Source organism: Castor canadensis, chromosome 7, assembly GCF_047511655.1.
Source record: "Castor canadensis chromosome 7, mCasCan1.hap1v2, whole genome shotgun sequence".
NCBI lineage: Eukaryota > Metazoa > Chordata > Mammalia > Rodentia > Castoridae > Castor > Castor canadensis.
The window spans coordinates 25,951,228-26,449,168 of record NC_133392.1 but is presented as its reverse complement, the minus strand read 5'-3'; the positions used below and the strand labels follow the sequence as shown (position 1 = coordinate 26,449,168).

The following is a 497,941-nucleotide window of genomic DNA, read 5'->3' as shown; positions in this document are numbered from 1 at the left end:
AGAGATCCTATCTCAAAAAACCCCAACACACACACAAAAAAAAGGCTGGTGGAGTGGCTCAAGGTGTAGGCCCTTGAGTTCAAGCCCTGGTATTGGGAAAAAAAAAAAAAAGTTGTGCTTAGGGCTGGGGGTATGACTCAGGTGGTAGAGCAAGTGCAAATGGAGGCCCTGAACTCAAACCCCAGTACTTTAAAAAAAAAAAAAAAGTGTACAGAATATGGACAAACTTCTTGACATTATTCTCTAAAAACTGTACTATGACAAATATTTACACAGCGTTTACATTGTAGCAGGTGTTCTAAGTAAACTAGAGATGATTAAAATATACATGAAAATTTGCATAGGTTCTATGGTTATATGGAAATTCTGCACCATTTTGAATAAGAAACCTGACCACCCCTGGATTTTGATGTACCAGAGGGGTCCTGGAACCAATTCTTGAATTCTGGATAGCTGGGATGACAGGTGTGCATCATCATATCCAGCTTATTGGTTGAGATGGGATCTCACTGGCTTTTTGACTCATGTGATCTGGAACTGTGATCCTCTTGATTTCCACCTCCCTCTCTGCCTCCTTAGTTGCTGGGATTTCAGGAGAGAATCACCATGCCTGGTCTCTACTTTATTAGTATGAAAAACATAAGATGCAGTCAGAGGAGAGCTGTCACAGCAAACAATTAACATGTCAGATAGTCAAAATGAAAGGATGCACAGAGATAAGGGCCTGTTGACTTCTAGACTGACAAATACAAATGTGCCTTGTATAAAGGACTTGGTGCTTCTCAGGTACTCACATCACCAACCTATTGGGACATGTTTTGTCTCCTGCTATGTTTTCTCCCTTTGCTAAACAAAACTTCAATAAACTCCTCACCTAACCAATTTTTCTGTGACAATGTCATGCAGTCAGTTGGCATCATGGCCACAAACACAGTCCCCTGCATCACCAGCTTGACATGCTGGGTTGAGGTTCATGTCCTCCTGGGACCTCCCTGGGCTTGAGCCAGTTCTGGTTCTGGTAACATTTGAATGGTGGCTCAGCGGGGACCTGAGAATGGTGGTTTTGGTGACATTATGATTCTATATGGATGAACTTTGAAGACATGTGAAATAAGCTAGCCACAAAAGGACAAATACTGTGGGATGCCACTTATAAGAGAGGTACTACAGCAATCAAATTAATAGAGAAGAGATGAGGGTGATGGTTGCAGGGGCTGAGAGACAGGCAAATAGAGAGTTACTGTGTAATAGGTACAGAATTTCAGTTTGGGAAGATGAAAAAAGTCTAGAGATGGATGGTGGTGACACTTGTACAACAGTATGAATGTATGTAATGTTACTGAACTATACACTTAAAAGTGGTTAAAATGAGCCAGGCACTGGTGGCTCATGCCTGTAATCCTAGTTATTCAGGAAGCAGAGATCAGGAGTATCACAGTTCAAAGCCAGTCCAGGCAAATAGTTCAGGAGACTCTGTCTTAAAAAGTCCAACACAAAACAGGGCTGGTGGATTGGTTCAAGTAGTAGAGTGCCTATCTAGCAAGTGTGAAGCCTGAGTTCAAACCCCATACCACCAGAGAGAAAGAGAGAGAGAGAGAGAGAGAGAGAGAAAAGCTCTCAACCAGGTGCTGGTAGCTCATGCCTGTAATCCTAGCCAATCCTAGCCACTCAGGAGGCAGAGATCAGGAGGATCACAGTTAGCAGCCTGGGCAAATAGTTCAAGAGACTCTATTTAAAAAAAAAAAAAAAAAAAAAAGAGCTGGTGGAGTGCTCAAGGTATAGGCCCTGAGTTCAAGCCCCAGTACCACATAAAAAGTGATTAAAATGGTAAATTTTATTATCTATAGATACATACATACATATATGTGTGTGTGCCAAAATAGAATAAAATGCTTGTCACTGTAAAGAATGAAAACAATACAGATGCATATGAAGTAAAATATGGAAGTCCTTTCCCATAATGCCCCATTCATGGACCTTAACACATTTAAAGATTCCTGGTGTCACATATATTCTTCAGTGAACATTCTGTCATGTCAGTACCCACCTGGTGACTATTTCCATATTTCTAGCCATGAAATTGGTGGATTAGAAGGTGTAAACATTTACATTTTTGTCACATATTGAAATGGACAAGCTATTTTATTTTAAGCCATAGAGTGAGACTAATCCTCCAAATGCTAGCCAGAGCAATTCCACCTTGAGGCAAGTCACCATCCAGCTGCTTTATGTGCCACACTGCAGCAGAACCAACCATTCTTTCAGAGTGGGACTGCGTTTGCCTAGAGCAGCACAATCCCAGTGATGGGCCAGGGCCTTCTCACAGTCTGGTTTTGTCTGTTTTATGGTGTTTGAGCCGATAGTTACTTTTGCTGTTTCGACGCAAGGTGGTGCTGTAAGTCCAGATTTCTGCTGTAGACTTAAATCACATAAAAATAGAAGTGGGGTAAGTGGGGTTGTGGCAAACTTGGTGACTTGGGCAACTTTAGGTGAGTGCAGCCCTCTGGAGTCGTCCACAGCTCTGTAAATATTCCTTGTTAAACTCACTTTACTCATTGAACTGGATTTGTATGAGCCATTGTGGGGGCTGTCAGCATCATCCCAGTATAGAGGCCCATGATTCTTTTAGCACTTCCTGGTAAAGTCACACAATACAATGGTATAATAATGAATGGTAAGGATGCAGAATATGCTTTTTTATTGCTAGGGGCAGTTTATCAAGAAGGTAATTAGCTAGCATGTATTGAGACAAAAATGTGTACATCTAGCTGGATGTGGTGGTGCATGCCTGTAATCCTAGCACTCAGGAGGCTGAGATAGTGGGATCTTGAGTTCAAGGTTGGCCTGGGCTACCTAGTGAGTTCAAGACCAACATAGGCTATGGAGCAAGACCTTTCTCAAAAAAATAACTTTTTTTTACTCCCATTCTCTTCCAAGGAAAAAATGAAAAAGAACTATTTACCATTATTTATAATAGCTAAAATCTGGACATGACTTAAGTAGCCATTGATAAGGGAATGTTTAAATAAGTCATGAAAAATGGATTATTTCCACCTTGGGCTATTATACAGTCATTAAAATGATGGTTACAAGTACTGTAATAATATCATTTATAATTTATAATTGTTGCATGTGTATGCAACAATGTGCCTTTGGAATTGTTTTTAAAAAACCTATAAAGATTAGCAACATGGTTGGAGATGTAGTTCAGAGGTAGAGGACTTGCCTAACATGCATAAAGTTCCATCCTCAGCATTGCCAAAAAAAAAAAGGAAATAGCAAAATTATATCGATAGTTATGCTAGAGTACTGGGATTAATATTGCTTTTATTTTTTCATCTTTTCTGTAATGTGGGTTTTTTTGCAATAAAATCATATTCATTTGAAGGTAGAAAAATAGATTAAAGCTATCATAGGAAAAACATCAAATGCAAATAAACTTTTTCAGGCAGATGTGTTAGCACATATCTGTAGTCCCAGCTAGTCTTTCTTTCTCTTTCTTTCTTTCTTTCTTTCTTTCTTTCTTTCTTTCTTTCTTTCTTTCTTTCTTTCTTTCTTTCTTTCTTTCTTTCTCTTTCTTTCTTTCTTTCTTTCTCTTTCTTTCTCTCTCTCTCTCTCTCTCTTCCTTCCTTTCTTCCTTCCTTCCTTTCTTCCTTTCTTCCTTCTTTCTTCTTCTTTTTTTTTCTTTTTGCAGTACTGGGTTTTAAACTCAGGGCTTGCACCTTGAACCACTCCACCAGCCCTTTATTGTGAAGGGTTTTTTTGAGATAGGGTCACTTGAATTATTTGTCCGGGCTGGCTTTGAACTACAATTCTCCTGATCTCTGCCTCCTGAGTAGCTAGGATTACAGAAGTGAGTCACTGACACCCGGCTCTAATACTAGTTTCATATGGAAAAAATACACAGGAATAGGCAAGAAAACACTAAAAAAGAAAGGTGTTGGGATGGAAAACCTCTACTAAACATAAACATATTGCAAAACCTTTCTAATGAGAACTCTGTACTACTGCATGATACATACACCAAACAGATCAGAAAATCCAGAATCAAGGAGCGCACATGTAGACATTCAATGTATGATAAAAGGGACATCTCGAATCACCAGGTCAAAGATAAACTCCTCATAAAGGTGCTTAGGAAAAATGATGAGTCATTTTGGGAAGAAAGAGTTAAAATTGCAGATCTGGTTGCTTATTTTCTATCTTCAAGGAAACCTAGAAGTATGATTGCCCCTTGTTCAACTCCTGGGAATTTGGCCCTTATTTTATGTCAGTGATGGATGATTTTGCTGTGTACACCTGGAGCACTGGACCATGCTGTGCCAGCTTGTCAGACTGCTTTGTACAAACATCAAGATTTATGACACACATGCACCTGGTCTCATTGTTGGAGACCTGAGTTTTGGTTGCTGCAGCTGTCTGTGTAGCAGGATATGTTTCCCATATGACCAGTCCCTCATAAAATTCTCAGATGCTAAAATGCAAACAGGATTGCCTGAGCAGACACACCCCACACATGTCCCTGTAGTTCACTGCTAGGGAGAAAGCAGGCCCTGTGTGGCCCTGGATAAGAAAGACGCAAAAGCCTGTGCTCAGGCTCTCTGGACTATGCCAATTTACTTCCTGCTGCTTTTGCTCTGTAGCCTTTGCTGTAATAAAGTTCTTCCTCCAGCCAAGTGCTGGTGACTCATGCCTGTAATCCTAGCTACTCAGGAGGCAGAGCTCAGAGGATCGTGGTTCAAAGCCAGCCCGGGCAAAATAGTTCACAAGACCCTATTGTGAACAAACCCATCACAAAAAAGGGATGGTGGAGTGGCTCAAGTTGTAGGCCCTGAGTTCAAGCCCCACTACCGCAAAAAACAAACAAACCAGAAATCATATATCGGTTCTAGAAGAAAACATGAGTGAACTCTTCAATCTGATTGAAAGGAAAGGAATCCTATGTATGATTCTCAGTCCAGATGCACTAAAATAAAGATTGATAAATTTGACTTCATAAAAAACACACATAGCAAAAGAATATGACAGTATGAAAAGATAAATGGAAAAACTGTGAGAAAAACTGCAATATCCATCTCAGATAAAGAGCCACTACTGTTAGGGTGGGAGGTGGTAAGTAGGATCAAAGTACATTATATATATGTATGAAAATAATACATTATATATGCATATGAAAATGTCAAGCCAGGCATCAGTGGCTCATGCCTGTAATCCTAGCTATTAGAGAGGCAGAGATTAGAAGCATTTCAGTTTGAAGCCAGCCCCAAGCAAATAGTTCTCAAGACCATATCTCAAAAATACCCAACACAAAACAGAGCCAGTGGAGTGGCTCGAGTGGTAGAGCACGTGCCTAGCAAGCACGAGGTCTTGAGTTCAAACCCCAGTACCACCAAAAAAAAAAAAAGAAAAAAGAAAATGTCATAATGAGGGTCAGGGATGGTGACACATACTTGTCATTCCAGCTACATGGGAGACAGAGCTCAGGAGAATCACAGTCTAAGATTGACCTGGGGCAAAAACATGAGACAGACCTTACCTGAAAAATAACTAAAGCAAGAAGGGCTGAGAATGGAGATGTAACTCAAGTGATAGACCACCTGCCTAGCAAGCACAAAGGTCTGAGTTTAAACCCCAGAACAACAAAAAAAGACATTAAAAATAACATTAAAATGTTATTAAAAAATTCTAATGCTGCATATAATTATTTATTGATACATAAGTATAATAGTATAATAGGCTGGTCTGGCTCAAACCTATAGAATCCCAGGTACTCAGGAAGCAGAGATGGGGAAGAATTGCAGGCTGGCCCAAGATCAGCAGTACTGAAATTTGAACTCAGGACCTCACACTTGCTAGGTGGGCTCTCTACCACTTCAGCCACTCTGTCAGTAGCATATAACTTATTGTATATCTATTATAATATAATAAATTTTCAGTTCCTTAACATATAAACCACTTTTGTTTTTTTTTTGCAGTACTGGAGATCAAACCTAGAGCCTCATGTCCTCTCTCTCTCTTTCTGCAGTGCTAGGGATGCAGGCAAGTGCTCTACCCATGAGCTGTGTCTCCCGCCCTCAGTTTAGATTTCTTCTTTCTCCTCATACTCGGTGCTTCATCCATAAAGAGTTTTATTCTGTTTCCTAGATATGCTCGGGTTTCTCTCAGCCCTGGCACTTTATTCCCTACCTTCCTAACACTTCCTTCCTAGCATGGTAAATACTGTTTTGCTTGGAGTGTGTGCTTAACAAATGTTGTAACTTAAATGGGAACTAAACATGATGGCAAATTCATGGTGGTGGCTGGCTCCCCCATGATACCCAAACCCATAGATGGCATAGAAATTGATAGATCTATAAAAAATGTAAAAACCAAGTGTGTGCCTGCATGTGTGAAATAGGAGCTCAAACTGGAAGAGGTGAGAAGTCCACACATAGGTGTTAGTCTGGGGAAATCTCCTCCTCACCTTACCTTGGGAAGAGGAATGTCCTGGGTAGAGATTGACTTTAGAAAAGTTTCCTGAAGGGTGTGTGTGCATGTGTGCATGTGCATGTGTGTGCATGTGAACTGGCAAACAGGGAATGGTGGAACCCAGATGGTAGCAGCAGAGGATTAGCCAAGGAGGATGGCATCTCCTGGGTAATATAAATTCATGGAGGAAAATAGTGAGATGAGCATGCAACTCCTATGAGAGCAAGAAACTGAATAAACACATCGGGTGGAAAAATGATCTAAATAAGGTAACACATACCCTCAAAGAGAAGAGTTCATATTGGTTACATCAGAGTCTTGCCAGCTTGGCAATATTGACATTTTGAGCTGGATAATTCTAGGTTGTGGCAGGAGTGTGTATGGGGAGTGTTGTCCTGTACAATGCAATGAGTTTAGCAACATCCCTGACCTCTATCTCCCAGTAGGATTTCCCACTCTGAGTTGTGACAACCAAAAATGTCTCTGGACATTGCCCGATGTCTACAAGGGGAGGGGGACAAAATCACTACTGGGTTACATGAAGCAGGAACAATAAATCATGAAGAACCAAGTCAAAATACCATGAGAAATATAATGGCTGAAGTAAATAGCTTAATAAATAGTTTATGTAGAAATATGGATCTAGGCCAAAAATGCAGTATTGAACTGAAAAATCAGGCAGAAGACTCCAAACAGGCATCAGAATGGTGTAAATAGATGAAAACATGAAAGTAAACTGACTTTTGGATACAACTATCAGTATCAATACTTACATAGTAAGAATATTGGAAGAGCTAGGTGTGGTGCCTCATGCCTGCAGTCCCAGCTACTTGTGAGGCAGAGATAGGAGGAGAACACTTCAAGTTCAGCCCAGGAAAAAGTTAGTAAGGTCTTATGTCAAAAAACAAGATGGGTATGGTGGTGCATATCTGTAATCCCAGCTACTCAGGGTGAAAGCAGGAGGGTGGAGGTTGGAGGTCAGGCAGGGCAAAAGCTCAAGACCCTATCCGAAAAACAAACTAAAGCAAAAATGGTTGGTGGAGGCAAGGCTCAAATTAGAGCTCTGTAAATATTTGATCTCAAGACTGAAACAAAACTAATTCAATTGGATATCTAAAATAAGAATATGAAACACGGAGGGTAGAAGAAAAAAGATAAATAAGAATTGGTTAGCAGTGTGAAGTCCTGAGTTCAAACCCCAGTATATACAAAAAGCAAACTTAAATAAGCAAACAAGAATACTAGAAGAAGGAGGAAAAAAGAGGGGAAGAAATATTTGTAGATAAATTAACTAAATTCCCAGACTTCAAATCTCAACCTGACTGGGTGCTGGTGGTTTATGCCTATAATCCTAGCTATTCTGGAGGCAGAGATCAGGAAGATCACATTTCAAAACCAGTGAGCAAATAGTTTTCAAGACCCTATCTTGAAAATACCCAACATGAAAAGTGGCTCAAGTAGTAGAGCACCTGCCTAGCAAGTGTGAGGCTCCTGAGTTCAAATCCTAGTACCACCAAAAAAAAAAAAAATCTCAGATTGAAAGGGTACATAAAGGGCCAATCAAGCTAGGCAGGAAATATCTAACTGAAGATATATTAGAGTGAAACAAAAGAAAATCAAAGAGAAAGGAAAACATTCAGAGAAGAAAAGGAGGTTTCCTACAAAGATCCAGACTGACACCAGATTCTCAGGAAAGAGGAGTATGGGAGTAGGGATCAGAAAGAAAGGGGAGAGAAACAAAAAGTTAGTCTTGTAGGCATTCAATAAATTTATTTCTATTTTTCTGAAACAGGAAAAAAAAGAATATTTATCTGTTATTTATAGTGGAGTAAAACAGCTTCCCAGTGAATAGTAAGTAAACACGCTTGGGCTTGTAACTCTTGGTATTGCCATCTAAGTGCTCAGTTAATTACCAAGTAAATGTTTGTTTTTGAGACAGGGTATTGATATGTGGCCCAGGCTAGCCTTGAACATGAGATTCTCCTGCCTCAATCTCTGGAGAGTTGGCATTAAATGTGTGTAACAGTACATCCAGTTTACCATTTATGTATTTATTTGCAGTAGTTGAATTTGAACTCAGGGCCTCATGCTGCCTAAGTAAGTGCTCTGCCACTTGAGCTACACTCCCAGTCCTGAAGTTAATTAAGGAATATTTAATCAGAAAAATAAGTTGAAAAATCCTGAGGAAAATGATGAATTCTCCATATCTGACAAGAGTATGTAATGATACAGGTTCTGTTACTTTTGGACAGTATTATGTAAATACTAATTCATTCTCTCTCTCTCTGTCTCTTGTACCAGGGACTCAATCCAAAGCCTCATGCTGCTAACCAATTCTTGCTCATCTTTTTTCCCCAACCTCCTTTCATATTCTTATTTCAGATATCCATTGGACTAGTTTTATATTTAGTTTTGATCTTGAGATCACCCTGAACATCATAATTGGACTCATTTGATCACATATTTTCAGAGCACTTTTTAAGGTGAAAATAATAACCACCAATGGCTATTTATTATGTGGCAGGTACCACAAACACATTATCTCACTTAATTCTCAGAACACTATGAAGTAGGTGTTTTTATTGGGTTGCTGGGTTATAGTGAATTGCCTAACTTGCTCCAGATGGTTCAGCCTGTAAGTCAAAGAAAGCCAGTAAGACTTCATAACCAACAACCTGGACTACTGTGCTACAGTTGTCCACACTCAGTTGTCACCTGTCTGTACCTAGCCACAGGCTTACAAGGTTAAAATAAGACAAAATATGAAACAGGTTTTATAACTAAAGCATTCAAAAGTATACAATAACAATGAAGTTTGTGATAATGGATACATAACCCACTTCATAGTCACAGAACTCTGATATTTAAAACCTTTTTATTGAAATATAACATATGCTGTTATTCACAAAGTTAGATTTTCACAGAACAATAATTAAAAAACCCCACTATCTCAATCACAATTTAAAACATTACCAGTATCTCAGAAGCCTCCCTCTGGCAAATGGTTTTGAGTTTGGCAAAATGCTTTTGACTTAAATATCTGGATTTGAACCTTGACACTTCTTGTGCATGTGATTTTTTTTTCCCAAAGGTGTTTAACCTCTTTGGGTTTTGGTTAAGCCATGTGTAAAGTCCCCAGGAATTAGAACCTTACAAGATTGCTGAATTAAAGGAGGTCATATAATGTAAAACGTCTACCTCAATGCCTGAATATAGCTGGCCTACAATAAACGGCGATTATCAGGCAAATGTAATAGGCGGTCACCAACTCCCCACTTCCTGCCTGCCTTTCACTCAGTTTTGAATGTAGCTCCCTCTCCCATTTCTTTTCTCCTTTCTTGCCCCGCCTACTGCCGCAAATGGTCTACCCGAGCTGTCGTGAAAACGCTCCTCCCCGCCCTCCATGTGGCGAAAACGCAATCACGCTTGACGGCACGAGGTGGCTCAGCCGCAAGATGGCGGCGCTGGCGGAGGAGCAGACGGAGGTGGCGGTCAAGCTAGAGCCTGAGGGACCGCCGACGCTGCTACCTCCCCAGGCGGGCGACGGCGCAGGCGAGGGTAGCGGCAGCACTCCCAACAACGGCCCCAACGGCGGCGGCGGGAATGTTGCGGCGTCGTCGTCGGCCAGTGGGGACGGCGGGACCCCCAAGCCCGCGGTGGCTGTCTCCGCCGCTGCCCCGGCGGGGGCGGCTCCGGTACCCGCCGCTGCTGCGGAGGCTGGCGCTCCCCATGACCGACAGACTCTGCTAGCCGTGCTGCAGTTCCTACGGCAGAGCAACCTCCGCGAGGCCGAAGAGGCGCTGCGCCGGGAGGCCCGGCTGTTGGAGGAGGCAGTGGCGGGCTCCGGAGCCCCGGGAGAGGTTGACGGTGCCGGCGCCGAAGCGGCTAGCGCGCTTCTCAGCCGGGTCACTGCCTCAGCTCCCGGCTCTGCGGCCCCCGAGCCTCCGGGCACCGGCACTTCGGGGGCCACGGTCATCTCGGGCTCAGCTTCAGGTCCTGCGGCTCCGGGGAAAGGTGAGCGGCGGGGTCCCGGGGAAGCAGGGCCGGCACGTAGGGGAGCAAGCCGGGAAGGCTGGGGCTGGCAGGCCTGCACCTCTGCGGGCTTGTTTTGAATTTCCTGGGCCCGCCTCTAGGGCCACATGCCCGCCCCTTTCCCTACTGCGCCGGCTGCGCAGTCAAACCCTCTTCTGAGCTGTCAGTTGCAGCGAGAGGCTGAGCAGAGCTGTAGAGTGGAGGGAGGTGCGGGGACTTAGCCTTTGGTCCCTTTCCTCTTATTTGGGCTTTTGAGCCTTGGGCGGTTGCGCACCAGCACTAACACTCTTTGTGCAGTTCGTACTATCGTGCTGTATCTTAATTTCCACATTGCCATAAAACACGGGTTAAGTACCACCAGTGTAAAGAGTTTTAGAGGATGCAGATTCCTGGGCACCACTTGTCACTGGAGGTGGAGTCTGGGCATCTGCAATAAGGGCTTCTAAGGAGTACTGATGGATGGCAGGATTTGAGAACCGTAAGCTTAGGAATAGGTGCGGGCCATACCTTTTTGTCTCTGCTGCTTTTGTTTGTGTGATGCCCGTTAAAAGTCATATTTCTTATTTTTGAGTTTTTTTCTGTATTAAATGAGTTATTATGAAGCCCAGATAGATGTAAAATGCCCAGTACTGAAAAGCTTATTCCTCATATCCATCCCTGACACTTGACAACCTCCACCCCACTCTCTCCTAGCAACTGTTGTCACGAAGTCCATGCAGTAAAACTCATACACAATATAAGGTCTTCAGGGAGGTCAGTTGAATTAACTTGTTTGGTGGCTCTAGCCAAATTATTTTTGGGAGGTGGGACTGGGGTTTGAACTCAGGCCTTCATACTTGCAAAGCAGGTGTTCTGCCTCTTGAACCACACCTCCTGTCCATTTTGCTCTGGTTATTTTGGAGATGGAGGTCTCTTGAACTGTTTGCCTGGGCTGACCTTGAATGGTGATCCTCCAGATCTCAGCCTCTCAGATAGCTAGGATTACAGGCATGAGCCACCAGTGCCTGGTAGGCTGTAGCCAAATTAATCTGTATTTATGAGAACAATCTTTGTAGTATTGCCAGAGGTGACGTTTGAGTATATAGCACTAATTCATAAAAAGAAATTTCTGAGCAAAATGTGATAGAGAAGAATCTCTTCTGAATATAGTATTTTGTGAATGAACTACAACATCAGTTGTTGGTTACTCTGTTATCATCACTCATCTCTTAAGAAATGTGACTTACTTTTACATTATAACTGAGAAACCAGAAAGGAGGAAAAGAGGTCACCAGAGTGACCAAAACATTAAACATTTTTGCAGTACAGAGCATAACTTCACTGTAATTGAAATTTACCAAAATTTCCAGCAACTAAACTTATGTTGGGGAGTACTGGGGTTTGAACTCAGGGCCTGCACTTGCTTTAACTACCATTTGAGTCACCCCTGCAATCCTTTTTTGCTTTATTTCTTAAATTAAAAAATTTTTTTTATTGGTACTGGAGTTTGAACTTAGGGCTTCATGCTTGCAAGGCAGGCATTCTACTGCTTGAATCACACCTCAGCCTTAGGTTATTTTTCATATAGGGTCTTGATAGGGTCTTGCGCCATGGTTGTTCTCAGACCACCAATGCTTCTTTTGTAACTAGAATTACAGATGTGCAACACCACACCCAGCTTGTTTATCACTAACTTTTTCCCAGGCTGGCCTCGAACTGTGATCCTTCCCATCTCTGCCTCTCGAGTAGCTGAGATTGCAAGTGTGAGCCACTGGACCCGGCCCAAACTCTGATTTAATTGACAGATATATATATCATTGTTTGGTATTACTATATTACCAAAAAATACTCATATTTTCTGCCTTGAAATAGTTGTTATGGAAATTGCTTTAAGCATATACAGTAGAGTTACAGTTAATTATCTTTTGGAGATATAAAAGAGGCCTGGCCCTTCCCACCCTTAAAATGCTGATATTTCATATGGGCTGGTAGATATGCACCTGAGAAGGTAATATAGGATAGGGTGTATTGCAGGAACGATACAAGTACTTGGATAGCAGGTTGGCTCAAGTGGTGAGCAGCTGCCTAGCAAAGTTTGTAGATATCTCAGAGAAAACTAGAAATGTTCCTCTAGGACACTGGTGGTGGTTGGTGCCTAGAGAGATTAATATAATTGATTTGCACATACCTTCTTTTCCTCTTTTTTGTCATGCTAGAGATTTGAACTCGGTTTCATGCATGCTTAGGCAAGTGACCTGCCACTGAGCCACATTCCCAGCCCTGTACATATTATCTTTTATACAGATTGTCTTTTAAATAAATAGTTTCAGGGAAAATATTGAATCTCTTTGTTACTCATTTGGAATTTTAAGATATGAATATGCTGAAGGGGTTTTGTCCTGGGTGATTGAAACAAGTACAAAATCTCAGTAAAAGATTATATTACTATGTTGGGGAAGAGAGGTTGAGAGGAAAGGGGTGAACTGAGAAACAGCTCACCTCTGGGCCTTAGCAAAGCAGCAGTAGTCACATGGTAAATATCAGATCATTTGCTTAAAAGTTGTCATTCATTTTTTAAACAGTTGGAAGTGTAGCTGTGGAAGATCAGCCAGATGTCAGTGCTGTCTTGTCGGCCTACAACCAACAAGGAGACCCCACAATGTATGAAGAATACTATAGTGGACTCAAACACTTCATTGAATGTTCTCTGGACTGCCATCGGGCAGAATTATCCCAACTCTTTTATCCTCTGTTTGTACATATGTACTTGGAACTAGTCTATAATCAACATGAAAATGAAGCAAAATCATTCTTTGAGAAGTATGTGAATTTTTACGTATATTTTATTTGCACACACACATACATACACCTGTAACCACACAAATATAAGATTGCAGCTTAGGAAGTACTTTGTGAAGGAGAGGTACCTGGAGCTATGTGAAACTAACTTGGGGGTTGGTTCTAGTTTAAGTCAGGGAAGGCTTCTAGAGTAAGTCATGCTTAAAGTGAGGTCTGAGGATTGAGTAGGATTTAACCAGATGAAGAGAAGAGGAAGAATCATGTGTGAAAGCTCTGGGAGGAGGGCTCTTGGTAGCTACAGATATTGAAAGACAGCCACAGTAGCTGGAGCAGAGACTGGGTTGGCATGTGGTACAACATGCAGCCAGAGAATTGGTTAGGGACTGGAACAGCAGGCAGGTTCCTGGACCATGTTCAGGGTTGTTGTCCTAAGAACAGTAGGAATTTGTATTGGGTAGGTTTATACTTGACCAAGAATCGATGAAAACTCAAGGGCATAAAAATTTATTTTTACTTTCTTCTAAGAGCTATAGGAAGTTATGTTAGGAATACACTGAGAGTGACTGAAAACCCAAACAACAGATGCTCAAATATAAGAAATGTTTGTTTTGCTCTCACGTAAAGGCAGGAAGTGTGAGATTGATGTGGTCATTCTTTGATTATCAGGTACACAGGTTCCCCTCAGTCTTGTTACTCTGCTGTTATTGTCATGCAGCTTCCTTTATGTAGTACTAGATGGGTCTACAGCTATAAGCTGTTGTTATATCAGTGTTCTAGTCTACTGGGAGGACACACATCATTCCTGGAAAGTGGATATACTTCCTTTTACAGCTTTTAGTTATACCTAGCTACAAAGGAGATAGGAGTGTGGTCTTCTTTACTTAGGTCTCTAAGTGCTCAGTTAGTATTCAGGTATTCTGTTATGGAGAGAGAAAGGAAAAATGGATATTTGGGAACTGTGACGCTCTCTTCTATAGAAGTCAGTAGAGGACTATGTCATTATTAAATATGCATTTTAAAAGGAGCTTTTCTCAAGGGGGCAAACAGATGATAGGGACAGAGTGACTGTTGGTTGACTAGTTTTGGAGGTTATTGAGTGGTTCTCAACAGGGGCAATATTCCTCCTTCCCCTAGGCCATTTGTAAATATGTGAGGGTGAGTTTTTGTTGTCATGATGACTGGTGGTTGGGGGATGGGAAGCAGGGATCCTGAATATTCTAGGATGTGCAGATAAGTCCTACTTAGCAAAGAATTGTCCAAAATGCCAGTAGCATTTGTCTTGAGAAACATCGGTCTAGGTTGCATCGGTGGGGAATTAAAAAACAGATTGACAATTGATGGATTGGATTTGGAGTTGAGGTATCATTGATAATGCCAGATTTCTGGTCCCCCAGCTGGATGGGGATGCCCTTCACTGACAGAAAACCCTGGAAGAGGACTTGATTTGTCAGGTGAGGGAATAATCTTTAGATCCAATTCTAATATGCTTTGCCTTATTAAAGAAGTATCACTTCAGCTGGGCACCGGTGACTTACACCTGTAATCCTATTTACTCAGGGGGCAGAGACCAGGAGGATCGTGGTTCAAAGCCAGTCTGGGCAAATAGTTCATGAGATCCTGTCTTGAAAAAAACCCATCACAAAAAAAGGGGTGGGGGAAGCTGGTAGAGTGGCTCAAAGTGTAGGTAGGCCCTGAGTTCAAGCTCCAGTATCACTTCCATTGAGGACCACTCAGTAGCCTCCCAAAACTAGTCAGCCAGTTGTCATTCTCTGTTCCTCTACCATTTGTGTTCCCCACTGCTATAAGAGCTTAGAGGAGAGTTAGGAACTGGAGCCATAAATTGGAGTTATGTACAATACTGATGGCATGGATGGGATTGTCTAGAGAGAAGTATGAAATAAGCCTTGGGGTGGGGGGAATTCCCCTGTTTAATGGCAAAGTATAAGATATGTAGAAAGGCAGTCTAGAGTAGAAGGAAAAAACCACGAGAGTGTTAAGTTGTAGAGTGTTTAAGTTGTAGAAGTCAGGGGAAAGCAGTACTTGAGAGGGAGGCAATGCTTAATAGTTTGATTGAGAGCTCTTTAATGCAAGCAGTGGAGTTTGAAGCTAGGACTTGTCAGATAACACAGATAGTGGTAACAGAGGAACAATAGAACTCTTAGGCCATTTTAGTCATTATAGTAGGCTGCCTAATAGGAGGAATAGAAAGCAAAGTGTTCTGTAGCAGTTTGTTTTTTTTTTTAAGAAAGGCCAATGATAAAACTATTCTGGAGGCTTATTTCTTATAGTACTGTCATCAAAAACCTCTTGCTCTTCTAGTCTAATAGTATAGCATCTCCCCACATAGGAACCTGAAATATAATAGAGGATTCTCTGTTTCCCTGTCAGGAACAGTTTTCAGCCTTTGTCAGGACCCCATGCCCAGATGAGGGTAAGGGACAGTGACATATAAATACCAACTTGCTGAGATTTCTAATTTCATTCAAGTCTTGGACAGAAACCCTTAGTTCATGAATTGATGAATCAAATGGGTAACAAATTAACAGTTTAGGAATCCATTGGCTTTGTGTCTTTCAGAGCTAGAGCCCTGAATCTTATGTTGAGTTACTGTTTTCTAAATATCTTGTACTGACTACTGTTCATAGTAAATGCCAAATATATATTTTTGAATTTACTTTCTTAGAAGAGTTAAGATTTGTAAAAACAAAAGCTTTTTGAAGTTTATTAGCTGTCAGCAAGGCTGATGGCTTTATTTGTCTTTGGTAATGGTAAATGGAAGTGCTCATTGTTTGGTATCAACCTTTGTTCTTTAGTCATAATGTTAAAGTAATTGATATTTAATAAATACATCTGATATTATGAACATAGGAAATCATTAAAATGGTGATGCTTATCAGAATCCATGTATTGATTATTGTTGAGAACTATGACAGGTACATTGAATTCATTATACCATTTTTTTACTTTATATGTTTGAAGTTTTCTATAATAAAAGGTTTTAATTTTTTTTTGAGGAGGATACTGGGGTTTTAAAGTGGGGTTTTGAAGAAAGCATAAAATTCAGTAAAGCAGAGTTTTGACATTTCAAATGTCTACTGAATTTGGTATTCAAAAGAAACTGTCTACCAGTGGTGGGTGTCTTATCTTTCATTCATTTTATGATACTTATTTCATATTATTCTTTTAAAATGTTTATGAGCTGTTTCATTAGATAATTAAATTGATCATTTTAGGATGAATTCAGAAATTGAATTATAATCATTTTGAAATGAATTATCTGTGATCCTACAGCTTAGATCAGGATTATTCAGACTACTACATTGAAAATATTCTGGGATGGTTTATAAATATATGGGGGAGAGGCGGATCCCTTAATGATTACATTGAAAAATGACTTTTTAAAATCACTGAAACAGGTTCCATGGAGATCAGGAATGTTATTACCAGGATGACCTACGAGTATTATCTAGTCTTACCAAAAAGGAACACATGAAAGGGAATGAAACCATGTTGGATTTTCGAACAAGTAAATTTGTTCTGCGTATTTCCCGTGACTCGTACCAACTCTTGAAGAGGCATCTTCAGGAGAAACAGAACAATCAGATTTGGAACATAGTTCAGGAGCACCTCTACATTGACATCTTTGATGGGATGCCGCGTAGTAAGCAACAGATAGATGCGATGGTGGGAAGTTTGGCAGGAGAGGCTAAACGAGAGGCAAACAAGTCAAAGGTATGGGAATAAACCTAAGAACTATATAATGTAGATTTTGAAAAATTGTAGCATTTCCATCTACATAATTTAAACATTTCTATTATAGCTAGCTTGGAAGTAATTTTACACTGTACTTTAAAGTTTCATGTTCAAAGGATGATATATATATGTGAGGATTTGGGAATGGTTGCATTTAACAGAACCCTGACTACAAGTGGCTGAGTGATTTTTCCTCACATGAGATGAATTCCACAGAAGGCTTACCAGGGCTGGCATAATGGCTCCACAATGGTGTCAGTGTCCCTGACTCCTAGTTTCTGGTCCATCATCTTTAGAATGTGACTTTCTTCCTTGTCACATTAGCTATTGCAGCTCCAGCATTGTACCTGCATTCCAGGAATTATGGAGAGGACAAAAGGCCTGTTGAGTCTCTCCCTTTTTATTAGGAAGAGAGTTTTTTTCTTAAAACCATACCCAGTATATTTCTGTGTATATCTATTGACCAGAATTGTTTTTTGGCCATTCTTAGCTGCAAGGGAACATGAGAATAGAAGTGATTTAATCGAGCATGTTGTTGCTCCAATAAAATCAGGGTTCTGTTAGGAAAGGGGGAAATTGCTGTTGGTTAGACAAGTACAGAACCCTGCTTCAGGGTATAAATGACTGTTGTAATTGCCATTTATCCTGTTGAGATGTGCTAAGAGTGTATTAAGTGAATGAAAATTAATTTTAAAGTGCTGGTTCTTTTGTAGGTATTTTTTGGTTTATTAAAAGAACCAGAAATTGAAGTACCTTTGGATGATGAAGATGAAGAAGGAGAAAGTGAAGAAGGAAAACCTAAAAAGAAGAAGCCTAAAAAAGACAGTATTGGATCTAAAAGCAAAAAACAAGATCCCAATGCTCCACCTCAAAACAGGTAGGGAAGAAACCTCAGGAATTTGTATGGAAGTGTAAGATATGTTACAGAGGATTCAAGTTTGTTAATATTTAGAGCAATTTCCAGTCTGTTTTTCTTTCACAGAATCCCTCTTCCTGAGTTGAAAGATTCAGATAAATTGGATAAGATAATGAATATGAAAGAAACCACCAAACGAGTACGCCTTGGGCCAGACTGCTTACCCTCCATTTGTTTCTATACATTCCTTAATGCTTACCAGGTTGGTAAAGTAGTTGGACGGTTTCTGCCTGGAGAGTCATGTACAGTGTTGATTTACTAACTTAGATGTATTAACTAAAGTAGAGTTTTGTTCAACTCTTGATATAATTTAAAGACAGGAAAAGAGAATTGATGCTGCCAGAATAGATGGAAGGCTATGTTTAAGTGACCCTTAGCAACTTGCAGGTATTAGAATCTTGCCTCTAGCTGACCCTTATTTCACTGATCACAATTTTGCCAGCCTTTGAGGAAGTTCTTCTCATTCATCTTGAACTTAAGTATTAATATAAACTTAATATTTTTAATTAAGTACTCTACATGTCTTTATAGACTCCTTATAGTAGGCTACTGAGAATATATTTAATAAAGTACAAGAAATGATTAACATTCACTTCGTATCAGGCGTTCCAAATATGGAGGGCAAAAAACCGGTTAAGTGATGCATGCTCAAGTATGAGCTTTCAGACAGTGGGTTTTATAGGAGAATATAATCTCAAATGATGTCTATGAGAAAAATAGTCATCACTGTGAATTCTCTGAGATGCAATTATAATTTTTCCTCTTACAACAGTATTGTTTAGTATAAAACTTTTTTTCCTGGTAGGGCCTCACTGCAGTGGATGTCACTGATGATTCTAGTCTGATTGCTGGAGGTTTTGCAGATTCAACTGTCAGAGTGTGGTCTGTGACACCCAAAAAGCTTCGTAGTGTCAAACAAGCATCAGGTAACTGAGAAGACCTGTTGATGTAAACTTGAAATTAGTCTATTTTTTTTTTTTGGTGGTGGTAGTGGGGTTTGAACTCGGTCTTGTGCTTGCTACGCAAGTGCTCCATCACTTGAACCACACCTCAGCCCAGTCTACTGATCTTGATTCTATGAAATATAGATAGGAAATTGTGATCTTTGAGATATTCACTTGATTTCACTTTAACTCTATATTGTCAACATTTCCAGCAGTGAAAGAACCCTGGAGTAGGAATCAGGAATCTGGGATGTTAGACTATGTTTAATTTCTCTTGCCCTATTTTCTCATCTATAGAATAGAGATTAGGCTAGAAAAACTCCTTAAAGGTAAAACTTTAAATTATTTGCTTGAAATTAGAAACAAAACAAAACCTTAAATAGTGGGAGAATTTTTTGTATTAGCCATAAAAATGGCTAAAAACGAGGAGGGTCAGGATTTCATTTTAAGGTTTTTGCTAGCTGTATTACCTAAACAAAACATTTAAAATTGTTTTATTATTTCTATAGCTTTCATTTTCTGAAACATTGTGGTATAGTGAACAAACGAGTTTCAATCCTGGTTCCAATACTGAGGTGCTGTGTGCACTCTAGCAAATTGTTAACTGTATCCAGTTAACAATTCCAGGTATCCTATACCTGGAATAGTATCACCTAATTTAGAGGCATTAGCACAATGGTTGATACATAGGAGGGACTGTTCGTGTTATTTCTTCTCCTGAACTGTGATGCAATTGCCTTAAAATGTTTTAATGAATGTACTTTAAAAATATTTCTGGACCATTTTAGATCTCAGCCTCATAGACAAAGAATCAGATGATGTTTTAGAAAGAATCATGGATGAGAAAACTGCAAGTGAGTTGAAGATTTTGTATGGTCACAGTGGGCCTGTCTATGGAGCCAGCTTCAGTCCAGATAGGTAAAATAAAAACAATAAAAATTAAATACTGATGTACTGTGTTGAGGTTATGTAAAAGTTAACTATTGGAAACACAAATGCCTGAAATTCTTGTTAGAAAAATCTCATGGTTGCATGTCATTGTTTTAGAATCTTGCCATTTGCTAATTTATCTTGGGGTATTGGTATAATAAAAGATACCAATTGATTCTTAGTTTATAGAATCAAGATGCATACTTCAGGACTCACTGGTGTCAAAAAGTAGCTTTACTTTTGTATAACCCTGATTGGGGTTGAATTGTTTGAGTTCTGTATTGTTCTTGTGGCACTACATCAAATTTCAGACAAATTCCTGATATTAATGGAATAATACTTATCAATTGAAGCTTTATTGTCCTACAGTCAAAAACTAAGAAAGCTGGGTGTGGTGGTGTGTGAACCTATAATCTCAACTACTCAGGAGACTGAGGCAGGAGGATCATGAGTTCAAAGCCACTCTGGATGACATAGAGAACCTTTGCAGAAACAAAACAAAACAAAACAAAACAAAAAACCTCCAAAACCTAAGAGGATACTGAAAAGGAATTTAAAATTGCTGCTTAGGTTTTTCTACCCTATAACCATGATTCCAGAGTATTATCCTGTATATTTAGGTATTGTGGGGAGGGAGGTTATTTTTATTCACAGTGTCATCTGCATCTTACTTGGCTAGATAATGGATTTCAACCCATCAGGGTTTTCATGTTTATGAGACTTTGAGTTTTAAATTTTAATTAAAAAAATGTTTATTAAAAAATTTACTATACCTATGGTAGTATCACCTAATTTATCACCTAATTAGTTGTACAAGGGGCTTCATTGTGACATTTCCATTTATGCTTATACTGTATCTTGGTAAGGTTCATCCAAGGATTTTTTTTTTTTATTAATTGATAGGGTTTAGTCAGATGATACATTTTTACTTGAGAAACTTGTGATTTCAGTGAAAACTGTTGGCTTTTTTTTGTGGTCCTGGAATTTAATTTGAACTCAGGTCCTCCACCAGTCCTTTTCTGTGATGGATTTTTTTGAGATAGAGTGTCTCAAACTATTTTGCCTGGGCTGGCTTCGACCTGCGATCCTTCTGATCTCTGCCTAAGTAGCTAGGATTATAGGCATGAGCCACCAGTGCCTGGTGGCTTTTGTATTTATTTCTGAAAAAGTTAAAGTATTATATTATTAGCATGTCTATAGTTCTTTCTCAAAAAGACATTTCATTTTTCTTTTTATTGGGGGGGGGTGCTAGGGGTTGAACCTACAGAGCCTCAAGTGCATGCTAAGCAGGCACTATTACTGAGCTACACCCCCACTTCCCTTTTTTCAAATTCTCATAAAATTCACACAGGATAGCAAAATAGGATCTCATTTTAGATGAGATCAGGTGTGTTCAGGGCAGTATGACCATACCTGTCTCCATTTTAGAGCAAAAAATTGTTGAGTTTAAGTGACATATCACATTTGTAAGACTGTCTCAATTGACCTTATTTAACCATACTTTTTGTTATTACGCCGATGTTGATTTTTTTTAAAGAACTGTAATTTTTCCCCTTAATAGACCTTTCTTTTTCACAATCATGTCATCCAGTAGTTCAGTGTAGGTATTGTTAGGGCTAACATTGGGTTTTAACATTAGTTTGTTCAGTACTTTCAGCTCTTGGTGAATTCCATGTATAAGTTAAAAGTGAGATGTATCATTAATTAACTACCTTAATATGTTCAAATATAAGGAGAAACTGGGCAAGTAACCAAAAGTTATTCTGGGAATCAAATATATCACATTCTCTTCTCTCAGGAATTATCTGCTTTCCTCTTCAGAGGATGGAACTGTTAGATTGTGGAGTCTTCAAACATTTACTTGCTTGGTGGGATATAAAGGACACAACTACCCAGTATGGGACACACAGTTTTCTCCATATGGATATTATTTTGTGTCAGGGGGCCATGACCGAGTAGCTCGGTAAGAACATTGTGATCTTATGATTGAGTCTGTTCAATGAACAAAATGGTTTCTTGTTGGGAATTATAAACTCCAACCAACCTCATTTTCACTTCAGTTATTTAGGATTAACTTTTTGAGAACACCAGCATATATACCTCTTATATGAAAATGTATTTGGGATATAACAAGAGTCCGTTTTCCTTTATATCCCCCTCCCATCAGGTGTTACTCTTGTCTTCCACTTCCACTTCCCTGCCATCTCCTTAAAAGTTCTGGATGAGGTAGCTCAGGTTAGAAACTTATTATGTGGTAGCCAAAATTAGGAGAAAATATTCATCTATAATTTAGCCTAGAAGCGGGGAGGAAGGGGGCAAAGAATTAAAAAATTAAAAATATTTGTAGCAGAGCAATTTTTTTTCTGAAGAATGTCTCATTGTACCTTCTTTTCCTCAGTTAGCTAGCAAGGAGGACCCATTTGGAACGTTCACCTGGATATTTCTATATTTTGGATAGAAAAATTTACATTTTGTAATTAACTACTCTAATTATCATTTCTCACTTTCCATACTTCAAAAAAGGCTTTGGGCTACAGACCACTATCAGCCTTTAAGGATATTTGCTGGCCATCTTGCTGATGTGAATTGTACCAGATTCCATCCAAATTCAAATTATGTTGCTACGGGCTCTGCAGACAGAACTGTGAGGCTTTGGGATGTTCTGAATGGTAACTGTGTAAGGATCTTCACTGGACACAAGGTATTTTATACGTTCATTATTGTAGCACATCTAGATGCTTTTCTAGATAAAAAAATTTTTTAGCATCTGCTTTGTATGAGCAAAGCCCTGAGTTCAAAACCCCAGTCCCACAGAAAAGTATTTTTTAGCCAGTCAATAATGCATACATTTTAAAGATAACATTCATGCCACTAAAATTCTAATTGTCTGATTTTTTTAGATATACTTAACTCTAATTTGATCCTTTCCATGGACTTCTTTTCTAGGGACCAATTCATTCCTTGACATTTTCTCCCAATGGGAGATTCCTGGCTACAGGAGCAACAGATGGCAGAGTACTTCTTTGGGATATTGGACACGGTTTGATGGTTGGAGAATTAAAAGGACACACTGATACAGTCTGTTCACTTAGGTTTAGTAGAGATGGAGAAATTTTGGCATCAGGTAAATGATTACTGGTTTTGGGATAAAGGTTGAAGTTTTTCATCAGAAAATATACAGTAAATACATAAGAGTAAAATGACAAAATGTCAAACTCTAACTGTGATGGATTTAGTTAATAGTTTCCTTTGAATTCCTCTTAGGTTCAATGGATAATACAGTCCGGTTATGGGATGCCATTAAAGCATTTGAAGACTTAGAGACTGATGACTTTACTACAGCCACTGGACATATAAATTTACCTGAGAATTCACAGGAATTATTATTGGGTACATATATGACCAAATCAACACCAGTAGTACACCTACATTTTACTCGAAGAAACTTGGTTCTAGCTGCAGGAGCTTACAGTCCACAATAAATCATCGGTATTAAAGACCTTTTGGAAGCTACTGTTTAAAAAAGGGAGACTAAAAGCAAATACCTCAGTGATGAATATTTAAGCTACAAAGAATGTTTTTGTCTATGGATCTTGAAGTATGCTGCTTGGAAAATCTGAACAGGACAGTTCCACGTTTTTATAGCAACCACATTTAACTAATTTCCGTTAGTTGAATAAGAGGTATTATTATGTTCATGGAGGGGACATTTATGGTGCTTTGGATTGTGTGGAAACTATGCATTTTCTGTTCAAATGCTATTTTAATTTATTATGTTTAGAAAAAAATCAGTTTGATTTAAAAAAATTCATCTTGCTTCAAGATTCAAATTAAGAGATACCATCTTGAATTTTAGCTGAAGAATTCTACAAGCATGTATATCTTCTGCAGTAAAAATGAAGTTACTGTATGGCACTCAAGCACTGTTAATGATCCACTAACATGTTTTTCCTGACCTGTGCTTAGTGGAATGTATGTAACTGGGTATGGGAAAAAATTCCTTCCTAAGATCCTGAGAAAGTACGACTATCCACGGACATCTCAATTTATACTCAATTTTGAGTGCACCCAAACCCTTTATAAAACAGGCAAAGAAGTTTAGTTTCCATATTGTACTTCAGCTAAAATGGCTAGATACAACCTAGTACACTTGAAGTCAGACAGACATTTCAGTTGCTTACCTCCAGTACTGAGCCTTGCTTTGGAAAACTAAAAGATTTAGACCAAGTCACTGCCAGTTTTTGCCTTTGTTGCATTTTGTACAGTTTTTATATTTTTGATATCTTGTAAATAAAGACAAACAGCTTTTCCAGGTTCATAATTTATTGTACAAATTGAGTATTAGATGATGAGTTGATATTAGCTTCTCCAAATATGGGGTACTTAACAGATGAGATCAGGCATTTCAGAATCCTATAAACAAAGCAGAAACAGTTTTGACACAAGTGTGTTCCAATCTACTTTTAAGACACTCAGTAATTACTATGACAGGACTATCCATGAACCCTAGAAGCTGAGTGCAAATTCCTAAGATTCTCAAAGGAGTCAACAAGGACAGAAACAAGGTATGTCTCAAAATTGTTGTATTTTAACCTAATGCTACATTTTTAACAAAGAAGTTGCTAAAAATTTAGAATGATCTAAAGGCAAAGTATTAGAAAAATTAGTATGTAAAGTAACATTTTAAATAGTAGAAAACACAGATATGCATCTGTTACTTAGTATCAAGACAATAGTTATCCAAGACACAATTTTCCATTTTTATGGGCGTACTACCACCTTTCCAAAGTTAGGAGTTATAGAAAATTGGGCAAAACACTACCTGTTTATCAGAAATAAGCCACAGACGACTGTATTTTGGAATATGCAGTCCCTTATGATTTGAGATTGGATAAACTGTTAAGAGCAAAGCAAACATAGCTATGAAGGAAAGCTATATTATATGAATGAAGATCTGAAGTTTCAGTTTTGATAGTATCTATGGTCAACATCACAGATGTTTATTCACTTACGTATGGGTAAAAGGGATCTAAGGAGGGCTGTAAGAAGGAAATTAACTATATGGGGATTTAGGGAAAAGACAATTATTATATGAAAACAGAACTATAAAGCAAGAATATACAACTGCATATGATAAAGATTGGTGTGAGTTGGGAGGTGTAGTTCTGCCTCAGAGCACTTGCCTAGCATGCGCAAGGACTGGGATTTGATCTCTAGTATGTCAAAAAAAAAAAAAGTCACCTAATTGTTAAATAAGGACACAAATAGAATGTTATGAAAAATACAAATGGGTTGCACAGTGGCTCACCCCTATAATCCTACAGCAAGATTGGGGCCCCAGGCTGGCTCAGGCAAAAATGCAATACTCTATCTGAAAAATATAAAAAGGGGGAGGTGTGGTAAAGCCACTGGTTAACTCCAGTACCCCCACAAAATAAAAAAACAGTAAAAGAAAAAAATGTACTTCAGTAAAAAGCAAGAGGTATAATTGTCTTTTACTCATCAAATTAGCAAAAATCAAAAACTGCTATGAGCCAGGCATCGGTGGCCTGGATCAAGGTGTAGGCTCTGAGTTCAAACCCCAGTACTGCAAAAAAAAAAAAATACTGTCCACATCCCATAACCCTGACAATTTTTGTTAACATTTTTTTATTTGTGGCACTGGGGTTTGAACTCAGGGCCTCATACTTGCTAGCAGCACTCTTAATGCTTGAGCCCCTCTGCCATCTCCACATTTTGATTAAGGTTTTTTGTGAATTTGGTTTCCAATGACTATATCTGACTATATCGTGTCTATAATTTTTGTTTTGTTTTGTTGTTGGGACTGGGATTTGAGCTTAGGGCTTTGCACTTGCAAAGCAGATGCTCTACCACTTGAGCCACACCTCTAGTTCATTTTGCTGTGGTTATTTTGGAGATGGGGTCTCTTGAACTATTTGCCCGACTGGCCTTGAACCACCATCCTCTATCTAGAGTGCAGCCTCGTAAGTAGCTAGGATTACAGGCGTGAGCCACTGGTGCTTGGCTTTTTTGTTGTTGTTGTTTTAAGACGGGGTCTTTCTATGTTAGACTGTTCTCAAACTCAAAATCCTCCTGCCTCTGCCTCCCAAACATTGAGATCACATATGTGTATCCACAGTGTTTTTTCTTATATGTTTTTCCAGTGGAAGAAAAAACCCTAAAATCAAAATGGCTACGTTACAAACTTTAAAATTTCAGCTCCTTACCATTTATGTTGCTTTCACAGCTGGAGTTTTTTTAGACCTTAATTTGAAGTATAAGATCATCAAAGCAATGCCTCCGTAAGTGGCCAGTACACACTGGAAAAAAAAAAAAAAAGAAATTGTAAGCAAGAGTTACTATCACATCTATATTATTTGAAAACATAACTGCTTAAAAGGTGTAGTTAATACTTACATTCATTCTACCTGTGAGAGTGTAAGAGTTGAAATACTTTTTAATACCAGTGAACTGGAATTGGGCATCACTTTCTGGGCCTGCCATGATCTCAACCTTTAAAAAAAAAAAAGCAGTAGTAGATTGGTTTGGATGCAACTTACAAGAGAATAAGGTTTTTTTTAGTTTAAAAACTCAAAGTCATTGCATAAAACTATTATAAATTCTTAACTATGTTTTACCCAACACAACAGTAGCAAAGATTGTGGAAAAAGCCTTGCTAACGAGGAATTTCTGAAAATAAGACTTTACCTTAGTTGCTATTTCATAGAGACTCCAGAAAAGGTCAAATCACTCAACACAGGAAGAGAACAGTAGTCACTAAGTCCACCCTCTGACTCAGTATAACTTGATGTTTTCATTCCTGACTCTATCCACATAATGGTACAACACTGAATCACTTTTAAGACTAGTTGAAAGTTGGAGCTTGTGATGTTTTTCAAACTTTCTCAGAGGTGACCACCAACTAAACAGTGTAACTTTTAGCCTCTTTTGTGTAATTTTTCTTATTAATCACTTAGGACTTTATGGGAGGGGGGGGGAGAAGGGATTATTTACTAAATGGAGTTGATAAAAGTCCTTAGTGGTTGTAGTGGGGGAAGCTGGGATCTTTAGTCCTTACTCCAAAATAGGTAAAAGAAAACATGGGCAAATATTTTAATCATTTTGGGAGAGGCAATATATGAAGAATGCCAGGAACAAAAAGGCAAAACATAAAAAAAGAACAATCAAACTCAAAGGAATGTAAGATGAAGCTGATATTTAACCACCAAACTGGCATAGATAAAATGATAAACAGTGTTAACTTGAAATTCAGCATTCTCTCTGTTGTTTGAAATGTAAACTGGTACAGCCTTCCTAAAGTATAATGTGGAGCATCTAGCAAATGAAATAATGAGTACACTGTTGTAGCTAGCTGGTTCATTTCTTCTCCAGGAATTTACCATTACAGAAATACCATAAGGTGGATATGTGGTTCATGATAGTCACTGAAATAGTGTTTATGAAAATAAAAAAACAGAAAAAAAAAGTTCGTGTACATAAGACTGATAAATGATGATTTCCATGACTGAACTGGAAAGAGGTCCCCAAATAATGTTAAATACTTTAAAAATCCTATTTCTGGATATCATGGAGTACATCGATGGTTTCCAAAGTCCCTAGACCAGCAGTATCACTGGAAACTAGTTAGAAATGCAAACTCTCAGACCCAACCCTGGGCCTACTGATGAAAAACTGTGGAGCCAGCAATCTTTTGTAATAAGGACTCTAGGTGTTTCTAAAGCACATGGAAGTTTGGAAATGGAAAACCAAATAGGAAAATAAAACTGTTGACATATAGCAAATTTCAAGGCAGGGGTCAAGCCTATGTACTTTACAAAGGCATGCATTTTTGTTTAATAAGAAATAGCAGATACATTCAACAAGCCACCAAAACAACAGCTGAAAATTCCTAAGTGTGCCCACCTATTTACCACAATGCCACAGAGTAGATTGGTAAGATTGGTAAGCAGTGGCAGTGACTCAGCTGGCTCTGGATGAAATGGAAGAGGGAGAGAACATCGAGAGTCATTGCTAAGGAAATTGGCACTCCTCTATTATTGAAAGGCTCTCATGTGCAAAGATTTGGCAATGAAAAATTGAGACCTTAATTTTAGAAAGTTTCTTGGAGCAATGAAGGAGACTCAAACTTCATTAGATCCCTTCATAGGCATTGGCCAATCTAGGAAATCTCCATTAAAAGAAACCTCTATGATGCAGCTTTTCTAGCAACAATTTCATTTTACTAAACCTATTAGTCATATTTTTTCATGATACTTTTTTTTAATGGCATGAAGTTCTTAGGAGAAACCCTACAGAAAAGGCCTTAATTTTGTCAATTCATTAACCTTAACTCTGTCAACTCATTACTGATAACCCCCACTACCTTGTGGCTAACAAAACTTTTTAGGAGGATGTGGTGTCCAACTGAAAAATATTAAGGTGCTTTAAATTTCACTTTACACAAGGAAGGTTGATGTTTGTAAGATTCCATAGAAGACTAATTTTAACTTCAGGAAAGGACATGGTATAGGAGTTGAAATTTAGTGTGAGTCTTAACGAAAGACTCTACAGAGCCTGAGATGGAAGGGGAGTGGTGATGTTGCTGTGAGAAAAACAATGGGAGTAAGCCACCCAAAATCTAGGCCTGCCCCCTTCAGCAAACTGTGGGCTATTTTAGTGCGAAGATAAGGAACTCTTGCGTTATCAGTGCCCTTTGTGGAACAGCTGAACTGAAATTTGCTTTCCTTAAGGTATATTAATGAAGGAGAAAAACAAGTACAACTCATACGTTGTGAACTTGTGATTGAATGTTGTTAATGGCAGACTGCTGCAAAGTCTACGCAGATAGGCCTTCCACTTTTTTTCTTTTTTTGAGACAAGGTGTCACAATATAGCCCAGGGGGGCCTCCACCGAGATCCTCCTGCCTCAGCCTCCTGAGTTCTAGGATTAAAGGTGTGCACCACCATGTCCGGCCTGCTTTTGTTTCTAATTAACCACTATTAAATATAAACAATCTCTCCATGCCTTTCTCGGCCTGTGAAATGGGCATTTCATGAAAGGCCCAAAATGACCAGCTGCCCTTGCTACGTTCTTCAATCTTCGGCTTTGCTATTCTCCTGTCTCACTGAACTCCTATTCGGAACGCTGAGATTAGTGGGAAGACGAGCGAAAGCCTCTCCCATTTAGGGGCGCTGACAGCTCTCTCCGTTCTGGCTCCCTCCCGGAAAGGCCCTCTTTCCGACTGATGGTGTGCAAACTGCAACCTAACCCGCTTTCGGCGCGGGCCTGAACACCGCGGCGGCCAACCACGCTCACTCGCCCTGCAGAGCCCGCCGCGCCAGCTCCCTGGTCACAGCTCAGTGCAAACGACCCCCTCCGGCCGTGCAGACGAAAAGAGGCCAGAGAAGGGGTCAGAAGCGCAAGTTCTCGTCTAACATTATGTCACTACGTGACCTTGAGGAACTCCATTCACGGCGGATCTGTTTTTTTCCATTGGAAAACGCAATCTAAGAATTTTGGGGAAACTTGCGAGCCTTTGGACGCATCTATGCGCCGCGCCCCCGTGGTTTCTCAGCTGCTGCCCGTGCCCTCGGACTCCGACCTTTATTTTTTCCTACATTCTTCGCCATTCCTCACCGTTCTTGCCCCACAAAGCGAAGACCTTGCGGTGCTTCCGGATCAGAAGCAGATTCCAGGTCCGCCCTCAAAGCCGAGGCGCGAGGCTCGAGCGCGGGAGTCCCTCGTCACCCACCTTTGCCAAAGTCACAAATTCCGCAGCGGGTGTCCTTCAGCGTCCACAGCTACCACCTAAGCCCGGCCGGAAGAATGCCGCCACCCCCACCCGTGTCCAACGAGCTATAGAGACACAGCCTTCTGCGCCGATTGGCTAGGACTCCAAGTCCCGCCCTTCCGTTTCCTGTCTCTACCCCGCCTCTCAGCCCAGCGGACTGGACGTACAGCGGAAGTAATGTGTTGGGCCCGCCCCCACTTCCGGAAGAACAGTATTGGGCTCTAGGTGTACTGGTCTCCGCGTGTGTGAGTGCTGCCGCCAGGACTTTGAGGTAGGGAGGTGCTGGCGCAGTGGAACTGGTGAGTGGGGAGGAAGCGAAAGGGATGAAACCTCATGGTGCTCAGGTCTGTCCCAGGACTAGGTCTCCCGGGCCCACGCCAAACATCCTTATGTCGGGATGAGTGGCTTGTTCACTCGAACTTTGCTCGGGAAGTAGCCAAATTCCCTTCTCTGCTCTTACATCGCCTTACTTTTTGGAATCTCAGTTTCCATACCCTTTGCACTTTGCTGTTTCTGTGAAGCATCCACCATCCATACCTGATTCCAAACCCTAAGCTTCCTCGCGGTTGTCACCTTTTCTATAGTCTCATGCTCTCTGGATTCTTATTCCCTAGTATCTCTCTGATCCAACTCCTATTTTTCGTTCTCACTTATATGCCTAGCTCTGGTTCTCATGGTTTTCTTCTGTACTGCATTTAAATCCTTCCCGATTTACTTGTGTTTAGCCCACTTTTCCTGTCCAATTTATAGTCTGAAGTGTATTTTTTCTTTCTTACTTTTTTTTTGGTGCTACTTGGACTTGAACTCAGGTCCTCAGGCATGGGAAGCAGGTATTCTACCACTTACGCCACGCCTCCAGCCTTTTGTTTTGTTTTAGTTACTTTTCAGAGAGGGTCTTGTGCTTTTTGCCCAATGTCTTACTTCCACCATCCTACCTGTGCCCCTCAAGTAGCTGGAATTACACGGGTGCATCACCACATCAGGCTTGTTTGATGAGATGGAGGGGATGTCTTGAGAACTTTTTGCCTAGGCTATCCTCCAAATGATATCCTCCTGATCTCTACCTCCCAAGTAGCTGAAATCACAATATTTTTTTTGTTTGTTTGTTTTATGGTACTGGGGCTTGAACTCAAGGCCTACACCTTGGGCCACGGCACCAGCCCTATTTTGTGATTTGTTTTTTCAAGATGGGGTCTCGCAAATTATTTGCTGGGTCTGGCTTTGAACCAAACTGCGATTCTCCTTATCGCTGCCCCTGAGTAGCTAGGATTACAGGTATGCGCAACTGGTGCCCGGGTTTTTTGTTTTTTTGTTTTTGCTATTCTGTCACTTCCCCTATGTAAGACATTGATTTGCAAAGTAAACATTTCTAATTCAATATCTTCCACAAAATGCTCGACCTGTCTTTTAAATTTTATCTCCAATTATTATGATTTATTCTACATGAGTTTTAGTTAAATAATTTCTCAAAGGCAACAGCAAGTCTTTGAACAATTGTTTGATAGGCAAATTACTGTTGTTTATTGAAACAACAGGCTCTTTTTCCATGCCTTTTCTCACGTTGCTTTTCTACCTATCCAACTCATATATTTTATACACATACACACATATACATATGTATAAATATTTGGCAGTACTGGGGCTTGAACTCAGGACCTCACACTTCCTAGGCTTGCTGGCAGTCTCTTTACCACCTGAGCCACTGCTCCAGCCCTTGAGTTTCGGTTTTTTGTTTGTTTTTTTGGTGGTACTGGGGTTTGAACGCTGGGCTTCATACTTGCTAAGCAGGCATTCTACCACTTGAGTCACTCCGCCAGTCCTCCAACTCCTTTCTTTTAACCTTTGGCTCAAAAGCATCTTTTTTTGATGCCGTCTCCTTTATTGAAGCCTATCACTTCCTATGTTTTGTTTATAGTTTATAATCAGATTTGTAAACTTTTAAGTAATTGTCTTCTCTTCTGAAAAAGTGTGCATTTGAAGGTAAGGGTTTATATATTCATTGTGTATTTCTGACAAAATGAGTTTGTGAAATAGTCAATGAAAATTTAATACGTTGAATACTTTTCTTATAGGAAGGTGTGTGGTTTTTATTTTGAAGCTGACATCCATGGAAAGCTATAAAATAGATGAACAGGGGGCCTGACATCTCAACTGCTGTAGTTCTAAGTCTTGTCCAGCTCATTTCTAGAAGGTTCTCTTGCCACATTGATCACAGCCTTTATAAAACTTGCCATCCATTCTACATCTCACCACTATGCTTTGCTTTGTTTTTAGAAGACCCAAACATGGCAGCCCTAGAAGAAAGCTTCCCCCGAGGAGGTACGAGGAAGATCCACAAATCAGAGAAACCTTTCCAGCAGTTAGTTGAACAAGACAACTTATTTAATGTAAGTGATAGGCTTCTTTATTGAGACAAGAGATTTTCTCTCTAGCATCCTTGTGAAACATGAGCCTTGTTTGAAGCTGTTATTTTCCAGATTTGTTTCTTATTGAAGTCCACTTCTGTCAATTGAACTTGTTAGAGAGGCTTACATTGCAAGGCTTTATCTTTTGAGATGTGACATTTATTATTTGAGTTTGAAGTACTGTTGTACCTTGTCCTTAGGGATTCTCTGGACAATCAAATTCTTATTTGATTAAGAAAATGGAGAAAAAGCATTTTATCATTGAATTTTTTTGATGTTTTTTATTAGTATATAGTACTTGTACAGGGGGTTTTGTTGTGACATTTTCGTATATGTGTACAGTACCCTGGTTGATCTCCTTGATCACTGAATTTTTAAATGGGGTCCTTGCCACATATAATGGTCAGAATTTGCCTTAGAATTTTTAGTCTTACCTAAAATAGGCCATGCTTCAAATGCTAGAGGGAAGGAAACTAACATTTGAGTGCATGGCCTTGTGTATATAATGTAATCTTTCCAAGAACACTAGAAGGTGGAAATTGCAATTCTGTGATGTGAGGAACTGAGGTTCAGAGAGGTTACATATTTGGTTGAAACCACATAGCTTGTTAGGTAGGAGTTTGGGAGTTTAATTGGAGTTTCTTGGCTCCAGCTTCCATTTTCCTGCATTGTTCCACATTGCTTCTCAAGCTAGGAGGGCAGCTGTGCTCACCACTATACCACCAGTGCCATACCTAGCTTCTCAAGGTAGGAAACCCCAGCCTCCATTCAGTTCAGGGAGGAAGAGCTCATGAGAGAAGAGACTTTGGGAATATGAAGAAGGCTTCTCAGACTTGGGCAAAGGGAGCATTGGTGGCTAAATGGGAGAGTGGGGATCACAGCAGGAATTGAGGGAATACTTGAATGGGGTGAGGTGGGAGAGTAAGAGTAATGAAGTAAGGTGACAGACAACTCAATGTGAGGGAAAGGCTGAGATTGCTGCCTCCCATTCTTTTGAATCTTTGTGGATCTTTCTTTTTCCCGCTTTAGATTTCCAATGAAGAAGAACCCACCAAAAGGAAGAAGCAGCAGAAAGAGCCAGCAAAAATTAAAAAGTTGAAAATTGAAAAGAAAGCAAGCAAGAAGTCTATAAAAGAGAAGTTCGAAATCCTTAGTATTGAGGTTTGGAAACATTTGGTTTTCTTCTGTGTCTGTAGAGATTTTTGTGAACCATGATGAGAATCAAGCATTCTTGCTAACCAGTGCTGGGGGTCTTTTTTTTTTTTTTTTTACAGGTGCTGTGGTCTGGCTTATATTTTCATGGGATTTGTGTTTTAAATAGATTTAGAGGTTAGAACTGACAATAACTTTATCAATCATTGTAATCCTACCCATTCATTTTATAGATCTCAAACTATTTCAGAACATGATGTGGTTTTTATGTTATAAAAGAAAGTTATAAAAAAGAGAAAAAAGTAAAGTGATTCTGAGGAGAAAAATTCCAGTTCAGCCTGCAGAAATATTTTGTCTTTCCTGTGTGATGCTTAAAATATGAGAAAAGGAGAAAAGTAGAGATTTCAGGCAAAAGCAGATTCTGCTCCTCATGAAAATTTCAAAGTGCTGACAGCAGCAGCCCATTTTCTCTTTTGTTTGTGGTCATGGGAGCTGCGTAGTGGCCGTACCTTTTAAAATTGATGTGTGGACTCAAGATTGCCATTGCATTCACTGACCTGCTTCCTTCACAGTGTTGTCTACCAGGTGTTTGAGACTGGGTTGCTTGGGATATGGTGAAAGGCCACCTGGTGCTGTCTAATCTAAACCTTTTCAGTGCTTGGTTAGATATCTAATAAGTGCATAGTAATACATACACATCTGTATTTCTTTTCATTTACAGAGTTCCTGTTGCTTTTAAATATTAGACTTGGGACTAGAAGCCAAACCCCTCTAAAGTCCCTTATTGTGTACATTTAACTTTTTCTCTTCTAGTCACTATGTGAGGGAATGCGGATTTTGGGTTGTGTGAAAGAGGTAAATGAACTGGAACTGGTGATCAGTCTACCTAATGGCCTTCAGGGGTTTGTGCAAGTGACTGAAATCTGTGATGCCTATACCAAAAAGTTGAATGAACAGGTGGCACAAGAAGAACCTCTGAAGGTAAGGAGAGTCTGGGTGAAACCTGCTAGAAATAGGGGGTACCAAACAGATGTAAAAGACCACTTCACTAAGTGTTAAGAAGGAAATGTACAGCTGCCATGAGATTTATAATAAAGGATTTGTTTGTTTGTTTTATAAATGATGAGTTTTTTTGTTTTTTTTTTTTTACTTAGGAAGACCTGTGGGGATGGTAAAGCTGAGATCCGAAGGGTGAGGGTTTCCTGGGTTCAGAAGGAAGGGAGTTCAGGTAGAAGAAGGACAAATAGGTAACAGAGAGAAGGCTGGTATGGCTAGAATAGAAAGTAAGGGAGAGTGGTGTAGGATGGCACCAGAGAGCTGAATAGAATCCAGATCCTACGTGGTTTTGCAGATCATATTAAGGATGGTTGGTTTTAATTTCTAACATGGAAGGGAAGTCCTTGAAATGTTCTCATTGGGGTGGGTGACATGAAGACAGCAAAGCAAACAGATTGAAAAGACATCAGTGCCTTCTTAGAGGCTGCTGTAGTAGTCCAGGCTCTGAGACTGATGGCTACTTGGGGCGAGGGTTTACTAAGGACCAAGGAGGTAAAGCTGTTGGCTAATAATAGACTTGATATGGCAGTGAGGCAGAGACAGGTGTCAGGTACAGTCCTAGGTTTCTGTTGTGCATGACTTGATGGGAAGGATGCTCACGGTTTGGCTTTCTGATAGATTGAGTTTGAGGTACACTTGAGACATCCAGTGGATAGGTGATTGCTGAGCTCAAGGAAGTTGGCTGGATGTGTAAATGTACGGGACTTCTTTTTATATGCAATAATAGCAGTTATAAAGGGGGGAAAAGTTGCTTATGAGGAAAAAATTGCTGAGAAACTAAAAGACTGAGTCAAGAGTGAATGCTGAAGGAGAATTGCTGTCAGAAAAGCCAGAGTGGCTAGAGGGATAGAAAAGAAAACCATCAAATAAACCATCAAATCTTGGAAGCCAGGGAGATGGTGTTTAAAGAAAGGAATAGTCAGTAGTATTGGGTTCTTTTTTTCTTTTTTGGTGGGACTGGAATTTGAATTCAGGGCTTCTCACTCATAAAGCAGGCACTTACTGCTTGAGCCACACTTTCAGTTCATTTTGCTCTGGTTATTTTGGAAATGAGATTTCCAGAACTCTGTGCCTGGGCTGGCCTCCAATAGTGCTATCCTCCAGATCTCAGCCTCCCAAGTAGCTAGAATTACAGGTGTGAGCCACCAGGACCTGGCTTAAGTGTTTTTTTGAAAGGGCACATAAGAGGGCTGGGGGTGTAGCTCAATGATAGAGTGTATACTTAACCTGCTCAAGGCCATCAGTTCAATCTCCAGCACCAATAAATAAGTAAACAAAAGCCATATAAGAGAAAGACTTCAAAGTAGACAGTTGGATTTAGTGATATGTTGCTTACTGGTGATTTTCTTGGGAGATAAAGTGGAAATGTGGAAAGCAGTTTGCAGTGAGCTGAAGAGTGAGTAGGAGATGAAGTGGAGATAGTGTGTATATTCAATTCTTTTGTTTGGTTGTTTTTTCTTAAAAATTTAAGAAATTTTAATTTTTAATTTTTTTTTTTTTTTGTGGTGCTGGGGCTTGAACTCAGGGCCTTCACTTTGAATCACACTGCCAACCCTTTTTGTGATGGGTATTTTCGAGATAGGGTCTCACAAACTATTTGCCCTGTCTGGCTTTGAACCGTGATCCTCCTGACCTCTGCCTCCTGAGTAGCTAGGATTACAGGCGTGAGCCACCAGCACCTGGCAAATTTTTAAATTTTTTTTATTGTGCTGGGTGGAGTTACATTGTGGCATTTACAGATGTTCTTACAGTATATCAAATATATCACACTTGAATTCACCCCCTCCACCATTCTCCTTTATCCCTCACTCCTCCCTGTATATTCAATTCTTGATGAATCATTGACATTTGCTCATTGTATAGAATTATTTGGAGACCTTATGCTAAAATTCAAGACTGTGATTTGGTGTAGACCCATCTTCCTTTGTGGATAAGCAAGTACACTTCATCCACCTTTTGGGTTCTTTGGGAATTGAGGATGAGAAACCATCGAGCCAAGGCTGGGCAGTGGATTCTTGGTTCAGAAGAAAGAGTGTGTATCAGGTCTTTTTCATTGGTGTTGTGCAGGACCTACTTCGCTTACCTGAACTTTTTTCACCTGGAATGCTGGTAAGATGTGTGGTGAGCAGCCTAGACATCAAAGAGAGGGGCAAAAAGAGTGTCAAGCTATCTCTGAATCCCAAAAATGTCAACAGAGTGCTGAGTGCTGAGGTCCTGAAGCCTGGCATGGTATGTATCTGGTGTCAGGAAAGAGGAATGCCTTCCCTCTGTTGTATCTCTTGGGGAGTGTGGTCTAGGCCACCTTTTACTTTCAGCTTGATGACTACACACACAGGTAGGTCTTTCCTGGAGGGAAGGTCTCCTGGTTGTTTAATGAACATCGAAGACTTGAACATAATTTTATTACCTTGGAGGGGAGAAAGGGAAAGCAAGTCTAAGTTTTGCTGGTGGCCCAGTCAAATTGCTCCAGGGAGCCTTAGTGGAGCATTTACTGATGGGGAGAAGGAGAGCCTCAGTGCTTTCTCATCAAGACTTCTTCATGAAGTAAGTCTTTTTCAGGGACTGGGCATTGTGTGGAATGCTAACAGCTGCTTTCGGAGCAAGAGACAGAGTAAACAGGGCAGTTAATCTGCCAGGTGTGTTAATGGATATCCCACTACTTTGTACACAGCCTCATGGATATTTAGGAACACTTAATCCTGGCTCAGATCCCCAAATTAACCAGGTACAAAAGAGGAAACTACACTCATATAAGTACTCTGGTAATTATGGGACAGGAGATGGAGTTTGCAATGTTTGACTAGAAGAAATACGATTTGAGAAAGGGCCAGAAAGTTCAGTAGAACTTAGTTGGGTTAAAAGGTAATATAAAGGGCTGGGGATGTAGCTCAGTGGTAGGGTGCTTACCTAGCATGCACAAGGCCCTGGGTTCAATCCCCAGCACAAGAAAAAAATAAAAAATAAAAAATAAATAAAAAAAAAAAAAAGGTAATATAAAGCAAATTGTAGGAATTGACAAGTATTGAGAGCCATGATGGATGCAATTTTAGGCACTTTATATTATGCAGTTTTCACAACAAACCTGGGAGGTAGGTAGATATTCTCCATCTTCTATTTTTGAGAAAATGGTCCCAAAGGTCTCAGTGACTTGCCAAAGACTAAGTAGATAGCATCAGTGCCACACTGCTTCCCATGAAGTGTACAGAAGATTGGCAAGATTCGCGCCCCCCCAGTAGTGCTTAGAAAAAACAATGACAGATAGAAAGGTAGTCTGGTTCTCTTGATAATTGTGCTGCTGGGAGTGACCTTGCAGGGCTGCACAGTTCCTTCCTCTTTGAATAAAATAGTATTTCCCTATCTTTTGAAAACTCTGCAGGCAAGAGACTTCTGTCATTTCATAATTCAACTGTGTAGAACATTCCTCTCTGTCTGGAACTGGAAAAGCCTGCAAGCACTGGGAGAATAAAGTTGACGTCTTTCTTCTGTCTCTGTTGGGATTATGGTTTAGTTAAAAATGAAGACTCTGATTATGGGATTGGGTATTAAGATTAATGGGGGGAACGTTCATGTTTGTTTGGTAGTGGATGTTTGTTGTGTGTCCTGTTACCTTTAACTTGGAATGTGCAAATGCTTTCTCTTCTCCCAGCTGCTGACAGGCACAGTGTCAAGCCTGGAAGACCATGGCTACCTAGTGGATATTGGTATTGGTGGGACCAGAGCTTTTCTGCCTCTGCAAAAAGCCCAGGAGTACATTCGACAGAAGAACAAAGGTGAGGGCTAGCAGAGAGGCCAGTACATGGGAGTGAGGTAGTGCATATGGGGGTTATCAGTGCCACTTTGGTGAGTACCATGACAGAAAGGTGACTGCGAAGGCACCTTAGCTTTGGGAAAATCACTGGTTAATACCAGCTGAAAGGGAAAGGTAGCTATCTGTGTAAAGGGCCAGGGAGTGCCAGGGTTGCTCTAAGATCTGATGGACTAGTTTCAGTTTTCCTTATGTAGAAGATTTTGCTGAATTTGAGTCCCCAGGGCCTCTGAACCAGCTCTCTCCAGGCTTGTTGAAATTTTTGTATTTTTGTGGGATAGTTGAATTCCAGATTGCTGGGGTAACTTCATTCTCTTCCCTTAGAGACTGGGAATGTAGACAATATTAGATGCTAACTTAGCAGGTGGGCCATAGATCTTTTCAGGTGCTGCTCAGGCCCACGTTAAAGGTGTTTCTCATAGAGGTATTTTTCCTTTTGGGTGCCGGGACTGTTACAGGTGCCAAACTGAATGTGGGTCAGTACCTGACTTGCATCATTGAAGAGGTAAAAAGCAATGGAGGAGTTGTTAGTCTGTCTATAGGACATTCAGAGATTTCTGCTGCCTTTGCAACTGAGGAGCAAAATTGGACCCTTAATAACTTGTTGCCAGGGCTGGTGGTCAGAGCCCAGGTACAGAAGGTAAGCTATTCATTGTTATTGATGCTTTCTAAAATGAAAGTAATTCTTTTGTTTTGTTTTGTTTTAGGTTTATGAGACAGCGTCTCACTATGTAGCATGCATATAACCTGTGTTGTTAGATAGGGAAGCCAGTAGTTTTATGTAGCCATTGAGCACTGAAAATGTTGCCAGTGCCATATTTTGAAATAAGGGAGGCTGAGGCAGGAGGGTCAAGAGCTCAAGGTCAACCTGAGCTACATAATAAGACCCTGCCTCAACAAACAAACAATAAAAAGTCAAATGGTATTTAAGGGCTTATAAATGAAGAACTATCTTTTTTGTATTATTTATTTATTTAATTTTTGGCAGCACTGGGGTTTGAACTCAGGGCCTCACACTTGCTAGGTGGGCGCTCTGTCACTTGAGCCACTGTGTCAGCTGTCATAAATGAAGCACTGTCTTACCCCTCCAAACTCCTACTTTTTAGCTTATATTTTAAAATTTCTTTCTATATTAATACTATTGTTTTTATTATTGTATTATTTTGGTGCTAGGGATTAAACCTGGAACTTTGCACAGGCTAGGCAAGTGTTCTATTTGCCTGAGCTACACACCTAGCCCTTTCTCCATATTTCCATGTGACAAGCTTCTATTGGTCTCTTGATTTGTCAGTTTTAGGTATCGAGGGATTTTCCCTTTGTTTTTTGGTTCTGGGGATTGGATCCAGGGCCTTATGCATGTTAATCTTGTGCTGTACCTTATGCTATATCCCAAGCCCCTGTTTAACTTTTTGAGGACTAGCCAATGTGGCTGCTCTATTTTGCATTCTCAACAAAAATTTCTTTTCATTCTCATCAAAGCTTGTTATTTTCATCTTTTTATTATAGCCTCCTGGTTGGTGTGAAGGTCTAGCTCCTTGTAACTTTGTATTTTCCTAATGATTAGTGATTATCTCTAATATTCATGATTGAGGCGCTTACTGGCCATTTATTGACTTTCTCTTGTTAAGTTTTCTTTTCTTCTTTTTTTTTTTTTTTGGGGTTTTCCAGCATAAGCCAGAAAACCTGCTGGACAAATTCTAAAAGAGCTGTGACACTTAAAGTTAGGTTTTCTTTGTTGTTGAGTTGTAAGAGTTCTTTGTAAACTCTGGAATACTGATCGTTATTTTAAAAATACATATAATTTTTTCTTGATTTTGTTATGCACATATATTTATATCCTACCTGCTGGGAGAGATTTTCAACTTTAACTTTTGATTCTCTGTTAAAACAGTTTTTGTTTTGGCTGCTATATTATAAGTGAGGTATTATGAAACTGATGGTTGTCTGTATGCTTAGATGAGACTTGTGCCTGGTTGATTTCATTGTCAGGAACAGGAGCTAGCAGATTTTCATTGGACCACCTCCAAATGTCACAGTTTAGGGTCTTCTTTGGCATATTAGATTTCTCTAGAAAATTTAATAATTTCCACCCAAGATGGTTTGAGTATGGCTGTCTGAGAGCAAGGCTGGCTAACAGGGCTGGGTGTCTTCGTATTTATGTTACTCAGGATTTTTCTATACTCACAGTTTTAACATTTGCACTGTTCCTATAGCTTGATTCTGATAGTTTTCCCAAGAAACAAGATTCCCATTTTCTGTGGAGGTGGATTCTATAGGTGAGGAGTGGAACAAGAATCTGATTTAGTTCCCTGATTTCAGTTACCTCCCTTACTGCTCTTTTAAGGCACTTTTCACCTTAGGTTTTGGGGTCTCTCTAGGGTGAAACAGTTTAATAATGCTGAGTCTCTCTTTTATAAGCATTTGGGTTTTACTGTCTCAGTTTGGACAAGCATCCAAGTTGGTAACCATTTTAGTAATAACCAAATTGTCAGTCTGACAGTTCGTCAAGGATGCTTGTATAAAGCTGTGTAAAGTTACTGTATCCCATTTAGAAATCCCTAATGGTGTTGGGGATTGGTGTCTACTCTTTGGTTGGAAGCCAGTACTTGGAGTCCTACCATTTAACCTTATAGGAAGAAAGGTTGATAAGGGTTAGCTGGGGTAGGAGAGATAGTACAGTTACCATGGATACTGTGGCATTGAATTTTACTATGACAGTGTCTCCTCATATACCAAGTTCCTACAGAGAAGTTTTTTTTTTGGCTGTATTGAGGTTTGAACTCAGGGTCTTGTGCTTGCCAGGCAGGCACTCTACCACAGCTCTTTCTGTTTTAGTTATTTTTCAAATAGGGTCTTGCATTTGTGCCCAGGTCGGCCTGGACTGTGATCCTCCTATTTATTCTTTTCATGTAGTTGGGATGATAGGCACGTGCTACCACACCCTCATTTTTATTGGTTGAGATGGGGTCTTGTGGACTTTTTGCCCAGGCTGGCCTCGAACTGCAATCTTCCTGATCTCCAAGTCTGAGTAGCTAGGATGATAGAAACAAACCACTGTGCCTGGGCAGAGGAATGTTTCTCATAACTTGTTCTGTTTATTTCTAGGTGACTCAGTTTGGCCTCACGCTAAACTTCCTCACGGTCTTCACTGGCCTGGTTGACTTCATGCACCTGGAGCCCAAGAAAGTTGGGACATATTTCTCAAACCAAGCAGTAAGAAATGTTGCACCTATCTTTTCTTTATTTCCAGCTAGGTCTCAATCAGCTAGAATGTCCCAACTAGCCTCAGGGCAGGTCCTACGACTGCATGTGTACAGGTGTGTAGAGAGATGAGGGAAAGATCAAAAATATCTTGGAAGGAGTATAAGAAACTACCAGAGATTAAAGAAATTAAATGTATTGCATTTATAATTTAAACATACTCTAAACATGTTATTATGTTTTAGAAACATAATGAGTACACATGGTTAAAATACTGGAAGACTGTGCAATCAGGTGTTAATGGTGATTAATCCTGGGTTGATGTAACTAGCTTACTGAAATACTCAGATTGTCTATAATGAACATGGATATTGGGAAGAAAGTCCCAATATATATCAGACTTTTTTAGTCCTCAAATGATTTCTTTTCACTTTTTAAACAGTAATGCATGCTACAGAGAAAAAAATTTAAGAGAAAATAGTTTTCTACCAGTTAGTGATAATACTGTTAGTGTTTTGGTGAACCTCTTTGTAATAATATTTTTCTTCTGTATTCAGATTTGTATGCAGAATTAAGGCATTTTGTGTGTTTTAACCTTGTGAGTGGATCAGGTTCTTGGGTGTTTGAGATGAGCCTTTGTTGTAAGCTAAGTGCCCATTAGCTTTTTGGTGTTGAGGGCCCTCCTGGAATGTTTTTCCTGGTTTTAAGTGTTGATTTAGTCAGATTTAGTGCCTCTGGGACATTTTATTTGACTTTTCCACAGGCTTCTTCATTACACAGCTGATTTTTATATTTACTGAAGATTTTAGTACTGATATATCTGGTTAGCACATGGAGAGTCTTGACCCTCATAAGGTCTGCTCTAAGGTGTATTCTGTGTGCCTCCTCCTGTTCATTCTGCCCTTTCTTTTGTCTAGGTGAGGGCCTGCATTCTCTGCATCCATCCTCGGACAAGAGCTGTGCGCCTGAGCCTGCGCCCCGTCTTCCTGCAGCCTGGGCGGCCGCTCGTCCGGATCTCTTGCCAGCACCTAGGAGCTGTGCTGGATGATGTTCCTGTCCAGGGGTTTTTCAGTAAGGCTGGGGCCACCTTCAGGCTGAAGGATGGGGCTCTGGCCTATGCCCGGGTAAGGAGACTCTTTTGTTTGGTCAGGGATTTCATCACTGGAAGGGCTTTGGGGACAAATGGGTCCTTTTGTGCTTTCTTCATCTCTTGAAATTAGTTTCTTATTTTTAGATATCCCCAAATGTGAAAGACTATAGGGATAAGAACAATGTCTGTTTGTTAATCTTAGAATGCCTTAGAACCAACTTGCTGTATTTGATTCCTGGACAGTGGTAGGAATAGGAATGAATTAGGATCTAGACCAGGGCTTGGCAAAGTTTTTCTTAAAGAGCCAGATAGTAAATATTTTAAGCTTATGGGCCTTGTGGTCTTTGTCCTAACTACTCAACTCTTATTGCAGCATGAAAGGAGCCACAGACAGCATATAACTGACCATGAACAGGCACAGCTGTGTTCCAGTAAAACTTTTGTTTATAAAGTTATGCACTGGCTCATGAGTACAGTTTACTGACCTGTGATCTAAACTGTTTTCTGACCTTATTGAGATTCTGTGATGGTAAAGAGTGAGAATTATTTTAACAAAGTACTATTTTTATGGTGGGTGACTGATATGTTGAATCATTTCAGTGTGTTTTGAAGTCAGATTGGTTCAAACGTTTCTGGTTTTTCTTGGTACTTTGCAGCTCAGTCATCTCTCTAATTCTAAGAAAGTTTTCAATGCTGAGGCCTTCAAGCCAGGGAATACTCACAGGTGTAGAATTATTGACTATAGTCAAATGGATGAACTGGCCTTGCTTTCTCTGAGGACGTAAGTGTCATTAACACGCTGTGGGGGTGCACTTCTGGCTGTGTACGCTTTCAGTTTCTTCTGGGCTTTCTGAATGAGGGTGTCCTTTCTTGTTAGCATAATTGTGATAGTCCTAAATTTTAGGTAATCTCTACCCTACTTTATTTAATTCTGTGTTCTCCTTTTGTCCTAGATCTGTTATTGAAGCTCAATATCTTAGATATCATGATATCAAAACTGGGGCCGTCGTAAAGGTAAGAACTGAAGTATATACTTAGATAATCCTCCACCATTAAGCATTCTTTAGTTCACAGGTTGACTGTCAGTTTATTATTTATCCTGTTAACACATGTCTGCATTAATTTCAATGTGAGGTCTTACTAGCACCACCCAACTCTGTAGAGGCAGCAGGTTGTAAGTCCTGGGATTTGAAATTTGGTGGTGGTTATTGGAGTGGATTGAAAGTTAGTTCTGTGATAGTTGAGCTCCCTGGGATATTAGTAGTCAGTTCTGGTTACCTCAGCTCTTGCTATATAGCTCTAACTGAGCAGCTTCCCTTCCTAGGTAGAGTTTGTTTGTTAGGAGCTACTCCTCTCTTTTAGGAATTGTACTTGCAGAGGGGACAAGTGTGTGCTTAACCAAAAATATATGAAGGTTTCCATAAATCAGCCTGAACAAATCCAAGAATGTTGTGGGGGTGGGGAGTAATACTTTCTCGTGTGAGGTCTGTAATAATAGGTGTAGTTGGTCCAGGAAGGTTGGTTTTGAAAGAGGTATGACAGCTCTGTAGTAAGAGGTGGAGGAAAGACCATTCTTGAAGTATCATGGTGTCTTTTCTTTGGATTTCCTAGGGCACAGTGTTGACTATAAAACCATTTGGGATACTGGTAAAGGTGGGTGAGCAAATGAGAGGCCTGGTACCTCCCATGCACCTTGCTGACATCCTGATAAAGAATCCAGAGAAGAAGTACCACATTGGGGATGAGGTCAAGTGCCGGGTGAGCTTCCTAAAGTGTCTGTGTTGGGGTTTTGGCTAGATGAAGAGGGCAGTTCTGCACTTTTTCGCAAAATGAGCATATAACATCGCAGAGTGTTCAGTCTGAACCTGGCATTGGAAAGAGAAAAGTAAGTCCCTGTCCTTGAGAATTGTTTAGTATAATTGGGAGTTAACGTACCCATACAGGAACAGAGTTAAAATATCCATATAGTGTGTGACCTTTTGCCTTGTGGTTTGGTTCAGGCAATCTGCTGTAGTCAAAGTTTAGAAAGGGGGTTGGGGCTGGAGCAGCAGAATCATGGATTTATCAAAGGAGCTACCATGCACCATGTATTTTATGCCACTTGTTACGCTAGTCACCTGATATGCATCATTCCGCTTAATTCTTAAGACCACCCTATCATGTAACTACATTGTTCTTGTTTTGTAGGTGGGGAAATTAAAGCCTAAGAAAGTCAGATATCTTGCCCAAAGTTACACAGCTAATAAATGGCAGAACCAGTTTTCAAATTTAGCTCTATGTGACAGTAATTCCTTTGGGATTTCTGACATAGGTAGGACTTGAACAAGAAAGAATGGGTAGGATTTGGAACATTGTGGAGTTGCTTCACAGGGTTGCAAAGGTTAAGTTTGATAATACACAGAGTGCCTTGTATAGGGCCTGGTGTATGCAGGTATTCAGTATGTTTAAGTTTCTGAGAGAGAGAGAGAGAGAGTGTGTGTGTGTGTGTGTGTGTGTGTGAACGAACCCCAGCACCTTTCACATGTTAAGCATGTGCTCTACCACTGAGTTATACCCCAGCTCTGGATTTTATTATGTTTATTTTATTTCAACAAAGGCAACAACTACCCAGTGGTACAAAAACAGGAATTTCTCTGCCCTCAAGAGGGCCTTCTGAGGAGTGAAAGATAATTGGATCACTCAGCCTTAGTTTATAGCTAATAACACTGCTCAGGTGATAAATTGGGTCTGCAGAGCCCAATAGGCAGGAGTTGGGGTGGTAAAGAAGTTACTTTAACACAAGACTGGGGGCTACTGTAAGATAATGATATTGACTATGGCCAGGAGAGGGTAGTTTACAGCAGTTTATGGGAAGAAATGCATTTGCAACAGATTTATATGCTTTCAGTAGTCATCCTGCAGGAAGCAGATACAGCTGAGATTATTAGAGGAAAAACAGATGACAGGTTCTTGAGGGAGTAACCCAGGGCTTTTGGGTTCAGAGGGTTGCAGAGACAAGCTCCGTGGCTCTCCTGATGATAGGTAACTTGTTGATAGCTGCTGTCTTTTTCCTAGGTTTTGCTTTGTGACCCTGAAGCCAAAAAGCTGATAATGACCCTGAAGAAAACCCTGGTCATGTCCAAACTACCTGCCATTACCTGCTATGATGATGCCAAGCCTGGTCTACAGACACATGGGTTCATCATCAGGGTCAAGGACTATGGCTGTATTGTAAAGTTCTACAATGACATCCAGGGACTGGTGCCCAAGCATGAACTCAGTGCCCAGTACATCTCTGATCCAGAGAAGGTCTTTTACATTGGTCAGGTAATCCTTGCCCTGGACAGGCCTCTCTACCCATGGTGATCCCAAGAATGTAGATTTGAAGGAGTAGTAAGCAAGGAAGCTGCCTCTTAAGAAAAGGAGGAAGAGAGCACAAATACACATTCTGCACAATAACATAATGGGTCTGAGTCAGCTAAGTGGAGGAGGGGGTGACAGAACAGAGAAGCCCTCACTGGCAAACAAATAGACCCAGGCTCACCTGGAAGAGGTCAGTCATTACCTAAACAAACCATTATTTGTCACATCAAAAAATTTTTCTGAGGCTAATTGTCACCACAAGTAACACTGTGAATTTGAGTCTGTCCTGGAAAAATAATCTTTTAAAACTTGGAGTTGTATACAGAAAAAAGTTACTCATGTCTTTCTTTTATTCAGAGGGCTGGTTTGTGGGGCTTCTTTATAGTCTCTGTACATGTCTTCTTTTCCCTGCCTTCTGATCTGATACAAGTTCTTGGTGGATCTTCCAAGGTCCCTGCAGAGCTGGTGGAGGGCACTACACTCCAGAGCCTGCAAGGCCTGCTACTGCAGGAGGTAGGCAAGCACTTGTGGTTTCTTACCAGGTGGTGAAGGTTGTAGTGCTGAACTGTGAACCATCCAAAGAGAGAATGCTCTTATCCTTCAAGCTGTTGAACGATCCAGAACCAAAGAACAAGAGTGTTGGAAACGGTCAGAAAAAAGGAAAAGTCGTTAATACTGGGCAGGTACCTGGACTTCTCCAGACAAGTTATTTGTCTTACCCTGACAAAGCAAGGGGAGGTACATATGAGGTACTGCAGCCCAGGGAGGAGAAAGAGAGGGAGCTTCACAGGATTCTGAGGCTGGGGGAGGTTCTTGAGAGAGGACTTCATACTTGTTCTTACCTGTGTGCCAGAGCAAATGTTATGAAAGAAAATTGTGTTACAGTGCAGTTTTCAGTAGAGTGCTGATGCCTTCTCTGGTCAGTTGGTCCAGGCTGCAGTTCACTCTTTCCTCTGGGATCCAGCAGAGGGATTGGCAAGAAATGATAGGAGCCCACAGATGAAGTTGTGGAGTGGGTTGTGGGGTGGTGGGGTGGGGTCTGCTGATCAGTGATCCCTTGAGCTAGGATTTGGTGCCTGTGAGCTCTGCCTTATTCAGACGGGGTTGCTTTCTGTTCAAGACAAGTGCTAAGTTTTTGTTGTTTGTTTGTTTATTTTGTAGTACTGGGGTGGGGAGTTGAACTCAGGACCTTGTGCTTGCTAGGCAGGTGCAAGCTTGAGCCATGCCACCAGCTCTTTTTGCTTTGGTTATTTTCAATATGGGGTCTTACTTTATGCTTGGGCCAGCCTGGACTGTGATCCTCCTGATCTCTTCCTCCTAAGTAACCAGGATTACAGGTGTGTACACTGTACCCAAGTGCTAGTTTCGTCTTTCTGTTCCCTGAGCAGTTGGTGGATGTGAAGGTTTTAGAGAAGACCAAAGATGGGCTGGAGGTGGCCGTCCTGCCTCACAACATCCCTGCTTTCCTCCCCACACCTCATCTGTCAGACCATGTTGCCAATGGCCCGCTGTTATATCACTGGCTCCAGGCAGGTGACACCCTTCACCGAGTCTTGTGTCTGAGCCAGAGTGAGAAGCATGTTGTATCCTTGACTGGTGTCTGAGGGCAGTGGAAGGTGGGAGGCTGTGGGCCTTTGGGTGGTGCTTAGAACATGGTTCTACATGGTGCTGCTTCTGTGGGTCTGCACATGTAGAAACTTAATGTAGTTGCAGAGGGGATAGAGTGGAAGAAGGAAATGGGACAGATGGACATTTAGACTGCTCTTTCTGGAACATTTCTTTGATGAAATGCCACTAGCTCCTTTGCAGGAAGCCAGCTTTGGTCTCCACAGTAGCAGGTGGCCAGGATCCCAAGAGCTTCTCAGAAATCCAGCCTGGAATGCTGCTCATTGGTTTTGTGAAGAGCATCAAGGACTACGGTGTGTTCGTCCAGTTCCCCTCAGGTCTTAGTGGACTGGCCCCCAAAGGTGTAAGTTCAGTCCCATGTACTAGGGCCTTTGAGGAGAAACACCAGGCTCATGGAACCTGTGAGAGTGGGAAAGAGTAGGAGTCTTTAATCCTTTGAAAGAGGTCAAGATACACTACTTAACATGTATGTGCCATGGAGGCTCCTGGTGGAGGGTGTGACCAAGATCCCAGGTCATATTTCTCCTGGTTGCTGGGTGGCCTCCTGGAGAAAGGGGCCCGTTCTCTTTTATGTAGGAGTATTAGGTGAGTGACAGTGGCCTTGAAGACTAGTCTGTGGTGTAAAGAGGACTCAACTTGTGTTTATACTTAGCCTAATACAGGTTTTGGAGCCTAGTGGGGTTTTCAAGGTATTCAGGCACTGGAATATCCTTGAGATTATTATTCTCTCCTCTGTGTCATTGAATTGTAAACTTTTCCAGATGGGAAAAGATCCTAGCCACCCCACAGTTGGAACCCTTTTGTGCTTGTGCATGCTGAATAAACTGAGACCTGGACAGTCAGTGTAAGACAGCACCAAGCAAATACCACAGAGCTAATTCCTGCCAGAGACTGTTCATAGATATTTCTTCCCTTCCATGGTCTGGCTTCCTGATGTTTTGTCAAGGAACGTCTTACTGTATCCCTTGTCAGGAAAATTTTTTAAATGAAAGCATGACGATAAACCTCAGAATATGTACAGAGTGGCCAAGGGTTGCCATTGGGTGTTAGAGACAGGGACTTTCTCAATTGGGTGTCCTCAAAGACTGAGTTGGGTGGCCATTGCCTCTCCTATGTTTTCATGGAAGAGGAGTAGAGCTGTGCTCAGAGAGGGCTGGGGTGGTGCCTGGGTCACTTTTCTGTCTACCTCCATATCCTATCTCTGGGCTCATTCAATAGGTTGTCTTAATAGAGACATCCTTACCTTTCCATTCCCCATTTCTGTGCACTCTTCTCTTCAGATCATGAGTGACAAGTTTGTGACCACCCCAAGTGACCACTTTGTTGAAGGGCAGACAGTGGTTGCAAAGGTGACCAATGTGGATGAGGAGAAGCAGAGGATGCTGCTGTCGCTGCGGCTGTCAGACTGCGCTTTGGGGGAGCCGGCCAGCACCAGCCTCCTCCTCCTAAGCCAGTGCCTGGAGGAGCTGCAAGGCGTGCGGAGCCTCATGAGCAGTCGAGGTGGGAGCCTCAACACCTGTTTGGTGGGAGCAGGAATAGAAGATGAGAGTTGGGGTGGAGTGCATAAGCTATACTTACACCTGGTGTTAAGATGACTTGTTGGTCTCCCCATAAATAAAAAAAGAGAGGGGGAGAGTTTTCATGGAGGGGCAGGGTGGAGTCTCACTATGCTACCCAGGCTACCCTTGAACTCTGGGCTCAAGCAGTCCTCCTGGTTTAGCAACACTTTTTTTTTTTTGTAGTACTGGGGTTTGAACACAGTACCTCATACTTGCTAGGCAGGTGCTCTACAACTTCAGCCACTCCATCAGCCCTATTTGGTGGAGATAGGGTCTCACATACTCTCTGGGCTGGCTTCGGTCCATGATGCTTCTGATCTCTGCCTCCTGAGTAGTTAGGATTACAGGTGTGAGACACTGGTGTTCCCATGGCAAACGTTTTTTTAATGGAAATACAGTGTATATAAAATACCCAAGTCATTAATAGACAGCTCAGTAAATGTTTATAAAATGAACGCCCCTGATTAGCACCCAGATTTAGATGAAGGTCATTATAAGCAGCCTAGAAATCCCCTGTCAGTCCAGAAGCAAAATTCCCCTTTGTTCTAAAGGCCTTGGGTTTGCATTTGTTGTGAACTTACTGACCTCTTCATTTTTCATCTCTTTATTTAGCAGGTAGTAGTGGGTGGTAAAATGGAACACAGACCTGCTAAATTTTGTGAGGGGTTATTACTTTTTCCTCTTAGACTTTGAACCGTTGTGCAGGATTATTGTGTGCCTGACCTGCATAGTGCAGTGTCTTCATCTGGTTGTAACAAGGTAGAGATATTTGGGTTTGATTTTGTTTTGTTTTTTTTGTTGTTGGTTTTTTTTGTTTGTTTGTTTGTTTTTGTTTTTTTTGAGGGAAGGTCCTACTATGTAGCTCAGGTTGGCTTTGAACTCATGAGCTCCCTGCATTGGCCTCCTAAGTGTTGTGAGAGCATTTGGGAGCAATGAAAATTTAAAACCAAAGGAAAGCCTGTGTTCCTGATCCTTGTTGACTAATTTCATAAATTATGGCCAGGAAGAATTAACATTTTTGTGAAAAACAATTTTTACCTTATCATTGGTTTCAGTGCTCCGCCACTCTCTGTGGTGCCAGCATATCTCAGAGGAAAGGAGTAGTGAAAGTGTTCTTCATTTTACTAATTCCTCCTGCCTTTGGGCCTGTGGCAGACTCTGTGCTGATCCAGACACTGGCTGAGATGACTCCAGGGATGGTTCTTGACCTAGTGGTGCAGGAAGTATTGGAGGATGGTTCCGTGGTGTTCAGTGGGGGCCCAGTGCCTGACCTGGTTTTGAGAGCCAGCAGATACCATCGGGCAGGTGAGTGGTTTTGTTTTGCTCATCATGGTTTATTGGGGAGACCCTGTGCCCATTGTTCCCTCTGGATACAGAGGGATATGCATTTCCCAATACATAGGGTGGATCAGTTGATTGTGTTGAAGCTTTTGGTATGCCTAGCATGTGTGAATGCAAATAAAGACAAATGACAGCATGCTAAAGGTTTAGGTATGAATCTTTTGTTATGATTGAATAAATCTAGGTTTTACACATCAGGTTGCATAAATTAAGGTCCACCTTAACTCTAGTTGTGGGAGGTAGATCACTGTGGTTTCCCTAAGTGTAAGAGGCTGGGAGAGGTGCTGTTCTTCACCTTTTTCCAAAGGATGCTCACATTGTGTATGGTTCTGCACTGCAGGACAGGTGGTGGAATCTGGGGAGAAGAAGAAGGTTGTAATCCTCAATGTTGATATGTTGAAGTTGGAAGTGCATGTTTCCCTTTCCTGGGACTTGGTGAATAGAAGAACTAAAAAGGTAAGCTTACTCAGGACATGTGGTTTCAGATTACCCCTTCTGTGTTACACTTTCAGTCTGGGGTTCTAGCCCAGGCGCCTGTAGGTAAGACTGTGCACCTGGATCTGTTCAGAACGTTTCCAGTTTTTCTCTTTGTCTGGTAGAGTTAGTAGGACTTTTTTTCACTCTGGTTCAGGTGATGGATTACATATGGTCATTCTACCCTTAGGTCCAAACAGGTAATAAAGATGAGTGTGTGTGCCTGTAGGTTAGGGAGGCTACAGGTAGGACCCCAACAGATGGGTGAACATATGCTTGGCCTACACAGGGCAGATACTGTTTATCTCCATCCAAATGTTATAAGTGGGAATATTTGGGTCTGATGTTTCCAAGATTTTTTTTTTTTTCCTTTTTGGTTTTTTGAGACAGGGTCTTACTATATAGCCAAGACGGGCCTTGAACTCAATGATCCTCTCACCTTGGCTCCCAAATGCTGTGATTATCTTCGTGCATCACCACATCTGTCTTAAATCTTTGATTTTCAGAAGGCAGAATTCGGCTATTTATTTCAATATTAAAAATGTTGGGCTGGCTTAATGCAGAGAAACTAAAGCAGATACCTTAAAGCAACTGAGGCCAATAGGAAAAGGGGAACAGGTACTAGAGAAAAGGTTAGATCAAAAAGAATTAACCTAGAAGGTAACACCCACGCACAGGAAATCAATGTGAGTCAACGCCCTGTATAGCTATCCTTATCTCAACCAGCAAAACCCCTTGTTCCTTCCTATTATTGCTTATACTCTCTCTACAACAAAATTAGAGATAAGGGCAAAATAGTTTCTGCTGGGTATTGAGGGGGGGGAGCGGGAGGGGGTGGAGTGGGTGGTAAGGGAGGGGGTGGGGGCAGGGGGGAGAAATGAACCAAGCCTTGTATGCACATATGAATAATAAAAGAAAAATGAAAAAAAAAATGTTGGGCTGGGAATGTGGCTCAGGTAGTAGTGTGCCTATCTACCTACCTAGCTCTCAGTTCCACCCCAGTACCCCCCCCACACACACACTTATGGCAATAGTGTAAATGTTGGAAACTAATTAAAACAACAAAAAAACTTCCGTTATTTAAACCAAACAAAACAGGTGTGTGTACTTAGTTCTGACATTCACACACTCTCCTACCATGCCTCTTGTACACTTGTGTGATAAGAGAATTGGTTTGAGCCAGGTGCTGGTGACTCACACCTGTTATCCTAGCTACTTAGAAAGCAGAGATCAGGAGGATCGAAGTTCATAGCCAGTCCAGGCAAATAGTTCTGCAAGACCTTATCTTGAAAAACCCTTCACAAAAATAGGGCTGGTGGAGTGACTCAGGTTGAAGGCCCTGAGTTCAAGCCCCAGTACCTCAAAAAATAAAAAGGTTTGAGGGAAATCTCAAAATTAGTAATTTTCTCTGGCAGAGAATATATATAGGTTGAGTATTGCTTATTCAAATTCTTGGGGCCAGAAATGTTTCAGATTTCAGAATTTTCAAATTTTGGAATATTTGTATAGATTTAACTGGTTGAGTATCCCTAATCTGAAAATCAAAAATCTGAAACTTTTTGACTTCACTGGTTGGGGCATCCCTAACCTGAAAATCCAGGATCTGAAACTTTTTGACTTCACTGTTTTGGGGCATCCCTAATCTGAAAATCCAGGATCTGAAACTTTTTGACTTCACTGGTTTGGGCATCCCTAATCTGAAAATCTTTTTAAAGCATCAACATGATTCCCAAAAGCTTGGATTTTGGCACATTTTAGGTTTAAAATTTTCAGATTAGGGATTTTTGACCTGTATTTGATCATCATCTTAAGCACCTGATTTTGTAGAGTATAATACAGAGAATTATCTAGATATAATCCTTAACCATGAGTTGCTTGCTCTGATTCTTGAGCCACGCCTCCAGCTACAATTTTAAAACTTTAGGAGAGACAAAGAATTCCTGTTTAACCTGAACTCTCCCTCAGTTTTCTAGCAGGGCACTTGAGCATTTTATCATCTAGGTGAAGCTTGGACATAGAAGCACATAAGCACTACTTGGGTTTTGAGGAAAGTTGGGCCAGGTGCCTTATACACAGCACTCAATAAAGACTGCTTACTGAAGATTGAAGGAGCAAATGCATTGGGAGGAGTGCTTCAGACTGAGGGTCAGGACTTAGTATCTTAAGGCCACTAGAGGTCGCCTGACTATGCATCAGAATCACCTAAATTGTAGAATTCAGATTTACCAGTTATAGGATGGGGCCTAGGAATCTGAATTCCAAACAAAATCCAGCAGGGGCCTGAGTTCAAACCCCAGTGCTGCAAAAAAAAAAAAAGCCAAGCATTGTGGTACACGACTGTAATACCAGCACCCAGAAGGCTAAAGCAGAAGATGGGAATTTGAATTCAGCCTGAGCTATACAGAGAGCCTCTGTCTCAAAAAACCAAAAAAAAATCCCAGCTAATTGGTTATAACTCAGTCCGCTGGACATAAGGCATCAGGGCTTTCTCTAGTTCTACTCTGTGCAAGTGACCATTTTGTAAAGCAGAGGTGGTTGTTTTCCTCTCTTTTCCAGCTGAAAAAAGGCAGCCAGCATCAGGCAATTGTGCAGCACCTGGAGGAGTCCTTTGCCGTGGCCTCCTTAGTAGAGACTGGCCACCTGGTAGCTTTCTCCCTGACCTCTCACCTCAACGACACCTTCCGTTTTGACTCTGAGAAGTTGCAGGTGGGACAGGGTGTCTGTCTAACCCTCAAGACCACAGAACCGGGAGTGACTGGTCTTCTTTTGGCTGTTGAGGGGCCAGCTGCTAAGAGGACCATGAGACAGACTCGGAAGGATTCTGAGACAGTTGAGGAGGAGGAGGAGGAGGAGGAACCAGCTCTGGCTGGGACTCAGAAGAAGCACACCCTAGCTATTGGGGACATTGTCACTGGGACTGTCAAGTCTATTAAGGCCACCCATGTGGTTGTGACTCTGGAAGATGGCATCATTGGCTGTATCCATGCCTCCCACATACTAGATGATGTTCCAGTGGGCACCTCTCCTACTACCAAGCTGAAAGTTGGGAAGACAGTCACTGCCCGAGTGATTGGTGGGCGAGATGTGAAGACACTGAAGTATGGAGGCTTTAGGGGATGGGTTCGTTTTGAGGGAGAGTGTTGTAATGGGGGCAGAGGGGATGGTGAGGGAATGTAGGCAGGTATTAAAAAGTTGCATGTAGTTGGATTTTCTCTTAGCTAACAAAAAAGGCATTCACCAAAGAATCCTTTAGCATGATATTTTAAAAAAGTAGTGTGTAGTGGTTAAAAGGATAGGTTTGGAATCAGATGTGGGTTTGAATTTTAAATTAACTGTGCTCTGTGCTGATAGTTACTTTTACTCAGTTTTATTTCCCTAATTTGTAAAGTGAGAATAATGGTAGTGCCTGCCTTGAAGGGCCAATGAGAAGACTGGAAAAAGAGAACATGTATGTTATGTGCCTCGTACGTTGCCTGGCTCATAGCTTTTACTTAGTACATACACTGTCAGTAATTATCATAATCCATCCCCCACTTTAATTATATTCATTTATGTTAAATCAAGTTACAGCATATGTTATGATAGTAGAATTCCTTGCTATAACAAAGGGGAAAAAATGTGGTCAATAGTTTGTATATTAATTTCAGGAACTAACTGGGATCTTTAATAAGTCATTTATCCTCTGTAGACTTCAGTGTCCTTGTTTCTAGAATGAAAGAGTTGTAGCATATAGTCTAAGGAAATTTTTTTCATAGTCTGATATAACAGTCTTAATAGGTCAGACAAGCCAGCTCCTTAGCTCCTTATCATTTCCTATGAGGGATGAGAATGGGACCCTCAGCATGACACATTACCCATCAGTAGTGGTTTGGGGTGGAATGGAGAGAAATCGTGATCTATAGATCACTGTATTACAGAGAATAAGAGAAGCAATTTGACATTCTTAATTTGACTTTCTTAATTCTCTAGGTTCCTACCAATTAGTCACCCCAGATTTATTCGAACCATCTTGGAGTTGAGTGTTCGGCCAAGGTGAGGAGGACCCTAGAAGCATGAGCTTATGGAAAGAACCATGGCTTTGGAATTGGGCTTTTGGAATTCTCATCTTGATTCTGCTGGTGTTGTGACTTCTTTTACCTCCCTCTGTCCAAGTTACTTTATTTTTCTAGTAGGAAACAAAAATGACTACAGACAAACCAAAGCCACTCCTACATGGAGTATAGTGAGTGCAAACTCCCCCTTGCCTGCCTCCCCCAAGAACCTTTCAAGAATAACGCTTTCTGCATATCCACCAGAACATGACCTACTATTTCAACTCAGTTTGTCATCACCAAGCAGTAGTCCACACTGAAAGAATATGTATTCTTGGCTTCATATTCTGTTTTTATTTTCTGCTGTATGGGGATTGAACCTGGGGCTTTGTGCTATACCACAGATCTGCATCCCCAGCCTTGGTTACTTTTTTTTTTTTTTTGGACCCTCCTAGGGCTAATTAGAGGAATTGTATGAAAATTAATGTAGAAGCTATGTACAGAGTTTAAAGTATCAGTTTAAAGGCTGATTGCAGTTCTATTTGTCAGCATCTGATTAAAAAGAAACATTTGTACTCTAAACTCAGTTTTCTAGAATTCAGTAATTCCCCATATAAACATGTAGCCAAGAGTAACCTATTCTTTCTGTTTCTATTACTTTACTGCTTGGTGACCAAAATCTGAGCTTTAAAGTCATGTTCTGGTGGATTCTGCAGAGAGATTCTAGGGAGACAGAAACTAATAGTTCCATGTAATGGGTGATCCTGTTTGTCAGGGATTCTTTTTTTCAGAATATCCAGTGGCCTGTCTGCTCCTGCTTCCTCTACAGAAGAACCCAACCTCTTGGAATTGTTAGGCCATTGATGAATGGAACTAGATGCACATTACTGTAAGAAAGGTTTTTCAGGTTCAGCCAGGAATCTATCCAGTTTGTAAGTCTTACAAACTGAGGGATGTTGCAGAAGGACCTGCAGAGTATCTTCCAAGGGTAACATCTGGTCAGCATCCTGAAGGAATCAGAGTAGAAGTATAGTATGTCTGAGAAGGCTTGTATCTGAGATAGGGAAATATTCCTGGGACATTGAACTTTAGATGCTGACCCATAATTTTAGAATTTCAAAATCAGCCCTTTAGTTTTATAATAATAAGACTTGGTGGTGAGATACTTTTCTGTCTGTTTACTCTGTGGTTTCTTTAGTCTGTAGATTTTGTTTGTATCCCCTCCAGTCTTTGTTGTGAAAAAGAAGACTTCATTATGTTTGCAGTTTTAGTCTGCAATATCATCACCTTAAGCTGTGATGTCATGTTTTAATTAGACCCATAATTAAGTTTGAGGTCAAGTAGTTTATTTGAACTAAAGGTAGATACCTTTTTTTTTTTTTTTTTTTTTGGTGGTGCTGAGGTTTAAACTTAGGGCTTTTGCAGTTGCAGTCTCTCTACTGCTTAAGTCATGCCACCAGCTCACCTTGTTCTGGTTATTTTGGAGATGAGGTCTCTCAAACTGTTTGTCCAGGCTGGCCTCAAACTGAGATGCTCCCAATCTCAGCCTCCCACGTAGCTGGGATTATAGGCATGAGCCACTGGTGCCCAGCTAAAGGTAGAGATCTTAAACTAATGAATGTTGTCAGGGATGAGTCATTGAGCTCTATAGAACACCTTCTACAGTCTACAGAGTGCTAGAACCTTTCAGCAACATGATTGTCATTAGTCCACCCCCTGTCCTGGAAGACTAGTATCAGCCAGAGTGGTACTTACTACCTAGCTGTAGCAGAGGGGACTAAGCCAGGAAATAAGTGGATTTATTGAGGAAGTGGGTGATACAGAGGTAAAATAACAGACAGATGGATAAACAAACCCCAGGACGTCGTCCACCTTCTTCATGTACTTATGTCTTACTGTTACTTTATTTCCATCTCAAGGACTCTGAGAAATAAAACAGTGGCATTTCTCTAGTAGTGTTATTTCTCTGATGCTTACATTTTAAAAGTAGATTTGGAAGTCAGGGTGAAAGACATTTAATTGATTTTTATATCAGTTTATGTAAATTGTATGTAGTACTTAGTATTTAGTAGCTTGCTTTTTTCATTCCATATTATGGTTTTGAGATCTACCCATTTTTGTGTTAACTTCAGTAATAGTAATCCATACTATGAATGTGCCAAACTGTACATGTTCCTCAAACTTTTGGATTACATTTGGAGTTGCTTCCAGTTTTTCTATAAAATGTAGAAAAATGATTATCGGCAATACCACAGTGAATAGCCTTGAACTTGTTCTGCATTCTCATTTGGAATTACTGGGTCATAGAATATATGCATTTGCAACCTTTACAGTATAGGAAGGTTCCCATTTTCTACATCCACCAGCACTTGGTGTTGTCTTTTTATATTGTTATCATCATTACTTGTATCATTTTATTAATGATTGTAGTTTTGTTTGGCTTCAGAAATTATTTCAATTATTTAAAATAACTTTAGAAATTATTTAAATTGGGCTAGCAGTTCTGTCATTTTGGGGGAAGTGATTTGTGGATTGCAGCTTTTTTTCTTGTTGCTTTTCTGAAAAGACAAAGAGTCAAGATGACAATGGCAGCATAACAGAGGGTTAGCACCCTGTTTTTTGTGTCAATCCTTGACTTCAACTCTTGTTCAATAGCATACAATGGGTTTAAAATCTGTCTTGCTTAATTCACACAGGAGATTGTTGTAAAGTTTAATGAGAGATTATTTGTGAAGGCAGTTCGGCAAACTTAAAAGCAATAGCTAAGGTATTATGAAAGAAATAAAAAAGTCTTATTTCCTAAGTTTGTAAAGATTGTCATAAGCTTCACAGCTAGTTTGTACATAGGTGAATGACAAGGAAAATATTGGCCTGGGTCAGTATTGTGAAGATTCCCCTTAATGAAGAGAGATCGGCTGTGGAGAGTGGGTAGAGTAGAGCAGCCCTATACAGATGATCCATCGCCACTTGAGGGAGATGGTTTTAAGTCAGAAGCCTTATCCAGAGATGGATAAGTGGTAGAGCGCCTGCCTAGCAAGCATGAGGCCCTGAGTTCAAACCCCAGTGCCATCAAAAAACAAAATAAAATAAAATAAAAAATACAGAGATTGAGTTATTTTTCCCATCACCTTTCTGCTTACAGGGAACTGGAAAAAAATGGCCACACTGCTCTTGACACTTACTCTATAAGCCCTGTGGAGAAGATTAAGCAGTACCGGACTGGTCAGACTGTGACTTGCTTCTTAAAGAGGGTGCGTAATTGTCAACCTGCAATTTAAAGTCCTTCTTTCAGAAGAAAAGAGGGTGAAGCTGGAGACAAAGGTCATTGGTACTAGATATTTGATTCTATGCTTGCTACCATGCTGGGCTGGTATGCAATGACACATGGCCTTAGCTCCTAAAAAACTTGCCTCATTGGGGAGATAAATTATGAATTTCAAAATAGTGAGCAATTCACAATTCAACCCTACTCCTGTTTTTTCCCCCAGTACAATGTCGTTAAGAAATGGCTTGAGGTGGAGATTGCACCGGACATCCGAGGGAGAATTCCCATGTTGCTCACTTCTCTTAGTTTCAAGGTCAGTGTACATGAGATCCCTGGAGAGGAGACCCAGTTCTCCTTAAGCTCAACTCTGACTGTTGTGTTCCCAGTTGGTATGAAGTAGCCCTGTGCTTATTTAGGCATTGATTTGGGAGGTACTAACTATAGAGACTTAATATTATGGTTTTGGATAAATGACAGACCTTTGTGGAAGCATCAGGAATTTTTTTTTTTTTTTAAATCCTCCTAGGTTCTAAAACATCCAGATAAGAAGTTTCAGATTGGCCAGGCCTTGAAGGCTACTGTGGTTGGCCCCGATTCCTCCAAGGCCTTCTTGTGTCTCTCACTCATAGGTATGGGGGTGAAGTGGTATCTGGTCTGGGAAGGGAAAGTTGGGAGGGGGAAGAAAGGGTGGTGAAAAGCCAGGTGTCACTGGCTTACGCCTGTAATTCTAGCTACTCAGGAGGCAGAGATCAGGAGGATCGCAATTTGAAGCCAGCCTGGGCAAATAGTTTGCAAGACCCTATCTCAAAAAAAATCACAAAAAAAAGGGCCGGTGGAGTAGGTCAAGGTGTAGGCCCTGAGTTCAAGTCTGCATTACTCACCCTCCCCACTCCCCCACCCCCAAAAAGGAAGGGGTCTTCAGTTCCTGCCCAAGTTGAAGTACACCTTCAGTGTTGGAATCCTGACATAGCTGGGTGCTGGTGTTCTAGGAACAGTTTTCCTCTTGGGGCTGCCACTCTCTTGAGTCACCTGTGCCTACAGTTGGTTTTCCCAAGTCCTTCAGAAAGGTTGTCCCTGGGGATATAGGGTGTGGTAAGTGGGGTCTTCATGGTATACTCGGCCTGGACATGCAAGTCTGGGTGGCCTCCACCTCCCCCAGCCCTTGGTGGGTCTATGTTCTAGCTGTCTGTCATTTCTTTCTCCCTGAGCCAGGTTCATTTTTTCCCACCAGGTCCTCATAAGCTTGAGAAAGGGGAGCTGGCCATGGGCCGAGTGGTGAAGGTGATTCCTTACAAGGGGCTGACTGTCGCCTTCCCCTTTGGGAAAATGGGGAGAGTCAGTATATTTCACCTGAGTGACTCCTACTCTGAGGCACCCCTAGAAGACTTTGTCCCCGAGAAGATTGTCAGGTAAGCCACGATTTCTTCCTCCTTTACCTATCTGTGGAATTGGTAGGTATCTTTTTTAATTGCAAAAGTAATACATGATTTTTTTTTTTTTACTGGGTATGAAATAGAAAATACACTTCTCTGTCACTCCGCTCTTTCTCCACTGTTTGTTACCCTTATTCACTTGGGGTTCTAATCTTTTCAGGCCTTAACACACATGGATATAATTTGACTTTATATAATAATAGAATTTCACTTACTGATTTTTGGTGCTTGGGATTGAATCAAGGGCCTTGCACATGCTAGACAAGCACTCTACCACTGAGCTACATCCCCAGCCCTTAGAATTTCATTATATTGTTTCACAGCTTGCTTTTTTTTCCCTCAAAGCAATTGATTATAAATAATCTCCTTTCCCATGCTAATATATCTAACTCTACCTTGCTCTTTTACCTTAATTTTTTATTTTATTTTTTTTTTGGTAGTGGTGGTGTTCCTGGGGTTTGAACTCATCAAGGTCCTGTGCTTGCTAGGCAAGTACTGTACTTGAGCCATGCCTCTGGTCCCTTTTGCATTAGTTATTTTTTCAGATAGGGCCTCACTTTTTGCTTTGGACCAGCCTTATACTGAGATCCTGCTACTTATGCCTCTTGCACAGCTGGAATTGTGGGGGTGGGCCACCATGTACAACTTATTGTTGAGATGGGATCTCACTAACTTTTTGCCCAGTCTGGCCATGAACCACAATCCTTCCCATCTCCGTCTCCCGAGTAGCCATATTTCTAACATTTAATATTTCATTATTTGTCTTTTAATCAAGATTTATTTAGCCAGTTCTCTGTGGACAGTAATGTTGAAATGAATATCTTTGTACATGTTTGGATAACAGTAAAAGTATATCTTCGAAATAAGTTCCTAGAAATAGAATTAATGGGTCAAATGATGTTATAAATTTTGCCAAATTGTCCCCCAAAACAACTGTGCTGATTTATATCCCCACTAGCAGCATACAGTATGTGCCTTTGTCATATCCCTACCTTCGCTGGATATTAATCTTTATCTTAGTCATTGTATAGGCAAAAATGATCTCTCACTTCAATTTACACTTCTTATGTTGGTGGCCATTTCTCTATTGGTTCTTTGTATTTTTTCTGTGCTTTGCTTATCCACATTACCTGCTCATTTTTATTTGAAAAATTCATAGTTTTAATTTAAAAAAATATCTCTAGGTGTTTCCTGTAAAGGTATAACTTTTTGAGATTGGGGTTGGGATTTTATTTATGAACTATTTCAGATGCCCCCAAATGCACCTCTCTCAGTGAAAGTTTAATCTCATTTTATGGCCTACATAAACTGGCCTTAAAGAGGCAGATTTCAGCTTGATACAATAAAATTGGCTGGTAGTAAAATATATGTTCAGAAGGTAAAGATTGGAAAATAGTCATTGCCCTCTTCCGTCTCAGGTGGCCCAGCCAGTGGCATCTGCCTAAATTGTGAACTACTTACCAGAGCCAAATAGCATAAAAATACCTAGAGCCTGAAGAAGAAAAAGAATGAGTCCTGCAGGCATCCAGGATCATCTGCTTTGTCTTTTGAGACTGAGGCTTACAAAAATTATGGTGTGGAGTTTAGCAGCGTATTTATTTTAAATATTTTTTATGACAGCTAAACCTGTGAGTAGCATTAAATTATAATTTGCATCATGTCAGATGTGAGTAATAAGTTATTTGCCTAGTGACATAGAGTGCCTACCTAACAAGCACAAGTCCCTTAGTTCAACCTCCCAGTACTATTGCCCCCCAAAAAAAGAAAGAAAATCCACTTGCCATTCCCTTTGTCCTTTCTAGCCTAAGGGCTCTGATGCCTGTTGGAAAGGCAAACATCTGTTGTGGGAAAAAGTTGCACTATATATTATTGCTGAGATCCTTTCCACCTCTAAGATCCTGTACTTTTAAATTATGATTTAGGGCATATGAGTTGCAATTTGAGGTGAAATAGTTTGGAAACCCAGTGAAAGAGTCAATCCTGCTTTCCCTCTTCAAAGCCTCCCCTGCTTAGGCCTGCTGATTCACCTTTCTAAATGTTGTTCTATGTCTTCAATAGGTCATTCTTGGTTGTGGTTTTCTGTGGTTAATCTGTCTCTCTATAGTGGTTAGATACTCTCAAGACCAAATGTGGAGCTGGTCTCCTCTTAAATACAGATGCCCCTCAGCTTGTGATAGGCTTTGTCTCAGTAAACCCATTGTATGCTGAAAATATCACAAGTTGAAAATGCATTGACTTCCCCAACATCCTAGTTCAGCAACGCAGTGGACTGTAGTGGTTCCTTTGTTTTCATGTCTCCTCTAAGATTGTTCTCCCAACATAACTCTTGGGTTAGAAGAGTACGTCTTTTTACTTGACAGACTAGTAAACTGTGATTCAAAGAAGTGACATGACTTGTCCAGAGTCCCTTACCAGGTTTTTTAACAGAATGAAGAAACAGAACCCAGGTCTCATGTCTCCTTGTTCTTGCCTGTTAGGCAATCTTGTGGAGCAGGAGCTCAGGCCCTTTGCTGTCTCCAGAGATGCTGACAATTGAGTGTTTCCTTCTCTTTTGCTCACATTCCAGGTGTTATGTCCTATCCAGTGAGGACCATGAATTGACTTTGTCACTGCGATCATCCAGGTGGGTGATGGTGGTTCTGGGATGAGAAGGGAGAAGGATTCATTCAGGACCAAGGAAAGGGTTCATATATCTGCCACAGAACCCTTAGCTTCCCACCTTTCTTGTCTGTTCATCCACTTTATATCCTGAACCTCTTATCTGAGAAAGCTGAGGATGTTCAGATTGCTGTTAAAACCTGTCTAATCAGGCCCTTGTCTCCCAGGGAGAAGTTCACATATCTAAATGTGGGTGTCTAAGGCTGTAAGATAGTGGTACTGGTGAGAGGAGAAGATTTAGCTCCCATAGTTCCATGGTAGAGAGTGGGGAGGGTGACACGAAAGGGATTAGCCTGTGGTCCACTCGCTCTCTTTGGTTAATAAGGCCAGGCTTTGGGTTTGGCCTGTCACTGGCTTGGTCGTCTTCTTCCTATTTCTGTGTAGCTGGCTCTTAGACACACAGCCCAGGCCTGGCAAGACTTCAAGAGAGGCCAGGCTCTGGAAGCTGCATCCTCCTGACAGGGCAGTGGCATATTCTTACATGCATAGTACAGTTATTTCAGGCATGTTGGAGGAGGTCAGGAATGAGGTTACAAGTATACGTATATAAGCGTTTTACTTTTTAAGGACAAACCCAGAGACAAAAAGCAAAATAGAAGATCCAGAGATTAACTCCATCCAGGACATTAAGGAAGGGCAGGTCCTTAGGGGCTACGTGAAGTCTGTCCAGTCAAACGGTGTGCTCTTGGGGTAAGTGATGTGGGGCCTTGGGTCCTGGACCTAGACCCAAGTACCTTCCTTGGGTTTGCTACCTCTCAGTCGACTTTGATGGAAATGTAAAGGAGAGCTTGAGTTCTTACCAGTTTTTAAAATTCCAACTTTTTAAATCCTTTCTTAAAACATTTTGAATTATTTCTTGTCTGGTGTTTTGGACAATGAATATGGCATACCCAGTTTCTATAACTTGAGCTATCCTGCCAGCCTTTTTTTTGTGTTGGGTATGTTTGAGATGAGGTCTCGTGAACTATTTGCCTGGGGTGGCTTTGAACTGCAATCCTCCTGGATAGCTAGGATTACAGGCGTGAGCCAGAAGCACCCAGCTCTGATTTAGGCATTATGATGCTATGACGTGGGGTAAAAAATATCCTTGGCTGAGATTGTAGCTCAGTGGTAGAACACTTTTCTAGCATGCCTGAGGCCCTGCGTTCCATCCCCAGCACTGCAAACAAACATGCAAGTCACGTTTCATTATGCTTGGTAATTTATTCCAGTTTACAAAGCCCACTTTATCCTGCTGAATGCCAGGAAATTATGTCTGCCATAAATCCTGTCACAACTTGGGTCCCTGTGAAAGGAGTCACTAGACATGGCTGAGACTCTTGTTGTATCTGTGACCACAAGACTCTTCTCTGTCTCCTTTCAGGCTTGGCCCATCAGTTGTGGGTTTGGCCCAGTACTCATATGTGTCCCAGTGTAGCTGGCCCAAGAATGACCTTGATAGCAAATACCTCCCTGAAGGGAAGCTGCTTACTGCCAAGGTCCTAAGGTAGGTGCCTTCTCTCACCTGCCTTCTCTCTGTCCCTCACCTGTGATATGAATCAGAAAACCCTTTTTCTAGGAGCCCTAGGAGGAGATTTTGAGATACATTTTGAATGTAATGGCCTGGGTAATGGTATATGCTATGTTCAGATGAGTCAAAAGCCTTGTTTGGAATCTTTGACCTCAGCTCCTGTACATATTTGCTGAGTGTTGCTGGATGGAGCAGGGGCATCACAACTGCCTCCTGAATTTTTCTCCTAAGCAGGTCAAGTACAAGTTCTTCCTGTGAATAGAGTGGGTCCTGAGGCATGTGGGACAGGGCCCAGACCAGGCCTGTGACAAGAGAGCAGGCTTGTGCTGCTTACAGTATCCTGAGTGCTTTTTTCTCTTCTCACTTTCTGCCCTCCTTTCCCCGCTACAGCCTGAACTACCAGAAGAATCTGATAGAGCTGTCGCTCCTCCCCAGTGATACTGGGAAGCCAGATGTGTTTTCTACCTCCCTGGATCTGCCACTTCTGAAGCAAGAGGAGAGAAGAGGAGAGGCCAAGGAGAGGGACCAAAAAGAAGAGAAGGAGAAGAAGAAGAGTCAGAAAAGGAAAAAAAAGAAGAAGAGCCTGAAGGGGCAGGTAGAAGTGAAGCTACACAGCCAGGAGAAGAAAGAGCCCCAGAGACCACAGGGGAAGCAGGGCAAGCGGGAACGCCAGGAGTCTGAGAGTGAGCAGGTCAGTCACTCAGGGAGGATCAAGCCTCATCTTGCCTCACCTCACTGAGAAAAGGAGGGTTTGAGAAGCTGGCCACAGCTGCTCAGCTTCTCTTGGAGTGAGAGCAGCATGGAAGATGGAAGGGGTGGTGCAGGGGAACAGAGGGATGGCATTGAGTTGGGTGCCAGAGAAGGCTTCTGGGCTTCTTCTTACCACCATTACAGGAAAGAGTGAACAAGAGGCCAAAGAAGGCTGGTGCGTTGGAGGAGGATGACAGTAGTGTGGAAGTTTATTATCGGGAGGGAGAAGAGGAGATAGAGGAGCCAAATGTGCTGCCCAAGGTAAGGGCTACCCAAGGAAAGGCTGCTGGGGAGGGAGACCCTTGGACTTCCCTGTTTTCGGGCCCTGTCCTCTTCTGCCTCATTTCCTGTAAAATATGAAGGTGGGAGTTGGGGATTAGTTTCTTCAGCTGGTCCTCAGCTTCGTGAGGATAGGACCTGGTAATACATAGAGTGGGCTGCATAAAATAAACCCTAGTACATGTTAATTGAGTTGAACTGAATGAAATTAGGGATAGACAGGTGCCTGCATTCTCCCTGACAAGTAGAAGCAATGGTTCCTGAGCTGAGAAGACAGGCTGCAAGGGGTGTACAGCCACTGGGGAGGGCTTCCCAGACTTTGGGTGCTTGTACCCCTACCACCCTCAGAATTTTGGTCCTATCTCTCTAGCTCCATGGTTGTTTTATATGTGTATGTATGTGCATGATTGATTTACAAAGAAATCTTCTATGTCACTGCTGTAGTTTCCTCAGAGGGCTGGGTCCTAGCCTGGCTTGGAGAAGAGGGAGGGATTCTTGTGTGCTGGGCTGGGAAGTAGGGAGCAGCCTGAGTCAAGTGCTTTCCTCAGCTTCTCTGTGACCCTACAGGGGAAGCAGGCTAAACCTGCAGAAGTGCCCCGGCTGCAGCTCTCTTCAGGTTTCCTTTGGGACGTGGGGCTCGACTCTCTGACCCCAGCCTTACCACCTCGAGGAGAGAGCTCGGACAGCGAGGAGGATGAGAAGCCACACCAACCCACGGTGCTGTGTTTTTCCAGGGCTTTGTCCTTGGAGACCTTTTGGTAGCAGACTCCTGTACCTTGTCCCAGCTTGGGTGTCTCTTCCTGGGTTGGGTTTGGACTGTAGACTGCCCTGCCAACTTGTGACTTCTACCATGGACCTCCGCTGAGGTTTAGGGAGCAGATGATTTGCTTACTTTTCTGTCTTCCATAGCAGAAAAAGAAAAGCAAGAAGGAAAGAGAGTTGGAGAAGCAGAAGGTGGAGAAAGAGCTGTGCCGCATCGAAGAGGCACTCATGGATCCCGGGCGACAGCCGGAGTCAGCAGATGACTTTGACCGGCTGGTCCTGAGCTCCCCCAACAGCTCCATCCTATGGCTGCAGTACATGGCTTTCCACCTGCAGGCCACGGAGATCGAAAAGGCCCGGGCTGTGGCTGAGAGGGCCTTAAAGACCATCTCCTTCAGGTCTAGGCTTTGGCTCCCTCATTCTCAGGAGGGGCCTTTAGATAGCACTGTATCACCTCAAGTTCTAACTGGCATAGTTGGCCACAATGGGTCATTTCCTCCTGGGTAGGCTGATGGCAGTTTGGGTGACTTCACCAGTGGCCCATGGGTTCCCAGACCATCTGTGAAATAGCTGCTCCTTTGTATTTTATGGTCTTCTTCACTGAAATAGCTACAGTGACATTTATTAGTCTCTATACTTCAATAAGTTTCCCAATTTAGACAAGTAGAATAGGGAAGATAGCTCAGCACTTATCTGGGTAAAATCCCTATGGCTGTCCATTTTCTAGGCCAAGTAAAATTTTCTGAATGAAGCTTAGTGAAGAGGAAGGACAATCCTTTGTTTCATTCCCTTAGTTTGGGGAGAGAGTCAAACCTAAGAGTCTATTTCCAGCCTGGTCTGGAGGCTTCCTTCTCAGGAATGGAGGCAGAAACTAGGGGAGCCTCAGATATGGCAGTCAGGGCTAGGGGACAGGGTCTCTGCCCACACTTGAAGGGTAGGACCTAAGAACATGGGTATTGTCTGGGAGAAAGTAGCTCATGGACAACCCGGATGGGAGTGGGGGGCTCGTTGAGTTGAAGGAGCTCATGTGTGCTCACTCTGCCTACAGAGAGGAGCAGGAGAAACTGAACGTGTGGGTGGCATTTCTGAACCTGGAAAACATGTATGGCTCTCAGGAGTCCCTGTCCAAGGTCTTTGAGCGGGCTGTGCAGTACAACGAGCCTCTCAAGGTCTTTCTCCATCTGGCTGACATCTATACCAAGTCTGGGAAGTTGAAGGTAGGAGGCTGGGTACAGTGGCCAGCTGCCCAGAGACCTCAGTCTCTTGAAAAGGCCCTTTTGGGAGTCCTGGGGCCAAGAGTCGGAAAAACCCCTGTGTTCTGTGTGCCATCCTACCCCAAGCTCACTACCTTACTTCTGGGCCCTGACTTCCTTATCCTCCAGTGAGAAGTCATTTCTTCCCACTTCTACTTTGGGCAAGTGAAGTGTAGGTAGTGAAAGCGATGGCTTCAGAAGTTGGAGGGACAGTGGTCTCTTCATTTTATCATGTCCCTTAGGCCACATGATAAAAGGTGACATAACAGCCTAGTATGCCTTTTCCTCTCTCCAGTTTCCCCTTGACATTCTCACATTCTGTCTTCTAGTCCAGGATCTCCTTATTAGGCAGTATTAGTAAGGAAACTGCCTCATGCTTTCCTCTTAATGAGCTTCTCCTCTCTCTCCTCTCCTTAGGCCTCTAAAATTAGGCCTAGACAGGACTTGGCTCCAGTGAGGCCAATCTAGTTTCTCATGAGCATCATAGATTGTGTACCACACTCTCCTCAATTTACCTTGTGTTTCCCACAGGAAGCTGGTGAGCTGTACAACCGGATGCTGAAGCGTTTCCATCAGGAGAAAGCTATCTGGGTCAAATATGGTGCCTTTGTTCTGCGGGGGAGTCAAGCTGGGGCCAGTCACCGTGTGTTACAGCGAGCCCTTGAGTGCCTACCTACCAAGGAGCGTAAGTGCTCCTTTCAATTCACTAGGCTCTCAGATATCTGAGAATAGAGACTGGTGTCTTCTCATCCAGGGTGGTCAAGCTTGAGTTAGGAAAGCCTTGTGGGGGGTACAGAGTTGTGTTTCTGTTGATTTTATGTTCATGAACACAATGGTGTCTGCTGCTTTTCAAATGCTAAACTCCAAAAGATAGAGGAAGGAAAAACACACACTTCTTCCAGACCTAGAGAGTAGGTGTCTGTAGAACCCATTGTGTATTTGGCCCTAAAACTACCCCACTGTCCTTTTGGGGATTTATCCCTCTTGTGATAACCTAGGTCTTGGCTCAGAGCAGAGAGTCAGACTCAGACTGTTCCTGTAGCACATGGTGCTGTGGTAAGGAGTCTGTCAGCTTACCAGGTCTCTGAGCTGTCCTCTCCCTGCAGATGTGGATGTGATTTCCAAGTTTGCCCAGCTGGAGTTCCAGCTGGGGGATGCAGAGCGAGGCAAAGCCATTTTTGAAAGCATACTGAGTACCTATCCAAAGCGCACAGATGTCTGGTCAGTCTACATTGACATGCTCATCAAGCATGGGAGCCAGAAGGAAGTCCGGTGAGAGGGGAAGACAGACCAGATCTCCTGGTGGGCAGCGGGGGTAGAGGGTTGTTGGCCACACTGATGATTTTTAGATGCACAGCAGCTCCTAGTTCTGTTACTCAAGCTAGAAAAATAGCTTTCACATTACTCTCCACATCCACTTTCATTCACTTTTCCAGCCCCAAAGGCCAGCTTCTGATCTGTATGTGAACTATTGGTGGGAGGTGGCCTGGTCCCTGCCCTGAGTGTCAGGACACTTGGGATGCCCTCACGATTCACATCTGTGCCTGACTCACCGGGTGGAACCTTCACAGGGCAGGATCACACTTTTGCCCCGCCACTATCCCCACAGGGCAGGGAGGGCTGGAGGTGAGTACGCTCCAGAAAGAACAAGCACCTCATCCATGCCCTTCTGTGGATTTTAACTTTGCTTCTGTCAAAGAACCATACCTCATTGTGTTTCCCCATCCCAGTAGCCTTGTCCTCAATCACTGTGAAACTTGAGGCAAGTCAGACATTTGACATTTTTTGAATGTCTGCTCATTTGGAAAATGAGGCGGTGTCTTTTTCCCCAGGGCATCACAGGAGGTCATATTGATAGTAAAATAAAGGGGGGTGCTAGATGATAGGGGATCTAAAATCAACTGACTGAGTACCATCCAGGAGTCATGGCTTGGACCATGAAGCAATCGCTGTCCTGTTCTTCCTTCTAGGGACATCTTTGAGCGGGTCATTCATCTGAGCTTGGCCCCCAAGAGAATGAAGTTCTTTTTTAAGCGCTACCTGGACTTTGAGAAGCAACACGGCACTGAGAAGGACGTGCAAGCAGTCAAGACGAAGGCCCTGGAATATGTGGAGGCCAAGAGCTCAGTGCTGGAGGACTAGTGGCCACTGGCTCCACCTGAAATGGCCAACTCAGCCCCCTTGAAGTTCCAGGGCTCCTGGAAAACTCGTGTGGGGACACTATTTATGCGCTGCTTTTTCTGCAGCACCTTTGGGGTAATCCTGTCAAGATGAAAAGGAATTTGAGGTTGTTTGGTTTTTTTTTCCTCCTTTTAAAAATTAAAAAAAATTATTATTATTTTTACAGTGTTGGAGATTGAACCCAGGGCCTTACATGCTGACCAAGTGTTCTGCCACTGAACTCTGTCCCCCAGCCCTTGAGATTTAATTCCTATTTCCTTTTTTTTTTTGGATGATACTGGGTTTGAACTCAGGACTTCATGATTGCTGGGCAGGCACTGTACCATCTGAGCCATGCCTCCAACCCTTTTTGCTATGATTATTTTAGAGATAGGTTCTCTCTCTTTGCCCAGGCTGAAATGGACTGTGATCTTCCTATTTAAGTTTCCTGCCATAGCTGGGATGACAGTAAGTGCCACTGTGCCTGACTTTTTTCCATTGAGATGGGGGGGGTCTCAAATGTTTTTTGTCAGGACTGGCTTGGAACTGCGAGCCTCCTGATCTCAGTCTTCTAAGAAGTTAGGATTACAGGTGTGAGCCACCGGCACCTGGTTCCTCTTTCCTTTTCTGAGGTTTCAGGCAGTAGGCTCTTGGGCTCTAGAAAAACCAAGTATTCCTCCTTCAGGGGCGTTCCCTGTGGATCCCACTTTGTTCCTGGCAGGCTGTCTGTTCAACCAGGGCATTGGAAGGGCTTGGAGAGCAGGCCCTCCCCCATGACTTGGAGTTTGGGCATTGCCTTGACTAGTACTTTCTGCCCTTTTGTAGAGTCTGCAAACCTGGAAGAGGAAGACAAAGGCAGAGCCCAGAAGGAAAAATTAGAAAACCTGACTACTAAGGAAAGCCACAAGTGTTGGCTTAAACTGCCTGATGATGTCTCATCCCAGGTCCACCACTGGGCAACCTCACCTCACTAAGCCTGATGTATCCCATTGTTCTGGGAGGTCAGCACAGACCCCACTAGGTGTGGAAGCCAGTTCTTTTTTAGCTAGATCCTGGGGGAATTAGGTTTTCTCTGGCGGAGCCTTAAATATCCTGAGAGTTTTTCCATGGGAAATGAGTTGTATGCCAGGAAGCAGGACAGGGACAAGACTGAGCATCAAAAATTTTAGAGGTGGTGGAGGTATCTGGGGTGGGGCTGTGGGGAGAAGCCACAACTGGCTAGGTTTTACAGGTTAGCACTGGGCTCCAAGGACTGGTTCTGTCCTGCCAAGGGCAGGATCTTCTGACTTTGAAACTTTCAGCCAAGCTTTCCTCTTAGAAAGGCCAGTCTCCCTCTGACCAGGTCATATCAGACAACTGGATCCAGTTGCCCAGAGATCTCAAGCCTTTGGCCTTCCCCTGTGCAAAACATCTGGTACTCCGCTGCTGCCATCACTGTGGCCCATTTTAATCCTGTTCCCTTACCTTCCACAGGACATAGGATTTGAGCTGGTCTGCATGACCACCATGCCCTTTCAATCAAATGGACACCTTGCTAGTCCTTTTTAGTAAGAAAAGTTTTATCAAAAGTTTAAATATATAAAATAAGCTAGAGGTATGCAATGCAGGGCAGTTATCCCAGTGGTGAATATCCCTATGCAATTAGACACAAATTAACTGCGCAATGTACTATACAAAGAGCCCACTGGTGAGTTTCACTGTCACTTAGCTCTGTTAGCCAAGATGTCTCAGTTTAGATTCCCACCGAAGATCATCCACGTCATAGTTAATTTAGGATTAGTCCTGGAAGTCTTTTCCCCAAAGTTGTAGCTGGTGGCCACAGGACAGAAGGGATTCTTCAGGTCTGGGAGTTCTGTCAGCTGACCATGTTGTACACCCCAGGCCACTTTATGTTCCCCTGGCTTGTGCCCAAGAACCTGTGGTTAAAAAAAGAAAGATCCTCTTTCGATGCTGATGTGAGCAGGCAGCTGGGTTCTGTTGGGAACAAAGTAGTGTCTTTTGAAAAGAAGGTAGCAAGCAACTCCTTAGGAGGCAATCAGAGCCATCTCCACATTGTCAGGAGCTGTTCCATTGCCTGCCAGACCTTGGGCCCACTTGTGCAGGCGACTGTAGAGTGGGAGGCCCTGGTTCTCACGGTACAAATAGACACCAGTGATGGCATTCCACTGTGGCCGCGGCTGTGTGCCTTCTACTGGGAACTTGGCCACCAGCTCCTCATCATCCTTGTTGAGTGCCACAAAGCCAAAGAAGCGGCGTACATTGTTGGCTGCAAGCACCCTTGAGTGCACCTCTGCTGTGCGCTGGAACAGCTGGTCCTCGTTGGTACGGTACTGTGCCCAGTAGGCTTCCTGGCGGTAGCTGAGTGGTGAGCAGTAATGCTTGAGGCACTTGGTCAGGAACACCAGGATGGCCACCACACCGATCAGCAGCCACCCAAAGAGCTGGCCAGAGAACAGGCAAGATTCAGGAGGGGCAGGGAGCTGCCTGGGCCCTGCTTATCCTGGGGAACGGCGAAAGAAGGAATACATTCTGCTTCTGTAAGGGAAGCAGGGCCAGCAGCCCTTCCTCTTCTCCTTTATACCCCAAGGTGGCACATGTGTTCTGTTATTAGACTGTGCCCCCTGCATTTTCTGTTACAATGTCTTAAACCCCAAGGGTGTTCCCCTCCCATCAAAACCCAGCTCATTTATTGATCCCCAGCATCACACACACAAAAATACCCAGGTCAAACCAGGCTCGGCTGAGATGCTACCTCCAGTCTTCAAAGGCCCCTCTAGGATTAACCTTGTCTCCTTAAATCCCTCATGGCTGGTTCCCTCATATCATCGCGGGCTGCCTTGTTTTGAGAGCGCCCGCGTGCTTGTCTAAAGCGCTTGGATGGAAGCCTGTTAGGGCAAGGACCATTGATGCCATCTCTGCCCATTTGCTTCTGTACAGAGAAATCTGAGAGTATTTGGTTACTATTTTTGTGTTTACCATTTTGCATTTCTGGGGCTGTCTCTAGCACTGATACTCTGTCTACTTAGATTTCTTCTTGTCCCCCTCACCCTCTGCTTCTCCAAGTTAACACCTCCAGCTCAGATTTGTTGTTTCTGCCCACTCTTGTCCCATCTCTCCTGACCAGCCTCCACCCCAGAATGTCTCGAAGGCTTCTGTGAGGCTTGGGTAGTAACTGCCTCTTCCCAAGCCACAAGGAACTCCCCTTATGTCAGTACTGACTCAGTACTGCCCTGGACTCTTCTTGGAACAGGAATGTGTTCATCTCTGGAACCAGTCATACTTCACTATCAAGGCCCACAGCAAATGTTTCTGAGGTGGCCTGCAGGGGCTCATTCTGTTGGGTTAAGGTAAAGAGTTTATATGTGGCTGGGATCAAGATTAAGTCTGAGGCAGGAGAAAGTTCCTTTAATGTTTATCACTTAGGGTGAGGGGTGGAGCTCAGTGGTAGAGCTTGTTCTTAGCAGGCATGAGGCCTCAGGTTCAATCCACAGAACAAAACCTCTTACTTGGAACTGGAATTGACCCTTGTGCCATCAAACACTAACCCATCTGTGAGCCAATGCTGATGCCAAACTTTTCACACTGCTCCACCCCTATACTTCCCACCAGCCACCACGAGGGAGGAAGGAGAGCTGCCTTTTGCCCAGTCCCTTACCTGGGACTCATACTTGAGCCTGCGGCTGACCTCCTCCCGGAAGCCTGACAGGTTGGCAGGGCCCTCCCCGCAAGGAAATCTGGCCAGGATCTCTGTGGCATGGTCTGGTGGGAAGCCTTCTTCCCCAGCTGTGAGCGAGGAGGGATCCACAAACTCACTGAGAGCACAGATGTAGGCCTCCCCGCGCAGCAGGGAGATGACAGACCAGGTGATGGGGGCCACAGCTGCACGACCCAGGATGGAGCTCAGGAGGAGGAAGTTGGGGGCAGCTGAGCAGTTCTTGGCTCTCCGATACTGGCATTCAGCGACTAGATTCCAAGTGTGGTTGTTGAGCATGACACCAATGAGAAAGAGTGCCAGGGCAGGCACTCCAATAGCTGTCAGCCCATATAGGTAGTTCCTGGCCGGCGAGCAGGGACAATGGAAGGCCACCACAGAGAACAGTTCCTGGCTGCCCACTGTACCCAGTGCCACCAGCCCATTGAAAATCATCACATCCTTGCTCTTAAAGAAGAGTGACAGGAAGCGGAAGTTCTCTGCGATCAGGGCTGCCATAGTGACAGGTGGGCTAGGTAAGGACCAAGTGCAGGAGAGGAGGCAGAAGGGAATGGGATTGATGATTCCTGCTGAGACTAGGAAGGAGTTCAGGCTGGAGGACACCCGAAGGTAGAGCACAGTTGTGCCATTTTATCACCTGTAGTAGCTTTGGTGTTTCCTGTAGAACACAGATGATTGATAAATGTTTGTCTCTAAACATGGGTGTTGAGGATGTGGCCAGGCTGGTGAGATGGGAAGGAGCCTAGGGCCCAGGGGAAAGGTGGTAGCCATTGTTCACAAAATTCCTGCTATGTGCCAGGTGCACTACATTCCTTGTGGCCCATCCCATGATCCCCCGTTGAGGATTATATCCCCCTTGTACACAGAGGAGATGGAAGCTTCCTAAGAGTGAGCGAGTGAGCCACTGGCCAGATCACATGTAAGTGGCATTGCTAAGATTCAAAATCAGGTCTTTTTGCCACCACTGTCTTCTCAGGCTGATTAAGGTATGGTCCTGTGTGTTGGGGGTATGGGATGTCCCCTCTCTGGAGTTCCAGGTGGTGCTAATGTGCTGAGAAGCCAGGGACTATTTTGAAGGTATGTCATGGGTATCAAGCTGGAGTAGCTGTCCTGGTGAATAAAGGACTGGGAGGAGGGGGTTGAGGGACTCTGGTTAGTGGTGAGTCTGACTGGACAAGACATCCCTCGGTTCACAAGACCTTTTAATTTGGAGACCTCAGTGTCCCAACACACTTCAGATTTTTTTTCCTCTGGGCCACTGTCCTCATGTATGGAAAGAGAATAGGTCATTCTGGATCCTGCTCTCAGGATTGTGGAGCCCAATATTTCTCTCACCCTGTCCAGTCTTTAGAGTGGGGATGATTCTTCTGGCTGCAAATATCAGAAAACTAATGCCCGAAGAGGAAAAAGTGCTCTGCTTGAGGCCATATATGGAGATGCCTAAGCAGGTTTTTTTTTTTTTTTTTTTGATGGGACTCGGTTTGAATTCAGGGTTTCATGCTTACAAAGTAGGCGCTCTACTGCTTGAACCAAGCCTCCAGTCCATTTTGCTCTGGTTATTTTGGAGATGGGATGTCTCTCAAACTATTTGACTAGGCTGGCCTCAAGCCAAGATTCTGATTTCAACACCCAGTTAGCTAGGAGGCTACCAGTGCCTGACTCTGGGGCACCTGGCTCTGAGCAGGACTTTTGATCACCATTTAAGGAGACTTAGGAAGTGGACAAAGGTGAGTCGGAACTAGGTTTCTCTTTCATTTTCTCTACCTCCTGCCGACCTTGCCCCTATGATGTCTTCTCTTTCTTTCCTCCTCCCAGCAGCCCTGCTCCAGAGCCCCAGCCTGGAAACTGCTCTGCCTGCCAGCCACCGACAGCCTTGGGGAAGGTAGGTTCACTGTGTCCACCGGCCCTTCCAGAAGCTGCTCTGTAGGTCTGGGCTACAGCAATGCTGGCAGCTTGCCAGGAAGTGGTCATGGCCTCAGGCTTCTGCAAAGTTCAGTCCCAACACTCTCCCCAGGCTCCACCCACACACCCTGAGAGTCAGTCAGGGTGTGGCTCCATGGCCTCCCAATCATAAGGATAAAACCCAAAACTCCAGAAGTGAAGCAAGGGTGTGGAGGAGGAGATGAGCAGAGAACAGAGATGGGGAGGTCCTGTGCTAGTTCTTCTATGCCTCATCTCTCCACCCCCTCTCCACCCACTCTCTGCTAAGGCTGCCAGATGGGCCCAGGCAGGGCCATGTGGCCCTGTGTGCTCCTGATTCTCCCCCACAGGGGCTCTGTTTTAACTACATGGGAAAGGGACAGTCATTTTGTTTGTTACTGGGGATAAGTCCACTAATGGCATATCCCCATCTACCCCCTTCTTGGTGTCTAGGCACCTAATTAGCTCCCTGTGGGAGCTTTGGGTTCATAAATTCACCCAAAGTGGGGTACAGGGTGGGTGATGAGAAAAGGACGGATCAGACCGTCTTCTGAGACTAGTGTGCCAGGCGCCAGCTACTCCCAGTGGGAGTGGGACCTCCTTCTGCATCGGGGAGGACAGGAGACAGGCAGCTGGGGAGGCGGCAGGACCCACCCTGCCCCGAGTGTAGGGGGGACCCTAGCTAGGAGCCTCTCCCTGGGACATTCCCTGCGTGCCGCTTGGGACTGGCCCTGCCCCAAGTGGCGGGTCATGGCTAAGGCCTCCTCCGCGAACAATCAATCCCTCTGGACCGCCTGGGACCCGCCCGGCCAGGCTCCTCTGACACCTGGCACGCCCAGGAAGGGGCCCCTCCTTACCTGGGGCTGGCTGCAGGCACCAGTGGCCTTGACCTCCTCAGGGTTGGGTTCTCGGTGGGGTGACTCTGGGCAGGCGTGGGCCCCAGGACATCGCAGGCAGCCGCCAGCCGCGCCTGAAGTGAAGCCCGCGCGGGTGCTGGCTCCCTCCCGCTCGCCAACCGGACGATTGAGATCAACAGGGCTCCGGGCAGACGTCTACAGACTAATTTACCTCCAGGTGTGTACAGACAAATTTCAAGCATCTACAGACAAATTTAACTCCAGAAAAGAAAGAAGGAAAGAGTGGGATGAACTTCTGCGCCGGCGAATGGGTAAACAGCCTTTGGCTCCGGGCAGAGAAGGCGGCGCGAGAGGGGAGGAAGTGGCAGAGCTTGTTTGCAGCTGCTGCGTCCTGTCCCGCCGATGGTGGGGCTCGTTCATGCTGGCCCTCCACCCTCAGCCCTGCCTCGACTACCCCGTGCTCTACTGCGGTCCAGTGGGGCCCTCCAGGGAGATGCTGCCTGGGGATGACCCTCATGCGTTCCAGGGTTACCCTCCCCATGCTTGACCCCCCCACACCAGGCAGAAGCTGCTGGAAGGAGCAAAGTAGGGGGAGGATGCCATCAGACCTCATAGGATACAAAAAGTCAGGCCCCGTGCCCACTCTGGCTCTTTTTTCTCTGAGCATCCTACACTGACTCAACAAACCATCCCCCAGCACTGTTCACCCACAGTTCAGCTAGCTCCCCTGTACCACTTCCTGTTTCTTCACAGCTGGTGATTGAATCCAGGAGTTTAGGAGTTTAGGGATCCTCTGGGGCCCTGCTGGCAGAGAAGCACTGCTGGGTGGAAATCACACAGAGGCAGGTTCCTGAAGGAAGCTGCCCAGCCTGTCCCCAGAAGTGGACTGTGAGCTCCAGCAGTAGGAGTGTGCATTCCGAGGCTGGAGAGTCACGGGTCAGAAATGCTGAAGAGGAGAGTCCTGAGGGTTTACCTAATGGCCTAGGATTGGGGGACATGGTCCCAGGCCCCTGTCAACTCTGCAAGGCTGTGGTTACTGGAGAGGGTTACTTTCCCTCTCGCTGAGCTGGGAAAGGGACTAGCGTTGGTTTGTTTGCTTGTGTGTGTGTTTTAGACCCCACCATGCACCAAACACATCCCAAACCTTTTCCTGAGAGCCAGCTCCCTTCTTCCTCACTGCAATCCTGAGACGCGGGTCTTTCCAGGACCACTTCACAGACAAGTGCAATGCAAGGTTAGTGATTTGCCTTAGCGTCCATGGCTCTGGTGTTTGAACCCAGGTCTACTGACCAAAGCTCTGCTCTTGCTTTCACATTTGTCCCTCTTGGTACCTCCCAGCTTCCTGTTCCCCCCTAGAAGCCCAGGCCTGCCACCGCTGAACTGTGTTCACCTGATGCTCCACGTCCTTCCTGGGCGGCCCCTCCTCCCAGTCCCTTTCTGCCCACAGGGATCTGCTCTCCTCTCATATAAAGAAGGGCGGGGACACTGGGTCTCAGAAAGGGAAGGTGACAGTAAAGGGAAGGTGGCTGAGGGAGGATGGAAATCATGACCAAGACCAAAGTGAGTCCTGAGATGGGCAGGGCTTAGGACTGAAAGCTATAAGGGGTGGGGCAAGAAGCCTATCTGGACTTTAGTGTCCTCCTCCTGGAAAAGATAGTAGCCTGAACATTTCTGTTCCTTATGTCTCCTGTCCCTTCCCCTGGGAAGGAGGAGGGAGGCTCTCATGTTCAGAAATGAAGAAACCCATAATCTCGCCTGTCCTATGTGCCTACCATGTAACGTGCTTTTATATGCAATGACCCGTGAGGTAGATGCTCTTATCCTCATTGTACAAATGAAGAAACTGAGGCACAGAAAAATAAAGCACCTGGGACCAGGGACCCACTTTGTAAGTGGCAGCATTTGACCCAGTGCTGTCCCACTCTTCAGTCTGAACTGTTTTGGCTCTAGGCTGCCCCCTTCCCACCTCATTCCCACCTCAGAGCAGCTTAGCAGGTAGTGTCCCTTTCCCAGGGCATGGGGTCTGTGAGAAAATGGGAGACGTCAGCTCCCATCTTGTGCATGGTCTGATTTCCTCCTGAGATCTGGCCATGAGGGGGTAGTGTGGTCCCCAAGGACCCCTTATGGGAGGCCTTTTTATGTTGGATGCAAAGCAGATATGGAGTTCACCTTGACAATTACCTAGTGACCTCCTTGACCACACACCTTGGCTTTTTCCACTTGGACCTAGCTCTCGGCATGATATCACATATGTGTGTCATCCCGGCCGAGGCCCCGAGTCATGTCCTTATGACACTTGGCCCACTCAGCCTCCCCCAGAAGACTCTGACCAAGATTATGAGAGGCCCGGAAGCCCTCCTGTTCCTGCAGCCTGGGTATAAGGGAGATCCTCAAAAGTCCTGGGTAAGAGGGGAGACTGGGGCAGGCCAGCCTGTGAGGCCTGTGAAAGGGGTCAGTGAGTCAGGAGTGACAGCGGCAGCTCTAGGAGAGGCCTGGGAGGGGAGGGGCGGTGCAAACCATCTGTTCCTGGCCTCCAGGGGCAGGGCTGGACACTTCTGAGCAATACTGCCTCCTGCCTCATGGCCACCCAGGACAATGTCCCAGCTGGAGGAGTACGGGTCCCTTCTCTCAGCTCCAAATTTCCTTTTTCACATGGTCGTGAGGCTCTGCCCCAGGACCAAATGCCCAGCACCTAAAGCCTTCATCCTCTGTCTGGTCTAAGGAGCTGAGAGTGGTGGGCTCAGATCCCTATTCTTGCCTCTTTAACAGGCCATCGCTCACACTTTGCTGAAATAGGTGGCCACCTCCTTGCGTGGAGGCCGGGGCCCACCCCCAGCCCAGCCATTGCCCATCAGTGGCTCCTCCTGGCCCAGCCTCAGTGGTGGTTTGCATTTGTGCCAGCTCGTGAGCAGCCTGTTCATGGTGCCTTGATCGGTGATGCCATGCAATTTTCCCCTCTCCTCCTCGGCACCATCAGAGGGGCTGTGGGCAGCCGAGGCAGTGTTGGCTGTGGCCAGCACCCCGTGGGCGTGCCCTAGCTCCAAGTCATGGTTCATGGCTTCGAAGAACTGCTGGATGCAGACCTTGGCGAAGGCCTTGGCGTGTTCCGTGCACGTCTCGTCAAAGAGCTTACGCTCGATGTCGATGTAGTGGGACCAGTACTTACTCTTGAGGAAGGCAGCCTGCGTGAAGCAGGGCCTCACGGAACGCACCACGAATGCCAGCAGCGTGGTCAGCAGCACAAAGGACCAGCCCAGTGCCTGCAGAGAGAGGAGCGTGTCAGCAGGCACTGGCCCCCTGCCTCTAAGCCTGTCCAAACCCCCAAAACACTCACTAGGGACTTCTCGGAGGGGGGGCAACTTTACCTCCTGGCCTCCATTTCCCCATCTATAAAATGGACTAGTGATAGATCTGTCTCATAGGGTTCTTGGGGAAACTAAATGAAGCGATAAGCATAACACAGTGCTTGGTACAGAGTGCTCACTGTTAGCCATTATGATGGCAGCGGGCCCTCAGGGGCCATGCCTCTTCCTTCAGGAAGCCTGCCTTCACTTCCTCAGGCCTAGGAGCCCTTCCTAAACCTCTGAGATTTGGGCCTCTCGTTTGGCTCTGGCACTGACACTGTCCCCAAATGAGCACCTCCTCTACTGGAGTCTGATCTGGGCCCTCAAGTGGTCCTAGACAAACTAGGCAGTGCTCAAGCTTTGCTGAAAAGCCCTGGTTACCTGTCAGTAACCCATCATAGGGCACGGGGCAGGATGCCCCCTGTTTCGTGTCAGGCCCCCAGCTGCACAGAGAAACATTTGGCAGGGACTAATGCAACACCTATCAGGGGCCTTGGTGGGGAGCTGCAGAGCGTGTGCTCGGCTTGGGGTACCCCTTGCTGCTTACCAAGCAAATGTGGACCCAGAGGGGCTGGATCTTCTGATGTTTCAAATGAAGCTGGAAATCTAATTTTTATTTGAAAGTTGCTGGTTTTAAGATAAAGTCAGTTCTTTTTAAACTTGACTTCGGAATCTATCTTTGCAGGCCAAATGAAACATGTCTATGGGTCAGGCTGCCTGTGCCTTCTGGGGGCCCTTTTGGCCCCAAAGTTCAAGTGGAGGGACACCTGCCCAAGGCCCTGAGGTGTCCCATCTGGAGTGATGAGACAAGGGTCCGCAGGAGAGGAGGTGCAAGCCTGGGAGGGAAGCAGAGCTGGGCTTGGATACTCACAGTGCAGGACTCACAAGGGGCATCTGGATGGTGATGGAGGCCTTGCAGGAGAGAGGAAAGGCCACAGCTTGAGAGGGGAGCTAAGGGGTCCACACTGTCCAGAGCACAGTGCGCATGTCTCTCCAGCCCTTGCAGGGCAGGCCCAGCTTCCTGTCCCTCTCCTCAATAGTGCTTGGTTCACTGCTGAAGTCATGATGCTTGGGTGGTCCTTTAAGTCACAACCATCACCATGTACTCTCTTTCCAAGTCATCCAGACCCTCAGCTCCTACTCCCGAGCAAGAAGGTACCAGCTGGAGGCATTTGCCAGGGAAATATAGCCAAATGGCCAAGCCACCCACCAGCCTTACCACTGCCTAGGCCTGGGAGAGGAAAAGGATGCAAATTCCCCAGCTTCTAAGCTCGGAGCTCAGGGTGGAGGAGGTGGGGTCATCTGAGCTCTTGGTTCCTCTCTGGGGCCCTCAGGACAAAGGACTGGCCCTCTGGACTGAAAGGTGGAGAGGGTGGGACAGGGCCTTCCCGGATGGACCCTGGTCTGTGAGGAGACCCGGCCCCTCACCTGGGAGATGCAGCGCAGGTAGCGCACAGCCACCTCTCTAGCCAGCAGCCAGTCCCCATCGTAGATCTCAGGGCAGGGCACCCGGGCCAGCAGACGAGAGAGCTCTGGAGGTGGCAGGCCAAGCACTAGGCTGCCATTGCCCAGCGTGGCCACAGGCACAGCTGTGCAGAAGGCACAGAGGAAGCACTTGCCATCCAGCAGGGTGACAGCAACCCAGACGGCGGGCGCGATGAGGGCGCGCTGGGCCATGGAGCAGAACATGTAACGGAGCACAGCCGGGTCCTTGGCGCGGCGGCCCTGGGGTCGCTTCCACTCCTCAGCCAGCATGGACACGTTGTTGTTCATGACCAGGCCGAGCAGGAAGAGGACCAGGGGAGGCGCCAGCAGGATGCCCGTGCTGTAGGCTGCGTTGTAGCCCGGCAGGCAGGGGCAGTTGAAGTCGAAAGCTGAGTACATCTGGGCACTGGCCAGCGCCATGATACCACAGAAACCGTTCATGAAGGACTCCTGGTTGGACTGCAGGAACTGGAATATCATCCGGAATTTGTCCATCGTGTCCCCCTGCCCCCCCTGCGGGGCCCTGTGGCCTCTTGTCACCTCACCACTGCCTCCCAGATGGCTCCTGCAGCCCACCCTGCCCACTGGGAACCCACCTCGTGACTTGGCTCACCTGGCTGGACCAGCAGAGCTCGGGCAGTGACTGGGGTCATTGGCGCTTTGAAGAATCTTCTAGTCAGATGGTGGCCGAGAGGACACAGCTTGACCAATCCTGTGGGTGCAGTGAGAGCTGTGCCACTCCCTTCCTCTTCCCCCCCACCAGCTGCCTCTGCATTAGGAAGCCACAAGGCCCGCCCAATAGGGACCAGCTCTCTGTAGGTGTGGGAGGGAGGGGGAGAGGACAGGCTTGGGCACAGGATGAAGAGAGATGGTGTCTCCGGCGGGGCTAGAGTTGGAGAGTTGCAGAGGCCTCTGGGCTCCTGGGCACCATGTCACCTCCTTGTGCTCCTCTATGGGTTTTTTTTTCCTTCACACTGCGTTAGGGCCCCACAGGGGCTCCTGTCAGTTCACACAATGGTGGTATGATGAGGTGGAGACACAGTGGCGGTCCCAGAGGCAGTGGCTGAGGTGGTGGAGATGTGGGACTTGGTTGGGCAGGGTTGCCTGGGCAGGAATGGTGGCCCATGAGTGTCATGCAAGTGTCTTAGTGTCCTGCCTGACGCCTGTGTGTTTGTGAGTTGTGGACAACAAACCCTTTCCTGGCTCCATTTCTTACTTCTGTTTCCCCAGATCAAAAAGTAAAGGGATGGAGAGATAGGACTTCATGCCTGGAGCTGGGGCCTCCAGAATGTCTGCAGGCCCATGCCAGGCCCCCTCATCCACTCATCAAAGGGGACCCATTTGAAGGGCCCCCTTTGAAGCCAGTAACTCACCCAGAAGAGCAGGTCAGATCTGGCTCCAACTGGATGATTCCTGTCTGGGGCATGGGAGTAGGGTGGAGCTGAGGCAGAACCCAGACAGGGCGTCTCCATGGGGTCCACAGCTCTGTGCATACCCATGTTTGTGTCCTTGTTGAGCTTGTTGGGGCTTGTGTCTGTGTATGTAGGTGTGCGTGTAACCACATCAGTGGTCTTTGTTTCTGCACTGACCCAGGCTTCTCCTGTGTGGAGCTCTGTGCCAGGCACTTCACACATTGTGTAACCACATACAATCCTGTGGTGTCGGTATTGGTGTCCCCATTTTACAGAGGTGGGGACTGAGGCTCATCGAGGTTGATACTAGCTAGAGGCCACGTGGGTAGAGGAGTAGGATTTGAACCAGGGCCAGCCCTCTTACAGGGTGGGAGTGAAGGACTGAGGAGGGTGGGGGAAGTGGTTTTTTGACTTCTTCCTGCTGAATCAAGTCCTCTAGTTCTACTGTTTCAGGTGGGAACGCTAGTGTGTCACAAATAGGACACAGGTGAGGAAGAATAGCCCTCCTCTCAGACATCAGGCTGACCCTGGGACAACTAGAATCCCTAGGCTTGTGGCTCCCTGGGGACCCTTGACAGGGGCTTGTCTGGGGGACACCCACAGATGAGGGAGCAAGATGAGGGAGACCAGGCAAAGGAGGCAACCATCCCTGGACATCTACCACCGTGTAGATAGGCATGACCTACAGGGGTCTGAGTGCTGCTAGGGCTTGCGCAGAGCCCCAGGTGTGGTAGGTAGGGGTAGGGTAGATCTGGATTGGCTCAGGAAACCAGGAGGGTTGATTTCAGGAGGCCACCTGGAATCTCTGTGTTATGTGCCTATATTGGACATGGTTCCCTGTTCAAAGCAATGTGCCTCTTAGTGACATTCAAGCTGGCTGAAAGGTGCCTACTCTACCAAGTATGCACACCCTGCAAATTCTAACTGCTATGTTATTTAAACATTATTGCTGTAGGGTTTCATTGGATTGTAAATTCATCATTGTCATGTCAAGAATTTTGGTTACAGTTGTCACTGAATGTAAAGGAAGTATTAGAGTCTAAGTATCATTTGAACTGTTGTAAATCTTTAAATAGTTATAAAAATTAGTTAAAATTTGTCTCCCAAGTTTTTTGGTGGGGTGGTATTTATCAACCATTTGAAGCAATCATCATTAAACAAAAATTGCATGTGGTCAGCCAGGCATGGCAGTACACGCCTGTAATCCTAGCAGTTGGAGACTGAGTTTGAGGCCAATCTAGGCTATATAGCAAGACTATAGTCATGCTCTGAAAAGTCATGAAAAAAAAAAAAGTCTGATATTAAAAAGTTGTGCTCAAGCCAAGTGTGGTAGTACACACCTGTAATCCTAGCACTTGGGAGGCTGAGGCAGGAGGATCCTGAGTTCAAGGCCAATCTTGCCACATAGCAAGGCCCAATCTCAAAAAAACAAAAGAAAAAGGTTAGGGGCATGGTTCAAGTGGTAGGAGTGCCTTTCTAGTAAGCATGAGGTCCTGAGTTCAAACCCCAGTCCTGCCAAAAAAAGAGAAAAATTATGCTCATTAAAGCAACCTCAAGTTTCTCCTTTTGAGACATTGAGGAGATTTCATTTGGATGTTTTATACAAATTCAGTATTTACTATCTTTCCTAATACCCTGCATTTCATTTTCTTATCATAATTCTGTAAGATGAAGAAAATGTAGTGGCCTGGCTTTGTCTTCTCTAGGTTCCGTACTGATGTCTCCCATCCCCTTAGCTCGCCTGGCGTCAAGCTGCTGTTATCACCATCTCCAGGCACTGGATTGAAGATGCAGGGGTGGGCAGGTTCCCCAGAGGGCGGGGGTCGGGGAGGAGACCTCATGGGTGCCAGCTGAGGTCAACATAGCCTCACTGTTAGTGGCACAGAAGGGACACAGGCTACTTGGGAAGCTATGGGCTGAATGTTTTTGTTCCCCTCAAATTCCTACATTGAAATCCTAACCCCCAATGTGATGGTACTTGGAAGTGGGTTCCTTAGGAGGTGTTCGGTCATGAAGGTGGAGCCCTCATAAAGGGAATTAGTACCTGTACAAAAGGGACCCCAGAACCTGAGTGGCATGTGTTTGTAATTCTGGCCCTCAGGAGGCAGATGCAGGAGGATTGTGAGTTCAAGGCTAGCTGGGGGGTACATAGCAAGACCCTGTCTCATAAAAAACAAAGATAAAAGATAAAAGGGCCTGTAGGGAGCTGTCATGTCCCCTCCCTAACCATATGAGGACACAGTGAGAGACAGACGCCCCCATGTTACTAGGAAGAGGGCCCCCCACCAGAACCCAACGCTGCTGGCACCCTTGTCCTGGATGTGCAGCCTGCAGAACTGGTGGTATTTTGTTATAGTAGGACATGGAGATGCCTTGGCTCCCCACACCTTCCCTTCATTTGTGCTGCCTCCTGGACCCTGTCTCCCCTCCCTGCCCAATGGATCCACTTCCAGGCCCTGCCATTCACTCGCTGTCTCACTGAGCAACCAAAGTTTTTCTCTTGAGTTCAAGTCTCAACTGTGTCACATCCTAGCCAGGTCCCTTGGGTAAGTAATGTAACCTCTGGGTGCCTCAGTCTTCTCATCTGTGAAGTGGGGAGAATCATAGACTCCCTCCCCTCTTTCAGAGTTTTGTGAGGATTGCATGAGCCAATGGAGGGGAAGAGGAAGAGCTTAGTGCAGTGCCAGGGGCACTACAAGTTCTCTGTAGATGATGGTTTTAATGTTGGAGTGGTAATAATGACTGTCTTCACACCTGAGCTCTGGCCTTGCATTTTGAGTCTGCCTGGGCCATGCAAAAGGGGCCCCTGGAGAGAACGTGTGTCAGACCATTAGTAAAATGTTGCATTTGCCTAGGAGAGCATGAGTGGTGCTCAAGTGGCACTGACCCATCCAGCAGCTGGTGGCACATCCCAAGCACCTGGCAGTGGAGGAGGCAGCAGCAAAGGATGGCGTGTGGCCACCAAGGCAGCTCAGGTTCAGTGAGGCCGGGTAATCAGAGGTACGAGGTGAGGATTTTTTTGGTGCTGGGGCTGGGATCCAGGCCATGTGAGCTTTGCCCTGACTCCACCCTAGCCCCAGGTGGGTAATTTTTACCTGAGGAGAGTGTAGCTATTCTTATCTGAGCTGTGGAGTCACGTTGGGTCGCAGCTGTGACAAAGGGCAGTGCTTGCCAGAGTTCACGTGACATGTGACTAACAGAGCCCAACCTGACATGTGACTGACTTCTGGTCTAACTCTCCCCCACCCCTTTCTGTTCTCTCTCCCCTGTGATACTGAGCCCGGAAGCTACATGTCCCTATGCCTCTGTGACTACCCAGCATGCCCTCTACCTCCTAAGGGCTGCTGGATGTCATTCTGGCTGGTGGGGCCGAGTTAGTGCCCAGTGGGAGATGAGAGGAAACACCCCACCTTCCTCCTGAGATGCGCTGACTCAGGCATGGTTCCCATGGTTCCCTGTGAGATTGGGCTCGGTATCTGTGGTCATGATGGGGCCTCTGTTCTTGGCTGTCTTTCTTCCTTCTCTTGGTCCATCTGCTCCTTCCAGGGTTTCCTGGGAGCAGCTGTCACGTAAGCTTCTTGTCCTCACTTCTTGTCCCAGGCCCTGCTTCTGGGGAATACCATGTGTCTCGATGGTGGCCCCACAAGCTGGGGAGGGGGCATCTCTCAGCTGGGCACCCACCCCCCAACCTCCTCCCCTTGTGTCGACCTCAGTCTTTGAATGAGACATAACTTTGTTAAGTCACTGACATTTTGGGCTTATTTTTAGTGCACTTTATTTATACGTTCTGAGCCTAGTCTGACTAATGCAGTGTCTTGGTGTATACTTTAAGCAGGACACCCTCCTTAGACTCTTTCTTTCTTTCTTTCTTTTTGTAGCAGTGGGGTTTGAACTCAGGGCCTTGTTCTTGCTGGACAGGTGCTCTACTGCTTTAGCCGTACCCCAGCCCCAAAGTCTATTTTACCTCCTAAATGCCTTGACTTTTCTCTTCCCTCCATCTCCTCCTCATCTAGGCCCCTCAGTTCTGCCTGCCTTCTGCAGTTCACAGTGGTCCACTCAAGCCACTCCCAGGCTGTAGCCAATATAGTATTTTAAAAGCAAACATTTGGTTAAATTGCTGCATACTTTGTTCTCTTCAATGGCTGAAGTCCATAATCCTTTATAGGGCCTACGGGGCCCTGTGAGAACTGGCAGTGGGGCACTGTCCCCTCAGAGTCTATCCTTCACCTTCCCAGCCTCATTTCAACTCCCCAAGCCGGACAAACCCTTTCCTACCCCAGAGCCTTTGCATATGCTTTGTATATTCCTGGAATATCCTTCACCTGAGAAACTGCTGTTCATCCTTGCAATCTCAGTATAACAGCCCCTTCTTTAGAGAGGCCTCAGTTTAGCTCAGTCCTGATGAGCGAGGCTTCCAAGACAGCTGCTCTCCTTGGAGAGAAGGGTCTTTAGGAGCCAGGTGGGAGCCTGCTACCTGTGTCCCTCACTCTCAGGTTGGGTGGCCTCCAGGGTTCCAGGCAGCTTATTCTTTTTTTTTTTTTCCCTAGGACTGGGTTTTGAACTTGGGGCCTTGGGCTTACCACTTGACCCATATCACCAGCTCGTTTTGCTGTATTTTTTGAATAGGGTCTGATTTTTATGCCTCGACCTGCCTGAACCACGGTTCTCCTATTTAGGCTTCCTGCATAGTTGAGATGACAGGCATGTGTCACCACGCCCAGCCCAGCTTTTATTAGTTGAGATAGTGTCACTAACTGTTTGCCTGTGCTGCATGATCCTCTCAATCTCCACCTCCTGAGTAGCAGGCAGGAGCCACTGTACCCAGGTCCTTTCGTTTGTTTTTCAGATAGGAGTTGGTGCTTTTTGCTCTGGGGCAGGCCTCAGACCGTGAGCCTCCTACCTCTTCCTGCTGTGTAGCTGGAATTGCTGGCATGCACCACTATGCCCAGCCCCAGGCATCTCACTCTTGCAAGGATGTGAGCAAGCGGTAGTATAGATGGACTAAGGCGAAGAGGTTTGGGAATCTGAAACCACATCACCTAGGGCCCAAAGAGGGTGGGTGATGTGTTTGAAGGCTGCCGAGGGAGGAGGATTCAGAGAATGTGTTGCTGTGTGCATGCATTACTGGGTTCAGGGTTCAGGGTTCAGGGAGCATCTCTTGGTGGACTCCTCAGCCCTCTGGCCAATGTCCTTTACTTCTGCCAGGCTGGACTAGCACCTTCTATTTGGTTGTGAGTTCACCTGTCATGTTCCTGTCTCTTCTTCCAGACTGGAAGCTTCAGTAAGATAGGACAGCATCTGTCTTGCTCCCTGGTCCCCTAGACCTTTTTTAAGAATCTGCTTAATGAGAAAATGCAACAGGCCTGGCCCTCTACTGGACTCCATGCCTTTGTTCTTGCTGTATCCTCCCTTGATTTTCTGTTGCACTGCCCCTCATTTGACTTTTCATATCACAACCTGCCCTACCCCCAAGACCAATTCAAATTTCACCTCCACTGTGAGGCCTCCCTCATCCCCAGCTTGGGGCCTTATTCTCCCTGCAAAAGCCCTGTGGCACGTGGCATATGGCAGCTCTGACCTCTATGGTACTGTACTGTTTGCTTTGGAGTAGCAGTCTTTTTCTACCCATCCCCAACCCTGTAATAGTTAGTGAGCTCCTTGAGGGCAGATCATCTGTGACTTGTCTTCCCTGTTCCCTGGCACAGTGCTTCCTATGCAGTAGGTGTTTTTTATGTACTGTATAAGGCTGGACATGATGCTACACATCTGTAATTCCAGCACTCAGGATGCTGGGGCAGGAGGATTTCGAGTTCAAGGCTATATAGTGAGACCCTGTCTCAAAAAACAAACAAAACAAAAGGCAAGAGTGTTGATTACAGTTGGTGGCTTTTTGCTAGTTTGAATGCTGTTTCCTTGGAGCCCAAAGCAGCGTCCCCAGCCTCCTTTCTCCAGTCTGGAAGCTCACCCAAGGTCTCTCTCCACCCTCTTCCTCAATCTCTGCTAACAATTTGCCTAAATTCTGCCTGGTCTCAGCACCATGGCAGACATTTGCATGGCCTGACCACAGCCAGGAGGTCGGGGAGGCTGAGCTGCAGGGACTTTCTAGTCTTACAAGATCCCTTGGCAAGAGCCCAGGAGAGCAGAGATGGCCTGATGGTGGGGACTGGGCTCCAGGGGTCATTCAGGGGCCTGAGGAAATAGAAAAGCCTGACCCCAGCTCTGCAAGTGTGCAACCTCTGTCTGTGCTGATGGAGGCTATGGTGTGTGTGTGTGTGTGTGTGTGTGTGTGTGTGTGTGTGGTGAGTGAGTGAGTGAGTCATCAGGAAGGTGCAGAGGCCCAGATGCTATGGTGTGTGTGTGTGTGTGTGTGTGTGTGTGTGTGTGTGTGTGTGTGTGTGTGGTGAGTGAGTGAGTCATCAGGAAGGCGCAGAGGCCCAGAGGTGCTCAAAGGCTAGATCTTCCCAACTTTTCCTGTTTGAGCTTCCAGACAGAGTGGTGGCTTTTTCAGCAGATCTAACACTGGTCTTTCACGGGGTTTTCCCCCACGCCCCTACCTAGCCCTGGGGAAACCCTCACCAGTGTATCAACTTCTCACTGAGAGTGGCAGGCAGACACCCTGAGAATGACTGGGGAAGGAGTGGGAATGGGATTATGGGGGAGGGAGGAGGCGTCAGGCTGCTGACAGTAGGGATAGTGGCCATGGACAGGCAAGGGAGGAGGCCCTGCCAGCTGGAGGACAGCTGAAGGCTAGGCTGAGAAAAGGGCTGCACTTGAAGGAGGATGGGCCAGATTCGGCCTTGGCTGGCTAGAAGTAGACCTGGTGGGAACTGGGAAGGTGGTGAGCTCCCTTGACCTTCAGACACAGGAAAAGCACATTCTGCTTGAGCCACTCAGCTAGCCATGGAAAAGCACATTCAACAGGAAAACATAAAGCATTCATCTGGAGTGGTCAGCAAGGGCTCTCAGAACAAGGAGAACTTGCTAGAACTTACTGTGAGAACCTTGGTAGACACTGCAGGAAACCCATAAGGGCATTGAGCAGAAAAGTATCTAGAGGGCAGGGCACCTTAGGTGGTAGCTCAGAGCAAACTTCAGAGCCAGACCTCCTGGGATCCAGTCCTGGCTCTTATGGGTGACCTTGGGCAACCTAGCTCCTTTATGTCTCAGTTTTCTCTTCTAAAAACTGGGGCTAAAAATCATACCTGCTTTATTAGGTATTATGAGGATTAAATGAACTAATGTCTGTAGAGAAGTTATAACAACACCTGGCACATTGAAGGCACCACAGAAGCACAGCTGGTAGGATTATTTTTATTATTTCAAATTGATATCTAAGACCCAGAACCCATGACAGATCTATTCAGACTCCTGCTCTTCAAAATTTGGTCTAGGGACCAGAAGCACCCTGGGTAATCCAGGGAGCTTGTTAGAAATGAGATTCCGAGTTGAGTACTGGTGGTTCACATCTGTAATCCTAGGTCCTCAGAGAGAGGCAGAGATCAGGAGGATCACAGTTCAAAGCCAGCCCCAGCAAATAGTTTCATGAGAACCTATCTCAAAAAAAAAAAAAAAAATTACAAGAAAGGGCTGGTGGAGTGGCTCAAAGTGTTTCAATCCTGAGTTCAAACACCAGTACAGGAAAAAAAAAAAAAAGAGATTCCAGCACTGGATGCACTGGATCAGTCTACACTTGCAGAGTGTCCCCATAAGAGGTCACACCTAGAAACTAGGCAGCTATGAGCTATTTGGAAGGAGGCCAACAAGGGCAGGCTGGGCCCTAGGCCATGGGCATTTCACATGGGAACACTGCTGTTACTCAAGCCTGGTAGGGTCTCTACACATCGGTGTGCTGGGACAGCCTGGTGCCAGGAGTCACCATGTGGGCACGGTGGCTGAGGCCAGTCCTCCCGAGCCCAGGAGATGCTGCAAGGTCAAGAGGAGGCTTGCTGGAGTACCAGGTGCTCAGGAGGTGATCCACCTGCTCTCGGCTGCACACTGCGCGCAAGTGGGCCTTCCTGCTTCCGTAGTCCTGGTCTTCTGGGGGCCCCAGGGGCTCCGGGGTCTCCAGGCTCCCCTCCAGCGGGTCCCGACGCAGCCCCCGAGCCCGCAGCTCGCCCTGCATGCTGGCGAAGAAGTGCAGCACGCAGCGGTGCGCGAAGTCCCGCGCATGCTCACAGCACGTCTCGTCGAAGAGCTTCTGCTCCAGGTCCACATAGTTGCTCCAGTATCTGCGCCGCAGGAAGACTGTCTGGTCGAAGCAGGGCCTCAGGCAGCGGGCCAGAAAGGCCACCACGATCAGCAGCAGGGTGATACTCCAGCCGCTGGCCTGGTGGGTAAGGATGCAGGAAGTGAGGGCTTGGGCAGGTGCTGGACAGTGTGGCAAAGGTGCTCCAAAGTTCCTCCCTTTACTTCTCCCTCCCTCCTTCATCAGATCCATCCATCTTCCCATTCAGACATCCATCCTCCCAACCATCCTCCTCCATTCATTCTTCCATGTTGCATTCATTCATCTATCTGTTCGCCCATCCATCCCATCATCCATCATCTCCTCTATCTATATGTCCATCAGCTTCCAATACAGCCATCCTCTTATCTATCACACATCCTCTTAGCCGTCCACCTTTGCTTCCATCCATTCATGCTTCCATTCCCTTCTCCTTCCTTCTATTGCCACCCACCTAGCCTTCCAGCAACCATCCTCCCATCTTTTTATCCAGTCCTCTGCCCATGCTCATGTATGTTACTCATCCATCCTGGCATCTATGCTTCCATCCATGGTATATTGTGTGGAGCCACTGTGCTAGGAATAGGAGACTAGTGTTCCAGGCCGACTCCTCTCCCTTCTCCCTTCTGAAGCTACAGTCTCTTCCAGACTCAGCTGAAGGCCTGGAGCGCCCATCTGACCTGGAGCAGAGAAGTCACTCTGCTAAACAGAGACAGGGGAATCCTTGTCATTTGTAGATATGACTCCCATCAATTACAAAGCTTTCTCATTTGGTCACATGAAAACAAGATGAGTATTTTATACAGGAGGAGCAGAAAACCAAACAACTTGCTAAACTTGACATGACTGATAACTTATGGCTGAGTCGGGATTCAAACCTGGTCTGATGGTAAACTCCATGCTCTTTCTACTAAACTTGGGGGTGCCTTGAGCACTGAAGTGTGCAGAGACAGATCTTGTGTAGGAGGAGAACAACCCTCTGCCCCCTTTTATTTTGCAAGGGAACCTGAGGCCCAGAGGGGCAGTGCCATGACCAAGGTCACAGTCTGAACTAGAATCAAATGCATCCTGAGAGCTGGTCCTCTCTCAAACTGTGGGCATGCATTTGCCATGAGCCTGTCTACCTTCCCCCACCAAAGGCCAGGGTTGTGTCTTTATGACCTGTAGTCCTTGTAGTATTCGTGTATGATGGGTTCCCATAATGCTCTGTGGTAGATATGGCCCAGCATGGGGCTCTGGGAAAGGTGGTGATGGAATTAGGAGTCCGAATGGGGTTGGGGCTGTGTTTGCTCCCCAGGATAATGGTTGGCGGGTAGAGAGTCGTGCATATGGGGAGTACCTGCATTGTATGGAGGAGGTTTAAAGGAGTAATGACACGTGTGTTCACATCCCTGCCCCAACTCTCTTACAAGCTATGTGACATTCATTGGCCTTGTGAACTAAAAACTCTCAGAGCCTCAGTCTCCTCATCTGAAAAACAGAACAGATAATGACTGCATCCAGTCATTGGATTGGAGCCATTGGTTGTTCTGAGCATTAAATGAGCTGATGCGTACACAATGCCTGACAAAATGCTCACAATGGTAATTAGCATTATTTGTGACCAGTGGGAAGATTGTGTGTGTGAGGTGGGGAGCAAGGCACAGCAGTACATCTGTAGCACTTTCCTGGGGCTGGGCCTGGCTGACTTCTGGGAGGGTAAGGGTATCTGGTGCCTGTCCTGGGGACCCCAACGCTCACATTCCAAGAACTCACTCTGTCCTGATCTTGCTCTGGTCCCCCATACCTCCTGCTCTTTGACTATGTCTCCAGCAGTGAGGAGAGTCCTCAGGAAATCATGTGGACTCCAGCCCAAACTCCAAACCGATGCAGGATATCTTTCTTTGGGCAGGACCCCAATTACCTGTGACAGGCACCGCAGGTAGCGAGACACGGCTTTTCGGGCAGGGCTATCCCTGACCAGCTCATCCTCCTTGCAGGGCACCTTGGCCAGAAAGAGCTGTACCTGGCTGGGGGTCATGTTGGCAAAGTCCAGAAACTTCTCGGGGTCCACAGAGTTGCTGAACGCACACACAAAGCACTTCCCATCAAGGAGGGCCAGCAGGATCCAGACCAGGGGTGCAGCCATTGCTCTCTGCAGCACAGAGGAGCACATGTACCTGGGGGTGGAGGAAGGAGTGGTCACACAGAGCAGCTGGAATTGAGCTGTGGAGTCAGCCTGAGCTGGAATCTGATCACTACTAGTATAGCCGTGAGTGCTTGCCCAAGTTACTTAACTTCTCTGTGCTTTGGGTTCCTCATCCCTACAGATGGGCTTGACAAGGCTGGAGGCATGGTTCAAGTGGTAGAGTACTTGTCTAGCAAGTGAGAGACCCTGAATTCAAACCCCAGAACTACCACTGAACTACCACCAAAAAAAAAAAAAAAGAGTCTGATAAAGGAGCAGACTCAGGGCTGAGGAAGCATTTAGACAGGTGTGCTCGCAAAGCACCTGACAGCACGGAGCTTGGCTCGGAGTACAAGGTTGGCCGGGAGCATTCCGAATTGTGAACTCCATCAGCTGAGTTTGATATAGGCACCATCCATGTGCCAGTACCTGAGGACACAGGTGTGCAATGGGCAAGGTTCTTGTCTTAAGGACTTTACAAGAGAAGGGATGCACAGGATGAAGGAGGATCATGAGTTTGAGACCAGCCTGGGCAAAGTTATCAAAATCTTATCTCAAAAAACAAATTACCAGCTGGGCACCTGTAATCCTAGTTACTTGGGAGTCTGAGACTGGGAGGATCACATTTTGAGGCCAGCCTGGGCAAACAGTTCTTGAGATTCCCCCATCTCTGAAATAACCAGAGCAAAATGGACTAGAGGTGTGACTCAAGTGGTACAGCACCTGCTTTGCCAGCATGAAGTCCTAAGTTCAAACCTCAGTACCACCAAAAAAAAAAAAAAAAAATTACCAAACAAAAGGACTGAAGGTGTGACTCAGTGGGAGAGCACTTGGGTAGCAAGTGTGAGGCCCTGAGTTCAATCCTCAGTACTGCAAAATGAGAGAGAAAGAGGAAGAGAGAGAATGCAGCCTTTAAGGAAACCATTGCTTTTCACTACAGGTGAAAAACCGCTATGTAGTCAATGGGTTTTTCATGCATGTGGCACGTTACAATCCATGGCTAGTGTGACAGATGTGTCTTGGGTAATTCTTGGGAACTCTATCATTCATATGTTTACAGCATTGGCCATGCAAGGTGACAAATGATAGGAACAAAAAATATGGCTGGGAACCGTGGCTCTTGGCTGTAATCCTAGCTACTCCAGAGGCAGAGATAAGGAGGATGGCAGATCAAGGCCAGTCTGGACAAGTTAAGGAGATCCATGCCCATCTCAACAAACAAGCTGGATGTGGCAGTGTACTGAGTGCCTGTAATCCCAGCTATGTGGGAGTCATGGGTAGACGGATACAGGGTCTGAGGCCAGCCTGGGCAAAAAAGTGAGACCCTATCTGGAAAATAACCTAAAGCAAAAAAGGCTGGAGATGTGGCTCAAGTGGTAGAGTGAGGCCCTGCATTCCAACCTCAGTACCACCAAAAATAAATATAAAAATACACGTTTCCAGATGGAAACTGGCAAAGAGCTGGGGAAGGAGTGGGCACACCCGATAGTGCCCGTGGGTTACCGTCAGGCATGGGGCCGCACCTGATGATGCCCAGGTCCTTCTTCCGGCGCCCCACGGGCCGACGCCACTCCTCCACCATCACCACGGACTGCCGGTTGAGGAGGAGGCCGCAGAGGAAGAGGGCGAGCGGGGGCGTGAGCAGCAGGCCCAGGCCGTAGAGCGCGTTGTAGCGCGCCAGGCAGGGGCAGTTGAAGTCGAAGGAGGAGTACAGCTTGACAGTGACCGCGGCCAGCAGCAGGCAGATGCCGTTCATCACTGACTCCGAGCTGGACTGGAAGTGCTGGAAGAACATGCGAAATCTGTCCATGGCTGCCACGGGGTGGGGCAGCCACCGGGCGGAGGCACCCAGGAGCCTCTCTCTCCTCTTCCAAAGGCCGGAGGGGACAAGGAGGAGACTGCGGTTCAGTCTCAGCCCAGCCTCTGGGATCCAAGCCGGGGCTTAAGACAGAGGCAGGCACTCTGACCAGGCAATTGTCCTCAGTGCCCAGTGTCACTCCCTCCTCCCCGGGGAGTGTGTCACTGCTTTGTGTCCAAGCACCTCTAGGCAAATTGGCAGCTGCCCCCCCCCATCACTCTCTCCGTTCCCAGTGCACTCCTCTCTTCTGGGTTTGGACACTCAGGCGCACAGCTGGTGGGGCACCCTGCCAGGGACAGGCAAATTCTGGGTGTGGTAAGGCAAAGACGTCCATGGAGCCAGATTGTGTTTTCTGGTTAGGGTCAAAACAGGACTTGACTTAGCCCAGCCCAGGGAGATTTCCTTGGGCTTGTGGGTAGACAGGAACAGGAGGGGCACCTATCCCTGCTTGGAGGCCTCCTCCACAGGTCAGGCTGGACTTGAACTTGTGATCCTTCAGCTTCAGCTTCCTGAGTGCTGGGATTACAGGCATGTGGAGAAGAGCTTTGAACCCCAATCGGGGTTTGCCAGGAGAAGGGTTGTGGCAGGAGAGGGTGCTCAGGTGGAAGGCACTGCATAAGCAAAGTCAAGGAGATGATGTGTACCAGACAGGGGTGTCACAGAGGGGCTGAGGGTCCTTGTCACCTTTTCCTCAATTTTCCCCCGTTCCCTTCAGATCTGGCCACCAAGTGACGCAGGCATGCCTAAACACAGCTTCCACCACCCACTTCCCTGCTCAAGTGTGAACAGGTCTCCCACAGCCACCTGAGCTTGGCATTCAAGGCCTTCCTAACCATAGCCAATGTGTCTTCCCACCTCCTTACCTGTCATCCATCTTTCTCAGATGCGAGGATGGGTCTCCCAACTAGGTGAGACTTAGCAAGGACAGGGGCCTGAGCTGCCCTATTTCCTGTGGCATCTAGGTGAGTGCTAAACACACAGTGACTGCAGGTGTTGGTTCTCATGACATTACTGCTTGATCCCTTTTCTTTCATCCTTAGCTCTGTCCTTGCTCTTCTCACTTCTTGACCTGTACCTGACTCCTGACTGCTCCCAGGAAGCAAATGAGTGAGCTGGAGGTCTTGAGTTCAGCTTCTCTGTCTCCCTCCCTTTCTCTCTCTCTCTGTGTCTCATTCTTTCCCTCTCTGCCCCTCTCGCTCTACCTTTCTCTGTGTGTTTCTATGTCCTTTACTAAGAATCTTTGTCTTGCTCCCTGTCTGGCTGGTGTTGCTTCTTTCTGTCTGCTCCCCTACTCCCCGCCCAGCCCCAATGTTGGCGGCCTGGCATGGAAAGGATGGACGTAGCTGTAGGAGCCTGACACTGTTCCTTGAGCTAGTGAATCCCTGCACCTGTGGAGGTTCTTCCTCTACCCTCATGTCTCTGGCTTCCTCACACCTACCTCAGGGCTACAGCTGAGAATAGGAAAGCCCCTGGGGCTGGGATGGCCTTGACTCCATTGGCCCTGCTCTATCCAGCCTGGACTCCAGTTCCAAATAATGTCTGTAGTTAGATGTCTGCCTCGGAGTGAGCTTTTTCTCGCTCCTGTTACTACTGAACCTAACTGGGCCTAACTGGGCGGCAACTGGAGATTCAGAAAGGACACAGGATAGACAGACAGAAAGTTGGGCCAGGTGTGTTGGATGCTTGGGTGGAGATGCACAACCCTCATTGCTGTTTTCTCTATTATTCTCTTCATTTACTCTGCTTCTTATCTCTATCTTTATTCTTTAAGGTCTTACTCCTTTACAATTCTTCAAAACCTTGCTTCTAAAGTTTTTTCTTAAAACCTTGCTTCACTATTCTTTAAAACCTCTTTCCTTAGACTTGCTCTGTCCATGTTTTCTCTTAGCTTTTTTTTAGCATGTTCTCTCTTAAAGTCTTTGCCACCAGACTTGCACTATCCCATGTTCTCTTTAGCTTAGCTTTTCAAAAGCCTGTGTGTAAAGTTCTTGGTTCAGACTTTCATCAACCCCTCTTTGACAATTCCCTTTCAGCAATTCTCCTTCAGCAATTCTTTTCCCTTCAGCAATCTCCCTCCAGCACTTTCCTTTCAGCAATTCATTTTCTCCCTTTAGCAGTCCTTTTCCCTTCAGCACTACTTTTTCCTTCAGCAATCCTTTTCCCTTTCAAAGCCTCCCACATCAAAAAGCCAGAAAAAGTCAAAAGCCAAAGCCAAAAGCAAAAGCCAAAAAGCAAAAGCCTCCCATCCTCCTTCAGTGAGTCTTTTATATCCAGTGGTAAACAGAGTAGAGCAGTGGTTCTTGGGGAGGGGTGTGACATTGTAACAGGAGAAACCTGCATTCCTGCTTCTCTGAACGTAAACAACTTAGGAGAAGCAGCTGTTCTGCATTTTCCTTTTCTGTGGCCAGGGCTGTGCCAATCTCAGCCTACAGATAAACATTTTAGGAAAAGCAGCTGGGCTGCATCTCTCCTTATGTCCAGTTCTCGTAGGCTTTTCATAATCCACTCTCCACAGGTGCCCTCTGGAGCACGAATTGAGTGTCTTCCTCCTCTTCCTCCTTCTTTTTTTGGTGGTAGTGGGGTTTGAACTCAGGACCTTGCATTTGATAGGCAGGTGCCCTACCACTTGAGCTATGCCTCTAGCCTTGTGAGTGTTCTTCTGAGCCCACCCTGGTGCTCCAGGGCCCAGCAGTGTGACCCCAGCCCCACTGAGATCTGCAGCTGTGCAACCAGCTTTCTAAATTCCTACTCTCACACAACGTTTAGAAAATGAGGCGATCCCCATCTTTTTCTGATAAAGCACACTACTGTGAAGAATCTAAAGATAGAGAGCAGCATCCCCATGTCACTGCTCAAGCAGGGAGCCTACCTGTCTGCAGTGGTGTGTGTCAGCCTGGACTGGGCTGGTTGGCTTGACTGGAGTGCCCTGGGGGAAGGGTGACACTGGGTGACACTGCTCACCTGGGAGCTTCAGGCATGCCCATGGGAGAAACAACTCATATGCCATATTGGCACCTGCCTGTGCAATTTCTGACTTGGGGTATGTTTTGGAAAACACCATTCCTTCTTCTGACACTTGTGGCATCCCATGGCTCTCTTGGTGTCTCAGTTTCAGTTTTTCTGAAGAATGACAGCCTGCCCTGCTATGTGACCTCTGGGACTTGTATATTCTAAGTCAGATCATCTCAAATATGTCCTGCAATTTCATAACCATCATTGAGACCTGTACCTCTCATGAGGTAGCAAGAGGCTACCTGGGGCTTATTTACTATTTTTAGCTCACTTAATATGATAGTCCTGCTCCTCTGAGACAGAATTAGCTGTGTAGGGAAATGGGTGGGGACTGGAGAGGGCTGGAGTTGGCCTCAGAGGCCAGCAAGTGTGACCGAGTGAAGAGAGGCCAGAGAAGAACCTCAGCATCCTAATGTAGCCTAGGACAACTTCTGACACAGTTTCCAGAATGTGATCCTCTCTGAGATCACAGAGCCAGGGAGACCTTTCACCCTTAGTTCCCTGCTGGGCTGCTGATCAGTAAAAGGGACTGTTCCGGACCAAGTCCTTCCACCCTGAACAAGCAGCATAGCATGGGACAGCACAGGGAGAGAGCTGAGCTGGAGGGTCCTGAACACCCTCACTCCCCTTCTAGTTTGCAGAGTAGGGTGGTCTGAGGGCCCCAAGCCACTTCTAACCCTGGGAGTTTCCACAAAAGAACAACAGTGCTTCTGGGATGACACTTTGAAGACAACTGGGTCAAGTATCTCCCAGGAGGGCCTCTGAGAGGCGAGGCAGCTCCAGATCAGGCCCTGGGGACCTGTCGCACAGTGGTGTGCTGTGTGGCTGTACTTCTGGCCTTGTTGCATAGTTACTGGGAAGCACTTCAGCAAAGAACAAGGCAAGCATGCCCTAAAGGGATATTATCTCTCAGGGAGAGGGGATGGCCATAAATTTTTAAAATCTGCATTTTCAGAACTGTCTACTCTTATAAAAGATCTTTTTACTGGAAAAATTCAGTAAAGGGAAAGGGTGATCACATTTTGTTGCCTGAAGCCTGGGCCTGCTGAAACAGAAGAGGGAGAAACAAAGGAATGAACAGAGGGAGAAAGAATTTACTCACGTGTATGGAAGATGCTAAACTGCAGCCCTGTTGCATGGTTATGCTTGAATTCAGACTTTCTCCTTCCTATCCCATTCAGGGGTTTGCAGCTATGTGCTTCAGGTCAGGGTCTTTTAATTTGGGGAGAATTTGTTTTTTGAAACAGGGTCTCACTATGTTGCCCAGGCTGGCCTTGAACTCCTGGCTGAAGCAATTCTCCTGCTTTAGCCTCCTGAGTAGCTGAGACTACAGTTATATGCCATCATACCTGGTTCCAATTCTGGAGGAATTTTTTTTTTTTTTTGGTGGGACTGGGGTTTGAACTCAGGGCTTCCTGCTTGCAAAGCAGGTGCTCTACCTCTTGAGCCACACCTCCAGCTTATTTTGTCTGGTTATTTTGGAGATGGGGTCTCGAGAACTGTTTGCCTGGGCTGAACTGTGGTCTTCCTGATCTCAGCCTCCCAAGCAGCTTTTTTTTTTTTTGGTGGTGCTGGGGGTTTGAACTCAGGGCCTTACACTTGCTAGGCAGGCACTCTTATTGCTTGAGCCACTCCGCCAGGCCTTTTTTTTCCTGATGAAGTTTTTCAAGATAGGGTCTCAGGAACTATTTGCCCAGGCCTGGCTTGAAACCTTGATCCTCCTAATCTCTGCCTCCTGAGTAGCCAGGATTAGAGATGTGAGCCACCAGCGCCCATCTTCACGTTTTCTTTTTAATGATGCCTAGGGAAAAAAAATTAAACCATTTGTAAGCATGTGTTAACTTACATTTGGAGATGTTTATAGAATAAGTCTTTGTTTTTTTGTTTCTTTGTTTTTACTTAAATTGGGGTATGGCAGATATATTCTTGGGTGTCTTCTAGATTTTTTTTTTTTCCCTTTAAAAGGTTAAGGTTCCTAACCTGTAATCCTAGCTACTCAGAAGGCAGAGATCAGGAGGATCATGGTTCGAAGCCAGTCCGGGTAAATAGTTCTCAAGACCCTATCTTGAAAAAAACCATCACAAAAATAGGGCTGGTGGAGTGGCTCAAGATGAAAGCCCTGAGTTCAAGCCTCAGTACTGAAAAAAAAAAAAAAGAAACCTTGACTATTATTTGGAAAGAATTGGTTTCACTATTCCTGGAGTTCCTACAACTGAGAGGACCTTTTAGGTCCAGAGGCCCTCTAATGGAGAAACCCGTTGTAGCTGATGCAAGTGGTGTGTGTGTACATGTGTATATCGTATGTACACACTGGTGCGTGTGAGGTGTGTGTGTGTGTGTGTGTGTGTGATGCATGTGTGTTCAGAAATACAGCTGTGGTTGTGTTCGTACTCTGTACCCTGATCTTTCTCTCCATTTTCCTTCAAAGAAAAGGACTGGGAAACTATTATTGGAGCTGCAGGACCCTCTGTGTCTTTGAGTGACATGATTCTGCTACCTTGAGGACAGAGGTCTTCCTGGCATCCTGGCCCACCTGGGGGAAGTCATGTGGCACCAACGTGGGCTCCACCCTGTGACTATGAGAGCCACGTGGTCCCTAAGAGACTGGAGAGAAGAGGACAATGAAAGAGGGACTTTCTAACCAAGGGCTTTGGGACTGCTAACCATTTGGGAACAACTTAAACTGAAATCCTACCTCACTCTTTATACCAAAATAAATCTCACATGGTTCTTGAAATCATAAAATTCAACAAGAAAATGTAAGTGAATTTATTCATCACTTAAGGGTAGGGGAGGCCTTTGTGAGCAGGGCACAGAGTTCAGCAGCTGTGAAGAAGGACAAAGTGTCCTCAAAAAAATAGAAACTTCTCTGGGAAAAATACCAGTAGTCCAAAACAAAACAACAACAACAACAAAAACCTGAAAAAAAAAAAGGTATTTTCCCCACACGTGGCATACAAAGGCCCTATTTTCCTTAATTTACAAGTTTATATGAAACCTGAACAATTCTCCAGAAAGTCAGAGAAAGGGTGTGAACAGGCTATTGACAGAAAGAGAAAAACCACTGCTCAAGACTTCTGCAAAGATTCTAACCTCCTTCAAAATTAGGACAGTCAGGTGCACATGGCTCACACCTGTAATCCTAGCTACGTGGGAGGCTGATAGAGAAGACTGCAATTCAAGGTCAGTCAGAGCAAATAGTTCCAGAGACCCCTAGCTCCAAAATAACCAGAGCAAAATGGACTGGAGGTGTGGCTCAAGCACTAGAGTGCCTGCTTTATGAGCCAAAGCCTGAATTCAACTCCAGTCCTGCCAAAAAAATTAAAAAATTTAAAAAAAATAGGACAGTGACAAAACCAGAAGAGGAACAGGCCACTGACCAGATGCTTAGGCACATGCACACACTACAGATGACCCTTGCAGAATGTCCAGCTGGGTGAGGCCACTGACCCTGGGGTAATAGGCCTGGGAGGATCCTGCTGAGGTCTGCTGCAACACAGCGTCAACATGTACCCCTTCCCAGTGGACATCAAGCCGAATTCAGGGTTGTTCATGTCCACCCAGCAACCAGGAGAGGAACCAGATGCTCTGGACACTATGCATTGAGCAGGACACAACAAGCAGCTCGGGGAAATATACAGTCACAGTGACAAAGTGGCTGGTGGCTCAGGTCTTGTGGGAGCCATTCCAATCATCCAGTGACAAGATCTTGGGAAGAAAGATTAAAAAAGACACCTAATTTCTTTCTTTTAAGAATTTTTTTTCCAGCACTGGGGTTTAAACTCAGGGCCCCACACCTTCAGCAGCTCCATCAGCCCTTTCTGTGATGCATTATAAGTGTGAGCCACTGGCGCCTGGCAAACATTTATTTACATAATTTATTTATTTTGGTGGTACTGGGGTTTGAACTCAGGGCCTCACACTTGCTAGGCAGGCGCTCTACCACTTGAGCCACTCTGCCAGTCCAAGACACCTCATTTCTAAGACACATGCAAGAATTGCAGCCTTAGGTTGCTCACCGCATTCTCAAACCTAGATGCGAGGCCCATTCCAGGTCATGAAGCTGTTGCCAAAGGGAATATGTCTGTCTGTCTGTCTGCAATTAAATTGAAAGAGCAGCAACCAGAAGTACACAAATTCTAGTTTCATCGGAGACTTGGATGCTCTGATTTTCTGCAGAGGTGTCTTTAGATTTCAAGCTTCTAGAAAATGCCATTCAACAAAGCTCTTTTTGTTACCCAAGTAACTTTATTCTTCAAAGATCTCTAACTAAGCCTGCCCACCTTGGTGTCTCTAGCCACTTGGGAGGCTGAGATCTAGAGGATTGTTGTTCTAGGCCAACCTAGGCAAATAGTCCAAAATAACCAGAGCAAAATGGACTTGGAGGTGTGGCTCAAGCAGTAGAGTGCCTGCTTTGCAAGTGCAAAACCCTGAGTTCAAATTCTAGTCCCACCAAAAAAAAAGATATCTAACTAAAAATAGGTGCATATGCCATGGTCCAGGTTGGTATGGTAAAGGCCACAGGCTGGCATGTGGGTCTCTTAGTTGTGAATTCTGTCTCTACCATTTAATACAGAGAGGCGTGGGTCTGTCCTGTCACCTCTCTGAGCCTGGGTTTTCGAAGCACAAGAACATGAGCGATAATATTGTCCACCTTAGACTGTTTTTATTTAGTGGAGTGAGACAAAACACACAGCATGTGGCCTAAATTCTGATTAAAAGTTAGCCACCCTGATGCATTTAGAGGATTTCATCTAGGTCAATGTCCTGCTTGGCTAATTTCCTCTGGCTCGGTCTCGGAGGATGCTGGGTAGCAGGACACAGAATTCACTGTATCATTTCTCACAACTGCTTATGAATCTACAATTACCTCAGTCAAAGCTTCAACCAAAGCAAATGTTAGCCAGTGCTCTTTTCATTATTAAAGTCATCAGTCTATCAACAAAGCATACACTGAGTATATTTATGTTATTATTGAGTGAACACACTCATGGGTCCTTTTAATTTTTTATGAAAACAAGAAATAATTATTTCTATGGACTGTGATGAACAGAAAAGAGATGTAGAAATCAAATGACTTATTGAAAGAAAAAAAATTAAATACAATTCTAAATAATCAGGTGCCTTTTTAAGCTTACCAAGTTATGCCCCAAGTGGCAGAGCACTTGCCTAGTAAGCACAAGGCCCTGAGTTCAGATCCCAGTACCACCAACTCCCCTCAAAGCAAAACAAAAACTTACCAGGTTGTTAGAAACTAAATAACAAAACCTAACATTGGTGAGGCTTACAGAAATAGTTATTTTCATACATGAATGGTCAGGATATAAATGTGTAGGGTTTATATAGAACAGCTTGATGATGTATTTAAAGCAAAAATTTAAATATGAGTACTCTGACCAAGTAGTTACATAGCTCTGAATTGGCTCCATGAAAAGATGTGCAGATCTAGCTAAGATAGACAAACACGGATGCTCTTTATGGCTTTAATGACAGTAGAACAGGAAACAACCTATATTTCAACAAGGTGGGGGACTATTGAAATAAATACAGCTCTGCCATGAAATGGTCTGTGTTTAATGGAGATTAAAAGAATGAAGCAAATCTATGTGTGTGAATGTGAAAAGACCTTTGGTGGGTTGTGATAAGCTTAAAGGCACAGTGTAGTCTACGGTGTGTAGTATCATCCCTTCTAAGTGAAAAGGATATACATATCTATGTATATGCAAAACTTTGGGATTGTTCATCTTTTAAAAATTTTTTTTGGTGGCACTAGGGTTTGAACTCAGGGCCTCACGGTTGCTAGGCAGGTGCTCTACCACTTGAGCTACTCTGCCCGCCATTGTTCATACTTTTGTTGCTGGAAAGATACACCAGGAATGTTGACTGCTATTACTGCTGGTGGTCTGGAAGGAAGACTTTTGCTTTTCTTTCCATTTTGTAGCTTCCTGTGCTATTGGACTTTTGAAACAATGTGCATATATGACTTTTACTTTGAAATAGCAGAGGTTATCTGGGTAGCGGGTCTATGGATTTTTAAGTGTTTCCATATGTAAATAGACAAATGGTATTTTTAAAAAGAGAATTAAAATATTATGACTGACATGAAATAAAATGATCAGGTTCTATACCTAACTTTCTTCCTACTTAAATTCTTGGCTTTATCATGCAGGACACAATATGGAGCACTTTCTCTAGTCATAATACATCTTATTTTATTTATTTATTTTTTATATTACCAGGGTCTTGTGCTCAGTAGGTAATGCACCCTACCACTGAGCTACCTCCCTACCCCTTAGAAATTATTTTCAATGCCTTCTTCTTCTTCTTTCTTTCTTTTTTTAAAGAAGGAAAGGCAGATAAGCCTGGGTTTCATAACATTATTTTTTCCTCTCTTTTTTTCCTGACTAACAAGCTACAAAGGTGAATTATATGACTGAATGGACACAAAGCTATTTGCAGACCTGCTGAAGGGGGATTGGAGATCTTTCTACAGTGGCAAAGACTTGGGGGCAAAAACAAGCGGGATGCTGGGAGCAGGTGCGGAGTGGGGAGTACACAGATTTTCTCAATTCCACTTCTACATAGCACCCAAAGTCAATGTGATTTCAGGCCCCCTTGCTTTCTTGCCTATGCTCTCACATTGGAAGAGGAAAGGGATTTCTGAGCCTGCCCAGTGTGGTGGAGGGGATGAAGGGGGTGTCCTGGGGAAAGGTCTCTGCCCTGAGTAACTGGGTGCTCAGAGAGGCAAGCAAGGAAGCAACCTTGCTGTCCACCACAACCTTGAAGCTTTGGCAGTGTGGCAATAAGTGTTTCATGAGCATGCCAGGTGCCAGACACACACAGGGGTCCCCATGGGGTCATCAGACATGGCCAAAGGGGCATCTCTGAAGAGGACTGTGCCTTCTCTTAAGTTTGGGGAGTGCCTGCCTTGGTGGGGAAGTTTGGCCTTCTTTGGTCCAGTGGCCAGGCAGGGCGGGGCTCCCACAGGGCTGCCAGAAGTCGGATCTCCAAATGAAGGGCTGTGAAAGCTGCTTCAGTGAGGCAGACGTGCTCACAGGGTTGTCGGTTTCCTCAATGGCTTTTTTTTTTTTGACGGGACTGGGGTTTGAACTCAGGACTTCAAGCTTGCAAAGCAGTCGCTTGATTGTGTGAGCCATAGCTCCAGTTCATTTTGCTGTGGTTATTTTGGAGATGGGGGGGGGGGTCTCTGAAACTATTTGCCCTGGCTGGCCTGGAACCTCAACCCTCTTGATCTCAGCTTCCCAAGTAGCTAGAATGACAGGTGTGAGCCACCAGTGACTGGCCTGGCTATTTTCTTTATAATGAAGTAGCTAATGGAAGCTATAAGAATGCACATTTTTCCTTGAAAAAGCTCTTTGCATTTTGAAAGAGGAAGAGAGCAGCTTAAACTGTCTTTAAAGGTGTTTTGATTGGCTTGAGGGCTCCCCCCAAAATTTGCCTGAGACAAAGGGGATTATCCTGGCATTCTAGTGCCATCTAGTGGTGACTTGGAGAGAAATAGAAATGAAAAGGGAAAAGGGAGTAACAATGAGACCCACCAGGCTGAGTTCTGGGCTCTCAGAGAGCACCTCCCTGGGTGCCTTTGGGTGTCCCCTGGGACCCCCCTGGGAAATGGTGGGTAGGCGGGGGAAAGCAGTTCACAGCAGCCGGAGAGACGCTGGCTCTCTACTCTGGGTGTCAGAATAAGGGATTTGGTATGATTTAAGGCTATTGGTTTATTGGAGAGGTGCCTCCTGACTCCTATTTGTCTTTCACCTTTTGCCATGAAGGAGTTTTACATTTTTATGTAGTCGTATTTATCATACTTTTCCTTTACGATTCTCTGGTCTTTGTAACATTCTTGGAAAGGCTTTCCTGTCAAGTAAAGGCCATTTAAAACTTCTGTGAGAGAAACAAGACGCTGGGCTATTACAACCATTTCAAGCATCTTTCTTTGGTTTCTGTGTCATTCTCTGTAATCTATTTGTGTTCATTAGCAGCTGGTGCTCCTTGGCTTACATCCAGACAGCCAGGCCCAGCCACAGGGAGTCTTGGGGGCCTCTCAACTAGGGGAGGGACTGGTTCAGGGACTCAGTGCAGACACCCCCTGCAAACGGTGTCTCCCCAAGCTGGCATTTGAAGGAACACAGGGCTGTTTCCAGATTTAAATGAACGAATGTGTAGAAAGTGCTTAGAGCACTTGCCTAGCAAATGTGAGGCCCTGAGTTCAATCCTTACTCAGCACTGGCAAAACAACAACAACAAAGTAAAAAGAAAAAAAGAAAGTGCTTAGGAAAAGGTACATATATGAGTAAGACTTCATAAATGTCACCTGCCACAATGATCTGAGCAAGTGGCCTTGGGATGGGTTAATGGACACTGGACTTCAAAGTCACTGAACAAGTTTCCCAGACGTGGCACACTGTCCTCTGTCTGGCACTGGCCATTTTCTTTTCTGCTTCTTACAGAGACTCTGCCTGTCCTCGCAGTACCATGGGAACCCCTGCTCTCAGGCCTGCGTTTTACCCAGGGCCACTGTAGGCCCAGTATTAGGGCTTTTTAGAATCTGTTTGCGACTAGGAAAAAAAGTATGGTTGGCTTCAAACTATGTGAGGAAAACTTCTAAGTCAAAATTAAGAGATGTTCTCTTGGGCTGGGGTTATGACTCAAGTGGTACAGTGCCTGCCTAGCAAGCATTATGGCCCTGAGTTGAACCCTCAGACTGCTAAAAAATTTAAAAAAAAATTCATTTATATGCCCATAAAACTTGACATTGTATTGACTTCATTAATAACTAAACATAGTACTCATACAAATTTCATTACATCTGAAGATCGTAGGTTTCTCTTACTTGGCAAGAAATCCAAGACATGTGTAATTGCTTAGAAATAAAGTGTAGATTCAATGAGCTCCTTGTAGTCCAATGATTCCAAAAGCCAATCTGTAAAAACCTTTTTCAAAATGTGTAAGGCAAAAAACTTACATTTTATGTGTGAGGTGGTATATTTCAGTACATTTGATCTGATGGAGTTGGGCCCCAAAGATAAGAGTTTGGGAGGGTGTCTATGAAGATTTTACAATTGGTCCTGGCTCCAGAGGCCACCCCCCCCAGAGGGCAAATCTGTCCACAGAGCAGAGGAGGGGCTGGGGTCCTCTTCCTTGCACAGCCACCTCCTGCCCAACTTTCCAGGGTGGCCAGTTCTGCTGAGGTGGCAGCTTGCACTGGCCTGGTCCAGAGTGTGGTATCAGAGTTCTCTGGGGAAGCCTGCAGGCCTTCTTAAATCTCATTCTCTCCACCAGAACATGTGGCTGTGTAAATAGGTATGATCCCAAGGTGTGATCAAGAAGTGACTTATATTCCTGTGCATGCTTGTAATCCCAGCACTTGGGGATGCTGAGGCAGGAGGATTGTAAGTTCAAAGCCAGCCTGGCCTACATAGTAAATTTAAGCCAGCCTGTGCTACATAGTGAGACCCTGTCTCAAAAAACCGAGGACTGAGACTAGGAGTGATGGTGTACACCTATAATTCCAGTTACTCAGGAGGTGGAGATTGAGAGGATGTGGTTAGAGGCCAGTCCAAGCAAAAAGCACAAGACCCTATCTGAAAAATAACTAAAGCAAAAAGGACTGGAGGTATAGCTCAAGTGGTAGAACCCATGGGCAAGGCCCTGAGTTCAAATTCCAGTACCACCAAAAACCCAACAAATAAAAAACCAAAGGGGTGGAGATATAGCTAAAGGTGGAGTGCTTGTCTAGCTTGCACAAGGCCTTTGTTTTGATCACCAGCACCAGAGGGAAAAAAAACTGACCTGTATTAGGCTTTGCTGAGCCAGGATCTCTTGGGGAGAGGCCTAGGGATCCATATTGTAGTGCCTTTCTCCCCCTATTCCCAAGGTCCTGTGGATGATTCTGATACACATGTAAGTTTCAGAATTATCAGACTGGGGAGTGTGTACAGCCCAGGAGGAGGTCAAGAGGACTCAGGTTTTAATCTCACTATTTAGTGCATTTCATAATATACATAATATTCATAGTACATAGATTATGAATATATAGATGTGTATATATTAGGGTGCCTACCAGGGGTGTATAATTTAGAAAGTTTGAGCACAGAACCAACTTCCCAGATCCCCGGCATTAATGAGAATTTGAACTTGGGCCTGGAAGGTGGGGAACTGGATTGGAGTCTACAGAGGCATACAACAGTCTCCCCCAAGGTGCTTGCACCACTGTCAGGCATAGTTAGCTCTCAATAAATGGTCAGTGGGCAGAGTGACGCTGAGTCCCAAAGTTCTTGGGAGCAGGCAGTGTGGTGGTCTCAAGTTCGGGGGAGCCAGCCTGGCTTAGAGGAAGCCCACTCTTGTCTGCCTGGTGAGGACCGTCCCTGTGGCTGGTTCTGGGCTCAGCACAGTAGGGCTCAGGGAAGGAAGAAAGTGACTCAGTCAAGTAGATTAGTATGTTATCAACATAGTTGACAAAGGACATCAAGACTTGAACTTACCTGGGCAGAAGCTGTGAAGAAGGAGGAGACAGAGGAGGAGGAGAGGGGAAGATTCAGAGTGAGAAGGAGAGGAAAAGGGAGAGAGGGAGAGAAGCCAGTCAGGAGGGATAGTGAGGGAAGGGGAAGGAGGTCCAGTGATATTTATGAAGAAATCCTGGTTCCTCCTTAAGTACTCGCTTGGGGTCCCATTTATCCTATGAACAGGCATGGCGTACCCCATGAACTCACAGCACTGGTATACACACACACACATAGGCACACGTGTACATACAACACACATAGGCACTTATACCTGCCCTCAGGGTCCTGCTCTCCAGATCAGCACAGCTGGGAGGTGATTGCCATGGTGACAGGTGTGCTGGAATACCACCTTGTGGGTATTAATAGCTTCCACTGAAGCCACTAACAGTGACTTCAACAGCCCGTGTCCCCAGGAGGTTCTTCTCCCTCCTCCCTTTCAAGATGGGGCTTCCTGCCTCCCCGCTGACCAGCAGCTGTCTTGATGGCCTAGGGGCTCTAGGGGTGCTGGGTCTACCATAGTCCCTGCCAGAAAATGGTTTCTGGGGTGTGGGACTCCTTGGAAGGGTCATGCTCAGCTTCTTTGGGTCCCATGCAGCCACATTCACCCTCTCCAGGTCCCTGCCTGAATACAGACATGCGTCCAGTTGACTCTCTTTAATTTTTATTTAAAATTTTTATTTAATTTTTATTTTTTATTATTCATATGTGCATACAAGGTTTGGGTCATTTCTCCCCCCGCCCCACACCCTCCCTTACCACCCACTCCACCCCCTCCCTCTCCCCCACACCCCCTCAATACCTGGCAGAAACTATTTTGCCCTTATTTCTAATTTTGTTGTAGAGAGAGTATAAGCAATAATAGGAAGGAACAAGGGTTTTTGCTGCTTGAGATAAGGATAGCTATACAGGGCATTGACTCACATTGATTTCCTGTGCGTGGGTGTTACCTTCTAGGTTAATTCTTTTTGATCTAACCTTTTCTCTAGTACCTGTTCCCCTTTTCCTGTTGGCCTCAGTTGCTTTAAGGTATCTGCTTTAGTTTCTCTGCGTTAAGGGCAACAAATGCTAGCTAGTTTTTTAGGTGTCTTACCTATCCTCACCCCTCCCTTGTGTGCTCTCGCTTTTATCATGTGCTCAAAGTCCAATCCCCTTGTTGTGTTTGCCCTTGATCTAATGTCCGCATATGAAGGAGAACATACGATTTTTGGTCTTTTGGGCCAGGCTAACCTCATTCAGAATGATGTTCTCCAATTCCATCCATTTACCAGCAAATGATCACATTTCGTTCTTCTTCATGGCTGTATAAAATTCCATTGTGTATAGATACCACATTTTCTTGATCCATTCGTCAGTAGTGGAGCATCTTGGCTGCTTCCATAACTTGGCTATTGTGAATAGTGCTGCAATAAACATGGGTGTGCAGGTGCCTCTGGAGTAACCTGTGTCACAGTCTTTTGGGTATATCCCCAAGAGTGGTATTGCTGGATCAAATGGTAGATCAATGTCTAGCTTTTTAAGTAGCCTCCAAATTTTTTTCCAGAGTGGTTGTACTAGTCTACATTCCCACCAATAGTGTAAGAGGATTCCTTTTTCCCCACATCCTCACCAACACCTGTTGGTGGTGGTGTTGCTAATGATGGCTATTCTAACAGGGGTGAGGTGGAATCTTAGTGTGGTTTTAATTTGCATTTCCTTTATTGCTAGAGATGGTGAGCATTTTTTCATGTGTTTTTTGGCCATTTGAATTTCTTCTTTTGAGAAAGTTCTGTTTAGTTCACTTGCCCATTTCTTTATTGGTTCATTAGTTTTGGGAGAATTTAGTTTTTTAAGTTCCCTATGTATTCTGGTTATCAGTCCTTTGTCTGATGTGTAGCTGGCAAATATTTTCTCCCACTCTGTGGGTGTTCTCTTCAGTTTAGAGACCATTTCTTTTGATGAGCAGAAGCTTTTTAGTTGTATGAGGTCCCATTTATTTATGCTATCTCTTAGTTGCTGTGCTGCTGGGGTTCCATTGAGAAAGTTCTTACCTATACCTACTAACTCCAGAGTATTTCCTACTCTTTCCTGTATCAACTTTAGAGTTTGTGGTCTGATGTTAAGATCCTTGATCCATTTTGAGTTAATATTGGTATAGGGTGATATACGTGGATCTAGTTTCAGTTTTTTGCAGACTGCTAACCAGTTTTCCCAGCAGTTTTTGTTGAAGAGGCTGCTTTTTCTCCATTGTATATTTTTAGCACCTTTGTCAAAGACAAGTTGGTTATAGTTGTGTGGCTTCATATCTGGGTCCTCTATTCTGTTCTACTTGGTCTGTTTTTGTGCCAGTACCATGCTGTTTTTATCGTTATTGCTTTGTAATATAGTTTGAAGTCAGGTATTGTGATACCTCCAGCATTGTTCTTTTGACTGAGTATTGCCTTGGCTATTCGTAGCCTCTTGTGTTTCCATATAAATTTAAGGGTAGATTTTTCAATCTCTTTGATGGATGTCATTGGAATTTTGATGGGAATTGCCTTAAACATGTAGATTATTTTTGGGAGTATAGACATTTTTACTGTGTTGATCCTACCAATCCATTAGCATGGAAGATCTCTCCACTTTCTATAGTCTTCCTCAATCTCTTTCTTCAGAAGTTTATAGTTTTCCTTGTAGAGGTTGTTCACATCCCTTGTTAGGTTTACACCTAGGTATTTGATTTTTTTTTGAGGCTATTGTGAATGGAATTTTTTTCATACATTCTTTTTCAGTTTGTTCATTATTAGTGCATAGAAATGCTAATGATTTTTCTATGTTGATTTTATATCCTGCTACCTTCCTGTAGCTATTGATGGTGTCTAGAAGCTTCTGAGTAGAGTTTTTTGCGTCTTTAAGGTATAGGATCATGTCGTCTGCAAATAGGGATATTTTGACAGTTTCTTTATCTATTTGTATTCCTTTTATTCCTTCTTCTTGCCTAATTGCTCTGGCTAGGAATTCCAGTACTAGGTTGAATAGGAGTGGAGATAGTGGGCATCCTTGTCTAGTTCCTAATTTTAGAAGGAATGTTTTCAGTTTTTCTCTGTTAAGTATAATGCTGGCTGTAGGTTTGTCATATATAGCTTTTATAATGTTGAGGTACTTTCCTTCTATTCCTAGTTTTCTTAGAGCTTTTATCATGAAATCATCCAGTTGACTCTTAATGGTGGTGTCCCCTCCCCCAATCCAGAACTTCCCAGAAAGACCAGGGGGAGGCTAGGGAGGAGCATAGGGTGCCACACTAAGGGATCCCACTCCTGGGCTTGTGTCAGTGCAGGTTGGCACCTGCAGGACACTTTGAGGGGGGCCCCTTCAGTTTTCCCTCAGCCCAGCCCTGTTGGTCCTCCTATGAGCTCAGGCTGCCCTGAGCTACAGAACCTCCCAGTTGCCTTTGGTCCTCACTTCCTTCCTTCACTTTGATGTCCATAGCCCAGGTTTAGGCCATATAGGGCCTGTGACATCCCTGTTGTGCCTCATATTTACCCCAACCCCTGTTCAGGCTTCAGCAGCTCCTCTTCCAGGAGTAAGGAGGCCAAACTGCTCTTAGAAGGGCTCTGAGCCTCCCCAGTCACTGTTTGCAAATCTCAGCCAGGATCTTCCACTTTCCACACAATCAAGGGGAATTAGTACCCTTTATACAGAGTCCTCATACTTATTCTGACGCATAAAAACCTGATCCCAGAAACCACTCACAGAGACTTCATTCCAGCACATTTCAGGGGATACAGCAGTGCATGGGCACGCATGTGCACGTGTGCTTGAGTAAAAGTGAGTGTGCAAACTGCATAGTGAGCACACTTGTGTGGTGCAGGTGTGTGTGCAAATGTGAGCATGTTGCCATCAGAATCCATGGATTTCTGACGCATGAGTCATCAGTTGGGGGGTGAACTTGGGTAGATACTGCCCCAAAATATGACAGTAGTCCCCAACTATTGTGCAGCTGGCCAACACATGAATACCGGTCATCCAAGAAGCTGGCGCCAGGGTCAGGGGCTGTCTTTCCCTCCATACTCCAGAGAGCATCTGTCACAGATATTTCTAGCTTGCCTGGAATCCCTGACATTTAAGGGTGTGATGCCTGGAATGGGATGGGGGTAAGGGCTGGGGAGGGGACTAAGATGAGGAAGGCTGCAATTCCCAAGGATCCTGCAGAATTCTGCTGCTGGCAGGCAGGGGGACTTATTCATTCTATAAATATTTTTTTGAGACTCTGTCATGTGCCTGCCCCAGGGCTAGGGACACTATGGTGAACATGACTGACCTGTCCCTTCCTCTCACCAAGCTTATGCTACAGTGGGAAAGGCAGAACCTAAACAAGCAGGAAAAGCCACTTTTAAACAGACCCGTACACAAGCTGTGAAGAAAGTGAAGTAGCATAATCACATGCAAGGTGACTGAGAGCAGCAGTTCTTTAGCTGGGATGGTCAGGGAAGATCACATGGAGATAAGGGGGAAGAACCTTCCAGAAAGGGATGGATGAGGTGCTCTTTGGCCCTGGCTTCATGGACTCTGGATCAGAGTTGCTGAAGGCAGATCAGGGAGCTAGAGGAGCATGAAGGCTGGTGTGTGTGTGTGTGGGGGGGGGTGGGATGGGGTGGGGGAGGACTTGGAGCATCTTCTCCCCCTTATACACTGGGAGAAAGAGATAACCCCAGATCCAGGTAGGAGAAGGACTTCCTGTTCCTGTCCTGCAGGCTTCCTGGTCACATTGCTGATGAGTTACACTGATGGAAGAGTAAACAGAAAGCCCTTTTCTTCCAGGAAGACTTTTTTGACTACCATAGACCACATTCTCCTCTTCCAAACTCTTCAGAGCTGACAGAACCACTGAGCTGGAGTGGGTTGCTCTCTGATGCTTGTTTCTGAGATCTGTTCCTCCAGATTGCCCGTGGGATGTGTCTTGTGTTTCTGGTCTTAGGCATCCAAAGGTCTTAGGCTCAGAGAGTGGTTCTGCCTGGGGCTCTTGTTCTGAGCGCTTGTTTCGTCCCCCTTCAGCTCTGAGAGCCGAGGGAGAGGTGCTGGGGTCCTTCCATCTCCATTCCTTTTCTTCAATCATCCACTCACTCCTGAGCGTTGTACCTGGACCTGGTGTTGGGGAAGCTACATCAGGCTACCTCGCATCGGGGAGTTCAATGTTCCTCTTGTTTACAAAAACGAGTTCCACTGCTTGGTGAAGGAAAAAGCCCAAGCCCTGGAACCCCAGTCTGCGCCGCTGTGGTGCCCCCGCACCGCCCAGACCTGTGGCAACCGGGAACGCGGGCGCGCCCCGGAGCCACATCTGCCGGAGCAGGAGCCCGCGTGTCACTAAGACGCTCATTCACCGGCTCAGCTGTCACCATAACAACCGGAGCCAGGGAGTCCTGGCGACGGCTGGAGCGAGGGGTGGGGACGGCGGTGGCGGGCGCGACCCGGCGGGGGCGGTGGCAGTGGCGGGAGCGCGGCGGCCGGGGAGGGGGGAGATCAACCACCGCGGGAGCGCCCCGCACGCCCTGCCCTCCACGGAGCCCCGCTCCATGCGGACCCGCCGGCGGGAGGGCGCCACGCACATCGCCGCAGCGGCTGTCCCCGCGGGCGGGGACTGAGCCTGTCGCCGAGCCGCGGAGCCACCGGACAGGCCGAGCCGCTGAGCACCCGCGCTGAGCCCTGACTCTATGGCCCCCGGGGAGCGCGCCGGAGTCACCGCGCCACCCACCACCAGCAGGAATCTCAGCGCCAGCGGGAGGAAGAGGGGAGCCCTGGGCGCCGCCGGCCCGCGGCCCCCGCCCCTGCCGCGGGGCATGGGAGGCAGGTAGCCGGCTCGCGCGAGGGCACCGCCGTGGGCAGGACCCGCCGACGATCGCGAAGCCGGGAGAGGGAGGAGAGGAGCGGCCCGCCCGCCCCCGGTCGCAGCTCCAGCAGGGCCCTCCCCTGGCGGCGCGCACCCGCGCGCGCACACACACTTGCACACCTTACCTCGGCTCCTGCCCAGCCTCGCCTGACCCCCGCCAGAGCAGAACCCCTTGGGGCCGGATGCCATGGGCAACAACTTCTCCAGCATCCCTTCTCTGCCGCGAGGAAACCCGAGCCGGGCGCCGCGGGGCCACCCCCACAACCTCAAAGGTAGGCATCGTAGGCCGAGCGTAGCTGAGGGCTGGGGCGCAGGTGGAAGGGTAGGGAGAGGTTGGGAGGGCCGGCAGATGCCACTTGTTGTGTGCATTTGTCGCATCTGGGTCTGGAGGTGGGCTAGGGTCGGGGCTGCCGGTGGTGACCGTGAAAATCTGAGAGGATGGCGTTCGCTGGGGTCTGCGCATTTCTCCCCGCCAGCACCGGGAACGTCACGGGAGTCCCCTCAGATCATGATGCTAGGCAGCGGTAGCAGGAAGAGGTGGAAGGGGCACTTGTCTGTGGATAGAGCGCCGATGGGGGCAAGTCCAGGTCCTCCAGCTGAGCTGTTCATCTGCTAGGGCTGGTGAGATCAGGTTGGAGGCACTAGTTGCATTTTCGATCAGAGAGTCTTAAAATTCAGGACTGAAGGGGCAGGAGCTGGTGGTTTACTCCTGGGGTCATTTGCGCTGTTGACTGTTTTGCATCCACTGAATCAGCTTGGTTTTGCAGTTTCACCAAAGGTCAGACATTTAGTCCGAACCCTAGGAAAGAGGGTCTGGGCGCTTTGAAGTAGAGGGACAGTTACCATTTCCCAGGAAAGCTTCTGTTCTCTATGTCTCTGGATCCCCCAGCACCTTCTGGGAGGCCCTAGGCCCAGTTCTCAGCCTTGCACCTTCCAAGGATGTCTCTGACTTTTGATAGACACTGTTTGGGTCCTTGAAGACCTTCAGACACAACTACTTTGCTTCAGGAAGCTAGCTGCATTTTCCATTATCCCTAGAACCAGCTGCACTGGTTCCTGGAGACAGGCTAATGGCTAAAAGATAGGAATGAAAGCCTTTGGGCTCACACAAAAACCACATCCTAAACACACCGCCCCCCCCCCCCCCAGGTTATGAGGACAGTTCTTTAACAGGAAGCATTGAAGTTTGACAAAGAACTTTCACAGACACCTGTTCAGTGAGCAAGAAAACTTGGGGGTAGTCAGCTGAGCCCATTTTACAGTTGAGAATGAACTCTTGTTTCAGGTTCCAAAGCCAGGAAGAGACAAAGCTAAGCCCCAGACCTTTATCTTCAGACCTGGAATTCTGTTCCCTCTCTCGCCAGGCAGTTAACCTTCAAGCCCAAGAGAGAGGAGGGGAGGTGGGACCACCATCCTGCATTCTGACTCCAGCTCCCAAGACTTCACTCCCACTTGTGTCTTCCTGGAAATTAGTATGATGATACAAGTTCAGATCCTTTTAAGACATATTCATTTACCTTTTAGTTCCACCTAGAGGAATTGACTGTAAAGAAATGGAGATGAAGGCAAATCCTTACAGTGCTAGGTGAGGATGTTTGTGTGGTGTTATGTATGTTAGAAAAACAATGTAAATGCTTAAGAATCATGGTATATCCCCTTGCTGGAATATATGCATTCTTTAAAATTATATTTCCTTCATTTTTTTTTTTTTGGTGGTCTGGGGGTTAAACTCGGGCCTATGTTTGCTAGGCAGGCACAAGCTATTTTTGAGATAAGGTCTCGATGTGTGCTGGGCTTGCCTGGGCTGCAATCTTCCTATTTAAGCTTCCCTTGTAGCCAGATGACAGGCACATACCAACATGCCCAACTTTTATTGGTTGAGATGGAGTCTTACAAACTTTTGTCCAGGACTGGCTTTGAACCTCTATCCTCCCCATCTCTGCCTCCCAAGCAGCTGGGATTATAAGCTTGAGACACTGTGCCTGGCCTTTTTTTATTTGAGACGTGGTCTCATCTGAGAAAAGAGAATTATTACTATCATTGTTATTATTATTTTCAAGACAGGGTCTCAGTATATATCCCAGGCTGGCCTTGAATGCATGGTCTTCCTGCCTCAGCCTTCCAAGTGCTGGGATCCCAGGTGTGGACCACCATGCCCAGCTTACTTCCTGCCTGGCTAAAATTATATTTTTGAAGATTGTCTGATGATTTGGGAAAATGCTCACAGCATAAGATAGGATATAAAGTTTTATGAAGCCTGGCATGTAATCCTAGCTACTTGGGAGGCATAGGTCGAAGGATCTCTGTCTGAGACTGGCCCCTGGCAAAAAAAAGTGCAAGACCCTCTCTGAAAAATAAGAAAAGCAGAAAGGGCTGGGGGCAGTGCTCAAGTGGTACAGCATCTGCCTAGCAAGCACAAGGCCCTGAGTTTAAGCCTTAGTATTACCAAGCCCCCCAAACACACACACACACACACACACACACACACACGTATGAATAAAGACTTACAATTCCAATTTGATTTATTTGCAGTACTGTGGTTTGAACTTGGGCTCTTCACCTTGAGCCACTCCACCAGCACTTTTTGTGATGGCTTTTTTTGAGATAGGGTCTCTTGAACTATTTGCCTGGAATTGGCTTTGAACCACGATCTTCCTGATTACTGTCTCCTGAGTAGCTAGGATTATAGGTGTGAGCCACTGGCACCTGGCTTTCCAATTTGTTAAAAAGAAATTATATGGATGGAAAGGAAAACAACAAAAAGAAAACAAACAAACAAAAGCCTTCAAGGAAAGTTTCAAAATGGCTATTGATGGTTTCTTCTGGGTAATGGGATCATACCCATTTTCCTTTTCTTATTTGTATTTTGTTCTTTTCTAAAATGTGTGCAATACACAGTACATTTTTATAATCAGAACTAAGCATCAGCGCTAGCATGCATAAAGACTGTTTCTGAGCACTGGAAACTGATTCCTAGTGAAGGAGGCTCCAGCCACTGCCATTCAGGTCAACCTCTTTTTTACAAGTAAGAATGAGGGAACAGGGTGGTAATTTGCCCAAATTACTTACAGGGTCAGAGGAATGACAAAGCCAGGCTCTGCCTTTCAGGGGCAGGGTTTGCTGGGAGCAGGCTAGTTGACTTGGTTGTTAGCATTCATGGACTGTCCCCCTAAAAATGTCCTGTTCCTTCCTTGACTCCATGGAGGCCGAGAGGAGGCTGTAGGGCTTGTACCTCTTTTTACCCAAAGTTTGGGATTATAGAAATTTGAGGTCTCTGTAATGAGGGTCTTTGACAGAAGGCAGGAGGGGGCAGGAGAAGTTGTCCTACCTCCCTCTTTCCATCTACTGGAGGTAGCCATGGGAATTTTGAATTTGCTCATTACTTCCAATCCTGAAATGAAAGCTAGAATGTGCCCAAGAAGAGCCAGCTGTGGTGACACACAACTGTAATCTCAGTACTAGGGAGGCTAAGGCAGGAGAATCTCAAGTTCAAGACCATCCTGGGCTACATAGCAAGTTCCTGTCTCAAAAAAAAAAAAATGTCCTCATGAACACCACCTCTTGGTGTCCTTTTCTGTTTATCCTGGGTCCTCTGATCCTCCTCAGCCTGCCTTCTAGGGACCCTAATTGAGCCAGCCATCACCTTGATTCTGTAATTGCTTAGTGTTTGCTCCAAACCCCTCTACCTACATCAGTGTTGACCAAGGTGGCTGGTCATACATGGATGGTCAGCCAGGACTCCATTGCAATTGTGTTGCTTTCGGCGTGGTGGATGTGATTCCAGCTGCCTGCCCAGCGTCTGCTGGGATCGTTTCTGTACTTGCCAGAATTCAGCTCTGACCTTAGCAGTATTCATCCAGAAATGTGCAGGGGTGGAGCCACCGGCTCTGTTTTTTCTCTCCTTCTATAATTGCAATCTCTATTGATTCCTTACCATTTTAATTAAGACAGCTGGAGGGGACCTGGTGCAATAGGGATTCTGGAACTGATTGGAGATAATAGATTAGTCTGGCTATCCAGCGGACTGGGAGGTGGGGCTTGACTTTTACCTCTTTGTGGTAAACTTGGGTCTTCTTCCTAGAGATAAGAAGACTTATCTGGGTGATCCCTACTGGGTCTGAATCCATGGGGCCTTCAGGTGTCTTGGGGGAAACCCATGTGTAACTCTGGGCTTAGGACCAATGGGCGGTGTCTGAATTGCTGTGTTCTGGGCTTGGAGGTGATGGCTCTTGACATCTCTGGGCTTTTCAGAAGGGCAAATGGGGCTACATGCTTGCATGGTTAGACTGCTGAAACCCCAGCTGTGTTGACTGAGGTCCGAGGAATCCTGTCAGGGAAGGATTGCACTGGTCACAGAAGTAGCTACAGGAATTGGGTGGCGAGGGATGTAGGGGAGTCCTGGGGTATGGGAGGAGATGAGGGCAAAGATTGGAGGGGGAATAAGTGTATATTCAGTAGGGGGTCAGGGGGAAGGGGAAGGGGTTCATGTTCATGGAGAAAGTACAGGGAATAAATTTTTCCTCCTTCCCCAGCTCTTTCTCAGGGCCTGCCTGCTCTGTGCTAAGTGTGGGGACGGGCAGCTGGGAAAGCCTTTGGGGAGGGTTACTCAGCGCAGTGGCCATGGTAGATGGGGATTGGATGGGCCACCTTCTATCTTTTCTTTTTAAAAATTTACAGTAAAATTTACATAATTTAAAATTCACCAACTTAACCATTTGAAAGTGTATAATCTAGTGGTAGTTAATGTATTTCCTATGTTGTACAAGCACTATTTCTAATTTCAGAATATTATCATCACCCCAAAAGGATAAAAGCTGCCATGCCATTACTCTCATGTCTGAATCCCTCGCAACCACAAATATACTTCCTGTCTCCATCAGTTTGCCCATTGTGAACATTTCATATCAGTGGAGTCATATAGTATTTGTCCTTTTGTGTTGGGGTGCTTTGATTTAGTATATTTTCAAGATCCATCCATAGTGTAGCATGTATCTTCTTTTTTATGGCTGAATAATATTCCATTGTTTGAACAAGCTACATTTTGTTCATGCATTCATCAGTTGATGGACATTTAGGTTGTTTCCACGTTTTGGTTATTATGAAAAATTGTGCTGTGAACATTTGTGTATAAGTTTTTGTTTGAACACCTGCTTTCAATTCTTTAGGGCATATACCTAGGTGTGGACCGCCCATCTTTTAAAAGGTAGTGGTTTTTGAATTAGCCACTTCACAAAGCCACTGATTGTAACAGCTGCAGGGAGTTCACCCCCTCCCTGCACACTCTGGTTGGGTGTGACGCCAGGCAGACACCTGGTGTTTTCAGTCTCTTTTCCATGATGGCTGAGAGTCTAGGTGGCTGAGGGAGGAAGGGAGGTGCTGCTGAGGTCAGATAAGGAGGCTTGATTCTTTGTTTCTTTTTTTTTTTTTTTTTTTGTGGTGGAAGTGGGGTTTGAACTCAGGGTTTCCCATTTGCAGAGCAGGCACTTTACTACTTGAGCTACACCTCCAGTTCATTGTGCTCTGGTTATTTTGGAGATGGTTGGGGGGGGGGTGTCTCCAGAACTATTTGCCCAAGCTGGCCTCCAGCCACAATCCCTATCTCAGCCTCCAAGTAACTAGGATTACAGGTGTGAATTGGTATAGGCCCAACTGGGGCTTTGATTCTTGAGGTGGGCCAGACCCTCTACGTCCTCCTTATCCTCTGGGGCCTAAGAGTGGGGAATGAGTCTCCTTGGATAAGGTCCTGCTGCTATTTCCCGGACCTGGGTCCTCATCCTGGATATTGCCTCAGCTGCTGTCTTAATTGGCCTGTCTGTGATCACAGAGTGACCCCTCCTAAACATTGTCTCCATTGTGCCCCTCCTCTTCCCCACACTGTGGCCACCACCATAATCAGGTATTCAAGGCTTCAATCTTCAGCCAAGTCACGAATATCTCCACGGTTCTGTCTGGGCTTCTTGCTAGGTTGTCTTGATGCTTGTAGACTAGGTGAGCTCATCCAGCTCTCTGCCCCCAGATGCAGCACACAGACCCAGGGGGCCTGGTGACCTCCTCAGCCACCCCAAGACTTTAGAGATACGGGGCGGAATCAGCCTCCTGTTGGGCCCTAAAGACCCATCCTACCTTTCCTGTCTGTTTTCAGTTTAACTTTGTCTTTGAACCATTGTTATTCATGGTCATATTATTTATGACTGTGGGTGGTTGTTGTGTGCCAAGTATTTGTATGTAGATTTTTCCCTCCTGACAATTTATCGAGGGAGGTACCATCGTCACCATTTTATAGATGGGAAAAAGGCTCAGAGAAGTTAAGTACCCTTATCCCATGTCAGTTAGAAATGGATGGAGCTGGGATTCGAACTTGGCTCCCTTAGACTTTAGAGTTCATTGTTGTAACCACTATACCTATCCTTGAGTGGATTCAGTCTTCCATTGCAGGAGAGAGACTGGCAACAATCAGGGAAAGGGAGTTTGATGACTCTTTCTTGCTGTGTCCTTAAATGACCCCTTCCTTCCTGTATACCTAAGTGTTCTTTTTTTCTTTCTTTCTTTTTTTTTGGTGGTACTGGAGCTTGGACTCAGGAACTCACACTAGGCAGACGCTCTACCACTTCAGGGAGTGTGCCAGCCCATTTTTTGCTTTAGTTATTTTTCAAGTAGGGTCTTGAGCTTTTGCCTGGGGCCAGCCTTAAACGGAGATCCTCCTACCTATGTCTTCCTGCCCTCCCATGTATCTGGGATCACAGCGCACTCCACCATGCCTGGCTTATTGATCGAGATGGGGTCTTGCTAACTTTTTGCCTGGGTTGGTCTTGAACTGTGATCTTCCCAGTCTCTGCCTCTTGAGTAGCTGTGGTTACAGATGTGAGCCACCTTACTCAGTCCTACGTTCTCTTCTTATAAGGTCACTCATCCAGTCAGATCAGGGCACCACCCTTATCACCTTATTTTTTTATTTTTGGCGATACTGGGGATTGAATTCAGGGCCTACACCTTGAGCTACTCCACCAGCCCTTTTTTGTGAAGGATGTTTTTCGAGATGGGGTCTTGCAGAACTATTTGTCTAGGCTGGCTTTGAACCATAATCCTCCTGACTTCTGCCTCCTGAGTAGCTAAGATTTATAGGCATGAGCCATCGCTGCCCAGCCTTATGGGCTTATTTAACCTTAATTACCTGCTAAAAACTTCCCTATAAATAGTCACTTTGAGGGTTTCAACATGAATTTTGGGGGGACAAACTCAATGCATAGCAGATGGCATGAACTTCCAAGGTATGCAAATTGAGGCCCAGAGCCCAAGATAGAGGCAGAATAGGCAAAACCAGAAACAGGAAGAGGAAAAGTGGGGTGGAGAGAAGGAGAACAGGAGCTGGACCCTGCAGGGAATGACTTGGTTACCTCTATCCTGGTGTGCCAGGACCAGACCCATTTCCTGTCAGTCTGTGACTACCTACCTCATTTCTGGACCTGCACATCCAGGGCTAGAGGCTGAGGGCTGCTTCTTACTGAGCTGTTTGCTTTGGCAACCCTAGGCAGGTTGCAAGTGGTCTCCTTGGTAACGCCTGGGAAGCCCGCCTCAGGGTTGGAGGGACCCAAACGGCTAGTGGTCAGTCGTGGTGGCACGGGCAGACATGGGCCAGGCCACTGAGGAGAGCTAGCCTGGAGGAGGGTCAGACTTAGGGAATAGCCTGGGCTGCCTGTTGTCATTCCCTAGAGGCCAGAGGTCGAGCCCATATGGTCTTGTGAGCCTGTCTGGCTAGACCAGAGGCACTAATGACCAGCTCAGGAGGAGGGTGGTGTGAGACCGGGTGGGGTGGGGGGACAATAGCTTGTGGATGACAGATCCAGTTCGGATTTATTAAAAGATGCTTATCAGGGATCATTACCCGGATCCTGCTGCCTGGTGAAATGAGCAGGTGCTGACGCTTGTGAGGGTAGGGCGGGGCTGAGGAGGAGGAGGAGGGAACAGGCAGGCACCTCTGGGATGTAGATGGGAGGCCTGGCTACAGTTCTGGGGTGGACAGGGCTTTGGCATGGGCTTGAGGACAGATGTTCTTCTGGGGTGAGAGGTGGGTTCCTGGGATGCTCTGATTGGGGAAGGGTAAGGTGGATAGAGGAGCCTCTTCCACATAACAAACACATGCTAGGCCTCAGCAGTGGCCCAGCTCAGCACTCCCCTAGGCAGGAGGAAATAGAGCCACACAAACTAGAGGGGGACCAGCCCCATTTGGGGACTGGCTCTCCACAAGAAAGCAGATAGATAGAAATATGACAAATGAACAAATGAAGAAAAACGAGCCAGAATAGGATAACTGCTAACACTCTAGGTGCTACAGACTGTGCTACTCTCTTTAACTCATTTAATTATTTAACTACTTGAACTATTTGATGTCGGTGGGGGCAGCAAAGGGGACAGATACACATATGAAGATATTTTAGCCATTCAACCATCAGGTACAAGATATCAGATTTCTTTACTCAAGTAAAAGTCAATGTTTTTAGCAAGAGCAGCTTCAAGTTTCATCAGAGTAACTAGGCAGCTATTATCATAACCCACATGTCAGAGGTGCTATCTGCAGCAAGGCCAATGGGAAGCTAACGTATTACCCAGCTACATGACCTCCAAATTAGAGATTTTTTTAAGTTCATTAAGAGCAAGTGAAGCTAGTGGGCTTATTTATTTATTTATTTTTAAGTAACACAGAGACTTATTATGAAGGGACTGTGATTCTGATCTGACAGATTGTCTGACATGGGAATTGACTCTGGGGAGGTGGATTTACCAAGGGCATTTTATGGGATGAAGTTTTTCCTCAGTAACAAATTGTCATTTGTGTAGCAATCTTGAATCTCACTAGTTGTAGCTGTTTTAGTCATTAGAGGCTCCTAGCCTGTAAACATTCTGGCTTTGTGGCCTAATCTGGTAGTGTTTTTGTTTCTTTGGCGCTGGGGTTTGAACTCAGGGCTCCGTGATTCCTATGCAGGTCCCTAGCCACCCACACATCATTGTGACATTCAGTTGAGAACACTGAGCTGCAGGTAGAGGACTGTAACGAGGGGTGTTCCTGGGACCTTATGCTGGAGGACAGAGTTTAGGATGGGCTTGGAGCTGCTGCCAAGTATGGAGGGGCTGAGCCCCGGCTAAGGGCATCCAGGCCTCCTGACCAAGGAACTTTTGGCAGGAAACCATTCAGTAGCTGCCCACATTTGCCCACTACTGTCCATGGACGTGAATTGCTGGCCACAGAGGTCATGTGCAGGGAGCAGGCAGGAAGACAGAAGGGAGGACCCTTCTTGGGGAAGATGGGAGGGAAGATGTCTGCTGGCTTATCTGATGTTCTTTGGCCCTGTTGCCCCTGAATGCTATCCTGGCTGCTCCAGAGGCCAGGGTAGTGACAGAAAAGGGGGAACATTGCCAGAGGAGGGTGCTATGACTGGGCAGAGGCAGTTCCACACGCTCCTGCCTGTCCCCTTTGTCCTTCCATGTGGTTGGCCCAGCTCTGTGTGCCCTCTGCTGAGAGGCTGCTGTCCTCCAGGGGATCACTTTCTAGAGTGTGCCAGAGTGGGGTGTCCAGGTGCCCCTGGGAGGGAAATGGGGGGCACTTGCCCCAGAGTAGAGGGAAGCTGCAAGGAGGTCCTAGCTTCTCTTTGTATGTTGTGCGTTCTCTGAGCTGGCGGGGAGAGTGGGGAGGTGAGCGCTGCATGCATCCTTCCTGAGGGACAGATCTGGTAGGTGCTTGGGCATGTGGGGCCAGTGGAAGGACCTGGCCACTGCCTACAAACAGCAGAACCCAAAGGAATTGCAGACTGTTTCGTTCTACCTCCTTTCTCAAGTCCTCTGAGCCCCAGAGAGGGGAAGTGACTTGCCCAAGGTCATACAGCTGGGTTGGACCAGGTGGTGACAAGTCCATGAGGCGCTAAACTTGGAGGGAGATGCTTAGGAGCTGACAGAAGCTGACTCCAGAGGACCCCACCCTCCCACTGAGGCAGACAGGCATGGGCCTCAGCTCCCCAGTGGATGCTTGCCTGTTTGGAGTGTGGTGTCAGAGCGCACTCTGAAGGATGCCCTAGAAAGCCCTCAAGGCTAGGGGAGCCAGGATGAGGCCACTATGGTCTTCTAGGTGAGAAGAAAGGTGTGACTTTGCCAAGGGTGGTGGTGGGGAATGAACAGGAGGTAAGTACAGTTGGTCCTCTGTGTCCATGGGTCAAAAATATTCTCTAAGAACTGGGCATGGTGGCTCATACCTATAATCCCAGCTACTTGGGAGACAAAGATCTACAGGATAGCAGTTCAAGGCCAGCCTGGGCATAAAGTTAGTGAGACCGCCCCCTTTCAATATATAAGTGGGGTATGATGGAATATGCTTGTAATCCCAGCTACTTGGCATAGCTAAGAGGATTGTGGTCTGAGGTAAATCCCAGGCAAAAACAAGAAGCCCTGTCTGAAAAATAAAGCAAAGCATAGCTGGGAATGTGGCTTGAGTAGTAGAGCACATGCCTAGCAAGCTTGAGACCCTAAGTTCAAAACCCTAGTACTGCCCCAAAAAATATTCAAAGAGAAAAATTACATCTGTATTGAACATGTACGTACATTTTTCTTGTCCTTATTCCCTTCGGGAATGAACCGAAGACCACAACCCTAGCCCCCCCCTGCTTTTTTTTTTTCGGTATTGGAATTTGAACCATGCAGCATAACAAGTACTTACGTAGTGTTTATATGGTATTAGATGTCCTAAGTAACATAGCCAATGACTTAAAAGTATATGAGAGAATGCGTGTCAGTTATAAGTAAAGAACATGCCATTTTATATAAGGTGACTTGAGCATACCTGGAGTTTGGTGTCCTCAGAGGACCTGTCCTGGGACCAACCTCAGTGGATACTGAGGGACAGCTGTAGACCCATTTGGGATATAGTTGTGAAGGTGGACTTGAAGATTTGGAGGGGGACCCAGAAGAGGGAGCAATATAGGAGCTGGCTGCTTGTGTATCTGTGACTGGGAAGCCTGATGTCAGGGCAGTGGTCAGTGAGACACCCAGGGCTTTGTGGGAGGTCATGTAAATGATGCGTGTGCAGCCTGGAGAGCTGTGTTCTTGGCAAGAGTGTGAGGTGTGAGAGCCAGCTGAGCAGGTTCAGTAGTTCTGAGTGTGGGCTCCATCCCTCCCCTCAGTAACCATCAATTATTACTGTGCCCTTCAGTCACGTGTGGCTCCCTGGAGGGCAGAGGCAGGGCCCTAGCACCCGTAGTGTGAAGTGCGCCTGTACTCTCCGTGGCGCTGAAGCCTGAGGCCTTCAGTTCTAACCTGGCAAGGCTGTCTTTGATAGCCGCCGCCTCCCCGTGGGGCCAGTTCCCAGCCATAGACACACAGTCATAAAAGGTGACCATAAATCAACCAGGACAGGCCAAGGGCTTCTCTGACTTTCCCAGAGTGGAGATCAAAGCCTGGGCCAGATCCCCACCCTGGGGCTCAGTACTTATTAAATTATTAAACAATCAAGGGAGGCAGAAGCAAGAGGGACTGGCTGGCCAGCCCTGCAGTGAAACAGAACGGAGGCAGGTGGGGAGCAGGGGAGGAGAGAGTAAGGTCGAGAGAAAGGCCACTGGCCTCTGCCCTGGACTGGAGCCTTCCACAGGGCCAGCTCCTTTGCTTTGAATAGCACTTCACTGTTGAGGAGTCACGCCCCATTTTACAGGGGACATGCTGAAGTCCACATTGTCCCAAAGTCTAAACTCCCCAAGTTTCTTCTCCCATGGTACTAGGGAATGAACCGAAGACCACAACCCTAGCCCCCCCCTGCTTTTTTTTTTTCGGTATTGGAATTTGAACTCAGGGCCTACACCTTCAGCTACTCTATGAGCCCTTTACTGTGATGGGTTTTTTCCAGATAGGGTCTTGTGAACTATTTTCACAAGCCAGCCTGGGCTGTCTTCGAGATCCTTCTGTCTCTGCCAGCTGAGTACCTGGGATTACAGATGAACACCACTATGCCCAGTCTGAACTCTCAAGTCTTGTTTCAGGCCCTTTCTGGGCCCATTTGTATCAGCATTAAGAGGGAACTTCTTTTTTTTCCCCTCACCTTCAGGGTATAGTCCCAGCTTCTAGGACCAAAAGTAGAGCTGGGACCAGTACAAAGCACATTCCTGCCCGGGGTCGACACTGTAACCCCCCACCCTCACCCCCGGCCTCCCCACCACCGCACGAAACCTCCTCTTGTGAGGTGCAGAGGCTGGGACTGGAGGGTTTGGGGGCTGAGGCCAGTCAGATGCCTAGCCTCTGCTGTGGAGCCAAGGAGATGAAGGAGGTGACAAGGATAGGCTACAAGTGACCATGATGCCACCTACACAGAAGCCTCTGCATTAGAAGGCAGCCCTCCTAGAAACTAGGGTTCTGCTTGCCTGAGGGCGTCCTGTCTCCTGCACTGTAAAATGTGAAGAAAACGGTTTTTAGGGAGCTTGGGTTTTCTCCTCTGAGCCCCAAGTTGAGGTTGTATTAAAGAAAATGCACAAGAACAGTTGGTTGGCTTAGTTATTGTGAAGCCAACTCCCCAAAACTCAGGGCTTGTTCTGAAAGGAGAGGCCTCCTGGGCCTGAGACTCTGGTTTGGGGTAAAGGTGCCATTTCTGTAGGCAGAGTCTGGGTTGGTGTTGAGGTTGCTGGTTTGGGGTCTGGGTTCCGTGCTGGGTGAGGGTTCCAATCCTGGAGGGCAATTTCCTGTGTCAGGGTCCAGGGCCAGGAAGACACTTGAGCCTTAAGTCTGTGGTCAAAGTCCGTGTGGTCTCAGTTGTCTAGCACTGGGCTGAGACCCCCTTCCTGGGGTTGGGGTTTTATTATCAAGGCAGAGGTCTGATGCCTTGGGGGGAGGGGAAGACCTTTCTCTTCTGGAGGAGACTTTCTGTAGCCATTAGCAGCTAAAGGGGCCAGGAGAGAGACTCGGGGCTGACTCTTAGTCCTTGCTTGGCTGTAAGACTCAGAAGCTCTAGTTGTCTGTGTGCCGGCTTTAGCCAGATAGCAAGGCTGACTTGCGAGGCACCATCCACGCTCACTTGAGCCTCCAAATGACACTGATGGTGGACTCTGTAGGCACCAACAGCCATTGCTCTGTGAGTCAAATCTGTGGTGACAGCACTCAAGCGGCCCCAGGCACTGCCAGCTTGGTCCAATTAGTGCCAATTGGATCTTAATTTGTGCTGAGTGGCCCCTGGGGAGAGACAGTGCTTGGTGAGTGGGTTAATGGTTGGGCCGAAAGCCTCCCCCATAGTGGCCGGCTCTCTTTCCACACAGGCAGTGGGGGAAGACAGGTTGTAAGCTGCAATCTGAATGGGCCAGGCTATCTTCCTTGGGCTCTACTGAGACAGAGGAGTGTGTTCTTGCCATGGCTGTGTGTTAGTACTCGATGAGGAACATTGATGTCTACATTGGGTCACTGCCTCCTCCCCCTCTCCACAGCCTTCAATGTGGATCCCACTCTCTGTCCTGGCCCCTCAGTGTGTGTGTGGGGGGGGGGAGGGGAACTGGGGTTTTAACTTAGGGTCTACTATACCTTGAGCCACTCTACCAGATGGGTTTTTTTGAGATAGGGTCTTTCAAAGTATTTGCCTGGGCTGGCTTTGAACCACGATCCTCCTGGTCTCTGCCTCTTGAGTATCCAGGATTACAGGCATCAGCCACGGTGCCCATCTGGGCCCTCAGCTTTATGAAGCTCCTGGCCTCTTCTCTCTTAGGTCTTGCTCAAGAGCGCCTAGAACTTCCTCAGGCTGCTGGCCTTGACCTTATTTCCTGGATGTCTCCTGGGTACCCTCTCTGTTCCCCATGCCCACTTGCCAGGGGGTCTCAAGAGGGGAGCTCCTGACTCACAGCCTCCTAGCCTCCACTCATCCATCACAGAGGGCCTTCTTTGTTCTACCCAGCTGGGAGACAGTAGTGTGGGGGAGCATTTTTCAACTCTGGGAGAATATTTTTCCTGTTGGAGAAGAACTCTTGCAGGATGAAGCCCCTTCCCTGTGGCCAGATGCCCAGGGCATCTGAGGAGAGGGACAGTGCTCTCTGCCAGCAAGTCTGACCAAGGACATGGGGTGGCTCTGTCTGACTCTGCAGAGACCCCTGAGCCCCTTTTGGGCCTCCCCCAAGGAGTCTGAGAGGCTGAGAGGCCTGGGGTCCAGCTGGGCTGTGAAAACCCAACCCAGATGTTGACCTGTAAAGCAGCCCACAAGGCCTCTGGAGCACACAGGGGTTGGGGAAACTTCCAGGCAGTCATGCCAGGACTCTAAGGAGGGAAAAAGAAGACAGGTGGTTAGAATGTGCCATGGTTGAGGCACAGGTCCAGAGATTGGCTTGGTCTTGTTGCATGTGCCACCTTAGCAAGAGGCTTCAACTCCATGATCTGGTTTCTTCTTTGAGAGAATGTCTAATTATAAAAGCATGGTCAGTCTTAGCTATTGTCATCATAGGCGCAAGTCTCAGGTCTTGGCTCAAACATCACCTCCTCTGGAAGCTGTCTCTAATCAGTGGGCTAGGTTAGATGGCCTCTGTGTCTCTCCCTCCATTGTTCTGTGGTCCCCATCCACACACCGATCATATTGGTGGTCAGGGCCTGTTTGCTTGTGGGTGACTTTTCCTGTCTCTTTTGCTGACTGTTGGTTGCCACCACGAATGCCTGGCATGTGTAGTAGGCACTTGACAAATATTTTGAAGTGAATGCAAGAATGGGCTGATGGGAATTCAAACTTTCCTTCCACGGATCCTTCAGGGCTGCCACAGTGCTCCTCTGACTCCTTCCTCCTACTTTCTTCCACCTCCTCCTCCACTTCCTCCCTGCTTTGCTTCTGTTGAGATCAGCCCCTTGTCCTGCTGCCCTCAGCAAGCACCCTGGAACTGTGGACCTCTCGGGGGCCCTGGGGCTTTGGGAGCATGGGCCTCTCCCGTGCCACAGTGCTCCAGAGACAAACATGCGCTTTTTCATTTTTAGTGCTTAATACTGGGAACGTGAAGGTCTGTTTAGTCTTGTCCAGCTAACATAAACCAGCCAGAACTGGGCCGTGGCGGGAACTCTGCTGTAGGTTCCCTTATTTGGAATAAAATTCATTGTTTTTCACTGGGAGGCACTGGGAACTTTGAGGAGGCCTAGCTGGGCCTCTCCCCATGATATAGCCTGAGTGGCCCTTCCAAGGGTCATCAAGGTGTCTGTGCCACAGAGACTGGTCCTGGGACATCTCTGCCCCTGCCAGGTTCACAAGCTGGGAACAGCCTTGATCCATGCCCAGTGCCTCAGAGATAGAGAATGCCTGGGCTTGTGTCACCCAACCTTGCTCCTTCAGCGAGGAGAAACTGAGGCATAGAGAGGAAAAGGGTCCTGCCTACACTCACAGAGTAGATTGAAGCAAGTGGAGGTCTAGAAGCCAGGGCTCCTGGTCCCTTGGTTGTCAGGCCTCTGTGCCATGGACCAGGGCACTTCTAACCCAGGCACTGGTCGGGGTGAGGGATGAGTGTAGATGATTCTGGCAGGAAGTGGCTTGCAGCCTGAGACTCCTCCAAGCTGAGGGAGCCAGGGGAGGATATAGGGAAAAGAGGAAAGAGGTGTGAGAGGAAAGGGAGAGGCAGCTGGGAGCCCAAGAGAGCTGGGATTAGCCCTGACTCTGCTGTGCTACTATGGCTTTGGCCTTGGTCTTCTGGCCTGTCCTGGAGGCTCAATCTTTTCTTGACCATCACCCAGGATTTGTCATGGATGAATTGGGGTCCCAGAGTGTTTCTTAGCTCTGTGTGAGCTAGCTTAGTAGGTAGGCCACTGTCCCTGTCTGTGCCCAGGTTTCTCTTCCTTGTCAAGAGGGGTGTGGACTCTCCATAAGGTCTCTGCTATCTGATTTTCTTTAGCCAAGGTTAGCTCGTGCTGCCCCGGTCTTGGCCATCTGCCCTTGGGCATCCCCTTCCTCTGGAACCCTGAGTCTATAGGTTCAGGCCCCTCAGACCCAGAAGTCTGTCTGGGAGATTCTTCCTGTTCAGACTCTCAAGAGGGTGGAACTGTGGGTTTAAGAGTGTCAACAGGTACTCTTGTGAGGGCATGCGTTATAGAGGCAGAGCCTGGATCTACATCTTGACTAAGCTGCTTACCCATTTGGGGTAGACACTTCAAAACTGGGGCTCTGTTTCCCCCGCTCTGTAGAGGGAGCAGTGCACGTGGCTTTCTGCTAGGATGACAAGAACTCATCTACAAAATAGATGGACAAGAAACAGGCCAGCATGGTGGCCCCTGCCCCCATTCCCCACCTGCAAGCCAGGGTTGTGGCTGCTTGGTGCTCAGCCAACTCTTATTCCCAGGCCAGCTGGGGCTCTCTCTGGCCCTGCTCCAGCTCAGCCCCAACTTGAGAAACAGAAAGTAGATGTTCTTTGTAGAGGAAGCACTCTGTTTCCTATCCTTTGAAAAGAGCTTCTCATTTACCCACTTGCTCTTTTCACAGAGAAAGCACAGCTGGATGGAGGGAGCTATAACTGACTAGTGTAGGACTGGAAAAAGAGAGCTATGTCAGAAAGTGCAGGCCTGGGATGTCCTAACTAGAAGGGCCTGGTGTGGGGAAATGAGGGCAGGACACATTGCTTGGTTTACTATGAAAATTCCATTCATTGCTCCTCTGCAGTAACATTAGTGCTGCAATCCAAGGCTGTTTATAAAGATACAGTAATCTTTCACTTCTAGGAGGTCAGTAAGACACTCATTTACAAAAGAGGTCTTGTTGCCAAGAGCAAACCACCATCTAGTGAGACATGGGACTCAGTGGTAACAGTGAAAGAGGGTGATGCAAGGGGAAGCACCCACGCTAGCTCTGGGCATCTCTGGGCAGTGGGAAAGTCCAGATTCGCTTTTTGGAAAGAATACTGTTGCTGTGCTGTGAAAAATGCATTTAAGATGGACAAGATGGGAGATGGAATGGAATTGTCTAGGAGACAGATCCCAAGTCTAAAGAGGTATGTTTGGCAGCGCTGGTGAATGAATGGTGCGAGTGAGGAGGAAGTGAAGGGATCCAAGATGGCACCCAGGCTTTTAGGTGGCAGAAGAGGAGAGTTTCAGGGGAAAATGGGGGGATGGGTTTTGGTTGGGGTGTGTCAGAGGAATCCCAAAACATGCTGGGGGAAATGTTGGGTCAATAGCTCAACTTGAAGTTGAGCGAAGCTTGAAGTTCAAGGGAGAGGTTGGAGCTAGAATGTTTGCCAGCAGTGGGGGTGTCACTCAAACTGGGAGAAAACAAGTATCACAGAGTGGACAGAATGGGACAATGAAGAGAGGTACAAGGAGGACAGGGAAAGGACAGAGGGCCAGAGAGCAAGAGAGACCCAAGGGGCAGAGGCAGGCCTGGAAAAGACAGTGATTCTCAGACTTCAGTGGACCTACAGATTGTGTGGGGAGTTTATAAAAATGCAGATTCCTCTTCAAAGGACCCTGAATACCCAAAGCAATTCTGGAAAATAACGAAGAGGACTCGCAATTCCTGATTTTAAAACTTATTACAAAACTTATAGTAGTCACAGCAGATGGTACTGGAATAAAGATAGACATACAGACCAATGCAACAGAATAAGGGTGCCAAGACAATTCAGTGGGGGAAAGATAGTTTTTTCAATAAATGTGCTGAAACACAGCAAAAGAATGAATTTGGACCCTTACCTAATACCATATACAAACATTAATTCAAAATGGATTCATAAGCTAAACGTAGGACCTGAATCTATAAAACTCTCAGACAAAAACATAGGGAAAAGCTCCATGACATTGGAGTTGGCGACAATTTCTTGGATATGGCACCCCAGGAACAGATAACAAAAGAAAAAAATAGAGAAATTAGACTTCATGAAAATTTGGAATATTCATCAAGAAATAGTATCAAACACATGTAGTCCAAGCTACTTGTAAACTGAGGAAGAGCACTTGAGTCCACAAGTGTGGTACCAGCCTGAGCAATGTGGGAAGACTGTCTCAAAACACAAAAAAAAACCCCAAAAAACTAAAAACCCAGTGTCAGCAGTGTAAAAAGCAACTCACAGAACAGGAGGAATATTTGCAAATCATGAGTCTAATAAGGGTTTATATCTAGAATATATAGAGAACTCCCAAAGCTGAAAAAAATAATGATGTGATTGAAAAATGGGCAAACAACTCAAAGTAGATAGATGAATAACCAGGAAGCATATGAAAAGACGCTGTCAATTATCATTAGGGAAATGCAAACTGAAAGTATAGGAGTCCATCTAACACCTATTAGGATGACTCCTGTTAGAAAAACAGAAAATAACAAGTGCTGGCAGAGAAATTGGAACTTTTGTGAACATTTGTGACAATGTAAATGGCATAACTTCTGTGGAAAACAATATGACAAGTCTTTAAAGAATTAACAACAGATTTTTTCCCATGATTCCACCATTCCATTTCTGGGAATGTGTAAAAGAACTGAAAGTCGGGTCTTGAAGAGATATCTGTACACCCATGTTCATAACAGCACTATCCTTGTAGCTAAAACACAGACGCAAACCAAGTGGCCATCGATGGATGACTGCATGAACAAAATGTGTATCTACTTATAATGGACGCTACTTAGCCTTTAAAAGGAAGGGAATTTTAATATATGTCATAGTATAAAAGAATCTTGGAGACATTATACTAAGTAAAATAAGCCAATCACATATCACACACACTCACACACATATATACACATATACACACAAATATGATGTTTTTCTCTTTTTGTCAGTGATGGGAATCGAACCCTGAGCCTTATAAATGCTAGGCAAGTGCTCTACCACTGAGTTACACCCTCAGCCCCCCAAATGCTCTTTGATTCCATACATGAGGTACCTAGAGTAGTAAAATTGGTACAGACAGAAAATGGACTGGTTGTTGCCAGAGGCTGGGAGAAGGGAATGGGGAGTTAGTGTTTAATGGGTGCAGAGTTTCAGGGTTTTGTTTTGTTTCTTTTTTTTTGGCAGTACTGGGGCTTGAACTCAGGGCCTTCACCTTGAGCCACTCTACCAGCCCTATTTTTGTGAAGGGTTTTTTGAGATTAAGGTCTTGTGAATTATTTGCCCGGGCTGGGTTTGAATCGAATTGATCTCTGCCTCCTGAGTAGCTAAGATTACAGGTATGAGCCACCAGAACCTGGCTAGAATTTCAGTTTTGTGAGATGAAAAGAGTTCCTGGAGAGAGATGGAGGTGATGGTTGCACGGGAACATAAATGTACTTAGTGACATTAAGTATTAACAGTACATAATATGATTATGATAGCAAATTTTATGTGATGTGTGCTTTACACCATAAAACATTTGGAAAAAATGCAGAGTCCTAGGGCCTACCTCTAGGCAATATGCCTTAGTAAGCCTGGGAGTGGGCTCCTGGGATCTGTTTTTTAAAATAAAAATCTCAGGTGACTTTGGTGCAGGGGATCCATGGGCACCCATCAATTACAAGAGGTTTCTATTTCCTATATGTATATGAAGCCCCTCAACCAAAGTCCTTCACCTTCATCTCCTCCTTTTACCTGCCCCTCCCACAAGTGCCCTCCCACTGTACCTATTTTATAGTCCTGTCTTTCACTATTAGTTCCAATGTCGATGTTCAAGGGGGTTTCTCCATGTATCCCAGCTGTGAATATGCTTTATTGTGGTACTCTCCCTTACTCCTTCTTTCCCTCCCCTTATTATTCAGCAGCTTTCAGTGCATATCGTTGTGTCCTCTACCTGCACAGGTGTAATGCATTTCAATCTTGTTGCCTCTCTGTCATTCTCTTTTCCTTTCCCTCCTCCCCCAAGTTGCACCGTGTAGTTCTACTCTTACCAACACATTCTACCTATAGATGACACTTCTTTTCTTGAGATTTGTCAACACTTCCAGCTATGTCTCCTTGATGTCCTACCAGGTCAGGGGGCTGTTTCCTCTCGTGGGAAGCTTTGCTCCATGAAGAGTTGATTTCATAGTCTGAAATTCAAGAAAGCTTATTGCTGAAAGCAGTGGGGGCGCTTTGCAGGGTCTCTCCTTGCTGGCTGCCCACACAGTTTCAAGATGGGGGGAGTGGGCTGAGTAAACGATGGTATCTCCACACACAGAATTACTTTGAAGCTTTTAACATTAAGAGGTAGAGAAAAATGTCTATCATATTGTTAAGAGAAAAGAGCAAATTGTGTAGCAGTATGTATAGTGTGAATGAATTTGTATTTAAAACATTATATTTTTCCTTCATCTTTTTTTCTCTTCTTCCCTCCCTCCCTCTTTCTCTTCATTTATGTCTTTCAACTCACTTTTATCCAGGGCCTAGTGTGGGCCAAGCACTGTCCCAGGCTCTAGGATACAGCAGTGGACACATTCTCTGTGCCATAGACTTATGCTCTTATGAGAAGGGACAGATTAAAAAAAGGGGGGAGCATATGGGATGTCAGATGGTGATGCATCCTATGGAGAGGAAGAAGTCATGGGGGCATGGCTAGTGATTATGGGTGGGGCCTGAGGGTGTTACACTTTTAAATAGCTTAGCCAGAGAAGGCCTGAGGACATCTGAGGAGAGATGTGCAGAAAGCTAGAGGAACTCTGTGGTTCCATACCTTGATACCTATCTGTGCATGTACTCATCACCTGTCCTATTTACTTTGTATAAACACAGGCCAAGGCTGAGCGGTGGCCCACCCGTCTGTTGCCAGGGGCTCCCTCTGGGGGATAGATGGGATGGAGTGGCATGTGGGAATGGGATGCTTTCATTTTTTATTCCATACAAATTGGTAGTTTTCTTTCTTTGGTTTTAGTAATAAACACACATTGTTTTTGCCAATTTTGTTTGTATTTTAAAAAATGAACTTTTATTATAGCCTTGTGCTCTCCAAAGACATTGTGGTCTACAGAGTCAGCTCCCTGTTTTGACCAGCTGTCCTGAGGAATAAATGAGGTATCTGAATAGGGCCAGTGGTTGTGCCTCCTACTTTAAAAAGGCTAAATTGAGTTGTGTGTGGTGGTATGTGCCTGAAATCCCAGTTACTTGGGAGACAGAGGCAGAAGATTGCAGTTTGAGGCCAGCCCAAGCAAAGTTAGCAAGACCCGTCTCAAACCCAAAATGCAAACAAAAGAGCTGGGAATGCAGCTCAAGTGGTAGAGCACCTGGCAGCCTGAGGGGCCCTGGGTTCAATCTCTGTTACCACCAAAAAAAGAGAAGCTTTTCTTCTCTCATTCTGTCCCTCAGGGCTCTGTGCTCGGTGTCCAGATGCATGTACTACACTCACAGATGGTATTCTCTTAAGTCCCTAGGAGTTGGTGCTGTGGTTCTGCTACTCACACCCCTGAGTATGGGTCTGGCTCCCCTTCATAAGATGAAGAAACCCTAAGGACTTACCCAGAGGATCCCAAATCCCCTTGAGCCTATGTGTGGTTTTGGGCTCCTCTCCTGGACATCATGCTCCACCCTCACCTTCATTTTGTCACCATGTTAAATTCTGTCATAACCAGCAAAAACTGCCTTAAAAGCAGTTGATGGGCTGGGCATGGTGGGGGCACACCTATAACCCAGGTACTCTGGGATCAGAAGCGATCTGAACAAAAGCTTCGTTGGTTGACAAGGTGAAAAGTTACCTTGGGAGCAGTATAAAGTGATACAAACAGTACTGAAATATTTTAGCCCAAACATACAAATTTACACTTATTAGTAAGCCTTTGATGCAGAGCCAAGATCTCCTGGTTGGAACTCCCCTGGGTGGCTCTTGTAGAAACTTCCCCACATGTCATTTGGGCTTTTCTTTTTGGCAATACTGGAGTTTGAACTCAGGGCCTTGCTATGCAGACACTCTTCTACTTGAGCCACACCCCAACCCCTTTATTTAAATTTTATTTTTAAGGTAGGGTCTTACTAACTTTGCCCGGGCTGGCCTTGAACTCAAGATCCTCCTGCTTCTACCTCCCAAGTAGCCAGGATTACAAGCATGTACCATCATGCCTGGCTTCTCCTTATCCTCCACATCCTTGGTTGAGGGATTTGCTTCCAGATCAGATGTGGTGACAGTGGTTCCACCCATGAGTCTCCCACAGCAATGGCCTTGAGTGGGCAGAACACTCTGGGGCTTACAAATTGCCTCCCTTCCCCACAATACCACACCACGGCTGCAGGGACTTCTGCTACACCTCTGGTCATGCCACATCAGGATCTTAACCACGTTGTAAGTGTACAAGTCAGTGGGGTTAAGTACAGGTGTTTTGCATCCATTTCCAAAGCCTTTTCCATTTTCCCAAACTGAAATTCTATAACCAACAATAACTCCGCTTTCTACCGCCATCGGTCCTGTCTCCAGGAGTTTGTCTACTTGAGATAGCTCAGATAAATGGAATTGCAGAGTTTTGTCCTTCTGGGACTCATTTTGATGTCTCCAAGGTTCATGGGTCAGAATTTCCTTCCTTTTGTAGGCTGAGCGATCTGCTGTCATATACACCACATTTTGCTTCTCTTTCCATTAGTGGACTCCTGAGTTGCTTCCACAGTGTACCTACTGCTCTGAACAGGGTGTGCAGATAGCTGTTTGAGTTCCTGCTTTTGGTTCTTTTGTGTTTGCTTGGAGAAGTAGAATTGTTGGATCATATGACAATTCTATTTTTAATTTTTTGAGGAACTGATTCAATTTAGTTTTTATAGAAACAACAATTTTCTTGCCCTTCCTCCTCCTCTCACAGTCACATTTTAAATACAGCATATTAAAGTATAAATGACATACGATGTATGGCATACATTTACATGTACAGTTTGATGTGTTTTGACAGGTGTATATACCTGTGAAGTCATCAGCACCATCAAGATAGGGGACATCTCTGTCACCCTCAGAAGTTTCCTTGTACCTTTAGCGATCCTCTCTCCTACTCCTCCTTGTTCCCTTCTCCATACTCAAGTTACCACCTATCTGCTTCCTTTTTCTTTCTTTTTGTAGTACTGGGGCTTGAACTCAGGGCCTTCACCTTGAGCCACTCCTCCAGCCCTATTTTTCTGAAGGTTTTTTTCAAGATAAGGTCTCTGGAACTATTTGCCAGGGCAGGCTTCCAACTGTGATCCTCCTGATCTTTGCCTCCTGAGTAGCTAGGATTACAGGTGTGAGCCACTGCCGACGGGCCTTATCCGATTCCTTTGCTTTGTCTGCAATTTTTAGAGTTCCATATAAATGGCATCATACAGTATGCACTTTTGTTTTTTCTTCTGGCTTTCACTCAGTATAATTATTTTGCGATCCATTCAAAATGTCGGGTGTACAACAGGCCATTGCTTTTCATTGCTGTGCAGTGTTCCACGTGGTATGGATGCAGCAGAATTTACCTGGTCATCAGTTATGGACATCTGGGTTGTTTTCAATTCTGGGTTATTACTAATAAAGTTACTAAAAGAACATTTGTATACAGCCTGTGTGTGGACACACCTATGGGATGGTTCAGATGCATATGGTAGGTGTACGTCTAACATTTTTAAAGAATCTGCCAGGATGTTTTCCAAGATGGCGGTACCATTTTACACTTTCACCAGCAGCATACAAAAGTATGAGAGGTCCAATTTCTCCACATCCTCCCGTTCTAACAGGGTTCCGTGAAGGGGCATCTCACCACAGTGTTGATTTAATTTCCCTAATGATTGATATTGAACATTTCAGGGGCTTTTTTTTTGCCATCCATAGCTCTGCTTTGGTGAAGTGTCTTTAGACTTTTGCCCATTATATTTTATTGGGTTGTTTTCTTATTCTTGAATTTTGAGAATTCTTTATATATTTTGGGATCTCAGTTGCTGTCTGTTGCATATAACAAATCCTGCACTGGTCTGGCTTAATCAGTGAGGAGCTGTCCTACTACAAACAACAGCGTGTTCAGGGGTGGGTGGATTTCAGGATTAGAGAAGCCAGGGCTCTAAGATGAGGCTTTTCCCTCCCTTCCTCCCTTCCTTCCCTCCTTCCTTCTCCCTGTCTTTTTCTCTCTCTCTCCCTCCAGCCCCAGGACTCAGGATTCTCCTGCCTCAGCCTCCCCAGTGCTGGGATTACAGGCCTGTGACACCACGCCTACCCAAGATGACAGACTTTCCATCTCTCTACCCTGCCATCCTGGGGTTGGTTTCCTTCCAGCCTGGTTGTGACAGGGCCACAGCAGTCCTAGGAATCACAACTGGACACATGATAACTAGAGGAAGAAGGATGACCTCTGTCTGGGGCTTCTCTCTGAGGAGTAAGGAAACCTTTCTCAGAGGGATCCCAGGAGTCTTCTCCCTGTGTCTTGTTGACTAAATGGTGGCCACAGACCATTGTCCATCTAGTCACTGGTGGGGAGAATGCAAGCATGTGACTGGTGCAAGCCAGTGGATGCAGTGCTTGCCTGCACATGAGAACCTCCTGGAGAGCTTTTAAACCACCCTTACCACTGGGCATGGTGGTGCATACCTGTAATCTCAGTGCTCTGGAGGCTGTGGCAGGAGGGTCATGAGTTTGAGGCCAGCCTGGGCTATACAGAGAAAGCCTGTCTTACAAATCCAGGGCCAGGAATGTACCAGTGGTAGAGTGCTTGGCTAACCTGAAAGGGCCTGGGTTTGATTTTGAGGACCGGGGGAAAACAAAGTCCACCAAAAACCCAAAACATCCCTGCCTGGGTCCCCCCTCAGCCCTTTCCTGATGCGGGACCTGGACCGCAGTGGAGATTTTTTGTTTGTTTTGGTGGGACTGAGGTTTGAACTCATGTTTGCAAAGGAGGCCCTGTACTGCTTGAGCCATACCTCCAGCCATTTTGCTGTGGTTTTTTTTGGAAATGGGGTCTTGAGGACCGTTTGTTAGGCTGGCCTTGAACCTTGATCCTCCTGATCTCAGCCAGGATTACAGGTGTGAGCCACTGGTGCCAAGAACAGCAGGTGTTTGTGGCCTTCTTAGGTGATGCTGATGTGTGGCTGAGTTGAGCACCTGTACATCTTGGAGTTGGACACCATGTCCATGACAGTCTCGCTGACAGGTGTTTGAGGTTTGGACAAGTCAGTTAACCTCTTGGAGCCTTAGTTTCCTCATCTGTAAAGTGATGGCTGGCCATAGCTACCTTTTGCGGCTCCTGGGAAGGGCGAATGAGCCTGTGGGGGCTCGCAGGCTTTGCACACTTCAGGTCGCCAACACAGAGGGACTGCTACTTAGCATCCGCATTCAGCTCCTCCACTGCCAGAAACAGCCAGGGTAGCAATTTCTCTTGAGCCCAGTTTCCTGTCATTAAAACAGAAAACGAAAGAGAAGGGAAAAACGACAGAGTGGGAAGCCACAGGCAATTGCAGTGGGTTTTTTTCTTCTTGGAAGGTGTGGGCTTGAGGCAGCTATAAATGGTTTATGCAAATGAGTTGGAGGGGCTCTCCCCCCTTGTGCTTTAATCCAGAAGAAGCAGGGAGGAAGCCAGGTGCAAGGCTTTGAGCATCTCCTCCTCATGGTCCTGCAGTGGGCGGTGAGGGCTGGTGGCTGTGCTCCTGCTGCCCACAGTGAAGACGATCAGATAAAGCTCTGCACTGTAGCTCCTCCATGATCCAGGACACACCTGGCTGCTTGGCTTTCTGTCTGAGTGAGCACCCGCTGGCGTTGCCGGTAATATCAAGGCCACAAGGAGGATCACCCCTGGGGTTGTGGGGTAATGGGCCAGGAAATCCATCACCTTTGGGTCCCACTGGGTCTACAGAGACTGACTGCGATAGCATCATGGCTGGGAGGGTGATTGCTGGGCTGCAGCCTAGAGCCTGGAGACGAGGCAGTTGGGAGCTATGGATGGCAAAAAAAAGCCCCTGAAATGTTCAATATCAATCATTAGGGAAATTAAGACATGCATGTCCCATGCGCTTAGAGTACCGTGCTCGGGAAGTGAGGCCCCCGAGTTGGAGGTCAAGTTTATCCTGAGGTGTCCAGGAGCCATCAGGGACTCTGACAGGCAGAAAGATCAGCTTGTCGGCCCCTAAGGAGGTAGAAGTAATTGTCCCAATCAGGATGATGTTGGTGGCCTGAGTTGCAGGAGGAGACAGAGAGTGGAAGGGAGGACAGATTTGAGAGAAATACAGTGACAACGTGGCTGCAGGAATCCAGGCTGACACCAGACTCTTCTGGTCTGGATCATAGAATCCAAGGGCTAAACCAGGCCACTGAACCTTTGGAGGCCCATGTTGGGTGGGGTCAGGAAGAGGCAGAGTCAGTGAGATCCAGCTGAGAGCGTGCTGGCCTTCCACCAGACCTTGACGGATGTGCCTGGGGGTGGGGAGAAGTTGCTGCTTCAGATACTTCAGAAATCCTTGATGGCCTCCCCCCAAATGCTCCCTGACTCAGGGAACTCCTTATTCAGTCCTAAAATGAATGAGTTCCATTCTTCCATTTTATAGATGTGAAAACTGAGACCCTAAGATGGGACCTGCTTCCCCAAGACCACACAGTGAATATCCTGCTAGTAAAAGTGGATCCCCCAGGCAAGCAGTCTTGGCTCCTGTTTGTCTGCATTAGTCCCCTGGGGCTCTCCCCCATGGGAGGGAAGAGTCATGGAAAGGGGTGCCCTCTCTGGGTTCCCCAACCCCCAAGCACAGGTGCTAGGCTCCTGAAGACCTTCCTAAGCCCTAGTTGACTTCTGCCCCCTTCTCGGGGCCTGCCGGCAACCCAGGAGTCCTGACCGCCAGGGAAGATTTTATCCTTCAAACTTGGGGCTAGAAAGTCTACCCTGCATGGTGCTGTGTTCTCTGGTGACTTGCCTAGTTCTGCACTCCACAGCTGGAGGCAGGAAAAGAGGGAGGAAGCAATCCTGAAGGTTGTAGCATCTTCGGGAAGGAGCTGTGGCTGAAGAGAAGGAAGGGAAGGCAGAGCACCTTGGAAGAAGGGGCCGCTGGGTGAAAGCAGCTGCAGGGAGCACGTGGGTGTCCTGGTATCACATTCACTGGAGGTGGCTGTCCTTCTTGGACTATCCTTTGGGCAGGAGGACCATCATCCTGACAATTGCCTTTAGTGGGCCTCTCCTGAGCCCTGGCTCCAGGGGTAGGGTGGGGTGGCCGTGAGCACTAAGGTCAGCCACATGGCCGTGGTCCCCTAGCCTTTAGGGACTAAGAATCCCTGCTTGAGGGGTGGCAGGATCTAAGGTGTCTGGGGTCCATCAGGGACTGACTCTGGGGTTCAGGTTGGAAGTGCAGGGGTGGAAACAGAGTTTCTTGGTGGACTTGGGGGGATGAAGTCACTAGGGTCTACTGAGAGGCACGTGGTCCACAGATGCCTCTGTGATTGGACTTTGTGATCAGCATAGCCAATGTCCCCTGTGCTCCATGTCATGACTCCTGGGTAGTGGCCACAGAGTGGCATAGTTCAGTGACTGGACCCTTTTTGCTCTGTGAGAAGAGACGCTCCTGTTTAGAAGCCAAGCTGAACCCCATCCCCTTCTCCTTTCAGAGCAATTTCAGGTTTGTGTCTCAGAGCCCAAGAGAGCTAGTGCCCTGCATCAGCCCACCCTCCCCTGGGACCCTGTAAGGTGCTGAAGCTCAGATATTCTTGACTCCCAGAGTGGGAGTGGGTCCAAGCCTGGCTGGGGAGAGGCCTGTGGTAAGGCACTTGGATGTAGAGCAGGGACCCTGTCAGGGCAGGACAATGACTGTGGACACACCACAGCCAAAGTCATACCTGGCAAACACTGGGATCTACAGACTTCACACCCGTGCCAGTGCTGGGCCCTCCCACTGGTTTAGTTAACTGCAGCCCTGATGTGTGCTGTAGGTGAAGGCCCCGGGCTTGGACTCCTGAGTCTGAAATCTGGGTTCTGCCCCTGACGCTAGTACTTTGTAGCTCTGGAAATTTGTCTCCAGCTCCTGGGCCTCCATTTTTCTCATCTGTTGAAGAAGATGGACATCTGTCTTGATAGATGGCATTTGCAGATCCAGTAAGGTTTTGGTGACAGAGTTTTGTAGCTCTTTAGAGCTAAGTCTGAAGAGCTCTGCCGTGACAAGCCACACGGCAAAAGCAAGTACTCGAGTTCTGATGTTAGGAGATGTGTGTCAAATCCCAGCTTAGCTTCCTATTAGCTGTGTGATCCACACAAAGTCTTCAGTGTCCTCAAGTCACAATGTCTCCATTGAGAGTGCCGAGTTCCCTGTGTGGCCTTCTCCTCTTGGGTGTTTCAAGGTGCCAGCAGCAGATGGAATTTTCTTAATTGATTTGAGTACTTCTTTGTCTTAGGTTCCACCTAAGTTTTGCAGGAAGAAGAGGCGCCGGGACCCCACACTTAAGTGGAGGGTCCGTGGGACTGGGAGGCAGGCAGGCCCAATGAGGCTAAAGAGCTCTAAGGGGAAGAACTCTAGGCAGATGGACTTGAGATCAAATCCTATCTCTGCCATTCCCAGCTCTAGGTCCCAGCTTCCCCATCGATAAAATGGTCGTAGGATAGCATCCATGCCTGAAGCTGTGCATAGGACTCCCGTCTCCGTAGCACTTCTGGTGCCTCCCAGGCTTTTCTGAGCACACCATATGGAGAGTACATTTCATCCCTTCAATGGCCCCGTGAGGAAGGCACTGCTGTTATCAACCCCATTTTTCAGGAGAGAAAACGGACACTTGAGATTTGACACCAGGCAGTCTGACTCCAGAGCCTGCTCTTCACTGCCACCTGATCTGTGAGGCCCCGGTGTGGACGACATTCTAGGTAGCAGCAATAGTATTGGTGTTGTCACATCATTGGGATCTGGCTACCAGTGGCCCTATTAGGAGTGTTCCAGCTGAGGACTGGGGCCCAGTGGGATCCTAAGTCATCACTCTGTCATACTTGCTGATGCCCAGTGTCTGAGCCCAAAGGTTGGAGGGGGAGGCCCAGCAGTGGGCATCAGAGAAAGCCAGGGCATGGGAGTAGGTGTTGAGCTGACTTGCCCTGGGCTCTGCCATCTTCTGCGAGTTGGACTTTTCCTGCTCAGGAGGCAGAAGGAGCTGGGGGATGCAGACTGCTCAGAGGAAGGAGAGCGGCTTCAGGAGGCCCAGGGGTGCTTTCAGCCTTGGGGTGGCTTCAGTTGGCTGGAGGCCCTGCACCAGAAGGGGTGGACATTGGGAACCTCCATGAGTTGTGAGGCCTGAAGGTGTGTTTGTGAGCATGCCTGTGTGTCTGCAAGTGTGCATGGGGAAGGAGGAGGGCAGGAGGGGCTGGGGGAAGGTTCTCTGTCTGCAGAGGAGAGCTTTATCCTCCCGCTCTGCTGCCAGCTTTTCTCATAATCCAGCAGGCCCAGCAGGGATCAGTCGAGTGTGCTTCCGGATCTCTGATGCACGAGGCTCCTGTCTTGTTCCGGCACATATGTCCTCTCTCCTGCGTCACTCTGGGTCTCCTTGCTGTCTCTCCTCCCTCATAAATGTTTCACTGTCTGCCCTTCTTCACCTCTCCCAGCAAGGTTATACTGTAGCCAGCAAGTCTTATAAATTCAGGCCCTGGTAATTTATCATTTGTGATCGGGGCAAGGGCTAGCCTCCAGTTCAAAATTCATTCCACTCTGATCAAACTCAGAGTGTTAACTAGGTGGTAAGGGACAATGCTTAATCTCCTTACTTAGCTGAACTGCTGTTTCCCAGTCCCCTGACGTGGCATTTGCATGTGCAGCGCGCATACAATGACACACCTAAAGCTCAACCCAGAGCCTGGTGCAGGGTGCCGGGCTAAGGAAATGACGCTGGTGATGGTGAAGGTGGTTCTTGATAAAGCAGGTCCTCCATTTCTCCCGCCTGGAGTGCAGATATTCTTAACCCATACTTACACCTGCATCCCAAGTCACTCCTGCCCAAAGTTGGGGCAAGGACCTTAGCCCCTCCAGCTCTACCTGCCTTCCTGACTTCTCTGGACAGTGGCCAGGCAACGTGCTTTACAGATGCTGTGCTGTTCAGTTCTGTCATGTTAGCTCATGTTGGAGGAGAGATGGCTGAGGCTCAGAGACTTTTGTGTGCCCAGTCACATGGTGGCAGAGCTGCAGTGTGTGACCTCAAGACCAGAGCTCCCAGCCTCCACCTGGGTGGGGTGGGCACATCCATCCACCCTTCCTGGCCGGTGACAAAGATCTTATCACAGGCAAATGTTTGCTTCCAGCTAGGGGCTCTGTGGGTGTGGGCTCTGTCTGGCACACTCTGTCCTGGGAATAGAAGACTGGTTTCTTCCTTGTCTAGGTTCTTTCTGCCTGGTATGGACGGTGACCCCTCTGACTAGTTTGGGCTGGCCAGGCTGGCTCAGAGGCCCAGAACCGGAAACATGAGCAGGTGTTTGTGTCTTGGAGGGTCCCAGGAAGGACTGTTGGCAAAGGGCCTGGGGCTCAGAGGAGCCAGGAGGGGATGAGAGGGGCACCCGACTCTAGGCTGTTTTCTCAGATTCCCTTTCAGTCTCCGCCCCCACGTCTGCACCTGTTCTGTTCCCATCATCCTGGGCAGCAGGCAGCTGTCACTGCTGGGGCACCTGTCCCAGCCCCAGAGGACGCCCTCTGGGCTCCAAGGCTCCAGTTTCTCTGCAGCATGCAGCTCCCGCTTGCTGTCTGTCTCTGTGTGTCTTTGTCTTTATCACCATTGCTCTCTTTGAGATTCTAGGCAGCAATCTGCCTGTATCCTTGTTTGGGGCATGGGAGGAAGTTTAGGGGTGGGGTTTACCGCTTCTCATTCTCCAGCACTGGGCCCAGCCTAATAGGTCAGGGTAAGGAGGATGGCACTGGCAGGTCACCCTAAAGCCCCAAATACTAGGTGACTCATCAAAAACAGTTGTTGATGTTGTTGATAAGGGGAAAAAAAATACAAGGCAACCAGGAGCTACCTCCCTGCTCCTCCCCGGTGGGGCCACCTCCCCTCTCTGGCCTCTTTAGATATCAGTTGCTTCCCTGACTTCATAAAAGAGAAAGTATCCCCTCTTCCTTGTCCAGCTTTGTCTTCTTTACCTCCCAGTACCCTGGCCTGTAGCTTATACTAAGCACAGCACCAGAAGCCATTAATCCTGAGTTCAAGTCTCATCTCCAATTTGTTAGGCCTCCTTTGCTACGAGACTTTTCTGCTTGCCTGAAGGTAGGAGCTGGAGTCAAGGCCGCTTAGACTCTCCCCTGAGAGGTCCCAGCACCTGCAATTCTGATGGTTGCTATTGCCCAGTGAATTTGTTCCATGTTTTGTTCTGCAGTTGCTGGCTCTGTATTTGACTTAAAGTTCTGAGAGGGTAGGTTTAGGTGGGGGACCAGGGTGCTGGACCTTGGGGAATGTGTATGGGAAAGGACTTGGTGAGGAAAGAGTTGGGCTGGGTAAGCCCACCATGGAGACCAAGATGGTGCCCAAGAAGAAGGAGGGGCAGAAAAGGGTCAGGGGACAGGGAGAGGCAGGAAGAAGACAGATGGCTCTGGTAAGGAGAATCTTGAGAGCAAAAGGGCTGAGAGAGCCAAGGGTTTTGAGGTCCCCCTGATGGGGTAGAGGAGAGTGCTTGCTCTCCTGGGAAGGAGCCCAGTAGGGATTTGGTCAGAGTAGGAAGCACTGCACATCAGCCCTGCTTCTGCCTGCGGGCTTTAAGGTAAGAAGTCCTCATCCAGCTCTCGGATGGGCCTGTTCTCTCCAAAATGGGTCTCTAGCATCCTCTGGGCTGGATGAGAAGTCCAGCTTATATCTGTATAGGTTTCTTTGCCTTCATTTGGATTCCTGGATGTCACCCTCTGTCCACTGGAAAACTTCTGGGCTCTGGTGCCACATAGCATCCTTGTAATTCCTTATGAGAAGGTTTATTTGTCCTCTTGTTTCCTCTCCCCAAGCAAGAGGAATCCCTGCCCTTTGCTCTATGACTTTTTTTTTTTTAATAGAGCACAATTTTTTTAATGTCAGGCATGGCTGAGTTTGAGACCCAGTTCAGTTTCTCCTTGGTATAACCTCTTTAAGCCTCAGTTTTGTAGCCTGCAAAATGGGGATGAATCTAATTCCTAAAAGGATGTTGTGGGATTAGCTGAGATCATGTATGTAAAATGCTTAGCCCTGGCCTGGCACACTGTGACTATTCAACCAACATAGCACGTGCAGCCTCTTCTGTAGTTTGCCTGTAGCCTCGCCATGCTTTTTTCCCAGCCTTTGTAAAGTATAGGGTTCAGAATGGAATGCTGAGAGAATTTAGCCAGAGCCCACAGAGCCTCATTTCTTGGGCTCAGGGTGGCTGACATGATAGACCACCTGCCTAGTACACGAAAGGCCCTGAGTTCAAACCCCAGTACCAGAGGAAAAAAAGAAAAGGAAAAAGAAAAAGAACCTCATTTCTTGATCCAGCATGGCTCCCACTGGGATCTGGAATCATTTCTTGATATCCCATTCCTGGTCCATCTGCCCATTAGCTTTTGAGGGGTGGGCATTGAGGTCTTGTTCACCAGTTGGTCCCTGGCTGCTGCACAGTGAGTGCTTGATGGGTGACTTAGTGATGTGGGTTGGTGGGTTTTTCCCCATTACAGCAACAGAATCCTTTGGCCAAATAACGTCTTATGTGACACCCCTGTGAATAAAGCTGAGAAGGGGTGCATCTCTGGCTCTGTCCTGTAGAAGGGTCCTGCTTTCACTGCAGAGGCCCTGGACACCACTCTGGGGACAGGGCAGAGAGGGAAACCTCAGACACAGGACACAGCTGCTTCCTGCTGAGACAGGGCAGCAGGTTGTGGGAAGCAAGAAAACTCTTAGTCTGTGGCTCTGGGAAGGCTCTGCATCACCCACTGCCTTTCAGTTCTCTGTTTCACTCTTTTTGTTTTGTTTTTGAGGCTGTGTAGCTGAGACTGGCCTCGAATTTGTTGATCCTCCTGCCTCAGCCTCCCGAGTGCTGGTATTACAAGCATGCACCACCATGCCTGGCTCTATTTCATTTTTGCCACTGCACACTTGAAGGACTCCCAGCTTCCTGAGCCCCCACCTGGCCCATCCCTGCTAGCTTACTATGCAGCAACTGTGCCACAATCCAGTTTCTAGAGAATGACACGCATTTGGTTCTATTTGTGAGTTGTTTTCTGAGCACTTGCCCTGTGGCGACATGAGGCTAGGCCCCAGGGGAAAGAGGGTAAGCTAGGTGCTGGCCCCATCTTGCTGAGTATGGAGGCTGCTGCCCTGGTGCTTCCTCCCTCCTCCCATGCACAGCCCACACCAGATGGCACAATGACCTTTTCCACTGGTCTTGTTGCCTTTCTGCAAAAACTTGTCAGGGTTCCCTGTTGCTATCAGGAGGATGTCCTTAGCCTTGTTCTTCACCTAGGTCTCCTGGTGCATCCTTGGCCCTTTGGGTTTGCATACATCAGACTTCCCTGGCCCCTCCTGCTGACTCTACTCTAACCACACCAACCTTGCTCCTTTGGCCCCAGGGACTTTGCATACCTGGGCTCACTTTCTGGAGCACTGTCTCCTTACCTATCTCCACAACGCATGGACATTAGCTGGCAGCTCTTGTCCTCACCATTGAGCCCCCTGAACCGGTTCCTTTGTCTCAGAACATGTTTCTAAGATTGCATGTTCATTACTGAGACCCCTGGGACAAATGGGTTTCCTTCTGGACTGTAAGCCTGTGAGAGTCAGGCCTCCCCATAGTAGCTTATCATTGCATCTCTCATGCATGGATTAGCATCTGGCACAAAGCTCCAGCTAGACCATAGCTAGCTCTGTGCAGGACAGAGCAAGACAGGGGTTAGGAAGGACATAGCTGTACCCTTAGGGACTTTTCTTTTTGTGGTATTGGGGTTTGAACTCAGGGGCTCTACCACATGACCCATGCCCATAAATCTTTTTGCTTTATTTTTTTGGATAGGGTCATGGTTTTTGTCCAGGCTGGCCTAGACCCAGATCCTCTTACCTATGTCTCCCTCAGAGCTGGGGTTATAGATGTGAACCATGACTCCTGGCTTATTTGTTGAGATGGGGGGAGGTCTCAGTAACTTTTTGCTTGTTCTGACCTCCAACTCCAATCTTCCTGGTCTCTGCCTACTAAGTAAATGGGATTACAGGCGTGACAGCCACCATGCCTGGCCCCTGTGAGCTTCCTGGAAAAAGTGTTTCCAGTGCTGGGTAGGCAGGAAGGGGGAATTTCAAATGGAGAACAGATAGGAGCCCAGGTAAGAAGGAGGCTGGTGTCTGGTGCTGGCCATGTTGGGGATGGGGAAGGGAGGGTTGGTGGGACAGGTCTGGCCAGGCTTCTATAGGAACAGCCTCCAAAGTGGCTTCCTTTTTTTGTCAGTTTCCCCATCTGTAGAATGGGCATAAAACAAATCCATTTCTTGTGTTGTTGGGAGGATTGAGCAAGTTCATGTGTGTAACATGCTTAGAACAGTGCTGGCCACACAGAGCAAGGGCTTGTGGTGCTATTATGACTGTGATCCCATGAAAGGAGTGTGGGTTGCTTCCTCTTGGTCAGGTGCCTCATCCTCCTTCCCCCACAGGAAGGGCTGGCCAGCATGTGTGCATGTACTGTGACCGCACACAGGCGCCCTGCGTAGAGTCGAGCTGCAACTTCTCTCAGGGAGACCTCCCAGAATCAACGTGCTTGCGGGGAGTGGATGCTCTCACCAGGGGCCTGCCTGGCCCTCTGTCTACTGACTCTAGGTCCCAACATCCCTCTCTGTTCCTCCCCCAGACCTCGTGGGGTGTGTGTTTGGTGGTGGGGGGATGGTGGCCATGGCAGCAGGATTCTGAGTTAAGGACTCAGGCCCCAGCATAGCACCTCCCATTGCCAGGGCCTCTGACTTCCATCAGATATGGGGCAGCCTCTGCCTTAACGGTTCCATCCCAGCCCCCAGCCTTCTGCTCTTCTATCCAGATCTTTCTCTGGGATCATAGATCCCTCACCCTGAGGACAGGGAATGGAGGCCAGGCCAGGGCCAGAGAAGGGGGAGCTGTCCTGTTGTCCTAGAAAAAGTCCCTGTCCAGAGGAGAGCCTGAATGTACAGCAAGATTGTCCCACAGACCTGGGCGGGAGTCCTGGCACTGCTCTGACTTAAGCTACTTAACCTTTCAGAATCTCCACCTTCTTTCTGTAAAGTGGGTATAATAATAGCCTCGGCCACCCAGAATAACAATCAGATAATTCTTGGTGCGCTCGGTGCACAGAGAGCACTGAGTGCCTGGCACTGTCCTCTTGGTGGTGATTTGGGCCACCAGCACACTTGCCTCAGGCTGGAGGGACCTGCCTTCCCTCTCCCCCTAAGTGTGGGGTGCTGGGTTCTTTACCTTAAGATTTCTGCAGAAACTGAGAGAATGTGATGGTAAGTATGTGTGGTGGGCAGGAGGTGGTGAAGCATGCACCTTGGTGGATGCCTGCAGGTGCTTGTGAGCACACGTGTGTGTAACATGCGACGTGATGAGATGTATAGAGCAAGTCTGTGTTGCTGTGTGGCTGTGCGTGTACATGATTAGAGGGATGGACTGGTATGGGGGCAGCAGCGCAGCCCTGTCATCTTCTAGGTATTACAGCTAGGGTAATACTAATCGTACCTGTTGATAGTACCAGTAATTGTCACCTGTCGTTCCGGAAGGATGGAAGGATGGAAGGAGTCAATCCTTGCAAAGTGCTTGGGACAGAGCCTGGGGGAAGGTAGAATGGCATCAGGTGTTAGTGGGCTCTCTGTTCGCACACTCCCTGGCCTGACTGCAGACCCCTTTGAGGGCAGGGGTGACGTCTGTTTTGCTCACCATTCCATCCTCACCTGGCCCCAGGTTTGCATGGAGGCCAGTAAAGAGTGAATGGCTGTGGGCCTGGGTGATTGGTGAGGTGTGTGTGTGTGCGTAACTTCCTTGTAGGATGGTGCTTGGGAGTGTGTGTGTGTGAGTGTGTGTGTGTGTGTGTGTGTGTGATGGGGAGTGTGTGTGAGTGTGTGTGTGTGTGATGGGGAGTGTGTGTGTGATGGGGAGTGTGTGTGTATGTGATGGGGAGTGTGTGTGTGATGGGGAGTGTGTGTGTGTGTGATGGGGAGTGTGTGAGTGTGTGTGTGTGATGGGGAGTGTGTGAGTGTGTGTGTGATGGGGAGTGTGTGTGTGATGGGGAGTGTGTGTGTGTGATGGGGAGTGTGTGAGTGTGTGTGTGTGTGTGTGATGGGGAGTGTGTGTCTGTGTGTGTGTGTGTGATGGGGAGTGTGTGTGAGCATGCATGTGACAGGGGAGCATGTGCATGTGTGTGTGCGCGCGCTTGTGTGCGTGCGCTCTGCTGGGGCATCTCCAGTGCTTTCTGGAGCTGGGCTATTTCAGGAAGCCTCCAGTCTCCTCCTCCTTATGTAAATAAACATGACAGATCCCATCGCCTGTACCAGCGCAGAGGTGGGGGAGGCTGGGGTGGGTGGGAGCTGGGAGGCAGTGAGCAGGGCCAGGGGGTGTGCGTGCATGTGTGGCCGGCTGGCGGGCGGGCGGCGTGTGTGCGGGAGGGGGCACGGGAGGGGCCACTGGGCCCTGCCATGCAGGCCGGCCGCGGGGGAGGACCAGGGGAAGAAGGAGCAGGAGGGGAGCTGGCGGCCAGGGCGGCTTGGTGACAAGGCCAGCCAGCCAAACGGAGGTTTGCCCGCAGCCTGCGATGGGGGGACAGATCACCAGGAACACCCTCCACGGTAAGGCCCCAGCTAATGCCTGGGGACCACCTGGGAGGCTGGGGCAGAAAGGCACTGGAACTGATGGTTTGGTCATCCCCTGTCCCCTCACTCCTTGGTGGGCTCCAGGGCTGTGTGTGTGTGGCACCTTTGGGTGGTCAGTACTGGGGTGGGGGAAGCAAGGTCTGGGGAGAGCTGGAAGGTCAGGCAGCTTAGTCTCCCTAGGGCACGTCCTTGTCCTCTTACCAGGGTGTTGAGCGGCCTCTGACTGGGATGTGAAGTCTGAGTGGCCCTATCCACCTTTTCCTGGGGCTGAGGCAAATCACACTCACACAGCCAGGGGACTGTTGAGATGGATATGGGCCACGGAGCTGTGTTTCACGATGGAGCTGGGGAGAGATGTGTGGACACCCCAGGTGCACGGGTGTGTGTCTGTGGCTTCTGTGCGTGTGTTAGAGTTGTCTGTGGGTGTGTACCTGTGCTGACCTGTGCCTAAGCACACAGGTGTGCTAGTGACAGCCCATAGTGCCTGACCTAGGTTCTCCAAGTGTGTGTTCTGCAGGAAAGGGTAATGAACCTCTGAGCCCTGGGGTTCACCTCACTGTCAGACAGACAGTCAAGCAGGGAGGGGAAGGAGTGGAAGGGAGGGGTCTGGTTGATCCCCATTTGCCGGACTGCTGCTTGCTTGGACTCCAGTCTCTGGTCCTTTGGCTCCTGCGTTGTGGTCTTGGAAGCAACATGGCCGATGTGGTCTCAGACTCAGAAGGGAAGTCTTCCTCAGGACTGGGAAGTGGGTTCCTGTGCAGGCTGGTGCTGAGCAGCATGGGCTGACGGGGGGGGGCTTTCCTTTGCACTCCCCTGAGCTTCCCCGCCTTGGGCAGGGCATTAGGAGGTGAGCTGCCTCCATCTGCTGAGTCTATTGGGCACCGAGGGTCCTGGGAGAGGCCCAGAAAAGAAAGAGGATGGTAGCAGGAACCATTGGGAAGCCATGGCTGGGAATGGCAATCAGGTGGCTTTCCCTTCCAGATTCTGGACTTTGGGAGAGTAATTTCAAATTAAAAAAAATAAAAGGTAGGGAAAGACATGGGAAAAACAAATCATTGGCTCTTTTAAAAGGAAATGAATTTCATTTTGGGACTGGAAGGCCAAGTGACAGATGGAAGGCCCTGGAAGACACATAATCCAGAGTCAGTCAGGGGCAGTGCCAGCAGCCTGGGCCTTGGCCGGAGACTCAGCTGGGCTGACCTGGGCCTGGCCTGCTGGTCTGTGGGGTGGGGGCTCTTCTCAGGGCTCACTAGCCCAGCAGGGCCTGTTGGCAGAGGCTGTGAAGCTGACTGACACTTTCCACTGGAGTCAGACTTGGTTGAGCTCGTGGCCTGGGAAGGACAGAGGCCTTCAGAGCAGGCTTGGGACGCAGTGTGTGTGCTCCACCTTGCTCCGAGCACAGGCTCCGCAAGCTTTGGAGTGAGACGTGTGTTGTGATGAGGACAAGGGCCATCCTGGGCCTCAGCTTTCTCATCTGTCAATAGGGCGGACAATAGAGTAGCATCCTCATGAAGTCACTGTGAGGACCAGGTGGGTCCACGTGAGCAGAGATTGCAGGGAAAATCAAGAGGGCTCTGACAGGCATGCTGAGCCTAGGGTCAGAGTTCTTCCCTTGCCTATGTTCCATTGCACTGGGGACATGAGGACAGTGAGGATCCAGGCCAGATGATCACAGTGAACATGAATCAACTGCCCCATTTGCTTGCCCCTCTCGGGCCAGGTCTCCCCTGCGCTGGCCCTAGTTGCTGCCTCAACTGCTGTTCACACAAGTAGAGGGGGTGGGGAGGGGTTTGTGCTTGTGTCCACCCAGCCCCTTGCTCGCACATCTTCATGCGTCCACACCCACGATACACTTGTACCTCACACTGGCCACCTTGTGGCTTGGATTCTCTGTCCTCTGAGAGGTGCAGTCTGCTTCCTGGGGGCTCTCAGCAGACACAGACCCCCAAAGGCACAGTCAGATAATCTTTAGTTTCATTTTCACTATGGAATTAGGCTTTTTGTTTCAAGTAGGACGATTTTGGATTGCTGGGTTCAGTGAGTTTGGATTGCTGGGTCAGTGAGTGACGGGAGGTGGCAGGTACTGACCCAGGGTAGTTGGGGCTGGGAGGCCTAATTCTGGGCATGCAGCCGTGTTTTTGGTCTGTGTGTTTTTGGTGTCTACAGGTGGTGTAGTTTTGTTTTGAGTCTGTTTGTGGACCTGTGCAACGTGTGTCTCTATCTGTGAATTGAAGGCATTGTGTGTTGTCCTTTCTGTGTTTCCAGGTGAGCGGCCACATTGGTGACATACTCTGCCTGCAGCATGCCGCACGCATGTGTGTGTGTGTGTGTGTGTGTGTGTGTGTGTTGGGGCTGGTGAGGAGTTGGGCTCCTCTGGGACCAGCTTGGCTGGAGATGGATGGGAGAGATGAATTCCCATTTTTTGACCATTACATACGGGGTCTCTTTCATTGGGTAGGTTTCCAGAGCTGTTCCCAATCTGTCTTGAGGGCAGGTTGGCGTTGCAGGGTGGGGTTACACAGGAAGGCAGAAGTGACACTGGGAGGCCTTCTCTCCCCTTCTCTCCCCATTTCTTTTCCTTTCCTCTTTCTTTCTTTCCTCCTGTATCTCCCTTCAGCACTCCCTCCAGAGCAGGGGATGGGCCCCTTCGACGTGTAATGACACACAGACAAGCACCCAGACAGGCATGTCACCCTTAGTTGGGTCTCTGGACTTGACACATCAACGCATAGGAGGGATCTGTGCACCTGAGAGATTGGTTCCACCCATCACAGAGGGGAATGCTGTGGCCTGGACAGGAAAATGTCTAGCTGAGGTCACATGGGTGATGCCTCAGAGGGGATAACAGGTCTTGTTCCACTGGGTGGACTCCTCACTTCTCCTTTTTGGGTACTTAAAGCTTAAAACAGCAGCAGGGGAGGGCTGCTTATGGCCTTGGGCCCTGAGCTCGGTACACAGAAAGCCACCTGTCTCCTGGCAGCAGCCCTGGGGACTTAGACAGTGGAAGCTCCCAGAGCCTGGGGGTGTCTGCACCCTTCCCTCTACCCCTCTCTGGTCTTTGGGTTCAGGAAGGGCAGGCAGCAGGCCCATCCATTTTCACTCAGTCCAGTGCCTGGTGCTTAGTAGTGCCAGGTGGGGCTTGGTCAGTGAGGACGAGGGGCGACTGTAGAGCTGAAAGGGATATGGAGTGTCAGGAGGTAAGAGGAGGGGAACTGGGCCTGGCAGCTGAGCAGTGAGGCCAGGCAAGGGGTACAGGAAGAAGTGGGGCGGAGGCCTTGGTGAGAGTTGAAACACTGCTCTACTCCTGTTGATTGGTGTCTGTCCCTTCATGTGCTGGAGTCTTAGCACATTGGGGTCAGTAAGGTCTGCCTGCAGAGTTGGAGCAGTGATCAAGCAGGCCAGTGGATAACATGCCTAGCATGTGCTAAGTGTGGTGGCCTCTCATGAAGGCTCCTGCAGGCTTACATGTGCTCACCAACATGTCCACACATGTACCTGGCTGCCTCCGCCCCCTCAGCCCTAGCTGCACCCAGGACAGTGTTCCCTAGGAGCTCACATCTGCCATCAGGCACACCCCCACCTACTCTAGAAGTGAATATTTTGAGTCCAGCCCACATTGAAGGGGAAGGAGTCACACAAAGGTACAAAGGCCAGGAGATGGGTGAGGATCCCACAGACACCCACCTTGCAGTGATTGGGAGGATGAGACAAGATTGGATACAAAGGACATCGGGTGCAGTAACAAGAGAGATGAGCTGGGTATTGTGGCATACACCTATAATCTTAGCACTTGGTAGCTGAGGCAGGAGAATCATGAGTTCAAGGCCAGCTTGGGCTATATAGTGGTTTGAGACCAGACTGGGGCTACAGAATGAAATTCTGTCTCACTCTCCCTATCACCCCCCCCCACTCAAAAAAAAAGAGTCACCTCCATAGACTTCCTTTCTCCTTTTGTTCTAGTAACAGAGATAGAGGTGACTGTGGGTGTGTGCTTGTGAGTGTGTGTGTACTTGTGTAAGGGGAGCTTGGGGTGACCTGAGTGAGGTGCAGGGGTGCACCATTGCCTCCCTTCATTTTCTCAGGCCTGGCCTGAGTTTTGGGGTGACACTGGGACGAAAGGGATAGAGACAGCAAGCTGAGTCATCTGGAATCTCCTTCTGGAACCTTGAGGTGAGGTGGGAGAGGGAGGATGAAAACCGGTCCAGTCTCACAGAAGCACAGCTGCGTGCACATCTGGCTGCTTGGGAGTGTCAGGGTGAGTGAGTGAGAGGGCAAGAGGCTTGGCCTGGAGATGAACTTGGCTTTGGAGGTGATAATCCTGCTTGTTCCCGGTCACTGTCCTTTCCCCTACCTTGTCATCATGGTCCTGCAGTCCTCCAGGCAGTCACAGGACCTGCCACATGCATGAATAGGCACTGTGGGGAAAGGATAACACGTCTCCACATGCCCGGACATAAATGGCAAGGGAATGTGCACAAGGCTAAGAGATCTGGTGGAGTGGAGGGCAGGAGAGAGGGCGCTGAGCATGCTGGCTGCTAGTTGGGCCCACTGAGGAATCTCTGTGCAGTGTGATAGATCTGAGTTCAGAGCCTAGCTCCGCCTTTTACCAGCTATGTGACCTTGAGTCATTAGTTCTCAGAGCCTCGGTTTTCCTTACCTATAAAATGGGACTATCAGTACTATATTATCTGTTGCTACATTAAAAAATTACCCCAAAATAGCTCATTCAAACAACAAATATTTAATCATCTTGCAGCATGTGTGGTCAGGAAGCCTAGCATGGGTTAGCAAGGTGCCTCTGGCTTAATGTCTCTCATGCAGTTGCAGTCAGCGGTTGGCTGGGGCTGCAACTTCATCCGAAGTTTGCCTGGAGGGGATCCATTGCCAAACTTACAGTCATTGATAGTTCCCGGTCCCCACCTCATGGACTTCTCCACAGGGCTGTCTACAGCACGGCAGCTGGCCTCACAAAGGGGAGAGGCCAGAGAAAATAACTATGGAAGTAACAGTCTTTTTACAACCCAGTCTTGGGAGTGACATGCCATTACTTTCGCTTTATTTTATTTATTTATTTTTATTGTTTGGTGGTGCTGGGGTTTAAACTCAGGGCCTCATGCTTACTAGGTAGGAGTTCTACTACTTGAGCCACTCCACCAGCCCTGTTTTGTGTTGAGTATTTTTGAGACAGAGTCTTGTGAACTGTTTGCCTGGGCTGGCTTTGAACTCTGATCCTCCTGATCTCTGCTTTCTGAGTAGCTGGGATTACAGTCGTGAGCCACTGGTGCCTGGCTACTTTAGCTTTATTTTAGAAGTGAATACGGTTGGGTTCAGCCCACACTGAAGGAGAAGGGATCACACAAGGGCATGAAAACTAGGAGGTGGATGGGGATCTCTGGGGCCAAGGTAGAGATTGCTTTCCACAGACACCCACCTTGCAGGGATTGGGAAAGGGAGATGAGGTTGGATATGAAGGCCATCTGGTGCAGCGTCTGATATACAAGAATCAACTGTCATGGAAGAATCTTCCTTTCCTTGTCTCCATTGGCGATTATTGGGCATGTGGAGTTGTACTCACATGTGTAGCCCAGGGTCTTGGTGCTGGGCAGGGAAGGAAGCTCTCCCTTTATTCCCTTGCTTTTCTAATGTTTCCATTGGCTCCATTAACACCTGCCAATTAATTACTCAGTAGTTGGAAGAATCCCACACTGGCAATTCCTTCAACAGCTTTTATTGAGCACCTGCTATGTGCTTGGAGCTAGACTTTGGGAAAAACAGCAGTAAAAAACACAATGGTCTCTGCCCTTGGTAGGCTGGTTCACAGTCTACCAGGGGAACAGACAGACATGAAAAACCTTCCAGTCTTTTCCAGTCAGGAGACTGCTCTGCAGGTCAAAGTGGAACCCCCGTCCCCAATTCTTGTGAGGGTGGCATATACCCAGGCTCTCTCCGGATGTTGAAGAGATGAGCAGAGGTGTTACATGCAGAGAATATCTTTAGGGCATTTGGGCCTAATTCTGTGAATGACCCAGGATTGCCAAGGGCTTTGGTGATGGATGGTCTGCTTGGGGATGTACAGATGCTCAGGGTTCCAAGGCAGGGTCTCTAACTTGGTCTGGGAGTCAGAAAGAGTTCTGGGAGGGATCAAGGTTTGGGGAAGGAGGGAGAAAAAGGCAGGTGTGCTGTGGGAAGGTTGAGCTGTGCCTAGAGGTGGGAATGGTCAAAGGAGAGGCTTCTTTGACGCCTCAGGGGAGCCCACTCTGGCCCAGGTTTACAGTCATCTCCATCACCCAGGTCCTCCTTCCCACCTGCACTCTGTGCCATTCTCCCAAATTCTTTTCCTCAGAGGAAGTCCTGCTCAATGAATGCATATGAGCAGTCCAAATCAGGATCATCTCGCATGCTGAGATTAGGGGGTCTGGAATAAAGCAAGACTGAGGTTTGAGGCCTCCTGCTGGGCTGAGATGAGCTGATATTTCCTACTGTTGCTGTTGTTGCTTATGTTGGGGTCAGGTGTTAAAATTTCAGACTTGTTTTGCGTCTGTGAGGGTACCGGGTCATAACAACAGCCTGGAGAGGTAGGCGGGGCAGCTATGTTGAGCCTTGTTTTACAGAGAAAGCACTCAAGGTCTAGAGAAGCAAAGCAACTTGCTCAAAGGCACATGGCAAGTCTGTGGCCAGGCCAGGTTTTGAACCCAGGGCCTCCTGCCTTCAGTGCCCACACTCTTTGCTCTCTGTCCCCCACCCCATGCACAAAATGAGACAAGCCTTCTTTACAGGAGAGAATGATGAAACCAGCACTGATATCCGGAGCCAGAGGTTCAGAAAAAGGTGATCTCAAAAGCATCAGGACTCAGCTGAGCCTTCACAGATAGTGGGGTTTGCAGAGGCTCAGGTGGGGCAGGGAGAGGAGAGGCACGGGACAGAGGAGTTGGCTTGAGCACAGGTGTGGAGGTAGGAAAGCCAGAGTGATGTAACTCATAGTAATATTCATAAGACCAGCAATGACTTCCTGAGTTTTACATGTATCACCTCCTTTCATCCTCACAAGGATCCCATGAAGTCCTGCTGTGTGTCTGTTTTACAGATGAGAAAAGGGAGGCCTCAGAGGTCTCCCAGTTCAGGTCAGAGCTGCTGGGGTTCAGAGCTGGCCTCTGTACTCTGGCTCTATGATCTCGGCGTGTAACTTTGGGAGACAAGTCAGAACACTACTGTTGAGTGGTGTGGGGTTGGGTGCTGTCCCCGGAGTGAAAGTGCTATTGCTGCTTACGCCCCCTCCCTACCTGCCCTTGGCAGCCCAGCCAGGGAATTGGTCTCCACAGCGGATCTAGGCAGAGCTTGGTGGGGGGTGTGGGGAGGACAAGCTGGAGGCTATGTGTGTGCAGGCAGCTCCCATGGGACCCCAAGAGGGCAGCAATGTGTTCTGGAGCTGGCTGAGGGTCAGTCTGAGGACAGCCAGCTTGTGCTGGAAACTCGTAAATGCCCAGGAGGATGGACCTTGGAGGAGTCTCCATGTCAGCCACAGTCTCGCTGGGGGACCACTGAGGCTCCAAGCGCTCCTGTAAACCTGTCACTAAGGGGCCCTCCCTGGGCCCTCTGCCACTGTGGAGCACTTGTGCGACCCACACGTCCACTGCCTTGAGGCCCTTTGCTGGGGTGCTCCCCCCGCCTGGCTACAGGATCTCCTCTCTGCAGCCTGTCTCCTCTGTGCCCACCGTCTTGAACTCACGGGGAAATGATCTAGTGTCAGGTGCTGAGTCAGGTAAAGGACACTGGACATGGCATTGGAAGACCAAGGTTCAAGGCCAAATTCTGCCTCATAATTATTGTGTGACCTCAAGCCAATCGCTTAACTAGTCTGAATTACCACATTACACATTCCAAAATGGAGACCTGAAGGGCTTATAGTGCATTGTCAAGTGCTGGGAGGGAGTCCTGCCGCCAGCTGTCCCTTCTGGACCCTTGACACCAGAGCTGTGCCCAGGTTAATTCTCACTTTGCTTTCTGTTCTCCCTCCCACACCCACTGCCCAAGGATTTTCATGCTTGCTGAGATGGGGGAAGGACAAAGCAGAAGCAGGGACTCCAGAGTGACGAGCACCCTAGTCGGGGCCTCCACACTGGCCATCTCTGAGGGCACCATTCACACTGTAGTCCATGAGAGCAGCACACTTGGGAGGTTTGCAGGCCACAGCTTATGTGGCTGGACATAGTGGCCTGGCCAGAAGGGAAGTGATGAAGGCTGAGTTAGGGCTGTGACAACAGAATGGACAGGAGGGGACTGGACCCAGGGATGTTGATTTCTGAGGCAGATTGGCAGCCCAAGTACTCCCTAAATCTGGGGGCATGGGAGAGCACAATCAGGAGCTCATCTGGGGCCTGACAAATGGCCAGAGCCCATGGTCCAGAGCAGAAACTGCCCATCAGACCTGGGAGGTGAGATGACTCCATGGGTGGTGATCACAGAGCCAGCTAGAGCTCAGAGAGAGGGACTGGGAGCAGCTCTGTGGTGTCCTTGTGGCCTAGAAGACCACACCGGGGACAGGAGAAGACAGGCACTCCCATTCTCTGGGGACCAGGAATCGGTGTGGTGGTTTGTGGCTGCCCAAAGGCTGTCTTTCCACACCTACAGGGGACAGGGAACAGCACCCATTTCACCTCACAAATGTGGAAGGGACTTCTGGTTAAGGGTTAGAGTGGCAGGGCCATCTTGGCTTTGGAGGCCTCTTGGAAGATGGTCCAGGGCCTAGGCACTGTCTGGTACAGCGATAAGGATGCTTTGGTGGTCAGGAATTCCAGCCTCCCTCCTCTCTACTTTCAGGGAGCCCTGGCTTGTTACCTGCTGGGGCTTTTTGATTGAGGCATAATGTCTGTGCGATGAAAGTCACCCTTCAAAAGCATTTCAGTTTTGGACAACCATGTAAATTGTGTAATCCCTACCACCATGAAAACAGAGAACATTTCTGTTGCTGTGAGAACTTCCTTCAGGTCCCCATGTGATGAAGTCTCTTCCCTTCTCCCAAACCTGACACCCACTGATCTCTGCCTCTCCAGTGTTGCCTTTTCCCGAGTCACATGGATGGAATCACGCAGTAGGTGGCCTTTCATGTCTAGCTTCTTTCACTTAGCACACATTGGAGTCCTCCTCGTTGCTCTTTGATCCACACTTGTCCCCACATAGAGCAGTCACAGTGGAGACGCAGCACATTTTATTCATGGAAGCATATTTGAGCTGTTTCCAGTTTGGGGTGATTATGCATAATGCTGCTATACATTGCATGCAGGTTGTTGTTGGATGTATTTTCATCTCTTGGGGAAATGCCCAGACGTGTGAGTGCTTTGTGGTATAGGAGGCTTTTGACTGTAAGAAAATGCTGACATGTTCTGCACACTGGCTGCCCAGGCCATATCCCACCAGCAGAGGGCTGAGGACATTGTTTGCTTGTGTACATTTTGGAGGCATAGAATGCTTATCATAGAGGCAGCTTAACAGAATGCAGCCTGTCTCCCAGTGTGCCCCATGGCGGATTTTAGGTGACATATGGATGAGCTTTGGGGTAATGGGGTTTGAACTCAGGTCCTGGCGCTTGCTAGACAGACCCTCTACCACTTGAGCCATGCCCCCAGCCCTTTTTTGCTTTAGTTGTTTTTCAAGTAGGGTCTCATGTTCTTCCCAGAGGTCAGACTCAGACCAAGATCTTCCTACCTACGGCCTCCCGTGCACCACTGTGCCCATGTGTCTTACGTATACTGGTTTGTACGACCACGCATACGTGAATGCTTGCGTATGTGCACAACATAGGCTCCTGCTCATGGGGATTAAGGAGAAGGATGAGTGCTCCTTGCTGTGTTGCCAAACATTGGGATTGCCTCCATGTCTTCACAGGTGTGGTGTGTACCCACGAGTGGGTTTTATGGAGGACGCATGTGTGGGTGCACCTTGTGCCCCAGGACCAGGGTCCCCAGTGTCCGCCTCTTCCATCTGCTCTGCTGTCAGCCAGGGCATGGACCCTATGCTGTCCTCCCACTTCTCCCACCCAGCCTTGAGATTGGCAGGGGGTGTGTGCCCTGGGTCCTCCCTGTGGAGAGGAAGCCCTGGGGAGTGTCCCTCCAGGACCTGGACCTCTGGCCTCTGGGTGGCTCCACCAAATTTGCCTAGAGCCAGAGCTAGTCTTTGCTGGACTTTTGCCCAGGGCCCCAGGATCACAACAGAGATGGGTGGAAAGGAGAAGAGAGCTGAGGCCCTGCAGTGAGTACATGGGCTCTGGGTGGAGACTGGGGAAAGGGGACCCCAAAGGCCAGGCTCTAGCCAGCAGTTGAGCTCAGTGGGTTTTAAAAACCACCTTATCGGGCTGGTGGAAGTGGCTTAAGTGGTAGAGTTCTTGCTTAGCAAGAACGAGGCCCTGAGTTCCAGTCCCAGTACCGCAAAACAAAACAAAACAAAAACCAAGCAACCAGAATGCCTTATTACAGTACATGTGTAATATGATGAGTTTTAACATGTGTACATGCCTATGCTACCGTCCCCACAGTCACCCCCAAATGTTGCCTCATGCTTTCTGGTAATCCCTCCCTAGCTCCCCACTACTCCAGGCACCCATTTTCTGAGGCTTTTTTTTTTTTGAGAAAGGATCTTGCTATGTAGCCCAGACTGGCCTTGAACTCATGACCTCAACCTCCCAAGTGCTGGGATTACAGGTGTGGACCACCATGCCCGCTTGCTTCATGGAATCTGAAAAAGATGAGACGAGGTGGAAGGAGATGAAGGATTGTGACGGGAGCCGGTTCTGCAGTTGTCCCAGAGACTGTGGACTTTGTTATTAAATGATCTTATCACATCAGCATCATTATTTTATAATTTATCCATATCGTCGTTCCTATCTGCAGCTAGTTGCTTTTTTTTAAGGTGTATTTTAGTTTTGAATTAGCACACATTAGTAATACAAGGGGATTTCATTATGACAGTTCCACACATGTGCACCGTGTACCTTGAACAAGTGCACCCCTCATTATCTTCTTTTCCCCCTTTCCTCCTCCCACTCTTTGTGCGGTGGGTTTCACACTGTCTTTGTGTTGCATACTTTTCCACTGTAGAGACCTGCCTATCTTTCCACCTGGCAACTATTCTTTTTTCTTTATGCATTCATTTCTACTTAAGCAATGTGTATTGCCAGCAGGTATTTTTTGAAACCAAGACTCAAGCTGTGTCTGAGGTCAGCCTGAGCCCTTGGGCACTTTTTTCAAGCAGGATACCTCTAGCTCGTACCACCCTTTGCCCTTCACCCCAGTTGTACCCTTCCTGGGATGACCTCCTCTCTTCTACACTGTCCAGAGGCCACGCAGGAAAACTCCCAGACTGTCCTGGGGCTCTTCTGAGCGATTCCAGCCCTCCCGGCCTGATGGCTTTCAGAGCCCTTGCATCGTCCGTCAGGCAGTTCCAGAACATCTTGTCTCCTTGAAGAGAGCAAGGCGAGCCTTCCTCATGCCACTCCCACCTCTGGGGCCTGGCACACAGGAAGCTGCTCCAGAGAGGCCAGAGGACTTTGCACAGGGTTACACAGCCCTGGATGTGGAGCCCAGTGTCTGGGGCGTGCCAGAGAAAGAAGGAGCAAAGATGCAAAAAAGATGCAAAGTGATGCAAACCAAAGCCAGTGGCCTGAACAGAGGGCTTGGCCTCTGCCTTCCAGGACTCTGCTTTCCCTCCCCCTCCATCCCTGTCTGCATCTCTTTCCTCCCCCACGAACAGCATGGAAGGGGCTTGATGCTGACCGTGCCTCTCTGCGTTATTAAATTCCTTTCTCAGGGGACTAAAATTTGAAACGTCCCAGAAGGCTTCTGTCACATTGTGAGGTTTTCTACTCCTCCACCTCCTTCTTCCCTGTCCTCATGGCTCTCTTTCCTCAAGATGGCAAGATGGGAGTTGCCAGGCAAAGTGGAGCATTCCTGTAGTCCCAGCAACTTGGGAGGTGAAGGCAGGAGGCTCATGAGTATGAGGCCAGCCTGGGTAAAATTAGTGAGACTCTATTTCAAAAACAATACGCAAACAAAAGAGCCTGGGGGTTGGGGGTAGCTCAAGTAGCAGAGCACTTGCCTAGCACTCTTGAGGCCCTGGGTTTGACCCCCAATATTGAAAACAAACAAACAAATAAACAAAACCAAGTCCACTGCCTGTGGGACTGATGGGGCGCAGGTCCTGGGGAAGAAGGGGTGTCTTTAGTCCCCAGCCCATGTAGTAAGGATGCCCAGTTGTAGATGCTGGGGCAAAGGCCACTCACTGTGTCAAAGAAGGAAGTATCCTCCCGAAAGTCACAGCCAGTGGGTGACAGACAAGCCACCTGACACCTAGTCCTGCCCTCTTTCCTCTTCCTAGTCTGTCCTGGATGTCACGCTCATGTGTTTATGAAGCATCTGCTCCTCACCCAACCCTGCCCGTACTCTCTCCCTCTTTGGTAGAGCTGTCTGTGGTAGAAAGCACCGTGCCTTTGGCCAGTGCCCCAGATGCTACCAACACAGGTGGTGTAAAATAGGCTGAAGCTGGGGATGGGGGAAGGTGGCCCTGGGGGAGGCACGTGATGGGCATGGTGCCAGGGCTTATTGACCTGCAGTGGCCCCCATCCTGGCCTGCAGAGGCCCCCAGGGTTCCTCTATTGCAGCCCAGCCTCGCCAGCCCAGCCTCATCCTCTTCCCCTCCTCCGAGACTCTCCTGAGAAGCGACCTGCTTGTGGGTCCTCTTGGAGCCACCACTGTGTGCCATTTTGTATGATGACTTCCATCCCTTCTGAGACTACATGTATGTTTCATGTCTGTAGCTCCAGTGCCTAGGGCAAAGCTTGCTTTTCAGTAGCTATGCAATGAATCTTGAATAAGGTTAAAGGATGAATAAATGATGGTGGTGGTGACAGCGAATGGTGGTGGACGGTGGTGGTGGTGGTGACTTGTCACAGTGGGTGATGGTGAGAGGTGGTGGTGGTGGTAAGCACAAGTGGAAAGGAGGAGAGGGTAGATGGTGGTGGATAACAAAGCAGTAAAGGCAGATAGTGACTGGGGAGATGACAATGGGTATAGCAGGAGAGGATGTTGGTAACAGCTGGCTGTGGTGGAGGGTGGCACGTCTGCTTCTGCCCTTCCCTAGGGACCCTGCTGCGGCTCTTGGTCCTATGAAGTTCTCTGACTCTGTGGCTTGTTCCTTTGCAGACTCCATTGGGGGCCCCTTCCCCGTCGCCTCTCACCGATGCCACCACAAACAGAAGCACTGCCCCCCAGTGCTGTCCAGCGGGGGGCTCCCGACCACGCCACTGCTCTTCCACCCCCACACCAAGGGCTCCCAGATCCTCATGGACCTCAGCCACAAGGCTGTCAAGAGGCAGGCCAGTTTCTGCAACGCCATCACCTTCAGCAACCGCCCGGTGCTCATCTATGAGCAAGTTAGGCTGAAGGTGGGTCTCCTGGAACCCTCACCCGGCCTCTGGCCTCCCCCACAGCCTGGGCCTGCTGCCCCTGCCTTTAGCACCTAGGCCTCTTCTTTCCTTTCCACTGCTACCCTTCCCCTGTCCTTATTCTTGTCCCAGTCTTCCTATTCAATAAAGGCCACATTGACTCTCACCAGCCCATGGGAAGGCCCCCAGGGGAGGGAAGGACCTGAATGTGGGGTGAGCTGGCCCAGGACAGCCCCCTGAGAGTCTGCTGAGGGTGATCTGGAGAGTAGGGCATCTTCCCGTCCCTCTGGTCTGTCTGACCAAGGGGGAGCTGCTGGACTGAGGCCACCCCCTGCCACCAGATCACCAAGAAGCAGTGCTGCTGGAGCGGGGCCCTGCGGCTGGGCTTCACAAGCAAGGACCCGTCCTGCATCCACCCGGACTCGCTGCCCAAGTACGCCTGCCCTGACCTGGTGTCCCAGAGTGGCTTCTGGGCCAAGGCCCTGCCTGAGGAGTACGCCAGTGAAGGTAACATCATCGCTTTCTGGGTGGACAAGAAAGGTCGAGTCTTCTACCGCATCAACGACTCGGCTGTCATGCTCTTCTTCAACGGAGTCCGCGCGACTGACCCACTCTGGGCCCTGGTGGACGTTTATGGCCTCACTCGGGGCGTCCAGCTGCTGGGTGAGTGCCACCTCCTCTGGTTCCTTCAGTGCAGGGCACTTTCCAGGCACTGGACCTGATACTGCCCGTCAGGTGTGGGCCCTTAGTCTCAAGGCTAAGGGAGTCAGGGGCAGCCCCGGGGGTCCTCATGGGAACTGCAGAGAGCTCTTTTCTCCCAGCTGCAGCTTTGGCTAGTGGAGCCTTGGTGATATTTTGACCCTTGCAGCCCCTCAGGTTGGCCTGTCAGTAGGACACAACTTTCACCATCAGAAATGGCAGCCTCAAACCCCAGGCCTGGAGTCCTTAATCGCAGTAGCACTGTTTGTGGAGGGCTTTCTACAGGCTAGCACTTCATTATTGCCTGTTCTAATAGCAATCCTGGGAAGCCAACTCTGTTATTGCCAGAGACTCAAGTTCAGGGAGGCTAAGTCCCGCAGTGGTGAGTGGTGCAGTCAGCTTTCAGTGCTGAGTCTGCGCAGCTCCAAAGCCAGCTCTTAGCCCTGGCCTGCAGCCTCCTTGGAGCCTGGCTCCAACCCTACCCTAGAGCTTTCTGCAGGGATGTTGGGTAAAAGAGATGGGAGCAGGGAGCGGAAGGCACTGGGTGTGTGTGTGTGTGGGGGGTGTCGGCTAAGACCCTTGCAGCTGCTCCTAGCTACTGGGGGGTGGGGGGCAGAGATCAGGAGCACTGTGGTTTGAAGCCAGCCCTAGGCAAAATAGCTCTCGAGACATTATCTTGAAAATATCCAACACAAAAAGAAGGTGGCCTGGAATGTTAAGGGACATACATGGCAGCTGGAAGGAGCTTCAGAGAGCCTGACTTCTTAGTGTTCCACAGTGACTTTGAGGTGGGGCTAGAACCTAGTCCCTGGCTTCAGTACAGGATTTTCCCCACCTTGCGATACTTGTGCACATGTAGTCATGCACGCAGACTGTGGATACAGATCAGCCTGTTGGCAAACTGATTTTGTCAGAAGGCAGAGCCTGTCCAAGCCTCAGCTTCCTCATCTGTAAAATGAATCCATGAGAAGATTAAGTTAACGAGGCTGTGAGTGAAGTGTCCAGCTCTGTCCTGGGACTAAGTGTAAGTTCAACCAATGCTCATTCCTTCCATCTCCTATCCCTGGCCCCTTCCCCTTGCAGAGAAAAATGCCACCAAGGTGCTTGAAAACTTATTCCCCCTTCTTTTTGACTTCAGAGCCTAGAAACAGTGAAACTTTTCCTATCAAAACACTTTTATTTGAGTAAAAAGTCAGTGAAAGTAAAAACAAAGAAATGAAGTTTTTCTGTTTTTGAATTCCAAACACCAGGAGGCTGTTTTGATTAACTAACAGTTTGGGAACTTTCTGTTTTTCAAGTCAATAAAAGTGTTTCTGTATTCATGTTGACCTGTCCAGGGCCTGAAACGGGCTGTTCCTGGAGCCAGCCACATATGCAGGGTGCCCAGGCCAGCTGGGACAGGCTCTGTCCATCCCCTCTGTGTCCTGTCTGCACCTGCAGGGCCTCTACCTGCAGAAGTTTTATGCTGCAGAGATAGACAGACCCAGGTTGGAGCCTGGTCCCACCTGTGCCAGGCGCAGGACTCAGTTTCTTCTGTGCAATGGGGTGGTAATAACTGCTCTCAGGTTCTTTTGAAGTCTAGAAGGGTTGACTTAGGAGGAGTAGCTGACACACAGTAGGTGACCAGTGGCTGCCAGTCATCCCCACCTGCTGGCAGTGCTTAACCCAAAGTTCAAGTGAGTCTTTTCCCATTGTTCTGGTGTCCTCAGGGCCACACACTTCAAGGTAGTGGGGTCCCAAATCTTGAGTCTAAGCTCCAACTTGGCCATGCCTGTCTAACCTTAGCATTCTCATCTGTGAAGTGGTCATGAATCCTGAATTCCCCAGCCCTCTGCCACAGAGCGTGTCTGCTCTTGAGAAAGTCACAGTCTTGGGGGGGAAAAAGTCGAAGGAGGTGGAGCAACACTCTGGCTTGTCTCTAAGCAGAGTTCCCTTCCTCACTGTCCCCGCTCTGGCTTGAAGGTCCAGCTCAAAAGCTGTCTCCTTCCTGAGGCCTTCCCTGCAGAATTCTCTTCTCTAGCCTGTGTCTACCCCACAGTGTCTTTGCTTCTCGTAGTTTGGGGTCCTCAGTCTGTTCCCACAAGACTGGAGGGCTCCGAGGGAGGAAGCTATGTCCGTCCCAGCCTGGCCTGTGGGCAACGCTGCATGATGTTTGCAGGGTGGGAGGGAGAGTGGAGGACAGGAAGCTTGTTAGATGGAGGAAAGGGCAGGTGGGAGGGGGCTGAGGTGGACCAGACAGTCCCAAGCTTGCTGGGCAGTGAGGGAGGCGAAGCAGACGCTCTGGACACAATGAGGGCACAACCCAGAGAGGGTAGTAAATTGCTAAGCAATGTGGTCATAGGATCCCTTCCATCTGCCGAGACACTTTCCGTCCGGTTAACTCACTTAACCTCGAGGCAACAGGCTTGGATGGGAGCATTTTTTATCCCCATTTGGCAGGGAGAAAACTGAGGCCCATGGAGGGCCTGGCCTGTCCATGTGGGGATGTGGCAGAACCGGGACTGTACTGGATGTTCTCAGACAAGAGCAATGCCTTTCCCATTACCGTCCAGCAGGTTTAAACATAAAAGGAGGCAGGAAATCAGGAGGCGCATGTTAGCACAGGAAGGTGAAGTCTAGGAAGGCTTTTTGGAAGAGGAGTCTGGGACTGGGCCTCCATACTTCAGGAGACTCTGGATAGATGGAATGAAGCTAAGCATGCCAGGTGACATGGGTTTTCTGACCCTCAGGCGCCAAGGAGTCTGCGGGGCCCCACGGGCAGCCTGACCTGGATTGGCCAGTTCCTGTCCTTTGACTATAAATGGGTTTGTTCAGAGGAGTTCAGTTGCCTTTGGATTTCCCAGCAGCCTCTCTGCACCCGATAAGGCTGGGGCCCCAATGATTCCCATCCCAGCCATAAATCACCATAATCCTTGGCATTTTCTGACACCGATATGGCCCCTACATTCAATTAGCAGATTAAAATGTCTCTTCATTTTTGTTTTTGCTAAGTTGATTTGTGTGTGAGCGTGTGTAAAAAGAAGAGGAAGATCCATGGACAGAGTGATCCATCCAAGAGATCTGAGATGGGCTGGCCCCTTATTCCTTCCTTTGGGGCAGTGCCCTGTGCTCTGGGACATGCCTGCCGCTCTGCACAGATTCATGCTCCGTTTCCTTCTCTCTCCCCCACCAGCATTGCTTGCCACACCACTACATCTGTATCTTTCTTTCTTTTTTGAGACAGGCTCTTTCTGAGTTAGTCCAGGTTGGCCTTGAACTTGCAATCCTCCTGCCTTGCCTCCCAAGTGCCGGATTACAGATGTGCGTCACCACACCTGGCACATCTATATCTTTCAAGCCTCCCCCTCCCCCCAACCTCAATCCTGATTCTTTTCCTGGTAGCTATTATCTCTTCTCTGTTCTCTGTCTTGGTGGCTCTGAGAATGGGCCTTTCTTGAGGTGGTAACCCCCCAAACCAGTATCTGATCTTTAGTGACTTCCTGCCAAACCTGCCACTGTTCCCTCCTGCTTCCGTCTGGAACCAAAGCCATCCACACCTCATCTGGCCAGTGTCCTGTCCTCAGATCAGAGGCACCCTAAGTGCCTGGCACATAGTGTATATAGTAGGTGTACACACAGTAAGTAGACTAGTCAGGCCATGGACAGTGAGCTGTGTCCCTGCAGGAGTGGAGCCAGAGAAGCTTGTGTCTCCCCCTCCCTTCCTTGACTGCAACCCAGGGCCCCACTGGGGCCAGTGCCATGGCTAGTAGGCCGGCCCCAGGCCTTCCAGTCTCCATCCCCATGTGCTAGAGGCCGGCAGCCCACCCTCTTTCCTGCAGGCTTCCTGGCCCAAGCCTGGGCTGTTATCTCCAAGAATAACAGCTTCCTACCTCCAGGAAGAAGGACCCGCCAGGGACTAAATAAACACATTTTATGGGGTGATTAATACTAGGACAGATAAACTCCTATCCCAGATTTTTAAGGTCTCCTTGCTCCTCTCAGAAATGTGAACTTGATAGTGGCCCATGCCTGTAGTCCCAGCACTCATGAGGCTGAGGCGGCAGGATTGCAAGTTCGAGGCCAGCCCGGTCTCCATAGTGAGACCCCGTTTCAAAAAGAAAAATAATTAAAAAAATTAACTAACTCGTATAGAGCAACCGTGGTTCTGGCAAAAGGCTGGTGAGCATAGACTCCACTCACAAGGTGCCACTGTACATGCCTCTGAGCCCCCCATGGCTTGGACACTTTTTGATGGAGGGTGGGTAGAGAAAGAATTGAAAACCTAGCCCTGCTTCTCAGAGTTGTTACACTGCGGGGTATGCCCTGTAATTGCTGTGAGGTGACATAAATCCAATTCTGCAATTAAGCATGGCCTGAAGAGTACATCTATAGGGTGTGACTGGGGAGCAATCCAGGAGGACTTCCCATAGGAGATGAATTTCAAATCAGGAACCTAAGAAGGTGAAAAGGCTGGAGCAGTTGAGGGAACACTTTAGCCAGGTTGGGGGGTGTGCCGGGCCACAGAGGTGGGAATGAGCAGCAGTAGGGGATAGGTCCTTGAGGGGAGGGGTGAAGTGGAAAGGCAGTGGGTGACTTGGGGGGTGAGAGGTGTGTGTCCCAGCTGATCCAGACAGAAGGCCAGTGTGGCAAGACCCAGTGTGCATCAGCCATCAGTGTGCTGGTGGCTGAGCCCAGGAGGGCAGCTGGTGGGGTTCCCAGGAACTCACCATCCCCCCAGTGCATAGCTCCCCACTTGCACACTGAGAAGTATGGAGACGCTCAGGTAGCTTTCGGAGGCCAGGCTGTTCCTAGCCAGTTGTCCTGGGTGTCCCAGCCTTGCAGCCCTGCACTGAGAGCCCCTGTTCCCCTGGAGATAAAACCCAGGTCAGGCTTGTCCAGTAGCTTGGCTTGGAGAGTACACACCAGCCCAGGACCACGCTGCCATGTGGGCCCTCGGCTTCCAGGCTGAACCAATATTTACTCTTACCCTGGCTGCTGGGGCCAAGAGGCAAATATTAGGTTAAGGAGCCTGCGCCAGCCCTTGGGATGGGGGTGGGGGAGTAGTGGATGCTGATTGTGGTTTTGTCTTGACAATTTTCCCTCCATTTTCATTTAAAAACAAAACAAAACAAAAAAAGTCTTGCTGTTCTTCCTGCTTCACAGAGCCTTCCAGACACTTCTGCCTACCTCAAATCCTGCCAATAAGATCAAGGCCCCACACCCAATCCTCCCCTCCAACAGGAATCCCTCCCAGACTTCCCCTGTTCAGGATGAGCCTTCCTCCTCTTGAGCTCCTGGGACACTTGCAGATCCAAGTGATCGGGGCTGCTTTGCATTGTATATTGTCCTGCTTGCTAAGAAGACAGCAGACATCTTCTTTGTACCTAAAGGAATTTATTATAATGCCCATTTTGCTGACAAGGACTGCAAAAAACCTAGGCTTAGAAAGTTCTGGTAACTCTCCCAAAGACCCACAGCTAGTAGTTGGTGGTTGGAATGTGAACCAAGAACCTAGGCTGCGTAACCTCCCAGCTTCTCCAGGTGTGAGTCCCTTGGCACCTAGGCCCTCTTGTGTTCCAGAACAGGGAGTGTGGGAGTTCAAGGTAGCTTGGCTACACATGCTGGGTACGGATAGGCCACCAGGGCCCCAGCAATGCTGGTACAAGCAAGAGAGGAAGTGGGGTCCCGGGGTGCCTGATTTGGTGACTTGGGTAGGTCTGCTACTTGGTATTCCCTGGAGCCTCTGGGGGGCTTCTTTGGCTGCTCTCCAGGGAACAAGCTTGGGCAGTTTCTCACGTACAGAAATGGCAATTTCCTGTTTCCACCTATATCTCTGGTTCAAGATGTTGTTCAGTGGACCTTGGAGAGACCTGGGGGGCTCAGAGCAGGGCATGTGTGTAGGGAGGAGCTGGGCCTTTCTGAAGCAGGAGAGCAATTAAATCGAGACTTAGCCACTCAGTAGCAGTGGTCACTTTCTCAGCTCCTCTGTGCCTTGGCCTCCTTGTGGATTATTTGGGCATCATTGTACACACCCCACTTAGCCCAGCGATGTCCATGAGGCTCACAGAGACGCAGAAGTGTCTGTAAAGTGAGAACACTCTTATCTTTAGGTTAAAGGGCAATACCTAATTTACCACCCCCACCCTTACCAGCAGAAAGGGACCCCCTCCAAGCCAGTCCTCCAACTGGAAGAAACACCATGCAATCTAAGTTCTTTCTTGAAACAATGTCTGTGGCTCTCCAGTTGGGCCCCTTGGATTCCTGGGGTTCCCCAGATGTGTCTCCAAGGAAGCCTCCGAGGGAGGGTGAGAGCCAGGCTCTGGCTCTTCACCCAGAGCTTGAGTTCTGTGGGACAAATAAGATTCCACTGTCTTTAAAAAAGAAAGTTTGAGGGTCACTAGACCTAAGGGTTGTGAGAGTAAGAGTCTGTGACTGAGTGATTATGGAAGATTCCACGCTTCTCTGGGTGGAATCAATGTGCTCAAAAAGCACATTTCTCCCAGCTTTCCTGTGGTTGGGTTGAAAGGGAAAGGGTGGAGGAGGGTGTGGGTTTCGGGGTGCCACCTGGGAGGTAGGTGGAGAAGCCCCTTGTCTGCCTGAGCCAGCTATGCACCCCCTCCCCGGCTCCTTCCCCTGCCCGTGCCAGCTGCAGGCGGGCAGGAGGATGTTTATGGCGACAGTAAATGGGTTGGCAGCGCCTTCCAAACAGGGGCTGAAGATAGCGGCCAGGCGGCCTGTGGCTGCAGGCGGCTGTGGGTAAAGATTACCCAGAGCTCCACTCCGGATGTGACAGTCCAAACAAACAAGACTCCGCGCTGATGGCGGGTCTGCTTCAAAGGAGGTCCCTGCGCCTCTGTCAGCTCACACGGCTGGCCATGTGTGGGGGGGCCTGGTGGCCTCTGGGCCAGAGGTGCCCTAGGCCCTCTCTCCTCCTTTGCTCAGATGGTTCTCAGGCACTTGCCAGCAGTGATCCACCCTTGTGCCTCTGTCTGTCTGTCAGTCCAAACCCCATCCTTCTACCCAGGTAGAGCCCTGTTTCTTCCTGGACCCGCTTCAAAACAGGACAGGGATTTCAGCCTCAGTTGAAGTGCTGTGTTCTAAAGGGGACATTTATTCCAAGAGAGAAAGACTCAGAGGGGCCCCAAGTGGGTGTAGTACATGGGTCCACGCAGGTTTGTTTTGTTGTTGTTGTTGTTGTTGTTTTGAGACAGAAGTCTCACTGTGTAGCCCAGGCCGGCCTCATGATTCTCCTGAATGCTGGAATTACAGGCATGTGGCACCATGCCTATCTCTGAGGAGAGCTATCCTGATTCAGAGATAGAGGCTAATAGTCTTTTTGCAAGGTGATAAGCTTCCTGTCCCCAGGGGCATTCTAGCCAGGCAGAGTGAGAACTTGGCAGGGCACCTGGATTTCCTAGCTCCTTAGCTCCTCAGGCCCACCGAGGTCCACCCAACCTGGGATGTGAAGCCTTGTAACCAAATCATGTTCGGATAGCTTCATGCATCCAAGCCTGGGCCCTCCCTGAAGCCACTGATGACCCGGGCAGGTCCTGGCTTCTCTTCTGCCCAGGCCCCCTGCCTAGGGCTGGGCACACAGTGAGTCAGTGAGTGGGGGGCCTGGTAGGTCCTGGTTATTTCTGCTCTAGCCCAGGTTGCCTGCAGAGCCACTCCCAGGCCCAAGAGTTACAGGAGTTGAAGGGACATGTAGCAGAGCCAGCAGACTATCCCCTCATGTCATCTCAAGTGGGCAGAGTGTCCTGCACCGATTATGTAACTTGTTGCTTCCAAATGTGAGGCTACCATGTTGCTTGTGGTTCCAGGTCCTCTCAGGACTGGGAGCCGGACATGACCCTGACCTCCATCTTGGTGAAGGCTCACTCAGCCAGGACCTTTGCTGTCCACCACGTGAAGAGCGCTCCTCCATCTCGGGTTTCATCTATTTCAGGCTCTGTGCAGCTGGCCCACTGTTGGGACAGTTATTTTGGAGCCTGCTGGCCATCAGCAGCTGCTCCTGCGCAAGGGGTGGAGGGGAAGAGAGAGAGGACATTTTTGGGCTGGGCACCAACACTGGGCTTTGTGCCGTGTTTAGTTGTTTCCAGCAGCTCTCAGGCCCCCTCAACTCCCAGCTCCAGCCATATTTCAAACAAGGCCAAAGGGTCACTTTTCTTGCTCCTCTCTCTCTCTCTGCAGTCCTCCACTGTTTCTCCTTTTCTTCTTTCCCCTATAATCTTTTTTTTTTTTTTTTGTGGTACTAGGGTTTGAACTCAGGGCCTCACGCTTACTAGTTAGGCACTCTATCACTCGAGTCACTCCACTAGCCCTTTTTTGTGTTGAATATTTTCGAGAGAGGCTCTTGGGAACTATTTGGGCTGGCTTTGAACTTTGATCCTCTTGATGTCTGCCTTCTGAGTAGCTACAATTACGGGTGTGAGCCACCAGCGCTGGCTAGCTGCATTTTTAGTTCTTTAGTTTACTTCTGGATCTTTAGTTCTTTAATTTACTTCTGGATTTTCAGTTCTTTAATTTACTTCTGGATCTTTAGTTGGTGATTTCATTCAAGAATATTTCTTGGGTCCCCATCACAACCGATGTAAAGTCCTACATTAGGGTCAGAGTTGATGGCTGAGTATAGTTGGGTCTTACTTTGGTTCACAAACTCGGCCCTGAGTTATCAGAGACTTTCATCAGGGGCTGTGTTCTACCTCTCCTTCTGCTATGGCATGTCAAGGCAGGCACCCGCCTCCAGGTGAGCCACTTTGGAAACTGTAAGGAAACAGTGGGACATTTAAACCCAGGCCCGAGGCACCCCAGAGTTCATGCACTTTCTTCTGAAGCCTGATGTGTAAACGATACTAACAATGGCGGAGCATATTAACCTAATTAACCTAATGATTATTATGCACAGGTGTTCTGCTAGGTATCCAATGGCTTCATTCCATTTCTTCTTCTGCATCCCTTCTAAGGCAAGGTTAGAACACAGATTTTATATAAAGCAGTGTGTGAAGATCTCACTGCTGAAGAAGAGAGGTTAAAGAAATTAAGCGACTTGTCCTAGTTTATAGTCTGGTTAAAAGGAAATGGCAGGATGAGGATTTTAACCCAGGCTGATGACTTCAAATTCAGTGTACTCAACTAGGTTCCTATCAGAATGGATTTCAGTATACTGCCTACCAGTGTATGGATTTTGTTTACTGAAAAACCCCAGAGTACTCTTAGGTTGCATTATTAGAAGTACAGTACATATGTCATTGGAGGTGATAGTGACTTGAGCTGTTTAGAGCACATCTGGAGTACTGTCTGCATCTGTTCACTGTCTAGGAGTTGGGAAAGTGTATAGGCAGTCTGAGTATTCCCAGAGAATAGGTGTCTTCAGTATGGATTGCTAGTCCAGGTGGTGGTGGATTAAATACAGGGAGGTGGAAACACTTCCTCTTCCTCCTCTTTTTGTGGTACTGGGGATTGAACTCAGGACTTTAAACCTACTAGGCAAGAACACTACCTCTTAAGCCATGCCCCACCCCCTGTCCTTTTCCTTTTAGTTTATTTTTCAGATAGAGTCTTATGCCCAAGTGAGCCTCAGATAGCAATCCTCCTACCTTTGCCTCCCAAGAAGCTGGGATTGCAGGTGTGCAACACCACTCCTGGCCCAAGGAAATGCTTTCTTAAAGACAGAGCAGCTCACCAATGACTCGGTTGCCTGGGCGATAGTGAACACCCAAGAGTGGCATATTCATGTAGAAGAGGACTCCTGAAGGGGCAGAGACCGGGGTAGTTCACACCCAGCCCTGCTCAGAGATTAGGGCCCTGCTTGTTTATTGAACCCCAATGTCCCCAAATTTGGCTGGTGCTACTGTAGGTCATGGCATGGCCTGCCTAGCTCCAGGACTCTGGACTGAGTCCTGAGGGTGTGGCGTTGGGGCAGGGTGGGGTAGGGAGTGTGGTGATGCATATGTAGGTGGGCCCAGGTGACAGTCTTGTTCCCATAGGCCCTGACCGGGTATCTCTGAGCAACTGATCCTTCTCCCTGCTGTTCCCTCCCTTCACTCACCTCTTCAATTCCCCAGAGTCCCCAAGGGCCAGTGGCTGGAATTCCTGAGGGATTGGGGAACAGGGACTGTTCCCCAGGGCCCAGTCAGCCCCAGGCCCTCCATGCAATTGTTGCAGGGCCCTCGCCCCTGCCTCTGCGTGGCCCCCAGCTGCTCTGCACAGCTGCTGTCAGAGTCAATTCGCTGGAATAATCATATTTTCCGGTTGGCTCCCTCCTCCTTGCCAGCACAATGCTGGGAAACCCCAACCAGCCAGGCCCCAGGAGGCTTCCAGAACAGCACCCGAACCTCGCCAGGCCAGACAGCACAGTTCCTGGAAGGGGGGGGGGGAGGGCACAAGAGCTGGGAGGCTCCGTTTCTGTATTCAGCTGGAGCCCAATTGTAGCCTCTGCTGTCCTTACTAACTCAGTTCTCCTGACACCCCAGCCATCCTTACCCAGCAAGGCCCAGAGAAAAGGCTCCTAGGAAGGTGCCTGGCCGTGATTTCGCTCGCTGAAGTGCCAGCCTAATTGGGGGGGACACTGACTCTGCAAAAAGGGTTCGATCAAAGCTGGCCTGGAAGTGGAGGAGTGTAGGGGCGGACCTCCAATCTTGGGTCTACTGTTTGGTGACAGTCACTCAACACCCCTGAGCTTTATCTGTGACATGGGGATTCCTTTAAGAATGAAATGCAGGGGTCATTCATAGCACATGACTTTGACTGTAAGTTACCGTAGGGGTCTCCAGAAAGCTGGACAGACAGTTATAAAAAGAATGGAAATGGCTTTCAGTATGAAAGGCAGGTGTTCAGGACACAGCAAGTGAAAACAATAAATTATGAAAAAGGAAATCTGTGTAGCATGTTCTTAGCCTGGAGTCCACACCTGGAAATTACCCACAGAATTTCAGGGGAGATAGGTCAAACAAAGTTATTATCACATTTTCAAAGTGGCTTATTACTCATAAAAGGTTAAGAACTTACTGGTGTTTACATAGCACAACTCAAGTTTTACATTAAAAAAAAAAGTAACCAAAAATACATTTTAAAAGTCTATAGTCTCAGGCTGGTGGAGTGGCTCAAGTGGTAGAGCATATGCCTAGCAAGAGTGAGACCCTCAGTTCAAACACCAGTACCACCAAAAACAAACAAAACCAAAAACCAAACCAAACCAAAAAGTCTATAGTCTCAGAATGGCGGAGTGGCTCAAGTGGTAGAGCACAAGGCCCTGAGTTTAAACCCCAGTGCCGCTGAAACCCCCCCCAAAATCTACAATGTCATAATCCAAACATTAAAAGTGCTTTTCTCTGGGAGGTGGGCTGATAGGCCATTGTTTTCTTTTTGCTGAGCTGTATTTTCTACAAAATACAGTTTGTCTTACTTTCTGGTTAAAAAGAAAGTTTGACTCCCAGTGAAGTCTCTCTCAGAAGCAACTCTTGCATGAACTTCTAAACTTCTCTCAACCCCAGTGTCCTTCTGTGGCAACAGTAACCTCAAAAGTTAAGTGTGAGGGTTGCATGGGACAGTTTAGTTAGGAGGATGGGGGGTGTCTGTCTGGCCTCCAGAGTGTTAAGAGTCCTCACTAACTACTGTTCACCTACTAAGTGCTGTACTTGCGGCATGAAGAAGGGAGGTCACTGGGTTAAATTTTAAGAAAAGTTTTTCTCCCCTGGATGGTGGTAGGGGGTGGTGGGGGACCTGGGGATTAACCCAGGGCCTCTGCTAAAAACAAACAAACAAACAAACAAAAAGAATCATTCTTTTAAAATTATGAATCTCAGCCAGGCGCCGGTGGCTCACGTCTGGAATCCGAGCCACTCAGGGGGCAGACATCAAGGAGGAAGCCAACCCCAGGGGCAAATAGTTTGTAAGACCCTATCACGAAAAAACCCATCACAAAAAAAGTGCTGGTGGAGTGGTTCAAACCCCAGTTCTGCAAAAAATAAAATGAAATAAATTATAAGTTCTGTACGCTCACTGAAGCATTTTGAAGCAACCGGATGGCCTTGACCTTGGCGTTTTCCGACCCCAATCCGTTATTTAAACCGTAGATTCCTGCGCCACCTTGCTTCCTGATTTTGCTCCTCAGTTTATGTCACAAGCATTTTCGATGCCATTAAGCACTGGCCGAGCATGTGGGCGGCGTGGCTGTGACGGTCGCCCTCTCTCGCCCTCCCGCGCAGACAGCGAGCTGGTGCTGCCCGACTGCCTGCGGCCGCGCTCCTTCACGGCGCTGCGGCGGCCGTCGCTGCGGCGGGAGGCGGACGACGCGCGCCTCTCCGTGAGCCTGTGCGACCTCAACGTGCCGGCCACCGAGGGCGACGACAGCACTCCGGCCTCGGGCTGCCCGATCCCGCAGAACTCGCTCAACTCGCAGCACAGCCGCGCGCTGCCCGCACAGCTCGACGGCGACCTGCGCTTCCACGCGCTGCGCGCCAGTGCGCACATCCGCATCCTGGACGAGCAGACGGTGGCGCGCCTGGAGCACGGGCGCGACGATCGCGCGCTCGTCTTCACCAGCCGGCCCGTGCGCGTGGCCGAGACCATCTTCGTCAAGGTCACGCGCTCGGGCGGCGCGCGGCCCGGCGCGCTCTCCTTTGGTGTCACCACGTGTGACCCCGGCACGCTGCGGCCGGCTGACGTACCCTGCAACTCCGAGGCCCTGGTGGACCGCAAGGAGTTCTGGGCCGTGAGCCGTGTCCCCGGGCCCCTGCACAGCGGCGACATCCTGGGCCTGGTGGTCAACGCAGATGGCGAGCTACACCTGAGCCACAATGGCGCCGCCGCGGGCATGCAGCTGTACGTGGACGCCTCGCAGCCTCTCTGGATGCTCTTCGGCCTGCACGGCGCCATCACACAGGTCCGCATCCTCGGTGAGTGCCTGGCTCGCCCTCCTGGGAGAGGGGCGATCTGGGTCAGAGGGCAAGACGTCTGTCCCCAGTTCATGGTGATCTTGTAGGGACTCAAGACACCCAAGGTGAGTTCTGGGCGGGACTGGATCTTCTAGTCTGTGGTTCCCAAATGGCCAGGGAGAGGAAAAAGGATTATTGAGTTCAACGCTCAGAATCTGATCAACCCCCAAACTCCACAAACACAGAAAGACGGAGTGGGTGGTAAGGGAGGGGGTGGGGGCAGGGGGGAGAAATGACCCAAGCCTTGTATGCACATATGAATAATAAAAGAAAAAAAATAAATTATAAAAAACAAACAAACAAACAAACACACAAAGAGCCTAGATCCACACACCCTTAACAATGGGTGAAAATGGTTTCCACTAGCAATGAACTTTTTGAGGCTTGGTTTCCATTTTTTCACAATGGGAATAAAGGTCCCTGACCCGAAGGTTGGCTGTGGTCTCAATGAAAACCACGTTGCTTTGTCAGTATTTCTGTGTCTGCAGGGTGGTGCCTGGGTTGGTGGGTAGGGGAGTGCCTGAGCACTTGGAGGGAAATGGGTTTGCAGAGTTCTAGGCCTTTTTTTTCTGCGGGAATACAGAGATGGATTGGAAGATGTGGGCTTGCATAAGCCATGCTTCCCAGATTGTTCAATGGAACGTTAAGAGGTGTCCTTTGAAAAGGGGACCTTCTCAAAAAAAAGTTTGAGAAACAGTGAATTAAATAGAGGAGTGGTTAGATTCTTCATTGCAATACTTCTCGAGCCTTTAATATGCAGTATGAATCTTTACAGAGGGTAGTAGTGGTTATGGTGTACAGTTTTTCCAAACTTATCTGGCCAGAAATCCTTTTTCCTTCCCACAGAGCATCTCCTGGGACCTGAGTTACCTCAGGGAGGACAGGCTGGTCTGCTAAACAACCCTGTTAGACTGGGCTGTTGTCACTAGCTTAACTGGGAGAACTTAGTGAGGTGCAGATTGTTGGGTCCTCTCCTCCTCCAGAAATTCCAGTTCTGTAGGTCTTGGATAGGTTCTAGGTATCTGAGTTTTTCTTTTAAAGCAAGCATTCTTAGCCAGAGTTGGAGAACCCCGGGCCTCACAGCTCCTAGCTTCAGCCCAGGGGCTTGCTAGAGCAGATATGTGTGGAGAGCTCGTGAAATCAGATAAGGTCTGTAGGGACCTCCAACTCTGTAAAGAGACCAAATGAAGGTAGAGTAATAAAGAGAAAAGCAATAAAAAGCATTGAAGCTGTTAGAACTGAGGGAAGGTAAAACAGGAAGGGATGAGAAGAAATCAGGATAGAGAAAAAGCAAAAGCTGAAGTAAAGGATAGTTGGCTGCCCTTAGTGGGTGAGGGAGACACTGCCTCTCAGAGAAAGGAAGTCACACAAGGGGAAGGTACTCTTTTGCATCAGCACCGTCTGATAATAGATAAGGAGCTTTCCAGGAAGGCTGCTGCCATCCAAAGAGGTTTATGAGACTGGAGCAAAGGGGAATTAAAAACAATGGAGACTTTCCTGTCCCGGGTGGTAAGTGGGTCAAGGTGGATGTTGAATAATCAGTTCAGTGTTTGTCATGCAGAGCTCTCCTAAGCTGTTTGGAGAATTGGGCATCTCAGCCAGCAAACTGGTGTGGGGGATCCTGACAAAGGAAAAAACAAATCAGTGGCAATGTATTCAGTCACTAGTTACTTTACGGAGGAATGACTGGCTTTGTGGAAGGCCTCAGTCATCTAAGAATGGAAGGATATTTTCTGAATTCACTCATATGTTTCACAGAACCTACAGCCAATTTCTTATGTAGTAGTGGAACATTAGAAACATGCTACTCTCATTAAAGACAGGAGCATAATAGGATGCCTTACAGACATGGTTCTGAAAATGCTAGCCAGTGCAATAAGGCAAGAAAAGTAAATAGGAAGCATGTACTTCTGAAAGAAGATGATTAACAGTATTAACTCAGTAAGAGAAATGCTATGAACATCTTCTGAATATGCTTAGAAATAATGATGATATTAAAATGAGTTAGAGCTAATAATAAAAGATCTTGTCCAGCATCTGTTTGTGTGCAGAGCATTCTGTTAGGGCCCATGGGATAGCCACAGACAGTGAGGTTTCCTATTCATTGAAAGCTTGTGGTTCAGTTGAAGAAACAGAGCTGGATTCCTGGGCAAAGAACACGTAATAACCCCAACTCTGCAGTTGTTCAGTCCTGCATCCATAGTGGATACATGGCTGGTTAGTGCAGATGGAATTGAGACTGCCCGGAAGTGGGGGTTTGAAGACAGCTCCTGGAGGCTCCTTGGACAGGAGTTAGCTCTTTGATGGCAGGGCTCTGTCCCCAGCCTTAAGTGTGCACAGTGGGTCCTCAGTAAGGATTTGCAAAAGAAAGGAAGGAAGAAAGGGGAAGAAGGAGTAAAGGGTGAAGGAAAGATGCAGGACCAAAACATGGGGAACATGCAGCTCCTTCTGAAGTGCCAGTGCAGAGGAGGTAGGCAATACTTAGGAACAGTGCTGGAGAGGGCAGGACTCTGACAGAAGGGTGAGGTGAGGGGGTGGGAGGTGGGGACTTTCTTTTCCTGAAGGTGAAGGCTGCCTGGGGAGGGGAAATTCCAGGCAGGGACTTATTCAAAGGATGTGGATGAGGCCGCCTCTGACCTGCAGGGGAGGACAGAGCAGGTGAGCCAGCCCCTGGAGTCCTACCCTGAGCTCATGGCTGTTCTGTGGTCAAGCCTGGGAGTCTACTGTGAGGCAGGGACTCAGCTTTCTGCATTGGCCAGTGGCGAGTGTGGTCTTCCCCCCTTCTGCAGGCTCTACCATCCTGGCCGAGCGGGGTGTCCCATCTCTCCCCTGCTCCCCTGCCTCCACACCAACCTCACCCAGCGCCCTGGGCAGCCGCCTCTCTGACCCCCTGCTCAGCACATGCAGCTCTGGGCATCTGGGTGGTTCTTCTGGTGGTGAGTACACTAGTCTTTCAGTTCCACACCTGTGTCACAACTTCCTTCCTTCCCTCCCTCCCTCCGCCTTCCCTCCTTTCCTTCCTTTCCTCCCTCCCTCCTTCTTTCCCTCCTTCTCTCCCTCTCTCTCTTCCTCCCTCCTTTCCTTCCTTCCTTCCTTCCCTCCCTCCTTCTTTCCTTCCTTCCTTCCCTCCCTCCTTCTCTCCCTCCCTCCCTCTCTTCCTCCCTCCTTCTTCCCTTTCTTCCTTCCTTCTCTCCCTCCCTCCCTTCCTCTTTCCCTCCTTTTCTCCCTCCCTCCCTCTCCCACCCTCCTTCTTTCCCTTTTCTCCCTCCCTCCCTCCCTCCTTCTTTCCCCTCTGTCCCTTTTCTCCCTCCCTCCCTTTCCTTTCCCTGCAGACACTGCCACACCTGGGCAGGCACTGGGCCTCTGTCAGGCCTGGCATGGAAGAGGAGTTGGAGCTGGGCTCAGTGACTTCTGGGGCAGGTCCCTGCTGTCTCCTAGCTGGGTAGCTTTTTTTTTTTTTTCTTAGGGTGGTACTGGGGCTTCAACTCAGGGCTTTGCCCTTGTTCGACAAGCCCTCTACCACTAGAGCTACACCTGCAGCCCAGATTTTTTTTTTTTAAAGCATACGGAACTCCAAAGGGTAGCTCAGGAGGGTTATGCCTTAAAAGATTTGGGGTCCCTTCCTTCCCCCTTCCCTCCTCCCTCTCCCTGCCTACTGGCTGCCCTGGGCCCTGGTCTGAGGCTGAGCCACCAGAGCCAGGCTGCTTGAGCTCAGCCTCTTCTCTTGGGCAATACAGTGTGTCATCAGAGTGCGTAGGTGGCTCTCCATAAATGGAAGGGGACACAATGGCCAGGGGCCTTCATCCCATGAGCCCTGCTCCAGGCTGAGCTGTGTCCTCTCCTGACTGGTGCCCCCTTATCCCTAGGGACCGCCCCCAATTCACCTGTGAGCCTGCCTGAGTCACCAGTGACCCCAGGCCTGGGCCAGTGGAGTGACGAGTGTACCATTTGCTACGAACATGCTGTGGACACGGTCATCTACACCTGTGGTCACATGTGCCTCTGCTACGCCTGCGGCCTGCGCCTCAAGAAGGCCCTGCACGCCTGCTGCCCTATCTGCCGCCGCCCCATCAAGGACATCATCAAGACTTACCGCAGCTCCTAGCCCATTGCAGAGCCCTACTCTACACACCCACCTCTGCAGTCTTCAGCCATCGCCAGCTGAGGGCCAAGCCCACTGGGCCCCTTCTCTTCCTTAGATTGGAAACTCTTGCTCCTTCTACATTAAATATGGGAAACTGAGGCCCCTGAAGGTGTGGGCTGAGAGGAGTCTGGAGGCAGGGAGGTTGAGGCAAAAGCACATCATGGGCAGAGGGAGGGGAGGAGACCACGCCCTGTCTTTCCTTTCTCTGCACCCAGTTCTTCCCTGCATGCCGAGGGACTGAATTGGGGTCTCAGCCTGTCCCAATCCCTCCCCTCTAGGAGGTTCCTGTTGCCCATGTGGCACCTTGGTGAGAATTGGAAAACATATACCTTCCTCTGACAGATGTGGCCCTGAGCCACATCTCAGGAGTAGCCAACCATCCTTGAGCAGTACACAGCCTGCTCAACAGAGCCCTGGGTGTGCTGCTTCTGAGCTGCTGTCTCACTCTTTGGACCTGTGCCCTCCTTTTCTTTCTTTCCTTCCCTGCCCATTGGGTCTGACAGCTGGGGATAAGAATGCCAGTGACTCCTCTCCCCCTGGGCAGCTGCAGCCTCCATGTCATGTCTTTCTAACCCAGGAGGAAGGGATAACAGGCTGCAGAGGGCTCTAGGCATTGTGTGTCTGGCCTGCTGCCCACCTGCGATAGGCCATAGACTTCTGCCCCAATCATCTCACTGGGTGCTGTTCCCCAGAGGTGCCCTCTGGTCCAGTCTGGGGGTGGGGTCTGTCTGCTTGCAGGGTCTCTAAGGACAGGTCAACAGCGAACCCCTCAGGCCTGCCCTCCCACATCTCAGTGCCCACCTGGACTGATCCTCAGAGGCATCATATGCCATAGGTGGGAGGGGGTTCCCTGGGCTGTGAGCAGCCCTTGTCTTTAATTTATTTATTTATTTGGTTCATGGGTTTTGTTTGTGGATGAGCCCCCCCGCCCCTGGGCCCCTAGAAGTACTGCTGGGGGGGCGGTGGTGAGGGGCAGTAGATTCATCACTCAAAATCCTTCCCGTGCCCCTGCCATGAGTCCCATGGCTGTCCTGCTAACCATGAGTTGGACTTCACCAATAAGGGTCAGGCTGGAGGCCTGGCATTGAGTCCGTTCTGCAGCGAGGCAAATGAGCCTCCCTAGGGCCCTGGGGCTGGGCCCTAGACCTGGACCCATGAAGTACCCTTTCTCCTTGGGAACGGGGCTGCCACGGTTGGCTCAAGGACATCAGGTGGCCTGGCAGTACACTTTGTAAGGACATTAAGGTTCTGGGAAGGATGAGGGAGTCCAACATGGGACAGGGAACAGGGCTGGGGACCCTTGTCACGGGAGCAGGGAGCCTGTTCTCAGGAAAGGTACTTGCCCTGGATGGCTGGAAAGCAAGGGCCTGGCTTCAGCTCCTCTGGGATCTGTGGGGGGAGTGCCCCCGCTGCTCTTTGGTGACAGTCACCTCAGCCCTGTGTACCTGGTCTGGACCAGTGCCGAGTATTGGCCTTGGTGGCTCCCTAGCCTCCCAGCCCCTGCCCCTCAGGTGACTGTATGCCCTCACAGGTGGCTTCTCCTGTGACAGGCAGGGCCTAGGGTTCTGACCTGTCATGTGGCCCTGGCCAGGTGGTCACCCTCTGAAACTCTGCTTTCTCCTGTGCAAAGTGGTTGGTTGAAGTGGGGCAGATTTTCTATGTGGCTCTTGGGAATTCTTTGGAGGGGTTGCTGAGGGATTGTATGGGGGAGGACCCTAGGCCAGACCTTCACCTGCGCTGGCCTTGCAGGGGCCTGGAGCTATCACCTCCCCAGTTAATTGGTCCTGGGAAATCTGGGGCCTGGGGCTGGTGAGTGCCCCATCCAGTTGGGGGTCCCATCACAGAGGCAAAGAACCGTCTCAGGTGCAGGGGCTGCCTGGCCAGCTGGAGATGGGGAAAAGAAGCCATTGTCCACTTTTGTTAGTGCAGGGCAGCCACCACCTCGTTTGTGAACTTGGGTTGCTGTGTTTGTGAATAAAGGTGATTTTGTACCAGCCGGAGGGCTGTGCTGTGTGGAGGCTGGAGGGTGGGCTGGTGTGTGTGTGGGCAGGGCCTCATCAGCTGTGGTCCTGGCCTCTCAGGGAGAATGCAGGTCTCTGAGGCCTCACAGGGGGTTGGTACAAACAAAGAAGGCTTTCTGGGGTGGAGGGGCTGGAGGCTGACCTGGGGTTTGGACAGCAGGGACTGGAAGGTCAAGTGACCTTATAAATTGGGAGAAGGTGGTGCTCTTCTAGTGATCCAGGTCCCCGGGTCTTTGAGGAGCAGGGTGTGGTGGAGTAGGGTGGTGGGAAGCCACGAGGATGGAGCTGGCTCAATCTGGCCAGAGAGCCTGTGAGGTGGGTACTGCCACCTAAGGGCTGAAGTGGGGAATGCACATTCTTCCTTCAGGCCACCAAGAGCTCAGGCCCTACCTGTGCCTGGAGTTCAGCTTTGTTTCCACTGGTAGGTACAGAGGCCTACATCACATCGGGAAATAGAACAGAAAAGGGAGAGTTCTGGATAGTGACTTTTAGATAAACTTTCTGGATGTGCTAAGTACATCTAGGTGGCTGGAAAAACTGGGGGTGGTGGGAAGACAGCCAAACAGGGCCCAAGGTCTAGGCACAGTGTTGGGATTATGCTCATTTGGCAGGGCCAAGTCTCAGAGCACACGGGATGCCTGCCTAGGTACCCTCCTGTGAGGATGCTTGAGTCAGCCAGCCTCAGTCTGACCTTGAACCCCACACTAAGACCACAGTGCCCTGATTACTTAAGTCCAGTACAAATAGGTGAGGGTTAGTGCTCAAGCTGGGGGACCAGCCTTGGTTACTCCCCAGGAGTAACCAAGGGGAGGGCTGGAGGAGCTTGAGTCCAGTTCTCACCATAGTAGAACCTGACTTCCCCTCCCCTTCATGTCCCCTTCCAGGAGCCAGGGTGGGGATTCTGGAGACTGCTTTGCTATTCAGCTGAATGGGTTTTCTGGTGTCAGTGAGAATCAGGTGATTCTGTTCCATTAAAAAGGCCAAAAACTTTATTTAGTTTTCAGGGAAATACAAGATGCATGTAAACATAAACAAAATACAAAACAACCCCAAACTTACAGACTAGAAGCATGCCAAGACAGAGCATTTCTGTAGGCCACAGAGTCCCATTAGGTGAGAAAGGACACCTGGAAAGTGGCAGGCCAAGGGGCTAGGTCCCTTCCCCAAGGACACTGCATTTTTGTGATGAGATTAAAAAAAAAAAAAACCCTACTATTAAAAACATGGAGATAGTTTAGCACCACCATTGAGCCTGGAAATATTTTAGCACTTAGACTGCACTGATTTAAATGTCTTCTTCTCCAGTCTCTCTGCTGAGGGGGGAGAGGGAAAACCTGGAGGAAGGGCTCCTCTTGACCCCACAGAGCCCACTAAGAGCTGGGCAGGGCAAGAGGACCCCACAAGGAATTTCCTGCAATTCTGGAGTTTCGATGACATCAACTAACTCACTTCCATCCATGCAGTACAATATCCATGCATCAAGGATGGCCACTCACATACATTTTGCTCACTCACATACATCTTGCTCAGAAGCTACTTTCCAGTAACTGGCAGAGAACCCATTCCCCATCCTGTTTCCTGGATTGAGACAAACAAAAAAAAAAATCTGTTGCAGGGAGTAAGTTGTAAATCCGTAAGTGGTGGCCATTTACCCTTCTTTGAAATAAACTCTTTAGAGCAGTGTGCTTTGGTTAGAAGCCACCAGCAAATGGAACAGCAGTGTTCATGGATGGGTGTGCTTTTCTCTTGTCCTCATTCATAGCAGTGAGGCAGACTGAGAAAATGGAACCACGACATGTGTCATCAGAGGGCACTGGGAATAGCTCAACAACAGAAGGACCAATGAAGTCCTCCCAGATAGACCTGATGGAATCTGGATCCTGAATCCCAGTTTGGGTATGGTGGGTCCAGATTGCATGTCCCATCATGGTCAGTGGTTTCTGATTCATACAAAGGGCAGTGCAAAAAATCAGCAGGGAACCTGGAAGATGGATGTAAGTCTTCTGGAAACAGAGCCTCCAAACTCAAAAACTGGTTTGTTGCTTGCAACACCTCCATTAAGTAAATCAGTAACTATCCATTGAGGCCCAGCTCGTGGCCCAGAGAGTAACACCATTCTCTGGCCAGCTTCTCCTATGGTCAGTCTCCAGCACTGGCTGGGCCCATGAGTGGTGAATCATGGAATTCCCTGTGTATCTGTTCTACTCTTCCTGAAACACTCAGAATCGACTTCTTCCTTCTTTCTAATCAATAAAGACAAAGCGAACTCCAAACACTCTTCTAGCCTTCCCACAACTTTTCTGCCTACAAGACATCCTCTTCTGGAAGCCTCCTTCCCAGTGAAGGGACGGTCAGCCTCAACAACCCCAAACATACACATGCTCATCTTGCAACATGTCTCTCGCTTGCCTCAACATGCTCGATCCTCTTGCTCTACAGCAACTCTTTCACATACACCTCTTGAAGCCCAGCCCACTGGCCAGGATGGGACTGGGATGGGAGACAGTACTGATTGTCAAGGTCAAGTGCAAACTCAAGATTTAGATTGGGGGGTGTGTATCGAATTCACACACTAATCCCAGCCTTACAGGAAGGTTGGGAATCAAGGCTTTGGAAGGTAAAGCCCTCCACCCAGTCTATAAGCACCAACATGCCCGCCTTGTGGCCTGGGGACCTAGATGTACAGGACAAAGCAGGAGGGAAGTTAAAATGAGTAGGGCCAAGGCCATAATGGGTCACTAACCCTGTCCTCTTGCTGGCTCTGATCACAAAGCTTAGGAGTCCCTACACAGATTTAGGCAGAAAGCTCAGAAGATCTAGGGGCACCAATACACTACCATGAAAGGCTGTCAGGCCTGTGATGCAAATGGGAGGTGTTGCTGTATATGTGTGTGGCTCCTGTGGGTCACACCTTGAACAGGTTCTCACCCTACCCAGCCTGACCACCCCACTTCCTCAGAAACAAGGACCAAAGGCCAGTAGCTCTGAGACCACATCAGGGTTCTCATGCCAATGCCATGCTGGATGAGGGATGGGAGACGGCCTGCTGGTGACACATCTGTAGGTGTGTGACCTAACTTTACCACCTTGGCACTTCCACACCCAATGGCTCTCTTTTCCACATTATTTTGGAGCCTGGAACAATGGCCTAGGCTGCTTCTGCTAGATCTGTTAATGCCAGTGTGAAGTTTCCAACTAAATAAAATAATTAAAAAAAAAAAGACACATTGCACTCTCCAGCCAGAATTGTGTGCATGAATGACACGCACACTTGCTGCCAGAGCTGAGTCCCTTGGGACCTGCCCAATGCCAAGGACTTCTTCTTCAATGGAGACAGCTTGCCCGGTATTTTTTTTTTCTCTAACCCCATGTTATTTAGTTCAAGTGGGAAATTACCAACACACACTCTCATACGCGCACACACACACACACACACAAACACACACACACACACACACACACAAACACACAGCCCTCAAAAAAGTGAGGGAATCTTAAATTCTTTAGTAATGTGGACTGTTCTCTTTCCCAAGAGCTTGCATGGAGATTCCTGAAGTTTGGATATGTGGATGTATCTATTCCAAGGGAGAGATCCACACAGGGCCCCAGTCCCACTCTGGGCCCAGAGATACGTATCTGTACAGAAATTCACCAAATGTGGATTGGAGCAGCAAGCGTACAGTACTGGAGGTGGAGGGGATGAGCCAGGCAAGGACATGCCTGCTGCCCTGGGGGGCAGAGCTCCAGGGGCTGAGACCACCAGAGGAGACTTCTCATCCTGCTACTTTCTCTGCCAGTGCCTAGGATGAAGGCTGGCTTGATACTTGTCATGGGGCGTTCTGTCTGCAAAGAGCTGAACAGACCTCTCAAGGTCTTCTCCCAGGACTCCTGTGAACTGTCTGGGTGTGGAACTGAGGCAGGGCTTGCCTCCGTCATTGAGATGAATGGTGGTCCAGGCTCAGCCCAGGCCCTGCTGCAGAGCTGTGGGAATTGTATCACTGGGTGTGTAGGGTCCAAGGCACCTATGCTCTCCAAACAGTTTGGTTACATCTAGGGTTCCTGCCCATAAATTGAACTGAGGTTCTATAGTTTTTGAAAGACTCAAACACACATCAGAAAGGATCATAGCCCAAACAACAGGAGCCTGGGGTGAAAGAGGGCTGCTGGGAGTTATTTTTAGGACAGGTCTCTCTGAGCAGCTGGCTGCAAAACAACGGAAATGAAAACAAGGAACAGCTCCTGGATGTCCTCACTCTGCTCTGAGGACTGGGCTCAGGAGGTCAAGAGCCCCATGCCACCTCCCTGAATCCCCTTCTCCTGCTCGGACAACACTCAATATAAAAAGAGGCTACCCTCTGGGGGCAACTCGTACTGTCTTGCCAGAAAGAGAGGGAAAGAGAGCTGAAAGATCAAAGCCCTCCCGCCCACTCGTGTGTCCCACAGTTCCGATTCCTTCCAGCAGCCCCCTCGTGCTTTCTGCAGACTGGGCCTTGGAGGTCTGTCTCCCCAGTGCCCTGGCATCCCTTTTGGTAATATTGCACGTTTCCTGTTTCAGGTTGTTTCCATTTTCCATTGAGAATGCAAAGTATTGGAGGGAGTAGGGGAAGTGAGTAACCTTAAAGAAATAATATATTAGTTAAATACAAAAAACAGAAAAATAGGGGTTATTTCATCTTTCCTTGCCCCTTAAAAACAAAACGAACTACCAAACCAAAGTCTAAACTTAAATAGTTCTACACCTACTCTGCAAGTACTAGTAATATGAAAATAATGCTTGACCAAAATTCCCTTGTCTTTTTCTCCTTAGATGATAAAAGAAGTAACATGCCTTGCTGAGGAAAGCGATGGATATAAATGCCAGTAAAATATGCTGCTCTAACATCTGAAAGTGATTACAATGATTCTATATAATGCCTTCGTCCAAAGGGAGAATCAAGGAGGGAGGGAGAGAAACCCTTGAGGCCAGGCTGGGGGTGAACAGGCTGAGGCCTGGTGCCCCCTTCCAACACCCTGTTGTTAACCCCAAGACCCCATGGCCTAGAGGGATTAACATGGGGAACCAGGTAGCCAGGCCTGCCGTGACAAAGGAGGATGAGATGGGAGAGAGATGAAGACATTTTCCCTCCTTGTAATAAAAGAAAAAGGTCTTTACTGAAAGATAAACAAAGCACCACACGATGCATCTTCAGGCATTATATAAACCTCAATAATGACCTCAGAAGGGCTCATTATGATTAAAGTTGCAGTATACAGCCATACGATGTCCTTTCACATTTTCAATCACAACTAATGGAAAACTAGGTTTGGATGCTGCTGACATTTCATTTTTTTCTCCTTTTAGTCTGATCTGGTTTTCCTCCAGGTGGGTCAGAGCCCAGGCCCCTCTCCTCCCCTGCTGCCGGCAGTACCTCTAATATGACAAAGCTCAGTAGCTCTCGGGAAAGGCCCTCTTGCCTGGGCAGGGTTAGAAGTCCAGAGGCACAAGGCCTGGCACCCCCTGGCATGCACCCTTATTTCAAGTATTAATATTCGTTGGGTTTGCAGGGTCTGTACTGTGCTGAGTCAGGAGTTGGTGGTGAGGAGGTGAGAGTGAAGACTGGGGCATGGCGGTTCCTGTTCACTGCCCAAAGCTATGTGCTGTCACCAGGTGGCAGCCTTCCCCATTTCCCCCAGATGCCTGAGCAACTCCCACCATCCTTGGGGCTGGCTGTCTCAATGTAAACATGATGACCACGCTAAACTACAATGGGGCTGGGGAGGAGTACAGATTGATATGGGGGAGGGGGAAGAACTGCCATTAACTAGCTGGGTGATTTGGGGAAAGTCATTTTCCTGTTCTTGGGCTGAAGTAACAGTAAGGGATGGGATGGAGTGACCTCCATGGTCCCTTCCAGTCCTGCCTTTTAATTACACTATGGCTTTCAGAGCCCTGGGAATGAGGAAGAGGGGGTCCTTGGGGGCTTGGGAGAATGTAGGTGGCAGAGAACCACCTACAGTAGGGGCAGTGCAGATGGTCAGGAAGGGTGGGAAGGGTAGGCTCTGGGGAGCACTGTGGTCCAGTCCAATTGAGATGCTCTGTGCTTGGCAGCTGTGCTGCTGTCCCTCCTGGCCTGGCCGGCACACTAGTGGTAGAACTGGCTCAGTGCAGGTATCTGAGGAGCTAGGCCTTGGGCCCTCCCCCTGGAAGGCAGCTATGTGGAAGGTCCTTTCACCTGACAGTCACTCTACTTTTAAATTTTATTTTAAATAATCATAAATTACTTTTTCATCTTTTAATAAATATGTGCTGTTTAAAAAATGAGAAAAGTATATACTGCATCTTTAAGGAATGCACTTTGCTCTCTGGGTTTCTTTGCATTCTACCTTATTTAAAGTGCATTAATTAAAAATAATGAACCACTTCTTTATCATTATTGTTCAAATAAGTACAAATAATATTAATAGGAAGACACTAAACCACTACCATTAGTACTGCAATCTAGCAGATTAATTCAACATACTGCTCTATTTAATACTGTCCAGCAGAAGAAAATAACTAATTTCAATTTTAAAACAAACTCATGAACAAAGAAAAGAAAACCAATCTCACCACGGCCCTTTGACAAAGAAGGCAAGCAGTTTGCTATAGCTGCCAGGCATTGGTGTGGGGCAAGGGACAGGGGCCTGGTGATCCAGGCAAGGTCTCTGAGATCCAGAAGGTGGGGACAGGGGGTTTGAAGGTACCGAGACATGGGGTCCCAGCTGGCCTGCTTGGGGAGGGTCAGGGTTGGGGAGGTCCTTGCCCCTGGGTGGAAAGCTGCCACCCTCAGTCCAGTGGTTCTGGCAGCTCAGTGTGTTAGCGGCTCCAAGGCCTGGTCTCTCTGAAATCAAAGGCACGTGCGGAAATCCACTCCCAGCAAGGGGTAAGTCCTTGGAAGCCAACTGGGCTTCTTTCTGGAAGGCCCCCTCTGAAATGTCAACCATTGAAAAACACAACCCAAAGTTGACAGAGGACCTGCAGGAAACTTCGTTCTCTCACTTCTCTCTTCACTGGGGCATGGCCCCTTAGGAGGACCAGGCCGGTTCTTGGCACTGGGGTCTGCCATCTTCTCGGGCACCTGTGGCATTGCCAGCAGGCCAAAGGGGGCAGCAGGTGATGTCTGCTCCAGTGTGACCCATATGTGGGCCATGGCTGTTTCTTGACAGTTCCTATGTAAGGCTTTCTTTTGGCCTACCTAGATGGGGAACATACACAGTGGTGGTCCCCCAGCTACCTGGAAGCTGCCATCTCTCCAGAGGTCTTGCTCCTAACAACACTCTCCTCTCTCAGGGACGTTTCTGTCCCACCAAGGTTGGGCAGGAACCAAAACAGCTTCTTTGTTTGGCTGAGCCCAGGACCTGGTTTTACTTATCCAGCCCCCAATCCCTCTGGCAAGTGCCATGCTCAGGTACTGTCTACATAGTGGAAACTAAACGAAACAACTTGGCTTATGGAAGGGTAAGAATGTGAAAAACAAATCAAAACAAGCACCCCTCCATGGAATATAACAGAAAAGCCCACCCATCACCACCCCTTTTCCCATGTGAGGCCAACCACCTTGGGCCCCCAAACAACTCCAAAAATAAGCCCAAAGGCCTAATATATAAAACCAATAAACCTCTATCAAAACATGCAAAGGAACCGCCCACCCAGAAACACCTAAAGTAACCTGTGCAGATCGAGAGGAGCCCAACGGCGTCTCCCACTCTCTCTGTGAACTCTGTGTCCTCCACGGGGCCCTGAGGAGGGTGGGCCCTTTTCTCAAGGCCAGGACAGTGACAGCGACCAAAGGTGGCAATTGCTGGCACCACCTACCTTTTTCTTTAACTACCAGACACAGACACTGGCCTGGCCCACGGAAGGACTGAGCTCACATGAGATACTGCCCAGCCCCTGAGCCCGTGGTGACTTCTACTGCACCCACCAGTGGCGGGCAGTGGCAATTCCTGGAAACAGCACAATCACAAACATATATTAGCGCAATACAAGGGCTACCTCTGGTGGCAGGAAGCCAGCCACCACAATGGCCAAGCAGGGGCAGGACACTGGAGGCCCCCATGACCATGTCTTTACCAGATTTGCAGCAAAGGCACAATTGGGGTTTCCCACATAGCCTGTCCCAAAAGGTGCACAGTCCATCAGTGAAGTCACCAAGGTGCACACGTGGGTCCCAGGCCCAGGACTGCCTAGTTATTCCCTACTTAATGTGGGTCCCTATCAGATCCTCCCTTCCAGCTGGGGGGCATCCTTGAGGTCACACATTCTGCATGGTTCAATGTTGTCCTTCCCCACCCCCTCCCTTTTTGTCCTTCCCCTTGTGTGCATGCCACTGTTCATCCAGTGGTGGCCGTGGTGACACACAGAGGTTGGAAGGACCCCAGGCCCTCTGTTAGTTCTTCTTTTCAAGGTAGTTGGAGGGCACCCAGCCTTTGAAGGGCTTCACCTCGTCCAGGATCTGGCAGTACCACCAGCCATTGGGGTTCCTCTCCAGCACCTCCATGGATACCCCCTCCTGGAAGCCTGCTGTCTCTTCATCCCCCTCGTAGTCCGCTATAGAGACGTACACATCTTTGAGGTTATTGTGGATGAACTGGGATTTCTCAATGGGCTTGGGGCGCACGGGGGACACAGGAATACCATTGCGCTGAGTGGGCAGCAGGGGTGAATCTGAGCCCTGGCTGGTGGCTCGCTCTGCTAGGCGGCCCTTGGCCTCTGTGGCCACCGAGCGTGCAGTGCTAAAAGAGGAGTTCCGGCGGACACCTCGGAGGTTGTCGGTGGCTGTGAGTGACTCGTTCCTCCGCAGGGCACAGGACAGGTTGTTGTCCTTGGGTGGCGGGGACACGAACACAGACTGGGGCCTGACTGCCACCTGCCGCACTCCATTCCTCATCTTCACTGCTGCTGTGGTGCCTGACGTTTTGCTGAAGCCCCCAGGGGGCTTGGAGGGGATGGGCGGTGTGGCCCTCTTACTTTGGTTCACGGTGTTCAGTGCTTGCACCCGCTTCTCTATCTTTTCCAGGCTGTCTGACTTGCCCTCATTCTGCTTGCTTTTTCCTGCCTCTACCTCTTTGCCACAGGGGTTGGGTTGCTGGCTCTCATCAGGCACCAAATAGTGGGAAGGGGCCCAGCCCTCCAGCTCCCCAAACCTCACATACCACCACCCGCTTTCCAACTTCTCTAACACCTGTACTTCTACACCCGCAGGGAAGCTGATCTCTGAGTCCTGGACCTTCTGATAGGCGCTACACGTCACATAGGAGGTAGCCTGTCCTTCCCACTCCTTCTTAGGAGGACAGGGGGGAGTGGCGGCTGGGAGGGTGATGACATCGGCTGAGCCCCTCCTGGTCTCCTCATGGGACCCCTCGGAGGCTGTGTGCGGGGGCAGTTCTGAATCCTCACTCTTAGAGCCCTTAAGGCCTCCCCGGAGCTGGCCTGTAGGTCTCAGCTGGCGCCGTAAAGTGCTGATATCCATCTTCTCTTGGCTCTGTGATTCAGCTCGGTTCAGGAATGGCTTGGGCCGGACCGATGGCTTGGTCCGAACACAGGAAGTCAGCCCAGTCTTCACATCTGCATCCTTCTTGGCCCCAACCTTGGGAGTGCCCCGGATGCCTGCGTCTGAGGCTGAGCGGGGCTTCAGGTCACCACTGTTCTTGGACAGGGAGGAGGACGAGGAGGAGGACGAAGAGGAGCAGGTGGTGTTGATGGTGATGGATGAGGAAAAGGAGGCTGAGGAGTGGTTCTTCCCTAGTTCTGCCTGGGCATTCTTCTCTGCTTTGAGCTTGAGGAGTGATGATGACTTGGGGGAGCTGGGTTTAGGGGAGTTTTTTCTGGCAAGGGACAGAGAGGATCCTCCTGGGGAGTCGCTGTCCCCGGAGGAGCCTCTGGCTGACAGGGCATCCTCTGCACATGGTCTGAAGCCCTCATTCTCATAGATGGTCTCCTCTTCCAGGGCCACATCCTCAGAAGACTCCCCCACCTTGAAGTGGGCCCGCTGCAGGGATGAGGCAGGCGAGGGCCTGCGGGGCTGGGCAGGCCTCCTGTCCCCAGAGCCTTTGTCCTCTGTAGTCTCCTCACTCAGCTCTGGTTCAGAGTCAAAGCCGAAGGCAGGGATGTCATACTCAGGCTCTTCGTACTTGAGCTTCAGTGGGGAGGCCTGGTTTTCACTGGCACTTACAGGACCCTCCTCGGCCTCCTTGGGTTTGCTGGGGGGTGCAGGCGGGGGCACCTTGGGCCGGGTCAGTGTGCTGGTGCGGCGGCTCAGGTTAGGCTTCTTGCGTTTATCAATGTAGGATGCAGGGGCCCAGCCCTCCTTCTCACCGATCTGCACATACCACCAGCCTCCAGAGTTCTTATCGATGACCTGGGGGAAAGAGGGTAGACAGGAAAGTGGGGTCTCTGGACAACGTCCCAGGCTAGAACTTCATACTTGGGCTACATTATCTCTATTTTGCAGACCAGCAAACTGAGTCTGTGAATAAGTAGCCCAAGACCCAATGTAGTAAAAGACCAATCAAAATTGAAACCCAGGTGTCTAGCATCTCTTGGTTGGTGGCCTCCTGCTCTCCAAGAACCTCTCCCTGGTTTTCCAAGTCTTTGCCAACAACCTGGGCAAGAAGTCTTCTTTACAAAGCCCATCCCTCCTCCCCAAAGCCCCTGCACTGTTTCCAGCCCCTAAAAAACCCAACTCACCAAGGACCCACCGTTCTGCTGCTCCATACTCCTCCCACCTCCCAATAACCCTCAAAAGGGTGTCTCAGGTAAGAATGGGGAGATGCAGATGAACTGAACTGGGGGATACAGTCCCTAGACCTACCCTATGGGCAGGGTGTCTCCCCAGCATCCACTGCCTGGAATCTCATTAGTTGAAAAGATCTCTTTGGGTCAAATGGTTTCCTATAGGAAGGCTGAGGGCTTTCAGTCGTTCCCAGATTAGTATAAACTAGTCCAAGGAGATTCCTGCTTAACTTCTAAGATGGGCTAATGACCAGAAGTATGGTGGCTCGTTGTGCTGGGGTTCATTTTGACTGAGGAATATCAAAGGAAGATAATTTGGGATATTCCTGGAGGAAGAGGTCCCTGGGAAAACCCCTGGGGAAGGGAAATATGAAATTACTGGCACTGTGCAATGGCAAAAAGAAGGGATGGAGGCAGAAGAATGTCACAGCAAGGTCTTCTTGAAAACAGGCCTCTGCAGTCTCTCCCCCATTTAATATTTTTGGACTGCAACTGACCTTGGGTGACTGAAACCACACGAAGCAAACCCTTAGATAAGGGGGACTCCTGCATTTTGTGTTTTACTGGGGCTAAGCATGGCATTCCAGGTGGCAGAGAAGATCTGTGGCTTGGTCATTTCACTTGTGTGGCTCTGTGTAATCATGGAACTAAATTCAAGTAATATATGTCTACTGAACTAAATTCAGTAGACTCTGCCTACTGAAGAGGTGGTGTCCCCAACATGAATGTTTACTTGGATTAAACTCCAGTCACCCAAGGTCAGTTGCAGTCCAAAAATATCAAAAATATTAAATGAAAACTTGTTGAAATAAATAATTCCTAAGTTTTAAATAACTTTATTACAGTTTATTGTTATAATTGTTCGACTTTACTATTAGTTGTCATTGCTAATCTTATGGTACCTAATTTATAAGTTAATTTTATCATGGATGTGCATGTATAGGGAAAAAAACAGTATATGTAGGATTTGCAGAGAGACATACTCAAAGCCTGGGAGTGAGGGGCCAAGCCCAAAGATCCTGTGGTGTGGATGTGCCCAGCCTACAGTCCCCAGTATCTCACTCTCCCTGGGCTACATATTCCCAATAATAGCACTTCATGATGTGAGTTCAGGGGGATCCTGGTTCCTGTAGTGCTCCTGGGAGAGGCCTCAGCAATGCAGGTTAGGCTGCCCCCTTGTGGAGACTGTTGGTGCAGTCCCTACCCTTGACTCCAAGGGGCCTTGCAATCAAAACAACAAAACAGGTGAGATTTTATTTCACTCACTGTCCTCCAGGCTCATATGCTCACAGCAGCCCTTTGTTTGGAGGCATTCTATTCCCAGCACCTATACACGTTTGGGAAATGTCACTCTGCAGCAAAAACTGTTGGCAAGTGCAAGGTGGATGCCTAAGTCCTGGGTTCCAGTCCTGACTGTGGCTTTAGGCAAAGGCCCAATGCTGTGGGGTTTGTTTCTGAACCTTTCCTGCCCGTAATTTGTGAGTCTTCATTCATTAATTTTACAGCCATTTGCTGTGTGTCTCCTGGGTGCCAGACACTGGTCTGAAGCACTGATATCCAATAGTAAACTCAATAAAAGCAAGACCTAAAATGGGAATTTCAGGCCCTTGACAACAATGAGTAAAGCCCTCAGCCTCTCTGTCCCAGGCTTACCTCTGCCTTCTGTCCACCCCGGAAGCTGATCCCATCAGAAATGCATGACTGGAACTCGGCAATGGTGTAGTACTCCACCTCAACAGAAGGGGGCTCCGGTGGCTTTGGCAGTTGGAACCCCTGAGGCAAAGAGAGAATAGAGTGAGAAAACCCCAGCTAATCAGGATGTAACAAAGCCAAGGACTGGTGCCTACTAGGGCCCCAGGAGGTACATGTGGACACTGACACCAGCTGGCCTGGCAGGTGCCTATCTTTCACATCTCAGGGTACATCCCCAAGAGGCCACCCTCCCTAGGAGCCTCTGATGATACTCAGGGTTCCCCGAGACTGGTCTGCGCTCTCCGGAGGCTTGTGATTAACATAGCATTGTCTGCCCTTAACATCTCTCAGAGGATCAGTAGCTGGGTCCTAAAATGAAAATTAAAAGGCAAAGAATCACTTTAACAAAGCAGTGCCCAGGGGGAGAGGACAGCTACCATCCTCAGTCTGAAGGCAGGGGGCTACAGGCAGGAGGATGGCAGCAGAGATTGGGCAAAGTAGCCAACCACTCTGGGGGTAAGGAGGGAATGTGAGGGGGCAGTGAGGTTGGGTGAGAAGTCTTGGGTGGATCATTCTGATGGTGCCCAAATCAGGCAAGCCCTGAATAAAACTCAGGACCCTCTGTCTCTGTGGGCAAATAGAACACACTGGAGGTTCTAAATGCCTTTTAGACACTGGCAAACAACCTTGAACCGTGCTATTCAAGGATGCTAGAAACATGGCCTCAGCCCATAATTTGTGAGCCTTTATTCATTCATTTTACAGTCATTTGCTGTGCGTCTACTGGGTGCCAGACGCTGGCGGGGACCTGGTATCCAACAGCAAATCCAATGGACAACTTACTCTGGTGGATTCTAGCTTCAGCTGGCCTCTACTCTGGCTAAAATAAGCTTTGTGTCTACTTACTGATATCCCTCTCATACAAAAGGGTTAAAACAAAGCAATAAAAAAGAAAAAAGGGAGGAAGAGAGAGAGGGAAGAGCTGTGGTGTGGGAGGAAGATTCCAGTCTTAGCAATTCACCAGCTGTTTGGCTGTGGGGGAGGCCCTTGCCCACTCTGAGCCTCAGTTTCCTCATCTGTAAACAGAACTAAGGAAAGGCTCTTTTAGAGGATTACTGAGATAATGCGTAAAACTGCTGGTTTAGTGAGGGCCATAGGAAAAGCTCAAGAAACAGAAACCAAAGGTCAACATTCTCATATCCCCTTCCTCTTCTGAACTTTTCTCATCTTCTGAAACTCAGCATGTCCTCATCCTGCCATCAAAACTGAGCTGTCCTGGGTCAGACTGAGTGTGAGAGGTGGGAGGAAATTGGTTTGGGGGCCTAAATGTGAGTCAATCAACTTTCCTTGCCCCTGTGCCTGGCTCTGCAGCTGTACATGTGAGCAGATGAACCCAGGCCTCAGCATCCTGGCCAGGTGGGATTCAGTTTGGTCTAACCAGAAACAGCAGCCTGGCCTCAGGAAGTTTGCATTTGGTTAAGTGTAGAAAAAATGAAAAATGATCCTGCTCTTGCCAAAATCCAGTCTTCTGAAAGTAATAAGCTGGGGCTAAAAGACCTGGGAGGATGGGAGAATTCATCATTCAGCTGAAAAACTCCAGGGGAAGAGATACAGAGAAACTCCATCAAGACTCAGCCAGGGCAAGAAGGCTTTGTGGCCAGGGGCCAAACCTCTACAAACTCCATGTGTATGAAGGGCCTCATCTTCCACGGATGGATGCTACCCCCTGTGTAGGGCAGAAGCCACTGATCACAGTGACTTGCTTTGAGCCCAGGTGTGACTTCAGGACCTTTCCCACACAGTGTGCCAGGCAGTACTGCCCAACGGTCAAGAGGTCAACACAAGAAGTGGAACCCAGCTGGTAGCCTTTCACATTTATCACCTCATCTCATCCTTACCAGTCCTACAATAGGGCTAACACTGTCCCCATCTTATGGGCATGAAGTTGAGGCCTATGGAGGTAGGTAACTTGCTCAGGGTCTCTCTGCTAAGTGCCAGAAGTGGAATGAGAACACACATCTGGCAGTTTGAAGCTCCAATCTCTCTGCTACATCCTGCTGCCCCCAGTAACAGGTTCCAGGGCTCTTGGTTTGCCATCAGCATGGCTGCCCCTAACCCTAGCCCCTGTTTGCCTGGCTGAGCTGCTGGTCACCAGGAAACCCTGCCTGCAAGAGCCAAGGACCCCAGTAACATCAACCCTCTTTAAGCTTCCTTGCAATTCCCTCTGTACTGGCAGGATGCTCACTGTTCTACCCTCTGCTCTCCCAGGCTCTGATGTCCACCACAAACATCAGGCATCCCTGAGCAAGCCAAAGTTGAAAGACTTCCGGACCCAAAAGGATAATAGCAGCCCCATTTCTCGCCCCTGGCAATGCCCTGGCTGGACATTCTTGTTGGCCAGTCTAAATGTTTACGTCTGCCAGTGCAGTGGCTAGGGTGGATTTATTTAGCTTTGGAGTGCAGTGTGTTTCCGATTATAAACTGTCCAGCCAGGCCCCAGAAAGGCTGGGCTCTGTAGGCCTCTCTCCCTGCCCCTAGCCCCACCAAGCTGGAAGTCCAGGAGAGCTCTGGAAAACCTCTGGGCTGAAAGGCCTCTGTGGCAAGCCAGCCAGTTAATCTGGGCTGCTACGGTGCATCCCCAGAGAAGGAACAAAGGGAGAAGAAAGTCAGTGCACGTACCAGGCTGGATTCTCTGCGTGGTGGTGGTCTTGTCCTCAGGTTTGGGGAGCCTAGAAGAAGAAATGTGGCTTCAGAACTCTCAGTTGGGCAACACCTGCCTCCCCCAGGTGTCCCCAACTCCTGATCCCTGGAACTTTGTGTTCTTGTCCTACATTTACAAAGGACCTGAGGTATAAAATAGACCTTTAAGCTTCCTTAGCTGTACTTCGGTGGGGGGTTGGGGGGTGGTCCACGAATCTCCTAAGATTATATGCACACACACAGTATACAGACATAGGTACATAGGATTTTTTTCTTTTGTACTGGGGATGAAACCCAGAGCCTCCTGTTTGCTAGGCAAGCACTCTACCACTTGAACTACACCCCTAGCCCTTCTGTTTTTATTATGTTTTTGAGATTGGGTTTTACTAACTTTCGCCCAGGGTTTGCCTTTCAGTCTCGATCCTTCTGCCCCCGTCTCCTGAGTAGCTGAGACTACAGGTATGTAACACTATGCCTGGTTAAGGATATACATTTAACAGATTTTCAAAGTTAGGAGCAGAGACCATGTCTATTTTTCTGCTCACTACTAAGTTCTTAGAAGCTAGCACAAGGTCAGGCAAGATGGGGGGTGCTCAATAAAGATCCCCCCAAGTGGTTGTCCAAAAGGTCTCAGGTACAAGAGCTAATAACCAAGTTTACAGCTTAAAAGACAGCCTTCTTCCAGATTATAAGAATGGCTGGATGTACACAGAAGCTGGCTCCCCTTACTCCTGAACAGTTTAACACTCTGCCAAAGGCAATGCTGGCCCCTCGATGTCTGGGTTTTCCACAAGAATCGAGAAGGCACTTGGATCGAGCCCTGTTCCAGTTGCTTTGTGGAGGATGCTAAAGCGCCTGCCTCCCCGTCTCTTAGGTGTCTAGAAGCTGGTGGAAGGTGATGGGGAAGGAGCATTTCAGGCCAGAAAGATATTCTTCTACATTTCTCACTTCACAAAGCAGCCCTGCAGATAGGGCCCCCATGACAACCCAGAGGAAGATGGGTTTTATTTATTTTTTTTGTAAAATCAGCTGCACATCATCCATCAAGATTCCTGAAGCCTTTCCTTCAGAGTAAAGAAAGCATCTCTTGCTCTTGGGACACATTCCTCGGCCAAATGGCCACTCCTGGCTCTCTCCTAGGGAAGGGGGGAAGCCAGTAGCCTGCACCCTCCTGAGATTAGTATTTGGAGCAGAATTGGGAGGGATGCACCATAAAGTGTGGCTTTTTCCATTTTTGTGGTGAGCATGATATGAGATGGTGACATGAGGGTCAGGAGCCAGTGTGTCGCTCAAGTGAAAATAATGTGTGGGTCCCGAACACCCTCCGGCTTTCCTCCCACACCATCCTGCCCTGTTAAGAATTCTGTGGTGAAGATCCAGAAATCAGTGAGGTCCCGAACACCCTCCGGCTTTCCTCCCACACCATCCTGCCCTGTTAAGAATTCTGTGGTGAAGATCCAGAAATCAGTGAGGTGCTTACTGATCTGGGCCCTCTGCGGGGCAATTCTGGCCACAGCTGGCGAGCCCTGGGCCAGCTTGGACACAGTCCTCTCAGGGATGCCCAGGGCATTGCCGTTGGAGGCGTTGCAGAGGATGGGCAGGCTGATCTCCTTTTTGGCAATAGGGGCCTCAGAGCCTTCGCCTTCAGCCGGTGGAGTCTCCTTGTCCCCAGATGCCTTCTTGTTCAGCAGGTTGCTGATCTCCATGATGTTGCCAATGATCTCCACAGGGCCTGCTAGGTTCTTCTTCCGGGTTGGCAGGTCATCTTTGGCTTTCTTCAGATAGGATGCTGGTGCCCAGCCCTCTTTGCCTAGGTATCTGTGGGAGGAGTGGTCCACACCATCATTACAGCCCTGATGCCTGACTTCACCCTTTACTCCCAGGCCCTGCTTTCCATCTAGCCTTGCCCAGCCCAGCATGTCTCTACCATGCTCTGCCAGACACTTGACAATCCACTACTCCAGAGAGAACCAGAGCTGAGGGTTGATGGGAAGATGCTCAGAACACCACTTCTCCCCCTCTGGCTATGTCTGCCTGGCTTTATTGCTATTGGCCTGGGCCTTCATTCTCTGTAAAGTCAGACAAACATGGGTCCCTGGGATTAGATTTCTCTAATTTTGGGTTGCCCAAAAGGTAGGCTTTGCAACTTTGCAATGGTCTGGTTCTTTACAGTCAGTTGAGGGGAATCTAGAGATAAGAAATGAGAAGGGCTGAGTTTGGGGTACAGAGTTACATGTCCCACAGGAAAGGGAAGTGTTATCAGAGAGGGAAGAGATCTCACAGGAAGAGTCCTAATCCATGGTACCTTGGACAAGTCCCTTCCTTGGAGCTTAATTTTTTTCTCTTCTGTAAGATGAAGGGATAGAGTAGTGTTTAAGATATATCTGGGAGGACAGACACCTTGAGACCAAGTAGGAAGAGTGTGTAAATTAGGCTGACTGACCATGGAGGCTGTTGTCAGTAGTGTAGGAACAGCAGATGGATTGAGTTCACAAAGTAAGTCCATAAAATAGGCTTAAAGATAACATTTCAAATCCAGGGGGCAAGGATGGATTATTCAGTGACTCAAGGACAACTGATTATCCAGTTGAGAAAAATAAGTGAGGCCTGGCCTTACACCACACAGCAAAATAAAAGAGACTTGTGAGTATTTACATAATTGTGGAGGTTCAGAGAGCCTTTCTGAGTGGGGTTCCAAAAGCAGAAACCATAAAGGAAAACCTAAAGCACATGACTGGATAAAATTAAAACCATTGGTATGGCAAAGCAAAAACAAAACAAAATAAAACCAAAAGCTTATAAACAAAAGCTGAAGGCAAATGACAGGGGTGACTTAATTTTTGGTGACTTGGTCACTTTTTTTTTGTGGTACTGGGATTTGAACTCAGGGCCTACACCTTGAGCTACTCCACTAGCTCCTTTATATGATGGGTTTTTTTGAGATAAGATCTCACAAACTATTTTCCCGGGCTGGCTTTGAACCTCAGTCCTCCTAATCTTTGCCTCCTTAGTAGCTAGGATTACAAGCGTGAGCCACTGGTACCCAGCTCAGTGACTTCTTAAAACATGTTTTCCTCCCCTTTCCCGGAGGGTTGCACATTCACCCGTATCTACTGGAGCTTGCTTCCTGGTCTAGCTATTGCTGGCCAGTGTCCCCAAGTCTGGGTTGCAATGTCTCCATGTATTCCGTAGGACACATCTGGCTCTTTGGAATGGCTTTTCCAGGCCAGATGCCTAAAAACCTCCCTCCACCCGGATGTGACCTTGACCTTGGGAGAGCCTCTAGGTGGGAGAGAAAGAACAGGAAAGCTACAGTTCCTAGCAATTTATCTGAGCTGGGCTGGGAAGCCCCGATAGAAGGTATATCTCCTTATGTTCACATTGCAGGAATGTGCACACCACTTATCTCAAGCTCACCTGTTTCGGTGAAGACAAAGAAGCTGGGGTTGCGATGGCCCAAGGATGTCACAGATACAAAGAGAAACTCAGAATTTTAAGGGTAGATACCAAACCTTCCTATGAGACAACAGCCAAGACTCAGAAAAGTAAAGCAGGCAGCACGGGTCCCACACATCAAGCTGTGGCAGCACTTGGCCCAGGGACCAGGTCTCTTGCATCTTGGAGAAAAAATACTAGTGAACCCACTGGCCCTTGCTTGTGTCTTTGTATGTGAACACGGCAATGATGTGGGAGAGGGGCCTTGGGGGATGCCGGTCAGGCCTTCTTATAGCCTCTAGTGCTCCAAGTCATATCCCTTTGTGTCCCTTGTCATTATATGGATTAAATTAGGTTGCAGGCTTCATATTCCATGGATAGAGCTAGGTTCCCAGCACAGAAATGCAAGGATACTACCAGGAGCAGCTGTGTGTGTTTGGGTCCAACTCTCACAGCTGCTTCCCATGTCTAGAGCGGGACTGACCCCAGAAGGAAGCAGGCCGGAGAGAGTGTGCATGAGTGTGTGTGTGTGTATCTGTAGGGCTGGGGGAGGAGAAGAAAGACAGGAAATGAAGATTGACACAGAGCTTGAAATGCTGGAAAATGGCATATTTAAGGGGGTGTCTGGCAGCCTTCTTAAGGTAGAATTGTTTTTTTGGTTTTTCTTATTTTATAAAAATATAAAAAAATGTCTATATTCCCAAAAGTAATCTACATGTTTAATGCAATTCCCATCAAAATTCCAATGACGTCCATTAAAGAGATCGAAAAATCTACTGTTAAATTTATATGGAAACACAAGAGGCCACGAATAGCCAAGGCAATACTCAGTCAAAAGAACAATGCAGGAGGTATCACAATACCTGACTTCAAACTATATTACAAAGCAATAACGATAAAAACAGCATGGTACTGGCACAAAAACAGACATGAAGACCAGTGGAACAGAATAGAGGATCCAGATATGAAGCCACACAGCTATAAGCAACTTATCTTTGACAAAGGAGCTAAAAATATATGATGGAGAAATAGCAGCCTCTTCAACAAAAACTGCTGGGAAAACTGGTTAGCAGTCTGCAAAAAACTGAAACTAGATCCATGTATTTCACCCTATACCAATATTAACTCAAAATGGATCAAGGATCTTAATATCAGACCACAAACTCTAAAGTTGATACAGGAAAGAGGAGGAAATACTCTGGAGTTAGTAGGTATAGGTAAGAACTTTCTCAATGAAACTCCAGCAGCACAGCAACTAAGAGATAGCATAGATAAATGGGACCTCATAAAACTAAAAAGCTTCTGTTCATCAAAAGAAATGGTCTCTAAACTGAAGAGAACACCCACAGAGTGGGAGAAAATATTTGCCAGCTACACATCAGACAAAGGACTGATAACCAGAATATATAGGGAACTTAAAAAACTAAATTCTCCCAAAATTAATGAACTAATAAAGAAATGGGCAAGTGAACTAAACAGAATTTTCTCAAAAGAAGAAATTCAAATGGCCAAAAACACATGAAAAAATGCTCACCCTCTCTAGCAATAAGGGAAATACAAATTAAAACCACACTAAGATTCCACCTCACCCCTGTTAGAATAGCCATCATTAGCAACACCACTAACAACAGGTGTTGGCGAGGATGCAGGGAAAAAGGAACCCTCTTAAACTGTTGGTGGGAATGTAAACTAGTACAACCACTCTGGAAAAAAATTTGGAGGCTACTTAAAAAGCTAAATATTGATCTACCATTTGATCTAGCAACACCACTCTTGGGGATATACCCAAAAGACTGTGACACAGGTTACTCCAGAGGCACCTGCACACCCATGTTTATTGCAGCACTATTCACAATAGCCAAGTTATGGAAACAGCCAAGATGCCCCACCACTGACCAATGGATCAAGAAAATGTGGTATCTATACACAATGGAATTTTATGCAGCCATGAAGAAGAACGAAATGTTATCATTTGCTGGTAAATGGATGGAACTGGAGAACATCATTCTGAGTGAGCTTAGCCTGGCCCAAAAGACCAAAAATCGTATGTTCTCTCTCATATGTGGACATTAGATCAAGGGCAAACACAACAAGGGGATTGGACTTTGAGCACATGATAAAAGCGAGAGCACACAAGGGAGGGGTGAGGATAGGTAAGACACCTAAAAAACTAGCTAGCATTTGTTGCCCTTAACGCAGAGAAACTAAAGCAGATACCTTAAAAGCAACTGAGGCCAATAGGAGAAGGGGACCAGGAACTAGAGAAAAGGTTAAATCACAATGAATTAACCTAGAAGGTAACACCCACGCACAGGAAATTAATGTGAGTCAACTCCCTGTATAGCCATCCTTATCTCAACCAGCAAAAACCCTTGTTCCTTCCTATTATTGCTTATACTCTCTCTTCAACAAAATTAAGAGATAAGGGCAAAGTAGTTTCTGCTGGGTATTGAAGGGGTGGGGGGGAGAGGGAGGGGGTGGAGTGGGTGGTAAGGAAGGGGGTGGGGGCAGGGGGGAGAAATGACCCAAGCCTTGTATGCACAAATGAATAATAAAACAATAAAAAAATTTTTCATTTTTAAACATTTTTAATTCATATCATTTAGGTATATATAAACCATATACATAATAACAAAAGCAAGAGAATGGTTAAACTAAAACTTTTAAAGGCCTAGAAGTCAAATCAATTTTTTTAATAATGAAAATTATTAATATTATATTTTTCTTTTATTCATATGTGCATACAATGTTTGGGTCATTTCTCCTCCCTTCCCCCCGCCCTGGTAGAATTGTTTCACCAAGGTTTTCTCTGTTCAAGCTACTGCTGGCTAAAGGACTAGGCCATGGGGACAAGAGCTGATTAGAAATAGCTCAGAGTGACTTCATTAGTTACTTTTGAAATCTAAGAAATAAAACAAAATAAAAAGCAGTGATTTGCAGATCACTTCTGGGCAAATGAATTAGTCTACCCTCCCACCAGGGTGTTTTGGATTCTGGCTTTTCCATGTCAGGGTTCTGGCTGTTGGATTGGGAGCTAACTCTAATTTCCATTGCTTAGAGAACATAAAAGTCTAGGGGCAGTGATTTTGGGCAACACATGTCCAGACACACAGTCCCATCTCGCCTAGCAGGACAGAAAGGGACATCTTGTCTGCAACCATACTATCCTGAATGTGCCTGATCTCGGAAGCTAAGTGGGGTCGGGTCTGGTTAGTACTGAGAAGGGAGAAAGGGACATCTCAGTCTTCCTGATAGGCACCGAGGCTAGGAGGATAGGGGGAGCAATGTCCTATCAAGTCACACAAAGGTCTTGTGACCTTCATCTGACCCTTCGGCAGAGACTAACCTTTAACACCATCATGTTCCACCATGTTCTGAGGACCTACCCCATGAGTGCTTGCATCACCTGTCACAGGGTGCCACAGCACAATCCTGGCCCTCTAAGGAAGACCATGTAGAGCATACATCCTGTCCTCAGTGGGTCTGGAATGCCAGGTGTGGTGGACTGAGGTGGCTGGCCCCAGAGCCCACACATATGCGACTGTCTCTGTCAGCTGGGCTGCAGGCAGAGGAGTGTGGAAAGCAGCCAGAGTCCCCAGAGCTGACAGCCATAGGAGCCAACAGACCTTCCTGAGAGCCAACTTTGTGGGTGGAAGCAGGGCAGGTCACGTCTGACCATGGTGAGTGATGCTCACAGGGTTTGGTTTATTCTGCTCCCTTACCTACACCCCAAATGGGCTTTTCAGCAGGGAAGTGTGATTGGGCCCTCAGACAGGGAGGCACAGGAGAACGAGGAGCCTTACTTCTACCCTAGCCTTACAACCAGCCCTGTAGTACAAAACGACCCAAACTAGCCAGGGATACAGGGGCCAGAGGCCCATGTCTGGGGCCCGGCGTGCGAGCTTGGAGCGAGCCAGGCAGCCAAGGCCTGATACAGAAAACCAGATTCAGATGTGCTGCACTCTTGGCAGCTGCAAGCTGAGCTGGGTTGGTGGTCCAGGCCAGCTGAGGCTCAGGTTTTGCTTTCTTGTCCCAGGAGACAACCTGCACGCTGAGCACTTCTAGGTTGAGCTTCTCAGCTGCAGAAGTTGGTGTGCAGCTGCCCTCAGTATCTACCTGCCACCTGGTACCATGGCTACTCTGCACTCAGTTGCTGCTCTGCCAGAGCTCCTACCTGATGTACCACCAGCCCTCCAAGTTCTTCCGGATCACCTCCACGGTGACACCCTTCTCGAAGCCAATCTCGTCCTTGCTTTGGCTGGTGTAGGGCTGCACTGTGATGTACTTCTCCTCTGTGAGTGGGCAGGTAGGGGAGGCAAGAAAGCAAGATTATTTGAGGTTGGGGTGTAAGCCCTGTTTCCTACCCCAGGTCCCGGCTGCCTTGCTCAGCTACTTGCCAAGTTGCCCTGGGTCAGCTCTGGCTTCTCCAGGGAAGGGACGGGAAGGGACAGGAAGGGAAGGTCCAGGACTCAGGAGTGGCAGCAAAAAGATCAGGGTGTCAGGGTCACAGCTGCTCCCAGTATGTGCCAAAGCCAGCCAGGATCCCAGGTTGCCCAACAAAGCCCTGAGCAGCACGAAGTCAGCTCTTCTAGCCAAGTTGGGCCAAAGGCAGGGTTTGGAGGAAGCTGCCTCTCATAGGGCCCGAGTCAAAGTTGAGACCAATGCTGAAAAGTCTGCCCTTCCTCAGTGCCATGCCCCCACCTGTATCCCGCATGTGCTCTCCTAGTCCTGCCCCTGCCTCAACCTCTTCAATTCCCCTTAGGTCTGACCTCCAGACACCACCTCCCTGGTGAAGTCTTCACCAAGCCTTAGGTTCCACATTAGCAGCAGAGTACGCAATGTCCCCTAGAGAGTTACACAGAACACAAGTTCTATGGACGCAATTAAGGGTTTTGTTAAGATAAAGGTCCTGTGGCCAAGTAAGTATAGAACTGCCAAACACCCCACTGACAGGCAGACCTGGAGGGCCTCATCAGGCCATGTGGCTGTGCAGCTCCTGGACTTGCTGGTGCCCGGTAAGCTCCCTGCAGAGCTGCTAGTCTCATGTAGTGACTTCAGGGACTTGGTCAAAGGTTTTCCCAAGGTGCCAGGAAAGAGGCACTGTAGGGAATCTCAGAAGAGCTTGGGGGTAGGTGTGGGGAGGTTAGGCACCAGGTTTCTCCCTTGGCATTCTTCAGCTTCCTTCCTGGCAGCAGGTCCTGGTACCTTCCCCCAGGACCTTTGCTTAGGCTTTCAGGAAGGTGTTGCTTCCTTGTCTACTAGGGTCTACTTCTTCTGTCCCCAGGAAGCCATCAGGGTGACTCACAGCTGGCTGTTGAGGTCACCCTGCCTCCTGGGTGAGACTCTGCCTACAGGACAGCTCAGGCCCGGGGTAGGAGCATCCTCTCTACCCACCCATTGGGAGGACAAAGGACAAGCTGAGACAGAGGGGCAGAACTAGCTATTTGGCAACACCCTTGGGAGGGTCACCCTAAACCATGTGGTCTTCCTTGATGGGGGCTCCCTGGAGACTGTGACACGCCAAGAACACACTGCTAGATGCTGTGGACTCCACCAGAGAAGAGAAAGGCATGGTTGGACAGGGCTGAGCGGGGCACTGAGTGGGAAGCCTGCTGAGAGCTCAAAGTGGCAGGAGCCCAGCCTCCATGTCACCCACCACTACTGGCTTCCAGCTGAAACAACCACCCCTTGGACTCTTTGGTTGGATCCTGTTGGGCTGCCTGCCTGAGCCTCTGGCAGCTATGCAGGAGGGGACAGCTGTCACCCCAACTCCCTGCTGTGAGAGGGCCATCTGTTCATTCTCCTCTAGATTATCGGGGTCCTGTCTGCAGCCCTGGGCTGGACAGAGATAGCAGTTCCCTTGGCAGTGAAGCGGTTGTCCTGCCAGGCTGCAACGGAAGTGAAGGGTCACTGGCTGTGCTTGAAAGCCTGCCAAAAAGCAAAAGGTGGGTGATGGCTGTGGGAGGCTGTACCACTCCTCACTGTGCTCTCCCACTGCAAGCCTTTCTCGGCATTGACAAGGAAGGACTTTGCTCCGGGGCCTTCAGATTCCACTCCAGCCCTGCCCAGGCCTGCTGCCAAGGCTGCTTGAGAACCCTGCCCAGCCAGATTCTGACTCGGACCCTGGAGAAGTTCCATGTTCTCTTGCTGGTTCCTGGTCCTGCTCCATTTTTCCAGTGGGCCACGGTAAACCCCGGCCCAGGCAGTGACCAGAGGGGCAGAGCCAGGCCCTGGGAATCCTGAGGTCTGGGCAAGGCAAGGCCTGGGCTCTACATTTTGCCTTTGTTCGGCAGGACTATTTTTAAAGCCTGTGGTTCAAGCAGGAAGCCAACATGAAAGTTTTCCTAGGCAAGGTTGCTTTTGCAGAGAAAAATGGCAGCCCTTCTTGGGGAAGATGAAAGGAACCCTGCCTTGTCCCAACAGGGCCTTGACCATTCATCCAGAATGGGCTCAGTCTCTTGGAGACACCAGGAATAGCCACAGCATCACTCTTGGTGTACATGTGGCACCACATCCCTGGGTGTGGAAGCTCTTGCTTTGCTTGACCTCCAGGGTGGGGGTGGAGGGGTGTGTGTGGGGGGGAACAAAGGATACCAGTTCTGACTACAAAGCTAATCTGCTCCTGCAAAAGGCCCTGTTCTTGGAGGCTCTGGTGACCACATCCCCCAGGAGTTTGTGTCCTCCTGGTAAATGTGCTGGTGGGCACAGGGGCTCACCAGGTCTCTGTGTGGATTTCAGAGAACTCAGTGTCCTGGTCTCTGGCAAGGTTAAGCAATTCTTCCCACTTGTTCCTTTGGATACTTGGTTTTCTGCTCTGGATGGCTTAAAAGGCTCAGAAGGCAGAGGCATGTTCCATCTCTACGTAAAGGCCAGATGGGTCTCAGACCTCCCAACCCACAGGTGAGTAAAGGGACAAGCAGAGACAGATCCATCAGTGGACCTGACCACAAACCCCACTGTAGAGGGATTGTTCAGGCAAGGGAATGCCCAGCTAGATGGAAATGGCTTCATGGGCATTGAGTTTATAGGTGGGTCAGGGGCTCTGAACCCCTCCCCCTCCTTTAGGAAACAGAGTTGAGGGCAGGGAGGCCGTGAGCTTGCGGACTCCTCAGGGATTTTGCGAAGTACAGAGTCTGGTATTGTGATCTTTTTGCCAACCAGAGATGGTGGCATCCCTGCCTCGTGAGGGCTGGCCAGGCAGCTGGGTGGGGTGGGGGAGGTGGACAGCCCATTCTGGTTTTGGAGGCAAGGGCTGGAAGCCCTGCAGTTTCCAAACCACAGAAGTCTCCTTTCTCCAAACACTTTCCCCCTCTGTCAGCAGTCTCTCAGCCTCCCCTCCCAGCCCCTCCAACTCCCTCACTGGCTGAGCTCCCCCAGGAGAGAGGCCTTTGATCCCAAATGCTTGGTTGGCTGAGGGCTGGGGAAGGGAGGCCTGGGGAAGCACTGTTTTCTCTTGTCTAGTTACTGATGACCCATTGCTGCCTCCCACCAGCTCTGCTGCTTGCAGTGAGGTCGGTGTCAACCAGCCAGCTCTCTGCAAGTTTATCTTGGCTGCCTGACTTAATGTAGCCCGTAGGGCTGAGGCTGGGAAATTATGTTGCTTAGGTCTCTTATATGAGAGAGAAAGGAGTAAAGGGAAAGGGGAGAGGGGAGGGAGTGAGGGAGAGAGAGAGACATGGACTTCTGTTTGCTTAGGTTTGGGTGACTGCAGAATGATGCATTTAGCTGAGGATTTGTGTCTATGTGTGTCCCTGTGTGTCCATCTGAGTATACTTCTGAATACACTGCCTGTGCAAATGTGGTATGAGTGGCTATGTGTACTTGCAGTTGTTGCTGCAGAGGTGTATATACGATGTGAGCCATGATTATGTGTGTGAAGTATTTGTCACTGTAAATAACATGTGGTGGCATAACTGGGATTAATTATGATAAGAGTGTGAGTTGTGTGCACAGAACAGCTGGGGGGTGGGGGTGTGATTAGGCACTGCAGCCACACATGTGGCTGTCAGGCTGTGAACGGGTGTGTACCTCACTGGCTGTATGTGTTTGTGTAGTATAGAGACACAATTATGTTTCAGGCCCAGTGTGTGATGGGTGTGGAACAGGCCAAACTTTCACTTCTGCTGTGTGATTCCAGGCCCTGGGACCTGCTCTCTGTTGCTACACAGGCCTGGGGGGCTGCTTCCCAGCCCGGTCTCCCAGAAAGTTGTCCCCTCCCTCCCGACTTTAGGGTGGCCTTTGCTTTACATTCGGTCTGTTGGTGTTTCTACAACTTCAATCTCTCCATCAGTCCCCTGGGGTCCAGCCCATGCTCCGCCCTCAAGACAAGCTGGGTTCTTCATGGCCAGCACTCTGAGCCTGACTCTAAGCCAGTCATGGGATGAGGCCACCCAAGAGTCCAGACTTCCTGCTGCTCTCCTTGTTACTTGGAAACAAGCTTTGAGGTGGGGGTGGGGGCCCAAGTCAGGCATCCCTGTGTTCCAGAAAGGCCAGTGCTCATTACACACCCCTCTCAGGGGTGACGATCTGCTTCCAACCATGTCGTCACTGCGAGGAGAACACACTCTGCCCTGCTCTCTGTGGGGCAGGAGGAACTGACCATCCACTGGTCTGGGGGGGGGGGTCTGCAGATGTTTAGCGGTACATTCAGAGGCCCACCATGCTCTCCCTCACCTCCCAAGTTCCTGGATATTGGGAAGGCGCTAGGCCAGAAAGCTCTGAACCAGCAAATGTTTCAATTCTCTGATCAGCCCACAGCCAGGTCAAGTGTCTCTCTGGAATCTTCTTGATCTAGTACTTCCCGTAGTCTCAGAGGTTAGTGCTCCTGGTGGGGCCTCATTCCTCATCAGTGCTGGTTGGGGTTGTGAGCTGGTGCCAGGCTGGGTCTGGCTTCTGCACCCTCCCTAGTTCAAGTGGAGCTGGCTGAAGGAGGAGGGTCATGGGCTGGTCCTCTTTGTATCAGGTTCCTAAGCAACCCACAGGACAGCTTTGGATGAGGGAGTCTTTTTTGGCAGAAGAAAGCAATAAAGGACAGGGGAGTGGGGCGTCTTGCAGAGACTGGAAACCCCTGGTCCCTAAAACTGCAGTGCCTAGGACAGGTATGGCTTTCCTTAGAGAACCAGAGATCCCCCCGCACTCCCTTCCTGAGAACTCTCTTCATTTCTGGGGAACTCACAATCATGTCCTAAGTCCCATGATCCCCATTCCCAGGACATTAGCCAGCCAGAGCTGCCCCTAGTGCCACCCCAATTCCTGAGCAAGACCCCCTTCCCCACTTCCAGCTGGTCAGGAGGCCATGGCAGACAGCAGAGCACAAAGAAGGAGGCATTAGTGAGACACAGGCAGCAGCTGCGGGGGAGGAGAGGCGGGCGCCCGCAGTCACCTCGGCTGTGCTGCCTGTTGACCATCCCGCCCAGGGTCCACCGGCGATCCAGGCGCCGCAGATGGGCCTTGCGTCTCTTGGACACTGGTGTGAGAGATGGTGATGGAGTGCACAGTCGACACGAACCGGTGGAGAAAATGGAGATGAGGATGAGATGGGATGGGGGAGGGGAGAAGGAAGGGGTTAAAGGGAGGGAGGGGGATGCGTCCACACTGTCGGGTCCAATGGGCAGCACACCCCGGCTGAATGAGCACATCTGATAGGTGACATCTTTGGCACGCAGGGAAAAATTCAACCAAAACCAAATTCTTCAGCTTATGCCCTTAAATCTAGGAGGACACTAAAGAATTCAGGGTCCCATGTTAGGGATGGAAAGGACCTTTCACACCAGCCCCGTGTGAGGCAGCAGTCCCTCAGTTGCAGTCTTCCCCAGGGATGGATGGATCATTGCTCCCCTGGACCCTGGTCAGTGCCCGGAAAATGAGTCCTCCACTTGCTCACCATGTGTGACTGTGAACTGGGCACCATGGGCTGGGCAGCATGTGGGGAAGAAAGAGTGTGACCCCAGAGGCTGAGCCTCCCTTGTAGGCTCAGAGCTCTTCTCACTCTGGGTGGGCTTACATCTTTGCCTTCTCATTTGTTCCCACTGGAGTCTGTTGGAGGTGATGCTCTGCCTGTGTCTCTGCACCCCCAGGGCCTAGCACAGTGTCTGGCACTGACCCAGGAAAGGTTCACTGTATGAAATGCACATGACAGTGCCAGAGGCCCGCTCTGCTCCTTCATATCATCCGTCTGGGTCTCGTGATGATGAAGACACGGCCTGCCCTGCTTCTCATTTCTTAAGACCACGTTGCCAGGGCTGGTGATGTGGCTCAAGTGGTAGAGTGCCTGCCTAGCAAGCACGAGGTCCTGAGTTCAAACTCCAGTAATATGAAAAAAAAAAAAAAAGCCACTTTGCCTGGACTGCGCTCTCTGGGCAGATCCTGCACTAGTCCAGTGGCCGAGCTCCAAGCCTCCATGCACCCTCTGCTCAGGCCTAGCTCCAGATGCCCTGACTTCCTCTAAGACTCCCAGGGGGAACGGGCATTGGACCAGGGCTCTAGGTTGCCAGCTGGCTTCACCTCCTGGCACCACAGAAGGAGGCTGCCAGGTTGCCCTGGTCCAGGGAAGAGAGGCTGGCTGGTGGTTCGAATGAAAGTAAAACTGTCCACACATACTTGGGCTAAACCCCAGCAAGGTCTTCTGGGGGAATCTGCTCTCCCTGGGAGGAGAGTGGCCTGTGTGATCTGCCTCTTACAAGCAGAGGCCTAGGCTCTAACTCAGACCCACTACTGGCAACTGTGTCACCCTGTGGTGCCTGCCATCCCTATGACTGTTTCCTCATCTGTCATAGGGTGATATTTCCTGCCCTGACAGAGGCCAAAATAAACTCAAGGGACATTAATCAGATCCTGTGCAAGGAATCCAGGGTGGGGTGGGGTGGGGCTGGATGGGGACAGACGGGCTTGAGCCTGGTGCCTGGACCAGGGGCCAAGTTCATGGTAACTGACTTATTCCCTATGTGCCATTTATGAAGATCATCTCACCTGAGCCTCACAAGAGCCCTAAGTGGTTGGCACTAACCCTATCATACAGGTGGGGAAGCAGAGGCCCAGAGCGCTGGAGAACGATCCAAGTCACACACTTACACGTGACTGCAGGTGCACATAGTGGACATAGCACAGTGGCCAGGGCCTTGGGTCTGGGGTACCAAGCCCTGAACCCTTCTGTGGATCTGGGTAGGAGATGCCTAAGATGTGAAGGCAGAACTTACAACTGTCCACATGTGGCCAGAGGCACCGGCACATAGGTCCTAATAGAAGCACTCAGGAGGGGCACCCTGGGTGTGACTGTACACTCACACTATGAATGCAGAACTTGCCTTGGCTGCTGTCAATTCTTATTCCATCAAGGTCAAAGTCCTTCACAATCTGCTACCACTTGTTCCACGTAAAGTATCAATGTTCTGTTCTAACCAAACTGCCATTGTGCCCCAGGCCTTCTGGGCCCTTTCCTGCTCTTCTGCCTACTCAGTGTCTGAGGCCTCTACCCTTACCCAACACCTTTGCTCTGCCGTTCTAAGTCTAGCCTTTTCTACCATACACTCTCCTCCAGTGGAGACCACAGCAGCCTTCTCTGCAGATGCTTCATGGAAAGGCCTACTGGGGCCTAAACCTGATAAGGACAAGCATAGAACTAAACATTTTGAAGCTTCTGTCCCTGCAGCTGAAAACAGCTGCAGTATGGGGACAGTAACAGTCTCCTCCCAGGATGATGACAGGGCATCTAAAGCCTTGGCCTAGCACCAGGGCCTTTGTGGGCTGCCCTAATTGAGAGGCCCTGGCATGTATCACAGAATGGGGCACTGGGTAGGAGATAAGGCCTGGGGGCTGCAGGTAAATTGGCCCGGACCCAGCTCAGGAGTGGGAGTTCTCCGCTGCTGCAGAGATGCAATGGAACTAAAGGGGAGAGAGTCCAGAGCAGCCCAGCCTGAATGTTTCAGGCCTTCCCAGAGTGGTCTAAGCCCTGGAGACCAGTCACAGGTGGGTGAGCATTCCAGAGGCTGACGTCTGATTATGGGCTGAAATGAAGCATTAACACAGGAAGAAGGATGTGGCCCCAAGTGCCAGCTGAGTAACCGACATTTAGGGGAAGGATGAATAAGGGGCTGGCACTTGGCAAGCTGCTCATTTTGGCCTGGGCAACAAGGAGGTGGGGATGGGAGGAGTAAGCCTAGGGGTGGCCTAGTTAGCAAGCCTACACCCTTGGCTCTCCGACTTGTCCATCTGGATCATCCTGCCAACTGACCGTTAGGGAAGAATTCTGTTACCAGGCCATGGAAGGTTTGGAAGGCATTAGGAACAGAAGCTGGGAACTGAGCTGGGGACAGGGGGCTCAGCACTGTCAGACTTACTGGGTTGGTGCTGACCTAGGGAGCAGAGGCCAGCTCCTGGAAATGCAAGGAGAAATTCCCAGAAGAATCTCCTGGAGCCAGAGCTTACTGGAGAGGTTGACTGTGCAGGGACCTGAGTCCCACTCAGTCTGTGAGATGCTGGGAGGTGGTCAGAGACCTGCCTGAGTCAGGCTGACAGCACCCACTGCAGAGGCTTCTGGGCAGGACACCACACAGTCCCTTGGATCATACTTGCTGCAGGAAGTCAGAGTGGGGGAGCAACAGGAGGTCTCTGTGGGGTCCTTGAGAGGAGCCCAGAGCTTCTAGGGAGAAGTCGTTTTTTGGGGGGGTTCTACCCTAAGACTGTTTTCTCCAGCATTGCCAAAATTTGAGGTCCACAACCCTAGGGAACTTCCCATGGGGGCCTGGGGTAGGAGGTGAGCTTCTGAGTTAGTCCCAATGAGATGGGATCCCAACGGAAGGGACTTGGGTATGGTCCAACTCACTTTAGGGATTCAGATTGAGAAGATTAGGAGAAGTGCTTCCAGGAGGGGTTGATCCCAGAGGCAGCTGGCCCCACGGTCCAACGTCACTACCCTCTCCCTGAGAACCTGCAGGTTCTTACCTTCCCCAGTCTTGGAAGTGTTGATGTCCGAGTCGTCCCGTGTGCCATTCTGGGCTTCTAGGTAGGTGGCAGGAACCCAGCCCTGCTCTTCAGAGGTGCTCACAAACCACCAACCTGCAGCGGGAACAAGAGAACAGGCTGGTGAGAGCCTGACAGATGGTGGAGGTGGGATGGGCCAGGACGAGGATGGAAGGAGTGGCTAGTGGGCAAGGCATACAGCCAGACAGCCTGGGCACCCAGCAAATGCCTGGCCGATAGCCAGCCCCAGGAGCCTGTGTCTCAGCTAAGGCAAAAAAGACCAACACACTCCTACACAATTGATGAAGAAATTAAAAAGCAAAATGGAAATCATGGTATGCCCTATGTGTGGAATAAACCTTGCAAGAAAGGCCAAGCAAACTGTCTGTCCCTGCACAAGCCATTTCTCTCCAGCCACCAGGCCCACTAATGCTGCTGGAGTGGGGTATCAGCCTTTCTCTGAGGGACAGGAATGCCTCCAGAGACACTAATGGTCAGCTGGTTCCTTTTCTCCAGCACGGGTCAGCAGTGTTTTCACTTCTGCTGCTCACAGCTGCCCTTGAAGCGTGTTGACATTGCAATCCCAGTAAGTGGGCACTGCATCTTCGAGTGATCCCTGACAATCACGGCCACATGATAAAGGCTCATTCATGTTGGTTGTTCATTCATGTTATTTGCTTACATGTCTGGTCATTCAGAAAACCATTACTGGGCAAAGTTCGTGAGCACATAGGTCTAGGGTGCTCACGCACCGTCTTCAGTCTCTTTCTGAAAGGTTGCCTTCCCAGGACTCTGTGCTCTTCCCATCCCTCCCTGCTTGTCCAGCTCTCTTTTGTCCCCCATATAATGTGGCACTGGATCTTCTTTCTGTTCAAGGCAGAGCTCTTCATGTCCTGTCAGGAGGCTCCAGGGCTTCTCCCTGGGCAGCAGGCTACTCGGGGGCCTTTTCAGGAACTGACATAGATGCTTTGATGACCTAAACCCTGAGTCCTCCCTAAAGCAGGAGTTACAAGGGCACGTGCAGAGAGGGCCTGAGAGCTAAGTCCATATAGCAGCAGCAAAGTCACCAGATGGAGAATGAGCCACTCCTGACTGACACCTTCAGAGCTCTGGTCTGGTGTGTAAGGCTAGACTATCCCTCCAGACTCCCTCACTTCTATAAGTCAAGGAACTTCCGATATGGTGTATGACCCGGAGCCAGGTTTCAATCACATGAATAGATGTCCTCCCTAATCACCCCTAACCATCACAAGCATCACCATTAAAGGTCCCCACAAGAGCCACACGTCTGGAGAATAAAAGACAACTGAGCAGCTGCTTCTGCAGACCTCAGCAGGTAGGGACCAAGTTTTCCACGCCACTCTGGGGAAGGGGTCACTCCCCCAAATCCTGCTCACCAGGAGAACCCCTAAGACCCTCAAAGAACAGTTGCCACAGGTCTCAACTTGGGTTCACTTTTAGAAAGCTCTTGAAAGCTGAGGCTCACACATGACTTCCCAGATCCAAGTTCCAATACCAAGAGCACAAAAATGGCTCCCACAACTCATCCAGATCCTTCCCACACTGACCTCCAAAGACCTGCCCACCTAAGCCAAGCCAAGGTCCAGCAGGCTGCAGAAGTGTCCAGAGGGTCTGGTCTCAGATGGGAGCCCTTCTTCCTGGGAGTGGTTTCCTCAGAAGGGTCCAGAGCTGGAGCCAGGGATATTGTCATTGAACAAAATGAGATGTGCCTGAGGAACTGCATGGCTTAGAAGCCTGCATCTTGTTGAGGATCTGCCAAGGTCCCTTCATGACCAGCTCTTTTTCTACACCAAGGCATGCTCACTGCAAATGCCACTTCCCAAAACAACCTTGTGCCAGCCCAGGGCCCCAGGAAAACAAGTGATTTGCTACTCTTGTGGAGGCTAGGGTGGGCTCCATCAGTCCCATCCATGCTGGTCTACGTCTAAACTGCTGTGAGGCATGCCCCTGAGCCTGCCGCCCTCTTGCCCTCTTGCTCTCACCCTCTTCCTCCTGCATAGGCTTTTCTCCTAGTCTCCAAAGCCTTAAGACACCAGGATCTGGGGTCCTCTCTCCCGCTTACTTCACTCATGGGAACCCTTCCCTGTATGTGGTGGTACTTCTCTTTCCTAGGAGTAAGGTAAGGTATGCAAGTGGAGGACGGACCTGCCTTTGGTGGCAGCAGGGGCACCCCTGGGGCAAGGCAGGTCTGCTCCCTCCTCCCACCTCTGCTGCACAGGCCTTGACACAGAGTAGGAGCCAGTGGGCATAGCAGAACCACACTTCTCTGCACCTCACTCTCAGGTGTCCTATAATACGCTCAGGGCTGTTTCCTCCTTCCCTCTTCAAAATCTCTGCCATGCTAGAAGCTTCTGAGGTATTTGGCCACACCTGAGCACCTCCTATCCCCACCTCAGCATCTTAGGATCCTATTCTCCTTCTGTGGCCTTAAGGCCTGGGGCTGAGAGTCATCATCCTCATGGCCTGGCAGGCCGTTAACCTTGCCTGAGAACACTAGTCTGTGTGTAAGCTCTTTCAGAGCTGGGCTGTGTGGCTTCCAGCTCAAGTTTTTTCTGTACCATGCCATTGGTGCCAGAGATGATGATGGCTGTAAAGAGCCTGACACCACCACTGAGCTTAGATGGACAGACTGAAACACTATGTAGGTGGGCACTAGTGAATGCAGGCAGAGGTGCCCACCTGGGTCCATGCAGACCTCCTGGGATTCCTGGCACAAGGCACACAGTTGGGGCTCTTGAAAACACTCCCTGGACCTGCTCCCACTCATGGCTGCTGATGGGCCTCTCCCAGATGCCTATGGCTCAGATGTCAATTGTTGCATTAGGGGCTCCTGACTAGTCACTGGTGCTCCACAGAGAAGCAAACAGAATCTGAACCTCTGGGTGTGGCTTAGCTGGCCAAGAGGGTGCCAACATCAGCCAGTGAGCCCTGTGGGGTTCCCCGGCTCACTTCCAATGCATGCAGGGGCCTCATCGCTTTTCCTGCAGTCTGAGTGTGTGTGTGTGTGTGTGTGTGTGTGTGTGTGTGTGTGTGTGTGTATGAAAGAAGTTGCTGGGGTGGGTGTGGACACAAGTATATGGGAGGTGACTTATGTACATGTACCTGTGTACAAAAGCTAGGGCTGTGGACATGTGCGTTACACACAGTACAACCAAACACAAAGAAAAGTGCTCTGGCAGGCACTCACTGTTTACTCTTCAAGGACCTGGAGAAATGTTACTGGCATCAGGCTTACACGAGAAAGCTAGGCATAAAACCTGGTGAGGTCACCCAGAGATCCCAGAGTCTCAGCCATTACAGAAGTGTGTGTGGCATATGCTTGCTGTATACACAGGTACAGATGATTCCTTGAGCATGTGTGTCCCTGAATACTAGCACTTGGTACATGCACCTCTCTGAGAGTACAGGCCCATGTCTCTGAGCATGTCCTTGGTGTGTGCACCATGGTCTATGTGCATCTGAGTGCTGATGTGCACAGGTGAGGGTCCTCTGGGGGTAGAGGGGAATAACTAGGTGGTCTTCTGTGTTAACTTGCTCAAGGTAACACAAGTTACTAAGCCTTTCTGAGCCTCAGTCTCCCCTCTGATATGAGAGAGGTGAATGAAGCCCATTTTCCAAGGTTGCTGAAGAGAATGGGATAATACCTGCAAGTGGTTAAGAGTGACAGGCTGGCAGAGTGGCTCAAGTGGTAGAGCACCTGGCTAGCAAGCATAAGGCCCTGAGTTCAAACCCCAGTGCCACCAAAAAAAAAAGAACGTTAAGAGTGACAGCTGTGAGTCACATGGCTGGGGGAATCTTCAACCCATACAGCAGCACAGCCTGGTTAGTGTGTCAAGAGTCATCAATACACCTAGTGAGTTGACTTGGATGTATGTGCACTCTCCCTGCTCTGTGGCATTTCAGACTGTATTCAGAAGTTTCAGAAGAATGGAAGGTCTAGCCTGCAGGATGGCTTGTTCTTTCCTCAGTGGAAGCATTTCGTGGCAGCAAAGCATTGTGGGAAATGGGGCCAAAGGGGAGATATCCCTGGGGGTTTCCTCTTTGCCCAAAATGTCTCAGGGCCACTCTGAGCCTGGTTTCCATCATTTGATTCACACAGCTCTCCAGGACAAAGATCCTGCAGCCTCTGTGCTCCTTGCCACATTTAACTTGTTCTCTGAAGTCCATCAGGCAGCCTACCTCCTCCAGAAGCTGTCTTTGGCTGATGTCCAAATTCCCCCAGCTTCCACAACAGTAACTCCAGAGTTCACAGCTGATTTGATCTCTGAGAATTAGCCTAAGTACCAGATCTACTTTATCTCTAGGTTAGAACTGAATGTTTAGCAAAGTCTGCCAAGATGAGGAAACTGAGGCACAGAGTCAAAGATCTGAGTCTAAATCCCATCACTGCCACCTCTCTGCTCTGTAGCCTCAGCAAAGTGCCTTAACCTTTCTAAGCCTTGGTTTCCTCATCTGTGAAATGGTAAGAATACCTACCCTGCAGGCTGGTACGGAGATTGGATGAGGTGATAGCACACAGATCTGGCACACAAGTACCCACTAAATGGCAGCTAGATACTTTAATGAATGGACTCTCCTCGCCCAGGGCCACACCAGCCACCTCACACATTTTCCATGTCCCCAGAAAGACGGGTCCAAACTGCAAGCTGGCCTAACAGCCTTCCTCTCCCATCTCCATGGCTTCCTTTCTTGGAAGGCCAGATCCAGTGAGGTTTCTCTCCAGGACTTGGCCTTGGACTGAGAAGTGGGTACACATGTGCCGAGGTGAGGGCGGGCTGTTCTCTGATTGGCAGCCACACCTGGCCTCTTTCCTGAGACGTCAGCTGTTTCCAGGTAGAAGGGGAGAAAGCAGCAAGCTTGAAGGGTACTTTGGGTGGTGAGGCAGCAGGTGGGAGGGACCTAAGGGGTCTGGGCTCTCTGGGAGACACTGTAGCACATCCTTCCCGCCCAGCTGGCAGCTGCCCTGTGGCGCCTACCAGGCCCTTGCTTTGGTAGGTCTTCCCACCTCCAGTGCCCAGGTGGGGCAGGCGTGGGACTCCTAGTCCATGAATGAGAGCCTACAGAAGAGTCCCATGTACCCTAACACACAACACAGGCTGAGCCCCAGGCCTCATCCCAGGCTCTCCTTTCAGCAGACCGGTGTCTCTGCAGTGCCAGAGGCTAGGACCCAGCCCTTTCCAAGAGGTAAAGGCCCAAAAGAGCAGAGATGTCCCCTGTCATCCACAGCCAGCCAGGCTTGGTGGGCCTCAAGAACAACCTGCTTTATCTCTTGGTCCAGGAGCCAAGGAGAGGAGAAGGCATTATTAAGAGGTCTGCCCAGCATCTCCCAGCTCAGGATGAGTGTGAAAGGGAGACCACCTGGCCTCAGCCCCTGCAGCCAGATGCCCTCTTAGGCCATGTATAATCTTCAGTGAGCCACACAGCTGTTTAAGAGTTCACCTGTTGGGCCAATTTCAAAGGCCTTGGAAATGGACTCTGGCTAGGACTTCCCAGTGCTGTCCTAGGGGCAGGGGGAAAGGCAAAGACAGAGAATGAGACAGAGAGACCAAAGAAAGAGAAGAAGAAAGAGAAAGAGGGCAGGGCGGAGGGAAGTATTGGGAAAGGGAGTGGGAGAGAGGAGAGGGAGAGCAGCTGGGGGCCTTAGCCTCTCCAGGAGGGGCTAAGTCTGGCTGAGGGGAGGCAGGAAGTAATGGGCACTCCCAGGCCACTGCTGTCCCCAGGGTGACCAGGCCACAATGGCCTCCTTAAGGAGGAAGGATAATGAGCTCATTAGGACCAGAGTGAGGCCAGCTGCACACAATTAGGATGTTAATAAAGTCCTTGGGTCATAGCTCAGCCCAGGACAAAGCAGATGATGGGGGAAGGGAGACCCCCTGCTCCTTCCTCTCCCTCTGAAATCCTCCCAGTCCTTCCAGATGTTAAGATGTGTCCTTCGTGAGGCCCCAACAATCCCTGCTCTCCTGGCCTTGCTCACTCTGGGATCCAGTCCATGTATGCATTTTAGCCTCTTCTTCCAGGGCAGACCTCACTTTGAATCCTTGCTTCACACTTCCTAGCTGGGTGACCTGGGCAATCACTAGCCCTCTCTGAGCCTCCCTGACATATCAAGATAATGATAACTATCTTCTGGTTGCCCAGCCCCAGGAATTCATGGTATAGTCAGTCACCAGGAGTTTTTCACACTGTAAGAATTTACTGGCACATACCAAGTGCTGTTCCAGCGATGGGCACAAGGAAGCACCCACTGTCAGGACTCAGACTGTCCTCCCATCACCCCATGCAGGGCATGCAGTGAGGTTCACTCAGGCACTGACTGAGGCCAGCAGGAGAGGGCTGGCTTCCTGGTTCCCATCCTGGCTTCAGGTTCTTGGTGCAAACCCAGAGGATTTTTAAGGCAGGATGCTACTCAGATTCCAGAGTTTGGGAGACCTAGTGGCCTTTAGGTGACCGCCAGGCCTCCTATAACAGGGACTGTTATAGCCACTCCCTTCAGGCTGAGCACAGGTGCTGCACTCACCCTAACCCAGACCTCCCTGAGGTACTGGTATCCAGTTGGGAAGGTAGGTCTTGGAGCCAAGGACTGTAGAAGTCACAGTCTCAGGCCTCAGGCAACTTAGGGTCTTGCTGCTTTCAGTTGGGGGTGGGGAGTCCCTCCTTCCAGAACTCTCAACTAGCTCCCTGGCCTGCTGTCAGAAATGCCTCCATTCTGGCTCACACCTTGTCCTCTCTAGAAGGGTGACCTATCCAGACATTCCCAGGTCCTTTCCTTTGAGCAGGTTTGGAGAAGGGAGCAGGGTAAGGATTGGTGAGCACCAAATGGTGAGGGTAGAGAGATTCCCAGAGGAGCAAAGAATGGAAGTGGCCTGGCTAGGCACAAGTTACCAGCATTACCCACACTTCTCCTAACACAAGGCTGGGCCCTAAGCAGCTGCTTCTGCCCTGGACCCAGCCTGGTCCCCTTCCTATGACCTTAGGGCGGATCCAAAGCTTCTCCCTGTCAGGGACCTGAAGAACTGGAAAAGCAGGCTGTCCATGTGTGCTGTGCCTTTAAGACCAGTGAAAGGCCACCTTCCCTGGGCCAGGACTCCTCTGGTCAGAAAGCTCTGTCACTGCAGCCTCTTGCCAAGACACACTCTGGCTCTCAGCATTTGGCCTTCATGGTCCAAAGAAAACAGGTGTGGCTTTGGAGCCAATAAGCAACTCCCCAAGCCTCCTGTGTGCACCCCAGAGCCCCTCGCTTCCTGATCCACACACCTGGTCCTATTTCTGCCACTCACCCTACTCTTTTTTCCAGGGTCTCTCCTCCTCCCAGATGGGACTCTGAGGCCACCAAGGGCCCAGAACATTCCCTGGGCTCCTGGATTCCAAGACCATTAGCACAGGTTACTACGTTACCATTTTGGAAGGCTCCATGGAGCCCATGATAAGAAGACAGCAGGAGCTGGGTGGCTGCCACCTCTCCCATCTCAGTTTAGTTGCCCATTTCACTGGATGAGCCCAGGGCGCTGTTGGGGCTGGGAAGGTCAACAGGGGCACATGACAGAATGGCAGGTAGAGGAGAATGGTTTTAAGAAAGAGTTGAGCCAAGCTGCCTAGAATCCAATCCCAGCCCTGTTACTTCCTAGCTTATGGATTTGGGCAATTACTTTGATTACCTCATCTGTGAAATGGACCTAGAGAAGTGCCTACATCTCATGGCGTTATTATAGGGTCTAGATGAATTATTCCTAAAAATGTGTTCAAGCAAATTGCAAAGAGCTAGCATTCCATTTAAGTGCAAACCACAAAGAATTCTAGAAAAGAAAGCAAGTGCTCAGTGACTGGTACCAGGGCTGGCAAGGTGGGTCTTAGGTAGCTGGAGTTGGCTGGAGAAAGAGAGGCTGTTGGTGTTACTGTCAATTAGCCCCAACCTAGAAGGTCTTGATTGAAAATGTGCAGGTCAGGTTCAGGGCCTGGCACAAGGGAGGGCTAGGGGCAGGTGGGGAGTACAAGATGGCACAAGCCACAGCCACATACAGGGTGAGTCATGGCATAAGACTACTTGAGTTAAATGCTGTAGGGTGACCCAACAGCCCATGTGTTGGACACAGCAGCAGCTGAAGCAAGGCTTGCTGAAGAAACTGCAGACACCAAGAGATCAGACTCAGGAGCCAGGGGGAGTTCATAGAATGGAGGCTTAAACTAAATGGCAGATAAGACTAGAGGGCAAGGGCAGAATGGTTCAGTGGGAGGCACAGCAAGAGCAAGGGCAGAGCAGAGGAGGGTGATGTTCCCCATGGATGGATGCTCCCTATGGGAAGAAATGGGATGGGTCTGCACTTTGAAGTCACCACCCCTGGCTTACCCCATTGTATAGCAGAGCATACAAGTGTGAGCCTATAGCTAGGTTCCCAAACAGAAGGCAGACCAGGAAGGGTAGAAGATGCGGGAGGGTAAATTCTAACAACATAATGGTTAAGTGTGAATGGTGGGAGAGAAGTAGCTATAGAGAGTGAAGCATTTGAAGACCACAGAGGAGTGGGAATCACAAAAGAGATAAGAATCAGGGCACCAAGGTTATGTTCTCAGAAGCAGAGCGCTAGAAAATGCTGAGGGTAACCGAAAAGGGTGTTTCTCCTGTGATTCCGGCAAGACCTGGGCCCCTGGTCCTGCAGGGGTGTGCTGATATATCACAGATGATGGTTGGCACAACCAGAGGGTCTGATAAGAATGTGTTCTGATAGATGTTTTAATCAGCATAGGATGAGGACAGAGATGCGGTGCTGGTGGCATCATCTCATTTAGCAAAAGCTGTGCTAGAATCAGGAGCCAAAGGAAAAAACCAAAAAAGGTCTGAGCAGATGGTAGTGACAGGTCAAATCTGACAAGATGCTAAGTCTTAAATGGAGAGATGAGAGGACATGGCTTAGTACAGTGATCTTGTAATTTACCGTCCTAACTCTTTGAGCAAATGGTGGGGCGCCATTATTAATTATGCCCAAATCTTAGGTACCAACTGGGAATGTCAGGGCAATCTGGTGGTACAGGTCATTGGCTTTTTGAGGACATCTACCCACAAACTCTGTGAAATCTTAGGCTACCTTAGGAGACACCTGGAATGGGTGACTTAGGCAAGGTGCATAGATAAGTAGGGGCAGTGCCAGGACAAGTGCCCAGGTCAGACGCCCAGTACAGGACTCATCCAGTTACCCTTAAAAACCACTCCAGCCATTCATTCCTTTGCAGAAAGACTGGCATGGCCTGCTCATTCTATTCATTTCCCAATGTCCATCTCACAGATGAGCCAACGAAACAGATCCCCTCACCAGCTCCTCCTCCACTCCATTCATGTCAACAAGAAACCCCATTTCAGGATAGCTAAAGGAGTGGCTTTTATTGTACTGTCCCCTCCAATAGGAGAGGGCTGACAGGTAGTCTTTGAGGCCCACCTCCAAAGACTCTGAGTTCACAAAGTAGGATGATGCAGAGACACCAGGCCATAGGAGCTTTCTGGCACAAGATCTCACCCAAGGGCTTTGCTAGGCAAGAGTGACTTTGGGTCAACATTTCTCAAACCACAGAAGACCTTTGCCTTAGTCTCGAACTACAGATTCTGCAGCTCACATAATGTATATACAGATGTGCCTTCCTTAATGACAGGGACAGGTTATCTGAAATGTGTTGTCACAACAACTTTGCCATTGTGAGAACATTCTAGAGTGCATTTACCCATAGCCTGCTGGCCTAGGTCAGTCACCTGATGTGGTCTCTCCATGCAATCAGGAGATGTATGAGGCTGCTGCCAACATAACATGGAGGATTTTTAGAGCAAACTTTTTGGATATAGTAGAAGCCCACTCTAAAATAATGATAGAAAGTGTAGGATAGGAAATACCTAAGCCAGTAACATAGTCATTCATCACTTACCATCATCAATTATTATGTACTATTCAAAACTGCACGTGCTACACAACTGGCAATGCAGGTTTGTTAATTTATCTTTGCAGTGTCGGGATTTGAACTCAGGGCCTACACCTTGAACCACTCCCCTATCCCTTTTTTGTGTGATGGGTTTTTTTTTTAAGATAGGGTCTTGAGAACTATTTGCCTGGGCTGGCTTTGAACCATGATACTACTGATCTCTGCCTCCTGAGTAGCTAGCATTGCAGGCATGAGCCACCGGTGTCTGACTTGCAGGTGTATTTTATTTTATTAAGACAGAGTCACTGTGTCTTTATTTATAAACAAGAGTAACGTGTCGTGCGTGCTATAACATCATCATAGTCACGACATTGCTAGGCGACAGGAATGCTTCAGCTCCACTACGATCTTACGGGATCACCATGGAGTGTGAGGCACATCATTGACTGAAACAGCAGTATGAGGGGTGTGACTATCTTTAGAATAATTCATATTTTAATTTTCAACTTCAGGAAAGTAATGTGTTAAGGAAACTGCTTGTTTCCACCATGAATAAACTAGCCCACTGGCTCCAACCACAAAAGCACACTCAGTGAGAACAAAGCCCAAAGGAGATTCGAGCTGCCCTATGAGTGAAGAAGCTGAGGCTGTAGCCCGCTCCTCAGTTCCAGGGGATGCTTGTCCGAGAAGGGTTAGCCATTGTCCAACATCGAACTGAGACAGAGCCAGAGGCTTGGAGAAGAACAGAAACTGGACCAACACTGCCTACTGTCTGAGGCAGAAGTATTGCCTGCGGCCTCCCTGCACCACCAAGATCATCACAGGGACCATGGTGTGGGGCAGGTGACTGTTTCAGGAAAGACACATCACACCAGAATGACACCTGCTTATTCAAAATGGCACTGAAGAAGGAGGCACTGGAGAGATGTTAATATTAACTTTCATGGCTTATTAGAATTTTGGGGAGAAAAAAAAGGAAAGAATGGGAAGTGCCCAGCAACGTTTGTACTTGTGGTCTGGGGAAGAAGCTTGGGGAACAGCTTGTAGTTGTTACTAGTCTTTCTTTTTAATGGAGATTAAACCTCTCACATGGAGGCAAGCACCCCACTGCCGAGTTACATCAACCCAGCCTGACTGGTCACTTGAAAATATGAAGGATTATTCTTATTCGTTGAACAAGTTCTTTCCCATGCTTAAGAAGGATACATGGATAAGTTTGCATATGTCCTCCTTTTTTTCTCTTTGCTAAAAATGGAAGCTTCCTGGCCCCAGAACTGAGTTGGCTTCAACCAAAAGCTGTAGCCTGACAACCCCCACCTCCCTCCCAGCTGAGTTCAGCCCATCTTCAATTGGACAAAAATAAAACGGGGGCAATTGCAACTTTAAAGACACAAAACAAACCTACTCCACAATTTGTTGAGGGCATTCCTCCCTCCAAACCCTCCTTATTTAATTTCTGGGGAATTTTAAATAGAGGGCTTGCAAAAACTCTGCACCGCCTGACGTCAACAGCTCTCTGACAACGTGGATTCTTCTACATGGTATGGGAAGCAGCCACCAACGAGTGCAGATGCTTTTCCAGGCTACTTTCCCAGCTGGAGTTTGGGAGTCACTGGTGTCACCCTTGAAGACTGTGGGACATGGAGGGTGCCCAGGAGACAGTGTTCCACTTCACTGAAGTTCCCCCAACCCTCAGCTATTTGACTAGCACCTGTGCTGGGGATTTCTTAGTGTATTCATTGAAACTGTCTTGACTAAAAAAAAAATATATATATATATATAAACAGGCTTTTCAGAAAGGCATTTTCCTGTGCTGAACCGAATAGGAAACCAATATCCCAAACAGAAGATAACTGGAGAAATACAATGTCTAGAAGTCCACCAGGATGCTAACGCAAGTTTTAGCAAGATACTAAGCCTGGGCTGATTTTCTCTTAAACAAAGGACTAATAGTGTTAGACAGCTATTGACAACACAGAAGCCCAGTGGAGACTTTCCTCCTGACCCAGGGAAAGAAAACAAAGGAAACCTTCTGACAATGTCACTCAACACTTCTCCACCCAGCACAAACCCTCACTGGGAAACACTTACATGGCCTTTGGTTCACACACAGCTTGGCTACTAGCAAGCTTTGAGGTCTTGTACCTTCTCTCTTCTGAAAAATGGAAACAAAACCACCTGCTCTACTTACTCCCCAGCTACTCTGAGATAATAGACAGGAAAAATGCTTTGAAATCTCTAGGTTGTTGGCAGATGGGGGCAATTTCAGGAATCCAATGGATTCCTCTATCCCTAGATATGACTGGATGGTAGCCCACCCCTGCTTCTCAGAGAAATGGAAAGGAAAATGGATATACCACTTGGTAATTTCCTTTCAGTTAACCTTCCTGATGTCCAAGTGTGTTTCAACTATTATCCCCATTTTACAGGCAGGGAAAGTGTGGAGCAGAAAGGCTGTGTACTACTCTGTAACAGTGGGAATCTGAGCCCTTTTCATGGGGCTTGGGTGAAATGACCTCTACCTTGTCCTTTGTGACTCAAAGACCCCAAATATGTTGGTCTCGCTGTATTCAGCCCTGTCTCTCTGTGACCTTCCCATGACTTCCCACCAGTTGGCAGTCTGTTTTCCTACCCTCAGCTTCCCAGCTCCCTGACCTGAGGTTCAAGTTGACCATGTCCCCAGCCAGACCAAGAGGTCTCTGAGGACAAAGGCCAGGTCTGCTCCTCATGGCATCCTGTGGAGCCCCTGCCAGGCTCAATGTTTTGGACAAGAAGGGGGCAGGTAAGTAATTGTTAAGAATGAAAGACAATGACAGACTGACACAAACTTCCTTCCTCCCTGGCCTCTACAGCCATTCCAGGTCTTTCTGTGTCTTTCTCCTTGCACCCGTTCAAGTCCAGCTCCTGGGGTCAGTGTGGGGCTGGTGCCTGGGCCTTTCTGTCCTGCTAGAATGCAGTGCAGCCACTCAGCCCTTGGGCACTGTACCTTCCCCACATTCATCAATGTTGGGCACTATCTCTGACTCACAGCAACCCAGCTCATCCCCGGGGATCTGCCACTAGATGGGAGGCACAGAGATTATTGTCGCTTGTTGCTAACTGGCCTCAGGCCACCCAAGAGCTGGATACTCCCATCCCAGAGAGCTTGAGCTCCTGCAGCTTGCTGGTGGACTTGACTGGGCCATTTCGCACTTGGGCCTCTCACATAGGAATGGAAAAGCCAATCTCAGGAAGGCCTGCAGGCAAGTCACCAGGGACAAGCCCACTCCTGGGGTGTGGCTTCAGGAGGGATGCAAACGGGTGCCATTAGCTGCCTTGCCCATTTGAGGTAGCTGCACAGCCTGGTCACAGCACACAAATAAGCCTCCTCCTTGCAGGCTGCAATTCAGGGTTCCAGAATTGCTGTCCTAGAGACCTGGTCTCCTTTCCCCGAAGATAGACGGGAGATGGCCAAAGCCTCCCACTATGGCACCCTACTCAGGGCCTGCAGAGAACCATAGAGTAATTAGCAAGAAGCGGCAGAATGTATGGGAAGTCCTGGCAAATGACCTGACCTCTCTGGCTTTGGCTTTATGATCTGTGCAACAGAGGTCCCACTACTGCACTGTGCAGGACCAAGGGGAGAATTACAGGAAAAGTGGGGCTAGCTTCCTGCCTGGCATACAGGAGGTGTTTCTGGGACCTCTCACTTTTCCCACTGGTTTCTAGTACTAAGTCTCCAGAAAGCAGCAAATGGGTTTGACTTGACTTCCAAACATTCTTGTCCTAGGTATCTATGAACAGGTTCTCTGAGCTTCTTCCTGCCCCATTTCCCTTTTCGTATCTCCTGCCTCTAGGCAGCTTGTCTTCCTGGCTCCCAAGAATGGGTCTAAGTACAGTCCTATTCTAATCCATAGAGAAGAGACTCCCTCAAACCAGATACTCTAGGGCTCTAGATGCCCTAGAGCATTTCCTGATCACACTAAAGACTTGCCAGTGATTGGCCAGCCATTGATGATGGACACTCAGGAACACCAATGAAGAATGCAGTTCTTCCTGTGTTACCCTATCGATCGCTGGTGCCCCCTGCCCCAAATACCAGAAGGGGAGGGACCTGCAGAAGGTCCCTTCAGCTGTGTTAGAACAGGTAACTCATCTGCTCCATGAAGATGGGGGTGAAGTCTTCCTGGTTCATCTTTGTGCTTGACACACAGCAGGAGATAAAGGTTGGGGAATGAATGAATGAAACAAATTCTGATTTCTAACTCCTGACTACCACTTGTTTGTTTGGTTCTGAATTTTCCCATTGTGAATAAGGCCAAAGTTAATCAATACCACACCCGAGGGCAGAGATGGGCGAAAAGCTGAGGGAGTCACCAACCTAGCCTTCCCTCCATAGTCCCATCTCTCATCCTCCAAAGTCATCCTACTACTCCTGGACCACTGGAGGAGAAACTCCATTCTAGAAGTGGTTATGGGGTGAGGAGGCCCGGCCAGAGTCAAGTATCAGAAAGTGGGGATGGAGGTTGGACGTGAGCAGTCTCCACTTTAAATCTGTCAGGTCCAAGATACCCCCCACCCCCCGCTGAGTCCCACTCTCAGCCATGGCATGCTACAATTTCAATCCGTAACAAGTGAGCAGTATCACAATGTCATGTCATTTGCTCCAGCTCCCCAGCTCTGACCTGCCCCTTAGACTAGAATATGATGTCTCCATGCCCCACTCTCTCTGTCCAGGTGTCCGGATCAGAATACCTGCCTGGTCCAGCTCAGACTCCATCCAGCCTCCCACCTGGGAGCCACTTCTACAATGGAGTGTCACCTCCTCCAATGGCCCTGAGGAGGTGGGATGACCACCACGTATTTTGAGAGATGAGGACACATAGGGTTTAAGAGATGAAGGCACAGAGGGCAGACTAGGCCTAAGGTTCAGAATCTTCTCCCCAGCTGCCACATCAATGCCAACAAAATGCTCTGGTCCTACTGAAAGTGAAGGCCCTTTAAATCCAAGGAGGCATTTGTGTCTGGCTGTGCAGAGAGGCCTGGGACACAAAGCTGGCCTTGGAAGAAGAAGAATGAGGGTAAATACCCATAAGGGAGCCAATGAGGCAGGGCTCTGGATGTTCATTGTCTTTGTGCAAAGCCCGGATGATGAGGTAAACTTCCTCTCTCTTCTCCAAGAAACAGTTACATTCCCACCCTGTTGGCAATAGATTCCATGCTATACGAGGATCTTCTCAGTGCCAGGGAGGCAAAGTCAAGGTTCTAGAGAGCAGTGGTATTGATAGCCAAGTGTGGAAGAGTTGATCTGAGGCTTACCTGGGAGATGCCAGTTGTGGCAGGGGAAGAGGATGAGAATCAGGCCCCTAAGGACTGGGCTGGAGCCAGAAGAAACAAGAACCCCAATATTCCAGTGTGCTAGCCACTATCTATGATATCCTCACCTGACTTTCTCCCTGACCCCCTGCACATACAGTGAAAGTACATGGTAAGCACACCTCTGGCTTCTGGGCAAGCCAGAGGTGACTAAAAGGCTGTGGGAAAAGTGGGATTTCCCAGTTTACCCCAAGGAGGAATGTTGGTAAAAAATGGGTCAAGCAAATCCCAGCCCCAATACCAGTGGGGCTCAGGGAGGCCCTCCAAAGCTGAGCCTTTGAGATCTCTCCCTGGCTTGAATTTTGGCCTCTCTTTAAGTCCTAGAGCTATTGCTTTCACAGATCTTGTTTAACTTGAGACAGAGGGGGGAAGGGACCAAGAAAACTGCATTCTTCCTCAACAAAGCCAACAGCCTAAAGTAATACTTCTGGGTGTAACTGATCCCAGCCTGTTTGTGATTATGGCCCTTTGCTGGTTTTCTGGCAGGGCAGCCCTAGAACCCAGCAGCACTGCTGAGGGACAAACGTCCTCCCTCATTCGGACAACCTTGTCCTCATCTGACATGACCAATGACGCCCATCAGCCCCTCTGCTTCCAGCGGCTCTCCAGGGCAACTCTTCAAAACATTATTTTAAAAGGTAGGAGGGGAAGCCACCCCAACCCCTCTCATGAAATTCCACGACATGCATCATATTCTTTCTGTTCCCAGCACTGTCCTGGAAAACACGAGAAGTATCAGCTGCCCCAGTGGCTGATGCAAACTGAAGAAGAGCAGGAGAGGGATTGGACCTTCTTCCTCCTTTGCCCACTCTGCTCCATTTCATCAGGGGAGAACACACGTGCCAAATCACATGCACACATGTGCACATACACACATGCATGCCCTTTTGCTGCCACAGTACAGAAGTGGCTCAGGGAAGCTCAGCTGTTCTTTCTCCGGAAATTTAATCTGCAAAGCATTTGGCCTCACAAAGCCCATTTCAAAGGTGTCCAGGAGGCCACGATCCCTGTGATCATCATTACAAACCCAGAGATATTTGCAGCCACTGACCCATTTGGCGATTGGGGAGAGCTGGCTGGGGGCTGGCCAACATGGCTGAATTCCTTCTGTGTTGAAACCAGCTTGTTTTCAGAACTCCATGGCTAAGAGGGACTCTCAGGACCTCCAGATCATGGAGAGGAAGAAGCTGCTTCTATTCAGCTTGATAAAAGCACAGTGGACATAATGGTGGGAAGCTTGGGACCTGGAAAGCAACTGTGGCTACTTTCGTCACTCTGAATCACCCCTCTATTCTTTGGATGAGGGCAGTTGGTGCTCAGAGAGGCAAAGTGACTTGCCTGAGGTCATCAGACTAACTAGAAGCTGAATCAACCAAGATCGTCTCCTGCAAAGCCTGGCATTCCTTCTGTGATGACACTACATCCCTCTGCCCATTAACACGACACCCTGAGCACTGTGCCAAGTGGCAATCCCTTGAACCAACGCCTCCAGCAAGAAGTGGGTGTCTGGAGCTGGCAGTGAGTTCCACCAGGCCACAGAGAGGTCATTTGGCCAAGCTAGCCATGAGGCTCCAGTAATGCTGTAGGTGCTGGTGCAGGGACCCTAGGCCCTGCAGCCTGCTATAACCTCCCTTTCCCCATTACAACAGCTCAAAATCTTGCCACAATCCAAAGACGGTGAGCACAGTGAGCTGAGAGAAAGCTGGGGTCTTGTGAGATACTAGCTTGAAGTACAGAAAACAAGTGAGGAAGGCAGAGCATCCAGAAATCCTAGGATGGGATGCCTGGCCAACCTCAACAGAGACCTCACCCCCTTTCTAGGGGAAGAGAGGAACGAAAGAGACTGTGGAGGCAGCCTTGGGTCCAAGGGAAACTCAAAGCCAACCACTGGCTGGCACCACCTCTCCTGGGAGCACACCATTGCCCACTGCCTGTCTCTAGCTTGACTCTAGCCCTTCCCCCCTCCACGTGGCATCACTAGATGGGGAAGTCTGCATTCTCTAGCTGGGGCATCTGAAACCAATCTAACGGGAGGTTAAGAGAAATTGGTCTCTTTGAAAAGGTTGGGGAGGTGGTTTCAGGCTCCAGCCTCAGCCAGCGGCTCAGTGGAGGAACAGCAGGTCAGCAGGAAGAGTAGCCTAAGAACCCAGTTCCCTGGCTCCCCTCTCCTGGCACCTGCTGCATCACTCCTGGTGCTCAGAGGCAGACCCCTCCAGACCAAGGGCTCAGAGCTATGTAGTAGCCCTGCCTGCTACCAACTAGTTGCGCAAATTAGGTGGTGGCCAGTGGCTGTCCTTTTCCAGGCCTCCTTTACCTTCCTTGCATGGTGAGGAGGGTCAGGGGAGAAGCCACAACAGACCCCTCCAGCCTGTTTACTGCCAGCTGCACTGTCTTCTTACAGGCAGCCCTCTTCTCTCAGCCAGATCACTGTCCCCTCCACCTGTTCACTCTGCAGGCAGCACTTGCTTCCTGCATCCTTACAAGTCACATGGGCCTGTCCTTGCTCAAGTCACCTTCTCCAGAAGCCTTCCCATCTCCCCTGCCCAACACTGTATTCATTTTGTAGCAAGCCTGACTGCCTTCACAGAATGTACAGCTCCTGGGGTGAGTGTGCTATCCTTTTGAGTCCCACCCTCTGGTGGTCAGTGTCATCTTGCTTCTGCCTTGAACACCGAAGGTGCCTGGTGCATAGAATCAACTCACTGAATCTAGGCTTTGGTCCTGCAGGCAAAAGAGAGAGCCCTAGAATGCTATCACCTTCAGCAATGGGAAAACAGGCTTTTTTGTTTTGTTTTGTTTTGATTTGTTTGGTGGGACTGGGGTTTTAACTCAGGGCTTCATGCTTGCAAAGCAGGTTCTGTACCACTTGAGTTACATCTCTGGTCCATTTTTGGAGGTTATTTTGGAGGTGGGGTCTTACAAACTATTTGCCTGGGCTAATCCTCCCAATATCAGCCTCCCAAGTAGCTAGGATTATAGGCATGAGTCACTGACAGCTGCTTCTTGTCCATTGCTACAAATCAGTGTTGGTGGTACAACAAGGCACACAGTAGGTGGTTTGTTGACTGAATGAGTAAACTACATCCTATGGAATAGTCCCTGGATGTAGGATTTCCCTGAGAACTGAAGGCTAGGGAGAGGAAAGGAAGCAAGACAACAGGTTTTCCCTTATGGTGTGGGATTCGGGGAGAGAGGCCAGGATGGGTCTGTTTGGTTGGATGAAGGGGAAGGCAGTGTGGGCTTGGAGACCTCTGAGGTCCTACTTGTTAGGAGCCTGGTAAGCATACCCACCACCCATGCAATCCAGCCCCTTGCCATGGGACTGCTGAGCCAAAGGTGAGACCACTCATGAAACTCTTGCAAGAAACTAAGTTGATGCACTTCCCTTCTCCTTCAGATTCCATCTGACCTGCAGCCTGTTGACCTTTTTCCTACCCCAGTGGGACTGACCTCTGATTTCTAGCTCCTGGCAGCATGGGGAACGCACACCGCAAAGCTCTCTGGGGTTTGGCTTTGTACAAAAGTAAAATCCACAATGCAAGCATTCAGGCTTCCCAACACTGGACAAACTGCAATGTTTGAAGCTCGTGCCTCCTTTCCCAGCTGTGCAACCTTGGGGCAAGTTACCTCACCTCTCTGGGCTTCAATTTCCTCCTTGGTAAGACAGAATGTCAGTCTCCACCCTGCTTTTGACTAACATGTTTTTAAAACTGCATGGTTTTATATCTCGTAAAACATAACCTACTACGATTCAGAAAGAGATCACCTTGAAAAAAGTCCAAAATCCCCTGCTTGCTGGCAAGACCAGGCATTTCCCTAGGCAGCCTTGACCTCCTGGATGATCCTCCAAGCAGGAGCCCAAGAGAGCCAACATGCAGGCTCTGGCCACAGTGCTTATGGTTCAGGACAGGGTGATCCCAAGGCAGCCCCAGGCAGCGCTGATGGGCCAGATCACAGAACTTGCTTTTGTGCATCAGCCTCAGACTTCCATGTGCAGTTCCCTCACTTTATGGCCAGTCCTTAGCAGACTGACTCTTGAGTTTGGCTTTCTCTTCCCTCCCATGGTGCTCCTGGGCCACTTCCCCACAATCCAATCCAATAAAAACTTAAGGGAGGTGGATGAATTTTAACATAAGCCTGAGAAATGCCCAGCTAAGAAGGAAAATGTAGAGCTGGGGTTGAGATAATATAGTACATATCAAGCTGAGATAGAAATGAGCTTGGGGCTCCCCTATTTTTAAGGATTCAACAGCTCAGGACCCAGGATGGGGAGCCCCATGAAACATTGGCTGCCCCCAGACTTTGCAGGGCATCTGAGTTAGCTAAGTTGCCGTGGCTGTTTCCCCTACAAGGAGGCCAGAATTCTAGTCAGACTGGGAACTCAGAGGATGAGGTTATGGAATCTGAAAAGATGCTGATAGGGATGAGGGTGGTTAACCTGGGTTACCCTACCACCACCAGAGTGATTACGGAAAACCCAAGTGCTGAAGTGTGTAATATCAAGCAGCCACAGGATAAGCTGGGGAAAGAACAAGAAAGGGCAATTTCTCAACCCAGATTCCCTGAGGTCTTGACAAATTATACTCCCCAGAAAGCATATGCCCTCCACTTTGCTGAACTGTTATGTAAGAATGGAGGAAATGTGCGGAAGTCTTTCTCCTGCACTTTAGCTGGGGAGTAAGACCTATCACTTCTACTGGGGACAAAGGCAGTGTGTGTGTGAGTGTGTGTGTGTGTGTGTGTGTGAGTGTGTGTGTGTGTGTGTGTGTGTATGTGTGTTTGTGTTGGGGGTACATAGAAAGTCTCAAGTGTGCCAGGTCATCAGGCACCTGTGCAAAAGTAGGTCTAGGTTGGGGAAGTCAGGTCATCTCTGTCACAGAGCCAGTATCAGGTCAATGTTACCAGCTGCTCCACCTGTCCAGCCTTAGTGGAATGGAAGCGAGGCAGAGGGAGTGACCAGTGACCGCTGTCCCACCCGGCTGCCTGGCAGCTGGCTCTAGGCAGGTGGCTGGCAGCACTCAGTGCTAACATGCCCTTGGATGTCTCCCTGACAACAGCCTCAGCAGATGTAGCTTGAGGAAAGAGCTATTTCCAGAGCCTCTTTGTCCCCACCACACCTGTCTCTGCTGCCCTCTGCCCACAGCCAGGGTGGCTTGCTCCAAGCACTGCTCTCCTCAGGTGCCTTCCTGCTTATGGGCTTATGCATGGCTGCCTGACCTTCACCTTTCTTCTGACCCTGGCACCACTCCTTGCTTTGCTGTCCCTTCCCCACCATCCTTCACTCCCATCTTTGCTATTAGAACTTCTTCACTCTCCAAGGCCTGCTCAAAGCCTTCTCCTTCCCCAAGACAGGCTCCCCAACTGTGCAAGCCTTTGTTCCCAGCAGTTCAGGTCTGCACCATGTGATAGAACCACTGGGGACAGCCAGCATGGGGGTGTCATAGTTGGGCCTCTCTTCTCCCAGCCTAGCACGAAGCCCCCAGATCGCCTGAGGCTGCTGCTCTCGAGTCACCAATAGGACTCTGACTTCTGTCTCCAACTCTTCTTCTTGTCACAAGCCAGGGGGCAAGGATAGCTGCTCAAGTAAGAACTCCAGGGTAGGTGATTGGCCCCTTGCAGGAGTTGTACTGGCCTCCCTGCCTCACAGTAAACTCTCGGCTGCTGTATCCATCTTACAGACCCTTGGGATTGAAAGAGTCCTCAGAATTCTCTGACCAGGTGGAGAAACTGAGGCCACAAGAGGGAAACTGTGGCAGAACTGTCCCAGTCCAGTGGTCTGATCTATGGATCTCTTACAGTGAGCACTTACTATGCTCTAAGCCCTAAGCATGGACCCTCTTTTGAGTCACCATATACCAACCATACTGCTGTAGGTATAATTATCCCCAATTTGCAGGTAAGGAAACTGATGCTCATAGGATCCAAGAAATTTTCCCAGGGTTACCAAAGTAACTGAGCCAATCAAGATTACAGCCAGGCTTATCTACCATGAAGCCCATGTTCTTCACCACTAAGCTATCCTGCAATCTCCTCAAAAGTCTATTCTGTGGTGAATAAGCTGGGCAGAAGGGCCCAAGGCTCACTCAGCTCCGTAATTTACAGCCCTGGCCCTCCCCATGCCAGCCAGCTTTGTGAAGTGATATGATCTTGGACTAGAATGGACTTAGAAGTTGCTGATTAGGTGGATATGGCAGGGACACACACATTCTGCTCTTCGGAAGAGAAGCGCTATCAAAGAGTAAAGCTTGGGTCTAACAGGACCTGTGAGGGCTAGTCAGAACCTCCAAGTGGAGACTGGTTCATGGGAACCAAACTTTTTATAAGGCTGTTTCAGAGATGAGAATGCCAATTCACCTTTCTGCAGTGCAAATTACAGTAAACATTTTCTAGAAATAGCCTGTCCTATCTTTATTAGGGTACCCACTTTCAAGGAGCAGCATAGCTGGCAAGTCTGGATTGGCAATGAGGCGTTTCCTTAGTTAAGCACAGAATCTAAAAGAGGGTATACATGTTCCATTCAAGATAATGGCAAGTCTGTAAAGCCGCCCACCCTTGAAATACAGCCTGCCTCTTAAGTGCCGAAAGTTCACATCAATTAGACTCTTTATGGATCGAAGGTCCATAAAAGCAGGAATCTTACGGGTGTATACACAATTTGCACAGGGCCTGGAACAAAGGAAGTATTCAAAAATTATGAGTGAACAAGTTAATGAAATGACGCACATTATATTTCACCCTTATAAAAAGCTCATGCTTACCTGGGAAGAAGCAAATTGATTCTTACTTCTATCCAGTTGTCAGTTAGCATAGTGTTAGATCTTTTCTCTTTCTTCAGTGTTGGGGATTGACCCAGGCTTTGTGTGTACTCAGTGCTCTACCACTGAGCAGCATCCTCAGCCCATAGCCCTAAACCTTACATCCCGTACTTGAATTCCAGATTCTTTGCCCTCCCCACTACACACACAACTATTAAACATGTAAATGGTTGCAGCCATTTACTATATTTTTGGGTGCCCCGCTCCCTCCACCTCCTCTTCTTCAAAATCTACTCTCAACAGCCACTGCCAAAGAGTTTACCTAAACAGCCATGGTCATTCCCTCTGGTGCTTCTCCTGAACACAGCTGATTGGACTGGGGATGGACATCTGATCTAATGTCTACCAATCTGTTGGCTAGCCAGGAGCCAATCAGATTCAGACTTTTTTTTCTTTCTTTTCTTTTTTTAAGAGGCTGGATCTCCGATTTTTCCCAGCTGGTTTCCATCTCTGGGCTCAAGTGAGCCTCCTGCTTCTGCCTCTCCAATGGCTGGCAGCACAGGGTACACCACTACACCCAGCTCAAACTTCAAATTTTGAACTCAGAAAACCAGACGCTATAGTAAGTAGCTATCTCAACTGAGAAATCATGCAGAGTCTGGTGCTGACAAACCCCACCAGATAAAACAGGCCGCTCTCTTGGGTGGGTGAGAAGAAAAGGCAAGCTGGTCTATAGTTAGAAGAGTGTAGCTGTGCTTTCAATTCATGTGGTAACCAAGAAAGAGAGCGAGACAAGAGTAGTTGCTTTGGCTTGTGGGACTTTCTGGTTCGCAGTCCCACTTCTCACGCTTGGCTTCAGTGAGGTTTTCCTGTATCCTTTCAATAATCTCATGAGCAAGCTGGAGTGAATTTCCATCCTCTGCTTAGAACTCAACTGGGACGAAAGCACTGGCTTTGGAGAGAAGTAAAGATTCTCAAGCCTTAGTTTTCTCACTGGCAAAAAGCTCAAAATCCCTTGCTTCCAAGGAAGCATAAGAATCCGCAGTGTATCATGCCAGTGCTGGGAAATAAGCAAAGACTCAGAGACGGAAAGCTGAGGCAGGAAAAATTCAGTTGACTCATCTCCCCACTTCCTGTCCTGGCCTGAAGTCCCAAGAAGAAGGAAACAATCCTGGAAAGTTGGAGGCAGCTTTGCTCAGCACAGAAATTAGAGCAACCAGGACCTTGACATCACCACTCTATAGACTAGTTATGCCTGCTGGAGGGTGCAGCCAATGTGGTTTTTGAGGCACAAGAATATACTACAAGGAGCCATCCCAGGCACTGTTGCTTATATCAAGAGCGGAGGGGTTTCCAAAGACAAAGCAACAATGGCTGCTGTAGCCCTGGCATGGCCTGCTAGGTGGTACAGCTACCAAAGCTGTTGAATTTTTCTATGGGTGACCCTGTTCATCACTGGAGGAAAAAGAGAACAGTCCTTTTCTCTGTGAGTCCCCAGGCTCTCTGATCAAAAATACTTTCCTTAAGGTCACTCAGGCTCTGCCCTGGGTCTCTGACTTCTGCCCATTTATGTTCTCTGGGATAGACTTGTCTGCAGCGCTGGAAGCATACACCTTCCTGAGATCCTCCCTGCTGTTGCCTGCCTCTAAGTTTAAAGGATCAATTAACAGCATGAATTCTCACTACCTGTGACCACCAGGCCACAGGAAGGTCCCAGAGAATCCTTTAGCAGCAGTTTTCCAGGGAGCTCTGTGGTCGTCTCTACCAGCAGTGTCTCTCCCCAGTTCACAGCCTCATCAGCCATGCTTTCACCCACTTGCCACCTGAGATCAGTCCATTCTTAGCCTCCCCCAGGCCTCTGTAGAAGGAGCGACTTCACTCTTGGACTCTAAGGAATCATTTAATCTCTTCGCCTATTACTTCAGCCACAAAATGGTTAAAATGCCTACCAATGAGGTTGTTTCATAATTCTGGTGGAAAGATCCCATGCAGTACACAGCCTGGTGTCTGGTGTTCACTGTTTATAGACTTGGAATCACTTTCCAGATACATCTCTTTAGATGTATCCGAGAGCACAGAGGGCTGGCATGCTCACACCTCCACGTCACCTCACGGCTGTGGTTTAAGCCAGGGGGCCCCCTGGCAAGCAGGTGGAGCCAGAGGTAGCTGGATTCCTCTATTGACCCTCCATTTGAGGGACTCCAATTAAGTAAGAGGGCACACAGGCAGAGAGACCTGGCACCCAGTGAGATCCGGGGGATCTCTGACTGGGGCTGCCACCCAAAAATGCCAATGGAAATGCCTCAACTCGCCCACCATGTTCCAGGTCAAAGGCATCACAATTGGGTCTTTGTTCCAGAGTTCAGAAGCCTCAATCACTAACTCTTCCCAGCTCCCAGGATGCCTCCCATGCCTCCCTCCCCACCCCGACGGTCAGGTCTCCAGCTTCCCAACCAGGGAACCACCTCCCAGCATCAGCAATTTGCCCCCCCTTCCTTTCTCCCCTCCACCCACTTAGTTCCTCTGGTTAAGCTAGTTGTACACTCCAGGCCTCCTGGCTTCTGATAGCGACAGGTAGACAGGTGACCATAGCACTCCAGGTCCCTGTGCAAACACCTGCAGATGTGTAGCCATCTTCACTAAAGGGAAAGATACAAAAGCAGAACAAAATCCATGTTCGGTGAGGCTCTCTTCACCCAACACCCAGGGCCTATTGAGTCACCCAGCACGGAGTTCAGACTTGGGAATGGGCATGCAGAGAGGTCATTTCTTGCAGCTCCCACTTCTAAGCAGCCACAAGGTTACCTCCATTTACAGAAAGGATAACTAAGGCCCAGGTAAGTGGAGGGACCTGAAACCACCCAGCCTGCAGGTCACAGGTAAAATCCTGCTTCTAGTGACAGCTACTGTCTCATAGGGTCTGTGTACCAGACTGCCAGGTTGCTCCTGCCACGGGTGGTGATGGGGGCAGCTTGAGCCTCCTTAGACAGCCATGGGGAACTCTGTGGAGAGTCTGCAGGTGTTTCTACTGTGTCCAGGCCTAACACAAACTCTACTTTTTCAAAGTACTCCTTCCCCCATGCCCAGGCAGAACTCCAAGTATTGCTAGAGTCACGTGTGGGATGGGAAGGGAGAGGGCACAAATGCCCCTGGGAATCATGGAGGGTTAAAGCAGCACAGACTTCCTTTTATGTGGAGTCTCTTTTGCCATCTTGGCCAGTGAATGACCTCTAAGACACCTCCTATACTTCTACCCCTGCTGCTCCAGGGTAATACAGTTGTGGTGGTGAGACAGGGCAGGTGCAATGGTAGAAGGATCCCTAAGGAAGAATTTCTGGGAAGACTTGACCTTGGACAGAGAAGTAAGCCCCTTTCTTTCCTAGGTGCAAGCTCCCAAATGTACAACCCCTCTCCCTCACGCTGGCATCTCCCATTACACCATGAATGGCGCTTAGGGCTTCCAGAGCCAGACCCACAGCAATGGCAGATTCCTTATGGGGGGGTGAGGCTGGTGATAACAACAAAAGGAAAAGCTGTGCAGGAATGGGACCAGTGTAGCAGCCACCTAGAGTGATGGTTCAAGGCCTTATGTCGGAGCCAGGTAGGCAGTGTCACTGCTGATTACCTGGCAGTGGCTCCAGATACAAGAGCAGAGTTTGACCTATCTGACAGGGGAACAGGTTGTGAAAACTCCAGAAGCAAGAGGAACAAGAGTCAGGCCGGTGTTCACATCAGAGCCCTGTGTTCAGGGAGTGCACTCCTGAGCAGCTGCATCAGGAGCCTGAACCCACATCCCTCTGACGGCCCACTGGGATTTCCTCAATCTCTCTGCAGCTACCTGCCACACAGAGGCATAGGAGTCAGGAGCTCAGGAACAGCCCCGTCTGTTTTTGACCTCAGGAGACTCTCTTCCCTCAATCTTGGCGCCTCACTCACTCTATATACAGAGTGGGCACAGCAGTCCTTTGGTTTGCCTTCTTTTCAAAATATTGAAAAGGAAAAGAAGGGACAGGCTGAGGAGAACAGGCCTTTCCCCTCTGGAATGTCCACCAAATATAGTCCAGAGAGCTCCTGTGCTCCAGCAAACTGAAACCGAAACAAGACCCCTCTGGAGCCCATTCAAACCCCAGGTGTGGGTAAACTGCTGGTGGATGTCCTGGGTACAAGGCCCATTCCTGGTCCAGCCTGGCCACATGAGCTTACAGTGCCGGACTGACAGATGTGGGGGTCTCCTTTCTCCACCTGCCATGACTTCTGCTGCCAAAGGATACCAAGGGGCTTTGGCCCACTCTACAAGAACCGTGAAACCAGCAGTCCCTGGGCAGCCATCAGCATGCCCCCTATGTCAGTTCCTAATAATAGAGTGCTTGCTGCAGGACCCTCCCTAGCTGTGGGACCTGGCTTCATCCCCCTGTCTGGGCCCTCTTCCCAGGTCCTGGCAGCCTCCCGTTAGGCAGGGGGCAGTCAGCTCACCACCCAGACACTAGCCAACTCCCACAGGCCTGGTCCTTCCTCAGACAACTCACTAGGGGCAAGGAGGAACTCTGGACCCCATGGTGATGTCATGGCCACTTTCCCCACCAGCTGGTTCTCCTGTTTCTGCCTGGACCCTGGCTTGGAATATGGCCCCAACACGGGAAGCTGCTGTTGGGCATTCCAGAGCTGGAAGCCACCTTCTCCTCGGGCCTCGGACGGCACAGGGTCCCTGAGCAGGAGCTGCCACCCTGGCCTTGCATTAACACAAGTCGGTTAATTACCCCCAAGTCTGGGAGACATTCTTCCACCACCAGGCAAACTGCTGGCCTGCAGCCCAAACCAACAGGGGAACTTCAGACTCCTCAGCCCTCTCCCTGCCAGATGGAAATAACGTATAGCTGCAGAGGTGGGGGGAGGAGGAAGGGAACAAAAACCAGCAGGGCCTGAGAGCCAGGCAGCAACCCCCCAGTGGGCAGCCGATGGCTGGACACTCACCGCTCTCGTTCTTCTCGATGACATCCACCACCTCCCCGGCCTGGAGGCTCAGCTCTGAGTTCTCCTGCTTCTTATAGTTGGACACCACCACGTACTGTTCCAGGATCATGGGCTCGGCGTTGGTGTCGGCACCTGGCGAGGGCAGAAAGCATGCGGTGAGCCAGCGGCCAGCCATGGCCCCGCGGCCGGGGCGCCCCCTGTCCATCGGCCTCGGGGGAGGCTGCTCGGTCGCCAGTGCTGCTCCGAGGGGCAGCCCCCAGCCAGGGCTCGCAGCTCACTGGGCCCCAAGGACAGGCCATATAGCAAGGCCCCACACCGGCCCGCTGCACTGCGGGGACCGGGGGACATGGGGAGCCAGGGGACAGGGGGAAGAGAAGGGGGGAGGAGAGAAACGGAGGGAGAAAGAGGCCAAGGAAAGTGAGGGAAAAGCCTGCTGCTGCGAAGAGTTAGTCACAGCCCGGCATGGGGGAGTCTGTGGAGAGGCCTGGGGCCGACGTGGTCCCTGCAGACCCGGGCTGGCCGGGGTGTGAGGGGAGGGCTGAGAACAAGCGGTGGGCGGCCCATGAGTGCTGAGGCCGCAGCGCAGGACAGAGAAAGAGAGGCAAGGGGCAGGCCCAGGACGAGGCCCGGCCTCTACCCCAAGCCTGGAAACCCAGAGAGAAAAGGTAGCTGTGCTCCCCTCGGGCGGGAGAGGGAGAGCGGGAGAGGACTTCTCCGCAGCCCAGGCCCGGTGAGGAGTCCAGAGACTCTGAGGCCGCCAATCACTGGGGCTTACTCGCAACCCTTAAATAGAAACACATGAGACCCATCAAATGAGGAGCTGGGGGTGGAGGCAGGGGAGGGAGGAGGGCCCAGACTGTTTACTTGAAACCCAAGAAGAAAGTCCCAGCGCCAGCGCCGGCAAGCCCAGCCCACCCCCCGCCAACTTTTCCTCAAGTTCGGCTCCATTCCTGTCTCTGTGTCTCACAGAGGGCCGGGCAGATGCTGCCTCACTCAGGCCGCTGGCCCAACCTCGTGGAGGCTGCCTGTCTCCCTCGGCCCCTATGCTGGGCTTGTGCTCTTGTTCCACCAGCCTCCAGTCACACTTTCAGGAGCTTGAGGGATCAAAGCCTGGGGGGTAGCAGAGAGAGGCCAGGTAGGCCCCAGGCTCTCAGGAGCAAGCAACTTGTCTGTCTCCTTGGCCAACTGTGACATACATTAGACAAGCAGCACCAAGCTGGGGTGGACAGCCAGGGTGCCCATCTTGGCTTGGATGTGCTGTGTAAACCTCTTTGTGCTTTCACTATGACATCACTGGTACTTAATATGTTTATATACCCCGCTAGAACCTAATAGAAGCCACAAGCCAGAGACTGACTAGTCACCTCCTTCAGGAAGCCTTCCCAGACCACCTCAGCCCAAAGGGAATTCCTCCTCCACCTCTTAAACCTTATGTTTGTCAGCCAGGCATAGTGGTGCACACCACAGTCCCAGCCCTCTGGAGGTTGAGGCAGGAGGATCTCAAGTTCAAGGCCAGCTTGAGCTACATATTGAGACTCAGTCTCAAAACCAAAACAAATGCAAAACTCTGTATTTACCAATCGCCTTGTAGGATGGGGGCTTCCCATCACTAACCTGGTCATAGAAACCACTGATGCTCTCCAGACTCCATACGCTCCCCATTGTGCCCCAACCCACAGCCACTGCCCCAGGCATGTCCCAACACCTCTGTTCTTTTCCCTCCGAGGCTCAGAGAGGGCAAGAGACTCACTCCAGCTTCCACAGCTACTATGGAGGGAACCGCATGCACTCGCTGTTTGGTTTTTAGGTTCAAGCCCATCTTTCTCTTCTCTTACAGGGCTCAGATTTCTGTTTCTGCACATGTTGTTCTAACACAGAGATCCTCCACATGGGAGCAGAGAATCACCTGAGGACCTTTCTAAAAGCCCAATGCCTGGGCTTCAGCAATCCACGTTTAACTGGTTAAGGTACATGCACGAGTGTTTTGTACACACCCATCTTGCCCTGTGGTTCCAGTGTGCAGGCAGGAATAAGAAGCACTGTTTAGATCTTTCAGATCTTTGTGAGGGCAGGAGGTGATGACCAGGGAACTCTGGGAAAGCCTCAGGAGGAGGTTCTCCTTAGAGGACAAAGAAACCCATGGCCCTGGTACTTTTCCCCTATGCAGTGTGAGCCTCCCAGCCCCATCAGGGCCCTTTGGAGACCCAGAAGGGACCCTGTCACCAGTGAAGTGTGCCCATGGGTATGCACATGCAAGCTCTGGCAAGCCCCTCCAAAGCTAGGGTTGTATTTCAGGCAGAAATGCAACCAACAGCTGGGAGCAGGCGGCCCCGCCTCTGCACACAGACACCAGCTTCTGCACTTGTGCCTGCCAGCAGGACAGCAGCAGCACTGGGCACTGGGCTGACAGGCAGCCTCCCAATGTGCCCTGGGGGACTTCAGTGCCCTTCTGGAAGCATCTGGGGCCCTGAGTACTTCCTAAGTATGCAAGCACAAAAGGGGCCGACCTCTGCCTATCGGACACAGAGGCTCCTGTCAGTTGGAGGGGAGGCCCTGATTGTGAAAAGTGGGAAAGGGATACTCAAAGATCCAAACAGGAGAGGCGTTCCACAGTAGGTCTGACACCTTCCAAGACCTGAGAGTGTGCTGATCATCTGGGTAACTGAGCCTCCACCAGGGCCTCCTCTGCACAGAGTCTGACTGCAGTGTTGTCCAATGACCTAATGCAATAGGCCCTGTTACAGCTCCATTTTCCACATGACACACTGAGTCTCACGAGGGGGAGCTACTTTCCTAAGGTCAAACATTTGGGACTGAATCCAAGCTCCCCTGACACCATGCCTGTGATCTTACCTGCACCACATATGGCCAACAGGTGCCATGGTTGCCTGGCCTCCAGTGAAGGCCCTATACATCCTCAGACACCTGGCACACAGGTGGTGCCTAAGACTCCTAAGAATGGAGTGTGGGCTTCTTGTTGACTCTTGGTACCTATATCGACCACAGCATAGCATCTGTTAGTGGAAGACGCTCCATGTTTGTGACATGAATCAATTGCTAGACATATGGACAGTGATTTGATGGCTTGGTGGTGGATCTGGATAGGCAGGTCTCACCTCTCAAAGGGGAAAACTATACAAGTGGACTGGAAGGGAAGAAGGTGAGATGGGGAAACTGAGGTAAGAAGAGTAAGGAGTTTTGATCTGGGTTTGGCCAGCAAGGACAAAGAGGAGGTGCCAACAAGTGGACAGACATCAACTCAATCTGACTCAAGAAAAGAGAAACCAAAGACAAGCTTGCAAATTGAAGGCAAATCAATGCACCCACATCCCTCCTCCACAGCCTTCCTAGAAGACTGGCTGCAGCTTCCCAAGGCCAGTCCTTGGCACTCGGGGACACAGGTAGAAAAGGAAGAGAGCAGCTTCCACCGCTGCAGAGCACAGGCAAAGGCTGTGGGATGGACACAAAGACAAGTACACTCTGTCCTTCTGGCTGCCCTCTGCCCCCGGCTGCAGCAGATGCAGGCTCTCAGCTCAGCCTCTCAGCATCTGCCTCTTGGAATATTGCTGTCCGGGCAGGAGGCGGGTAGGCAGGCGCTGAGAGCAGGTATCCAGATGAGAAACCGCTCGGCCCGCCAGGCGGCTGGTGGGCAGTGATGTCATTCCATACAGGCAGTTCTGGATCCTCTCCCAGCCAAGGCTTGGAAAATTGGGGGCTGGAAGAGTCTGCCTGAGGGAGGGGAGGGGCAGTGGTAGGAGCCCATGTTCAGATGAGAGGACTCTGGTAGAAGCACAGAGCAGGGGTGGGCCCCTTCTAGAGGGCAGAGCCGCTCCAAGGCTGGAAGGGGAGTTCCACAAGGGGTACACCCTTGTATTTCTTTACAGACTCCCTGGCTGGGCCTGCTGGGGTCCTGGGGTGTCCCTGAGATCCCTGCCCCACCTCTGCCTCACACCTGCATTCCTCCAGCTACCACCTGGATGGAACCCTGGCTCTTGCCTGATCCTGGCTGCCAACTTAAACTTCTAAATCAGGCCTTTGCCAAGTCAGTCCCCTACTCCAACACCTTCAATGGCTCCCTGGTGCCTATAGAATAAAGGCCAAATTCAAGCAAAGTCTTTCTTGCAATTTGAGCCCCCCAAGTTCCCTGATCCCTCCCATTCCAAGCAATATTCATGACTCAACATGCATGTACTGAGTACCTACTATGTGCCAGTGACACTGTTCCATGCAATCTCTTCCTGCTATACAGCCCATGCCCTCTGCCCAGAATGCCTTCCCTTCTCTCTGCCAATCCCAGTTCTACCCAAGCATTTTTGCCTGTCCAGGAGCCTCCCTCACCACTCCAGCCATGATACCCTTTCCTGGACCTTTGTTTGGACATGGCTTACTGCCAGACTGTGGGCTTTAGCTCCAGCATTTCCCTGATGTGCGTCCATACCCTAAGATTCACACTCAAGATGTAAAATCTTAGAGTTAGTCTGAGGGCTGATGTCCAGTCCTGCTTTGCCTTTGCTTGGTCTGTGACCCTGGGGAGGATACCTAAACTCTCTGAGCTTTAGTTTTCTCATGTGTAGACAGAAATCATAACAGTACCTCCTGTGGCTGTTTTGAGCATGGAGTGAAGTGACAGGGGTTAAAGCTCCATGTAAACTAAAGACAGCTGTTTATAGAAAACAGAGGGAATGGGAGACGTGGGGAGGAGCTAGAGAGGCCTTGTCTCCTCCTCTGCCTGGGAACCAGCAGGCAACTCAGGGCAAGGGCTACAGGAGCCAGGAGGAGGGCTAGGAGGTCCATGCTGTGACCCTGCAGCAAGCCTCTTCCAGACCCCCCTCCAGGCAGGCGGTGGACACCTGGCAGCTGGAGAGAGAGCCAGCTTACAGCCCTCTGGGTGGAGGTCAGGCTCAGAAGCTCCAGGACCCTTATGTATTAGGATCTCTGGCATCAGCTGTCACCTCCTGTCTCATTGGATTCTCCAACATTCCAGAAGGGAAACCAAGGCCCAGAGAGAGCTGACTTGCCTTAGATTCAGCCCTGGACTTTCAATCGGGCTGCGTTCCCCCGCCCCCCCTGCCCCCAACTACAGCCCTTGGGTCTGTGGCTTCAAACAGCTGGGCTCACCCGAGAAGCCAGGCCCTGTGGTGGCTCCTCCCCAGGCTTCCCATCACCCTCCCCGTCCAGGCATCCTACTGGCCCCTCAGCTATACGTTTGGTGAATAGAATGTATCACTGTGGGCCAAGTGAGCTCCAGCTCACTGGCTTGTGTACAGGGGAAAAAGGGATGGGCGCCCAGCGATTAGCTCAGGCCCAGGCCCGCGTCACAGGGAACACCAGAAGGACGACTGCAAGGGAGGGGCCCTCCCCCATCCTTTCTCTCCTCTTGGCCCCTCTCCTGGGAAGTCCGCCCCCATTCCCTGCCAGCAGCTGTGGCTTCAACCCTGGAGCTGGCCCAGCCCCCCTCTGACACTTGACCCTATGCCTGGTTCCCTAAACTCCCAGCCTGAATCTTTGCTCTCAGAAACTATGGGGCTGCACAGGAGACCCTCTGGACATACCACCCCTTCCCCCACCCCACCCCTCAACACTGAAAATCCTGCTTTTTCTGCCATGATGCAGTAAGACACTAGTCCCTGACCAGTGTCCCCACTCTGCCAGACAGAGGGCAAGGCCTGAAATCCCCTGAGGCTGGAGGCAGCTCCAAGCTCTGGACTGCTGGGTCACAGGGGCTGTGACCAACCCTCACTCAGTCACAGTCACAGCACAGCCCCACTCTCTGCCCCAAGACTCCAGCTTCCCAGTGAGATCTCAGGAAGCCAGGCTTGGGCAGCAGGGATCTCAGCCCTTTGCCTCAGTTTAGCTTCCTGAAGTGAGGTGACTCATCTTTGGCATGTCCATCTCACTGTCACCAGGATGGCAATGAGACAATGCTGAGGAGGACGGGAGTCCCCCATTCCCTGTACTTCCTGGGTGCCAGGTCCCCCTGAAGGTAGGGTTACATTCCCTTGGAAAGCTTACAAAACCCACCCAAGGTGGCCCAGCCAGAACATGGCAGAGCCATGATTCAAATTCACACACACACTGGGGCCAAAGTCAGTCCACAAAGGCTCCACAGCTGGCTCTGAGGACTCCACAGTGTTCTCCTGGCAGGCAGGGGGCACAGCAAGTGGAGACGCCATGGATACTGATAAAGGGCTGTCACGGGTCACAAGGAAGCATGCAGAAAGAAACCTGAGGCTCTGAGCATGCGTGCTGGGACACACATGTTTGCAAGCATGCATGTACATGCATGCCGGGCAGTACCTGTCACGTCCTTCTTGGGAGACTCAGCCCAGCTGGACAGCCACACTTCGAGTCCCCGAGAGCGGGCGGCAGCAGGAGAGGAGAACCAGAGGAGAGAACTGTTAGGCAGGCAGGAGGTCCACAGAGTGGCTGCAGGCACCGGGTGCAGCGCCTGCCGTGGGCGGAAGGCGGGGGAGGGGAGGGGAGTGATTTCCTGGCCCGGGATGGCTGCTGGGCGTGGGCCTGTGTGATTACAGAGGCTGGATGGGATAATGAGGTGTCTGTCGAAACGCAGGAATCCTCGGGAGCACAGGATCTTACCCAGTCCCTTTCTTGGGTTATCCTGTCCTGGAGGAGGCAGTCTGGTTCTGCCTCTGAGGCCACGTGGGTAGCTGGTCCCATGGGGTTTGGAAGCTCCGAGGATTCTTGCAGACTAGCAAGCTCAGCAGACTCCTGGAGCCCAAATCCCCAGGGTCAGCATTGGAGCATCCAAGGCCAGTCTCCAGGTCTTAGAATACCTATTAGGCCTTGAATTCTTGTTCAGCCCTTGCCACAGCCTCACCCCTAGAGGGAGATAGACAAGCCCCAGGAAGCAGAAGGGAGCCCCCAGAGAACCTCATTCCTTAACCCAATCTGGGAGAGGAACCTCTGTGACCAGATGAGGGCTCTGTTCTAGGCTCGCACAATGGTGGCCCTCTGGGCCTCAGTTTCCTCACCTGTGAAATGGGTTACATTTGGAGGAACAAAATCAAAGTGACCTACAAGCAACACATGGTTATGTGTTAACAGTAAAAGGAGGCAGAAAGCACCTGGCCTGTGCACTGACAGGAATACTTCTGCAACATGAACTTCAGAGGTGATGCATCGATGCTGTCTGCCTCTAGTGGCCCGTTGGCTGCCTGTGACAACCCCTTGAAGTGGACAGGCATTTCTGGCCCCATTTTGCAGGAAGGGATCTTTTAGAAAGGACAAATAGCTGAGCCAAATGTTCTTGAGCCAGAAATGGAACCAGTTGTGACAGCGCCCCAAGGCCAGGGCTTCCTGGTGGTTTGTTGCAGTAGGGACAATGACAAGGAAACGCTGTGATGCAGGTCTGAGAGACAAACCCTTGCAGCGCCACCCAGTGCTGGTCAGGAGAACTGCTGGACCCCTTCTCAGAACTGATAAATAGCAACATTTATACCCATTTACGGTCTGCTAAGCTTTGTGCCGAGTACTTTACACAACATTTACTTTTCACAACAAACCTAGAGTGATAGGTACTATTCCCTCTGTTTTTCAGATGAAGAAACTGAACCAGAGAGGTTAAGTAACTTGCCAAAGGCTGCACAGCTAGTACAGTGCTGATTGCTTGTAGGGACAAAGACCTCAGGTAATCACAGCTCGATGCCATTCATTTCAAGCCTATCACCCTCTCCCTTGGTCAGTAAGCTTCCTGCCACAAACAGGCTGCCTCCCCTAGAGAGCCAGCCCTTCCAGATTTCACTGTGAACCCAGAGTGGGAGGTTTAGAGAGACCTCTGGAGTCTCACAGCTGAGTTATAATCCAGGCTCTGCCCCTTTGAAGAAGTTGCTTAACTTCTCTGAGCCTGTTCCTGAACGTTAAACACAGGATGAAGTGACATGCTTACCTGCCAGGATTGCTGTGAGGGTTAAATGAGCTGATAAAAGCCGCCCCACCCCACCCCACAGCACCTAGCACACAGTCAGTGCTCACTATTGGGCAGTCACCATTGGCAATATCCCCCTGAGCAGGGCTCAGTTGGTTCTGGGAGCACCAGGAATTCGTGGTCCTGGACTGCAAGGATGAGAACAGACAGCATTTGATCCCAGACTCAACAAGGACACACTCGTACCTGGTCTGAGATACTTTCCACTCTCAGATACCAGGTTAGCTGGAATTGGGGTCAGAGCCTAGCAGCCACGCACCTGAAGCTGGCAAGGCTGCTCTGGCAGGGCTGAGACAGGACAGATGCACCAGGGACCTCCCAGGTTCTAAGCTGCTGTGCCCAAGGACGGCCCAGTGCTGAACAGGTGGCTTTCCTGCCTGGTGACTACATCTTGAGAAGGCTCTGACCTCCCACTGCTGTAACAAGAGATGTGGCCAAGTGGGCTACACCCTAGCGAGAAGGCCATGCTACTCCTGGGCAGGCAAGAACCAGGCCAGTTCTGCCCCTTCTGACTCAGCTACGAGGCTGTCCTTGTCTCCCTCCACCACTGACGGGCTTTTCTCATTCTGCACACTTCTGCTTTGGTTCCTTTGGGTTCTTCATGGGGAAGAATTGGGGAAAGGCAAACCTTTTCTAGCGAGCCCCGGGGAGGCACTTTGCCTGGCCTAGAGAAGCTGGGACCACCTGCTCTGCTAGCCAGGGGTCTGCAAAGGGCCTCAGAGTCTCTGTTGAGGCTGTTCTTCAACTGCACTGTAGTTCAAAAGCAGCCACAGAGGCTATGGCAAGCCATGAGCGGGCTGCAGAGCTACAAGGTGAGCTGGACAGGGTCAGGGGACAGACAACTTGAGTCATGCCTATCTCCCTTGCCCCCCTACCCCCAAAGCAGGGATTCTTTTCCTGTCCCCAAAGGAAAGTGGGAAGCACATCAGAAACAAGCCTGCTTTTTTTTTTTTTAAAGAAAAGTCTTTCAAAATGATTTATTTTCCAATCTCTGGATGTACAGAATTAATCCAGTCCCTCTGATCCCCACCGGGAGTCCCTTCTCCCAGTGCACCCTTGCCAGCTCTCTCCCATGTGGGAAGAACTGTTTCTACGGTCTTACAATGAATACAGGAGAGCCCCTGGCTCATGAACCCTGGCTGGGAAGCAGACAAGGATGCTGGCTTGGGGGCAAGAGGCAGGCACAGCCAACAGAGCAGCTGTGATTGACACAAAGCAACTGTTCCCTGCATTCCCCCTCCATCTCTACCTCCCTCTCTTCTGTGACAAGGAACCAAGGGCTTTGCAGAACAGTCATGGGCCTGCTGGAAAGTGTGGGGCTCTGCATTGCTGGTCTTGCTGAGAACCAGCTATGTGACTTTGCGCAAATGGCACAACTCCTCTGGGCCTCAACATGCACATCTGTAAAATGAAGCACTTGGGCCTATTGCTGTACTTGATGTTCTAGACTTTCCCAGCAGACACCCCATAGTCTTCATAAATTCATCTTTCCAGAAAAAGAGACCATTTTCCAGGGAAAACCAGCTGAATTTAGGCTCAATGTCTGAAAAGCCAAGTTAAAAAAAGTAGGTAACTCAGGAGGCACTGTTACGGCTTGAAAATTAAATGTTCTCCACGGGCACGTGTACTGGGGGCTTGGTTGCCAGTAGATGGGCTTTGAGAAGTTATTGGATCCTGAGGGCTCTGACCTGACCGATGGATTAATACCTTGATGGATTCATACGCTGGCATTATTAGGAAGGGGTGAAAGGTAGGAGGCAGGGCCTAGTTGGAGGAACCAGAAAGATGCATCTTGTCCCCTGCCCCTTTCCTTTTCTACCTCTTGCTTCCTGGTGAGCAACTGTGCTCTGCCACTCTTGCCGCCGTGATGCTCTGCCTCACCACAGGCTCCCAGCAATGGCGCCAGCTGACCATGGACTGAATCCTTGGAAACTGTGAGGCAAAGTAAGTCTTTCCTCCCTTTAAGCTGTTCTCTTAGGAATTTGTTACAGTGATAAAGAAACACACACAGGCACCGAAGGTGGTCATATGGACCAAGAATAAAAGAAGTTGGCCAGCTACTTAGGAGGCAGAGACAGGAGGACACCTGTTGGAGGCCAGCCCAGGCAAACAAGTCACTAAGACCCGATCTCAAAAACCAGCTGGGCGTGGTGGTACACATCTGTAATCCCAGTTACTGGGGTGGGGGAGGCAGGAGAATCACTATCCAAGGGGGGCCTGGGGAAAAGTGTGAGACACCATCTGAAAATAACTAAAACAAAGGGAGCTGAAGGCATGACTCAAGAGGTAAAACAAAGCCCTGAGTTCTGTCCCAGTCATGGGTTCCTGGGAGATAGGTGTACGGATGGGGTCACTTGCTCAGCTATCCCATGGTACCCAGGTCCCTGCCACTGCTACTCCTGCTGGCTGGCAAAACCAGAGAACCCTCAGTGCCTGCAGGCTGTGGTCAAGTCCAGGGATATACGGGCACCTAGGTGAAAGCCTTGACCCTTGTCAGGTCCAGGCAAGAAGGAGAAAGCACAGAACTCCAGGGTGGGTGCCTGACTTTATAGAAGCTCCCTACTCCCAACATTGCTCTCCCCAACTAGGATAAGTTAGGAATGGACCCCCATGGGTTCCCAAGAAAGCATCTTTTAACCTTGAATAGCTCCAGAGCACTGAAACGCAGGCTCAGTTTACCCAAGTTCATGTTTCCAGGAACGCCCTGGTAGAAAGCCAGTTCCATCCATCCAAGCTAATAAACCCAGAGTGGGCTGTGAGCCCAGGTGGGAGAGACAGGAATGAGTACGGCCAGAACCCCACAGAGAATGAAAGCAAACCAAGGACTCAGGGGACGAGGGCAGGGCCACCCCCTGACTGGCTCCCACTGCCCCCACCCTGGGTTCCTGGAGGGAGGGGCAGCAGGGACCCTGCCAGAGCTGAGTGGAATGAAAACCTCCTGTCTTCCCAGGCCCTTCCCTCCTTCAGGATCTCACTGGAGACCTCTCCCTCCTCGGGAATTCTATTGTTCTTCTAGGAGTTTCTAAATAACTGTACATTCTAGTCTGTTCCCTCCTTCCACACAACTACGCTTTGCATAGGCTCCACATTTCTCTTCCTTTCTGACTATGTCACCAGGAAACTAAGTCACCAACTTCTTAGGACCTGGCAGATTTGGAGGAGTGGGTGGCGGGGATGCGGTATTTGGATTTGAACTCAGGGCCTTGCATTTGCTAGGCAGGTGCTCTACCGCTTCAGCCACACCTCTAGCCCTTCCTGCTTTAGTTATTTTCTGCATAGGGTCCTGAGTTTTTGCTCAGGTTAGCCCAAACTGAGATCCTCCTACCCGTGCCTCCTCTGCAGCTGGGATGACAGATGTGCATCACCACGCCCGGCCTGGCAGATCAGCACAACTGTACTGTTGGGTATGGTCTGAATGTGGTTTGTCCACATAAGTAAACTTGATTACTACTGGGCGGTGCTGGGAGGTGGGGCCTTGTCCTTATCGTGGCCTTCCCAGCCTCTAGAACCTTGAGCCAAAACAAACCTCTTTTCTTTTTAAATTATCCCTTCTCAGGCATCATGTTATGGCAACCAGGCATGGGCTTCTCACACGGGCAACTCTGTGAGGCCTGCCCCTGTGTGAGCGGCAGGAAGACACGATGCCCTGGACCGGAGGCTGAGGGGCAAATGATGCCACAGCAGTAGCTCAGACCCTGCGACCTCCTCTGCAGGCAGGCTGGCTTCCCAGGGACAAGTCCTGCATGCTGCTCAGTTGCCTAAGCTCACGCCTAGAAAGAAGGGCCTGGCCTTGCTTACTGCTCTTCTGCCATGGGATTGAAGTCATTCATAATTTAGGAACAAGAGGCCCTGTGTTTTCATTTTGCACTGGGTCCTGCGAATTACGTAGGTGGTTATGCGCAAGGCCTGGGGGTTCTGGGCCACAAAATTCTGAGTTAAATTAATGGAGAGACTTTAAGAAGAGATTTAATAGGGCTGGATTGCTGATGGGCATCTTCTGAAGAAACGAAAGCAAATCCCAAATGTTTGTCTCCAATTCCACTCCCTCTCAGACATCTTTGGCTTCTCGGTGGTACCCCATGGGCCAAGAAGACCCTGTGAGGACTTGACCAGAGAGGGGAAGACATTTGCCTAAGATCACGCAGCAAACAAGTAGTAAGGCTGGGGCTCGATTATATCATATCTCATTCTCTTATCTTCATGCTAGGCATGGTGCTAAATGTTTTTTGGGCACTATTTTATTTAATCCTTACGTCATCCGCATTTTACAAGTGAGGAAAAGTGAGGCTCACATTAAGGTTCTTTCCTGAGGTTGTGTAACCAGGATGAGATGGTATCAGACTTGAGCCCCATCAGGGCGGCCGGGACTTGGGAAAGAGGGACCCTAGTGGAGGACAGCATACGGAGGCCAACGCCTTATTTACTTCTGCTGTGCTTTTCTGTGTAACTGCAGCCATATTGCTCTTTGTTTTGCCTGCCACCCTCCCCAGCATTTTGCCCTTCCCAGAATCCAGGGTACATGCGGGGACAGCCCAGCCCAGGGAAGGAATGTACCTGATCCTTTAGCCTGAGCTACACAGTTGGGAAACAGATTTCCTTCTCAAGCGGAGAATAATGGGAGAAGGTAGACCTGGAGCCACAGCAGCTCCTGGGTGGAGCAGTCTAAGTTCAAGGTGCTGGCCTAGGTTATGGCTACAACCAGAAGGGTCAGCTGGACCCCTGGGAGAGCTGCAGCTGCCTAAGGGGGTCTGCTCCAGCAGCAGAGGGGAGCAGGCAGGTCTGTGCCCTGCTGAGAATCCCAAACCTCCTCTGTTAGAGACAGGTCCTGAGGTTCAATCAGACAGTGGGCAGGCAGAGGCACTGAGTGGGGAGGCAGCTGTGGCCTGACACCCTCCCACATATGCCGCAGCCCCATGGGTGCGGCCTTCCCCTCAGTTCTCAGGTCCTCACCTCTCGCCTGTGTCAGGGTGTTTATGTGCACAGAAGAGATAAACCCAACACTGCGAGATATCCAGGATCCCAGCCAGCCCCGCCCTGTCGTGGTCTGCATTGGTGGTCCTCCCCACTTACTGGGATGTCCCCTTCCAACTCCCCCATCCACCACTTCCCCAGAAGCCCTGGTTTAAGCCAGTGCATGTGCTCATGGGGGAAAGAAAGCAGCAGCTCAGAAATGGGCCACTGAGCAGGCTGAAGTCAGCTGCAGCTGGACCCCTCTTCCAGTCCTGCACCCCTAACCCCCTGACCCAGCCTCCACTAGAGCCATGAACGAGTGAGGGATGGAGCTCTCGGCAGCATGCTCAGGACAGACTCCCATCCAGGCTAGCCGATCAGGAATGGAACGTCTTGTCTCATCTTCTCCAGATTGGACTCAATGATACCAGCAGCCAACTATTTAGTGAGCATGGACCACGTGTGCAGCTGGACCCTGCTCAGGACCATCTGACTTCCTCTGGGTGTCTCCAGCACCAGAGACAGTGGTGCACATCCCTCCCAAGCATTCATCTACTCCAGGACTCCTATCAGTTTGGGGAGGCAGCCTGACATCCTCAGCCACCTGCCTGGCACTACTGAGGCTGACACAAATGGACATCCTTCTTCCTGAGGCTGACCTGTTGGTCCCAGGCAGAGATGCGGCAGGGTGGGCCCTGAGGTCTCAGTTGTATAACCAGCTCACCTTTGGGGCAAGGCCCACAAGGCTGGAGTGGACACCCGACCTATTGCTGGCATGACCTGGAACAGGACAGGAGAGCTCATTCCTGAATCAAGATGGAGAGCACCCACTTTTCAAGACTGGCCTGTCTCCCTTATCTTGCCCTGTATTGCTCACTATTTCAACTGCTTCCAGAACATCTGGTTAGGCCTAGAGTTCTAGCAAGTACATAGTAAGTACTTAACAAAAACGTGTCAAGTTGGGCTGAAGATGTAGCTCAGTGATAGAGCACTTGCTTAGCATGCACAAAGCCCTGGGTTCAGTGCCCAATTAATCGTCAGTGGCTGATGGGAGGCTGAACCCTCATTGGTCTCAGTCCTATGAGGCCCAATGACCCCGCTACCCTGGGCCTATTTGGCTCCTGTGGCTTTGACCTCTCTCTAGTACAGTGTTGGCCTCCTGAGCCACATACAGGCCTTCTCAGGTTGGGAAAACACTGAGTCTAGCTGCTGGGCATCAAGAATCAACAGTAGGTGAGTGGCTCACAGGCAGGTCCCTGGCCTACAGAACATCCCAGAAAGGCTACTGGTTTCAAGCATCTGCTTCAAAGCCTTTCAAAGAGATTTAAAAAAAATTACCCATAACAAGGTGTGTGCCACAGAAAATGTTAGTACAGGAGCGAATCCCTTATCTATAATGTGTGGTTGGGGGAGGGCCCCACCAAACCCTACACTGTCTGCTCGGAGCTCCACAGGCCTCCCCTTTACCCTGTCCCCTCCCCTGCTCTGTGAGGGTCTGGACCAATCCCCTGAGCTCACGGATGCCACGTAAACAGAGCTGTGTGTGCACATACAGGCGCATGCACACATCACTGCTTGGGAAATCCCCACATCTGGCTCTCATGTGACCAAGCTATGCACAGAAAGCGGCAGCTGAGAGGGCCTGCAGGCCAGGGGAGGGTCAAGGGCACACGTGAGCTCTCGGGGGAGGACTCGGTTAACCCTTCTGCACCACAGCACTGCCTTAGGCTTGTGCTGAGGTTCTACCCTGGGGAGAAACCCAGGGCTTCCACGTTTAGGCGATCCTATTCCTTCTCACTGTGCCAGCATGGGGAGGTTGGGCCACTCTCTTGAGCTCTGCTAGTCTTCCCCTGGGACTTGAAAGGGTGCTCTTAGTTCGTTCTGGCTTCCCATCAATCACTGGGGAGTTTCGTGGATGGAGACTCCTTCCCCAAGAAAGGCCAGAGTCAGATGCCTAATGAACACCTCCTAGTGCCAGACACTGGGCTGGGGGGCTGTATCAGTCAGGATTCGTGTCCTTTCACAGGCAAGGACAAGTGTCTCCCAGGAGACTGCTAGAAGCCAGAGTCCTCCTCATGGTAAGGGGTTAGAGGTGACTCCGAGGGCAAGCCCTCTCCAACTCGGTACAGAAAGTCTACTGAGCCAGCTGTGCTGCGTAATGCATCCCTGAAGTGGCCCTCAGTCGGTACTATGGGGGTATGGGAGACAGATGCCCATGTTATTTATTTTGGCTTTTTGAGATGGTCTTGCTGTGTAGCCGAGGCTGACCCTGAATTCATGATCTTCCTGCCTCAGCCTCCCTGGGATTTCAGGCACGCACCACCATACCCAGCACAGGTGTCACTTTAGAAGTTGCCACGCCCTGGGATGTCCTCCACATAGTTAATGTCCCTTCTCCTCTGCTGTTCTGTTTATCACCATTGGTGAAGCAGCTGTGGCAGGCCTACCACTTCCCTGGTATGTCTCCGTGCTTCTCATGGAACTCTCCATCACTTTGTCCCACCTCCTGCAGCACTGTGACACTGTATCGACATTGCTGTTGACTTAGAAATTCCCCCACTCCACCACTCCTTGGAGGGCAAGAACCCCATTGCATCCATCATGTCCATCACTGGGACTTGACCACAAGGCCAGGCACATAGTAGGTACTCAACTGCTTAGTAGAGAAATCTAGAAGGCAGCCATGGTCAGAGCCAGTGAGGCCAGCTGTAGGTCTGGCAGGAGCCATCCAGTGCTGGAAGAAAAGTAATTCCTGAGTCATTCAGAGACTTGCACATGGCCTTCAATGGTCCCTCTCTGCCACCCAGGACAGCTTGCCACTGGTGTCCAAAGGGCCTAGAGTAGGGAGACTGGCCTAAGTCATGGAGGAGAGTAGGGACAGGTTTTCCTACTCTTTCCTACTCAAAACTCTGTGATCAAACGCAAATGAGGAACTGGGCACTAGGATGGGGGAGGGACTGTGTAGAGCAGGGAGCTGATGGACAGGACAGCATGCATGGTCTGACACGTTTGTATGTATGCAAGGTCTTGTGTGGGCCATTGCCAATATATAAAGACAATCTTGGTTTTGCCTGCCACTGGCCTGTCATCACGGCCTTAGGAAGACCTCACCCTTCTGAAGTTACTGGTTATGCACCCACCCAGAGCCTGTTCCAACACTTAGGGAACATGAGGTGGTCCAGGCAATGTAGGGAGACACTGGATAACAGGGAAAGTCATCCAGGACACCTGAGAGGTCTCCTCCTAAAACAATGCACCTATGAGCCAGAGCGGTGTCAAGGGGAAGGGTGGTGTCTTGACTCTAACTCTTTCTTCCAAGCACAGAGGCAGGAAAGAACTCCTGATATGGCGCCATTGTCTTGGTGCAAGACTCCAGTTCTAGCAGTAACTAAACCATCAACACACCAGCTTCTTGGGTCACATGTGGCAACATGTACAGGGGACAAAGCAAAGAGTGTCAGGGAAAAGCACTTTTTTTCCTGCAAACTTCTAAGTTTCCTGAAACTTTGGAAAAAAATTTTGGCCTTCACATTTCGAAACTGACCAATTATAAAAGGGCCAGGGGCCAACTAAGTTCCACATGCCACATTTCTGTTTCTAAACAAAGTAACTTTAGATCAGAAAAAGGTGCTAAAATAGTAAGTAACACACACTTCCCTCAAGTCTTTGTTTTTCCATTGGCTTCCATTACTGGAAATGTTGCCTCTGCTATCACATGTCTAGAAACCAGAAAGCTAAAGTAAGGAACAAGTTGCTTTCTGGCTGAGGGCCACAGTAGGAAGCATTTCTTTGCTGGTCCACAATTTGGATGTCTCCTTCCCCCAGGAACAAACCTGTGGATTTATTTAAATAAAAGGTAAATGGAGTCTCTTTACTGCCTCCTGATAAGGCCAGATGGGAAGGCTCCTTGATGGTCACCCACCAACACCCCAAATGCCAGGCCAGCATTTCAGAGATGAGAGGCTTAGAATCCTGTCTTCTGATAGGGCTCCCATTCCTGACCCTGTGGCCCACACCCAACTTAGGAAACAACTAAAATTATCTTCAAAGAGCAGCCCAGTCCATCACAGGAACTCCACAACTCCTGCCATCTCTCTGCCTGTCAACCCTGAATGTGGCCATCCGGGCTTGATTTAAGAATCCCTGGGAAGACAGCTATGGAGGTACAGGCCTGTTTTTCCAGCACTTGCCCATACTGCTTGCCTCCAGACCAACTTGCTATTTTCCCAGAAGGAGAAAGTGGATATTGGGGACAAGCAGGACAGAGGGACTCCAGGCCACAAGCTAGCTGTCTTCTTCCTAGGATTTCAGGATCCAGGAAGCATGTGTGTGTGTGTGTGTGTGTGTGTGTGTGTGTGTGTGTGTGTGTGTGTGTGTGTGTGTGTGTGGTGTGTGTGTGTGTGCGTGCGCGCGCGCGCACATGAGCAGCACTCACTTTCTCCATCCCATCACTGCCACATGGGCTGGCCTTGATATTGCCAAACCAATCGGCCTTCTTTTGAAGGCTTTGAACTTCTTCAGGGATGACATGAGGCTGAGGACCCAAGCCATGAACAAAAATGTTTAAAAACACCACCCTGGGTGAGATGTGCCAGAGGCTGATGCCTCTACAAGACATGTTCACTTTGGGAACGGCCTGAGAGAGGGTGTCAGGAAGATCTTGGCTCTTTCAGGAAGCTGCTTGGACCTTTCTTGCTGAGGATGGGTGGCTGAGTGAACAAGCCCTAGAAATTGCTTCCATTGTGCTTGCTGCCATTTCTCCAAGGCTTTCTTTCTATACTCAATCTTCTGCTTTCCCCTTCCCTAGCCCTATTTCCTCTCCTGCCAGGGTGAATGCCACTCCTTCCCCTCAAACTTTTTTTTTTTTTTTGGTGGTACTGGGGATTGGACTCAGGGTCTTGAGCTTGCCAGACAAAAACTACCACTTGAGCCAAACCCTAAACCCTTTAGATTTCAGTTTGCTTTTCAAATAGGGTCTTGTCTAACTTTGCCAGGATGGCTTTGAACCCCAATCTTACCAAGTAGCTGGTATTATAGGTATGTACCACCACGCTTAACCTTCCTCAAACTTTGCAAATTCATTCTAGCCCCATGTCCTCACCCATTGCCTATCACTCCACTGGGGCACTCTTCCCACACTCGGAAGCTCCAGCACCAGTGTCCAGCTTCCCACACCTGTGGATCACAACTCTCCTGCTTGGGCTGATTTCCTGATTCCTGGGCAATGTCCTGCCTTTTCAGCTAAGCTGTCCACTCCATGTACCAGAAGCCACAGAAGATAGGTGAACAGCTCACAGAAAGCACTGTCTGGAGGGAAGAAGGCTGCTGCAGCCTCTGGGTCTCTGTCTATCTCCCTCTGTGGCTGGTGAGCAGGACAGTCCCCGTGGAGACAAAGAGTCCTTTCTGCTCTGTGCCCCACTGGGGCATTCATCTTGGGGTAAAACAAGGCCTCTGAGGCCTTACAGACCTGCTGGTTCTGCTTCATAGTGGCTCCAGGACCTAGTGGGACCAGGTTCTACTCAGCCCTCACACAGCTACTCTCTTAGCTGCTTCATGGATAAAAGGAGGGAGGCAGGCCTAACTTTTCCAGATAGATAACTTTTTATAGTAGCCAGTATTCATGGGTGGATCTTGCTTTAAGCAAATCCACTTTATTATAAACCAAATTCATAAACAGGGAGATTATGGGTGATGAGTCACACCCTGCAAAGGGACTCTTTACCCAACTAAGAGACCCTTGTTACCAAGGGGTTCCTTCTCAAAACTTATGGAGGTGCTCTCTTGGGGCAGGCCCCTCCAAGTCTCTGGAACCCCCTGCTAGCTACACCCCCAGTTCTGCATTCTTAACTCAACAGATCACTCAGCAATGACTGCATCTTGATCCTGTCTCCTCTGGAGCTCACAGAATGGAAATAGATGCCTCAATTATCTTTTTACTCTCAGTATTTATCAACAAATAAAACAGCAATGACAAAACTAAGTCACACCGAGCAAAGGGTTCAAACCTGCCTGGTTTGTCCGATGCCAAAACCTAAACTCCTCACTCCTAGCAACACTGCTCCTCCACAGTGGAACAACATCAGTGCTGATCTCATTAATTCTGCCCAATAGTACCAGTTAACAATCACTGAGCAGGCAGCCAGGCTGAGCTCACTGCTTTTCCAAGTATAAACAGAACTTCACGAGGAACATCAACACTTGCCTAAGACAACAAACTTGCAACACTCTTGAGCAATCTTATTTGCATTTAAACGAGCTGGAGCTCATCACGGGGTCCTTGGTGGAACAGAGCACCAGGCCTTTGGTCTGGTCACAGTCCCAGGGCCCCAATGATTTTAGCAGTTTTGTGGTCATGCACGCCCCCTGGTGGAGCATCTAAGAACTCCTCATGTGGCTTGCTAGAAAGTTGTTGAGAACGGTGGGCTCAGGGGAGCTAAATTCCTTGGGCTCCTAGAGGGCTGCTCACCTGTGTGTGTGAGCGAGTGAGAGAGTGAGTGTGCGTACGTGTGAGTGAGTGTGCGTGCACGTGTGTGTGTTTGAGTGTGTGAGAGTGTATGAGTGTGAGTGTGCGACAATGTGTGCGCGTGAGTGTGAGTGTGCGTGCGTGAGAGTGTGTATGTGACTGTGAGTTTGTGAGTATGAGTGTGTGTGTGACAGCGTGATAATGAGTGAGTGTGACAGTGTGAGTGTGTGTGTGACTGTGAGTGTGCACACGTGAGTGGTGTGCGTAAGTGTGAGTGTGCGCATGTGAGTGTGAGTGAGTGTGTGCACATTTGTGAGTGAGTTTGTGCATGTGTGAGTGTGATGAGTGTGTGAGTGTGTGTATGTGTGAGTGAGTGTGTGTATGTGTGAGTGAGTGTGTGAGTGTGACTGTGAGTGTGGTGTGCATAAGTGTGCGAGTGTGCACGCGTGAGTGTGAGAGTGAGTGTGCGTGCACACGTGTGAGTGTGAGAGTTTGTGCGTGTGTGAGTGTGATAATGAGTGTGTGAGTGTGACTGTGTGTATATGTGTGTGAGTGTGTGTTTGTGTGTGGGGGTGTTAATCGCAGCTAACAATTGGCCCTTCCTGCTGCCGGGCACAACACAAAGCCCTCTAAGAGCATCACTGCACTGAACCCTGAGCATGGTCTTCGCAGGCCACTGCTCCTAGAACTGCCCATTTTATAGGTGTGACACTTATGCAATCACACAGTACTCCAGGTGTTGCTGGGAAGACCTTTTTATTGTGATTAAAGCAGATAAGCAGCTGACATCAAATAAGAAATTACCCTAATAATCTGAAAGGCTTCAAGAATTGAGGCTCCTTGGAAGAAAACTCCACCTATGAACAGCCAGTCCAGCCTGCCTTCTTTGTTCCTGACCTACAGATTCCAGGCTTGCCCAGGCAGCCCCTGCAATTGTGTAAAATTGTGATCCTTAAAGTAAATCTCTCACTTTTTTCTTTGAGATAGGTTCTCCCTGTACAGCCCAGGCTGGCCCCCAACTCCTAGCTCAAGTGATCTTCCTGCCTCCTTATTGCTGGGGTTATAGGCATGCACCACCATGCTCTGCTACAATAAATGTGTTGATTCTATTTCTCTAGCTGAATCCCAGCTGATACAACAGAACAGATGAGGTGATCGAGCTCCTAGATGAAAGAGTTTGTCCAAGGTCATGACTGGCAAAGCTGTGGACCTGAGAAGCGAAGCCAGGCAGTCTGACTTTCCCCAGGTTCCACCCACTCTCCCTTGAGGTCCATATTCAATCATCCAAATCTAGCTGACACTGCCAGTCTCGCCTTTCCACTGCCTCTGAAGTGCCAGCCTCTCTCACCTCTCTCTGTTCTGTTGATCTCCATTCACCAGCCAGAAAAATCATCCCACAATCTAAGATCCCTCTGCCCCTCAACTCAGAGTCCTTTAGGGACTCCTCATTTCACTCAGAGGCAGTCAAAACCCTAAATGGCCTGCCAGGCCCTCCGTAGTCTGTGTTGCTTCTACCCAACACCTCCCAGCTACATTTCTGCTCTCACCCTCTGCCCCCTCACACCCCCTATTCTCCACACTGGCCCCTAGCTTCCTGCTTGAGCAGCCAGCATGCTCCCACCCCAGGACCTTACACCTGCCATGCCCTTGACCAGGTAGCATGTCACTCCGTCACTTCCTTCCCTCCCTGTCATGTATATGGTTCACCACCCACAGCAGACTGCAAAGTCCTGGAGAGAAAACACATTCCTGTAACCCAGTACCTTGCACAGTACCTTGCATACAGCTGGAGCTCATATGGTCAGTCCGAGCATCTGGTTCCCAAACCATCCGTGCTTAGCCTTGCTCACCCATCTTTATGAATGCACTCTCTGGATTACCAAAACTCCTAGCTCTCCAAATCAGAAAAACTCCTCCTTCCAGACAATGTCCCCCAGTTTGAGACCACAGACCCATCTTTCCTAACCCCCTCACGGTTCACTCAGGCATGCATGCATTCTGCCATCCAACCACCCACAAAAGAGAAGGGACCTGGTACTGGTGTGAATCCTGCAGCCAAGGACTTTGCTTCTAAGGGAGCAGGGAGATGGACACTAAGAAAAAAAAATGCACAGAGAACTAGAGGTGGTCAGTGATGGAGGAGGACGGAGATTCTTTGGGAGGGTAGCCAGGTAGTGGAGCACTGGGGTTTCTCTGAGAAAGCAACAGGGAGAAATCTTTTTTGAGGGGAGATCGAAAGGTCCAACAGTTTATTATTTGCAAATAATAAAGCGAGCACCAAACTGGGGCATGATCAGGAAGATACTCCAACTGAGTCAGTGATGATGAGCTCATCCACCTTCGGGTCTCCAGAGCACCCATGTGGCAGGTAGTGGTGATTGGTGATGAGGATCTTTCTGGCCTTGAGTTCCTTCACGGTGATGAGCAAAGGATCCATCTCCCCCTCTAGCTCCACCATCATGGGGTCCCACATCCTTCTCGGCATTCTCTAAGTCACTGGCTCCTTCATTCTCTTCTGTATCACCAAAGTCATCACCACTGAAATTGTCCTCATCATCTGACACGATGCCCTTGTCACAGCAACCCGGCCGGGCAACCCCTGATTTACACACAGCCCCGAAAACAGTGCCCCGCCTCATGTGGCACTGCATGTAGGCAGAAATCTTAAGAAGGAGCCAGCCATGGGATAGATCAAGGAAGATCGTTCCTGGCAGAGGGAACAGCAAGTACAAGGCCACACCAAAGAATGAGCCTGATGTGTTTAATGACCAGAGGGTGACCATGTGTCTTGAGTAAACTGCAGGAATGTGTGTTAGGGAGTGCTAGCAGGTGGACCCAGGTCAGGAAGGCAGGCAGGGGCCAAGTCACACAGGACTCTGCAAGCCAGAATAGGGAGATCTGGATGGTGTGGGGAGTCCCTGGGTATTTTAAGCAGAAAAAAAGTACATTATCTGAAATCTATTTTAAGAGTTCCCCCTAGTGGTAGTATAGAGAACATCAGTTGCCGGGATAAAGGTGGAAGCAGAGATTAGGCTTCTTCTACTAGGTGTGATGGATTGGGTGAGGACAAGTAGGGGCTCTGGAGGTCAAGATGGCAGGTGAGAGGAAGGGAGAGGTCAAGACATTAGGCTTGAGCAATAGGTAGATGGTACCAGTTTCTGAGATGGGGAAGATGCTGGAAGAAGGTGTGATAGTGGGAAGAAGTACAGATAAATAAATCAGGCCACACTGGCTTGCTGTTTCCAAGGTCACTGGTCCTGCCTCCTCTGTCCACCTGACAGCTTTCCTCCTCTGTCGAGTGCATTCTGTCCAAGCCTGATTTCAGGTGCTGTAAGCTCCAACAGGATACCGTGGCACAGGACTGTATCCTAGCTACTTAAGAGGCTAAGGCAAGAGGATAGCTTGCGCCCAGGAGCTGGAGGCCAGCATGGGCAACACAGTGAAACCCAGTCTCAAATAAAACACTCCAAATTCCATGCTTGCTTCAGGATCCTCCAAGGAGGAGCCAAAGCTTTGGGACTACACTGTAGAAAATGAAGACAAGGAAAAGTACCTATTTTTTTCTGTGCAAATGTCTCTGGCTGGAGTGATCCTGGGAACAGTAGGCAGAGGCCTGTAGGTTTGGCAGAACCCTAAACGTGGATTCAGTTCCGTGCTACGCCCAGGACCCTAGGAGCCTCGGTTCTCATTTGTATAATGGGCATCCCATCACCCACCATGCAATGCAGCTGTGAGCAGCAAATAAGGAAGCATGTGTAAGGCTCCTAGCACACAGTAGGTGTGCATGAAATAGCAGCAGCTAGTCCTCTACTGGCACATAGTAGGTGCCCATTAAAACAACAGCTAGCACTTCAGGAGCACTTTCCCAGTTGTAGGCAGTGATCTAAGCATGCTGACAGATGTTAATTGATCTAGTCTTCATTGGCACCGTATAGGTTTTATTAGTTAGGATTCTCCAGAGAAACAGAACCAACATGACGTGCATATAGAGAGAAAAAAGAGATTTATTTTAGGAATTGGCTCATGTGACTATGGAGGCTTGGGAGTCCAAACTCTGATGGGGGAGGCTTTCAGGAGCCTGGGAAAGAGCTGCAGTCAAGCCCAAAAGCAGGCTGCTGGCAGAACTCTTTCTTGCTGGGGAAAGTCAGTCTTCAGTTCTGTTAAAGCCTTCAACTGATTGGATGAGGCCCACTCACATTAGGAAGGGTAATCTGTTTTACTTAAATCTACTGATTTAAATGTAAATCTCATCTCAAAAATCCCTTCACAAAAACACCCAGAGTAAGCCTTAACCAAAATTTGGGTGGAATGGCCCACCCAAGCTGACATACAAAGTTATCAAAAAGAGAAGGGGGCATGGAACAAGTGGCAGGGCACTTGCCTAGCAAGTGTGAAGCCCTGAATCCAGACCCCAATACTGCCAAAAAAGAAAGATTTGGGGATATAGCTCAGTGGTAGAGTTTGATCCCTAGCACTGGAAAAAAAAAAAAAAGTTTAGCCAGGTGCCAGTGGCTCAAGCCTGTAATCCTAGCTATTTAGGAGGCTAAGATCGGGAGGTCAGCCCAGGCAAATAGTTTGCCCATCTCCAAAATAACCAGAGCAAAATGAACTGGAGTTGTGGCTCAAGCAGTAGAGTGACTGCTTTGCAAACATGAAGCCGTGAGTTCAAACTCCAGTCCCACCAAAAAAAAAAAAAAAAAGTTATTATCCCTGATTTACAGAAGAGGAAAAAGGTACAAAGAAGGTAAGAAATCTGCCCAAGGTCACGGAGGAAAGAAGGCAGACTCTAGACTCCGGCCTGGCTCCAGCCTGGCACTAACGGAGATACTAAGTGGCCATTATCATAAACATACCAATGTAAATTAAATTTCTCCATCCAGCCTTTTCCTGGCCTGAGGGCAGAGGCTTCCTCTGGGGGAGGCAGCCTGGGTGGGGCCCTTGCCTTTACAGGGGGAAACTGAAGCCCGGAGTAGGTCCCCAGATTTCAGAAAGTGACTACAATGATAATGATGATGACACTTCTATCTAATTATGTGCTAGGGGTTATTTCACATTAACTTATTTGGTTTTTTTCACAGAGATAGATGCTACTATCATCTTTGTTTTAAAGAGAATGAGGAAACCAGCACAGAGGGGTTAAGAAACTTGCCAAAGGTCACACAGAGGAAGAATGAGCTCAGGATTAACCAGTATACTCCACCTGTGGCCCAGGACAAACATCATTGGGGGGGAGGGGAAGGGGGGATTATGACGCTACACAATCCCAGTTTTGCCCCTTCCAGGGCCCTAATTGGGAGTGCCAACAGAGGCCATGCTCCAATCCTTCAGGCTCATCAGCCTCCTTTTCACAGGAGGAAATGTCTTCCTGCCCCACTGGGTGGGTGTTCCCAGACACCCAGGCCTGGCTGTCAGTCACATACACACACCTCAGTTCACAACTGGACACGCCCCAATCAGGTATACAAACACACTTGAACAGACTCAGCCCACAGCCAGATAACACCCCAACACCCCGGCACACACACCCAGGCTATACACCAAAGCAAGTACACACCCTCACAGCTCTGGGCTACCAAGGCCACACATCCATACAACTCTCCAGGTACGGAGTACAAATACACCAGCACACAACTTTCCCATCCCAATAAGCAGGTAAGCCAGCCCTTGCACGCAGGACACACAGGAAGCCATATGCAGGAGCCCACAGCATACAATTTCATCTACCCCAATTCTCATCCCACCCACCGCGCAAGCCACACAAGCCTCCACTGGTCCACAGCCCAAGGCACTTGGGCACAGGAGCCATTAATGTGAGCCACACTTCCCAAGTCCCCAAGAACCAGACCCCTCAGATGGCTGCCCACGGACGCAGCAACCCCACAAGTACTGGCAACACACGTGCCAACACAGATCTCTCTGGTTTGTCCCTGCCCCGCACCCCAGTATACACAGCCCTAACTCCTAAGGACCACCTTCCCTCCAATTACACCCCGCCCACACCCAGGCGTTTGCAGTTTGCGAGCCCAGCCTCTCCCACCCAGAGAGACACTCCCGGGGGATAGCGCACAGCGTGAGAAGACCTGTCCCCACCTCGCTCTCCCGCTCTCCACAGGCTTGGGAAACTCGGGGCAGGCGCTGCACCTGCCTCCGCGCAGAGCCCCCACGCTGCAGCAAGGAGCACACACTCAGAGTTGGGGGAAGGGGAGGGGGGTCTAAAAAGTCAAGTCACTCCAGGACGACCCCTCTTCAGAACAGATCTCACATTGTAACCGGGACGACCCTGCGTCTCTGTTAACCCTTCCGCCACCGCCTAGGGAAGGACCCACAGAGAAGTCACAACAGTGCCCAGCAGGGACCACCGCAGCTCGAGGTGAAGGATCGGGCTGCCGACGTTGCGGGGGGCTTATGCCGCTCACGAGACTCCCCACACTCTCCATGATCCCCGCCCCAATCCAGGCCAGAGGGCGGAGAACGAAGGTGCGAGTACCAGAGAGCTCACTGCGCAAGAGCCAGGGAGGGGGCACCTGGAGTTCCCCAGGCCCCGCAGGACTGGGACTATAGACCAGTCGGCTATAGTCCCAAGGACGGCTCCTCAGAAAGTCCTCCGCAGGATCAGAGGGGCGCATGCACCGGGAGGATGGACAGAAAAACGCCCGGAGGCTCCCTTACCTGATTTTCTCTTGGAACTGCCATAGTCCCTGAAAAAGAAGCAACAACAGATAGACATGGTTAGGGCCAGGCAGGAGTGCAGGAGTGCGGGGCTGCGGGGCTGCTGGGGCGCCCGCGGGCGGGCTGCAGTCGGGCCCGGTGCCTCTGCTCATGTGATGCCCACGGCCGTGAAGCCGCGCGCTCCGCAGCTGCACGCACTGCGCGCCGCGCTGCCCGCCCGCGGGCTCCGCCAGCCCGGCCTCCGCCAGCCCGGCCTCCACGCGGGCGTAATCTGCCCGCCCCGCCCCACCCCGCCCCGCCACCCAGCACCGCACCAGCCCCAGCTCCGCCTGCCAACAGGGGCTCACCTTCTCTAACCTCGAGCGCCTCGACACTTGGCAAACAGAGAAACTGAGGCCTGGGGTGGTCGCTAGACCCCAAGCCCTAACCCGCGCTGGAAGCCTGCTCCCCACCCCTGGAGCACTCCACCTCCCAACTCTTTGCATTGCTCGCCCAGCATTCGGTCTGTAAGTCACGACTGAAATGTCACCTAGTCAACGTGTTTTTCTCGACATACTCACACCCCGTAATTACAGAGTTGTGTGGTCTTTGATTAAAGTGTGCCCTATCCCTCGCAGACCTAAGGCTCCCCGAGGGCACGCTGTGGCGCCTTTCCTACCACACCGTCCCCTAGGGGATGTCCCCACAGCCAATGCTGAGCCTAGGGTCCTAAAGGCTAGGGCACATTGGGCGTAGGGGGCGGCGCAGAGCACTGGGTATGGGTGACTGGGAGGCCAGGAGTGCTAGGAATGGAGGTTGGCCGTCTCAAGGGAGCACTGAGTTCAAATCCCATCACACTGGCAATAACTGTTGGGGACCTAGGCACTTAGCCCCTCCCAGCTTCTACTGCCTGCCCTGCCCTCCAGGGAGGGATTAAGCCAGGTTCTGGATGTGGCTGCTCCCCAAATCCTGCCCTTCCTCCCGCCTCCTCCATTCCTCCAGCCCTCAGGGGACTGGGGAAGGTGAGCCAGCACCCTTCACCCATGCCCCTGAAATGCTGAAGTTGTCAGTGCTCAGGGAAGCTCTTGCAGCCAGCTTGGGATCTATGTAGAGACTGGAGAAAATGCCTTCCATGTTGCCTTGGTCCAAGTGAACTAGCCAGCTCCATCTGCCCACAGGAAAGGGAGGTTTTGCAGAGAAAAGACAGCAGGTGACTCAAAGGGAGGAAAGTGGTATTGACTTCATGGAGACTCCCTGAGATTCAGATTCTGGAGGTCTAGGGGTGGTCTCAGCCATGGGGAGGAGGGGGTGTTTGTTAAACAGCAAGGTAAAGGTGTGCCTGCACAGCCAGAGGTGAGGGCCCTCACCCATGCTCCTACATTGCCCAAACTTTGGGCTCAGAGTCCATAGAATTGGAATGTGGGGGAGGAGGCGCAAGGCCTAGGAAGCTGCATTTCTTCTTTGCTGGTGTTTTGAGACAGCCTCCCTCTGTGGCTTAGTACTCTCCATCATCCTGCCCAGTGCTGGGACTACAAGGGTTCAGCACCATGCGGGGTGGAAGAAGCTGCATTTACAACATCCCCTGCCCCCCATCCCATTTGAGAACCCGCTTGGTGTCTTCTTTTTTTCTTTTTTTCGTGGTACTGGGGTTTGAACTCTGGGCCTCACGCTTGCAAGGCAGACACTCTGCCACTTGAGGCACTCCGTTAGCCCTGAGAACCGCTTGGTATGCCATGTCTCCTTCAGCCCTCCAGCCACACTAAGAGGAAGGCCCCATCATCTCCATTTTACAGAGGAGGAAACAGGTTCAGCCGATTGCCGACTGCCCAGGTAACCGTGTGGGAAAGGGCTGTGGCTTATAAACACGCTGGCAGGAATAAAGCATGCAGGGCATGCAGAGTGGAGGAGAATCTGTTGTGACCCTTTGCCTCCGAGAGGAGTTAGGAAAGGGTTAGAGTTTCCCTTCCCCCGCCTGCTGGGCTTCCTGAGGCTGGACAGAGTCTGTGTCCCCCTGAACTTCAAGCGTGGGGAGGACTTCCAGTGAGGAGGCGATTACTATGTGGTGGTAGCTGCATCCTGCTAGAAGCTGCTCCACTCCCAAGAAGGGAATTCCTTTTTCAGGCTTTTTTGCTGAGTGAGGCTGGACTACCAGGGCAGGGCAGGGTGTGGATGGCAATGAGGTGCTCCTCTGGTCCCATTATGCTCCTGATGGACCCCCTGGGCCCACAGACCATCCCTGGGATGGCCAGGTGACAGTGGCCTCCTCACAGCAACTGCCACCTTCTCCTGCTGTTTGTACAGCTGTGGTTGCCCCGATTCTCCTGGAGCTGGTCAGCAGCCGCAGTGGGGAGGCAGGCAGGTTATTCCCATGTGACAGGGGAGCACACTCAGAAGTTGGACTCAGGAATGGGACAGGGACATAACTCACATGTCTTGAGTAGCTTCATGCCAGCCACCACACTGGTGATTCTCAGCCTGGTCACTCAATGGAATCATCTAGAAAGCTGGCTAGAAATTCAGATGTGAGGCCCACCCCAACTTTCTGCATTGCATCTGCAGTATGCTTCTCCAGGGAGGCTGAGGCTGCGTCAGTGTTGCATAAGCTCCACCAGCCCCAGCCACCCCTAAGAAACACTCTTGCTAAGTAAGAACAGTGTGTTTGCAGTTCTAAAGAAGCTTCCAGATGAATCTCCTGGCCTGCCTGTCCACAGCCCTCCCCACTCAGGACTTCCCTGCAGTTAAGTGTGTCCTCCTCATCCTTTTCTTATGTTTTTGAGACAGAGTTTCACTATGTAGCCCAGACTGACCTCAAACTCGTGATCCTCCTGCCTCAGTCTCCCAAGTGCTGATATTACAGGCATGCACCACTGTGCCCGTTTATTCTCTTCATCTTGCAGGTGCACAGGGCAAAACTTACACAAACTAGCTTGTTGTAAGTCACCCAGGGAGTGAGTGAGGCTGGGGTTGGGCAACCCCCTCCCCCAGCAGTGGGTGCAAGAGTAGAAAGCAGAGCCCTGGGGGGGCTCTTTCGGGTAAGGGATAGACACTGAGTCCTGGCACTAGGGGAGGGAGGACAGGCTGTGATAGGACGGTGGGTAGTATGCAGAGGAATCCCTCACACAGCACCTGGCCTCCAGCCCAAGCAGACGCTGCCCTAATAGGAAACATCTTAGAGATTTCCGGTTGGGCACCTTTTAGCACACCCATTTCATATTTTTAGCTGCTGAAATGAATATGCGGAGAAGCAGCTTGGGTATCCAGTGGCTGGGACTCCCCCATCCCCCACATGCCAGGTCTGCCCACTTCCCACGGGCCCTGTGACCAGTCCTGGCTCAGGCAGGACAGCAAGACCCTTTGGTGAGGTCCAATTCCCCAACAGAGTCAAGACCGCCTCCCCACTTCTCCTCCTTGCTCCAATTCTCACTCTGAGCTGGTGCTGACAGCCCCCACCCTGCCGGTGACTCCTCTCCCTGTGGGTCATAAGTCTAGCCTACTTCCGACTTGCTGCTGAATCACTGCGTCCCAGGGAGCCACAGGAAGGAGCAGGGGAGGGCAGGGCTAGCATCTCCCTCTAGTGATGCCAGAGGCTAATGGGATTGAAAAGGCCTTCAGGCTATGTCCTGACAGGCTCCCATCAGGCCATTCAGCTTTCTCTGCATCTGCTCTGTGATGACTAAGAACAGAGGCACAGCGACCATCAAAGCCAGAGAAACAGATCACAGGGCTCGAGCTGGACAATGGGGACCTGGCTGATTGGGGAAGCTGGGTGTGATCCCTCCAGCCCAGCACCCCATCAGTGTCTATCCAAGGACTCCTACTTCCCCAACACCCCCTCAAGTGCTGTCCCCCTACATTGGTCCCTCCATCTGGGGGGATACATTTGCCTCTGGGTGAGGACAGCCAGTGTTGGGCTCAAATCTCTGCTACTTGCTAGTTGTGTGGTGACCTCAGCTACCTCCTTCACCCAGGAACTTCTCCTTCTTACTAATGAGCACAGTCCTAGCACCAACTCTCAGGCTTTGGGGTGGGGATGAAGTATGCAGCGTGTAGAAAGGTACAGCATGGTCTGGACACCACCATCACAATTGTCTTTGGTGTCATTCTTCTTTCATACCTGCACCTGTCTGGCTCCCTCAGTTGCTACCCAGATGACAAAGGCCTCTTTAAACTTGGACACTGTAGGTCCCCCTGAAACTCAAGGAGGGGCTTCTTCCTAAGGCCCAATGTGAGCAGAGAGTACTGATGGAAAAGCGCCATCCCAGCCCCATTTCTGAGTTGGGGCTCTCCTAGACACTGAAACAACTTATGCTCTGGCCAGTGCAGAGCACCAGGAAGGCCTGCTTAGTTGTTGTTGAGACAGGGTATTGCTCACTACATTACCCAGGCTGTTCTCGAAATCCTGGGTTCAAGTAATCCTCCAACCACAGCAGCCCTAGTAGCTGGGGATGGAGCCCAGGACCTTGGGCACGGTAAGTATCTGCTTGGCCACTGAGTTGTATCCCTAGCCTAAGGCTATTTTTATACATTGAACAGGGCTCCTCTGGCAACAGTTATATCTTTAAGGTGACATTGACTCAAAGGAATTGGCATACTTATCTAGACTCATCCATTCGGTCACTTTTTTTTTTTTGAGACAGGGTCTATGTAATCCAGGCTGGCCTTGAACTTGAGATCCTCCCGCCTCAACCCTCTAGATGCTGGGACTGTGGGTGCTTACCACAATGCCCAGCTAGCTTTATTTTAGCAGAGTCTTACCATGTTGCCCGGGCTGGCCTGGACTCAAGCAATCCTCCTGCCATAACCTGCAGAGTAGCTGGGAGGCAGGCCTGGCTCTTAGCACACACGTAACCTCCTGGGAACAGGCCCTGAATTTTCATGTTAACACACACCCAGAATGGTGGCTTTTCTTTTTTTTTTTTTCCCCACCCCCTGCCATTTCTCTCAGTGAGACATGTGCTCCTTTTCTCCAACATTCAAGTGAAGCAGTTAGCGTTGGAGAAAGAAAATAGAGGCTATACAGAGGGGGTGGGAGAGGTATTTAACTCATTTAATTCTGGTGTTTTGGTCACCTGTTTTTATACCTGACTTCTTCCTTCTACCATCTTGGAAATTCCCAGCATTTGGCCTTTGGTGCTCTGAAATAAGTGAGCTAGTGTTAATCCATTTTATGGATAAGGAGACTGAGTCCTGAGGACTTAAGTGGCTTGCCCAGGCTCCTGAGGCTAGACTGACAGTCTCACCCAGAATGGAACCAAACCCAGGTCCACCGGGGAGAGGATTGCAAGGAGAAGGCACACCAGCAGCAGGCATGGGGCTGTCACTGGGGAAAGGAGGTGGTCGCCCTGTGGGTCAAGGTTCTTGGAGTAGAAGCCAAAGGAAGAGAGAGAACAGGAAAGGAAGCCAGCTGGCTGGTGGCTCTGGGGAAGGATGCCAAGTCTTGGCGGGTGGCATTCTGAGAAGTGAGCTGCACAGCCTCCTGCTGCCTCCCCATCCTTCCTCCTGTCAGTGAGAACCTTGGCATGGGAGGATGCACACAGATTTTCAGCCTGATGTTCTCGTCCTCCTGTCTGCTGGCTGACATTGGCTGCTTGGCCCAGGATGCCTGTCTGCAGGGCCTGCTGCCACTGGGAACTGCTTGAGAGGATGGCTGCATGCCAGATGGCTAACTTGGAGGTGACCTTGAGAGTCTTCCTAGGAAGACTACCTTGGCCAGGGGACAGGCGTGGAGCCCTGGAGGTAAATCACGATGACTTTGACTTTGTTATCAACCAATAAGCCCCATTTAAGCTGCTACCATAGGTGATATGGTTAAGGTCCATGCAGGTGGGCACAGGAGAAACATGCCATGCTCCTGGCCTGCAAACTTGTGGTGCAGTGGGTAACCAATGATTCATAGAGCAATGAGGAAGCTAACACTCAGAAACTATTTATGTTGAGAAATGATGGGGTGGTGACATTAAATACAAAGGAAAGAGAGGTTCTAGGGGCTGCAAAACACACTGGATGGCTTCCTGGAGGAGGGAGCCCTGAAGGACAAGAAGGGTCTTTGGATCCATGGAGAGGATAGGGAGGAGTAAAGTTTTAGAAGCAGGAACAAGCAGCTCTAAGCAGGTAGACAGGCAGGAAAGGGTCAGGCTGGGCTGGGCTGGGCTTTGACGTCCAGCTGTGAAATCCAGAAGGTTTGGAATCAGAGAGTGACGTGATCAAAGCCCGGCTAAAGTAACATGTTAAGTCAGACAGACAGCTGGGAGGTGGAAGTAGAAGAAAGGCTATCATGAGTCTGAATGTTGGCTGCCTGGGTTCTGGTCCCTACTGCCCCTCAGAGGCTGTGGCCCTGAGCAAGTGATTTTAAACTAGTGCTTTTCAAATGGCCAGCCCATGACCTGTCGTGAGCTCTGAAATCAGTTTTGTGAGTGCCAACAGCATTTCTAACAGAGTGGGACTGGTGGTGTGACTCAAACCCCAGTGCTGCATGCAGTACTGCCAAAAACAAACAAAAAGCAAAAAAACCCTAAATTTAAAACTAATGGTAGAATAGCCTAGAAATGGCCAGAGTTATGACTGGATAAGTTTGTTGCTTCACCTACCTTCTGTCTATCTGTATTGGGCTGTGATGTGAGATTTATTTCTTACTTAGCAGTAAAGTGTTAAAAACACTGGCAAATTCTCTGGGCCTCAGTTTCCCCATCCCTAAAAGGGCTAGTCTGCTGCATGGGGCCATCATGAGATTCTAATCTTGTAAAACCCACACAAGCAAGGATCTTGTTCTTCTAGAAGCCAAATGAGGAGGGTCTGAGCAAATGGGCGGCGGGTCAGCTGAGGTCTGGAGAGCACTGGCGTTTCCCACCCCATTTGGCCCTGAGCTGGGTTTCTGCTCTGGCTTTCAAGAGCCTTTGCACGGAATGGTCTCAAGAGGCAGTGACCGGGCAAGACAGACAGAGGGGCATGAATGCCGGTCTTTGCCCCCATGTGTGCCCTGATCTAAATTGTTGCACTGAAAGCTCTGTGTCCAACAAGAATCTGTCCTTTCTCTGCAGGGCCTGTGTTTTCCAGGGTTCTGAGAAAGGGCCCCATTGTGACCTTGGGGAGAGTCCAGAGGCCAGATTCCTGCCCTGGGTGAAAGAGCTGAATTCCTGGGGGAGGGAAGGGGTCTTGGGTCTCCTAGCCTGAGTCTCAGAGAGGTTGGAGCTGTGGTCATCATGGACCCCAGAAGGACCCTGGGGATTTTGCTTGTCTCCTGAACATCCCAGAGGATTTCTACTGCTGCTTCATCCACAGTGAAAGGACAAAGCACTGTCTGTCTGGTTGTCTCTTCTGACTTGTCCCACCACTCTAGGCAAAGGCCCTGAGTGTTTCTATCCCATAGGTCCAACATGCCAGAGCCTCAGAGTAGAGAGATAAGAGTGAATGTGGGTAGGTTTGAGTTCTGGTTCAGCCACCTGCCGCTCTGTGATATAGGCAAGTTACCTAACCTCTCTGCGCTGTCTGTTGTAAGGTGATTAAACAGTTCCTGATGTTCGCACATCAGCAGGATGATGTGCGAAGCTCACAGTACAGCACTGGGCATATGGAAAGCCCCCCTAGCCCAACAGCCTGGGTTCGCAGAGGGGCTAGATTTGAAGTATGGTTGGTGATGCTGAGTGGTCCACTCTCATGAGTATGGACTGCCTAAGACCCTGACTCCATTGCTCAGGATGCCAAATTTGAGCCATGAGAGCAAAGAGGCCTGGATTCCCAACCACGTGAATTCCAAGAAATCCCACCAAGATGGTGACTCTGATGAGCATGAGAGGAGAGGGAGGAAGGGGAAGGGACAGAAACACAAAGCTGATTTCCTAGAGAGGGAAAACTGTAGAAGGGACTGCCAGTTTGGCCCATTGCCATGGAGTGCTAAGAGTTACCCCTCAAGCTACCTGACTTTCTGTTTCCTACTTTGCTACCTTCCTTTTGGCCAGAGGGGCTCCTTGGAATTCTGGGGCTGCATACCAGACCTAGCAAAGGGTTGGTGACAAAATATGGTTCAACTACGAAGTCTCTAGGGAGAAGGGCAAGAAGGGTCTTCCATGTTTGGAGGTCTGCCCTGTTTCCTTCAAAGTTCATTTTTTTGTCTCTCCATCTACCCATCAATCATCTATCCATGTATCCATCGTCCATCACCCATCCGTCATTCATCCACCACTATCCACCCTTCGTCCATGTCTTCACTGAGGAATTGCTAGAGTTCCATTCTTGTGCTGGAAACAGGAGAGTGGCAGAAGATACACTGTCCTGCTTTAAAGGACAAACCATCTAATTGAAAACGTAAGAGAAACATTCAGGAAAAGACAACATTCAAGTGACTTTGTGATTGGTCAAAGAGTATATTGTGTAGGAATTCCCTGATGGCGGGATCAGAGTGTTCTGGGGTAATCGGGAAGAGGGAGACACTAGAGCTATGCCTGAAAGAGGAGGACTACTTAGAAAGTTAGAGCAGATGTGAGAAGGAGATTCCAGTGAAGGGCACACTGTGAGTGAAGGTGCAGAAGCAGGAATGGATGCGGGTTGGTGCGCATGTGCTGGGAGCAGAGGCCAGGAGGCCTCAGGGAGGTCGTATAGCTTGTAGAGCAGGCCATGCAGCCGGGTTGGACACAAGCAAAGGGTGCTGGCTCAGGCTGTAAGAAGGATCTTGCAAGCTGGGAGCCAGTGGCTCACGCCTGTAATACTAGCTAGTCAGGAGGCAGAGCTCAGGAAGATAGCGGTTGGAAGCCAGACATGGGCAAATACAAGGCCCTATCTTGAAAAAACCCAACACAAAAAAGGGATGGTGGAGTGGCTCAAGGGGTAGGCCCTGAGTTCAAACCCGCAAAAAAGAAGAAAGAAAAAAAAGAATGATGTTGCTGGGAGAAGCCACTGGTGATGTTTTTCACAGAAGATTTTCCCCTGGAAAGTGGCTGCACTTTCCTTGTTTAGGTGACAGGGTGGGGACTCATTCAGGGGAGACAGAGGGTGGCTTTGTTCTGAGTTGCCCCCGCCCCATCTGCAGAGGTGTGAAGGTCTGTATGGTTTGTGAGATAGACTTCAGGGCCCACTGCTGAGCACAGGCCTATGGTGGCTCCTTGGCTGTGGGCCCCTAACTGCCCTGCCCTGGCCTGATTTTGGCTGGGTCTGGAAGTGGGAGTTTGGGCCAAGGGCTCCTTGCTTCCCACAGAGCCTAGGAGCTATGCTTGTACTTGCCTTGGCCTCCATGGGAAAGGGTGCTGGGAGCAGGGCAGGCCCAAAGCTTCTGGCCACCCACACTGCCCTGGGAGGACCCTGGTTCCTGAAGCTCATGCAGTGAGAGCGTCCTGCACTTCCACACTGTCCTAGACTCCGTGTCACAAAGATGTGCCAGGCCCCACAATGCCCACTTTACACTGTCTCTGAGACAGGTGCTTTATAGCCCCATTTTACGTATGAAGCTCAGAGAGGCTAGGTAACTTGTGTGGGGTCACACAGCTAGTGCCAGGGAAGCAAAGCTATAAACTCAGGACCTTCTGTGCTTAGGACCATTACAGGCATCCTCCCGCCCTCTGTCTGGTTTGTCACATCTTCAAGGCCCAGCCTGAGGGGGTACCTCCTCCAGAAAGCCCTCTCAGGTTTTGGCCCCTAGTGACATTAAATGTCAGAATTCTGCCCCAACACTTAAAGCTACCCTAACTGGACTGTCCAAGAGAGTTCTCTGGGTTACAAAAATGGTCTCCACTGATGCTTCTCCAAAATTGTGGCCATTGGCTACAGTGGCCAGGGAGAACTCAAAATGTGGCTGATATGACCCAAAAGCTGAATTTGAGGGGCTGAGGGTGTAGCTCAGTGGTGGAGCACATGCATGCATAAAGCCATGGGCTCAATCCCAAACACCCAAAACAAACAGAACAAAAAAAGTCTGAATTTTAAATTTAATTTAACTAAGATTTAAATTTAAAGGGTCACCATGCCTAGTGACTACTTTATTGGACTGCACAGTCTAGATCTACAGCTAGCCTCTGGCTAGAACGTTTATTGGTCTTACAGGGGGAGTATGTGTGCCTGCGTGCTGCCTGGGTTCAAATGCCAGCTCTGCATTTAGGGTCACTGTCATTATTTTCAAAGAGGAAAGACCAATAGCGCCCCCTCACTAGGCTGAGGGGAAAAGCAAGTTAACACACATGCCTTTCAGGGAGCACAGTAGGGCTCAACAGTAAGCACAGATACAGACCCTCCTTCCTCCACCTTCATCTCCACCCTGGCCACAAGTTCTGCACAGGCCCAGCAGTTATCATTGGGCAGGAGTTCTCTGGTGAGCTAAGACTCACAGGTGAGCTGATAGTAACACCTGGGACAGATAGCCAGCATAGGCACTGAGGGAAGACTAGGAGGGTAGGCAGGGCTGCTGAAGGTGGAGGAGTTTTGGAAGGACAGGGACACTGGCCTGGCTAGCTAAAGTGGGCCAGTAGGCTCTGTAGGATGAAGGCACTTTGCACTGAGTGGCAAAGCTGGCAGTGGCAGAGCTGGGCCCCTAAGCCCCATCTGAGTGGCTATTCCTGTACATTTCCCAGGAATTCCCACTGCTATGAGGCCAGTGGACCTCCCAGGGGGCCTCACTGTTCCCAGATAACAGGAGTGCTGGTCAGGCATGTATGCCCTCACTACAGGCAGAGAGGCCAAGGGGTGGATTTAATGAGGCGCCTCCACAAAGGGACAGGCACTGCCACACTCCACACAGCAGGCATTCAAAATGCAGGACAAAGGGGCTGGCAGCCAAGGGACAGCCATGTGCCTCAGTGCTAGGGAACATGGGGCAGCTCCTGAGCTGGCAGCCTGGGGGCTCCTGGATGGCCTGACCACTGTGTCCCAGCATGCTGAGGGGCCTGAGAGACACCAAGCTCAGCCAGCCCGCTGTGGGGTCATGAGCATGCTGAAGGGGTGGTGTGGGCTCTCTGTGCCTCAGTTTCTCTAACTGTAAAAACTGGGGATTGTACCATGCCCACCAGCTCCAGACTGCACCCAGCCTGCATCCACTTGCCACAGGAGGAGCAAGGGGGAGCCTGGGCCACACCTTACCGCCCCACCCTCCTCCAGCTGCCCTCCTGCCTGCACCGATCTTCCCTCTGGGTCAGCTCAGCTACAGCTGTGGTGAACAACTGCTCACCAGGACGTCATTACAGACTCCAGGGCCTGGGCCACCACCTCCACCCTACACAAATAATGCCTTCCAAGCTTCTGCTGCCAAGGAGAAGCTCTGAGGCTCTGGACCCCAGTGGTGTGTGTGGGCGGATGGGCCAGGTTGACGTGGGAGTCACCACAAAGCACCCTCTCCACCCTAATCAGCCCCTCTTTCTCAAGGGAGGGGTGGGCAAATAAACCTGCTGTTAGTATCACTATTACTAATACCATCGTTGACCAGAGCTCTACATTTGTCAAACAGCTGCATTTGGCAGGTGCCAAACCACGCCTTTGACAAATATCAGCTCACCTTGTCCTCACAACACAACTGGGTGGTAGATTCCCTTATTCTTATTTACAGAAATCCACTGGAGGCTGCTCCCCGGGCAGCCTGCCCTGTACTTTTGGCCCTATGTGCTCAGGAACTGTCTATGGGACAGTGGCCAGTCCAGCCTTCCTGGGAAGAGAGATATGGGCCTGACCTCCTCCAGGCAGCCTTTCCTGATGACTTCAGCCAGTGCATTCACAGTCCCAACTCTTTACTCCCTGAGTCCTGGGAGTGGAGGTGGGTTGGGGGGTGATCTTCCCTGCAACACTAATTAGCTGATCCACTCAGTAACATCACTCTTTCAGTCCACAAGTATACTCCCTGCTATTGGGGTGCTGAGAGCTTGAGGAGGGCCAGGCACCCCCAATCAACAAGTGATGAAGCGAGGGGCAGACATTGTGAGAAAATGATTGAGATGAAGAGGGGAAGGTCTCTGAGGAGTTGAAGGATAAAGCAAAGCCTGAGGTGCACACTGAAGTGGTAGAGTGGGCTGGGCTGAGGCCCTGAGGCAGGAGCTGGGGAGGTGGGCAGCTGGGACCCAGGCCTCTCAGCCACAGGCCACCAGAAGCTCTTGAAAGTTACCCTCAGCACAGTGGAAAGCCATCAGTGTGTAACTCTCTCAGGCTTTTTGGAAGCTTCCTCGGGTTGCTGTGTGGAGGTGGGCTGCAAGGGACAGCAAGGATGCACGAATACCCTGCGTCCTTTCCCTGGGGTGAGCCAGCCTGCAGTCCCATGCTGACCCTGGCAGGGTTAAGTCACTGCTCACAGATCCCCTGGGTGCCTTCCCTTCTGCCTTACTCACTCCCTTACTGGGGCCTACTGCTATCATCTCCTAAATGAACTGACTGAGCTCTAATTCTCATCCTCAGATGGACTTCTGGAGGATTCCAAATCAAGACACCTACTTCTCCTGGAATTCTTTTGTGTCTCACCTGCCCAGTAAGATCCTCATAGCTGGCAGGCCCTGGTGGGACCAATATGGAGGTAACTGATGTTCCTTCCTCAGGCACCCAAGGCAACTGCCTGCAGTGGCACAGTTCTCTGTGCCCCCTGACCAGGTGAGACAGGGCCAAGAGTGACCTCTTTGACTTGGGGTAGCACCGCAAACCCAAGTGCCTCCCTGCCATTAACCTACAAATATCTGGCTTGCAGGCCCAGTGTTGTCCAATCAGAGCCTGCCTCTGCTGCATGGAACCAGACCTGATCGTGGCTGAGATTCTGCATACCAGCCGGACAGAACAGCGACCCTCCTCCCTGTCCATTGTCTAGGCTCCACTCAGGCCTCCAGCACTGGGGGCACCCCAAACCTGGGGGATGCTTGAGAAATTGGCTAGGAAATTCTGAGAGCCAGAAGGAGCACTGGACTTTGAGCCAAAAAACCTAAGGCTAACCCAGTGTCTGACCTCAGTCAAATCTGTTCCCTGTCTGGACAGCACAACCTGCATAGGCCAGGCAGATGTCTGGGAGCTTTGGGTTCTGAAGGCAGAGCCTGGGGACAAGCCCTGCTCTGCCTGTCATGGGGACACAAACAGGATGGCAAGAGAGGCAGCTTCTAGGACTCCAGTAGCTCTAAGCCCATGTAGGTGCCAGCTGGGTGGTGAGTGTTTTGTGGCGCTTGTTCTGTGGCTTGGCCCCTGTGCAAAGGCAATGGTAATAGCAGGTCCCACTCATTACGACTGTGTTGACCACATGACACCGACACCAGGTATCACCTTATGGCAAGGACTTGCTGAGCTTTATGGAGTGGCAGGATGGTGGTACACTAGGCTTCATGGCAGATTGTCCTGGGGGTCAATCTTTGCCACTTATTGGCTTTGCAAGTCATGCATCAGTGGCTCACGCCTGTAATCCTAGCTATTCAGGAGGCAGAGATCAGGACGATCATGGTTTGAATCCAGCCCCAGATGAAGAGATAGGGCGAAACCCTATCTCAAAAAAACCCATCACAAAAAAGGACTGGTGGAGGGGCTCAAGTGGTAAGCATGCCTGCCTAGCAACGATGAGGCTCTGAGGTCAAACCCCAGTGAAGCCAAAAAAAAAAAAAAAAAAAATCCCTAACCACCATGTCAGGTTCTGGTCAAAGCTGCTATCTGCGGGAGCTTTGGTCTACGTGTTGCATAAACTCACCTTCTAGACTCACAGTTCCCTGGATGACAAATGGGCCATGTGCTAGACAGCAGGAGAGGGATTATGGTTGGTGGAAGGGGGACCAGCTTTTGGGGGTACTTCCAGAACCAGCCCTCCTGTGTCTGACCTGTAAGAGAAGCCTGTACCTGCTGGGCAGCACCCTCCTCAGAGGTCTGGTCTGGAGCAGGAAGCCCCGCCAAGGAGCATCTGAGGCCAGAGGTAAGGTCTCAACAGGCTGCCCTGGGGGTTTGCTGAACCTTGCACCTCCTCAGGGATGTGGCTGGCCAGAAGCCTGGATTCCCATAAGAGACCCCACGTGTAGAAAGTGCTCTCAATTGAACCTTCAGCACTTACCCCATAACCACAGCAACCAGGGGATCCAATTGCTTTGCCCTTTGCCAGGTGAAAGGTCCCATCTTGAGATTTAGGACTAGTCACCCTGGCATGGCTTAAGGGCTTCTTCTACAGCCACCCTGTGTGGTTGATAGGGGCGCAGACTTAGCTTTGGAAAGGTGAGGGTTTGACTGCTCTTCTAACTCTAGCTGAGAAGTAACTCAACTCGTCTGAGATTGATATTCCTCCTCTGCAAAAAGGGCCATGAGCCTCACAGGGGGGCAATGGTGGGTAAATGAGATAACCTATGCTCCAGGGCACAGGACAGCACCATCCAAACCTCTAGGTTCCAGCCAAGAGGCTGGTGACTGTAATATCCAATGTTACCACCAGATGGAGCCAGATACACACTGATCCTGAGAACTGAGGCAGCCCCAAGTGACCGAAAATTACAGTGGTGTCTAAATTCCAATCAACCTCAAGACCCAACTTGTATGACCTGTGAAGGAGAAGGGTCACATGATCTCCATAATGTTTGTCCCCTGCTTTCCAACTGTTTATGAATGTTTCCTGTTCCTGTAGTTATCAGCCCCACTCTAGACTTTGACTGTTGTATAATTGGACCATTACAACTAAGACCATACTGTCTGTCAGAGACATGGGGGAACCCAGAGCCCTCAGATTCTGCCCCTTTACCTGATGCTGAAGTACCTAAATGGCTCATTACTGCCTCAGGCCCATCTCTCAAAACGCCCCCTTATTCTCCTGGGAGATAGTTTTTTTTTTTTTTTTTTTTTTTGCAGTACCAGGTTTTGAACTCATGCCCTGAACCTTGAGCCACTCCACCATACCATCCCTTTTCTTTTGTGATGGTTTTTTTGAGATAGGGTCTTGTGAACTATTGCCCAGGCTAGCTTCAAACTTCAATCCTCCTAATCTCTGCCTCCTAAATAGCTAGGATTATAGGCTTGAGCCACAGCACCCGGCTGAGACAGCATTTTTTTCAATCCTAGAAACTCCTGCAGTTTGAGGGACTCCCTGCAGCCTGGATGCTGTCCTCTGTCAACCACTCTGAGTAGCTGGCTCTTGCTCAGTCTCAATTCTGAATGTGCCTTCCTTAGAGAAGCCCCCTGACCACCTGGCTGCCTTGTTGTGGCAGATACCTAGCACCTATGCAATCACTTCTTCCACTTCTGCCCTGCCAACTGGGTCGGCGGCTGTTACAAGTCCTGTTCTACAGGTGAGGAAATGGAGGGCCTTGGGGGTTGAAACAATGCCCAGGCCCCATGGTGGTTGGAGTCAGTGATGCCTTGCTGCCCCCACATGGGCAAGTCCAGCTCCTGGCCCCACCTCCAACCATGACTCCCATGGTGTGGACTGAGTTGTGTCCAGGACTGTGGCCTGTGCCTCACACGGATGCTCAGTAAATGATTGAGTGACCTAAGGTCTCCTGCCTGGTGCCAGCAGAGAAGTGGCTCTAGGAGGCCCAGGACTCAGTTCTAAGTTCAGTTCTGCCTCAGACAATCCCCTAAAGGGCAGTCATGACACAACTGGAGGGACTAAGGTCTACTTGTAACATATCAACAGCAAAGCCATCCTTGGGTTCAGCAGGGGCTCACTTGTTCAGCTGGAGGACTGGAAGGCACCTGGGCCTCAGAGTGAGGGAGTGGGCACTTAGGGGCCTTGCACACCTGCACACCAAGCCCACCCTCCTCGGGCTTGAAGTCTCAAAGGAATGCAGAAAACACAAGTCTGAGAAAATAATGGGAGATCCTGTACCAGGATCCCCTTCCAAGCTACATCCCTTGTGCTCCTGCTTGGGAGATCTGCAAACCCTAAAGACAGTAACCCTCCCTCTGGGGATGTGGTCCTCACAGGCCTTCGCTCTAGGAGCTAAAAAAGTGGTTTGGAATCCATTTCCTTCCAGCTAACCAGGCTGCCATAGCTGACACCACTTTTAAGTGGGTTGGACATACTTCCTTTGGGCACCTTCCTGCCACCTGGCCACCCAGGTTGAAGGGGGCCATGGCAGCAGTAAGCAGGGTGTACTTAGGTAAAGTTCTGGGCCCTTCCTTCCCAGCCACCCTTGGACTCGCAGCCCCTGTATCCAGCTGGCTCTTTCACCCATCAGCATAAAGAAGCTTTTTGTACAGTGGCCAGTAGAGTTGTGTGAGTGTAGGGAAGAAGCTGGAAAGACAGTGTAGCCCATGTCCCTGGCCAGATGCATGGTCGGAGGGGTACAGAGTGCTGTCCCATTAAGGGTCTGGCCAGGAGTCAGCCAAGCATGGGGTGGGCTGCCTGTCAGCCCCAACTCCCAGTGTATTGGTCACTTGAGAGGGACAGGTAGATTCCCAATGACCAGTGGGTGCTGGTAGGGCAGGATACAGGGCACCTTACCCGACAGCCAGCATTAGCTCTGGGGAGGATCCTGGAGCTGAGGATCAGTGAGCCTCATCCCAGCTTCCATCTTTGGCTCAACTCACTTCTGTCCTCCCAGCCCTCCCTGAGTGGTGACGCTAGACCAGGCCTGAGCCGACTGAGGGGCTCACAACTGACTGCATGTGGTTCTATTGACCCTGTGTATACTTGGGGAAATTGGGATTTAAAGAAGAGAATTCATTCAAGGTGTTCTGACTATTGTCTCCACAGTTGATTTAACTCAATTCAAGATTTCTTTCTTAGTTGGGTGTGGTGGTGCATGACTATAATCTGGGCACCCAGGAATTGAGGCAGGAGGATCAAAAGGTCAAGGCCAGCATAGGCAACATAGTGAGACCCTCATTCAAAACAAACAAACAAACAAAAAATATTTTTTTTCTCTTTTTCTCCCCCCACCCCCGCAGTTTGGGGGTTGAACTCAGGGCCCTCGCTCTTGCAATGCAGATGCTCTACCTCTTGAGCTATTCTGCCAGCCTGCTTCGTTTTTTTTTTTGACTGGGTCTCACTTTGTTGTCCAGGCTGTCTTTGAACTTGCAAAACTACTGCTTCAGCTTCTGGAGTACTGGGATTCAATTAAAGACTCCAGTCTAATGGTAGCCATGAGCCTTGAATTCATTGGCCCATGCAGTCCCCAGCACACAGTAGGTGCTCCATAATTACCTGTGAGTGAAGGAAATTGGGTAAGAGGTGCAAAATGGCTTTTGCTGAAAGGCACTTCTTATTCCTTACTTGGGCCCAGGAGTTAACTAAACACAGGAGAAAAGCTTGGCATCTCTGTCTCCATTTTGTACCTGTTGTCCTTTGCTCTGAGCCATTCTCTCCTGCAGCCACTTTGGAATCAGGAAGGACAGGAATGATCGCTAACATGTTTATGACAAGGGAATGAAACTTCCCCTAAGGAGCAGCGGAAACTTGCAGGACAGACCACCCCTCCAAATGAGGACAATTACCTATAATGATGAGGCTGCATCCTAGAGCAGGAGTAATTATCTCATTGGAACCAGATTGCTCCCTTCAAGTGATGACCGTGATAACTTCTCTGGAACCCTTCTCTAGAACTCTCAGACTGAGATAATGGTCAACCATACCATACCTGGACCAGGGCTGTTTAACTAGGCATATCTTTTGTCCCCTGCCCCCAGTTGTCTATTTAAATCTATACTTCATGTCTGTACCTGAGATGGTTGAAGACGGGCTGAGTGCTTACTCTGCCTCTTCCCGTGACATGAGTCATGTAATAAACCTCCTTTCTCTGCCTTCACCATGCCTCTTTGTCATTTAGGGGCAAGTAGCCAGACCTGGCATGTGGAATCCCAGGAGTTTGGGCCTTGAGTCCAAAATTTCAGTTTCAGCTGCAGTAGGCTCTCCAGGGGCTCTGACCATGACCTTCCGTTTGCCTCCCAGGAGGAGGGGAGGGATTGACTGTGGTTCAGCAGCTGCTCTGTGCTCACATACTAGTCCATGTCACTCTCACCGGTCCAAGTTATGACACTGGGTGACTTACAGGGAAGAGAGAGCCATGACATCCACCCAAGGTCACGCTGCTGGCCACAGGGAAGCCTGGACTCTAACCAAGGATGTCAGCATTCAGACACAAGACAAGCAACCTGCCTTCCGAGCAGACCTAGAATTCCACTGGGCTGGCGGATATGGGTGTATGAGGAGCTTCTGGAGCAGCAGCCCAAACCCTCAGTATAACCCAGCTGTGCTGTCACAACTGCCTTAACCCACCTTCCTGCTGGGCCAGAAGCAGACCTGGCAGTCTTTTCTTTCTTCCTTACCCTCTTTCCCCTGGGGAAAGGCAGCAACAGCCCTATCCAATTCCTGGTCCTGGACGAACCACCATCTCCAAAATGGAAATGGAAGAAAGGTGGTGATGCTTGCAGGGCAGCAAGATTTCTTGAATCTGACTCCATCTCTACCCTGGCCCCAAACAGCTCCCGCTGTCTGCCCTGGATGGCTTTCCCTAGAAACCCCACTGGACCGCCTCCTACCACAGCCTGTTCTTCTGCCTGCCCTGTACCCTAAAGACAGGGGTGCGGCAGGATGCTGGGAGAGACCGCTGCTCTGAGTTGCAGGAGGTGGGACAGGGGCTTTCCTAGGACTGCTTAGGCTCCCTTGGCTGGGGGGAAGCTGGCGCTCTGGGTAGGCTGAGGCAGGGATGGCTCTAATTTAGCCAGAACCCAGTGCCTCTTCTTCCAGGTCCCTCTGAACACTGGGGCATTGTTCCAGGCCCCAACAGAGGGTGGCTCTGTGGTCCTAGGACTGAGAACAAAAGCCAGTTTAGCAGGGCTCTGCTCCTCCCATGCAATTTCAACAGAAGTGAGCCGAGGGGACAGACTTGGGCCCAGAGCCAAGGGGGGTCAGCTGGGAGCAGGAGGAGGCACATTAAGTGCCACTGGGGCTGTACTTAAGAGGTAGTCACTGGTCGAAGGCAGCAGGACTGTCCCACCAAGAAGCGAGACACTGAGTGGTAAGCGGGAGGCCTGGCAGTTCAGCCTCAGTTTTCCTGTCTATGATGTGGGAACCCCAAATTCATGTGTACACCCTGCCCATGCTTGGGCTGAGAGCAGAGGCCCAAGAGGAGGCTGGAACCCCAGCTCTGTAGGTGCAAGTGGCAGGCCTGCCCCTTCTAACGGGTAAGTAGAAGAGCATGGGGTTTTAAGTAGGAAGGCCAGGACCAGCCTCTTACTGACAAGCTTTTTGAGAAAAGACTAGAAGGCGGTATGGAAAGCAAGGAAGTTAACCTACAAGACTGCCAAGGTTTAGGGTTCAAGACAAGTTCAGCTCTGCTCTACACATCTCAGCAATACATGTGGACCAGTGTTTGTAGTCAGAGAGAGAGGGGAGGGCAGGGCCAGAGTCACCTTCCTGGGGTGGCCACATAAGGATGCAAAACCACCATAGCCATTTTGTGCGAGCCCATTAAAAATATCTACAAAGAGCATCCTTTCTGTGCTGGGTCGATGGTCTGGAGGACCAATCACTGGCTGCCAATGGCTTTGAAGGAATCAAAGCTGCTCCCAAGTCTAGGGTATTCAGACCTTGTCTCCCCAGTAAGATGGAAAAGGAAGACAGACCTGTCCTGGCCCCATGAATTCTCAAGAGCCCCTGCTACAGCACACTTGAAAGAGGCCGGGGTTATCTGCAAAATTCCAATTAAATCCACAGGCTTTGATAATTTGATAAGCCACTCCACGGTCGCCCCAGAGTCAAAATACGCTGTTACTTGATCTGTGTTTATGCTTCAGGATGGAGGGAGGGGTGTGCACAGTGGCCCGGGAAGGTGCAAGCAGCCCCCAGAGGGAGGGGCAGGTACTTGGCTGATCTATGTCAGGCTGTCAGCGGAGGGTCACGCACAGGGCCCGGGCTCTTTCACGGCAGGCATTCTGCTGTGGAGCATAGGTCTGTCTCGGTGGATCCCAGAGGCAGTACGCAGACAGGGCCGGGTCGGGAGAAGGAGCCCTCTGAACTCTCTGTGCACAATGCACCCCACATCCTGGACCTCAGGTTTGTCTAGGGGCTGGAGCCAGAGGGATTCTTGTTCTCAGGCCCATCTCTTGCCAGAGCAGTGGTGGACTGGCCCAGATAACTGATACCACTCCAAGAAAGAGGCAGATAACCCCCTTGGCCATGGTGACTTGAGATCAGGCTGTGCTGTGCAGGGAGAAGCATGTTCTGAGCTACAATTCCTTCTATGTGCCAGTAGTGCCGGCTCTGCTTTCTCAGCAAACCTTCCCTCCTTGCTTGCCCATGCATCCAGCATTATCTAGAGTTAGGTTTGGGAAAACAGAGGCACAGAGGTTGAACAAATGGTCAAAGATCATGGAGCCTTAAATGACAGGGCCTGACCCCAGCACGTGGCCCTGAAGAGCCATTCGTCACTGCCTGCATCCCATACAGCTGAGGGGCTGTGGTGTGGTTTCCCACACTCCTTGAGGGCTTGAGGGCTTTTGCCCTCAAGGAGAGGGCAAAAGGCTAGCCTGTTGGTGTTAGTGTGGAGGTCCACATGTGAAATAGGGTGTGTTTGTTTGTTGAGGTGACTAGCAGAGAGGGAAGGCAGAGATCAGCGGTTCGGTGAGCTGCTTTTGTGGCCGTACACCTGCCTCATCTACCATCAACATTCCCTCCCCTCCCCACCCCACCTTGAGGGCATATGACCACAGGATTCCAGCAGCCCCCCCCCCAATATGAGAGAAGAGGCCATCACAGCTGGGGACAGGCAGGTCTAGAAGGAGCCCTGGGAGAGTGAAGAAAGCTGGGCAGGAGCACAGAGTGGGGAGGAGATAGAGAAAACAGAGAAGTGTCAGGACCCGGGTCCCTGACAGTGAGGCAAATGGAGGGATGGAAAGTGTGGGCTTCTGTTTGGACCTTGAGATTCGGCTGTAGCCTGGTTCCTTGTCTGTATGTAGGGTGAGAACATCTAACACCCAGTACGAGCCTCCATTACCTCTTTTCTTTTTTCTGGTACTGGGGTTTGAACTCAGGGCCTATGCCTTGAGCCACTCCACCAGCCCCTTTCTATGTTGGGTTTTTTTGAGATAGGGTCTCGTGAACTATTTGCCAAGGGTGGCTTCAAACTGCGAACCTCCTGATTTTTGCCTCCTGAGTAGCTAGGATTACAGGTGTGAGCCACCAGTGCCTGGCCTCTCTCTCCTCTTATATTTGAGTTTCCCTGGACCCTCTGAGAAGCAAGAACAGGGACTCACCACCATCCCCTCCTCTGGATGGGCAAAAGGAAGCTTGGGGAAGCCACGTGGGTGATCTACGTGAATTGTGCAGCTAGCAAGCAGCAGAGCTGTACATGAACTCAACACTTTGCATCCTACACCCTGTGGCTTTCATTCCTCTACCCACTAACAGTTCCCAGTATTTGCTTATTTCTTAAGCCTGTGACAGCCAGTGATGGAGGTGGCGTTTGCCAGGCCACGTGAGCCTCTGAACTGGGTAATGCTCAAAGAGCTGAGACCACTTCACGTTCTTGGTCTTACATGTGGTGAAAGAGAGGTCCTTTGGACAGGTCTGTCACACATGGGTGTGCAGTCTATGCACTTGACAATCTCCATGGGCACCATTCATGGAGTGTGGTGTGACTGGCTGCTGGAGCTGGGTAGCATGCACCACTATGTTTATAACCAGGTAGCCCTGCCTCTTCCACCTGTCCCAGGCAGTCTCTCTGTCCTGTTCTTTCTTTTCTATCTGTAGTTCCCACTCCATCTGCCTCTGTCTCACTTACCCTGGCATTGTGAGAATAATAGGTATGGAGTGAGGTGATCAGTTGGCTCCCCCTTAGTCCCCTCCAAGACCCACACCCTTGCCTGGCTCCTTCGCCCATCAGCTCTAGAGTGAAAACTGACCTTTTCTCTCCATTGAGAACCTGAGCTGCTCAGGGTAAGTGAACTGCTCTGAGAATAGAGGTCAGGTTGGACTTTGGCCATATATGTGGGAAACCTGCATGACTAGGTGACTCACCTTGACCACCAGGCCCAGAGCATCCTAACTCCAGAAAGTGCAAAGGGCTGCTTGGTTTCCCCATTGTTCTCCAGACATGGAAACAGTACCCAGTGCTGGGCGACTAGGAACCAGAGACTTGAGTTCCTAGTGTAACCTTAACCAATTATAATTTTGGGAAAATCTGACATCACCAGGCTACAGTTTCCTGCTTTGTAAACAGGCCAGTTAATGTCTAGCGTGACATGCACAGGTGAAAGCAATGTTATTTTCATGCTGAGTTTAAAGTCTGGTTGTAGTGCCCAGACTGCTGCTACTTGGTAGGTTGTTTTGTGCTGGGGCAGCATGTGTGGCCTAAGTCTGCATTCAGCTGAGAGCTCTGTGACACACAATTAAGAGCAACAACTCCAACCTGGAGTGGCATCTGAATGGCATGACCTTTAGTTTCCAGGAAAACCTGTTTCCCAAGTACAGACACATCCTCATTTTCCAGCCCCGGGGTAGAAGGAAATCAAGAGCAATCTTTGGCTATAGCCTCAGGACAATGGTCCCCCATTCCTCTGACCCTTGCTCCTCCACCTGGTTAGTGCTGCCTAGCTCCCTCTCTACTGTGTTCCCACATCCTCAGTCTCCCTGACTGGCCTCGGCTTTGGCCCAAACCTCCCAAGCATTAAGGAAAGGTTTAAGCTAATACTCACTCTTTTGGGGGGTTGACATCTTCAGGTCGAGCCTCAAAGAACCGAAAGACTTCATCACACTGTGAAATGTGGGGTGGTAACCGGACGAGTGCCTGTAGAAACACAAGAAGAAAAGGCATTAGGTGCAATGAATCTGAGAACAGGAAAACCAAAAACAGGGTCAACAGTGAGAGGGAGGCTTAAGGACTGTGCCCCAGAAAACACAGTCAACCAGCCACACACCCACCACACACAGACAACTCATCAATGAGTTAACAAGCCAACTTATGAAATAATTTTCCATCTATCTATCCATATTGATTAAAAAAAACCCAACTAACCAGCCAACTAATCAATCAACTAACCAACCAGATGACTCAAAAAAAAAAAAATCCATTAGCCAACCTATCAACTATCCAGCCAATAATTCAACCAGGCAGTTAACGACCAGCCAACCAAGCAACAAAACAATGACCACTGAACCCTCAGTGGTCTCAGGACCCTAGGAACTGGTCATTCTGTGTGAAACATGAAGAAATCCTCTCCCTCCAAGCCCACAGAATAGGTCTAAGATCTTTAACCTATCAACATGAGTTCTTATCCTATCAGCCTCATCTCCTACTTGTCATACTCTCACATTCATTAGACACTGACTATAGTTATTCAACACGTTGATAATTGCTACCAGGGACACTGGGGTACTCTGATGAAGTCTGATAGACACTAAGAAGCTGAGGATCTCAGGAAGGACTCTTTGAAGCTGGGCCCTGAGGATGAGTACAAATGAACTAGTCAAGGGGGAGCAGAGAGAAAAGCCTTGCAACTGCAGGAACTAATAAACGTTAGTATGGCCCAAGAGCACAGAGCAACCAAGAGGGGGCAAGGGAGGTAGGCAGGAGCCTGATCTACTAGGGTCTCACTGAGCCAAGCTGAGGACGTGTAGAGGAGTAGTGTCCGCTGATGGGAAATGAAAGGCTTCTTAGAAGGGTAATCATGAGCTAGGTTAGTGGGGGTTTGCAGGATTTGGACAGCAGGGAGGAGAGGAGCAACATCCAGTGGGAATAAATCAAGGCAAGAAAGTGGCCAGCATGAGCCTGCTGTCCAGGGAGGGTGAGTCTGCTATTGGAAAGTGGGGGCTAGGGAGAGACAGTGGTCGGAGCTGGTGTCACACCCCAGCCAGCACTCCACACCCTGCATCCAAGACCACACTGGAGCCTGGGCCTGATCCAAAAGGAAGCTCTCAGAGGAGCCAAACTGAGACAAGAAACCCTCAGCTTGCTGGGCGCCAGTGGCTCACGCCCGTAATCCTAACTACTTAGGAGGCAGAGATTAGGAAGATCGTGGCTCAAAGCCAGCCTGGGCAAATAGTTCCTGAGAACCTATCTAGGGAAAACCTTTCACAAAAAGGACTGGTGGAGTGGCTGAAGGTGTAGGCCCTGAATTCAAGCCCCAGTACTGCAAAAAAAAAAAAAAAAAAAGGACTGGACCTTGTCACATGCTCGTGACGCCCCCAACCCCACTCCAGGACTGGTTTCAGATGCAGGATCCCCATCCAACAGCTCCCTGCCAAGCACGGTCCTCCCTGTGCCACTGGAAATCCTAATGGTCCCTCGAAGGCAGGATTCCCACCTCCCAAGTTATGGATGAACAAACAGAGGCTCAGTGGGGCTATCTGGCCTGCCCTGGGCCACCCATGGAGGCTGGAAATGCCATGCAAATGTCCAGAAGCCTAAGATCCAACAGTGGTAAGACATGATCATGAGGCCAAAGAAAGGCCCAGGTGGTCTTAAGGTTGCTTGGACAGAATTATAGAATAGGGGAAGGGAAGTATGGTCTAATTCTCTGAGCCAGTTAGACAACTCAAGTCTGTCACCTAGCACCAGGCATCCTACCAGGAGGCCCTTCTCCGTGCCAAACCCACACCCAGACAAGACGGAACAAGATGCAGCAAGACTGCACCTTAGCAGGTAAGAGAGCACTTTGCAAGTCCAATTGTTCCTTCTAGAGCCCATGGCTTTCCCAGGGACTTCGACGTTCCCGTCAACAACCAGGAACAGAAAAGAAGGGAAATGAACATTAAGTGAACAGATGCCCCAGGATGGGCACCGTCTCCAGCCAACTACTCCAATCATCTGACAACAGCAAGGACTTTTTGGTATGTGTGGGACATGGGCTGAGTCCGGCTGCTATACAGACAAGGAAGATATGACATGCCCTCAAGAGAGCACCTCGAATGATGAGTCACCTCATTTTTCCTGAAGGGAGACATTGCCTCTGCTTGTGATGGAGACACTGAGGTTGTTGAGTGGGATGAAGCCATTAATAGTGTACAGTGGCAGAATCCAAGCTCCCTGCTTAGAACGAATAGAGTGTGGGGGACCTGTCTCCAAAGGGTTCATGTTTCCACCTAACTCACACAGATGGGCAGTTTTCCTACCCAGGAAGGGAGGAAGGGAAAGGAAAAGAAAAACTGAGAGAAGAGAAGGACACAGAGAGAGAGAGGAAGAGAGGAGAAGGGGAGGGAAGGAGAGCACTAGGAGAGCAAGACTCCTGAGGGGAGGGGTTCCCAGGAGGAGATGGGCAGGAGGTAGGACAGGGCCGTGTGCAGTGGCACCAAGTGACCTCCCTGTGAAGGGCAGAAGGAGGGACGCAGGACAGCACAGGGCAGGTTTTAGCTGGCTCAGAGTGCTTATGCCTCCCAACTCAGCGCTACCCCCACCCTGGGCACAGACCCTGGGCCTTGCGCCCCGGCACCATGGCAAACAGAGGAGCTCTTCATGCTGACAGAAAGCAGCATGGGGGCAGAGGACGCGTGGGCCTTGAGGGCTTCAGACAAAGAAGCCTTTCGGTTGAACAACCGCAACATCTTTGCCCAACAGGGAGCCTGTGGGGAGTGCCCCTCCTGACTGCAGGCTGACAAGAGGCTTGCAGACCAGAGCGGCTGCCTTCAGGGCCGCTGCCAAGCCCAGCTGTGGCCAAAACCACTTGGCAGGAGAGGCTGGTGCTGAGTAGGCTCCCCAGGCCATGCTGGCAGAAACTGTCAGAGCCGGGGAACCCCAAGTCCAGCCATGCTGAGAAGGGCAGAGTGGGGACCAGATAATGTGGGTAGGGCCAGGGGTGGCACCTGGCTCAGGCCTCCAATCTGGCAGCAGATATTCATGGCATATGCCATGTGGAGGGTTAAGCCAAGCAAACATGGGCTTGAGTCCTGGCTTTGCAGCTCATGGGCTGTGTGATGCCAGATGTGTTACCTGCCCTCTCTAAGTTCAGTACATTGGATTTGATATGATAACTACCATACTGAATGGTGTGAGTACCACCAATTATGACTACGATGATCCCAGCTCAGGCCAGCCTACTGTTATATCACCATCATCATTGTCACCATTATTGTTTAGGTGAAAGCAGCAATGATACTAGAGAGCTAGTATCATTGGGCACCAGGAGACCTCCATCCTAGCTCCAGTTCTGCAGTTAGTTATATATTTGCTATGTGACCTTGGGCAGATCACCATGTCTCTCTGGCTGTCAGTTCTTCCAGGATAAAATAGATTCGCTCTGGAATCCTAAAGTATATCTTATGGAATATCTGCTTGACAAGGTAAGAAGACTTCGGTGGGCGTGTGTGGAATGGTGCCTGAAGGTCCCCCTGGCCTGGCTTGGACATCACAATGCTTGTTAGCTTGGCAAAGCCTCTGAGAAGTCCTGCAGGAGCTTTGTTTAGGCCAGTGTTTACTATTAATAATGACATCCTGGGGGACTCACCTGTGTAATTATCACATTAATTCTAAAGAAGGGTATGACTATGATTCCGATTTTATAGAAGAAACTAAAGCCCAGAGAGGTCATTCCTCAAAACCACACAGCTTTTTTTGCACCAGGTGTCTGAATCCAGAACCCTTGCTCTGTCTGATCTCCTGCTCTCTAATGTGTCCAGGCTTCCTCTAGGTATTTGACTATGGAGCTGGAACAGCTTCTGGTGACAGTCCAGGGAACAGGGCCAGGGCAGACCCAGGTTAGAGACACTCTGAAGGTCCTTCCAGCTCTAAGAGCTGTGGCTCTAGGGCAGGAAAAGCACCATCACTAGTGAGCGCATCTGTGTTATCTATCGATCACTCTGACAGCCTTCCTTAGGGCTCAGGTAAGCAGAGAGGGTCCCGAGGCAGTGGGGTTGGAGGAGGGCCTGAGTGAGCCTGACCTCCCACCATCAGCATCAGGGGGCAGCAGGCTGTGAGGCGGCTAAGGGCAGGTCTGGAGAAATGGGGTACCTGGGTTAAAGGACTGGTAAAGAGGCTTTGAAGAGCTGTCCAGGTTTTATGACCAGCTAGTCCTGCCAGTTCTCCCTTTTCCAGTCTTAAACTGCCCTGATGTCTACACCACCTGCCCTCCCCCACCACAGGCCATTTTCTTAGCACCACCAGGTGTTGTCACAGCATATGGTGGGGTTTGGACAGGGAGAGGTGGCTGCAGGATATGTTGAAGTCTCCACTCAGACACAGAGGTGCAGAGTCTGGTCTGTGAAAATGCAAGTGGCACAGGAGGTACCATGACCCACTCCTCACGACCCACTCCTCAGATGCCTGGCTTCTAAACCATCATCCTCCACAAAGCCTGCCACTTTGGAGTGGTGCTGTGTGTGAGTGTGTGGGAGGGGGTCTGCAGTTTGGTCTGTGTGGCCCCCCATTATGTCCCCACCCCACCCCTGCTGGGCTGTCTTCCAGGATCATCACTGGAAAAGCTGGGGGCTTCAGTATTTCAAACACAGGCCTCTTTTTGAAGGACTCAGCAGCGGCTCCTGTTGAAATACAAATAATGTCTAACTCTCCTCTCCCTAGCAGCTGAAGCCAGTTTACAAGGGACTCCAGGACACTGGGGCCTGGAAGACTGGACACCTCTGAGACGGTTTCTGTCCTGTGATTTTCTATCTTATCAGCAGCCTGGGGTCGTTTTCTGCTCACTAATAACAATAGGAAGATAACAGACTTGGCTGTGAGGAGCAACTTGTCTGGGGAAGATGTCCCCAGACAAGAAGTCACTGTCCTGCAGAGTAGAAGCTAGCAGAGTTCTCTGGGGGGCGGGGCGGGGGGCGGGGAGGATGAGACCATGGTGGGGGGATCGGCTTCCTGGAGCAGATCTGCAAGGCCTCTCCTGAAAGCATCCTCCCAAGGTGGAGGGACACAGGCCAAGGGGCAGAAGCCTGGCTATTTGGGAACAGGCTCAGGTCTGGCTGACTGAACTGCAAGGTATGGGGGAGAGGCAGGAGTGGAGCCCTGAGTAGCACCAGGAAGCAGTCCACAGACAGTCCAGCTGGGATGCTCAGTTCTTAGTTGTGGCTGGGCCTCCCTCACCCCCCAAGGCCTCTAAGAAAAATAGGGTCACAAACAGCTTTCTCTTAGAAACGTCTTCCCTGAGTCTGCCAGGGAGAAGGAGAGATTCTACCAGATTCTACTGAAGTGGTTTCCAAGCACGAAACCACTTAGGAAGCAGGAACGATCAGCATTGCCATGCCTCATTCTCCCCCAATAGCAGCACTTCTGGCCTAGGCTCACCCTCAGAGGGACGACCACAAGAACAAGGTCACCCTCTCTGAGAGAAGAACCTACTATAGTCCGTGGTAGAAATGTCCCACAGTGGGAAGCAGAACACTGGGAACTAGGAATTGCCGCCACATAATAGCCTGTTTCCAATCTGGGAAGTAGAGATAGAAATGAGGGAGTCTGGGAGATTCAGGGGAGTGATCAGGAGGTCCTCGGCCCTTCAGTGCTAATCTCTTGGTGGGCTCAGACTTCCTGCCCCTGTCTGCACTGAACTTTTTCTTTTTTGGCAAGACTGAGGTTTGAACTCAGAGCCTCAAGCTTGCTAGACAGTCACTCTACCCCTTGAGCCACTCAGCCAGCCCTGCACTGAACTCTTCATCCCTGAAAACAAGTATGTTGTGGACAGAAGAATAAAAACAAGGTCAGCCATGGGGACAGCAAAAAAGTTCTGGTGGCCTGCACTTGTGCAAATGCCATTAACATGTCAAAGGTGAGATGACCATTCTGGAACATTCTCTCTCGCACACATACCTCCCACTGGGATACTTTTGTCTCCTGAACAAACACTGAAAACCTGTATTTCATGCTCAGGAAAGGGCGTATAGAGTCACATTAGAAATTCTGAGTCTGTCTGAGCTCCCACAGTTCAGCTCATGCTTGTGAGTTGGATGAAAGTCTTCAACGTGTCCTGGCCCCAGAACCATTGCATGGTAACCATGTAACCATGCTGCCTGTTAAATTCATTTATGGAGCTGAAGAAATACCTCTGGAGCCCTTCTTGATAGACACCTGGTCCCCGAGTACCACATAAAACAATTACCTGGCTGGCGCTTGGGAAATTTTCCATGGCGCTCATTCAATTTACTCAATATATACTTAAAATTAACATGGAGATTCAGACTGTTACCATTCCACGAGGGGCTGGCTAGCTGGTCAGTAAGGGCAGAGCCTGAAGTCTGGGGAGAGCCAGTGCCTGGCCACATTTTCTGCATCTGAGTGCTCCATCTGCAGCCTAGCCTCACAATTTGGGGTGCACTTGGATCCCTACCCAGTCCCCGACTCTAAGCCCACACTGTCCAGGTCTGAAGAAGAAGATGTTGTCCAGCAGGCAGAGAGGCATATGCAGGGGACTATAAATAAGGACTTCAGGGGCTGGTGGAGGGGCTCAAGTGGTAGAGTGCCTGCCTAGCAAGTGTGAAGCCCTGAGTTCAAACCCCAGTGCTGCCAAAAAAAAAAAATGCTAAAAAATGTCCATATATTCAAGGATAGAGACAAGGAATGGACTGTACATGGCACTGGACGTGAAGTTGGCTGTGGTGGACAGTGATGCTGAGTGGTCAGAGATGGACTGTCTGGGTGGAAGTGACCATGGACTACTGCTGGCTTATCCCCAATGACCCTTCCAATGCCAGTGGGTTTCTCAGACAATCAGTGCACAGATCCCAGCTTTCTAGTTCAGCAGAATTAAAGGTCAGTGTGCTCTGCCTCCGCTCTGCCACATTCTCAGAGTGAATTCCTGCCTGAGCGATGGCCCCTGTCACTGCTCTTGGCCCCGTTGCTGCTCGGGCTCCCATCCATGCTAATCAGGTTAGGAGGCCCCTCCCCCTGCAGACCCCACATCAATGGGTCCCCAGCCACTAGCAGTGCTGGAGCCCCAGAGCCCCTGAATCAAGAGTCCTGTTCAAAGCATGATCCCAGGAGATAAGATGCTATCGGTATCCTCCTCTGGCCAGTATGGGAGATGTGTTGGACTGCAGATGCCTTGGGGCCCCCTAGCTCAGGCTGCTCTGAGCTATAAATCCTGGCTGGAAAAGGCTTCTTCCTGCCCTCTGCCCCTTCCTCCATTAACTCTGTCCATCTATTTAACTTCTTGGGAAAGGAATAAAGAGAAATCAAAACTCAGGCTGAAGCCATCAATTTAACTAGAAACAGTGAGTGCCCTTTAACGAGAAAAGTGAATATTGATCTAAGAAGGGCTTCTTGCTCAGGGGAATTCCTCATCACGGCATCCTTTTAGGACAAGGCAGAACGTTTGACCTGGCCATAACCCACACAAAATTCAAACTTGGGTTTAATGCACAGTAAATGGGAGCATTTGTCTTCCTTTGAGGCTGGGGAATGCCAGTTAATTTAACAAAGTGGTTCTGATTTAAACATTTTTATTGCTAAGTATAATGATTCAGAATTATAAAATGTAATAGCAGAAAGGACCTTACAGGTAACAGCTCTGTGTAAGGACAACATTTCAGGAGTCACTAGGCTCCCATTCAACCTCTGTTAGGATAGTTGCTTTCAACCTATTTATTTATTTATTTAGACTGGAGTTTGTACTCAGACCCTTGTGCTTGCAAAGCAGACGCTCTACTGCTTGAGCCATACCTCCAGTCCATTTTGCTCTGGTTATTTGGAGATGAGATCTTGTGAACTATTTGCCCAGGCTCGCCTTGAATTGCAGTCTTCCTGATCTAAGCCTCCTAAGTAGCCTGGTGGTACTGGGGTTTGAACTCAGGACCTCACACTTGCTAGGCAGGCATTCTATCACTTAAGCTACACCCCTAGCTCTGCTTTTGTACTTTTTATTTGCTTCTATTTTATTTATTTATATTTGTGGTGCTGGGGACTGAACCCAGGACTTTGCACATACTCAGTAAGCAATCTGTCACTGAAACATCCCCAGTCCTTTATTTGCTTTTAATAATGCTTTTTTTCATTTGCTTGTTGATTTACTAAAAATGTTTTGCCTTGTAGTAGAAAGCATCAATGACTGCTTCCTCTGAGCCAGACACTGTTCTGGTCCTGACAAGTGTCAGCTTATTCTATCCCCATGACCACCCTCTGCAGAAGGACCATTCTCCTCCCTGCTGTACAGGGAAATGGAGGCTCAGAGACATTAAGTAACTTGCCCAGAGTTCATGAAACTAGCTGGGGGTTTGAACACAGGCAGTCTGGCCATCCAGAGTTCATGTGTCAAGGACACAGAAGAGCAGCTTCACGACCTCACTGCAGGGGTCCTAGACTAAAATCAATGCAGAAGGGCAGGCATGCTGAGGCCCTGCGTTTGGCCCCAGCACCACCAGGGCAGGGAACACACAAACAAGCAAAAAAGCAGAAAGACAAACGGGCTCTGGTTTATGACATTGCTGTTACTCCCCGCTTTCCTGTTTGCTTTTGGTATTGACCACTCCAGCATCTTGTGTGTGTATTTGAGACAGGGGAGGGAGGGTGAGGAGAGAGAGAGAGAGAGAGAGAGAGGTGGAAACTGAGGCTCAGGAAACCAGCTGGGGCTTTGAGGAGAGGAGGCGTTTGCCTCTACAAAGATGTGTACATGAACATCTGTATGTATCACGATGTCTGTGAAGAAACAACTGAGTATTCTGGATTCCGCGGAGCTCAGAACTGACTCCAACAACTGTCCAAAAGGAACTGCAAGAAACACTCTTTCCACATCCAGCAAAATGCCACACACAAAATCCCTTCAGCAGGAGGCCACAACTTAGCTCCCAAACTGTGTGAGTGATTTAACCAGCATTTTGTAAACAGGAATGTTTTCTGAAAGGAGTAGAGTCTTAGCTGTCAGCCAGAGGCCTTCGTGCCTTAGAGGGTGACCCAGCCTGGGGTAAGCCCTCCCCAAGAGACACCACTCCAACCCCACTGGCAAGGAAAACACCAGGCCTCAGGAGGGCTTTGTCCAGACAGCTTCCCTCCTCACAGATGGTCAGGCCCTTGGGCAGAGGGTCCAGCCCTCCCCTTCCCCTCCCTGCCCCAGCCCAGCCTTACCCGGCAGTACTCATCGATGGGCTTCAGCCTCTTCACAGCCACATCCCGGATGTGGCTCCTCCGGAAGAGGATCTTGCCTGGAAGAGAGATGCTCATGAGCTGTGTGATTCTGGCTGAGCTGCCACAGGGACCCACCCAGGCCCCTCCCCTTTATCTTCTCAGCATCTTAGCTGGCTACCACCTGCTCCCACTGCTGCCCACTGTTAAGGAAACAAGAGAGGAGTGGTCACCTCTCCCTGGGGGCAGGAAGCGCCCACGGCTGAGTGCCCAGGGCCTCTCGCTGGAGGCTGCCATCTTGGGCTTCTGTGAACAACTTGGCCAAGTCACTGTGTCTGGGTCTACGGCAGGATCAATGCCCAACATGGGGCTGGCTTGCAAGTGACCTCACAAATAAATATAAAAGTGTGACCCAACCCACATGCTATGTTCTGTGTTCAGGCCCATCCCTCCTTGAGAAATCGGCATTCATTTCTGCCAGCCAGGCAGGAATTCCTATTCTTAGTTTGGGTGGGTGGCTATTTCCAGGGCGGAAACAAGCCATCGTCAAGGGATCATGACTGCCCCAGCCTGACTGTGGCCTGGCCTCTCTGTACACACAGCCTACAGCCATTCAGGCTGCTGCCAGTGGGTTGGGACATCCATGTACAGGTATGGGCAAGGCTTACAGGAAGTGCCAGCCCTGCAGACCTTTCCAGAAGGCCCTTCCTTGCTGCTGACCTTCAATTGTGATGAATATATCAACGTACATTCCTTTTCCAGTCTGTTAAATTTAGCTGGTTCTTTGTTTTTGTTTTTCGGTGGTGGGGGTGGTCCCAGGGTTTGTAATCTGGGCTGTGAGCTTGCCCGGCAAGTGCTCTACCACTTGAGCCACAGCTCCAGCCTCTACCTGCTTTGTGTTGCTGGAGACTAAACCCAGGGCCTTGGGCATGCTAGGCAAGCACTCCACCTCTGAGCTACAGCCCCAGCCCAGTCTAGTAAATTTAGAATCTGAGTTCACTGGTCTGATGTCCAAGTGCTTACAACTGGCACTTGTGTATCTGATGGATGTCAATGTTCAGAGCCAATGCCCCGTTTCAATAGGCCTTACTTAAGGATTGGTCAAGATGAGATCAATCTTCCCATTTCTAGAACATCCTCAGCACTGTCACTTGCCATATCCTGCTGTGTGTTATAACACTGATGACCCATCATGGGGCCCGTGGAGCCTGGCATGTGATGAAGGCTCATCCAGAGATATAACTCACATCTGTTGCAGTCTGCCGACTGCCCTCTGAAGTCCTTCTTCATTCCCAGTCCTTGTGGAGCTAATGGGGCTAACCCCTTCCACTCCCCCAACAACAGGGGAGCCTAGTTGACCAGAATCACAATGACTGGCTCAGGGATGGGCAGGTCAACCTGCACCAATGAGAGTCAGCCCTAGACTTCTCCCAGTGGCTAAACTGGGAGAAAGCCTGGCACCTCAGGTAGACAACTTTATTATTGCCTGAGAAACAAATGGAACAAGAGAAAGGAACTGTGCCTGGCACAAGTCTGTGCTCAATAAGTGCTTCTTCTTCCTCTACTTTTTTTTTTTTTTTGGGTGGGACTGAGGTCTGAACTCAAGATTTTGTGTTTGCAAAACAGGTGCTCTACCACCTGAGCCACACCTCCAGTCCAATTTGGTCTGGTTATTTTAAAGATGGGGCCTTGTGAACTATTGGCCCAGGCTGGTCTGGGACTATGATCCTCCCAATCTCTGCCTCCCAAGTAGCTAGGATTATAGGCGTAAGCAAACAAAGGCTTCTTGAATGATTAAAAAGCAGAGCCAAGAGATGGTGAGGAAAAGATTCCTTTACATCATTTCAGTAGCTGAAATGAAATTCTGTACCTGGTACTTTTCACGTGTGTTAACAATAATGTTCTTTTTATTTAAGCTAGTTGGAGATGGATTTTCACCACTTGCAATAAAGGGGTCCCATTGCCTGTGAGAAAATACATAGGCTGAATGTTAATCCATTCGAGCGTCTGTCAGGGTCCGAGTAAGATACTAAGAAAAAGGGAAACATTAACGTGGTTTAGGTTACTTCCCAAGAAGCCACCCCAGAAACAAGTCTTATGTAGGAGGCAATCCCCAAAACCATCACTGGGGAGAAGGAGAGTAAGGCAGGGCAGGGCAGGGGGAATAGTCAAGATGGCTGCTCTCTGAGAACAGCTGTAACCCAGTCCTGCTGGAGATCTCCAAGAAATGATACAGAACACACCTGGTGCCGGGGGTTCTTACTGAGAAGGACATCAATTCTGGCCAAGAGGGTTCCCTCAGGTGGAGCCCCATTTGTACTGGGAAGCAGTCTTTAGCATGCAGAAGGAAATAGAGGGGGCATGGGGCCACAAAAGCAGCTTTTGCAGCCATCCTGGTGTAACTGCCCCCCCAGTTTTGGTCACTAGCCCTGCCTAGGTCAGACAGGGGTCACCTGTGTGACTCACTTCCCACTTGCACATCCTGTGGCCCCTTCCCTGTGCTCACACACTGCACTCAGCATGGCGGGGCACATAGCAGATGGCCAGGAAGTACCTGCTGGAGCCTCGCTTTTCTCCCCAAGCCTCCTCCCCAAGCTCTCCTTCCTCCCATGTTCCCAGGAGTCAGAGCACAGCCACCTCCCTGCAGACAGGCTGCACTGTGCAGTGCACCTTGTCACCAAGACAAAGAGCTCTGCTGTGTGTTTCTTTGGAAATGAGATAACGGTGATTTATCAATACAGTAGAGATGCCACCACTTTTCCTAGGGGAAGACATCACAGATTTGGTTCTTCTTCACCTCCTATCCTTTTTTGGTTGCCTGTGGCCTTGTTGCTGGCATGCTATAGGAGCATGTGTGTGCAGCAGTGGGGACACTGGGTAAAACCAATGCCTGGTGAGAGGAGACTCCTCTCAGGACTGACAAGATGATGGGTGGCCCTGGGCTGGAGTTCTGAGCCTTTCCCAGAGCCAGCTGTAAGGAGCTGGAGGTAATCCAGGCCAAGTGGCACCAGTGGTCAAGAGGTACCTAGCAGGACCCTGAAGGGCCATGTGAGGAGCAAAGGAAACATGGGAGTCAGAGGAGGCACTGGGGCCACCCTGAAAACAGAAACCCCGGCCCTTTCTCATCCCATCAGAGGACAAGAAAGGAAAAAGGGCTGGGCCTGCCTTCCAGCCCCACCTTGAGGGTGGCTATACCCCTGGCTGAGCCTTGTACCCCAGAGATGTGGACATTGCTCTGGTCCAGTGGGAGAGATGGAAGTAGTTTTAAAAAAAAATGGCCAAGGAACACTCAGGCCTCCATGAGGTGCAGAAATTCAGAGGAGCGAGGGAGGGGGAGGCAGGCAGGACAGGAAGGCTCTGCCTCACTCCGCATCATACTGGGCTCTGAACATGGGCCTCACTTGACACCACAAGTGAGGCCACCATGCCACCGGGGTGACACCTCTCAGTCCCCTTCACAAGTCTCATAAGGTGAATTTTGGCACAAGTCAGTTGACTTTTGGAATCCCACCAGAGCTGCCCTCTTTCCCGCTGAAATCCAACAGGATCCAGGCTTTCTCTCTTTTCTTAGGCTTCAGTGACCCAAGGGGATGAGGGAGGGTAGGTCTGGAAAGGGTTCCACAGTCTCAACTTCTCTGTGAGGAATCCAAACCGCAGTTGGAAAGCCAAACCGGCAACCGTGTTAAAGGTGAGAAGGGGAGAAAGGAGGTGGAGGAAAACCCCCATTAAGGAAGCTGAGACCACAGAGCTTTAAAGGGTGCTCATCAATGTCCTGCTGCCCCTTTTGGCAGGGCCCTGTGGCTGTCAGTCGTCAAAGCCCTGTGGATGCTCTCCAGAGCACCATAGGCAGATTACACAGGCCTAGGCCTGAAAGAGTGAACTCAGCAGGATTTAACTGGTTCCTGAAAGCTGAAAAGAAAGCCAGTCTGGCATAAATAGCGTGTCTCTCTTCCTGTCAGTTGGAGATGGGACCAGTGAAGGCACAGGGACCTTGAGTGAAGAGTCCTGGGTGCAAGTCCTACCTGGGCTGAAGCAGGCTATGCAACCTTGCAGGAGGTCGCTCCTCCACTGGGGCCTCTGTGTTCTCACCTGGAGCCTGAGGCTCCATGGCTGCTCCCTTCAGCTCTGAGGTGGCCTCACAGTAGTGTGGTGGACCCAAGAGGGGCAGAGTAGGAGCAGTAGCAGCTGGGCTTATTCCATCCTGCACTTCTAGAATTTTTCATTAGGCTTCTTGCTCAATCCTGGCACTAACCCTGATGCAGGTGCTTTGACTAGGCCCATTTTGTCCAGGAGGAGATGTAGCTCTGAGGTTGAAGGACCTGTCCAAAGTTACATAGATATTAAGCGGCTGAGTTGGGATTTCAACTTGGGGTTTTTAAGCTTGGGGACCGGGGCGGGTGGGGAGAGAGGGTTCTTTGGTTCAGATCCTGTGAGGCCTTAAGAGCCATGGTGAGGGCTTTGGATTTTATTCTATGTGAAGGGAGGTCAGAACAGTCAGTCCCACAGGCCAACCAGAGTCTTCTGTGAAAAGTTGTACCTATGGGTCCCCATGGGTCAGGAGACTGGGGATACTGGAAGAGCAGGAGCAGTAAATGACTCTGCTGTCAGGGAGCCACACCTTGGCCATGACCAGTTCTGTGGCAACCTTCACGAACCAGGTATGTGTTCTACAAGTGGACTAGTACCCAAGTGTATGGGGTAACCAGAGGGCTCTGGCCACAGAGGTGAGAGGGAGCTAGCCTCGGGACTTCTTCTGGTCTGAACAGGCTGATCTATTCCTGGCAGCCTTCCCCTTCAAAGTACACAGTGTCAGCTTGCCATGGTGGCATGCACCTATAGTCCCAGCTACTTGGGAGGCTGAGACAGAATGGTCACTTGAGTCCTAGCTATTCAAGAGGCAAAGATCAGGAGGATCATGGTTTTGCCCAGCCTGGGCAAATAGTTTGGGAGACTCTATCACAAAAAAACCCATCATAAAAAAGGTGTACACCCTGAGTTCAAGCCCCAGTACCGTAAAAAACAAAAACAAAACACCCATTCAGCCATCCATCCATCCACCCACCCAGGGCCATCTTAGTGGAGGCCAGCTGTGTTGGGTTTGTTCTAGGAGTATTGCAGTGAATATGACACGCAGGCAAGACTTTTCTCTCAGGTGTTTACATTCTATTTGGGGAGGACACGTACATGGGAGGAAGACAGTAGATTTTTCATAATTAGTGAGTAGTTTGGATATACGTACATCCTACCCTCCCTCCAAACAGGATAATGTGAAGAAGTGCCTGAAGGGTGGGAGAATTCAGAGTGGTCAGGAAAGTCTGTATGAGGTTTAGTGGAGACAAAAAGGAGACAGACATGCAAAGCTGTGCGGTGAGAGGAGGCCACAAAGCAAGAGCCCTGAGGCAAAAAGAGACAGACAGGTTGGGAAGTTAGAAAAGAAGCTGTGTCAGAGTCTGTAAGCCACAGAAAAGAGAATAGTCTTGTTATAAGCCTCCTTGGGCCTACCTACCCAGATTCTGTCCTGTCCCCAAAACATGGATTCCAGGCTGCTTCCTCCAGGAAACTTTTCTTGAATGCCTGCCTCACCCTCCTTTGTCAACCTCCAGATCCCTCCAGGTCAAGAATAGTCCTCCTTAGAGTTACCTTCTCCCTTTTAGGGTGTCCCCCTAATTTATAGACACAGGGTCAGCAATCCCTGGGTGCAGGGAAGGCACCCACTGTGGCCTCCAAAGACACAGATGGTTCCAACCCTGCCTCCCCAGTGAGCCCAGGGAGCCTAGAGGGTCAACGGGAACTCAGGAAGAACCAGGTGGGGACCACAGAAGGGCCATGGAGCTCACAGAGTACACAGTGCAGGGCCCTCATTCTTCCGGAACCCCCATTTTGCTGAGTCTGAAGACACAGAGGAGAGGGGCTGTGCTGGTCTCCTCGGGTGGCTTAGCATGGCAGGGGTTTGTTCCTTCTGGGTTCTGGTTCTGGGAGGCCGGACAGCTAGTGGAGATGTAGGTAGAGCTATGACTCCCCTAAGGCCGCAGAGAAGAACCCTTCCTCACGTCTGCCAGTTCTTCCAGCCATCCGTGGCTGTGGCACATCATTCCAACCCCTGCCTCCCACCTCCTGTGGGTTTCCCCTCTGTCGATCTCAAATCTCCCTACATTTTTCTCCATTACACCTGTCACCGCCATCCTAATTCTAAGATGAGCAGATCTGGAGATCCTTGACATAATCACATCTGTAAAGACCCTTTACCAAATAAGGCCACATCCAACAGTTCCAGGGATGTGGACCTGCACGTATCTGTTTAGGGGCCGCTGTGATAAGAAGTTAAAAGGGAGGACTGGGGCTGGCCAGCCCTGGCAGTCTCGCTTCCCTAACTGATGGCAATTGCCCTGAGAATAGTGACAATTTTTTACACTCTATGCTCTGGCAATGCCTGGCCCTGTGCTGGGTGTAATGAATGTGGGAACCCCGATGCCCTGGAGGGACCAGGGAGTGTCTGGAGAGAGCAGTGAGGCTCTCTAGAGCACTAGAGGAACAAGGGGAGCTGGCAGGAGCTGAAAGTTGAATGAAGGTGGCAAGGGTGTTCCTGCTGATGGGCACCAGAGAGACAAAGTCCCCAGACCAATGACAGGATGTGAGGCTCACTAGAGGCTCCCCAAAAGTGACATGTATGCTTCTGGGGTAACTAGCCACAGGCAATGGGAAAGACAGACTTAACCATCTAGGTTAAGTCTGCTGTTCCCCCAGCAACCTGCAGTCTTAAGACCTGACAATGGGTCCCCATGTAAAGTGGACTAGGCAGTGAACCTGTGTCTGGCTCCCTCATCTCTGTGTGTTTTGAACAGTGTCCAACAGTGTATTTTTTGACCAACTGATGAAGACCGAAATTGCTGAATTTATCAAGAGCCTGGAGCAGAGGAGGGTATGGAAAATATATGGCACAAATCCACTAATGGTTCTTCTTTGTGAAAAACAAAACAGACAACCCCTCTTTCACTCTGTTTGATTTCAGAGGGGCTGCTACTGACCCCCTACTCTACAAACAGTCCAAGTGAGAGTCTGCTTGGGATTTTGATGCTATGCAAAGCACCAAGAATCCATTCTAATATGAAACAACCTCAGAGCGTGCTTCTTTGATACCTGAGATTAAAGAACCCCTATTTCATTTCTTTGATTCAAGATTCTGGTTAAAATATAAAAAAACTCTCCCTGAAGAAGGACTCAGTGAGTCTCATCAGTCATTCACACCTGAGTATGACTAAGCATCAACTTCTCACTAAGTTGACAACAGGGTCTAGTTAGAGGACAGAACACAGTGTAGAGGCCTTGAAAGAAGGGACACAAAAGGGAGAAAGGAAGGATGGAGAGACTAGGTCAGTGTTTGCTGATTTCCTGTTTTCCTGCAAGCAGGTCCTGCCCCTGATGTTCAGCTGTTTCTTAGCTGTGCAGTCTCCCAGGCTTCACCTGGGTGAGTATTTCCTCAGTTGGGTAGCTTGTGGGCAGACCCTGCTTGGCTTTCATGCTGTCCCTGAAGCTGAGTTGTCACCTCTGAGTTGCTACAGGTGGGGCTGCAGGCCATTGGTTCCCTTGCTGGGCTGCTTTTAGCCTGGGGACAGCCAAGATGACATCCCCCAAATCTATCCAGGGCTTGGCACCTGCTCAGGCTCACCCTGACTAAGAGCTAAAAGGTACAACACCTGGCTGTGCTCATCCTTCTCTCGGGCTGGGGGAGGCCTAAGTGGCAGGTACACACGGTGTGGATCAGGCCATTCTGGTGGGTGAGGTCAGCAGTCAGCGGGTCCTGACTCCATGTCTCTCCAAGTTCTGACTCCCATGAAATTCTCTTCCACATTCATGCCAAGACCCTGCTCCTGGCTTGAAGACAAGCCTGGCAGGCATCAGTGGGTTTTGCCTGCCAGCCTTCACTCCCTTTTTAAAGAAGCTACTCATTTATAAACTGTCACCCCTAGGCTTCTAGGGAGCATCATTGTGTATTTCTGTCACCATCGGGGAGACATGGGCCTGAGAATAAAGTCAACAGAAAAGAAGCCATGTGTTGGTGGCTCACACCTATAATCGTAGCTATTCAGGAGACAGAGATCAGGAGGATCACATTTTAAGGCCAGCCCCAGCAAATAATTCACAAGACCCTATCTCAAAGAAAAAACCATCACAAAAAAAGAGCTGACAGAATGGCTCAAGTGGTAGAGTGCCTGCCTCGCAAGCATGAGGCCCTGAGTTCAAACCCCAGTACCACCAAATAAAAAAGAAAAAGAGCTTGAGACACAAGATATGGTCACCTAGATCCAGCTTACCTGAAACCATTTCTTCTGGTCTTTGGTTATGTGAACCAATACTCCTACTCCTTTTAAAGGCAGATTGAGATGAGCCTATTTCTTGTCACAAGGAGAGTGTTTACTAGTATATCTAGGTCTGCCACTTACTATTGTGTGACAGGAGACAAGTCAAAACCTATTTGAATCTGTTTCCTCAAACAGCAAAATGGAGACTATAATGATGAACTTAGAGGTATTGTAAGCAGTCAATGAACTAGTGTACAAGTGCCTGACACAGGGCCTAGACCATAATGAATGCTGAACAGATAAGATCTCTGGTAGCTGACAATTCCAGATCAAGAAGTGGGGTGGAGTGGGGTGGGGTAGGTGTTGGTACCACTCAGTCCTGCCTGTGTCCCGGCTGGCATATGACATCTAAGCACCATGAGAGTCTCTCAGATCTTCCCACCTGGCATCCCCTTCAAGGCCAGATGCCCCCAGCAGCAGCATTTTGTGGTTCTCCCAGCCCATCTGCGCACCTCCGTCTCTCACATAGTTCCCATTTCTCCTGATGGTCACTCCTCCCCTGGCCTGCTTCAAACAGCAGAAAAAGGATAATGGAAACTCCACCCCCCACCTTGGGGCAGCCTTGGGTGTCTCACACGGGTGAATGTCCCCTCTACAGCTCTCCCTGCTCCTCTCTTCCCCACACACCCATGTCCACTGGGTCTCGACATGGAACAAAACCTTAATTCTCAACTAGGCGTCATGGCGCATGCCTGTAATCCAGATACTAGGGAGGCTAAGGCAGGAAGAACTCGAGTTCCAGGCCAGCCTGAGCTACACAGAAAGACCTTGTCTCAAGAAAACAAAATAAACAAATAAATAAAATAAAATAAGAATTGTAACTCTCCTGCTGCCATTTGGTCTCACAGTAAGCATTAGAGCATGTGCGGGGGGGGGGCTAGGGGTGTGTGGAGGTGGCAGATAATGATCTCCTGTATTCTGGCCTGGCAGTTCCCATACTCAGCACCCAGAGCCAGCTTAAGGGAACGAAAATTGTAAATCTTGGGCCATCCAGCTGGAGGCAGTGGACCAGGGTGTGGACTGCAAAGCGGATAGAGGCAGGCTGTGACACCGCTGGGTCCTGGGCACCATATGCTCATGGACAGTAATCAGTCTCCTCACCCACCACACAGGGTGCCAGCACCAGAATATGATTAGAGTCAGCACATGGCCTCTCTGAGTAGCTGGGACTACAGATGCACATCACTGCACCCGGCTTGATCTTATGGCTTGATTCCCCATCCTGCGCTAGCTCCATTCCCAATCTACCCTCCAGTGTGTGTGTGTGTGTGCTACTGGGGATCACACCCAGAGCTCCATGCATGCTAGGCAAACACTTAACCACTGAGCTACATCCCAGCCCCCAGAATAATACCCTTACATGCAACTTAATGCTTAATGCTTTCAGCAACTGCTCAGAGTTCTGAGAATAAAATCCACACTTCTTTCTGCAGCCTGCAAGGCCGTGCAGGAGCCGGCTCACGCCTCCCTCCCCCCAAGCTCATGCTACCTCTTTTTGAACCCACGCTGCAAACACACCCCACTCTTCCAGCCAGGGTTGTGTGTCCACTGCCCCCTTTCCCAGGACCTGGTCCTGCTGCTCTTGGCACAGCTAATGCCTTCCACCCTTCATATCTCCTGCTAAATGTCACCTTGGCAGGACACTTGGAGCATAAGAAGTTGCTCCCCTCTCTCTCCCAGGCCTGGCTTGTTTCCTTCTGAGTTTGTGCCATTCATGAAGATCCTGCTGGGCTTCTCCCCAGGTGGTCTCCACAGTGTAGAACTCAGGCTTCTTGCAGGCAGTACTGCTCACAGCTGGGTCCTTAGCGCCCAGCACACAGCATGCAGCACACACTGGCCAAACGGCGTGTGCTTAATGGTCAATGAGTGTGTGTCTACATGATCTCACTCTGGGCATCTGTTACTTATACACATTCTGAGGATGCCCGCCAATGTAGGTCACCCCCACACACTGGAAGCTGTCACCTCAGAGCAGGGGTAGGGTGAGGGGTGGATTCACCCTTCAGGCCCCAGACAGAGCGGGGCCAGAGAGCGTGGTTAACTCGGAAGCCAGCACCAGGGCCAAGCCGTCTCTGCTCTACTCTGAGTGGGTGTGGGTGTGGTGGGCGTGGTGGGCAGTGGCTCGCCCTCCCTGTGGGAGCAGGGAATAAAGGACCCCATTCAGCAGGGTGGCCTGGGCTCCTCCCCTGAAAGGGAGCTGCCCTCAGGAAAGGGGACAGAGATGCTGGGCAGAGCTTCCTGGCAGCCTCTCCCTGTGGCATGGTCCACGGTGTGGGGGGCTGGGCCAGAGGGACAGAACTTCCAGGGCTCAGAGAGAGAGACTCAACAGAAAGGGCCAGCATTGTGGGTGAGAGGCTGTGGGCAGGCAACGGTCCTAGTTCAGTGAAGACCTGAAAAGCGCTTGTTCACCACTGATGCTCTGAAGCGGGGAACATCCCGGCCTGCAGAGGCCCAAGGAACACCGTCCCATTGCCACAGGCCTGCCCAGGCCAGCCATGGGGGGAATTTGCCTGGCTCTCTTGCAATGGCCACTGTCCCCAAAGTCTGCTTTTCTTGCTCTGCTTGCAGAACTGAGCCCAGACAGTCCATTCTGTTCAGTGACCTCCCAAACAATGTTTTCTGTGGTTTCAGCCCCTCCTGCAAGGATGTGATGTTAATATGAAGAAGACAGCCCAGGCATTGAGCATGGGGTCTGTGTTAAGCATTGTGCCCTATATTTTCTATTTATTATGTTATTTGATCTTTATGGCAACTTACGATCTAGGTACTGGGATCTACAGTTCCATTTTACAGATGGGTAGGCTGATGGTCAGAGAAGCTGAGTGACCTGCCCAAAGTCACATTCTAGTAAGCAGGAGAGCTCAGCTTTGAAGGGTCATGGTCCCTTTCTCCAGGCAGACAAAGGTCCTGTGTTCTTAGTTCCTTTGCTACAGCTGTCCCTGCACCCAGGGCTGTGCAGTCCCCTGGTCCATCTTGTCCGGGAGACACATCTCACTCAAGCTGCACCCATGAGCAGGTGTCATTCATTCCATCCCTCTCAATGATGGGTACCATAGTGGAGGCTGGGCTGTGATGGTGACCACCAGACACAGTCCTTGCCCTCACAGAGGACGTGGTGTGTGGACACTGTGCTGCAATATGTCAGCTAGGATGGGGACCCACAGGAGGGAGCCAGGGCAAAGGAAGTGGGTAGAATGTTCCAAGAAAAGGGAGGAACCTGAGCAAAGTTTCAAAGACTAAGGGACCAGGCCCATCTCAGCAGTTGAAGTAAGCTTGGTGTGGCTGAAGAGTGGGCATGTGTGCTGTGGGTGTTTTGAGGTTATTGGGGTCATAAGCGGTGCAAGAAGAGACTGAATGAGTGATGATTTGATCACAGGGGCCACTAAAGTTGCATATTCAGAAATAGCTGAGCTCATATTCAGAAATAGCTGAGCTTCTGGACCTTCAAAGGCAAGGACCACAATTTTTTACCTGAGAGGACACAAGCAAGCATTTTTTGGTTTGTTTGTTTTCGTTTTTTTGAGACAGGGTCTCACTATGTAGCCCAGGCTGGCCTGGAACTTTTTATCCACCTGCCTTGGTGAGTGCTGGAACTACAGGCATGGGCCACCACACTTGGCTCACACGCACTTTCAGATCCAGCCTGAGCCCTTCTTTCTCAAATCTTATGGCAGGAAACAGCCCCAGTCTGGTCACTGGTTGGGCTCATACCACATAAGCTCAGCCTATGGTCTCTCCAGTATCAACAGAGCCTACCTACCTAGATCACGGTGAAACCAGAGACCCTAAAAGCCATCACATCTAGTTCTTCACTGTCTGAGTTCAAAGCTGAGCTAGAGTGGGCCATGCCTTGCCCAACCTCATACAGTGAGTTACCAACTGGGCTGGACTCAGAAGGCCACTTGGATTGGCAGCCTGGTTCTGGGGTAGATATTACAGCCTTTGCACTTACAGGTTACCCTGCCTAGGGTCTCCAACTTGGAAGTCTTCCCCACATCCAAACTCTACCCCAATACTAGCCCAACAACAAGAGCTGTACCCACTGCAGTATTTCAGAGAACCAAGGCACCTATAGAGGTGGCCTCCAAGATGGCACCCATGGCTATTCCTCCCCCAACCTGGAAAGCGCTGATCTGTGGAAGCAACCAGATACTGTGGGGATGATGGTGTGGCTTTCAAGGCTAGGTTATAAAAGACACTGTAGCCTCATTTTACATTTCTCTCTTGGATTCTTTGCACTGAGGACTATGGAGAGGACTACCTGGCAAAGATCACTGAGGCCTCTGGCCAATAGTGAGCACCAATTTTCCAGCCACATGAGCAAAACATGCAAGAGGATCCTCCAACTCTAGTGAACCAATGCCTTGACCTCTACCTCGTGTGAGATTCCAAGTCAAACCATCAGCTAACCAATGCTTGAATTTCTGGCCCATAGAAACGGTGTGAGATAGATTTTTACTGTTTTAAGCTGTGAAATTCGAGGAGGAAATTCTATATAGATAACTAAAATACAGGGCCTAGCACTGCTCTTGGGAGGGCAGGGTAGCTGTGGGATTCCTCAAGCTGAGATAGTTTGGGCTACTGGGATTTGCCTAGGTTCCCTAAATTAGAATGGAAGGGAGCAGGAGCAGGATGAGAGTCACCTGACCTTCCAGACCTGGGGCGCTGATGGAGGGCCCCCATCACACTCGGAAGCTGAGCTGGCCTGGACCTGGAACCCGTGCCTGACTTCCAGTTTTGTGCTCGCTCTACCTTGGCCACTCAGGTTGCTTCTTTGAGAGGCCTGGACTTTTTTTTTGAGAGGCTGACTACAAACCAGCTGCTTGTCTCCTTAAGAGCTGGCTTGGCTTAGCTTGGGAACAATGGCGTCAAAATGTGGGCTGACTACTAAGCAGATGGAGGCATCGGGCCATGCAGAGAGGCTGGCGTCACCAAGAGCACCGCATCAGGAAAGCCTTCTTCACGGGCAAGTGGCCCACGCCTATAACCCCAGCTACTTGGGAAGCAGAGGTAGGAGGGTGAGGCCAGCCTGGGCAAAAGCGTGGAACCCTATCTGAAAATAAGCTAAAAAATGCAAAAGAACTAGGGGTGTGGCACAAGTGGCAGAATGCTTGCCTCACAAGTACAGGCTCTGAGTTCAAAACCCAGTACCTCAAAAAACAAAACAAAACAAAAAACAGAAAGAAAAAGTTCCTTTTTTTTTTTTTTAACCCACCAAGCTGTCTCAGCTTCAACATTTCTCCCAGGTCAACAAAAATACGGTGTCTGCAAGGTAGAGCTGATATCAAACCATCACCCCGTAGGTAAGAATAATCATCCCACCTTCACTTTTTTTTTTTTTTTGTAGCACTGGGGCTTGAACTCAGGGCCTTACACTTGCTAGACAGGCACTTTACCACTTGAACCATTCCACCAGTCCCCACCTTCACTTGTGTAGCATTTTGTGGCTTAGAAAGACTTCACAGGCAATCTCACTGAATTATCTCTACAGACTGCGAGATAGGCAGGTCTCCTGCCCACTCGGTCACTCACGCTACCTATGTGGAATAGTTTCAATGTGCTAGGTGACTATAGGCATGGCGATATATTGATGTGTTTCTTTATTTAAGAAACATTTACATAGGTTTAGCATATGTCAGGAACTGTACTAAGCACCTTACATCACCCTAATCCTATAGATCCCCCCTTACCAAGGTCACTGAGCACGGAGAGGTTAAGTAATTTATCCTAGGCTGGACAGCTAGTAAGGAGAAGTAGGGGGATTTGAACCCAGCCATCACGCCCTAAGCGCCACTCTCTTAACCAAGATGAAATAAGACATGTTCTTGTTTCACAAACTCCAGCTTTTAAAATCCCCATGACTACAGATGAAGAAACCACAGCTCAGACATAGCTTCTGGATGTCCCCAAGTCACATACTACTGGGCTAAATGCCAAGTCTGGGTTCAGACAGTGTTACTTAGCTCCACTGCACACGTCTGTTCAGAGAGAAGGTTGAACAGTAGATAGGTGTGAGGGCAGCGGACAAGAAAGAAAGAGGGCTTCTCCAGGCCCCACTGGCAAGATGAAAGCATCCTGAGGAACACCAAAGTGATTGGAAACCTGCACTCATGGCCCAGGCCTTCATGATCTATGACTGCTTGCTGCCTGGCCTGTATTCATGCCTCTAGATATTTGGGGCACTATTATTTATAGGCCATATTTCTATTTCTATTTCCACTGAATTCATGCTTTCCCCAAAAATCTTAGAGAGGGGAAGATAACTCTCTTTCACCAATAAGTCAGGGACAAAGGTAAAGGTCAAAGTCTTGGCTGTGAGTTCAGCTTTTCAGCAGGAACCCTTTGGGGAGGGTTATCCAAGACAAGTGGGCTTTCTACAATTCCCAAAGGAAATGGGGGTGGGGACAGGAGGATGGGGAAGGGCACAAAGTTGGCCTTAAATGGAGGCAGTTACACTGCCAACAGGGTGGGATTTGAGGGAGGTCTACAAGACCCCTGCTCTCCTAAAATGTTTACTCCTTTGCATAATAACCCATGAGTAGGCACTTGCTCCTTTGGCCTTAATGGCTTTTAGAGAAAACCCGGACAGAGTCAAGTCCAAACCTTGTAGATGGGCAAACTTAGGCTCTCACCTGTCCTTATGCAAGAATCCAAATGAATAAATGGCACTGCACGACAATGTACAAGAGACCATCTCAGTGGTACAGGAAGTGCCATCAGGCGTAGCCAAAGAAACTGGGGACAGCAAAGCAGGCCCAGAAATGTTCCCTTTCCAAGTTTTAGGAATGACCAAGTAAAACTATGGGACATTTTCTAAGATTCTGTTTGAGGGCCCCAGTGAAAACATTCAGGTTTTTTGCCACATTGGAAAACAAATTTTCTTTCTCCCTCATGTTTAGTCCCTGTTGAATCATGGTTTAGCAACAGGATCTGTGATTTGTCACTACATGGTTACTTTATAGGGGTGGGTATCCAACACCAGCTTTCCAAAGTCAATTATTTCCTTCTGGGTACTATGCCTGCAATTTCAGCATCAGCCACTAGGTGGATGATAAAAGTGGAGTAGGTTGAGCAGTAGGTAACTGAAAAAATAATGTAATCTCGGCAAGACCTTTACCTTGGAAAGGTGACTCTATTAAAAAAGACAGTATTGGTCAACTTCTAATTGATATATGTTTTAAGATATGATATAAAACTTGAAACTAGGTTTAAAGAAATTCAGACACCCTCATGCAGGCAACATACCCATTGTTTCATAACAAACTTCAACTGATAATCTCTAGGCTCTACACCTTGGGTTAGTCTCCTCTGCCTTTAACTAGCTGAGTGGCCTTGGGCAAGACAAGTGCCCCTCCCAGCCTGTGAATCTTCATCTACAGATAAAGCAGGTTTATTGTCACTAAATCAGACAGTATTGCACATGAAATCCTTTACATTACATCCTGCAAGAATACATGCCTAGTAAACAGCAATTTTCTCTCATTTAGAACTGACAAATCTGTTAAAAGCTCCAGGCCTCCCCCACAGCTCCTGAAAAGACTCTGCAACCTTTCTACTTCAGCCAATTCAATAAGAAGTTACCTCTGGGCCACTGGGCTCCTGCTGTGAACAACTGTTCCACTCTCTTGCAAGAACAAGCCTTTCTGTTAAGCAGGAATGCCTACCAACCACTAGGTCTCCCTAAAGACTTCCTCACCAACTACCAACTATTAAACTTGCAAATTTATCTTTCAGACCAGAAGCAAGAGGCCAGGAGTGTCATACACAACTACATTGTTCCCCATGGTTCCCTTATTTTGAAACTTGGGTCTGTCAAAAATTATTTTATATAGATGAGCAAAAGAGGCTCTTCAAATCTCAGTTTGTTTTAATGCCTAAATCTTTTTGCCCAAGACTCCTTAAAAGAGCCCTCTTTCTAGGCCTGGCATGATAGTGCATATCTGTAATCCCTGTTACTCTGGAGGTGGAGGTAGGAGGACTGAGGTCTGAGTCCAGCCACAGCAAAAGCACAAGATGCCATCTGAAAAACAAACTAAAGCAAAAAGGGCTGGGTGTATGGCTCAGGTGGCAGAGCACCTGCCTGACAAGTGCAAAGCCTGAGGCCTTGAGTTCAAACCTGTGCCTTGTGTCCCACTACCTTCAAACTTCAAAACCTGAGGGTTTGTGGACTGGTCTCTCCAATCAGAGAGACTTTTTTTTGAGACAAGGCCTAGTTATGTAGCCCAGGCTGGCCTTCTTCCTCAGACTCTCAAGTGCCGAGATTATAGATGTGCTCCACCATGCTTGGCTAATCAGATAGACTTCTGAATTAAAAACATTAGCAATCTTCATCCTAAATTTCACCCCTCCTTGGAAGGGAAGGGAGAGAATATTCTGTCTCACATCTGATGAAGGAGCACAGCAGAGCCTGAGCACTCTCCTGCTTAGGTTAGTGGTTGGGAGAAGTGCTGTGTAGTTACTTATGACCCCAGATCAGGTGCAGGATTCTAGAAATACAACATTTGCAAGGATGTGAGGTGGAGAAACAGCCCTCACCAAGCTACTGTGTGAAGCCTCTTCTCCCTGTGCACCTCTATTTTGAGTCAAAAGTGGATTTGTCATTGCAGGCTTAGTGGTTTGTACTATGTGATTGGTCCGAACATAGGCGAATGCCAAGAACATCCTAAAGACAGAGCAGGCGGCCTGTCAAAGGGCTCTGGTGGACCTTAGCACAGTGCTTCTCAACCTGCCTAGGCTCTTATTAAAACACAGATCTGACTCCACATGTCTGGGGAGGGACTGAGACTCTGCATTTCTAACCAGCGCCTAGAGGACACCCAAGCTGCTGACCTGCAGACCACATGAAAGAGGGTGAGCCTCCACTCCTGGTAAGACTCTCACTCCAGGAAAGGATGCTGGAAGGTTGCATTCAGACCACCCCAGGGAGACGGTTCACTAGCTCATCATCGGCCATTGTGTAGTGAGCACTCACTGTGTGAATTTTATTTGATGCTCTCCGCCACCCTGGAGGTGCTTCCTAGATGACACCTAGGATGGATAGGTCCCAGGGTCACACAGTTAGAAAGAGGATTGGCTCTCAGGCTTCCAGTGCTGAAATACAATACAGTGCTTGCCGATTTCTGTCCTGGAAAAAGTGTGTGTTGAGTCTGACAGGTAGCACCAAAGAGAAAGCCAAGGTGTGAGCCCAGTTCTGTGGGAGCCCAAAGCTGTGTGGGTACCATGTGTCTCACAGACCTGCAGAGTCACATAGCTTCCTTTGGCCCCATAGCTCTGGGAATTCTCTGACTAGTTCCCCTAAAGTCCTTCCAAGTTCATTCCCACTAAGGTGAAACCTGATTGAATTCTGGCCCTGGGAGAAACAGAAATATGGCCTTTCTCTTTACAGGGTGTTGCCAGGCCACCCTGTTTCTGAAGGGTAGAGACAGGCCAGGCCAGCCAGCCCACCTTCACCCATCCCAGGGCTTCCATCCCCTGCTTTAGGAAGGTACATTCAGGTGAACAGACTCCACCTTCAGGCATGCCAGTTCCCTTGAGCCACCTGTGGTCTGGAAACCAGGCAGCCTGGCATCCCAGGCCTCTTTAGTGGACTCCGCGCTGGCACTGTACCTCCTCCCCCAGAACCTGAGCTCTGGCCCTATGGAGACCTCCAGCCCCCCACCTGTATTGTGCTCTTCATGACCCTGCCTTGCAAGCTCACACCACCTTGATCTCCTGGGCTTCTCACAGGCCCAATGAGGCCCAGACCTTCTTTCACCAAACCTTGCCCTCTCACTGCTACCAAACCTGCAGTAACTATCTAGTCGGCCATCTACCCCTGAGTGCGAGTTTGCTGACAGTACCACTTTCAGTGGAGTCTAGAGTATAACCATCCTCTCTAAGCACAGAGTGAAAAAAATTGACCTTATCAAAGGACATTGGGCACTGGGTAAAGAAAGGATGGATTTCTGGGGGGAAAGGGTGGGTGGGGAAGGAGTGTTACAGAGATCTGACATTTAAATCATTCCTGCCACTTTCTGGTGACTTTGCCAACAAGAGAGCAGTCTCTGTTTGCTCTAGTTTAACTTCAAGTTTGTGCCCCAGAGATCAGCAGGAGGTAGACTAGAATCCAGGACTCTGGAGCCGCAGGCCAGGGCATGGTTCCTGCATGTTAAATCACTTGGGCTGCCTGAGAATGTGCGGAGGGTGCACATTCTGCTTCTGTCAGAGGCTGTGCAGGGAAGATGCCTGAGATATTCTCCAGGGCTGAAGGCTCAAGGCGGGTGTTGAGGAAATTGACTTCCTTCTAGAATTACCTCTACACAAGGAAAATGCATAGCAAGTTATAATGAGGTTGTCGGGCTCTTTTCCTGGTCCTGAAATGTAGATAACATGGAGGATTGGGGCCGGTCCACATTCACTTTCAGGAGTAGAAAGGGCCCCTGTGTGCCCACCTCCTGCAAAGCCCCACTGCCAGGGAGACCTGGGGGCTCTAGGGCCAGCAGTTGTGAGTCTAGTTGACTTTGCCATGACTGGGCTGGATGGCATAGTTCATACATACATGTGTGGAGCCAGCTTCCCCCTTCATGGGTCACTTTGCCACAGGGGCCCACATGGAGCTTCTTGGTTCCAACTCTTGTCTGCCTGGCTCTCTCTGTGGTCACCCAGCCCTCCCCCACCCCTTGTTCTTGCTGTCCCCTCAGCCTGGCACACCCAGGCCCTGATCTGTCCATACCTGGCTCAGTTCCGATGTCACCTTTGCAAAGAGGCCTTTCTCAGACATCCTGAACCACCTTCTCTGCCATGTGACCCAGTGATTTTTCTTTCTGGAATTTATCACTACTGGAAATTGCTCATTTGTTTGCTTTCTGACTTCCCTATTGGAAGATAAACTTGACCTCTTGTTCTCAGCCATATCACCAGTGCTGACAACTGTGCCCAGCACACAGTAGGTACTCAATAAATACTTGTAGCAGGAATGCATGAACGTAGCTCTCCCATTCAGTGTTCAGAGCAGCCCACTGACAGCAGGCCTTGAGAGCTGCCAAGCCCAGATTATAGAGTGGGAGAATGAGTTTTTGGGGTGGGGAGCTATAATTATAGCAAGAGAGACCTAGCACTTCCAGGGGAGGCTGGGGGGAGGCATGCAAGCCTGTAATCTTGACGATGTCTTTTAAACCCCAACATTACCAGCAGACTTTGTTTTTCCTTTTCTATCATGTAGATTTGTCTTTTGCTGCCATCCCAAGTTAACAGTAGGGCCCAGAGACTTTCCACCCCTCTTCCCCAGGAGCTGTAGTTCCAATCAGAGTCAGTGAGCTTCTGCCTCCCCCAGGCCCTTTGGGGAGGGCTTTTGTAAGCTGACACCTGGTGAAGACACACAGAAACACCTACAGTGCAGTGAGAGGCCCAGCTCTCCCCATGCCATGGACCAGCTCTGGCTAATACTGTCCCTTCCCCCTGCTTCCTTCAGAGCTGAACAAACACCGGATCTGCTGCACAGGGCTCCTTGGGCAGGGAGAGGAAAGCCCAGAGTCTCCAGTTCATCTAGCACCCTGTGCAATGTGGCTTCAAACTGCCTCTTCATTTAGGGGCCGGTATGTAAACTGGCAAGCCAGTATAAAAGAAGCAAGCATGACTGTTGTCTAAAAATACAGCCCAGTGAGCTCAAAAGGTCATGAGGCCGTCTGCAGGCTGGCAGTCTGTACCTTGATTATGGCTATCGGATCACTCTGCTCTGCAAGCAACCTGTCTGCTGCATGACTCACACCCCTGGAGAAACGTAGGGCTAGAGATGGGATTCACTCAGCTATTAGGACGAGGGGGCTTTCTGGAAGCCCACAAGCCCAGTGGGCACAGATGACTTCCAAGCAAGAGGGGAACTCGTCTCGCCTTTACAGAATGAGTTCAGCTCTTTCTGCTCCACTGCCTGACTTCTGGAGTCCATGGGTCTCTGGTCAAAGTTATTTGCTTTTTACATCAGCAGATATACACTTTACTTCACTCTGTAATGACCATTTCCTCCCAAGGAGCCTCCTTGGGCCAGCAAACTCAGGATACACAGGAAATCTACTCCAATCCCAGGATGGGCAACAGGAGATGGATTTTCCACAATGGGCTTTTAAAACAAGGCAGAAAGTTCCATGTAAACAGTAGGCTGCTCTGAGAAACAGCTGACTTCACCAATATCTGAAAGAACTTCATTTCTGCCTTCTTTCAAAAGGCAGGAAGTCCAGAGACAATTCTCCCTGGGTGTCTGATGGTTTTGGAGGTTTTGTAACAAGGCACCAACTGTCTTTTGCTTTGGATTATCTTTTTAAAGGTGCTTGCATATAGCCTTGGGTGAAGGAGATAGTGTCTCTCTGCAACAAAGGGCAGGTTTACTTCCTGTCCATTATAAAAGATGCGGGTTCTCCAGGATTTGGGCTCCGCTGGGATGTAACCACTGGATGTGCAGGCACAGATTGGAGCCCATCCTGTCACCTGGGGACTGGATGTGCAGGCACAGATTGGAGCCCATCCTGTCACCTGGGGACCTCGGGAGGCCATGGGAATTGAGGCAAATGTGCTGGTGCTCATGAGGGTTACTGTGGTGAAATAAAGTCTTTTGTCTCTGACCCAGAGTATTATGTTTCTTTGTAGCATCTGTGAAATTATGGTAAACTGATGTAATTGGCTTGCCAATAGGGTAAAATCTGAGACCCTTCACAGTTCTTGCTGCTCCTGTCCCTAATGTCTGAGGTCAAGGTGACGGACCAGTGTCTAAGTTCTGGGCCAACCCTGTTTCAGTAGGCTCAGAAGCCCCTAAACTCTTGTGGGTTTTGTTTGGTACCACTAGAGTGAAGTTTGAATTTAGGACCTTGAACTTACTACCACTTGAGTTCCCAGTCCAGAAGTCCCAAGTTCTAATACATACATACATACATATATATATACATACATATATACATATATATATACATATATACATATATATACATATATATATAATACATACATACATACATATATATATATATAAATATATATATATATATAAATATATATATATATATGAGAAAAAAGAATTACTATCATTATGATTATTATTATTATTATTATTAAGACAAGATCTCACTATGTAGCCCAGAGTAGCCTGGAACTCACAATCCTCCTACCTCAGCCTCCTGAGTGCTGGGATTACACTTGCATGCCACCACAGCCAGCAAAAAATAATTCTTTTAAAAAAAGTTCTTTGCTTTGCAACAGAACATGCTTCTTTTATATTTATTTATTTATTTATTTATTTTGGTGGGACTGGGGTTTGAACTCAGGGTTTTGTACTAGCAAAGCAGGCACTCTACTGCATGAACCACACATGCAGCCTATTTTGCTGTGGTTATTTTGGAGATGAGGTCTCTGGAACTATTTGCCCAGGCTGACCTCAAACTGTGATCCTCCTAATCTCAGCCTCCCAAGTAGCTAGGATTACAGGTATGAGCCACTGGTGCCTTGCTCACATTCCTTTTATAAATAAATAGAATACCATTGAGGACATCTAAAAAGATGATGTAACTTATCCTAAATAGCTAAAACAGCTAAATTCCTGAAGCAGAAGGTTTCAGGAATATGCCTTCATGCAAAAAGGCATATGAAACCTTCTGTTTCTGTTTCACCTGTACCTTTTTGGAGGAGGTGGGAGTGCCAAACTGCCTGGCCTAGGAGTGCAGTTTCTCAGGGACTATTGTCAAGCCACTGCCTTCCTGGAGGCCAGCTGGCATGCTTGTTCCATAGCACTCTCCACCTCCTTAACACAGAAATCTATCACTCGGTCTGTGGTCTAACTAATTGAGCTGTGCCAATATCAATTTCCTGGTTTTGATAACATACTGTAGTTAGTTACATGCGGTGTTTCAGTGTGGGAAGCAATTCAATGACAGTAAGTGACTTGATATCTCCTTAAAATGGGGAGGGATGATACATGTATTTTTGTAATATCTCCTGAGTCTATAATTACTTCAAAAATAAAACTTAAAAAAAACAAACATGTTATGACTTAGGAGACCAAATAGCCAATCTTGCTTGATTCATAATTAAATGAAGATGTTACTGTGAAAGCCTTGGGGGCTATCTTATTTGTAATTATATAAAATAACACATTAAATAGTTTAATTGCAAAAAAAAAAATTACTTAGTGCTGGCACCTTCAGCTACTCAAATGAAGTGGGTGAACCCCTGAGGTTCAAGCCATTTCCCCACCCCAAATAGGGCACTCCTGATGCATGACCGGAGGGAGGGATTCTGGGTACTTGGTCTCAGGTTCCTAACCTGGGAGAGGAGACAACAGAGGAGGGGCAAAGACAGAGCTTAGGTAGGCTGACTGTGGCAATTCCTCCTGGGACAGGAAAAGCCTCAGGGTACAACAGAAGAATGGTGGCTCTACCACTTCATGGCTAAGTGACGGTGGAGAGTGAGCTGACTCCTCCATAACCAGGGATAATGCCCCTTCAGTGAGTCTAGAAGGAAGGAAAGTGGAGTAGCTAGATCAAGGCCAGGCAAAAGGCAGGAAGGCAGAAATAGAGGCTGACGCTTGTGTCAGGTGACACAGTAGGTGCTGTGAGATAACCAATAAGAGTTGGCCCCTTCTCTAGATGCATGAACTTGGCCATCTCAAGGGCCACCCTGCCCACACGCCACATCCTCTAGGGTAGGCAATGGATGACCTATAAGTTCCTTAATGACAATTCACCCTCCAGAGCTGCCCTCTGTGGGATTAGGCTGAGTCTAATTAATTAATTATTAGACACAGGGTGTGGCTATGTTGACCAAGCTGGTCTCAAACATCTGAGCTCAAGTGATCGCCCTGCCTCAGCCCCCTGAATGCTGAGATTACAGGCACACGCCACCACATCTGCTAGGCTGAGTCTAAGGAATATTTTGGCTTTGTTTTTTGCAGTGCTGGGGCCCTTGGGGCCTGCTATGTAAGCACTCTACCACTGAGCTACATCCCCAGCCCTAGGCTGAGTCTAGACTTAGCTGTCCTGCTTGGCACATCTCTGCCTTGCTTCATCTCTTGCCCTGGCCTGCTTGCCTCAGCTGTGGAAAATTCACAGGAGAACACAGCCTCCAAAGTCACTGGCAAATGAATCCTTGTCTCAGGCTCTGCCCAGTCAGGTCAAGGTCATCACTGAACTTCTCTGGTGCCCTCTGCTTTAGGGACCTCTTGGATCCAGGGGATGGGAAGAGGTGAGACTCCTCATGTCCACCAGAATCCTCCTGGCCTGTTCTGATTGGGTTGGGGGTCCTGCCACAATCCTTTTTCTAATATCCAGGCTGAGGATCGAGTAGAGTATGAAGCAGCCAACAAGCAGAAAGAAGCCAGAGGCAGGGCTTAGGAGCCTCAGGGTGGGCTCCAGGGTCAGCAATGCCCATTCTACCATGTCGTGGAGAGTAAGTGAGCAAAGAAGAGGTATCAGGGGAGAATGCCACTGGAGGGAAGGCCGAGAGGGGCAAAGCCAGGAAAAGGGAGGTTCTTCCTTGGGTGGGGGATAAGCCTCATTCCTCTTGACAATGTTACTTACTACGCATGGTCACATTTATATGGGGGTTGGAGGCATCTTGTGCTTGACTTTTCCTACCAGGTGGGCACAGGTGACTTTATTAATAGCTGTCATTTGTTGAACATTGGTTTAGAGACGGACCCTTGTGCAAAGGGCTCCACATGAATCCTTTGAATCCTCACTACCATCCTAAAGAGGAAACTGAACAGATAGGACCTCAGTGCCGCCTACCCCGCCCCCAGCAGCTGTCCAGTTATCATCCCCTGGGTAGCTGATGTGGAGTGGCCCTAACCTGGAGGTCAGGATGAAGAGTTCCAGTGTTGGCTACACCTCCTGGCTGTGTGGCCTTGTGCAAATCCATCAGCATCCCTTAGCCCCAATTTCCCAGTCAATAACCATCCTGGGAAGATCAAGCAAGATTATATACGTGATCATGTGGTGCGAAATGCTTGACCTGTGGCAGGTAATAATAAGAGCTACCATGTATTTGGATCCTTCTAGGTATCAGCCACAGTTCTGAGCATAAGATGGATTAATTAATTTTATCCTTTACAATGACCCTATGAAGTAGATAATATTAGCACCCCCATTTTCCAGATGAGGAAACTGAGATACAGTTAATACACTCGTTAATATAATGAGTAACTGACAGAGCCAGGGTTTCTAGGTGTGGATACAGGCAGTCTGACTCCAAGACATGGGACGGCAGCAGTACAAGCCATGCCTTATAGCCCACACTTCTACCCCACCCTCATCCAGGAGGCCTTTGAGGACTTCCTCATTTCATAACAAAGTCTGCTCTTCGAATTCCTTTGTCCAATCACACTCACAATTGCCTGGTAATGCAGGAAGTACTCTTCTAGCACATCCTGCCTTAAATTGTTCTGATTCTTGTCTCACCGCTAGTTCTGGTCTTGCCCAAACTGTGGGGTTTTGATGTTCTTCCTGATAGCTGATTAATTCTTACAACTCTAGTGTAAGACTCTGAGGACAGGTGGCCATATATATATATGCTTTTGCCTTTTGTTGCTTTTGAGGATGGGGAGGGTGTGCGGAACACCCTGAAGTGCTCCAGTTCTGTGTTTAGCTCAAGTAGATACCGACCACAGGCCAGCAGTGTGCCTGGGGATTAAGGATCTGATGGACCTCTGTCATCCTGGACGATGATCCCTGGGGTCCAGGGCCAGTATTAACCCAGGGGGAAGCTCACTGTGAAGGGAGCTCCCCTGAGAACCAGCTGGGCCCACTGGTTTGGGGAAGGGTAGAGGCCCCAGAAAGCCAGGGGGCAGCTATGCCCACAGGGTTCAGAACAAAGCCCAGGTGTGGGGCAGGAGACCTGAGTTCACACCTCAGCTCAGCCATTTTCATAGCAGTGACTCAACCTCTCTGAACTCCAACATCTTCATCCCTTGGAGGAAATGACAATACACCCTCAGGAGAAAGACATCGCACACATCAGCGAATGAAGAAGTGGTCTATAATTATGTTACAGGTCTCTACACAAACTTAAGACAGACATCCCAGTAAGAGCAGGTCACCACAGCCCTAAATTACACAATCTGATTGACTGCCTGAAACAGGCTCCAAAATGGTATCCTGGTGAATGGCCTGGGCTTTGTGGCCAGGCAGAGCTGGATTCAAGTCCTCTCTCTGCCAGGTAACGGGAACATTACGTAAGAGTACCAACGGTAGTGTGAGGCCCACTAGGATGTGCTCAACCTAAGGGAGGCAGTGGAAAGTCTGCTTGCAGCTCTCCATGCTTTCCTAGGAGAAACTGCTCTCTCTAGGCCGTTTGTGAAAAAGGAAACCAATCCCAAGAGCCTAAGACACTCCTCAGAGGCCACAGGCAAGACACCAAAAAAGATGGTCCTAGAATGGCCAGAGAAGCCACTTGGAGGACAGTGGCCTTCAACACCAGGAGCTTCCACATCCCTTGGGGAGTGGCTAACATGCAGATTCTTAGGTCAAACCCATGTGGCATTTCTAGCTTAGCAGCTGGTCTCTTCTTGGCCTAAGAAGGGCCCTTCTCCAGGTCACCCCCAGCCCTCAGTGGGGCCACCTGAGCTTACCTGGGAGGAAGGGGATGATCCTTTGCTTGGGGTCCTTCTGGCCACCTTCGATGGGAAACTTATCCAGAAGCTGCATCTGAGGAGCCAACAGACAGAAGTCAGGCTTCAGAAGACTGGACTGCACTGCCCCACCAAGCTCACACGGATGAGTGACGCCTGAAATCCCTCACTTCACAGACGATTAACAAGCCACATGGGGCATGAGAAGGAGGAGGCCAGAGCTCCCTGTGCATCAAAGGGAGGGGAGGGGTCTGGAGACACCCCAGGTGAGTCCAGGCCAAGGACCACCAGATCTTCAGGCCAGGCTGGGGCTTCCAAATACTCCTTTGGGCCCCTTTCTTTTATATTTCATCTGCAGGGTGAATCCTTCAACAACTGGCCATTCCAAAACTTCCTAGGCTAGGATGGAGGAAGGCCAAACCTGATCCTTCAGACAGACCACCCACCTTCCAGAACCACTGTGCGGAAACACACCCAGATGTTATTTTAATTACAAAACCAAATCTATCTCATTGCCCCCACTGCTGGGAGACCCGTTTTCTCTGCTTCCTCCTTTCCCACCCTGAGATCACTACTGTTTTTCCAGGGACAGACCCGCTGGAAAAGTTTCCAAGATTCTAGAGGAATAGCTGTTTTTTCTTTTGCTATTCTAGGCTAAAATTCTATGTAAACTGGAAAAATATGCAGGAGGTAGGATGGACAAGGCCAGAGCCCCTGTGTGTGGTGGATTGCCCTTCCAAGGCACAGGCCGCAGCAGAGTGGCTACAGCCGGGATCTTGTCCCAGTGCCCCAGCTGTGTGACCTTGGGCAAGGCAGAGAACCTTCCTCAGGTGGACTTTAGATGCCTCCTTGGCAGAATGAAGAGGACTGGCACGTGGTCTCTGAAGTCCATCCATGCCTCCATTCCTTCAAATATTTATTGAGCACCCCCACAGAACACTGCGCATTAAAGAAAAAAGCTCAAGTTCCTGCCCTCAGGGAGTCCTTGTGATAGGAGGGAGACAAATGGTAAACAAATGTGTCACATGTCAGGGGAGAAGAGCACTACAGAGAAAAACGAAATAGGGCAAGGTATTGAAGCAACATGGGGTTGTCATTTTATTTGGGGTATTGTGCACGGTCTCACCAATTCAGAGGCAATTTAGCAGAAGCCGGCAGGAAGACAGGAAGCAAGTCACTGTGGAGAAGGAGAATGTTCCAGTAAAGGGGAACTGGAAGTGCAAAAAGCCTGTGGGGCTGCCATGGTGAGTCAGGGCAGAGGGACAGGCAAGGAGAGCTGAGGCAGAATGGGCCAGACCACGGAGGGTGCTACTCAGGTTTATCCTGATGGAAGGGGAAGCTGTAAAGAGTTTCGTGCAAAGAGACTTGATCTGGTTCATGCTTTGAAAAGACAACTCCAGCTATGGTGTAGTTGAGCGGTCTATAGGGTGGAAGTAGACCAGTGAAGAGCCTTTGGATGGCAGCGTTGACCAAGGTGTCAGCACCAAAGGTAATGACAAGAGGTCTGACATGAGGTTGTGTGTGTGTGTGTGTGTGAGTGTGTGTGTGAGTGTGTGTGTGTGTGTGTGTGTGTGTGCATGCAGCTCTTCGTTTACACATCCTGCGCTAACACATGATTTTAGGACTGTCTCTTGCGAAATCATCACCCAATACATAGGTTATGTAGAACTCATACATCAAAGGGGTCACTGGTGGATTCCATCCAAAACAAGACAGAGACTGCACCATAATTAACTTTCACTTCCCCGAACACAGATGGATATTTAGCAAAAGCTGGCTCATGAGTTTTTGATGTTGTAACTTCAACTCTCAAACATTTAATAATTCCCTGCTACTTGTAAATACAGCTGTTGGGCTGTATGAACATTATGAACTTGTACTTAGGGCTTTTTTTTTATGAGACAAGGTCTCACTATGTATCCCAGGCTGGCCTTGAACTTGTGATCCTCCTGTCTCAGTCTTCTGAGTACATCATCACACTTGGCAATTTTTTTTTCTTAATTACCATTTCAGACAAATTCTACAGACTAGAATTCCTGTTTTTCTTTTTCCTCACCCATATTCTCCTGTACCTACATTTTACTTCTATATTACATAAGTAATTCATGCTCACGGAGGAGAAAACTAGAAATTACAGAAGCAGTGGGTGGTCAAAAAAAAAAAGGAAAAAGAAGTTGGGCGTGGTAATCCCAACACTTGGGAGGCAGAGGCAGGAAGACTGAGTTCAAGGCCAGTCTGGGCTTCATATCGAGATCCTGTCTTAAAAAAAAAAAAAAGCCCATACCAAAACAAAAGAAAAATGGAAAAAGAATCACTCCTAATCTGTCTTCCTATAAAAGCAACATTAATATTTGGAGCTATATATCCTTTCCAGGAACTCTCCTGTGTATGTACATAAAATGAACTCATCAATGCTTACACTATGTAATGAACTTTTTTCCCCATGTCGATGAATACTTTCATATCAGCAATTTTCTTTTATTTTTTTGAGTGCTGGAGGGATGAGCCCCGAGCCGTGCATAAACTAGGCACAGCAGCGCTCTTAATTGTGACATTTTTGCCATTGTGTTTGCAGTACTGGAGTTTGAAGTCAGGGTTTTGTGCTTTCGAGGCAGGTGCTCTACTGCTCAAGCCACACCTCCAGCCCTTGTTCTTCTTCAAATTATGAATATGGCTCCCATGTGGACAGCACTGAACTGGAACACAGGTCTTACAGTGTCATCTGCTACCTGCCCACATGTCTCACTTGGGGTGAACGTTGCTTACAATGCAGATTTCTAGACCCCACCTGGAAGTTTGTCAACTTTTGATCTGGTGCTTGAAACAGACCAGCAAATTCTAGAGGAATGGGGAAATGCCAAAGACATAGGAACAGGATCTGTGGGAGCTCAAAGAGGAGGTCAGGGAAGACTTCCTAGAGGAGGCAAGACAGCTATGTCTTGGCAAAGCGACAGTCACATTCCCTGTGCCTTTCTAGCCAAAAGGCAGTCTGAATTTCCTCAACGGGTTCGTGTGTCTCCTGAAAGGCAGGGGTCATCTGATAGCCTGGCAAATAGGAGGCAGATTTGAGTTTACCTCTAAAAGATCTCTTTGGTGTATGTGTGTGGGGTGCTCTGCAGGGGTGGCTTGCCTACCTTCTCCTTTGGCAGATTCTTCTCTCCCTGAGCCTCTGGCTTAGTCTTAGGGCCCCTGGGGCCAAGATAAGCCATCTGCTGAGCACCAGCACCGGGGTCAACAGGTCCCTCTCCAGAGCTGTGAGTCCCTAAGTCAGCATACTCATACCTCCCAGCCCTCAGGTGCTGAGCCTAGTCACATGTGCCACCTTAACTCTCCTACCAAGGCTAAGCCTGCAGAGCCTCGGTGTGGCCCTCCCCATAGCTCTCTGGCCAGTGGAACAGGAAGCCCAGTTCACCAGTGCCATTTTCTCTGCCCACAGGTCACCTTTCAAAGAAAGCAAACCCCTGGCTTTGGCATAAAGCAAACCAGATAAAGGTGGACCAGCCAAGCCAACTCTGTGGCATCAGCAACATGGGGGCTCACAGGCTCACTCAGTCCAGCCTTTGGGCCCACGAGATGGCAGAATGGGGGCAGTGGAACCATGCTTGATATACAATACAAATGTCACACCTTTGAGGGGGCAGAGGGACTGCACAGTGCACAATATGCAGGGCTGGGTTCCTCAGATAAAATAGTCACATGAAAGCTGAGTTGAGGGGCTGCCTCCTGGACAGGCCTTTCCAGGCCTTCCATGAGGAGGAAGCCTGGGTGCGTGGGCAGTGAGGAAGGAAGGCTCCTCCCAGAAGCAGGGAGTTCTGCTGTGGCCACCTTTTCAGGCAGGAAATGATTTCTACTGTCACTCCAGCAAAGCCCTGCTCTAGCTAGAAGAAAAGCGGGTCCTGTTGCCAGGGTCCTTCTGGGGTGAGAGGGATCTGGCCAGTGGAACCTCTTGTAACCACTTTGGAACCTTGCAGTGTGTGAAGGACGCTGGATTGTTTATCTAAGGGGTGGATAGTGAGAGATACGGGACAATTTGACTCTGAGAGCTGGCTCCAGTCAGAGAAAGCTGATGGGGCAGGTCTCCTTGGGCAGAACTCTGCAGCAGTAAGCACTAGGGAGTGAGGAGGATGGGCCTCAACCCCCCCACCCAGCAGGGGTGCATCTGTAACCCCAGAGGCCCACTTCTCACCTGCAGAAAGGGTGGAGTTCTCAGTGACTCTGGCATTAGGCTCATTCCTCCAACCTTCATCCCTGTGGCCATTTCTAGCTCACGAACAAAGGGAATATCACAGGAAGCTAGAAGGTTCCCTGACCTAGAAATTCCCCTTAAAAAGAGACAAGGTCACTCAATTTCTGTGAGACCATGGGAGATCAAGGAAACCTTGATCATTTGTCCAGCCTACTCAATGGGGATTTAGTGGTCTCTGTGTTAGATGCTGGGGACTCATCAGTGAGCATCACAAAGACAGAAAGTGATAACAATAAAATAAGAGCAACATTTCTTCAGTCCTCACCCCTTGTGGCCTGAAATGCACTCCCCCTCACACCCCCATTCTCTTCTGTTCTTTGATAGCCTTACAAGAGACACAACCTCAAACTATGAGAAGTCCCCCCCCACCCCCCACCCTATGACTGTTCCAGCTGAAGGTCACACCTCCTTTCTTTGCACCCAAGCAGCATCTCAGGTTTGGATTCCCTAAGTCTCTATTTCAAAATCTCTTGTGATTGGCTCTTTTGTACAAGTTCACCACATTGCCCACGAGAAAGCATCCTTTGCCCTTGAATAGTCTCGCCACCCTTGTCAAGACAAATTTGACATGAAGATATATAAGCAATAGATTGCAGGGACTGGACAGTACCTCTGATGTAATTATTAGCAAATCCTCCTTACTTTTAGGGGAAGGGGAGTTCAGCAGAATTCTCTGTCCAAATTAAATCAAACATCAAACCTCAATACACGGGTGTTTTTTGGCTGAGCTCTCGTATCACTCCAGAACAGTGCTGAAAAGACTACCCTTTCCCCATTGCATTTCCTTAACTCCCTTGTCTCTACATGCGAGGATCTATTCTGAACTCTATGTTGACCCATTGCTGGTCCTGATACCAACACTATCCTTCCTACAGAGTCTTCATACATACTCCAGGCTGGCCTCAAACTTGGGATCTTCCTGCCTCTACCTCATAAGTGCTGGGATTATAGGTGTGAACCACCATGCCCAGTCAGTCATCCTCTTCTTCCTCCTCCTTCTCCTCCTTCTTCCTTCTCCTTTTTTTTTCTGCATTTACTATAGTATACTTTATTTAGTTACAGTGTGTTGTTTCTACTTGTGTTAAAAAGTTTACTGTAAAACAGTATGCATGCTATGCCAGTAGCAGCCTGACAAATATTGTGTTTATTTCTTAATAAAATTTTTATTAGGATATATTCATTATATGGGGGTGGGATTTGTAGTAATAATCCTGATTAGATTTATATTGTACATTATTTACATTGTCCCCATTGTCTCCCCCTCAGCCCACTTAAAGCAATTGCCAGGGGTTTTTAGTTCTGTTTCATATAGGTATGTGAAGTCCATATAACCTATATCATCACCTTAATCTCCTTCCCTCACCTTCCTCTCCCACTAGTACCATCCCCCCCACTGCACACACTGTGCCTATTTTACAGTCCTGGTTTTCATTATTAATATTTAAGTTGACATTCAAAAGGGTATCTCAGTGTATGCCCATGGTGGGTGAGCTTTACTTTGGTCCATTCAACCCCTTCCATTACTCTCCCTTACCCCTTTACCTCCCACCCCCCATTTTTCAACAGCTTTCAATGCACATCCTTATATCCTCTCCCTTCTTTTTTTAATGGTGCTGAGGATTGAACCCAGGGCCCTGAACTCGTTAGGCCAGTGCTCTACCACTGGAGCCACACACACTCTTTGTTGTTTGTTTTGATTTTGATTTTGAGAGGGGGTCTCCATAATGTTGTCCCAGCTAGCCACGAACTACCGACCTGCCTCTACTGCCTGAATAGCTGGGATTATAGCCTGTGCCATTGTGCCTGGCTCAACCTTTACCTTTTTCAAAATCATTTTGATCATTCCTTATCTTTCAAATTTTCACTCATTTTAGAATTGGTTAATTTCTATAAAATAAAAGTCACCTGGGATTTTTTTTTTAATTAGGATGGCATTTTTTTATTGATCAATTTAGAGAGAATAGCTATCTTAACAATACTGAGAATTCCAATCCATGAACATGGTAAAGCTTTCCATTTGTGTAGCTCTTCTTTCAGCTCATTCAGAACATCTTTCACTTATGTTTGTTATGTTCTAATTAACACACATGCAAGGAGACAAGAGGCATAAATGATACAAAGAAAGAAGTGAAACTGTCACTGTTCACAACCAATATAAAGTTATGTTACTCTTCACAACCATTGTAAAGTTATGTACAAAATCAAAGAGAATTCTCAAGAGACGTACCTCTTTGGACCTTGAAGGATTCTTATACTCTCGTTAAAAAGAAATAAGCCCTAGAAGGTATAAGACATGAGGCCTTATGCTCAATGCCACAGAACTGTACACTTTAAAGAGGTTAAATGGCAAATTTCATATCTTATATATTTTTTCAGAGGAGAAGACAGGAATTAGGTGGGCCTGAGTAAGGGTAGCTGGAGAAAAGGAAGGCAGGAAGCCCACTGGGGAGAATGCAAGTGCAAAGGCTTGGCAGCTGGAATGTCAGGACTGCTGTAGGAAGCAGACAGACTAGATACAGTGGACTTGCTCATGAATTCCTTGGAGTGCCACTATGTGTCAGAAAAAGTAGAGGGATCCATGGTGGAGGCCCCTGATCATTTATTCCAGTGATTTGGGGATGATGGCACAGTTGGCACCAATGCTGGTAAGGGCAGATGCCTGATGTGCTCCACAGGGGCATCCTTGGAGCAGGACCAGAAATGTGAAGCAATAGAGACAAGTCATTTCCAGAAGTCAGCTGGAGGACAGAACTAAGTGCAGCTGAGGTCTCCGGGTGGGGATTGGCAGGTGAAATGCTACAGAGCACTGCTGACTGGTAACACTCGCTGAACTGCTATGGGTTAGGGGTGCAGAGCTGCCTTCTTCCTGATGTTCCAGGCAAGGAGCCACTGCCTTGACTTTATTAGCTGCTAGAGGTCACCTGTACTCCTCGGCTTATGGACCCGTCCTGTCTTCAATTCTTACGTGAATCGGGATGCATGTGTTCTAATGTATTATTTTCCCAGGGCCACCATAATAAAGTACCACAAAGTAAGTATTTAAATAACACAGGCTTATTGTCTCACAGTTCTAGAGACTAGAAACTAGAGAGCAAGCTGTGAGGAAGGATCTCTGCATCCATCTTCACATGGTATCCTCCTGATGTCCAAATGTCCGCTCTTAACAGAGACATCAGCCAGGGGCCTATCCTACTCCAGGATGATCTCATCTCAACTAATTACCTCTGGATAATTCTATTTCCAAATATAGTCACATCCTGAGGTCCAAGGGCTTAGGCTTCAATATGAATGGGTGGGGGACAGGATTGGGGGGAGGCACATAAAACTTCAATCCCTATCACTAACATGTTAAAATAATATATAACTTCTAAAAGGTAACATTTTGTCCATACTCTACCAAAAGGCTCTTCCTAAATTCATAGTGATGTTGGGTAACATTTCAGAAAATGTGAAGAAGAATAAACGGTGCAGAGCTGGCCAGATTTGACAAATCAGTTTCCACATCTGTCAAATGGGTACAATGACAGAATCTAAGTAGTAGAATGGGTGAGAAGATTAAGTGAGAGAGCGTGTGTAAAGCACTTCGTACACAGCCTGCCACTCAGTGCTTCATATGTGTTGGCTATTATTGTCACATCTGTCAGCATCACACTTGTGACACCAGGCTGTATCCCCTTCCTCAGGGGAAATGCTGAGGAAGTCCCAATCCTGAGACCAGGGAGGCAGCAGGGAGTCTGAGGGACAGATGGTAGGAGGTGTCTTGGCTAAACCCTGCCTGGCTGTGAGTGTCCAGAGGCCCCAGGGGAGTTGCCTAGCTGGTGTGCGTGGGCCAGGCTTGGGGAGGAGGCCCCTGGCTTTTCTAGCAGCTTGCTGGGCTCTTGGGGCTGGCCAGGATATGTTTGACATTTAACATAGTACAGCCTGGGCCGAAAGCCTGACACCTGCAGTGAGATGCCACCGAGGTAAGAAATCAAAGATGTGCTGGCAGTATGATCCCAGAGTCCCTCCAGCCCAGGGAATCCTCTTTCTGATGCTTGGAAGGTGCCCCAAACTTACCCCAGTGAGCTCGTTCCATGTATCCCTCCAGCTGACCCAAGGCCTTTGTGCAGGAGAAAGAACACTGGGTTGGAATCAAGAGAAAAGGGCTCCGGTTCCAGCCTGCCAAGGACTTGCTGAGCAACTGAGGCAAGCAGCTTGGCCTCTCTGGGCAACATTCAAGAAAGTGCTGTCAAATGCCAGGCACAATTATTCCTACTTAATTCTTTGAGCCTCAGTGTACTCGTCTATAAAATGGGGTCAGATCTGATTTTCCCTTCTCTGGAAACTGAGGTGAGGTTGAGAGGTGGAAAACGTATATAGAACAAGCTGTAACACATGCCAGGCACAGAAGAAACCATCAGAATTAGTCACCTGTCTTAGCACTGCTTTCTTAGTATCCTAGTCAGCCGTGGAATGCTCGAGCTCTGAAGTCAGAATTCCACCTTGTTCCTTTGCTGTCTGACCATGACTAAGTCATTGAACTTGTGATTGGTAAAGTGAGTGTAAGTAAAAACAGTGGTGGTGTATGGATTAAATGAGCTAGCACAGGTGAATAGGTGGGTGTGGCTTACTGTCAGCGCCTGACAAAGTGGACACCCACTTTCAAGACGAAGAGACTTCAAGTCCTACAGCCTTTCTGCTTTGGGGAAGCTGCTCAGGGCTATCAGCTAGGCCCATGTATCCCTCACTGTGAATGGCTATAACTCCACAGCCCATCTGTCAAGTTTTGTCCCAACAGGACAATGCTCGTGCAATTTTAGTTCCTTTTGGCCAAGATGGAAGGGCACGATGCCAGGGTAGCTGACCACCTTGAAAGTTAGTGGCCAGGGGAGCCGGGTCAGAGGTCTGAACTCAGCTATCAATGAGCCACAGAGAGTGGGCAGCACTTTCTAAGACATGCACGCAACCTGAGGTGAGGTTTCTCACCACAGACTTGGAACTATGTCCCCATCTCTTCCCAGCTTCCCAGTGAGCTGCCTCATTGCTTGCTGGTTCCCCTTCCCTTCACCCGCAGGGAGGTGCTCAGGGCAGGAGGGACTTGGGTGGGGTGGGGACAGGGCTGCAGGAACCATCTGAGTCTGAGAGGAGAAACTTATACTTCCTGCTTTGGCCAAAGGAGCCCCTGGAGGATGCTGTAAAAGTGGAATTCTACAAAGACACACACATCTGGCCAGTACATAGGCTGGAGAGTGGTGGAAGAGACATCTGTGTGGAGGACAGATGGCCAGAGAAATCCTGGTGCCAGGCCAGAGTGTGGGCGGTGACACGCCCCCTCTGAGAATGAGGTCTGCCTGAATGGGGATGTTTTCTGGCAGGGTCCTGGCTGTGGTCACCACTTCTTTCTGGGGGTCTCTAGCTAAACCCTAACCTTGCCAGAGACTACTCCCAATGCTCCTAAACTACTTTCAAAGCTGCCAATACTTCCCTTTCCCATGCAAGCCTCCAAGGACATCCAAAATAAGAGGAAGGCACTGAAGAATGGGGAAGAGGGAAGAGGAGAACAGAATGGAACCTTCTTTCCATCCAGTCTAACCACATCCCCAAGCCCTAGGTTTTTTTGTTTGTTTGTTTTGTTTCTTCCTTGAGACAGGGTCTCACTTTGTAGCCCAAACTGGCCTTGAACTCAAGATCCTCCTACCTCCACCTCCTGAGTTCCAGCACTGGTTTTACTTGATTCTTCTCATCCTCCAAATGCCCCAGAATTGTGGTCCCCAAAGTACCCTTGCCATCATGGGATAAAATGCAGCCCAAAGTTTCAGACAAAGAACCAGGATGTTTAGGCAGAGACGGGGTGAAGGCAGACACTCAGTGGTCCAGGCCTAGGCTGAAATTCTCAAGGAAATGGGGTTCCAGGACTGGGCCCTGACTTACCCTTGTGATTGCGAGAGGCTGAGTGGGATGCTGAATGACAACCCAGCATCCTCACCTTTCTCCTTCCTGTGTCCATGGACTCTAGTCCCCATTTTTTCCCTATTCTAAATGGGTCAAGATACTTCCAGGATTTAAAGCCTCCCTCCCACCCCCCATACCAAGTCTTGTGCAAAAGGTAAAACAAAAGAACAGGCTAAAGAGAAGGCAAGGTAGAGTGGGCAGAGTCCAGTTCTTCCCTTGGCCCTGCCCTGGTGGCATGAAGCCCTTACTGCCCAAGACCTCACTTTTTCTCAGGTAGAAAGTGGCCCCGCAACTGTGGGTCACCAGCTCCAGCCTTCCCAGCAAACAGTAGCCACTGGCCTGTTCTAGAACCAGAAAGGGGTCTAGGTGTGTCCCCAAAGAGAGCTAGGTGTGTCTACCTAGAAGTCACCATCGAGACCTGTGCTGCCAGGTACCCCTAGCAAAGCCCCAAGAGTTCTGGCCAGGAGCACAGCCAGCCCAAGTGACTTGGAAAGGACACTTCCCATCCCCCATCCTTTCCTTTCCTGTTAGAAACTTCACAGCCTAAAGGACCAATCCCAAGTATGACTTTGTCAGTCCCCATAAGGAGAGCCCCAAGTACACAGCAGTACCTAAGGTTGCTGCAACTCGCTTCCCCATGACGGTTCATCTCTGGCTTTACCCACAGCCTTCGTGGCCTCTCTGCTGCTTACAGGACAGGAACCTGTTCATGACCCCTGTCCTGACTGGCCTATCCAACCACATGTCCTGCCATCCTCACATGTCTCTCACACTGTGGGTCTCCTTGGCATGACATGCTGGCCTGTACCTCTCTCTACTACACAGCTTCTGCAGACTGGCCACGCTTCTAGAACTGTGTTTACTGGCCTGTGTTAACAGTGTTTTGTTCGTGTGTCTGTCTCCCTGCAAAAGCCTTAGGAGAAATAGCTGTGCCTTGATAGTCCCCCTGTCCGCCACGGTGTCTGACATACAGCTGGACACCCTTAGTCCACACTTCCCAACCTATGTTTCTGGGAGTCACAGTCATGTGACTGAATCCCTACTCCTCTGAACTTCTAAGCAGGGGTGAGGTCCACCTCCCCAGGCACAACCTATAAAATCTCCATTCTCTTCTCCACTGCCAGCTGGGTACAAAAATCCTTACAGGATGGGGTCATCGGGTGGGAGCATCTGAACCTCTGAGTGGTTGACTGGGGCCAAGCCCTACAGTGACTTATTTTGGTCTGGGATGTGAGCAGAAAACAAACATTTCTTGTGTTAAGCCACTGAAAGTTTGTTATACAGCAGTTTGTCCTGACTAATGCAAAGCAGTTCAATCAAGGTCTCCTGAACCAAATTCAAAGAAGGAAGACAAAACAAAATATAGAGCCCTCCTCAGAATGCTACTCTTAGATCCGGATGAACCGGTCCGGGCATTCCCTACAGGACTGAACTTTTTGCACAAGGCAAACCAACTCTCCCCAGTTCCTGCCAGCCTTCTCTACCAAATCCACAAACAGTATGCAGAATGCCCAGCTCCCAGAGGGCTGAGGAGAGTGGGGTCACTGTGCCAGATGACCTTCAAAAGGTCATAGGTGAATGAGCCACAACTTGACATCCTGGTCCCACAAATTTGCAGAAAGCACACAGAGACACAAAGTTGAATTGTAGGGAGGAGCCTCTTCCTCACACTGGTGTCAACACCCAACACATGACCATTCAGGCTCACCACTTCTCCAAACAAACCTGTGCCGCCCATGGGCAGCTTCTGGGGTGGATGGAACTGTATTCCTCATACAGAGCCCAAATTCATCAGGTCAAATGCCCATATGGTCCAAAGATCACACTTGGATAGAAGGAAGAAAAAGAAATGAATAGAGAAGCCAGGCACAGTGGTATATGCCTGTAATCCCAGCTCGGGAGGTGGAGGATGGCAAATCTCCACATGCACAAAAAAAGAGTGACTTCCATTTTATCTTTCCCATAATCTATTCTATACCTTCACTATTCAAGGTGCAATCCTGAGACCAGCAGTATAGACATCAGCTGAGAGTTTGGTGGAAATGCAAAACCCTAAGCCCCCTTTGGCATCAGAATGTGTATTTTGACAAGAGCGCTAAGTAGCTGGTGAGCCCGAGAAGTTTGATAAGCCCCCACTGTTCTTTGCCACAATGACTCCATCTGATCTTTAACAAATAAAACTCCATACCAAAGCCGGGCAACCAGGGAGGAGCAGGAAGGAGCTAAGCAAAACTTGCCTTTGTAGTGTGGGAGGGAGGTGCAGACTTCTCACCATCCCTTATACTCCATGCTAGCTCACCAGCATTCATTATTCATTCAACAAAGACTTCTCTAGCACCCACCGTGTGGCAGGCACCAGAAAACAGAATCTATGCAGCAGGCAGGACCCTGTACGAAAGCTCACATTGTAGGGAGAAGATGGGGAAGCCACAGCAAACAAGTTAATAAATGACTGATAAGATGACAAACTGACAAGTGACTTGAAGACAAGAGGCGGAGGGTGTCTGAGGATGTGATCAAGAAAGGTGTCATTGAAAGGTGCCACATGAGCTGAAGTCTGAGTGCCCAGGAGTCAGCTGCTTGCAGATCTGGGGAAAAGGAGTCCCGGGGAAGAAGGGACAGCAATAGCAAAAGCCCTGAGGCGGCACTGTGGTTGGTGTCCCAGGAACAGAGCTAAGCAAGTACAGAGCAAGCCAAGGGAGTTGAATCAGGAAGGGCAAACGGGGCTGATCACACAGGGCCTGGGGACAGAGGCTGTAAAGAGAGCTGTTATAAGTGGGCAGGGTATGGTATGATCTGACCTGTATTTGAAAAGGATCACTTTGATTGGCAGGAAGTCTGGATTATAGACGAAGTGTAAGCGAGAGTGGGGAGGTCCCTGGGGAGGCACCTAAGTTGCCCAGGCAGGAGGTGCCAGGCTGGGCAAGGTGTGAGCCCTGCAGCTCTGGACTTGTTTTGAGGGAGCTCTGAGAAGAGGAGCTGACTTGGGTTGGAGACTAAACAGGACTGGGTACATTTATGGTGGTCCCAACTGGGCTTGAATCCCCTTTGGCAACGAGGTGCTGCTAACAGCTGTCGCTGAAAGCCTGGGAACTGGTCTGATGACTTCAAAAGTACCACTGAGGCTAATTATTCATCATCATTTAGCCCACAGAAGTCTTCTGTCACTTCTCTCTGGAATCTCCTTCAGCCAAGGGCTTCCCAGTGTCTCTTTGCAATGGAGGAAGGGGACGACAAGGTGGAGCCCAAATGGAAAAGGAGAAATGCCACAGTGAAAATAAAACTAGGGCAGAGTTGCCAGGGGAAGCCTTGTAAAGTAGCCCACGCAATGAGGCAAGCCACCTGCTGGCCACGCCTTCCCAACTTGGCTGCAGGCTCCCGGAGGAAACATGACTCCTGCCAGGGATCTGGGATATACCACAGGAAAAATTCCCACGCAGAGATGGGTGTCTTCCAGCCCACCCTGGAGCCCAGCTGCAGGTCAGTCCCCCAGGTGGCCTCCCTGCCCTGCAGCTGACCCAATGATGGGGGAAGGTGCCCTCCTAGGATGAAGTGCGGAAGGAGGTGGAAGTACAGAAGGCTCAGCTGCTCCAGGATTGCTGGGCACCTGGAAACAGGCCTGGCTCCAGGCCTCATGCCCATTGCCTCAGGGACCTTGATCTCAGAGCAGGCACAAGGCAGTCCTGCCTCCCCTCTTTCACTCAAGCGGAGTTCCCCACCTGGACTCCAGAGCCCAGCCCTTCCCTAGACCCACCTCAAAGTACACCTGCTCAGTAGAAACTCCCAGCACCACACCCCCCTCCGTGCAAAGACAGAAGGCAGGGACTTTAGCATTCAGCAGACACCTCCATCAGCACCCAAACGATATCTGAAGCAGGTGTGGCAATTTATTACATATTATTATGTAATAAATATGTAATAAATTATTTTATATTATTTTCTGAAGGACTGAAAACGTGGTTTTTTTTTTGAGACAGCATCATCTCACCATGCAGCTCGAGTGAGACTGAAAATCCACCTATAAGTCAACTCAGACTCTGTTTCTGCCCCCGCAGCCCCTCCCCATCACAGTGACTTGCCCCTTGCAGCTACTCAACAGATGTGGTCCGGTGCTTACTCTCCCATCCCCCTGTGGTCGATGGCAAAGGCAGGAACCAGGGAAAGCTGCCACTCACTTGGAGGAGACAGTCAGAAAGGCAAAGCCCTGCCCAACTTGTTTCAGAAGCTACTTGACCCAGATGGCTGATAGCTGCTAGGTATTCTGAGGCCAGATTGACTATACAAGAGCCATCTCTTTGCTGGGCTATTTCTAGGAGGCACAGCAATGGAGGAGGCGTAGCCCTAGAGGAACAGCTAGCATGGGGTGGGAAGGGACTAGTCAATGGAACAGACACATGACAGCTGGGGGACTCTGGCTGGCCAGAAAAGGGGAAGGAGGAGGACAGGCCACTGTTAGCCCCCCTGCACTCACAAGGACCTGGGCACAGCATGGCAAAGAAAGACAAGGAGTAGTCCCTCTCCTCTGGGGCAGGAGGAGCCAAAGTTGGCCATCATGGAGTCCCATGGGGAGTGGGAGGATAGTAGTCTTTTCCCAATATGCACCCAAAACAGATAACACAGTGGATGGAATCTGCATGTTTGGGTCCTCCACAGGATTTTCTTAAAACTTTGGCACTTTGGCCAAGTCTCTTTGCCTTGGTCCCATCCCCACTGCTCTGTGGGATGGAGGGAAGGCTGGGCATCCCATGCGTGCACCCACACACAGAGGGGTTCCCTCTACCCTACCCCTGGGGATTCCTCCTGAGATCCTGAGAATCTCAGGACAAAACACAGCTATCTCCTTGAGGAGAGAGACAGGCCAGCCTTCACAAAGATGTCTTCAGGAGACACAGTGAGAAGAATGGCCATATTGACACATGCTGAGCTACCTCTGCAAACATCTCCCCATCAGTCCAGACAGCTGCATGCTTCCTGTTTGGGGTTTTTTTTTTTTTTTTAAAGTATATCTGAATGTGGTCCATTTAGCCTCAGGGCTCTCCCCACTGCCCAGGCTTAGCCTCTTCTCCAGCTTTCCAGCCAGCACTGAGCTCAGAACTCCAGTGAGGATGAACTGGCCACTTTGTTCTGCCGGGCACCAGATAAAGGTTTCCTAGTTAGCAGATGGAGCCAAGCCCTAGCTTGTTTGAGGCCTGTCTCCTGGCCAACCCCAGAACATTCATTTATTACTACACTGAGGAGGTACTCAAGACCCTTTTGTGGCTGGGCAGACACTTCACATGGGGAACCTGGAACTATTTCCTTCTCCAGATGGTCCAGAGATCACACACACGACCCCACAATAGCAATGCTTTCTGGCTGCTCCAGGCACAGAGGTGAAGGTTTCCTGTGCTTTGTCTCCTGAAAGTCTCACAGTCACTCTCCAAGGCAGGTTCTGCAGTGGTAGCCATTTTGCTGATGAGACAGTGGGGACTCCTGGAGGTTAGGTAATTGCAGGGTCACACTGCTGGTAAAAAGTGGTGCCAAGGTCTAAACCCAAGTAAATCTTTCTGATGACACTGCCTGAGCTTCTGTCACTTCAGATACTCTTCCATTCAGGACGTTGGGGATCTGGCACAAGGAATTGGGCAGGCCCTTTCGGAGAGCCTAACGTCATCCAACTGTAGAGGTCTGCGTGGGAGATCTCAAGTCTTCTTTTTTTCCCTGGCTCCGGCTCAGCTGAGGCCATAAAAGAAGCAGCTGCAGTTCTCCAACAATCCCTACAATGGTCTGATCTGAACAAGCATCTCTGAGACCCCGCGATGAAGACCCTAAAAGTACCTGGGAGCTGAGGTCCAGTCCATGTTTCCCAGTCACACTGGTGGCAGAAGGCCCCCCAGAGGGATGAACAAACCGTCTTACCTTAGAAAAGCCCACAACTCTGACTCCATAATCCACCCGGCTGTCCCTACACAGCCTAGTTCCCCAAGAATCAAAGAAAAACCAACTGTTGCCATTGGGGAAGTGGGAAGAACAGGATGTCAAGACCTCCAGGCCCTGGACTAGGAGCTGACTAGGAGCTGCCTGCACAAGATGGATGGGATGCCACAGCACAAAGGCCCCATGGGGGAGGTCTACACCAGGGATCCTCATCTGGGAACACCCATTCTACTCTGAGCTGGTTCATTCCCAGCTGGCAGTTCCCACACAGGCCAGGGCTGTCAGCCTGGCTCTTTCCCTTGGGGTCCTCAGCACCAAGCATGATGCCAGGCACTTACTGGCACTCCTCTGGAGATGACTCCCTCTGGCAGGAAGGAAATGACTTGATTACAGCTGAAATTTCAGAGGAGAGAGAAAGAGAGAGAGAGAGAGAAAGGAAAGAAAAGAAAACACTCACCTGGCCACCACCAAAGATCTTCTTTCCCTTCATTCTCCAGTTTGGAGGGGACAGTCTCCCTACACACTGCTCAGCCAAGTTTCCTGTTGGTTCTCCAAAGACAGGTAGATGGGGGCCCAGTGGGGACACAGCTGAGTTTCCTAGGTTGGCCCTTTGGGCCTAGGACCAAAGGAGGAGGGAGGTGGCTGAGGCAGAAACTGCATTCCAAGACCTTCCTGACGTGACACCCAAACACACCCTGGCATGACACCTTACACTGGGAGAACAAGGTGTACAGCTCTGAGCTGTCACAGGTGGTGTGCACTGACTCAGATGCTGCCCCTGGCAGAGCTGGGGTTTATTGTTCAGCAAGAGGGAGGCGGAGGTAGTGGGCAGGCAGTATGGACTGAGTTCCGGGCAGTAGCAGAGGCTGTGAGGGAGCTGCAGGGAGCTTTCCGGGAGCTAGCTGCACAGGCAACTTCTCTCCAGGGTCAGGGGATGGTTCCCAGCCCTCCACCAGGAATTCCCAGTGATGCAGCAGGAGTTCCTGCCCTCCTTGCCCATAATAAAAAACCTTCTGGGTTGGGGCTACAATCACCATTGGCATGAACCAGAGGGTGGAGCACCTGAGTTCCAATTCTGCAGTCACTTGCTGGCCCCATGAGTTTGGACAAGTCACTTCTACTCTGGGGTTATCTATCAAATAAGGGAAAGGAGCTACAGCAGAGGGAAGCCAGTCAGTTTCCTCTCAGAGACATCGCCAGCTGATAGTGAATCCCTGTAGATATCTGGTTTTGTTTCTTAGAAAGCGTCTGAGATCAAGTCTGCACTCATAATTGATTAACTATGTCTGCCATGGCACATCAATGGATGATGTCTGTTGTGAAAGTGTTGGAACATGGCGACAATGGCACCAGATACTTGTTATCCTGGTAAATGATCTCTAAGGGCCTGTGGTTGTAAAACTCATAATTCTATCCTGTTCCCCAGTAGACACGTTTAAGAGCAGTTTTGTGAAAAGCATGTGACTTTCATATTGTGATATTTGCACATAGCTGATTTCTTCCAAGAGAGACATTTTCTCAGCCCTGCAGGACTGGGGCACAAGCACTTCCCACCCCAGTGCTCACATGCAGAAGATTTCACCCAGAAGTTTAGAACTAACAAACACCTGGAGGACACTTCAGCTTCTCTTATGAATTTCCCCAGTCCACGAAGAAGCTTCCCCATGGTGCAAAAATCTCAGCCTGACCCCCGAAAGGGACCAAAGGGACAACAAAAGGTGGGATGGCTTCTGACTTCCCAGCACACACCCAGGAAGCTGATCTGACATGGCCTTACGTCCACTAGACGCAGGATCAGGCTGGACTTCCTGGGCTCAGGAGGCAGGGCTTAGATCAATTGTAGACAGGTACTGAACAAGGAAGCTCACAGGTCTGTATGCAAAAGCCTGATTTCTACACACACCTGCAGTATGGGAAGAACCCCACAACTCTAGGCTGCTCAGAGAGTCAGACAATCTCCTCTGTGCTCTCTGTACCCAGAGGCTCTGCTGGAAAGTTCCTCCCCCCAGCACAGGGGTCTTAGAGCCCAAGATCATCCCTCTGGGTCTTATTTCCTTTTATGCACAGATGTGCATGCAAGAACTCTCCTGATACTTGTCCCTTCTGCCTCACCCCCTCCCTCAACCTCTCTCCATCTGTTCCGAGTGAGTCCTGTGTCGCTCTGGACCTGAGAGGCCTCACCTGCACAAGGGTCTTCTGAAACCCTTGACATTTGAAACTGCACAAGTTGTAAACTCCATATGCTCGCTGGGGAGAAAATGAACTCAATTCTTCCCAAGGTCTGCAACCCAACAACCAGATAACTCCAGGATGCAAACTCAGTGGTGAGCTGCCTTCCCATACAGATCTACTTCCGGGACCAGCTCACCTAGGCCCTCCCTTCCATCATTCCCTTGGGCAGGACAGGGCATGGGCAACAATGCAGGAAAGAGCTGGAGTTCACCCTTGGGTCCCAGGGGTGAGAGGAAAAGGGGGCGGCTAAAGCAAGAGCCAGCTCCCAGCGGGGAGGGAGGGCAGCCAGTGACAGAATTCTCAGGAGCCAAGGGAGGCCTCCACATAGCTCCCCAGAATATCTTGGTGTTCCATCAGGAATCTGAAAGATGCCTCTTTTGCTGGGTTGGCAGTTACACTTTGGAGGTGAAAAGCATTTATCTAAAAGCCCTGAGCACTTCCCTCTGCCTCTCCAGCCTGGAGGCAGCCCTGGAGGAGTCATGTGATAAAAGTGAAGTCTTTGTCAATAGGAAAGGCAGAAACCTCTGTCTCCAGATGGAGTTGGGAACGTCCAGCTATTTCCACTCTTAGTGAAATTTCTGAGGGTAGAACTGTCTAGTATCTCTGCACCAGTCACTTTAAATGAATCATCTCATTTCATTCTTTTTATTATCCTATGAGGCAGATATTTTTATTGACCCCATTATAAGGATGAGAAAACTGAGGCACAGAGAGGTTAAATAACTCATACAGTCAAAGAGTTGGAGCTGATCTGTGCTCCATCACCATGTGACTCACTCTCAGAACTCAAGAGTTGCCACCAAAGGGCTTTCTTGCTTTAATATGTAGGGCCAGGATTTTAGGCAATATTTGAATACAAGGTTCCAGTTTGACAAAATAATTTGGACAGGTCCCTGTAATGAGATCTAACCAGTGACAGTCCACAGAAATGATCTAGAATGATGGGTCCAGAAAAAAATGAGGTAACGTGATTTTAACAATTATTGTCATTACCTTTCTCTTGCTAGATACAGAGTTTTTGGTTTTGGTTTTTAGTACCGAGGCTTGAGCCCCTGTGCATGCTAGCACAAGGCAAGCACTTTACCACCACTTGAGCTAAGCCCCCAGCTTTGCGGCTTTATTTTGTTTTTGAGATAGGGTCTCACTAACTTTGCCTGGGCTGGCCTTGAACCTGAGAGCCTCCTGCCTCTGCCTCCTGAGTAACTGGGATTGCGGCATGTGTCACCATGCCCAGCTAGAAATGTTCGTGATGTCTATTTTTTAAAACCTGTGTTTTCTGTCCTATTTTACTATAATGAGCAAGAGAGACATTTCATTTTAGATTCCTCACTTTCCCTACTGTCCCCATACTAAATAATTATTAAATATGAATGTTACAAAGAGGAGTGAACTCCTCTTTTTTTAAAAAAAAGTATAACATTACAGGCGAGCTTAAATTTCCCCTTTGATCAAGCCTCTCCCTGCTATTGATGTCTCTAACCCCCACCTAGACGTAACTCTATTACCAATCTGGAGTGCATCCTTCTAGATCTTTTAAAAATACTAACAAGCACATGCTGTATATGTGCTGGCAGAAGACACAGTTTCTTGTTGTGGTGGTTTGTGTAATTGCTCTCATACTGTAAACACTGTTTAGAAACAGTTTCACTGGCATTTCTTGGCCTTCCATCCAAGGCAGTCCATCCAAGGAATGGCGAGCAATCTCGTTTGCTTTTACTGTTGCACAAAGTGGCATGCCCACACCACCATTTACTTAGCAACCCCCTATGGACTACCACTTAACTTGTTTCCCGTGCCTTTCAGGGACTATGACTGACCTTAGTTAAGGCCAGCGTTCTCTGTCCAGGGTGTATAAGCAATCACAATGGCCCAGAGCTGACCTCACTGCCAGGGCTGGATCTATCATGCCAGCATGAAGGGGGCTGAAACTCCATGAAATCCTTGGCACAAAGTTATTCTTGGAACGTGGCAAGTTACCTCCAGGCTTTTATCCCCTTGCCTCTCTTCTAGGGTCAGCCATCTCAAGTTCCCAGAGCTATTAAAAGGCAGAACACCTGCAGGATAGAGCTGCCCATCTGCTTTCCTGCTCTAGGATTGATTCCCGGCACATTTCAGGACCCCACCTAGTTTAACCTCAGTTGAGTTCCACTCTGGACATTAAACCAAATTAAAGATCATATAAATTTCATGAACAATTAACACAGTTCCCTTTTTTTGGTGGTACCGGGATTTGAACTCAGGGTCTTGCACTTACTAGGTAGGTGCTCTACCACTTGAATGATGCCCCCAGTGACACAGTCCTTTACTTGCAAAGTGAAGGACTTAGACTAAGAGCTCTTCTAATTCTAAAAATGCGGTACTCCATAAATCTCCATGAATTACGTCGTAACACACTACACCCTCACATGCATTCATTCCAAGGCTGAGTTTTAATGACCCAGGGATTACAGCTTTGCTCACCCATAATTAGCAAGGCTATTCAAGAGCTGGAAAGTGAGTATGACCCTGGGCTGGGTACGTGGGTAGAGTCTGGACAGATGAATAAGGAAGAGAGATAAAAGCTCTTCAAAAGAAGTTAAGTCCCTCAGAGCAAATGAGTGGACGTGAACAGCTCTCTCAAATGTCTTCCAAGTGGTACAGGGAAGCTAACGGGCCTCTCTGGGCTTCGATCAAATATTAACTCAGTGCACTTGCTGGCCAGGGTTCAGACTGAAGAACTAGCAGTGCCGCATGAGCCAATGTTTGCAGAGAAATTCCTGCGGCCCAGCACCTCACAGGTCAGGTCGTGAAACCACCCCCGACAAAGCCAGGGCTTCAGAGAGCCTTCCGGTCCTTCCTTGGTGGGACCAGGTCATAGGGGAGGCACTTAAAATGAAGGACCTATGCAAGGAAATTGTCAGAGAGGGAAATGCGGCCCAGCTGCTGCTGGGAAGGCAACTTACAAGGGCATCTGTGACCTCATCCTCCTACTTCTCCCTTTAGCGGCAGGCCAGGCCCTTTATAACCAAACAGGCCTTGGCATTAGACCCTGTCCTGATCAGCCACCTGTGGGACAAGTCCCTTACCTAGTCTCACAGGGGTCAGAGGTGAGTTATTTTTAAAGAAACCTGAGCCTCACCTCTTCCTGTTCTCAACTTGACATCTGAAATGCTCTTAAAGTCCTCTCTGGAGCCTGACCTGGTTTCCCAAGAGGTGTTTGGAATGGTTGTTCAATGGAAATGCTTCTATCAGTGGGACAGGTACTGTGGGGATACAGGCTCCCTCTTCTTGCTGCAGCCCTGGAATATTTCAGGGGGGTTGGGGGAGGGGCTGGGAGGGTGGCAGTGCACTCTTGGAGGGGCATAAAGCGAGATCAAGCCTGTTGCCTGTGTGATCAAGCCTGTTGTCTGTAGGACAACAGTCCAACAGAACTTTGTATGATGACAAGATATCCTACATTTGCCCACTACATAGCCATGCTACAGCAGTGTTCAGCACAAGCCTGAAGCCTCCATACCTCGGGGTTCCCAGACAGCACATGTGCATCCGTGCATTTGTCTGGACAGTCTTTTGCTTTCGTTAGAAGTTCAAAAGAATCCCTGACCTTAGAAGGCAAATTAGCACCGCATTCACCTGTACTTCAAGGAAGCTTGCTCTGATCGCTAAGAAAGGCTCCTCTGTAATAAGCCTACAGCCCTTTCTTTGTGCAACTGGAGTATAATTTATCTTTTGCCTTTTTAAAACAGAATCTTTTTCCCCCACTGGGCTGCAAGTCCCATGGAAGCAGGACCCAGGTGTGACTTTGCTCATCAATGTGTTCCCAGAGCCTGGCATACTACTCAGGATGTAAAAGGCACTATGGATGGGTGAGATGGAGGGAGGAAACGGGAATAAATGAATGAGCAACTAACCATCAAATCAGAAACACACATCACCCCCAAAACTATGAGTCTCAAAAAATGACCAAATCCCCTCAAACCGGGGTAAGGGTGTGTGGTCAACCTCTTCCTCTCCCTCCCAAGAAGAATGTACTTTCCTTCCTCTTCTCCCCACAGCATGCTGGTTGTACCTCCATCTAGTATTTATCTCAACTATAATGGACTTAATTGCTTAAAACTCTTTTCTCAGCTGGGCATGGTAACGCACATCTGAAATTCCAGCGCTGAGGAGACTGAGTCCAGCCTGGACTACATCGTGAGACTCTGTCTCAGCAGCCCGTCCCCCTCAGTCCCTTGCTCCACTAGATACAGACTCCTAGGAGGTCAAAACCTTCTTCTCAACCGTGTTCCACAGTTTGTGCCACTTTGCCCTGCAAAGTACAAACACCTTCTGCCACTTCTTACCTGAGCTGGCTAGATTACTGCACTTTCCACTCCACTCCCACTCAGCTGGGAGGGCTGCCAGACTCAGCCAATGAAACTTCAGGACATGCAGTAAAATCTGAATTTTACATGGAGAATGAACTACTTACTTGCTGCAATATTGAGATATACTTATTCTAAAAAAAAGATTTGTGGTTTATCTGAAATTCCGTTTAATTGGATATCTCCACTGAACTGGCAATCCTATCCAGGGTGTCACAGCAGCAGGTTACTGGTGAGGGAGAACTGTGGGTGGCAGGGTGGGGCAGAGAGGAGAGCGAGATACATGGATCCGCTCTGCATGGCCCAACAGCCCTTGCCAGGCTTCAGATAAGTGCAGCCATCTGTGAATTCTCGACCTTCTATCCCCTGGCCCTGGGACTTCCTCCATAACCTGTGAAGAATTCTCCAAAGCACACAGAGTTCTACATACCATGTAGGGGGCTCCTTAATGCCATGGTCACCTCAAAGGGGGTACCAGCCCTTTTCTGAGTGCAAGCCCTCGGCTCTTGCCTCCCTTTTGCCTGCAGCATGCCTGAGTTTGGCTATGCCCAGGGGTTTCCTTGGCACTCCATATTCAGGGTACTCAGGTCCTGGCAGAGTTTTGAAAATGACAACACACAGAGTTGGCCTGCTTCATCTAAGTGCCAGGAAGGAGCTGTGCAGATGTGGATGCTGTGGTGGAGAGAAATGGAAAAGCTGAGTCTAGGGTTCTGTTTGGATCTGTTCCAGAGCTCCCGATTAACATGCTTCCTGGCTTCATGGCTGTTGTGGGGCACAAACGTCAGAACATGGTCATGCATCTCCCCGCTGGTCCCCCAAGGGAGAAGTGTAAGGAACATGTGCTATTCCAAATGGGACCGCATTTGCATGGACCCCATGGCCCTCCACTCACAGCAGGTGAGGATCACGTAGTGTCATCTTCCACGTGATTACAGAGATACATTACCTTAAATTTACATAAGACATGTGGGAACCCAAGGCTCCTCATGGGTCAGGTTACCATTTGAAAAGGAAGAAATAAGAGGGAATGTACAGGGATACCCACCCTGGGGCCTGAGCAACCAATGGCAGAAGGGCCCTGGGGTCCATCCAAGGGGTGTTCAAGCTCCCTGCCACTCTCTGAATGCCACGTATAAATCCCAAATAGTGCCCAAGCATTTAAATGTGCAATTCATAATCCAGCACCTTTACTCCCTATGCTGCCCAGAGGTCCACTGCAGAGGGGAGACACGGGCTGCACACTTCTGAATATGTGGGCACAGGGTCAGGCACAGAGCGCCTCATCAGTAGAGGGAAGCACCCCACGAGATAGGTCTAAGCACCCAGGCCCTTTCAACCCTGTGGCCTAATGTCCTCATCGGCTGCTAACTCACTAGACAACCAAGCATCAGGAAAAGTGTGGATTAGCTCATCCAGTCCTAATAACAACCCAACCAGGTGGGTGCCATCTACATCTTCATTCTATAGATGGACCTGGAGCAGTTAAGGACCCTGTCTGGAGTTTCACAGTAACAAGCCAGGAACCAGTTCCAGGAAACAAATCTCCACTGCCTAAGCTCTAAGTCACTCTCTTTAAAAGCTGAGTTCTGATCAGAGACAGAGTTAGCAATTCCATTTGTTCTTCCCCCATGGGGTCTACCATATTAAAACCAGCCACCTTCACAAATAAGACAGTCATGAAAACAAAAGAAAAGATGCCGGGAAAATGAATGCCACTAGCGGCTATCAAGGCATGTAAGTGGGTTCACAAAGACGCTACACCTGGCTCAAAGGCTAAATTCCAAAGGACCCTCCTAAATCCTCTCCTGCTTCATAGACAGTTGTCCTTCAGTGTTTATGGTCCCAGAAACCCCCTCACCCTCACCCCACAAATACCAAAATCTGCAGATGCTCAAATCCCTTACATAAAATGGCACAGTATTTGCGTGTAACCTATGCAATCCTCCCGTATACTTTAAATCTTCGTGAGATTACTTACAACCCTAATACAATGCAAATGCTATGCAAATAACTGCTATACTGTATTATTTAGGGAATAATGATAATGAAAAGAGCCTATATATATTTCAGTACAGTGGAAACATTTCTTTAAATATTTTCAAACACAGTTGGTTGAATCTGCAGATGCAGAACACGCGTTTGGACTGAGGATGTCCTGTGTGGACAAGCCAGTAGTCATGGCTGTTCCAAGACTAGGGACCAGCATATCTGTGTCTCTTCCTGACATGACATGCAGGAAATGAGCCCTCGGGGCAAGGGAGAGGTGGGGAAGCTGCATTCCTTTCTTGTGAGATTCTGTGACTTGGGAGGGGGTGGGGGACCAGAACAGAAGTTCTGATTTGGAAGTTTCCCTGGCTTCCAGCCCCTCCAGCTCATCAATGAGCCCTTTCACAGTTTCTTCTCCCTAACTGAGTTATCATTTCCTGTCTAGCACACTGTACTCATTGATGGGGTATTGACAAATCCCCCCAGTTTCTGCTGGAGGACCCAAGGAGACTGGACAGGAATTGAGAGGGAAGAGGAAGAAGGCAACAGAGTAAGGAATGGCTTTCAGTCCTATTTACAATGGAATATTCAATCCCATGTTGTTGAATTAAGAGAGGATCTGCAATATGGAAAGAGGGCTCCCTTTTGGCTTGTCTCATGACTACAGCATTGAGGATAATGAGAAAAAACCAGGTTTTAGGGGGCAAAGATGTAGGCCTGTCTCTCTGCAAGACAACCTGCTACCAAAGGCCTGCAAAGGAAGGCATGAACCCTGGTTGTGAGGGCCAGAGTGGTGTTTCTTCTTTGTGTTTTTTGAGGGCCCAAACCAGGCTCATATCCTAAGAAGAATCTATAATTTTTCAGCTTTCCCTTCCAGGTAGAGGAAGGGTTGTTGCCCAGTGATTCTCCCTTTTCTAGTACTTGTCTCTGACATGCAGGGGTAGGCCCACAGTGGCCATGTTTATGCTACATGACCCTCCACCCTTAGCCATTCTGATTGACCCACAGAGGGCAGCTCACCCAAGTCAGGCCAATCAGAGTCTTCCTTGGGATTTGTCAATTTGGAACTAGGAGAGAGCCTATTTGGAGCTGGAAGCCACAAATATAAAATCCCAGAGTTGTTAACAGCCAAGTTCCTTGGTATGTAAGATAACAGAATCCTAGGACAGTGCCAGAGAGATGCAGAAAGCTGATCCTGGTTTCAGCTGTGCCTGAAACCTACTGCCTTACCACCCTTCTCATTATCTAGTCAATTGTATAAGCTTTCCTGGTATATTTTTGTCTAAGTCCACATGAGTGTAAAACTGTCATTTGTTACCAAAAGAACCCTAACTAAATTAGTTGGCATCAAGAGAGTGTCTGTAATAGTAACCATGGGATCCATACTACCATCTCCCTGTGGGAACATGCCTATGCCAATTAGAGACACTCACCTACCATCCACATGTACAGACTGGGTGGTAAGTGCCTTGTTTGGTTAGACAGACATAGTGGTATGCCCAGTTTGTGTCTGTAGTTCAAGAAATTGCTTATTTTCTGTTTCGGCCTTCTCTGCATGTTTGCTTTTCTTTGCCTGCAATGATGTCTCATCTTGGATGTTTATAGACGTGTCTGCTCAGGCACACAAGCACCACAGGCGTCCTCCCGCCTCTTCACCATGGCTTCCTATCCCTCAGGCAAAGGAGAGTGACAAAGCATGACTGTTAAGACCATCTGAGGAAGCCAACAAAGCCCCAAGTGTCTGTGTGCAATGTTCAAGATGGAGACCAGACCAGCCCTAATATCAGGCTTCCCGTGTCTGTCCCTCTGTGCCTAGCTACAGTCAGATCCAGCCAGCTCCAATGGGGATTCTCTGAAGAATGAGGACATGAGACAGGCTAGCGCACCAGAAATCAGGCCACCATCTGAGTTTCGGCCAACTCACCTGCAGGTCAAAGAACTTGCTGTACCTCCGGTAGATGGTCTGGGATGTAGAGTCAGACCAGGTCACGTTGATAATGTATACCTGTAGGAAAAGAGGTAAGAGCAGGTAAGCAGGTGACCAAGGCTGGGCTTCAAGCTATGCCAGGAATCCTTCCCATGACTGCAGGTAAGGTGGTCAGGGCCATTCTTTCTCTCATCTCATCTGTCCCCAGTGTCATGTACCATGAGGATACCACAATATATGTCTAAACACACACACACACATCTAGAGGGGCATTTGACACAATGCTAAGGATGATTAGCCTAGGAGGATAGGATTAAAACAAGTGGTTTTAATTTCCTTCCTTTTCTTTACATATGTTGTATACACTGAACATAAAATTGGGGTCACTGCATTATTAAGCAGCTAATTTCTATTTGTTCTCCAACTTTAGAATAAATGAGATTCCATGAGGGGTCTTCCAAAATTGCAGGTGGCTGGGATCCACTCTGAAATTCTGCATAAGCAGACCTGGGTTTGGAGGACGTGGATATCTGTACCAGAATATTTTGCTGTGTTTCATCCTCAGAACTCACTCTGAACAACACAGGATAACACAGCATTTTGGAGATATGTGGCCTGTCTCAAGTCCTAACAAGAGCCCAGCACAGAGCAGGTTTTCAGAAACATTTTGCTCCACTGAACAACCAAGCTGGCTTCTGAAATGAGAAGCAAATTCACAGGAGAGATGTTGGCATGGAAGATGGGAGATGAAAGCTTTTGACTTTGGGGTCCTCTCAAGGCAGGTGTTTCAGGGCCATCTGTCACCCCAGTTTCTGAGGCCCCTGCTGGCTCTGTAGGGCTGCTGCCTCAGGTCACTATAGAAGGGTGCCTGGCCCAGGAGAACTGTGGGAGAGAGGGTCCTCTCCCCACACAGTCTGGCCTGCTGATTCCTCCTGGGAGAGGCCTGAGTTAGAGATGGGTCCTCTCCCATGGCTGTGGGGCTATTCTGCTGAGCTCCCCCTGGTGCCTGCAGTGATGCCTCCAGGAACACCATTAAAGGAGGCAGAGGTAAGACCTCAGGAGAGAGGCAGAGGTCCCCAGAAGGGCTCCCATGCTCGGGCACCCATGCTCAGATGCCCATCAGAATTATCCAGAGAACTGCATAATGCAAGTTCCTAGACCTCTGCCTTGTGATTCTGGTGCCAAAAAGTCCGGGGAGATACACCAGTGGGGACAACATAGACAGAGGAGCCAGGGACTGGGCCCTGGGGGCAGTGGGGGGAAGAACATCAGCAAAAAGGAGCAACATTTAGACACCTCCACATAGGACCAGCCAGCTCCCCAGGTGCCTGGGTCAGGGCCCGCACACAAGCGTGCTGAGGATTCATGGCCCTTAGTTAACAGCCAAGGACATACACTCTGAACCTGGTTCCTCCTCTCCTTCCATTGCTGTCACAGAGTCAGCCTCACGCTGTAGGGAGGACCTCATGCTGAGAAGAGGACCACAAAGCCACGAGACTACCCTGCCACTGAGGGGTGGGGGATTTACAACATGAGATCCTGGTAAGTAAGAACATTAAGTGAAAGGTCACCCCACCCTCACAAGCCTAAAACAAACTACCAACTTATTATAATAAATGCAGGTTTGTTTTGTAGCTCAGTAGTAAAGCACTTGCCCAGACCAGAGTGCCTGAGGTCCTAGGTTCCATCCCCAGTACTCCGCCCAAAAGATAGCAAATAAGTAGGGATATGCTTTTTTTGTATCAAATGTAAACTTATATCTAATACAATAAATTGTAAAACCATTTGGATAACTAAATGTTAGCTAATGCTTCAGTAACTAAATATTGGTGCATGCCAGAAAAGCATAAAGAATTTACATGTGTTACCTCATTTAATCATCAGCCCAATGGAGAGTACCTCATACGGTACAGAAAGAAGGTGAGGCTCAGTGAAGCTAAGAAATTTGCCTGCAGGTCACACAGCTAATAAAATATAGAGCAAAAGGCTTGAATCCAATCTGAGTCCTCTCCCCAGGCTCTTGACCACAGTGGATATCTAAGTCCATTTTCTGCTATTGTAACAGAATACCTGAGACTAAGTAAATTATAAACAATAGAAGTTTATTTGGTCCTGGCGCCTGAGAAGTTCAAGATCTGATGTTGGCACCTGGGGAGGCTCAGCCATGGCACAGGTGGATGTGAAGTGAGACGGAGGGGAAATGCCAAACTCATCCCTTTTTTTTGAGACAGAGTCTCACTATGCAGCCCAGGCTGGCCTTCTCAGTACCTCTCAAGTGCTGGGATTACAGGTGTGTGCCACCACACCTGGCTAAACTCATCCTTTTTACCAGGAACCCACTCTCATGACAACGGCAGGAGGGCAGAGCCCTCACGACCGCATCACCATTTAAAGGTCCCACCTCTTAAGACTATAACAACTAAATTTCCACATGAGTTTGGAGGGGACATTCAAACCACAGCCACCGGACTAACCCTATATGTAAATATAGGACTATAAGTATTTAAGTCAAATAACTTTACTGAGTGACATCTTTTAAACTTAAGCTTCAGGTGGCCTGAAAAGTCTGGACACCCTTGCTTAAGGAGTAGCCTAGAGGAACATGGCAGAATAAAGCCAACTGCGAGAGCCTGGCACCAACCAGAGACAGAACCTGGGGCCCAGCCAGAAGCCAGTGGTCGTGAATGCTACCAAGCCAACCCCAGAGAAGCCCTCAGGCACAATAGTGGCATGAGATGCTGGGATTTGCGCAGGGGTCAGAACTCACCCCATTGCCCCTGCAGACTTCAGTTCTGTCTCTCTCCTCCCCACCTCCACCTGCCTGTCTCCTTCTCATGGATCCTTAGGCAGGTAGCAGATGCGTGCACACGCCAGGTGCTGCTAGCTGACTGCAAGGAGGCCTGAGTGGCCCAGTCCACCTAGAGACCATGCGAACTCGCCTGTAGCTCATTAGACAGTGGTCTTTCTCCTGGGCCAACCAAGCAGAGCCCAGAGGAGGGCTTAACTGGTGCCTAATACCCATGCTTCATCCCCTGTAGTAATTAGGGGCTTCCCTTCCCCTTCCAAGGAGAATTAATCACAGGCTCACCACCTTGGCAGCTGGAACCATCCAGGGAGGCCTCTTTCCCACCCTACCTCTGTGCTGGTATTGAACCCAGGGCCTCACACAGGCTACATGGCCTGTGAGGAACCTACAGTCCAGGATGGTGATTTGTCAGGGAAAGGGATGGCCAGATGAGCACTTTCTGAAGCCAGCTTCAACTGGTTTCACTCCCAGCACCTTCCTTATTGACTGTGGGGCCTCAGCCCAGCCTCTCAGGCTCTCAGACTCCTCCTCTATACACGGGTCACCACCTTCAAGGCTTCCAGGCCACTACTGTTAGTGGCAGAGCTGGGACAAGAACCTGGACCTCCCAACTCCCAGCCGAGGACTATTCTGCACGGCACTAGACTATGTCTCTTCTTGAAAAAGTCCTTTGCCCTTGACTCTAAAATAATCGAAAATTGCCAGGCAAGGTGGCTCACACCTAAACTCAGGAGATCCTAGGGAGACAAAGATCAGGAGGATTGTGGTTCGAGGACAGCCTGGGCAAAAAGTTAGTGAGACCCCCCCCCCATCTCAACCAATAGCTGGTCATGGTAGCATACACCTGTTATTCCAGTAACACCAGAGGCATAAACAGAAGGATCATTGGCAGGCCCACCTGGATAAAAACATGAGACCCTATTTGAAAAATAACTATAGCAAAAATGGCTGAGGGTGTGGCTCAAGTGGTAAAGTGTCTGTCTAGCAAGCAGGAGGTCCTGAGTTCAAAGCCCAGAACAGCACCGCCCCTCATATAATAAAGTTGAAAATTTCAGGGACTCATCTCTGTTAACCCTTGACCTGAACCCACACTAAAAATATAGACTCCAGAGATTTTGCCAGTGGAAAGTGGTGACAGATAGCTGTCCATGTAACCCTTGTCAGCCACAGCCTCTTAGCCAGGACATGGCTGGGATTTTCCCCCAAAAGTACTTCTTTCTTGTTTGGCAAAGGATTGCTTTTCTCACAGCTTGCACCTCACTTCCTGTGCCCTCTGTGGGCATGAGCACAACTCAGGTATGGGGGCTGGGAATGGGCTCTCACACCCAGGCTTACATAGAGGCTCACGGTCTCCACCCTTGGACACTGCAAATCCTGGACTAAGAAAGTGGTCAGAATCCTCCCTGGAGATAAGCCCAGAGGACAGTCTCCAGACCCCATTCTCTCATCATGACAGAGAGCTCTCTCCTTTCTTCCAAACTTTGAACATCCAAGATTATCGCTCCAGATGAGCGATGTATACACAGAATTCCAGCCCAGCCCATTCCCAGCCCTCTGTCTTGACACCAGAGTTTCTCAGGTCTCCCTGAGCTGGCCCTGCCGGCACTGGAAACTTTAGAGATAAACTGTAGAGAAAGAACAGGTGTCGGGAAGGGAGACAGGGCAGAGGTCACCCGAGAAAGCCAGCTCTGTTTACTGAGCCTGCGTCAGGGGCCAGATTAACCCCGCTCTGGTCTCAGGAGCAGCCAAGATAACACTACCCGGCAGCTGGGTTTCAAGAGCGGGCTGGAATTAAACGTCCTGCTTCCAAACACATTACTCAGGTTGTTTCCCAGGTGGAGTATCCCTTCTTCTGGAGCTTAAAAGTACACGGGTTCTATTTCCCTGTCTCTGGCCGCTTTGGGCAGATGGTGAGCAGCTATGCAGCCTCGCTAGAGACCAGAAACTGTCTCTAGCTTCCCCTGGGTCAACCCAGACTGTCACGTTCTCCTGCAGAGAGCGTCTCTGGAGGTTACAAGTGTGGGGGCCCTCACTGGACGCCCAGCCCAGCGCCTCAGTCCAACCGCTGTCCATTCTGAGGCTGTGTCTGGCTGCCTTCCTCCACTAGCACCCGAGGACCAGCCGTGTCTGGGCCTTCCAAACTTGTCTCCCTTGTGGGAACTTCTGTCTCTACTGACCATACTCCTTTGAACAAGAACATGACCTGATGCCACTCAGACGAAGCCCAGTCCAGCTCCACAGAGGGACCTGGGCTATGACCAATGAACAAATATATGACCCAACCAATCCCAGAAGGCCTAGACCTACCCCATATTTAATCAGGAATGCTGGTGAGTACTTGGTGCTGCTTTTGCTCACAGAAAGTACAAGAGGCAGGGACTTAGGACAGCTGCATAGCTGCTTTGGAGGGAATGGTGTGTCTCCGTGGCACTGAGGTCCCATTTACTCAGGAAGGCCTTATTGTCCCTGGAGTCCTGATGGCTGCCCTTGGCCCCAGGCCAAATGGAAACTCAATGGCGATCTTCCTTCACCTGCTCACACCACCATGGTGCTGGAGTAAGGATTGGGGCCACTGCATCCAGCTGGGCAAGTTGTTCACTGCCCAAAGGTTGCCTGATCAAGGTGACAAGTACAGGTGAAATCTGACCTGTGCTCCAGTTCCCAAACTGTGCACCCCACCTTGGGGTACAGCCATGCAAAGAGACCCCTCGCTCCCCTGGTGAGCTGTCACTGCTTTCTAGGGTCCTGGAGGTCATAGGATCTCCTTGGGACCCAGCTTCTCAGTGTCCCCAGATCTTCTGGAGTCTACATGGAGAGATGTCTAACATTTGGGGTTAATTAGGCTAAAGGTTATGACCCCAGAAGTCAAATGAACACAACTGAGCAGCCAATAAAAGGGACTCTACCTTTGCGGCCACAGTCATAGCTCCACCTTCCTACTATATTCATCATCGTGTCAAGTTCTTCCCCAAGAAGTTGAGGCCCATCTTCTATGGTATCAACAAACCCTGCTCAAAGGCCTGTGTACTCAGTTCTATCATGGAGGCTTGGGGGAGAGGATGGCTCAGAAGTCCCCAATTCAGCCAGACTGGTCTCTAGATTCAGACCACCCCTCAGGGAAGAGGGCCCCAGAGCTGCTGCTTTCAGTGCATGTGGTTACATGAAACCCTGGCTGATGCTGACCCCTTCTGCTGCAGCCCACTGAGCCCTGCTGGGAGGTAGTGACAATCCAGGTTGACATCACCTCGCTGCACCCAGAGAGAATCTGGCAGAGTGCCAACATCCAACCTAAGCCCCATTAGTTTCATGAGTTTGTGTCCATTCCTTGCAGTGGGCACAAGCAGTCAATGATCACATCTCCCCTTGTTTGCTAGTGTGTGGCACAGAATGACTCAGTGCTTGGCACAGGCCATGTCAGTCTCTGTTTAACATGGGAGAGTCCATCTCCCTCCCAGGTCTCCCCATCAGCAGAAACCATCTCACCCTCTGTGGCCTGCCAATCTGCCAGGCACTGAGATAACAATCAGTTCTTCAAATGCAAGAAAATCCACAGACTTTGCAGCAACAAAGAGGTGGCTAGTGGAACTGCTCTCAAGACCCCGAGGCAAAGCCCCAGTGGCTGAGGGGAACATCTGACTGGCTGCACGAGTCTTTCCCTACACAAAACCTTGCCAGCAAAATCTAGTTCGATAGCCTGTGGCCACTGGCTGAAGTTTTAAGCTCAGCCAGAGAATACTGACCACCCTCAGGGAGTAGCCCTCTTAAGATTCCTGGGGGTTCTTGGGGGTAGGGAAGGAGGTGATGGTGCAGATTTGGAGAACAACCCCCAAGTCTGGACTTGGAGGGCAACTTCCGCTCCAACACACACACTCACTGGCTGGCTGCAGGTTAATGAGGCAGAAGGTGGCACAGCTTTTCTAGCCCTCAGCCCCCCAACTCCATGCTCTCACTGGACCTCGTGTTCATGGAGGAATTACAACAAATGCAACAGAAGTGAACCCCAAAAGGCTCTAACAGTGGAGGGTGTGTGGCGGGAGAAGACTCTTCTCAGAGCCACACATGAACTCATCACCCCTGAAACCCACCCTGAGTACCACTGCAGAGCCAGTTGACCAAGCCCTTTACTGCAGAAATGGGACTTTTAAAAAGGACTCAGAGGAGGGGACAATCTGTAGACTTCTAAACTGTACAGAACATGGCTAGAAGGTGTGCGGTGCATGTCCATCACACTCACACCTGACTGTGAGCAAGTTTCATTGACTGCTTATCAAACTTGGAGGATAAAGGGCAGGTTGGAGGGTCTAGAGGAAACCTCTCTGTTGCTGGCACCTCCATTTGTGACTCTGCACACTGGAGACAACACTAGGTCCCTCACATTGGGACTAATCCTTTGTGATTCCTCCTTAGAATGGAAGCTCCCTGAAGGCAGATCCCAGTACAACACTCAGCTCCCTTAATGATCCCTAAATAAGTGGAGGAACAAAGTAACTAGCAAGAAGGGCTTTGAAAGCACTTGTTGCATTTGAATTTCAGCACTAATACTTCCCTGCTGTGTGAGCTTGGGCAAGTATCTTAGCCTCTCTGAGTCATGGTTTACTTAGTTGCAAAGTGTGTCCCCTTAAATGTGAGCCTCTCAGAATAGGGACTGACACAATGAAACATCAGCTGCTTATACAGTCAGAAAGCGGGAGGGAGTAAATTGACTTCATTTGCCATGACATCCTGAAAAGAAATAGGAAGAGAGCAGGTGAGACCCAGGGAACATAGATGAACACACAACCGCAGGTACCTTCACAGCAGCATTGGAACCACTACTAATAATAAGCCTGGTCTGAGAAAGTAAAAGAGCAAAAAATAACTCTGTAGCCCACAGCCAGGAAAACAATAACTGTCCCCGCAAGCATTTTCTGAAAGAATGGATGTGCAGCTGTCTCTCTGGGGTCAGAGACTTTTTTTCTTTTTCTTTCTTCCCTGTTTCCTGGAGGGGAAATGAGGGTACAAGCTGGGCGCTTGGGTCCCAAGGAAAGAATCAGCTACCACAGCTCTACCTTTAGAGTCCCCCATCTAGAGAAAACCCAGAAAGAGTCTACTCTGCAAACCTCTTTCTTATGTGTGTGAACAACTGATTTACCAGGAGAAACAAGAACAATAATTGCCACACCTGTTTGTTGAGTACTTACTAGTTGCAGGCATTGGTAAGCACTTTATTCAGATTGTTTATCTATTCTTTATGATATTCTATGAGGACAGTGTCATCACCTCCAGCTCACAAAGAAGGGACAGAGAGCCACACAGGTAACTGATCTACCTGAGGGCCATCCCCAGCAAGCGATGGGCTTAGATCCAACAAAGGACACTTGGTCTTCTTTATAGACACCTGGCTGCTGGGAACAAGAGAGTCTCAACCACAGGGATTTACCTTGGTTCAATCTGTGGCTGTGGCTGTGCCAAGTGGTTGCTTCTTGAGCAGGCGATCTATCTATCAATCATTCAGTACTAAAGCTGCCTGTGAGGGAGGATGGGGATTTCTGTTTGAGGGCCAGAGTTCTATTTTGCATGCTTTAGAATCAAATAGATCAGCTCCATGATAAGTGAATGCATGACTATAATCCTAGCTACTCAGGAGGTTGAGATCGGGAGGATTGAGGTTCCAAGCCAGGCTAGGCACAAGGTTTGGGAGACCCCATCTCAATGGGAAAAAGCTGGGCAGGTGGTGTGTACCTGTCATCTGAGTGATGATAGGAAGCATAAAGTAGGATCACGACCCAGGCTGGCCAAGCAAAAAAGTGAGACCCTATCTCCAAAATAACCAGAATAAAAATGGGCTGGGGGCATGGCTTAAGTGGTAGAGCACTTGCCTGGCTACCACAAAGTCCTGAGTTCAACGCCCAGTACAGAAAAAAAAAAAAAGGCAAAATTCTCTCTGAGCTAGTCTGCATCCATAAAACAGAGCTAACGATTTCTGCCTTGCTGTGAAGATTAATGAGAACAGGAGTAAAGTGCACCAGCACCCCAAACACTGTAGGCTGTCAATGAATGTGAACTCTTCTCCGTTCTTTCCTCTCAAAGTGCCTGCCACAGTCTTTGGCATGCTAAGAATTTTATTGTCTCCTTAGGAAGACTGAGGGCACTAATCAGCACTGGGCCTGGGAAGGAACCCGCTGTGGGCTTCCAGAGTTCTGGGTGTGATCCCCATTGACACATTCTCTGGAGTACCTGAGAGTATGTGGGTGACCTTTGTTCCTTCCTTCCACCACCCTCTGGGCCCAAGCCAGCTTATCATAAAGAAGGAGTCTGGTCACCTTGAACCAGCAGGTGCCGCAGTGGAGAGGCCAGTGATGGGCAGTGAGCATCTCAGGTAATGCCCAGGAGCCGAGAGAGGGAGGCATTGTGTCCAGGCAGGGCAGAGGAAGAGGCTCATGTGAACATTGAGGAGCTCGAGTACTGGAAAGTGAACAAAGGCATGAACCCCTGAACCATGGAAAGAATCATGCTCCTGGGCTCCTGTGGGGCTCCGATATACCCCTGTGGATCTAGGAAAGAGCTAGAAAGGGGGATTCTTGTTTCACACAGTCCCAAATCAATGACTGACCTGGCCCACTGCCCTCGACACACACATCCTGCCAATATGCCTGTTCCATCATCACTCCCTGGAGAGCAAGGCAAAGGTCAATACACACAGCCTGGTTTCCGCTTCCTGGGCAACACAGCAGCCTGGGAAGGCCAGAGGCCAGTGGCTCCTCCATACACAGCCTGCAGAGGAAGTGACCCACTCCTTCCTCCCCACTGGCCGATACACTCACACCTTCCTCTCTGCTGTGCTCAGCAAAGCTTAATGTTTGACACAAGGCAAATTGATTTCATTAGAAAGCTGGTGCCTGAGCAGACAGGAACAGTTTTTTTGGAAAGTGTTCTGGCAGTCTCCATCCCCAAACTGGCATTCTCTTTGACTTAGTAATTGACCTCTAAGAATTTCTTCACACAAGTGTGTGCATGCGATGAGTAAGTTTATAGAATGATGTTCATTGTAGCAAAAAAATAAGGAATACCAAATGTCATTGATTTTAAAAAGCTGTATAAGTTATGGCTAGTATACCTGCTAAAAATAAAGTAGACTATTCTTTATTGTTATGGGAAAATGTCTGTGATATGCTGAAAAACGAAAACAGATTACAAAAGAGACTCTACACAATATTACATTTATTTGGGGTGTATGTGTATGGGGGGTTGTGCATATTCATACACATGCATGTGAAAAGAAAAAAATAAGGCCAAGAATTTTATTGTCAAGTACAGTGACTCAAGCCTGTAATCATAAGGGTGGAGATTGGGAGTATAGTGGATAGAGGCCAACGCAGGCAAAAGGTTCATGAAACTCCATTTTGACCAATGGAGATGCACACCTGTCATCCCAGCTGAGCAGGAAGCATAAATAGGAGGATCTGGTCCAGGCTAGCCTGGGCATAAAGGGAGACCTTATCTCAAAAATAACTAACACAAGCCAGGCACTGGTGGTTCACACCTGTAATCCTAGCTATTCAGGAGGCAGAGTACAGGAGGATCAAGGTTCAAAGCCAACCCTGGAAAATAGTTCTCAAGACCCACTCTCGAAAAAATCCATCACAAAAAACGGTTGGCAGAGCGGCTCAAGTGGTAAAGTGCCTGCCTAGCAAGTATGAGATCCTGAGTTCAAACTGGGGGAGACGAGAGAGAAGGGGGAACAGAGGAACAGCCTTGCTTTCTACCTAGTACATTGTTTCCTTTCACTTGAATATGTATGGTTTTCACAACTTAAGACAAGATTTCCATCTTAGAAAGCAAACCTGTCCCCTTAGCCTGTCCCTGACTTCTGGGCTCTTGGATGCTGTGCTGACGTCCAGCACTTGCTCATTCCTGTGGGGGCTGTAGGGAGTTTCAGGTTCAATGCTGAGCCCTTCAAGCCAAGGTCTGCAACCAGGGCTGCACATTATAGTCACCTGGGGAGCTTTAAAACCACTCCTGCCCAGGTTCCACCTTCCCACTGAAACTCAACCTGAGTCTTGGAAAGTGGGGTAGCTTTGGGAGTTCTAAGAGCTCCCCAGGTGTGTCTACTGGTAGTGAGCATTGAGAATCACTAAGGCAGACCAACCCCCCCAAAGACCACTGACTAGCTGAAAACACAAACAAACAAAAACACCTCTAATCACAAAGCAACATTATAGTGGAACTTGTTTTATAAAGAGTCAGTCTTCCTTCAGAGATCCAGATAGGGAGTTTGTACTCAGAGCTTTTCTTCAAAGTCGTCTCCAGGTTTGGAATTCTTCAACTCCCATAGGGAAAAGAAAGGAGGAGCCAGGTCCCTTACTTCTGAGCTATGGCTACACTAAAGGCTTCTGTTGGAGCCTATGCTACCCCATGTCCCCAGTCCCAATAGGGACAGAGCTAGGTCCAGTAGGAACAGCTAAAAGTGCTAGAGGTGCTCAGTCCAGAGAAGGTACTGAAGAGACAAATGGTTTCGAATATTTAAAGGACTCTCACAACATGAAGTTCACATTCAGTTGTGTGTCAGGACAGCAGTGGATCATGAGTGCAAGTTCAAGGGAAGCAGGTCTTTACCCACTGTCAGGAAGCGCTTTCTACCCACCAGCGCTGGCCAGTGATGGAAGCAGCTATGAAGTAGGATCGTTGGGAGAAGGGATGAATGCTTGCCTGTCTGTAATGTTGCTGGAAGACTTCTTCCATTCCAACTTCTAACTCTATCAGGCCAGAAATACTTAGCAAGATTTCAGCAAAACCCACCGAGACCACAGCTCCTTTGACTGAAAGAAATTTCCTACTTGCAACAAATATAGCCAGAGCACCAGCTGAGGGCCAGGCTCTGTGCTAGGTGCTAGAAATACAAGCAGAGAGCCAGGCAGCGTCTGTTGTCATGGCGCTCCAGTGAGCACAACAGAAAACACAAAGGCTCTTGCTGGGGGGCCAGTGAAAGGCAGTGCCATGGCAGAAACCCCTGAGGGTGTGGGGAGACACCCCTCCCAGAGGAGAGGCCTCCCCTGGATGAGGATATTTCAGCTGAGGCCTAATGCAGAAGGAAAAGATGATTCCCCAACTGGGGAGGTGCGTGGGGCTTCTGTTGGACCCACTTCAAAATTGGAGGCAAACAATAGCTCACATCATACTCAAAACTAACTCAAAATGGATCAGAGACTTAAATGTAAGAAGTCGTAATGGAGCTGAAGGTATAGCTCAGTGGCAGAGTACCTGCCCAGCATATGAGAGGCCCTGGCCTCATCCCCCACTGCAAAAACGAAGAAAAAGGTTTAACAGGTGCAAATCTCGATGACCTTGAGTAAGTCAATGAATTCTAAGTTAGGACACCAAAAGCCCAGCAAAGAAAAGTAGATAAACTGGATTTCATCAAAATTAAAAACTTTGTGTAGCAAAAGATGATGGAATGAGAGAAAATATTTCTCAATCATGTATTTGACAAATGAACCAGAACAAATACAGACATATACAAGCATATATGTGTGTTATTGCTCCATTGTAAAGTCAAAAAAATTGGAAGTTGAGTCATCCTAAGTCAGGGACTGTAGGGATTTGAAACATCAGGAATAAGCAAATCTTGGAGAAAGTGGATAAGGTTGTTAGGTCTTGGCATGGGCCATGGCAAGGGGGAAATAACAATAGCTTATCTCATACTCAAACATTTCTTTCCTAGAAGAAGAAAATCTCCTAAAATTGACTGTGGTGGTGGCTTTACACCTCTGTAAATATAATAAAAACCATTGAATTGTATCCTTTAAAGTGGTGAATTATATGGTATATGAATTATATCTCAATAAAGCTATTATTTAAAAAAGTAGAAGGGAAAAGATGTCACTTTGTTAAGGGGTTCTTGACCCCATTTTTACATCCTGTCAGCCTAATTTCTTCAAATTCCAATTAAGACCCACCACCTTCTAAAAGGTTGTTTTGGCCCTAGGTGTTCCCCTGGCCCCTCAACTGGTGCATGGCATGCTTGTGTGAGTAGGGATCATGCCATGCCCATCAGCCTTGGAGGACATGTATGCTGGACCTCAACAATCCCTGTGTTGCTGGTCACCAGCACAGGTTCACAGTAGGTGTACCTGGCAGATCAAGAAAGAAATCTGGCTTTAAGAGAATGTGAGGGCTGGCGGAGTGGCTCAAATGGTAGAGCACTTGCCGAGCAGGCGTGAGGCCCTGAGTTCAAACCCCAGTACCGCCAAAAAACCAAAAACAAAAAGAGAACACACCTGACTTTCCGGATTTGGCAAGAAAGAGCCGGGCTCCTGAAACACTGAGCCAGGAAAGTACAGATGCCAGAAACATCCTGCTCTCTTTGCCTAAGAAGTTCACCAGCCCCAGCAGACCCAGGCATGAAGAACTAGAAAGAAAGTCAGCTCTTGTTTGGCTGGCAGGATGGGGAAATGCACTTAAAATCCACCAACCCTGTTCCAACATAGGAAGAACCTGCAAACAAGTGAAATGCATCCCCCTGCCCTAGACCTTGTTCTACCTCTCTCTACCGCCCTCCCCTGGATCTACCTGATCCACTGCCCTCTACCCCAGCCCAGGCCTCACAGGGTCCCTCTGCCCACAGCCTCACCCCATTTCTAAAACCCTTCTTGGCACCTGGAACCATAGCATCCTCTTCCACACTGGAGACCCCATTGCCAATTTCAGGCATGTTCTTTCCCAGAACCTCTCAACTGAGTCATGAGGTCCTTGACTCCCCCACACTTCCTTTTTCTCCCCTGTAATACCTAACAACATGGGAGTGTGGTAGATTCTCAATAAAGCCATATTGCTTGTCTTATAAAATTCAGTTCAGTCCAGAAAAGAAATGAGTGCTGGGCTCTGCATTAAACACTGATGACACAAAGTCAAATAAGATATTGTCCCAGTGGGGCTCTGGGCTGGGGACGAAGAGCAGAACGAGTGGAAGATGTGATGTGAGGCTGAATCCAAAGCTGGGCAGTCTTGGGAAACCCAAAGAAGAGGCACTGACCTGTACTGGGAAGGAGTCTTGTCCATTTTCTGTTGCTATAAGAGAATACCTGAGACCAGATAATTTATAAAGCAGAGAAGCTCCATGGTTCTGGAGGCTGGGAGGCCCCAGGACATGGCGGCAGCTTTTAACAGCACTAGAGGGGCAGATGGTGAATGTGGATGAATAGGAGAGGTGGCCTCATTTTATGACACCTGCTGTCTCCATACCTAACTCACTTGTGAGACAGGCATTAATGCCTCTTCATGACCTCGTCACCTCTGAAAGGCCATGTCCCAACACCACCACAGCAAATTTCAACATAATAAACCACATTGAAACCATACTAGAGGCTTCCCAGAGGAAGTGATGCTGGAGGTAAGGTGAAGGCTATGATGGCTGGAGGATGCCCCAGGCAGAAGAAACACGGACAAAGGCTGGAGTGGGCTGGGGTGGGGGAGAGGGCATGAAATAGGCTGAGCTGGGTGGGAGAACCAGGACAGCTGGGTGGCCAGACCCTGCAGCCCAAGACAGTGAATGGCAAAAGAGTGACAAGTCCCAGCTCTGTGGTGTGAGGGAATGATGGGGACAGACAGAGTGGAAGGGAATGTGACAAAGAAGCAGAGGCTCAAAGCCAGCTCAAGTGTGTCTTGGTGGAAAGTGGCATAGTTTGGGAGTGGGAGAGGGAGGAAAGTGTGGGGGAGACCTGAGGACCAGCACAGGAAGGATGAGGAGGACAGAGCTCCAAGGAAGCTGAGGGAGCCCCCGAGAAGAGGTATGCAGGTTGGCAAGGTCAGAGAGCAGAATGTGCAATGTCCCTGCAGAAGGAAGGTGAGACAGGAGCCCAGGACGAGATGCCTGGAGATGGAGAGATCCCACCCTGAAGGCTTCTGGGAACCCTGATGGAGCAGTCAGAATACAGTGGAACAGGTGGGATGACCTCAGAGTTGGAAGGAGTCCCTGGCAGTGCATGGGTTTACATTTGGACAGTCAGAGACTCGGACCTGGAGACATTCAATGCAGAGGGTTAGCAACTCTGGGAAAGAGAGGGACAGGGTGCTAGAAGTCATTAGCTTTGTGTTATGTTCAGTTCACTCCCAGGCACCAGCTGTGAGGTAAACCTTTAACCCCCAGCCCTCCAAACTTGGCTCAAAATACAGAGCAACAGGAATGAGGGAAGGAATACCAGGTCACATCTGCTGAGCCCCTAACTGCTTCTGCCTGTCCCCTCCTGCCACATGACCAAGGGGACCCTCCTCTCTGCCACAGCCAACTCCAGGACTTCATTTGCTCCCAGGCGCCCTTGAGGAGCAGGAGGAGGGAGCTACCAAGCTGACTGGAGAAGAGCCCTGCACGGGGCCAGGGCAGCCTGCCAGGCCCTGCATCTGGTCGGGCTTCCCACCCCAATTCCTGATTTCTCATCAGGCTGAGGCTGGAGGTGTGAGGGCAATCAGCCAACCCTCCTCCCACGGCGCACCAACCCCCAAGTCACGTCATGCCAGCGTTTCCTAGGGGAGGGCAGCCCCTCCCTCTGACCTCAGCCTGCTTGCCTTGGCCAGGGCCTGCCCCAGTGAGCTCCCCCTCCTCATACTCTTGGCTCTCACCCAAGCCCATGCAGGCAAGGCGTGAGCTCTGGATTCCAGCCCTCGGCTGCACATCACATCGAGGCCCCAAAGAAGGGCCGTCCCTCCCAGCATTAGCTGTAGAGATGCCAGCTGGGCGGCAGGGGGGTGCCGGAGGCCAGGCACTGGGCCAGAACACGACTAAGTGCAGGCTCTCTCTGGCTTTCACTGACAGGTCATGGGCTGCGGGAGAAAAGATGGAAGGTAGAGCAGGGTGTGGGACCACAAGCACATCCTAAATTCTCACTTTGCCTCTTAATTGGTGTAGGATCTTGGACAAATGATTTAATTCTTTTGAGCCTCCACGTCCCCACTTAGGAAATGAGAGCAAACAGAGAATGCCTTGGATGATCTGAGTGAGGATTAAGTGGGATAACGCCCCACAAAGCACTTAGCATGTGCCTAAGAATTACTCTGTGTCTGGTGTTTTCTTCGTTTCTTGTCCAGGATTTTCTGGGAATTCTCGCACCAGCAGCAGTGTAAAGGGAGGTTTCGTTTCCACCTTCTCAGTCTCCATCAGTGGGCTCCAGGTACAAGTAGGAGATGGGCAACTATGTTTTCATTGTTTATTTCACCCATCTCATTTGACTTCTCTTGGGTAACAAACCATGGACCGCGTCTGGATGTTCCACACACTGTGCACTAGAACACCTTCAGTAAACTTGTTTTGTTTTTCTGAATACTCACTTTAAGCAAAAAACAAGGTGTTTCCTATGCAGATGTCACCCAGAGAAGCCAGGTCTCCCAGGGAGATTCTGGACTCTCACACACTGTGCACACATCTTGCCGAAGCCCCTCCTAACCAAGAAGGACAGAGTACAAATGGGGAGCCTCGGTCAGGCTGTCCAATGGCACCAGCTCGGCCCTGATGTTCTACTTACATTGGGATGAGGGTGCAGGGGCAGGAACTCTTTCCCCCCTGTGAACAAGGAGGCACTCAGAAAGCTGGGGAAGTCCAAGACAGGCCCTCAGAGCCAGGTAAAGACACTTGCTTCCAACTCCCAGTCCCAAAGGAAGCTAATGAAAAAGTCACCAAGCACTCCTGGAGAATATTTGTCTCCCCAGAACACAACCCTTTAAATCTAAGGTAACAAGCTGAACCACTTGCAAGTAAAGTGTAAAATGGGCCAAGAAGGTAAACAGGCATTTACCTTTTTAAAAAAAGTAAAATGGCTAATCAATATACAAAAAGATACTCAATCCCATATGGAGTATTGGGAAAAAAAAACAAATCAGAGCAACAAGAAGTAATTTCTGCTATCTGACCAGAAAAGATATTCAAGTTCAGGGAATAGTTTGGTCTCACACTTTGTGGGAGGGTGGTGGGTTCTTTTAGGATGAAGGCCATTTGGTAACATATAGCAAAATGGGAAATGCAAACCCTTTGACCCACCAATAAATCTCCTGCCAGAAATTTCTATTGGGGAATAAGCTCACAAAAGGGTGTGAGGTTTTATGTTCAAAGATGTGAGTAGCATCCATCAAGCGATCCTGGGACCCCTCGGAATAACTACTTCACAACTACCACCACAGCTAAGTAGTCCATGTTTGCAGATAGGGAAGTTACCCGAGCGTGGAAAGGGGATGGTGAGAAGGGCAAGGGGCAGAAGGATCAGTATCATTTCTGTACATACTCTTCAGGCAGCCCTGGCTTTGTCTAAGAATGTGATATTCCTAACTCAGGCAGTCCTTCCACCAGGAACCCCACCTTATGGTGGTACTAGGGCTTGAATGCAGGGCCTCATGCTTGCTAGGCAGGTGCTCTACCACTTGAATCACCCCGCCAGCCCTTTTTTGTGTTGTGTATCTTCAAGATAGGGTCTTGTGAACTATTTGCCCTGGCTGGCTTTGAACCGCAATCCTCCTGATCTCTCCCTCCCGAGTAGCTAGGATTACAGGCGTGAGCCACCAGCCCCAACTTTAACCACTGTTCTTACAGGCTTGGAAGCATCACCCTGACCAGCCAAGTCACAGGGCACTACAATTTCATGGCACCTGAGGAAGGGACAGAAGTCACCCTAACGAGTTCCATGTTCTACGCTTTCTGCAGCTCCTGTAATCTATACACAAGTTCTGTGGGTGCTTATGGTGGTACCCTCGTCCCGCAGAAGAAGATGCTAAGGTTCCAAGAGGGTGTGTGATTTGCCCAAGATCATATGACTAGAACTAGACTGTAGCAGAACTTGGATTCCAGCTCCAGTGACTCTGATTCCAAATCTGGGCTCTTTTCCACTGTCTGACAAAGCCTCACACTGATTCTTAGAAAGCTGAGGGGCTTGGTGAGCCACAGGGAGTGAAAGGCAGGGAGGAACCCGCAGACAAGGCTGAGCTACAGGTAGGCAGGGGGTAGCCTCAGTGGGGACAGGCACACCAAGCCATTCCTGCCGTGATGAAAAATGACATTTCAACACCCATATCCGCAGCCCCACCAGGAAGCGCTCCCTCAGGACAGGCCTGCAGCTGGTGGCCACTCCCCAGCCCTAGGAGGAGATGCATGGGCTTGCAGGGCTATTTCGGAAGCCTGAAGCCTAGTGGCATGTGTCCCAATCTGTCACTCTCCGACTGCCACTCCTCCACTGTCTCTCCAGGACCAGACACCCTCCCTTATGCAGAAACTTCCTGGCAACCGGGAGAGGGCACAGATGGAGTCTGTCTTGAGATGGAGTTTATAATTCCTGCCAGGTACTGGGGGCTCATGCCTGTAATCCTAGCTACTCAGGAGGCAAAGATCAGGAGGATCAAGGTTCAAAGCCTATCTTGAAAAAACCCTTCACAAAAAAGGGCTGGTGGAGTGGCTCAAGGAGGAGGCCCTGAATTCAAGCCCCACTACTGCAATAAATAAACAATAAATATAAAATGGAAAGGGAAAGGGCAGAGCTACGAAATGACTGCTAGGGTTCTCCCAGCTTCTAACCATCTCTGCTCTCTGTGCTTTTCAGGACAGACTCAATTAAGGCTTACTCAAGGCCTAGTCAATTCTCACCCTTTTCAAGGTAGTTTTGGAAGCCGGCTTCTTATCTAAAGCACTTTTCTCTCCTTCCCTATGTAAGCTCTAAATGTGGGCAGGATGAAATGAAAATCCCATTTCAGTCATTGACAAACATTTTAGGTCAGAGATAGAGAACTGAGTCCTGTGGCACAACCCTGGAGACGGTCTGTCAGGTCACAGCTGACACAGTCAAGCTTAGCTCTGTATGAAGCTGAGAACAGGATTGCTTCTCCATAAAACATGGCTGCACATTACAAATTCTTTTTATTTTTCAGACCAGAAAGGAACTCCCCTATGAAAGAATCACAGTCAAGCGTGGTGATGCATGCCTGCAATCCCAGCTACTCAGCAGGTGGAGATCCGGAAGACCTCCATCACAGGCCAGCTTGGGCAAAAAGTTATTGAGAACCCTATCTCAACCAACAAGCTGAGCCTGGTGACACACGCTGAATCCCAGAGCTTGGGAAGTAGAGGGTGGAGGACTGTGACCCAAGGCCACTCAGGCAAAACATGAGACCCTATTCAAAAAATAACTAAAGCAAGAAAGGATTAGGGCCATGGTTCAAGTGTGCTAGCAAACACAGGTCCTGAGTTCAAGCCCCAGTTGTGCAAAAAAAATTGTTTTGAAAAAGGAGTCATTTGCAGCTAGTGGAGTGGCTCAGGTAGCAGAGCACCTGCCTAGCAAATGAGAAGATCTGAGTTCAAACCCCAGTACTGCCAAAAAAAAAAAAAAATTGGGGGGCTGGTGGAGTGGCTCAAGTGGTAGAGCCCCTGCCTGACAAGCATGAAGCCCTGAGTTCAAGCCCCAGTGTTGTGTTCCACCCCCCCACAAAAAAAGTCATTTGCAAGTTTTTCATGAGGTAAGAAATCCTCTTATAAACTAAACAAATCCCAGCTGGACCTGGTTTTCACACTGAGTTTTATGAAAGCACCATGTTTGCTCAGGCCCACCATGAGCTGGGCATTTCAGGCTGAAGGAGTGTGGGTGCTGGTAGTGTTTTGCAAGCCAGGATACTTGAGCTCAGAGAAGTCCTATGACCTGTTAAGGTGACAGTCATGGAGACTCAGATGTGTGGCCATGTTTGTGGACTTCGAACCTGTGCTCTCCATTGTTGGAGGCTACCTCTTGGATTCCTTAAGGAAGGGTCCATTTGCTTTCATAGTTTCTCTGGTCTGAACCCAGAACCCTACCCCAAACCCATACCCTACAATTAGAAAGTTTCAGACCTACCAGGGAGCATGGCAAACCAGGGAAGTGGAGGAACTCAGGATTTGAGTGGAGGTGGCTCCTGGTGCCACCATTTCTGTCCCTTCAGGTCCCCTGAGCACACTTGGGAACCTGCGAGCAACCCAGACTCACTACTGTTCAGGGACTACCTACCAGGAAGGCAAGCTCTGCCCATGTTCAGGAGTAAGAAGGTATTTTGGACTCCACCTTAACTTCCTGAAAAATGGATATGGCAAGAGTAGTGGGAAACTGACCCCACAGAGCCTGAAGCCTCCCCCATCTGCCACCCATCCCCAACACTGGGCCCTTGCTGTCTTGGCCCCAAATTTCTGTCTTTCCAAGTGCCTCACATTCATGTCCACAGCCTCCTGTCCTTTTCCAGTCAATTCCTGGTCTCAGTTTACCACTGCCCATCCACTCCTGCAACGCTTTGGTTTAATGTCCATGGTCCAGCCAGTCTGCAAATTTCTCCTCTCTGGAGTGTAACTGTTTGTTTTGCCCACAGTCTGTAGCACCTGACAGTGCTGACACACAGTAAGCACTTCATAAATGCTTGCTGGATGAGTGAAAGGTGAGCTGAGAAACTGTAGATGAGCATGCTTTGCACAAGGTCAGCTAGGGGCTGGCACGGTCACCACAAGTTAATTAGGACATGCTGCTCATGGGCTTGGGAGCCCATGGATGAGGCAGGACGTAGGGAGAAACAGAGAGCAGGGAAGTGGTCAAGGATAAACCCAGTTTCTTCCGCACCAGGATGTCCCATGGCTTTCAATCATCTTGACAAGGCCACTCCCATTGCCATGACCACATCTAATCAGTTACCCAGGGAGCTGGGGTGGAGAAGGGGCAGGAAGGAGAGGTCCCCTTCCTGGAGCCAGAGAAAGTTGGCCTTCAGTAACCCTATGTAGCATCAGGGCCACATGTTTGAGATGGTGAAGAAGACTCTGGTGGAGGGACTTCCGCTGCCCAGGTCCCTTCTCTTCTGTTTCCCCCAGCGTAGAAAGTGCTCTCCACTCTACTACTTCTGATCTCACCTCTCACCACCCTTCAGGGTCTTCCTCCCTGACTTCTCTACCAAAACAGGCCATCATGGTCTTATACCCAATGTGTTTTGGATTAGAAAGACATGGAAGACCAGGCCTGTGTGGTGCTGGGCAAGCTATACAACCTCTCTGAGCCTTGGTCTTATGTTCATAAAATAAATCTCACAGGGGTGCTGTGACAATTAAAAGAGATCCTGAAGATTATATATATATATATACATATATGTATATATATATATTACAGCCTTCTAACATGGTATGCTCAACATATCATGTGTACGTGCCCTCACCTCCCTGGATTCCCCTGGAGTTTGTGCTACCCAGTTCTATTGGACACAGTGAATTATGGGCACCTGGGAGGGGGTTTTCTCTTCTACTAGACTGTGAGATTTGGGAGGGCAGGACTGTGTCCATTTTGCACATTCCACAGAGAAAGCATGCAGTGCTGAAAAGCCACAGGACCTTGGTTTGAATTCTGGCTCTGCCACATACTATGTACCTGACCATGGGCAAATACTCCCACCCCTGGAGCCTCTGCTTCCTCATCTGTAAAACGGGGAGAGTACATGGTAGTAGTCCTGCCCTGTGGGCACTGATGACAAACTTAATGAAGGCTTAGGTAGCCAGTGCTCTGCACAGTTGCTGGTGCAGAACTGTGGTTCCATTAGTGCTGGAGACGTGGCCGTCATCCCTGAGGGACTGATGAGGCATTCAGGGGCACTGGCACATCTCCGGGGAGTGAGAGAAGGAGTCTTTGTAAGGAGATGCTCTGGTTCTCTGCTTCTGCTTTTGGGTAGCAGAGCTGCTGTGTACCTCACCAGAGCCAATGGGAGGGACTGCTCATGCTAAGCAGACTGGCAAGTTGGTGCCAGGTCCCCAGTCGCTGTGCAGAACAAGAGTCCATTCTCCACACCTGGGAGTTCTTCCTGATGATTCATGGACAGTGTTCTCATGTTTCAGGTCTGGAGAACGATTTTAGGGCCAGTCCTCAAGCGAGCTTCCCCCCAGCGCATTCAAGCAAGCAGGCCAGCAGCTCAGGACTTGGTTATCTCTGAAGCATGACTCTCCTTGAGGGGGGCCCTGAGATGAGATAACCCAGCCTAACTTTTTAATAAAAGCGAGATGATTCCTGGGTCTCTTTTCAATTTAAGGCAGGCCGCCCTCACAAGTTCAACCTGGAGACAGGAGGTGGGAGGAAGAAGCCAGAAGAGCCTTGTCACTCAAGGGTCCCACTTGCAGAGTCAAGGGTCCTCCTGGCTGGAAGGCTGCCTGGATCCCAAGGGCAGGGCCTCTGCTAGAGCCATCAGCCCTGTTGCCAAGTGTCCATCTTTTTTTCAGATCTAGATGAAGAGTCTCTTCTTATAAATCTGCCTTTCGGGCCTCGGACAGCAAAGATGGCTTCTGTTCCTCATTTCCTGCCCTCTACTGCTAACATCACATCAGCCCCAGTGAGTCACAGGAAGACCAATGCTTGGGTGAGTGGTGATCCATTTATCAGTGCATCAACCCACTTCCCAGGTGAGAGGTGGTGACACTGCTTCTGCAGCTGCACGTGGGGTGCACATATACTTTCTTCTTTTAATGGGGCTGTCGCCCGTGACTGCTCAGGGTGCCCTGATGGCTCTCTCCCTTTGAAGTCTCCAGCACTTTCTGCCCACTGAGTAGGAAGTTCCAAGGGGCTGGGTTCTTATTTTCTTAACACAGTGGAAATATTTGGCCTTTTCCATAATATTTAGCTTTCCCGATACAATACACAGACAGCACTTTTTTTCATGTTGGGTTTTCAAGGGACTGTTTATTTAAGGGCGATCAGTAGGATACCACACACGGCTAGGGAAGGCCAGATGGGGGCCTGGGGGAAGTGATCAGACGAGTCATCTCTAGTGTGTGCTCCTAACCCACTTCTGGAGCACATGCAGACATCAGATCCTCTCTTAATAAGTGTAATTTATGATACCCCTCTTAAATTCAGGGGGTTTTCTGAGTCACTCCCTCAAGACCCCCTACTCCAAAAAGCAATAAATGAGACTAAAATGAACTTTTGTGAGGGTGAGGAGGTAAGGTCCCTTTTTAAAGGAAGGGTTTTGTTTGTTTTTTTTAATGGTCTGGTTCTAGCCTTTGAAGATGATGGATTAACATGTAATCTGTGTCAACCACCCAGCAAGTATTTACTGAGCACCTGCTAAGTGAAAAGCCCTGTGGAGCAAGGCAGGGGGGATGGAGGGCCACAAGAAAGACTCTGCCCACAGCTCAGAATGTAACTGGAGAAAACAAACACATGATGTGTACATAACACAGGACCTAACACCATGTTTAAGCCTCGCTAGAACAGCGCCAAGTAAAAGCAAGGACAAAGAGATAGGACTTCAACAACAGTCCACTCCGGCAACATAGGATGTCACAGAACAGTTATAACTAACGATCAGAGGAATGACGCAAGCCAAAAATTGGTAGTATTAGTAGAATTCTTTTTCCTGTAATTATCCCAGACAAATAAGCCCAACTTCTTTCTGTTTGCAAGCAAGGTCACAATGTAAACAGAGCTAAATCCCAAAACTGGCTTCTGTGATTGGAGTAACCTGGAAGGAGGTTTGCTGCCCCACCCCCCCCATGCCCCCATTGGCAAAGGCTGGTGAAGCAGCAGCCCCTTTCTGGGGGTAATCCACAAAAATGGCCAGCAGGGGTTCCAGGCACTGAGTAAAGGGGAGAAAACAAGATAAGAAGGGTTTCTTTCAGATCAAGTGGAAAAACAAAGGAGGTTTAGTTTTGAAAAACTGGCCGAGTTCTTAAGATAATGGAGGAAGGTTTTAGGTTTCTGGTGCCATTAGTGAGACCTGGGTAGCAAATAATAAAAAGACTTTCATTCCAGGCAAGGGAGACAAGCCAGAAAGGAACGATAGGAAGAGATTCAAAATCACTGTGTCTTCCAAGGGAGGACAGGCTGGGCCATAAGGAGCAGTGCCCACAGCCTGGAAGGTCTTCTGGGTAGTGTCAAGTGTTGGTGAGGATGCAGCAAGACGGTAAAAACTGGTACAGCCATCTGAAAGCAATAGGGCAGTGTTTACTGAATAAGTCTGCACACGTCCTGTGCTGTAGCAATCCTACCAGCAGGTATACAAATTTCTGTGCAGTTCATAAGGGTGATGTGTATGTGGATGTTTGCCACAGGAATGCAGTAGAGACATTGGAGGCAACCTCAGAATCTATCGAGAGGAAGGTGTCAGGGTGTGGTGGTGTACACCTGTAATCTCAGCACTTGGGAGGTGGAGGCAGGAGGATCATGAGTTCAAGGCCAGCCTGGGCTATATAAAGAATTCCAGGCCAGCATGGGCTACATTGTGAGACGATCTTGTCCCCAAAGAGGGAAACTTGCAATGAGTAAGTAAGACGTGGTGGAATGACGGAACGCTCTGCTGCAGTTAGAAGCGGCAATGTAACTCAGGCAATGATGCAAATAGACCTTGTGAACACAGGACAGAGTAAAAGGGGAAACTGTTGAACAAATCAATAGCACAATACCATCTATGTAGACCATGACCCACATACCACACACATGGGAACAGCACCTATTTTCTGAGGATATACAGGCTTAGATTAAACAAATTAGAGCAGAAGCCTAAAGGGAAATGAGATAGGAGTGAGGATTAGGGCTGAAGGGGAAAAATTCAAATAAAGCAGGATGAGGGCTTTGCAAAGGTGATAATATGCAATGAACTGAAAAACAGGATTAATTTAAGTAGCTGCACCTGAGGTCAGAAAGACACAGTGCCAGGCAGGATCAGCAAATATTGACACGGGTTACGCTCAAGGGTCAGCAAAGCCCTTGTGCTACAGAACTTGGTGTCTAGTCGTCCCGAGCTCAAGAGCAGGACCCTGTCTGTCTGTCCTTTCCTTACAGTGCCTGGTTCAATGCCTCACACATGCTTTACAATAGCAAACCAGCAATTACTACAAGATAGGTGAAGAGGCAGTCCATGGGCCTCAGACACCTGAGTTGTGCCTTAAAGGACTTCAACAGGTGCTGGGCAAACTCCAGGCAGTGGAATGACTTGGGCACAGATGGGGAGGGAGATGCTGGGTGGCTGCAAGGTGCATGCTCTAGTCTGCAGAAGTGACCTCGGCTGCCATGTGACCTACAATTGAGCTGGAGGAAAGAAGGGGGCAAAATGGAAGCCGAGGGGTAATGAGTATGTGAGTCGGGGCAGAAGCCCACCCTGGGCAGTAGCATCGTTGATGTCTCCTGGAACAGTTGGGTTCCACCCCCAGGCCAGGCCTACTGAACACGGAATGCACCTTCAGAGCCAGAACAAATGAGACCTCCTGATGAAGCGTTTCTTCACCAGCTTCCCAGGTAGATCTGGGAAACATTCATCAAGGTCCAGGACCGAAACCTGAGCAGAGGGAGCTAAAGGAGCAAATTTTCCAGCTGACAGCAGAGAAGTGCCACTCAAAAGGGATCAATCACAGCTCAGCCAATGCTGCCTCTCCATAGACACAACCAACTCCTTTCCCAGGTGTGGCTGGTGCAAAGTGGAGCTCTGGGCTAATTTGCAGCTAAAGATCACTTTTGCTATTTAATTCTGCCCTGAATAGAACCTGCGTTAGTCACCTCTCTCTTGCCTTTTCAAATGCAGACTTAGGGGAAACTTCTATACCAATGAACCTAGGCACCCATCCTGAGCTTTCTTTTTATATATTTAATTTTTATTGTTTTGAGCTCAGGGCCTCAGATTTGAGCCACGCCCTCAGTCCAGCATGACCTCTTTGACCAAGGTAATGCATCACTTGCAGATGAAAGCATTTTTTTAAAAATTGAGGGATAATTTATACACCATTAATTTCACCATTCTAAAGCATACAAGTCAGAGTTCTTTAGTACATTCTACTACATCACCACTACCCAATTTCCCAACATTTTTATCTTCCCCAAAACAAATCTCCTACCAGTTTGCAGTTGCCCCCACCCCACTCCACCTCCCTCCCCTGGAAACCACTAATCTACTTTCTATTTCTATGAATTTACCAATTCTGAACATTTCATATGAACAGAATCATACGATATGTGGCCTTTTGTCACTGGCTTTTCTCACTTAGCATCATGTTTTCAAAGTACACCCACATTGTAGTCTGAATTAGGACTTCCTTCCTTTGTTCGGCTGAATAATATTCCATGGACAGAAGCATTTGATTGTCACTGCCAGATCCTGCTGCAGTCTCTTCCCCTGCCCCAGGTACCATGGAGCACCCTGGAACCCTTGCCAGTCTCAGTCCCTGAAAGCCTACAATGAGCACAGACCCCTGTTATCACCAATGGACAGCCAGGTGTGAACAAGAAATGAAATTTGAAGGCTGTTGGGTACTGTAGTGTAATTCTAACTGGTAGACCAGTTTTTCATAAAGATGTTGTAATAAAAACCTTTGCACATGTCTCTTCACATGCATGTAGGGGAGTTCTCCAGACCACAGAGTGGAGGGTGCACACCCAAGTGAAATGGCTGGGTCGTGGGTACACACATTTTCAAATGTAGATACTGCCAGAGCTGGGCACTGGTGGCTCAATCCTATGATCCTAGCTACTCAGGAAGCAGAGATCAGGAGAAAACTGGTTGAAGCCAGCCTGGGCAAATAGTTTGTGAGACCCTATCCCGAAAAAGTCCATCATGAAAATAGGGCTGGTGGAGTTGCTCGAGGTATAGGCTCTAGGTCAAACCCCAGAACTGTTTAAAAAAAAAAACCTAGCACAAACACAAAACAGGGATGGTGGAGTAGCTCAAGTGGTAGAGCGCTAGCCTAGGAAGCATGGGATCCTGAGTTCAAACCCGAGTACAGAAAAAAAGTTAGATATTACCAAGCTGTTTCCCAAAGTGGCTGAAGCATGTGAACGTCAACCAGCAAGATGAGTGTCCCAGTTCCCCGTGTTCTCCCCAACACTTTATCATAGACTTTTCTTCCTATGCTTTCTAACAGGGAACAACATATACAAAATCATATTGCCCTAACTGCTAATTAGGGCAGTCAGGAGTACAGAAAATCTCAAATATCTGGTGGCTGACCAGGACACCCCTCACGTTGTATCTGTTTCCTTTACACATTTTTTTCGGCCTGCTGCCCTGCCATTAAGGGGAAGAAAATGTAAAATAAGATGACATTCCTGCATTACTTCTACAGGCATGAAGGATCCACAAGTCTTCTCTACAAAATATCACTTCCCATTTTATGGATTTAGACACAGAGGTAAAGGAGAATGAATTAAATTCAAAGTGACCTTCCTGACATAAATTCCAAACTCTTGTCTATCAGTACCACTCAATAATTTATTCTATAAAAACAGTAGCCCAGGTTCTCAAAGATATTATTTTTGGAAGTTTAGGGCAGCATTGTTTACAGTGGCTAAATAAATAAATAAAGTTGGAAACAATATCAATGATCGGGGATGGGGGCTAGTTTTTAAAATTACAATTCCTGCTGGGTGCTGGTGGCTCACGCCTGTAATCCTAACAACTCAACAGGCAGAGATCAGGAGGATCAAGGTTCAAAGCCAACCTGAGCAAAATAGTTCAAGAGACCCTATCTCAAAAAAACCCATCACAAAAAAAGGGCTGGTGGAGTGGCTCAAGGTGAAGGCCCTGAGTTCAAACACCAGTACCGCAAACAAACAAACAAAAAAACATAAAATAAAATTACTATTCCCTGCTCTCTACCTATGAACTGCCTGGAGAGTAAGGTGGTGCACTTCAGTGCACAGTTTTGCTGGCATTTTGTTACTTGCTGCTAAATGCCTACTAAGGGATTCATCAGTTTTGCCTTGGCCCAGTTCAAGCTAGAGGGAAAACAAACAGCCCAGCTCACACAGGGAGCGCTCCAAAGCACTTGTGGACTTCCCCACCAGGGCCCCCAAGACAGAAGTCCCATGACCCCGCCTCTGCAGGGCAGAGAGCCCCAGCAGGAAGGCAGCAACTTTCACCAGAATTTAGTAAGGGGGGGCTAGGGAATTGGTCAACATTGAAAGCAAATAAGGATGCTTTTCTGTCTCTCCCCACCCCCTCCCGGAAAGAGAGTCCCTGGGGGTACGATCAGTGAAGGCTTTGTGCAGTTTCCACCCCTCCCCCAGAGCTCTGACCAGACCAGAGGAAGTGCGGGAATGCACTGCAGGCTACCCTGCAAGGCGGGACCAGTGCTTCCTGACAGACCCAGCCGGGGCAACTGCAAGGTGCTGGCCTGGGTAGGGGCCTAAGTGCCCTGAGCTGGGGACCAGTGAAAGAAGCCAGTCACAGAAGACCACATATAGTGTGTGACTCCATTTATATGGAAGTAGATTCGTGGTTGTCAGGGGCTGGGGACCAATGGACAGTGGAGGCAATGGTTAAAGGGAAGTTGGCTGCACAACTCTGTGACTATTTTATTAAAAGCCATTGAATGGTACACTTTGCACAGGTCAATTGTGCAGGATGGGACTTACATCTCAATAAAGCTGTTTCCAAAGCAGGGGGACAAACAGCATCCACGTGGGCTAGCCTCTGCCTCTGCTAGGCAGCTGGGCGGGGATGTCAGCACCTGCTGTCTCTTATGTTGTTACCATTTATACTGCTTCTAAGGTAGCTACCAACTCCACGAGTTTGTGCTACTTTTATTAGTCCCATTTTACGGATGGGGAAACTGAGACTCAGGAGATTAGGTAATTTGTCTCAAGTCACCCAAATGGTGAAGAGCTCTCACTCCAGACGCCCCGCCCCCTTTAACTGCAGCAATACATCACCACATTCTTATTTAATCAGTGACAGCCAAGCTAGCGGGATCATCACTGTATTAACAACTATGTTAACTGTATCAGGTCTGAGGCCTTATTAGAGGGTGACTTTTGAAAATCCATCCTGCTCAGGCTGCCTTGACTAAGTCCCCTGCTTCCCAAAGCTGGCCTTGGCTGATGTTGGGGGCACATAGGTAGGGCAGAAGAGGCCCTTTAAGGTTCCCGGGGACACTAGCAGGACTGTTTGCTTTTGGAATCACCAAGCTGGGTGCCAGAGGGAACTCTCCTAGCAGCTCTGGGAACCAAAGGGTACCTGATCCCCAGGCAGGCCAGCAGTGAACCCCAAATGCCCCATGTCGAATCACGTCTGGGGACTCCCATGGCTCTGATGGGAGCTCTCATGGGCGGGAGCAGCCGGCAACCCCGGCAGGCCCCACTGCCTTGTCGGCCAAGAACACACACTGATGGAAATGTCCACCCTCTGTTCCTTCCAGGGATCCACACTAGGAAGGTCTGTGTCTCGCCCACTCCCTTCCTCCAGGTTAGATCACTTGGCCAGTGATACTGACAGATGTGTGCTGTCCGGCCCCACTCACTGGGATGGAAAACCAATTTCACTTGAGAACTCAGACTAGGGGAATAAGCAGAAGGGAGACAACATTTGCTCTCGGGGCATGAAAATGAGGCACAGAGTTCCTCATCAGCTAGGGTTTGTCTCCTACAGGGCTCTCTCCTTGAGGTCCAGAGGTTGAGTGAACTCAGGGACTTCTTGAACTCTCCCCTCCCCCCAACCTTGATTTTCTGCAGTCTCCTCCTTTTGTGTCCTCCCCTGAGTCACACCTTGTCCCTGATTTGGCTGAAGTCATGTTTCTAGAGTGCATGCCCTATATGGAGAGGGTGGCACTTCCTGCATGGGAGCAGACTGTGAACTCTCACCATTAGTTCACCCTGCACAGGGCAGGAGTGAAGGTCAGTTCCATCCATTCTGCCACCTACTAGCTGTGTCACCTGGAGTGACTGATGCAATTATCCCCATCCCCAGCTTCCTGACCTAAGAAAGCTAGGGAAGTGAGATCTGCATAGCTAGCCTGGCACAGAAGAGGATTGAGGGAGGTTATGCAGGTGTCTGCGAATCCCTTTTAGATGAATCTGAGCAGCTGACTAACAGGCTTGATAGACAGTGACATGAGTACTTTAATCGTGGGGTTCCCAGTACAGTCTTTCCCAAAGGGAGGTAAAAGCAAAGGAAAGCCAAAGATAGCAAGAGTTTCCCAGAGTATGGAGCCAGGGAGAAGCTGGCTCACAGTTGAGGTCCCTGGAGGAGGCCATAGTGACGCTATGGAGGACATCACGCAGATTACCGTGAGACCCATGGGAGACCTGCTCACCAGCTGCAGGTAGAGTCGGTGGCATGCACACCATCTTCCATTTCTTACTTTCTTGGAGCAGAGCCACTGCAGAGAAGAGAACTCCCACGGCTGCCTTCCCTGCCTCTGTCCCTAAGCCCCTCCCCCACGACCCCTTGCCCCCTCATGGAAGTTCTGACCGCAGGGTGGAAATGAAGCCAAGCAAATTAGCTGAGCAGCCCAGATCCAAATCAGGTTAGAGCAGTAATCCTGTCGGCTCTTGGCTGTGTACATGTGAACCATTCTTTGGGGTGATGTTCTGCTAATCTACCACACTGAGCTCTCACTCCAGGCCTGGCATTAGTCCATTTAATGTTCACCACCTGGTGGAGGGAGAGGGCTTTCTTATTCCACTTTACAGATGAGAAATTGAGGAGCATAGAGCTTCGGCACTTGCCTGAAGGCCATGTGGCTACTGAGTGGTGAAGCTGAATTTCAAGTCAGGTGGTCGTCCCTCAGTGATTGTGGCTCACTGCCTTACAGCACTGGTCGTTATCCTGCGTCGGAGAGATCATCAGCTGCTTTTACAGAGAGGGAAACTGAGGCTCAGGATTAAACTACCTGCTCAAGGACGACACCAGCTAAGTAAGTGACAGTCAAGAGTTAAATTTACAAGGGACTCTCAGAGCCCAAGTTTTTGAGCACCACACATGTCTGCCTCACTCCAGGACAGAACAGGACTATGCCAGTGCCTGGGGCCACTGGGCCTGGGAGAAAGCAGGCCAGGGCACATGAGCTGGCCAACCAGTCACGCTCAGTAGGGCAAAGCAGAAGGGCCTCCATGCCCAATGCCATTGAACCCAAAAGGGGGAAGGCCAAGCAAGAGCCTGGGCCTGTTAACAGACTGCCAGCCACAGAAGATGGAACCAAGAACAGCTGCTGTTTATTTGAGGGCCCCCAAGGACTGGTTAGGACCCATCTTGTTCCAACAATAAACTGAGTGGGGCAGGGTGGGAGGGATCCCAGTTCCAGCTAAAGGGATGCCTTGCCCACCTGCTGGGCTGCACAGAGAGGTGAATGATCTCGGTGTCAAAGCATCCTGCTGGACACCCTAATCTGCTCCCCACAGCATCCCCCACTCAGCGCTGGACTTGCAAATAGCTGGGAAGACAGCACACCCGCCCCCTGTGGTGTCAGGTTCCAGCAACAAATGGTTTTTCCTGTCTGGGGAAGACAGAGGGCCTGCTCATGCTTGCCTCCTGTGGCTTTTGTCCCCTCACCCTGACACTTGTTAACTCCACTTCCCCAAGTGGAAGACACCTAATGACCAGTGCCTTGCACTGAAGGAGTGTAGAGGGCTAACCTGGGCTGCCCAAGGCTGGCTAGAGGGACTCCCTGGAAGGCCAGGGAGCAAGAGCTTTCCCACAGGACTTTGGAGGCCTCCTGCCTGGCTCTGAGCCCCATGTCTGTCTCTTCCCACCTAGTAAATTAATTTCTCTGTGCCTCTGGTCCCTCATCAGCACAACAAGGCCCATACTAGTGCTTTTCTTACAGATTCAATGAGCAGGGTGTTTAGAAGAGTGGTCAGCACATGATTGGTGCTGCAGTTGGGATTTTAATCATTAATATTAATTATTATTATTCAGCCTTGGCATTTCCTTCTCATTGTGAACACTGGAAGACAATTTCACTGCATATTACACACAGCACATAGATTCCCAGGTTAGCCCATACTGTAAGTGAAGTAGACACCTGGTTCTCAGGATATAATTCTATCTACTCCCCGGAAGAGAGATGTTTTGGTGGGTTTACCTGAGAATCTTAACACCATTACAGTATTATAGCAATAGGAATGAGTTTTGAGTTTCAAACAACCAACTTCGACAACTGCAAGTTAGGAGCTGTGGTGAGAACAGGAGTGGGGTGGGAGGAAGGGCTTTAATAGAATGAAGCCTTAGTCCACTGGGTTTATCACACTGATCAAGGACCCCCCCACGACCCAGACCCTCTACTAGCATCACCCGTCTGTGTGGTGGGGGTGTGTGTGTGTGTGTGTGTGTGGTGTAAGGTGGTCACTGCTCTCACATCAGCTTGCCACCCTCCAGCTTTCAGCACCATGCCTTGCACACAGTAGGTACAAGACTAATGTTCAGCCACTAAAACTCCCCAACCTGTGCACTGCCTTTGGGGCCCTGGAGTTCCTATCCATGTTACCGCTTATGGACTCTTGTGTTTCCCAGGAGGGTCTTCCTAGGAGACTAGGGTCAAACCCTAAGCAGTCTCCAGTATAATTCCCTGGCAGTGCTTTGGCCAGTGTCAGTCTTCAGCAAGTCATCAGGAGGCCCAGGGGCAGAGCAGAGCATGCTGGGCTGGGATTGATACAAGGTTCAGTCTGACCTTTCTTTCCCTGCCTGCTCCCATCCACTTCCTAACAGCAGCCTCCTTGTTCTTCCCTGGCAAGGCCAGCCAGGTCCTACCTCAGGTCTTTAGCACTTGCTGTTCTCTCCCCTTCAACTAGTTTTCCCTAATAGCCACATGCCTCACTTCCTTGTCTTTTTCAGGTCTTATTTAAAAGTCACCTCCAAACCGGGCACCAGTGGCTCACGCCTGTAATCCTAGCTACTCAGGAAGCAGCAATCAGTAGGATTACGGTTCAAAGACAGCCTGGATAAATAGTTCATGAGACCCTTTCTGAAAAAACCCATCACAAAAAAGGGCTATGGCTCAAAGTGTAGGCCCTGAGTTCAAGCCCCAGTCCTGCCAAAAAAAAAAAAAAAAAAAGCCATCTCTACTTTTGGGATGTCCCTGGCAAATCAGACTCTGCTGTTCTCTGTTCACAAAAGCTGGACAACCTAAGGCCATTCTTAGTGTTAAATGAGAGGTAAAACAATAAACATTTTAAAAAAATTAATAGACAGGAAATACATAAACAGGAAACCTTTAAATGAAAGGTCAGGGAAACTGCTGGAAGGATGATAATGATGGCAGTAACAACAGCTGCCATACTGAACAGCTATTACATGCTGGGCACTACACAGAGTCACAGACTACACAGAGTCACGACCATTCCAGGTGGGAACCATTATTATTATTCACATTTAGGAAAAGAAGGCCCATGGAGGTAAGGAAACTTGACCAAGTGAAACAAGCAAGTGAGAGGCAGGGCTGAGATCCCTAACCAATTTCAAAGCCCTACTCCATGTGCCAGGGGCCAGCTAATGCCCTGTCCCTATCCTCTTGCCCTCAGCTTCCAACTGTTGCCCCTTGTCTCTCCCCCAAGCCTCTCTCTGGGGGCAAATTCCAATTTCTACAGCCTGGTTTAGCCTGAGCAAACATCAGGGTGAAAGTAAAGTGCCAGGGAGTTACACTGTCCTCTGCTCCTATCCTCAATTTTGTGCTATTTGCCTTCCCTAAAAAGAGGACGTGAAAAGCCCCTGACAGCTGGGCCAGGCCTTCAAAATAGCCCTGGATAAAAGTTCAAGGGGAGTAAAAATTGAATTCCCAAATAAGAACCAGAGCTGGCTGTGGGTCCACTCTCAAGTTTGTTATCTTATCCCAGACACCAGCTGCGACCACATCACGTGTTAATGAAGGGGCCCAGAGGAAGTTAGCATGGGCAGATGACCTGGGGTTTCATCCAGACCCTGGAAGTTTTGTCTGGGACCCATGCTTTGAGTCCCCTCAGCCAGAGCCTCTGGGAAGCTGTCAGAAAAGGATCTCTAAAGCCACAGACCCTTGACCTTTTAGGGACACCCAAAGGCCTACGCTCCTTTTCAGGTCATTCCCTTTCTTAGGGGGCCAGGGCAGCACCCTCAGTGTTCCATACCTACCACAGCCACCCAGTGGTGTGGAGACACCCTTATGGACATGGACTAGCCACAGAGACCAGAGTCTGACTGAGTGCAGAAAAGAGCAAGAAAGAAGACCACTTGCAGCTAGTTTTGACACATGTGGATGCTTTCAGCGTGGGCAGGGGAAATGAGGGCTCTTGCTTAGCAGCCCGAGCTTCCAGAACATTCCATCAAGTCTCTGGGCAGCCCAGTGGGAACAAAGCCACAGGCTGCAGAGTTGTTGCTGCAGAGATGTGGGTTCAAACCCTGGCTCCACCATTTACTGCCAGTGACCGGTGCAAAATGCTGCAGCTCTCTGAGCCTTGGCTTCAGATGGGAGCTGGGCACCAGTGGCTCACGGCTGTATTCTAGCTACTTGAGAGGCTGAGATGGGGAAGATCATGGCTACAGGCCAGCCCAGACAGTGTGAGAGACCCCCAACTCCAAAATAACCAAAGCAAAATGGATGCAAATGTGGCTCAAGTGGTAGAGCACCAGCTTTGCACATGTGAAGCCCTGAGGTCAAACCCCAGTCCCACAGGGAAAAAAAAAGCCTGGATGGACACCAGGGTTTACTGTGGTTAAATGAGAAATGCACAAGAAGCCCCATTCTAGTGGCTAACCCTAGAAGGGGCTCCACTGTATACATTCTCTGACTCAACTGCCCCACTTCCCCAGCCTGGAAGCTGCCACGTTTAGAAACCATGGGAAAAATGAGGCAGTTTTTCTCAAGTTGCCAATGAGTGATGACTAAAGTAAATAATCCTGGCGTGAAACCAAAGCTCCGACATTGTTCTAAGATAGACCGTAACTCTGTGAGAGAAGGATCAGCGGGCCAGCCCACTGGGATATAGGCCAGCAGAAATCCCTGGGTGGCCACCTGTATGAAGCCCATCTTCATTGACAAGAGCTTAGGGCCCTTTCCAGTGCCAGGCTCTGGGCTGAGGGCTCAATTCATCAATCCCAGCCCTAGGGGGTGGGACTCAGGAAAGAGTTCCCCTCTGGGGGCCTCCCTGCCAGCACCCTGCCAGGCAGCCAGGCCTCCTTCTCTGCTGTCACACAGAAATTCTCCCACACAGGCAAGTCCCTTAAAATAGCTTTTTGGGTCTGAGCCACCAGGAAACAGAATAAAGCTGGATCAGAATTGGGCCTACCATGAAAGTTTACAAAGTAGCCACTTCAAACGACAGGGACAACCCCTGGACACTCAGAACCCCAGGTGGGCAAAACAGCATGGCAGGGGTCACAACAAAGAGCTCCTTTCACAGCATGACAGGTGGCAAAAGTCCCTGTGACCCCTGGGTTAGCCCTGGAGAGGGACCAAGTGTGTGAGGCACAGTGACAGTGAAACCAGGCACAGGCTGGAGGGAAGGGACAAGCATGCCCAAATGTGTGCGTTTCTGACAAGACAACCTGGACTTCATGAACCTCAACCTCCAAGCCAAATGAGGTTAAAAGACAGCCAGGGTGGCTCACACTTATCCCAACTACTAAGGAGGTACAAACCAGAACGGTGCGTATCTATAATCCCAGTTACATAGGAAGCTGTAGATGGATCACAGTCCAAGACTGGCCCTAAGCAAAAATGCAAGACCCTATCTAAAACAATGACTAAAGCAAAAAAGGACTGGTGGAGTGGCTTGAGTGGTAGAGTGCCTGCCTAGCGAGGATGAGGCCCGAGTTCAAGTCCCAGATCACACACACACACACACACACACAAAGTAATTTTCAAGGATGTATTGGGGCCAAGGATTATAAATCAGAGGCCTGGCAGTGCCTGGCACAAAACACATGGCAGCTGTGCAATGACAGCAGTGACGTCACATAGGTCAAGGTCTCCTTCAACTATTACCAATGGAGCATATTCCCTGAGAAAGTAAAGTACACACACTCCCTACCAGGGACTGCACAGTGAGGTGCAGTCCTGTTACACCCCGAGTTCACTGTCAGCAGTGGGCAGCACCTCCATCCCTTGTTCCCTGGAGTTGCGGTAAGATCTGATAAGAGTGATCAATTTCCACCAGGTCTGAAGTTCATGCTCTGGGAATTCCAGAGCCAGATCAGATGGCCCCATGCCCACGGCCCCCACTGTGTAATTCATACTTCATGGACACACAGAGGAAAGCATTCTGCCCCTCCCATGTGTGCCTCCACCCAGGCTGGGGAGGGTGGCTTCCTCACCAGCCATAGGGAAGCGACACCAAAGGGCCAAAGAAAGCCATCAGTGGAGGAGCAGAAAACACAGCTGTTTCCTCTTTGCCCCCCGCCCCCCTCCCCCACCCATGCAGGTAACAGTGGGACAAGATGGGACTATCCTTCCCAGTCTCCAAAGTGACAGGTTTGTTCAGAAGCTGAGTGTCGTTCCTAAAGGTGGTGCTCTATTTTTATTTATTTATTGGTGGGAGCGGAGTTTGAATTCACACCTTTACTCTTGCAAAGCAGGAACTCTACCGCTTGAGCTGCACCTTCAGTCTATTTTGATCTGGTTATTTTGGAGTTAGGGCGGTGGGGGGGAGGAGGGAGGGTGTCTTCTGAACTATTTGCCCAGGCTGGCCTCAAACCACAATCTTCTTCTTTTTTTTTTTTAATCTTTCTCTTTTTTTTTTAATTAATTTATTGTTTTATTATTCATATGTGCATACAATGCTTGGGTCATTTCTCCCCCCTGCCCCCACCCCCTCCCTTACCACCCACTCCGCCCCCTCCCTCTCCCCCCCACCCCCTTAATATGTGGCAGAAACTATTTTGTCCTTATCTCGAATTTTGTTGAAGAGAGAGTATAAGCAATAATAGGAAGGAACAAGGGTTTTTGCTAGTTGCTAGAGATAGCTATACAGGGAGTTGACTCACATTACTTTCCTGTGCATGAAACCACGATCTTCTTGATCTCAACTTCCCAATATGCTAGGATTATAGACGGGAGCCACTGGCACCCAGCTAGAGGTGGTGTTCTAGATGATGTCTTCACTGAGGACCTAAGGTGTCCCCAAGTCAGTCCCAGCCAGGAGCCTTCCTGGGAGAAGGAAGGCATGTGAGCCTTGCTGAGAAATTTCCTTGGGGTCCAGCTGAGTTCTTTCCATGAAGCCTACTGTGCCCCAAATGATTAAGAATCAGCTTGGAGGATCTGGAGATCTCTGGGCTTAGTATTTGCCAAAGCAGCTTTCACACCTGCCTTCCCCTCTGCAGAATAGGCTTGAAAGGAAGCAGCCGTTCTTTTTGTACAAATGGAGATCTGGAAAGGGGAAGGTGACACTGGAACCACCTCACAATTTGGGAGGCCATGCCTCAGTCAGACTCTCTCTGGGGCTCAGTCTCCACAGGTGTGAAATATGTCATAAAGAGGCTGTGGATTCTCTTTGGAGCTCCCAGGCCTGGACCAGTGCAACCCACCTGCACATGCATTTTATGAGCTACATGGTGTCAGCAGTTTATCTGTGCTTTCTGAGCCTCTGCACCCTCCCTTGTGCAATGTGGATGCTGGAGGAAACACAACACTGTGTAGGGCTGTTTTGAGAATAACCACAGAAAACCCTAAGCACATAGAAAGCATTTCAGAAGGTTATATAGGGTTTTTTTGTTTGTCTTGCAGTATTGAAGATTAAACTCAGAGCCTCTTAGTAAGTGCTCTACCACTTGAGCCACACACCTGAATCTTTTGCTTTTTAGTTTGTGTTTCAGATAGTCTCACGCTTTTGCTTGGTCCAGCCTCAGAGCGTGATCTCCCTACCTCTGCCTCCCAAGTAGCAGGGACTACAGACATGCGCCACTACGCCCAGCTAGCTGTTATTTTTATTATGACATTTTCCATAAAGAATCAAGTTTACTGGAATATCTAGGAGTGTAATGGGGCTCAGATAAATAAAGAGACAGTTTGAAGCATTTTTTAAAATTTAAATGAATTCAGAGAGATCTTAAGTCAAAGACAACATTAGTGTGGATGTTTCGGATGACATAGGTTTCAGAGCCATCCTGGGCTTCCACCAAACCATTTGGTATCAGCCCCCAGGTGCAATGTGAATGGAATACTCCAGAAAGGAAGAACAACTGCCTCGGGCCTGCAGGCCAGGGCCCTCCACTGTAGCAGCTACACCACCACCTCACTCGGGGCTGCTCCCCCTTCTCCTCTGTAGCCGTCTCCCCAAGAGCATAGTACAATCCAACTTTTATGGGGCATCTGACCCCTAGGAATAAGAACAGGAGGGGCTGGGATCTGGCCAACTCAAGAGTCCCCAAAGAACTAGAAAAAGGTTCTAGTTCATACCTAGCCCTGTTGCAGCCACAGCAGCAAGGAGAGCAGCCAGGTTGGGCCCACCAGAAGGATTCTGGACTGACCACCCACTCACTTGTCCCCTAGCCCTTTGGAAAAGAGGAAAGTTCTGAAGTGTTGTGTACCCAATAAACTGAGTTCCTTCAGCTGCCATCAGATGCCCTCAGGTCTGCCCCTGACCTTTGTCCTCATACTTCTCCCCTCCATTCATCTTAGCTTCTGCCTGGATTTGCCTTGCACATTCCACCTCCAGCACTTTGGCGCTTCCCTTTTTTGGAATGCCCTTTTCTGGTTTTCCCATCTCGATTCCACTCTTTCCCAGCCAATCCTAATTGTTCCGTTAGGCCAGCCTCCTCCAGCCTGCCTCCCTCCCTGAACATTCCCATTCAAGGAGAGCACAACCTCCTTTGAGGAGCATTGGGACTCAATACTTCATACAGTAAATACTTACCTAGCACTTTTGGAGGTGCCAGGTACTGTTTAGGTTCTTCACATTCATAAACCTTATGAGCAAGGGTCTAGATCCCCTCCATGATTTCATCAGTCTTGCTCTGTAGCCCAGGCTCACCTGGACTCTTCATCCTCCTGCCTCAGTCTCCCAAGTACTGGGATTATAGGTGTAACCCCATCACACCCAAACTCATTGGTTTTTGTTGTTGTTATTTTTTAAAACAGATGAGGAAACCAAGGCACAGAGACATAAGTTACCTGTCCTGGACCTAATGGCAGTAAATAGTAAAGACAGGATTCCAGAACCTGTTATCTGACAACACAGTATTCCCAGAGGCACCTCATATCCCCTTTGGACCTGCTGCCTGGCCATGCTGGTTATTTCTCCCTGACTCAGGTCTGATGGAAAAGAAAGTGGCAGCTCTCAGGCTTGGATGTCAGAGGCTAGGGTGAGAATCCCAGCCCTACTGTGGAGTTACACTGACAGTCCCAAAAACCCCTCAGAGCCTGCTACATCTATAAAATGGGGACCAAAACACCTTCCTCCATCACGTGGGAGTTTGAAAGCTCATATAAAATGCCCTCTGATGGCATCTTCTGTGGTGCCCCTTCTTTATATGCGTCCTGATGTCCTGGCTGGACTCTGGTCAGCAGTGTGTACACAGCAGGGTCAGTCTCTGTTGCTGCTATGATGACTTGCCTGGAGGTTATCTGAGGCAACAGGGGGCCTTCCCTTGGCCCACCCTTAACATCCAGGCCCCTGACCTTGGCTTTCACCTGCCTGCCTGTGCCTGGAAGCCACTCGCTGCTCTGGGAATCTGCCTGTTCAAATGCCGGTCACCCTATTAGGAGCTTCCATTGTTTTTAGCAATTGTCATGGCAAAGAACACCTCTGGCCCTTGTTCAGAACCTATTTCCAAAGCCAGAATTTCCACCTAATTTCCCACACACACCCCTTGTCCTTCCTGTCCCTGGGGTCTCTGTTCCAGTCCATTATGCTTTCCTGCATTCTCAGAACTTAAGAGGAGTAAGTATGACTACCGTATGTATAACTCTATTATGTTTTATTTTAATTAGGAGCTGAAAAGAGAACAGAGTTGCTGCTTAGTCTTTTTCTGGCCAAGAAGTATTCTGGTCAGTGACTCAGGCTGAGGAAATTAAAGGGCAATTTCCAGGGAACTGCTTGCTGTACAAACCCAAAGTCAGAAGCACCCCCCCCCAACACGCTCCTAATTCACAGCCCCCACTGCCTATTAACTCAGCTGGCCCTGGATCATCCCTTTGGAAAATGCAGCAGCTGGTGCATATATTTCTGGAGCTGGAACCTGTCTCCTCTGACATTGAGTAGGTTTATTCTTCCCTTCCCTTCCCCTCTGCCCGCAACCACACGTGGTGATTCCAACCCTGATTTGGCCCCCAAAAGAACCGTCACCCAGCTCTGACTACAGCTGTGCTAGATGACTGGCAGTGCTCCCTGCTCCAACGGTTTTGAAGGATGTGGTTGGTTGTTCCATGAGCAGGGAGCTTGTCAGTCCTGTGAATCACCCCTAAATCACTTCCCTCCCCACAGAAGAAAGTTCCCATTTGTGTGCTGTGAGTGTACACACACACACACGCATGCACGCACAGAGAGAGACAGACAGGAGCAGGCAGTGTAACCCATGTGTGGTGCTGACCTTGGGGACAGGATCCTCTGTGACCTTGCCCTCACCTGGAGCTCCCTCTTCTTCTCTCTCCCTGCCCATGTTTCTTCCCAGCTTATCAGGAAGCCATCACTAAGTCCCAAAGCTCAACCAGGAACCACTCCGGGTCTGAACAGCTGCTCTGTGTTTATCTGTTTCTGGTGTGCAGGGTGTTTTCCAGGGGGCAAGTAGCCTGATGTCCCCTGTGAACAGCAGGGCCCTCCTTTCTGCCCAGTCTTGTCTTTGCTCTCAGCTTTATCTGTTGGTCCTAGATGTACTCCAGTGCTCTGGTAAGAACACCAACTGGAAACCAGTGTGCAGGTCAGTACCTGACCTGGGGGTCAGGTACCAGACAGAAGCTTTCCCCCACATTATCTCAGCCCAACTTCCCCAAGCCCCTGGGAGGTAACAAATGGGGAAACTGAGCCCCAGAGTAACCGGTCCAAGGTTGCACAGCTAGGAGGTGCCAGAGACAGGATTTGAACCCTGATCTGCACAACTCTACTCCTTCCATAATGGAACTGACCCTGCAGAAGGCCCTTTCCAGTCTGCAGCTGCACTGCCTCACACTTGTGGGGCTGGAGCCACAGTCTCAGGGCTTAGGAAATAAAAATCAAGAGCAGAGAAATACATTTGGCACCAATTCCTAAAAATGTAGCTCCCCAGGACCAAGCCCAAAAATCTTCTGTGATGATCTAAACATAGGGAGAATGTATTTTCACAAGGTTCACCCTTCATTCACCACCCTGCATGTCACTGGAAACAGACACCATTCTGGATTTGTTCCATTCCTCCTGCCTCCAAGGAACCTCATTGAGGGTAAACTCACCTGGCATGACACATGGCAGAAGTTGGGCCCCGTGAGGCAGTCCACGAATACCACGCTTTATTGCTCCCTCACTGTCATACAGGCCTGAGTCTGGCCTTCCCGCCCAGACTCCAAGTGAGAAGGGCCTCATCTTAGGGTATAACCTCCTGGAGAGAGAAACTAACCCCCATTTACCCAGATTTACCTGGTGCTAACTGGGAGAACCTAGGCAGTCTGGTTAATCCCTCCAAGTCTCAGTGAATCTATCTGTAAAAAGGAACCCAAGAAGCTCCCCCACATTACAGAACATTGGGTAAACTGTCAGCGTCCCACGAAAAGGTGTGTGTTTGAGTGTTAGGCACTGCGGATGGTAACCGTGGACACGGGCCATTATTTGCATTCCCTAAGGAGTCCTGTGGAGGATCAGAACATTCATGACTGGTACTTGTCTGAAATAAACACTCAGGAAAGGAAACGACTGGGAAAGCATGACACCTCCCAAATCCAAACAGACAGAATGTCTCGTTTGCTTTAGATAAACGAGCTTCTCTCTGCCACCATATAGTTCCATGTACACCTATACGAGCATGTGAATGCAAAGAATGACATGAACCTGAACTCGCATCCCTGTTGGGAAACTTTCCAGGGAGGCACCTGCAGTTGCATTTAGCATCAGCAGGACCACTTTAAAGATAGTGGTCTGAAGCCCAAGCTAGTTTAGTTGACTTAAGGTCTCCTGAGGGGCAGCTTATGAGATGGGATAGGAGAGGGGCCCAGCTCCTCCAGAGAGCTGGACAAAGGCAGCAGCTGCTAACCCTTCCCTACCCCACCCCACTGGCAGAGAGGAAGGAGGCCAAAGGCTGGCAGCACCATGCACACCATGGAGGACGCAGGCTACTTGCCTGCCTTTCATAAACAGACCCAAAGCACCAGATCCCTGGTGCCTCGGCAGCTCCTCCTCCTCATGGGGATGAGCACACCCTTGGCCGGATGTCCTGAGCAAACCTTTGCTTGTGTTCCCAGCCCTCTGGAGCCAGTGCAGCTCCTCCTGCTTGGGCCCCAGGCCTCTCTCATCAGCGAACTCTGGCTAATGTGCACATCCCATAAAACCTCTCTGCTCTGCAATTTACCAAACCACAGGCTCAGTATTCACCACCAGTGGAGGGGAGGCTGGTAGGATGCATGCTTCTCCAGTAGAAGTTACCAGACGTACACAACTTGGGTGCAGCATGTCCTGCCAGCTGACCACACCAGAGTGTCCTACACAGTACACTTGACCTTTGGCTGTGTGGTGTCCACTGTACAAGGACAAAGAGGGAGGGGACTCCCACCCTCAGAGTCCCACTGGACCATTTCTCTTATTGGACACTCTTATGTTATGCATCAATGCCCCAAATGTGTAGCAAACTCTCCACCATCAATATTTGGCTTCCTAGTCAACCTCAACCAGACACAGGGTACCTTTGATGCACAAAACCCATACCACAGGCACTGTGGCTAGCTGTGCTGCAAGTCACCCCTCGGACTCTCAGTTTCCTCATCTATAAGATAAAGGGGTTGAGCCATTTGAGTTTGTGGGTCCCTATCAGCTCCACAATTCCACAGTATACAATACTTTCTCCTTTTGTTGTATTCTAGAACCTCGGTTCAGAACTCTGTATGGAGGGCTAGGAGAGTGGCTCAAATGGTAGAGTGCCTGCTTAGTGCTCTCATGCAGAGAGCCTGCATGAAACCCTGAGTTCAAACCCCAGTACCACCAAAAAAAAAAAAAACACACACACACAAAACAGAACTCTGTATGGCCCCATCTGCTCAGTGACATCATCTCCGGCCCCAAACATCATGTCATCCATTCTTACTCGGGAAATGAAGATGTCCCAGGAAACACTTTGTCTGTAAAAGGGGAGGAAATGATCATTTTGAGGGAATGGGACAGAACTTCTTTTGTATTTTCCACATAGTACACACTATTATCAATCCTAAAACCCAAAGTCTTTCTTCCTTTTTGCCAGACCATTAATAGCTGCTTTTCAGTAATATTTTCTTAGTCAGAATCTCACCAACAGTCAGCTGCCATTTAATGAGGGCTTGGTACATGCCCGGAATTGATGATGGGTGACCTCATGTAATTCTCCAGACAGCACTATGAAGTACGTCCTATTATTACCTTCACTTTAAAAAAGAGGAAACTGAGGGCCACAGAAGTTTGAAGAGCATGCCCAAGGCTGAGCCAGCCTTTGAACCAAACCACCTAACTTCAGAGTCCCCAGCACGGAGCCATCTTTCAATACAACACAGCCTGCAGCAAGCCCCTGATCTTGTTAGCAATATTCTTGATATGTGGCCAGTGTGTGTCTTGTATTTGCAATCTTGGACTTACTTGGTCAGTGCTCAAACTTGATGTTTCATCTAAAATCCAGAGCTGGAAAAGCATGTGCCTGGAGCAGAGAGTGCCATCTGTTGAAAGCAGTGCCAGCCTCAGCCCAGAGCTAGAAAGGAGAACCCTTAGAACTTAGCCTACAACACTTGAGAAGGGAGGTTGGGAAGGCTGGCTGGGTACTAAACTCTGGAATGTACAAATGGGCATCTGTCCTTGGAGCAGGGTGACCACCTGGTGACCCAAGCCCTGCAAAAGTTTTCTTTCTTTTTTCTCTCTCTCTGCTTGGGACAGAATCCAAGACTTCAAGCATACTAGGCAAGTGCTCTACCATTGAGCTACAACCCCGGCCCCCAAAGGACTTTTCTTGTAATGGTAGTGGAAGACACTTGCCACACTAAATGACACAAATGGACCAACTCCCTGACTATGTCAGGGAACATCCCCCTCAGGTCTACCTCCCTGTCTGGTCATTTTTATCTTCTCCCTAACCAGAGCCCAGCCCCACATTCAACCTAAATAACCCCCTCTTCAGAGAGCTGCTGTGATCCAGGCAGAAAGAGTAGCCTGAGGCTGGCATTACTGCAAACCCCAGCCCCCTTACCAACAGAGAAAAAAAAGGCACTTCAGAGACCAACGTGTGATCTAGGGCAACAACCAACAGCCTGTTTTAATTGTTAAAATTAATGCTTTGAGTATTCTAAATGCTCCTCTAAATGCCTAATTTGCAAATAAGACGCTGCCCTGCTGTCCCCATGTCCCCTGTGCTTTGGATACTAAACTGTGGGTCTATCTGGACTCCAGGAGAGGAAGCTCAGACAGGCATCCTTAAGCAGCAAGGACAACGTGTTTACTTCCTGAGGTGTGAAGGATGGGAAGACAGGACCGGCTGAGATGAAAGCAGACTGTCACAGACCCTGGAGCCCAGCCAGGTCAACCTTAGACCCTTCTCATTAATTTTGGGGAAGGAAGGGGGAGGGACGGGCAAGCCGGTCCTCAGAGACCACAGCCAACATTTGCCTCCTGTGTCTGGAGATGGAGCATCACTTAAGAGGAAATGACCCCGGCTACGGGTCACGTCCAGAGGAGGGATAAAAGGAAAAGCCACAATTCCCCTCACACCGCGGGACACAATGGCTTTAAGAAGGAAATCAAAGCTCTGTGCTGCGAGTGGAGGGAACAGGGGGTACGGGGCTTCCTTCTGCCCCCAGACCCGGGTCTGAACAGGCAGAGACGGCAAACGTTGGAGGCAGAGCGCCAGGCGGTGGTTCCCGGGCGCCTCTGAAAGCATCCCGGGCAGAGTGCGCTGGAGCGACCCGCGTCCCCAGGGAGCTCCTGGAAGATGCTCTTTCCCAACAGAGCGGCTTAGCGAGGGGCTGACGAAAACTCCCCCCACCATCCATCAAAGCTCAGGCGGACACATGACTTCACCGTTATAACAGACAAGGGCAGCCACTTGCCAATTCCAATGCCAAAAAAAGAAACCTTGGAGAGGGGAGTGAAGGAAGGACAGAAAAGGCTTCCTGGAGATCGCCGCCCTGCGAAGAAAGTCCAAGCCCAGGGTTGCCCTGGGGACTCAGAGGTCCGGGACCACCCGGGGCCCTGGTTACCTACCACCCGCCATGGGGGCAGTGGGGACAGTACTCACATAGTGCTTGGAGGGGTTCCTCCGCTTCTCCACGTCCACCACGGTGGCATCTTGCACGCAGTAGGCGAGCATCTTCCCCACAAAGCGAGTGGCGCCCTCCGGCGGCGTCACCTTCTCATCCCGGCCGGGTTCCTTCTCCAGCTGCCTGGGTCCCAGCGGCCACCCGCCACCCCGGTCCGGTTCACCGATCGCAGCCCGGGTTCTCGGGGTCCACAGGGACGCCTCCGAGGCGGGCGACAGTCTCGGAGGGCACGCGGGCTCCGTGCGCCCCGGGCGGCTCCCGTGGGCCTGCCGCGCGCCCCTTCCCTCCCGCGCCGCCGCCGCCGTGCTCCGGCTCGGCCGCCTGGTCTCTCCGCCGCCCCGTGGGTCCGGCGGGAACTGGCGGAGGAGAGGAGGGCCGGGGGTGTGTCCCGCCGGCAAGGACACGGGGCGGGGGCCCCGAACCTGCTGTCAGTGCGCGGGGGAGCGGCCGGCGGCGCCCCTTCGCCGAGCTCGGGCTCCGGGGGCTCGGCGCTGGCGGAGGCTGTGCGCGCAGGAGGCGGAGGCCGGGCCCCGCAGGCAGCCAGGAAAGTGAAGGGAGGGGAGGACAGGGGAGGGGAGGGGAGGGGAAGCGCGAGGGGAGGGGCTCCGGGCCGGGGGAGGGGCTCGGGGCGACCGCGAGGGGCTGCTGCCCGGCCCCTCCGAATGGCAGGGCCGAGCCTGCGCGCCCCTACCCGAGCCCAGAGCGCAGCCAGCGGCCTGACGCTGCCCTGGGCTGGTGCTCCCCACACCAAAACTCGGTGGCTTCGGTGGGAGGAGGCGCTGAGGAAGGGAACGCAGCCCTCCCCCATCCTGGCTTTCTGTCTCCGTGCGTTCTTGTCGCCACCTTTCTGTCCCCCTACCACTGTTATCCCCACGTCTTGCGAATGAAAAGTAGTTTATTACCCGGCTGTTACTTCCCAGCACCCCAGGAGGAGCAGGGAATCGAGAAGAGCTTCTTTTGATGAACCACCTGTCCCTCTGCGGGTCGCAAAGGGTGAATTCTCCCCGGAAATGGGATCCATTGATCCGCTGCCTCAGTCGTCCATCTATCTGGGTCTGTGTAACTAACCTGTGACATCATTTACCAATGACAAGGTTACAGACTCGGCATAACACCGTTGCCTTAAGCCCAGGGCTCCCTTGAGGCCCTCCCAGAGCTGGCGACAGGGCAGGGAGCACACAATGGTGGGAAAATCCACTGGGTTGGGGGCCAGCTCTTCATTAGCTCCAGGCTCTGGCTTTCTCACCACCCCTCCTTCTCTGGTCTGGAAAACCGACTTTCCAAGCCGCTTGTCCATCTCCGGACTTGGAGCACAGTTCTTTTTAATTCAATTTAGCTTTTTTCCCCCATCTATTTCAACATTTTTTTTCCATTCTACTTTCGAATTTTTGAAGGGGGAGTATTTTCACAACTAATCCAATTGTTTCACAATCACAATAACGCTTTGTGACTATGGACCAATGGGAAACATCTGAAATGGGGGCAAAGAGTTTTGTGATTGTGTGTGGTTTTTTTCTTTGCACGGCCAGAACTCTATACTAATCTTTTAGTCCCACGTTTTTTGGGCACAGAGTACCCTACCATGCTCCGCCTTCTTGGGGAAGGGTGCAAGGACACAGACCAATGTCACAGGAGAAGGAAATAAAGACAGATTGGTGCAAGGGTCCAGGCCATGAGAGATCTTGAGGCCAGGCACGGTCTTCTCCATCAGAGGGGATGGTAGAGAACCCTTGTGGATGCTGGAGCTGGAGTCCTGGAGGAGGGTGACCTGGCAGTGATGCTTGGTTGATGGAAAAAGCTGGAGCCAAGGATCTGCTCTCCTGAGCAAGGTTTGTTCTCTGCAGGGGTGGGAGGCAGACCTAGAATAGGCCCTCAGGCTGTTTTAGGGAAAGGGAAGGAGGGGGGCTTAGCTTACCCTGGGTCCCCTTGGGAATCAGAGCAGTTGGCTCAACCAAGACAGCAAGGGAACTCTCCTATCCACCCTCCTCGTCCTCCTGGATCTGAGTCTACACTGAACAAGATGCCAGACACAAGTCTTGGGAGAGAGGGTCTATGCCATCCCACTTCCCCCAAGACAGGAGGTTTGCCTGCCTGTGTTGGCCTTTTTCCTACCTGAGAAACTTGAGGCAACATGACATCTCTTAAATTTGGATCCTCAAGTACAAGTTGAACATACACTCAACTTCCCCGTTTGCTTCCAAAGCACCTCAATTGGAGGGAGGTGCTTTGAGCACCACCCCTCAACACCAACTCCACAATGCCAAGAGCTCTGGGATGAGGTGGGCAGAGGTTACTTAAACCCATGAGAGAAAGGGTCTTTAAGGATGATAAAATGATGCAGGCGTCCATTCCCTGTGTACACATTGACCTCTTGAAGACGTCTTTCCCAACAGTGCCTCAGGAATTCCTTCGATTTAACAGACATTGATGGCATGCCTCCCATGTGTCTGGCACTCCCTCCAAATGACAAACTGGCTGGAGTTGCTTTGAAGACAGGGCCTGAGCATCATTTGTTAAATACCCACCGTGCTTGGCTCAGAGCAGGAATAGAAGATGGTCTGTGATGGAAACTCAAAGCACTGGTGCTGGAGAGGATTAGGTAAAGCTCTATTTTGCCACCTCCATCCATGAATTGGGGATGACTCTAATCCACAACACTGTGTGAGTTCAAATGACAAAACACAATTACAAAAATGAAAAAAGAAAAAGTTTAGGATAAATAAGGGAAGGAGGACCTAAAATAAAGATCCAAATTAACATCTGAAAATCTGATTTTTCAATAATAGGTAATTGTAGAATGCTTAGAATCAAAGAATTTTCCAACTGGAAAGGACCATTCCTCTAATTTCACAAAGGAACAAACTCAGACCAAGAGAAACCAAGCAAGTGGCCCAATGCTAACAACTCATTAGTCCCAGACCAGCCGTCTTTCCCTCCCCCATGTTTACATACCTGTTCACAGGTAAGAAGAGTTCATTTAAAGAACATACTTGGCACGTGTCCTAACACCTGCAGGTGCACACTGTTGTATGCCCTTAAACTCCGGGTCCCTTGGTTCCAATTCTTCATTCACACAAGTTGTCTGGAGTCCCCAGCAAGGAAGACTGGACCCTTCTCCAGGAAAAGGGTCCTGTGTGTCTCCATGGTCTTCCATGTACACGCAAAGCTTATCCCCATATGCAGAGCCCACCCCACCTCCTCTCCCAGGGTCTTCAGGCCACCCCAAAGAACACAATATCCAGGGAGGCACCGAAAACTGCTCAACACTAAACTAAGCACTAAGCTTCATCCCCGCAAATGTCATGGCACCTGCAGTCATTCATTTGGTTTCTAATCACACATTGTCTCTGTCCCCTGACTCTACTGTATGAACCTCATTTATATTTTCTATTGTTATTTAACTTTCCTGTGCTTAGGTTGTAACTTCAAAGCCATAAGAAACCTGTGAGGGCTTTAAGGACCATGAACTTAGACCTTGACCCCACCCTTTCTCTCCTCACCACACTCCCAGCACTGCTGCCACTCTGCTACCTGCCACACACTCACACCCAGCATAAGGCATTATATGGGTTGTACACTCAATAAATGACTGCTTTTTTTAACTTATTGGGATCTCAGCAGATATTTGTAGATGTGGCTGTTGCTAAGTGATGCCTAAGAAGAGATGGAAAACAGTCTCGAAGCAGAGCTTATACAAGTTGGGTTCTAGGCCTTGATCAATCACAGACCAGTCTTGGAGTGACTTCCCTTCTGAGGGCTTCTTGTCCCTTCCAAGCTCTATTAACTAGAGGTGTGCAAATTTGAGTGACATTTGGGCCCCCTCCTGGTCAAAGTAGTATTAGCACCACTAACTCCACAAACTGGCCAGAGTGGTATCCCTTCAAGACCCTGGCTGACCTCTGACAGGGACAGACAGGAGGGCCTGGCATGAAAAAGATGCCGTTTTGCAGATCATACTTCTTGCTCTGTTTCTTCTCCCCTCCTCCTTCTCTTCCTCCTCCCCCACACCCCCTTCCTTCTTCCTGGTTCTATCTTTCTCAAATTGGCCTTAATGTCCAGGCCTACATTTGGGTCACGTCTTGATAATCTCCCCTGAATTTGGAGCAGACAGGGAGGCCAACTTCCCAGGGAAGTAAATTGCTGGTCAGGCTTCTCTCTTGGTTGCCAGACAATGCAATCAGGATGAAGCCCCAGAATTGCCCTGTCTGCTCAGCCCCATTGTTCATGAATTCCATAATTACAAGGCCCCTGTGCTCCCCAAACCATCAGACGGTGGAAGCCACTTCTGTCTGATGCCCAACACCATACTTTCATCAGCGAGTTCTCCAAGTGCCTCTCCACACTGTACTGTTGGGGGGGGGGTCTTAGCCTCCCATTTTAGCTTTCAATCTAGTGAGGATTCTTGTGTGGCAGGTTTTTTTTTTTTTTTTTTTTTTTTGATAGAATCACTTGAAATTCCAGCCTTAGCAAATGACCATACCCTGGGAATACCAGAAGAGTATCTGGTAACTTGCACAGTCAAAGAGGCCAAAGACATAATTAGATTCACAGAGGAAAAAAATATTCTGTAACTCCAGCTCCAGGCTGTATCCCTAACTCTGCCCAGACATCTGGTCCCCAAACTAGTGCATTGTGTTTTAAGACCTTCAGAAATGAGAGACTGGATGGTTTTATACCATTTAATCTCAGCCACTGAACACACCTGGAGGTGTATTTCTGCCTTACAGGGCCTCCCAGTATCATCTTGGTACAAAAGATCAGTCTGTATAGTTCCATCTCAACCATAAAACACCCCAGATTTTCTTTTTCAAAATCCCTTGGATTTTCCAGTGGCCAAACCTTGAGTTGGCCACTGGATGACAAAAAGAACAGAAAAAAAAAATCCCTTGGGGGAATTCAGAGGCGGTTTCATTAAAAATAGCCAGAGGCCCCGAATAGCCAAAAATATGAGTCTGGTTTTGGTTTGATACCGACCCCCTCCTTCTTATTTCAGTTCTCTATTCAGAAATGTCATAGAAATTACTGTTCTTGGTCCTGTCTCTTTCACCTGTCTCTTCCAGGTGAAAGACTGGAGACTCTCAAGATCAAGTCTGGCTCGGGTGCAAGCCCTATCCACCCTGTCTAAAGTAGCCCACATTCCCCCATATTGTTTCTTACCCAATAGGTGAGCTCAAGCAGAGAAAGCCTTAGCAGAAGGGGTTTTCCCACTGCAGTGATCTGACTGGGATTTGAGCTGTCATCAACCAGCAATCTGACTTACTATGATCAACTTAGTAATCTTCCTTCACAATATATGCATGGTGCCTGGCTAAGAAGAATCTGGTTTGCAGATATTAGACACTGAGCCAAGCTAGCTCAAAAAAAAAAAAAAAAAAAAAAAGGACTTTATTTCCAATTTACAATACTTCCTCATGGAATCTGCAGACATCTGGGCTTCTAGGTTTGAAAATATGAGCAATAATTTTCTTCATTTTCTCACTCTCTCTGACATTTTTTTGACAGCACTGGAGTTTGAACTCAGAGCCGTGTTTGCTAGGCATGCATTCTATTAATTGAGCCTTTATTTATTTATTTTTGCTTTAGTTTATTTTCCAGATGGGATATGGCACTTTTGCCCCAGGCCAGCCTTGAACCATACTCTTCTTACCTCCACCTTCCCAGTAGCTGGCAGGATTAGAACACATCCAACCATGCCCAGCTTGTTTGTTGGGGGGGGGGGGGTCACACTAACTTTTTGCCTGGGCTGGCCTCGAACTGCACTCCTACTATCTCTGCCTCCTGAATAGCTGAGGTTCTCGGCCAAGCCACCACACGGGGCTCTTCATCTCTTAGCACTGTGGTTAGCACTTGTGTCTGTTTTATTCTTCTGACTGCAGACTTTTCCTCTGCTTCTCTATCCACATAGCAGGAGTCCCTACTCCCAGATGTCTACCAACCCCTCAATGCAGGCACACCTAAAACTAGTTGGCTGCCTCGGGAGTCCAATTCCCAGTTTTCCGGGAAAAAAGAATCTGACTGGCCCAGGTTGGGTTATGTGTCTATCCCAGCCCAGTCAATTATCACAGGGTGGAGTCAGATAGTACAAACTTTATTACAAGCCAATCATTTGATTAGGGAATTAACTGTAAGAAAAGACTGATATGAGAAGTTCCCACATCCCAAAATACAGCTACTAAGCTGTCCTTTACTTCTTTAAGGACCAGGGCTTCACGCTTGCAAAGCAGGTACTATACCTCTTGATCTAAGCCATTTTACTCTGGTTATTTTGGAAATGAGGAGGGGGAGGGGCTCTTGAACTATTTGCCCAGGTTGGCTTCGAACCATGATCTAAGTCTGCCAACTAGCTAGGATTACAGGCATGAGCCACCATACCCAGCAGGACTTCATTTACTTATCCACTAAACAAATATCTGTTTGTAATCAACACCTGTCATCCACTCTGCTAGGAACCGGGGCTTCAGTTGGAGGCAAACTAGAAAAATTTCTTGTCTTTAGGGAATTTTTATAGCTTTTGGGGGAGAATAAAAGGGCTTTAATAGATATAAAATTATAATTATGATGAATGTATCAAAGTGGGGCAAATATTAAAATATTAGTCACTGGGGGTAGGGATGGGAAGTTTTAAGTTTCAAAAACTTTTTAATTTTTTTTGCTCTAGTTACTATTTTTTTAATCGTTTTTATATTTACTCACATGTGTATACATTGTTTGGCCCACCTCTCCCCCCGCCCCCCCATTTTTATTTTTTATTTTATATTTTATTTTTCTGGTATTGGGGTTTGAACTCAAGGCCTACACCTTGAGCCATTCCACCAGCCCTTTTCTGTGATGAATTTTTCCAGATAGGGTCTCATGAACTGTTTCCCTGGGCCGGCTTTGAACCACAATCCCCCTGATCTCTGCCTCCTGTGTAGCTAGGATTACAGGTGTGAGCCATCGGGGCCCAGCTAAAAAATTATATTTAAATGCAAAAAAAATTATTTTTAAATGTAAAAATAATTCTACAAAAAGGGTTTGTGGTTTGTTTTTGAGATGGTGTCTTGCTATGTTGCCCAAGCTGGCCTTGAACTCATCATCTTCTTGCCTCAATCTCCCAACGATCTGGAATTGCAAGTATGTACCACTGTAGTGGGTGGGCAGTTTTGATGTCTTGTTTTTTGGTTTGATTTTGCTTTGCTTTTGTGACAGTCTCACCATGTGAGTCTAGTCTCAAATTCCCAATCTTCCTGCCCCAGGCTGCTGAGTTCTGGAATTACAGGTGTGCAACACACTCGCTAGTTTTTGTTTGTTTTTGTCTTTGTTTTTGTACCCATGAAGTACTGGAGCCTCGTGCTTGCTAGGCTGGCAGTCTACTATTTGAGTCACATCCCAGTCCTTAATTTATTATTTTAAATTTGCATTTGAAGGGATCACTGTGGTCATGTGGCAGAGAGGCCTGGTGGATGACAGGAACAGCAGTTTCACAGTGCTCTCCAAGAGGTGAGGACAGCTTGAACTAGGATGGTCTTGGGGTGGAGAACAGGTGAATGTCAGAGGTAGCGTGGCCTCTGGGACATGAGGGAAACAGGCAAAGGACAATTGTAGCTCTGGCCCGCACAACTGGAGGGCTGTGCCGCCATTCTGTTTTCTAACTTTCTTCCTTAGTCTGTAAAATGAGGGAGGTGGCTAATTCACTCCATACCAAAAGTTCCCTCTAGCTCTAATAATGATGATGACAGGAACAGCATTGATAGTATTGGGAACTGCTCATTAGGCCCTCACTGTGTGCTGTGCCAGGGATTTTAAGTGTCACTCTGTGTGTGTGTACATACATGTGCTTCATAAATGAGAATGTAGTCACAAATCAGAGCATCACTTCTCTGTGTAACTCCCAGTCTAGCTGACAATTAATCACACATGGGAAACGAGACATTTGGGTCCCTTCAAATTGCTATTCTTTAAATATTTGTTCAGCATTTATTTAATGAAGACTGGAAGAAATAAGTTTTCTATGAAGTGTGTACCCCTTTCTCTTCATTTAAAGTAAGGCAACTGAGTGTGGTGGTACATGCCTGTAATCTCAGCACTTAGGAGACTGAGGCAGGAGGGTTGCCAATTTGAGGCCAGCCTGGACTATAAAGGGAGGATCTGTTTCAAAAAAAAACCCCAAAATTAAAAATAAGTCATTTATTGCATGGACTAAAAGCAATGTGCTTTGAACTTGATTTTATTTCCTGGTTTTCTATACCTGAACATTACTCACGTGTTTACAAGGATGAAGGTAACTTACTTAAGTGGATGTAGTTTCAAAGTCCTAAAAGATACTTCACGATATTTTGAAAGATTTTTTTGTTTGTTTTCACATTCTTGTTTTTTTACTTTCATAGAAATCAGATGTTTCCTATTTTTCTGGAGTTCTTTTTTATTCTCTCCTCTCTTTCTCCCTCTCCCCCACTTCTCCCTTCCTCTCTCTCTCCCTCTGGGTGGGGGGAGTGGAGGGGTGGGGGGTTGGGAGGGAAGAAGGATCCACTTTCTGATTAGTTAACTTGGTTCTCTTTTTTTTTTTTTTTTGGCAGTACTGGGGTTTGAACTCAGGACCATCACGCTTGCTAGGCCGGCACTCTACCTCTTGAGCCACTCTGCCAGCCCATGATTAGTGAACTTGGGGGGCACACTGATCAGCCTGAGGCTTGAACGTTCTTAGAACAACTCGCTCCTTCCCAGTAAGCCAGGCCATGGTTTACTGCACACCTGGCCCACAGCTGGGGTCAGAGCTGATGGTCAGCACTCTCCCCAAATGCAAAGCATGCTTCACATACACACTGCAAAACACTTTGGAGATGTGGGGTGCTTGTGTGTGTGTGGGAGGGTGTTGTTTATTAAACTCCACTGTGTGCTATGCCAGGAACTGTGTTAAGTAGGCACTACACTCATAGGTTAATGCCACAAGTAGGGATTTAGTCATAAACAAGAACCTCACTCTTTTGTGGAACTCAGAGTCTAGTTGACAATGAAACTGGGCTAGGGAAAACCAAGACGTTAGAGCCCCTCTGACTTGCCATTTCAATCTTTGTTCAGCTTTTATTCGATGCAAGCTGGAAGGAAGTTTTCTGATAAGCATGTTCTCTTGAGGATGCTGCCTACCACGGAGGCTACTTATGCCAAGAGACCCTGGAAAATCCCACTCTCTCAGGCCAAGACTTGGCTGTTTGTCTGCATTGCCTGACACAAGGGGTGACCACCGCTCAGGCCTTTACAAACAAAACAGAGAAGTTTCACCAGGCAGAGCCAAGAAAGCATGGAGAAAATAATGTCTGATTAATTAATTCATGATATTACTAAGACATAAGAATGCAAACTCCTTAAGCACATGGGTATTTGGCCTATTTTGCTTACTGTGCCACTCTGGTGCTGAAAACAGTGTGGGGCACACAGCAAGCTTTCACTAAGCATTTGTTAAATGAATGACTGTCTTTTTTAAGATAGGGACCTACTATGTAGCCTGGTGAGCCCCGAACTCCCAGTCCTCCTGGGACTTCCCAAGTGCTGGGATTACAGGCATGTATCATTACACCAATGATAATAGGAGTAATTCTTAAATAGAACATAAAAGCAACTAATGAAAATGCCTTTCAAATGAAGTCTCTTAAGAGTTTTGATTATTTTCCTTGTTGCCTTATAAAAGCCAATTAATTATGTTTACAGTCTGTAAGAACAGAGCTCCTTCCTAATTTCTTCCCAAATCTCTGGAAGACTAAAGTATATTTCACCAATTACATCAAGGTACACCTGTGGAAACTTGAGCCACCTGCTATTTCCAGTTTGTTATTGTTGGGGGGATATTTTGCATTCCTTATGGGTTGATTCTCTAGGCTCTGATCTACCTTTACCAGCTCTGAAGAGTACTGCTCCAGAGAAAGTAAAGAGGCCCCATCCTAACCAAGTGTGGTGGTACACATCTATAATCCCAGCACTGGGGAGGCAGAGACAGTAGGATTTGAGGCCAGCTTGGGCTACATAGCAAGACTCTATCTCAAAAAACCAAAAGAAAAGAAAAAACAAAGAGGCCCTATCCTAGCTGAAGGGCAGGAAAGCCACACAGTAGATGTTTAAGCAGCAGCACGGATCGGAAGTTGGACTCCTGGAGAGTGGCTGGAGCAGGTGTCAGGTGAGTGTGAAGACAGAGTGTGCAGGTTCAGTAGAGCTGCCATGAGAGCAGGGGAGTAACAAGTAAGAGGTTGGGGGTGTGAAAGGCCATGATAAGCAAGGTAGACTTTGTCCTGCGTCCTAGAAAGTCACTGAAAGACAGGAATGACCATGACCTTTAACACCTTGAAGTAATAAACCATGTTAGCAGGAGATGCTGACCCCTCCTCACCTTTCCATAGAATGGGGGACTGCAGTCTTCCCTTGATGTCTGTGGGACACCGGTTCCAGCAGCCGCCCCAGACCCTCAAAGGAGGATGTTCAGATCCCTTACATAAAATTGTAGTGTTTGCATATCAACTGTGCAGTCCTCAGAATTTAAATCTCTAGATTACTTCTAATAACTAATATTAGTGCTGTTGAATAGTTGGTACCCTGTAATATTTAGGGAATAATGACAAGGAAAAGGTCTGCACCTGTTCCATGCAGACAGTTGGTTTTTTGGACTATTTCCCATCTGTATTTGGTTGACTACAGGTGCCAAACCCACAGACGCGGAGGCCTACCTTAGTTACCCAGGAGAATGGTATACTTTCCTTTTCTTCTTTTAGTTTCATTAAAAGATACAGGACTATTTAAAGCAAACGTTGTAACACTGAACTGCTCAGTTAATAACCTAAGTAGATATAATACAAAGTGGCAATCACCCAAGTGGCAGCGGTGGATGGCAAGTGGTTTTGCTTTTGAGGCCCGTAGGCTCTGTTGGTGACTACTCAGTTCTCTAGCATGCGCCTATGCTATGTGCGACCCAGCAACTTCACTCCTAGAAATAAAAAAAAAGAAATTAGTGCATATGCCCACAAAAAAGTACAGAATTTGCATTATTCATCATAACCCTGAAAAACAGCCTACCGTCTGCCAATTTCATGGATCCACAAACAAAGCTCCATTGGTACAGGAGAACACTGTGGACCAATGAGAACAGCTGCTACAGGCAATGAAAAAAATGAAAAGCTCACAGACACAATATTAAGCAAAAGGAAAAAAAAGAAACGAGACAGACTGAAGGTAGGTTTCCACTTCTACAAAGTTGAAAATTAATTTATGGTGCCTGAGGTCAGAAGAGCGGTTGCACTGGAGAGAGGGGACAGAGGCTAGCTTTGATCTAAGTCCGGGTTTCCACAGTGCACTGGGGTTGTGTGCTCTGTGTGTGGATGTACACCGCAACAAAAAAGGTGAGAACGATGAACAATCATCCTGGGTGAATCTGTAAGATTCTGGCCAATGAAAACAGTGCAAGTTGCAGAAGGCTAGGTACCATGCAGCATCCATGCAAACATTAAACATAAAAGCAACAGCACACATAATATTCATATGTTTAGGAATATATGTCTGCAGTAAACAGAATTAAAATGGACAGGAAGAAGACATACCACGTTTAAGGTAGCGGTTACCTCTAGTGACAGAGGAAACTGGAGAATTCTATAATTGTATATACAGCCTTTTTACTTTATTTTGGAAAATATTAACTTATTTATTGCAGTAGTAGGAACTAAACTCATGACCTCATGCCTGCTATGGGAGGGCTCTACCACTTGAAAAATATATTTTCATTTTTAATTGACACCTAGCAATTATGCATACTTAAGGGGTATAGTGTGACATTTTAATACATGTATACAACAGATCAAAGTATGTGGTATACATTCATCATTTCTTTGTGTTGGAAACACTCAAATTCCTCTCTATTAGCTATTTTGGAATATCCAATTAATTACTGTCAAACACTGTCACCCTCCTGTGAACATTGAGGTTATTCCTCCGACCCTACTAAACTCCTGAATAGCTAGGTCTTTCTTAGTTGCCTTAAGTCTGAACTCAGAGATTAAAATGTTTATATGATCATTAAAACTCCACAGATGACATAAAATTGAGGTTTCTCCCTCTCCTTCAGCTCAGGCTGGACACCTAGATGAGGTGACACTTCTGTCCCTCCTCTCCCAACTTAGCAATTGTGATTTATTTCTGGTCCTTGCAGTGCTGGAGAGGGAAGAAGCAGGTAAATTTCCATTCACTTTGTGCTGGCCTGTGGATCTGGTGCTGTTCCCTGGACTTGGTGGGTGTTTATTGCTGAAACTTTGTGGATACTCTATGTCCCCCCATTGCTGGGGCCTCTCAATTGAGCACTTTCTCGGCCCATCACTTACTCCTTCCTGCTCCCTAGGAATGTGGCCATAGCTCTGGCTTCTTTTAGCTGAGATCTCTTTGTTCCCCCATGGCGCCCTCTTGGATGAGACCCTGGACCTCCCAGGTCAACCCCCTGTCACCAACGGCTCATACCTTTACCCAACAATTCTGTGAGTACAGTTCCCACATGTAACCTTTTACTCTTGCCATTTTAGTTTCTCAGGCTTGGCATCTTTCATTGAGCTAGGGGTGGGACAGGGCTCACACACAGCTCTCTCCAAACAGATTTTCATCTAAAATCTTCAACTCTTTGTACCTTCAATATTCTTGGCCACTTTGTAAATCCTGCTGTAGCTGGGTGCCAGTGGTTCACACCTGTAATCCTAGCTATTTGAGAGGCTGAGATCAAGGTTTGAGGCCAGCCTAGGCAAAAAGTTTAGGGATCCCGCCCAAAATAACCAGAGCAAAATGGATTGGAGGTGTAGCTCAAGTGCTGAAGTGCCTGCTTTGCAAGCTCAAAGGCCTGCAGTACTGAGGTTTGAACTCAGGGACTTCAGCTTGAGCGACTCCACCAGCTCTTTTCTGTGAAAGGTTTTTTCGAGATAGGATCTCATGAACTATTTGCCCTGGCCGCTTAGAACCTTGATCTCCTGATCTCTGCCTCCTGAGTGGCTAAGATTATAGGCAGCACCTGACCCAAATTACTATTTTTTAATGTAGAATTGAGACTTAGTTTTGATTTTGTTGCCAACGCTTTAAGTTATTATTGATAAAATAAAATTTCAATACAGCAATGCAACTTTAGCTTGATCAGGTTTGTAAATATTTTAGCTGGAGTATTCAATTTAAATAGAACTCATTTAAATAAAAGAAAATTTAGCAGTAATATGGTTCATTTCAAGCAGGTAAGAGAGAAACTTCTTGTAGTAATTTCTGTTCTCACTTGAAACGGTCATAGCAGCATTTGGTTGGCCTGACAAGCTAGAAGTTAATTCCTAAAATGCCTGGGAAGTGTGCAGCATGAGGCCTGCACCTTGACTCACTCAAAGGCCTACTCCAGTACATTTTCAGATGTACTCTTCTCCATACTGGCCATACTTGATGTGCGGGGCACACGTGGTTTGACCCTGACCCTGCCTGGAGTGGGTACACTAGAAGTACCATGGGAGGCTGAGATTGGGGGGAATCGAGGTTCCAAGTCCTCCTCATAAAAGCTTGAAGTCTCCTTGCTGGTATGCTCGCCTTCATGGGCAATGTGTTATTTATGTGCAGGACTGAAAGCGCATTTTCCTCTCTAGGCTTCTTTGCATGTTTTTTTTCAAAACATTAAGCTATTCATCTTCCCTGGATAGAAATGGAAACCCTTGTTTTCATGCTCCATTGTATTTAGTTACAAAATGGCATTGTAATTTGGCAGGATCTATAAAACTAAATTGCAAAATTTGCTACACAAAACATATTGAGGACTTGGGTAATTTTTATTGTCATAAAAGGTGATTCCAGCTGGGTGCTGGTGGCTCACCCTTGTAATCCTAGCTACTCAGGAGGCAGAGATCAGGAGAATTGTGGTTCAAAGCCAGCCCTGGGGAAATAGTTCAAGAGACCATATCTCAAAAAAAATCCTTCATGAAAAGAGGGTTGGTGAAATGGCTCATGTGGTAGAACGCCTGACTAGCTAGTGTGAGGCTCTGAGTTCAAGTGCTGCCAAAATAAACAAATAAATAAATTAAGAAAAAGGCAATTCCCCTAAGCAATTACCTATCATCCTCCTTTCTTGTCTTTGCAGGAACATTTTTGGCAAGCCACTTCATAAGTTACTGCTCATGAGGCTGATATTTTGAAGAACTGGTCATTGGATAGCTCCATCAGGATACCCATCACCAAATTTTCTTTCTCTTCCTGTTTATCCTCTTTCTTTTCTCTTTTCTTTTTGGTAGGACTGAGGTTTGAACTCAGGGCTTTGAACTTACAAAGCAGACATTCCACCACTTGAACCACACCTTCAGTCCATTTTGCTCTGTTTATTTTTGGAGATGGGGTCTTGCAAATTATTTGCTCAGGTTGGCCTTAAACTATGATCCTCCCAGTCTCAGTCTCGAAGTAGCTAGGATTACAGGAGTGAGCAACTGGGCACCTAGCCTTTCCTTCTTTTTTTTTTTTTTTTTTTAAGGCTGGGTCTCACTTTGTAGCCCAGGCTGGCCAAGAACAGAGGATCCTCCTATTCCCACCTCCTGAGTGCTGGGATTACATCACTACCAGGCTTAGCTAAATTTTCTCTTAAATGTCTCAGTTTTCATCAGTGAAAGCCGTTTTTTTCTTAAGGATAGTTGTTTTAAGTCCACTTAAAGAAAACACAGCATTACTATATACTAGCTATGCCAGCCCTCATACCTAAGAGCTACTGTAGGAAAGTCTTGATAAGGAGTGTAACATATAAACCAGCCCCTGTGGGACTAGTGAGCAATGACGAGTAGTTGGCCCTGTGGTCACCAGTGCAATTCCCATTTGGATTATAACACATTTGGATGTGGGCATTATTGTTTTGAGTTTTATGATATCGGAACATGTTAAGTTTTAAAAGATTAACGTGTACATAATAATCTGTAGCAGGATCCTGTTTCTATAAAGAGATTTCTAGAGGTGTATCAGGCATTGTCACTGCCCTGTCATTTCCCTGTAGCGCGCCTGGAGACCTGCAGCCTCAGTGGGGCCTCCGTTGAGGCCTTTGTTGTGCTCCTGTCTCTGACAGTTTTCTCTGGCTGTTGGGGTTTTCTCTGGAAGTGATGCCCCTAGAATAAACCACAGCCAGTGAGGGGCTGGAGTGGGTGGATATGTTTGCCAGCTTCACTGTCCCATGGTAGGATAATTCTGAGGCGTGTCCTACACAGTGTCTCACAGGGTCACAGTGGAATTGGGCACAAGTTGCCCATCTGCGCACTATCGCTGGCTTTCTCCCTTCCTGCCTCACTTCCCAACTCCCTCACCAGGTTTCTTCTCAGCTTTCCCCTACAAAATTACATCATCGAAGTCACCAACACAGGACTGACAATAGAGCAGTGAGCACAAATTGAAGTGGTGGTCAGCTCACAAGTTCTTTCCATGGCCACGAATATGCTACCTCCCCCCTTTTGAAGAACTGTTCCCTTACCAAATAGGAATGGCCTCCCTGACCACAGTGACTGGCTCGGGTTGGATATCTGATCAAAGGCATTATATAAAACCTCCACCCTGGCAATTGTGATTGGTGCATGGAGAGGACCAATTGGACTGAGCACCTTCCCTGGTTTTGTTTCGGTTTTTTGGTACTAGCTTTTGAACTCAGGGCCTCACACTTGCTAGGAAGATGCTCTACCACTTAAACCATGCCTTGAGCCCTTTTGGCTTTAGTTATTTTTCAGATAAAGTATTGAGTTTTTGTCCAGGGCCTGCTTTAGACAGCAATCCTCCTTCCTATGCCTACTCCAAAGATAAGATTACACATGTGAACCACCATGCCTCACTTGTCTGTTGAGATGGAGCCTCAATAACTTCTTCCCTGAACTGGCCTCAAATTAAAATCCTCCCAAACTACCTCCTGAGTAGCTAGGATTATACATGTGAATCACCACATCTGACCAAAGATTATTTTCACTATTTGTGCACAGTATTTCTTTCTTTATTTTTATTTTTATTTTTTTGGCATACTGGGGTTTGAACTCAGGGTTGTGAGCTTGCTTGGTAGGCAAACACTCTACCATTTAAGCCATGCCCCCAGCCCTGGTACCATGGGAAGAGAGAGCTGTAAAGCTGATCCCAGCCATCTCTTCTACCATACAGAGGAGTATTCTCAGTGAGAGGACACTGCCAGTTCTCAGAGGTCAGCAGAGATGAATAACAGGAGCATATCTTGATGCTTGGCACTTGAATGCCTCAGGCCAATTGATCCTAAACCTTGTCCTCCTGCAGTCTGGTGAAGGACTCTTCCTTTCCCATCTTCACAAGGTGCCTCACCATCTTGGACTATGCCACTTACAGCAGAACTTTATCACTGTGCCCAAAGATTCCTCCTGCAGATGTGCAACTCTGAGCTGCAAAGTTGAATTTAGATACTGTGCTTTTTCGTTCTGGGATTTCCATTTAATTTTTTTTATTTTTTATTTTTTTGTGGTACTGGGTTTTGAACCCAGGGCCTCAGGCTTGCTAGGCTGGCACCCTACCACTTGAACCACACCCCCAGCAGCCCTCTTTTTTTTTTTTTTTAATCTTTCCTGAACTTTAGATCTTTCCTGAACTTTTCTTCACCTAATATATGCATCTTTGCCAAAGACTCTTTAATATATTTATCAAAGTTCAAGTTCTTACCTGCCAATTCTGACAGCATCTGGGTTGTTCTGTTGACTCGTATATTTTGTCTCTTGATTATGGGTCATGTTCTTTTTCTTCACACATCTAGCAATTTTTGAAGAGTGAACGCTGTGAATGATACATCATAGACACTGGACTCTTTCTCTGAAGGGCATTTTCTTGCACTGCATGGTTAAATCACTGGTGGACCTCATCACTTTTGTAAAGCCTTGTTTGTAGGTTTCGTTAAGATGGGCCTGTTTGAGTTTTGCCCTCAGTGCTAGGATGAATGCCTTAGTCAGGGATATAGTCTACTCTTAGAGTGTGGCCCTTTTACAGTTTTAGCAAAAAACTCCAGTTGTTTGCCAAGGCCCTCTAACTTGCCGACACTTTCAGCTGCAAACTCCTTCTCCCCTGTGATGGGCAACTGCTGAATTCTCTGGTCACTTCTTGTAGCTGCCAGCTGTCATTTCCCCCTTGGACACCTTGCAGTCTCACTTGCACACATGCAGTTCAGAGGCTGGTGAAGGATTTGAGGAGAATGTATACACATATTTGGGGGCTTCTGGCTCTGAGACACTCTCCCCTCCTAGCATTTCCCTCAACTTCCAGCCACCCAGATGCAAACTCCTCCTCTGAATGCTCAGGCTAATAGGCCTGTGCCTCTCTATTCCACTTGCAGTCCCTCGGTGACCCCTGTGCAAGCCAATGGTGGTTCTCAAAGTGTGTTCCTTGGGCCAGCAGCATCAGCACCATCAGGGAACTTGTTAGAAACACAAAGTTTTAGGCCCCAACAAATCAGAAACTGTGAGAAGGCAGAGGCAAAAGTCTTTGTTTTAACAAGCTCCCCAAAGGTTCTTAGTTACATTCAAGTTCCAGAATAATTGCCTTAGGAGAAAAGCCATACAAGAGTGGATCTTATCCAGAGGGTCCCTTTGTTGTCTGCTTTCTCTCCAGTGGCATCAAACAGGTGTTTTGGTTGTTGTTGGCTTTTTTTTTTTTCCTGCAGAGTTCGTAATTATTATTTATAGAGGGAATTAGTCTTTCTGTAAATCACTCTATTCTGTCAGACCAGACACAGACATTCACATTTTAGAACATATACATTCACGTTTTAGACCATATACATTCACGTTTTAAAACATGAATTAACAATTTTATTGATATTCAAATCAAATGTTTGTGAAACCCTGGTGGCAGCTTATAATTTCATGAGACACAGTTTGAACATCTCTAGTCTAAGCAATATGATGGGCAGCATGGGCGGGGATTAGCTTCAACCATGCATAGGCAAGTCTCTATGGCAACTATCTCCATAGAATCAGGCCCATGACAGAGGTAGAAAATGAGCTTGTGCAGGCTGTGTGTATGGGGGGGGGGCAGTGGATGCAGTGTGGTGTCCCATTTCAGAAAATCCCAGACACTAGCTGTGTACCTTGATAGAAGAAGCTTGTAGGTGGTAAGGGGTAAAGATCACTGGTTTGCTGAGAGCAGCGTTTTTCAGGGGGCTTCTCCCCACTCCTACGGGCCAGATTCATGTGATCAACTTGGTTCCTTGGTCCACACCTGTAACCCTTACTTGTTCAATTCCCAAAATACAGAGGGTTCCACTCCTTAGTGAGAAGCAGGGGCTTCTCTTCAAGGGGGAATGACTTCAGGTTCCACAGTACCCCTGATCTATGGAGAGAAAACTGAGCAAACAATCATGGCAGCTTTCTCCTGCCCCTGCCCGTCAGATGCTCTGGTGCTTTATGCACTAGAGTAGGCCTGGGCAGTGCTTCTCCAGCATGATGTGCACACATGTCCCTGGGACCTTGTTAATTAAGCCCAGATTTAATGGTGTTATGGGCCAAATTTTGTCCTCTCAAAATTGTAAGTTGAAATCCTAGCCCCTAGTACCTCAGACAGGGTATTTAAAGTGGTAATTAAAGTTAAATGAAGTCATAAAGGTGCAGCCCCAATCCAATATGACTGGTGTCTTTATAAGAAGAGAAGATGGACACTAGGCATGGTGGTGCACGCCTGTAGACCAGGCAGGGTAACATGGTGAAACCCTGTCTCAAAGAAAAAAAAAAAAAGATGCAGACACACAGAGGAAGGACCATGTGGGACACAGGGAGAAAACAGTCATTTACAATCTGAGGAGAAAGGTCTCAGAGGAAGCCAATCCTGCTGACACCTTAACACAGGACTTCCACCTTCTAGAACTGTGAGATTTCTGTAGTTGAAGCCACCAGGTTGTGGCACTTGGTAATGGCAGCCCTTGCAAACAAATACATTTGTCTGGGGAGGGAGCTAACAAGTCCCGGATGCTGCTGGCGCTGCTGGCCCGAGGTCCACACTTTGAATAGCCAGGACCTAGTGAGCCCGGTTCCTTTCCTTTTATGATATTGTCTGCAGCTTCCTAAGTCACCTAGCAGGGGGGAAGGAGGGCACTTTTTCTTCTATGCCTTGCCTTAGCTACTTAAGTTGTTCTTCACCTTTTCAGGTTTGTGACACTTTTGAATGAAGGAGACTGCACCTAACCACAGGGCAATGGCAGGTGTAGTGGGAGGAGCTCACCCCTTGTCTACAGAGGGTGGCCCCAGGTTAGAACGTAAGTTTTGAGTGGTCAGTTTCCCAGAGTTTCAAGAGAAGCCAGAAATTTGTATTTTTACATTAAATCTCTAGATTTTTAACCTTTTAAATGTTGGCAGCTCTGTTTGCTTATTTTTGAAATGATGCTAAGGAGACTTGTAAGGTGCTAGACATGGCCTTTGTTTTGTTTTGGGTCCACCAAGCTGCACAGTTAAGATTGGCACAATGCATCAAGTAGTACCTTAAGTTATGCTGCAATCAAAAAAGTAAAGAAAAAGCTGCATAGGAATGACACACATCATAGCTGTTATCTCTGGGGATGGCAGGGCAGGAACAAGTGCGCCTTACCTGTATTTCTAATGTGTTTCCTTAGAGAAATAGAGTAAGCCAGGTATGGTGGTGCAGGCCTATAATCCTAGCACTCGGGAGGCTGAGGAAGGAAAATGTTAACAGCAGCTCTATCTCAATGCTATCTAGGTGTCTGCTTTATTATCTTCTGTATGTTTGAAATACTTCAATATTTTTAATATTAGAAGAAGTAATGCCTGTGGAGACACAAGTCCAGCCCGACCTCTGGGAGGCCCCTGAGCCATCTCTTGGTTCCCTCTGGACTGTGACAAAGTTCAGGGAGGAACGTTTGCTGCCCTGATTCAGGTCTCCTTCATCTTCGGTAAACACCTGCTCCCTCTGGGCCACTGGTATGTCCTGACGTCACCCCCCAACTCAGCCCAGCATCCCATGACACTCACCACTGCAAATGGCATTCTCAATGTAGCGCAGCTGTGGTCCAGAAAAGTTTATGTATGAGCCCAAATTTAAAGGCACTCTGTGTTGGGCTCACTGTTTAGGGCCACCAGAGAACGGTTTCTCTAAACCCTGAAAGCAACAAATCCTAGTGATTAAACTCACTAAGTAGAAGCCTGGTTTTCCACTTAATAGCTGCCTGTCCTTCGGTAAGTTGGTTGCTTAAGTCTTTTGGGTAAAATGAGAGTGATCACAATATACCTATCTTTTTGGGTTTACATGAAGATTTAAGTTAGCTATGTGATTGGTGCACAACTGTTCAATAATCATTAGCTGTTAAGTAATTAACACTAAACTGATCCAATACCTTTCCTACATCATGGATTAAGTCTCAGGCTACAGAGTTACTAAGTTGATTCATACCACCAAGCCTCAAAGGGAAAACATCTTCAACTGTTTTTCAAGTAGCCAACATGATCAAATGTTGTGGAGACTGCTTGGGCAAGAGCAGAGGCAGCCAAAACTTACTTCCTGTCTCCAAGGAACCCACCAATTTATGTGCTTCTTACAAGACCCAAACTGCTAACACAAACCGAAAGGGACTGGCAGAAGCTCAGGCTGGTTTATCTCTCCTCTGCCTCTTTCAGCCTCAGGGGCAGGGACTCTGTGCCTCCCCTTGGTCCAAGTTGCTGGGCAGCCTGGCTTGTTGACACTCAGGGTTGTCATGTGGGGCCTGTTTCTCCAGGTAATCCTCCAGGAACTGGCAGTTTCACAACCCAAAAAGGGCTGTGGCCATGACTAATACAGCTGTAAATGGCAAACAGAGATCCAAGATAGTTCCTTCCCTAGAGGAATAGGATTTCAACTACTTTCCAGGTGGTGCTTCTTTGTCTTTTAAGTCACATGCATTAAGCTTGGTCTGAAATTGCAGTGCTCCCATGCTGCATTCTCCAGCGGTGCCATTTTCCCTGTAAATCACAGAGATGCTCCTGGTGTCTGGGGTGGTGGAAGAGTGATAACCAAGTCCATCTTCTGTGTGGCCTTTGCTTGTATCTTGAGAGATGTCTTCTTCTAGCATTTCTGTTATCTTCAGCTCTGAGCCCCAGATCTCCTGAGCCCCCTTTCCCTTTCATTAGTCTAATAACCCTGATACTTCTTGTGGCCTTTTATACCTGCCTCTCAGTCCTGTTGCATTAATGTCTCTGACCTCTGTCTCCCTGCCATGGTCCCCAGATGGCAGGGCTTCTACAGATTTTTATATGACTCGCCCTAGTTTTTGCTTTGTTTTGGTGATGCTGGGGTTGGAACTCAGAGCCTGGCTCTTGCTAGGCAAGCACACTACCACTTCAGCCATGTCTCCAGCCCTTTTTGCTTTAGTTTGTTTTTCAGATAGGATCATGAGCTTTGGCCTCAGGTGGGCCTCGGACCTTCATCCTCCTCTTTCTACCCACCAGTAGCTGGTATTTTAGGCCTGTACCATGCCTGGCTCTTTTATCTTTGTTTTTAGTTATCTTTGTATTTAGATACATTTTCTGTATTAAAAATTATAAAGCATTAGACTATTGACTCCTGGCCCCCAATTCCCTATCTGGAAGCCACTACAGTTGCCAGTTTTTTTTCTTTGTAGGCTACACACAGACACACACACACACACACACACACACACACACACACTTTAAAAAATATATAGATGGTAGCCAATTTGTTAATGTTAGTATAAAAAGTAAAACCTTGAGGGTCAAATGAAACTCTTCTGCATCCCTGAGTGATAAGTCCTGTGCCAAAATTCCCTGAAGATAGGGAGTTTGTCCTGGTATCTCCCTCCATACCTGGCCCAATGCCTTGCACACAGTTGGCACTCAATAACCACAATGCCCATCCATTAAGCACCAACATTGTACCTAACACTGACTCTGTCATAGACTATCAGGTGAACTGACATGGGCCACCTCAGAAGGGACCTCAGCAATCCAGGGGAGAAGGGGGAGGATGAGCAAGGACTGTGGCAAGGCAAGCCTGGACGGGGGCAGAAACCAAAGGCACAGGCACAGCTGTGCTTCCTGGAGGTGCTGGGCTGGGCTGGGCTGGGCTTGGTTGGGCTGGGCTGGGCTGGGCCTGGCTGGGCTAGTGATGCCATGCGTCAGACCATCAAGCTTCTTCCTGTTGGAAGAAGACACTGGTCCAGGGGTTCGGAATTTCCCAAGTCTGATTCTATCTGCTCACTCACCTGCATCCTCTGCTCCTGCCCAGCCTTATGAGAACATGGCCCACGTTCTGGGGTTGCCTTTCCTGCTGGTCTCATGGGACAAGGGGTATGGGACAGGGTAATATTTTCAGATCATGAAAAGATGAATTCCACTAAGGAAGCATGACAAACGTGCATCACATTTCTTTTCCCCGTCCCCTGAGGTACTGGTTTCCAATTTTGTTTCTGCACCGATGTGGGACAGGGTGTGTTTTGTCACCAGCATACCCCTACGGAGAGTCCCTGCAACCATACTGTGATGTCATCCCTTCCTCTCCCACTAAGAAATCATCCTGGAATGCAAGTGGGTGGGAATGACCTTCTAAGAGTCACCCTGATTAGATTCTTTCTGGGGGGACTGGGGTTTGAACTCAGGACTTCGTGCTTGCAAAGCAGGCGCTCTACTGCTTGAGTCACACCTCCAGTCATAAGAGTCACACTGCATTTATTCTAACTGAAGTGCAGTATGAGACTCACTTCTAATACTCAGGTGGGCGAGACGTGTCACATTTTTTTTTTTTTTTATTTCAAGTTACCTTGCATGTGAATTCTCATCCTCTGAGCTGGCAGGAAAATTATATTGGTAGTAGCAGGATGAGGCACGTTCTCCCTTCCCTGGGGATCTAGGTAACATAGAACCTGGGAAATTGGAATAGAGCCACCCTTTTCCTGAGACCAAGGCCTCTGCCAAGGTCCCAGGGTTGTAGATGCCTGTCCCTTCAGGGAGTGAGGCTTGTGGTTACTTCCTTTCCAAGCTTAGGTCTGGGAATCTTGGCTGAAGCTGGGACTCCTAGGCTGAGCCTCTGTCTCTGAGAGATATCACAGAGCCTCTCCACACAAGTCCTGCCATCCTACCATCTGCCACAGAACCGTCAAGGAGGACAGTCCAGTTTCCAATTCCTGGGGTCCTTTATTCTCCGATTTCTCCCCAGGATCCAGAAAACATCCACCAGTTTGTCTGCACAAACTCCTGAATTTAGTTCTCAAATCAAAGTACCCTGGGCAAAGCAGGCTTCCTGCTAAGAAGGAAGGAATGAAGTCTGGGAAAACCCATGCTAGCACCTCAATATATATATACTGCCACCTAGTTTATATTAGGATAAACTAATTGTCCACTAATTTCAGCACACTGTGAAAGCTGGCACTTGCCATGAATTTTGTGTACCACACATCAGTTTATGCAACACCCCATTGCTCTTCGGTAAAGAGGTACTAAAAATGGACCAACACTCTGTGCTCACCCATGCTTTCTTTCCTCCATTTGCTGACTGTGAGCCTCCTCCCGGAGGAGTAATTTCTAGCTGAGTTTATCAAAACGCCCTAATCAACTGCACCAAGCCCAGTGAAGGACGAAAATGAAAGCATCGCTTGTTAGAATAATCAGGCTATGCTAACCCAAATGGCAGCCCCATTAAGACCATTTCCATTACTACAGCTGTCTCCTCCACTTCATTACCACTTTTCTAAACATGCCCTTGGTTTTCACACTTATCTGACTGTGGACAACAGTACTGAACCAGTGCTTCAAGGGTGTCTGGTCTATGAGAAGTCTCAGTTGGTAATGTGGTTTTAAAAGGATCACAGAAGGTGGACGTGATGGGGCATGCCTGTAATCCCAGCACTCAGGAGCCAGAGGTAAAAGGAGTGTGAGTTTAGCCAGCTTGGGCTACCTTGTAAGACCCTGTCTCAAAAAAATAAAATAAAATAAAAGCGTTGCCTTAATGTATTAATGTTTGAGCTGGCATGTGACCAAGTGGATGGACGTGTGGATTGCTCCCACAATTTGGGTATTAGGAATGGCTGCTATGAACATTCATGTATAAGTTTTTGTGTGGACTTTTTCAACTTTCTTGGTTCCAAGTAATTTTAAATCACTTAAATATTAGATGGTAAATAATATATCATTAAGTGATGCTAAATAATAAATGTACACAATTAAAATAGTTTATTCATTGAAGTAGATGCCCTAAGAGTAGAAACCTGCTCCTCCATGGTAGTTCAGATTGAATAAAGACCACCCAGGAGACCTACTATAATGAAACAGCACTGTTTCAAACTCAGATCTGTAACTCACTCATAGATCTTTTACCAAATCATATCATATCATGAGATACGACCCTACTGGTACTATGTAAAAAAATTGAAACAAACAAAACAAAAAACCTAGAGCTATTGTGTGATCTTCAACATTCCTCTGTTCCAAAATGAAGACCTATTAGTTTAATTTGACATACAGGAAAATTTGGAGTTTGAGTGAGAATTTTTTTCCCAATACTGGGATTGAACTTGGCCTTGTGCTTGCTAGGCAGGCCCTCTACCACTTGAGCCACTCCCCCCCAGCTCATTTTTGCTTTATTTTTTGAATAGGGTCTCACATTTTTGCCTCAGGCTCAATCCTTCAACATATGGCCTCCTCTTTGGCTAGGATCACAAATATACATCAACACACCAGCTTACTGGCTGAGATGGGGTCTTGCTAATTTCTTCCCTGAGCTGGCCTCACACCATGATTCTCTGGCTTTCGAGTAGGCAGAACAGAGGCATGAGCCACCACGCCCACTTGACATAGAATTCTTGTGAACACAGAACTTTGTGCTGGGCTGTGACATACCTGTGTGTGTTTACTTAATAAATACAGCAGAGGTTAACAGGCAAAACACAGGTTGCCTGAGTGCAATTAGAACTGGCTGAATTAGCCAGGCACCAGTATTCCTAGCTATTCAGGAGGCAGAGATCAGGAGGATTGAGGTTCAAAGCCAGCCCAAATAATTTGTTAGACCCTATTCTGAAAAACCGCTTTACAAAAAAAGACTGGGGGTGTGGCTCATGGTGTAGGCCCCGAGTTCAAGTCCCAGTATCACACACACACACACACACACACACACACACCAAAAAACAAACAAAAAAACCCCAGGCTGAATTCAAACTTTGAATTACAAGAAAACCACTGATACGGAGCAATGGTCTCATACTTGGCCACTCTGCTCATACAATACCATACAGGTAAGACTCAACTTCAAGGTTCTTTGTCCCTAGATATGATTCCCTTGAGGATGGTCCCGTTCTTCCATCAGTGCCTGCTGCTGGCATCCCCAGCAAGGCACATCATGGTCTGAATTTGCTGTAGACTTCACGTAAATTTAGCAAGGAAACAATGAGATGTTTCTTTGGGGCAACTGCTGTAGAGCCACTTATGGAAAAGAAACCACATTAATAAGAAAGTGTAGATGTTTCTGCCAAGGAAAATTACAAGTTTGCTTGGTTCAATCCTTGGCACTGAGTCTTGGGCTCTTCATCTTTGAATGGACTTCATTCCACTTGGGTTTCTGGGCCAGTGTCCTGGCACACTATCAGAGGGGAAAATAATTACAAAGAAGTGTCTTACAGGGATGAGGAGCACTGGTGGCTTACCAGATGGGGATAATCCTGGGTCTTCAAACAAACCATGGCCAGACAGTAGCCCTTGCCTCCATAGATGCTGTAAGTCCACACCCTGAAACAAGCCTGCCCCTAGAGAGCTGCAGGAGGCTCAGTCCCTCCTTCCAGATGAACACTCTGGTTGGCCTTCGTTAGACAAGCAGTGACAGACTGGAGTTAGCCCCAGAGAACTTTCCAAAGAGCTTCCCTTGGCTTCTCAGAGTCCTCACACTGCTGTGTAAGAAAGGCCTATCCAATCTTGGTTTACTTGTGATTCAGGTGGGGTGGCAATGGAAAATAGATTCACTATTTTTATTAGTGATGACATGTGCTAATTACAAAAACACCTGAACTGGGTGTGGTGGTGTGTGCCTGTCACCCCAGCATTCAGGAGGCTAAGGTAGAAAGATCATGAGTCTGAGGCCAGTCTGGGCTATACAGCGAGACTGTCTCAAAAAATAACAAAAAATAAAAGCACCAGACATCTCACATTTAAAGGTAACCGATGCATCACTTTGGTGAGCGTTTCTAGTAATCTGTTTGTAGTATGAATTATTTATATAGTACTTGCCCCATGTAATAGTGAGCATGGGGTTAATTCTTCCAGAAGCTGACCTGAGGCAAAGACTTCTAGAATATAAGAGATTCATTTGGGAAGTGCAGTGAACGGGACTGGGAAGTGCAAAAGCAAGCCACAGAGGATAAGGCTGGTGGGTACCAAATTGGCTGCAACTGTGGATAGGTGGCCTTTAATCCAGCAGAGAAACTCTGAAAAATGGGGTAAAGTACATGCTGCCACACCTCCCCTGAAGGGTGAGGGAGCTGGAGTATTTATGCCCCAGGTGCCATTGCTTGAGGCAGCTTCCAGAATGGGGGTTGATAATTCTGAGCATTACCAGTCCAAACAGCTTTCCTCACACTGAAGAAAGTCCCCAGGAGAAGCAGATACTGTGGCTGGAGGGCAGCCAGACACATATAGAAGTGACCTTGCTGAAACATATGCCAGGCACTGCTCTGGGTGCTGGGCACACAGAGGAAGTAAGAGGAGAGTATTCTGGCCTCCTGGAGCACTCTTTCTATTGTGGAGGCAGATGACAAACAGGACAAGCAAGCCACATCTGGAGTTGTTGGGGAGTAACAGGTACTGTGACTAAAATACAGCTGGAAGGGAGAAGAGGTTAGTTATAATCAGCAAAAAGGGCCTCACAGAGAGGTGACACTCTAAGACCTGAAGGAGGGGAAGAAGGCACATCATGTGTAGACACATGCTACATTTGTAAATCCATACACACACAGACACTATTCTAGGCACAGGAAATGTCGAGGGTGGAGGTTCCAAGGAAGGGATGCACCTGGGATGTGAGGAACAGCAAGACATGGGAGGCCTGGCAGAGCAGAACCGTGCTGAGCGCTGGGATGTCTCAGGCTCCTACCAGGAGTGTTACAGGATCACCACGGCGGCTGCCCTGAGAATGTAATCAAGAGGGGTGAGGGCAGAGCACAGGGTCAGTGAGGAGGTGAGCTACAGGTGTGGCTCAAGTGGTAGAGTGCCTGCGTTGCAAGTTCGAAGCCCTGAGTTCAAATCTTAAGTACCACCAACACCACCAAAAAAAAAAAAGATGACTACAATACTGAAGGGAGGTAGAAGTGGAGAAGTGACAGGTGGTTAGATTCTAGAAACATTCTGATTATGGAGTCAAGACAATCCATGGACAGACTGGCTGTGGGGTATGGGTGAGAACTAAGTCAGTGGATTTGACCTGAGCAACTGGAAATGGAGCTGTCTTTTCCTGGATCACAAAGAACTTCAGCAGGAGTGAGCTGGAGGTCAGGTCAGGCTTGGGAGCCTGACTTTCCGTGGATTTAAGTTTGTGATGTCAGCATGAGGCTGGATACGGGGTCTGAAGACAGGGATAGGGCCCAACCTGGATGCAAACTGGGGGTTGGCAGCATACAGATGGTGTGACCCATGAAGCTAGGAGACTCCGAGGGAATGAGTCAGACAGAGACCAGGTCTGCAAACAACTGAGCCCTGAGCCCTTGGGAGGTGCAGTCAGGCACTGCGGCATTCTAAAAGCTAAGTGCAGAAAGCACTTCTAGGAGGGGGGAGTGGTCAACTGTACATCTATGCAGACACATGCTACACTCATAAATCCGCACACGCAGACACTATAGATACGTCTGTACACACGGAGCCTTATGTGGTACGATCCCACACAAACAGATCGAGAACTCAATTTTCTTCCGATTAGATCCACTGCGAATAGTGCTCCACGGCAGAACGTCTACCTTTCCATCACTGTAGTGGTTGTGTAACATTTCACTGCGTGTACAAACCAAAATTAACTTTTCCCCTACTGATAAGTATTTTTCCCAACTATAAAATTCTAGATTATATAGCGAAGTGCAATTTTTTTTTTTTGGCAATACTACCTTGCAGTTGGCAGGCAGGCACTCTACCACTTGAGCCACACTCACAGCCCTTTTTGCCTTAGTTTATTTTTCAGATAGTCTCATGATTTTGCCAGGGTCAACCTTGGACGGCAATCTTCCTAACTTCCTCCTGCATAGCTGGGATTACAGGCATGTACTACCATGCCTGGCAGCAGTGGACATCTTGTGCATTCACCCTTCCACAGTGTGGTTCTCTTGGAGATGAACCCCTAAGATGGGGTTGGTCTGTGCCAGGTCTGTTTTACATTCTGATTCTAGACTCTCTTCTGGAAGTCCTCATTAATCAAAGATGAACTCAGTATGGAACAGCTCCTAATTTGTAGAACTGTCAGGACGTAATTCCAGGCAGATCCTGCTCAATTGAGACCCTTCCAAATGCAGGGGAAACCCAGGACAGCCATGTGCATCCTTGTCATTAGAAGCCTGGGTCAAGTCAGAGAGGGCAGGATAGGAAGTGAGCCAGTGCTTGCTCTCTGCCTGACACACTCTGTGGAGGGAGGGTGGCACAATTCTTGGGACTGCAGGATCACCAGTTGAGCAGCTGAGGCTCTATTACGTCAAGAGCCAGCACAGCAGACGAAGGCAGATGTGCCTTTTGCGAGATGACGGTAATTAACTCCACATCTTTCTCCACACTTTATTTTTGCTAGCTGGGTTTGTCATTTGCTGTTAGAACAAGCCTACTAAATACCTCTGATGTTTTCCCTTTACCTTGTTATTCTGAGCACAGCATGACTTCCCACCTGTCTGGGCGCACACCCAGTCTTTGTCTGGATGGTGTCAGCATGTCCTGCACCTTGAAAATAACATCTATCGCCTGCTAGACAACTGGCTGTCAGCCTCTGCTGCCTTCAGGGGGCACTGAGGGGCCAGGTACTGAGTCGTGTGCCTCTGTAAGCACAGGGAAATATTCTCAGACAATTTTTGATTCAGAAGGAAAATGAAGAGCCATGTCTCAGACTCCTACTCCCATCTTCCATGGGTCTATAAACAGCAGCAACAGGTCTCAGGTGCCTCCACTGATGCTGGAAATGGAAGCAAACGATTCTTAACCAGCAGAAGAGGCCAGTGGGGGTGGATCTGAGAGCCTAGAGTCTTAAAAGTTTCAGAACTGTGTTATCTGGCCACATGCGCTTCAGTTCCTGCAGTGCAGGGGTCTTTGCCTTGTCACCCCCCTGCCAAGAACAGGCACAGTGACTAAGCCACCAACTCACCCCTGTGAATGACGCTCAGTTCAGCCAGGAAGCACACAGACAGGTTTTCTTAGGTCATGGCTGAGATCAGTCATCATGTGCCCAGGATACAGAAGGTGGAAGGCAGCAAGTCCTTCTCCCCAAGTTTATCGTGAGGTAACTGCCCCTGCACAAGTTTTAGGATTGCAGCATAGGGGTGAGCGCCACTTTGTCTTTCTGCCCCTCAGCTGTCTGGGGACCTCTGCTCAGAAGGCCGTGTAGTAGTGGTCCATGGTACTGACGATGTCACTCTGGTCCTCTAGGAACTCCAGCACCTGTCGCAGCACAGCCTCGCTTAGGCCTGGATGGGCACTCAGGCGTACACAGGCCAAGACGTGCAGGAAGTGGCAACCCTTCTCCATGTCTGCGGGAAGAAGACAGCGCCTAAGCTTTGATGGGACTGTCGCGCCCTCCTCTGTCCCTTTCCAGACCTCCTGACCCAGCACCTGCATTTGAATGGGACCCTAGATGATTTATGCACAAGGAAATCTGAGAAGCAGTAGTGTAGATGACCCCAAAACCAAATCCAAAACTGTTCACAAGCCCCTCATGTCACCACAGTGACCAGACTCACTGCTCAAGGCCTCTAACCTTCAACCTTCCAGGATCCCAATCAGTAATGTTGCATTCATAACCTAATGGATTTTTAGTACTTGATAAGCTTTTTTCCGTAGTACCAGTACATGAATAAGTGCAAAACTCTGGCTTCCCAGAGGGGTCTCTTAAGAGTCACACCAGAGTCGATCTTTGCTAGGGTCCTGATTTGATGAGGCTGAGACACGGAGAAGGGGTTCTTACTTTTGGCCTTCTCATATGCCTTCTGCCTGCCTTCCATTCATGCTTGTTGAGGGTTAGCAACCCCCCTCCTCACTGAAACCAATGACTGACACCAGTGCTTTCACACTGAGGGTTGTGACCATTAGGGGAGTATGAAATTAATTTTTGTGGGCATTCTTTTCCTTACCAAACAGACTAAAATGACAAAAATAGGAAAATTATAGGACCAGGTGTGGTGATACATACCTGCAGTCCCAATTACTTGGGAGGAAAAGGTAGATTGAGGTCTAGTCTTGGCAAAAGCACTAAGACCCTACCTGAAAAACAAACTAAAAAGCTGAAGAACTGAGGACATGGCCCAAGTGGTACAGCACTTGCCTAGCAAGTGCCAGGCTCTGAGTTCCATCTCTAGTACTATAAAAAAAAAATTACAGAATGTACTGCATTGCAATTATTATCTTGTGACAATTTTACACATTAGAATTATGTAAGTATTGCATCATGATGTCAAACGTATTTCTAACTCAGAGTCAAGGTCAAACCTCATCTTTAGTGCTCCAGCAATGGTATTCACCAGCTGCTCGGCAGTCACTGCACATTGTTCAGGTGATGAAATGCTTTAGGATCCTGGAAGGTGCTCTCAGAGGCACAGCGTTGTTAGGCAAAGCACAGTTTGACCCTGGTGCATCTTTGTAGCCTTGGGCAAGCCATAGTATCCCCAAACCTCAATCTTTTCACAGATGGCTGGGGGAAAGGACCAACGTTAGCCCTTACTTGGTTCTAGACTAACAAAGATGTGCTAAATTGCGACCTCTAGTGGCTGCTTCTGCTCACTATTGCCTCTGGACTGGCTGAGCTGCTGACATTTCAGGCTGTTTCTTCAACATTCACTAAAGATAAAGTTTTCTTGAACACCTACTGCGTGTGCAGCACTGATCGGGGGAACCATGTAGAGCACGGCTAATGGAGAGCTGACGCTGGATTCCAAAAGACCTGAGTGTAACTCTTGCCTCTATGACTGGACAAAGTGGCTCATGGGAATAAAACCACCCAATCCACAGGGTGGTTGTGTGAGGGAAAGAATGTAGCAAGTGCTTCCTCCCCCACCCCCCACTATGTCACACTCATACTCTGAGGCCATCCTACTAAAGAAGCTGCAGCCCTTCCTAGAAACAAAGACTCAGGAGAAAAAAAGCCCATAGCAAGAGCTGGTGGATGGGCTCACACTGGAGGGGAGAAGCACTCCTCAGACCAGCCGCCCACAGTGGAGAGCCAGCAGGCACAAGAAATTTCAGCACTGCTCAGTGGTTTGGTTTTTTTTTGGGAGTTCAAACTCAGGGCTTATACCTTGAGCCACTCCACCAACCCTTTTTTGTGAATGTTTTTTCCAAGATAGGGTCTCACGAACTATTTGCCTGGGCTTCGAACCAAGATCCTCCTGATCTCTGCCTCCTGAGTAACTAGGATTATAGGAGTACCGGCCCGCTGTTCAGCTTTAACCTCAGTTTTTGAGGCCGATGTGTGGACTCAGGCCTTAGACAGTGATGCTGACAGTCTCAGGCCTTTAGCCACTTCTTCAGAAGGTGGTCTGCTGAGGTTGTTCCCAAAGTGACCTTCCAGTTGCATGGGGAACATGACTAAAGACTCTTCTTCAGGGGAGAAATTGTTAGAAAATAGGACCGGTAGTAAAAACCCCAGTGATTAGTATAGTGATCTTCAACCCTTCAGACAATCCACCAGCTACAATGGACTTCCTGAAAGGTTTCTGCCTGGAAGACACAGCATGGTTTGCTTTCTTCTTTTTTTTTTGGTGGGACTTGGGTTTGAACTCAAGGTTCATGCTTGCAAAATAGGCACTCTACTGCCCAATGGCGGTTAATTCAGAGATGGGGTCTTTTGAAGTATTTGTCTGCATCGGCCTCAAACCACTGTGATCCTCCTGATCTAAGACTCCCAAGTAGCTAGGATTACAGGTGTGAACTACCAGTGCCTTGGGGCCTGGGGGTTTGAACTCAGGTCCTGTGCTTGCTAGGGAGGCCCTCTAACACTTGAGTCATGCCCCTAGCCCTTTTTGCTTTAGTCATTTTTCAAATAGGGTCTTGAACTTTTTGCCTGTGCTGGCCTTAGAAGACAATCCTCTTTCCTATGTCTCCCAAGTGGCTAGAACTGCAGGCATGAAGCACCACACCTGGCTTATTTATTGAGATGGGAGTTTCAATAACTTTTTGCCTGGACTAATCTTGAACTGTGATACTCTCATTCTCTATCTCCCAAATAAATGGGATTACAGATGTGAGCCACTGCACTTGGCCCAAACATGGCTATTTTATGTGGCATCTTGAAGAGCAGTGATAACTTGAGCTTTATGTTTCCTAGGTACTTTTGCATAAAGCCTCATTTGGACCATACCTCCATCAGAAACACAAAACAGCTGAGGTCCTAAAGACCCAAATCATGCTAAGATAAACCTCAGATATAATCTACTTACTATGAAAGGCTAGGAAATGGCCTTAATGTTTTAAGTGACTATGGTAAGTTTAAAAAGCATCACTTCAACATGAGTAGTGTCTAAGAGCATCATAGGCATAACTGCATCTGAGGTAGACACACGTGGGCTCTGTGAACAACTGCTGGCCTCAAGTGACCACCTAGTGAAACGCTGTCATTTTAGAACTCAGAGAACGTTAACTTTCTTAGGAGTGAAACTTCTGGGGAGAGCATGTAGGAGAATGTCCCTATGCTTAGTAGATACAAGCTGAAATATTTCAGTGAATCAAGGGGAAGAGTATATGGGTATTTTTATTACAGTAGAAACATTTTCAGAATAAAATAGTTAGGGATAAAAAGACATCATCAACGTGGAACCCTTTCTTTCTGGATAATCTAGCACCTGTTGTACTCATACTTAAAAATGAAATTCAGATTTAAAAAACAATTTTAGTCCACCAATAACAGAGCAAACTCCACATACAGATTCAGAACCCTAGGTCACCAAGTTAGGGCCACCACTGGTCTGTTAGGAAAGGGAGTTTCATTTTTCTCTAATCCTTTTGTAGCTCTAATTATCTGCCAAGGACTCTTGTACAACAGCTTTACAAACTCCAATTTGGTAACTTCTCATAGCAACCCATCAGGAATGTACTGTTACCACCCTCTTTTTAACACAAAGGACCTGAGGCACAGGCTCACTGTTCACAAAGTGTGTATATGGGGGAGAGAAGGGTGTGTTCTGAAGCCCAGCTCTCCCTGAGGTCACATGATGTCCAGCCAGTCTTTCAGGATCCTCAAAGAGCCTGGATGTGTGCACTCTTGCCCTTACTGCAGGTTTATCCTTGCTGAGACACTCATGAGTAACTGAAGAGTTTCAGTCTTCTACTGGTCACCCAGACGAGGAAGACCTTAATGCTTTTTTATGAAAGGTCAAAAGTGAACAAAGGCCTGGTAGGGTGGGGAAGCAAATGGTCCTGTGTCTCTCTGGACACGTGTAGAACACTGTGCAGCTATTAAGAAGACTGAGGACCTTTTATATGTGCAGTGCTATTGCCAAATGACTCTAGGATCCACTATTGGATGTATCATCTTTTTTTTTTTTTTGTGGTACTGGGGTTTGAACTCAGGGTCTCTCACTTGCTAGGCAGACACTCTAATACTTGAGCTACTCTGCCAGCCCCTCTACCCCACACTGTTGGATGTAAAACACGAGGAGTAGGACCATGTAGATGGTAGGCTAATCTCATGTTTCTAAGGAAGGATGAACCTACAAGTAACATCTGCAAGAGCATCAACCATCTCTAGAAGAACTAGCTACAACCATGCTTTTGGATTGGGGAACACAGCCTGGGGCTTGCTGCTAGGAGAAAGTCGTACTTTTCTGTATGGATTTTTGCACTACCTGACTTTTTACCATGTGTATACATTATTCAGAGTAATTTTTTTTTTTTTTTGGTGGTACTGGACTTTGAATTTAGGGTCTCACGATTGCTAGGCAGGTGCTCTACCACTTGAGTCACTCCCCATTCAGAACATTTTTTTTGGCAGTGCTGGCTTGCAAGGTAGATGCCCTACTGCTTGAGCCACGCCTTTCTTTGCTCTGGTTATTTTGAAGACAGGGTCTCACTTTTTGATCAGGCCAGCCTGGACCGAGATCCTTCTATCTTATGCTTGGATAATTAGCGTGCACTACTACACCCAGCTTTGTTTCTGTTGAGATGGTGTCTTGAAAACTTTTTTTACCTGAGCTGTCCTGGAATCTCGATCCTCCTGATCTCAGTCTCCCACAGAGCCTGGGATGACAAGGTGTGTGCCACCATGCCCAGCAATTGGCTGAGATGGGGTCTCACTAACCTTTTGCCCAGGCTGGCCTTGAACAATGATCCTTCCAATCTTAGCCTCCCAAGTACAGAGTAGTATTTGCTTTGCTGTAGGTAATAGCAATATGAAGAAAGTTGCTTGTAGCTGATGTCAGGATCGTTCTCATGTCTTTCACTGGCACTCTGCTATGGAGGCTCCAGAACATGGGTCCTGGGAGTTCATTAGTGTCAGGCGATTGGCTTGTGGGTTTGGATGCTTCCATGTACAGGCTGAGGGGAAGAGTCTGTCCACTTAACACGCATGCTCCCCTAGGCAGAAGCTGGCCTGTGCCACTTTTACTGCCCTTCCAGTCACCCAAGGCTGCTAGGTCCTCCTAACAAAATAAGTGAATTCCTTTCACTTGCTTCACCAGGTCACAGGCTTTAAACCATGTCTAATGCAGATCAAACAAATTATGTGGCCAGAGGGCCTGGGAGGTAGGAATGGAATCTTGGAAGTACCTTCTCATCCCTCCTGGCTAAGAAATTGATGTGATCTCCCCAGTGCTCCCTAACTGGTGGACAGAAAGACTTCCCCTCAGTTAAAGGATGCTTGTTCTTCTTGTTGTGAATGAAGGGAACAGCATTCATTTCCTTGCGTTAAAACTATAGATTGCTTTGAGTTTATTTTAAGACCTGTTGTCACACCATTCTGGGCTCTGACCTTATTGGGTCCTAAACACCAGGGTGCAAGACTTGGCCCCTTTCCACCTACTGACTCATTCTGGAGCAGTTCCAGGCCCCAAGAGATGTCTGGGCTGAAAGGACTGAAGTGGACCTCTCAGGACAGATAAAAAGCAGGACAGGATGCGGGGTCATTAACAACCCTTTCCATTTTTCTTCTAGCATCATGCGTTGAGCTAAGTCAATATTGATTACTAGCATCTGTTTGCAAATGGTAGATTCTGAAAAGTTACCTTGAAGACTGACCAGTTTATACAGAATTTAAAGTCAGGCCTAATGCTTTCTTCACTGACTAGTGTGAAAGTGGTCATGTTCGTAGTCAGACTAGCTGCATTTTGAGGTCTCACCACTAGGGGCTGACCTAACTCCACAAAACCCAACTACTTTCTAACCCATTTCATTTGCAAATTATCAGTCTCCAAAACAACTGAATTACATCATTCATAAACTCTAAAGTCTAGAACCATTCCACCCCACACCGGGAAATGTCAAGTTAATGTTCAAAGACAAGAAGTAAGCATGAGACAACAAATACAGAGAACAGCGATTCAGAGGGATATCCCAGAGTCCCAGTGCAGAGGCTCACCTCACCGTATCAGAATCCTGAGGAGCTTACCTGTGGAGCCCCCTCCCTGTGCCCCACAGAAATCAGGACCCCCAAGGTGGGATGTGGGCACTGCACGTTTCAGCGAGCTCCACTTGTGTCCAATGTCCAGCCAACTGTGGTTCAGAGAGGGCTGGTGCCTTAACTATCACCTTTCTAAGTCATGACTGAGAAAAAAACCCCCTTTCCTGACTCTCCCATGCAGATTTCTGCCCTTCTGGGGCACCAGGGCGTCACCTGTATATTACACCACTTACGATTTGGCTTCTGGCATTCTTCCTGAATGATCTGGTAGATCCTTCTCTGTAGGTCTTTGTCTTCTCTGGTTACCTAAATAGGAAAGATCATTCAGAGAGAAAATGTTCTTAGGTAACATGGCAGCTGTGCCATCCAGACACCCTAATTAGCATGTAGCTAGATTCTAAAGATTTCCTAACAACCATCCTCCCTACACCAATGGTGTGCTTTTGATACTTAGCCTGCTGTCAAATTAGCTCTGACCCTAAGCAGGAGTTGACACATCCTCACTGGGGCCATGATATAAAGAAAAGCTGGAATTCTGTACTTTTGAGGAGCAATTTTCTTCCTCAACACTCACAACATTTCTCTTTCTGTCTCGCTCTTTTTTTGAGATAGGGTCCTGCTACGTAGCCCAGACTGGCCTCAAACTCAGGATCTTCCCATCTCCTTCTCTTGAGTACTGGAATTGTTGGTGTGCGCCATCATTCCTGGCTTTTGTTATATTTTTGAGGGGAGCACAAGTGACCACTCAAACGATCAAGGGATCAGTCTTTGATCCTACCCCAGGACGCCTTCTTGACACTTATTTTGTGTTTTATTAGTTTTCTTCTTTCCCATAAGCACAAGGAAAAATCAAATTAAAAATTGTAAGGAAAAACTAGCAGGAGCAATCTAGCCTGTCCATCGAGATACTTCTGTTCTCAAAGGCAAATATAACTCTGTTTTCTCCTCAACCAGTTCCAGTAAAAGGGAAGTAGCAACCAAATAGATTTTACCTTCATATTCAATAGTAAATCTGATAGCAACAACAACAACAAAAAAATGATAAGAAAGAAAGGAAGAGGAAAAGGATTTAAGAAGGAAAAAAGAAAGGGGGAGAAGGGAGGATGAGAGCAAGAAAAGAAGAAGCTAATTATGCAAACACATGGCTGTAAATTTCCACTTTAGAGAGAGCCCGAGAATGCCTGTGGGACCTGACTTAGAGGATGGTGACACTGGTAACACCTGCCTTCTTTGAACTCACAAGGAAGCTGGAAAGCAGTGGACAAACAGAAGTACTGATATTAGTATGATAACTGGATCCCTGAGGCTGGGCCTCAGCAGAAAGGAAATCTACAGGGCAGGCAAGGAGTGGAAAGGGAGGAGTGACATCCAAGAAGGGGACTGGAGCTCTATTCTTGTTTGATCACCCCATTCCAACTCATAGTGATTCACAGGAGGAAGTGCTCAGTGCTGCCACACCTCACCCTGGGCAGCTGCCTATAGCCCTGTGCTCCCCAGGAAGGGCTGCTCTTTACAGACCCTAAAGAAGGCTGGGCCCAGAGCCTGCAAGAATGTGTGTCCAAAGGGGACTCGAGCTGAGCTGCCCTGTCCAGCATGACAATGTCCGCCCAACACTCATGCAGCCTTCCCAACCCTGGATGGGTGGACCGCAATTGTAGTATTGGGGCTGGACTGCCTCTCTCAGAAGTTATTCAGTAGTACTGAAAATACCTGTGAATTTTTCAAACTCTTTCAGGGGGAGAATCACTGCCATAATCACCATCAGGAAATGCCCTGTTAGGGAAACCTCCCCCCAGGAATCTGGCCTGTAGGTGGTGAGACCCATGTCTCTAGGAGGCTCTCCCTTCCTTGAAGACACATCTCTGCTACTGTGCCAGTTGTCCCAAGAAGGCCCATCCTTGGCTTGGCTCCTCTCACAGTCAGAGCAGAAATTTTAACCAGCTGTTCAAGTTAATCCTGGTAGGAGGCCAGTTAGACTATGACACCAAAAGTGTAAACAACATGTCCTTTGTTTCTGAAACTTCCCATCAGGAGTCAATCTTACAGAAAGGCTGACCTGACTTCTCAAGAGACAATGGTAAAGAAAGGGCTATTTGCAACACTACTTGTGACAGCAAAGGTTGGAAACACCATCAATGTACCCCAAAAAGGAATGGCTAAAAAACTGACGGTAAGTACCCATAGTATGGAACATCATGCTTGTGTCAAGAATGAGATAGGGAAAAAAGAACCAGGTAGAGTTATAAGTACTAACACAGAGAGGTGCCTGGGATGTTCTGTTTTGATACCAAAAAGGTTGCTGAGCATTCATTATTTGGAGCAGTGGTTCTCAGCTGTCCGAGGGGACAGTTTTGGTTGTCACAATGGTGGAGGTGCTACTGGCATCTTGTGAGTGAAAGTCAGAGAAGCCGCTTAATATCTTTCAATACACAGGACAGTTCCCTAATAAACAGCCATCTGGCCAAATGGTGTAAGACTGACCATTCCTGATTTAGAAGATAGTCACATTTTTTTTTTTTTTGTAAAACAAAAAAATCCACAGGAGTGTTTTTGTGTATGTATTTGTAAATGTACAGATAAATGTTTAGAAGGATATCTGGCTAAAAGTGCCCTGAAGAAAGATAAGGGCTGACTCACTTCTGACTTTATGTATATTCTTAATGATGTTGTTAGATAGTAAGCAGTTATTCATAAGTAATAAACGTATATTGAAGCCATGAGGGGAAAAAATTAAGTTGTGGGTGTCTTACATAGTACAGGTTATCAAAACCACCATCTTTCTGGAAAACGAGTCCTTTTTCCTGCAGCAGGTGTATAGCACTCTTAAATATACTATGAATTGCCTTGGAAGTGGTGTCGTTCCTAAACTCCACCTGTATGGAGAAGAAACGGAAAAAAAAGAAAAAGAAAAGAAGTCAGTCCCATCTCCCAGCACCTAGGAGCAACTCCCAGACCAACTGGCTTATGAATTCACCCAACAGGCTCCTAATCTGCTAAGCAAGTACCATCCCGCCCAGCAGGATGGTGTTTAGGAAGGGCTGAAGTTTGCTCTGGTTGGGTCACACTTTATAACTGTTCCATACTTTAGTTGTGATTTGTTTGTTTAATGCAATAACATGGAGTGTTAAATCAGAAAGCTACGCCAGCTGTTGGGAAATCTTTTGCTTACACATTAGCTCCTTTCTTCAGGAAGACCAAGGAACAGGCCTGGGAGAGCAAAAGCAGTTTCAGCTGTGAACAAGGGGGACTCAACAGAAATGGCTCTTGGTAGATATAAACAGCATGTGACACTTCCTTTCTAGAAACCTTTGCCTCATTTGACCTCGGGACATACTTCCCAGCCTGGCTTCAAGATCAGTCTCAAGGGCAAGTCCTCCAGGCTACCTCTTATGAAAAGCTAGCATCAAGTTTAAGACTGAGATCTGTGCGTTGCTTGATGTTTTCAAAAGAGCAATGACAGACTCAGGCGATTCAGGAAACCAAAATTGTTTGCAGACTAAAGCAGCAACAGGCTGAACAAGCTGAGCCTGAGGCTCTGGTCAGGAACTGGGTGGCTCCCTGAAATATATATAGTCTTCACTCCCAAACAAACTCCACATTCATCCAGCTGTCAAGGAAACAATGGTTTTGCAAGATCTGCTTATCATGTTTCTTGATTTTCTAAGAAGGGCTATGATGGGGGAACCCCCCCCCCAAAAAAAAACCAAAAAAAAAAAGGAAAACATTCCAATAGCTCTCCTGTGTCTGAACTAGGACACCAGCATGGTGACTTTTTAGTCTGTATGACCACAGAAAGTGAAAGGCTCTCAGGTTGCACCATCTTTAGTCTCCCCAGGTTCAAGTCAATGGAATTTAATTGAATGACACTGACCTTTCAACAAAAGTAATGTGATGATTAATTCATAATTGACGGAAAAATTGTTTCCAAAGACAAGCACCATATTCATTTCTTTTATAGCACTGGACAGACAAAAATTTCCATTCTAAGCTTTTTCAAAAAGGTATTATGCCCAAACTTCTCCACAGATAATTCTGACTGGAGGAGCCTGTAGTCTAGAGTTCTCAGTCTCTCTAGTTAATTACAGCCATCACAGGAGAGCAGGCCTTGTGTGCAGAATGTGGGCTTCACTAAGCATTTGTTTCCTTGCAAACCTGCTGACAGTCATAGTCCTAGGAGGTCAATCTGGCTTTGAGCCTCCTCTAAATGATTCAATGGGAAAAAGGTCAATGGAAAGTGGACAGCTGGAAAGCCACAACTGCTTAGAAGCAACCTGGTAAAACACAAATCACCCAACTGTGACACACTTCACCTGAGAGTTTTCTGAAACGCTATCCCTCATCTCCCTATATGAAGTCCTGGGTCTCAAGCACATGAGCCTGCTACCAGGAAGAGGTAAGTAGGTGAGTGAACAAAACTGAGGAGCAGGGGTCAGGCCTTGGGAGGTCAGGATAGCGATCTGGTATCTGTTCCACCAGAAGCACACAGAACAATTTAGGTTATTAGTAAGGTTGTTCACAGCAGCCTGGTTGGTAATGGGAGAACACTGAAAAACATCTGAACAGCCTAGGAATGGAGAGACTGTTTAAATACATGAGCAAGGAAGAAAGATTAGTACATCGTGGGAAATCTATTTGTACCACAGGGAAGGATCTGCAGGACACACTGCTCAGTGAAAAGCTACGTCTCTGAATAATACCACAGCTTGCTATGGTTTGGGTAAGAAGAAGGGGCTACACTACTTATAGTTGATATATGCACGGAATATATTGTTGCTAGGAAGGATTGGAACTAAATCTTTTTTCTTTGTGAGACAGGGTCTCACTGTGTATCCCAGGCTGCCCTCTAACTCCGAGTCCTCCTGCCTCAACCTCCTGAGTGCTGGGATTTCAGGCATGTGCCACCATGCCCAGCCCTACTTTTAACTATAATTTTTTGGGGCCATTTGAATTTTAAAAAATCTTTCCTTCCTTCAATTAAAAAATAATTGCTGACAGCCTACTTTATCCAGCCCTGTTCCATTCCCTGCGTAGAGGGCAAGGAAGATAGACAAGGCCTCCATATTCCATGATCTTAAATTTTTGTGCATGGACAGGCAGGAAAACAAATAAATGCCAGTGACATCACAGATGAGTGGAGCAGGTTAATTATAGTGAGGGACAAGTGGCAATCAGAGCAGATAGGGTGAAAGATGACATTTAAGGTGCAATCATTTATTTAAATGATCATGTTACAACAGCAACAAACCTAAGAACAGTAATAAAAGGGAAAGCCTAAAACCAAAGTCTCCAATAACTCTTAATTTCCAATAAATACACAAATACCAAGCAACAAATTCATCTATAACACCAGAGGTTAAAAAAATGGGGATAATTTTTCAAAGAGGAATAGGAAATTTCTTCAGTGTTCTTGAAATTCTTACTGATTAACCAGGCTGAATACAACTTGGTCTACATTTAAATTCCTAAAACCTTATTCTGAAGAACAAGTTGTTAAAAACCCTGGTTCAAGTTCAAGAATCATCCTGTTGATCAATAAATCATCTCAGATGGAGAATAATTACCTCCTCTCATCTCCTTCCCCCTCATTTGGCTTCTGCTAAGATTAAATACTCATCTCAGTGAGTACTAACAACTAGGTGCTATGACCTTAGTCTATTATTATTTTTCGACTCAAAGATTAACTGCAAAGAGATTAAGGAGGAGAAAAGGGCAGGTCCAGCCTCACTGCAAATTCTTAGTGGTCAGTGACCTTTCCAGAATAGAAATGACATGTACTAGAACCATGACCTCTGTTCATATATGAGTTTTAATGCCACAGTCATGGTCACCTATACGCTTCAGCCCTTCAGCAGTGGACTGGAGCAGGGGACTCAGATTCTCACGTGAGCATGAAGCACTCACTTGGTTGGAGCAGGTGTTGTGAATCACAGGCTCATTGGCTAGAGACAGCAAGGACTCCACAATTTCCAACTCCTGCTGGTAGAAGGTTTGCACTCTCTTTTCCATGAGGAATTCTTTGATTTTTTCACTCAGCAAACACGTGAGACCTGTGAGATCCAGAGTGCCTGGATTGCTGCTGGGGAAAAGTTATTAAAAGCCCTTCAGAATACTGTCACCTTTGTTCCTTTTGGGTGTGTATAAGACAGAAAGCTAGAAAATGAAATACTATATTGATGCTTATTTTTACATAAAGGACAATTCATACAGAGGAAGTCATGTAGTTGTATAAATCGGGAGGTACAACTGTAAGAACGAACAGAGATATTCATGAAATCTAAAGCCAAGCTGCAGAATAGAATGGAAGGTATAACTCCATTCTCACTAAAAAAAAAGCAAAGGACAACCTACCAAATTTATAGTAACTATTCACACTTGAGTACGTGTAGAAGCAAGGACTCTAAAGGGAAACACAGCAGCCTGGGAACACAGGTAATCTCTGGGGCTGTACTGAGGGGACAATTTCCAATTTCTATTTTACATAGGTCTATAGTTTGTACTTTTAAAAATACAATTTCTTGTTATCATTCGCTGGTAAATGGATGGAATTGGAGAACATCACTCTGAGTGAGGTTAGCCTGGCCCAAAAGACCAAAAATCGTATGTTCTCCCTCAGATGTGGACATTAGATCAAGGGCAAACACAACAAGGGGATTGGACTTTGAGCACATGATAAAAGCGAGAGCACACAAGGGAGGGGTAAGGATAGGTAAGACACCTAAAAAGTTAGCTAGCATTTGTTGCCCTCAATGCAGAGAAACTAAAGCAGATACCTTAAAAGCAACTGAGGCCAACAGGAGAAGGGGACCAGGAACTAGAGAAAAGGTTAGATCAAAAAAGAATTAACCTAGAAGGTAACACACATGCACAGGAAATTAATGTGAGTCAACTCCCTGTATAGCTATCCTTATCTCAACCAGCAAAAACCCTTGTTCCTTCCTATTATTGCTTATACTCTCTCTTCAACAAAATTAGAGATAAGGGCAAAATAGTTTCTGCCGGGTATGGGGGGGGGAGGGAGGGGGCAGAGCGGGTGGTAAGGGAGGGGGTGGGGGCAGGGGGGAGAAATGACCCAAGCATTGCATGCACATATGAATAATAAAACAATAAAAATTTATTAAAAAATACAATTTCTTGGATATGTAATATACTCACATGTCAAAAAAATTAAAGGGAGGGCTGGGGGTGTAGCTCAGGAGTAGAGCATTTGGCTAGCATATGTGAGGCCCTGGGTTTGATCAGTAAAAACAAAAATAAAATAAAAATAAAGGAGACACAGTGGAAAGTATCCCTTTCTCCCCTCCCCATCCTACCCTCCCAGCCAATACCACTAGGGAGCCCCTGATACTGGCTCTCCGTATCTTGTCTCACATTCTACCAAATGCCTGGATATTCTTACTCCTCCAGGGTTGTGTTTTGCTCCCACCTCACACTAAGGAGTCATATGCATTGAGGTTGAGAACAATGGTCTCATTTGTTTTGGGGTGGGGACTGAGAGTGGAAGGTTTTGGGTTATGATGTACCTTGGTGTAGTTGTACTGCCTTGGGGTGGGTTGAGCTTCTCGGAGCTGTGAGTTTATAGCTGTCATCCAAGTTAAAATAATTTTCAGACATTTCTTCAAGTATTTTTCCTGCGCTCCCCACTCCAGTTCTTCAGTGGCTCTGATTATACGTGTATTTCCCTCACGACAACCTCAGAACATCTGAACCATCTTTACTTTGCAGACGAGGAAACTGAGGTGCAGAGCATTATACCTGTCTGTGCCCGCTCAAGTGGATGCTTGGGGATTTGAACGCTGGCCAACTCAGCACCTGTCTCCCATTGCTTGGCCTCACTACTGCTGTCACATTTCAGCAGTTCTGAGCATAACTTACCTCAGTGCTGCTTCCTTCTCTAGGGCTGGGCTGCAGAAGGGCTGGTCATAAACTCTCCTGTAGAGAGCAGGCAGCTCAATCATCCTTGCAATTTGAGTGTTCCACACGGGATCATCCACTTTATCTAGCAAGCCACAGAAATTACACGGAGAGCATTTCTTTCCCATGTCCAAATCACCTCTAGGAAAGCAGTCTAGATGCACACGATGGTTTCCAATCATCCAGAGAGAGGGAAGGCAATTCCCCCAGAATCACAGGTGTGGCCAGGGCATGGATGGGGACTAGGAAAATGTATCCATATATCATTTATCTGCTTCTTGGGTGACAACAGGGGTTATCCTTGAGATTTCCAATTAAACTAGCATAGTGAAAAGGGGGAGATGACCTGGGGCTGTCCTGTTTCTGATTAGCTCCTTCCATTTAACCTTAATGCACTTAATGGTGTTCAAGAAATTTCTGTCATTTTGAAGAGTATGAACACTGCTGTAATAGATTCACAAGAGTTTCAAAGTACTGTGGCAATTACTATTCTGTCCAAATACACCTGCCAACTATATAGAATCAATAATTCATTTTCTTTCCCAATGTACTTATAATTATCTTTCTTCAAAACAAAATTAAGAAATACAATCTGCTTTTCTAAAGAAAGTAGTATAATTTCCCTAATTGAGCTCAACCTTATCTGAACTTTTTGCAAGTTTGACTTTGAGTTAAACAAGCATTTACTAAACCCAAACCCAGAATAGCAATCAATATGGCAGAAGCTTCTTGTGCTTACAATAAATGGTGGCATGAATTTCTCGCTCTTCTCTGTACGTGCGGACATAGCCTCTGATTCGGATAATGTCCCCAATTTCTATCTTAGTTTTCTGCTCAATGGTTTCTTGCAGCTTCTTAAACTGTGAGGTCACGCTCAGCTCTCTTGCTGCACTTGGAGCAGCTGTAGCTGTTGGGGCCAGCAGGAAAGAGAGAGAGATGTGACACAATCACCCCAGCATGTGGGGAGGCCATTTGAGGGTAAGAATGACACAATACATTTGCTCTCCTTGCAATTGGTTGCTCTACTGCAGGAAATCCACATAACCTTTTGAAATCCTCTACCGAAAAAAAAAAAAAAAAAAAAGTCATAGGCTGCAATTATAAAGTGAAGGGAAAGGGGGCTGGACAGAAGCCAAGGGGGCGAGTTTCAGGGCGGCTTCAGTGCCTTCTTTCCCACCCCCAGCACAACTGGTTCTCAGCAGAATTCTACACAATGTGTTCAGGCAGGGTTGGGGGAAGAGTCCTAAACAACCCTTTAAAGTGTGTATGCAGAGCTGGCATGGGCATATCTGTAATCCCAGCTACTCAGGAGGCTGGGCCTGAGCTACATAATATTGAGACCTTGCCTCAAAAGGAAAGAAGGGAGGGAGGAAGGGAGGAGGGGAAGAAGGAAGGAGGAAGGAAGGAAGGAAGGAAGAAGGAAACATGCACGCAGAGAAACTTGTTCCATCTAGGCACTCAACAGCCTAATCTCTTGCCTCTCATTACTCAGGAGCTAGGCTAATATCTCTCTCTTTCATTCTCTTATGTCTCTTTTCTCTTTCTCTCTCTCTCTCTGTCGCCTCCCTCTACACACTTAAAACTACAACTCAACTTTAACCAACTTCATGGTAAAAAAGAGGCAAAAGCATATTCCATAATCTCTACCACTGAATTTTACTTCCAAATTGTATTAAATAAAAAAGAATAAAGTTAGGGCTCAGGGCATGATTCCAGAGGTCCTGAATTCAAACCCTGGTAACACACACACACACACACACACAAAACCTCAAAACACAACTATTTAAGTAATTATAAAAAATAAAAGTTAAGTAAGAATAGCCATGAATGTTTGGGTATATAGATGCTGTTCTAAGGACTTTATAATATATTAGTGCATCTAAGCTTTATAATCACTTCCATCTATTATTAGGCCCATTTCAGAGATAAGACACTGAGTCACAAGCAAGTTGCCCCAAGTAAAATAGCTAGTTAGTTCAAAGCTGTGGCGTGATCTCCTACAGTCTCTCAACTGCACAGCTTTCTGCTTGTCTTCCATTCTCTGCCAGCCAGCGGCCCTGAGGATGCTTACATTCTCCACAGTTAGAGCTGGTTGGAATAAAAGACTTTGCATTCTCTTTTTCTGCCTAGCATAATTCCAAATACTCATATGCATCCACAGAATCTAGCAAGTCAGCATTTCTTGGTTGTTGTTTTGCTTTTTGAGACCGTCTCACTGCATAGTATGGGCTGGGCTCGAACTCTCATTCCTCTGCCTTAGCTTCCCTAGTGCTGGGAACAACTCAGTATTTTATATAATATAGCATTCTGTCTTGCTCACATGTCAGTTTAGTTAGCTAGTCTTGCTAACTACTTCCTCCACTTTAATAAATTTTAATTTTGATTTTTACCACTTCATGGGGCCGTACAGTTCAGAGGGTAGTATTTGGCTCCTGGAGTCAGAAAGACTTGACTTGAATCTCAGTTTACCTCTCATTATCTGTGTGACTTTGGACAGGTTGCTTAACCTCACTGTGTCTATTTCTTTTCTACTCTTAAGTTCCAGTTTCCTTAATTATAAAACAGAGACAATGGCAGAGTCTATCTATCTCATGGAGTTGGGCATGACTGAATTTAACCCTTACACTGGGAGTATAACACAATGTCAGACCTAAGGGAAATGATAAATATACACTCTGCTGATAATGATTAAGCTCGCTACACAAAATTGATTCTTTTTGGGTCATGCATGGAATTTACAGTGCATTTCATACTGTTAGAATGTTTACCAGAAAAATAATTAAGCCATTCTGTTTTTACGTGATGTCACCAACAATGCATGTGTGCTCACCTCCTGGCTCCCACCCCAGCTTCAGTCTCTTAGACCTTTAAAGCTATAATAAATACACTGTGATTTCATAAAGCTTCACTTTGCTTTTAAATTGCAAGAGGTGATGTTTTTATATAAGGTGATTCACTGTTTGTGCTTCTTTGTGGACAAGCCCTTTTCTCTTCCAATTTCAGGGCCCCTTTATCGTACACACTCTCCTCACTCCACTGCTTTCTTTTTTATGTTTATTTAACCTCATTCTATTGCACAAAGTTTGAAAAAACCTTTTTTTTTTTAGTTTTTCCTTCTTGTCACTGATGACAGTTTTCAGTGCTTGACCAGTTAGGGACTTATGAGAGCTTAATATGCGTGTTAGGATAAATACATAACTCTCTCTTCTGAGGGTCGCTTTATGTAATCATCAAGACATTATTACAATGAACTCTTTTAAAATCTGATATGTACATGAAACAACACTTGTTAAATATTGATTTTTTCCCCACTGTTGTATAATTTCCAGTTTGTCTTCTATATTATTTCTATAATGGGTTAGATCTTTCTCTTTTGGTCTCTTAATTAAATTTTCTGCTTTTTTGGCAACAGAGGCATTAATTTTACCACATTTGCTAGACTGAGGGAAACAGCAGCATAGGGAGCCTAAGGACTACACATGCAGTAACCAATACCTACAAAACTAGACACAGTGGTATCCATGCTGCTTGGCTTACTGGGGCTCTTCCTAAAATACTCAAGAATCACTTTCTAAAAGGCTGCTCCATCCATTCTCCTATCCCCAGGCCCACTGCTACCTGGGTCTAAGTTGAAAAGTATTTATAAACTTCACTGGCATTATGCAGACATTATAGGTGATAATAATGCTACAGCACCACTGAAATGATCAGGCTGACGGCTGGTCTGGAGGAGGCCCAGCTTTCATTTAAAGGATGAGCCAAACTGCTGGAACAAGGCTCCAGTGTGTAACTTAACTAATGTAACAAGATGGATTCTGAAAGATAAATCCCCTAAAACATCCTGACTTACCAAATAACTGGGAAGGTAAAAATGAACTGCTGAAAGTCCTAGGGATCTTTTCACATTCCCAATAGCTTAGGAGGAAGTAAGCACCAAAGAGATGGGAGAAAGAGAGGCAGCCTCCACCCCAGGGTGCCAGTTTTCACAGCAGCTAAAGCTTTGGGTACAGCACTTCAAGCCCATAATTCACAAGGGGAAGACTATGAAAACAGCCTTGAGTAAAAGTCCATTGGTTAGATGAAAAGCAAAGGAAAGTGGCAAGTAAGATTACCTGCTGAAGACTCGGAATTGCTCAGATTTTTCCAGCAGATGCAGTTTATAACTCCAGTGCTGTCATCCACTGCAAGAAAAGTGTAGCAGTGAATTCCCATGTCATCATTCCATTCAGTCATAATGAAAATGGCGTTTTTCAATAGGAAAGTGAAAAGGGCAAATTGGATAAGGGCAAATCCCTTATCAAACTCTACCTTCATCTTTAGAAACAATCTCTCACCATACACCAGTATGAACAGTTTGCCTGCACTTGTCAGTGTATCACTTGAGCCCAGTGGGACGTACCCAGCGTTTCCCTTTCCCTACCTCAAGGGTACTAATGACTCTCCTCTGTACCTATCTGGTAAGAATGTTATGCTCAGGAAGTTATGTGCAAAAATCTCAGTGAGTGCCCACAACTAAATCCAGCCTTCTCTCTCACCCTGAAACAAGATAGTATCACGTGGTCTGTGGTCACCCAGGGCTCAGCCTTCTGCTACCACTTCTCTTTCACTAGTTCACTTCCTAGGGTAAAGTGTTTCATGTTATTTGGGCTTATGTTTGTAAAAGGGCTTCTGCCCAGTCCTTACCCCTGCAGGGGATGTACGGAAAGCCAAGCATATCACCGAAGGATACAGTTTTATTTTCACAATAGGAAATAATTATATCCTGATCACAAAATAATATTGGTCTGGCTTACTTTATTCCTAAAGCAAAAAAACAAAACAAAACAAAACAAAAAACCAAATGAACAATTCCCATGGCATCTAGATTTATAACCGTGGAGGCATTTGGAGATTTGCTATGGGAGGATAGGCATTTTCTCTTTGCCTAATTCTGACAAGCTCAGAACAGAGGCTGCTAAGCATGGGGTCAGTAGGCCTAATAATTTAAAAAAAAAAAAAAATCAAGTAGACTGTGGTAAAAGCATAAGTAATATAGAAGAAATATAAGGCAAAATATTTTATTATTGGCTTAAATCTCTATTGAAGAAGGTTAAAAATACTTCTTATAGTAAAATAAATTTTAGATGGATTTCATAGGGAGAGGGTCTGGGTGAATATTTTGAACCTCGGGCTTATAGTTGATGGGGTGACTTCTTTAAGCAGAACCTGAAAATCGGGACTCAATTTTTTTTTTTAAAGTCTGATGTTTGCTGACCAAAAACTAATAATGAGTAACAATTTTTCAATTTTCAGAGCTAGTACTTTAATATATAAAGAGCTGCCTCTTTATAAATTTATAAGAAAAAGACCGAGACTACAAGAGAAAAAGTAAAAAAAAAATAAATAAATAAAATGCCTCAATTCATGGAAAAAATAAAAATGGCCAATGTGCTAAAAAAAAAAGTCAGGTGTAAATGATTTCTCAATTACCACATTCATGAATATTAAAAATACTGATATCTTCATATTCTGTTAGTGAGAACATTCATTAGTATCAAATTTCTTAGATGCAAACTTATAAACATGTATCAAAATTTGAAATGTATATATTCTTTGACATGGCAATTACTTCCAACAAATTAGATGAGAAAAATAACAATTGCAGAGATGTATGTATCTTGTATAAGGCTCTTCACCAAAATATTATTTATAATACTGAAATCTAAATATGCACCTGGTTAAATAAATTACAATATAGTGTATGATAATAAAAAGTCACAATGAAGACCTATGTTCACCTCTGTTGATATATATGCCTCACTGTAAAACAGAAATCTTATTTATCCTATAAATCTTACATAAAATCCAATTTATGTAAAGCATTAGGCAGCAATATTTTGACAGAAATGACTTTAAGACATGAAGTACTAATAGCAGTATCTTTTGGAGTATGGGGAAGGAACCCCACATTCAGTGTATACACTGACTGTAAGTCTAATTTTTAAAAAAAGATAAAAATATGTGCATTAATACTAATAAGGAAATAAAGCTTTCCATATTTTTTCAATATTAGCAACATGTGAGGAGCATCAGGGAGGATGTTCACCCAAACACTGATACTGATTTTTCCAGATTTTATTTCTCTCTTTTTTTTTTTTTGCGGTACTAGGTTTGAACTCAGGGTCTCATGCTTGCTAGGCAGCCACTCTTCCAGCCTTATTCTGTTTCTCTTGACTTTTATGTACTTCATTAAAATTTTCTCTAGTTTAAAATTTTATCTTTTAACTATCATTTTATTTATTTATTTTTGCGGTACTGGGGCTTGAACTCAGGGCCTTCACTTTAAGCCACTCCACCAACCCTGTTTTTCGAGATACGGTCTCACAGACTATTTGTCTGGGGATGACTTCGAACCTCGATCCTCCTGATCTCTGCCTCCTGAGCAGCTAGGATTACAGGTGTGAGCCACTGGTGCTCGGCTAAGTATCATTTTAAGTATAAGCAAACAAACAAAGAACATTTTGAGTCTAAACATGTATTGACACCACTAGGTCTACCTCTTCTCTTGTCAATTGGAAATCTTGATTTATAATGGAAAGTCAAAAAAAAAAAGAGCAGATGAATGTTTCTTCTAGGAAACTGTAAGTTCATTCTGGTCTTGACTGGAGCCTCCCAAGATTCCAGTCTAAGCTTGAGTTGCTGCCAGGTACTCCATGCACCATGGGCATTGCTCCCAAACCCTGACTTCCCTGTTGTAGCCTCTCCCAACAGACCCTGTGCCAGGGTCCTTGAGACCTGCTGCTGATGCCGGAGTACCACGTGCAGTACCACATCCTCTGTGGTGGGGCAATGAGACAAGTCAGTGTGGGCAGAAGCATCCCTGGCATGGGCCTGCGGTGAGTGAGGGGAAGCAGGACCTTTGGCAGCAGGGAGTGACCACCTGGAAGGTGGTCTGTGAGCCAAGGTAGGCCTAAGGAAGCAGGGACAGAAGCAGCTCTCCATTTGAGCAGGCCAAACAAGAGCTGAAGTCACTGAAGTGTTTCTGCTCTCAATTACTTCCATATTGCCAGTTCCTGCAACCCACAGATGTGTCGTCCTCTCACAATACCCATTCAGAGGAAGGCTTCTTACAGAAGAATCAAATGTTATCACCTTAATCTTTTCATAATGGTAGAAGGGTTAAGTGAAGATCCATTAGGGCGCAGGCCTAATTCTGGCTTGGTTCTAGGGCCCGGACTAAAGCCCTCAATAGCCTCATTTATTTGATCTGAAAACAGAAAACTAAAAACCAAATCCAGCTGATGTGGGGGCAGGAGACTGGAAAAGGAAGGAGATGGGGAAGAGAAAAATCAATGTGAGGTATATACAAAGAGCAGAGTACAGCAGGGTCAGTAAACAGCAGACTGCACCCACAAATCTCTACCAGTGGAATGCTGAACAAGTTATAGGCTTTGGTTTTTCATCTACAAAATGGAAATAATATCTGCTCCTTCTATGTCAAACAACTCATGAAATGATGAATGTAAAGTGCTTCATAAACCGAAATACACTATTATTTCATCATTGGTACTTGGAGTTTGTTGTACTACACACAATGTACTTGCCCACATCTCGGTACACTGTCAGAACTTAGCAAATGTTTGTTGAGTTGTCTTGGAGAAAAACAGGACCAGTATCTTTGGTAAAATAAAGCTATGAAGCGGGTCAGTATGGGAAAGCCTGACAGAACATGAGATCTCATCGCTCACATGTTATTTTATAAGCACAAGACAATTATCTTCAGGAAAATAAACAATGAACAAATGTTGAAAAAATATAATGATACTGTATCTATAAATCATCAATCATGCATAGAGTGTCAAAGAAATGCTCTTGGTTGCTAAGTTCAATTCCTATCTTTCCCCAAGTAGAGCAAGAATACAAATACAGGGCAACACCACAAAGAGTGACAATGTCAATTATAGCAAAGGTTTGGAACTGAAAGTTAAACTTCCCAACAAACATCCAGCATGGCCTCTTAATTATGGAGAATCTTGGAGTTGCACAAGGCAATGTATTAAAATATTTATATTAAAGTCAAAAAAGTCAACATCCACTACACCAAATCACATTCTAGAAAATCTTTAGTGCCTAAAACCTAGAAACTTTTTATTTAGGTTCCATCACCACAAGAAAAAGGAAATTTTCTGATAATGAATACTTACCTCTTTGAGTACCAAAAGGCTTTTTTTTTTCCCCCAACTGTCCTGGATATAAACCTTTTAAAATGATTTTTAACATCTCCTTGCCTTCTTAAAGAGTCTACTTTTACATGAACCTGGCCTCTTCTTTGTAAAGGTATGACTACAGACATCTTTCCACCCTTCGCTATTTATAGCTATGCCTGCAGGTGTCACGTATCTTAGACTCCTGTATTTTAATTCTTCCACCTCCTCACTCCCTAGCAACAGTCACTTCACAATATTTATCAGTATCATTCTTACGTGTGGTCTCATTTTACACTAGTCCATATGTGGGGCTCCAAGAAGTCCCAACAGAGCAGCAGGCTTTGTGAGGGTCCCCAGCTGATCTGAAACTCAACTTTCAGCGAAGTGGGGACTTTCTATATGAACTCAGTTTCAGACACAATCACTCTTACCTCCATAACTGTAGAAGGCATCTCTTTCTTTCACTCCAATGACAGTTCCCAGGATATCTACCTGTTTTATTGGATGCCCATTATAAAAAAATATACCTGAAATTAGAAAAAGCAAAGTCTGTATAACATATGATTACATTCTGCTTCATTAAAAGCCTGTTGGGGGGTGGGGAGCGTCAAAAGGCAGGCTGTTTGCTGAAGTTCTAGTCTTAAGTCAGTCCTTGACAAATCACAGGCTCCAGGAAATTTAGAGGTCTTTCCCTCAAGGGTCAGAGAAGAAAGCTTAGCCTTAAAGAAGCTTGTGCTAGTACAGAAAAGAGAAAACCAGTGTTGCTCAACTAGATTTGGTGAATCTACTTTCTACTTGTGATAGGAAATCCACCTCCATGGAGAAGTTCATAGGGCCCCAAAATAGTCACCCCACGATTGCACCAACCAGTACTGTTGTAAGTGGGCAAGGGAAAGAGAAAGGAAACCATGAGAATGGCTGCTTTGGCTTTTTTTTTAATATGCATTTCTAAGAAACTGGTCCTCTCTTCCTTGAACTGGCAAGGGCCTTTTTTTTTTCTTTGTAAAAAAAGGAGATGATACCTAGATTACAAAACACTACCACTGGGGTCAGCAGATTACAACTCACAAAGTTCTTTTTTAAAGCTGTTTTCAAAACCTAGGCTACAGATGCTGGCAGGCAAATTTCTGCTAGAGGAGAAACCTGAGAGGGTGACCTATTACTGACCCACAGCCTTTTTCTATATTTTTTTGGTGGTACTGGAGCTTGAAGTCAGGGCCTCATGTTAGGTAGGTACTCTACCACTTGAGTTGTTCCACCACTCCTATAGCCTTTCTCTGATCTGGGAGCCATGAGCCCAATTCACAACTGTGGTTCCAGAGCTGGCTGGTTCCTGCAGAACCTCCCTGCTGGACTGCCCCCATGGTCCAATTGAGTTCCCCCTTTTCAGTCTAAGTGCAGTGTGCGTGCTCCTGTCACCAACTGATTCCTGACTAGAATCCTCCCCAACCTCTTCCACCCACGATGGTTGGGTTCTTTACCTTCGGAAGCAGGTTATAAACTTTCTGATGGGCTTTTTCTTTTTAAATAAAAAGGAAATGTGGCTTGTAAACAAAGAAGCCACAGTCACTTAAGGCATTTGGCCACTCTCCCCTCATGACCAAGACTGGTCAAAGCCTCCGGATTCCAACCCATAGGGGAATCTGTGGCCTGAACCCGGAGACTGGCTGCTGCTTCTTTCCCTTGAGGACACAGATTGTGGATGAGTCACTCAGGGCAGAGTCCCAGGTTTAGACAAGCTGCTGCTGAGACTCAGTCTGCCAGAGAAGTTCCAGGAGAGCAGATGTGGCTTGGAAAAAGAAAATGCAGCAAGTTTAGCCAAGGCAGCCCCTTTCCCCTGTGGAGGTGGACTTCTAAAGATGGCATGGTAGGGGGATGGGAGACCATCCTCAGAGCAACCTTGGGGGCCATGAGCTGACTATGGCAGGGCCACACAGGGGAAGTAGCCCAGGTCACTGGGTCACCTCCAAAAGAGTTGCCCCCATTCAGGAACACTTGGATTGACTGGGAACAATATGGATTCACAGAAAACTCACAAAATGTCAAGACTTTATGCTACCTGGAATAAAGTACATGCAAACGACAGTATGAAGACTAGATTAACGGCACAAGCCAATCACATCCCCAAGGCACCTTGGGAAACCTTGGGGATGTTACATACTCTGTATTCAGTCACACTTAATAAAAATCTTCACATGAGGATACAGCAGACTTCCCTGAAAAAAAAAAAAACATGGGCCCCATAAACTTCCACTACATGGACTGATAATGGCTCGGCTCCAAGGACACAGTCACTTGAGGACGCAACAAAATCCTTCCAATCCCAAAGGACTGATGCAAAAAATAGCTCAAAAGCATCACAGAACAATAGAGAACTGCAGGAAAAAAAAAAATAAAACAGATGGTTTGAATGAAAAAACTCCAAGAAACGGACTGAGGGGGAAATGCATTGCTTAGAAATACAGAAACTTCTGTAAGTGTAGGAAACATGACCCACACAAATGAGGTGCTCGGTCTCCACAGGTAGATGGCTGAAGACACAGAAGAATGAGTGAACCACTTCCTTTCATCTTCTGAGAACTGAGCTCAAGGGAGCTGGGTGCTGCTCTGTCGATTGAGAGAAAGCTCACTGAGTTAAGAAAAGAACATGATCTCAACAGACAAATGTTTATTGGCATCAAGGTCATGCTCCAGCCTTTTCCAAGTGGCCCTTCTGCTCTACTATTCCATACATAGCCCACAGAGGTCCACAGTACCAGGTTACTTGTACCAAGAACAAGATCCCCTGTACGCCAAGAAGAAAAAGGTCAAGCTGGGAAGGCCTAGTGATTCAGGGGGACAGGCAGCAGCTGACCCTAAACATCCACAACACAGCAAGACATTTGTTTTCTCTCTTTAAAAGTGCTTTTGTTGGGGTTAGGGATGTGGCTCAAGTGGTAGAGCACCTGCCTAGTAAGTGCAAAGCTGTGAGTTCAAACCCCAATATGGACCAAAAAAAAGCAAAAATGTACTTTGGTTTGATCTCTTTTCAGTTTAACTGTTGTGATTTTATTGATGCTATAAATGCTCTTATTGAAGAATGATAGTGTTAAAAATACCTAAGATATTTTAAAATATAGATTCATTTAACATAATTCTTATGAATTATAGTCATCCCTAGGTATCTAGGGGGGATTGATTCCAGGACCTCCTGTGGTTAAGGGATGTTTTAGTCCCTTATATATAAAATGGCACAGTACTTCAAAATAACCTACCCATATCCTCCCAAATATTTAAAATCATCTCTAGATGACTTATCATACCTATACAGTGAAAATACTATATAAACAGTTGTTATACTGTATTGTTTAGGGCACAATGACAAGTCTGTATTGTTTGAACTCAGGGCCTTCACCTTGAGCCACTCCACCAGCCCTTTTTTTTTTTGCGGTACTGGGGTTTGAATTCAGGGCCTACACTTTGAGCCACTCCACCAGCCCTTTTTTGTAAAGGGTTTTTTTGAGATATGATCTCACAGAACTATTTGCCCAGGCTGGCTTTGAACCGCCATCCGCCTGATCTCTGCCTTCTGAGTAGCTAGGATTATAGGCGTGAGCCATTGGCACTCAACATTGCCAAATATTTTAAATTCTAGATTGGTTGTATCTGTGGATGAGGAACTGTGAGATGTATGTTACTTCAACTTCATTGTATTGTATGATGACCTAAATAAAGTATCTGCTATTGTGATACCATGATAAATATTTTTTGGTTTTGGTCTATAGTTCCTGGTTTTTAATTCTGTCCCTAAGACAGGTGATAGAAACTCTAATCTTTTGCCACCTTTAGCTGGCCATAAAGAAATTCCTTGACCTACTTTGTCTGATAGTAAGTCTTAAGAGCCTCATCATTCCAGAGAGTTCCTGCCCCATATCCTGCACAGAAAGGCCAAGAAGACTCTGGATAGGCCATGCTGTTTCCTGACTCAGTCTTTGAGCATTAGATCATACCCCTCTTGTCCAATCACATTTCAATATGGTTCATGCTTCCATCATGCCTATGTAATGATTTCAGCATAAGAACCCCAAAAACATAGGGTTCTGAAAACTTCTAAATAGCTGAGAAAGGCTCCTGGGGGGGTGATGTACCTGGAGAGGGCATGAAAATTCCATGTCACATTTCCCATACCTCGTCCATGTATCTCTTCGTCTACATTCCTTTGTAATGTCCTTCATAACAAACCAGGAAGTTTTAAGTATTTCCCTGAGTACTGTGAGTCACATAAGCAAATTAACGGAACATGTGGATGAGAAGAACCCAACTGCTGTTCCACTGCAGAACTGACTGCTTGCTTGCTAGAGGTGAAAAAACCCCTACCCTTTGGGGTTACAGAGGTTTTGTGCTGCTTGTGATGTAAAAGCAGGGGAAATAAGGCAGCCTGTTTTTCCTCACACACAGCTCATTGTTTAAAGTCTGACATAACAGAGACAAAACAAAGACCATTTCTGTATGTTATGAGTTGTTATTGAAAATAGTTTTTTAAATGCAAAATAAAACCCCAAAACTAAATATCACTACCACCACAGTCAAACTTCACAGTATTTTTAGTTAGGTAAGCCCTAAATTCACAGATTTAGGGAGATGACATTGTTCAATACAAATCTAACACTACCTAGTTAAGTTACTGTTAAATTTCCCAAATTTAGAGCACAGTCCCTCTTAAAACTACCTTCACTTCAGTCACTAGTCCCAAGTTTTGTGGGGATCCTCAGGTCACCTGCACGTTTTGACCAACTTGCTAAAAACCTGGCAGTTTCCGTGACACCCTCAGGTTTGATAATTTGCTAAAACTAACAGAACCCAGGAAGGTGCTATAGTTTTATAGTAAAGGGAACAAATCAGGACCAGCTAAAAATGAAGAGATGGTATAGGACAAGGTCTCGGGGGTCCAAACATGAAACTTCTGTCTTCAGGACATCATACCCTCTGGCATATTAATGTATGACTACTAACCAGAGAAGCTCATGGAGCCTCAGTGTTCAGAGTTTTTATAGAGGTTTTGTAATATAGGCATGATTAATTGATTCCATCAAACCCTAGTCCTCTAATCACAGAATTGATCTTTTGGGTGTAGACAGCCCCATCCTAAAACTAGGGGCTGAGTTTATTAGCATAAACTCAGGTGTGGTCTAAGGGTTCATCACAGATAACAAAAACAATCCAATCACTCAGGAAATTCCAAGGATTTAGAGGTTACCACCCAGGACCAAGGACAAAGGCCATCCAATACTTTACAAACCCATTTGTTTCATGTTTTGTCATTTTTTGATTAACCTTTGTTATTTTGTTTCAGATACTCTTAGCCATTTAAACATTTGTAACTTTTATGTAGTCACATGTTTTTCTTTATGGCAAACCAACTAGTCAAAACCTAGACGGCTGTCATTTCCTATCCCTTAGAACCCAATAGTGTACTCCAAAGAAATTCACTCTAAGATGAGCATAATTTCCTTGTAATTCCAGGCAACAGGATGGTGAGTAGGATACCAGCCTGGGCAAGGTAGCAAAACAAAACAGAGAGAATATGAAAGAAAATCACTCAAAAATTATGGTTGATGCTTGCTTCAACCATGGGGTTTCTTTTTAAAAAACACATCTGAGACATTCTTAGCAGTGATACAGTGAAGATGACCAATGCTAGTTTTCATAGTTTGGTTTAATACAGCATCACAGTCTTTGCCAACGGGAAGAGTTACGCCCCATGGTGGCCCCATTACTCATGCTCATGCACAGATCTTTCAGCAAGGGAGTATTTGCTGTGACTTAATTTCTTCCTGAAGAGATGAGCTGTGAAGAACGCCAGATTGTTCTGGAAAATGGAAAACTATGGGAGAGGTTGGCTGTCCTCCAAAGGGAAAAACCCAGACCATGTTCAACTATAATTAGGAAACAAAGGTGTGGTGAACAATCTGTCCAAAAGGCTTTAGTGGAAGGCCATCTAAACGCATCTGTGCGTGTTAACCGGAATCCCACAAAACCTCATCTCATGAAAACTGGGGCTACTTGATTCTTGACTACTTCTGACTCATGGCTGACTGTACAGAAAGTCTGACTGGAAAGCTTCACTCAAAATAGCAACAAGAGTTTAACCAAACTTCTCACATGGCACAGTAAACACATGAAGGCCCACCCACAGCTACTCAAATTATTCAAATCTGTTTTTCTGTTACAGTGTTAGGTATAAGTCTATCTCTAGCAACCACTACTCTAATAAAAACTTTGAGAGCTGGGCACTGGTAGCTCACACCTGTAATCCTAGCTACTCAGGAAACAGAGATTAGGAGGATCTTGGTTTGAAGCCAGCCCTATCTTGAAAAACTCCATCACAAAAAAAGGGCTGGTGGAGTGGCTCAAGGTGTAGGCCTAGAGTTCAAACTCCAGGACTGAAGGAAAAAAAAAAAAAAAAAACACTTTGTAAAACTTTACATGCAGGGCTGGTAGAGAGGCTCAAGTGGTAAAGTGCCTACCTAGCAACCCCAAGGTCAAGTTCAAACCACAATACCACTAGAAAAACAAAAACAAAAACAACTTGATATATATAATACTTTGCTGCTTCAATTACTGTTTCTTGAGCACCCACCCACTCCAACACAGGTGAACAAGTCAGTCCTCCTCCAAAAAAGTTTGCATTATTTTGATTCTAATTAATTCAAAACAAAACAGACCAGACACAGTAGCCTGTGCCTGTAATCCCAGTCACTTGCAGGCATAGGTAAAAGAATTGCAAAAACATGAGAACCTTTCTGAAAAATAACTAAAGCAAAAAGGGCTGGGGGCTTGGCTCAGTTGGTAGAGTGTTAGCCTAATAAGTACTAGCCTACTAAATGCAAGGCCCTGAGTCCAAACCCCAGTACTCCCAAAACAAATAAACAAATAAAAACAACAACAAAATCAACTTCCCCCAAGAAGATCAGGCATGGCTAATGCCCATTCTTACAAAAGAGAAACCTGAGCTTTACAGAAAGTGAGTCACTTGCCCAGGGCAGGTTAAGTGGTACAGCAAGGCCTAGGCATACCAGGCCTGGTGATATTTCTAACAAGAGCAAAGAAAACAAACTGAACATTAAAAAATATAAATACCTTAAACAGGTAAAACCCTTGCTCAGTGCAAAAGTTACTGCCAACATCTGCTTAAATTAAAAAAAAATTTTAGATTTTTAACTGCATAGGAATGACCTCATTCGGGTGGAGGGAGTCCAGTTTTCTGTAGCTCTGGGGAGAGAGAGGAAGGGGTAGAGAGGAACCACAAGGCATCCTTCAGGCTAATCAGCCACATACCTGGCACTTGGCCGGACTCCTTCATGCCCAGGATATCCCTGATGTAGAGTTTTGCAAAGGCTAGAAACACCGGATCCAAACCCCACAAGAGGCACGGGGTCTCCTTCTCACTCCCGCTGGATTCAGACTGCATCAAGAGGCAGGGCTGTGGCATCCAGCTAACCCCAAAGGCTCTGCTTCACTGAGTCAAGGATCTAAATCAGACACAAAAGTCAGGATGCAGGGCATCTAACATGGGTGAAGTTGACTTGGTCGGGAAGTTATTTCCAGATGGGCATCTACAACTCTGGGAGGCATTAACCCCAGGGCCCTGCCAAACTCTATGCCACAGGCTATGGAAAGGTGCATTCCTCATGTGAGGACCCTACCGCAAACGTACCAACTTAGAAAGGGATAAACAACTTTCCACCTTGGGGAGAACCCTTCATACAGCGGCACCCTGAAACCGTTTTTATTGAGTGGATCTAGGGAGTAATGGGCGCCCTCGTGGCCATGAGATCCTTGTACCTTCCCCTTTTCAGAATGAGCCAAGAAAAGGAAAAAGGAAACAAAAACCGGACAGGTTCCGCAGCACGGCGCGAAAACATGCAGCACGGTGCGCGGCTTCCCGTATGTTGTCCAGCTACTCAGGAGTGGGAGATCCGTAAGATCTAGAGTTGCAGGCCAGCCCCAGCAAAATGGTAGCGAGACCCCATCTCCACCAATAACCCAGGTGTGGTGGCGTGTGTCTCTGTCATCTCAGCTATGTAGGAGAATTTCGGTCCAAGACTGACCGGGGCAAAACTGGAGACCCTACCTGAAAAATAATTAAGGCAAAAAACCGGCTGGATGCGCGGCTCGAGCTGTGGAGCGCGTGCCTAGCACGCGCGAGGCCTTGAGTTCAAACCTCATGCCGCTAAAAAAATTAAGGAACCATTCCCAGCCCCTCCCGTCGCACCCGCGCCGCCTCCTACAGTCCAGGAACGCGGAGGCCTGGCCCTTCGGACGCTCGGAACCGCACCCAGTCACCGCCCAGGCCAGGAGTTCCGGCGGAGGCCGGACGCGGCGCCTGGAACCAACCCCAGACCTCCTGCGGGCGCATTTACTTCCTGCGGCCGGAGCCGAGCCTCGGCCCGCCCCATCCCTCCAAGGCCCCGCCCACCACGCGACCACGCCCCGTTCCGCCAGAAGCTCCGCCCCCCACGCCGCGGCTCCGCCCATCACACCAGACTCCGCGCAGGTCTCCCAGCGTTCAAGCACCTCCCAGACCTCCGCCCCAGAATCTCAAGCTAATGGAGGCTTCGGAGCCAGTCCCGAAGCAGCCCCATTCCCGCCTTCCAAGGCAGACTTTTACCCTGTCCCGCGCCGGTGACAGGACCTTGAACCAGGATCTTCAAGAGATTGGGACAGGGTCAGACGTTTCTGTTGTTGTTCGTGATTTATTAAAGCAACAACAAAACTAGGCTGTGCCAAAAGCAGAATTGCCTTGTGGCATATTTTACATATTTATTCACAGCTGGTGAGTGATCCACTGATACACACGCGTTGAGATTCTACAGTCTCACTTGGAGATAAAATGTCAGTATGTAAATTTGAGCCCCTGTATGTGGAGTCTTGTCTCTGCCTGAAACCAACCCTGCAAAATCATGATAATACATTTTGTCTCCTTTCCCTTTCCTTGGTCTACAGCCTGGAATGTTGTAAACTTAGCTTTGAAAAGCTGGCATTTTGGTAAATGATGGACATTTACCAAATGATGATGATGATGCTCTGTCCCCAGCAGTCCTAACTGAAAGCAAGAAAATATAGTCAATTCTGCTCCCATAAATGAAAATGCTTCTACACCATGAAGTCACTAGAGATGGCCAGAGTTCTTTCTAATTTACCAGGACATGGCAGGAGGAGTACAGGTCAGAGAAGGTAGGTGGCAGCTAAAGAGATAATTGCTAAAGTATTTATCAGAGAAGGAACTTCAAGCCACTGGAATGGAAAATGTGTGTCATTACAACCATAGCATCCAGTTACCTTGCAGGCCACTGAAGAAGCTGAAAAACGGAGTCCTTGGTAAAATACAGCATTGCCCAGATTCTACTGCACTGCACCTTTGGGTCTGTGGCTTTCAAGATGTAATTAAGACACCCTCTCAACTAGAAATGAGGCTCTCCCCAAGGAAACACACCCAGTAGGACAGATGGTTCTTCTCATCTGTCAGGTGGAAACAGACAGGCTGGGTGACATTTTCCTGACTGTACACATCTGCTCTAGGGGCGGAACCCAAGAAGAAAATCACTCCTAGATGTACTCAGAGCCTGAGATGATTTCAGGAATGACTCTCATGGCTCTCAGAGATAGAGTGCTGGAGATAACCCTTGGGGACTCTGCACCTACTGCCAGCCTTAGGGAAGGCCACTCTCAGGTGGTGTAAGCAGAGCTCAATGTCATTTTTTTTTATAATGAATGGAGGATTCCTTGGAGGCTAGGAGTGCTCTTTTTGATCTGGTCCCAACATGAAGTAGGTTGTAGTTGAAACTTAAGGTGAGATGTGAACAGAATTTCTGGATAGCAGAAGTTACTTAGAGGAATCAGGGGAATCCTTGTCCCTTCAGTCTCCAACACTGTAGATCCCAGGTTCCCCAAGCCACTGCCTGGATGTGTGGGAAGGGACCCCTGAAGTCTTCAACCCTTAGTGCTCCAATGCAGACCACAATACTGTGAAGCAGATATTTCAAAACCCAACAGCACTTAATTCTAGGAAACCTTTCTTACAGCTTCTCCATGTGGAATAACTTGATTTTATAGGCATTTTGACGGAATAGATAATCCTTTTTGAAAGGTTAAGATGGTAGCAAATTCTTCTGGAAAATAGGGGGGGGAAGCTTGAATGGAATATCTCATACCTTGAAACTCAAACTATCTTGCTGTACTTATTTTTGACATCTTTACAGGTCAAATGGAATTTGTCCATTGGCAAGTTGGGGCTGGCAGAGTGGCTCAAGTAGAGCACCTGCCTAGCAAGCCTGAGGCCCTGAGTTCAAACCCCAGTAGCACAAACAAAACAAAACAACAGCAATACCAAAACTAAAACCAAAATAAACCCTCAAATCTCTGAAGTGGTAGACACTTGCCTAATAAGTTAGTTCAATTTTCTACTCAGTTTATAACTGACAAAGATCTCTCCTTGACCAAACTCTAATTAGGCTTCTGAGTCTTTTTTTTTCCTCATAGGACTGGGGTTTGAACTCAGGACTTCGAGCTTGCAAACCAGGTACTCTACTGCTTGAGCCACATCTCCAGTCCATTTTGCTCTGATTATTTTTGGAGATGGGATCATGAAAATTATTTGTCCAGGCTGGCCTCAAGCCTCCATCCTCCCGATCTCAGCCAAACAAGTAGCTAGGATTACAGGTGTGAGCCACCCAGCACCGGCTTTTTTTTTTTTTTTTTTTAATTTTATTAGACAGGGTCTTGCTGTGTAGCCCTGGCTGGCCTCAAATTTGAGATCTTTTCGTCTCTGCTTCGTGAGTGCTGGAATAATGAGTGTGTACCACCATGCCTAGCTCTGAGCTCTCTTCTTTGACTAGGCCTTAGCCCTGGCCTATAAAGATTTGAACAAACACTAACACAGTTTCTAACAGCTCAAGACCACATCCTAGTTCCCCTTAAAATGCCTGCCTGAGAAAACTCAAGGCTGAATTTACTGTTTGTTTCAGCCAACACCTAAAGACAGAACCCATGTCTCCCACTTTCTGTGGGAGAACAAAGCTTAGCCTTCATGGCTGCCAGTTAGCAAACCTATATGGGTTTCACATGGACCAACCCCAACTTTCTGCTTTTGTAATTTTTCACTTCCCTGGCTCTACTCAAGCCCCTGCCATCCCTCTACCCCTACTCCCCACTTTCTCATTGAAAGAGTTCAGTCCCCTCCAGTCTGAATGAACTCAGCTCTTTCCTCCACTGTCAGTAGTTACTGAATCAAATCTGTCTTCACTGTTTTAACGAATGTTTGCCTGTGTTTATCTTTGACGTAATACAGACAACTTACGTTATCCCCTGGATGGATCTTCAGTTACCCAGCATACCTTGAGATCCCTGTGTGCTTTGGCACTGGGCTGTGGAGGAGCACCAGTTATTTCACTGAAGCAAAAAGTGGCACATATGACACTTTAAATAACAAAGGGGTGTAGCAGTTCTCCAAGGCTAGGCAAGGCTCAGTCCTACTACTGGAACACCACCACCACCACAGAGGCTAACTTGCTTTTTTAGAGTGTGAAGCCTGGCTTGTCATTACTGTGAGAATTATGGGAGGTCAGTGGAGGGACCTCATTAAATGAGATAATACAATTCATGGAGCAGCTGAAACAGGTGAGCATTCTGCACATACGAACTGTTACACACGTATTCACTATGAGGCAGATTTAAGCTGGGTTTTTAAAAAAATGGAGGTGCTGTTCATGCACAAAGCATATTTCTCTCTCTTCCCCCCTGCCCACTTTTGGTAGTACTGGGGTTAGAACTCTGCACTTACTAGGCAGGCGTTCTACTGCTTTAACCCTGCCTCTCACCTTTTTGCTGTGGTTATTTTGTAGATACAATCTTGCTTTTTGCCTAGGCTGACCTGAATCACATTCCTCCTATTTTACTCTTTCTGTTGTAGTTGGGATGACAGGTGCACCCCACCACCCCCAGCTTTTTCCCCCTGTTGAGATGAGTTTTTGTGAACTTTTTATGCCTGGGCTGTCCTGGAACCATGATCCTCCCTACCTCAGCTTCTTGTGTAATTGGGCTGATGGGCGTGCGCCACCACGCCCAGCTTTTTCCCATGGAGATGGAGTCTAGAGAACTTTTTATTTGCCCAGACCAACCTCAAATCACAATCTGCAGTCCTCCTGATCTCAACCTCCCAAGTAGCTAAGATGACCAGCACCTGTCTTCCTAGCTTCGAAAGCTCTTGTCAAGGGCTGTACCAGACACGGGGGATGAGACGAGAGAGTTGGGGTTCCAGCCTTCATGGGGCTTCTGTGTTGCTGGGGTAAAGGAGAATGGCAACGAAAAACCTGAATAAAATAAGCACAGAGTGTTGTCAGCATTTTGAAGGAAACAAGAAGTGTGTTGTGATTGCTCCTAAGTGGGTATGGGATCCACTTTCATCAGATGAGATGAAGTGACATTTAGGCTGAGTCTGCAGGATAATTGCTAAGGTAAGAGCATTCCAGGCAGCAGCCAAAGCAAATGTGGATGTCTGGAGGAAGCTAAGTACTTTCTTGTTCAAGGAACAGGATAGAGTGGGGAGGGTGGTTGCCTATGCAATGGGAGTCAGGCAGAAGGCAGATCCAAATAACCTGTAGACCATGATAAGTTGGGCTTTTCTTCTCAGCCTCCCTTATCTGTAAAGAAGGGACCTGGTGGGACAGAAGCAGGGATAAGGCAGCAGGATGACAAGGCCAATTTGCGCACAAGCAAACATGGCAGCCTGGCTGGGGAGGGCAGGGCTGTGGTGGAGGCTGGCTGGGGTTTAATGTTTGAGCTAGATTCTGGAGGGTGAGAATGAGCTTCTAGTTTTACTCCCTGCGAACAACAGACTGGTGTTTCTTATTGGTCAGAGGAATGATTTAATGGGTTAAAATATTGTAGGGAGTACAAAACTATGTAAGAAGTGTTCTCTACCCAATTTAATGAATCTATCCTGAAAATTGTGTCTTAGTGGTATTTACCAATTGGTATAGAAACTAAAATAATCTGGACCTGTTGCACTGGCTCTTGTCTATATCACTTGTCTTCCTGCCCCCTAAACAATCTTGCTCAATCCCTTGTATTTTCTCTCACTCTCACTTTCTCTCTCTCTCTCTCTCTCTCTCTCTCTCTCTCTCTCTCTCTCTCTCGCTTTCTCTCTTTCTCTTTCTCTTCCTCCCCCTCTTGGCACACAAACATGCTCTTTCTCTTCTGAAGTGTCATCCAATTTTAGGAAAACAGGCTTTCTGAAGACCTCCACCCTTTAACCACTTGCCCTTTGTCTTACTGTTTCACTGTCCTTTCAAAGCTAAGCCCCTTGGCAGAGTCCCAGTTACTCCTCGCCACTCTTCCCACTGGGGTTCTGGAATTCAACCCACTATAATCTGGCTCGTTCTAATCTTCAAACAGCCTCATCCAGCCCCCACATCAGTGAAACTGCTCTCCTAAGATTAATGATTGCATTCAAATTCTCAAAGGCAATGGGTACTCTCCTTTCCTTATCATTCTTCATTATATTTTTTCTGATTTTCTTGTTCAGTTGCTCATATTCTTTCCCTACACACTTTGGCTTCCTGAGAGCTTTTCTGGTTTCCCTTCTATCTCTGTGTTTCTTCCTTCTCAGCATTCTTGTCTTGTGCCTATTTCTTACATGCAGATTTGTCCCCAAGTTTCAGCCTCCTGCTTACTTCCCTCCCTTATCACCCTGTGTGAGCTTTCTGAGCAGCCTCATCCAAACCCATGATTTCAACCTTCACTTCTAGTCCAGAAGTCTTCCTAAAACCCACATCTGAATTTCCAACTGGACTCTGGGCATCTCAAAGTCAACTTCTTCCCTCCACAGTTCTGCCCTCTCTTCACTGGAGGATGGATTGGATGTAACCCTCACCTGCCAACTGTCCAAGTCAGAAAACTAGAAGACTTCAAGGACACCTCACTCTCTGTCATCCTGAGACGCAATTAGTCATGAACCTGTCAATTCTGCTTTCTAAATATGTCCTCTCACTCAGCCCCCTTCCTGTTCTTGTTGCTATAGCCTTAGCCCAGGTTTTCACAATGATTGCCCAGATTGCAGACACCATCTTCTGACTGGTTCCTCTGCCTCTAGCCTAGCTACCCTCCAGGTCTTCATTAACATTGATGCCAGTGTGAGCCTTACGAAATGCAATGTAGAGGTGTCATTTCCTTGTTAAAAGCTTTCAATGGCTTTATGTGAAAGGTAGAATAGTGTTTGAATTCCTTAGCATTTCATATGAGATTCCTCCTGGCCTGGCCAAGGCTCGTCTTCCACCCACCCCTCACAGCTATCCAACTCTGCAGGCCAGCCTCTCCCCAACCTGGTCTGAAGAGCCCTTCCTCAGTTGTTAAAGAAAGCCTGGCCAAATAAGTTTGAATTTAAATCCTATAAGTGGATTCAAACACAATAACGCACACTAAGAGCCTCCAAGAAAGTAGCAGAGTGGGTAAAGTTTGAGCACCAAACTAACATTTCAAAGATTTCAGTTTGGGAAACATAAATGGAGGTATTTGGAACAACTTACAGTTAGTTCTTAGGATATGCCAGGTGTCTTTTGCTTCTCCCCTTCTGCCTGGGTTATCATCCACTTATTACAAAAATAACTTTTATATATAGAAAAGAGTATTACATGCTTTTTAGGAATAGAGGCTCTGGATGAGCCAAACAAACACATGATCGCAGTATATCAAGATGAATGTTAACTTGGCAGCATAAGGTTCAGACATGAGTTGGGTGATCAGAAGACAGTAACCTTGCTCTTTCCTCCTTCCTTGGGGTTATCTCTAAGGTAGGTGTCACTTTCACTTCAGGTATTTTGAGCTTAGTTGTTAAGAGCTCGTATACTACTAACTGTTATATCTTCCTGACATATTAACTGTTAGCATTAAGAAATGTCTCCCTTTGCCATTAACAATGTTTCCTGTTTTAAAGTCTATTGTGTCTGGTGTTATCATAGCCACCCTGTTTCTCTAATGGTTACTGTATAAATAGTATATCTTTTCCCATCCTTTTACTTTCAATGCATTTCTGTCTTTGACTCTAAGTCTCTTGCAAATAGCACATCAGGCATAACTTTGTTCTTTATTGTGACTCATAGATACTGTGTTTTTTACAAATTGAAGGTTTGTGCAACCATGCATCAAGTGAGTCTGTCACCATCATTTTCTAATTGTGCATATGATAGTTTTCATTTCTAAAAATTTGTCTTATTTTTGAATTAGCATGCATTAATAATATGAGAGGGTTTCATTGTGATAATTCCATGTATGTGTACTGTGTACTTTGAACAAGTGCACCCCCTCCATTATATTTCCATTCTCCACTTCCTCCTGATTGCTTGCATTTTTTAGAATAATATACTTTTAATTAAAAAATGCACACTTCTTTAAAAGATATAATGCTATTGCATATTTAGTAGACTACAGTATAGTACAAACATACTCACATATGCACTTGGAAACCAAAAAATCCAAATGACTTACTTTATTACAATATTGCTTTACTGTGATCTGTAACGAAACCTACCATATATCCAAGGTATATCTGTAACTGGCTCTTACTTTTTTTTTCTTTTTTTGGAGGTACTGGGGGTACTCAGGGCCTCATGTATTTGCTGCTCTACTGCTTGAGCCGCATGCCCAGCCCTGGCTTTTACCTTTTTATGCAATCTGATAATCTCTGCATTTTGATTGGAATATTTAGACTTCACATTTAATGTAATTATTGATATAGTTTGAATTATATTTACTACTTTTCTATTTGTTTTCTATATGTTAATTTTCGTTTCCACTTTTCTGTTCCTCCCTGACTGTTTTCTTTTGTATTAAATATTTTAGAGTAATGTTTAAAATTTTTTTTTTTTTTTTTGCTTGTGGTACTGGGGTTTGAACTCAGGGCTTCACATTTGCAAAGCAGGCACTCTACCAGTTGAGCCACACCTCCAGTTCATTTTGCTCTGGCTAATTTGGAAATGGGGTCTGGCAAACTATTTGTCCAGTCTGGCCTGGAAATGTGATCCTCCCAATCTCAGCCTCCCAAGTAGCTATGAATATAGGCATGAGGATCACTGATGCCTGGCTTTGTCTGTAAATCTTGAAAACAAAGTAGTTATTTGTTAGAGGTTGTAATCTAAGGATAGGCATCTTAATTTATTACAATTCATTTCAAATTAATACTAGATTAATTCCTGAAAAAATACAGAATTTGCCTCAATATTTCTCTACTCACTACCTTCTTCTTTGTGTTATTATAATCATACATGTCACCTCAGTCTGTTATAAACCTGACAATACAATGCTATCATTATTGTTTATGCAATCTCATGCCTATGAAAGAAGACAAGAAATGAGAAGAAAAGTTACTGTAGATTCCCTCATAGTAGCCTGTATAATGATCATTTCTGGTGTTCTTCTCTCTTTTTAGGTATGGGTGCTCCAAATTGAATGAGTCCTGTGGTGGTGGCAGAGGCACTGCTAGCACCTAGCTTATCCTGCCAGGACAGAACATTTACATCAATTCAGCTGGCCACTGCCGAAAGGGAACCAAAGCAGCCCCAGGCCAGAAGGCCATAGATGTCCACTGTTCCTACCTGAAGTTCAGTCATTTTTTTCAAGCATGACTACTTTTCAAATCATTGTGTGCCTTGGATCTGTTCTCAGGATGCCAAAATGGTTACTCTGGTCAATTGCATCCAGCTTTACGCATGCACTTTGGAGGACAATTTGCTGATCTTCTCAAACAGCCATGACTGGAAGTCCTTGATAGCTGGGCTTTTATACCATAGCAGGTATGGTGGGAGAAAGACGGCTTGGGAGTAGGGATGAGGAACTGTGTTATAGAACAGCTTCCCTAGTTTCTTGGTTGAAGAAAACTCTTACTCACAGCCCATTCTGCCTCATGGAGGAGGCACTATGTGAACCAGGAACACCTCCAGGACTGAGAAGGACCAGAAACAACAGTGAGAAATGGCTGAGGCTGAGATACCCCTCTAGGGCCTCACGTTTCTACTGTGTGACTCCTCCTTCCTACCCAGTGGTCTGAGTTGGTCAAAAGTGATTTTGAGATTAGGTTGATGACCTTGGCAAAGAGGAAGAGAACAAGAGGGAATGGTCTGTGGTTCATCCTGGAGAGCAGAGAATAACTATCACAAGGAAAGCTTGTGTCCCAAGAGCCTGAATTGAGGACATGGGAGAAAATTTTGCATTTTGTACATTAAATGTCTGTGTGTTGATTAAATGAAATGATAGTTACCAGGGGCTAGAAAGAGAATGGAATGGGAATCTGGTGTTTAGTGGGTACAGTTTCAGTTTTGCAAACTGAGAAGAGTCCTGGACATGGTGGTGATGATTGCACGCTAGTACAGCATAATACCACTGAGCTCTACAGTAAACAGTTAGTGAGATATATTTTACGTCATGCGTAGTTTACCACAATTTTAAACATTGAAAGGGACATCAAAGAATTTTAAAAAGTGTTTCTCAAGGAAGTGCTGAGCATGGCTTGTGTGCTTTATGTAATGTAAACTTGTATGACAGTTACTTGAGCTCTGCATTTGCCTGATTTTTAAGCCACAAATCTGTATAGAGTCTTGCCAAGGGTGGAGGTTCCCTTGACTACTGCTAGTTTATGAGATGGGCAGACTCTCAGTTTTAAAAATTGGACTCATGCTCATAATGAGGTGAGTGGAAACAAGCAAACCTTGGTTCTTGACCTCTAGTCTTTCACGCACACTCACCATTTAGAGAAAGTCCCAGAGTGTTGCTCTGGCAGAGCTAATAGCACAGCTACTTCCCTGGTGGCCACCAGCTACAAGTGAATTTACCAGTTGGCAAATACCTGTATCTTCTTATATTTATTTTATCATAAAGATGCTGTATAGATTCTCAGGCATTTGCAGCTTGTTATGGATTAAGTCTTGGAGAAATAAAATTAATAATCATAATAATGAGTCAGGATAAAAAGCTTAATAAAAGTGTCAAAAGACATAAGAACTTTTCTTTTTAGTCATGACCTTTATAAAATCTTACAGCCTTATCCAATGAATTGTGTACAGACATATGTACTATTTGAAAAGCAATTTTTAAATGATGATATGTTTTCCAATTTAAAAATATTGAGTATATATCATTTAACAACAAAAGTTATTTTAAAATTAGCATCCTTTTTGCGGGGGGTGGCGGGGGTGCTGTACTGGGGTCTGAACTCAGGGATTCATGCTTGCTAGGCAGGTGTTCTACCACTTGAGCCACTCTACCTGCCCAAAATTAACATCCTTGGATCTCACAAATGTAATGTTGAATAAAAGAAGCTAGACATAAAAGAGTACATATTATATGATGTGTTTATATAGCATACAAACAGGAAAAACTGTTCTGTGCTGTTAGAAGTTGAGGTAGTGGCCACTTGACTGGTAAGTGCAGAAAAACCCACAAAGAAGCATGAAGGGGGCTTGTGTCAGTCCTGGTCATTGATGGTTCTTTTCTTTTTGTAGTACTGACAATGAACCCAGGGCCTTGCACCTACCAGACAAGTGTTCTGCCCCTTGAGCCCTGCCCCCAACCTCCACCCTCTCCCTTTTTTTGAGATAGGGTTTTGCTAACTTTGCATGGAACTCGATCCTCCTGCCTCTGGCTACAGAGGAGCTGGGATTACAAGTGTGAGCCACCATACCCAGCTCATTTAATGTTTCTTGATCTGAATCTATATTATATTTCAATACAATGTTTTTTTCAGTTTGCATTCTTAGTATCTGAAGTTGCATTTTAAGTTGGGAGGAAATAAAAAGTGATCTTGTTAAATGTGTAAGAACCCTGCATTTTGTGTTATTGTCACTGGCATAGAAAAGTAGATAATTTTCAATGTTAATGTAATTTAAGAGAAGAGCTATATAGCACCATCTGATATATATTTTTATTAATTAACACATGCCTATAAGCTCAAATAGCCATGGCATTTCATAAGCATTAATATAAAGCCAACTAGGATTTTGTTTCTTTTATCAGTTTATAATTCTCTGGAGGGCTATTTCAATCAAAGAAAAATTTAACTCTCCAATCATGTCGAAGACAGCACATTAGGTTAATTAACGAATTACCCAGTGAACACTAAACTGCTATGATGTTGATACTGTTGAGAGCTAATCATTGTGATGTTATTTGCAGCAGTGTTGGGTATACATGAGCGTGATGGGCAGCTGTGCCCTGGTTCTGGGTGATTACGGTGGGAAGCAGGGCAGGTGGAGAGAGACTTTATAGAGCCAGCATGACTACAACTAGTCACGCTGTAACACTACTACAAAGCCTCCTTGCGCTTCTCTTCATGGATCTAGATTTTACCAGGCCTTATGCAATGTCATCTCCTGTGTCCCTCAGGCCAGACCACTCCAGTTGACGCTGCCTGATGTTCCTTCCCCTCCCCAGGGTGCCTGCACTACTGATAGCATCAGATGCACTTTGGGGCTTATTTTTCTGCTAGTTATGTTATGAAATGTGTCATTTCAATTCCTCTGTGTAAACCTCACCGAATGCACTTACACAACTAAGATGGCTTCAGCACCACCAGGTGATAAAATCTTATGAGACCACCGTCTTTATATGGTCTGTCATCGACTGAAACATCATTATGAAGCTCATGACTATATTTATGTCACCATGAGACATACATATACTAATAGTTATTTGTTATTTATCTGAAATGCAGATTTAGCTGGGTGTACTATATCTCATCTGGCAACCTGACTTGCTAGAAACGAAAAAGCATAGCTGGTGATTCATGGGCTAAAAAAAAGTGGATGAAGGAAACTCTGTGGGTTTTTTAGAGTGATCTGTTGTCACTTGTATCAGAATTCTCCACAGAGCCTGTGAAAAAGACAGATTCCAGAGGGCCCCTATCCCTGCCTCCTGATGTTGTCTCTAAAGGTAATCTCATCTATGATTTTTCTAATTTGATTTTTTATTTCCTTGTAGTGGCCTTATTTGAGTAACTTCTACTCGTTTTGTGTCAGGAACACGACTTAGGAGATGTCAGTATTCCTGCTCAGTGACTCGCTGACGATTACAGGTCAAATACAGTTGCGGATATTCTTGTAGCCTTTTGTAGTGAAGCTACTCCTTGATATGCATCAATGACCCAGCATCGCACCTGACATAGCCTACTGATTCATTTATCAGGAAATGCAGTATCCTCTAGTATTTCAAGGCCAGAGCTTCTAGAGTGAATGAACATTCCAATGTGCTTGGGACTGTTCCAGATTTGGTTTTTTGTTGATGATGTTTATTTGTTTTTTGACACAGAGTCTCACTGTATAGCCCAGGATGGTTCTAAATCACAATCTTCCTGCCTTCAACCTCCCAAGTGCTGAGATGACAGCACCACCACGCCCAGGTCCAAGACTATTCCGGTTTTAGTCCTAATATTCCTGTGTCCCAGGCTAGCTCCTAGTCCTGGTTGCTCCTGGTTATCATCTCTATGGTAGAGGTCATGGTGTGCTGTCCAGATCCCTCTTTGGGGCCAAGCTACCCATTTCCCCAGCTCACACTTGAAACCTTCACTGGGGAACTGCCTCACCCAAAACTATACCCTGTCTTCTGGGGCAGCAATCACTTACTGAAGCCTCAATTTGTGACATCTCTGGAGCTTCCTGGGTGATCAGCTGAGGCCTCTGTTGCAACTTCTCTGTAATTCATCTTCTTCCTTTGCCACTTCTTGGTTCCCCCACTCCTTCACAGAGGCAGCTCCTGAAAACACACCTCAACATCCCCTTCCGGGCAAATCTCAGAGTCTGAGAAACCAGAGCGACCTGCTACGGCAGGTGGAGAGGGAGTGGCTGTAAGGAGCAGCACTGTGGCTGGGGAAGAGGTGACTTAAAGAACTGGAATGGAATGGCTGTTACTAACCTCTATCAATGCACTAGAGAGAAACCATGAAGGGCTATGGGGGAAGAATCACCAATTTAGGACTGAGTGTAGAAACTGAAGCATCTCCTTGGCAGCAAGAGAGATTATCCTGCAGCCAGAGTCCAGTCCTCCCGAGGGTGAGACCCAGAACTGAATTTACAGAGCAGCAGAGCTCCAGGGAAGGCAGAATTCTCAATCCTAGTGAGTAGGCTATGTCACAGCCACTGTCCTGACTGGGGAACGAATGAGCTCTGGAGATGCGGGATGAGAACTGAGGGATTGATAAGTCTTGACTCCCCACATTTCCTCTGACCACTCTGGGCCTGCAGAAGGGGCCCACTCTTCCAGTGAAAGGTCAGCATTGGAAGTCAACACAAAGTTTTTGCCTTGCAAAGAGAGAAGAGAGACTATTCCTCCAAAAAGCTGCAGGACCTAGAGTATGTGTGTAGGCAGAAGCCAGAAGAGTAAAGTCAGTCCTGACTTAGGATGGTTTGATTCATGAGTTTTTGGCTTTATGATGGTGCAAATGCAATACACATTCAGTAGAAACTATACTTTGAATTTTTATCTTTTCCCAGACTGATATGTGGTATGATACTGTGTCACACTACTGAGCAGCAGCGGTGTACCATGGCTCCCAGTCAGCCATGCCACCATGAGGGTATACAACCAATACTCCACAGTGCACTGTGCTGATGTTTCGTAGTTCAGGTGTATTAAATGCATTTTTGACTTACGATATTTTCAGCTTATAGTGGGTTTATCTGTAGTAACCCCATTGTAAAGAGTGTCTGTATATATGGAGACTAAGCACATGTTAAAAAGGGGATAGAATGTGCCATTGGATAAGGGATAATTTAATGATAAGAGAGTATTCCCTTGAGATATGGATGTCACCTTGGCAAAGATCCTAGGAGATGGTGCCATCCCACTGCTAGCATAGATCTTGTTTTACTTTCTTTTTTGTCGGCAGTATTGGGGTTTGAACACAGGGCCTCACGCTTGCTAGACAAGTGCTCTACTGCTGGAGCCACTCCATCAGCTAGAATAGTTCTTGGAAACTGGAGAAAACATTACCAAAATTTTCCTACTATATCAATAACATCGCTGATAAGACAATCACTGATAGACAAGATATGTAGGCATGGCGGGGAGGACTTGACTAGACAATTGAGCTTCAAAGGGTGGGGGAGTTGGAACATAGGTGAAATTTTTAGGCACTGTAGTACATATCAGTGTGGCTGGGCTATATGGGACAGGCTCTTCTAAGTAAGGAATCAATAGTTACATTCCATACTCATCCATTTCCATGAAGGAAGCACAATGCCTGGTAGGGTCTGACAGCCATATTTTCTATCAGGAACACTGTTTTGGCCCTTTTCCCATAACAGGAGAGACTCCTTAGTTCTGAGCAGGACATCAAAGCAGGTCCAGGATACAGCAAGAGTAGCCCTGCCACTTGGGCCTTTGTGGCCAGCAGACCTAAGCATTTGAGTCATTTGTATTGCCATAGAAATCCCCCATCACTTACCTCAAGTCTCAGTATGGGGGGGTTATGCGAGGTGCTGGAGTTTCACATTCAGGGAAATGTGAGAATGTAAACCCCAAGCTCACGGAGGACTTAAGTCCTCCTGGAAAACTTCAGAAAATCCAGGGGAAATGAGCCAAGGAGGAAATGGGCAGGGAGACTCCAGCTGACAACAGGGAAGAAATCGCACTCATTGTTATACAAATGAGGGAGGAGGAGAGTTGTTAAAAATGAGAAATCAGACTTGTAAGAGGCAACAAAATGGTAATGCTCCTTTTAGTTGTTTTCAAACGATTTTCACAGAAAATGTAAAGCTATTGCAGAAGCTTTCCCCTACATTCCTGACTAGCCCAGAATGGGGGATGCAACTGGGACTCTGATATAAAATCCTGTTTCTTTGACTTTTCCCCAGGTACCAGGTGCTGTCACCATGGCTGTCCTCTCCTCTGCTGTGCTTCTTTGGGGATCTGTCTGCTGCCAAGGCTGCCAACGCCCAGCCCAAAGTGCCTGTTTCTCCTGCCAGTTTCCGTGCTGGCACTGATGCATGCTCCTCCTGCCACAGGGTGGGGAAGCCATTGCCCAGACTGCCAGTCCCTGTGCAGCCACTGTAGCTGCTAGCCTTTGAGCCCTTGGTTCTCCCAAAAAATCCAGAGAAACTGCCTTCAGGGTCTGTCCCTAGGATGGGGGCTGGGCTGGGGACAACCTGGAGTAATGCACACTCAGTTGGACTCAGTGGTAATATATTTAGGAATTGGATACTCAGATAATATCCATTTGAAACACCCTTCCACACGACAAAATAATTTTCAGTTGTAATCATGAAAAAATAAGAATAGTAATAATGACCAGAAAAGAAACACCATAGTGGAAATTTGCTCTTTTTGAACTAGGTATGTATAATCATACCCATAAGTAAATAGTAAAAGAATAAAGATTACAGTGCCAGAAAGAAAAAAAAAGACGAATACTTTTAATTACACAAAAGTGCTTTTCTCAACTTATTGTACATATTTTCAAACATACAGCAAAGTTGCAGAAACTTTATAGTAAACATTTGTATGCCAAGCGCTTAGATCTTAGCAGGAATATTTTATCATACTTATTTGATCACGGCTATCCATCTTTCCATTCCTCTAGCCATCTACCAATCTTATTTTTACATATTTAAATTCTTTATCTTAAAATAATATTAGATTTACAGAAAAGTTTCAAAGACAGTTCAGTGTTCTCATATAACCTGTACCGACTTCATCTCCCGTATTATTAATATCGTATTATGGTTCCTTTGTCATAAATAATGAGACAATAAAGATACACATTTTTATTAACTGAGCTCTATGGATTTTTTTTTTTTTTTTGGTGAAACCGGGATTTGAACTCAGGGCTTCACGCTTGCAAAACAGACACTCTACCACTTGAGTCACCTCCAGCCCATTATGCTCTGGTTAATTTTGGAGACAGGGGTCTCATGAACTGTTTGCGAGCGATCATACCTCAATCTTCCTGATCTTAGCCTCCCAGGTAGCTAGGATTACAGGTGTAAGCCACCTCATCTGGGTTGAGCTCCACATTGTATCAGTTTTACTAATAATACCTTTTTCTGTTTTAGTATCTTAGTCAGTATGTCACATTATGGTTAGTTGTTAAGAATGACTTCTTAGTTTCCCCTGAGCTGTGAATTTCCTTTCCTTGTTTTTGATGACATTGATAGTTTTCTAAAGAAGTTATTTATTAGTGCACATTAATTGTACAAAGTAATGGTTTCTTTATGACTTTTTCATTCATGAATATAGGATACTTTAATCAAATCACTACTTCCATTACCCTTTCTTGCCCCTTTTTCCTTCCCTGCCGATTTCCTTCTTCTTACTAAATAGTCTGCTTTCTATTTTCAAGTCTTTTTTCTCTCTCTCTCTCTCTTTATACTGGGATTTTGAATTCAGGATCTTGCATTGGCTAGGCAGGTGCTCTATGTCTTGAGGCATGCCCCCGTCCTTTTTTGCTGTGATTATTTTTCCGATAGGGTCTTGAGTTTTTGCCTAGGGCTGTCTTGGTCTGTGATCCTCTTACCTATGCCTCCTGCATGGGAGGTGTGCACCACCACCACACCCAGTCCTGTGTCTTTATTTTTTCTTATTAAATCTAGATTCTACATATGAGAGAAAATATGAAATTTTTGTCTTCTTGAGTCTGGCTTATTTTGCTTAGCATAATGATCTTCAGTTCTATCCATTTTCCTGAAAACTATAGGAAATGTTATTCTTTATGGCTGAATAATACTCCATTATGTATATATAACACATTTTCTTTATCGATTCATCTGTCGGTGGGCATGGAGGCTCATCCCATAGTGTGGCAATTGTGAACAGTGCCACTTTTTTTGCCCCAGCTCTTCCAGCTTTGGCATTGGGAACTTTTTCACTTGGTTCTTGTGTCTCTTTATTATAGCCCCATTGTTTTGTTTTTGACTCCTCCTGGCCTTCTGGAATTGCAAGAAGCTCCAGGCTCATTATATATATTATCTAGCCCAGTCCCAGAATCAACCCAGGAGCCCTGGTTCCTTCAATTGGAGAATGGTATTAGAAACCAAGATCAGGGCACCAGTTGTGTTTGTTACTACTGGGATGTTGTTGTTCCTAGGCCCCTCAATGGACAGGGTTATGAAATATATGTATGGGTAGTAACCTACATAAAACACTTATCTATAATTATTTCTATATCTATCCATCAATATCTATATTAAGCTAAATGTGACTTCATATTTTTGTCCAGTTCTAATCCAGGACCACACACCTCATTCAAGTGTCTTCCCTTACTTAACTGCAGCCTCCTTCTCTGACAGTGAAAACTCTGGCTCCCACCATCTGCCAGCCATTTACTTATGTGTTCAATTCCAGCATCCATGTACTGCGGTTTCAGAATTGTTAATTTATGTCCCTTGACAAACACTCTTTTGTCTTCAGTTACAGTTTCTGGTCATTTCCAAAGATAGTTAGGTCAGCACCCACCTCTGAGGTTATGTTATGTATTTGTAATATAATTCAATTTAGGTTCAATTCTTTTATCATTGTTTGTGTTCCATTCTGGGATCCTCCACTGTCCAAGTTGATTAAAAATTTGCATACACTAAGGTTACTGTTCTGTAAAGTTCTATGGGTTTTAACAATTGATAGAGCCATGTATCCATCACTATAGTAGCATACAGAATAATCTCCTCTCCGCTCAAAATATCCCCAGCACTTCACCTAGTGAACCTTTTCTCCCTCCCAACCCCCTGCAATTACTGGATAGTCTGTTTTCCATCTCTGCAAGTTTTACCTTTTACAGAATATAGGCTTCTTCCCTCCTCCCCAGAATGTATGTAGCCTTATCGCTCTGGCTTCTTTTACTTTTCAATGTGCAGTGAAGATTCATGCATTTTGTTACAAAACGGGAAAAAATCTTTGCCAACTATTCATCTGAAAGGGATCAATATCCAGAATATACAAATAGCTAAAAAAATTTAACACCAAATGAATGAATAGTCCAATCAATAAGTGAGCAGATGAATTGCATAGACAGTTCTCAAAAGAAAAAGTACAAATGGCCAATAAATACATGAAAAATGTTCAACATCTTATCCATCAGGGAAATTCGAATCAAAACTGCATTGTGATTCTACCTCCCCCAGTCGGAACAGCTATTATCAATAAAACAAACAACAACTTCCAGCCAAGAAATGGGGATGGAAGGAGTGGGATGTGTTGGGGGGAGTGGAGAACAGTATGTGTGGACCCTTATATACTATGGGTAGGAATGTAAACTAGTCCAGCCATTGTGGAAATCAGTATGGAGTTTCCCCAAAAAACTAAAAAATAGAACTTCCATATGATTCAGCTATCCCACTCTTGGATATATTTACCCAAAGGAATCTAGTCAGCAGACTACAGAGATACCTGTACACCATGCTTATTGTGGCACTATTCACAATAGCCAAGGTATGGAATCACCCTGGGTGCCCATCAGCAGCTGAATGAATAAGCAATACGTGGTTTAATATGCAATGAAGTTTTAGTCAACCACAAAGAAAAAACAAAATTATTGTCATTTGCAAGAAAATAGATGGAACTGGAGATCATCTTGTTAAGTGAAATCAAAGAATAGTTAAGTGATCAAAGAAGACTTCTTATTAATTTTAGTTTTGAGAAGTTTACTTCCCCTAAAGTAGCAGATATGTAACATTTACAGAACGGGTAAATCTTAGGACTGTTTCATCTATAGGAGAAGATGTTAAATCTTGAATGTAAGAGAAATGCAAATTAGAATTATTCAGTAGTGTTTGCACTTCTCAGATTGGCAAACATCAAAGAGTTTGATGACATAATTTGTGGATGAGGATGTAGGAAAGCAGAAACACTAACATACTGCAAGTGCAAGTGCAAAGTGGAGTATACTTTAAAATTATGGCAAGAGCTATCAAAAGGACAAATGAACATGCCATCCACATGTAGAAAATTTCTCCATGGAGGTGCTTTCCTATGTGCAAAATGAGATCTGTAAAGATTACTTATTGCAGCACTGTTTGTGATGGCCTACAATTAGAACCAATATAAATCCACCAATAAAGGTAGGATAAATAAATTATATTAAATTAAATTGTATGCCATTATTAAAAAGATGATATGAAAAAGCTCTTCCAGACACATAAAGTGAAGAATAGGAGATTTCAAACACTGTATAAAGTACCCTTATAATTTTTTTAAAATATTTGCTTACACATGCAAAAAGTATCTCTTGAAGGACGCAAGAATTAAATAATAGTGATTGACTTTAGGGACAACAGCTAGAAGAGCAAATGTTGGAGTGGAAGGAGATTTAATTTTCTTTGTGTGTCCTTTTGTCCTTGAGATATTTGTATCATCTTAACGTGCATGCAACTGTGATGTAACAACTTTACACTTCAAATTTCTCTTTGCCGAGTGTAAGCTAACCACAGAAAGTAGTAGTGGGATGAGAGCCTTGTATATCTGGCTTTAGTAACATCCTGCCTATGAGGGGAAGAAGAAAACCAATAGAATAGGGCGTAACAGGGTCATAGGTGGCCACCATGCCACCTACGATTCCTTGGCCAGTTAAGGAAATATTTCTGTCCAAGGATAAATGCCTATGCAACACATAGGTAAATATTTGTACTGGATGAGAAAAAACTCTAACAATATGGGAGGAGTACTTACATTGAGGATTCAGATCTGAGAGTCATCCTGGACATTCTGTCTCCTTCCATCCACATATCTGTGAATTACCAAGTCTTACCAATTTAGCCACCAAAAGATGTCACAAATATCTCTCTAGTCTTCACTGTACCACTTCGCTAGTCCAAGCCACCACTGGCCCAGACTGGCCTCTCTAATTCTTCCATTCTGAATTAGAATCCCCCAATGGTCACTAGTCATTTTTTACAGCACACTTTATTCTTTACAACACTTATTCACATACAAGGTATTTATTAGTGTACTTGGTTGACTCATGTCAACCTCCCTAACTGGAATATAAGCTCATGAGGTCAGAGACCATGTCTGTTTTGCTGATCACTATATCCATAACTTAAAACTTTGTGTTGGATGAATGAATGAACATATATATCAGTATAATTAATATAAAGAGCAAAAACTACATGGAGGACACTATCAGGAAATAAATGATCAAAAGCAATTGTGTTTTTGGTCAAAAAGGAAAGGCTAGAAAATATGCTAGATACTTTAATCTCTGGCCTCTACAAATTTGAGCTGTCCTGAGAATCGTTAGCTTGGTGCTCCATCAATGAGGCACAAGACTTTTGATACTAGGAAGTTGAGCAATTCTCTCCATTTAAGAACTTGGTTTCCCTCTATCCTGCTTTGGTGTAGAAGAGCAAATAACTTTTTATTTGAAGTCATGAGGTCAAAGAAGACTGCATTGTTTCAGCAGCTCCTCCCTAGCAAGCCTGTACTGGCTAACTATGACTCAGGTGGAGTTCATGACAAAGTTTAACTTCAGGCATTTCCTGAAAAAACTCTCCACAGAAATTCAACTCTCATAATTGATGGTGACCTCTGCATTGTTAATGAACATTTAAAAACTCTCAGAAAATCAGGACCATCATGAGGTTTTCAGTGATTTATGTTACTAAGTTGTAATGTCAGGAGCACTTTGTACATAATTTGTTTCACGTTCCATTGTATTATGGTACCTTGTTCATGTGTCTGTCTCTTTTAACACTGGAATGTACCCTCCTCAAGGGCAGAAATATAATAGGAATTCAATAAATATTTATTAATTTATTAACCCTGAAGTCAGTATCAGGATTTGACTCTTGAAAGGAAGAGAGTTTCTAGGGACAGTTCTAGTTTGATTTCTTACTTATTATATCTCTAAGCCAGAATAGACCATTTGATTTCTCTTAATTTCTTTTTAGAAAAGTTATGAGGAATTTCAGCACACAGATTAGTATAATTAATATAAAGAGCAATATAATTAACCCTATCTATGCTCACGTTTATATAGTTTTAATATTTTGTCAAATATGGCAGAGAGAATTCCATGTGCTCATGAAATCCTATTTCCTTTTCCTCGTCCCAGACACACAAAAGACTGCATTTCTCAGCCTCCTTTGTGGTTTCAATGGCTCCATGACACGAGTTCCACCAATATGCAGTAAGCAGATGTGGTGTGCTATGTCCAGGGTAAGCATACAGCAACTGAGTTCTCTTTGCTGCAGAGACCCTGGAAGCCAGGTTTTAAAATGGCAGGATCAGAAGACCTTGAGCTCCCATCAGCCTCTCTGCCTGAGTGACTGTGGTGTTGAGGGTTTTAGAATCTCTCTTGCTGTCCATCTTCATCAGCACTGAGTTTTACCAGCTCTTAAGACTTTCCTGCCAGTCTGGTTTTCTGTGACCATTTTCTTATTTTGGATTTTGGTGATCATGAGTGATGCCAAGCATCATTCGTGTGGAGAACAGATGAAGAACATCTGGAAGTGTCTGGGTTATGTCTGGGTTTAGATATGAAATATTCCCCAACAGTGGTCCCCACTGTAGCCATGTTCAGAGGTGGGGCCATTGGGAGCTGATTGGATATATTGAAGGCTCCATCTTCATGAATGGGTTAACTCGTGCATGGATTCATAACATAATAGGTGTGGGGAAGGGGCTTTGTTATAAAAATGAGCTCTTGTTCTCTGCTTTCTAGCTGCCCAGAGGAGAGCAGTTTTGTTCCTGGCTATAACCTGCCTCTCACAGCCCTCAAGACAGGCCAGCTGACACGGACTGAAACTCTGAAAGTATGAATCAAAATAAATTAAAATACCTTTGGGTATTTTGTCATAGGGAGGGAAAGTTGACAACTTCTTCGTATCTGTTTGCCCATGATAGCAAAGGTAGGGGTTCATTTTATTTATGTGTTTTCTTGTTTTGATTTTGGGAATGAACCCAGGACCTTATGCCTGCTAAGCACTCACTCCAACTCTGAGCTGCTCCCCCAGTCTTATGCTAGTGTTTGTAAGAATATTTTTATATTTTGGAAACCAATCCTTTATTAGTTGCAATAGCTTTAGATACTTTCTCCAAATCTAATCTGTGGCATATCTTTTTTTTTTTTTTTAGCTTTGTTTAATAGAAGTTAAATTTTTCCATCTTGTTCTTCTTATGTTTTGGGTAAGAATTTTTTTCTATATTGAGGTCATAAAGATAGTTTCCTATAGTTCCTCTTGAAAGTTTTAAAGATTTGATTTTCATTTTTAAGTTTTTAATCCACCTGTAATTGTGTGTGGGGGGGGGCAGTAAAGTAATAACTTTTTTCTTCTTAAAATAGCCAGCTTTCCAAGAAAAATTGATACTAGTCCATCTTTTCCACTGATGATAATGCAACTTTGCCTATATTAAATATCCATTCATGTAGGAGTCTCTTTATAGTCTTTCTAATCTGATTCACTGGTTATGCCCCATGCGACTGTCTTTTTGTTGTTGCTTGCTTTTGAGACAAGGTCTTGCTAGATATTCCTAGGTTGGCCTCGAACTCAAGGTTCTCCTCTCTGTGCCACCTAAGTTGTGGGGTTACAGGTGTATACCACTATGTTCAGCTCCATGCTTCCTTAATTGCTTTGAGTCTTGATATCCAGTTGTGTGACTATTGCTCCATCTTTATTGTCATTATTGTCTTATCTATTGTTGACCCTTTCTTTGTATTTCAATATGAACTTTAGGTTGTCAAATTCTACAAATAACTAAGCTGGAATTTCAGATGAAATTGCATTTACATTTTCTTGAGGATAAGATTCTTCAGGCTATTTTTTACTGCTACATGTTATAACATGTTATATATGTCATATATGTCATATATGTTATATATGTTATGTTATATATCATATAATGTTAATGATTCATATAAATGCTGTTGATTTCATATACTGATTTTATACTGACTTGTTACACTCTCCTAATAATCATTTCTGTAGAATACTTGGAATTTGTAGACCATCTTTATTCTTTAATAAGAATTGCTTTGTTTCTTCATTTCCAATTCTGACATTCCTCCCATATGGTACAGACTGGAAGTAGTGAATCTTATTTTGATTGTAATAAAAATGTTTTATTTTTGTTTGATGGTTGGTTGGTTTAGCTCTGTTTTGATAAATATATTTAAGCTAAGAGAGGATAGTCACTCTTCATTTGTAATATGTGGATATTACTACCTGCTTCACTTATTTTGCTAGGCCATATGAGGCTTATTACATTCTAATGTCAGTTAACCTGTGTGTGTGTGTGTGTGTGTGTGTGTGTGTGTGTTTGTGTGTGTGTGTGTGTATTTGTTCTCTGTTTTGTCCCCGATACCTACAACATTTCCTGGAATATGGTTGGTGCATGATAAATATGGGTTGAACGATTGTAAAGCAAGAGTGTTAATAATAAAGAGCTATTTCATATAAAGTAATACTTCTTACATGTTAACAGGAGTGGCAACACTGAAGTATGCAAGCCACCATTCTCTGTACTGCTCTCAGTAGTGAACTGTATTTTTTTGGGCAGTACTAGAGTTTGAACTCAGGGCCTCACACTTGCTAGGCAGAAACTCTACCACTTGAGCCACTCTACTAGCCTTGTTTTGTGTTGGGTATTTTCCAGATAGGGTCTCGCAAACTAGGATTACATGCATGAGCCATGGGCACCTGGCTCAGAAATAGATTTCTGAGTTTGGACTCTCAGTCAACCTTAGAATCCATTTCAACTCAACATTCTAGGCAGCCATTTCCAACCTATTATACCTGGCACACAAAAATAACTTATTTACCAATTTGCTATAAGTTTGGTTGAAATTTAATAGCACTTAGTCTCTAACCAATTGGGCATATGGAATTGCTATGAAAGACAAATTTAGGTACCAAAAGTTTCTTATTTCCAAAAGTAAATATTCATAGTAGAGTCACGAGTACTTAGGAAAGCTTAGTCTAATTTGTTTATTGTTCTTGTGGATTTTTTCTTAACACACTGAAAACACAATGATATGTAAGTGAAAAGCAACATTGGGGCTATACAAATTTCTCTTCTTTATTAGTAAAGTGTTTTGTTCTTGAGTTTATCTTTCTTATTTATCTGCCTGGCTGGGAATGAGAACTCTGAGCACCATTTCAATAAGTGGATTAAAGGGCTTTATTTCTAAAAACCTTCCCACAAAACTTCCTGAGTCTTTCCTTTCTGACAGCTAGAAATTGATGTGAGTCAAATCAAGAACAAATAAGCACGATATTTACAAAGTAATTGTGAGGTATGTAATTTTATTTTGAACACTAACATTGCTACTCATATTACATTTGCTATTTTCACACTATCAATCTAGGATTGCATATAAAAAGAAACGTTGCTGCATTTTTTTCCCCAAACATTTCAAGCTGCCATTCCTCTCCCATTTGCCACAAACCTCTGCCAATTTTTGCCTTAGAACATGCATAAAGATAGAAATAAAAGGTTTGTGTCACTGAGAGGATACGTTCATTTATTGAGAACTAGGTGATCCATGAAACTTAGAATCATGTATCAGTTGCAAACATTGTATACCCAGGTTTTGATGCCTTTCACTCCCACTCTGGCTCCTTGGAGGTGAACTTGCTCCAACTTTGCTCTTATGCTGCTGGGCTTTTAGGAAATGTGTCATAACATTCAAAGAAAAAAATCAGATGCTATATTCTCTTCCAACCAACTTTGCCAAAATCAAGCTTGAGGCTCTTATAAAAGATTAAAACATCAAAGCTAATACTTTGCACTGAAGGGGATACATCATTATTTTGTTCTAATCTGCAACCACCTGACAGGCTCAAGAAGCAGACACAGCTAGGAACCAGAATCCCAAATATTGTAAAGTCATTGTTGATTTTCAATTTTGGTGCAGCCTGTTCAGCAGCAATCAAGTAAGGAAAAGTACATGATATTATATGAAAAAAGAAGTTATAAAACAGTATAAGCTACACACACAGCATTAACCAAGTTAGTTAATGTCTCTAAGCTTCAGTTTTCTCTTCTGTAAAGATGATGATGTGATATCTACCTGACAAGATTGCAGTGAGGGTTAACTGAGATAACCAATGGGAAGCATGTAGCACAGTGCCTGGAAGAGACCAATAATACATAGCCTTGTATACTACATATCACCACCAATGATTCAGAAGAAAGGATGGATGGAGATACACCTAAGTCCTAACCCTGGTTATTTTGAGGTGCTGGGATTATAGGTGAGTGATTTTTTTCTTTCCCTTGCTTTTACAGTGTTTCTTAATTTTCTTCCATTAGTTTGTATTGCTTTTCTTTCTTTTGTAAGAGAACTATAGAAGTTAGCCTCCTTTAACCAAAATACTACAGTGATTCTCACTCACAGGAATGGTGGGAGTATAAATGGGATAGAATATTAAAGAAGTGTAGAGAGATGCCTGTTTTAGGTTGTTATAATGGCCCACAACAAATTTTTCCTCCTTAGTCCATACCCCTCTGCCTCGTGACTTTGTTTCTCTGCTCATTGATTGAGCCTCATTGTCCATGCTTTGTATCTGCAGTGACCTTATGACTTGCTTTGACACTAGTAGGAAGAGGCATAAATAATGCTGTGTGAATTCTGTCACCTAAAGACTTTGCAGCTAATGCCTTCACCATCTGAAGACGCTGAGATGCTCCATGTTGTGTAGAAGGCCAAGTTAGTCTACACGATGAATAGCACGGATCCCATAGATGACCAGCACCAACTGCCAAATGTGAATAACACCATCTTGGACCCTCCAACTCTATACAGGTGGTACAGCCACAAGAATGACTGCAAGTGAGACCAAAAAAAGAAGCCCAGATTGTTGACACCCAGGATAGTGACATATGATATAATTTCAAATTCTTTTTTGAGACAGGGTCTTTCTGTGTAGCTTATGCTGGCCTGAAATTCCATAGGTGGTCCAGAGTGCTCTGGAACTTGCAGTCCTTCTGCCACAGACTCCCAGGTGCTGGGATTTCAGGCACGTGCCACAACACCCAACTAACATCATAATTTTAAATTACCATGTTTGGAGAGGTTAGTTAAACAGGAGTAGACATCTGAAACACTGCGCTTCACAGATGCCAGCACCACCCAAGAGGGGCTGTGGAAAGAAGGAATGTTTCTCTAAAAATATTAATTTAAGCTTTTTTTTTTGTGATGGTCCTGGGATTTGAACTCAGGGCCTCAGGCTTGCTAAGCAGGCACTCTACTGTTGAACTACCCCGCCAGCACCTTCCAAAAATATTAATTTACTATGTAGCTAGTCAAGAGTAAAAACATGCTTTTCTTTGATTTTGCTTTGTGACCTGAACTATCAAACTTATGCTATTATAAATCTGTATGGTTGTTACTTGGAAGTATGGAACTGAGGGTGTGTTAAAGCAAGACCACTCATTTCTTGGAGTCCAATGCCTAAAACTTTTGAAGAACAGAATCTCACTCTCACTTTGCTATTGGATGACTCCATTTTCTGCAGACCCTGGCTGGGACATCGAAGAAGGAAACATTCATCAATTTGTTGATCTATTCCTCGAATGGATATTCAGTGTATGCTACATATGAGGCTGAGATAAGCAGTGAAGATAACTACTTAAGACATGGTAACTGCTCCTCATGACGGGGACTGACAATGGAAAACAATGTGAGGTAAAGCACTAAGTGATTGTGCAGATACCTCACAAAGCATGTGGATTTAGAAAGGTCTTTCAACTAGGACAGTCAGGGTTCTCTTCATAGGCAATGTATGATTCTGTTTTAAAGACTGAATTAAGATTTTGGTGGAGGTGAAGAGGAGAAAGACCTGTCCAGACAAGGGAATCTCCATAGCAAAGGACAGGAGAGAGACACCAGCCACATCGGAGAGACAAGCCTCAAAGATTCACGTGAAGTGGAGTGTTCATTTACTGGTCCATTTATAGACTCAGCAACATTCACTGAATGTCAACCAGGCGTCAGGAAATCTGCCAGCTCTGAAAATACTGGGCCATAAGTGATACAGGATCCATCTTTAAAGAATAATCTAGTCTACAGGCCACAAATAATTCATCGTTGTGAATAGGATAACAAAGTTTGTGGCTGAGTAGAGAAGTCTGGAAAAGTAAGTTAAGGCCAACATGGAAGCCCTCAAAAGCCATGTTCCTCCCCTTACGATCAGATAAATTCCCATTTTCTTAAACATTGGAAACTTTCTTTTTATAGTAAGTGCTATTTGGAACAATAGTAAAAATGACAGGATAGCCAGGTATGGTGGTACACATCTAAAGTCTTAGCTACTTGGGACACTGAAGCAATAGGACCACATGAGCCCAGGGATTCAAGATCAGCTTGAGAAACACAGACTTCATCTTTAAAAAAAAAAAACTCATCTTGTTTCAATACAATAAAGTATCAAATAATATTATTCTTTACCATTGATCTGTTCTATTGGGATATGACACAGATTCATGGAAATATTTCCTTAATGGTTTAGAGCTAATCAGAACAACTCTCCATAAAGAAAAAAATGGCCAATAAAAATTAAAAGGACACCCAGACTTACTTATTAAAGAAATGCAATGTAAAAACAATGAGCTCCAGAATTGCTGGGTACGGTTGTTTGGCTTGAGCACTGTGCAATGGTTGTCGACCAAGGGAGCAAGTGAGGTGGGAATTGAATTCTACTGACAAATTCCATGTCCTGGTCTGGCCTCTGTCTACCTAGTAGGTTGTAGAGATTGAGGAGAGGAGAGTGCTTTTCAAAAATTAATTCACCCAGATCTTTAAAAAAAATCACATAAAGGCACCTATGGGTGCCCACAAAGTAACATTTTCCACCTATTACTGGCAAAGATTAAAAACTTTTGTTATGTCTATAGCTGGTGAGAAATGCAAAGAAGGAGGCATTCTCTTGTATTGATTTCAGGAACTTTTGGAGTTTAAGTTGGCACTGGTTTTTTGGAAAGTGATTTAGCAAATATTTTTTTAAAATTTAGATTCCCACATCATTTGATCTAGGAATTCTAGTTCTATGAATTTATCCAACAGACATACCATGCAAATGGTATGCCCAGAGACAATATTCAGGGATGTTCTTAGCAACATCATTGGTAACAGGGAAACACCAAATGCTACCTACAGATTTGGTAGGAAATTCTGGTTAAAAATATTCTATGTCTTAGAATAATATGGAGCTGCTATGGAGATATCTGCATGTACTGAGAAGAAAAATATTCAGAACACCAATCACGTGTTAGACCCTTTACATATTACACTCTCATTTTTGCAGAAGTGGCATATGTGTTTCTACGGTTGTAGATTGCTAGAACGTTCTGGGAAGTTCACAAGTGACAGTGAGTAGTGATTTCTTCTGGGCAATAGTCCTAAGAGAGAAGGATGTAGGATTTTGACAACTAATTATATCTCCCATTTTATTATTTAACTATTTTTTAGGATAAGACAAAAACAAATAAAAAGGCTCTGGGACAGAGGAGTGTGCTGAAAGTTTGTCTATTGTGAGTACTTTTGGATTCCACACTTGTGCAAGGGAAGAGAGGGGAACAGAATTGGGCAGGAAAGAGGATAGACTGAGAATGTATCTCAACAAAGGCCTCTGGGAACCCCATTGAGACCTCCAAAGCTGGGGTGGCCCATTGGAGTTGTCTTGCGTTGGGGGACAAGGAAAGACTTGACAGACTCTGGCATCAACTCGTCAGTGGATGAGGCCCTCCCAGGAAGGGGATCTGGCCTGAAAAGAGGGTCTTCAGCTGGGATAATTCTGAGGAGTCCTAAAATGGGGACTGCATGGTACATTTTAACCCCACTTCTGTAGTAAAGTCCATTTTTCGCAGGCCAACCACAATTTGAATTTGTCACTAAGCCCCTCCCAATCAGTCCTTTCAAAGACAGTGGATACAGCTAAGGACAGCATGGAATTTGGCCCTTGCTTGACTCTGGTTTCCCGTATGAAAATATGAGCAACCTCATTTAATTGCTGTCTTCTTAAAGGCTTAACTTCTCATGTCAAGGCAATTTAAAAAAGAGGAAATGTCTTTCATATCAGAAACATCACTGCTCTTGTTCTGTTTTAAACCCTGCTTTCATTTATTGTTAAAAAACTCTTACTAAAGGGGTTTTAAACTTTTTGCTTTATTTGCTACATGCTCTGGGGAATTAAGGAGACTGAATTGTTCCTCTGGGTAGCACAAGAGTGAGGGATGCTTTGACTACACAGAAACCCTCGGTCTTTAGTAAAAATGTTGTCTTTTGAAGCTGAGGACGCACACCACCTTCCAGGGTTTTTATGTTAGTAATAGACCTGGCTTGTTTTGCCATCTCAATAAAGGGGTGAGTAATTAGAAAATAATGCAGCGGGCCTGGTGTGCAGGAGCGCACCGCATTGTAAATGAGTTTCTTTGGAGAATCTGGATGCTATCAAGACATAATGGAACCCAGCCTCCCTTTGGGAAACTAAATCATGCCTCTCGAGGGGTAGACAAAGGAAAGCGAACAAGGGCTTCTGAGTCTGTTGGTTTAGCAGGATCCATTCTGGTGCTGGATAGTAATGATACTTGGCTTCAAAGAGGTCTTTGTCCCTTCATAATTCCCTAATTCTCATTGTTATGGGAACCAGCAAACATCTGAAAGGCACAGATGAAGAAGGAATTAGGATGGTCTCCTGAGCAGGGCTCTAACGGAACCCACATTTTGTGAAATTGAGTTGAATATGAATTAGAAGCAAAAATGTCTACAAGTCAGTGTAATTATCAGTGTTAATCAAAGGTAAAAAGCCACCAAAGTAGCTTCCTTATTATAGGAAGGATCACCAAAAGGGGAAGGCCACCCCCAGCGATGGCTCAGAATGACATGTGGGAGGGTGGGAGGGTTGCTGTTGGTTTGGAACTGAGATGGGGGTGGTGGGGGAGGACACACAACTTCTCTCTGGGCTGTGTTTCCATAGCATTTTAGCTAACACCAAGAAAACCATGTGAGTTTTATTTGTCCATTTTAAAGAATGGTGGTTGTCCATGCTGGGGATGCTACAGCCTGCTCAGGTCACAACCCCCCTTCCCACCATGCAACCACCTTTCTATTCTTTTCTCCATGAAAATGAAGTTTCAGTGAACAAATTGACCAGTGAAGGGCCATTTTTTAACATTTTGCTTGAGTGTAAACTTATATTAGCTGAAGCAGGTAATGTAAAGCTGGGTTTATTGTTATTAATTATTAAGATACAAGCTATAATAACTGGTTGTAATCAGTTGATTAGACAACATCATTAAATGTACTTTTCAGTTCTTTGAGGTCAAATTGACACAATAAATCTCACAGTTTAAGATGTACAATTTATTAAAAATCCATCACTGTAATCAAACAACAAACATATTTGTCACCACCCCCAAGGTTTCCATTTGCTTCTATATATTCCCTCTCTCCTCACTCCCACATCTCCAGGCAGCCATTGCTCTGCTTTTTCTCACTGTATTTTGCATCTTAGTTTCCATTTATTGGATAAAGGGAATGGACTCTTCTGTGATTTTTGGAGGAGTCTGGATTCTCTCATTGACCATAATTACATTCCAATTCATCCATCCTATTGTGTGTATCTAGAGCTTTCTCCTTTTTATCTCCAAGTAATATTCCTTTGAATGAGCACACCACAATTTCTTTTTTTTTTTAATTTTTATTTTTTTATTATTCATATGTGCATGCAATGCTTGGGTCATTTCTCCCCCCTGCCCCCACCCCCTCTCTTACCACCCATTCTGCCCCCTCCCTCTTTCCCCCACCCCCTCGATACCCAGCAGAAACTATTTTGCCCTTATCTCTAATTTTGTTGAAGATAGAGTATAAGCAATAATAGGAAGGAACAAGAGTTTTTGCTAGTTGAGATAAGGATAGCTGTACAGGGAGTTGATTCACATTAATTTCCTGTGCATGTGTGTTACCTTCTAGGTTAATTCTTTTTGATCTAACCTTTCCTCTAGTTCCTGGTCCCCTTTTCCTATTGGCCTCAGTTGCTTTTAAGGTATCTGTTTTAGTTTCTCTGTGTTGAGGGCAACAAATGCTAGCTAATTTTTTAGGTGTCTTACCTATCCTCACACCTCCCTTGTGTGCTCTTGCTTTTATCTTGTGCTCAAAGCTCATTCCCCTTGTTGTGTTTGCCCTTGATCTAATGTCCGCATATGAGGGAGAACATACGATTTTTGGTCTTTTGGGCCAGGCTAACCTCACTCAGAGTGATGTTCTACAATTCCATCCATTTACCAGCGAATGATAACATTTTGTTCTTCTTCATGGCTGCATAAAATTCCATTGTGTATAGATACCACATTTGCTTAATCCATTCGTCAGTGGTGGGGCATCTTGGCTGTTTCCATAACTTGGCTATTGTGAATAGTGCTGCAATAAACATGGGTGTGCAGGTGCCTCTGGAGTAACCTGTGTCACAGTCTTTTGGGTATATACCCAAGAGCACACCACAATTTCTTTATCCATCCACCTGTGAATGGATATTTAGGTTGTTTTGGCTATTACACATAAAACCTGCTATGAACTTTCACAGGCTAGCCTTTTTATAGTCTTATATCTTCTATTATCTTGAGTAAATATTTAGAAGTAGAATGGTTGGAACTTATGGCAAATACGTTTTACATTTTAAGAACCTGCCAGACTGCTTTCAACGCAGTTGCACCTTGTTACCTCCCCATCACAGAGTCTGAGAGCAGTTCCACTTCTATCTACATCCCTGCCAACAGCTGCCATATGGTGATTCTAGTGGGTGGGGAACAATATCTCACTGTGGCTTTAATTTGCATTTCCTTGTTAAGCATATTTTCCTGTGCTTATTTCACATCTATATGTCTTTGATGAAATGTGTGTCCATATAGCTTCCCAATTTTTAATTGAGTTGACAGACTCAGAAGGAACACTCCAGATCAGACAGGATACCTGGTCTTACTTTCAGATCTGGTTCCAGTGTTAGCACGTGACTCTGAGCACAGACGTTGGCCTTTCCAGTTAAGGAAGTCAGGCCAACTCTCTGTAAGTCCTGAGTTGTGAGATTTGAGTGGTTTTGTTGTTGTTGTTGTAAATGTTTTGCATGTATTTTCCTATTCTGTGGCTTGCTTTTCCTAACACTTTTCAGAGGAGAAGTTTTTAATTTTGATGGAGTGTGATTTATTGCTTTCTTTCAAGAATTTTATAGTTTTGAATTTTTTTGCCATGTTTGAGAACTCTTTTCCAAAGTTATAATCATGAGGATTGTTTCCTAGTTTTAAGATGCTTCATAATCTTGGCTCTTACATTTAGGTCTATACCCCATTTTGAGTTGTTCTATGGTAAAGTAGGGGTTGAGGTTCCTTTTTAGAATTTTCATATGGCTATCTGGTTGTTTTTGCATCATTTATTGAAAATATTATCCTCTCTTCGTTGAATTGTCTTGGCACTTTTTCCAAAACTCATCTGACCATAAAAATATGAATTTAATGCCAGGTTCTCTATTACGTCCCTTTTCTCATTCATCTGTTTTTATGCTACAGCTACACTATAGCTTTGTAATAAGTCTTGAAATCAGGTAGTACAATTTCTTCATGTTTGTTTTCTTTTCTCCACTTTTCTTATATTCTAGGTACTTTATATTTCCATGTAAGACTTGGCATTAGCTTGTCCATATCCAGAAAAATACTTGGAGGGATTTTGACAATTTTTTTAAAAAAGAGAATATGAGATTTATTAGATATTAAATATAGAAATAAGACTAAGAAGGAAATAGCTCCCCTTATTTCTGTTGTTTCCTCTAGACCCTCCCACCCAAATTTCAATACAAACATCATTTTGCGTACATATGGCTAGCAAAGACCAAAAGGAGATAAAGCCTCCAAAGATGGCAGACGTTCAGCTTAGGGGCTGATGAGTGGGTCAGATGAGATGTCTCCCAAGGACTCACCGTCTAAGACCCGTCCAAAATCTTAACAATAGTCAGGATTCTAATCCATGGACATGGTATATTTCTCCATTTATTTGGATCACCTTTGTTTTCTCTCAATTAAAATATCAGGTATAATTGATTACTGGTTGATTATGATACACAGTATCTGGGTTTGAATTTAGAGTCTCTGCCTGGTAGGCAGGCACTCTATCCCTTGAGCCTTGCCCCTTTTTTGCTTTGGTTACTTTTCAGATAGGGTCTCCCGTTTTTGCCTGGGGCTGGCCTCAGACCTCGATTGTCCTACTATGGCCTCCCATGTACTGGAATCAAAGGCACCAACATACCTAGCTTGCTGGTTGAGACGGTGTCTTGCGAACTATCTGTCTGGACCTCTGTTCTTCTGATCTCTGCCTCCCACGGGTGTTGTTGAGCCACACCTCTGGTCCACTTTGCTCTGGTTATTTTAGAGATAGAGTCTCTCGAACTATTTTCCTGGGCAAAATAGAAGCTCACGATCTCAGCCTCTTAGGTAGCTAGGATTACAGGTGTGAGCTACCGGCACCTGGCCTTCCATTCATTCTTATCAACAGATGTTATCTTTTTCCCTCAGAGTCATATTACTTCAGATTATCTTAACAAGAGATTACAGGTTTCTTCAGAGATGACTGCCATTCAGAATTACCAAAAAACAAATTTCTCTTCACTAAAAACTCAACAAATAGAGATAGGCATGGGCTCATGGGAGGTATATACATGGTCTGGGAAAAAAATTCAAGTCACTGTTCAAAAGATAACTAAAACAAAAAGGGTTAGGGGTGTGGCTCAATTGGTAGAGCATCTGCCTAGAAGTCATGAGGCCCTGAGTTCAAACCCCCGCTGCCAAAAAAGCAAAAACGAAACAAAACTCAACAAAAAGAACATATATAAGGATGAAGTATATGTGTCAGAATTATTTTAGGCTGTCTCTGGGCAAAAAAATAAAATTAAGAAACACCTCATTAAAAAGCAGCCATGGATTTTTAACTGTTTGAAAAGTTGTAATAGAGGTCAATGGGTTTGTCTTTAAAATTCAATTTGGTGTTTGGGCAAGGTTGCTGTACAAAACAATAATGTCCAGGTGGGATAGGAAGACATGAGACTTCCACTGAAGCAGGAGAGTGGATGACCGCTGCTGAAGTGGAGGGACAGACACTAATCCCATAGACAAAAGTGAGATAAGAACAGAACATTAAAGTCAGAACCTGAGGGTACAGAGGCATCAGTAGAAGACACTCAAAGTGCCCATATTTAAAGGACATATCTGAATTGCCACAGAACAGGCCAGAGCCCAAGACAGCAGATAAGATAGGAAACAGGACATCCTGGATGTTTAAATGTCTACATTGAGTCTATGTCACAGGCTGGGCTACTACTACTTAAGTCATCTTTGCTAAAACCAGGAAAAAGTGACCTTAGGGTCCCAAATAGATGCACAGGCACTCAGTCTAGTTAATGAAATACGGGCTGGATTTTGGTCTTTCCCCTTGGCTGTGTGTTTTTGTGTGGCACACAGTAGTTAAAATAAACAAGTGGTCTTTTTAAGCTGAAGAAAATTCTAGAAATCAGAATTCCTAAATCATTTGGTTTGGGAGTGAGAGGATTAGAGTCAGCACAGTTTGGATACAAAGGTTCAAATAGAAAATTCCCAGCTGTCAGATATAGGTGTGTGTGTGTGTGGTGTGTGTGGGGTGTCAGGCCTGGCAGGGAGGCCCTGGGATGGAAGTCAAGGTACTATTGAGGCAAGTTAAGAGTGGAATAAACAGTTTTCTTTTTTATCTTATCTGAAGATACAAGCTGTATATCCAGAGTGTAGGTTCTAGGAGAGGGTCTGAAAGGCTGAAGAAGAGTGGTAACAAGGGTGCATGGGAAATGAATCAGTACCTTGACCTTCAGGAAGCTACACTTGGACACTGTCTTTTCTATTCCAAAGACCCTCATTCTTTAGTGATCTGCTTGAGTTGAGATATGGGAGAAACAAATGTGTGCTGGGGTGGGGGTGGGGAGCTGAGAACTGGCCTTTCATAGAAAAACTAAAACAAAGCCTTTGTTTGATTTGAGGTGACAACAGTAAAGAATAATCTTGAGTTCTGCCAGAAATGAAAGAGGACTTATCCACTTCTGCCCAATGTCTTAAAGCCTGGACAAGGAAACACTGCTGCTTTGTACCAGTTTATGAAGACCAAGTGAGGGGCTGGTGGAGTGGCTCAGGTGGTAGAGCACCTTCCTAGCAAGTGTGTAGGCCCTGAGTTCAATCCCAGTACCACCAAACAAACAAACAAACAAAAAAACCACGTGAGAATTTAAGGAGTTGTGGAAAGAGTTATAGGGTTCTATGACATTCAACATCTGTGACATTCAACAGAAGTTGTCCTTTTCTGTTCCAAGGACAAACAGAACTTAATGGGTCTTTTTTTCCTTTTAAACTCATGTAGCCATTGATTCTGACCCAAGGGACTTTGGAATAACTATCAAAGTGCCATAAAAGCTTTTTAACTGTTGTTAAAGCTTTTCTAATAATTACTATTTTTTTTCATTAGGCAAATATAGGGTATTTTAATTCATTACCAGAATTAACTGTATTATATATGGATTTTCAGTGAAAATTATCCTAGCATTAACTCTTTGCAACTTTAAGGGCTAGAACTTTAAGGACTTACTAAAAGGTTAGTCTGGTTTTTTTAAAGTCTGAAGTCTGATCTGCTGAACACCATCTTGCAAGATAGCACTTTCTAATACAGATTCTTGGGTTAAATATTTGCAAACACTAGATATCCTTGGGCAGAAATGTGAAATATATTTGCCCATTAAAAGTTCTGCAGGGTTTAAACTCCAGTGCCACAAGAAAAAGTTCTGCAGGTAGCTGGGCACAGTTGTATATACTTGTAGTTCCAGCAACTTGAGAGGCTGAGGCAAGCAGGAGACCAGCCTGGATAATACAGGAAGATTCCATGGGAGGAGGAGGAGGAGGAGGAGGAGGAGGAGAGAGAGAGAGAGACAGAACAGTGTTCTGTAGGAAGAGATGCTTTTATCTTTTTTTACGGTACTGGGGCTTGAACTCAAGACCTACACCTTGAGCCACTCCACCAGCCTTTTTTTGTGAAGGGTGTTTTTGAGATAGGGTCTCATGGAACTATTTGCCTGGGCTGGCTTTGAACCGAAATCCTCCTGATTGCTGCCTCCTGAGTAGATAGGATTACAGGTGTGAGCCACCAGCGCCCGGCAAGAGAAGCTTTTAGAACTTCATTTAGTTAAGAGTTTCATGGTATTATGTGGGCTGTAGATTGTTACTTTTACCAAACTTCCTTAAAACCTAATGGCTTAAATTAACAGTGAACCTGAAATTTGGGCAGGGCTCAGTGAGGAGGCGTGTCACTTCTGCACATGAGGTTGGGTAGGTACTTTGACTAGGGGGCTAGAGGATCATTTTCAGGATGGCTCACTTATCTGGCTGGCAAGGTGGTGGTGACTGTTTGCTGGGAGGTCAGCTACAACCTAGGGCCATGTGTGCCTCTCCAGGGGTTGTTTGGGTTTCCTCAGACCTGGTGGTGGGTTCTGCAAGGGAGTGTCCCAAGTGCCAGGAATGGAAACTTGCTAATTTCTTCCTTCCTTCCTTCCTTCCTTCCTTCCTTCCTTCCTTCCTTCCTTCCTTCCTTCCTTCCTTCCTTCCTTCCTTTTCTCTCTCTCTCTCTCTCTCTCTCTCTCCCTCTTTCTATTTCTCCTTCCTCCCTTTCTTTGATGGGACTGTGGTTTGAACTCAGGGCTTCATGCTTGCAAAGCAGGTACTTTACCATTTCACCACACCCCCAGCCTGAATAATTTCTTAAGCCCTGGGTCTGGAATTTGGTACAACATCACTTCTACTGCAGTATATTGGATAAGCAGTCTCAGATCCAAAATGCAAGAGGAGAGCACATAGACCCCTATTTCTTGGTGTGAGAGGTTTCAAAGAATATAGGGACTATATGTTAAAATTATACCTTCAGAGAAGTGTGCAAATCATAAGTGCAGTTTAGTGAAATTCCCATAGTACACTCACCCCTGTATTCAGCACCACAAGTACTCCTACGTCTTCTTCTAGTCTCTACCCACTCCAGATTACCAGCATCTTCAAGTCTAATACCAAACACTAATACAAGGATTCTCAACCTGAGTAATTCTTTGAGCTGCCTTACACATTGTAGGGTGTACAGCAGCATCCCTGGCCTCTGCCCACCAGATGCCAGTAGCATCCTGTCCCCTAGTTGTGACAACCAAAAATTGCCAGATATCCCATAGGGATGGTGGTGGTGGTGTGTAAAATCACCTCCATTTGAGAAATACTGGATTAGAAAGTAATATCTTTATTATTTGTTCAACTCCCATTCAATCATCTAGAATGTAAGTTCCAGGAGAAAGCATGGCTTTTTATTTTTGTCTGCTTTGATTTTGACTGATTCTTTGGTCCCTACAATATATTGTCTAGAATATAGTAGAAAACTGATGACTATCTGTTGGATGCATGAATGAATGAAAGGTAGTGATTCTAAATTGTTAAAGAGTCAACTCTGGAATGTATATTATTATTCAGTTGGGCCCTCAATCACAAATCATTTGACTAATTACTATTAGAAATGACCATTTGATGAAATTGGCATTGGTATAAAATACAAGAATACATTTGTCTCTAACAAGAAGCTGTCCTGGTTAATTTCCTCCTGTAACAATATGAAATATAAACCAAAGAAATAGAAAAGATTGCGAGTTCCCAGAAGAATAGGCAATATCTATGACTGTGTCAATAACTTAATGTAATAAGGCTCAAATTATGGTTTCTGATGAATGTGATTGTTTTTTGAAACAGAAATGCACAATAATAGGTTTTCATTAAAAAGCAAGGAGAGGTGGTAGGTCCTGGAAGATTAGAAGAGGAAAGAATGAAGAGTGTAAGACAGCAGACAAGGACTTGCAAGTTATTTATTTACAGTGGAAATCTGAACATTACTTGTGGAAGATGGTCACCGATACTATTTTGAAAATATTCCCCTTCTTCCCTCAGTGCCTGAGTCAGGCTTTTCCTGTCTTATTATGCAATCTTCCTTCCGTCTTTCCTTCCTTCCTTCCTTCCTGTACTGGGATTTGAACTCAGGGCCTCACACTTGCTAGGTAAGTGTTCCACCCTTGAGCCACATTCCCAGCTTTTTTTGCTGTACTTTATTTTTCAGATAAGGTCTCACTTTTGCCTGGATCCTCCTATCTCTGCCCTTGTTTTGCTGGAATTACAGGTAAGATCTGCCATACCTGGCTTGCTTTTTTGAGAAGGAGCTTTGCTAACTCTTTTGCCCAGACTGACCTCAAACTGAGATCCTTCCATTCTGCCTCTCTTGTACCAGGTGTCCATGCCACCATGCCAGGTCATCTTACTATGTCAATTTCTTCTTTTTTTTAACTATGTAAATTTTCTTAAGGATCACCCCAAGAATACTTTTCAGTGGGAATGGGGCTCTATGTGATAGATGTCTTTCTTTTGGGAATTCCTCATGGCATTTATTCACTGATCAGTCAAAAATATGTCAGATAATGAGCACAATTACCTTACTAGTAGATAAGACAATTAAAATTTGAGGCATAATGAAAACGGGCCCTTAGAGACCATCTGATCACTTGATGAAGGACTACCACAAAAATCTGACCTTAGCAGTTACCGTGTTCTCTAGATCACCCTCAACTGTTTCATCTCCCTGAAGCCACTGTGTTAAAAGCTACTCAAGAGGTGCAGATGGGAAGATCAAGTCTCAGGCCCACCTGGCCTTGAGAAAGGGGTGAGACCCTAGCTAAAAAATAACTAAAACAAGGGCTGGGGACATAGCACAGCCCTGAGTTCAAACCTCAGTACTGCCAAAAAAAAAAAAAAACAGTGAAATTCATGTGTAAGCCCCAAATTGTAGGAAGGATGTGACTTGCCCAATGTCACAGAGCTAATGACAGGACAAATAATTTTGAGCCAATGTCATAAACTATTACATCTAACATATATCTTATGATAGAACAAACGTAATACATAAAAATAAGGAGCAGCGGAGTAATGTGAAGACTTCTCATTTCTTCCCTGTGGTGCTGGGGATGAGCCCAGAATCTCATCCATGCCACGCAGGTGCTCTGTTACTGAGCCACACCCCCAGCTCCACAAAGGCTGTATCAGCCCTCAAGGGTCAGTTGCCAGGTGCTACTGCCCCTGGGTAACTCCCACGCAGCTAAAGTCTGAATGAAATAAGCTCAATATCGAGTGTTCAGTTACTTAAAGTTCAGAAGATGTTATGGTATCTATATTTTAAAACTGGAATTTGTACACTACTTGTAAAAGGAAGACGTATGTCTATAAAGTTTTTATTTTCTAATTTCTCAAGATTTGAAGTTAAGCCTTCTCATTACACTGCCAAGTGCATATGATTCATTTTCGTGGAAGTCACTAGGGAGGAGGAGAATTGGGAGTGTGTGTAATAACCCTGTATGCCGCAGGAGAGATGAATTAGAAGGGAGGATATTTTTAGATTCTTTTTTGAAACAACAACAACAAAGGAGTTTAAATTAAGGTGATTTGTTTACTTTTTTTGTTTTTTAAAATAGGAAAAAAAAATGACCAAAAATTTGATTTGGAATATTCTGAATGACACACAACTCTATTTTAGGAGGATAATCATCATAATTGCTGGTTACTTTCTTAAAATACCTGAAAAATTCCTTTCTAAAAATATAACTCCACAGGATAGAAAATGTATTTATACCCCGAGTACGTGTACACTGAAGGAATGCTACGTGTACCCGGTAGCATTTAAAGAACTAACTAGTAAATTTACTGTCTAAATTAGAAATAAGGAAGAAGGGAGGACCTAACATGTAATTTCTTTTACTAAGTATATAATTCTTTTCTTTTTCTTTTTTTTCTTTTGGAGGTACTGGTGTTCTACTACTTGAGCCATGCCCTCAACCCAATTCTTTTTTTTCATTTTCATTCATTCATTCAACACAAAATTATGGGCTAGGAAGACACCGGGCTAGATTTGGGAATACAGGGATGAGCACGACCCAGCTCCTGCCCTCAGAGAGCTTCTGGTCTGAAGGGAGAAATATGTGCATATCCTCACAAACACACACAGACATGTACATGGTCATGTACAAACACCCCCCCACATACAAATGTGTTCACACAACACACATGTTCACAGGATACATATACACACATTCACACACCAACACACAGGCACGCTCGTGCATAGACACGACATGTGTTTTCATGACATGAAAACACATGTATACATAAGTAGCCACGTGTGCATTCACACACATACATGCCCGGGTGCTAAGAATGTGGAGACAGTGAGTACAGCATATTTTTAAGTTAAGGGAGGAGAAAGACCGGCACAACAATCTTGTTCTGTGAGGCAAAGGAGACAATTTTAGTGGTATTGTTAAATGCCAGGGAGTTAGGCTTACCAAGGTCTGATTCAAGTTCAAATCTGCCATACAATAGTATGAGGCTGCAACCAAGCCATAATTCTGCTTCAGTTTCCCTATCTTTTATTTAGGGATCATCATAGTGCCTATCTCTTAGGGTTGGTATGAGGTTTAAGGGAGATGTGTGTAAACCATTTAGCACAGTGTGTGGCACAGAGTAAGCACTCACTACACAATAAATGTCTAATTTTTAAATGAAATCTGTATTATCGTAGAAAGATGTTTCCAGGTAAGTTGTGAAGAGAGTAGTCTCCTCTCCAGCCTGTTTAGTGAGAATGTCCTAGACTGTTTTTAGGACGGATAGAGCCAAAAATTGTGTATTAAATGAATACATGGTCACTGGTTAAACTTGGTTTTTAAAGTTCTAAAACTTTGGTCTCCACGTTGTTATACCCAAGCATGTATGTGTGTGACAATGTTTATGTGGTTATTCATGTGCATGCATGCATGTAGGAGTGTGCATGCGTATTGGTGCGTGTGTGAACATGTGTGTGTGTGAATACACTTGTATTTGGGTATCTGGGGTTGCATGAAAGCACAAATATGTAGGTATTAGGAAGTTTTGTTTATGTTTTTATGAAAACACAAACATGTAGCTATCATGGCCATTTTACTGAGAAAATCTGAATCTGTTTATAGGACATCTCACCCAGCATTATTAAACAATTACTGCGGCTCTAACTTCAAGTTGAAAATGTATAAGCTATTGTGTAACCCCACCAGCATTTTACCAAAGTGTGTTAGACTTGATTGTCTCATTAACAGGATACGGACAACATCACCTGATTCCCTTCATTGATACGGTGAGGAATTCATAAAATAAGAAATAAAAGTGGTCATTATACATATGAAAAGGCATTACATCACTAATAACCTGAGAATTGTAAATTAAAATGATAGTCTATTTTAGGGCTATTAATTTGACAAAGATTAAAAGGATGGATGGTACCTTGGTGTGCTACTGATGATGTGGCATAATTGAGACTCTCATACATTGTTGACAGAGGTTAAATTGGTATAACCAATCCTTTTAAGAGACCAAATT

The 497,941-nt window shown here is 47.5% G+C and overlaps 9 protein-coding genes, 1 non-coding gene and 1 pseudogene across 36 annotated transcripts; 3 read left to right on the top strand and 8 right to left on the bottom strand.

Moving 5' to 3' along the window:
- Window positions 1–9,904: 9,904 nt before the first annotated feature.
- Window positions 9,905–24,019, top strand: Taf5 (TATA-box binding protein associated factor 5). 2 transcript variants are annotated; one of them, XM_020180779.2, is made up of 11 exons: window positions 9,905–10,482; window positions 13,062–13,299; window positions 16,695–17,010; window positions 17,745–17,908; window positions 18,014–18,149; window positions 18,753–18,873; window positions 19,680–19,809; window positions 21,620–21,784; window positions 22,345–22,522; window positions 22,768–22,945; window positions 23,086–24,019. In XM_020180779.2, exons 1-11 carry the CDS (start codon window positions 9,924–9,926, stop codon window positions 23,301–23,303), a joined length of 2,403 nt encoding a protein of 800 aa, XP_020036368.1. In that variant the 5' UTR covers window positions 9,905–9,923; the 3' UTR covers window positions 23,304–24,019. The 2 variants fall into 2 exon arrangements, with proteins under 2 accessions (XP_020036368.1, XP_073934489.1); XM_074078388.1 differs by lacking the exon at window positions 21,620–21,784.
- Window positions 24,020–24,126: 107 nt separating this feature from the next.
- On the bottom strand, window positions 24,127–29,728 carry Atp5mk (ATP synthase membrane subunit k). Of its 2 annotated transcripts, none has more exons than XM_020180781.2 (4): window positions 29,574–29,728; window positions 26,239–26,334; window positions 26,049–26,141; window positions 24,127–24,234 (listed from the first exon to the last, which is right to left on the bottom strand). In XM_020180781.2, exons 2-3 carry the CDS (start codon window positions 26,323–26,325, stop codon window positions 26,052–26,054), a joined length of 177 nt encoding a protein of 58 aa, XP_020036370.1. In that variant the 5' UTR covers window positions 26,326–26,334; window positions 29,574–29,728; the 3' UTR covers window positions 24,127–24,234; window positions 26,049–26,051. The 2 variants fall into 2 exon arrangements, with proteins under 2 accessions (XP_020036370.1, XP_020036371.1); XM_020180782.2 differs by having other exon boundaries at window positions 29,459–29,595.
- Pdcd11 (programmed cell death 11) lies at window positions 29,714–68,942 on the top strand. Of its 5 annotated transcripts, none has more exons than XM_020180773.2 (36): window positions 29,714–29,883; window positions 31,890–31,999; window positions 33,047–33,178; window positions 33,983–34,150; window positions 36,293–36,454; window positions 37,872–37,995; window positions 38,489–38,670; window positions 41,136–41,243; window positions 42,149–42,355; window positions 42,978–43,102; window positions 43,275–43,335; window positions 43,933–44,079; window positions 45,376–45,627; window positions 46,206–46,346; window positions 47,052–47,246; window positions 47,462–47,632; window positions 48,570–48,789; window positions 50,004–50,153; window positions 50,530–50,645; window positions 53,220–53,761; window positions 54,633–54,695; window positions 57,837–57,945; window positions 58,183–58,272; window positions 58,486–58,588; window positions 59,191–59,368; window positions 61,959–62,015; window positions 62,618–62,740; window positions 63,414–63,536; window positions 63,951–64,251; window positions 64,455–64,571; window positions 65,157–65,306; window positions 65,499–65,749; window positions 66,400–66,568; window positions 67,136–67,289; window positions 67,711–67,876; window positions 68,575–68,942. In XM_020180773.2, exons 2-36 carry the CDS (start codon window positions 31,898–31,900, stop codon window positions 68,744–68,746), a joined length of 5,631 nt encoding a protein of 1,876 aa, XP_020036362.2. In that variant the 5' UTR covers window positions 29,714–29,883; window positions 31,890–31,897; the 3' UTR covers window positions 68,747–68,942. The 5 variants fall into 5 exon arrangements, with proteins under 5 accessions (XP_020036362.2, XP_020036363.2, XP_020036360.2 ...); XM_020180774.2 differs by having other exon boundaries at window positions 31,887–31,999; window positions 65,502–65,749; XM_020180771.2 differs by having other exon boundaries at window positions 31,887–31,999.
- Window positions 39,686–39,747, bottom strand: LOC141425277 (U7 small nuclear RNA). The gene has a single exon (XR_012450348.1). It is a non-coding gene; the product is annotated as a U7 small nuclear RNA (small nuclear RNA).
- A 1,360-nt stretch (window positions 68,943–70,302) lies between the features above and the next one.
- Calhm2 (calcium homeostasis modulator family member 2) lies at window positions 70,303–75,460 on the bottom strand. Its single transcript, XM_020180778.2, has 3 exons — window positions 75,254–75,460; window positions 72,420–73,134; window positions 70,303–71,205 (listed from the first exon to the last, which is right to left on the bottom strand). Exons 2-3 carry the CDS (start codon window positions 72,972–72,974, stop codon window positions 70,789–70,791), a joined length of 972 nt encoding a protein of 323 aa, XP_020036367.1. The 5' UTR covers window positions 72,975–73,134; window positions 75,254–75,460; the 3' UTR covers window positions 70,303–70,788.
- Window positions 75,461–76,313: 853 nt separating this feature from the next.
- Window positions 76,314–80,829, bottom strand: Calhm1 (calcium homeostasis modulator 1). The gene is made up of 2 exons (XM_020180775.2): window positions 80,026–80,829; window positions 76,314–78,513 (listed from the first exon to the last, which is right to left on the bottom strand). The coding sequence occupies exons 1-2, from the start codon at window positions 80,575–80,577 to the stop codon at window positions 78,031–78,033; spliced, it is 1,035 nt and encodes a 344-aa protein (XP_020036364.1). The 5' UTR covers window positions 80,578–80,829; the 3' UTR covers window positions 76,314–78,030.
- A 7,969-nt stretch (window positions 80,830–88,798) lies between these two features.
- On the bottom strand, window positions 88,799–94,090 carry Calhm3 (calcium homeostasis modulator 3). 2 transcript variants are annotated; one of them, XM_020180770.2, is made up of 3 exons: window positions 93,409–94,090; window positions 91,622–91,877; window positions 88,799–89,820 (listed from the first exon to the last, which is right to left on the bottom strand). In XM_020180770.2, exons 1-3 carry the CDS (start codon window positions 93,693–93,695, stop codon window positions 89,329–89,331), a joined length of 1,035 nt encoding a protein of 344 aa, XP_020036359.1. In that variant the 5' UTR covers window positions 93,696–94,090; the 3' UTR covers window positions 88,799–89,328. The 2 variants fall into 2 exon arrangements, with proteins under 2 accessions (XP_020036359.1, XP_073934011.1); XM_074077910.1 differs by having other exon boundaries at window positions 91,724–91,877.
- Window positions 94,091–112,744: 18,654 nt separating this feature from the next.
- Neurl1 (neuralized E3 ubiquitin protein ligase 1) lies at window positions 112,745–182,859 on the top strand. Of its 5 annotated transcripts, none has more exons than XM_074078383.1 (6): window positions 112,745–113,392; window positions 162,865–163,106; window positions 163,448–163,769; window positions 175,991–176,680; window positions 179,509–179,655; window positions 180,586–182,859. In XM_074078383.1, the coding sequence occupies exons 1-6, from the start codon at window positions 113,308–113,310 to the stop codon at window positions 180,822–180,824; spliced, it is 1,725 nt and encodes a 574-aa protein (XP_073934484.1). In that variant the 5' UTR covers window positions 112,745–113,307; the 3' UTR covers window positions 180,825–182,859. The 5 variants fall into 5 exon arrangements, with proteins under 5 accessions (XP_073934484.1, XP_073934486.1, XP_073934487.1 ...); XM_074078385.1 differs by lacking the exon at window positions 112,745–113,392 and adding an exon at window positions 138,553–138,695; XM_074078386.1 differs by lacking the exon at window positions 112,745–113,392 and adding an exon at window positions 148,202–148,318.
- A 996-nt stretch (window positions 182,860–183,855) lies between these two features.
- On the bottom strand, window positions 183,856–397,140 carry Sh3pxd2a (SH3 and PX domains 2A). Of its 7 annotated transcripts, XM_074078375.1 has the most exons (16): window positions 396,614–397,139; window positions 351,778–351,858; window positions 341,750–341,908; window positions 325,200–325,275; window positions 299,259–299,335; window positions 289,966–290,057; window positions 267,451–267,479; window positions 247,721–247,765; window positions 241,424–241,555; window positions 214,404–214,517; window positions 210,847–210,930; window positions 205,639–205,756; window positions 199,510–199,847; window positions 198,009–198,058; window positions 195,291–195,410; window positions 183,856–193,263 (listed from the first exon to the last, which is right to left on the bottom strand). In XM_074078375.1, exons 1-16 carry the CDS (start codon window positions 396,683–396,685, stop codon window positions 191,293–191,295), a joined length of 3,558 nt encoding a protein of 1,185 aa, XP_073934476.1. In that variant the 5' UTR covers window positions 396,686–397,139; the 3' UTR covers window positions 183,856–191,292. The 7 variants fall into 7 exon arrangements, with proteins under 7 accessions (XP_073934476.1, XP_073934478.1, XP_073934477.1 ...); XM_074078377.1 differs by lacking the exon at window positions 210,847–210,930 and having other exon boundaries at window positions 396,614–397,140; XM_074078376.1 differs by lacking the exon at window positions 247,721–247,765.
- On the bottom strand, window positions 258,649–267,422 carry LOC141424752 (DNA-directed RNA polymerases I, II, and III subunit RPABC2 pseudogene; annotated as a pseudogene).
- Window positions 397,141–397,383: 243 nt separating the features above from the next.
- On the bottom strand, window positions 397,384–456,906 carry Stn1 (STN1 subunit of CST complex). Of its 10 annotated transcripts, none has more exons than XM_074078372.1 (10): window positions 456,729–456,893; window positions 455,792–455,985; window positions 448,906–449,001; window positions 444,401–444,469; window positions 441,028–441,195; window positions 440,250–440,373; window positions 438,279–438,453; window positions 435,128–435,250; window positions 432,611–432,683; window positions 397,384–407,583 (listed from the first exon to the last, which is right to left on the bottom strand). In XM_074078372.1, the coding sequence occupies exons 2-10, from the start codon at window positions 455,943–455,945 to the stop codon at window positions 407,558–407,560; spliced, it is 1,008 nt and encodes a 335-aa protein (XP_073934473.1). In that variant the 5' UTR covers window positions 455,946–455,985; window positions 456,729–456,893; the 3' UTR covers window positions 397,384–407,557. The 10 variants fall into 10 exon arrangements, with proteins under 10 accessions (XP_073934473.1, XP_073934470.1, XP_020017390.1 ...); XM_074078369.1 differs by lacking the exon at window positions 397,384–407,583 and adding an exon at window positions 412,569–426,303 and having other exon boundaries at window positions 456,792–456,906; XM_020161801.2 differs by lacking the exon at window positions 397,384–407,583 and adding an exon at window positions 412,569–426,303 and having other exon boundaries at window positions 456,729–456,890.
- Between the last annotated feature and the right edge of the window lie 41,035 nt (window positions 456,907–497,941).

Bases quoted from the DNA above. Each gene is read 5' to 3' on its own strand.
- Taf5 (XM_020180779.2), top strand. From the start codon at position 9,924: ATGGCGGCGCTGGCGGAGGAGCAGACGGAGGTGGCGGTCAAGCTAGAG. The intron at 10,483-13,061 runs GTGAGCGGCGGG...TTTTTTAAACAG, and splicing joins TCCTGCGGCTCCGGGGAAAG to TTGGAAGTGTAGCTGTGGAA. The intron at 17,909-18,013 runs GTAGGGAAGAAA...TTTCTTTCACAG, and splicing joins AATGCTCCACCTCAAAACAG to AATCCCTCTTCCTGAGTTGA.
- Atp5mk (XM_020180781.2), bottom strand. From the start codon at position 26,325: ATGGCAGGCCCAGAAAGTGATGCCCAATTCCAGTTCACTGGTATTAAA. The intron at 26,142-26,238 runs GTAAGTATTAAC...TTTTTTTTCCAG, and splicing joins CTCTCACAGGTAGAATGAAT to TGTGTACTGGCCACTTACGG.
- Pdcd11 (XM_020180773.2), top strand. From the start codon at position 31,898: ATGGCAGCCCTAGAAGAAAGCTTCCCCCGAGGAGGTACGAGGAAGATC. The intron at 41,244-42,148 runs GTAAGAAATGTT...TCTTTTGTCTAG, and splicing joins CATATTTCTCAAACCAAGCA to GTGAGGGCCTGCATTCTCTG. The intron at 64,252-64,454 runs GTCAGTCACTCA...CCACCATTACAG, and splicing joins AGGAGTCTGAGAGTGAGCAG to GAAAGAGTGAACAAGAGGCC.
- Calhm2 (XM_020180778.2), bottom strand. From the start codon at position 72,974: ATGGCAGCCCTGATCGCAGAGAACTTCCGCTTCCTGTCACTCTTCTTT. The intron at 71,206-72,419 runs GTAAGGGACTGG...TTCTCTGGCCAG, and splicing joins GGCTCAAGTATGAGTCCCAG to CTCTTTGGGTGGCTGCTGAT.
- Calhm1 (XM_020180775.2), bottom strand. From the start codon at position 80,577: ATGGACAAATTCCGGATGATATTCCAGTTCCTGCAGTCCAACCAGGAG. The intron at 78,514-80,025 runs GTGAGGGGCCGG...CTCTCTCTGCAG, and splicing joins ACCTGCGCTGCATCTCCCAG to GCACTGGGCTGGTCCTTTGT.
- Calhm3 (XM_020180770.2), bottom strand. From the start codon at position 93,695: ATGGACAGATTTCGCATGTTCTTCCAGCACTTCCAGTCCAGCTCGGAG. The intron at 91,878-93,408 runs GTGCGGCCCCAT...CTCCACCCCCAG, and splicing joins AAGGACCTGGGCATCATCAG to GTACATGTGCTCCTCTGTGC. The intron at 89,821-91,621 runs GTAATTGGGGTC...CTTACCCACCAG, and splicing joins ACCTGCGGTGCCTGTCACAG to GCCAGCGGCTGGAGTATCAC.
- Neurl1 (XM_074078382.1), top strand. From the start codon at position 149,177: ATGGGGAGTGTGTGTGAGCATGCATGTGACAGGGGAGCATGTGCATGT. The intron at 149,367-162,864 runs GTGGGGGAGGCT...GTTCCTTTGCAG, and splicing joins TCGCCTGTACCAGCGCAGAG to ACTCCATTGGGGGCCCCTTC. The intron at 179,656-180,585 runs GTGAGTACACTA...CCTTATCCCTAG, and splicing joins TCTGGGTGGTTCTTCTGGTG to GGACCGCCCCCAATTCACCT.
- Sh3pxd2a (XM_074078375.1), bottom strand. From the start codon at position 396,685: ATGCTCGCCTACTGCGTGCAAGATGCCACCGTGGTGGACGTGGAGAAG. The intron at 325,276-341,749 runs GTGAGTGTTTTC...TTGGCTCCTCAG, and splicing joins AGATCTTTGGTGGTGGCCAG to ATGCAGCTTCTGGATAAGTT. The intron at 299,336-325,199 runs GTAAGCTCAGGT...TCTCTCTTCCAG, and splicing joins GATCATCCCCTTCCTCCCAG to GCAAGATCCTCTTCCGGAGG.
- Stn1 (XM_074078369.1), bottom strand. From the start codon at position 455,945: ATGCCACAGCCCTGCCTCTTGATGCAGTCTGAATCCAGCGGGAGTGAG. The intron at 449,002-455,791 runs GTATGTGGCTGA...TTCTAATTTCAG, and splicing joins GGAGTCCGGCCAAGTGCCAG to GTATATTTTTTTATAATGGG. The intron at 444,470-448,905 runs GTAAGAGTGATT...CTTTTCTTGCAG, and splicing joins TGCCTTCTACAGTTATGGAG to TGGATGACAGCACTGGAGTT.